Source organism: Drosophila serrata, unplaced genomic scaffold, assembly GCF_035046125.1.
Source record: "Drosophila serrata isolate PLE 108 unplaced genomic scaffold, ASM3504612v1 contig_272, whole genome shotgun sequence".
In the NCBI taxonomy this organism is placed as follows: Eukaryota; Metazoa; Arthropoda; class Insecta; order Diptera; family Drosophilidae; genus Drosophila; species Drosophila serrata.
The window spans coordinates 2464447-3002500 of NW_028257170.1; the positions used below are offsets into that span (position 1 = coordinate 2464447).

General features: G+C 40.1%; 60 protein-coding genes and 3 long non-coding RNA genes across 192 annotated transcripts in view; 33 read left to right on the plus strand and 30 right to left on the minus strand.

Annotated features, from left to right (window-relative positions):
- The first annotated feature begins 3138 nt into the window (after positions 1 to 3138).
- Positions 3139 to 16534, plus strand: Snmp2 (Sensory neuron membrane protein 2). 6 transcript variants are annotated; one of them, XM_086834071.1, is made up of 11 exons: positions 3539 to 4067; positions 4177 to 4312; positions 10455 to 10612; positions 10678 to 10825; positions 10923 to 11055; positions 11937 to 11989; positions 12548 to 12808; positions 12865 to 13297; positions 15762 to 15880; positions 15950 to 16075; positions 16142 to 16534. In XM_086834071.1, the coding sequence occupies exons 2-11, from the start codon at positions 4202 to 4204 to the stop codon at positions 16316 to 16318; spliced, it is 1719 nt and encodes a 572-aa protein (XP_086690197.1). In that variant the 5' UTR covers positions 3539 to 4067; positions 4177 to 4201; the 3' UTR covers positions 16319 to 16534. The 6 variants fall into 6 exon arrangements, with proteins under 6 accessions (XP_020814750.2, XP_086690196.1, XP_086690197.1 ...); XM_086834070.1 differs by having other exon boundaries at positions 3535 to 4312; XM_086834075.1 differs by having other exon boundaries at positions 3539 to 4312; positions 10923 to 11060.
- A 565-nt stretch (positions 16535 to 17099) lies between these two features.
- On the plus strand, positions 17100 to 22210 carry LOC110189127 (uncharacterized). 2 transcript variants are annotated; one of them, XM_086834077.1, is made up of 2 exons: positions 17100 to 19273; positions 19339 to 20394. In XM_086834077.1, the coding sequence occupies exons 1-2, from the start codon at positions 17857 to 17859 to the stop codon at positions 19371 to 19373; spliced, it is 1452 nt and encodes a 483-aa protein (XP_086690203.1). In that variant the 5' UTR covers positions 17100 to 17856; the 3' UTR covers positions 19374 to 20394. The 2 variants fall into 2 exon arrangements, with proteins under 2 accessions (XP_086690203.1, XP_086690202.1); XM_086834076.1 differs by having other exon boundaries at positions 17100 to 22210.
- A 935-nt stretch (positions 22211 to 23145) lies between these two features.
- LOC110189115 (tonsoku-like protein) lies at positions 23146 to 28231 on the plus strand. The gene is made up of 5 exons (XM_020959089.2): positions 23146 to 23929; positions 23990 to 24161; positions 24225 to 26747; positions 26805 to 26980; positions 27050 to 28231. Exons 1-5 carry the CDS (start codon positions 23659 to 23661, stop codon positions 28132 to 28134), a joined length of 4227 nt encoding a protein of 1408 aa, XP_020814748.2. The 5' UTR covers positions 23146 to 23658; the 3' UTR covers positions 28135 to 28231.
- A 324-nt stretch (positions 28232 to 28555) lies between these two features.
- Mcad (Medium-chain acyl-CoA dehydrogenase) lies at positions 28556 to 30654 on the minus strand. Its single transcript, XM_020959090.2, has 3 exons — positions 30429 to 30654; positions 29613 to 29969; positions 28556 to 29549 (listed from the first exon to the last, which is right to left on the minus strand). The coding sequence occupies exons 1-3, from the start codon at positions 30444 to 30446 to the stop codon at positions 28665 to 28667; spliced, it is 1260 nt and encodes a 419-aa protein (XP_020814749.1). The 5' UTR covers positions 30447 to 30654; the 3' UTR covers positions 28556 to 28664.
- Positions 30655 to 31630: 976 nt separating this feature from the next.
- Ank2 (Ankyrin 2) lies at positions 31631 to 98290 on the plus strand. 50 transcript variants are annotated; one of them, XM_086834079.1, is made up of 24 exons: positions 31631 to 32859; positions 40158 to 40259; positions 40322 to 40774; positions 40837 to 41601; positions 41665 to 41868; positions 42379 to 43306; positions 43477 to 43587; positions 44712 to 44994; positions 45129 to 45535; positions 45601 to 45812; positions 47452 to 47656; positions 48785 to 48811; positions 50924 to 51083; positions 51145 to 51983; positions 52108 to 54534; positions 54588 to 54686; positions 54745 to 54825; positions 57686 to 87763; positions 90618 to 90683; positions 91056 to 91499; positions 91670 to 91993; positions 92484 to 97626; positions 97708 to 97735; positions 97809 to 98290. In XM_086834079.1, the coding sequence occupies exons 1-22, from the start codon at positions 32380 to 32382 to the stop codon at positions 97529 to 97531; spliced, it is 43743 nt and encodes a 14580-aa protein (XP_086690205.1). In that variant the 5' UTR covers positions 31631 to 32379; the 3' UTR covers positions 97532 to 97626; positions 97708 to 97735; positions 97809 to 98290. The 50 variants fall into 50 exon arrangements, with proteins under 50 accessions (XP_086690205.1, XP_086690204.1, XP_086690215.1 ...); XM_086834078.1 differs by lacking the exon at positions 97708 to 97735; XM_086834089.1 differs by lacking the exon at positions 91670 to 91993.
- On the plus strand, positions 87953 to 98290 carry LOC110176709 (uncharacterized). 4 transcript variants are annotated; one of them, XM_086834134.1, is made up of 5 exons: positions 87953 to 90260; positions 90618 to 90683; positions 91056 to 91499; positions 91670 to 91993; positions 97809 to 98290. In XM_086834134.1, exon 1 carries the CDS (start codon positions 88038 to 88040, stop codon positions 90123 to 90125), a length of 2088 nt encoding a protein of 695 aa, XP_086690260.1. In that variant the 5' UTR covers positions 87953 to 88037; the 3' UTR covers positions 90126 to 90260; positions 90618 to 90683; positions 91056 to 91499; positions 91670 to 91993; positions 97809 to 98290. The 4 variants fall into 4 exon arrangements, with proteins under 4 accessions (XP_086690260.1, XP_086690261.1, XP_086690259.1 ...); XM_086834135.1 differs by lacking the exon at positions 97809 to 98290 and adding an exon at positions 92484 to 92591; XM_086834133.1 differs by lacking the exon at positions 91670 to 91993.
- Positions 98291 to 100858: 2568 nt separating this feature from the next.
- LOC147643481 (uncharacterized) lies at positions 100859 to 263540 on the plus strand. Its single transcript, XR_015271982.1, has 4 exons — positions 100859 to 102065; positions 159386 to 159538; positions 186052 to 186086; positions 263361 to 263540. It is a non-coding gene; the product is annotated as an uncharacterized LOC147643481 (long non-coding RNA).
- LOC110176734 (uncharacterized) lies at positions 102727 to 105988 on the plus strand. The gene is made up of 3 exons (XM_020943177.2): positions 102727 to 103362; positions 103648 to 104307; positions 104378 to 105988. Exons 2-3 carry the CDS (start codon positions 103653 to 103655, stop codon positions 105454 to 105456), a joined length of 1734 nt encoding a protein of 577 aa, XP_020798836.2. The 5' UTR covers positions 102727 to 103362; positions 103648 to 103652; the 3' UTR covers positions 105457 to 105988.
- PGRP-SD (Peptidoglycan recognition protein SD) lies at positions 105890 to 106566 on the minus strand. Its single transcript, XM_020943180.2, has one exon. It carries the CDS (start codon positions 106564 to 106566, stop codon positions 105997 to 105999), a length of 570 nt encoding a protein of 189 aa, XP_020798839.2. The 3' UTR covers positions 105890 to 105996.
- On the plus strand, positions 106980 to 107931 carry LOC110176723 (uncharacterized). The gene is made up of 4 exons (XM_086834301.1): positions 106980 to 107039; positions 107103 to 107258; positions 107312 to 107479; positions 107557 to 107931. Exons 1-4 carry the CDS (start codon positions 106980 to 106982, stop codon positions 107710 to 107712), a joined length of 540 nt encoding a protein of 179 aa, XP_086690427.1. The 3' UTR covers positions 107713 to 107931.
- Positions 115664 to 116608, plus strand: LOC110176735 (transmembrane protein 70 homolog, mitochondrial). The gene is made up of 2 exons (XM_020943178.2): positions 115664 to 116317; positions 116374 to 116608. Exons 1-2 carry the CDS (start codon positions 115799 to 115801, stop codon positions 116584 to 116586), a joined length of 732 nt encoding a protein of 243 aa, XP_020798837.2. The 5' UTR covers positions 115664 to 115798; the 3' UTR covers positions 116587 to 116608.
- LOC110176722 (cyclic GMP-AMP synthase-like receptor) lies at positions 116602 to 118247 on the minus strand. The gene is made up of 4 exons (XM_086834302.1): positions 118239 to 118247; positions 117340 to 117959; positions 117022 to 117298; positions 116602 to 116964 (listed from the first exon to the last, which is right to left on the minus strand). Exons 1-4 carry the CDS (start codon positions 118245 to 118247, stop codon positions 116749 to 116751), a joined length of 1122 nt encoding a protein of 373 aa, XP_086690428.1. The 3' UTR covers positions 116602 to 116748.
- Urm1 (Ubiquitin-related modifier 1) lies at positions 118170 to 118882 on the plus strand. Of its 2 annotated transcripts, none has more exons than XM_086834186.1 (5): positions 118170 to 118299; positions 118352 to 118419; positions 118488 to 118569; positions 118629 to 118677; positions 118736 to 118882. In XM_086834186.1, exons 1-5 carry the CDS (start codon positions 118262 to 118264, stop codon positions 118802 to 118804), a joined length of 306 nt encoding a protein of 101 aa, XP_086690312.1. In that variant the 5' UTR covers positions 118170 to 118261; the 3' UTR covers positions 118805 to 118882. The 2 variants fall into 2 exon arrangements, with proteins under 2 accessions (XP_086690312.1, XP_086690313.1); XM_086834187.1 differs by having other exon boundaries at positions 118181 to 118299; positions 118357 to 118419.
- Positions 119103 to 173975, minus strand: Pura (Puratrophin-1-like). Of its 7 annotated transcripts, none has more exons than XM_086834138.1 (18): positions 173559 to 173975; positions 161010 to 161744; positions 160530 to 160814; positions 146336 to 146459; positions 145318 to 146040; positions 142751 to 142834; positions 142182 to 142305; positions 134803 to 135103; positions 133658 to 134341; positions 122930 to 123055; positions 122278 to 122867; positions 122058 to 122219; positions 121262 to 121994; positions 121045 to 121065; positions 120765 to 120978; positions 120585 to 120701; positions 120094 to 120528; positions 119103 to 119843 (listed from the first exon to the last, which is right to left on the minus strand). In XM_086834138.1, the coding sequence occupies exons 1-18, from the start codon at positions 173715 to 173717 to the stop codon at positions 119641 to 119643; spliced, it is 5820 nt and encodes a 1939-aa protein (XP_086690264.1). In that variant the 5' UTR covers positions 173718 to 173975; the 3' UTR covers positions 119103 to 119640. The 7 variants fall into 7 exon arrangements, with proteins under 7 accessions (XP_086690264.1, XP_086690263.1, XP_086690266.1 ...); XM_086834137.1 differs by lacking the exon at positions 173559 to 173975 and adding an exon at positions 169001 to 169873; XM_086834140.1 differs by lacking the exon at positions 121045 to 121065.
- Positions 176090 to 178635, plus strand: t-Grip84 (testis-specific gamma-tubulin ring protein 84). Its single transcript, XM_020943147.2, has one exon. The coding sequence runs from the start codon at positions 176220 to 176222 to the stop codon at positions 178356 to 178358; it is 2139 nt and encodes a 712-aa protein (XP_020798806.2). The 5' UTR covers positions 176090 to 176219; the 3' UTR covers positions 178359 to 178635.
- Positions 179833 to 184239, minus strand: mmm (missing minor mitochondria). Its single transcript, XM_086834188.1, has 6 exons — positions 183429 to 184239; positions 182707 to 183371; positions 182489 to 182651; positions 181142 to 182427; positions 180713 to 181088; positions 179833 to 180654 (listed from the first exon to the last, which is right to left on the minus strand). Exons 1-6 carry the CDS (start codon positions 183683 to 183685, stop codon positions 179997 to 179999), a joined length of 3405 nt encoding a protein of 1134 aa, XP_086690314.1. The 5' UTR covers positions 183686 to 184239; the 3' UTR covers positions 179833 to 179996.
- LOC110176720 (uncharacterized) lies at positions 202716 to 208133 on the plus strand. 2 transcript variants are annotated; one of them, XM_086834184.1, is made up of 3 exons: positions 202716 to 202940; positions 203995 to 204484; positions 205462 to 208094. In XM_086834184.1, the coding sequence occupies exons 1-3, from the start codon at positions 202841 to 202843 to the stop codon at positions 207728 to 207730; spliced, it is 2859 nt and encodes a 952-aa protein (XP_086690310.1). In that variant the 5' UTR covers positions 202716 to 202840; the 3' UTR covers positions 207731 to 208094. The 2 variants fall into 2 exon arrangements, with proteins under 2 accessions (XP_086690310.1, XP_086690309.1); XM_086834183.1 differs by lacking the exon at positions 202716 to 202940 and having other exon boundaries at positions 204129 to 204863; positions 205462 to 208133.
- Positions 224860 to 226658, plus strand: LOC110176718 (mite allergen Der p 3). The gene has a single exon (XM_020943159.2). The coding sequence runs from the start codon at positions 225091 to 225093 to the stop codon at positions 226012 to 226014; it is 924 nt and encodes a 307-aa protein (XP_020798818.2). The 5' UTR covers positions 224860 to 225090; the 3' UTR covers positions 226015 to 226658.
- Positions 224860 to 228922, plus strand: LOC110176746 (trypsin 5G1). The gene has a single exon (XM_086834185.1). It carries the CDS (start codon positions 226635 to 226637, stop codon positions 227382 to 227384), a length of 750 nt encoding a protein of 249 aa, XP_086690311.1. The 5' UTR covers positions 224860 to 226634; the 3' UTR covers positions 227385 to 228922.
- Positions 228258 to 238872, minus strand: lqf (epsin homolog lqf). Of its 26 annotated transcripts, none has more exons than XM_086834177.1 (10): positions 238290 to 238872; positions 233763 to 233907; positions 233097 to 233185; positions 232373 to 233031; positions 231627 to 232314; positions 231310 to 231403; positions 230978 to 231240; positions 230811 to 230912; positions 229614 to 229677; positions 228258 to 229398 (listed from the first exon to the last, which is right to left on the minus strand). In XM_086834177.1, coding segments are annotated over exons 2-9 (1926 nt in total). In that variant the 5' UTR covers positions 233764 to 233907; positions 238290 to 238872; the 3' UTR covers positions 228258 to 229398; positions 229614 to 229647. The 26 variants fall into 26 exon arrangements, with proteins under 26 accessions (XP_086690303.1, XP_086690292.1, XP_086690284.1 ...); XM_086834166.1 differs by lacking the exon at positions 229614 to 229677 and adding an exon at positions 230036 to 230437; XM_086834158.1 differs by lacking the exon at positions 229614 to 229677 and adding an exon at positions 230036 to 230560.
- ltl (leucine-rich repeat-containing larval translucida) lies at positions 238991 to 251905 on the minus strand. The gene is made up of 5 exons (XM_086834156.1): positions 250292 to 251905; positions 247929 to 249517; positions 241872 to 242880; positions 241605 to 241803; positions 238991 to 241137 (listed from the first exon to the last, which is right to left on the minus strand). Exons 2-5 carry the CDS (start codon positions 248219 to 248221, stop codon positions 240155 to 240157), a joined length of 2484 nt encoding a protein of 827 aa, XP_086690282.1. The 5' UTR covers positions 248222 to 249517; positions 250292 to 251905; the 3' UTR covers positions 238991 to 240154.
- LOC110176739 (uncharacterized) lies at positions 252122 to 258376 on the minus strand. 13 transcript variants are annotated; one of them, XM_086834151.1, is made up of 11 exons: positions 257886 to 258376; positions 257678 to 257795; positions 257388 to 257596; positions 257136 to 257327; positions 256524 to 257078; positions 255836 to 256454; positions 254794 to 255360; positions 253292 to 253870; positions 253099 to 253235; positions 252819 to 253007; positions 252122 to 252756 (listed from the first exon to the last, which is right to left on the minus strand). In XM_086834151.1, exons 1-11 carry the CDS (start codon positions 257949 to 257951, stop codon positions 252409 to 252411), a joined length of 3579 nt encoding a protein of 1192 aa, XP_086690277.1. In that variant the 5' UTR covers positions 257952 to 258376; the 3' UTR covers positions 252122 to 252408. The 13 variants fall into 13 exon arrangements, with proteins under 13 accessions (XP_086690277.1, XP_086690276.1, XP_086690281.1 ...); XM_086834150.1 differs by having other exon boundaries at positions 252819 to 253049; XM_086834155.1 differs by adding an exon at positions 255569 to 255685 and having other exon boundaries at positions 252819 to 253010; positions 256524 to 257327; positions 257886 to 258348.
- Positions 263541 to 264235: 695 nt separating the features above from the next.
- On the plus strand, positions 264236 to 264963 carry LOC110176748 (uncharacterized). The gene has a single exon (XM_020943196.2). It carries the CDS (start codon positions 264257 to 264259, stop codon positions 264881 to 264883), a length of 627 nt encoding a protein of 208 aa, XP_020798855.2. The 5' UTR covers positions 264236 to 264256; the 3' UTR covers positions 264884 to 264963.
- A 2359-nt stretch (positions 264964 to 267322) lies between these two features.
- LOC110176742 (carboxypeptidase B1) lies at positions 267323 to 269525 on the plus strand. The gene is made up of 2 exons (XM_020943186.2): positions 267323 to 268559; positions 268793 to 269525. Exons 1-2 carry the CDS (start codon positions 267826 to 267828, stop codon positions 269241 to 269243), a joined length of 1185 nt encoding a protein of 394 aa, XP_020798845.2. The 5' UTR covers positions 267323 to 267825; the 3' UTR covers positions 269244 to 269525.
- Positions 269526 to 269974: 449 nt separating this feature from the next.
- On the plus strand, positions 269975 to 273976 carry Cyp4d8 (Cytochrome P450 4d8). Its single transcript, XM_086834189.1, has 4 exons — positions 269975 to 270665; positions 272218 to 272671; positions 272870 to 273429; positions 273490 to 273976. The coding sequence occupies exons 1-4, from the start codon at positions 270509 to 270511 to the stop codon at positions 273837 to 273839; spliced, it is 1521 nt and encodes a 506-aa protein (XP_086690315.1). The 5' UTR covers positions 269975 to 270508; the 3' UTR covers positions 273840 to 273976.
- Cyp316a1 (Cytochrome P450 316a1) lies at positions 273668 to 276388 on the minus strand. Its single transcript, XM_086834190.1, has 4 exons — positions 275559 to 276388; positions 275078 to 275507; positions 274458 to 275002; positions 273668 to 274392 (listed from the first exon to the last, which is right to left on the minus strand). The coding sequence occupies exons 1-4, from the start codon at positions 275713 to 275715 to the stop codon at positions 274064 to 274066; spliced, it is 1461 nt and encodes a 486-aa protein (XP_086690316.1). The 5' UTR covers positions 275716 to 276388; the 3' UTR covers positions 273668 to 274063.
- A 4952-nt stretch (positions 276389 to 281340) lies between these two features.
- LOC110176757 (uncharacterized) lies at positions 281341 to 281847 on the minus strand. The gene is made up of 2 exons (XR_002319277.2): positions 281576 to 281847; positions 281341 to 281515 (listed from the first exon to the last, which is right to left on the minus strand). It is a non-coding gene; the product is annotated as an uncharacterized LOC110176757 (long non-coding RNA).
- Positions 281848 to 282276: 429 nt separating this feature from the next.
- Positions 282277 to 361227, plus strand: LOC110176732 (uncharacterized). 3 transcript variants are annotated; one of them, XR_015271983.1, is made up of 4 exons: positions 282277 to 282367; positions 300779 to 301118; positions 359872 to 360409; positions 360784 to 361227. It is a non-coding gene; the product is annotated as an uncharacterized LOC110176732 (long non-coding RNA). The 3 variants fall into 3 exon arrangements; XR_015271984.1 differs by having other exon boundaries at positions 359872 to 360395; XR_015271985.1 differs by lacking the exons at positions 282277 to 282367; positions 300779 to 301118 and adding an exon at positions 350338 to 350460.
- LOC110176745 (uncharacterized) lies at positions 294724 to 295690 on the minus strand. 4 transcript variants are annotated; one of them, XM_086834474.1, is made up of 3 exons: positions 295364 to 295690; positions 294950 to 295267; positions 294724 to 294871 (listed from the first exon to the last, which is right to left on the minus strand). In XM_086834474.1, exons 1-3 carry the CDS (start codon positions 295595 to 295597, stop codon positions 294797 to 294799), a joined length of 627 nt encoding a protein of 208 aa, XP_086690600.1. In that variant the 5' UTR covers positions 295598 to 295690; the 3' UTR covers positions 294724 to 294796. The 4 variants fall into 4 exon arrangements, with proteins under 4 accessions (XP_086690600.1, XP_086690599.1, XP_020798848.2 ...); XM_086834473.1 differs by having other exon boundaries at positions 294998 to 295690; XM_020943189.2 differs by having other exon boundaries at positions 294724 to 294878; positions 294981 to 295690.
- On the plus strand, positions 297240 to 297914 carry LOC110176749 (uncharacterized). Its single transcript, XM_020943197.2, has one exon. It carries the CDS (start codon positions 297240 to 297242, stop codon positions 297912 to 297914), a length of 675 nt encoding a protein of 224 aa, XP_020798856.2.
- On the minus strand, positions 298914 to 300558 carry Tsp66A (Tetraspanin 66A). Of its 3 annotated transcripts, none has more exons than XM_020943193.2 (5): positions 300355 to 300558; positions 300120 to 300299; positions 299863 to 299997; positions 299621 to 299800; positions 298914 to 299566 (listed from the first exon to the last, which is right to left on the minus strand). In XM_020943193.2, the coding sequence occupies exons 1-5, from the start codon at positions 300442 to 300444 to the stop codon at positions 299453 to 299455; spliced, it is 699 nt and encodes a 232-aa protein (XP_020798852.1). In that variant the 5' UTR covers positions 300445 to 300558; the 3' UTR covers positions 298914 to 299452. The 3 variants fall into 3 exon arrangements, with proteins under 3 accessions (XP_020798852.1, XP_020798854.1, XP_020798853.1); XM_020943195.2 differs by having other exon boundaries at positions 299428 to 299566; positions 300120 to 300313; positions 300364 to 300500; XM_020943194.2 differs by having other exon boundaries at positions 299428 to 299566; positions 300120 to 300310; positions 300364 to 300496.
- On the minus strand, positions 310082 to 312373 carry ppk26 (pickpocket 26). Its single transcript, XM_086834193.1, has 6 exons — positions 311776 to 312373; positions 311422 to 311682; positions 311159 to 311363; positions 310830 to 311100; positions 310509 to 310767; positions 310082 to 310446 (listed from the first exon to the last, which is right to left on the minus strand). The coding sequence occupies exons 1-6, from the start codon at positions 312330 to 312332 to the stop codon at positions 310200 to 310202; spliced, it is 1800 nt and encodes a 599-aa protein (XP_086690319.1). The 5' UTR covers positions 312333 to 312373; the 3' UTR covers positions 310082 to 310199.
- Positions 313990 to 347495, minus strand: LOC110176699 (uncharacterized). The gene is made up of 9 exons (XM_086834191.1): positions 347148 to 347495; positions 325751 to 326247; positions 325578 to 325685; positions 323100 to 323178; positions 320395 to 321311; positions 316409 to 316546; positions 315543 to 316087; positions 315297 to 315482; positions 313990 to 315038 (listed from the first exon to the last, which is right to left on the minus strand). The coding sequence occupies exons 2-9, from the start codon at positions 325893 to 325895 to the stop codon at positions 314952 to 314954; spliced, it is 2205 nt and encodes a 734-aa protein (XP_086690317.1). The 5' UTR covers positions 325896 to 326247; positions 347148 to 347495; the 3' UTR covers positions 313990 to 314951.
- LOC110176696 (uncharacterized) lies at positions 316624 to 320302 on the minus strand. The gene has a single exon (XM_020943132.2). It carries the CDS (start codon positions 320062 to 320064, stop codon positions 316834 to 316836), a length of 3231 nt encoding a protein of 1076 aa, XP_020798791.2. The 5' UTR covers positions 320065 to 320302; the 3' UTR covers positions 316624 to 316833.
- On the plus strand, positions 333358 to 337451 carry Rac2 (Rac family small GTPase Rac2). Its single transcript, XM_086834192.1, has one exon. The coding sequence runs from the start codon at positions 335281 to 335283 to the stop codon at positions 335857 to 335859; it is 579 nt and encodes a 192-aa protein (XP_086690318.1). The 5' UTR covers positions 333358 to 335280; the 3' UTR covers positions 335860 to 337451.
- A 50492-nt stretch (positions 361228 to 411719) lies between the features above and the next one.
- LOC110176729 (carboxypeptidase B1) lies at positions 411720 to 414946 on the plus strand. 3 transcript variants are annotated; one of them, XM_086834194.1, is made up of 5 exons: positions 411769 to 411816; positions 412664 to 412695; positions 412953 to 413323; positions 413434 to 414318; positions 414610 to 414946. In XM_086834194.1, exons 3-5 carry the CDS (start codon positions 413256 to 413258, stop codon positions 414905 to 414907), a joined length of 1251 nt encoding a protein of 416 aa, XP_086690320.1. In that variant the 5' UTR covers positions 411769 to 411816; positions 412664 to 412695; positions 412953 to 413255; the 3' UTR covers positions 414908 to 414946. The 3 variants fall into 3 exon arrangements, with proteins under 3 accessions (XP_020798830.1, XP_086690321.1, XP_086690320.1); XM_020943171.2 differs by lacking the exon at positions 412664 to 412695 and having other exon boundaries at positions 411720 to 411816; XM_086834195.1 differs by lacking the exon at positions 412664 to 412695 and having other exon boundaries at positions 411753 to 411854.
- Positions 414947 to 415534: 588 nt separating this feature from the next.
- Positions 415535 to 417206, minus strand: LOC110176715 (carboxypeptidase B1). Its single transcript, XM_020943155.2, has 3 exons — positions 416905 to 417206; positions 415954 to 416847; positions 415535 to 415896 (listed from the first exon to the last, which is right to left on the minus strand). Exons 1-3 carry the CDS (start codon positions 416982 to 416984, stop codon positions 415593 to 415595), a joined length of 1278 nt encoding a protein of 425 aa, XP_020798814.2. The 5' UTR covers positions 416985 to 417206; the 3' UTR covers positions 415535 to 415592.
- Positions 417207 to 417897: 691 nt separating this feature from the next.
- On the minus strand, positions 417898 to 418659 carry LOC147643482 (uncharacterized). Its single transcript, XM_086834196.1, has 2 exons — positions 418410 to 418659; positions 417898 to 418341 (listed from the first exon to the last, which is right to left on the minus strand). The coding sequence occupies exons 1-2, from the start codon at positions 418566 to 418568 to the stop codon at positions 418012 to 418014; spliced, it is 489 nt and encodes a 162-aa protein (XP_086690322.1). The 5' UTR covers positions 418569 to 418659; the 3' UTR covers positions 417898 to 418011.
- A 39-nt stretch (positions 418660 to 418698) lies between these two features.
- Positions 418699 to 420338, minus strand: LOC110176727 (carboxypeptidase B1). The gene is made up of 3 exons (XM_020943169.2): positions 420212 to 420338; positions 419195 to 420097; positions 418699 to 419133 (listed from the first exon to the last, which is right to left on the minus strand). The coding sequence occupies exons 1-3, from the start codon at positions 420283 to 420285 to the stop codon at positions 418836 to 418838; spliced, it is 1275 nt and encodes a 424-aa protein (XP_020798828.2). The 5' UTR covers positions 420286 to 420338; the 3' UTR covers positions 418699 to 418835.
- A 112-nt stretch (positions 420339 to 420450) lies between these two features.
- On the minus strand, positions 420451 to 422300 carry LOC110176728 (carboxypeptidase B1). Its single transcript, XM_086834197.1, has 2 exons — positions 421296 to 422300; positions 420451 to 420793 (listed from the first exon to the last, which is right to left on the minus strand). The coding sequence occupies exons 1-2, from the start codon at positions 422261 to 422263 to the stop codon at positions 420487 to 420489; spliced, it is 1275 nt and encodes a 424-aa protein (XP_086690323.1). The 5' UTR covers positions 422264 to 422300; the 3' UTR covers positions 420451 to 420486.
- A 260-nt stretch (positions 422301 to 422560) lies between these two features.
- LOC110176733 (carboxypeptidase B) lies at positions 422561 to 430127 on the minus strand. Its single transcript, XM_020943176.2, has 6 exons — positions 429177 to 430127; positions 424545 to 425022; positions 424277 to 424465; positions 423559 to 423669; positions 423312 to 423466; positions 422561 to 422941 (listed from the first exon to the last, which is right to left on the minus strand). Exons 1-6 carry the CDS (start codon positions 429275 to 429277, stop codon positions 422650 to 422652), a joined length of 1326 nt encoding a protein of 441 aa, XP_020798835.2. The 5' UTR covers positions 429278 to 430127; the 3' UTR covers positions 422561 to 422649.
- Positions 430128 to 433554: 3427 nt separating this feature from the next.
- LOC110176703 (carboxypeptidase B1) lies at positions 433555 to 435385 on the plus strand. Its single transcript, XM_020943141.2, has 2 exons — positions 433555 to 434248; positions 434345 to 435385. The coding sequence occupies exons 1-2, from the start codon at positions 433700 to 433702 to the stop codon at positions 435314 to 435316; spliced, it is 1521 nt and encodes a 506-aa protein (XP_020798800.2). The 5' UTR covers positions 433555 to 433699; the 3' UTR covers positions 435317 to 435385.
- Positions 435386 to 435430: 45 nt separating this feature from the next.
- On the minus strand, positions 435431 to 439609 carry smid (nuclear valosin-containing protein-like smid). 5 transcript variants are annotated; one of them, XM_020943140.2, is made up of 8 exons: positions 439381 to 439609; positions 438889 to 439012; positions 438428 to 438823; positions 437987 to 438372; positions 436476 to 437918; positions 436081 to 436413; positions 435797 to 436021; positions 435431 to 435734 (listed from the first exon to the last, which is right to left on the minus strand). In XM_020943140.2, the coding sequence occupies exons 2-8, from the start codon at positions 438965 to 438967 to the stop codon at positions 435663 to 435665; spliced, it is 2934 nt and encodes a 977-aa protein (XP_020798799.1). In that variant the 5' UTR covers positions 438968 to 439012; positions 439381 to 439609; the 3' UTR covers positions 435431 to 435662. The 5 variants fall into 5 exon arrangements, with proteins under 5 accessions (XP_020798799.1, XP_020798798.1, XP_020798797.1 ...); XM_020943139.2 differs by having other exon boundaries at positions 437987 to 438369; positions 439215 to 439487; XM_020943138.2 differs by having other exon boundaries at positions 439215 to 439487.
- Positions 439610 to 439890: 281 nt separating this feature from the next.
- On the plus strand, positions 439891 to 444958 carry SMSr (Sphingomyelin synthase related). Its single transcript, XM_020943142.2, has 4 exons — positions 439891 to 441068; positions 443142 to 443645; positions 443707 to 443873; positions 443935 to 444958. Exons 1-4 carry the CDS (start codon positions 440441 to 440443, stop codon positions 444430 to 444432), a joined length of 1797 nt encoding a protein of 598 aa, XP_020798801.2. The 5' UTR covers positions 439891 to 440440; the 3' UTR covers positions 444433 to 444958.
- Positions 444959 to 445459: 501 nt separating this feature from the next.
- akirin lies at positions 445460 to 449875 on the minus strand. The gene is made up of 4 exons (XM_020943143.2): positions 449496 to 449875; positions 447101 to 447456; positions 446676 to 447032; positions 445460 to 446607 (listed from the first exon to the last, which is right to left on the minus strand). The coding sequence occupies exons 2-4, from the start codon at positions 447333 to 447335 to the stop codon at positions 446597 to 446599; spliced, it is 603 nt and encodes a 200-aa protein (XP_020798802.1). The 5' UTR covers positions 447336 to 447456; positions 449496 to 449875; the 3' UTR covers positions 445460 to 446596.
- An 870-nt stretch (positions 449876 to 450745) lies between these two features.
- On the plus strand, positions 450746 to 452261 carry mRpS31 (mitochondrial ribosomal protein S31). The gene is made up of 3 exons (XM_020943152.2): positions 450746 to 450928; positions 450995 to 451447; positions 451515 to 452261. The coding sequence occupies exons 1-3, from the start codon at positions 450891 to 450893 to the stop codon at positions 452164 to 452166; spliced, it is 1143 nt and encodes a 380-aa protein (XP_020798811.2). The 5' UTR covers positions 450746 to 450890; the 3' UTR covers positions 452167 to 452261.
- mib1 (E3 ubiquitin-protein ligase mind bomb 1) lies at positions 452175 to 459817 on the minus strand. Of its 2 annotated transcripts, none has more exons than XM_020943151.2 (4): positions 459006 to 459817; positions 454583 to 455815; positions 452570 to 454516; positions 452175 to 452514 (listed from the first exon to the last, which is right to left on the minus strand). In XM_020943151.2, exons 1-4 carry the CDS (start codon positions 459333 to 459335, stop codon positions 452374 to 452376), a joined length of 3651 nt encoding a protein of 1216 aa, XP_020798810.1. In that variant the 5' UTR covers positions 459336 to 459817; the 3' UTR covers positions 452175 to 452373. The 2 variants fall into 2 exon arrangements, with proteins under 2 accessions (XP_020798810.1, XP_086690327.1); XM_086834201.1 differs by lacking the exon at positions 459006 to 459817 and adding an exon at positions 455893 to 455976.
- Positions 459818 to 459931: 114 nt separating this feature from the next.
- On the minus strand, positions 459932 to 466683 carry Spc105R (Spc105-related). Its single transcript, XM_086834200.1, has 6 exons — positions 466222 to 466683; positions 466062 to 466153; positions 465224 to 465996; positions 460956 to 464772; positions 460428 to 460895; positions 459932 to 460363 (listed from the first exon to the last, which is right to left on the minus strand). Exons 1-6 carry the CDS (start codon positions 466246 to 466248, stop codon positions 460120 to 460122), a joined length of 5421 nt encoding a protein of 1806 aa, XP_086690326.1. The 5' UTR covers positions 466249 to 466683; the 3' UTR covers positions 459932 to 460119.
- A 26-nt stretch (positions 466684 to 466709) lies between these two features.
- On the minus strand, positions 466710 to 470832 carry tzn (hydroxyacylglutathione hydrolase tenzing norgay). Of its 5 annotated transcripts, none has more exons than XM_086834202.1 (2): positions 470814 to 470832; positions 466710 to 467665 (listed from the first exon to the last, which is right to left on the minus strand). In XM_086834202.1, exons 1-2 carry the CDS (start codon positions 470815 to 470817, stop codon positions 466815 to 466817), a joined length of 855 nt encoding a protein of 284 aa, XP_086690328.1. In that variant the 5' UTR covers positions 470818 to 470832; the 3' UTR covers positions 466710 to 466814. The 5 variants fall into 5 exon arrangements, with proteins under 5 accessions (XP_086690328.1, XP_020798805.1, XP_020798804.1 ...); XM_020943146.2 differs by lacking the exon at positions 470814 to 470832 and adding an exon at positions 468089 to 468179; XM_020943145.2 differs by lacking the exon at positions 470814 to 470832 and adding an exon at positions 467934 to 468153.
- Positions 469457 to 470760, plus strand: LOC110176731 (uncharacterized). The gene has a single exon (XM_020943175.2). It carries the CDS (start codon positions 469492 to 469494, stop codon positions 470626 to 470628), a length of 1137 nt encoding a protein of 378 aa, XP_020798834.2. The 5' UTR covers positions 469457 to 469491; the 3' UTR covers positions 470629 to 470760.
- A 5063-nt stretch (positions 470833 to 475895) lies between the features above and the next one.
- Six4 (homeobox protein six4) lies at positions 475896 to 479796 on the plus strand. Its single transcript, XM_020943168.2, has 4 exons — positions 475896 to 476642; positions 477510 to 477925; positions 478017 to 478534; positions 479503 to 479796. Exons 1-4 carry the CDS (start codon positions 476483 to 476485, stop codon positions 479606 to 479608), a joined length of 1200 nt encoding a protein of 399 aa, XP_020798827.2. The 5' UTR covers positions 475896 to 476482; the 3' UTR covers positions 479609 to 479796.
- A 440-nt stretch (positions 479797 to 480236) lies between these two features.
- On the plus strand, positions 480237 to 482020 carry LOC110176710 (trafficking protein particle complex subunit 12). Its single transcript, XM_020943150.2, has 4 exons — positions 480237 to 480667; positions 480727 to 481311; positions 481376 to 481551; positions 481611 to 482020. The coding sequence occupies exons 1-4, from the start codon at positions 480362 to 480364 to the stop codon at positions 481990 to 481992; spliced, it is 1449 nt and encodes a 482-aa protein (XP_020798809.2). The 5' UTR covers positions 480237 to 480361; the 3' UTR covers positions 481993 to 482020.
- Positions 482021 to 483085: 1065 nt separating this feature from the next.
- On the plus strand, positions 483086 to 489190 carry Pcif1 (Phosphorylated CTD-interacting factor 1). 2 transcript variants are annotated; one of them, XM_086834206.1, is made up of 5 exons: positions 483086 to 483295; positions 484655 to 486555; positions 486621 to 486746; positions 486805 to 486933; positions 486996 to 489190. In XM_086834206.1, the coding sequence occupies exons 2-5, from the start codon at positions 484670 to 484672 to the stop codon at positions 487669 to 487671; spliced, it is 2817 nt and encodes a 938-aa protein (XP_086690332.1). In that variant the 5' UTR covers positions 483086 to 483295; positions 484655 to 484669; the 3' UTR covers positions 487672 to 489190. The 2 variants fall into 2 exon arrangements, with proteins under 2 accessions (XP_086690332.1, XP_020798816.2); XM_020943157.2 differs by having other exon boundaries at positions 483119 to 483388.
- Positions 489175 to 490791, minus strand: Pex14 (peroxisomal biogenesis factor 14). The gene is made up of 3 exons (XM_020943167.2): positions 490560 to 490791; positions 490196 to 490498; positions 489175 to 489914 (listed from the first exon to the last, which is right to left on the minus strand). The coding sequence occupies exons 1-3, from the start codon at positions 490668 to 490670 to the stop codon at positions 489480 to 489482; spliced, it is 849 nt and encodes a 282-aa protein (XP_020798826.2). The 5' UTR covers positions 490671 to 490791; the 3' UTR covers positions 489175 to 489479.
- A 143-nt stretch (positions 490792 to 490934) lies between these two features.
- Positions 490935 to 492440, plus strand: Pex16 (peroxisomal biogenesis factor 16). The gene is made up of 2 exons (XM_020943137.2): positions 490935 to 491286; positions 491346 to 492440. The coding sequence occupies exons 1-2, from the start codon at positions 491175 to 491177 to the stop codon at positions 492257 to 492259; spliced, it is 1026 nt and encodes a 341-aa protein (XP_020798796.2). The 5' UTR covers positions 490935 to 491174; the 3' UTR covers positions 492260 to 492440.
- A 255-nt stretch (positions 492441 to 492695) lies between these two features.
- Positions 492696 to 498603, minus strand: Pitslre (cyclin dependent kinase 11B pitslre). 3 transcript variants are annotated; one of them, XM_086834204.1, is made up of 4 exons: positions 498273 to 498603; positions 497002 to 497402; positions 493526 to 495821; positions 492696 to 493401 (listed from the first exon to the last, which is right to left on the minus strand). In XM_086834204.1, exons 2-4 carry the CDS (start codon positions 497013 to 497015, stop codon positions 492862 to 492864), a joined length of 2850 nt encoding a protein of 949 aa, XP_086690330.1. In that variant the 5' UTR covers positions 497016 to 497402; positions 498273 to 498603; the 3' UTR covers positions 492696 to 492861. The 3 variants fall into 3 exon arrangements, with proteins under 3 accessions (XP_086690330.1, XP_086690331.1, XP_020798794.2); XM_086834205.1 differs by having other exon boundaries at positions 496995 to 497402; XM_020943135.2 differs by lacking the exon at positions 497002 to 497402.
- Positions 498604 to 498933: 330 nt separating this feature from the next.
- Positions 498934 to 500165, plus strand: LOC110176713 (distal membrane arm assembly component 2). The gene has a single exon (XM_020943153.2). The coding sequence runs from the start codon at positions 498934 to 498936 to the stop codon at positions 499786 to 499788; it is 855 nt and encodes a 284-aa protein (XP_020798812.2). The 3' UTR covers positions 499789 to 500165.
- On the minus strand, positions 499799 to 500394 carry LOC110176714 (coiled-coil-helix-coiled-coil-helix domain-containing protein 7). Of its 2 annotated transcripts, none has more exons than XM_020943154.2 (3): positions 500263 to 500394; positions 500111 to 500209; positions 499799 to 500054 (listed from the first exon to the last, which is right to left on the minus strand). In XM_020943154.2, exons 1-3 carry the CDS (start codon positions 500305 to 500307, stop codon positions 499941 to 499943), a joined length of 258 nt encoding a protein of 85 aa, XP_020798813.2. In that variant the 5' UTR covers positions 500308 to 500394; the 3' UTR covers positions 499799 to 499940. The 2 variants fall into 2 exon arrangements, with proteins under 2 accessions (XP_020798813.2, XP_086690345.1); XM_086834219.1 differs by having other exon boundaries at positions 500111 to 500223; positions 500263 to 500387.
- Positions 500373 to 501801, plus strand: LOC110176693 (vacuolar protein sorting-associated protein 26C). The gene is made up of 3 exons (XM_020943125.2): positions 500373 to 500533; positions 500588 to 501356; positions 501507 to 501801. Exons 1-3 carry the CDS (start codon positions 500474 to 500476, stop codon positions 501626 to 501628), a joined length of 951 nt encoding a protein of 316 aa, XP_020798784.2. The 5' UTR covers positions 500373 to 500473; the 3' UTR covers positions 501629 to 501801.
- Positions 501802 to 512406: 10605 nt separating this feature from the next.
- cmpy (crimpy) overlaps positions 512407 to 538054 on the plus strand; it is a 92853-nt gene continuing 67205 nt past the window's right edge. Inside the window, exons 1-2 of one of the 4 annotated variants that reach the window (XM_086834213.1) lie at positions 512407 to 512654; positions 533857 to 534001. The gene's annotated coding sequence lies outside the window, so the exon portion shown is untranslated. The remainder of the gene's footprint in view (positions 512655 to 533856; positions 534002 to 538054) is intronic. The other 3 variants (XM_086834214.1, XM_086834212.1, XM_086834215.1) reach the window with 3 other exon arrangements.
- LOC147643483 (accessory gland protein Acp63F-like) lies at positions 513009 to 513528 on the minus strand. Its single transcript, XM_086834220.1, has 3 exons — positions 513414 to 513528; positions 513195 to 513356; positions 513009 to 513132 (listed from the first exon to the last, which is right to left on the minus strand). Exons 1-3 carry the CDS (start codon positions 513442 to 513444, stop codon positions 513071 to 513073), a joined length of 255 nt encoding a protein of 84 aa, XP_086690346.1. The 5' UTR covers positions 513445 to 513528; the 3' UTR covers positions 513009 to 513070.
- Positions 527855 to 538054, minus strand: part of LOC110176692 (uncharacterized) — a 16643-nt gene continuing 6443 nt past the window's right edge. The window contains exons 2-3 of the mRNA XM_020943123.2: positions 536306 to 536602; positions 527855 to 529922 (exon numbers count right to left, since the gene is read on the minus strand). Of these exons, the coding sequence (XP_020798782.2) occupies positions 528796 to 529922; positions 536306 to 536390 (1212 nt within the window). The 5' untranslated portion in view covers positions 536391 to 536602 and the 3' untranslated portion in view covers positions 527855 to 528795. The remainder of the gene's footprint in view (positions 529923 to 536305; positions 536603 to 538054) is intronic.
- Positions 534072 to 538054, plus strand: part of Gr77a (Gustatory receptor 77a) — a 5931-nt gene continuing 1948 nt past the window's right edge. Inside the window, exons 1-2 of one of the 2 annotated variants that reach the window (XM_086834211.1) lie at positions 534072 to 535072; positions 535139 to 538054. The exon at positions 535139 to 538054 is cut by the window's right edge and continues 1948 nt beyond it. In XM_086834211.1, coding sequence (XP_086690337.1) covers positions 534557 to 535072; positions 535139 to 535765 — 1143 coding nt within the window. In that variant the 5' untranslated portion in view covers positions 534072 to 534556 and the 3' untranslated portion in view covers positions 535766 to 538054. The other variant, XM_086834210.1, reaches the window with a different exon arrangement.

Sequence of the window (538054 nt, forward strand, 5' to 3'; positions counted from 1 at the left end):
CAGCACCAAAAGCCAAGTAAATCTAGCCATCTTAGGAAGAAAAAAAATGTAACAATTTTTTCAACAAAAATTTACCTGGGGTTTTATCGTTAAAATTTTTTCAGAAATGAAAAAAAAAATATATTTTTTTATATTCTATATAGAGTATGCAGATATATTAAACAAATAAAAACCAACATGGGAATGCTTTCCGAAATAAGATTAAAGCTTTTTTGGCTTAGTTATACGTTTTTTAAACTTTGATTTGTAGAAAAAAAGTGTTCATATACAAATATCTATCATAATCGATTCAAATAATTTTAGTTATGATCCATTTCCTATTCGATCCTATATTTAATTCGCAAAAGGTTGGGGTATATCAACTTAAATTTACCGAAATCAGTTTCTTTTCTTGTTATATTTGTTTTTAATATAAAAAAAATCATTACATATTTTACATAAAAGACTCTAAATTTGTATAGTCAAATAAATTCGAATTACTTTTGATTTATGGAATAAATTAAATAAATTAATAACAATACTTATAACTAATAAATATATTGCCATATATATATGCCAAGCAAATGTATACTTCCATCCTTAAAAATTGTTTCTCAACAAAAAAATAAGTGTATTATAAAGTAGTAAGGAAACAAACTTTAGGAAATCGAATTCAAAATACCCTCTCAGTTTATAATTTTTAACTTACTAACCAAAATTAAGTGACTTAATTAGTGAAAAGGGATTACCATATCTATATCAACTCGGCTCTTATTGCTGATTAAGACTATATTTAAATGTACATTAAAAGGTAATAAACTTACTCTTTTATTGCATTGCAAACTTCCAACTTAAACTATAATACCCTGAAAGGGTATAATCAGAATTGAAACTGCCTTCTGCCAAGTCTTGCCATTTGCCCGAGATTTGAATTTAATTTTGAGGTCAGACAAAGGCAAGAGGGTTTGGGGCTGGTGTTGTAGGTTGTTTGTGCCTCAAGAGTGTTGCCTGCATAAAAAGAAATGCAATAAATATTTAAATTACTATATCCACATGCTGCACGCAAATGGAGAGCGAGTCCTCTTGGGAGGGGTGGGGACTTTTTGAAAAACTAGGCTAAATGTGGATCGCACTACAAAATAATTAAGAGAAATGTAGCAAAGAAATTGAAATGAGTGTCGAGTCACATGAAAAGCTAAGGAATTGGCAACGGAATTTGGTTTGGGAAAAGTGATACAGGTATTTAAATGAATAATTAAGGTGCGAAATGAGTAAACAAATGTATTTACTTGTGGAGTAAATAAGTAGAAAATATGGAGCAAGTGTTTGAAGGATGATTTTAAGTCTAGAACTAAAGTACTGTGTTATAATCTGGGTAATAATACTCCTTATTTAGGACTAAGTAATTTCTGGAAATCTCTCGGTTCTTCTTTTCTATAATTCACTAACTAAAAGCCTCTACATATTTATTTTTTGTGTGTGTTTTTTTAATATTTAAAGCTTTACAGTTTTTGCACAATATTCAAGACAACAAAAGCGCCTGAAAAATATCCGCAACGAAAGGCAATTTATGCGAAGAACGACAGCAACAAAAAACAGACCACAGACCAAAAACTGAATGGACAACAATCGTGTCAAGTTCAACAAAAGCTTCACCCGCAGCTCGATCCAATCGCAATTGTTTTTGTTTTTGTTTTTTTTTGCTGTTGTCTTACAAGTTTTTACATATAAATTTCACGGCACGCACAGAAGACTCTAAAAAAACCTGTTAATGCGTTTGCCCAAAAATACAAAAAATAGTGGAAGCCGCAGGGAAGGGAATTGCACCCACGCGAGCTTCAGCGAAAAAAAGAGAGAAACTTCAAAGAGACTCTTAAAGAGTGGTTTTTGGAGGTAAAACTAAGACGAAAAGAGAAGATAGTTTGAAAGAGATTTAAGTGGATCAAGGGGTTGAATTATTTAGGTGAAATTTAATAAATTAAATCCATATATTAGTCAAATTTCTTCAGAGATAAAAATTACTTCTATTTACATTAACTACAATAATTAAACAGTCCCATAACTAAGAAACCTTAACAACAGAGGGAAATTTATTGAAGTCTGAATTCAACACTTGATTAATTTATGGCATTTGGTCAAAAGTTCTCTATTTATTTATTCAAACAATTAAATACAATTGTTGTAAGTAGGTAAAAGTAAGTAAAATGTAATCCAATTTTTAACATAAACTGATATGCAAAATATTACATAGTACAGTTTCATTTTTTATATACATAAATATTAAATAGTTTATTATAAAACAAAATTAAATGTTTCTAATAAAATCCTTCTACATTTAACTAACTAAACTTAATGAAAAGTAATGCATAAAAGCATACCGAAATATTTTATAGTGGGAGTAATAAGTAGGTCAAAGATTTATTGGAAATAATTTTTGCAAATATTATACATATTATATATATTATTATTAATAAAATTAATTATGTATATATCAAAGTATTTGCCCTAATTTTATTGTACAAAATCCCTCATCTTGATATATAGATTCCTAATTTCCTATAAGGATGAGTCGAAATACAAATCCTTTCTAGAAATGAAATATAGCCATAATGGCATTACCCCCTTTTGAGACCTTCCCCAAGCAATCAAAGGCTAATCCTTTATGGCCCTATGTAGTAAATCTATAACCAAATTCCGGTAATTAAACAAAGTGCATCATTAGCACTTTTCGATGCCAGATAAGGTCAGGCCAGGAACCCTCTCCAGGGTCAACTCTACCACTCTTCGCCACTCTGCCAAACGGAGCTTCCAATTTGGCCAAAACAAATAAAGCGAAAAAATGGTAGACAGATAAAAAACTTGCACTAATTTGCTAATGAGTTCATCCATAATTTAAATGAAATATAAAGATGTAAGTAAATATTACAAAAGCTGGAGAAAAAAAAGTCGAGCAAACTAACTAACTGAAAACGCGTTGCTCATCGGCGCTAAAAAAAAGCCCTCGGACAAGCTCAGCAAGCGTTGCGCATGCGCTCTTCGAGGCCCGGCTCTCTGCGGCGATCGGTGGCTTAGGGCTTTTGGCCAAGACAACTACAACTACAACCTACATTGGTGACTTGATGCCGAAAGCCATAAGTCACAGCATTGTCATCACAGCTTGGCCTGAACCCTGCTGCCAGTCGTCAGCGGTTGTTCAGAGCGTTGCGTTCGTTGCTTACTGAAAAAAAAGAGTCTCCGGGGGTCGCGGAAAAATACCTAAACACACTTCCAATAAAATCGTAAAACTTACTTCAAACGACTCAATTACTCAAGTACGCTGGAAATTCGTTGGTGTTTTTTGTATTTAATTCTGCTGATTCACTTTTAGCCGCTTTGCGGCGGAAGTTTTCCCATTCCCGCTCCCGGTTGGCGTGCCGCCATTAATTTGAATGTGTGCACAACTGATTTAATCGCAACGAAAAGCCACCCACTACTATTAGAGGCAACACTAGTTTTCCGGCCAAGTTGGCTTACGTTAACCGAGAATCGAATAAATATGCAGCACAATTAACCATCAGGTGTCATTTGGGCATCGGTGCCTCAATGGAGAAGAGCTTATATTCCTTTTCTCTCTCTCAACTATTTGTGTGTGTTCGCGTGTGAATTTGTGACTCGACCTAATTAAGCAAATATAAGCAAATAACAAAAAATTAACAAAAATATTTTAATTATACCAGCTGATGGCAGAAAAAAGCTTTCACTGCAACACAAGGCAGCGGCGAAACCCGTTTTCATATTTTCAACTTGCACATACATATATGTGGTGTATAAAGCTGCTGCTCCTACTATAAGGGACATAATAAGATATATAGTAAAACGACGGCATCGCATCGCATTCGGCAACTTGATTATTTCAAAATTATATATAACAAACACACAAATATAAAAAAAAGCCCACCCGAAAAAAACGGGTATCGTATAAATAGTGCGCTTTGTTTCGAGATCGACACCTAAAACATAAACCGCAGACGAGGGGCTCTCTCTCTCTTGGCGTAGGTCAGGCCAAAGCTCCGCTTGATTGAAAAAGAAATATAATAAAAAAAATACAGGTACAAATATATACCTGTTGCCGGCATTTTGTGGCAGCTGATTGAAGAGAGATTCCCCTGGCAAAAGAAGAGAACCCATTAAATGGGTCTTCTCATCTCATCTCCATAGATTCCATCGATCTCCGTTAAAAAAGATGCTTCACTGGTCCCTCATCGTCAGTGCCTTGGGCATCTGTGTGTCCGCCTTGGGCGGCTACTGTGGATGGGTTCTCTTCCCCAGCATGGTTCACAAGAAGGTGGAACAGGTGAGTGCTTTGGCTCAAGTGGAACTTATACGAAAATGCAAGATTTTCTCAAATATATGCACAAGGCCTTGTTCCCAATACTAGTATGAGTTTGTAAATTATTTTAATGCAAAATAGCAGAGGAAGAGTAAATATAAATGGCTTACTTTTAAGCAAATAGGAAATGTTTAAGAGATATTTGATAATTTCTTAGTTAGAGGAACTTCTTATTATTATTTTTGTATTTAGGAATATTATAGGATAGGATAGTAAAAGATGTTGACAAGAACCAATGAGATAAGTAAATGAAATCAAGAAAGAATCATTGAATCATAAGAAGATATTAAGAATTTATTATTTTAAAAGCAAAAGTATTGTTTAAGGAGTATAAATAATTCAGTTTAAATACTATTCTAATCGTTGTTAAATCATTATGTTTCATGGTTCTTTATTAACCTACAAACACAAGTTAAATATTATAAATTCATAAGAAGTTATAAAGAATTTATTGTATTAAACCCAATATATAATATTTAAGGCAAAATTTTTGTTAATATTATAATTATTTCCATCATTGTTTGATCATTAGTAGTCTAAGTCTTTTATCCTTAGTATTTATTATTTTAAACAAGTATTCAAAAGTATATTTATAATCATTGCTAGATCGTTATGACTCATAGTACTTTATTTATTTAGAAGAAAACAAATTGTTAAATACTGTGTATTTTTTCTCTTAAACCCATCATCTTTATGACAACAAAACCCACCTTTCATTAGAAACTTGTCAAAGTTTCGTTTACTCAAATATTTAGATTCCCAAGTTCGTACAGATATTTTCTCTCACTGAACAAACAAAGGGCAAAAAAATGATTCTATTGTTGACTTTTTTGCTGACTGAAAAAAAGTGGCAAAAGGAAAACAAAAGCAGTCATTGAAAAGGCAAATAGAATTAAAGTTAGTAAAAGTCATGATGAGTCAAAGAAAGTTCAGAGTACAAAGTAATGAATCAGGCATTATTAATGTTGTTAGAGTTTAGCTACCTATTTTAATTAATTAATAAGAACATGAAACTAGTTTCCTTGAATAGCTCATCTACATAATCAAGTGCTCTTTCTTTATAATTTTCTTAATTACTTGATGTCTAGGGTTATTCAAGTGCTTATAGAATCTGAATATAGTAATCTATAAACTATGTATATGTATTATATAGAGTGTGGGTGTGTCACGAAAACCCGACATTATCCACCTTATCCGTAATGACATCGCTGGGCTTATACACCGGCAGCTGTCAGCCCTCAAACCATTGCTTTCCGCGCTCTGTAACAAGTATAATTAGTGTTCAAACAACTGCAATAGCGTCGCATATCACATATCCCATAAAATATATATATTTAATATCCAAATATGACACGAACTAATTACATAGACATTGTCCCAGAGGCTCGAAAGCGAAAACCGAATCGATCCCTTGGGTCACGCTTCCAACGAATGCCAAATGCAAATGCAATTGAAATGCCATGAGCAATGCGAATTAATTTGCTCGGCAAATGCACTTTATTATTATTGGATTTTCCAAGCCATTAGAGCCAAAAGCAAATACTTGAATTACGATGCATGTTCTTGTCCTTCTACGCATTTTATTTACGACCCAGTTAAAGAGCATGACATTGTGTACCTGCAAAAACAAACTTACAATGAGGGGGGACAAAAGGTTAAGGAAGAGCATGCTAAACTTGATCCCATCATATTTATTTAACGTCTGTGAGTGCGGTCTGTGAGCTATATAAATTTGAATTAAAATTAATTGCATTTTCATTGCAGATCTACAGAAATTATAGTGCAAGATAGTAATCTTATATTTTACTTTAGGCTTGAAGCTATTAAAACATTATTTTGTCAAAGTTTTTGATTGGTTTAAGCTTTAAAAATAAATGTTATAGCTATCAAGCTAAGGTTTTTATTAGAAGGATTTACCAAGTTTAATTCGAAAAGATTGTTTATACCTCTGCTAGAATAACCTTTTATAATAACAACATATTTAAATAAAACATGCTTTGCCTTGATTAAAAATATTTAATCACAAAATTTACTTAGCTCAATCCTTGGTTGCAAATTAAGCCCAAAACTTGATTCTTTTTCGACACTTAACTTTAACTTCGAGGTAATATGGTATATAGCTTTTTTCAAGAGTCACGCTGCAGCCTAGAGAATAACGCTCCCATCGCTAGGCACACGCTCACTACTGAATCGGGCGTGACATCTTCAGAGCTCATTGCCAAGGCAACTAGAAGTACTTGAGTTGACTTTGAGCTAGGCTTTGGTTTTGTTTTTTTCTTCTTTTTATTGTAATTAGAATGCAAACAGAAACTCTAAGTTGCGGCGGCCGTGTATTTGGGTTTGCTCTTTTTTAATTGTTGTAGCTAAGTTTAGTTAATAGCCCTTTTTTTTTGTTTGTTTGTGTGGCTTTTGGCTTGCCCCTGGAACTTTGTTTGCCACCCATAACTTAGCACCGAAAAACGACTCTTATTTTTACGAGCGATATAGTTAGCAACGAACTTCCGTGTGTACGCTTTTAAAGATCAAATCTAGAATGGTCTGCAGACCCGACCCTCGAAATTGGTGGAACCTTCAACTTGAAGGTGCCCCGTCCCTTTGCACATAAACCATTTCTATTTGGAATTCAAATGCAGGCGCTAAAGAAAAATATCTAAAGACAAAAGCCGGAGGAGCGAACGAACGCGATATGAATTGAAATTGAAATTGAAATTCAAAGCAATTGAAGTCGTTTTCGATGGTCAACCGAAGTGGTTATGCAATTTGGCCCGAAAGCAATGCCAACCAAGAGGCAACAGATAGTTTTTATGAGTTTAATATGAGCATTTAGCAATAAAGGCTTTTTACCATGATTCTGAGTTTTATTTTAATATATTCTTATAAGTTATATTATTTAGACGCTTCTTGTAACCCTACCTTGTTAACTAAATACTATTCAACCTAAACCCAAACTCCTTTTAGACTGTAATCTTATAATTTTAAATTAAATCTTATTGTGTACTCTCTGAAACTACCTTGTAGATACATATGTATCTTTTTTAATGTTCGTCAACCCTTCTCCATTTAGCCTAGATGGTTACGCATACGCCCCTTTGACCCATCACATTCTTGACCAAAATTTCAAGCCCGCTGCCACATTTTAAATTTTGTACACGTTCCAGCTCGTCTTTTAGACTTGTAGCTTTGCCAAAAATATAAAAATCGCTCTATTTCGCAACAATTATTCGTATTTCTTGCTGAATGAATATCGGGCCATTGTCAGTCTCTCTTCGGCTCTTGAGGTTAATCAAACGTTTTGTATGCTCTTCGATATGGCTCAGGTGAACCGACCTGCGTGTGCATTGACCTTGAAATCTGTCTTAGTCATACAACCAAGATTTGTGTGTGTTTATTTATTATTATTTTTTTTTTTGACAATTCTTCAATTGTATCAAGTGCGAGGGGCCAGAGCGTAAAATTATACTGCTGGTCATGTTTTGAACTTGTTTTTAGTTGCTTTTATTTATGGCTCTCGGTGGGCCTTTTTATGTTTTGCCAATTTATTTATCTCTGTGAATCGTACTCGTAAATATTTTGTCTGGCTACTGAGTTGTAAAAATTCAAATGCAAGGTTAACTGGAGATTACTTTTTTGTGGCATGGGAACCACAGAATCGCACCTTAATTAATATATATTTGTTTTGATCAAATGCAAAATCAATGCAAATATTTTACTTGGTCATTGATCTCATTAGTCTGCTGATAATTATCAATTATAATTGGTGCGAAAAAAAAACAAGAAAGGAAGCTAACTTCGACACGCCGAAGCTTATATACCCTTGCAGATAGAACTTCGATGACTAGGAATCCATACAATATATCATTTCATTCACCTATACATATTATATTTGCAGTTTTACATTCACAGTCAGTCTTCCGACAACAGCTACCGCCATTCTCAGTCCTATCAAATTTCTCTATCGTTCCTATGGGAGCTACATGATATATTAGTCCGATTTTGATAAAATTTTCCACAAATTTGTAGAATAATATTAAATATCTATATCTCAAATTTGATTAAATTCTGTTGAAAACTGAAAATGTTATCGCCACGGCGATTGTCCGTCTTCCGACAACAGCTACCGCCATTCTCAGTCCTCTCAAATTTCTCTATCGTTCCTATGGGAGCTATATGATATATTAGTCCGATTTTCATAAAATTTTACACAAAATTGTAGAATAATATTAAATATCTATATCTCAAATTTGATTAAATTCTGTTGAAAACTGAAAATGTTATCGCCACGGCGATTGTCAGTCTTCCGACAACAGCTACCGCCATTCTCAGTCCTCTCAAATTTCTCGATCGTTCCTATGGGAGCTATATGATATATTAGTCCGATTTTGATAAAATTTTTCACAAATTTGTAGAATAATATTAAATATCTATATCTCAAATTTGATTAAATTCTGTTGAAAACTGAAAATGTTATCGCCACGGCGATTGTCAGTCTTCCGACAACAGCTACCGCCATTCTCAGTCCTCTCAAATTTCTCTATCGTTCCTATGGGAGCTATATGATATATTAGTCCGATTTTCATAAAATTTTACACAAAATTGTAGAATAATATAAAATGGCTATATCTTTAATTTGATTAAATTCTGTTGAAAACTGAAAATGTTATCGCCATCGCGATTGTCAGTCTTCCGACAACAGCCACCGCCATTCTCAGTCCTCTCAAATTTCTCTATCGTTCCTATGGGAGCCACATGATATATTAGTCCGATTTTGATAAAATTTTCCACAAATTTGTAGAATAATATTAAATATCTATATCTCAAATTTGATTAAATTCTGTTGAAAACTGAAAATGTTATCGCCACGGCGATTGTCAGTCTTCCGACAACAGCTACCGCCATTCTCAGTCCTCTCAAATTTCTCTATCGTTCCTATGGGAGCTATATGATATATTAGTCCGATTTTCATAAAATTTTACACAAAATTGTAGAATAATATTAAATATCTATATCTAAAATTTGATTAAATTCTGTTGAAAACTGAAAATGTTATCGCCACGGCGATTGTCAGTCTTCCGACAACAGCCACCGCCATTCTCAGTCCTCTCAAATTTCTCGACCGTTCCTATGGGAGCTATATGATATATTAGTCCGATTTTCATACAATTTTACACAAAATTGTAGAATAATATAAAATGGCTATATCTCAAATTTGATTAAATTCTGTTGAAAACTGAAAATGTTATAATTTTTTTGGTAAACATTTTCCGATCATTCCTATGGCAGCTATATGATATAGTCCTCCGATCCGGCCCGTTCCGACATATATATAGAAAGCTAACTGCATTCAGATAGCTTCAAAACTGAGAGACTAGTCTGCGTAGAAACGAACAGACGGACAGACGGACATGGCTAGATCGACTCGGTTGTTGATCCTGATCAAGAATATATATACTTTATGTAGTCGGAGGTGTCTCCTTCAGGGCGTTGCAAACTTCTGACTGAAATTATAATACCCTGCAAGGGTATAACAATAGAAGCTGCAGTTTTAAGGCAAATATTTTCTTTAAAACGAAAACAGGTTTAGATTTAGCTCAGTTTTATTTATTTTTTTTTATTTGATTTTTATTAACTCCACGGCGTCATTAAATGTCATAAATACGCGACTAAGTCGTGTGATAAACAACCTTAAAATGTGGTTCGATAAATAAATGCCCTAAACTTGTTGCACTTAAGTAAAGCTTAATAAAAAATAGATAAAATTCTTAATAAACCAATAAGAATTCGTCAGACAATCAGCTTTAGGGATTAAGTCTATTAAAAATGACTTAAGTCGAGGTTGAGACGGTTTAAATACTTTTGTTACATTAAATAAATACTTAATCTTATATTTTTGTAAATTTTATTAAAGTTACTTCCACAGATTTAAAGTTTAAGCATTTATTTATAGTCTAGAATTTAGCATTGATTTAAGACTTAAACGGAATATTTATTATATTTATTGTTAGATTCATGCAACAGAATATATTATATATTCATTGATATGAATATTATTAAGTATTTATGAATGAATTGTTTTAATTATTTGTTTCTTATTTGCTTTTATTCACAGAGTGTTATTATAGCCGATGGATCGGAACAATACAAACGTTTTGTGAATCTGCCTCAGCCGTTAAACTTCAAAGTCTACATATTCAATGTGACCAATCCGGATAGGATACAACAAGGTGCCATACCCATAGTCGAGGAAATAGGACCCTATGTATACAAGTGAGTTTGAATAAAATATCTTCAATACTTCAGAAATATTCTAATATATTTAACAATATCCTCAGGCAATTTAGGCAAAAGAAAGTGAAGCATTTCTCTAGGGATGGCTCCAAGATCTCCTATGTACAAAATTTGCACTTTGACTTTGATGCAGATGCCTCGGCACCCTACACCCAAGACGATCGCATTGTGGCCCTCAATATGCACATGAATGTGAGTAGGAAAATATATTTTATAAATTTCTAAATAGTTATATATCCCTAAAAAAGAAAAGAAAAGAAACTAAACCATTTTAATAATCAATTTGCAGGCATTCTTACAAGTATTCGAAAGAGAAATCACAGATATATTTCAGGGTTTTGCCAATCGGCTCAACTCGCGATTGAATCAAACTCCTGGCGTGCGAGTCCTTAAACGATTGATGGAACGTATTCGAGGGAAACGTAAAGTAATTTTATCCACTACTAATTTAATGGAGAATAGCCCCCCAAATCGGTGATGGTCTGATCTGTATAGTATCTATATCTGTATCTCTATTGCATTGGCTTTGTCTATGCAAAGATTTACACACTAGCATGCCTTGGTAGATTTAACTTAATGGTAATGGCTTTTTACGATTTTCCGATGGAACAAACAAAGCGATGTTTGTCTTTGTTCTGCTTTTTCGGAGCCAGCGATTTCAACCGATTTATTATGCCTTTTATTTCGACCGGGGTTCCCTTTATTGTTTATTAATTATGATTTTACCCCAGAGGTGCGTCATTGCTTATATGAGTATCTTTTGGATATAGTATTTATAAGCAATTAAGTTGATGAATTTTTTTATTGCTGATTTATTGCGACGATTCGGGCAACTTAATATTTCTGGGATTGGGTTAGGTCAGGAATTGGGGGAGAATCATTTTAATATTCAATTGTAGTAGGAATTTTGTAATAAATAATATTTGAGAGAATATAATAAAGCTTGAAACTTATGTTATAAATACTTTAAAAGTATCAAGATTCAATTATTTCATTTCAAATGCTTAAAAATAAAATTTAGTTATATCATTATCAACATATAAATTATATCATTTATTTCAAAAGACTGATAGTTATATATTTATTCATATAAATGACAACAACGATTAGTTTTAAAGACCTTTCCATGCGAGACAACATGTTTACATATCAATATGCAAGATAAAACCAAAGTAATAAATAATTTTTTCCCCCTAAAAAACTGTCATCTCTTAACACCATCTGAGATTTCGGTTGAATGTGATATTATAAAAACGATTTCATATGATTAATAAATTCAATTTAACGACCCCCAAACTTATAGCGCCCATCAGCTGGGTAGAGGGCATCATGATCAGCCTTATCGATGGTGTCAAAGTAAGTTAAATAGCCTCTCCTCCACCGCTGACAGCTTTGCAACTGTTTAATTATAATCATTGATTGCAATTGGTCGCAGCTTCAACTGAAAACTCAGAAAACTAAAAACATCAACTTCAAACTGCCAAAGTCAAGATCATCCACATCCAGCAAAGATACCGAGAGTGCTTATTCGTAGAACAGCAAAAATTTTGATTGGCATTCACCTTGGGTCTGTGACTTCTCTCTCCCCGTCTATGTAAATATTTTGATAAATTGTCGGAGTCGAGGAGAAATCAATGGAAACGGCAGCTGAAAACCGAACGATTGGAAACATCAATTTTCACACATACTTCTCGGATACACATCAAACGCAAAAAAAAAGAAACATAATTAATAATAACAAATTTGAGCTTGCGCTTTGCTACTAATTTATGGCTAACTGCCCCGCCTGCTGCTAATGCTTTTTAACTATTTAAATGTTAAAATACTACTTCGATTTTCCTACTGGCTTTGGACTTAACTCGGTGTATCTTTCTCAATTAACTTTGTTTCTTTACAATTTTCCTTTTCTTACAGTCTGTCCTGCAAATATCAGAGAATGATCCTGGCTTGGCCTTACTTTTGGTCCATTTGAATGCCAATTTGAAGGCTGTCTTCAATGATCCCCGCTCCATGTTTGTTCAGACTTCTGTGAGGGAATATCTGTTTGATGGAGTGCGTTTCTGCATAAATCCCCAAGGAATTGCCAAGGCCATTTGTAATCAGATCAAGGAAAGTGGCTCCAAGACCATACGAGAGCAAAGCGATGGCAGCCTGGCCTTTTCCTTCTTCGGACATGTGAGTATAATCTTTTAAAATATAAAAATGCATTTTAAAATTTAATGTTCTTGCAGAAAAATGGTTCTGGTCACGATGTCTATGAGGTACACACTGGCAAGGGTGATGCCATGCGAGTGCTGGAGATCCAGAAACTGGATGATTCCCACAACCTTCAGGTGTGGCTCAATGCCAGCACAGAGGGAGAGACCTCCGTGTGCAATCAGATCAATGGAACAGATGCCTCGGCATATCCACCCTTTCGCCAGCGAGGGGATTCTATGTATATCTTCAGTGCTGATATCTGCAGATCTGTGCAGTTGTTCTATCAATCAGATATCCAATACCAGGGGATACCTGGCTATAGATACTCCATCGGGGAGAACTTTATCAATGACATTGGACCGGAACATGATAATGAATGCTTTTGTGTGGACAAGTTGGCAAATGTGATTAAACGCAAGAATGGATGTCTATATGCGGGTGCTTTGGATTTAACCACATGTTTGGGTGAGTTGAGATATAGAAATTATCAAAATTAAAAAGATCTAAGGTTCTTCAGAAACCACTAGAGGTCTTAAACCTTTCGAAAAGGTTTCTAAGAGTATCAAATTTCATTTTTGAGCTACCGTACTATTTTTATTTAAACTTTGTAATATAGTTTAGCCAAAATTCTGACAATCTTGTAGGTGTTTTCAATACCCTTATATCTTCTATTGGACCCCCAAATATTTAATTAGATTTCCAGAAAACAATAATTTAAATATATAAATTTATTAAATATTTTCTTCTAAATAAACTTCATAAACAAGTATTAATGGAACGCAAAATGACGTTAACATCTCTTTAATTTTCCTCTATTGTTTCCTCATTATAAATGTATCTATCACATCAAAATATTAAATAGTTTACATTTAACCAGCTCAACACCTGACAAAACATTCGGAAAATATTTAAACTTTAGTTATGTTATCTTCCGCTTATCTTTAGTTCCTCATGTTATTTCACAGTATTAAGAAAAATTAGCATTTCAAATGAATTACCATAAATTTAGTAGATCAAAGACTTCTGTGTCGCGTATTTATAATTATAGTGAAGTTAAGAAAAGCATATTAGTTTAAACTTGCAGCCAGAAATATTGATTTTATAAATTAGAAATATATAAATTAACAGAAAATTCTGATTTTATACTTTATTTAAAATACAAGAACCGGTAAATAAATACATACGAGGTATTCAATTGCTTAGAATGAAAATTGATTTCTAAAATGTAGGGGGATTCCCTTGGATAAATTCAACAGAAAAACAACACTTGCTTCCCATAATTCCAATTCTTCAAGATAAATCCCCAAAGCGTTCGTTTCTTTGAATTTCGTTAGAGTATTAATAATTATATTCGAAGCTGGCCAAACCTTCATATCCATTTTGTTTTTGGCCGGAATAATACTGATTTAATTTAATTAGCATTTTATTTATGTCGATAGTTTAGCTATTTGACAGTTTGTTTGTTATTTTGTGATTTTGTGAACACTTAACTCAAATATTAACGATTGCTCGATCAAATTCAATATAAGCTTTATCATTAATTGGGGCAATAGAATACTATAGCTACCATTTGGTCACGACTAAAAATAATACAGCTGAGACCAAACAAAACAATGAACTTTCAAAATATTGTAGAATTTAAGTGATCAAATCGACACGCAAACCGGAAATATTTGGAATAATTTTTGACATTTTTTTTTCTCTTGGTATTTTGTTATGCAAATGAGCCTCTTTTATGTTGTGTGTTTGTTTTATGGCGATTAACCGGACACTCAATGCGATGTGGCCAGAAGACCAGAAGACACTTTTAAACAACCCTCGTCTCTGTCATCGGTTCGTGGTCGATTACCAAAGTAATTATAAGGCAGCCACTTATGAATCAAATAGTAAATCATGGTGCGAGTTCTAGTTTGGATTTAAATGTGTTTTTCATGCTAATTCCTCTAGCTTGAGAGAAGTGCAAACTGAAGGCATCAAATGTCGCAGCTAATCAATGTTTAATTAAGTGCTGGACAGCCATAAACTAGAACTCGAATGATATAAAAACCGACTCCGAATCGAATTTTAAATGGAAGATTTTCAGATATCTGACAAATTGCAATCGCTTTTCGCTGGGACTTTGATTAAGAGTCAGATTCAGATTCGGATTCCGATTGCGAATCTGTGTGGGCTGGCTTTGATCTTCTTCGATTGTTTAATTTCTTAATTAACACTCGAGTTCGTTTTGCTTCGCATTCTGGGATGAGATTCCCGCCCGGGGGCATTGCGCATTTGAAATCAAAAGTGTTGTCTTCGGGATATAATGAGCCGCTCTTCATTATGATGTTCTCGAGTGCTGTGAACGCTCTACAAATTGAAGCATTAACTTGGATTTTTATTATAATATTTATTCTTTTTTTCTTTATTTTTTTTTTTTTTGCTTGGGTGTTTGCCGATCGCGCACGTTTCAATCTTGAGATGCTTTTGGCAATGCCTCCTTTTCGTCGTTATTCTTTTTTGTTTAATTGTCGAAACGTGAGTTAACAGTTTCAGTAATGAGCATTTGAAATATTTTGTCTGATTCTGATGAGGAAATTCTTACAAATTGGTTCAGCCGCACATCAAAGCCATCACAAGTAGTTAAGTAAATAAATAAATAAACGTTGTTCTGCGAAAACGTGACGAGAGCCTAAGAAGCTTCCGCAACTTGGCAGACTTTTTGTTAAATATTTTCCAATTAATTTAATTAAATTAAATGTAAGTAGCAACAGTCAGCTAAGGTCACAGAATCCAGTTTCTTTCTTTTTTTTTTGGTTGAAATTATCTTTGTAATGTAAACAGAATAATTAAAATGGAATGCAGTGAGCTGGTTATGCTAATCAAGGAGGAGCTTTTTATTTAATGTATATTTAATATTTCTATATGTACATTTATTGTCATCCCAATATAGATGCCCCTGTGATTTTGACATTGCCTCACATGCTGGGCGCCTCGAATGAGTATCGCAAAATGATTCGAGGATTGAAGCCAGATGCCAAAAAGCATCAGACTTTTGTCGATGTTCAGTCGGTAAGTAATATATATAGTTATAGCCTGAAATAGGTTTTTTAATGAGGATTATTATTGGTTATCCATTAGCTGACAGGAACACCCTTACAAGGCGGCAAAAGGGTGCAGTTTAATATGTTCCTCAAGAGCATCAATCGAATAACCATCACAGAAAACCTACCCACAGTTTTAATGCCAGCCATTTGGGTTGAAGAGGTTAGTTAGATTTAATTCTTATTTAAAATTTATTTTATAATCTAAATATTTGCAATATTTTTTCAGGGCATCCAACTCAATAGCGAAATGGTGGCCTTCTTCAAAAAGAAGTTAATCAATTCCTTAAAAACCCTCAATATTGTCCACTGGGGTACCTTATGCGGTGGCATAGGCGTGGCAGTTTTAAGTCTGCTTTACTATATCTATCAAAGGGGGCGTGTCGAAGAGCCCCCTGTAAAGTAAGATATTAACCATAGATATATATATGTATATTTCTTATCGAGTGCTTTGTATAAATGTTATTGTTATACTATTATGATAATTATGAATGTAACACACACGCATGCAGTTTTTGTCTACGAATTTGTATATAATTTATTTTTTAAATGTGATTCTATTGTATTGTGATTTAGCGTTTACTAAAAGAAACAAAAAAACAAGAAAAACTACTACATACGATGCAAAAGTTGTTTTAATTTGAAGCTTAATGATTCAAGGAATTATTTGTGGGAGTTTTTAACAAGAATATCCTACCAATTTCAGGAATTTATTTAGGGAATTTGTTACAAATGTTATAATGATTCTCGGAAGAGGAATTTCTATGCGCATGGCTTTAATTAGTTAAATATTTAAGCCTAAAATGTCAAAGATGCCTAGAAAAAATTGCTTGCGCATTTCATTAAGGTTTTTTCTTTCTTTCTGCGGACTTCTAAATCAAAAATCAATGCTAACCACAAAAAGCACTTTGCATAGTTAAAACCTTGGTCCATCTGCCGCCTCCCTTCTTTTTGGCAATGACTCAAGTTCAAGACCAGTTAATGAGGGAACCCGGGTATTAATCAATCAGCGGAGCCCAGCAAGCAATTTGCACACGAAAAGCGGCAATTAAAGCACAGTTTATATTGCATCAAATCGTCTATCCACAAAGCTAAGCTCTGTTTCAAACTTAGGCAACGGTGGCTAAAATAAATCACAAACTATAGCTATTGGCCAAGTCCGAGAGATGCAAACAAAAGTATTTCAACCGAGCCAAGGTGTTGTTTGCATTACAATGTGATTGAGACACTCTGCCTGTGTGTGGAGGGGTGGGGCCGCCTCGGATTGATTGACAGCCGCGAATCGCATCTGTCGATTTCTTGATTGAGACTTACGAGGCGATTAAAAACGCGTGAAAACCGCTCGAGCTGGGGAAGCTGAGAAGGGGAAGCGCTCTCTGTCCCATAAATATTTCAAATTAATTCCATCAGGCAAATGAGCAGCTAATGGCCCGGCAAATGCAGAACTTTCTAGCCAATTTAATGGCCAATTCGACATGTTCTTTCCTAACAGATTTCTGACCAATCTTTTTGGGTTCTGTGTCGGAGAACCTTTTTATTAATTTTTTCTTTTTTTTTTTGTTGTGTCCGCCGTAATTATGCAATATCCACAATAGCCCAGAGACCCCGAGCAACCAGTTTGTCTCGCTCGGCCGTCCAGTCGTCGTCGCCGTCGTCGTCATATTCAAATTGACTTTGGGCTGAAGATGCGACCGCCGGAGATTTCAGTCGTCAACGAAACGCGCAAACGCACACAGTCCAGCTGTAAAACAAAAAACAAAATACAAAACCACTGCGAATATAAATCGCTAAAAAAGCGACACGCGCTCAAAAGTGACTGCTGCTGGAGAATTTGAATTTTAAATGACCTAAGGATCTTGCTCCAGTTCTCAGTGTGATCTCTCTCTTTTTGTGTTCTATATAAGAGTGTTAGCTTTGTGCTCGAGAGTGTCAGAATAGAGCAAGATGTGGTGGTGGCAGGTAATCCTACTGCTTCCGCTCCTGGCCTCGGCCAAGATCTTTGATCGTTGTGAGCTGGCCCATTCCCTGCAGCATCGTTTCGGACTTCCTGCTGCCCAGGTGGCCACTTTGGTGTGCATTGCCCAGCATTCGAGTGATCTGAACACGGCTGCCTTTGGCGGTGGCACAGGACTGGGAGGAGGATCACATGGTCTCTTCCAGATCAGTGATGTCTACTGGTGCTCACCACCTGGTCAGGGCAATGGTTGTGGTCTGAATTGTGCGAGTCTACGGGACGATGACATAGCCGACGATGTCCTGTGTGTGAGGAAGATCTATGCGGAACATCAAAGGATCAGTGGAGATGGTTTCACCGCTTGGCAGGCCTATGGCGCCTACTGTCGCCAGGATGCGGCATCATATGTGGCAGGATGTGGTGGCGTTAACACAGCACTCTCGGTGGCTGCTTCCTACCATAAACCCCAGCAGGTTCAGGTGAACAGCTTCCAAGCGCCAGTGAATCATTACCATCAGGTGGGATCAACTAACAACTACCATCAGGTGGCCCAAACCCAAGTCCAGGGAAAAATCTACAATCGCTGTGAACTGGCTCAGGAGCTGTATTACCAGCACAAACTTCCAATGCCTCAGATCCCCACCTGGGTGTGCATAGCCCAGCATGAGTCCTCCTTTAATACAGCTGCCGTGGGTCGCCTTAATGCCGATGGCAGTGCGGATCATGGACTCTTCCAGATTAGCGATCTCTTCTGGTGTACCCATGACCAGCGTCCTGGTAAAGGATGCCAGGCCACCTGCAATCAATTTCTAGACTCCAACATAGTCGATGATGTGCAGTGCATAAGGAGGATCCATCAGGAACATACTCAAATCTCTGGTGATGGCTTCAATGCCTGGACAGTGTACAAAAGGAACTGCCTCAATCAGCATTATGAACAAGTGGCTGCCTGCTTTGCCAAGCCACCAGCTCCTCAGCATCATCCTCATCATCATCATCATCCGAATGCCATCGGAGGAGGTCCTGTCAAGCCAAAGGTCAGCTATGCGTATCAGTTTGGACAGGTGCATGTGCAGCAGCAAAGTCCTGCACCCGCCGTAAATCAATACTATCGACCACCTCCGTCAGTTGTGAGCCACCAAAGAGGTGAGGTGGCCAATGTGGCTGCCTATCAGGGAAATCCCTTCCTGCGACCACGCCTTCCTGCAGCTCCCGTAGTTGTGGCTGCTCCCTCTCCTCCGAGGCAGCATCCCAATGCCATTGGTGGTGGTTTCAAGGGTCAGACTCCGGCAAATCCCTTTTATTACAAGCAGCAGCAGACACATTATCAGCCACACTATCAGGCACACTATCAGACACACTATCAGCAACAGTATCACACCACAGCAAACAAAGTAGCGCACACGGGTAAAGTTTACAATCGCTGCGAATTAGCCCAAGAGTTGTATTTCTCACACAAGTTTCCCATGCAGGAATTGGCCACCTGGGTGTGCATCGCCGAGCATGAGTCCTCGTTCAATACGGCAGCCGTGGGTCGCCTGAATGCGGACGGGAGTGCGGATCACGGCCTCTTCCAGATCAGCGATCTCTACTGGTGCACCCATGATCAAGGAGCCGGTGGCAAGGGTTGTCACATTGACTGCAATCGTCTGCTGGACTCGGACATCTCGGATGATGTGAAGTGTGTGCGAACCATTCACGAGGAGCACACCAGGATTTCAGGCGATGGATTTACTGCCTGGACTGTATACAATTTACACTGCAGGCAAAAAACTCGTGCCGATATAGCCAGTTGCTTTGAGGGAAAAGATGTGACGCAGACAGGGATTAAGCCATCAACTGGCAACGAACTGGTTAAGAAGGCTCCTTCGAAGCCAAAGGGAAAGATCTACAGTCGTTGTGAGCTGGCCAAGGAGCTTTACCATAAACATAAGTTACCCATGAAGGAGATTCCCACTTGGGTGTGCATAGCCCAGCACGAGTCCTCGTTTAATACAGCAGCCGTGGGAAGATTGAACTCAGATGGAAGCGAGGATCACGGGCTCTTCCAGATCAGCGATATTTACTGGTGCTCCCATGACCAGACAAGTGGAAAAGCCTGTCACAACGAGTGCGATCGTCTGTTGGATTCAGATATCTCCGATGATGTTCAATGTATACGCACAATCCATGAGGAGCACACTCGTCTCTCAGGAGATGGCTTTAATGCCTGGACCGTTTACAATGGACACTGCCGGGGTCAGAGCTTGGCCCAGCTGAGCGACTGCTTCGAGGGAAACGAGATTGCAGAGGCGGATAAGATCAGTCCGCATGGAGAGAAGCCTCAAGTAAAGCCACATCAACTAAATTCAGAGAAACCAGTGCATAGGATTGCCACCAGTCCAGGATATTCAGGAAATCCTTTCCTGCAAAATCTACAAGCAGCTAAAGCACCTCAAACTCATGTGCCGCCCACCAAAGTTACCAATAAAATTTCAAATTCATCACCCAAACAACCGCCAAGCAATAAACTCTATGCTAGCAATCCATTTTTAAATAATTTGCAGGGCCAAAAGATTTCCTCAACAAATGTAGTTAAACAACAGACTACACCCACACCAGCCAATACCATTTCCTACACCCAAAAGCCCAACTACGATCACAATCCCTTCCTAAAAGCCCCAGGCTCAATCCCACACTCTGTCATCTCCTCACACACCACCGAGGAGACCAAGCCCCATGACAGTTTCTCCTATGCCCAGAATCCATTCCTCAGTCTACTTAGCAAACCAATAGTACCGGCTCAAGCACCCATCAAGTCCCAGCCCAAGCCAAAGCCCTCGAGCTCGAGCCCATCTAAGCCCCCTCAGACGGTCAACAGACCCTATGTGAGCAGCGACAGCTTCCGCAATGAAGTGATTAAGTTTACGGCCACTTCTACGGCAGCAACGACTACGTCAAGTACAAGGCAGCCCATAAGTACAACAAGTATTACAAAGCCATCTGTAACAACAACCACGGGAAGACCCTTGACACTAGCCACAAAGAAACCAGTTTCAACTACGGCCAAAACAACTAAATTGCCGTTATGGTCATGGCAAACTTCTGTCGGAAAAACAACCACGACGTCAAAGCCCACGATAACGGGAAGTGGTAGCCGCTACACAGCCACAACCAAAGCCTCGGCATATGCAACACCCACTCGATCAGTTACAACTAATAAGCCAAGTGTTTATTCAACTGTTGGAAAAACTACTCGCGGTACTGTAAGCACAACTTTTCGACCAATAACTCGTCCAACTACTCGTACAACAACTCGTCCAACTACTCGTACAACAACTCGTCCAACTACTCGTCCAACTACACGTATTATAACTACAACTCGCCCAACTATTAGACTCAGTTCAACAACTTACCAACAATTTTCAACAACAACAAGACACACAACTCCCTCGCCTTCAACTCGATATACTACAACAATCAAACCTTCAGCTCGTCCAATTACAACTCTTAAACCAATTACAACTCTTCGCCCAATTACTACATCACGGCCAAAAACAACAGCTCGATATACTACTACAACAACGAAGAGCTCTACCCGTTATGCAGGTGTTTATTTACCAACAACACGCCCAATTTCAACAACAAAATCCACACCCCGTTATGCACCAACAACTCGATCTACGACCAAATCTCCATACCATTACATACAAGTAAATAAATCCACCAAAAGCCCCACACCAACCACACGTTCAACAACAACTACTCGTCGACCACCAACAACAACTCAAAAGCCTGCAATAACAAGATCCACCACACGTTTCCCAGCACCGACAACTCGTCAAGGAAGCACCACACCAAGGCCCTATCTATTCACTTCGACCACAACAACAAAAAAGAGTGCCACCACAAAAGATCCCTTTGATCATCCGTTTTTCCAAAAATACAAAGCCAAGTTTGATAAGACCACCATAGCTCCACCACAAAAATCAAAGACCACCAGCACATTCGTCTCAAATCCAAGCAATAGCACTACCAGCAGTCCATACTACGCAAAATATCAGGAGAACAAAATTAAAACAGCAGCAAAAACCGTTCTTTCCTACGATTTTGGCCAAAATAGAACCACAACGATTAGGCCAAAAAGTGCCTTCGATGTTTATCTGAATTGGAACAAGAATTAAGGGTCTTCCATTAGTGTGACATTTTCGAGACTTTGTAAATATGTGTTTTTGATCGATGTAATACTCTTAGTTTATCATAATGGCAAAATACTCATGAATTATTAATCTTAAGCCATATAAATAGGATTTAGATAATAAAATAAAAATAAACCCATGCGAATGCAAAATGTACGAAAATTAATTCAATTTCAGCGACACACACACTCAACTGGTCGGCGGGCCAAGCTGACAACGTGCCAAATGTCGCCAAGTGCGCTCCGACCGTGGCTTAAAGCAGGGGCTTTGATTAATTTTCGTTAACCCGTTTTCGACCGAGTCTTGTTAACATAAATGCCGAGCACAGTGACAAAGACAAAGCGGGCCAAAGAACTGCAGAAATAACGAGTTTTGAATTTTGAATTAGGTTCCCGAAAAGTATTCTTTTATTTTAGCCACTTAACAATTTTGCATTCCTAATGTAAATATCTGAAGAGCATCTAATATGACGTCAAATAACGAAATATTATACCTGGAAATTTGATAACTTGTTTATGACATCGATGGGCATATCAAGCTTTTAAACTTTGCAGGTTAGTATAACTTAAGTCTGAAGTTTGCAACTCTGTGATAAAGTATTTACATTCTTGACTAACATCAACGACCGAGTTAATCAAGTAATAATCATTAGCCTTTTATTTATTGAAGTATCTAGATGATACTCATTAAAGAGACAACTGTTTTTATTAATTTTATACATGTTTTCATCTAATTTCAGGTCAAGCCATTTTGTATTTTTTTTTATAGTTTCGTATTTAATTTTATTATTATATAGAAACGAAACGGTCGTTATGTAGAGGAAAATAATAAACTGAGAGTGTAAAACTCTAAATGAAATATGTATTGGTGAGCGCAATCTCAAGAGATACCTCTTTCTCTCCCTAAACCTCTGCCTATCTCTGGAGCTGCCCTTTCAATCTCAAGAGATACATCTTTCTCTCCCCAACTCTCTGCCTATCTCTGGAGCTGGCCCTTTCTCTTTCTCTCTCCCTCTCACTTTCTCTTTCTCTCTCCCTCTCACTTTCTCTGTTCTCTTGACTCGTGGACTATAAATACAGGGCACTAGCGTAGCGCTGGCCTCAGTCTGTCCGCGGCATCCCCAGTGTTTACATCTATAGTGATAGTGCTCGTAGTGATAAGAGTGATACCTCTTCCATGATTCTTTTAATAATTGCAATGGCTTACACTTACACTTTTTGAAGTAACTTCCTTTCTTGTTTATTTTGTTTTATTTTTACCATTTTTAAATCTTTGGCTTTCTACACCAGCCTAATTAGGCTATAATAATTATTAACTATAATAATTTTCCAATTAATATTTAATAAATAAATATTAGAAGATTGAAACCTTTTCAAATCGGAGATCAGTAACGGTTTTGATTTAGTGCTATGGCGCAATTATCGATAGTCACTGATAATAAGTTATGTGCACCATTGAAGTGTGACCAAATTCCGTGTATATTCTTAAGAATCGAAGTATTTTTTACAAATAAAGCGCCGGTCACACTGCTCCACCGATCGCGCCGCTAAAAACAATGTTTTGGTGAAATCTTTGTTTTATTATTTTGTCCCCCGTTTATGTGTGTCCCGTCTTATGGATGAGCGGAGAATCCTCAAGCGCAAGGAGAAGGCGCGCAGTGACGGCAACAGGGAGCAGGTGGCGATCAGCTGCAATCAGTTGGGTGACTTTTACAACCAGCAGGGGAAGTACGCCGATGCAGTCAAGGAGTATGTCCAGGAGGCGCAGATCTATGCCAGCATGGGCAAGGAACTGGAGACGGGCAAGGCCAAGCGGATGGTGGGAGAGATGTTCACCCTGCTTTGTGACTATGACGCTGCCAAGGATCACATCAACGACTACCTTAGTGAGTTAATGAAACAGCTAAAAAGATATCCCGAGCTGAATCCTTAACCTTTTCCTACAGAGATTGCCAAGCGCCTCAAGAACCAGGTGGAGGAGCAGCGGGCATATGCCACTCTGGGTCGTGTACATCTGTTGCATGGCCAGAGCCTGGCCGACAGTTCTGCCTCAGGGGCCATGGAACAGCTGAAGCAGGCGGAGAAGAGCTTCCTGCGCAGTCTTCTGCTTATCAAGGAGTAAGTTCCTAGACAGAACTAGCTTTGTTTGAATTTCCTGATAACTTATTACCTACTTTATAGACTTTCCGGACAGATTTCGAAGCTGGAGCAGATCGATATGCAAGCTCGTTGCTATCTGAACATCGGTGTGGTAAAAGAACATATGGATGCGCTCCAAGAGTCCATCGAGTATATCGACAAAGCCATTAAAATCAGTAAAACTCACGAGCTATGGGATCTCACCCATTTGTGCTACATTTCGATGAGCTTGCTCTACAATTGCAAGAAGAACGATGCAACTGCGGCACTACGTTACTGCAACATGGCCTTGGAAGTGGCCAAACGACTGCCAAACAAGGTGAAGAAGATCTGCGAGACGTTGATCACCAAGGCAGAGATCTTGATCAAAGCAGGCGACTTTGCCAGTGCTAAGCAGATCCTCACGAAGGCCTACAAGAAGAACACACCGGATGAGAACGATCGGGCAAGCATTGAGAAGCAGCTCAGGATCGTGGTAAAGATCTGTCAGACCCTGGACGATCTTGTGGTCACCAGCTCTGTGGACTATGCCAAATTAAAGACCTTGTACGAGAAACTGGGCGATGCTTGCTGTCACCTCTTAAACTACGAGAAGGCTTTGATTTATTACCAAAAAATGTTGGAAAATGCGGAACTAAATCAGGAGAGTGGCAAGAGTCTCGTGCCCATTTATGTGAGTCTCTACCAGACCTATCGAGACAGTGGGCAGTATGACAAGGCGCTGGAGTATCTGTGGAAAGAGTTCGAGCTGAACCAGGACGTGCCGGCGGAGGCCTTCACCACTCTGTGCACCATTGCCGAAATCTGCGATCAGCAGTCTCATCCCTTTTGGACCGTCCATGATATTTACCAAAAGGCCCTCAGGCAGGCAGAGAAGGCTGGCAGCTCCTCTGCCAAGCTGGAAAAGATTGCAATGGTGCGACTGAGACGTCTGGAGCTCAAGCATAATATGCAGGTTCTAGTCGAAAACCTTGAAACGGAAGCCAAAGCCAAGGGCATTGATTTGTCCCATGAAGATAGTTTTGAAGATGACGATGAGGATTCCGAAACAGGTGAGGCCACTGTGCAGCAGAATACTCCGGATTGGGACGATGACTTTGACTTGAACACGCTCACCGACTCCGATGCAAGCGATCTGGATGAGAGCGAGAAGCCACGTCCACAGAGGGCCACCCGTGGTAGCAGAACCTATACCATTAAGAAGAACAACAAGGGCGAAACGCAGCTGCACCAGGCGTGTATATCGGGCAACCTAGAGCTGGCCAAGCGGCTCATCGAGCAGGGTCACACGGTCAATGTGCGAGATCATGCTGGATGGCTGCCACTCCATGAGGCCTCAAACCATGGCTACCGTGACATTGTGGAGCTGCTTCTGGATAAGGGTGCTGCATCGGCCATCAACGATAAAGGTGGAACCAGCTGCGATGGCATAACTCCGCTCTTCGATGCCTGCTCCAATGGATTCCTAGATGTGGCTGAACTCCTGCTGGACCGTGGAGCAGATGCCACTGTACGAACGGATTACAATGAGACGTGTATTAATGGGCTGGACAAGTGGCGTCAGACGGCACAGCTAGTGGACGGGGAGCAAGCTCAGTATGCTCAACTGAGAGAGCGACTCCTACGCACTCTCTCCAAGGTGGGCATCTGTAGCGACCGGAATGCTCGTCCCCTAACCAATTCCAATGTACAAAGATCAAGCAGAGACGAGAGGCTGAGCCAATCGGATGCAGAGGAGGATGAAGAAGAAGCTCTTCGTGAAAGTCATCGGAGATCCCTCAGGCACAACCGCTCGGGTAGTGATTATGAAGCTAAAAAAACTGGAAGCACCTCTCAGCCAAGTGCTAGCAAAGAGTATAAGAGCGTCATGGCCCAACTGAAGAGACCCAATCGCCTCTCCGATGATCCGCCCATTTCCAGCACTAACAGCAAGCAGAAACGAAACGCCTTTCTGGACGAGGACGAAGTGGATGCGGACAACTGGCTGATTGACGACGTGGGTCCAGAACGTAAGCGCAAGCGCATCAACTCTGGCAGTCTTTCCACTCGCCCATCCAAGGAGAACCTGCAAGACTCCACTTTGTCCCTGCCCATTAAGTGGGATGAGGATCTGCTCCAGGCTACGCCGGAGGTGGACTCTTCCCAACGCCAGAAGCAGATGCGGAAACTCACATTGTCACGCTCTTCCAGCATGAATAGCAATAAAAGTGGCTCATCGGCTCCGACTTCCAGTAAGAGAAAACATCAAGCCACACTCATGGACAGCGGTTTTAGTCGGTTCCGCAGTGAGAGTCCCTTTGGCAGCGAGTCCTCGCATGATGGCTCCGCCTCGGTGATCAGCTTGCGTACCATTGAACCCGACTCCACCACCACGAGTATTCAGGTGCTCATCTCCCCGTCCAAAACGTCACCTATCAAAGTACAAACTACTCCCGTTCTGGCCACTACTGTGTCTTTCAAAATCGAAGTGCAGGATGAGTTTTTGCTGGTCCCGATCGAGCGTAAGAAGCTCCAGGATATCAACATGCGCTGGCTGGCTGAAGAGGCGGGAAGGCGCTATAACAAGTAAGTGAATTTATTAATGCCTTAGATCGTATTTCTAAATGTAATTAAAATCTTTAGGTTGACGGGCCTGACGCCTCTTCTGAGACTCAAGACTGCCGATGGCTTTGCCTACGAGGAAACCGATCCGGTTAGCGTGGCGCTGGAGCAAAACATGCTAATGGCCACCATTCTGGACTGGAAAATATCTCCACTTTCGCAGAGATACGAGGAAATGTGCCATCAGGTTCAGAAAAGTGAGTGGGATTTGTTATACATTATCTTCTAACTTTTATTAATTATTGATCTAATAATCTGTTTTACAGCTGTGGACAACAAAGTCAAGCTACTGTTGGAACGCTCGCAGAATAACCTGATGCTAGAACTTTCTGGTCTGTGGATGCGGGCATCGCAAACAGAGCCAGTATTTAAAGCACTCCTGCATCAGGCGAGACTGACAGTCTTGGATCTTTCCCGTAACTTCATAGGCAACGAGGGTTGCCAGCAGTTGGCCAAATCCCTGCCTACGCTTCTCCAACTTAAGGCATTGCGATTGGAATGTAATGCGATTGGATACCAGGGATTGGAGGCTCTTCTATGCGGTCAAGGCATGGATAAACTAGAGCTCCTAGAGGAGTTGAGCCTTAGCCAAAATCCGTTGGGCAATGCCAGTTTAAGGATGCTGCATAAGTTTTGTGCCAGTCCAGCAGGCCGTGCCCTAACCTCACTAAAAATTGCCCAGAGTGAGCTGACAGAGTTGCAGGACTTTGATCTGGCCTATCATCAACTAACCCGCTTCGATATAAGCTTCAATCAGCTCACCCAACAGAGCGTTCGCCGGCTGACCGAGCAGCTCAACAGTTGCCGCCTGGAGCATTTAAATCTCAGCTATGTTCGCTGGCCCCTGGACGAGGCCAGTGGCTTTGCTTTGGGCGAGCTTCTGGTGACGCTTCTAGAGGGTGGCACATGCGAACGATTTTCACGAGTGGAGCTCGCCGGCTGTGGACTAAGTGATGCACATCTTTACAAGATTTGCCAACACCTGGGCAAAGCCAAGCAGCTCCAATGGTTGGATATAAGCGATAATGCCAAGCTGAGTGGGACTGCCTTTGGCTATATTCTGGATGAACTGCCTCAACTGCGGACAATACTGGCCACCAATTGTACAAATCTTCTGGATGACTCTCGTCTCCAGAAACTTGAAGAGCAGAAACAGCTTCCAAGACGTTTAGAACTAACCATTGATGAACAGATGTTCTCCACACCCGGAGTTTTGGGGACCCTGCAGTCCATTTGGCAGCTGCAGTTCGGCGACAAAGCAAAGATGCTGAAGATGTCGAGCAAACGAAAGAATGGCAGGCGCTACAAGGGAATTATAAAGCTACTGGCCCTTGAGAGTGAAGCGGAATAGCGTAATCAAAGTGAAGTGTCATCGTGTTTAAACAACTTTGTTGCCCCAGATTAGTTTTCTTTTATGTTTGACAATAATATAGCGAAAAATCTGCGTAGACGCCTTATCTTTCAGTACCCCGGAATTGTTCAATCTAAGTGGGCCACACAGTCAGTCCAATTTGGCCGCTGGGCTTATCTTATCAGAGGATGATAGCTGGTGAAATATTAAACCGTGAGGACATAGAATAGCCGGTATTGATGAGACCAAGACTAGACTCTAGACCCTTGGGGTAAGTGATTCGTAGAAACCAAAAGGTTAACCGGAATTTCGAATTTAACTTGAGTGTAACTTAGTAGATACTTTTGATAACTGTGAAGTATTTACAATTTACTTATCCCTTCGTTTGTGTCCCAAAGAAACTTCAATTTTAAATTAATTATTTTAATTATTACTTATTTTATTTATCGATTTTGTGAATGTGATCTAAAAATGAGCATGAGGGCGGCTGAGGTGAATGGCGGCGATGAGGAGTCCTTGGACATTGTACATTACATGCTGCTCTTAGCAGCCTCGTACATGTTTCGCGAGATGATGAGACGCTGGATCTGGGAGGTGCCTTCATAGATCTGATAGATCTTGGCATCACGCATCAGCTTCTCCACAGGATATTCGCTATTGAAGCCATTGCCGCCAAAGATCTGGACAGCATCGGAGGCAATCTTGTTAGCCATATCAGCGGCATGACACTTGGCGATGGAGGCGTAGTAGCTGTTGCGGCGTCCCTGGTCGATTTCCCAGGCGGACAGGCGCCACGCAAGGCGGGAGGTCTCCACACCGATGGCCATATCCGCCAGCATGAACTGCACAGCCTGATGGTGAGCGATGGGCACTCCAAAGGTCTTGCGCTCCAGCGCGTACTTAAGAGCCTCATCCATACAGCGTTGGGCCAGGCCCACGGCACCGGCGGCCACTGGGGGACGGGTCTTGTCGAAGGTGCCCATGGCAATCTTAAAGCCGGCTCCCTCGCCAATCAGCACATTCTCCTTGGGCACACGCACATCCTCGAAGGTGATGCCACGTGTGTCGGAAGCGCGCTGTCCCATGTTCAATTCCTTGCGACCGGGCGTTAGACCAGGGGAATCACGCTCCACAATGAAGCCGGTGAAGGCCTTGCTGGCCGGGCACTTGGGATCAGGATTGGTACGGGCTAGCACGAAATACCAGTTAGCCACACCACCGTTGGTGATCCACATCTTTTGGCCGTTGATCACCCACTCGTCGCCCTTCTTTTCGGCGCGAGTCTTGATGCCACTCACATCGGATCCAGCTCCGGGCTCTGTGACACCATAGGCGGCCACCAGAGGTTCCTCCAGCAGACGACCCAAATACTTTTTCTTCTGCTCCTTGTTACCGGACAAGATCACAGGTGTTTGCTACGTTATAAACGGAGGACTTAGAACATCTTTCGGTGAGTGTTTTTATAGCTTTTCACTTACGCCCAGACCACTGGCCTCCAAGGCGGTCATAATGCCGGTACAGCCATAGGCCAACTCCTCGGCCGTCAGGCAGGTGGTGAACACATCCAGATCCATGCCACCCAGATCAGCAGGAATGTGATTATTCATCAGACCCAGCTCCCAGGCCTTCTTGATGATGGGCCACGGGTACTCGCCGCTCTTGTCGTATTGGGCAGCCACTGGGATGATCTCCTCACGAGTGAACTTACGGGCCAGCTCCTGCAGCTGCTGCTGCTCCTCGGTGAGGGCAAAGGAAGTGCCATTGGGCGAGACATGAGAGACGGCGGCATAGGAGCGACTTTGGGCCACCAGCTGGCGCAGGGCAGGCGCAGCTAGCTGTGTTTATTAGAAATATAAATTAGTATTATGATCTAATCTGATTTCTGACATCTTTTGAGGTCTTTTTAAGTCTGCCTGTTAATTTTCCCCATTAATTTGTTTGTTTGTATTTAGATGATAAGGTATTAAGGTCTTTTGACTTGTTATGCTTTAGGTTATATCAGTACCGATAGTAAGGTTCACATTCCAATTTAAATCAAGTGCAAATCAATCGCTTTTAGACGCCGCTAATAATATTTGCCGTACGGGGGGGCAAAGTACAAATGATTGCTGGCAGATAAGCAACAACAAATGTGTTTACGAAACATATAGCACACATATAAGTTATGCATATATTGTATATATAATTCCGTATCGCAGACGATCAACAATTGCTGTCGTCACTAGACAGAACTTTGAACCCTCCCCCACATTGTTTTTTTCACTTTCTCTGCGCAAATTAACTGATATGCTCACCTTGTTGAGGAACGCCATTGGTTTATGGGTTTATTTAAATAATTTTTATTTAGATTTAAGTAGGTCGCCGTACTAACTCGTCGGTGGCTCGCAGCGAAATGATCCAAACGAGTTGGCGGTGCACCGGTACAGCGATATTTGTACATGGCGGTACGGCGAGCAGCGACGCTTGGACATTGGACTTTGTTGCGCTGGCAGCAGTAGAGGAGCAAAGCTACAGACTCTTGGTGGTGACACACGTACCACAAGCATACACATCTCTGGGTACATACATCCAGCTGGGTGAGATAAGGGAATGCTCTCCGAACTTTGTATTCACTAACAGTTTGAGCTTTTTGGAAAGGGTTATATGTCAAAGGGTTTGCTTATATTGCATTTACTTGGCGCTTTTATAAGGTATTTATGTAGGGAAAGAAAGCAATAAAATGAATTTAATTTTTAATAACATAGTAATTATGAAGAACATACTTTGAGGATTTTTATATTTTCTATAAAAACCTTTGTGTTTAATTTTCATTTTATATTTTTAATAACCAACCAAACCTAATTGTACCATAACGTTTAACCACATTTATATTTTTATATCATCTTATCTTTATATATCATGTAGAAACAGACACACCCCCTTTTTTGAGAAACCAATGTACCCTTGAAAATACCCTTTTATAAAAGCATTCAAAAAGGTACCGACAATTCAACGTAAGCTTGAACAAAAAACGTAAGGGTAAAAGCTTTTAGCTTAAACAACGTAAAGCAAAGTTTATGGGAAAGTGTGGGTACAAAAAAGAACTCAAGGGTATATTCGGCTAAGCTATAAATGGATATTAAGAAGAAAAAGTGCACTCAGACCTTATAAGTTTAATAAATCTATATAAGATCTAAGCATTTTTCCATATAAATATCTATATTAGAAAAGTTAAAAAATAATGAAGTACTCATTTCTTAAAAAATACACATATGAATGTATTTGTAGAAATATTATGTTTATTACTTTACGAAAAATCAAAGCATATTAAAGAGTAGATAATACACATAGAAATGGAATCATTTTTAGAATGTTGGTTATACTTTTTGCAGAAATATATATTAAATTATTCCCTTTAAATTCCTCTACCCTTTCTATATCCTTTCAAGCAGTATTACCTAGTCGATTACTTTCCCTGCCACCTGTTAGGCTCTTAAAAATGGGAGCATACTTTTGCGCTTGACACAAATAGATGAAACATGTTCCGCTGGCTGCGTTAAAAATAACAGAGTGAGTGATATATACACAACAATCTCTCCAGCAAAACGAATTGGGAGTCCGTGACACAGTTGACAGCCAGCAGATAAAGAGCAGAGCGACGTGAAGCAGGACAGGAGGGCATCATTAAATCAGCATCCAAAATCAGCATCATCAAAGGGAGGGAGGCACAACAGAAAAGGACACAGGAGCGGGAGTGAGAGCAAGGAGTCTCTTATCAGCCAGGCGCATAAAACTGGGTCCGGTTAAAGCTCTTCCGCCAGGCAGGACGCCGAGCAGAGCCCGACACGGAGCCGAAGTGGTTCGGGTGGTGCCTTGGCGGGTGGCTCGACCAGAGGGAGGGTGGTGGTGGAAAGTCCTGTGGCATCTAAGGCACAACTGGGATAGCTGCTGGTCCTAGGCTGCTTTGCCAGTCAGTCATTTGACATTGCTCCTGCGAGAAGGTTGTCCACGCTCCGAGCTTAGATCCTCCATTGCCGCCCGTCTGCTCCATCGCGTCCACAAGTCCCTGAGAGAAAGTGAGTGCCAGTGTGTGTGTGTGTGTGTGTTCGGTGTTGCCCACTCCCACATCTGGGATACATATATAGAGGCCCCCCCCTCTCGCAGGGAGCAGTGAAAATTTAAACAAGTGTTACCTAAGCCTCCTAACAAAAAAAAAAAAATACAAAATAGAAAAAGAAGCTAGCCGCTGTCGAAGGTCTCGTCAAGATGGCCCAGTTTGTGACCCACATCCAGCCCACGCTAATGGAGGCGTCGCAAGGTCATGTGCCCCACCATCACGGTCATCAGGTGGGTGTGCAACACTCGTCACATCTGCCCCACAGCGGCCACAACATGCCCTCGCCCCCCACCCATAATCATCATCATGGCCATGGACATGGACATCACTCCGGCGGCGGTCATGGTGCAGCTGCCCATCCGCACAAGCAGACGCATCACAGCTCAAGCACCGCTGGACACTCCTCCAAGACGCAGCATCACAGTCACAGCCCGCCCTCGCAGATTCATTCGCCACCGGCGGAACACCATCCGGATCATATTGGTCACTACGAGTACTATCAGCACCATCATGAGCAGGTCTTCCACCATGAGGGAGGAGCTAGCGGAGCTACTAAGCAGCAGCAGCACCCGCACCCACATCACAGTGGCAACAAGCACGAGCATTGCCCCACAGGACACCAGAGTGCGGTGAGTAGACATTCCCAGGATTACATCATAGGGAATTGGGAAGAGCAGGTTGCTCCATTTTTATTTTTTAATAAAGGTAGTCACGTGATCTGGGAGGCCGCAGAGGGTACAAAATTAGAGGTCATCACCTAATGTGCTAGAAAGGATACGATAAAGTCGTAAAAGTTTGAATAGCTTTTATAGGCTGGTTCATATTTGTATGTATCCGCTTTTTTATACTCCAATACATTTTTATGGAGAACACTTTTCACTTGGCTAAAAGGATGGGATTAAGGCAATAAAAATCTACATTTTAAATGTGTGTGGTGGGCCATTATCTAAAGAATTTTATGTGATGTGGCTTACACATCTTGTTAAGAGATTAAAGGAACACATCCTTATGTACCCTAATAGCATTTCAGATATATCAACTTTCAGATGTAGGATAAAGGATACAAAAATCCCATCGAGGTCACCCCTAAATCTGGCTAAGGCTATGATAACATCATCAACTGTATGGTGACATAAATCATCCTTGAAACTTGCACATGAATCACAACTTTTTTTTGGGAGCATCATTTTCTGTTTGCGGTAGTCACAATCTTGAGGAGACATAACTCCTGCCCAATGCAATGACGCAATAGTAATCCTTGGACTGACTCCGTCCAATGCCAAATGAGTCATCCGGGGCAGGCGGCGACAGTGCGCTTCCGTTGTCCTTGCGGGGGCATTAACCAAACTCCTGCTGGCGCCCGGATGCCTGGCGTTTCCATAAACTCGACAATCCTGAGGTCGACGCACAGCTAAAAGCTCTTTATTTTCGCAATCTTCACGGCTTCTAGTTGGCCTTTATAAATAGCCAATTTGGCTAAATGTACTGGCTAAATGCTCACTCTCTCTCTCTCTCTCGTTGCCTCACTCTTTACTCTACGGCTGTTTAGTCTCTGTGTATATTCTCAGGTCTATTCTATTCGATTCTATTCTGTTCTGGGACCCTCTCAACCAACGGGGCGCATTCGAAAATAATTCAGAAAACGACTCGAATCGGACTCGACTCGTCTCGTCTCGGTGCGGCTGCCGCGTGAGGCCCTCTAGACAATATCTAGATATATACGCGTATATATATATTTCAATTTTATTGGCCCGCAAGTTGAGGTTCTTCGCTGGATAAGTTGGAAGATCTGGGCAAATGGAGACGCTGAAGAAACGCTTCCCATCGCTGCAGAGTTTGGGCGTAAGTTTTGGCGACTCCTTGGACTTAATTTATGTAATTCCCCGGGGGAGGGGGGCAGGCATATACCCCCCATAAAAAAAATATTACAAAAAAGAAAAACAACAACCTATAGCATCTGTTTTATAAATACAAAAATACCGCCCGCGATTCGTGCGAGGAAATTTTACATTTTTCATAATTTTGTGCGTGCCTCGTTTTTCCTTTTTCGCCATGTTTTCATTTTCCAACCTCCCGTCCCCATCAGGTGCAATCGAGTGAACACGGTGAAAATGTTTTCATTTCCCCCCTGAAATTACCCACGAAATGGCAATTTTGGCGTGCTCAATTTTCGTTGCGTTTTTTGGGGTCGTCAGAATTATGGGCAATCAGCTCATCTAGCTGGTAATTTACTTAAGGCATTGCCCCCAAAAACATTTCTGCCACGATGTGTTTTTTTAAGGGGCTTCGGGGCGGGTTCTTGAAATATCATATTGCTGCCAACAGGCCACAGCGATGCTAACACAAATATTAACTTAAATAAGGGGAGAATTTAACAGCTTATTCAGGGTATCGAATAGAGGATACTCTTTTTGGGGGAATACACTTTGGGGTTTGTTAAATTCAGGTTAATTATTACCAACAAAAGCAGTCTTGTTTGCAGAAATTAAATTGGATAGTGTACATATCCTAATTCTTATTTAAATAGTATCTGATTCACTTCCTTTAAAATTAAATCGGTTCCAGGGCTTCGATACTTAAAATATAGTCCAGATAAATTCCCAATGATGTTTTAATTTACATTTTAAATATTCCACCTGCTCTAAATATTACTTTCCCTACATTTTCCACATTTCCCTCGAGCTTTAAGCAATCTTAGGTAACCCAAGGCTAGAAAAGTAATTAAAAATCTATCAATTGCATTGGGTAAAAAGTAAAAAGAAGCCTTTTGAATTATTAATTAAGCAACACACAAATGACAATATCCAAAACAAGGGGAGAGTATAGACATATATAAACACTGTTCAAGTGCCAGGTGACATGCGAAAGAGCCATTTGGTTTTGGGCCCACCCTGTGCCTTGGGCTTTTGTGGCTTTAAAGTGCGACCAGGAAACCCCTTCTGATTTGGTCAAAACCAAACAAACGGGCCAGGCGATAAAGGCCAAGTGAGTGGACTTTAAGGGCGAGATCCGGAAAGAAGGGGAAGCTCTTTTAATTAAATTCAAAATGTGCCTAGCACCTTGCTGGCAACCATGGCTGAATGCATTTACCCCAGTTAATTACCTGCAACGTGATTCACGCACACCCATTCCTTTGTTTACACCACAATTTGTCCCAGTCACGATGCAATTTGAAATGCAATTTTATGCAATCCCTCAAAGGGGATGGTTCTTTCTTTTTTTAGGGTGGATTTCCTGTCTAAGAAGCAGAATTAATGGCACTGGGGCCCTGCTTCGCCTTACTTGGCACAACGTGACTGGGAATGCATACGCATCCGATTGGGATTTTCGACCTCTCGATACGGATACAACGATATTCCTAGAGGGTGGGTTTTGGGGTGTGATTTTCGAACTGGTCTCTCCATCATCGAAACGTCAAGTAAACAAAGTCCAGGCAAGCTGCGCGTCTGCGCGGAAGCTAATCCCAAAAACTGGAAGGATTCCGGCCATCCAGCCGCTGCCAACCAACTGTGGATTGTGTGCACTCGCTCGTCTCGGCCCGGCCTTTATTTACTCTCGGTCAATAGTGTTTCGGGCCGGCAGATTATCTAGGGGTAGGACCATGTCCATGTGCTTTTCGTGTGTGTACTTGTCTAATTAGTCTAATGTGCTAACTGAAACACTGTTGGTGGAACTTAATGCCCCTGGATTTTATTGTGTGTGCCATGACTGAGTGATTAGTGTGGGTCTTGTTAGGATAGTTACGCCTTGTGAAGAATAACTACAGTTTTGTAAATATTTATAAAAGGAACTAGGGTGTGGTGCACTTTCCTCTTATTGGTTTGAACAAATAACAATTTGTGAGGGTTCCAAAGAGAACTGGAAGTATCGTTTACTGGGGCTGGTTACAAAGGATATATTGTTTTAAAGTGAAGAATACCCACTGTGATATTTATTTTATTTCCCTTATAAAACATACAAAAACTTCCCTTTTTATTTGTGTATCAAATAAATGTAACAAATTAGACATAGAGACATTAAAACAGGATTACGTATAAGAAAAGGGGTGGAAAGTGGCTTAATGACTTTTATGATTTGGAGCTTGATTAATAGAAAATGTCGAAAATGAATTATTATTTCACTACAGAACCAGAAATATTCGTCATCATTCAACTCATAATGTACTTCACCCCTAGAAACTTCACAAATTAAGTTCTTGCTTATAAAATATCTTCTGTAAAATGATTAATTCACTTTTTCTGGTGTCTCACTTTCAAGCTCAAGTTACCCTTCCCTCAAAACCGAATCAAATTCTATTTAGACATGCATTAAATTTTAAAAAATTCTTAAAAACAATGCATTTAAGCCAACAATAGACCATTGATAGGGATCTGCTGCCGTGACTTCCTTTATAGCACGTGCTCTAAGGACTATAAAAACGTCAACAATAACAAAGGGCACGTGTCGGATGGTGGGGGAGAGAGTTAGACAGCCTGGCACTTCCAATTCGAACTTCCCGCTTCCAGCGGTCGGAACAACCCTCGAGTTCCCAGGGGGTGAACGTTCCAATTGGAATGACCAAGTGCGCAGGTCCTTCGAACAGTCCTGGCGACAGTTGAAGTTACCACCACTCGTGGCAGGACTTGTCGCATCCAGTCTGGAGTTGAACATCGAAGAAAACGGCAGCAACGAAAAGAGCTCCTCGAAAATCCGTGAATTCAGAAGGGACTGTGTGAGAGCAGCCAGAAAATCCAATCAGACACACACACACACACACACTCTGACAAAGGCGCACACCCATACACCCATACACAGACACTGACACGCACACACTCGACTCGGTCGCCCGTACGAACACACCCTCCTCGCACACTCACTCATGTACATATATTGCTTACATAAAGTCTAAGGAAAAATCGATAGGAGTGCATTAAATATTCAAAAATCGGAAAAAAGCAGAGAAGGTCTCGAGCAAATCCTCGAGGCAAGAGTGAGTTTTCCGCGAGATCCTGTGGCTGTGGAAAAGTCTCTGGGCCAGTGAAAAAAAGAATATGACTAAGCTGCAGTGACGACATACGCCGCCACCGTCGTCGCCGCTTACACAATTTCTCTACACCAATTACAAACGCAGACTTTAAAGGCCAGAAGGAAGTTTTCCAATTTGCGAAAAGAAAATGGTCACCGAAAATGGAGCTCAGGTAAAAGACAATTTTTCTACTTGAATTTCAGTGGGGAAAAGTCTAGATTTTCAGGCTCAAAGTCTGAGATTCTGGGGGAGCAGCCATGTTGGCGTCCATTTTGCGGATTATCGATTTTTCGTTGTCTGCCTGAAAAAGTGCAGCAAATTGAGAAAAATCCGTTAAATAGGTCTTTTATGAAAAGATTCTTTATATTTTACCAACTAAAGAAAGGATATTCTGGTAATTTTAAGGGTTTGTTAAGGGGTTGTTAAGGGCTTTCCCCCACTCCCACTTGAAGGAAGTTTATTGATTTTTCACTCCGTTTAATTTGTGGGCGTTGCAGGCAATATCCGATTTTAGCCTGAACAATGGTCTAAAAATAATTGCTGTACTAACCAATTAGAAATGGTAGCACCACTACCACTACCAGAACACCACCTCCACTGGTGGTGTCCCTTTAATCGTAACTGGGTGTGGTGCGTGCGTGTATTTGTTGGCAAGAGCGTAAGGTAATCGAGATTTAGGTTAAACCTTATGATGACATGCGACATTTGTGGCAAGATGGGGGAAAAATCCATAATATGACTCACTTTTTTCTCATCTGCTCTTCGAACAGCAGCCAGTGCATTAAGCTTAAGCAATTATTTGTTGCTCCTGCCAAGGACCTCCACTTGGTATTCGATTGGCCATAAAGCATGCTTTCAAGTGGCAAACATGGCCACACAAGTTCAAAGCGAATCCACTTCCATACTTCAAGGCAAAACTCCTTTGGACAAGCACTCGATTTACCCGAGCTCAGCTCCTCGTTATACAATGACGAAAGCGGGGGCGAGGCCGAGCCCAAGCACCTTTGAACTTTTGGCCCATGTCTGTGAGAGACACCTCGTTTCAGCACAGTGAAAAATTAGAAGTTATTCTAAATACCTTTTCATATTTCTAATTTCGGAAAGGAAATAGTTTTAAAGGGAAAATAATAGCTTCAAGTTAAAATAACTGATAAACTAGAGTTTCTAAAATATGGAAACTAAACCAATATTTTATAACCACATTAAATATATAGTATCTTTAATATACAAATGATGTATTTCTATAAATAAAACATGTTTTATTATTTATATTGATTTTGAAACCAATTACTCATTAGAAAATCCTAAAAAACATATTTTAAGGTTTTACTAATGAGTAACTTGTACAAAAATCAATAAATATAAGCAAACTTTTTTTTTTGTATGCAAACCCCAAGGAAAAGCTTAACTTTTTTACTAGGAAAGAAAATCCTAGTCAGGTTACCTGAATATATATGTTATAATATCAGAAAGCTAAAAAAAAATATATAGAAGAATATCAAGAACATTGTGTACGGAGACTCTCAAGTTTTCAAAACAAATTTGAACTTAAAACAAAATGAACAATTTTGAATTATTAAAATAAGTGTATATAAAACACCATACAAAAACATCAAAAAACCCTATTTAAGTCATTATAAAAACGTAATATAACATTTAAGTTATATTAAAGACAAAATCTTTATTTATAAAAAGAAAAAAACCCCTTAAAGTTAGCTTTAATTTTCTTCTGTGCATTTAAGCAAACAGACTTCAGATTTCAGGAAGTTTAGTCGAAGCAAACAGTCCTTTATTCAATTCGTATGTATGCCCAGGGCATATGAAATGAGTTCTTTTATTGGGACGCTTCTGTATATCCTTCACACACTTCCTTGTTTGCCAAAAGGGGGGTGGTGCATTGGATGGGGTCTTAGTGCCCAGGAAGCCTCTTTCAGTGTCTGAGCTGTGGTCACTCTTCAGCGGCATCGTGTGTGCGAATTTCCCAGTTCGCTTTTCCTTCCAATGCGAAAACAGTTCCGATTTGCCGACTTCCAGTTGCAGTTTTCACACGCGACATGACGTCATTTTCGACATCGAAATACTGGAAATCCTGACAAGCGTTTTGAGGGGGAGGTGAAAAAAATATAAACAAAACTTGGCTAACAACCACCTAGCATTGGAACGATGAAATCGACAGCTGAGCCCTGTCCCCGAGTGGGTTTAGTGGGTGGTGGCCCATTGGGTGGGCGTTGGCCATTAGAACGAGAGTTACCCGTACACCTGCGCCAAAAGCCGGAAAAGCGGCTGAACGCTGACCCCTCCACCTTGACCGTCGCGAGTTGAACTTGAAGCAAGGGACAGGTGCATAATAACTATATGTAACCATTGTAGTTGGGCCACCAAACTTGGAGTTGCGCAACCTAGCAACGATCAATAAAACTCCAAGTGCACCCACACCCACATCCACACCTCACCAGGTGATGGATACGCAGCTGGCACGCAACTATTTGTACTTACAAACAAAAAAAGAGATGGAAAGTTTACCAACCAAGTGGAAACTTTGCAAAGATTGATTGCTTATTGGGTGATAAGTCAACAAGCAATTACTTCTTGATGACCTTTGCCTTCCTGGGATATTGGTGTGAAAATAAGGCTAATTTGCAGTCTAACACCCATTATTTATTTCCCTTTTCCTAGAGTATTATTTATAGAGGAGTATTCGTAAATTGTAGTACATTTTCCTAGATTAACCTAAACCTATTATCTTCTATACATGTATTAAATCTTGATCTGAATTGAAAAGATTTGAAAACTCCCTTGAAAGTTTGTTTATCAATTTAATTATTTAGTTAAAAGATCTTTTTCCCCTGGGTTAACTAAGTTAAAACTTTGTTATTTATTCTTAATTCCACTTTTTAAAATGTTAAATTAATTATATTACAGGGCGATGGAAACACTTCCTTCCTGCGTGCCGCTCGCGCTGGCAACCTGGAGCGTGTGCTCGAGCATTTGAAGAATAACATTGACATCAATACCAGCAATGCGGTAAATCCAATAAATAAAAACTTTAAATTACCTATTCAATAAACTCTTGATTTTCCCCATAGAACGGCTTGAATGCCTTGCATCTGGCCTCTAAGGATGGCCATATCCACGTTGTCTCGGAGCTGCTGCGCCGTGGTGCACTCGTGGACAGTGCCACCAAGAAGGGCAACACGGCACTCCACATCGCCTCACTGGCCGGGCAGGAGGAGGTGGTAAAGCTACTGCTGGAGCACAATGCCTCGGTTAATGTTCAGTCCCAGAATGGATTTACACCCCTCTACATGGCCGCCCAGGAGAACCATGATGCAGTGGTGCGTCTGCTTTTGTCCAACGGAGCCAACCAGAGTCTGGCCACCGAGGATGGTTTCACCCCTTTGGCGGTGGCCATGCAGCAGGGTCACGACAAGGTAGTGGCTGTGCTCCTCGAGAGCGATACCCGCGGCAAGGTCAGGCTTCCTGCGCTGCATATTGCAGCCAAGAAGGATGATGTCAAGGCCGCCACCCTGCTCCTAGATGTGAGTATTCCTTACCACTACAAAAAGGGTAACAATTTGCTGACTTAAATCTACCTTTTCAGAATGACCACAATCCGGATGTAACTTCCAAGTCGGGCTTCACCCCACTGCACATTGCATCGCATTATGGCAACCAGAACATTGCCAATCTGCTGATCCAGAAGGGAGCCGATGTCAACTACTCGGCCAAGCATAACATTAGTCCACTGCATGTGGCTGCCAAGTGGGGCAAAACCAATATGGTCTCTCTGCTGCTGGAGAAGGGTGGCAATATCGAGGCCAAAACCAGGGATGGTCTTACCCCGCTCCATTGCGCCGCTCGCTCTGGACACGAGCAAGTGGTGGACATGCTGCTGGAACGAGGAGCTCCCATTAGCGCCAAGACCAAGAACGGTTTGGCTCCTCTTCATATGGCCGCCCAGGGTGAGCATGTGGATGCTGCCCGCATCCTTTTATACCATCGTGCCCCCGTCGATGAGGTGACCGTGGACTATCTAACCGCTCTTCATGTGGCTGCCCATTGTGGTCATGTTCGAGTGGCTAAGCTTCTGCTGGATCGTAATGCGGATGCAAATGCGAGGGCCTTAAATGGATTTACTCCACTGCACATTGCCTGCAAAAAGAACCGCTTGAAGGTGGTGGAGCTGCTGTTGCGTCATGGAGCCAGCATTAGTGCCACCACGGAGAGTGGACTGACACCGCTCCATGTGGCCGCCTTCATGGGTTGCATGAACATTGTCATCTATCTGCTGCAGCATGATGCAAGTCCCGATGTACCCACTGTGCGTGGTGAGACGCCACTTCATCTGGCCGCCAGAGCCAATCAGGTGCGTTTACTATACAAGGATTACTCTTAACCCTGCTCATCTTATTTTAATCTCTCTTCTCAGACCGACATCATTCGCATCTTGCTGCGGAATGGCGCCCAGGTGGACGCTCGTGCCCGGGAGCAGCAAACTCCGTTGCACATTGCCTCCCGGCTGGGAAACGTGGATATTGTGATGCTTCTGCTGCAGCATGGCGCCCAGGTGGATGCCACCACCAAGGACATGTACACGGCTTTGCATATTGCCGCCAAGGAGGGTCAGGATGAGGTAAAAGAGCTGATAGCGAAAAAGATCACCGACCATATCGACACCGTTTACCTGATGCAACTGTTTTGGATACGCCATCAGGAGTTTTTCATTTGATATTTAGTTCTTAATCGACTTTTTATTTTGTTTTTTCCTTGTATTATGAGTATTATGAGTTGTGTCTTTTGCTCTTGTGTTGTTTTCGCTTTTTCGTTTGTAATTGAATAAATGTTGCAACTATTTTGTAGTAATAATGATATTATTTATGGAATTTCATTAAATTCTAATGTTTTTTAGTTTTATTTTCAGCTTTTCTAGCACATAATTGTTAAATACTTTTGATTTTTCAGTTTAAAATGAAATATTGGATGGATATTTCGAACTTTTCTTGATTTTAAATATATGTTGTAAATCCTTTTTCAGTATTTTTGGTATGTATGTATTGTCCTGTATTTATTTCATTTTGAAATAATTTGCAACAACTTCATTAAGACACATCATTTAACTAATTTAAATACTATCCTTCTTTAGGTGGCCGCTGTGTTAATCGAGAACGGCGCCGCTTTGGATGCTGCCACCAAAAAAGGATTCACTCCTCTTCATCTGACCGCCAAATATGGACACATCAAGGTGGCCCAGTTGCTGCTCCAGAAGGAGGCCGATGTGGATGCCCAGGGCAAGAATGGCGTTACACCGCTGCATGTGGCCTGCCACTATAACAACCAGCAGGTGGCCCTGCTGCTCCTGGAGAAGGGAGCCAGCCCCCATGCCACGGCGAAGAATGGACACACTCCATTGCACATCGCCGCTCGCAAGAACCAAATGGATATTGCCACCACTTTGTTGGAGTATGGAGCTCAGGCCAATGCCGAGAGCAAGGCTGGGTTCACCCCGCTCCATTTGAGCAGCCAGGAGGGTCACGCCGAGATCTCCAACCTGCTCATTGAGCACAAGGCCGCTGTGAATCACCCGGCCAAGAATGGTCTTACCCCAATGCACCTGTGTGCCCAAGAGGATAATGTGAATGTGGCTGAGATCCTGGAGAAGAATGGTGCCAACATTGATATGGCTACCAAGGCGGGTTATACTCCACTGCATGTCGCCTCCCACTTCGGACAGGCCAACATGGTGCGTTTCTTGCTCCAGAATGGCGCCAATGTGGATGCGGCCACCTCGATTGGATATACACCACTGCATCAGACCGCTCAGCAGGGCCATTGTCATATTGTGAACCTTCTGCTGGAGCACAAGGCCAATGCCAATGCCCAGACTGTCAACGGACAGACGCCTTTGCATATTGCCAGGAAGCTGGGCTATATTAGCGTCTTGGATTCGCTGAAGACCATCACCAAGGAGGACGAGGCAGCTGCTGCGACCACCCAAGCTGAGGAAAAGTATCGTGTCGTGGCTCCAGAGGCCATGCACGAGTCCTTCATGTCCGACTCCGAGGAAGAAGGCGGTAGGTATCTTTTAAGCAACCAATTAACACCTAACCATAAGCCACAAGCTCACTGCCCAGCTAGTCAGCCAGCACACAGACACCACCTAGCACAAACCCAAAATAGATTACGATTACGTTTACGATAGTCTTAAGTGAATCCCCGTTCTTTTATGCGTGTCCACCATCAGGGGACACAAATTTGGAATTGGACGCAGGCTATGAGTACGGCATTGGCCCGGGTCGGTCAGATGCCCACGTCTATCTGCCGTACTACCAAGGCGACAATCTCTATGTCTCCAGTAAGTGTCTCCCAGGGCCACTTGGAAGTCCCCTAAACGTATCCGTATCCGTATTCGTATCTTAAATCCTGGCCGTTATCAAGTGCACCAATTGGCTAATGATTGAGATCGTGATTGGCTTTATGAAATGACCACAAAAGTTTTGAGTACAAAACAGCACTTTATATGGGTCTGAAATGTATAAAACTATATCTTGACGTTGTAATTGAGTATAAAAGTGAAGAAAGGAAGTCTAGTACTTATGACTCCTTGTTATTTTCATATATATGTTTGCTTAAATATTATTGTGAAATCTAAACTTAACTATATACATAGATATCTATATACAAATGATACAGGCTTTCCTTGCAGAAAAGTTTATTAGGGAATATATGTTGGTTCAATTTTTTAACAACATAACAGAATAGCTTCGACAAATGTAATTTAGCTTATAAAAGTTAATAGATTCTTTTAATTACAAGACCTTAAACAGAATATGTCAGCACTTTATAAGAAATATTCTAACTAAGACAAACTTAGCTATGCTTTTTTAAGCTAGTTTTCTGAGAGATATTTCCTGTGACATAACCTTTCAAAAAAGAACATATTCCCTATAGATAGGATGTCAAACCGCTATTGACTTATTTCGCAATGTCTAGGTTGGGTTTAATAATCTCGAATTCGCTTGTAATCGCGGCATGCAATAATGTATACTTGTGTGTCTGTATCTATTATCCATGTAATATGCTCCTATTTAATGGTCATGCTAGCTTTACATATTATATCACCCCCTATATTATCCATTTATTATATCAAACCTAAAAAAGATCAAGCATGTACAATTTACAAAATTTGTTAACTAAAATCAAACTCATTTGCATTCTTCTATTTTCAATGCACTGCGCTCTCTCATCTGCAATTCAACAATACAACAATTCAACAATTCAACAACTTTCAACAACAACAACAAACAACCAACTCCGACACCCCAAAACAATAACAACTGAAACACGAAACAACAACAATTAAAAATAAATAACAACAACTACAACGCTATATGGCCGATTGGACTGTCTTGTGCTTTAACAAAATGCAAATGCTGCGGAATGCCCTCGAAACGCATCGAAATCGATTCAAAACTCTAGGCGAAGACAATATGCTATCAGATCAACCATACCGCTATCTGACCGTTGACGAAATGAAATCCCTAGGCGACGACTCGCTGCCAATCGATGTGACCCGTGATGAGCGAATGGATTCCAACCGGATGACCCAGAGCACTGAATATGCCTCCGGCGTGCCACCCACCATCGGCGAGGAGGTGATTAGTCCCCACAAGGCCCAGGTATATGGAAGTTCACCCAAGGCCACCGTCGATGGTGTGTATATTGCTAATGGATCTGGACACGATGAGCCACCACATGTGGGGTAAGTTTCCAAGGGCATAGGCTCTCTTTTTGCCATTATGATTGAGATCTATTTAATTGTCAAACATGAATTTAATTTTGGCATTTGTAATCTTAACTTCTTTGATCCTTAAGTAATTTTCCTTCCATTTGCAGCCGCAAGCTAAGCTGGAAGAGCTTCCTGGTATCCTTCTTGGTTGATGCCCGTGGTGGTGCCATGCGTGGTTGCCGGCACAGTGGTGTGCGCATGATTATCCCCTCGCGCTCCACTTGCCAACCGACGCGGGTCACCTGCCGGTATGTGAAGCCGCAGCGCACCATGCATCCGCCGCAGCTAATGGAGGGCGAGGCCTTGGCCAGTCGTGTCCTGGAGCTCGGTCCGTGCTCCACCAAGTTTATTGGACCGGTGGTCATGGAGGTGCCGCATTTCGCATCGCTGCGTGGCAAGGAGCGTGAGATTATTATCCTTCGCTCGGACAATGGTGAAACCTGGCGAGAGCATACCATTGACAACTCGGAGGAGATTATACACGACGTTATGCAACAGTGTTTTGAGCCGGAGGGTGAGTGCAGGAATGAAAATTCCTGTCTTTTCAACGGACTATAATTTGTACTCTTTTGGTTACAGAGATTGCCCAGTTGGAGGAGCAGGCTGGCAACCATGTTTGCCGCTTTGTCACCTACGATTTCCCTCAATACTTTGCCGTCGTATCGCGCATACGCCAGGAGGTCCATGCCATTGGCCCCGAGGGCGGCATGGTGTCCAGCACTGTGGTGCCTCAGGTGCAGGCCGTCTTCCCACAGGGAGCCCTCACCAAGAAGATCAAAGTTGGCTTACAGGTAAACCTCTTTAAACCGCGCAAGGGCGTTGCGCCTGAGAAACTGCGCAAAATTAGCGTCAATCATGTGCCCAAGAAGAAGCGCTTCTCGCTCATCTGGTAAACCCAACCAGGGGCAATAATATCTATTCTTAAAAAAGCTAAAGAAATCGAATACGTTATCGGTCAGCATACATATATACTCGAGCATTTAATCTCCAACTTCCCAAAAGAATATCAAAAAGAATGCAAAAGATGTTTTCCAAAATGAAATAATGAGCATTTATAACCAGTACTCCTATAACGAATAACTAATAACCAACTATGTTAACCCTACCCAAATCCTGTGTAGCAAAATATGGTAGATCTTAGGCCCAAAGCTCACTTACAGTGGTCTGAACTTGGTAATTATTCGAGACTATGCACCACTGTAAGTGAACTTTGGAGCTGAATTTTCCAAATGTTATTAATCGTATGAAATATGTGCACTTTGTTTGATTATATTGAGACACACTTTGAGAAACTTTACGGCACTCAGCTTATGGAGCCATTGTGGAATCGGTATCCTCACGCTAACCTAATCAAGCCAATATAATATGCTATGCAAGACGGTGACACACAATAATACTTATATGAAACCGATTAAATCTGATCATGGATCAAGTGCAGAGTTGCAACAAACATTGTCCAATTTGCTAAGATGAAATATAAGCGTATATCGAATATTATGATACATTACCTATATATGCTAACTACTCTTAATTCATACATTATTTATGATTATTACCTACTTATGCATAAGATTATACTTACAAGTTCTCTGAAATGCAGTACTACCCAATAAATTTAGTTCAACAAAAACTTTATGCCAATGAAAATGTTTTAATTACTTTTCATTTGATTACTTTTTCATTGAATTGCTTTTTCAAATCTAAAAAAAAAAAATATATATATATATATATGAGAGAAGAGGTGATAAATATATATAGTTACAATTGGGTCCGGTCTGAGGGGCCTAACGAAGTTGTAACCATTTTAGCCATGCCGTAAGCAAAAAACGATTTTATAATGGCCCCACTCATGAGTTCAAATTTTTCGCACGTTTTATTTGCATTTATCTGATATCTGTAAACATTTTCAATATATTTAAAAATTTTGAGTTTTGTATAAAGTGTACAAAGTCCTTTGTTCATTTTTCTAGTTTTTAAGTTGTAGTAAAAGTTTCTTTGATGACTAAATTTATTGGGACATAAATGGGCTCGAACATTGTTATCGTTTGTAGTAAACTTATGATGTATTTTTACCGAAAAAACATGCAATTGTTCAATACAAAAACCATATAAACGATATACATAAACATCAAAACGAAATAAGCATTGTACAAAAACCTAAAATGAGCAGAAATTTAACAAAAAAACAAAATGTTATCGAATCGAAAATGTTCACCATTTAGCCCAAAATAACTCATTTCATATTATTTGTTAAAACTTTTCCGTTTCCTTATGTCAGACAAGAGGCGCATATTTCGTATAATCTTTTGTTTATGGATTTCGATTAAGTTTTCCTTTTTGTTCATCTCATGACTGTGTATTATGTAAGCGTGGCCGGGAAAATCGATTTTTGTCTATCGTGCCAATCGAAATCCGTTACACTCGTTCTAGGCCCAACCGGTTGATCCCGATCTCACCGCCAAGCTGCTGGGCCGCGGCGTGGCCGTATCACCGATCGTTACGGTCGAGCCGCGGCGCCGCAAGTTCCACAAGGCCATCACCCTCAGCATGCCCGCCCCCAAGGCGCACAGCCAGGGGATGATCAATCAATACTCGGGCAACACCCCCACCCTGCGCCTGCTCTGCTCGATCACAGGTAAGTTGAAGCCGATCCGTTATCGATCCGCCAGACGGTCTTTTGTGTTGTTTGTACGATGTGATCCAAGCAGTTATTATTACCAATTACCAATTACCAATTATATGACTATTACGAGTATATCCACTTACATTTCCATTACGTTAGTTGATGTTTTTGAGTATTCAGATCCTACTCGAACCCCAATCTTCCACATTCCCCTCCTCTCTTTCTATCTCTCTTTCTATATATACCTCTGTCTCAGGCCCTCATTTCTTCATTCCTATCTATGATTTCTTAAGTGTATACTATAATGCTTTCGTTCAGTTGAGTTTGTACCCGCTTCCGTTGTTCGTTTTGGTTGTCTATAACATTTAGAATACAAGTATCTCTCATGTGCTAATAAGTAGTACTATATATATACCATACATGCCATATATATACTATATCCTGTACAGTGGAAAGTGCCTAGATAAAAAAAGATATTGAAATAATTGATACCTCTGGGAGTTATTCCCGATCTAAAATTGTAATTGAACCGAAGGGCATTCGTTCCTCATGTAGGTCCCATCCGATCCGAAGTGAAACATTGTGCTTGTGTCTGTGTAGTAGATGTATTCGTACGGACGGCTCCGTATCCTATAATCGTATCCCTTTTTGAAACTCTAGACAGTTGTAGAGCGCATTCGTCACTCACCTCTGCATTCAGACACTGTTACGCCCATCCATTTACACTACACTTTGACACATCCACAGTTTAAGATACAGATACAGATACAAATACAGAAACAGATACAGATACAGATACAGACACTCCACCTGTCACGTACTCAGCCCGATCATTAAACCAGATCAATGTCATGTACAGTGTGTCTTCTCATTGTGCTAAAAAAAAAAAAAAAAGAAAAGGTGATCGTTACGTTACCCTTTGTTCGATTTGCGTTCGTTATCGCTTTAGTTCGTTCTGATGATTTCCAATAATTTTCAATTTCTATTTCGATTTCGTGTTGAGCAAAAAACAAACCCAAATAAAACAAACTTCAATTCAATTCTTGATTGAAAACCTATTTAATTGTTCTATAATTTCGTACTAATGCGTCATTGCATATGTGTGCACGCATTCCGTTCTGTTTTCTCAATCCATTGAAGGTGTGTTTCGGAAAAGGTCTCTAAAAGGTAACTAAAACTGACTCAAATGTCACAAATACTAAAATAAATAATACAAAAAAATTCAGAAATTCACAAACATGTATGAAGTTTCAAATTGAAACTGTTTACCAAATAAAATCGTTATTTGTTCATATTTAGTTGTTTCGTTCTATGCCAAACATAAAAAAAGAAAAAAACAAAAAACAAATGATAATAAAATACGAATATTATTGTATTGCAAAATGAGGCAAATAACAAAATCAAAGAAGAAAATTCGACGAAAGAAAAAAATTTTGAAAATTCTGCATATTTTATTTATGATAAATTCTCTTGTTAAGAAACTATTGCAAATATTTCAAACAATTATTTATCAACTTCTAAGCCTTACAACTTCTTTTGTTTTTATTGGATTTCGTTAAGTTTTTTTGCTCCTAAGTTGCCCCCATTGATTTCCTGAGTTCCGTTGAGTTTATTTTTGCTTAAATTCGGGTTGCGCTGCGTCTTTGGGTTTACTGTGGCAGGAAGCTCAGGATTAACTTTCTGTTCGGGGCCCACTTCAGACCCCAAATTTATTGGCCATGTTCTCCATGCCAAGATATCGCTTCCAGCTCAAAACAGCTTCGTTTTGAAGTAAGCCAACTTTCCAATTTACTTTTTCGAACCTTAAGCTTGTCATGCAAACGTCTTTGCCGCCTTCTCTTTCTCTCTGTCTAACCTCTCTCTCCCTCTAACATCTAACAATAATATGATTACCTAAGCGATTTTCTGACTGCACGCGGCTTACTGCCAAATATTAACCTAAACTGCACAATTTCATTAAAAAAGTTTGTAGGTCTTTGTAAGCTAAACTAAACGCTAAATGAAAGTTGCTCTTTGGGCCATCGAAACCGTATTTGAAGCAAGGCCACCTGAAGTGTGCCAAATGAACTTTGATTTGTTCCGTTGTTCAGTTACCAATTCGAGTCTTAATCCATACCAACATGTCATCCTTGTTAAGGCTATCTAGCTTCAAGTTTAATTTCCACTTAATTTAATAATTAATCTTTTTCGGTTGGAATGCCGTGCACCTGATTGTGGTTTGATTATTTCTTGTTCTGTTGATTCTTTTTTGTTTAATGTTGATTTTGTGAACATCATCAAGCAGAATATTATTATGTACAAAGACTGTTTTTCAAAAAATAAATAAATAAAAAACGTAAATGATCAATTTCGAATTTCTACTGTTTGTGGCACCAAAGAGAACTTTTCTGAAACCGAATAAATGTCAACTATTGAGGAAGAAACTAAAGTCAAGCCAGTGCTATGACAAGCTCAATAATATTTTATTGTTAAATACAAATATATAAACATCTAAGATAAATATCAAGTTGACGATTTCTTTTACATTCCTGAATTTACTTATCCTTTATGTTGTCTTTAATTTCTTGATATCGTTTTCGTTGGTTCTTTTGTTGTTTTGAACACATTTACTACAACAAGAAACACGTGACACGCTCACTTATTTTTCATTCAAGAGAAACCAAACATTTGTTTTTCCAAAATATTAAGCATGTTGTTTCGAAACGGCTTCAAAGTAAGCAGCGCAACAAGTACCCTTAGTACTCGTACCTCTGTAAATGCTACAGCTCAATCAAATTAACCAAATATATGCTTGAAATCAAAGTGCCTCATCAACACACACACACACTCCATAACATGACAACACACAATAAAACTCTCTACACTCAACATTCATCACATTCATGCCATGCCAACACAGATAACAAGATACTCGATATTTCCAATACTTATCGCTAAATAAGATTTTACTATACCATTAACTACTATATACAATAATACTTTTCAATAATACTCCTATTCCATCTAATTGCTTTGTATTTAAAACACACACAACCGTATTCTCTCTGAACAAGTTTTTGAGTTGAGATTTTATGGTTTCGTTTTGTGAAATTAGTTCAAACATTTTGGTATCCAATTCAATAATTATCTGCTAATGAGACAACAGTAGAGTTTTCAAGAGTTTTTACATACATATATGTAGTCTATGCGTAAACCCCTCCTCAGTCCCACTTCTGAGCCCCGCAATTGAACGTCTCCGTATTCCGTTTTTCGTCTCCCATCTAAATCCTCCATCGCCAGGCGGACCATCCCGTGCTCAATGGGAAGATGTTACCGGATCCACGCCCCTGACCTTTGTCAATGATTGTGTCTCCTTCACGACCACCGTTTCGGCTCGATTCTGGCTAATGGATTGCCGTAATATATCGGATGCCACCAAAATGGCCACTGAGCTGTACAAGTGAGTAATCTAGGATTATATCTAGGAGTTTTATATTTCATTTATAATTCTCTCAATGCAGGGAGGTAATCCATGTACCCTTCATTGCCAAGTTTGTGGTGTTCGCCAAGAAGATCGAACCGTTCGAAGCCCGACTTCGAGTGTTCTGTATGACCGACGATCGTGAGGATAAGACACTTGAGAAGCATGAGCTCTACACAGAAGTTGCCAAGAGCCGTGATGTAGAAGTCCTTGAAGGCAAGCCCCAGTACATTGAGATGGCTGGCAATCTTGTGCCCGTGACCAAGTCAGGTGACCAATTGCAGCTGCAGTTCAAGGCCTTCCGCGAGAACCGTCTGCCCTTCACCGTTCGCGTTAAGGATCAGCATGCCGACATTGTTGGCCGTACGCTGTTCATGAAGGAACCAAAGGTGGCCAAGGGTGAGCCACCACAACAGCCCATCTGCATCCTGAACATTGTACTCCCGGAAGCAGTGATTCCGGATTCTACAACGGCCTTCTCGGACCGTGTCACCTCCGCCTACAGAACCTCAATGTTTAGCTTGAGCAAACATCAAAATGATCATTACATCGGCGACATTCGCATTGTGGATCTATCGAATCTATTGGGCAAGGACTGGATCCAGTTGGCCCCAGAGATTGGCATAAATGCAGAGGAAATCGATGAGATCATCAACCAAAACACCGACAGTATTGCCAGACAGGCCCAGAGCATGATTCGTCTTTACAAGGACAAGCCCAACTATGACATTCTTTTGCTAGAAGCGGCACTCAAGAACATTGGACGGGACGATATTATGAAGAAGTGCAAAAGTGGGCGACTTTCGCATTCACGCGAGTTCGATGACACGGACATTATGAAGAACTCGGAATCCGTAGAAGAGCTGGTTCGCAGAGAAAGTATGTATTATATATGATCACAAATACAATATTTTGCCAAGGCTTTAATAGGATTCAAATAAACCATAGATAGAACATACATAAATAAAACATTATCCAATTCCATGTTGAATAACCCTTTAAGTTCTTCCTACAGGCAAGCGAATCCAGCAAATCAATGAACGCGAAGAGGTCAAATACTCAGCCGAGGAGAAGGAAGTCGAAGAATCCGAGTCCGATGAGGAAGCCGCCAAGCGCACGGTGGCCGAGAGGCGTGAGAAGATTGTCAAGCGTCTGTCCATGGAGCGATCCATTCCTGCATCCACCCAAAAGAAGGAGATAACCCGCGAAATAACCGAAATTAAGCGAAAGAGTCTAATCGAAGACAAGAAGGCCCATCACGAATCCGAGATCTTGATGCAGCTGCCTGCAGACAATGTGATCATTAAGACGACTACGGTACCCGAGCAGGTCATCAAGATGAAGATGGGTAAAATGGACTCCACCGAAGTGAGCAAGAGCGAGTTTGACAAGGAACTGACACACAAGTTCAAGACATCCGGACGCAGTTCAGAAGAGGAAGACCAGCCTTCTTCACCAGACCAGACCGATAAAATTGTCCAAGATATCAGCTCCGCTGAAAAGAAGGAAAAGGATGGAGTGACCTTCAGCCGGGTGACTACTATCACTCGCCAGGAGGCTCGTGACATCACCGAGGATTTTCTGGAGATGGAGAAGCGCAGCCAACTCCCGGCTACTTCCACCACCGCAACCGTTCACGAGAAGTTCGTCGAAGAAGTCAAGGAAAAGACCAGCCCTATGGCATCAGTGCCACAGGACACTGTCAAGGAGGTTCAGCAAGTCATCCAGGAGGTTACCGAAATAGCCAGCAAGAAGGTTGAGAACATAATTAGCTCCTTCGAGACCACCAAACCTCAAGAGGCAACGGTTGTTCTACCTACCCAGGCGACTTCCGAATCAACAAAGGTTAGCGAGACCATTAAGCACCTACAAGATGTCAAGACGATTGCCCAAGAGCAAAAGAAGACGGTCCAAGTAATTGAGAGCTCCAGTATTGAGGAGACCATTGCCGACTTCGAAGCCAAGAAGGTTAAGTATGACTTCCATGGTGGCGAGCCCAAGACACAGATCCCTAAGTTCACGAGGAAACCCAGCGAGGATTCTATGAAGCCCACTGCAGCTCCACGTGCTGCGGCTGAGCCTGAAATGGAGTCTGCAGTAGATACCAAATCCGAGAAGCCGATCTCAAAAATTCCAGTAAAGACATCTGCATCAGAAGTCGATGCTCGAAAGATGACCCAAGACTTTCTGCAGGGTGAGAAATTAGCCGCAGAGCCTAAGCCAGCCCCAGCAGCCAGCAAAATTCCAAAGGTGGAACCTAGGAAATCAGTAGAGAAAGTGGTCGAGAAGGAGTCGAAGATCTTAGATGATGTAGTATCATCTACCGCGACCATAATGACAGCAGGTCTGGGTGCAGAGCAGCTCAAGGACAAGTCCGTCAAGCAGCCGGAAATTGCCGCCAAGGCTGATACTGTTGCCGAAAAGGTTTCCGAACTAGTTGACACATTCCACAAGATCGAGGAGAAGGTGACCAAGTCTGAGAAGACGTCAGAAATTTCCAGCAAAGTGGAGGACTTGGTAAAGGTTGAAGACAAGCCTCTGTTACAGACTCATTTCAAAGAAGACAAGGTGGCAGAAAAGGTAGCCGATGTTGTCGAAACATTCCACAAGATCGAGGAGCAGATAACCACCTCCGAAGCTCGCAAACTAACCCATGATTTCCTTAGCATGGAGCAGCAATCCCAACTGTCGAGCATGCCCTATGCCGCTGAAAAACCTCTTGAGTCCAGTCTTACATCCACCTCAGCCTCGGAACCAGATTCGGTGGTATCTGTGAAACCTTTACCGCCAGCAAGTAAGATACCTGTTGTTGAACCCAGGAAGACCCTGGTCGAAGAAGCTCCAAAGCCATTGATCGAACCGGAGCCTGTGAAACCAAGCGAAAAGAAGCCATTAAATGAGCGTCAGCTCACCGCTGATTTCTTGAGCATGGAGCAGCAAACCCAACTGGTGTCCGAACCCGCCAAGACACTCGTAGAGGAGGTAACAAAGACCGCAGATCAGACACAAAAACCAAAACCTTTGAATGAGCGCCAGCTCACTGATGACTTTTTGAACATTGAGCAGCAAACCCAACTGCCATCTCAGATTATTAGCGGTGATGCAAAGCTTTCAGATAAGTTAATCGATGGCATCGAGTCAGCGGCCCCAGTGGGTGATGTTTCACCATTCCAGACTCCCAAACTGACCACCAGTGTGGTGACCCAAGAGTCTCAAAAGCTGGCTACTGAATACGACAGCGACACTTTTGGCAAAGGGGCCACTATTCCACTGACCGAGACAATCAAACAAGAGGCACTCATTGCTCCCGTGTCGATGGAGCCACGCAAATCTCTGACCGATGCGGAGTTCTGCAAATCGGTGGGCGAAACTATCACCAAGAAAATGAGCGAGGGCGTGATTGAAATAACCGATGAGCTCAAGAAAATGGGTAAGCTATCCCTGAGACATTACCTTTCTTATTTCTAACTATGACATCTTCAGCGAGCGACATTCCACACTCCATGACTCCTCCGCCAACTCCAAGTGACACCAAAACCGAGAAGCAGACCGAGCAGCCCGAACTGATTAGCTTAGAGCGTGGTAAGTTCCTCAAGTTAAGCTCTGTCATGTTTTAGGTATTTAATAAATTTAATTAAAGATTATCTGGAAGACACTGTGACCACGCTGCACTCGACCACAGAGTCTACATTTGAGCGCGTCTCTGCCATTACCAAAATTGGTAAGTGCAAGTCTTGAAATGAGTGGCTGCCTCTATGCTCAATTTCTATGCAATTTGTAATTGTTATGTAAAATGATTTTATATTTAAGTTCCTATGTTTGCCTTTTTCGATAAAAAAAACAAATATAAATCTGTAATTATTATTTAATGTACACCCCTTCTTTTTAATAAACATTTCCTTTTTTAATTTTCGCCACAATCTGTAGTGTTTCTTGAACTGTTTTTAATTTCGTTCCTATTAGTTCCCATTTTGTTACTCCCACCTCTCTCTGTACCTCTACATTTCGTCATGATTTAAGTCCAAAGGCTTTTTGTATGCAAAGTACCATTCAACCATTAAACGATTGCGATCCAAGAACTGTTAGTTAATTGTATTTATAAACTTGAACGGCAAACTGCTAACTGCTACTGTGTGTATCTTAATAAAAAAAATTCTGTAAGTGCGGCAGTGAATGTGCCATAAATCTAAGCTAACAAGGATTTATCAATCTCCCAAATAAAAACCGCCAGACCGTAGCGCATTGAATGAACGTGGCCACAAATTCTAGCAGAAATTAACTTCCAAAGAAAGCCAGTGCTAGGTTGCCAAGTATGCATGGCTAATCCAATTACGTTAACACTGACGAAAGGTCGCAGAAACATCGCTAATTGTCTAGCTGGCGCCGTAGATATATCTGCGTATACGTAACATTCAGAGGTGTCAATGTCAGTGGGGCAGTGAATCGATATTGATCCGTGAATCGATTGTGCACCGGTAACTTTACTCTCGACAGGCTCTCCGATCAGTGGAGGAAATATTCCCGTTGACTGGCAAAAGCCTATTAGCCCATTAGCGGTCGAAATGCATCCACAGTTAATAGCATTTTCCAGGGGTTTTCTTATATAATTGGCGTCTGTGCAATTTGCCTTTGCCACTGCCATGGTGAGCAATCCGACCGTTGCGCACTTATGTCATAGGGCCAGGGGCCAGCCAGCGACCGAAAGCCGAGCGGTGGCGTATACTTAATTTAATTTGCTTCTGGCATTCTTGCAGTACGGCTATAGGCGCGCTTTCCAAACAGATTTAGTTTCGAATTTGTATTTCCCAAGTACGCGCGATCCGAAAATCAGACAGCAACGCGTCTCTGTAAATTTCGATGCTTTAAAGTGAAGAAATAGGAATTATTACAGAATAGAATGCCTGCAAATTCTAAAAAGTGAAGTTACTCAGCAATTACGATTTGTGTTTTTAAAGTTCATTCAGTGCGCTACGGCATAAACTAATTAAATAAACTTAACCAAACACTAAAGTAACTTTAAGCCTATTGTATCTTAATGGTAAGTTCCCATGTATAATTACAATCAATTTGAAAAGTTGCCACAGCATTAAGACTTATGTTTATGATGGGTATCGTTTCCTGTTAGGGCTGTACCTCATTGTTTTCCACTCAGCTCTCATGGTGTAACCAATTACGTTTGCAATTTTTGACTACTATTTAAGCAATTGAGTTTATGTTTCGTAATCTACTACTACTACTACTACTGCTGCAAGTTACAGTTAAAATACTTCAATTTGTGTTAACATATGTAATAACCTTGTTTAAATATACTCGTAAATAACTATTGGTCTATAGATGGATCTATGGATAAGCCATGCCATGTAATCTACAATATACTACCTATATATTGATATACGTTTACCAATTACTACAAGATTTTTTTCATTAAGATAAACACTTTTGGCATACTTTTGGATTTCCGAAATTGAAAAAAAACCAAATTAAAACTTTACCCATATGGGGATCAACTAGCAGCTGACTGAGATGATCTCTGGTCACGTTCCGATCTCCATATGAGGACTCATCGAAGAACACTCCAATAAAAAAAACAACCACCATGGCCTTCAGTTTGCAATGTTTATGTTTGATTTGTTTTCAGCAAATAATTATGTGTTCTGTTGCTTTTCGTAACTTTAGCAATTCCTAACGAAAAAGCCTATATAAATATATATCTATCATATATATCTAATGATATTAGTGTACTGTAACTGAATGAAAACACATCCAGTTCTCACAGTAGCATATCTATATAGTAAATAGCATATCGTACTCCTATACTCGTACTCTTTGTCATTATTTGCGATTTTTAAAGCCAACAGCCACAGCCACAACTACATATATTAGACCACCATATAACCAACCTATGTTTGTTTGCACCCCCAGACCCACCAACCCAGCGAGCTTCTTTATGTAATTGGTTGTTAATTAATAGATCACATTATATAGCGTACGAGTATGTGACATATGATGTCGTGGTTGTTATTATTCTTGCAGTACTTTAGCCAATTTTGCCACTTTTGATTTCGTAATCAACATAAACATTGCTTAAATATTTGCAAAACCAAAAATATGCAAACGTAATCAGTTCAGCTCAAAAATCGTACTCGAAGCATTGAATTTTTGTGTGCAGCAATGGGCCCAATAATCCACGACCTCATATGCAGCATCTATACGTATGCGGCTGAATGCAGCTCAGCTCCGCTAAGCTAAGCTAAGCTTCATCTGGCATCGTCAAGTGCGAAGGATATATATTTTGATTTCGCTTCTCGAATAACTTCAATAAGCATTAATTGCATGATTGTGCCTGCTGCTGGGTTTTTGGCGTACAGCTTGTAGTAAGAATATATATTAATGTACGACATATCTTTGTATGTCGGCAACTCAATTGCACTGTGTACATAGACTAACCCACCATTAAGCCCCATGGTTGACTTGTAATCGGTGTTAACTGTCTTTATATTGCCATGTTTTCTACTCCACTCTACTGCTACTTCTAAACAAAAACCAATACCAATTTTGCCATCGCGGAATGCCTCAAACAGAGCACTTCAGTGTTCATAATGTAAAACCCGAAACCTTTACAAGAACAGATGAAACTGATAAGCTGCTTCATAGTGTGGTAGCTCCCCCCGATATTCCGAAAATGTACTCACCAGACACTACCTCATTTACAGAAATGAGTACAAGTAGTCAAACACCGAAGATGACAACCACAACGACCTTAACAGCGCAAGTAGATCGAACCATAGTTGACTTGACCATCCCAGAGAAAGATAAACCAGAGCTTCCGCGAGAGAAGTTACCCAAGGATCGGTCACCAGTAGATATAGATGCTGAAAAGGCTGCCAGTGATAGGGAGTACTTAGAGCAGATTATGGGCTGTGGTGATGTTAGACGCAAGGTAATGCGTTTGGAGAGCAGCGGCAGTACAGAATCATTGGATTCGAGTGTCAAGCAAACGGCTGTGATACCCAAGTATATTGGCGACAATGTGCCGGTGGTGCGAGAGGTGGTGCAGAGCATCGAGGATAAGATCTGCAGTACAATGGTATCGGCCATTCCTTTCGCCGTGCAGAAGCGGCAGCCTCACGAAGATGACAAGGAACCCAATGTAGTGGAACTGGAGAAGCAAATATTAACGCCAGCGGACTTGGCTCTGGATAAGTTAATCAAGTGCGAACTGCCGACAGAGGTAGTCAAAATTTCGCCCATCGAGTCCATGGAACATGTGAGCCTTGGCTTAAAAGAGATTGAGGAGGAAGTTTGCGAGAAAGTTTGTGAGAAGCGTAAGGCCTTTGAGGTGGCTGAAGACTTATGTGAAACGGAAAAGACTTTAAAGGAACAGGTAATAGGATTAGGCAGGCAAGTAGAATTGGTACCTGGCAAGATTTTAACTGAAACTATTGAAGAGCATAAAGACTTAGGGGATAAGGAAGCCATTGACTCATTGCCAAGGGTGAGGGAAGTAGTGCAGGATATTGAACGCAGATATCCAGTCTCGAGCCTGGAGGCCAAGCCGTTTAGTCCACGAACCAAGTCAGCTCAGGACCGTAACGTGGATGTTTCCATTATAGAGCAGCAAATTTTAAGCGATGTCGATCTGATTTTAGATGGGTTAGGCTCAAAGCGCGTTCCGGAGCAGAAAGTGCACTCACCCGTTTCGGCTATGGCCAAGGCGAGCGACAGTATTGAAAACCTCGAAGACGTCTGTGAAAAGAAGTGCTCTAAGCGCATAATTTCAGATATGGCACAGGCCAACGAAGATCAAGAAAACACGGAAAGTGTACTAGAAATTGACGACGTCAAGTCGATCACAGCCAAGTTCCTTGACCATGAGTCTACCAAAGTCCACGTAACTGAAAGTATTCATGATTTTGAGACTAATAGTATTGTTCGCGAAGGCTTGACAGAGATTGCAGAGAGTCAAATTAGATTATTAAAAGAATGTGATAAGCAAGAATTTCCAATAGAATCGACTAAGAACATTAAACTTGTAGAATTTCCTAAAATTGCACACACCTTGGAACGATTACATTCCATTTCTAAAACAGACATTGATCACACAAAGGAGTTTGCCCACGAAGCCAGTGAATTTGAGAAGAAGTTGGATAACCTAGTTGACCAGTCCTTAGCACAGAAGGAACACAAACTCGTAGAAAGGAATACATCTAGCAAATTTCCAACCCAAGATGATGTAATCCAGCTTGAGGGCCTCCAGCATTCGATCTCGAAGACCACTGAACTGGTTTCAATGACTGAAGATGCACACACTAAATTTCCATCCGATGGGAAGCCTAAAATTATTTTAAAGCAAATCGACAGCGATAGTGATGAAGAGTTGGATAACTTTAAGAAAATTGAAAAATTAAAACTTCTTAAAATTGAGAATATATCAAATACAATATTAGTTAAAGATACTGAATGTACTCAACAAAGCACAATTTCAAAGTTTCCAACAGGAAAAGTTGACACGTACAGCCAATTGGGTGAAGAAGAACAGCTTCAAACAAAAGATTGGCCTACGGGTCAGACCAAATCTACTAACCTAGAATCTCCCACTAGTTTAATAAAACCTTTACCAAAAGACTACTCAACCGATGAAAGCGACAAAGAGTTTCCAATTTCCAAGCCTCAAGACAAGACTATTGGTCAGCCCGCTCCATCCGCAACTCCCTTCACCGGCGTTGGTGACAAGTCTCCATTTAAAGAAGAAGTTAAGCCTACTGTTTCAATTTCCAAAGTAGAAGAAAGCTCAACAACATTTTACTCAGACAGCACTAGTTTCAAATCAGTTAGTATCATTAAACCATCAGATCCTTTCTCAAGTTTCCAAGGTGACAAAATTGGGGATAAATCTCCTCTTAAAGAAGATGACAAACCTAAGCCCATTGACGTTAAGGATGACAAAGCCCCTACTAAACTGGACGACAAACCAAAATCACCTCTCAGCGATGAAGAGTTTGGAATTCCGAAGCCCCAAGACAAGACTGTTGGTCAGCCAACTCCATCCGCAGATCCCTTAAGCGGCGTTGATAATAAATCTCTTCTGAAAGATGAACTTAAGCCTATAGTTTCAATTTCAAAAGTAGAAGAAAGCTCAACAACACTTCACTCCGAGAGCACTATTTTCAAATCAGTTGGTATAATTAAGGCATCAGATCCTTTCTCAAGTTTCCAAGGTGACAAAATTGGGGATAAATCTCCTCTGAAAGAAGATGACAAACCGATGCCCATTGACGTTAAGGATGACAAAGCCCCTACTAAACTGGACGACAAACCAAAGTCTCCTCTTGATTCAGTAAAACCTATTCAACAAGAACACTCGGACGATGAAAGCGATGAAGAGTTTGGATTTCCCAAGCCGCAAGACAAGACTCTTGGTCAGCCAACTCCTTCAGCAGCTCCCTTTAGCGGCGTTGATGATAAATCTCTTCTGAAAGAAAAACTTAAGCCTACTGTTTCAATTTCAAAAGTAGAAGAAAGCTCAACAACAGTTCACTCTGAGAGCACTATTTTCAAATCAGTTAGTATCATTAAACCATCAGATCCTTTCTCAAGTTTCCAAGGTGACAAAATTGGGGATAAATCTCCTCTTAAAGAAGCAGACAAACCGAAACCCATTGACGTTAAGGTAGACAAGGCCCCTACTAAACTGGACGACAAACCAAAGTCTCCTTTTGATTCAGTAAAACCTATTCAACAAGAATACTCGGACGATGAAAGCGATGAAGAGTTTGGATTTCCCAAGCCGCAAGACAAGACTCTTGGTCAGCCAACTCCTTCAGCAGCTCCCTTTAGCGGCGTTGATGATAAATCTCTTCTGAAAGAAAAACTTAAGCCTACTGTTTCAATTTCAAAAGTAGATGAAAGCTCAACAACACTTCACTCCGAAAGCACTATTTTCAAATCAGTTGGTATAATTAAGCCATCAGATCCTTTCTCAAGTTTCCAAGGTGACAAAATCGGGGATAAATCTCCTCTTAAAGAAGCTGACAAACCGAAGCCCATTGACGTTAAGGATGACAAGGCCCCTACTAAACTGGACGACAAACCAAAGTCTCCTCTTGATTCAATAAAACCTATTCAACAAGAATACTCGGACGATGAAAGCGATGAAGAGTTTGGAATTTCGAAGCCCCAAGACATGACTGTTGGTCAGCCAACTCCATCAGTAGCTCCCTTTAGCGGCGTAGATGATAAATCTCTTCTGAAAGAAGAACTTAAGCCTACTGTTTCAATTTCAAAAGTAGTAGAAAGCTCAACAACACTTCACTCCGACAGCACTATTATCAAATCAGTTGGTATAATAAAGCCATCAGATCCTTTCTCAAGTTTCCAAGGTGACAAAATTGGGGATAAATCTCCTCTTAAAGAAGCAGAGAAACCGAAGCCCATTGACGTTAAGGATGACAAAGCCCCTACTAAACTGGACGACAAAGCAAAGTCTTCTCTTGATTCAGTAAAACCCATTCAACAAGAACACTCGGACGATGAAAGCGATGAAGAGTTTGGAATTCCCAAGCCGCAAGACAAGACTCTTGGTCAGCCAACTCCTTCAGCAGCTCCCTTTAGCGGCGTTGATGATAAATCTCTTCTGAAAAAAGAACTTAAGCCTACTGTTTCAACTTCAAAAGTAGATGAAAGCTCAACAACACTTCACTCCGAAAGCACTATTTTCAAATCAGTTGGTATAATTAAGCCATCAGATCCTTTCTCAAGTTTCCAAGGTGACAAAATCGGGGATAAATCTCCTCTTAAAGAAGCTGACAAACCGAAGCCCATTGACGATAAGGATGACAAGGCCCCTACTAAACTGGACGACAAACCAAAGTCTCCTCTTGATTCAATAAAACCTATTCAACAAGAATACTCGGACGATGAAAGCGATGAAGAGTTTGGAATTTCGAAGCCCCAAGACATGACTGTTGGTCAGCCAACTCCATCAGTAGCTCCCTTTAGCGGCGTAGATGATAAATCTCTTCTGAAAGAAGAACTTAAGCCTACTGTTTCAATTTCAAAAGTAGTAGAAAGCTCAACAACACTTCACTCCGAAAGCACTATTTTCAAATCAGTTGGTATAATTAAGCCATCAGATCCTTTCTCAAGTTTCCAAGGTGACAAAATTGGGGATAAATCTCCTCTTAAAGAAGCAGACAAACCGAAGCCCATTGACGTTAAGGATGACAAGGCCCCTACTAAACTGGACGACAAACCAAAGTCTCCTCTTGATTCAATAAAACCTATTCAACAAGAATACTCGGACGATAAAAGCGATGAAGAGTTTGGAATTTCGAAGCCCCAAGACATGACTGTTGGTCAGCCAACTCCATCAGTAGCTCCCTTTAGCGGCGTAGATGATAAATCTCTTCTGAAAGAAGAACTTAAGCCTACTGTTTCAATTTCAAAAGTAGTAGAAAGCTCAACAACACTTCACTCCGACAGCACTATTATCAAATCAGTTGGTATAATTAAGCCATCAGATCCTTTCTCAAGTTTCCAAGGTGACAAAATTGGGGATAAATCTCCTCTTAAAGAAGCAGAGAAACCGAAGCCCATTGACGTTAAGGATGACAAAGCCCCTACTAAACTGGACGACAAAGCAAAGTCTTCTCTTGATTCAATAAAATCTATTCAACAAGAATACTCGGACGATGAAAGCGCTGAAGAGTTTGGAATTCCCAAGCCGCAACACAAGACTCTTGGGCAGCCAACTTCATCAGTAGCTCCATTTAGCGCCGTTGATGAAAAATCTCCTCTAAAGGAAGCAGACATACTGAAGCCAATTGACGTTAAGGATGACAAAGCCCCTACTAAACTGGACGACAAACCAAAGTCTTCTCTTGATTCAATAAAACCTATTCAACAAGAATACTCGGACGATGAAAGCGATGAAGAGTTTGGAATTCCGAAGCCCCAAGACAAGACTGTTGGTCAGCCAACTCCATCCACAGCTCCCTTTAGCGCCGTTAGTGAAAAATCTCCTGTAATAGAAGAACACAAACCGATGCCCATTGACGTTAAGGATGACAAAGCCCCTACTAAACTGGACGACAAATCAAAGTCTCCTCTTGATTCAGTAAAACCTATTCAACAAGAATACTCGGACGATGAAAGCGATGAAGAGTTTGGAATTCCCAAGCCCCAAGACAAGACTGTTGGTCAGCCAACTCCATCCATAGCTCCCTTTAGCGCCGTTAGTGAAAAATCTCCTGTAATAGAAGAACACAAACCGATGCCCATTGACGTTAAGGATGACAAAGCCCCTACTAAACTGGACGACAAACCAAAATCACCTCTTGATTCAAGAAAACCTATTCAACAAGAATACTCGGACGATGAAAGCGATGAAGAGTTTGGAAGTCCTAGGCCCCAAGACAAGACTCTTGGTCTGCCAACTCCTTCAGTAGCTCCCTTTAGCGGCGAAGATGATAAATCTCTTCTGAAAGAAGAACTTAAGCCTACTGTTTCAATTTCAAAAGTAGTAGAAAGCTCAACAACACTTCACTCCGACAGCACTATTATCAAATCAGTTGGTATAATTAAGCCATCAGATCCTTTCTCAAGTTTCCAAGGTGACAAAATTGGGGATAAATCACCTCTTAAAGAAGCAGACAAACCGAAGCCCATTGACGTTAAGGATGACAAAGCCCCTACTAAACTGGACGACAAACCAAAGTCTTCTCTTGATTCAATAAAACCTATTCAACAAGAATACTTGGACGGTGAAAGCGCTGAAGAGTTTGGAATTCCCAAGCCCCAAGACATGACTGTTGGTCAGCCAACTCCATCCACAGCTCCCTTTAGCGCCGTTAGTGAAAAATCTCCTCTAAAGGAAGCAGACATACTGAAGCCAATTGACGCTAAGGATGACAAAGCCCCTACTAAACTGGACGACAAACCAATATCACCTCTTGATTCAGTAAAACCTATTCAACAAGAATACTCGGACGATGAAAGCGATGAAGAGTTTGGAATTCCGAAGCCCCAAGACAAGACTGTTGGTCAGCCAACTCCATCCACAGCTCCCTTTAGCGCCGTTAGTGAAAAATCTCCTGTAATAGAAGAACACAAACCGATGCCCATTGACGTTAAGGATGATAAAGCCCCTACTAAACTGGACGACAAACCAAAGTCTCCTCTTGATTCAGTAAAACCTATTCAACAAGAATACTCGGACGATGAAAGCGATGAAGAGTTTGGAATTTCGAAGCCCCAAGACAAGACTCTTGGTCTGCCAACTCCTTCAGTAGCTCCCTTTAGCAGCGAAGATGATAAATCTCTTCTGAAAGAAGAACTTAAGCCTAGTGTTTCAATTTCAAAAGTCGTAGAAAGCTCAACAACACTTCACTCCGACAGCACTATTATCAAATCAGTTGGTATAATTAAGCCATCAGATCCTTTCTCAAGTTTCCAAGGTGACAAAATTGGGGATAAATCTCCTCTTAAAGAAGCAGACAAACCGAAGCCCATTGACGATAAGGATGACAAAGCCCCTACTAAACTAGACGACAAACCAAAGTCTCCTCTTGATTCAGTAAAACCTATTCAACAAGAATACTCGGACAATGAAGAGTTTGGAATTCCCAAGCCCCAAGACAAGACTCTTGGTCAGCCAACTCCATCCATAGCTCCCTTTAGCGCCGTTAGTGAAAAATCTCCATTAAAAGAAGCAGACAAACCGATGCCCATTGACGTTAAGGATGACAAAGCCCCTACTAAACTGGATGACAAACCAAAATCACCTCTTGATTCAGTAAAACCTATTCAAGAAGAATACTCGGACGATGAAAGCGATGAAGAGTTTGGTATTCCTATGCCCCAAGACAAGACTCTTGGTCTGCCAACTCCTTCAGTAGCTCCCTTTAGCTGCGTTGATGATAAATCTCTTCTGAAAGAAGAACTTAAGCCTATTGTTTCAATTTCAAAAATAGATGAAAGCTCAACAACACTTCACTCCGAAAGCACTATTTTCAAATCAGTTGGTATAATTAAGCCATCAGATCCTGTCTCAAGTTTCCAAGGTGACAAAATTGGGAATAAATCTCCTCCTAAAGAAGCAGACAAACCGAAGCCCATTGACGTTAAGGATGACAAGGCCCCTACTAAACTAGACGATAAACCAAAGTCTCCTCTTGATTCAGTAAAACCTATTCAACAAGAATACTCGGACGATGAAAGCGATGAAGAGTTTGGAATTCCGAAGCCCCAAGACAAGACTGTTGGTCAGCCAACTCCATCAGTAGCTCCCTTTAGCGCCGTTAGTGAAAGATCTCCTTTAAAAGAAGCAGACAAACCGATGCCCATTGACGTTAAGGATGACAAAGCCCCTACTAAACTGGACTGCAAACCAAAGTCTCATCTTGATTCAGTAAAACCTATTCAACAAGAATACTCGGACAATGAAAGCGATGAAGAGTTTGGTATTCCCAAGCCCCAAGACAAGACTGTTGGTCAGCCAACTCCATCAGTAGCTCCCTTTAGCGGCGTTAGTGAAAAATCTCCTCTAAAGGAAACAGACAAACCGAAGACATTTGACGTTAAGGATGACAAAGCTTCTACTAAACTGGACGACAAACCAAAATCACCTCTTGATTCAGTAAAACCTTTTCAACAAGAATATTCGGACGATGAAAGCGATGAAGAGTTTGGAATTCCGAAGCCCCAAGACAGGACTGTTGGTCAGCCAACTCCATCAGCAGCTCCATTTAGCGCCGTTGATAAAAAGTCTCCTCTACAGGAAACAGACAAACCGATGCCCATTGACGTTAAGGATGATAAAGCCCCTACTAAACTGGGCGACAAACCAAAATCTCCTCTTGATTTAATAAACCGTATTCAACAACAATACTCGGACGATGAAAGCGATGAAGAGTTTGGAATTCCGAAGCCCCAAGACAAGACTGTTGGTCAGCCAACTCCATCAGTAGCTCCCTTTAGCGCCGTTAGTGAAAAATCTCCTTTAAAAGAAGCAGACAAACCGATGCCCATTGACGTTAAGGATGACAAAGCCCCTACTAAACTGGACGACAAACCAAAGTCTCCTCTTGATTCAGTGAAACCTATTCAACAAGAATACTCGGCCGATGAAAGCGATGAAGAGTTTGGAATTCCCAAGCCCCAAGACAAGACTGTGGCTCAGCCAACTCCATCCACAGCTCCCTTTAGCGCCGTTAGTGAAAAATCTCCTTTAAAAGAAGCAGACAAACCGATGCCCACTGACGTTAAGGATGACAAAGCCCCTACTAAACTGGACGACAAACCAAAGTCTCCTCTTGATTCAGTAAAACTTATTCAACAAGAATACTCGGACGATGAAAGCGATGAAGAGTATGAAATTCCCAGGCCCCAAGACAAGACTCTTGGTCTGCCAGCTCCTTCAGTAGCTCCCTTTAGCGGCGTTGATGATAAATCTCTATTGAAAGAAGAACTTAAGCCTACTGTTTCAATTTCAAAAGTAGATGAAAGCTCAACAACACTTCACTCCGAAAGCACTATTTTCAAATCAGTTGGTATAATTAAGCCATCAGATCCTGTCTCAAGTTTCCAAGGTGACAAAATTGGGAATAAATCTCCTCTTAAAGAAGCAGACAAACCGAAGCCCATTGACGTTAAGGATGACAAAGCCCCTACTGAACTAGACGATAAACCAAAGTCTCCTCTTAATTCAATAAAACCTATTCAACAACAATACTCGGACGATGAAAGCGATGAAGAATTTGGAATTCCGGAGCCCCAAGACATGACTGTTGGTCAGCCAACTCCATCCACAGCTCCCTTTAGCGCCGTTAGTGAAAAATCTCCTTTAAAAGAAGCAGACAAACCGATGCCCATTGACGTTAAGGATGACAAAGCCCCTACTAAACTGGACGACAAACCAAAATCACCTCTTGATTCAGTAAAACTTATTCAACAAGAATACTCGGACGATGAAAGCGATGAAGAGTTTGAAATTCCCAGGCCCCAAGACAAGACTCTTGGTCTGCCAACTCCTTCAGTAGCTCCCTTTAGCGGCGTTGATGATAAATCTCTATTAAAAGAAGAACTTAAGCCTACTGTTTCAATTTCAAAAGTAGATGAAAGCTCAACAACACTTCACTCCGAAAGCACTATTTTCAAATCAGTTGGTATAATTAAGCCATCAGATCCTTTCTCAAGTTTCCCAGGTGACAAAATTGGGGATAAATCTCCTCTTAAAGAAGGTGACAAACCGATGCCCATTGACGTTAAGGATGACAAAGCCCCTACTAAACTGGACGACAAACCAAAGTCTCCTCTTGATTCAGTGAAACCTATTCAACAACAATACTCGGACGATGAAAGCGATGAAGAGTTTGGAATTCCGAAGCCCCAAGACAAGACTGTGGCTCAGCCAACTCCATCCACAGCTCCCTTTAGCGCCGTTAGTGAAAAATCTCCATTAAAAGAAGCAGACAAGCCGATGCCCATTGACGTTAAGGATGACAAAGCCCCTACTAAACTGGACGACAAACCAAAGTCTCCTCTTGATTCAGTAAAACTTATTCAACAAGAATACTCTTACGATGAAAGCGCTGAAGAGTTTGGAATTCCGAAGCCCCAAGACAAGACTGTGGCTCAGCCAACTCCATCCACAGCTCCCTTTAGCGCCGTTAGTGAAAAATCTCCTGTAAAGGAAGCAGACAAACCGATGCCCATTGACGTTAAGGATGACAAAGCCCCTACTAAACTGGACGATAAACCAAAGTCTCCTCTTGATTCAGTAAAACCTATTCAACAAGAATATTCGGACGATGAAAGCGATGAAGAGTTTGGAATTCCCAGGCCCCAAGACAAGACTGTGGCTCAGCCAACTCCATCCACAGCTCCCTTTAGCGCCGTTAGTGAAAAATCTCCTCTAAAGGAAGCAGACAAACCGATGCCCATTGACGTTAAGGATGGCAAAACCACTACTAAACTGGACGATAAACCAAAGTCTCCTCTTGATTCAGTAAAACCTATTCAACAAGAATATTCGGACGATGAAAGCGATGAAGAGTTTGGAATTCCCAGGCCCCAAGACAAGACTATTGGTCAGCCAACTCCTTCAGTAGCTCCCTTTAGCGGCGTTGATGATAAATCTCTTCTCAAAGAAGAACTTAAGCCTACTTTTTCAATTTCAAAAGTAGAAGAAAGCTCAACAACACTTCACTCTGAGAGCACTATTTTCAAATCAGTTGGTATAATTAAGCCATCAGATCCTTTCTCAAGTTTCCAAGGTGACAAAATTGGGGATAAATCTCCTCTTAAAGAAGGTGACAAACCGATGCCCATTGACGTTAAGGATGACAAACCCCCAACTAAACTGAACGACAAACCAAAGTCTCCTCTTGATTCAATAAAACCTATTCAACAACAATACTCGGACGATGAAAGCGATGAAGAGTTTGGAATTCCGAAGCCCCAAGACAAGACTGTGGCTCAGCCAACTCCATCCACAGCTCCCTTTAGCGCCGTTAGTGAAAAATCTCCATTAAAAGAAGCAGACAAGCCGATGCCCATTGACGTTAAGGATGACAAAGCCCCTACTAAACTGGACGACAAACCAAAGACTCCTCTTGATTCAGTAAAACTTATTCAACAAGAATACTCTGACGATGAAAGCGATGAAGAGTTTGGAATTCCGAAGCCCCAAGACAAGACTGTGGCTCAGCCAACTCCATCCACAGCTCCCTTTAGCGCCGTTAGTGAAAAATCTCCTGTAAAGGAAGCAGACAAACCGATGCCCATTAACGTTAAGGATGACAAAGCCCCTACTAAACTGGACGATAAACCAAAGTCTCCTCTTGATTCAGTAAAACCTATTCAACAAGAATATTCGGACGATGAAAGCGATGAAGAGTTTGGAATTCCCAGGCCCCAAGACAAGACTGTGGCTCAGCCAACTCCATCCACAGCTCCCTTTAGCGCCGTTAGTGAAAAATCTCCTCTAAAGGAAGCAGACAAACCGATGCCCATTGACGTTAAGGATGGCAAAACCCCTACTAAACTGGACGATAAACCAAAGTCTCCTCTTGATTCAGTAAAACCTATTCAACAAGAATATTCGGACGATGAAAGCGATGAAGAGTTTGGAATTCCCAGGCCCCAAGACAAGACTATTGGTCAGCCAACTCCTTCAGTAGCTCCCTTTAGCGGCGTTGATGATAAATCTCTTCTCAAAGAAGAACTTAAGCCTACTGTTTCAATTTCAAAAGTAGAAGAAAGCTCAACAACACTTCACTCTGAGAGCACTATTTTCAAATCAGTTGGTATAATTAAGCCATCAGATCCTTTCTCAAGTTTCCAAGGTGACAAAATTGGGGATAAATCTCCTCTTAAAGAAGGTGACAAACCGATGCCCATTGACGTTAAGGATGACAAACCCCCAACTAAACTGAACGACAAACCAAAGTCTCCTCTTGATTCAATAAAACCTATTCAACAACAATACTCGGACGATGAAAGCGATGAAGAGTTTGGAATTCCGAAGCCCCAAGACAAGACTGTGGCTCAGCCAACTCCATCCACAGCTCCCTTTAGCGCCGTTAGTGAAAAATCTCCATTAAAAGAAGCAGACAAGCTGATGCCCATTGACGTTAAGGATGACAAAGCCCCTACTAAACTGGACGACAAACCAAAGTCTCCTCTTGATTCAGTAAAACTTATTCAACAAGAATACTCTGACGATGAAGGCGCTGAAGAGTTTGGAATTCCGAAGCCCCAAGACATGACTGTGGCTCAGCCAACTCCATCCACAGCTCCCTTTAGCGCCGTTAGTGAAAAATCTCCTCTAAAGGAAGCAGACAAACCGATGCCCATTGACGTTAAGGATGACAAAGCCCCTACTAAACTGGACGATAAACCAAAGTCTCCTCTTGATTCAGTAAAACCTATTCAACAAGAATATTCGGACGATGAAAGCGATGAAGAGTTTGGAATTCCCAGGCCCCAAGACAAGACTGTTGGTCAGCCAACTCCATCCACAGCTCCCTTTAGCGCCGTTAGTGAAAAATCTCCTGTAAAGGAAGCAGACAAACCGATGCCCATTAACGTTAAGGATGACAAAGCCCCTACTAAACTGGACGATAAACCAAAATCTCCTCTTGATTCAGTAAAACCTATTCAACAAGAATATTCGGACGATGAAAGCGATGAAGAGTTTGGAATTCCCAGGCCCCAAGACAAGACTGTGGCTCAGCCAACTCCATCCACAGCTCCCTTTAGCGCCGTTAGTGAAAAATCTCCTCTAAAGGAAGCAGACAAACCGATGCCCATTGACGTTAAGGATGGCAAAACCCCTACTAAACTGGACGATAAACCAAAGTCTCCTCTTGATTCAGTAAAACCTATTCAACAAGAATATTCGGACGATGAAAGCGATGAAGAGTTTGGAATTCCCAGGCCCCAAGACAAGACTATTGGTCAGCCAACTCCTTCAGTAGCTCCCTTTAGCGGCGTTGATGATAAATCTCTTCTCAAAGAAGAACTTAAGCCTACTGTTTCAATTTCAAAAGTAGAAGAAAGCTCAACAACACTTCACTCTGAGAGCACTATTTTCAAATCAGTTGGTATAATTAAGCCATCAGATCCTTTCTCAAGTTTCCAAGGTGACAAAATTGGGGATAAATCTCCTCTTAAAGAAGGTGACAAACCGATGCCCATTGACGTTAAGGATGACAAACCCCCAACTAAACTGAACGACAAACCAAAGTCTCCTCTTGATTCAATAAAACCTATTCAACAACAATACTCGGACGATGAAAGCGATGAAGAGTTTGGAATTCCGAAGCCCCAAGACAAGACTGTGGCTCAGCCAACTCCATCCACAGCTCCCTTTAGCGCCGTTAGTGAAAAATCTCCATTAAAAGAAGCAGACAAGCTGATGCCCATTGACGTTAAGGATGACAAAGCCCCTACTAAACTGGACGACAAACCAAAGTCTCCTCTTGATTCAGTAAAACTTATTCAACAAGAATACTCTGACGATGAAGGCGCTGAAGAGTTTGGAATTCCGAAGCCCCAAGACATGACTGTGGCTCAGCCAACTCCATCCACAGCTCCCTTTAGCGCCGTTAGTGAAAAATCTCCTCTAAAGGAAGCAGACAAACCGATGCCCATTGACGTTAAGGATGACAAAGCCCCTACTAAACTGGACGATAAACCAAAGTCTCCTCTTGATTCAGTAAAACCTATTCAACAAGAATATTCGGACGATGAAAGCGATGAAGAGTTTGGAATTCCCAGGCCCCAAGACAAGACTGTTGGTCAGCCAACTCCTTCAGTAGCTCCCTTTAGCGGCGTTGATGATAAATCTCTTCTGAAAGAAGAACTTAAGCCTACTGTTTCAATTTCAAAAGTAGAAGAAAGCTCAACAACACTTCACTCTGAGAGCACTATTTTCAAATCAGTTGGTATAATTAAGCCATCAGATCCTTTCTCAAGTTTCCAAGGTGACAAAATTGGGGATAAATCTCCTCTTAAAGAAGCAGACAAATCGATGCCCATTGACGTTAAGGATGGCAAAGCCCCTACTAAACTGGACGACAAACCAAAGTCTCCTCTTGATTCAGTAAAACTTATTCAACAACAATACTCGGACGATGAAAGCGATGAAGAGTTTGGAATTCCGAAGCCCCAAGACAAGACTGTGGCTCAGCCAACTCCATCCACAGCTCCCTTTAGCGCCGTTAGTGAAAAATCTCCTCTAAAGGAAGCAGACAAACCGATGCCCATTGACGTTAAGGATGACAAAGCCCCTACTAAACTGGACGATAAACCAAAGTCTCCTCTTGATTCAGTAAAACCTATTCAACAAGAATATTCGGACAATGAAAGCGATGAAGAGTTTGAAATTCCCAGGCCCCAAGACAAGACTGTTGGTCAGCCAACTCCTTCAGTAGCTCCCTTTAGCGGCGTTGATGATAAATCTCTTCTGAAAGAAGAACTTAAGCCTACTGTTTCAATTTCAAAAGTAGAAGAAAGCTCAACAACACTTCACTCTGAGAGCACTATTTTCAAATCAGTTGGTATAATTAAGCAATCAGATCCTTTCTCAAGTTTCCCAGGTGACAAAATTGGGGATAAATCTCCTCTTAAAGAAGGTGACAAACCGATGCCCATTGACGTTAAGGATGACAAACCCCCAACTAAACTGGACGACAAACCAAAGTCTCCTCTTGATTCAATAAAACCAATTCAACAACAATACTCGGACGATGAAAGCGATGAAGAGTTTGGAATTCCGAAGCCCCAAGACAAGACTGTTGGTCAGCCAACTCCATCCACAGCTCCCTTTAGCGCCGTTAGTGAAAAATCTCTATTAAAAGAAGCAGACAAGCCGATGCCCATTGACGTTAAGGATGACAAAGCCCCTACTAAACTGGACGACAAACCAAAGTCTCCTCTTGATTCAGTAAAACTTATTCAACAAGAATACTCTTACGATGAAAGCGCTGAAGAGTTTGGAATTCCCAAGCCCCAAGACAAGACTGTGGCTCAGCCAACTCCATCCACAGCTCCCTTTAGCGCCGTTAGTGAAAAATCTCCTCTAAAGGAAGCAGACAAACCGATGCCCATTGACGTTAAGGATGACAAAGCCCCTACTAAACTGGACGATTCAGTAAAACCTATTCAACAAGAATATTCGGACGATGAAAGAGATGAAGAGTTTGGAATTCCCAAGCCCCAAGACAAGGCTGTTGGTCTGCCAACTCCTTCAGTAGCTCCCTTTAGCGGCGTTGATGATAAATCTCTTCTCAAAGAAGAACTTAAGCCTACTGTTTCAATATCAAAAGTAGAAGAAAGCTCAACAACACTTCACTCTGAGAGCACTATTTTCAAATCAGTTGGTATAATTAAGCCATCAGATCCTTTCTCAAGTTTCCCAGGTCACAAAATTGGGGATAAATCTCCTCTTAAAGAAGGTGACAAACCGATGCCCATTGACGTTAAGGATGACAAACCCCCAACTAAACTGGACGACAAACCAAAGTCTCCTCTTGATTCAATAAAACCTATTCAACAACAATACTCGGACGATGAAAGCGATGAAGAGTTTGGAATTCCGAAGCCCCAAGACAAGACTGTGGCTCAGCCAACTCCATCCACAGCTCCCTTTAGCGCCGTTAGTGAAAAATCTCCATTAAAAGAAGCAGACAAGCCGATGCCCATTGACGTTAAGGATGAGAAAGCCCCTACTAAACTGGACGACAAACCAAAGTCTCCTCTTGATTCAGTAAAACTTATTCAACAAGAATACTCTGACGATGAAAGCGCTGAAGAGTTTGGAATTCCGAAGCCCCAAGACAAGGCTGTTGGTCAGCCAACTCCTTCAGTAGCTCCCTTTAGCGGCGTTGATGATAAATCTCTTCTCAAAGAAGAACTTAAGCCTACTGTTTCAATTTCAAAAGTAGAAGAAAGCTCAACAACACTTCACTCTGAGAGCACTATTTTCAAATCAGTTGGTATAATTAAGCCATCAGATCCTTTCTCAAGTTTCCAAGGTGACAAAATTGGGGATAAATCTCCTCTTAAAGAAGCAGACAAACCGATGCCCATTGACGTTAAGGATGACAAAGCCCCTACTAAACTGGACGATAAACCAAAGTCTCCTCTTGATTCAGTAAAACCTATTCAACAAGAATATTCGGACGATGAAAGCGATAAAGAGTTTGGAATTCCCAAGCCCCAAGACAAGACTGTGGCTCAGTCAACTCCATCCACAGCTCCCTTTAGCGCCGTTAGTGAAAAATCTCCTCTAAAGGAAGCAGACAAACCGATGCCCATTGACGTTAAGGATGACAAACCCCCAACTAAACTGGACGACAAACCAAAGTCTCCTCTTGATTCAGTAAAACTTATTCAACAACAATACTCGGACGATGAAAGCGATGAAGAGTTTGGAGTTCCGAAGCCCCAAGACAAGACTGTGGCTCAGCCAACTCCATCCACAGCTCCCTTTAGCGCCGTTAGTGAAAAATCTCCTCTAAAGGAAGCAGACAAACCGATGCCCATTGACGTTAAGGATGACAAAGCCCCTACTAAACTGGACGATAAACCAAAGTCTCCTCTTGATTCAGTAAAACCTATTCAACAAGAATATTCGGACGATGAAAGCGATAAAGAGTTTGGAATTCCCAAGCCCCAAGACAAGGCTGTTGGTCAGCCAACTCCTTCAGTAGCTCCCTTTAGCGGCGTTGATGATAAATCTCTTCTCAAAGAAGAACTTAAGCCTACTTTTTCAATTTCAAAAGTAGAAGAAAGCTCAACAACACTTCACTCTGAGAGCACTATTTTCAAATCAGTTGGTATAATTAAGCCATCAGATCCTTTCTCTAGTTTCCAAGGTGACAAAATTGGGGATAAATCTCCTCTTAAAGAAGCAGACAAACCGATGCCCATTGACGTTAAGGATGACAAAGCCCCTACTAAACTGGACGACAAACCAAAGTCTCCTCTTGATTCAGTAAAACTTATTCAACAAGAATACTCTGACGATGAAAGCGCTGAAGAGTTTGCAATTCCGAAGCCCCAAGACAAGACTGTTGGTCAGCCAACTCCATCCACAGCTCCCTTTAGCGCCGTTAGTGAAAAATCTCCTTTAAAAGAAGCAGACAAGCCGATGCCCATTGACGTTAAGGATGACAAAGCCCCTACTAAACTGGACGACAAACCAAAGTCTCCTCTTGATTCAGTAAAACTTATTCAACAAGAATACTCTGACGATGAAAGCGCTGAAGAGTTTGGAATTCCGAAGCCCCAAGACAAGACTGTGGCTCAGCCAACTCCATCCACAGCTCCCTTTAGCGCCGTTAGTGAAAAATCTCCTCTAAAGGAAGCAGACAAACCGATGCCCATTGACGTTAAGGATGACAAAGCCCCTACTAAACTGGACGTCAAACCAAAGTCTCCTCTTGATTCAGTAAAACTTATTCAACAAGAATACTCTGACGATGAAAGCGCTGAAGAGTTTGGAATTCCGAAGCCCCAAGACAAGGCTGTTGGTCAGCCAACTCCTTCAGTAGCTCCCTTTAGCGGCGTTGATGATAAATCTCTTCTCAAAGAAGAACTTAAGCCTACTGTTTCAATTTCAAAAGTAGAAGAAAGCTCAACAACACTTCACTCTGAGAGCACTATTTTCAAATCAGTTGGTATAATTAAGCCATCAGATCCTTTCTCAAGTTTCCAAGGTGACAAAATTGGGGATAAATCTCCTCTTAAAGAAGCAGACAAACCGATGCCCATTGACGTTAAGGATGACAAAGCCCCTACTAAACTGGACGACAAACCAAAGTCTCCTCTTGATTCAGTAAAACTTATTCAACAAGAATACTCTGACGATGAAAGCGCTGAAGAGTTTGGAATTCCGAAGCCCCAAGACAAGACTGTGGCTCAGCCAACTCCATCCACAGCTCCCTTTAGCGCCGTTAGTGAAAAATCTCCTCTAAAGGAAGCAGACAAACCGATGCCCATTGACGTTAAGGATGACAAACCCCCAACTAAACTGGACGACAAACCAAAGTCTCCTCTTGATTCAGTAAACCTTATTCAACAACAATACTCGGACGATGAAAGCGATGAAGAGTTTGGAATTCCGAAGCCCCAAGACAAGACTGTGGCTCAGCCAACTCCATCCACAGCTCCCTTTAGCGCCGTTAGTGAAAAATCTCCTCTAAAGGAAGCAGACAAACCGATGCCCATTGACGTTAAGGATGACAAAGCCCCTACTAAACTGGACGATAAACCAAAGTCTCCTCTTGATTCAGTAAAACCTATTCAACAAGAATATTCGGACGATGAAAGCGATGAAGAGTTTGGAATTCCCAAGCCCCAAGACAAGGCTGTTGGTCAGCCAACTCCTTCAGTAGCTTCCTTTAGCGGCGTTGATGATAAATCTCTTCTCAAAGAAGAACTTAAGCCTACTTTTTCAATTTCAAAAGTAGAAGAAAGCTCAACAACACTTCACTCTGAGAGCACTATTTTCAAATCAGTTGGTATAATTAAGCCATCAGATCCTTTCTCAAGTTTCCAAGGTGACAAAATTGGGGATAAATCTCCTCTTAAAGAAGCAGACAAACCGATGCCCATTGACGTTAAGGATGACAAAGCCCCTACTAAACTGGACGACAAACCAAAGTCTCCTCTTGATTCAGTAAAACTTATTCAACAAGAATACTCTGACGATGAAAGCGCTGAAGAGTTTGCAATTCCGAAGCCCCAAGAAAAGACTGTTGGTCAGCCAACTCCATCCACAGCTCCCTTTAGCGCCGTTAGTGAAAAATCTCCTTTAAAAGAAGCAGACAAGCCGATGCCCATTGACGTTAAGGATGACAAAGCCCCTACTAAACTGGACGACAAACCAAAGTCTCCTCTTGATTCAGTAAAACTTATTCAACAAGAATACTCTGACGATGAAAGCGCTGAAGAGTTTGGAATTCCGAAGCCCCAAGACAAGACTGTGGCTCAGCCAACTCCATCCACAGCTCCCTTTAGCGCCGTTAGTGAAAAATCTCCTCTAAAGGAAGCAGACAAACCGATGCCCATTGACGTTAAGGATGACAAAGCCCCTACTAAACTGGACGACAAACCAAAGTCTCCTCTTGATTCAGTAAAACTTATTCAACAAGAATACTCTGACGATGAAAGCGCTGAAGAGTTTGGAATTCCGAAGCCCCAAGACAAGACTGTGGCTCAGCCAACTCCATCCACAGCTCCCTTTAGCGCCGTTAGTGAAAAATCTCCTCTAAAGGAAGCAGACAAACCGATGCCCATTGACGTTAAGGATGACAAACCCCCAACTAAACTGGACGACAAACCAAAGTCTCCTCTTGATTCAGTAAAACTTATTCAACAACAATACTCGGACGATGAAAGCGATGAAGAGTTTGGAATTCCGAAGCCCCAAGACAAGACTGTGGCTCAGCCAACTCCATCCACAGCTCCCTTTAGCGCCGTTAGTGAAAAATCTCCATTAAAAGAAGCAGACAAGCCGATGCCCATTGACGTTAAGGATGACAAAGCCCCTACTAAACTGGACGACAAACCAAAGTCTCCTCTTGATTCAGTAAAACTTATTCAACAAGAATACTCTGACGATGAAAGCGCTGAAGAGTTTGGAATTCCGAAGCCCCAAGACAAGGCTGTTGGTCAGCCAACTCCTTCAGTAGCTCCCTTTAGCGGCGTTGATGATAAATCTCTTCTCAAAGAAGAACTTAAGCCTACTGTTTCAATTTCAAAAGTAGAAGAAAGCTCAACAACACTTCACTCTGAGAGCACTATTTTCAAATCAGTTGGTATAATTAAGCCATCAGATCCTTTCTCAAGTTTCCAAGGTGACAAAATTGGGGATAAATCTCCTCTTAAAGAAGCAGACAAACCGATGCCCATTGACGTTAAGGATGACAAAGCCCCTACTAAACTGGACGACAAACCAAAGTCTCCTCTTGATTCAGTAAAACTTACTCAACAAGAATACTCTGACGATGAAAGCGCTGAAGAGTTTGGAATTCCGAAGCCCCGAGACAAGACTGTGGCTCAGCCAACTCCATCCACAGCTCCCTTTAGCGCCGTTAGTGAAAAATCTCCTCTAAAGGAAGCAGACAAACCGATGCCCATTGACGTTAAGGATGACAAACCCCCAACTAAACTGGACGACAAACCAAAGTCTCCTCTTGATTCAGTAAACCTTATTCAACAACAATACTCGGACGATGAAAGCGATGAAGAGTTTGGAATTCCGAAGCCCCAAGACAAGACTGTGGCTCAGCCAACTCCATCCACAGCTCCCTTTAGCGCCGTTAGTGAAAAATCTCCTCTAAAGGAAGCAGACAAACCGATGCCCATTGACGTTAAGGATGACAAAGCCCCTACTAAACTGGACGATAAACCAAAGTCTCCTCTTGATTCAGTAAAACCTATTCAACAAGAATATTCGGACGATGAAAGCGATGAAGAGTTTGGAATTCCCAAGCCCCAAGACAAGGCTGTTGGTCAGCCAACTCCTTCAGTAGCTTCCTTTAGCGGCGTTGATGATAAATCTCTTCTCAAAGAAGAACTTAAGCCTACTTTTTCAATTTCAAAAGTAAAAGAAAGCTCAACAACACTTCACTCTGAGAGCACTATTTTCAAATCAGTTGGTATAATTAAGCCATCAGATCCTTTCTCAAGTTTCCAAGGTGACAAAATTGGGGATAAATCTCCTCTTAAAGAAGCAGACAAACCGATGCCCATTGACGTTAAGGATGACAAAGCCCCTACTAAACTGGACGACAAACCAAAGTCTCCTCTTGATTCAGTAAAACTTATTCAACAAGAATACTCTGACGATGAAAGCACTGAAGAGTTTGCAATTCCGAAGCCCCAAGACAAGACTGTTGGTCAGCCAACTCCATCCACAGCTCCCTTTAGCGCCGTTAGTGAAAAATCTCCTTTAAAAGAAGCAGACAAGCTGATGCCCATTGACGTTAAGGATGACAAAGCCCCTACTAAACTGGACGACAAACCAAAGTCTCCTCTTGATTCAGTAAAACTTATTCAACAAGAATACTCTGACGATGAAAGCGCTGAAGAGTTTGGAATTCCGAAGCCCCAAGACAAGACTGTGGCTCAGCCAACTCTATCCACAGCTCCCTTTAGCGCCGTTAGTGAAAAATCTCCTCTAAAGGAAGCAGACAAACCGATGCCCATTGACGTTAAGGATGACAAAGCCCCTACTAAACTGGACGACAAACCAAAGTCTCCTCTTGATTCAGTAAAACCTTTTCAACAAGAATATTCGGCCAATGAAAGCGATGAAGAGTTTGGAATTCCCAAGCCCCAAGACAAGGCTGTTGGTCAGCCAACTCCATCAGTAGCTCCCTATAGCGGCGTTGATGATGAATCTCTTCTGAAAGAAGAACTTAAGCCTACTGTTTCAATTTCAAAAGTAGAAGAAAGCTCAACAACACTTCACTCTGAGAGCACTATTTTCAAATCAGTTGGTATAATTAAGCCATCAGATCCTTTCTCAAGTTTCCAAGGTGACAAAATTGGGGATAAATCTCCTCTTAAAGAAGCAGACAAACCGAAGCCCATTGACGTTAAGGATGACAAGGCCCCTACTAAACTGGACGACAAACCACAGTCTCCTCTTGATTCAATAAAACCTATTCAACAAGAATACTCGGACGATGAAAGCGATGAAGAGTTTGGAATTTCGAAGCCCCAAGACATGACTGTTGGTCAGCCAACTCCATCAGTAGCTCCCTTTAGCGGCGTAGATGATAAATCTCTTCTGAAAGAAGAACTTAAGCCTACTGTTTCAATTTCAAAAGTAGAAGAAAGCTCAACAACACTTCACTCTGAGAGCACTATTTTCAAATCAGTTGGTATATTTAAGCCATCAGATCCTTTCTCAAGTTTCCAAGGTGACAAAATTGGGGATAAATCTCCTCTTAAAGAAGCAGACAAACCGAAGCCCATTGACGTTAAGGATGACAAGGCCGCTACTAAACTGGACGACAAACCAAAGTCTCCTCTTGATTCAGTAAAACTTATTCAACAAGAATACTCTGACGATGAAAGCGATGAAGAGTTTGAAATTCCGAAGCCCCAAGACAAGACTGTGGCTCAGCCAACTCAATCCACAGCTCCCTTTAGCGCCGTTGGTGAAAAATCTCCTTTAAAAGAAGCAGACAAACCGATGCCCATTGACGTTAAGGATGACAAAGCCCCTACTAAACTGGACGACAAACCAAAGTCTCCTCTTGATTCAGTGAAACCTATTCAACAAGAATACTCGGACGATGAAAGCGATGAAGAGTTTGGAATTCCCAAGCCCCAAGACAAGACTGTTGGTCAGCCAACTCCATCCATAGCTCCCTTTAGCGCCGTTAGTGAAAAATCTCCATTAAAAGAAGCAGACAAACCGATGCCCATTGACGTTAAGGATGACAAATCCCCTACTAAACTGGACGACAAACCAAAATCACCTCTTGATTCAGTAAAACCTATTCAACAAGAATACTCGGACGATGAAAGCGATGAAGAGTTTGGAATTGCCAGGCCCCAAGACAAGACTCTTGGTCTGCCAACTCCTTCAGTAGCTCCCTTTAGCCGCGTTGATGATAAATCTCTTCTGAAAGAAAAACTTAAGCCTACTGTTTCAATTTCAAAAGTAGAAGAAAACGCAACAACACTTCACTCCGAAAGCACTATTTTCAAATCAGTTGGTATAATTAAGCCATCAGATCCTGTCTCAAGTTTCCCAGGTGACAAAATTGGGGATAAATCTCCTCTTAAAGAAGATGACAAACCGAAACCCATTGACGATAAGGATGACAAAGCCCCTACTAAACAAGACGATAAACCAAAGTCTCCTCTTGTATCAGTAAAACCTATTCAACAAGAATACTCCGACGATAAAACCGATGAAGAGTTTCGAATTCCCAAGCCCCAAGACAAGACTTTTGGTCAGCCAACTCCATCCGCAGCTCCTGTTAGCGCCGTTAGTGAAAAATCTCCTCTAAAAGAAGCAGACAAACCGAAGCCAATTGACGTTAAGGATGACAAAGCCCCTACTAAACTGGACGATAAACCAAAGTCTCCTCTTGATTCAGTAAAACCTATTCAACAAGAATATTCGGACGATGAAAGCGATGAAGAGTTTGGAATTCCCAGGCCCCAAGACAAGACTGTTGGTCAGCCAACTCCTTCAGTAGCTCCCTTTAGCGGCGTTGATGATAAATCTCTTCTGAAAGAAGAACTTAAGCCTACTGTTTCAATTTCAAAAGTAGAAGAAAGCTCAACAACACTTCACTCTGAGAGCACTATTTTCAAATCAGTTGGTATAATTAAGCCATCAGATCCTTTCTCAAGTTTCCAAGGTGACCATATTGGGGATAAATCTCCTCTTAAAGAAGATGACAAACCGAAGCCCATTGACGATAAGGATGACAAAGCCCCTACTAAACAAGACGATAAATCAAAGTCACCTCTTGTATCAGTAAAACCTTTTCAACAAGAATATTCGGACGATGAAAGCGATGAAGAGTTTGGAATTCTCAAGCCCCAAGACATGACTGTTGGTCAGCCAACTCCATCCACAGCTCCCTTTAGCGCCGTTAGTGAAAAATCTCCTCTTAAAGAAGATGACAAACCGAAGCCCATTGACGATAAGGATGACAAAGCCCCTACTAAACTGGACGACAAACCAAAGTCACCTCTTGTATCAGTAAAACCTTTTCAACAAGAATATTCGGACGATGAAAGCGATGAAGAGTTTGGAATTCTCAAGCCCCAAGACATGACTGTTGGTCAGCCAACTCCATCCACAGCTCCCTTTAGCGCCGTTAGTGAAAAATCTCCTCTAAAGGAAGCAGACAAACCGAAGCCGATTGACGCTAAGTATGACAAAGCCCCTACTAAACTGGACGACAAACCAAAGTCTCCTCTTGGATCAGTAAAACCTATTCAACAAGAATACTCGGACGATGAAAGCGATGAAGAGTTTGGAATTCCCAAGCCCCAAGACAAGATTTTTGGTCAGCCAACTCCATCCGCAGATCCCTTTAGCCGCGTTGATGATAAATCTCTTCTCAAAGAAGAACTTAAGCCTACTGTTTCAATTTCAAAAGTAGTAGAAAGCTCAACAACACTTCACTCCGAAAGCACTATTTTCAAATCAGTTGGTATAATTAAGCCATCAGATCCTGTCTCAAGTTTCCAAGGTGACAAAATTGGGGATAAATCTCCTCTGAAAGAAGATGACAAACCGATGCCCATTGACGTTAAGGATGACAAAGCCCCTACTAAACTGGACGACAAACCAAAGTCTCCTCTTGATTCAGTAAAACTTATTCAACAAGAATACTCTGACGATGAAAGCGATGAAGAGTTTGGAATTCCGAAGCCCCAAGACAAGACTGTGGCTCAGCCAACTCAATCCACAGCTCCCTTTAGCGCCGTTAGTGAAAAATCTCCTTTAAAAGAAGCAGACAAACCGATGCCCATTGACGTTAAGGATGACAAAGCCCCTACTAAACTGGACGACAAACCAAAGTCTCCTCTTGATTCAGTGAAACCTATTCAACAAGAATACTCGGACGATGAAAGCGATGAAGAGTTTGGAATTCCCAAGCCCCAAGACAAGACTGTTGGTCAGCCAACTCCATCCATAGCTCCCTTTAGCGCCGTTAGTGAAAAATCTCCATTAAAAGAAGCAGACAAACCGATGCCCATTGACGTTAAGGATGACAAATCCCCTACTAAACTGGACGACAAACCAAAATCACCTCTTGATTCAGTAAAACCTATTCAACAAGAATACTCGGACGATGAAAGCGATGAAGAGTTTGGAATTGCCAGGCCCCAAGACAAGACTCTTGGTCTGCCAACTCCTTCAGTAGCTCCCTTTAGCCGCGTTGATGATAAATCTCTTCTGAAAGAAAAACTTAAGCCTACTGTTTCAATTTCAAAAGTAGAAGAAAACGCAACAACACTTCACTCCGAAAGCACTATTTTCAAATCAGTTGGTATAATTAAGCCATCAGATCCTGTCTCAAGTTTCCCAGGTGACAAAATTGGGGATAAATCTCCTCTTAAAGAAGATGACAAACCGAAACCCATTGACGATAAGGATGACAAAGCCCCTACTAAACAAGACGATAAACCAAAGTCTCCTCTTGTATCAGTAAAACCTATTCAACAAGAATACTCCGACGATAAAACCGATGAAGAGTTTCGAATTCCCAAGCCCCAAGACAAGACTTTTGGTCAGCCAACTCCATCCGCAGCTCCTGTTAGCGCCGTTAGTGAAAAATCTCCTCTAAAAGAAGCAGACAAACCGAAGCCAATTGACGTTAAGGATGACAAAGCCCCTACTAAACTGGACGATAAACCAAAGTCTCCTCTTGATTCAGTAAAACCTATTCAACAAGAATATTCGGACGATGAAAGCGATGAAGAGTTTGGAATTCCCAGGCCCCAAGACAAGACTGTTGGTCAGCCAACTCCTTCAGTAGCTCCCTTTAGCGGCGTTGATGATAAATCTCTTCTGAAAGAAGAACTTAAGCCTACTGTTTCAATTTCAAAAGTAGAAGAAAGCTCAACAACACTTCACTCTGAGAGCACTATTTTCAAATCAGTTGGTATAATTAAGCCATCAGATCCTTTCTCAAGTTTCCAAGGTGACCATATTGGGGATAAATCTCCTCTTAAAGAAGATGACAAACCGAAGCCCATTGACGATAAGGATGACAAAGCCCCTACTAAACAAGACGATAAATCAAAGTCACCTCTTGTATCAGTAAAACCTTTTCAACAAGAATATTCGGACGATGAAAGCGATGAAGAGTTTGGAATTCTCAAGCCCCAAGACATGACTGTTGGTCAGCCAACTCCATCCACAGCTCCCTTTAGCGCCGTTAGTGAAAAATCTCCTCTTAAAGAAGATGACAAACCGAAGCCCATTGACGATAAGGATGACAAAGCCCCTACTAAACTGGACGACAAACCAAAGTCACCTCTTGTATCAGTAAAACCTTTTCAACAAGAATATTCGGACGATGAAAGCGATGAAGAGTTTGGAATTCTCAAGCCCCAAGACATGACTGTTGGTCAGCCAACTCCATCCACAGCTCCCTTTAGCGCCGTTAGTGAAAAATCTCCTCTAAAGGAAGCAGACAAACCGAAGCCGATTGACGCTAAGTATGACAAAGCCCCTACTAAACTGGACGACAAACCAAAGTCTCCTCTTGGATCAGTAAAACCTATTCAACAAGAATACTCGGACGATGAAAGCGATGAAGAGTTTGGAATTCCCAAGCCCCAAGACAAGATTTTTGGTCAGCCAACTCCATCCGCAGATCCCTTTAGCCGCGTTGATGATAAATCTCTTCTCAAAGAAGAACTTAAGCCTACTGTTTCAATTTCAAAAGTAGTAGAAAGCTCAACAACACTTCACTCCGAAAGCACTATTTTCAAATCAGTTGGTATAATTAAGCCATCAGATCCTGTCTCAAGTTTCCAAGGTGACAAAATTGGGGATAAATCTCCTCTGAAAGAAGATGACAAACCGATGCCCATTGACGTTAATGATGTCAAAGCCCCTACTAAACTGGACGACAAACCAAAGTCTCATCTTGATTCAGTAAAACCCTTTCAACAAGAATATTCGGACGATGAAAGCGATGAAGAGTTTGGAATTCCCAAGCCCCAAGACATGACTGTTGGTCAGCCAACTCCATCCACAGCTCCCTTTAGCGCCGTTAGTGAAAAATCTCCTCTAAAGGAAGCAGACAAACCGAAGCCCATTGACGTTAAGGATGACAAGGCCCTTAGTAAACTGGACGATAAACCAAAATCACCTCTTGATTTAGTTAAACCTATTCAACAAGAATACTCGGACGATGAAAGCGATGAAGAGTTTGGAATTCCCAAGCCCCAAGACAAGACAGTTGGTCAGCCAACTACATCAGTAGCTCCTGTTAGCGCCATTAGTGAAAAATCTCCTCTAAAAGAAGCAGAGAAACCGATGCCCATTGACGTTAAGGATGACAAAGCCCCTACCAAACTCGACGACAAACTAAAATCTCCTCTTGATTTAGTTAAACCTATTCAACAAGAATACTCGGACGATGAAAGCGATGAAGAGTTTGGAATTCCCAAGCCCCAAGACAAGGCAGTTGGTCAGCCAACTCCATCAGTAGCTCCTGTTAGCGCCGTTAGTGAAAAATCTTCTCTAAAGGAAGCAGACAAACCGAAGCCAATTGACGTTAAGGATGACAAAGCCCCCATTAAACTGGACGATAAACCAAAATCACCTCCTGATTCAATAAAACCTATTCAACAAGAATACTCGGACGATGAAAGCGATGAAGAGTTTAGAATTACCAAGCCCCAAGACAAGACTGTTGCTCAGCCAACTCCATCTGTAGCTCCTTTCACCGCAGTTGTTGATAAGTCCCCTCTGAAGGAGGAGGAAAAGCCGAAGCCAATTGAAGAAAAAGATAATGATTTGGGTTCAGAAATGTCTATTCAAAAAGAATACTCGGTCGCGCCCCCTGATCAGTCAACCGCTTTACCTCCTGTTAGTTCAACTGAACATAATTTTAAAATTATTGAAACTGGTTCAGAAAAAGATTTGAGTACAAGTTCCAAAATAAGTTTACTGTCTAATTTTGAAGAAAATAGGTCAGTTCAACAGATTGTAGAAGATACTATTCGAGCAGGTGATGCTGAAGTTCAAAAAATTGTGGACGAAACAATTAAAAATGCTCAGCATTTAAGAAACTTTAACAATATCAAAGGTCAGATTTTGGACGAAGATGAGCGTTCAGTTGAGCAAATAGTCGAAGAAACACTACAAAGTGCAAAGTTGAAGGCTGATATTTCTAGGGAAGAGGAAAAAGTTCCGATGGTAAACGAAGCAGAAGCAAAAGAAGTTCGTCCCATTGCATATTTTGTAAATTTGGAAAATGAACAGAAGTCGCCTACTGTAAAAAAAGTAGTTAAAAAAGAAAAGACAGCGACTAAAGCAGATACAGGGAAAACAGTTAAGGAAATAAGTACAAAAGCCACAGTTCAGAGTACCATTAGTAAAAGACCAGTTGGAGTTAAAGTAAAGTCTAAAGCCGATTTAAAAGCCCCTCCTGTTTCGCAAACTAAGGAAAAAACTCCGGTTAGCAAGCAAACCAAAATTAAAAAATCACTAGCGACAGAAAAAGCAAAAATTTCAACTAAATCCGAGTCAAGACGCTCCGTTACTAGTTCAACTTCAACCACCACTAGTTCGGCTTCCGCTACGAGCCGTGTTATAAGCGAATTGCATTTCGAGAGGTCTGCCAGCCCAGCGTCGAGTTCCATTTTCTACGAAAGCCATCCGCAAGCCGATAGCCGCTCCACAACACCCAGACCTAGGGTTAAGACTGACGTCACACGAATACCCTACAATGCTTCAGTTCGTTCATATAGCCCCCAGCCCAAAACCAACAGGTCAGAAAAAACAACCATGAAACAAACGAAGACAACTGCCACTCGATCTACCAAAGAGCTTACAGCAAGGATTTCAAAGATGACTGAACGATTCGGTATCCAAGAACAAGTGCAGGCCAAGCGAAGTAAGACTCCGACACCGATTGCTGCCCACAGATACATGCAGCCCACCCTGGCCCACAACATGCGATTCGGATTGAGTGGCGATGGAGAGACTGGTCAGAGTGTCTCTCCGGCACCAGGACCTCTTAAGTCACCCGCACCACCAAAATCGCCAGCTCCGGCCCTAACTAGAAGTACTCAACGAACACATTTAAAAACAAGTGCCTTGACAAAGTCCTCATCCCTGGAAACGAAACAAAAGAAGGCGGTCCCTGAAAAGACCCCAACACAATCCCGTTCCCTGATTAAGAGAGGTTCGCAGAGTGATAGCAAAGAGTCCCTGAAGAGCACTGACCGCCTATACAAACGACAGACATCTAAAGAAAATAAACTAGCAAACGTGATAGGCTCTAAGAGCCAAGCAACTAAAAGCATGAAGACACAATCAGCGACTGCAGCAAAGACACTTGCATACAGAACTTCCATAGAATCCGACAACAAGCTTCAGATGAAGACCACAGCCACTATACAGCGCACCAAAGTTCCGATTAGCGTGTCTTCCAGTGCAAGGACTGCAGCTAAGCTAAGCAAGAGTGATGACGCCGAAAAGAGACCTCAGATAGACAATAAGAAGACAGTTAGGCGAGTGGCAACCAAGACAAGCGAAATACCAAGCACCTCCGCCACCAAATCCATGCCGGGCTCCATGGAGCCTAAGATGCAGAAGAAGATGAAGGACACAATGAACGAGTCCAATTCAAACTCGGGCAGTGGAAGCACCAGTGCCAGCGGCTCCTCGAACAGCACGCGCCGCAGCGTGCGATCCGTTAGCACCGTCAGCCGTAAGACGGACAAGGACCTAACCAACATCCGGAGGGCAGCGGGAGCTGTCGTGTCGACATCAACAGTGCGGGCGCATCGGGAACCGACGGCCACCACCGGCGCTGTTAGCACCGTGCTCGTTGATGACGACTGTGAGGTGATAACCATACGATCCATTAAATCAAGCGATAGTACAAAAAGTTCTACCTCATCATCCTCCGGTAGCGGCAGCAACAGTCGCAAGGTGCTAACCAGCGAGGTATTCACTAAGACCTTCGGCCCCGACAGGCCGCTCGAAGTGGTCTACCGCCAGCCCGAGTTCGATGTAGAACACCACACCATCATGTCAGTCCGTCCGCCTTCCAATAACAGCGGCGAGCAGCAGCGGTGCATTAACGAGTTTGATGTCAGCTTCATCGACACCACAGACTCCAGTCTCTCGGACTCTGTTGCCCTGCCCATGTTTGGCCCTAGTGATCCGGAGCGCCTGCTGGCCGCAAGTCCCGGATCACCAAAGCCGACTCGCAGTCCCCTGGCCCTGATCGAGGAGACCCTGCGGCGCCAGCAACAGCACCACCATCATCATCAACACCACCACCACAGTAGTATTATCGTGGCCGGTGCTGCTGCCCTTGACCCAACTCTATCAATTCAAGGGGCTTTACCAGAGAGTCAACGGGAGGCGGCGGTGACTGCGGAGGTGGAGGTGGAGAAGAGCACTACTTTAAAAGGTAAATATGGTAGAAATAATAAAGAGATATATATTTTAGGTATACAGCACATTGATAATTAAGATTAGCTTAGCTACGATACCCATCATAATTAGGGCATAGTTAACGAACGCAACTTTTCTAATTGATATGCTTATATGTATGAAATGCTTTTACTTAACCCATTTTTAACTTATTCTCCACAAATAGCAAAAACAAATAACTAAAGTCGTGAAACCCAAGCCATAATAAATACTACACTACTACAAAAACCCACCAAGCTAAGTAACCAAAAATGTCTAAAAAACTCCCAACTATATCTGTAACTGCCGATAAGCGTTCTACGCATTCCGATTTATCATCGTCCTCATCGTCATCCCACGACACCGATAGCAATGACATGGACTATGGGCGCGATGGCGCCGGGGGCGTGACCGACGTTGAAGATTTCGACAGCCAGGCAGAGGCTCTGAAGCCCAGCTCGCGGCGAGGCTCTGCATCCAAGTCGTCCCTGAAACCCAAATTCCAACCAAAACCTAATACAGGCGAACCCGACGTCACCGATGTGGAGGACTACGACACAGAATCGGACGAGGATGAGAAGAGCACAGCATATCCAGAATTAAAGATGTCCCTTCGAGAGTTCCTCCAGCAGGGTCTGCAGAACCAGGAAGCCGTAGATAATGATGCAAAAGAGAGCTGCGAGATAAAAGCCGGTGACTTCTTGCAAGCACAAAACCTGAATGGCATGGCTGATTATCTAACTGATTGCGAAGACTATGATACCGACTCTGAAGTAGGATTTGGCTGCGAGAAATCCGTGTGCGTGGACCTGGATCAAGCGGTGGGCGATCAGGGACGAGTCGCCATTGCTGATGGCGAGAAGAACCAAGACGATTCCGACCAGTATGAAGATGTCTCCGTAATTAGTGACATTAGTGACCTGGCCTCAGCCATGTCCGATTGCACTGGCATTGGAGTGCGTGGTGCGTCTGAAGACGAGGTTCTAGAGGTATCCGATAGTGGTCGCGAAGAAGTCTGCCAAATTGCCTGTTCGGGCACTGAGTCAGAGTCGGAGGGCGCGGCAGCCTGGAGTCGAAGTGCAAGTGAGACTAGTTTTCCACCCATTGATGTGGCCTTCGTAAGTGCCAGCGGACAACCTCGTCGGAATTCCAAGTCCAGTATGCCCATGCCAGGACAGAAGCAATTTTTACTGGCGGCAGCAAAAAACGAAGAGGTTTTGACCGATGTCGAAGGCATTGATGATTCTGCAGCAGAAGATAGCTTTGACAATGAGGAGGAAGATGAGGAACCCATACCCCGAGCCATCATTCTGGCCTCTGGCGATGACGGCACCTGTCTGACCGATGTGGAGGACATGTTTTGTGAGGACAATTCGTTGGCCAGCACAGTTCCTGAAGCGCGTTCAGTATCCCACGAAGTGCTGCCGCTGCCACACCGCGAGGTGGTAGAACTGAAGGAGGACAAGAACGGTGACACTATAACCAATGTAATGCCCATGGACTGCAACTATGAGTTTGGCATTTACAATCATCTAAAGGACACCATTCACACCGACTCGGAGGATTATTCATGTGCCGATGACTGGAGTCTTCAGCACTCAATTGCCGAATATTCTGCAGCAGGAGGGTCGCATCTAATCGAAAACGAGGTGATCGTATCCAATGAACTCTTGAAGCAGCAGCAAAACAAACGCTTGGAGGTGCAGAGCAACGCCGAGTCCGTCACAGATGTGGAGGAGATCTTTGTGGCCGGTACAAACAGGCGTAAAAAGTTGAAGACCCGCACTCTGAGCAAAGGAAAGAACAAGCTGCTGGACGTTGTCAAAGGCAAAGAAGATGGAGTGACCGATGTTGAGGACATGGACCTGAGTGAATGCGGTCTACCTCCAGGAGTGAAACGGGTGGAGCAGCTTAAGCTACAGGCTAAGGGATCGAATGCAGACAAGGTAACTGACGCCGATGACGTATCCACCGATGATGTGTCCGACATCTCTGACGCCTCCGATATCCCACCGCCATCATCGGTTGACAAGTCGGGAAGCAAGACAAAACTACAGCCGCTTCAGTTGCGTCTGCTTAAGGACGATATTGTCAATCAACAGCTCACGGACGTGGAGGACGTTCAGCTACCGTCGGAGGCGGAGGACGCACTGGAACCACCGGCCATTCCAGTGGCCAATAGCAATAGTAAGGAACTCAACGAAATGTTGAACGAGAGCTACACGGTGGTGCATGAGAGGACTGGTCGCAGCTTCAACAGCGAGGCCGAGAAGCTGCATATAAAGGGCGTAATCCGAGATGCCCATACCGACGTTGAGTATGTTGAGTCCGACGAGTCAGCCGCTAGGGGTGGCAACTAGCCTGCCCCCTTTCCGTGTCCTCAACCAATCCGATCCGATCCGAATCGGTCGCAAGCTGTTGCCAAAAGAAATCTCAACAATAGTTCATAAGTGTTCATAGATACGAAAATCCCAACACACACACTAAAGCATTTTGTAAGTAAAGCCAACAATTACCAAAACATTTTCGTTCAAGTTCTTGCCACAATCAAAAAGCAGCAAAAAGCCTTAAATCTACTCGCATCGATCCCATAAGTCTAACCCCTGTGCCAGTGCCATACTAACAGTTTTCTAACCGTCACCTAGGCGTCGTTCTACTAACATTCACACTCTATTGTTGATCCTAACAGAATTGTTATTTGAAAATTTCATTTTGTTTGTCCTTTGTTCGATTGTCTGTAAATCATTCATTATCATTTCGTTTGTAGAGTATTATAATGTAGCCCTAGGTCACTTTTGTGTTCTTTTTATACATCCGTAGAATGTCTCTAATCTTTGGCTTGTTTATTGCAGAAAACCTTCAGGAAAAAAAAGTTGACCTATCCACTCTGGATACCGTAAAGATCTCAAAAGAAATTGGTAAGTCCCTGACAAAATTCACAGCTTCTAAAAGTCAGCTTTTCATTGTGCTCGTAACTCATAATGCTTCATATTAGTGTGCCAAATTTATATGTATATCGTATTAGTTTCAAAATGCAATTAAAGCTCATCGAGAAAATAATTTTAAGCAGCATTAATTTTTAAATAAACTCAGCTCAATATGAGAGAGAACTCGCTCACATCACCAACCAATCTCACCGCCACCAGCCATCACACATTTATTGCACATTCTTCTCGCCTTTCGAATTCATCGCTTCCCTTTTCATGATTTCCAAGCTTGATCTGCTCTTCACTCTCTGTTTCAATCTGTCCAATTTCTATCTACCATTGAACTGTGCAATTGTCTTCCAGGTGATGTTAAAGTTGGTGGTGGTGATGATGATGATAATGGCGAAGGCGAAGATCTTGTGGCGCGCATTCGCGAGGAAGCCAATATCCTGGTGGATCGCGTGCTCGAAGAGAGTGTCGAGATCATCGAGAGCCATGGCCATCAGGCCAATGGCCACGAGATCATTAAGCTGGACTATAACTCAGAAAGTGAGAATTATGCCATCACATGCGATGATATTGGCGGCGTCGATGTCATCAAATCGCCCACCATTGAGTCCATGTCGGGCAAGTCGTTCGACGACAATATGAGCTTCACCGACGAGCACATACATTTACCCTTGCATGCCCAGAACACGACCACCACCACGACAACGACAGTAACCACTCAATTCCAACAGCAGCAGTCCCAGGCCATTTCCCAGGCGATTCCCCAGACTGCTGCCACAAGCTCATCGGCGGCAAAAGGTAACATACCACCATACCATAGAGTCAAGCTTCGAGGTAGTCCTACGATAGCTTAGCAGTTAGGATCGTATCCGGCAAATAGTATTCCATAGTGTGTTGTCCGTTGGCTATAATCACTCTCCTGTATCGTTTGCTTGTTTGCTCCCATTCCTGTGTCATGCTCCATTCAGAACCCGTTCCTGTTCCCGAATCTGTAACCGTACCTCCTCCCGTACCAGTAGTGTCTAATCGAGATCAGGCCGAAGACACGAGCGAAACTCGAGCGAGGCGCATTGATCGTAAGATCGAGAAACTATCAACAGACATGGATGACGTGAGCGCCAAATTCGATGAGGCGTTCGAGGCAGCGGTGCCTGAGGACGAGATCAGTGCCCTGCAGGGTGACTTCTCCAAGCTCAGCTGGGATGACAGCGTGTCGCCCACGACCAACACAATGGCCGATATGGCCCAGAACCAGATAACGCCCGATAATGATATTCAAGATCTCATCGCAGGTACCTGATAAGCAAAATCGAAGCTCCTAAATTTAAGCTATAATTTCATATTCCTTTGCCCATTATGATGCCGTCGATAGAGCATAAAGACTCACTCTAGACTTATGTGCAGTGTTCAGTTTGGCTTACATTATCCCCAGATGGCGGCCAATAAAGACTTTTCGTTCAAGTTGAGCTCTAATTGCATTTAAACTTATTAATTCCGTTTGTATTCATATTAACTCATATAAAATATGCATGCCATCCTCTATCTACCTATCTTACTATATCTCTTTAAAGTATCTTTCCAATGCTAACCATGTACTCGAATGCATCTGTCGTCATCTATACTTGTACCTATACTGTTTTCCTTTTTTTGTTCCTGTTTAAGTTTCCGTTTCCTGTCTCTATCCTATAACCGTATGATTGTGTTTACTCTTCCTCATCTTCTGTTCTCGACTTTCACAACACTTTTAAAATTGCTTTCGTTTTCACACCTATTGTTTTGTAGAAACAGGCGGCGATTTACCGATCTCAAGTGAAACCGAAACCACTCCCGTACCACCGTCGGCTGCTGTGGCCAGCTCCACAGCGAAAAAGACAGAAACTGAAAGCAAAACCGAAACTGAGCCGGCGGTAGAAACCAATACATTCACTACCACCAGCCTCGACACACCCACACCAAAACCACGAGTACTCAAAGCAAGCTCCCCACTCTCCGAAGGCACCGATAGCACAACCATCCCTGGCCCAGTGTCCAGACCCGAAATACCGATCGATATTAGTTTTGATGCCGCACCGGTTCCAAAGCCACGTGCTCCCATCAAGCACACGGAGCCGTTCGAGAACCTGGCCGCTCTAGCTGAGCAGTCCGATAGCATTAGTCTCCGGAGTTTTGACTTCACCGAGGAGCTGTCCAAGACGGATGAACCGTCCACAGAGCTCTCCATTCGTTCTCAGCTGCGTGACATTGTCACAACAACTGCTACGACCACTGCCTCCGAGGATCATACCGAAAGCTTTGATCCAACGAGTGAGATTTCAGTAGATGATGCTGATACCGAAAAATCAGAGGGCGCTGAGAAGACCACTAGCTTTTACATTGGGGAGTCCAGTCGAAATGTTATCATAAAGACATCGACAAGGTCGGCAAGTGTAACGCCCCAAGAAGAAGAGGCCGCCACGGATATAGGCATCGATGCCAAGGATATTTCATTAATGAAGGAAGTATCCGTGGACTCCGATGAGGCCAATGATGTTTTCAAGGAATATGTGACAATGAAGGCCGACGATGCTGCAGCACTGAATAGCAAAATCGAAAGGCAAGGCTCGGAAACTAGAAATGATTTGCTCGAGTTTGAGAATGCCGATAAAGACAAGTCTGGCGAATCTAAACTGTCCAAGGTAACCACCGAGGAAAGTTTGACCACATCCACCGGATCCAGTGGCCGAGCCATTTTAGAAGTTGCCCCATCAAGCAGTGAAGATCCAGATGAGTCAAGTAAAGAAATCCCTGAGATTGTGAATACCATCTCAGAGAAAGTTGCATCCACTGAACATTTCGAATTGCCTTTGGAAAAAAGTGAGTGGGAAACGTCGGAGAAGGAAATACCAACTGAGGGAAAGCCAAAAGTAGTTCACTCACCTCAGCAGCCATCGGCCAGCAGCGTTAAGAGTGTTATCGATGAATCTTTAGTAGGGGAAACTCTTGCAGAAGTGCAAGAATCTCAGGAAGGGGCCCAAGTGGAACTTAAGAGCATGGTTGAGAAGCGAGATCTAATAGAGGAACTACCAGCGGAGTTTGGACTCACAGAATCCACTGCGGAGACCGACGATATATCTTCTTTCATAGGTATTCCCGATGCTAGCATGCACACTTCCACCTTGGAGAGCACACTGCCTCCGGAAGGCCTTTTTGATACCACTATCAAGGAGACTCTGAACAAGCAAGCGGCGATGGCTCACTATGCTCAGGATGTGTTTGGTAGAGCAGAGAGGCGAGATGATCATGGCTCTCTGGGCTTTATATCAACAGGAACGGCTGAAGAGTTGAGCTCCATTGAAGAGCACATGGCCAAGGAGGAACAGGCCTCCTTAGGTTTTATCTCAACAGAGACCGCCGAGGACTTTAGCTCAATGGAAGATTACTATACGGAGAAACTGGCCTCAGCAAGTGTTGTTGCAGAGGAAATGGCTGCAGATAAATCGATAACCACCAGCACTTTTGAGGAACTCACCTCAGATCAGTCTATTAAGCCAGTCGATGTCGTGGTTCACCGTTTAAAGAACGAATCATCGCCGGATTCTATAAATCGCTGGTCAATCCCCGATGTGGACAACTCCAGCTCTAGCGAGAGCTTCCACAAGAGCTTCGATAAGACACAGAGCCGACCGCTTTCCTCTGACATGGATAACCTTTTAACTGCCACTGGAACCGGCACAGGCACTTCTAGTGATTACCAGACCGCTCGGGAGTTCACCTCGACCTATCGCACCGATGGCACAGAGTACGTTAGTGCAGTCAGCACCTTAGGCAGCAGCAGCTTGGATTCTCAGTCCGAGACATCGGCCAACTTGGCCAGCATTGATGTGTCCGAGCTATCGGAGACTCTGGTGGCCTCCTCCGCGGAGGTGGATGTTTTCGAGGCCGAAGAGATGTCACGACTGCGTGATTTACGTGCCGACGATGAGGACAGCGATGAGAGCATGGAGTTGCCAGGAGCCGCTTATCCAACTTCCGAACAACAAAGTCTTATGAAGCGCTCCCAGGAAATGATTTTCAAACCAAAGACAGAGGTGGAGGAACATCAGCCTGCTGTGGAGGCAGTGAAAATAGAGGAATATCCCAAGCCCAAGGAGGCGGAACGTACCTGGGGCCTAGCATACCCCTTGGAGGACAACAAGGCCGACAGCCCAAAAGACAGCGAAAAGGGCGAGGACATTCTGTTGTACCACGGTGATCCGCGACGGTCAATTGACGAGTCCAAATTAGCCTCAAGCTTAGACGAGGGCAGCATCCTTTCCGTGAGCATGTCGAGCACATCCAACATTGACACCGTTGTGGAGAACTTTGATGATATAATTGGATCAGCGGGATCCTCTTCGCTGACCGGCATCGAAGGCTTCCAGTATGGACATGATGAGCCCATGCCATCTGCCTCTGTGCCAGAGGACGCCACATTCATGTTGGAGATGGAAAGCAAGGAGCACTCGCCACAAGACTCCAATGCTAGTACACCACCAGGTGGAGAATCAAAGCGGCGTGGCCATAAGCGCAACGAGAGTATTTCCGGTGACGCCTTAAAGAACCTGGACAAAGAGGTGGCCCTCCTAGGAGAGGGAAAAGAATCGGAGAGCGAGTCGGATACGGATCCGTACGAGTCGGAATATGCCAGGCAATTCCGTTCTCCCAAAGAGCGAAAAAATAAAAAGAAAAAGCAGGCAGCAGCTGAAATGGATCACAGTGCCGAGCTGGAGAAGCGTCCGTTCACTCCCTCCCAACTGGTGGCTGAGGTAATCGTGGAGGATGACACAGAGGAGCAGGAGGCGGAAGCTGCCATGATTGAGGAGCGCCGCCCCTCGCAGAACATGCAGGATTACTCAAATATTCCCGACATTATGGTCACAGAGGACATCAAGTCGCCAATTCTAGAGGAGGAGGCCGATGAATTTCCCGAGAAAACTCCCTTGTACAAGGTGCGCACCGAGGAGGAGCTGCACAAGGCCAGCGATGCCTCTGTCTATCAGAAGGAGAAAGCCGAAGAGAAGGAACAGGATTTCCAAAGACGAGTGCAGGAACAATACCGTCAGAAACTCGAGGAACTGAAGCGTGCCGAGGTCGGGGCAGAGTATGATGATCGCAGGGCTCCCGACTCGCCGGACTCTTTTGAAATGGTCGAACAGCCCGATATTTCAGACGAGTTTGTGATTATCGAAGAGGTGGCCAAAGAGGCCAATGAAGTGGATCTCGGTGGAAAGAGCATAAAGATAAAGCCAATCAAGTATGAGCAAAAGCATGACGAGGACGTTGAAAAGATCATTATCAAGTCCGCTCCAGCGGATCCCAAGCTCGGCTCCCAGCTCTACAAGGATGATCTGAATTTCGAGTTTGAAGAGAGCCCACCAACGGCGGCCAGTAGTAGCAGCGAACAGCAGGAAGAGAGTGATTCCAGTGACACTGCTGCCGCCAACAAGCGCTGGGTGGAGATGCAGCTGACGGACAACCAGCTGCGTTATCCATACGACCTGGCTGGCGCCGTGCTAGAAGACATTAAGGAGGAAGACGGCGAGTTTGAAGTGGGCAGCAGTCGCATCAGCAGCTTCAAGGACTCCTTTTCGAGCACACCCGAGTATGATATGGCAGCTCGTCGTTACCACTCCCGAGGCGAGCATGATGACGTGTCGATGAGTAGTCTGCAAGAGTTTGAATCGCTAGAGCAGGCCATTTCCCTGGAGAATCGAAACCGAACCCACCAGGGCTCCACGGACTCCAGCAACGGCAGCTTTACCCGCCGCTATGTGGTTCGTCACAGTGGCAGTGGAACGGCCCCGGGCGATGATGTGTCCGTTTCCAGCTTAAAGGATTTCGAAGGTCTGGAGAATGCTTGCATCGAAGCCCATCTGATCGAGACCAAGGCCAGGGAGGAAGCAGCCTTGCTGTCGCGTTCCGATGAATCGAACAAATCGAATGGCAGCGACAAGGGAGCCGCCGGCGGTAATGTTGTGGTGACCAAGGTGACCCGCACAGTAACACGTACCGAAGTGGTTCCTTCCAGTCAGGCGGAGAACATCGAAGCCCTTCTCAAGCAGAAGCTGGAACGGGAGGAAGCAAAGCTGGGATCCACTTCAGTAAAACTCACAGACATTAGCAGCACTGATCTGGAGCCCAAGTCCAAGATCGATAGTCAGGACTCTGAGAAGGATAGTATAGACAGCATGGAGATCAGTAAAAGCCACGACATGATGACCAGCAGCATAGAGAGCTTTGACATCTCTAAGGATGCCACAACGCGATCTGACATTGATTCTCTGGAGATTGACAAGCGCCATTCGCGGCAGGAGAGCATAGAATCCTTCGGGGATGAGCAACTGGACCTAATGACCAAGTTCGTCAGCGGCGGAGGAGGAGTGACCTTGGGTGATGGTCTGACCACCACCACGACAACAACGACCACCAGCACAGATGCCGATGGGCATGAGCATACAGTAACGCGGGTGATAACCACCACGACATCAGTGGGCGGTGGAATTCAAGAGCTGCCGCTGGATGAGAGCGGAATGTCTAAGGATGTATCGGTGGACTCGCTGAATCTGTGCGTGGAGCAAACAACAAGTTCGGCTGGAACCACGGCCACGTATCAGACCAGCGCCGGCAACTCACAGATGTCCGGAAGCGTGACCAGCTGTGCATCGAGCACGCTCATGGAGGATTCGTTCCCTGGTGTGGGTGGCATGTCGTCGTCACAAATGTCGGCCAGTTTCTGGTCGCATGATGAGTCCACGGTGGTCGAGGATGAGGGCCACGACACAGCCGCCAAGAAGCAGCAGCAGGGCCATTAGACGCCGGATGCGAGTGAGGGAGAAGATATGGGAGAGTCCCGCGAAATCCTATATAAAAATGGGGCAATGAACGGTGGCATAGAAAATTCGGCTAGGTAAGCATCCCCCCCACACGGCAAGGCTGCGCGGCTTTTCGTTTTACTTTTGTTTTGTGTCTTTACTTGGCCTTCGACTAGAAGCAGAGCTCAACTTTGACAGAGAAAAGTAATACCCGCCGCCCCACTTCGACCCAATTAGCCATCTAAACGCGATTTTTCCCACTTTTCTCTTCTTTCAGACAAGGCGCTCTTCTAGACGCATCATCACTGGCCTTTAAGACGGAATCTCTAGATGGGAAACGCAATTTCACCGGCTCTAAACATCACCGATTTCAAATCGAACAGCGAAAGGGATTAATTAATTAGCAAATTTGACATTTTCCATCACAACACACATTTTTAACGATACTGAAGTGCATAAACAAGATACACGAGTTTTTAAAGGGAAATATATATATTTTATATATTTATAAAAACTATAAAACGGCAAACATGAATACGAATATGAATATATGGCAAGCTTAGCCGTTCAACGCATTTTCTTATTGGCTTTAATGTTTGAAAATTACGTAAAATGATGAAAGAAACAAAAACAATATACGTTTTGTGCTAGAGCGTTGTAATGGAATACACCTTTGCTTTTAATTTGATGTAGTTATTATATATGTACATGTACGAAGGAAACTTATTATTAAATAAATCGCTTATTATTGTAGTTTAATTTAAGCAATTATACAAGTGCATGTGGACAAGGGGACGTAATGAAATAGAAGAAGCCTGGAAAGTGAAATGCTTTTAAAGTCTCATTTTTTTACAAGAACCAAGCAAATTTTATACGCTTGCATATTTTAACAGTGAAATATACATAAATATACAATCTGAAGAGTAATGCATAGATCAAATTTAAAAACATATACAGACAAGATATTAAATTTACTCACATAGAACAACCAGCCATCAAGTGTATCGCTAATTTTCGTAATGCACATCTTGCGTGAACGAGTGTTCGTCAGAAACCTTCTTCTTGAAAGGATTTAAGCGTTTAGCATCACCTCTGTAATGGGATATGAATAAAATAATATTTGTGTTAAAAACATACAAGAAATAAATAATAACATTATTGTATTGTAAACCACACGCGTATGAATAACCAAATAAAATGCTTAATAAAAAATCTGTGTTTGGATTTTCTTTTCGCCTTTTGGATTAAGGGTTCTGCGGATTTTCTTAACCAGTCTTAAATTAGAAAAATAATCACAAACTTTCTGATTTGGGCCGCTTTTCCCATTATTATTAAATTATTATTAAAAAATTAATTATTTATTAAAAAATAAATAATATAAATATAAATAATTTTGGCTTATTAAATTATTAATTTATTTTATATTTTTCAATTTATTATTCAAATTTCAAAAATTTAGTTATCGATTTTATTAGAAAAGCATTTAAATAACTGAATATTTATTAGGCATATTAATATTATGAACATGAAACTTCAAAAAGAAGAGGTAAAAACACCATTTTCGCAAAATAAATACGAGGAATTCGAATAAAAATTTAATTAATTTTTCACTCACCTATTTTCTTAGTTCAATTTTTGTCTTCTTGTTAAATTAAATTTAATTAGCACACATCCATTTCCGAACACTCGCGAGATTTTAAATCTTTCCTTCCTTTCCATATTTTTTAACTCACAAAAACAAAAAACAAAAATAGCATTAAACACATAAATTATTATTTTTTCGTGGATTAAACACGCACTTAAAACACTTTATATTTACAGTTATTTATTTATATTTGCACTTATTTATTTATATATTAATTTATTTTCACAATTTTTTTAGATTATATTTGCCATACGGAAAACCACATTTTTTTATATAAACTAATTAAACACTAAAAAAAAATATATTAAAAAAAATAATTAATTAAGCACTTTAAAAAAAAAAAAAACAAAAATTAAGACATGCTCTGTGGCATATTTAATAATTATTACACTTTTATATTCACTTTATTTAAATTTTATTTTATATTTTTACTTTTATTTATTTTTTTTAGAGGCTATTTGCCATTCCGCACAGCACAATATCAATTAATTAAACACTTAAAAAAAAAACAATTAGATATTTTCTTCTGCGTTGACAATAATAAAAGGAAAGGCATGGAAAGATCTTTTAAATTACGCACACGAAAAAAGCACACACTTGGAGCTTTTAAAACTGTTTGTTTAAAGCACACCTCCAGGACAGCTTTTTCTTGCACTTTTGTATTTGCTTTTCTTACCACACAAATACATGATGGCGGCTGCTGCTGCGCCGCATTGTCTGCCGGAGTCTCCGTTTTTTTTTCGCAGTTTTAGTGGCTTTAACTTAATATCCACTTGCTAACTGATTTAATCTGATCTTTGTTGTTGATCACGTAGATATTTAGTTCACTTCGGCACTTGCACAATTTCTATTTTTTCATATACCGTTTTCCCGCTTTTTTAACTACATTTGGAGGGAAAAGCAGCGCACACTTCACATTTCATAAATCGTTAATAAATCCACTTGTTTGGTGTTTATTTCATTGTTCCCGCATAAAGCTCAGTTAGTTTTAATGATTTACTAGTTTAGTTGGTGTTATTAAACATTTTTTCCGAGCTAAAAACGTTTTTTCACAGGAGCAGCACGTCCGCCCGCAACTTTTTCACTTTTGCAAATGATCTCTCCTTTATTTCTACTTCACACGCTCTCTCGCTACTGAAAATCCTTTCTGGCAATGCCGATGAGAGAAGTGAAAGAGAACAGCGAAATCGGCAAAGTGAATAGTTACGGCTTGCTGCTGCTGCTGCTAAAAAAACGTTTATCGTCGGAAAAATAGTTTAATGATACCCAAAAAACAATTAAATCAATAAAACTAACTACGCGTTATGTGTGAACACTCAAGTTATCATTGTTATCATGGATTTATCAGCAGTAAACTAAAAAGTATGTGCGGTGTCTCCTGCCAATAGGAATTGTGGCTGTGAAAAAAATGGAGTTGTGTAAATCCCAAGGTGAAAAGAAATAAAGCATATATTAATACCTATGCCGCAATAGGGATTTTACAAATCGAAATCGAATTAAATCTATTAAAAACGCAATAAAAACACTTGAGATTGCCGTGGACAATGGCAGCAGCCGTCGCTAATACATACACACACACCTTCCTATTAGAAGCTTTCAAGCCGCTCTCTGGCGTCAAATCGTAACTACCGTACGATGTCCACTCGCGAGAGAGTGGGTGAAGGAGATGAAAAGGAGAGCAAGATCATTTGCAAAAGTGAAAAAGTTGGAGGCGGACGTGCCGCTGCTGTGAAAAAACGTTTTAAGCCCGAAAAAACGTTTAATAACACCAACTAAACTAGTAAATCATTAAAACTAACTGCACATAATGCGGGAACAATGAAATAAACACCAAACAAGTGGATTTATTAACGATTTATGAAATGTGAAGTGTGCGCTACTTTTCCCTCCAAATAGTGGTAAAAAAGCGGGAAAACGGTATGTGAAAAAATATAAATTGTGCAAGTGCCGAAATGCCGAAGTGAACTTGGTAAATAATATAGTACATATGTACGTGATCAACAACAAAGATCAGATTAAATCAGTTGTCAAGTGGATATTAAGTTAAAGCCACTAAAACTGCGAAAAAAAAAACTGCGACTTCGGCAGACAATGCGGCGCAGCAGCAGCCGCCATCATGTATTTGTGTGGTAAGAAAAGCAAATACAAAAGTGCAAGAAAAAGCTGTCCTGGAGGTGTGCTTTAAACAAACAGTTTTAAAAGCTCCAAATGTAAAGACAATGTGTTTGAAGACAATGCGTGTATTAAAAGTGATTTTTCCGTGTGCGTAATTTGAAAGTTCTTTCCATGCCTTTCCATTTATTATTGTCAACGCAGAAGAAAATATCTAATTTTGTTTGTTTTTTTTTAAGTGTTTAATTAATTGATATTGTGTTGTGCGGAATGGCAAGTAGCCTCTAAAAAAATAAATAAAAGTGTAAATGTAAATTAAATGTATATAAAGGAAATATAAAAGTGTAATGCCTATTAAGTATGCCAAAGAGCATACCTTATTTTTTTATTTTTTTTTTAAGTGTTTTATTATTATTTTTTTGTAATATATTTTTTAAGTGTTTAATTGATATAAAAAATTGTGGTTTTCCGTATGGCAAATATAATCTAAAAAAAATTGTGAAAATAAATGAGTATAAAAATAAATAAGTGTAAATATAAATAAATAAATGTAAATATAAAGTGTTTAAAGTGCGTGTTTAATCCAAGAGAAAATAATAATATATTATTTGTGTTTAATGCTGCGTTTTTTTTTTTGTGTTTTGTAAAGTAAAAAAAATGGAAAGGAAGGAAAGATTTAAATTCTCGCGTGTGTTTAGAACAGGATGTGTGCAAATTTAATTTAATTTGCCAAGAAAAGACGAAGAAGAAGAAGAAGATATCCAAATGAGAAAATCGGTGAGTGAAAGATTCATTTTATTTTTATATTGAATGCATTCCGATATTCTATTACCTATTATGCGAAAATTGTTTGGGAAAAATTGGGAAACTTTGTTGGGCTCATCTGTGATGTTTACTTTCTGCTGATGATTTCAAACATTTGCTTCGAAGTATATTTACACATATTTTCTGCTCTTCTTAAATTTAAATTATTGAAAAAATTATTTTCTTGTTGTAAAATTCTATAAAACTTTATTTACTTAACTTAATAATTCGAATTATTGCTTGGCTCTATTTTTAAACTGAGATATCGATGGCTGCTATTAGTTTCGATACCACACAGTTACCGATGTGTGGCTATCGATGTTTTCTCTAAAGCGGGGTCACACTCGCAGTGTGACCGATTTAGCCATTTTATCGTCAGATCTGGCTACAAAATGTTTTCAAAATGATTTATTATCGTCATACTGCCACAATTAAATGGTTTTCAAAACTGTTTTGTTGGCCACTGCGTCGCGCGCGGCAAGTAAAAGTTATGTTAAAGTGATACCAAGTGAAATTTAAAAGTGCTAATATGTTTGGAGAAAATAATATATTTTTCGGATAAAAAGAATCGGCGAGTTTCTAGCTAAAGATGTGTTTTGGCTTTTTTAGCCTTTTTAAAAATGGTGATCTGGCTCATTTCGGGCAAAGCAAAACGTGCAACACTGGTCACACTGGCTACCTGCTGGGAATCGGGCAACATCACCGTGGAAAAAAAAAGAATTGGGGAAAATGTGGTTTTCGGACAAGTGATTAGCCGCAACGCAGGTGACGAGGAGCTGGCCGTGGACAAAACCAGATTCGGAAGCGGACGGAACGTAACGGATTGGACCGGACGGCCGGACAACTCCTTATCCCTTGGCTGACTATGAAATTGCTGGCATCGACGTTCTCGTCGTCGTCGTTGTCGTTGTCGTCGTGCATTGTTGTTGTTGTTGTTACTGCCGTCGCATTTCGTATTGGCATCGGTTTAGTACAAATGGCAGATGTGGAGCGGAGGTGGTGGTGAGGTAAATGTAAATCTACGTGCGAATCCGAATCCGAACCCAAATCCGATAAACGGAGAAACCGAGCTGAGACAGGCAGAGATATAGGGCCGCTGCAGACAGTTCTAATTATACAACCAGCGCCGTACCGTGTTCCCCCGAAGAGCGAAACTGGTTATACACACATCAGCAGCGACGTCGCAAGGAAAGGAACGGGAGCAGCAGCAGCAGCGGCAGCGGCAGCAGCAGCAGCAGCAGCAGCAGCAAAGGCGCAGCGGAGGGTGAGGGTGAGTAAAAATCGATTTGTTGCACAAAACACACGACTACGACCACGTCCACGAGACTCTGCACTCGGGGTGTGCTGTTTGCTGTGTGCCGTGCTGTGTTGTGCGAGTGGGCGCAAAATCGGGGGGCGGCAGTGCGAGTGGGGTGCGGTTCTAGGTCGACCTGGGCAGCAAACAGATGAGCCGCGAGCACAGCCCTCCCTCACCCGCCCCTCCCCCCCATCTTCCCTGCCACACATCTCACTGCTGACATCTCGCACATCACATCTGATCCCGTCTTGTTTGCAGGCCTGATGGACAAAATCAAGTTGAAAGTTATTGGGGTGCTGCGCGAACGCGACGGCAGCACAAATGTCAATCGTAGCGGTGCAGGAGGAGCAGGAACCGGAACTGGAGCAGGATCAGCTGGAGCAGCTGCCGCGGGTAGCAGTCATCAGGTGGCAGGTGCTGCTGGTGCTGGCGGGGGCGTGGCCATGCCTATTGGGGTCACGCAGGACAACGCCAACGGCAACGATGGCAACGCCCCAGGAGCCACAGAGCGGCAGAGCGGCGATGCCCCGGCAACGGCTGCCACTGGCGTTGGAGCCCCCGCAACCGGTTTGGGTGGAGCGGCTCGCACCTCGGTGCTACCACGGCCACAGACATCGAAGATTAGCGCTTTGGACCTGGCCGGCATACTCAACACGAGGAGAAGACTCGAGTGGACCAAGGAGTGGCTGCGCAAGAATCAGGCCGAGTTCCTTAGCAAGGAGAACCTGCTTAGCGAACTGCAGTCGCGGAAGGATGAGTGCTACCACTTGAATTACTTCCTAGCCATAACCGAGAGCCAGTTCCGCTACCTGGTGCAGAAGCTGGAGCCGATCATCAGCCAGTATGCGCCTCAGCGCAAAAAGAAGTCGTTCAGCGCTGAGGAGCGACTGGCCATAACGCTCAAGTATTTGGCTACGGGTAAGTCTTAAGTTAAAGCTAATTTCCCCACCAAATGTATTCATCTTTTGGCCTTGATCTCTTCCTGCAGGTGAAGTGCATTCTTGTCGAAACTACTGCTTCCGTGCCTCGAAATTTGTGATAAACGAAATGATTGCCAATATCTGTCTGGGCTTCTACGAGCACCTCAACGACCAATACGTGACACTACCAAAGACTGACGATCAGTGGCGCAGCGCCGCCGAGGAGATGGAGCGCAAGCACAACCTGCCCCACTGTGTGGGCAACCTGTTCATGCGCAGCATCCAGCTTCAGGGCTCTGGCTCTGGGGCGGCGAGTAGCGGCGCTGCCGGTGGCGACGATCGCAAGCGAGCTACTGTCATTTTCACGGGCATCGTGGATGCCGACAACAATTTCCAGTACGCGACGGTGGAGCGGGCAGCAAGTAGTAGGCCCAACGACATCTATAACCAGACCACTGCCGTTGAGCTAATTAGGCACAAGATGCATGCGCTGGAGGAGCAATCGGAGCAAATGGATCGGCAGGGATATTACTTTGCTGGCGACTCGGTGCTGCCAGCAACCTCCTACTTGGTGACCACACGCAACCTGCCCAAGGATCGGGCGGTGCTGGAGGCCCTCGAGCAGGTGAATGCGCACGCCGATCAGACGATGCGCATCCTGTGCAATATGTTTCCCATTCTGGCACAACCGCTGCGAATTAGCGACAAGCACATCCGCGAGGTTGTGCTCGGTTGCGTGGCGCTGTACAACTTCCTGCGAAAGACGGATGATTCCTTTCGGCGCACCAGCGACAGCATTGTTCAGCAGCGGGCGGAACAACAACAGCTGGCGGCGGCGTATAGCGTCGATAGCGATGAGATTGACGATGACTGCATTATGCTGGCCACCGAGGAGGAGCTGCGCGAGCGGGCCGAGTTTACGCCCAGTGTGGGCCTAACCACCTGCTTTCAACCGCTGTGCACGCAACGCGGAGAGACACCCGAGGGTCTGGCCAAGCGAGACTGGTTACTCCAGCTGCCCATCGCTCAGCAGAGCGGGAGTGGCAGTGGAAGTGGAATAGGGTCAAGCGATGGCAGCGGTAACATGAGCGGAAACGGTGGCAGTACGGATAGTGCGAGCGGCAGCTCGAATGGGAGTTTATATTAGTGCAATTTTACCTAAGTACTTTACGAATTTTGTATAGTTCCTTGTTTTATATTTTCTAAATCGATAATCTGTAATCTTAAACAGCATCTGTTGCCACGTTGCCACGTTTGCCGACTCTTGTTTACCTCTCGTTTGGCGCATTCTTCTCTGCATACCATTACGATTACGATTACGTTCACAATCGTTCCAGTTCCAGTTCCATCTGCGTTCCGTGCTTCACCTAGGGTTCTGTATAGTTAGCTTAGTTTCTTGCGGAAGTTCCGGTTCGGTGAATGATGATGATGATGATGATGCTATGTGATGTCTCAAATCTCTATTTGTGGCCCAGTGCACCGCTCCTGGGGAGCTTAGCAAAAGGCCAGGCCAGGCGGCGGCAGCTGACAAAAAAATGTGCGAAGTCGACGAAGTACAGCGGAAACACAGATCAACAAAATTAAAATTTTAGTATTCGTATTTAAGCAAGCAACAAATTATACATAATTATATTTACAAATAAATGTGTAAGGAAAGTTCTTTACGTGTCGAAAGCTTAGTTACTATTTAAATGCTGGAAGACCAGTGAGGCCACTGTTCCAGGAGTGCATAGAGAGCCGCTCCTGGACTCTCAGTGGGGCTCACTTGCCTATGACCAAGTAGCTTGTAGTTCTCGGTTAGATGGCCTTCTTGCACAGCCTTTTCCAGTAGTTTCTTAGCCGCCTCGATGGCTTCCTGTGTGGGTGCCTGCTTACTAAAGTTTCCAATGAAAGCGATGCCCAGGGAACCTTCGTTGTTGGGGCCAGCGAATGCTCCCCTTTGGCTAGGACTTCTGCCTTCGTATACCTTTCCATTGCCACCGATCAGATAGTGGTAGCTAATATCCGAGAACTTTTGCCGGGTCATTTGGAATATCTGGAGGTTGCGGACTTGTAGGGCACAGCCCACATTATCCGTACAATCAATGCCAGCTGTGTGTGCAATTATGGCCCTCGGTAGGGGAGTTTTCATTTCGTCTATGGGTTCACTTGGTGCTCTGGCATTCCATTCAGCCCTCGTCACTATTGTTGGTTCTTCCCCTTGGACAGATATTGCCGCGAGGCTAGCAATGAGCATCAGCAACCACGTTGAGATCATTCCGTAGCCGTGTCCCTCAACGTACTGAGTAGAGATCGTAGATTCGCTGAGCTCTTATTGTCGCCTGATAAGGGGTATGCCCCTAGGGCGATGGCTTTTGACTTTATATATTTGTTCATTCATATATGGGGTGATTTTCTCGATAATTCTTACCAATACAGTTACCACTAAGAGGGCAGTTTTAATAATGTTATAGTCAGTTTAACAGCCAGATTTATTGACTTATAAAAGACTGTTGTAATTACCTGATCATTAAAATTGTAATCGATACAATCAATAAGGATCATTAAACACTCTTCAATTAAAAGACCATTTTTCCCACAATATGAAAAATAGACATTATCTCTACCAAAAAATGTATTTATTAGGGTGAGTTAGTAGAATTGTCATTAAACGCCTCATTTGTGTTTAAAATGTTCACCCAAAGAAGTCGTTGTCTCCTGCTGATTTTTCTTCTATATTTCGTGAACAAAGTATATATGTATATCTATACTTTGCTTAAATGAAGGAATAATATTTATTAAATTACCTCATAGATCTCATCAAAAGTGGAGTTTACCAACATCAAGTGCAACCCTTTCGATCCAGATTTCGCCAGCTTTGAGTACTGTTTCCTAAAGTCTGTAAATCGAACTTACAAGTACTTGTCTATTAAAGTGAACTTGCACAAGACGCCTATTACCAAAGTTAAAGTTAGTATGATTTAAAACTATGATACTATATTGCTTAGTAATCTTGTTATTAGGTAAATATAGCAATTTTTAAGCGTTACAATGGATACAAGCCGTTTCTCTACAATATCACAAAGGACGCCTGTAAATTTTTGCTTCTTAAAAATCCCGATCCCGTTAGCAATTACATTTACAATGGTTTCAAGAGTTTCACCAATATGAATCACACTTGTCCCTTTGAGGTGAGTCCCCCAGTAATCTACGATTTTGTATATTTGTTGGTGAGGGTTTAATTTTGTTGATTTAATTTTGTTCCCAGAATGATTTGCTTGTAGAAAAATTGCCAATTGGATATATCAATCAACAGGTAACGGATGTTTTACCAGTTCCCCATGGGGATTACCTCTTTCATTCCAATTGGATGGCTTACGACATAAAGCGAGCAACTGTTAATGTTTACTTTACCATATCGTAAAGTATTACAACAATATTTTATTTCATATAATTATTGGGGTATTAAGGTGAATTGTAAATAATTTAAAGGGAAATTGAATAAAAATGAATGAGCACCCCTCGGGGAATTCTTTATCCCCACACTCATACCGATGATCAATTGCGTTTGTGGTGTCATAGTCATATTTGAAAGGGGATTCACCATTTCCGTAGCCTCTTCAAGTTAAACCTCCCCCACCGATTCCGTCTTATTCCATGCATTATGCTAGTTCATACGAGCCCCAAAATAACCTCAACTTGACACAGATGTTCTACGCAGTGATTTAATTAAAAAACTTTTGCAATTAAATGCAAAAATAGCAAAAAAACAAAGCAAAATGCAGGCGGCCATTATGGGTTGATGAGGAAGCTGGAAGCAGAGTAAAGTAAAGTGACGGCTTGGAGGGAAATCGCAAAGTGACAACGAAAATGCAAGTAAGCGCCCTCAATTAAAAACCCAAAATGAACATAAAATGCCATGGAAAAAAGAAAAAAAAAAGGCCAAGCCGCAACAACCAAAAAGCCAGGCCAAAACCGAAGCTGAAACCAAAAACCGAAGCCAAAACTATGCGCCGCTGGAGAAGCCAGCTGCTAGCGAGGGCAGAGAATAGGAAAAACTCTTGTTAAACCGAATTTAAGTGAGTTTTCCACCAAAGGCGACTTCCTCCCCCATCCAAATTGGTTGTTGTATGGTTATTTGAATTGTTTGGGCCCAGCGATTTCGGTTCTTTTTATTTTTCTTTTGGGGAAAAACATATTTTTTATTTTTCAAATTTAATCTGTCCTAGAATATTCGGCAAGTTGGCTTGGATGCCGCCCACAAAAAGACTCGGCGCCATGCCGTCTCATTTGCAAAAATTGTCAGATTTATTTCGCTAATTGCTGCTCATCCGTTTAATTAAAATTAAAAGAACTTGCGCCAGTTAGGGCGTAAAAGTTTTTTATGCGAATTCTCTAGAATTTCGAATTGGGCACGTTTAGTTTTTCGTTTTCCGTTTTCCGTTTCCCGTTTTCTGTTTTCTGTTTTTCGTACTCTGTGATTTTCACCCTTCACCCGCTGCTGTGTTCACCTTTAGTTTTCCGCATTTGTTGTTAGAACAAAAGTCATCTATTAAATTGCTGCCAAAAGTTGCTGGCAAGAGCAACTCGATGATGATGCTTTTGCAAGACGATGGCCAGGTGTAGGCTTCTTCCATTCTGGACAGCAAACAAATTAAACTGCTGCAAGTCTTTTGGTGGCTGCCGTTAAAGCTGTCACCTTTCCACCTCACCCTCCCCCCAGAAAAGGTGTCAATCGTGCAGGTCCGGGAAAGTTGTGGCTAACAACACTAGTTGCAGCAGCAGCAACAACAATTTGCCGCAATAGTGCAGCAGCTGCTGCTGCTGTTGCTGCTGCTTCTGGTGTTGCAACCACGCCCCCGCCAGGCATTTGCCACTAAACCGGAAAGAGCAAAAGTTGCCTGCAACCACGGTGTGGATTTGGACTCGGATTTTGGGTAACTTTGCACTGTGGATTTGACACACACACACCGCCTCTGCAATCCGTATCGGTGGGCGTGTCAATGGGGGTGACATTTTTATGACAACTTGCTTAAATTTCATAAGAAGAACTCCCACAGAAAACGAAAACTTATTTCGTTTACGAGGCGCCCAACTTGTGCACGCGGATATTTTTTGCAGTAAGCGAGTCCTGGGCGCCTCATTCGCTAATGAATAAAGTTCGTTTATGAATATCCCGGGTTGGAATTCTCACTGGAGATTCCAAAACTCGAACTTAAAGTTCAAACAGAGAGTGGGAAAACTGTGTCCTTTACTTACTAAAGTCTGATTTAGTTAGTTTTATTAGGGCATATATTAGAAAGAGGTTAAGAGCATTATTAAATATAAATTAAATGTACATTTCAAACATGATTAATTCGTTCAATGTATTAATGTTCAACATTAGTCATAAATATAATAAATAATTGAGGGAGATAAAAGCAAAATGAGGTATACAATTTGAATTGTAATTGTTGTTTGTTTGATAATGATAAATAAGGCAATAAAGAACTAATTCTGACAACTGTCAATGATATTATGTATATTATAATTATTACTTATATGCTAAATAATAATCTGAAATTTATATGTTTACCATAATGGTTAAGAAGTATCAAAGGAAAATAACTATTTTGTAAATTCTCAAGTTTTTTAAACAAAGAAATCCAAGTCCCAAATTCGATTTATTTTAAATCCGACACAACAAAGTTGATAGCAGTTTCTTTTATATATATTTATGATCTGAACTGACGTTGCATTATTTGGAATATGAAGCGTAAAATATGCGCAACACTATAATGCTATATTAAAGTCAAAAAAACGATGTGCGTAACCTCGTTGCCGTCATCATCATCATCTTCGTCATCGTCTTGGTTGAGGTCGTTGTTGGCTTTACCGTCCAAAAATTCGCAGCGTCCTGCAGGTCCTGCTCCCGTTCTTGCTCCTGCTCCCGTCCCGGCTGACATCTTGTCAGAAATTTTCATGCTGCTGTAAGCTGTTTTCATGCACATTTTGGGCACTTGTGCTCCAGCACAAACACTTCAATTTGGCTTCAAGGATGCGTGCATGAGGCCGGGGACCCAGCCGATCCATACAAGGCAGACAAAAATCAACCAGACTAGACCAGACCAGACCAGACCAGGCTAGAGCAGCTAGTCAAAGTGCCGGAAGGAAGTGCCCAGCGGGGAGAGAGAGTAAAGATATATGGAGATGCAACGGCGATATAAGGGGACATGTGCTAGTGGATCCTGGTGGCAAACAACGGCCAACTCTTTAACTATAACTTTTGATGTATGCTAAGGAAATATTGTGGGAGTGCACTCAATCGTGGTTGCCCTGGCATCGCCATCAACAGTCATCCTCGGAAGGGGGAGTGTGGTGTGTGTGTGGGGTGTACTTTGGTGGGGTGTGCGCCATCAACTACTTAGCGTCAAAACGCTTAAAGTTGAATTTGTAACGCTTGAAGTAAGGCGACGGGCACAAAGCCAATGGAGTGTGTGAGAGAGAGGCAGTCGAAGCGGGAAGGGGAGTGGGGAGCGTCCTGGGAAGGTCCTGTCTAATGCCAGTTTACTCATCTATTTTTATTAAACTCGCCCTTGTGTCAGTTTTGCTGCATTGCATTGCATTACGTATACGCAGTGCGGGCCAAACACAAAAAGGGTAAGCAACGTGCGTCATAAGGCATAATAAAAACCCAAATGCAAAAGAATTATGAGTAATTTATGGTCAGTGAAATGTTCTAAACCCCAAAGATTAATTTAAAAAATTGTAAAGAGAAATTTTGGAGATAATATTAAGGATTCATCCTTTAAACTATCATCCTATCTTAAATCTTTGACAAATAATAGTGGGAAATGTACTACAAAGTATTTTCTTTTAGAGTTAAAACATTACAGCTTCTCCTTTCCAAATAATCTCCTTACACCATACATAGTTTCTGCTCTTTTTTATAAACATATATTGCACAAGTTGTTCTCAATTCAGAACTCTTGCAATTACAGGTGTAGCCTTGTGTAAGAACTTATCGTATTGATAATAACATAAGATGGCATTTCTAGGAAATATCTTGAAGAACCACTTCACAGGAATATGGTCGAAAACCCTTGAAAATATACTGGCAGTGTGGCAGAGTGCGTGGCAATGGCAACAGCAAAAGGGGGCAGTTGACTTTAGAGCCTTGACTGTTGCAGTTGCAGCATTGGCAGCTGTTCCACTCCACACACCACCACCCATTGCCACACTCACACCCGAACTTAACTTCACATTGCAGCTTATTTTTGGGGGGTTTAATTTTGATTTAAACGCTGGCAGACAGCTTGAAGCCCGCTGCCCGGAGCGTGCTGGAGCGGAAGCACAGACATGTTCGCTCACTCGGACATTGGGTGGAAGGGAGTGGGAGGGGATAGGTCCTTTTGCTTCACCTCTCGAGCATGAAGCTTGCTTCAAGCTTTATTGAAATTTAAGTTGCACTTGTCGAGTGGCAGTGGGCGTTGCAACACTCGGAACTGGGCTAATGAAAGGACACTTTAAGGCGGGCAGCCTCTCACAGATCGATGCTCTCTCTATCTATCAGTCATTTAATTTTCATTAAATTAAGGTAAGCAGTTGTGGGGGGGAGAGTCCTTGCTAAGATTAAGCGGTTGGTTATTGCACAGGAAGAAAACAATATTACTTGAGAAAATGAAATTTAAAAAGGTTTTAATATAATATGAAATGAGATAAATTGAGAGTTATTTTTAATCATATAATCAAGGGATTTGGATTCGCTGTTTTTCTCTGGCTTCTGAAGGATCTGAAATAAGGACTTGCCAGACATCTCCCCCAGCTGGATGTGGCTGCTGTTGCTATTGCTGTTTGCTCTCGCTCTCGTAAATGTAAAAGTTGCAACTTGTAGCCTCAAAATAACCACAAAGTAAACACTGGAGTGGCGCAGTCCGTAGTCCGTAGTCCGTGGTCCGTAGTCCGTAGTCCGTAGTCCCTGAGTCCGTAGACGGAGACGACGGGGTACGAGTATTTGAATAGCTGTCGAAGACATTGCGTGCTCGCACACTCCTGCAGCTACATCGACAAGGACATTGTACGTGCGAACAGGACACGGCAATGGTTCGTCGATGTGTCCTTCGAACGAAGCCCCCCTTTTGCCCGTTTGCTGGCCAAAAATAAATAAGTGTGTAATTTAATATTTAAGGCTTTGTCAGTAATTATTTCAACGCAGATGTTGAAACTTTTCCTTTGTCGTTGCCATGGCATGAAGGGGAGGCCCCCGCAATTTGCATGCACCCGATCGGAGCACAATCCTTTCAAAGGAATCCTGGACTAGAGTCCTGTCACTGCTGCACCGCTCATAACTCAGAGATCACAGCTTGCAAGAGAGGCAGTCGTAAAATTGACCCACTTGCCTCACATTTGTCTTTATTAAATGGTGAAAATTACGAGTTCATGAGCATATAAATTATAAACCAATTTAATAACCAGCCAGGCACAAAATGTGCTCAAAATGAACTACCAATTTTGTGGAGTATAACGAAACGCCGCAACATAATAATGGCTCCGGGTGAGCGTGAACATGAATTACGAGTGTTTAGCTGTTCGGGATACACCGAGAACAAGTGGGGGTTGGGGTGTGGGGTTAGTCCTTTGCATTAGATTGCCTGATAATGGGTATGAGGCTTATAACCCAAAACCCACCTGTGCAAACTATTGAGTTCCCTGAATTCGCATCATTTTTTGATACTGATATGGAATAAAAGGAATGTATACTCCATACCTTTTGGCTCTGAATATGCGCATAGTTTAAGCTTGTAATTATTCCAGCATTTAGTTTAACATTTAGCCACGCCCCTTCTGCCATGGAAACTGTGTGCGTTTTTCCCTTTCTCCCCCCCAGGCAGAGGAAAAACTCCTGTTCTCCAGTTCGCTGCATGTGCGCGCGTTAAAGTGAATTTTAAATGATTTATTGCACATCCAGCTAGACCACAGATACTACAAATTCTACAATTACAGGACAAGCATCCAGTGCAGTTTCCTTTTCCTGACCTTTTTTTTGCTAGACGTTTTTTCCCTGGATTTTCTCCAGGACTCTCGTTAGCATGTTAATTGTAAAGCATGTCCTAATTGCATTTGAGCAGCAGACATGAGTTAAGGTTTTAAGTTCCAAAGATGAGTACCTTGGCTTTAGAGATAGTTTTGCCTTGTCAGAGTTAAGGACAAAGATTCACTCAATTATGGCCTAGGAAATTGTTTCGTTATACAAATCAAGGATAAAATGTTGGTATAAGTTCGAAAGTCAGGGGTTGTTCGAAGTTCACTCGGTTGTGGTTCGAGTGGATGTTGCAAGTGGAACCTAGTGGTTGGACTTGTGTACGTCGAGTTGCTTTGAACCTGGTTTGAAACCAACTCAAACCCAGTTCGATAAGGATCTCCTCCAACTCAAAGCTCAAACTAGGACATTCAAGTCCTGGTTAGACTTGCAACTTTGCAGAAATGAGTGAGAACTCAAATCAAATGTATAAAACTGAGTCAATTTTTTGAGCAAATTGTAAACGATTCACGATAATTATTAATTATGTTCCTTAATTTGATAAATTAATAAAACCATTAAAGCAAATAGGCCGCCATGAGCCGTGTGGGTTAACAGCATACACATTAAAAAAATAAATGTGAATTAAACAAATTTGCCAACTGCAATCGAAAATCGCATCAATCAGGCAGGCAGGACCTCGATATATATAGTATTTATGGCTCAGATTGGGATAGTGAGGTGGGTTGGCGTCACCAAAGCATAAAAATAAATTGATATCACAGCGAATTTGAATGAGCAATATGGCGTTTCTGCCATTTTTCCTGTCCTGCCGCCACTCGTTCAGTGCTCTTTTTTTTTTTTTTTGTTGCCATGAATTATTTTGCCGACTGCATGTGAAATTTTTTTGGCAAAACTACAACCAACCCGGAGTTCGGGGATGAATATGATGCATGAAATAACAATAATGAAATGACAACAAAAGGCAAGGATAACAAAGGCATGGACACAGGACGAGGCGATGCCGGGGAGATGACGACGAAATCGGTGGAGCACTCGGCCATCGGGGCAATTCAAATCCCAAAATCAAATGTGATTTTTGGTCACTTTGAAAATTGTTGATTAGTGACGCCTGAATGCAGTCCAATGAAACCGGATGCCGCTGCATTAAAGCAATTCCAAGATCTCTGTCCGCCCGTCAGTCAATTCCATTCGACATTCGGATGTGGAAGTGGATGTGGGTGCTCAACTGGACATGGCCTGGACATGGACATGGTTTCCAGAGAGAGAGTCCCCGCTGAATTGGGGCGTAAAAAAAAGCTCCTCTGCGACCATAACCCTTGATGCAATTTAAACAATTAAAGCTACATAAATTAAAAATGTGGTCAGCAGCGACAAATTGCATGTACTAGTGGTAACTAGAGCCGCATCCATATGCGTATTGCCGCCCGTGACCTGACCACGCCCACCCATCAATTGCCATTAATTCGAGCATATTAATTCCAATCCACATGCCAGTTTTCTGTGTGTGTTTTTGGTTTCCAGATAACACCGCAAACGGGGCGTGGCCACCTCCTCCTCCCCAGCTCATTGTTAATCAATTACAATCTCCAGTACGCACTCGACCTTTGCCAAATTATTAGCCTTATTGTTCAGATTCGTTTGGGGAAAATACACTTGTACGTACATTTAAAATGTTTAATACGTACAAGTCCTTGGCGAAGAAGAGGGAATGTTTATTATATTCCAAATTTTTACAGATTTATTTTAAACTTGAAATTAAAGCTAAAGCTTATTGTCAGGAAGCATCTTTAAACCAAAAAAACGTACTTAATCATCTGGATTAGCATATTTTGAAAGTGAGAATTATCATAATTATATTTATAAGAAAATAGAACAGTCTATTTTCAAGACTATATTTATTGCTCATTTATATAAGGGATTATTTTTGTCTTATTTATGCCACTAACATAACCTGAATAAATATTTTACATTCTGTTTATCGATTTGTTAATTACATTGTAATCTATCTTTAATATACAATCATCAAGACAAAACAAATATTTTAATTTCGAAACATAGTTTGTAGTATTTATTGGGTTTTTAAAAATGCATAGTGAATGAAGGATTTCAAAAGTGTATTGTTTCGTTTTGAATTATTAGACACTTAATGATGCAAACTGAACAATTTTGTATTGATCGACTCGACTTTTGGTGCGAATCAAGAATATATATATACTTTATAGGGTTGATAATAATTATATAACGAAAATTTTAAATACCCTAGAAGGGAAAGCCCATCATTTCAAATTTCTGTTACTTGCGACAGTGCTACCCATTTATGCAAAGTGACTGCCAATGTTCAATGGTATTTTTATTTTTTTTTTGGTATTTTAACCATCGATACAATCTCTGTTATTTTGGTATCGAACAAGCTACGGTCACACTCCAACGCGTGTTATTTAACGGCAAGACAGCTGTAGAATTTCATAAAATTCTTTTAAAATAAACAATGTTAATTCTACGCGGGATGATGCCAAGGGGCAAACAGATTGCCGGTGTTCTTGGTAACATGACCCGCCAGCTACCGATTCCCCTGTCACAAAACTGCAGATGCATCGCCGGCTCGAGTTGGACAAAAACGGTGCCGCTGCAAAAACAACATCAACAATCACAGCAACTGCAAAGCAGGTGGCTTTCGACGAAGTCGACAAAAACTGATTCCGAGGAGGAGGCATTGCAGCGCATCTACTATGGAACGCTGGCCCCTCGCATGAAGATGGTCAAGTTCTTCTCCCTGAGCACCAGTTTGGCAGGCATTGCGGCTCAGCCGATACTCCTCGAACAGGGCATGAAAATAGGAGGCACTGGAATGGCCGTGTTCCTCTGTTCCGTGGGTGGATTCTTCACTTTTGTGACCCCACTGTTGCTGCACTTCATCACCAAGAAATATGTGACGGAGTTGCACTACAATCCACAGACGGAGGAATACACGGCCACAACGATCTCTCTGCTTCTGCAAAAGATCAAGGTGAGTGTGCCGAATAAGGAATTTCAACTCGAGTACAATGTCAACTCTCTTACCAGACCAAGTTCCGGCCCAGCGATGTCACTGTTCCCGAAGTTCCCGGCATGTTTACCTCGTTTTTGGTAGGCAAGCGTCCTCTGTTCATAGATCCGGCATTGTTTGACGATCCCGAGCACTATGTGCGGATCATGGGCTACGACAAGCCGATTGACTTCAAACTGGACCTTACTCCGGAAGCCGACAAGACCTCAAAGAGCAAAGAGAAGCAATAAACCTTATCGTTGGTTAACATTATCAAATGTTTTATTCAAAACTTTACATAAGTTCAGTAGGAAAACAGGACAGATTAACAACTCAATCAAAACTTCAACAAATTCAAGAAATTTAAGGATACTTCAACTTTCAACTTAAAAATAAATGGATTTGGAATAATCCTAAGTGACTAGGCTTTTGCCAAAGATAAACTGAATATCTTCTGTGGTCATGCAGTTGCGATCGCGACACTTGACGAGCCGCCGGAAGATGCGACGCAATATTTTCATACATTCGCGTCTCTGATCTGCGGCTAGATTCTCAAATATATTGGCATTTGGCACCAAGTAGAAAGGCAGAAAGCCCCTTCGAAGGTACATGGCCATATAGTCAATAGCCTGAGGGAATATTTGAAAAAGATTAAAGTCAATTATTCGCATTTCAGATTCACTCACCCGAATGAGTATGCGTCCAGGCGATTGATTCCAGTTGATGCTCTTTTGACTGGTAGCATTCAGGAATAAACTCTTGATCGCATAACTAAACAATATTTTCGTTTCCATTCGGAGCGCCTTCATCAGCCTTAAAGCGTCTTTGAGGTGCTGTTTCTTTTCCAGTCCCATTTTCTCCCAGTGGGGAGCGCACACAATAAATGTTAGAGGATCCTCAGCGATGGAAGAACTTATCTTGCGCGGCACGGCGTACCAGCTGCGACCCTTGTTAGGGAAAAGCCTTTGCTTGCGAAAAGCCTTTGCTTGCGAAAAGCCTTTGGCCACTCCGAGGCCAAAAACTCAAAGGCTGGTACAAAATCAAAGGAAATTTTGCGCCCAGGATGCGTTAAGCATCTGGCTTTAATGGTGTGTGCCACATGGCCACCGGTTTGGTTACTCAGCTCGTAGATCCGTCCGCCAGCGCAACGAATGTAGTTCAGGTGCGGGATCACTGAATTAATGTTCTCCCTGAACCAGGTCTGCACCTTCCGGCGGTTTATATAGTAGTATTCACCCAAACGATCCGTGAGATGAAGGGGTATGTCGTCACCACCAACCTGAAGGTGAATGTAGCCGCTATGTCCGGCCACGGGAACTGGTTGTATAACACATGGCAGAGCAATCTTGGTCAGCATGTCGAATTCATCCGGTAGATTTATCTTTACTCTATTAAGATTGCTTCCTGTCAAGCAAAGGCCCCGGAAAGCTCGAGCAAAAAAGGGATCTCGACGACATATTGCTCGGACGAACTCATTCTCGATTTGCTGAGCATCTTCCTGAAAACTCAGTCGATCTTCGGGACTAATTGAGATTTGTTTTAATACAAACTCTATGCCCTCACCAAAGGTAAACTTTTTGGAACACAAAATGTTGCCAAATGGAGTTTTAGCAATGAACAACCGCTGTTAAGATATTATTTGTGAACCTAGTTTATGTAATTGTGTTTGAGCTTGGTTTAGGTTTTTTTCATTTCTAAAAGAAGAGAACAAAAAATGTTAATTGGAAGTTTAATTATAAGCTTCAAATTCAACTTTAAATCGGTATATTTCCGGGAATTTGAATATTTTTGGGGAAAACTTAAATTTTGGGAGTTTTAAAGTGGCCAGGTCATTGAAGGTTTCTAGTATTATTTGGGCCGTGTGGTAATGCTGAGTATTTTCAGTGTGGTCATATTTATTTACATTGAACATATGGGAACACCGCCATGGGCACGCCGGAATTAAAAATAATATTGGAGTTTAGGTAATTACGTCTTCTCTATAATATTTACCAAGTTTTTAAAAGTGAAACACAGTGCAGGAGCAGAGCTACTTTTTGGCAACATCAAGCGCCGTGAGCTAGCCCTTGATGGCAATCAGAAATGTGAGTTAAACATAATCTTACTGTGAATAATGTTTGGCAATTTGGCATTTATTGTTTACCTTTTGAAGGGACAATTGCCAACTTGTTAAAGTGGATGCATGCCAACATCCTAACAGAACGACCGGAACTCTTTCTTCAAGGAGACACGGTGTAAGTGACCTTGAAATCTGCATCTTGAAGAATTTGTTGCTGATTTTTATGCGTTTTAGGCGGCCTGGAATTTTGGTTTTAATAAATGACACAGACTGGGAACTGCTAGTGAGTGAGCTTTTGAAGATTACTAGCAAATGGTATCCTAAAGAAACAATTTTTTCAGGGTGAACTGGACTACGAACTGCAGCCAAGAGACAATATACTGTTTATATCTACCTTGCATGGCGGTTAACTCATTTTCCCCAGAGTACAACTAGGCAAAACTATATTTTTATATGAAAACTCATTAAATTGTAAATGAAAAAAAAAATCAAAAGTTTGAACTGTATCAGAATTACGTCCCTTTACCAAAATTTGGCAAAGGCCCACACGAAAGTTCGGGTCGTAAAAGTTTCATCATCCAGAGACTGTCTGAGCGCAAATTTCCCCTATTTATAGCAACACCAAGCGGAACCGGTACTTGAGAATTGTAAGAAAGCTAAGAATAGAAGTGCCCACCAGTTTGGCGGGTTTTTCAAATTCAGCTAAACTTTGTGTACATTGAAGCAACATTTATTGAATTTAAGTTTTCGCTTACACAACTATTTAAAGATACACTTGTATATCGTAGATTTATTTATATTTTTTGTTTACTTTCGTTTATTATTATTTAATTGTAGGCACTTAGGTTTACATATTAACTAACTGTACGTAATGAACTTCGATTCAGATATGCTAGGCACTTCGTGGTGCTCTTGTGGGTGTGTTGTGTTGTGGATCGTTCGATTGTGTGTGGTTTTCGAGGGTTTTATATGTATGAAATAGGCTTCGATATTGACACGCTGAATTCAATCATTTCCATCGGGGTTTTCTTGGCCAAAATGAAATGCACCGAATATGACAAAAAATTAACGGAAATATACGAGTAAATGGTAATAAATAATAAATAACAAAAATAATGAAATAAAATAAGCGATCGATTCGATAATGCTTCTTCTATCTGGATCCGATGGTGAAACCGTTCTGCTAAAGCTATTAAATGGGGTTTTACTAATCCTAAATTCGCTGCTCTTGCTCCAGGAGCTCCTTCTATTTGCCACCATCTGGACTGGCGGATTCCGCTGCATGGGCATAGGACCGATAGCGTCGCAGGATCACCGTGGAGGCACTCGATGTGGATGCTGCCGATGCTGTGGCCGATGTGGATGTGGACCAGCTGCTCCGGCTGCTCTCTGCTGCCGCTGGTTGATCCTGATCCGGGGTGACGAACATGTCGGAGACAATGCCGCTCTCTGGATGAAGATATTTATATACATATACATAAATTGGATGAGAACAGATTGCAACAAACATACAACATAGAGAACAAGAACAACAACATGCAGCACGCGTCAGGACTCGGATTACAGGGTTAGGTGTTTTGTGGTGTGATTATATACAGTAATACTGGGAATTTTTCGAGAATTTAAATATGTATGTACAGGGATCAACTACAAGCTACGGGGTGCATCTAGAAGAAGTAGCTCAGTTCAAGCTCAATACCCATGGACAGTTGGCTGACAATGGTTGTCGATCGTTTGTGGTGTCGTTTGCTGCTCCCAAGTCCTGCTTGTACTCTTCCGCTTCCGCTTCCAGCTGCAAGACTGGAACTGGAACTGCCTCCCTCGGCATCGCCTGATTCTGAGCTCTTGATTCCTCCGCCACTTGGTGACTTGACCAGCTTCAGTGTCTGCGTCTCGTTGATTAGCTCCAAGGTGGCACTACAATTATTCGCAGAACTGGTGTTGTGTGGTCCCGGCAGCTTGCCAAAATGCAAGCTGTGTCGACCGCCTCCATCGTGATGGCCAGAGGATGAGGCACCACTAATGGAGGAGCCACTAGTGGTGCTAGTTCCACTGGACAAAGAACTCTCCGAGATTAGGGAATTGGGTCGCCGCATGCTGCCCTTGCCGGGCTCCGAGTGACGCAGCTTGGGAGCTATGGGGAGAAAAATTAACATACAAAGATTAAGTTTTATATAACCAAAAACTTACTCTTGTTTAACTGCGCCAAAGGAATGGAGCGATCGCTAATCTGGTTGTTGCTGGGACGAATGTCAAGGCAAGGCTTACTGCCTATGCCCATCGAGGACATCTCCGCTAGACGAATTTCTGGAAAATGATATTAAATGTTAATTTCGTATTTCAATTTGGATATTTTCCATATGTTCCCACCTCGATTTCTTTTCGCCTGCTTCCAGAGCAGTTTGGAGATCTCCTCTGTCCAGGAGTTCTTAATGTCCTCCGACATGCACTGCAGCATCCAGGTATCATCTGGTTTGCGTTTACGGAACCATATCTCAAACTTGGTGGCCGAATCGCCAGTGTGAGCTGTTAGTCCTATATCCGATGTCTTGATGCTGTTCTTGTAGATATAAATGTCCAGATTCTGTTGGGGTTTAAGTAAGAAATTTGGTAAGCAGATCAAAATTTATTAGTGAAGGTTGCTGGGTACCTTGAGCCTCTCAAAGGTTGCCTTTTTTGTGTTTATAATAGATAATTAAAGGAAATGTTATTTTAATTGTTGGAAAAGTACCCTAAACTTGGACATTTTCGAGTAAATGTTAACTACAAACTAAATTAAACTAATCTAAATATCAAGGATTATTACTGCTTTATTTTTGATGCTTTTTTATTTATTCTTGAGGCAAAAATAATGAAGTAATGCATACCTTATGATCGGGAAAGCGTCGCGCCTTGCTAAAGAGCACCAGTTCTTCGAAGAGGAACACCTGACGCAGCGTCTTCTTGCCACCGCGTCCTTGCCAAACAAGGAACTCATTCTGGCGCAACAATCTGCCTTGCTCCTTGACATTGACATCGCAGTCGCGTAGTGAGTCCATAGCTAGCAGATCATTACCATGTCTTAGCTGAAACTTGACCATCTCCTCTGCACGCTGCAGTTCCTCAACATCTGCGGCAATCTCTTGGAGAGCAGCACCTTCGACACTGCGACAGGCCTTGACCAATTGCTGGAGCAACAGGGCATATTTGCCCATCCGCTGGACTGGTTTCAGGAGGTAGGAGGCTAGATCCAGTTTATCCTGAAGCTGGATCTGCTTGGGCTTAAAGAAGGAGCTACCATATTCGCTCAACAAGGTGTCACTCTTGGGCTTGTTCTTATTGTACAACGCATATAGATAGAACTTGGACTCCATTTCCAGGAAGGCAGCTCCAACCTTCAACGGATTTAGTTCGTAACGCTCCAATTCGCCCAGAAAGTGTGAGTTGTGGAATTCAAAGATCTTTTCAATGTTGCCAAAAATCACATTGCGTTGCCCCCGAAGGGGCTGGGGTATATCCTCTCGCAGCAGTTCGTCTATATAGTTTTCGATCACGTAGTACAGGGAGCGCACATAGTCGCGTTCGGTACCAATCATTTCGCGCATGATCAATAGAAGCGTTCTAATGGGAGATTGCGGTTCGTTAAGTAAGATTTAATCACTGGAGAAGGGTTAGTAAACTCACTTTTGTATCTTGGGATCCAGGCAGCTTAGCTCCTCCAGCTTGGGCAGCTCCAAACTGGAGCCATGGCACTGCAGATGGGCATTCGCCTCCATTGGAGAATGCATGTCCATGTAGCGCTTGGAAGGTCGATCAAAGCATTCGTCTTCCATGAGCTCATCGTGACTGGAAAGTAGTGGATATTAAAAATTAACTTTATATATTGCTATCAAGGAAAACCCACCTCTTTTCGTTGAGACTCTGACAGGAGCAGATCCTGGCCAGCTTCGGGTTACGCTCACAATTATCGCAGACTCCTACACCGGAGTCGGCAATCTTGGACTGTTGCTCCTCTCCCTCACCGCCGTCACAGACGCGATCTAGCTCCTCTTCCTCCTCCTCCATCTGGTCCATGTCATCTAGGTTGCGACTCTCTCGCCAGCAGCTGCAACTGCTGCTCGAGGGTCCACCCTCGAAGGAGCTACCACTTGCCGAACTGCAGCGGTAGCTCATTCTCTTGCTGGAAGCGGGACCAGGTGTGCTACTAGCCACTGGGAGGGAGTGACTCTTACGCATTGCCGGCCAGTGCTTCTCCAAGAGAGCTGAGGCGCCCAGCTGATCTGCCAGGCGTTGCAGCTCCTCACGGGCAGCGGTCTCCCGCTGATGTTGGGTAAGCAGGTGAAGAAGACGGGCGGCAGCCTCATAGCGCTCATGGGCCAGCTCCAGTTTCTGGGCAAATTGATCCAAGGCGGTCTTCAGGTTGTTGGCGCTTTCATTCAAAACGGACACCTTGAGGGCGGCGGCATGCAGATCACGTCCCTTGGCCAGATGTTTCTGTAGATTAAGTGGGTTAATATAGATTTAGAAGCAATTGAAATATAGTTTTCTTTACTCACCATTGCTATGAAATAGTATTTCTCAAACTCCTGCTCTTGGGTCCTCAGCTGCGATTCGTTGTCCCATTGCAATTGTGAAAACTTTTGCAAATTATCCGCTCCATCGCTTCCCAGCCAAGTGGTGACCTTAAAATGTAGGACATGGAGTTAAAAAATCAGTGGGATACCTTAAGCGGGATGTAAACAAGCCCACGCGAGTAAGTCAAGGTTCCCCATTGCCAACTCCACCCCGTTTTCAAGTCCCAATTCCCAAACCCAAAACGCTGAAAAGTGAAACTCATAGAAATGATCGACGCTCTAATTAGCCTCCACTTTACAAATTAAAATCCAATCGAACACAAATCAAATAAAACGACTCAACTATGGGGTATTTTGGCTTCAAGCCAGCCTCCTCCCGAAGGTATTGGAAACCACAAACACACAACTAAAAAAGAAGAGACAACCACACCAGGTAGCCATGGATTGGAGAAGGGGGAAAGAAACAACAGCCACGGGGCAATCAACGATCTCACATTGATAATTTTGTGGCTCTAACCAATTTTTAATCACCTGCTGCGTCCAATTGAATTGATACAATCGACCAATAGACTTGCTTGATGATGATGATAATGACGATGCTATGGAACGGAGTTAACCAGCTCCCCCATACCATCCCAACCCAGAAAGCACCCAGCCATGGACTTGTAACTCCCAATTCCCAGATTGAAACGCGTGCAACGCGCATTCACTTTCCGTTTTTGGGTTCTGCCTTCAACTCTATTAGTGCACAGCGGGAAAATATGTAGTTTTTGTAAATTTTATAATAATACAAATTTAGAATTAATAAAACCTTACCCCATCTAATGCTAGAGATCCTTTGTTATCTAGTAAAATATTAACAATACAAGTGAATTGTAAACTTAAAGTAATATTCAATTTTCTCCTGGTGTTGATCTCTACCTAAGAGATAGTGACTCCAAAGCTCTTCTGGGGCATGTCCACGTCTGCATCCCACCCAATGAATGAATCTACAATCCCAGGAGGCCGGCGGAGTGGGAGTTTTCAAGGGGGAAGCTTCAAGGGGGAACTGGAGCAGGGGCTCTAAACAGCTGCTCCAGTTTCACAGTCGCAGCACAATCGGCTGTCAGAGACGCTGACTCTTCATGCTCATCAGATATGGCAGGCACGGGTTTTAGCTTTATACATATATATATATATAAATATATATACAACATCTGAGCCATGTACAGGGTGAGGCAATGGGCTTGATTTCTTAATTGATTTCGTTCTTTAATTAATCTAATTTCGAGGCTGAGGTCTGAGAGCTATTGACCATTGGTTGGAGCATGGCGGATGGATAATTGCATTGAATGAGAAATGGGGAACATCAAAACCCAAAATATATTCAATATATTCCATAGATTTATAGAAGAAAGCATAGTTCTTTAATATATCTATTATTTATTTATTATTTATTTATTTTCTTAAACATACAATGTGCATTTAAGCACGTAACTTCCATAGCTGACTCATTCCTTCAAGGAAGTTTGATTCAATTCACATTTAAGTAAAAATCCCCATAGAATCATCGACATTTAATCAATTTAAACAACTGATTTCCCTTAAAAAACACACATTATAAATAATGGTTGTAAACACCATAGCTTTAAGCTCATTATGCTGGACATTGAATGGGGGGAGACCTTGAATTACTCTATTACAATTTGAAGTCAAATAAAACAGAACACAGATCGATGATGTCATTAAACAAAAGCTTGTCAACACAATTCATAGTTTGAATGAGTCAGAAAATACTCTATTTAATGGATCTGATTGGGTCACAAGCACTCAATATTTTGATGAATCCAAGTGAAGATAGATCTCTCTATGGAACTTGCGACACCCTGTATCTCAAAGATGGAGGAGAGCCGGCTTGCACAAATTGTTTACATTGAAAATCGATCGGAGGTTTGGCCTCTTTGGCTCTATGAAGCTGATTCGGCAGATTGTTTCTCAACGATTGGCCCCGCACAGGCGGGGCCATAAATTAATTAATTGACTTGGTCGATTTTCACTAAACTAACTCGTTGGGTGATAAGACATGGACTGATCAATGAACTGTGAACTATTAATAGCACGGCGATAAGTCGTTTCGATTAATCGATTGACTCACATAGTTGGCTATTTCGGATGCCAAATCGGTGCTCGAAGCCGGGTTCTCTGAATTTGGCCCTCGGATGGATGGAATCATGTCGCGACTACCGGCAACGAGATCCACCAGACGCGACAGAAACTGCAGCAACATGCCACAGGCAGCTCAGAATAGCGACTGGAAATGGAAAAGCCAAAGCAACCGATTTGCCTCCTACTATATACCAGCAGTAAATATATACTCAAGTATATATGCATGAGGCATTTTCAATTTTATTTCGGTTGGCAGGCGGCACTCAATGAAATTCAATAAAATCAAAACAATTAGCAAACGTAAACAAAAAAGCGAGGAACAAAAAAATGGGTTAGACAAGGGAGCTTGGCACCCACAACAAACATCGATGACGATGTCGCCAGAGTTTGTGGAGTCTTGCCTTTGCTTGCACGGAAAAAATTAAGATCAAAGACGGAGAGATTTCGCAATATTCCTTTTGTTTATATTGGTTGTAAGCAGTAATATGGGTTTGGGATGTGGAAAGCCAGGTTCTTTAAAGGTTAAAGCTAGTGAAATATAATTATGCAACAGGTTTAACCTATACTAGAGATGTGAGGGGGAAGAATAAGATTATAAATACTACTTAAATTAACTATATTGCAACATAAATGTCTTTTATAAATCACTATTTGAGTTCAATTTAATTTCTCATTCAATTTCAATTCAATTTATCGTTCAATTTCAATTAAATTTCAATTCAATTTCTCTTTAAATGTAAATTTGCACATTTTTATTTACTGTGCAACCAAGTAAATAGGCAAATGTCATCGGTGGCTAAAGTTGCTTCCGATAAGCTCGCGTCCATCTACTGCGGATGTGGAGCTGTTTGCTATGCAATTGATAAGGCCACCGCATACGGGTTGACTGCACTCTGGATTTTCCAGGGAGTTCGGGATGATCGGCGGTGGAGGGAGCTACTTCTAGAGCGGCTGCCGCCTGACATAAAACGCAAATTTAACGTGACACTCTTACAAGTTGATCGCATGGGCCATAAAACACATGCAACACCTACAAACAGCAACAACTAGCTGGCTAGCTGTGAGCATGCGTGGCTTCCAGTGGTGGTCACTCCGACTCCTAGCTCCCAGCTCCCAACTCTCAGCTCCCTCTGTGGCTGCTGTCGTGTAATTTACACAAATGTCGCGCATTTATCTCACGGCCATAAACATTTTTTAAGCCACAATATCGAATTTATTTTGACACTTTACAAAGTTGTCGCCAAATGTAGTCGTTGTTCTTGTAGTTTGCTATCATAGACCATAGGCCACAACAACTACATATTGGCATTTTGTTTACCCTTCAATGGGGTAATTTGAATTTGTCCAAGTACTTGTAATATCATTTATTATTTGCAGTTATGGATCATTAATGTAGACTCAAAGTCACCATGTGTTCGTATATCTTGCACATAGCTTATCGATTTGAGTTTGCAGAGCCCCCAAGTCGGAACTTATGGTTTCCTATCGAAGTATTACTCCCTGGGTCATAATTTCCGTTTCCATATTTCCATGAAGATAATTAGAGTTATCTGAATCATGTGCTCTCTGTCATCTCTTAATTACTAATTGTGCAAGAACTTTGTCATTGAAGAATACTTTATGTAAGTCTTGAGTAGCTGAGTTATTAGATTCTAACAAGTTCAAGGTTTTAGGGGTTACTTTATTTTTTATTTCCCTAACAATAATCCTATGAAGAACATTTACAATTCGGTTTCCTTTGGAGTTTCACTTAATTTGTCTTGCTAACTAATGGAGTTGGTATTCTGAGGATTCTGTGGATTCTGCTTCTATTTCTGGTATTGGGTAATTTATTTGAAGTACCTCTTAAATGATATGCTCTTGCCATTTGGCTGTCTCATTTCTTGTTGGCTAATTTGCTCTCCATGTTCGCTTGTTGATGATGGCGTTGTTGTGTCTTTGCCAGCTTATCTCTGGCTTTTAAGTATTTCAGTTTCTTTTTTTTTTTGTACCCCAACATGTCTTGGAGCTGTTTTGCATTTGAATTTATGGCAGCATGTTAGAAATTATAGCAGCGATAACTGACCAAGAGATCAGAGGAATTGCAATCGGAATGCGAGTGCGCCAAGTGAGACATTAAACACGAAAGCCGACCGATTAATGGATGAAGGAAAAACCAATTGGAACTTCCATTTTTCTAGCAAGCACTGGGAGATAATTTATTAGCTTTAAGAAATTAGATTTGAGGGGAAAAATAGGTGCTATATCTTAGGAACTTAGCTTGAGATGCTCAAGGGTTCTGTGGTTCGTGCTTAAAAGTTCATTAAATGAAGAAAATTAACTTGAAACTCATATCAAATAGAAGTATTTTTCATATTCCTTGAAAGCGACTTGAATTTCTCTCACTGCACTAACTTTAGCCGCGACAAATGTGATTTATTTAGAGTTTTTATTGCCCTACCAAGCAACTTCATAATCCCTTTTAGTCCCACATACCCATATATTCGATACCCCACTGGGCCAGTAAGGGGTTTATGAGTGGAAAACTCGAGGCACGCATCGCTGACTGCCCCGAATGTAATAAAGCAATTTCGTTTAACTATTTTACGGCAAAAGGCGATTACAATTTTACTTATTTTTCACTTTCCAAACCAGCCAAGCCAACCCAATCCCCCCTTTCCATACAACAATCCCAATCCCATGGCCAAAGTTCCAAGCTGCGACACGCACAGAGTCATAAATTGTGACCACAAAAGGCTGGGAGACGTTAATGTGGTGACAATATTGCATGCAACCGCGTTGCAGTGCCTCAGAGATGCAGCTTAGCTAGCTCTTGGTGAAATAAAAAGCAGCTTTGGCACAGCAAGTGCAACAAGGGGGCGGGACATGGGACCGGGGCGTGGCAGCTTATCGGCGATCAGGCGACGGCAAAAGGCGACGGCGACACTGTCCCATACTACCGAGGAGCGGACGTGACGACGCTCAAAAAATGATGACAGCTGTTGATGAAGTTGACGATTTCTAAAAATGCGTGTAAAATTAGTGTTAAAAAACATGTCAAACCCAATGTGACAGTTACGTTTTGACATGACAGGCCAAGCACTGGCGACAACAATTACTATATACACTTTGTCTGACAACGACATGTCCAAGTCCAAGAGACCAAGTCGAAGACCAAGACCAAGAGCAAGAGCAAGAGCAAGTCCAAAGCCAAGTGCAAGTGCAAGAGCAGGACCCCCAGACCCCATATCGCAGTGTTAATTCAATAACCTGGACATTCTGGCCAAGCGACGATGGCCATCGGCGATGGCTGCCTGGCTAAGCGTATGATTAACGTCCGTTTTGATGACACAGCCAACATGGGAACATGGAGGAGTTGCCACAGCTGGAGATGGAGGAGCTCGAAGAGCTCGAGGAGCTGTAGGATCCGGAGGAGTGCTGACTATAGCTGCATTGTTTGTTCGCGTGGAGCATTTGCATGCAACAATCTCAACCGGTTGCGATTGGCGGCACTTGCGGCAAGCATGTGTTCATTTCATCCAAGCAGTCGTACTCGTATTCATACTCGCATTCATACTCATACTCATACTCGTACTCATACTCGTATCTTGGAAGCTCTTTCCTTGGAGCGGAGATGACAGCGGACACGAGTGCCTCATCTTAGAAGACACGCACGAATCCTCACGGAAATCGTAGGATTCGAAAATTATGGTTATTAAGTAAATATATCTTATCTGTAGATCAAAGTAATCATTGATAACTTGCTAAAAAGTTTAAATTTTCTTAACAGTTTAATGATTTTGCTATAAGATCAGAAATATTCTATAATTCTGACTTGTTTCTGGTACTTTGTTTTGAACTATAAATCTAACACAATAGTCAGCACTTAGTATTTTCCAATTTGTAGGTAAAAACCATTAGGTTTCTGATAGATTTTCCTTTAGTTATTCATAGATAGTTTCATAATACATCTAATATATCATAGGTAAAACATAATCCCCTTCTTAAACTCTAATCCTTTTAAGCTCACTTAGCTTCTTGCTTGTCAAGTTTTTTTACTTTGTGGTCCACTCAAGATTTGTCAATCTGGCAAAGTGCTTATTAGCTTATTCCCAATTCTCAATTTCTGGTTAGCATTTATCCAAAAATGTCAACGGGTAATCGACTTTTGGCTAAGCAATTGAAAGACAGATAAATCTGTCGTCTGGGGAAAAGGAAAAAAAAGCAAATAAAACCCGAAATCAAAAACTAATTTTCCGCCAACTAATTGCAATTAAGGGTAATCTTATTTTCCTGTATATATGAACTCGTTTCTCCAACCAGTAGCAACAAACGGTTGCAGGAAATTAATGTTTCTTTTATGTAATGGGGTCTTAAGACCTCGCTTCAAATGGAGAAATTTTCCCCAGAGATTTTCGTTTTAGTTTTTTTCAAATTCTGAATAACTGAATAAAACTGAGCCCACGCAATGAAATGTGGAAACAAATCTAAACACACGCTGGGCGTCCATCTCTATTGGGTGGAAGGAAAGCGAAGGAGAAAAAAACACAACGTTATTATGCCTGCCAGGGCTAATACATGCAGTTATTATTAATGCCACTGTGGAGATGGGGTCCCGGGGTTCCAGGTTGCAGGTTCCCAGTTCCTCCGGTCTCCGTTCTCCATACTCAGTTCCCCAGTTTGAGAAGGGGTTTACCTCGGTATGTCGGCAGTAAATAAGCCTTCATTTTTCATGGCTCTCGCCTGACCGAATTCTATGCAACAGCAGCCAGTTCTTGGCCAACAGCAGCAGCTGCGGTCTTCTTCCAAACCAAAAAAAAAAAAAACTTTGGGGTTATGCAAGCCAAAATGTGGTAGAAAGGAGCAGGGAGGCAGGAGCAGCACTGCCACCGCATTCCTGGCCCAAAAGACACTCGGTTCAAATGTCAGGGGCCATAAATAAGCTGGCCAAAGAGCCACAATGGCCGACAAGGCTTCCGCGACACAGATGCTCCTTATGGCAATTGCAATTCAAGGCGCGAAACAATTAAACATAGTTTTCATTGCACAAAGCTGCCGACATTTCGCAAATTAATTTGTGCAAAAAAACAGCAGCAGTAAATAAAAAGGAGCCACCAACATTTGTCTCAAAGAAAGCGCACTAAGCAAATCCAATTTCACCGTCAGCAATGTTTATTTATCTGTCGCCGCAGCTGCATTTAACTTAACTCTTTCACCGATGGCCAATACAACACCCATGGCCACACTCGTGGCCATATTTGTGGAGCAATCCAATCCACCTTCATCTCCAGCCGAGGGGATCCCCAATCCCAGTCGACTTCCAGTTAATGCAGCCGATCAACAATTTAGATACAATATCGCATATCGCATCATAATGTCGTCGTCGTCGTGGCCGTCGTCATCATCATCATCATGGCAATGGTTGTGATGGTGGTCAGCAAAATGGCGACACTGCAGCAGCAGCAGCAGCAGCAGTAACAGTTGCAACAGTTGCAGCAGCAACAGCAGCAGCAGCAGCAACAGCAGCAGCAACATCAAGCGCGGCGGCATCTTTTTTCGCACCTTGTTTGAATGCGCGCGCCTAATGGACGACAGCGACATTAGTTTGCCGGCCGGCTGTAGACGTTGTCTTGGTCCAGTTTTGTGTGTTTGGCTTGTTTTGGCATCACAGATAATATATTTAATTAAAAAGAAACACGATGACTGCAAGATCTATTGGCACAGCCAGTCGGGGGATACGCTATCCATAGATCATTTAGATTTAAGCTGCTGTGATAAGGTGGCAGAGACTACACAGAAGTATGCTAATATATTAGCAAAAGGGCTGTGAAACTCAAGGATTTCCCACGCTTTGAAATACTTTAAAGAATTTATCGAACTTAAAAATGGGTTAATTATTTTATTTTGATATTTACAGTACCAGAGGAATTTATTGCAAATAGACTAGATGGTTGTTTATATATAAATATCAAGTCTAAAATTATCTGGAATTTTTTTGAAAGGTAAAAATAGTTTTCAAACAGTTCGGAAGTCGTAATCTTGATTTATTAATGAGTTTTCTAAATATAAATGTTATATATGTATGTGATTTCATAAAGGAAGAATTTTGATCTGAGTTAAAGATCTTACTAGTTCTATTTAAGTAGATTTATTAGGGAGTAAACTAAGTCTTAAAATCTTTTATAAAATTCAAACTTCACTCAATATTCAATCCACTCAAACGCTGGGAAAGAGTATTCACAGACTCGAGGGGGTAAAGACAAAAGCCAACAGCGATCTGCACAAAATTGGTAGCTGTCAACGCCTTTTTAATTGAAAGCGTGTTGGGTGTTAAATACTCGTAAGTATCTCTTAGTATGATTTTTGCGCCGATCGCAGATATGACAAGCGGGACACTCAGACACTCAAACTCACAGACACTCAAACACTCAGACAGTCGGTCTCTCAAGTCGACTTTAAGACAGCTGAATGGACAGGCTGCCGCTTATCGGTGAACTACTTTTGAAATGGAAATGAATGAAACCAAATGAAATCAAATCAAATGAAATTGAAATAAACAGAGTCAATGAATCGTATCGAATGCGAGTGCGAATCAATGGGCGCCCCAAAACAGCCGACAAATCGATTGAAAAATCACAAAAATCACGAAAAACAAACAAAGTGGCAGCAGCAGCAACCGGGAGCAGAGAGTTAAGATTGCATTTAATTTCTTTAACCTTGCTTTCACTTTTCTCATTAACTTTTCGTTTGGCAATTAAAATTCAATTTTTGCTCGAAAAATCAACTCAGATAAATGGCTGCACATTTCTCAAGTGCGGAGTGAGGAGCGTGTGAAAAAGGCCAAGACGCCACATACAAGGCGTACTCGTACTCGTTACTTGGCCATAAGAAACGCTAACAAGGCTCGGCAAATTTTTAAATGCCAATTTCCGCAAATTATTAAATGAAATTGAGGATTCCGCACGGCAATCTATCTATACATCTCTGGCCAAAAAGGGGATTCAATCGGGCCTTGGGCCTTAAAAGTGGTGTGTGTGTGGGGTACACACAGACAAAAATATGATTATAAATTATGATTGTCATTTTTACTGATGATTGACTAACGTTATATAACTAAAATATGTGAAAGAAATCTTTAAAAGAGTGGTTTTTAAGGGTGGTGTTGGGAATTACTACATTTCTATGACCGGAATGTAAAAAAAGGAACAGATTTGGTGATAAATAGCAATATTTTCGTTATATTTAGTTGTATGCTATATAAAATATATATAAAATGTCATGTCTTTTATGAAGTTACTTGATTTTTAATTATATTTCACAATCAAAAGTGTAAAAAGCATTATTTCTGTCCTTCAAAGACTTGCTTTAATGAGGTTTTTTCAAGTTCCTAGCTAGTAAGTAATATTATTACTTCAAAATTATTTCCTTTTATGTATTTTTATGCTCCGGACTTTAGTTTTTATTCCAAGTGCACTTTGCTGCGTGTCGTGTATTTGCAATTTGACATACTTTTGTTAACCGGCGGCAGCAGCAGCAAAATCAAGCGGCAGCATCAACAATCATAATAATAATGGCCAAAGTTAATAGTGGCGCGAAAGTATGACGAATATGTAAACTGCAGCTAATCCCGCAACAAATGATTGCGATTAATCAGTGGAATTGCATTAGCTTCGACTTCCAAAAAGGAGGTAGCCCAACTGGGCGTTGCAGGCAACTGTCACTGTCTGTCTGCTGATTAAGCGAGATTGTCCAAAGGAGATATATACGCCACACCATGCGATCCACGAAGATGAGTTGTGGGTGCGTGCATTGGCAATTATGCTCCGTGGTGTGCACAGTAGTCAGCCATGGATAGGTATCCCTTTCCTGCGGCCAAAAAAAACTCATTAACGAGTCAATTAAGCCCCGGGCCAGGAAGTTGCAGCAGATGCTCCTTGTCAAGCTCCAAGTTGGCTTATCTAACAGCTCCATTTGCCCGCTGAGTGGCCACATCATCTCTCAATCTCAATCTCTCCACCTGAATCCCAATTTCCATTTCCAATCTTAGTCACTAATGCGAAAGCGGCTCGAGGAGCGAGCTTTAAGCGGATGCGCGTAATAAATTAATAAAGCCAGGCATTAAATGCAATGCATATTCAATTAACAATGTCAGTTGATATCTGCCAGATACATTCGGCATTCGGACTGGGATTCAGCTTTGCATTTCGCTCTGCCTGCCGCATTTCCTGTCAGCAAAATGCAAAATCCTAGTCCCCCCAAAGCTCATTAAATCTTTCAAGGCAACAAAGTTGCCTGAGTGAAAACCAATTTTATGGATATTGTAAATCGTTCGGCGAACCTAGGGAATATTGCGTGACATTTACAAGATACAAATGTTCGAGAGGGTATAAAGATAGATTACCTATAGATCTCAAGGGTCTCGTTTAGAATGGAGGAAAATACTTGAAGGATTTTAGGTTTTGTGTTGGTAAAGGTTTGTTTTTTAAACAAGAACGGGAGCCAAGGATGTTTAAGAGTTCTTTGTGGCTTAATTAAATTTCTTAAAACCCCAAATATAAAACCCCAAGGGTATCCCCCTTTACTCACCTCTTTGATCTCATCCTCGAGGGCACGTTGTCTGGTCAATTGCCGAAGGCGCTCCCTTCTTTGCTCTGTGAGCTGCTCCAATCTCTGGGCAGCACGATCCACTTCATTGAAGAGAAGAGTCACCTTGCGTAGTTTCCCGGCAGCATCCGGATTCAAGGATGTGGCCACAGAGGCCATGGCAGTCGGTGACGGTGGCTGAGATATGCTCATCCTTTGGCCAGAAGTTGAAGGTAAAGTAGCCGTAGCCGGAGCTGGGGCAGAGGTTATGCCCCTGGCCAGCTCCTGGAGGTGCATCAACTGTCCGGCGCCCATCTTGCGGAGGCTGTGCAGCTGCGAATCCATCAGCGCACGACTAAGTGCCCGATGCTGACCGTAGAGCTGGCGGCGCGTGGGCAATCCCTGAAGATCGGCGGAGCGTATATCGCTGAGGGCCGTCACCAGCCTGCCGCCGGCCAGGGAGCACTGCCGCTGGAAGGCCTCCAGCTGGGCGAAGAACTCGCGCCACTTGGCCGTGTCGTGATAGCGTTGCCCGCAACCGGGTAGCGCCGCGAGGGCAGGTATGGAGGGCATCAAACCGGCGGCGGGGAGTTGCGATGGCGCAACACTTGTCGTGACTTGGTCCACGCTAATGAATTTAACCAAATGCGACGACGACGACGACGACGATGACGATGACGACGGCTCCTGTTTGGGGTCAGAGTCAGAGCAAAAGAGCGAACTCGATGTCATTAGTGGCCAGGTTCTGTTTGCCCAGACGGTCATGTCGGCCAGGTTAATTGGCTGGGGATCAGACTTGGTCTGGGTTTCGGTTTTGGATTCGGATTCGGACTCGGGCTGGGGCGTTAGCCCGTTGCCTGGCCTTACGATCCCGCCCTCTGACTTGCACACAGAGAAATTATATAGACTTGGGAGATAATTAGCAAAGCGAAAAACACAAATATCATTCAAATAAATTTATGTTTTATAAGGTGTTTATAGAGTTTAAGGTTTAGTTTAATTTTATGAGAAAAACCCTTTTAGTATTATTAAGGGAAACTCGATCTTATTACTTAAAAAGTTTTAGCAAGGTATAAATATTTTCTCTGTGTGCTGAATTGTGTAATCTAAAAGGTCAGGCTATATAAACTCTTAACCCTTGGACTCACCTGGTGATCACTGTTATTGTTCTGCTGCTTCTGTTGCTGCTGCTCATTGCACAATTGCAATAGACTTGGTTCGCTGCAAATGGCCAAAATTTCACAATTGCCAATTTGCTTGGCTAAGAGTCTGAGACTTTGGCAAATTAAGTCGATTACGCATAAATGTTGAGACTTCTCGATGGCAATTAAAATGGTAAATGTCTGTGGGGCGGGTTGTTGCTGCTGCAGTTGCTCCGAGCTTTTATGGCCATTGATTGTTGCCGTCGTTCCGGGTGTTGCCGGGGTGGAACGTGGACAGGAGCTAGAGCTGCAAAAACCAATGGAAACAAGCAATGAGTGGGGGAAGTCTGAGAAGTGCACGGTCAAGTCGTATAAATAACATCAAAAAGTGTTTTGCCTCTTGTCGATCAGAGTTGAGACGATCAAGGAACTAGTTCGTAAATTTATTGAAAAATATATTCAAAAACAAAGAAATAAGACAGGATTTCTTAGATAAGATTAAGATAATATAATTTTAATTAAAAAGGAACGAAATTACCAAACAAAATAATAAATAATATATTCCCACAATAGTAACAATCTTAATTATATATTCCCGTTTGCCTTAAAATCAAGTCATCTCAAGTGTAATAAGAAGTTTTATTTTGTCTTTTACTTTTCTAACTAATATATATCTTTGACAACTAGCTATGGCTACACACCTAATTAGAATTGTAAACTGCAAATGAAGGCTATGATTATTCAATAAATCATCATAATCGGTTTGCAGCAATTCCCATCTTGGCATTAATCGCTACCATTCCGTAGCCGATTCTTGGTCTTCCAGGTGAACTGGTTCGCATGTGGGCTGCCCATGGCTGCTCCATGCTCCATGCTCCATGCTTGGGCGGATTGAGGTGGTGGCTCCAAAAGAGTTGAACAGAACACACCACCGTCTCTGGGGCTACGCCCAAAACGAGTTCGACTTAATTGGCAATAAGCGGCCTCTGCACTTGGCTCTCACTTGGACTTGGGCCAGATGAAGCACTTTACCTTTCGCAAAATCACGTAACTATGACAAGTTGGTAGCCACTTTTAATCAGCGTAAATAAAAATTGAAAATTGCTGCTAATGGCAGCCAAGAGCTAAGCCAAGACAAGCAAAGCCAACAAGCTAAGAGCCCGTGTCTTAACACTTTGCCCGAAGTTTGCTCAGTTTGAAATTCTTTTAAGCCATCGGAGCTCCGCTGTCTAACTGTAAACGCATGCCGTGGCCAGGTTGGTTCTCACATGGCAATTGGCAGTCGGAGGCGCAAGTCCACCCACTCCCACTCCCACTCCCCCAGCCGCCGCACTTTATGTTGCAGTTGCAAATTGCACGCAATGCTCACGGGGCTCGAGAGATCCGCGCTGATGTGGCGTGTTTGCCAAGCCGCCTGGGTTGCCAACAGCGGCTTAATGATGCCGCACAGTGCGGCTATAAAGAGCGCCTGGCATTTCAATTTCAAAAAGCAGCCTATATACACGCTCAAATGAGCCAGCCCGACAGCAGCAGCTCTTCCGTAATTTAGCCACTTGTGGGAGTGGGAATACCCTAACTAAGAAACTGTTGAAGGAACAAGATCAGTTATAATGGTTTACTGAAGAGTAATTGTGGTGAAAGAGCCTCAGATTGTATTAACAATATGTTGCTATACGATCTTTGTGAGGTCTGTCATTTAGAGAAGTCTCCTGCAAAACTATTAAAAAACATGAAAGGAAAGCTAACTTCGGCAGGCCGAAGTTTATATACCCTTGCAGATAGAACTTCGATGACTAGGAATCCATAATAATACATATACCATAGTAATACCTGCTTTCATTTCATTCACCTATACATATTATATTTGCAGTTACATTCACAGATTTGCATTTTTGTCTCCACATCTAACGATCGTTTGTATGGCACCTATATGACGACTAGGTCCGATTTTCATAAAATTTTGCACAAAATTGTAGAATAATATAAAATGGCCATATCTCAAATTTCATTAAATTCTGTTAAAAACTGAAAATGTTATCGCCACCGAGATTGTCAGTCTTCCGACAACAGATACCGCCATTCTCAATCCTCTCAAATTTCTCGTTCGTTCCCATGGGAGCTATATGATATATTAGTCCGATTTTGATAAAGTTTTGCAAAAAATTGTAGAATAATATAAAATATCTATATCTCAAATTTCATTAAATTCGGTTGAAAACTGAAAATGTTATCGCTACGGCGCTTGTTAGGCTTCCGACAACAGCTACCGCTATTCTCAGTCCTCTCAAATTTCTCGTTCGTTCCTATGGGAGCTATATGATATATTAATCCGATTTTTATACAATTTTGCACAAAATTGTAGAATAATATAAAATATCTATATCTCAAATTTCATTAAATTCTGTTGAAAACTGAAAATGTTATCGCCACGGCGATTGTCAGTCTTCCGACAACAGCTACCGCCATTCTCAGTCCTTTCAAATTTCTCGATCGTTCCTATGGGAGCTACATGATATATTAGTCCGATTTTGATAAAATTTTCCACAAATTTGTAGAATAATATAAAATATCTATATCTCAAATTTGATTAAATTCTGTTGAAAACTGAAAATGTTATCGCCACGGCGATTGTTAGTCTTCCGACAACAGCTACCGCCATTCTCAGTCCTCTCAAATTTCTCGTTCGTTCCTATGGGAGCTATATGATATATTAGTCCGATTTTGATAAAATTTTTCACAAATTTGTAGAATAATATAAAATATCTATATCTCAAATTTGAATAAATTCAGTTGAAAACTGAAAATGTTATCGCCACGGCGATTGTCAGTCTTCCGACAACAGCTACCGCCATTCTCAGTCCTCTCAAATTTCTCGATCGTTCCTATGGGAGCTACATGATATATTAGTCCGATTTTGATAAAATTTTCCACAAATTTGTAGAATAATATAAAATATCTATATCTCAAATTTCATTAAATTCTGTTGAAAACTGAAAATGTTATCGCCACGGCGATTGTTAGTCTTCCGACAACAGCTACCGCTATTCTCAGTCCTCTCAAATTTCTCGTTCGTTCCTATGGGAGCTATATGATATATTAGTCCGATTTTGATAAAATTTTCCACAAATTTGTAGAATAATATAAAATATCTATATCTCAAATTTGAATAAATTCTGTTGAAAACTGAAAATGTTATCGCCACGGCGATTGTCAGTCTTCCGACAACAGCTACCGCCATTCTTAGTCCTCTCAAATTTCTCGTTCGTTCCTATGGGAGCTATATGATATATTAGTCCGATTTTGATAAAATTTTCCACAAATTTGTAGAATAATATAAAATATCTATATCTCAAATTTGAATAAATTCTGTTGAAAACTGAAAATGTTATCGCCACGGCGATTGTTAGTCTTCCGACAACAGCTACCGCCATTTTTAGTCCTCTCAAATTTCTCGTTCGTTCCTATGGGAGCTATATGATATATTAATCCGATTTTGATACAATTTTGCACAAAATTGTAGAATAATATAAAATATCTATATCTCAAATTTCATTAAATTCTGTTGAAAACTGAAAATGTTATCACCACGGCGATTGTCAGTCTTCCGACAACAGCTACCGCCATTCTTAGTCCTCTCAAATTTCTCGTTCGTTCCTATGGGAGCTATATGATACATTAGTCCGATTTTGATAAAATTTTGCACAAAATTGTAGAATAATATAAAATGGCTATCTCAATTTTCCGATCATTCCTATGGCAGCTTTATGATATAGTTGTCCGATCCGGCCCGTTCCGACATATATACGAGTGAGAATATATAGAAGCTAATAACAAAGTTTCATTCAGATAGCTTAAAAACTGAGAGACTAGTTTGCGTAGAAACGGACAGACGGACAGACGGACAGACGGACAGGCGGACATGGCTAGATCGACCCGGCTGTTGTTCCTGATCAAGGATACCATATATGTATACTTTATATGGTCGGAGGTGCCTCCTTCACAGCGTTGCAAGCTTCTGACTGAAATTATAATAAGATGCATAACTCTAAAGATTTTTCAATGTTTGTTGAAGGGCTTTAAATAGAGCTCTACTTGGGATACCTAGTGTTTTTACTTTCATATTTCTATAACATTATTTCTCTTACAAAAAACATTATCTTTCATTAATTAAGTTGAGAATAAATAACCTTAAACCACTTTTTCACAATCTAGATTCTCCAAAACAATCTCAAGACCACTAAAAAGCACGAAACCTTTGCTAATTTAATTTTCAAATGCATTTCGGTTTTGGGAACAGCCGCGCATGCTCTCTCCGATTTTGTTGATTTTGTAGGGCAAGACGCATTAAAATATGAGCACAATCCTAGGCCAGGTCAAGCGTGTGTAACCCGAGCTTTTCTTTTATATCCGTATTATGCGCAAGCATGCATATTTATACTGGAGCTCCGAGTCGTAGTTCGTAGTCCCCGGTACCTTTCCAAGAAGTGCAGTTTCCCGGCCAAACTCTGTCCATAAAAACAAATTTAATTGCAAGCTGTCACACACACATATACACACACCAGATGGAGGAGGGTGTTGTGGATTGGCATCGGTGCTGTGCTTTTGGGGAGTCACACTCGGAGTAGGAGTCGTTGTCGAGGTCAGACCTCTGGCCCAGACAAATGATGTAAGCTCCGGATAAGCCAAGTGGCCATGTTGACACTGCATCGCAGTGGTGAAAACTGTGCGGAGACCAAACATCCAAAGCCACATCCATAGCCACATCCACATCCATCCATATCCCCATCTTCAGCCAACATCTAATATTTGCTGTCCATCTGGCTGACATTCGGAATTGGACAGGCAGCTAATGAATACCTTACACATGTCGGCAAACAAACGCAAATAATGTCAAGTCTCGGAGCTCCAACTCGTCATGAGTCAGGTCAGAAAAGATCCGAAGACTGGATGCGATGGGATGGGATGGGATGGGATGGTATGGTATGGGATGAGTGGAGTTTGCCTGTTGATGATGATGATGAGGCGGCAGCAGATGTGCCAGTTTTTATTCGGTTCGCTTTTCAGCGCAACAGCCACTGAAACCACACTTGAAAAATCTAGAGAATGGAATAATAGAGATCTTACGTGATCGGGAATATATATATTGCTTTACTCAAAATTAATTTTGGAACTCTAGGGCAGATCAAGGTGGATTTTATATACATAAATGTATTGATTGATCAGTACTACTTAGGATGTTCAGCTTTTGAAGAATGTTAGAAAAGCTTTAGAGGTTCTGGGTTCGCTTTCGTATATAGTTTTCAGTTTCATACAACTTCATAATCTCGCAGTTAACAATTAAGAATGGTAATTTGAATTTTTTCAAGTGCAGAAATCTGTGCAAATGTTTGTCAAAGAGTTTTCTACACGATTTGGCCGCGTTTTACCAATTGGCATTGAAGCAATTAACATCAACATGCAGCTGGAGATAGAGATGAAGTTGGAGTTGAAGCTGGAGATGGAAATGGAGTTGGAGATGGAGTTAGAGATAGAGTTAAAGATGGAGCTGGAGTTGTGGTTTTAAAAACTGGAACGGGAATCGCACTGGCAACTCTAAGTGGCCGCCCGATACGAGTGTTCTCTTATGTCGATTTAGATTTCACAGATTTCTGATATTTCCAGGAATCGTGTGGCTGCAGCAAAACGAACATTATAGAAAAATAAAAGTTCACATCATAAATTTTTAAAGTGTCACGAATCTGTCTGAATAAAAAAAAAAAAAAAAAGAATCATTCATTTTGCCTGCAGTTATCGCCAGCTACCTTTCTCACTCTAACCATGTCATCGCCTCTCGCTTGCTCCTCAAAGGGAAGCCGCACACAGGCCTCCCCCTCGAAAGACGTGCTAGGCGGAAAATCCAGCCACACAAAATGCTAAAAAAAAATATAAGAAATACTAAAAAAAAAAAGACTGCCTGAGAGGAATTCTAATTTACACTAGTCAGCAGGAAAGGAACACTGCACTACATGGGGATTTCCCCCCCTGGGCTTTCCCATGACCTTTGCCGTGATCCCGTAAATTGAAGCTCGTTAAGAAATTTTTAACGCTCTTTTGCTTAAGTACTACAATGGCATATTAATAGTTTTGCTTTTAAAAAGACATATATATATTAAACTTACTTACATGGCATTAAGGAATATAATAAGCTTAATATATATTAAATATAAGAATTATTAAAAGATTTAATAGATAGAAAATTATAGAAGCAGGTCCTCACAAGGCAAGGCTTTCAATATTGTTTATATATTAAAGGTTTAATCATTTTGATTAATGTGTGATTTAAATTGTTTCAGAATACTCAAACCAAGTTAGAGGCAAAACTATCTATTAATTAATTCTTTTTATATGTATTTAATATCCAACTAAAGTACTATAAGTTGTCCTGTTAAAGTACTTTAGTCATAGTTCAATGTGCTTAAGTTAATTTTTCAATCTAATCGAAAATCTTATTCAAAACCCTCTTGCACTTAATCTTTTTTATGTTTCTTTTAGATTTTATAAACTCAAAATTTGCCCTGATTATGTATTTACTCAATAGAAGGGCCTCCATTCAATCGAAGATCTGGGGCAGATAGCCAACCCTGTTGGACAGTGTTTATCGACTTTTAGACCAGACTTTTGTTCTATTTTCTAAGGCTAAGTTCTCTCTGGCTCACAATGCAAGTGCTGTTCGATGTTGTTGTTATTATTGTTGTTACTGTTGCATGTTTCCTTTTAGCCAAAGTGGCAAATTGACTGACATGCATTCGGCCAAGAACGGAACGGGGTAGGCGGGAGTCGGAGTGGGAACCGTCTTAAAGGCTTAAATACAGCTCCGCATCGTTCCCAGCGCCATTTGGCTGACTTGGCAGAGTTGGCTGGCGCATTTGCATATCAGCTCGTAAATATGGATGGGCCAACGACGACTGGTAGGTACTTGGGAGGGAGGGGACTGTGAGTCTATGAACTTATTGCCAGACAAATTGAAATGCCTGATTCGGATGCAGATGCTGATTCTGGGACTTGTACTCGAACTCGTACTGGTTCTGGTTTTTTTGATTCTGACTCTGGTCGTGGTCTGTGGCTCTGTAGATTGCCCACAGCTGTTCGTTGAGCCCATTCCCATGCGTTACTTTGACACTAAACCGATAGAGCTGATTCTAATTCTGATTCAGATATGGAAATTGAGACGTGCAGAGTGAGAAAATATGGGATTTTTTTTTGTATTAAATATAATCTTTTATATAGAAAGAGATTCAAGATTTGACAGCTTTTGAAGTTACTTAAACACAGGTTCATTAGCTATTTAAAGTCTTCTTTGTAATACTAGTTATTCCCAGTGTTGATCCACTGATCCCCCGACTCACCTGCGCTCTGGAATTGTGCTGTAGTAGAGGAGCAGCGTGGCCAGCTCATAGCAATTGAGGCCGGCGGACGCCACACAGGCCGCATCCACGCTCACAAGTGGGTCGCCTCGTAGGGTGCGTGTGCCTGCAAAGGGGATATAAAAAGAGGTGGGGAGTGATCGTTAAGGACGATGCTTTATATATATAAAAAAAAGAGATCTCTTCGAGGTGTGGGAAATCACACTCCAACACTCCGATCTCAATTGCTGCGCCCTGGGTGGGCCCCCAACCACTTCGATAATGTGCGAAAAAGCTTGTGTATATTAATTGAAAAGCGCCAACTTTATGATTTTCCCAACAACTTTTCGCCAGCATAGAAAAAAACTGAAATGGCCAGGGAAATGGCAATGCATTTGCCGGAGGCAAATTGCCCGATGGGGCGTTACAAAGCGATTCCAATTTATAAGCAAATTTGGATTTTGGACCAGTGAAAGTCTAGAATTAGACGAGCGGAACTGGGGGGGAGGGTGAGCAGCAGCGAAAAATGGAAAGTTTGTCACCTAGGTACCGGTACATGGACTAAGGCTCACCTGGTAGGTAGACGCCGCTGGTCAGCAGTTTCTCGGGCAGCTCAGCAATCGAGCTGGGAGGCAGTAGCTCCGTTTCGCAAGTATCTGCAGAGAGAGAAAAATCATTATCATTTTCCAAATAGAACTATAAACCTTATAATATGTTCTTGAATGTGTTTGTAAAATAAAATAAGATCAAACATCTTTCCTATTCGCTTTTAATCATTATATCCTTGACTGTTTGTCCGGCTCAAAGGACCAAAAAGGATAACCAAGCTCAGAAAACCTCAGTTATCTCTAAATTATTTAGTTCGCTCCGAAAATGGAACACTTTTTCTTCGCGTGTACTTGGCAACCAGAAAAGCTACAAGAAAACTCACACACATTGAAAAAGCCAAGCCATATGGAGGGTAAAAATATGGGTTAATTGTATTTTAAACGCTCGACGGAACCTTGAAAACTGGTCCAGGATCTGCACAGTTTGCATAATAATGTCACTTGATTAATATCGAAGCTGTTGGGGCTCGCTCACAGCCCACATCTAGGAAGGGGGCGTGGCTGGAGCAAAAGCCTTGGCTCTGCTAACCGAAAGCCATGCCGAAAACGAGTTCGTCATAAATTTAAAATTTTCCGCCTTCCCCACGGTGACTTTCGCATGCGACAAATACGTTCCAATGATAAATGCGGCACATTTCAGCGTCTCGTGGAAATTCTGCAACCAATATGGAATGAACTCCGGCCACCTGTTGCCATGCTGTTTCTGCTGCTGCCGCCTTTCCGATGGCGGAGAGCCAAAAAAAAAAAAAAAAAACGAATGCGACCCGCCGCATTGTAATTCAATAGCCCGGACCACAATAGCCCCCGCACTTGTTGGACTGATTTATGTCCGCTTGCAAATTGCACCCACACCCAGCCCAGATCCGCAGTTGAACGCATTCCAGGGAACAGTGGTGGGAAATCCCCGGAAAAGATGGGAGTTTATGCTGAAATATATCTAAAGATATACTTATGGTACTTTTACCACGTTTAAACTGCATTCCTAGACATCTTTTTAATGGATTTTCAAAGATATTTCATTAAAAAGAAACCTTTGAGTCAATAAACCTACTCTTTAAACTCTGATGGTGTGATAATCAGTTATACTTCAGTATTGTGTTTCAAATCTTATACAAACCCTTTATAGGGTTTCCTAATTTCTGCCAGAGAGTTTGAATTTAAAGTAAATAACCCTTTTAGTTAAAATTTTAATACCTCAACTCTAAGTTAAATTTACAAACAATAATATAAACCCACTGTTTCCACAGTTTGCCACAGTGGAGCTCCGCATAGCATTGCTTTGGTTTCTCATTTAATTTTCATATTTTAGGCTTTTGACAAATTAAAAGGAATTTGCACCGTTGTCGCTGCCACAGAGACAACGATATTTTGCGGCTAACCGCGTCTCGCCGGATGCCGTGGGATGTCGATGTTAATGGCTAATGGCTAAAACCACGGCTGCCGGCAGACCCACCTCCTCCTCTACTCCTCTGTGAACGATCGGGCATTTTAAAAGGGGCATTTTCAGCCGCCAATAAAGAACGGCTTTTAAGATTTTCAAGAAATAATGGATATACACCGATAGAAGTGGCAATTCTTGAGACTGAGAATGGATTACGTTTTAATGGATAGCGTTGTCAGTTAACTGAGTTTCTGGCAAATCATTTATTTTTGTATATGAAAAATAATAATAAAGAAAAAGGCAATAAAGACAATGTTGGGTGAGGTTCCAAACGATATTAAAACCGGAAATATTTCTGTGACAATTAAGATAGCATCTGAAAGTGAACCACATTTTTGGCATAATTTTTTTCTACTCGAATTTCACTCTTGCATACTTTCGCTAGAATTCAGGGCATAAAACTCTAGTTTCAGCTATAATCTCAAGCGATCAATCTGCGGCTATTAATTGATTTAAATGTCGGGCAGCATTTATGAACAGAAAATATATCAAATTAGCGCTAAAATCGAATGCTATCAAGGCGTACCTATTAGGCCCCACAAAACCACCAACTCGATAGACTTCAAAGCGCCGTTCGAAACGATCGCAAATTTAACTCCACTTTGGGTTGGCTCGACTTTTGGCTGCGGGGCGTTTAATTGAATAGTTCGGGCTAAGAGATTTGCATACGGGCCATGGAGCTAAAACAAATAAGACAAATCACGCCCAGAAATGGCGATAAGCGCGAGCCACGAACTGGTCGCTCTGTTGCAACTGTTGCAGGTACACTGAGAGGAATTTTGAAGGGGTTTTAGAAGGCAGAAAATGTAAAGAGAGATTCAAGAAGTTTAAGATTAGTTTTGGACTTGCTAGTCTGATTTCTCATGTTTATATTCTATTCTATATATTAATAGAGATTTGTATAGGCTTTAACTTGTCAAAATGGATTATGATTCAGAAAGGATATAACTTTCCAAATCTAAAAATTTCTCACTGCATGAAAAAGCTTACTCTACATATTCCGTTCCGATATCAAAAGTAATTGCTTATAGCCACCGGCCAACGGTGCGCATGCGTAATATCGCATTATGTATACGTAACGTAGACTCACCCAAACTGTGATGCTTCTCCGCTCCGCCGCAATCGCTTGGCTCCTCATCGCTATCAATGTGCGGAAATGAGTTGCCCAGACAAAAGAGAGGTAGAGCCGGCGATGTGGACACTCCGCTGGCCTCGTTGCCATTGCTATTCCGCTTCTTGGCCTCATTGCTGCTGCACTGCAGCTCCTCGCCGGCACTGGATCCGGAGCTAGAGCTGCTGCTCCTGTCGCTCACATTGCTGTTGCCCGACGAGGTGGAGTTCATGCTATCCTGCCGATTGGTCAGACGCCGGATCATGTACCGGCTGTTGAAGAGTTTGTTTTTGGTTATCAAATCGCTGCGTCGCAACGCACACTTGGGTGATCCCACCAAGCTTTGGCTGTGACTGCAACCATTATTATTGTTATTGTTATTATTGTTGTTGTTGTTGGCCTCATCCAGTAGATCCTCTCCTGGATGCATTTGTTGCAGTTGCAACTCATTGAGCGACACACGCTCAATGCTACGCTCCACGCTCACCAGCAGATTCTGCAGCAATTGCGGCAATTCACCGCTGTCTGCCGCCATTAGGGCTGCCGCTGCCGTGGTCATTTCCAGTTGGAGCACGCTCAGTGGTAGCTGGCGGGGATTTGTGTGATCGATGCAGTGACTCTGGATGCTCTCCTCCTTGCGGGATGAGCGCCAAACAGCATAGAGCCGGGCAATGGAGTCTGCTTCGCTATCCGCAGATGCTTCTGTAAATAACCAAGAAAATTATAGGTTACTTGGAAGAGTTTAATAAGTAAATATAAATATAAATATCTGAATAAAATCATTACATCAGCGTATGAGATTCGTTTAACCCGACTAAGTAATTGGCATCAAGATAAGTCTGGTCGCATTCTGGTTTCATTTAAATTGATCAAGCGGCCGTAAGTAATCGATTATATTGATTGCCGGTTGTGTGCCCGACTCTGGCTAATCATAGTGATAGGTCCACCGAAGGGCTAGACCCAAATACCCTTCCCTGATCCCCGTCGACCCACTTACCCAATTTGATGCAGAGATACAGCTCCGCCGGGCGAAGTGCGTGCGCAATCTCAGCGTCGCTCAGCTGCAGCACCAGAGCTCCATTGGACGTTGCCAGCGGCCAGCCGGGATGCCATAACCAGGACTGCAAGGAGACCAGGATGGAAACGAGGGGAGAGAGTGGGTTAAAGATTGCAGATTGAGTAACGAAATCATTTGCAAATTTTTATTATTACTACGATTACATGTTTGGCCGGCCAGAAATTGTGCAGGCCGCAACACCCGCAAGTGTTAAGCTGCGGAAAGGAAACCGAAAACCAAAACCGAAAACCGATAAAAGAAACCAAAGCCTGGCCTGGCGAAAAAAAAACCGAGGCCCAAAGACTGACTTGGAAAGCGCATTAAAAATGGGCCCAGACTGTCCGACGTCAGACGTCGTCAGAGGGGGATACTTGGATATTTGGTTATATTTTGGAGGCCTGAATGTTCGAGGTCTCCCTCCCATGTTTGTCCGACAGTTGGCCATATCGGAGATGGCGAGTGTGGCAACAATTTGGCCGCCTCAGTACTACAAAACTACACGGGTAGAAAAAATAGATCTAAGGAGAGTAAGTCTTAGCCCTGTTAATAAATAAATAAGCTGTAATAAAGATTCCTAAACTGAACTGCAATTATAGTTAGTCCCTTCAATAATCTAGTTCTTTTATAGTTTAACAAATATGCACCTCTTAAATATTAATATTAAAAAACAATACAAATTCTCTTTGTGCATTCAAAATGTCTATGCGCAAAAATATTCAAAAAACTGGCACCGCCTGGCAATGGCGATGGAAAATTATAGATAAATCATGCAAGTCAAACTTTTTTGGCAATTTTTGCTAATTTTTGGTTATTACCTTCAGCGTTTTTTTTTTTTTGTGCCAAGTTGAAAAACTCAAAAAGCTGGAAAGCCCAACGCAGATTTCACCCCTACGGGAATGTGAAATCGAATTTGAAACTGAACACAGAGGAGAGAGAGCCCGATCCCGATCCTTGGTTGGCTTGCCATTAATTGTTGCAATGCGAAAATGTTTCTTCGCATTTGTTGCTAATTTGCCAGTTGCTCAGATTTTAGTTTGTGCATTTTTTGCTTTTTTGTTTTGGATTGAGCTTTGGCTTTGTTTTCGATTGGAAAATGGACAGTGGGGGGAACAGAAAAAAAAGGTGCGCGCTGCTTGATTTATAGCGCCTTTTGACTCAACACAAAAAGTTGGTTATTTTATTGGTAACAAAGCGATTGCTGTTTTTATTTATTTTTTGTTTTGTTTTTCGCTGCACATGCCACCCAGAAGAGAGAGAGACAGACAGGGAGTGGGAGAAAGAGACGCGAACATAAATCAATTGTTGTTTGTCGCATCGAGAGAGGGGTCGAAGGGGGTCGCCGATCGAAATCCATTCAAACAGAAAATGATCAATTTTGTCATTTGATCAAAGCCGCAGCAACGATCGCAACGCATCGTTTACAATCGATTGAACAAAATGATCATCGCCGATCAACCGAACCACACAACGACAACCACTTCCTCCCGCTCGATAGTCTTGTCTTGCTTCGGGGGTCTTTTTTTTTGGATCTACACAATAAAAAATTAAATAAATACTATCAAAAAATATAATATTTCATTTATAAAGTAATATTAATTTTTGAAGTCATCTTAGGTCAACTTTTTGTGGTAGAAAATAAAATCCCATAGACTTGACTCGCTAGAAAGGAAGATTCTTTCCCGGAAAAGGAATATAATTTTAAGTCTAATACTAGACTTGAAGTTAATTAAAGTCTTAGGTAATTTGTATGCAATTTTTAAACAATTTGTTGTCATTTTTTTACTGATTTCTATACACTTTGTTATACATCTTATTTACCAAAATATCATTCTAAGCTGTTCTTATATTTCCTGAAATAATTTGTGCTTGTTTGAAATGCTGAACTTCAATAGAACCGTTTGAAAATTATATCAATTCCCTATGAATAAATTTTGTAATAAAATTGAAAATTTTTAGGAATATTATACTCCAAAAGACGATATTTTTATATTTTCTGTGTTTCATGGGAGGTATCGTTGTATAAGCCCCTGTCGCCACATGCTAAAATAATGATTTTTCGTAACATTTTCTGCTTGATTGCTCCCAGATCCCAGCTCCAAGCACCACCACCAAAGTTCCATGTTCCATGTTCTCGGTGCCGGTGCCGTCTGCATCTTTGATCCGCTCGGAGCCTATCCGATCCGATCCGATCCGATCCGTAAGAGGGGGTTAAGTTCTAAATCATTGGAATCGTCGCTTCGTCGGCGTTTCAGTTTCGTCGTCATTGACCCAAATGTGCGCATCGATCGGACGCCGCGCTCTTGTCATTGTCATCGTTGTTGTGTTTATAATGTGGTTGCTGTTAATTTTCTTGTTATTTTTATTGTAATATTTTTTAAAGCCTTGTTTGTATTTTATTTTGTACTTTTGTGGCTGTCGCCTACGCTGAAGTAATAACCCTCATGAAACACAGGGTTTTGATTTTCTGTTTAAGGTTATAATTTTGTATTTTAAGTAAAGTTAAGGTAATTTATAAATTTGTACTGCGTGAAAGCAGCAAGGAATTGTGTAGTAGAAGTGGTAAATAAATAGTTTACCTTAAAAATAACTTATTTTGTATCTCATTTTTATATTTAAAGCTTGCGCGAGCTTTATTTCAATATACAATTTTAATATTAAACTTCAAAGAAAGGTTTTTGAAAAGTCAATAATTTTAAGAAATTAAATATAAGGTACCTACAAGAGTTTGTAAAATATTAATTTATTAATTTAAGGAAACTGTTTATAAATGTAGGGATATAGAAAGGTTTAAGCAGAAATTGAAATGAAAAATGTATACTTATGCAAGTTTAATATAACATTGTTTTTTAAACTACTCCTTGTGGTTTTTGGTTTGTTTTTAATTTAAAAACGTTTTCACAGACCTTAAACTCCCATAACAAAAATATCTTTGCTAGAATAAAGTTACTGTTAAAACAAAAATATATTTTATTAACATGCAAAACTTCCAAATAGCAACAGATTTCTCAGAACTTTACAGGCAAAAAAAAAAGGGAAACCGAAAGGGTATAATAATTTCACCATAACAACAGATACAAAAGTATCTTTTTGTTCTTGTGATGCTTTTTTGTGCCGGTTCTTGGGCTTGAGATATTTTCAATTTGTTTTTGGGGCGACAAATTTCCGTTCCATTGGCGGCTTTTGGGGTTCAGCTTTTGGCTTTTGGCTTTCGGCATTTCGAGTGCCTGCCCATAAATCTGCGGCGAGGATTTGTCTGAATCCTGGCCGGGATCAGCGCATATATCATTCCATCATTGTGTGTATATATGTATGTTTTTTTGTTTCATTCCCACGCCTTTGATGTTGAAAACTAAATTACCGACTGGCAGCAGCAAAAAACATAACGAAACGAAACGAAAACCCATCAACGGATCCCGACGATGGTATATATGAGTAATCAAGCCGACATGGCCGGCATTAGCATATATGCAGATATATACACATATCTCTTGTGTGTGTGGCCAAAAAGTAAAATGTATGAATGGCCGTGTCCCGGCGTGTGGCGCCCAGCCTGTTGCCAATTATTCAAAATGCGGGTGCAGTCGTACACGGATTCGGATTCGGATTTGGACTGGGAATGGAGGTGGACTGGGATCCGGGACAGAACCAAAGGGGACCACCGTCGGAGCCAAATGAAATTACGCATGCAGGGCGTTGCACAAATAAAAAATAAAAGAAAATACAAGCGACACAACATCACCTCACTCATCGGCACATGCACTTGGCTTGTTTTCTTAACAAAATTGTGAAGAAACCATGAACGCTGGCTACAAGTTACCAATAAAACCATGGGGGGTTACTATATAGTACTTAAAAGAAGAAAAACAACCTTATTTGCAGCAAATTCCTTAGATTTATGATCTCATTTAACAAGTTTATATGAAAAGGTACTACAATTTTAAATATTTAATCATTAGGGAGTCTTTTCAGAGTGTTTACTGTACGAGAGGCGGCTTGTTATTGGGTATTGCCAACTTTTCTATAGGTGTTTTTTGTTTTGTATTTCATCTACCAATATTTTTCCTAATTTCTCAGCTCGATCAATAATTAATTTGTTGGGAAAAAAGGGCCACACCTGGTCAAAAGAGCCGCCAGCGTTTGATAATTATCATGTGTAAGCGGAATCGGGTTTTATATATTTTGTTTCTTTATTTATTTATTTTTTTATTTATTGTTTATTTTTTGGGTGGATGAGAGAAACCGTTAGATTTGCCAAATTGTCTTCGATGGCCAACAATTGATATTTTTGGTGTTTTTTTGTTATTTATTTTTAATTTGTCTTGCAAAATTAATGTTGTGGGTTGAGCAAAGTGCCGGGATTCCATCAATTGATTAAAATAGCTTTGTCTGCAGGAACATTACAGTTGGATTATATAAGACGCCTGAGGAATTTGATATTTGAGTAGCGATAAATATAAATTTTATGGAATGTGGAAATAAACAATAAGCAAGTGAATAAATGTGGACTATAAATCAAGCTCTAAAACTGTTAAAACTGTAATGCGAGTAACTATTAGTCATAAATGAAAACAGGTAAACAATTTATGGTCTGAAAAGCTGTTAATATTTGCAAATTAATAATGAATTTATAGCACAATTTAGACATGATAAAATTACTAAGCAAATTACAAGTGTTATTTGCTGGCTAATTATTTTTTAAAGCTTATATCTCAAGTCTTACTAGAAATATAAAAAGATACCATAGTAAATTCAGAATAAGCTTTATATCTTCAAGAATCAGTAAAGTTGCTTCTTCAAAGATTTTAGTTTTTCTGCTCCACATTCAGAGTTATAAAATTTTCCGATTTATCTTTTGTTTGCTTAAATTTTTGTAGCAATTTCCTGCTTTTTTTTGCTGCTCCATTTGATTTCCTATTCCACATGTTTCCTGTATCAATTACCAGTGCAAATATTCTGGTTTATTTTCTATTATTAGAGCTTTATTTTGCACTCCCCCTGTAGGCATTATTTGGCCAATGTTTTGTGCAGAAAAAACATTGCACACATATATCTTTGAACTTTTATATATATATATATATTTATTTGCCATCAACGTCACATTTCCGCTTGATCTGTTGCGGATTGGCCATCAGCAGAACGTCATTGGCACCACCAACATTTCACATTCACATATATTCACAAAAGTCAAAGTCCACAAGGCACCACCGCAGGGGGAATCCAAGAGCACGTCCATGTCCGTGCCCATGCAGATGCCACATTTGATTCGGATCACTCCGGCCACACCTACAAATTGGTTGTGTGTGTGTGAGTGTGTGCATATTGCGGGGGCGGAGGAGAGACTTTTATATAGTTATATATATATATATAATATATATATATATTTATATAGGTATATAGGGGATATAAATGCAGAGCTAAAAATCAGACCTGAATGAGTCATGTATCATGGGTTTTACTTGACTTAAATTAGTTCTTTTTGAGTCTCAAAGTTAATGAAGATGGGTTGATTTAGGGATTAATTAGGGTTTATATATTCATAAGATACTGTTTATTTTAGTGATTGATTTTCACTTTAAAATATAGATTTAAGTAAGCTCAGGAATCTTTTAAGTAAAATTTTATATGTTCTTTATGATTTCTTTCTTGAATTGATTTAACTTTGAAATCATTCTTAATTTCTCTCCGTGTACAGACTTGCCTCCTCATGTGTGGGGCCAATTTTTCGCAATGCAACACAAGGGGGCAGGAGTATACAAATATATATGGCTATATGGCTATATAGCGATATGGCGATATGGAGATGGCACCGAGAGTGAGACGAAAATAGATCAGGTCTAGGCTGTCATGCTGGCTGCACGGCCGGAATGCCACGGCAGCAGTGTTCTTGGAAGATGCATGCCACACCCCCCCTCTCTCTCTACACACACTCGGTATGGTGTTGCAAATTGTTGTTTGCATTTTGGAGCAACGCTCCCTTGCAGGAAGTCACTGCTTGCATTGGTCCCTTTGGATTGGGTGCTGAAAATTCCAATAGGGAATAAAATCGGATGCTGTCACAGTTATGGGTTATGGGCGGAGGAAGGGCTTTTGCGATAACAAAGCCCGTTTCGATTTCGTGGCAACTTCAAAGGCAGCCAGAAAAACTGTTGCAAGTTGCTGGTGCCATGACTGGTGCCATGAATCGTTGCAAGTTGCTGTTACATCAGCATCAAGACTCTCAATTACGAGAGTGCAATTGGCGGGGCACGAGTAGCGGCAAAAACCGGTATCCGCTGGAGGTTCTTCTGGATCTGTGGAGGAGCTGCTGGCTGCTGCTGCTGCTGCTGCTCCAATCAACCACTTTCAGTTCACAGCTGATCATGAACTTCGGCTAAATCAGCTGAAAACGAGTTTTTATGGCATAATAACGAAACGGTCGAGCAAGAAGTCGCAACTCCACAACAATGATGACGATCTGATCTGAGTGTCTGTGTTTGCTCAACTGCTTTTGCAGCTTTCCTCGCCATTGGACTTCAACTTGTACTTGTACTTGGACTGGGTAATTGAAAAAGTTGTTAGCCACATCAATTCCAAAACGGCCGTAAACTTGTTAATGCATCTACCCGGCCAAAAAGACATTAAAACTCCAATAACCGTAGTCATCTATAGATTCTTAAAGGGTTCATCGTACATAGATTCGGGCCAATAAGGAAGTGCAAAACGGGTAGCTGAAATTATTTGTTTCCCTGATTGTTTTTGGGGGGAAATTCGACGAAAGAAATTCTTTGGAATTCTGGGAAACTCAAGTATTCTAAAACCTGCGACCACGAAATGTAATTCTGTGGAACTTCGAACTGAGGGACAACTATGGGGAGGATAACTGCTGCAGCGACAAACACGCCGGGGCCAAATCGAAATAAACTTTATGCACGTAAAATTTTAATGAGCACAGCACGAAGTCAATTTCAATGCTAATCCGGCGGCCAAAAGCCAGACGGTCAGACGACCAGACGGATTTGACCAGGAGTTTTTTTTTTTTTGGGGGGGAGGACCACCGAGTTGCAAGTTGCTTGTTGCAAGTTGCTGGTTTGCTTGCTGCTGCTGCTACAGCTTGTTGCATTTGCTGTTGTTGCACATGTGCCCTAAAGCCACAAATCACGAAGGTGGCGCGATCTGACATCCTACTCACAACCGATCCCCTTAGGCAAGGTGTCGCTAACACTGATCAACAAAGTGTTGGATAAGGGAAACTATAAAAACTACTCGTAAAATTGCAAGGTGTTACTGAAAGTCATTAGGGAATTTTCCTGGGTATAAAAAAAAAATGTTATGGATAATGTTTTATAATATAAAGCTATGTGGAAAGCAGCATTACATTTGTCTAGAAATTTAATAGAAAAAGTAAGGATATAAAGGTGACTTATAGAAGTACCTGTTTTTTAAATCCAACAAATGTTTAAATAATATGAAAAAAGCTATCGTTGCGAGGCCATTCTATTAAAGTTCACTTAGAATATTGATAACTTCACAAAAATTACCTAAAACAACATATTACTATATTTAAGCTCATCATTTGAATTCTACTTGCATTAAGCAAAATATTTTTGCAATTTCTATTACAAAAACGTTTCTATTTTGTTTTCATGCAACCTGTTGACTAGTGTAAACAAAGAGTTACGCTTGAACTTGACAAATGCCCAAATAACGTGATGCTGAAACAAATCCTGGAGCTGAACCTGAACCGGGAGGTAATTTATTATTGAACCATTTATTAGAGCGTGTCGTTGTCGTGGTCGTGGCGCTCTTTGTTGCAGTTGTGTTGTGGATAGATTTTGCCGTTGTTGCATTTGTTGCATTTGTGGCAAAGTCCACAATTGTCGCTAGGGCTTGTCAGTCATTCATGGGATGATTTGACGGCTTCGTTTGTTCGCTGCACAATTTATAGGTAACTATTTGCTTTGCCCGAAGCGTTTGTGGCATTTGAAGCAGCCGATTCCCACCACGACCAGGTTCATGTCTGGCCAGAGGATTGGAACTGGGACTGGGGACTGTGACTGTGACTGGGAATGGGATGCCTTTGTCTTGGTCTACCTGTTGGCATTGCAGGAAGCATTCACCTCCACGCACACACAGAGACACACACTCTATACATTGGCGACACGATCATAATGAGGATAATCACGATGGCGATGATGAGACAAAGACAAAGCCAGACCAAACAAATAAACAGAGAGAACAGAACAGAACCGAACCGAACTGAACACAAAAACTAAAGGAACAAAAGTATCCATATATGCATGAGTGTTTCTGCGAGCGCCGTGCCGCGGATTCGGTGTCTGCCACTTGACGTGCCTGCCCCCAGCTGCTCCACCATGTACTCCTCCTCCTCCAGCTACTCCTCCTGCTCTCTCCTCCTTTGCGGTTCTCAGTCTCGGACTGAGACCCAATCCCAATCCCTAACCCAATCCCAAGCCCAAACAGCGACTCATCGCTGGCCTGCGGCTTTTGTGTTGGGTTAATTACTAAGCGAGTCACAAGCGCTTGAATTATTCAAGGCTATCTTCTGGATGCATTCGTATCTATTGCCAGCTGCTCTCAGATACAGATACAGATACAGTGGCTGGAAATGCACAGAGCTCACTTTTAAATTGTGTCATGGTTTTTCTTAATATTTCTATTAAAATCATTCGAAAATTGCTCCAAATTTCTGAGAGTATCTGAAAGATGTATATTATTTCTTCACTTCAAAAATGAATAATATTCCTCTGTTTCTTCTTTATTAAGAATAAAATATCCCTGTATTTTCACATTGTTTTCTGTGTAAAATAAAATGACTTGGAGAAGTCCCAATACCAACATCTCCTGAACTTGTATCTAAGGATCGTAGTGCACACGCGTCAGGTAACTCAATCTACTGGATTGCACAGGTGAGAGCAGGGAAGGAAAAAAAGGTGGCTTTTTGTTTTGTTGTTGTTGTTGTTTGGGGCGACAGCGTTTAAATAATTATTAAATAATTGTTAACATTACGCTGCAAATTGTTTGCATTTAGTGTATCTCTTTTTTTTTTTCTTGTACAAAGAGCAGAGGAATATGGATTGCCAGACATACCAAGAAATTGCATATAGACTCCCAGTATCTATGTCTAAAAACTATCTTTTTCAGAACCTCCCAGTGAGGGACTGCATTTAATGGATGTGTTTATGGGTATGCCGCACATTAATTAAGTAATTAAAGGGTAATGAAACTTGAGAATTTCGAAGCAATTTAAAAGAAATTTGTAATTGAGACAAATCAAATTTACTCAAGTTTCTATAAAGGTATTAAGAAAATTATTAAGTAGTAAGTTTAGAGTACATTCCTTGAAAATCTGTGAATATTTCCAGTAACTAAAGTGGTATGGTTATATCTACCAAGAATAGATTCCCAACTCCTGCTGTGCTTGGGGCTCATTGACCCTTCAAATGCTATACCTTAACGCTCAGCCACATATTTCTGTCAAAATAATGGACAAACTGTGCACACTTTGCTGCATAATAAACCCAGGCGGTGTACGAGTGTAATCCGAAATGTTTGCTCATTGACGAGTCCAGTCACATATCATCCATATCCTGAACAGCGACTTCCTCGGGGAACACATATATATATACGGATATATACAGATATAGCTGTGCGATCTGTGAAGTCAAACCAAACAACACGTGTTCGAATGGCGAATGCACTCACATGAATACACACACCGAGTGGAGTGAATGAGTTTTACAAGTTATTTTATGCAAGCCATAAATATGCACTTTACACTTTGCACATTTCTTTCTTTCTCGCCTCCCTCGGGAGAGTCTCTAATTCCCCGCCAAAAGCAAGCAAAAATAAAATAAAAGAAAAGCAAAACCAAGCCAGATGCTCTTAGTTAGACCAACACAAATACTATATCCAGTCACAGACATTCGGACACTCTAGACATTCAGACAACCAGACACATGGCAGACGCCATGGTCCGGAGTCGACTCGAGTTCGGAGTTGGGTCCAGTCCACAGTCCACAGTCCATAGAGTCCCCCTAGAGCCTGCATACAAATTATGTACAAACATGTTTCCAGAAATGTTCAATTCATTATCGCTAACAAATGCCGATCATGTTGTGTTCAACACAGTTCAAAGCACTTTTCTGCAAATTATTGCACAGATCTGAGCTCGATTGATGGTCCGTTTCAAATGCAACTCGGAAGCTCCGTCACTCACTCCCCTCCAAATGGCACTTCACTATACTCCAGTGTAGTCCGTCCAGTCTGCTGCTCCTAATCGTAATTGCTGTTCGGCTAAGTGATATGCCGTGTTCAGAGAATCTCAATCACACGGAAAGAAATATTTATAATAGTAGCCAGAAGTTTGAAAAGATACTTTCAAATGTTGGAAACGAAGTACTAATTGTTTTAGTATATATTTATTAGAAGATAATCTTATCTGAAAGATGATAATTGTATAGTTTTGTCTTAGTTTGGGATAGATAGATAGAAACAACCTAAATATCGTCATATATCTAACAAGAATTTTCAATTTTCCTTCAGACTCGGGGATTGGTTTTGATTTTTATAATATCCGAGATACATACCTTATTTATTATAACTTGAAACCCATTAGGCGTTTCCTATTTTATAACTAAATCTGAATTTTAATATATATTTAATAAACAAAAAATAATTCTTGATTCCTGTACAACTTTTAGCTTCATACTTAATTCTCTGATTTAGTTTTTACTTTACAAACTAACTTTACTCTAGGTTTAATTGATTACAAACATCAACTTTGCTTGTATTAATTATCTACCTATAATAACCATCAACAAATGGTTAACTTATTGTTTATCTAGCAAGTTAATATGAATTATTTTTACCACGTATTAATTATTGAGTATTAAGTATTATTTTTCGTTCTGTGCTAATTCCCAGTTTGGCAGGAAAATCTGTTTAGCAGACTGTACGGTTTTACCCCATCGCTCCCTTTGCTCAGAGAACACTTAATACACAATTTCCGCTCACGGTTCGGGGTACTTGGGGTAAAATGAAAATAAAATGAAAACAAGAACAAATAAAAAGCAAAAAATAAAACCAGAACAGAATAAAACCCTATAAAGTACTTGTACTCCTCAGCTGCGTAGTGCTGTTGCGTCTGCGCACAAAGGCGATTTAAATTACAGAACGTGTCCGGAGAGAATAAAACTTCCATTGAGTTTCGAGGGGCGGGCTGTAGCGCAACACAAATTAAATGGCAATTAACGTGCAGACGCAGCTGCAACAAACGGCAAAAAAAAACGAGTTGCACAGGTCAAAAATCATCAAGCTTCAACAGATGCCCACAAATTTACGACTCCAAATCAGCGGCAAAATGTGCTCGTAGAGCTGATTGATTCAAATAAGTTTATGTACTGGGCGAGCGAGCGCATGTTGTATGTGGGTCACGCCAAAGCACTTTGCTAGCATTTTATTATGGTCTGCCTTGTGCAGCTTCCCACATATGTTCCACGGTGCGTATGCGTTACGAAAAATTATTATAAATTACAGCAGAGTTGGGGCCTTTAGCTCCTCCAGCTCCCAGCTGATAAGTAGACCCAGAACCTCTGACAATTCGATTTAGAAGGGGCAAAAAACACACTCTGCACACAAAAAACACAACCCACACTTGCCACCGCTGTGTGTGTCATTGGAAAAAATAATACAAAATAATGCGAGACCTCTCTCTCTCGTGGTCTTGTTAGAATTGAAAAATAAAAGCGTGGGTTTTAAACGAAGGACACTTCCTATTTGGTTTGTCTCTGTTTTAACTCTCTGCTCTGTACTTTGTCTTTTGACCGTGTGTAATAAGTATGCAAATTGCGAATGCGAGTGGAAAACAATTGATTTTTAATGAATACCGGGGTCAGGGTCGAGTTGAGATACTCGACACTATACACTATGCAGCCACTCAACAAACAATTATTATTGGCCATAAATGTGATAATGAACTTTGACGGTTCGCTAATAAAATGTTTGTGACTGAAACTAGAAATTTACCTCGAAACTATTTGGCGAGGAAATCCTTTGATTTACACTGATGTGTCGGCTATAAAGAGTTATACTATACTATATATGGGTATTAAGATATAGTATGCTGCACTTTAACGATTATTACAATTCCTTGTAGATTGTAAGAAAAGATCACACACTAAGAAGGCACTTTAATAACGTGTTTCGTAGGCACTTCTCGCTCAACACTCTGATTTCAATTTATTTGCGTTTTTTTTACGATACTTGGCACATTTCTTTCGACGCACTCTACACTATCCGGACAGCGCCTCAAAACTACGAATATTTGTTGCACGTTGCACGTTGCCAGTGGCTATATATCTCTGTACATATATATTCGTCTTCGGTCGCTTGCGTCGGATCGCTTTCTGCCGCTACCAAGACTGCGCGTCGCGAGTTCAAATTTACAACTGAAAACTAAATTGCCGCACGACTCTGCAACTTCCAAGCTCTGCTGCGGCAGTGTTGTCAGCTTAGCTTGCTTCTGGCTAAGGCTACAATAAAGGTTTAATTTATAATTTTTACTAGTTAAATGCCACATTAGGAAACAGAAACAGGCCACCGGCTTTTTAGAACCGCCCTCAGAAATATTCCATAAGTTAGGTATCAAAATATTTTACCAAAATGATCGTTTTTTGGGTACATTTAAGGTGCAGTTCAATAGGTTTTTTTCGGAACGAAATCTTTAAGTAATCTTATTTCCCTTCAAAATCTTTTGAATTTATATATATTTTTCGCATATAAAACATATATTAATTCATTGTCTCTAATATTGAAATTTTAGAGAATATTAAATATTTAAATGACAATAGATATTAGGGGAATTATTAATTAATTAGGGTAATTATTAACCAATTTTGGGTTGTTTAAACTTAATATTGTATTTTTCCTCTTATTTCTGTTTATCTTGTAATTCATTAGATCTCATTTTGTATTTGTTTTGTCTTGTTTTAGCTTTGTATCTCTCAGAATGTGGCATCACTATCGCACTGCAGATACATTTACACTGCAGACCTGTTTACAGTGCGGTGCGCTGTTAGTTTATACCTATTTTAACAGGGCACTGTTAGTGGCCAGGGCTGCGCAGGCATCTAAGACGCTGTTACGGTAAGTGGCGAAATAGTGGGAGTTGTTTGATTTACTTCAAATCATTATAACTCCTACTATTCTAAATAATTAAATTGATTAATATTTATACTAAGATGTCTTAAATATATTTTAATTTTCATGGTATTCTTAATTGAATATTTGGCTTAAAATTGTACAGCTGTGTGGCAAAATACAGGTGGAAACGGTTGGATTAGGAATTACTGAGTTTTCTTTGTTATCAAAAGCAAAAAAAATATGCAAGTCTTACTTTTTCTATTATTAATTTACTCTAACTTTGTATTCTTAAAAGAAAAAATAATCAATAATTCATAAGGTAAAGGTATACCTTAAGCATTTCCCTTTGTCTTTCAATAAATTGTTTGCACAACCAGAAGACTGCGTTGCGAAATGCAATCCTCAGTTGGTTTTGAATTGTTGATAAGAAAAACCCACTGCCGAGTGTCTGGTGATATAATCTTGAAAGATTAATTATGGTTGTGAGGAATGTGCACAGATTGAAGTTCAATAATATTTTCATATTCGATTGGGCATTCCATTAAGTTGACACTGTAATTAATTACAATTTATAAAGTGTCAGGACTCTTTGTTTTTAACTTTAAAAACTTTTACTGCTTGGTTTATTAATATTTTTATCAATTAGGGAAAAAGTTAAAGTTCTTTGTGGTAGTTTGAAATTGCTCTATATAAATAGTAAATTTCCTATAAAGCTCCACCCTTGTAATTTTGTCAATTTACTCGATTTAATCTGTCGAGAACACATATCGCCTCCTTCCCAGTGATAGCCCCAATTTCCCCAGGCATTTGGGGGCGCAGTTACCCAACAATTTCTCTTTGGCGGTTAAAGCAAACTATTTAGATGCGATTAAAGAACTTGAGCAAATTGCACTTAATTTCACTGCGGCTTCCAAATGATATCTTTTTCTTATTCCGCTCGGATTTCGCGAGTGTATTTCGAGTTCCTTTTAAGCCTGGGCCTGTGCGCACTTACCTCGCCAATTTGATGGGCCGAACGGAGTGCGGCGGCAATTTGTGCAAATTTGCATAGGAAACGCTCCTCGAAGCGTACCAGGCTGCCATCGAAGCCGCACACGAGCCGCTCACGTGCCTGGTCGATTAATATCGCACGCGTGCGTGCCCAGTAGACGGGATAAATGTGCGACAGATGGCTGTCAATCAGCTGGCCCAGCGTGGCCTCCACATCGTCGGGCAGCTGGGGAAGCTGGGGGATTGGACTCGAAGTGGGTAACGATATTGGGATACCTTCGACGACAGGCTGTGGAGGAAAAGAGATAAAAGTTGAGGTTGAGAAGACTTTAAACTCTTATTCTCTTACTTGAATATTTAATTTAGCTCACTTTAAAAGGACAAATTTCATTACACATTTGTAAATTAAATAGAGAATTTCCTCTTCAATTACAAGCTCAATTTTTAATTTGACTATGTAATTTTCCACAGTGTTATTACGTACCTCTTCCTGTCGTGAAACTTCCTCATGTGGCGGCTCCAGCTCGACGACCGCCCGTTGCTCCTGGCCGGCATCCAAGCTACAGTCGATGGGCAGGGCATCCGTGTAGGAGCCAGGGCTATCCTCAGCCTCGTCCACCTCCTCCGCTGCTGCCAGTTCCTTCTGTAGCTCCACCTCCTCCTCGTCATCATTCTCGGATTCCCTCTCCTCGATGCTTGCTGGCTCATTCCTTACCAGGATGATGGTGGTAGTGGTGGTCTTTGGACTTGTCTTTGGCTGCTGACCCGTTAGGCGCTGTTTGCACTTCTTGAGATACTTGTGAACCCGCGACTTGCTGCGGTTCAAAGTGCCTGCTGATGCGGTGGAGCTTGTTGCCGGATATCGACAGCACACATAATTAGCGTTTGCCGACAGCTGCTCCACCTCTGGATCCTCCAGAGACTCTAGAACCTGTAGAGGAGCCTCCACCTCCACCTCATCCACCTCTTCGTTGCGGGCAATGGGCGCTGCTTTAACCTCTTTCATGTCCCTGTCATTGGTCAAGACTTTAGCTGGCGGGGACTCTAGGATCTGGATCGTTTCGGCTGGCCTCTCCTCGGCGTCTCCATCGATTTGGGTGTCATTCAGTACCAAGATCTCGGCTAATTCTGCTCCTGCTTCCGAGACAGAACCAGAATCTGAAACAGAAACAGAAACAGCTGCTTCTGCTCGCCCTGACTCGGCGGTGTTCGTGTCGGTCTAAAATGCAAAGGAAAAAAACAAAAATAAGTGAGGGAGATTTCAGACACGTGTGGAGTTCAGAGTGCGCCAATGTATCTGCCAGATACACAATTGCCGCATTTCAAATGGGCCAAAGTTCTTTGGCTTGGCACATGCAATGGCAAACTGCGACTGCAAAGACCGCATTAAACACAATTCGCTAGGTTGCCATGGGCAACGCTAGAGTACAGTGGCACGAAATTGGAGTAGAATTTTATATTAAATATTAATGTCTCAAATTAAGATTAATAAGCAGAAAAGAAGAAGGAGTAATAGTTGGAGTTCTGTATTATTTGTAATGAAAAAGCAAAGACTACCAGAGAACTATCTTATTTGAAGAGTATCTTCAACCTAAATAAGTATTATGTATGAAACCCTTAACTATTATTTATATTCCTCTAAATAGTACCCTTTATAGTTTGCTTTATATAAGTATCACTGTACATTCCTATAGTTTCGATCCACTTTCCCATAGCACCACCATCAATGTGCAATGGCAGATGGGAATGTGGACTCGGGGTATGGATATGGGACTGGGACTGGGTCTGAGGAAGCCTGCCTGGTCCGCCTTGTTGCATGTTAAAAGTTAAACAGAAATCAATTGGGGACAGCATTGATCCGGAGACAAGACTAGGGAAAAGGGAGTGAGCCAAAGGGGGCCACATTGCATGACAATCAAATGAAACGTCAAATGTTCGTTTCCAGTTTCTTGCCGCTGCCTAACTGCCTTAGTTGTCGTTGTCATAGGTCAAGTGTAGCACAGTAGAATTCACTTTCTTTCAGACACAAACACACACAAATACACACTGAAAAATTTGCAGTGAAAGTGGTTGTGGTTCGGGGATCCCCTTGTCCATTCCCCATCCTGGCCTAGCAAAACTCTTTTGACCACACATAACACAAAGCCTGGCATGTTCAATTTTTCAACTGCCAAAGTCGAAACCGAAATAGTTTTTGGCCAACAATGTGACATTGTTGTATGCCGGCGCTTTTCCATTTATTTTCCCATTACCCACACACTCTGGCTATCCACGCCCAAGCGAATTTAGCAACTAAAGTCGTCGATGAGGAATCCGGCTAGCTCTGCTCCTAGTCCTTAACCGCAGCTTTTTTTTTCTTCCTTTCTTGGGTCCTTGCTAGCCTGCCGCCAGGTGTCGCCAAAGGCGCCTGCGCATAAGACCAACTTGGAGCCAAGTCTCCCAGTTCCTCCAATCCCCTACCCCAAAATGAAAGGAAGCCACAGAGACAACAACGATTTCTGCGGACGAAGCTTATAAATTTCCACAATTTGTTCAGGCCGGGCTTTTTGAAGTGTGGCCGAAGCGACGCCAATAAATACCAATAAATATATCATCAATATTTTCTTTTTGGGCCAAGCACTGTGAGAAATTTTGGGGGGTGACTCAGAATGAAAGAAAAATTAAAAGCATAAGATGATTAACTCCAGGGAAACCATAACACTTGACAAGTTATTTGTTTAATTTACTTTAAGAGTGTAACATTAAGAATACTAGTCTAAAATATTATTTGACTAAATGAATTATGGATTTTATCATTAAAAATAAAGAAAATTATTTAGAAAGACAAAGTTTAAATACCTTTGATGTTGTAATTGAATTATAAATAGGTTGGGATCAAACATAGATCATAACTAACCTTAAAATATTCGTAATCTTGAAATCTATATTTATCCATATATCATATAAAAATATGCAAATTTTTTCGGCAATTCAAAGTTTTAAAAAGTGATAACTAAGCCAAAATATTATTGATTTTTATTCGGAAAGCTTTTCCATGTTAGTTTTTATTAGGCTAATAAATCTACATACTCAATTTTAATTTAAAAAAATTGAATTTTTGACAAATTTTGATAATTTTAACAATGTAATTCCTTTAAAATTTAGGAACAAATTGATACAATTTTTCTTTCTGCCTAAGAATATATATCACTTTCACTTCGTAACAAGCTTCTGATTAAAGTAACAAGACCCTGAAAGACTGAAAACATGTATTTTAGTTCTCTCAAACTACCTCCCTTTTCTCTCAGTGCATGATTCTGGCGCTGCATTCCGGCGATTGCTGCCACCGCTTAAAGATTCCTGCCCAGTGGCCATGGCAGTGGCCAGCACGCACGATCGGAAGAAATACAAAAAAATAAAAAAACTAAAAGCAGAATCAGAGGCAAATGCAATTTGCTGTCATGCCAACTCTTGACCAAGTGCCGGACTGTGCTCATCAATTAATTGCCCTGGCTGGTCTGGTTTCTGGTTTTGACTTTCGGTCGTGGTTTGGCCTGGGCCTTAGCCCGGGGGCTTTTTGGCCAGGTTTTTCGTGGTGCGTGTATGTCTGTGGCAGTGGGTCGCTTTTTGGCTTTTACGGCCAGCTGCTAGCCCGCTGTTCAAATTATGGCCGCGTGTCAAAAGGAAATCGAAAAATGTTGCACTAGTTGGCTGGACAAGCCATTAAAGGAAGGTCGCCGCCGGTGCACCGACAGCTCAACCTTGAGGCTACACCAAAACCCAATCGATCCAAAGCGATTCCAGATCCAGCACTCTCTCACGCATCTATGGTTTCACCTAACACCACATTGACCCAAATCCGCCATCCACTCCGATATAATATATAGTTTTGGGTCTCCTCCTTTAATCCGCGCAGAGAAACAAGATTGGAAATTAATTTTTATGCATCTCTTGTCACATTTGTGTTAATCAAAACATTATGACTGCGTTTTCTTTTTATTAATCTGGCACCAAGCACCTGTGTCGCACCTGAGGAGCGGGAACTGTCAATGCCAATGCCATTTGGTCGATGTTCCTCCGGATTCAGAGAGAGAGAGAGACTCTCTGCCTCTGCCCACGAAACAAATTAAATTTATTGCGTGTGATTTTGATAGCGCACAGATATATATAAACACACAAATATTGCGTCAGTAACTAATTTGTTGGCTGACTGACTGACTGGCCGTTAGAGATTGTAACGAAGCGCCATATACTTTGGCTTTAACTCAAGTCGGGGGAATGGTCAACACAGTAAGAAAAGGTCTGGTAAATGCTTGAGCATTGATTCAATCAAATTAAGTATTTCAAAATAGATATATTTTATTCCAAAAGAGATTATAATTAGTTTCAAAATATATTTCCTACGAAAATCCTTACTTTTTAAAACCAAAACAGTTAATATACATAAAATATCAGTCTGATTTCGAAAAGTGCTCTTACGTAGGCCGTGGAAATTGCAATTTCGCCCTCAACTCCACAATATCCAAATAAAAAGAGTGTCTATATGCGTTTGCATTGCCACAAATATGGGGAAAATGCGTGGGCTGCAACTGCCACTGCTCCCAAATTAAGTGACAGCGCCACGAAATTGAAAATGACTGTGAATGCGTGTCGTTAATGGGTTGGTCTAACCTCCGACTAAGGTTAAAGAAAGAGAAACTGAAAAACTGGACAGGGGAAAAACTGCGGGGGAGAAAAGCTATTTGCATGTGAAGCTGGAGAAAAAAAATAATAGCAACTCATAAGCGAAGCAATAAACACCTTTCAAGGCAGGTATTAATTGCTAAAGATAACTGAAGTATTACTTGTTTTTCACTTTCTTTTGGGAAATTAATGAAAATGATAATTGCAGCATGCAATTATTATATTGGGTATGCCAAATAAATACTTTATTTGTAAAATGAAATAAAACTGTTCAAAAGATAGAATTAATGATGAATGAATTCCCTTATGCAGTTTATAGTAGTAATTCATTATAAGTGCAAATTCATATACTGTTCTAAATTATTTTCTTTTAGAATGCTTAAACTAGTTTTTAATTGTTTACTGTTGAAATGAAGTCATAAGATACTGTAAGTTAGTGCAAAAAAGTATTTGTTAAATACACTTAGTCTTGAACTAACAGACAAGTTAAATGATTCCTCATTAACTAAAAATACATTATTATATTCCAGCCCAATATATTTCTTCTTTTTGCTAACCTTACGAATATCAAAATCAGTATAAACTAAACCATAACTTTGATATTTATCAACCTTTCAAGTCCAAGTAAGCCATTGCACTTCCTTCCACTTATAGGTCAGATCAGATTAGCCGATTATAAAACCCATTTCCTATATCAAAATTTGCATCTCGTGCGTTGAATAACAGCCTTTGCCAAAATGGTGAGGCTTTTTATGAAAGGTTCAATGTTTCGGATGGATTTTGTTTTGCTTTTTTTTCTTATTTCTTATTTGTTCGCCTTCAGTTTTGTGAGGTTTTGAGTTGCAGTTCGCAGTCAAAGTCAAAGAAGATGAAAATTCCCACGTCGTGCGTGAGTGCGCGGGAAAATATTAAACAGATTTCATGTCGTCTCTCTGTCCCTGTCCATATATTTCTTTTTTCTTCTGCGGGGAAGTGCGGAAAACATAGGGAAAATCGCTCTCAACTGCATTTAACAGCTTTGAAAATTCGATTTGAAAGCCGTTCGTCGTTTGCCGCTTTTTTTTGTGAGTTTATTTTTTGTATTTTGTGGCCATTGCATGTCGCGGCGTTTTTGCATGATTTCTAGTTAAAATGCAAAACTCAGCTGCGATAAATAAATATGCATGGCTTGGATGCAGCGAACAATGTGGAAACGGCGTCCAAAAACTGAGACTGCAACTGAAACTGACGAGCGGATGCACAAGGCATCGGCAACAGCTTTTGGTTTTGGCTTTGGCTTTGGCAGCCCCCACCTTCAGCGGGCCAAGTTAACAGCAGTGGTAGCAGCAAACAGGCGGCGCAATTAGCCACTGCTGCCTCCTAGCTGATATTTTATTTGCTTTTTTTTTTGTGTTTTGGTTTGGTTTGGTTTATTGGCCATCGAATGCACTGGCTCCTTGTCCAATGTACCCTGTCCCAATGTCCGTGGTAAGATGTCCGCTATACCAATGTCCCATGTCCCGCTGTCCAGGCCAACAAATGAGCCACTGATAAATATTATTAGCGCATTGCCGAGCATCCAGAGGCTGCAACACCGAAAACCAATGAAAATTCAAGTCCAAGACCAGGGATATTAACTGGGAGTACACTGAGATTAAACTACTAGTCTTACTTGTTTGTAAATATTATTGTAAATTGTTTGAATAGTGTTTAGTAAGAAGTATTTATAATCTTAGTAGTGCAAAGATTATGGTAGGTTCTATGTTTTTTGCTACCTGGTTCAATAATATTTATCAGTGGTTTATTTTTTACAAGTTCCTATATCGTTATATCTTATATCTATATCTTTAGAAATTTGTACTTTCCTCAATTGAATTTAATTTAATGAATTATTTATTAAACAATAAGGTTAATATAAAGTCTTTGAACATACTTTTTGTGTACTTAGAAGTGTAATAGGTTTCCTAATCAAAACGGAAATATGTCAGAGCCTAAAACATTGCATATAAATGCAAGAAGATTACACTGTATTCCCCATTTCCTCACACTGTTTATTAAACAAGTTTAAGTTTAAAATCATTTTTTTTTTATATATAAAATTCTTGAAATTGAACAACTTATTTGTTTCTCTGCACTGATTGCTGCACTGGCTGCCACATTTGCGGCATAATCGCAATTTATTTAAATGCAATAGAGGGGAGACCATCGCGGTGTGGGATGGTATGGTATAGGATGGCATGGAATGGGTAATGGGGGAATGGCCACCAGTGGTAGTCCTGGTGCTACTGCTAGTCTGCAATTAATATCGACATTTTAACACTTTACATTGAATTATTGCATCTCTTACTTTTCCCGATTGCTATTATCAATGGGGGCAGACAGTCCGTTTAGCTAGTTTGGTGGTCTTTAGACTACGGGCCCATCAGTAGTGCCTCGTTGCCATTTCCAGCGGCTTTTAGCTTTGTCTCCTTTTTGGTTTTCCTTTTTATTTTTTCACTGAAAATCTCGACTATTTCCTTTGCATTTTCTTTTGCCGGCACTATCGTATTTCGTTAATGGGCGGGAAATGCAACTGTCACCGCATTTGAATGTCAAGGAAAAGATCGAAATAGGCAGAGTGCCCTGGTCGCTGATTGAATAACGCCATTCGAGGTGCGATCGGACTAGTTCGGTGTCGGAAATTGCCAATCTTGAGCTTGGGGAAACTCGTAAAGTTGTTCCTTAATCTGGCCAAGATAAAATGCAGTTGCAAAGATTTATTAGCAACTAACAAGGGGAAAAGGTGAAGGTGAGCTTTAATTTCCATTTAAATCTCCCAAAGAATAAAGGAACAAACTGGGCAGTAAATATAATTTAAACTCTCCTTTTATGATGATTATGATTAATTATAATTAACGAAAAGGCTTGACCTATGGTCTCTTTTTACACAAAATGTAAATAAGTTTACTTGTCAATAGTTGAATTATTTATATTGCCTTGGCAAAATGGAAAAAAGTTTACATTTGAGTTGTGCTACAAATGTATATTTAAATTGAAAAGTTAAACCACAATTGGGTTCAATATAATACGGAAAATAGGGTACAGTTTGATAACTCTGACTTAAATATGATAATATCAAATCTACTGAAACCAAATGTCTAAGATGTTATCGATAATGTATTTAATATACATTTTATACAACATGTTTCTTGACCTCTTTATAATTAAATTGGTTTTTTCCATCGATGATTTATGTTTACCTTAAAAATACATCTTTATTCGCCGACATTCCTAATTCATATGCTAATTTAATTCCCTGGGAAATTTTAACCAAGATCCAAACAATGTCAAGCAATAAAATATACTCATAGCCCCTAACCTTTACTTGTCTAATTCATAGCACTTAAAAGTACAAGGAATCATAGTTTATGGCTAAAACATTCCCAGGAGCTTGTCAAAAAATAAAACCTGTTGCTTGAAAAGAGTTCCCAAAAAACTCCATGTAATGCCAAAAACTTTCGCCAACTTCCCTTAACGAACTCGCCGGCCATTTAATCACAAATCAACTTTCACGCCCCCGAAAAATAAAATATAAAAAATACTCCCAGCAGCGCACTCGAAAAACACTTGAAAATTTTGAGCTGCAGAAAAATATGAACTCTCGTCTCTGTTGAGCGCTCACTTAAAGTTAGCCACATTAATCTACAATTACTTTGTATGGCCCATGGCCAAGTCCAAGAAAAATGACTCAATTTAAATCAATAAAAGGGCTCAGTAACCGCTATTCCCGATTCCCGATTCCCGATTCCCCTCCCTTTTCGGAGCACATGGTGACCCCCAGTTTGCAAAACCTACCGTCCGAATGGCCGCATACGAGTGCCAGATGAGACGCGGACTAAGAGGCTGCGGATCGTAGCGAAGGCGAGCATATTGCTTCATGAATATTTTCCAGATTACATAAGCCATTGCAGTTGGCGCTTCTCCGTCACCGTTGCCGGTCATGAAGATCGATATCCACATGCAAATTATATGCGTGCCAGGAAACTGCCGGCAGTGCACAATCCAGATTTGGGTTTTAGGCCGGGAAGCTCCGGCTTAATGCGTAGTTTGTGTTGCGTTTATTGTTTCCATAAATAAAAAGACAAGTTAAATGGGGGGGAAGAAGGCACTCGGAAATTTGTCGGTTTGCATTATTATTATTATTATTTGTATTATTCCTTATTATTATCGGTACGATTCACTTGGCAGATGGATTCACTTCATTTTTCACGGCACCACAAAAAAGCCAAACAAAAGCCACAAGGCAGGGCTGTGTGGCACATTGAGCCTCGTCCCCGTCCTCCTCCTCCTTCGTGATCTTGTGTATTATTTTAATATTTATTTACATTTTGAGCATTTTGCATAACGCGCGGGTCACGACGGAAATCGTCGGCTGGCAATTTATCAATACATAGTTGTTTCCCCCCAGTTGTGTTTGCCCAAAGGAAGGCAAATACGAAGGCAAAGGAGATGTAGATGTGGAGCCCAAGCCAGAGTTGGGGAGGGCAGAAATCAAAAACAAATGAAAAACGCGCCAAAAAATCAAAACGCGCACAGATTTTTTTTTTTTTTTTTTTGGCTTCGATCAATGGGGAATAAAGTTGAACCGGTGGGGACCTCCGCGGGCTGGCGTCTCTGTCCGGGAAACAAGTTCAAAGCGTTTGCGGCGGCCGCTTTGCACCAACTAAATTGAAATGAGGCGAACGCCAAATGGAAATGGAAAAGCCCCAGCGAATTCGAGGGTGTAACTCACAGATACTCGCCGATACCCATCCCGTTTTTCCACCCCGCTGCAGGCTTCAATGATTTTCCATGCGTGCGAACGGGGCGCTTTTGTAACCAGCGCGATATTTTTGAATTTTGGCCTGGGCTTTTCTATACTGTTGCTTTAGCCAAGCTCAGCTGAGAAACGCCGATGGAGGGAACATCAATGGCAATAGCAACAATAAACACAACACACCCACAATTACCGGTGATTTATAGTGACACAGTCAAGGATATGTTGACTTTGTCAAACAGTTGGTGGCTGCATTAAAATACAATCAGGGAATAAATATCATGACATGAATTTCTAACATTAAAATTCGAAAAAATATTTAAATATTGAATTCTGTGAATTTTAATAGAAAATTTTTTAAAGTAAAGCAGAAATATACACTATACAATATAACATTTTGTATATAAATGCCTTACAGATAATTGCAGTGAATGAAATGAAACAATTACAACATTGAATTTTGAAAATTTATAGAACATTATATCTTTTTTGGTACCCTTAGATTTATTTATTTGGTATCAAAAGTGGTATTGCTGTTCATTTAACACTAGATGTATTATTTTTTGTAGTTATTTTATAGTATTAATAGTATAAAGGGATATCTTTGAGTAGAAAATAAATATATTAAATGAGCTATACGAATATTAAAGAAAATTCCTCTGCGAACGAGACACTTTTAAACAAAATATTTTGATCTTTGCTCTCTTATATGCAACCATCCTTTATATCTAATATTAAACCATCCCTTAAATAGTAAAAATAAGTTAAAATTTTATTGTTTTCTTTAATCCAATAATTATAACTATTACTCAAACAGTTCTAAGATTCTTTTCTTTAACCAACATATTTAAATATTTTTTATATTCCCTTGTAAAGTGTATGTAATAATGCGACTCTTTTGAAATCATAAACTATTCATTCGGTTCCATTTAGTCAGTATTTCAAGCGGGGGAATCCGAGGTCTGTTTTATGCACAATGTTATTGTTTACTTCGCTCCACAACCCCCACCCGCCTTCCGTGGGGGGCCCATCCCTCAACCGGTATTGTGGATAGTCCCATAAAGCATCATATAGACATCTTCAACTTCTGCCTTGAACTTGGCAAGTTCGCATATACAATACTATACCATATGTACATATATACATACAAGTATATAATAGGGACTCTGCCCATATATTTTGTTTGCTACTTTGTCGGTGTTTAGCTTATGCCTTTTGACAGGCATTTTGTTTACAGTCTCAGGCCTGAGCTAACGAGCTCCAAGCTTCAAGCTGGTACCGGGACGTGGACTCCTTTCGGTTCCTGGCCTCGAGATCCCCTATAGGGGATAGCGATTTCGTTAATCGGAACACGCGATGAGTGTTTACTCCCGCCTCAGTTTCAGTTTCACAAAATCTGAACAAAAAACTTTTTGGAGTGCGAGGAGAGTGAGAATAAACATTTGCCGGAGCCGAGGTATAAACAATACTGAGTGCCATAAATATAAGTATTAAGTGCTCTTCCCGGTGGGTCTGGCATAATTCCATTTGTAATTGGAACGAGAACTCTAGCCTAGCGAACTGGACGATGAGCAAGGGTATCAATATTTCCGACAATTAATAACAATTAATTTTCCCAAGCAAATGCGTATGAGTCACACAATCGTGATTTGAAGCTTCGATATTGTTAATAATTAAATGAAATCAAAGCAAAATTGCAGGGTTTTGTCTCTTAAATTATAAAAACCAGTTTCACCCTACAAAATGACAGAAAAACTATTGACTCAATTGCCTCTCTTTTAAATATTAGAAAACTCTTTAATATGCCACGGGGCGTTCAACTTAACCCCTACGTGCTCTGCTTGAGATCCGCATTGTTGAAAACGCAAATATTTCGAAATCGCACAACTGAAAACTACAGATAATTGCCAAAAATCACCGGCAGAGTCAACTTTCATAAAACGGCATTCAATTTGATTTGCACAATTTGGTGGGGCTTTTAACAGCTCCTCTTGTCTGTCGGCTTTTCAAATAAATACATGTATGTATATATGTTATATACTATTTTTTGTTTTGCTTGGCATTTTGGCATTTGTTTGAATTGATAACAGGCTGGAAGTGCCTTTCAGCCTGACAGCCATAATCGCTCAACGCCAACTGTTTGTTGTTTTTTTTGCACCAGGGTGGAGTAATGGAAATGGAGTAGTTTTCTTTTTGGGGGTAGTTGGGTTGGCCAGGGGATGAAGTAAGTGCACAGGCAGCCAGGAGCTGGGAACCAAGCCTATGTCTCCGGCAGGTCGATGGACACACCCACCTGGATAGAGGATAGTGGAGAGTGAAGAGTGGAGCATGGAGAGCGAAAAAGCGGAAGCGGAACAAAGCCTCAGACAGTTGGAACCCAGAGACCGCAGACCCTCTTGATGGAGAAATTATAGCGAGTCACGCGAGTGCAGAAAACTTTTCTAACCCTTCCAGCCTGCCGCCGGCCTACTGACGCGCCGGCTGTGCCCCGATTCACAGGAAAACCAGAATTAGCTAAAATAGAAAACAAAAAAAATTGCACCTAAAGCCCGAAATGATTGTCTTTAATTGAATTCACTGCCAGCCAGAATAACTTTTAATTGAATTCCGGCTAAAGTCTAGAACTTGGCGAGGCGAAATGATGACCCACTTGGGATCAACCAAAGGATGTGATGCACAGAGGAAAATTATTTAAGGAATTTGGAATTTAAGGGGGTACATATCAATATTATATATACATATTAATTAGTACTCTTTATTATCTATTTACTTATATCAAGGAAAGAAATGGTTAGTTTGTTCAGGGAAAGTGAAGAATTATAAACAACCATTAAAATGTTGGGCTTACTCATTGAACATAATAATATACAATTAATTAAATTACAACTAATTATAGTATATTTGTATTTTATAAGACATTTCCATAAAATGAAGAATTTATGTCAAATAATTCTAATTGCTTTTAATATTTAATAATCTAACAATATAACAATATATATTTAGTAAGTCTTCAAAAATAAGGCATTGAAAAATGGAAAACAACCTCTTAATAATTTATGTAAAGCTTATTTAAGAAATAAACAGTTCCACATTAATTTGTTTTGCCTTATAGTCAGTCAGTAACTTACAGCTGTAAGTTGTGTAAACAGATTTTTTGTTAAAACAAACCCTGGTTAATTTAAATGTATTTCCATGTATTGGAATTAATAGTTAAAATTAGAACCTGTAAAGTGTTGTTTATCGTAAGCTTAGTAGGTGGTATGTACCAGCTTTAAGGTATAAAAAGGTGTTATAAACATTTGTTAATCAGCTGTAATATTAACTGCAATCGGTACCTGGTACAAGGAATTTATATTTTTTAACTGGGGATATAGATTATACTTTTAATATGTAAATGTATATATCTTTATCCTAAACATTCTTTATCTTAGGTTTATTCTATATATCCCTCTGTAAACCATCACCTCTCATCTCGTGACCTTTTCTAAGATCAACTCCTAACTGTGCCGGGTTTTACTTTATAACCCCAAGCCTTGGTTACCGGGTATCCCATAGTCGGTTCCCTAACTCCCCTGCAATTTCTCGCAGTGCACTCACGTGACAGCGTCTCCTGGCCAGGCGGCGCTTAATCCATTTGAGCGCCTCCTGGCGTCCGCGGGCAAAGGACATGCTGCTGCGGTGCCAAAGGTGCAGGGCAATGACAAGGAGGCGCTGCACCCAGACTCCGAACCTCTCGCGGCTGGGCAGCTTGAACATTAAGTCAGGTCACAATTGGCACTCCACAATTATCATAACTTTTGGGCGGGATGGGATTTTCGCTTCAATTCCGTTGATTTCTGGAAGCGTTACACCTTGGGGGATAGACCGGGTTGCAAGACTCGTAGAATTTCACTTTTATTTCTAGGGGGCGGTACGCGGATCCGTTGTTACTTCAGTTGCGTTTGTTGTTTGACTGAGAATACCCGCCGTTCGCTCGTGGGCTCGTTTCTCTGGGTATGCCTCGGTTTCTCGACTCTAGAGAGAGAGAGATAGAGGGGGAGCTCGAGAGAGAGAGAGAGAGAGAGAGAGTGTGTGTGTTGCATTTGCGATTGTCACCGGTGATACACTCACACTTTTTGTTGCTTTCCAGCTTTTCGCGTTTTGTTTATACGATACCTTTATTTGTGGGGGCCAGCGTGCGTGTGGCTTACTAAGAAACCGCCGAGCTGCGGATGTACATATGTACATAAGTACATTTTGTACATACATAAGTAATGCAGAGACAAAAATCGAAACCGTTTTTTGCATTCAAAGCACACCGGCCCTGTGCACCTCTCTTTCGAATACTCCTACTTTTTAACTGAGCTTTTGAACTCAATTTGATTGCCGGCAGAGCAGAAGCAACAACAACACTAAATAACAACAATAGCAACATGTGAGCATGCATGGGGGGAGGGGGGTAAGCCCAGCTAACGGTGAAGGCGAAGGTGTTGCCGTTGTAATGCCAAATGCACGGCCTAGTCACAGTGGTTCAAGTTAGGTTTTAAGTAAGGTTCGACCAACCAATTTTGATTTTTGATTTATTGTGCTTATAAAAACCCTTTAGGAAGCCAGATTTCTTAACAGATTTTGAAAATATTTATATATATTTATTTATATTTATATATTTAGTTATTTTTCGTAAACTATCATTCGTGCAACCGTTTTTGAAGTTATTTAATTTAACTTTCTTCAGAGAATTTGGAGATTGAAGTCAGGACTTCTAAGAAATATTATGTAGGACTTCTGTAGGTCATCATTCGAACCATATATCTATGTATTAATTAAGTGGGCTTTAAAATATAAAATGTATAATATTATATGCATTTCTTTTGACAAAATAATATAATACAAAATTACAAAAACTGTGCACTGAAAAGCTTTATAAATATAACTGTTCCCACCTGTTCCCATCTTTCTAATTGCCTATCAACGGCATATCTTATGTATTTATATTCACTTTCTCTGATTTCTGGTCCCACTGTACCCACTTGGTTCATGTCTGGGCGTGTTCCTAGGCGATTCCCTTACAGACCTCTGCCGTGCCGCTAGGCGACGAAGGCGAACAAGTGTTTTTGTTTTTTTTTTCGGTTGCTGGTATAAAATGTGCGAAGAAGACGACCAAAGCCCATGGAACGTCCATCGAAAAGCTTTTCAGAGATTAATGCTGCCTGCTTGCTCGTTGGTGTTGTTATTTTGTTATTTACTCGCTCGCCGTTGCTAGTACGGTTATTTATTTATTTATGCTAATGTTGCTGCTGCTGATGGCAGAGCAGTAGCTACCGAGGCAGAGACAGAGACAGACACAGAGACGCTGACGTTGCATTTGCATTGTTTAGAATGAGAACAACGAGAAAACGAAGTCAACAACAACAACAACGAAAAAACAGGGCAATGACAACAAGAACGATAAAAACACAACAACACCAATACGACAAGAGTACAACAACAAATACAACAATGAAAACACCAACAACACCAACACGACAAGTGGCACTCACGCGACAAAAGCCCATAAATAAAGTGTTCACATCGTTATCTCGTTTTCCATGCAATATTTTTGAGTATCTTAGTATATGCACGAGGAAAAAAAGGATTTTAATTAAAGTAAATGTTTTATAATTTATAAGTATAGAAAAAGCTAACTAATTACATTTTAAAAGAGTAAGATAATTTCCTATTAAACTTTTGAGAGTAATCTTCAGCAAGCCAGAGAGCAATAAAAGTACTCAGATAGTTTATAATGTTGGATTTTATTATATATGTCTTAGAAAGAAAAACCTATTTCCTAAAATTTTTTAAAATTTTTAAAAAATTTAAAAATAAAATCATATTTATAATGCACCAGAAAATTATTTAAGGTGTATTTACATTTTAAATACGGTCACAAAGAAAGTTAAAAGTTCCCATCGTGGTGAAGAAATTGATAGAAAATTCTCAACACGTTCAAAAGCTGTTTCTCCGCTTCCCTTTGCTGAAGAATTTGGGATCGGATCACCCGGCTGTGCCAGGTATGGGTTCCAAGATATGGGTTCCACCTGATCTGAGGAACCGAAGATGTCACCAATGTGCACGAACGATGTGTATCAGGAGGAAACCAAAGCCAGTTCCAGTACCAAAGTCACCTTTGCAATTATTGTCATCAATACAAACATTCCTTTTACCGAAAACCAAAAGAGAACTTTCTGCTTTGAATATTGTTAAATTTATATATCTTTCAAAACTCTGACACCCGACAATATGAATCCTCCCCCTGTGGACAAGGAGACCGCTGAGCAGGTTCGCCTCCATCTCAGCAAGGAGGAACTGGAGCGTCAGATGCATAGTATTCATGGTCAAGGTGACTCACAGGAGATAAAGAGTAGGACTTTTGGAAACAGTAACCACTCGCGGACATCTGGTAGCGGTACAAATGCTCCGACCGATGGCCCCCGCCAGGAATCATGGATTTTTGAGAGCGTTGGAGGCTACTACATGCCCACCGAGGATGTGTCCAAGATTTCCCTGGCAATGCAGGAGCAGCTTCTGATGCGTAACTTGATCTACGCCTTCTCTGGAGTTCCATCTTCATATATTACACCGGATATTCCGGCCGAGAAGATCGCAGAGATGACGGCAGTGGAAATAGCCAAGGTCCGGTTCCGCGTGGACGACGCATTCAACGGGGCCTTTCGAACACTGGCCAATACTGTGTTGCCCCTTATTGGTTACTACATCAGTGTCCAGAGCTTTATCGAGGAGACCAACATGACCCCCAGTTGCGACAGGACTCGCCTGGCCCTGGCCACAGCCCTCAGTGACGAGATGGAGGATTACTACAAGCTGCAATCCAAGCTGGAGACGGATCTGAATGAGAAGAAGTTGAATCTCAAGGAGTTGGTGCAACAGGTGCGACCTTGGCTCTCCAGTCTCAAAGTGTTTGCCGGCATGGCCTGCAGCTCTCGGGGCCCGCTGAACAGTGCCCAGCTGGTGACCCTGCTGGATCAGTTCTCTAATGATCAAAAGAACGTAACATCGGATCTAAAGGATAGAGTTTCCCAGATCTTAGCCAAGGTCACCCATACCTATATGAAGATTGTGCAGCTGTGGACCCAAAAGGGTATTCTCTATGATGCCCAACACGAGTTCTTTGTGGAGGACACCGAGCGTTCCAGTGCCATGAGTAGCACTCTGTTGGCTCCTGAGCAGTGCTGCCAGGCTTACTGGACACAGCGATACAACCTGATACCCGACAGGTTGCCTTCCTTTCTGTTGGACCAAGCGGAGAAGATTTTCCTAGCTGGGAAATACCTTAACATACTGCGTCAGTGCAATGTTACAATGAAGCTGCTGCAGAAACCGCTAAGCTATATTCCCCAGGAGACGGGTCACTTGGAGATTATTCAGGAAAGTTATCAGTTGCCAGCTGGCAAGCTTTTGGAGGTGATCAAGGAGCAACGCCTGGCAGCTCATCTGCGCAATCTTCGTGGATATTTCCTGCTGCAAATGGATGGCTTTGCCGAGACTTTGCTGGATAAATGCCAGGAGCAGTTGCAATGCAATGTAGACACATTGATTCCCGAGAAGCTTCAGAATCTGTTAACAGAGTGTCTCCAGAAATCTAATGATCCCTTCAAGGGAATGTTGCGTTGCCAGCTGAAGACCTGTGATGTGGCCACCCAGTTGGCCAGAGGACAAATGGCTGAGAAGGCTTTGGAAAATGATGTACCGGAAGTACTCCGTCTCTACGGCTACGAGTCATTTGCCTTGCGCTACGAGGCCAAGTGGCCATTGAGCTTTGTGCTCCACTCTCATATGCTGGAGCAGTTGCAAGTGATCCAACGGGTCCTGCTCTTCCTGCGTTACGTGCACCGAACTCTGACCCTTTTGTGGCAATCTCCAGCCGATGGTGCAGCTCTCAAGAAAACTGATCGATCTGGGGAGCTGCGTCAGCGCATGATGATGTGTATGTTGAACCTGGAACAACATATTACCCTGGACATTGCAGAACCGCGATGGCAGTCGCTTCTCCAAACATTGGACAAGGCCCAGAACATTGACGAAGTGCTAATCAAGTTCGAGGACATCGTTGAAGACTGCCTGAGCTTGGGTCTACTCTCCTCTGCCAATACCTTTGTGGCAAGTCTCTTTACACTCGGTCATATTTGCCTTAACTTTTGCGGCTTTGTGGAATCCCCACCAATTGCTGGCAGTAGCCAACATTTCGACCAGGTCATTGGGGAATACGAGGAGGAGTTTAGTAGCTTCTTAACCACCATTTTGGACTTGGTGAAGCAACTGGGAAGTCCCAGTGGCAAGGAGGGTGAGCGACAATCCTGCAAACAGCTGCTCCAACGCCTTGAAGAGTACAGCAAGAAGTCCGAAGTGCTGCCCGACTAAAGAAGGTGCAGTTCCAGACACTCTAGTCACACTTGTTAAGTTTTCCGTGTTTTTGGGTCAGAAGCATGTCCAGTGGTTCAGCAGCCTTGCCAAATCAGCCGTGCCTCCCGTAAAAAACCCCAGCAAAACTTTAAATGAGCCGTAAAATCCATGAAGCAATGCGGGACTTACTCTACACTACCTGAACATTGGGCTTTGGGCATTGGATAGTAGAGCTTTGATCCATTGAAAATATAATATTCTTTTTAAAATAAATAAATGGGAAATTTTAAATATATTGAGATAGAGATATGAATTATTTATGTTAGGTATTCTCTCGTATAATAATCATAATGTTAGTATAAAACCACATTTTCTAGATAACTCTTTAAGCCAAATTTTAAGTGATGAACCTTTTCCAATAAACGTGTGAGCTTGGCATATGGATATTGACACCTGTATGGTGTCTGCAATTTCCGATTGCCACGCTCGCCTCTACCACCGACTCACAATGGGCGTGAATAATCGATGTGTGTTTAATTTCTGGCCAGCGATCGTTTATGTCGAGTCATGGCGGCGGGGCTAGTGCAACGAAAGCGTCGATTTGCATAAGATCGTAAATTATTTTAAATGGCGGTAAACAGATTTTAATGCAGAGTTCCCCCCTGGCTGCTGCCAATTTGAATTCAAAGGCCAATTGTTATGTAAATGCACTTGCCTCAGTTGCAGACGCAGACGCAGACGCAGTTGCACGCAGCCGCAGCCGCCAAATTTTCGTGGACTCGTATTAATAAATAAGAGGAAAAAAAGCAAGCAAGAAATCACTTAATACTTATCGCTTTAAGGACAACAGGTGGTCGACAACGATGACGCAACAAAACCGAGCTCCAAACCTGGGGATAAACTGCCCAGAGCGGGCCAATAATAATGCACTCGGAATTATGGTAAAGTTCAGATACATTGCTTCCGAAATGTATATCATTATCTGCTTGCGAAAATGATGGACTGCCGCTGTCGGTTTGCATTTAGTCCGATGAAGTTGGATTGCCTGAATGGAGCTCACCTGGAGGTGGAGTGGTGTACATTGGAGTGCCCTGGCCAGAGATACTACTATAAATACTCGTTGTATGGCCGTGGGAATTCCCCCATTTGGGCTTGAAGATCAGCATTATGAAGGGGCAGGTTCATTAAACTCGGGGCACGCCTCGTTCGCGGAGATGACTTCATTTGCTAGATTGGCTAGAAATGTCATAAACTTGAACCGAGCGGAAGCGAGCTTCAAGGTTCACTAGGCCCCTAATTGAGAGCCGAATTTTTGGCCAAAAGCCATTCAGCCATTAAGTCAGTGTTGGGTGGGTCAGCGCATCGGGGGTGGTCAAAAAAGCCAAAAGCCAAGCCAAAAAAAATGGATTAAAATGGGAGAAAACTTTATAGAAAATGAAGCCTTTTGCATTGCTTTTAGTTAAATAAGAAAGTGGTAAAAAGAGATTCATAATAACATTATTAATATGTTATTTATTTATTTTCCAACCCAGTTTATCCCCAATCAAGATCTCCCAGAAATACAAATCATTTTTGACCTCTCAAGAAAATATCTACAACATTTACTAAACAGAATGGAAGCATTTTAAATTGAATTTTAGACAAACACAATGCCAATTAGTTTGTGGTATCATGTTTCACAATTTCCTCAATGGTTTCCACATCCACGTCACTCGATTTGGTATCGGATGTTATGTTTTCCTGGAAACCTTGCTGGCTCGTTGACTCCGCTGAATGATTGTGCAGGAACTCGTAGCCGAACTGACACTCGTTAACCTCTCCGCTCTCGCATTTCTCCTTGTACCAGAGCAGACGATCCGTGTTCCCGCCCAGGGATTGATCGAGCAACTGACGCCGCTGGCGTCCTCGCTCTAGGAACTCTATGTAGTCGATGGACTCGAACTCATGGAAGGTGCCCAGGATATCGAAGGCGTCCTGGCACACCTTCTCGTAGCTGTCGGACATGGCAATCTCACGTTGCACCCGCTCCTGGATCATCTCGTTGCGCTGGAGGTCGGGCACCTCTGCCGGCAAAATGCGCGATCGGATGGTGGCTATGTCATTCTCCACACTGGCCAACACATCCCGATGTGACTTCTTCTTGGCCTCCTCATAGGCCAGCTGCTCCTTTTCCAGCGCCGTCTCTCGAGCCAACTTCTCGGGATCCATTTGCTTGCGCGACATGAGGATGGTCATCATTCGGTTTAGGTTCAGTTCATCCCAAAGCACGGCCATTCTTTCGTTGTAATTGCCCAACTTGCCTTTGGTGCCTTTGCTGATTGAATTAAATTGTTATTAATAAATTATACAGTATATTATATATTGAGACTTACTCTTGATCGCCTTCCTCCGCGCCCTTTTTCCGGGTGGCAAACTGCTCCTCCCGCTCGATGCGTTCCATCTCCTTGCGAGTCTCTTCTTCTGCTTCCCTCTTAGCCTCAATGATGTCCTTGTTGAGTTCGTAGTACTTTTGCTCCCACGCCTGAATATTCACCTTGCGTTGCTCCTCCTTAAGAACGTAGGTTATCAGCTGCTGCAGTTCATTGTTCAATGGCACGTCAAAGGAATGCGGTAGTTTAACCATTCGGATGCTGCTATTATAGTCTCCAATGCCCAGAATCTTGTGCGGCAGGGATGGACGATGCTCTGTGATTCCGGTGATAATGCCACCGCCAAGGATCTCAATGAGGCAGGCATCATCATCGCGAGCTAGGCAGGGAAAATTAGGAAGCTGCTTCGACTCCTTGTAACTTGTGACTTACCTAATATATCCCAGGCCTCTAGGATGCCATCCATTCTGGTCACATACAGTACAGCCGGACGCGTCTCACTCCAAGCAACGGCGGTAAGGTCACAGGCTCGCTGTCGCCAAAAGATTGGTGAATAGTTGTAGTCCTCCTTCCAAATGGCCAGAATGGTGCGCCCAATGGAGGCAAAGAGCTCAGGATAGAAGGGATTCTTGCGTACCATCACCACAGGACCATCGTGCACTCTGGCGAATGGAATGGAGCTGTTAATGACCTCCGTGGGGTCACCCTCCGTGTAGGTGCCCTGCCAATCGATTCGGTTGATATGGCCATAGAAGGTGGAGACAATCAGGCTTTGGCGTAGAACTGGCGGATCCTTGGCAATTAGTTTGGTGGGATAATTGTTGGGATTGGCTTGAATGACCCGCGGAACCGGGGTCAGGCAGCTAAAGTTTGCGGTGTCCCCTATGATCCCCGTTATTGGCTCGGGGAAATAGAGATTGTAGGTTGGCTTAATCGCTTGCGACTTGTAGGATGATTCGCTTTGGGTCAACTCCTTGGGCAGCATGCGAGTGCGCATCTTATCCTTGCTGGCCTTGGTAGCACCCCCGTCCAAGTTCCAGAAGCTGATGGTTCCATCGAAGGAGCACGTCACAAAGAACTTGTGAACATTCTTGGCGTTTGGATCGTTGAAGACCTTGCCAAACTGATTCAGATACACAGAACTACCCAACCAGTAAAAGGCTGTGATGGGACCTTTGGGAGAAGTGGGCAGCATTGAAGTGGTGGCCGGTGAGATGCGATTGTCCTCCAACTCTATGGTCCAGTTGAGAAATTCCCCAATCATTGTCCGATACTTGGCCTGCGCGGCGGTTAGATACTCCTCCTCTTCCAGCCTTTCGCAACGTCCTTGCAAATCCCACAGGACCACCTGGCCGTTCTTACAGCCACCCAACAGGATATCCCCATTGAAGGGGCAAAACGTCAGGGCGGTGTTCTCGATCTGAGCATCGAACTCCAGCTTGTAGTTAAGGTTATCTGAGAAGCTCCAGAGCAGCACGGGATTGGGTTCCAACACCGCACGCTGCACGTAATCCACGCGGTTGGTGGCCTCGTTAATGGTCGCCTGAGTGCTAAAGGCATAGGACACTGCAATCAGTCCCGAAAGATTCGGATACCAATCGTAGCCTGCCACATAGCGCTTATTGCTCTTTGATATATTTGCAAAACAGATGAATTCCTGAAGGTACGGATTGGTGTACTGAACCACCTGACGCTGGGATATCATGGAGTAGTCGTCCCTGGAATATAGGAAGTACTTCGTTGTCCTCTATATCCTCTTTGCACATATTTTTAACCTACCTATAGCTGTCGATCTGATTAAAGTCCAGTGTATTTAGCAACATCTGAATCTGCGAGGACATCTTCGGAGGCGGCTTCTCGGGAGCCACATATGTACCCGCCTTGGCTTGAGCCTTTTTCTTCTCCTCCTCTTCGTCCACATCCGTTTCATCCAGCTCCAGGTCTGTGATTAGTATTTAAATTAGGTAAGTCATTGGTAAATGATTGTATAGACCCACCTTCATCATCGATCTCATAGAGATACTGAGACCAAGCATTTGAGGGAAATGTGGGGTTTGTTTGCTGCTCCCGATCAATCTTTGGGGGAGCAGATTGTATGGCAACTGTGATCCGCTTCTTGACTACATTCTCCCATTTGATATTCTCGTTGGGCAGGAGCTCAATCAGTCCATCTCGAACATCCCGGGTCAATCTGTAATCAAAGGCCACATGACGCGGCATCTGAATGGGGTAGACACTCTGGATTTCCACATCGATGGGCTCCTCCTTAAAGTGCTCCACCAAAATGGTCATCTCGTCCTCGGTGCCGTGGCTCACCCATCGGCGGGGCTTCTTACGGAGGCGACGCTGCATTCGCCATCGCTCAAAGTGTTCCATATTCTGGATGATGCCCATGGCCAGCTTGGACTCCTTGATGCTCGAGTAAAAGATAAAAGGATCGCCCTCGGGTGGATCGTCATCCTGTTCGGTCAGGAGGGGACAGAAGCCCATCAGCACAAAGTGCTCCGGGTTAAAGTTCTTGAACTTCTTCATCAGATCAGCAGAGTTCTCCAATTCATCGAAGAGGACATCGCGGAGATCCTTGAACTGCACCTGCTTCCAGGGAAACTCCTGGGTCACATTGATACCCACCTCGATCTTTAAGATCTTTTGAACTTTATCCCTGTACAAGACGAAGGTAGAAAAGGGTTAAGGCCAAGGGAGTTAAGATACTACTTACGAAACCATGACCTTCTGGCAACTGTCCAGGTTCATTAGAGTTCGCCATGACTCCGATACATTGTAAAGATTCCGAATATCGCCCACATCTTCATCAGAGTCAGGCTCTTTGAACTTCTTCAAGTAGGGTTTCTTGCTTTTGGTCAAGAGTTGTGCTGTGCCTGTGGTATCCGTTCCCGGCTCCTGATCCGGGAACAAATTCTCCAAATCGGCGTCATTCTCTATCCGTCCCGATCCCGAAGCTTCCAAGGTTGACATGGTCTGTTGGTCTGTCTTTGCTTCTGTTTTATTTAGAGTTGTTTATTATTTTTATTTGTTTATTTTTTGGAACTGATTAATGGGAGACGACAACTCTGTCATGGCAATCCGGGGAGCATGCGCAGGTCTCTAGGAGTTTCTCTTGCCCTGGCAACCGCACGTGAACGCACATAAACAGAATTAAGTTAAAACATTTTCACTCATTTACATGGCCTGGCAATTTTTCCTCAACGATTTTTGAGCTCTTGAGTTTTTGAGTGGGTGATTGCCTTGTTGTCGCTGTCGTTGCGCCTTTTGTCGCCGCAGACTCTGTCTCCATTGCCATGGTTTTTTTGGTGGCTAAAACTGAAACTGAAACTGAATCCGATGACGATGCCGTTGCCATTGCATTGGTTGGTTGTGTTGCTGCATTTCACATCATTATCTTTGACCAAATACGGAACTATGCGCAAAAAACGCAATTGTGTGTCACTCACAGTGACTTCAAGCCCAAACGAAAAAAGCTACGAAATGCAGGCAGAAATATGTGTTTCTTGTGCGATCTGTGGCAGTTGTTGTCCGAGTCCCAGTCCCAGTTCCTGACCCTCTCCACCTCGTCGATATGTACACCCACACAGGGAGAAATATAAACCTATTGCTATTTAAATTGATCTTAAAACATAAAATCCTATAAGGAATAGAAATCAGTATGAAATTCATTTTCTCAAAAGTTAAAAATGCGGAAATCTTGTAGAAAATGTAAAAAGTATAAATCAAATATAATTGAAATTTATGTTTCTTGCAAATAAATGTGTTTTCTTACTTTAGAAAGGGTTGTAAATTATTATTTCTTTTTTGAATGCCATTTAACGTGTTAAACCAACTTTCTGGCGTAAAGACTTTTATGCCATCGGCAAAACATAAAACATATCAGTGTTAAGTATACAAAGATTTATTTTAACGAGTATATGAATATTTAGGAACTGGCGGGCCAATTGGTCAGGCTTTTTCCTCACTGTGGTGCCTGAGATCGGTTCAACAAACGCCACAATGGAAAGTCTCCCGTTGACGACGCACTACGCAATCGAAATCGAAAGTTCTCTGATGGACAGCTGCGAAATGCGACTTCGGTGGGGCACAGAGTACACAGAGTACAGAGTGCAGAGTCAATGCACCACCACCGCGATTGGTGGCACTGGTGGCCGTGCTGATGGTGCCACATGAGTGGCACACATTTAATGGATGCACGTCGCTCACTTTCATTCTGGGCGTCTGCCCAACTTTCGATTTTAAATGCAATTTATGCACCTGTCACTCAGCCAGCTGATAACTGGCAACTCCGATTAGCCGCACTCTGCCGCATCGCGGCTATTGTGCCCAACGTTGCACTGTTGCAATGTTGCAAGTTGCCGCTTGCCGCTTGCCAGTTGCCAGTTGCCTGTTGCCTGTTGCCACAAAAGCCAATAAATCAGTGGACAAATTGTTGACAAAACATTTCGTAATTTAAATAAGAGAAAAACGCGACAAGCTGCCGATAGTCGCCAGCCGATAGTTGGTAGCATGCCCAGGCAAAACAACTTCCTCATCCGTCTGGAGTCCAAACAACAATGGCAACAACAGCCACGGCAGCAAGAAAACAAAATAAGCCACAAAAACACAAAATCCACAGTGGGGCAGACCGATAATTCGCTGATTGGCAACCGTATGAGGTTTTTCTTAAAGGAAAAAATAAACACCACAAAATATATAATGGAAAAACAGCCAAAGGATCCCCCTTGACCTTTTTGTCAGCTTGGAAATTGTAAGATAATATTGACAAATCGAAGATTAGATACGCTAGAAGGGTGCCTTAAGGATCTTTAACCTAAAGGAATAGTGAGCCGAAGAACTGCTTAACTTGTTTCTAGACAATTTCAAATAATTTGAGATCTACAAAATACATTATATTATATATTTTATTATACAAAAATCCTGATCATTTGCCTTTACTTCATTAAAACTTCTTAACCTTTATATAGAAAATATTAATAATTTGAGATCTACAAAATACATTGTATTATTTAATTATTTATACAAAAGTCCTGATCATTGGCTCTTACTTAAATAGAAATATAGTAATATTTAAGATCAGTAGATCGATGCAACTTACATTTAAAGTTTTTTCTTTATTATAGATTATAGATCTTTATTGCTTTATTGGGTACAACTAAATATAATTTGAATTTAAATTCCATCTTTGAACTTTATTAAAACATTTTTTATTTCAACATAAAAAGTGTGAACTTTTCCTAAGACTTTTAATAGGCTTTCCAGAGTGAAATCCTAGGAGTTTACCAAATGCATATCACTTTTTTATTTATACATTTTTATTTTTGATTTCTTTGCAGACTACCTGACATCCTCAAAGACGAATAGCTTAGTGGTAAGTGTTAAAATCGCATAATCACCTTAGAGGGTATTAGAGCCGCTCAATCTCTGCCTGTTTTTATTTTTTATTTGGTTTTTTTGGGGCTGGGTTGGGGCAATCATAATCGCCAAAAGTCGTAGGCAGTGGCCGGAGCCATGCCGGCAAATTCAGTTGGCATTCGGAGGCAGTCGTCGGCAGGAGTTGGGAGCTAGGAGTTGTGTACAACTGGCGACAAAATGTTGCATGTTCGTGGCGCTGTCACTTGGGAGCTCTGCGAGCTCTGGGTGGCTGGGGGGAATGTATGCAAAAAGGTGCTAAAAAGATCAGAGGCAGCGATTTATCTTCATTTGCATTTGACGTCGCTGGCTGTGTGTCAAAAAGGTGTTAAGTGCCAGGCGGCAGACCCAGGCTCAAGTCATGAGCTTAGTTTTTCGGCTGCGGCGCCGCTTTTGATGGCAGCAGCAGCAGCAGCAGTAGCCGATGCGCATAATTTTCTATATTTTATAACTCTGAGGTAGCAAGGCACAGCGTTTTTTTTGGGAGGCGAGCTATGTTCACACACAGAGGCACATCAATCCGCTGAGCCGCTCAACCGCCCAATAAGGCAAAAAACCCCCCAGCACGAACCGTTATTATATGGCCAGGCAAATTTGCCAAAAAAAACAAAAAAACCCCCCAAGCGACACCAACAATGGCCACTTCTAGCCAGGCCAATAGACGGGGCCCAAAAGCAAAGTTACAGCCTCGAAATGAACTGAACCAAGCCAAGCGCTAAAGAGATAGTCGCACCGATAAAAGGGACATGAAATTCAAATTTGAGTGCTGCAAATTCGCCGGGCGACTTATCAGTCGAGTGAAATTTTTTGCAACCAGAAACGGCTTCCGTATTACGGCGTTTTGTGAATTATGTGAGAAATTTGTTAGTGGGCTAAATAGTTTACTGATTTGCCAGGCTCTCTCTCTGTGTCGATGGTGCAACATGGCGTATGAGTAACGAAAAAAAAAGGAAGTGAGATGAAATCAATAGATGCTGAGATAACAGCCAAAGATTTGGACTAAGCTAAGAGTTTCCATTTAGGAAGAAACTTAAAGTGAGATAGTTCTTTTGTGCAACCCTATTTTCCTGGGCTAATTTTCCCATGACTAATTACTTGTCAGTGTAACAGACTGTGAAAATATGGCTTAATTTTAATAAGCAACTAAAAAATGTGAAAAAAAAATCCAATGAGAGGAAGCTCTTAAATTGGTGAAAGGGAAATGTCGGACAAACAACTTTTAATGGGAGATTGGTGGAAATTTATAAACTATAACTTGGTTTCTTTAAGAGGGAGAAGAAGGTTAAATTGTATGATAAACAAAGAAGTTTTTAATTGAAATTCAATTGAATGAGGGGTAGGACATTCGTTTTATCTAAGAGAGAATAATTTGGTATAAGAAATCAGGCTTATGTTGAATTTATACTGTGAAAAGACAGTATTAAAACTAAATTCGAGTATTAGGCAAAAAATATATATTAGATTACAAGAATATATATCCTTTATTCACATCCTTTTGATATCTTTTACATCCATAAGATGCCGCCTGGCTAGAATCCACCTAGTTTAAGGCTACAACCGCATCGGATTGTAATTGAAACTGAAAGACTAAGGAGTCTGGGGAGCCGGAGATGGAGTCTGAGAAAGACCCCAAGATCGTGGCCGATTGGCGTCTCACCAGCGGGAGTGTGACAGTGATAATCCCCCAAGAAATATGCACACAAATTAGGCATGCATGGTACCCAGTCTCAGGCACAGTCCCAGGTCCCCAGGTCCAGGTTCAGGTATCGTAAAGTAAGGCTTAGTATGGGATCTCTTTTAAACGAGGGAGGGCGGCCATTGTTGGCATATTTAAAGTTGTAAAATAGCAAACAAAACACGTTTGACCGACATTCGTGACCAAAGTGCGGCTGCCGTTGGATCGGGGCTGGACCAGGATTTCAATTTCAATTTCGATTTCGCCTGAGCCGGCGACAAATGTGGAGCCAAAGGAGACCCCTCAGTTCCCCATCCAAGCTGACCGTGTGACTACTTTGGCAAATGAAAATGCTTAGAAGAGAAATACAAGTTGGATCGATATAATTTATGATGCACTTTCTGGGACTGTGGACTTGGGCTGGGACTGGGACTGGGACTGGGACAGGGGACTTGGACCTAGCTGGGGATGTGGTGGACTCTGTGAGTCATGGGCGCTCCACTCCGCCGACGCCGCCAGGTGTCGCTCAAACAAAAGTGAAACCATTCTGTGCCTCTGCTCCCTCTGGGGCAACCCAACATAGGGAAAGAAAAAACCACACAGAGACCCTAAAATATGGCGCATTTGATATTTATTATTGTCTGCGTTTTAGCGTTTTAATCACATGGCCAGAGTGCACTGACCTGCCGCAACCTACGTTACTGCGGCCAGCTACTTGTGGCTACCGAATTGCGGTGAAAATCCCTCGAAGTTGGTGCCACAGCAGTTGGATTAGCTCTACACTGGGAGCAGTATATTTCCCTCAACCTTAGGTACTTACTTTGAAAATGTCTTAGAAAGATGTGTAACTCTTTAAAACTGTCTGATACCAAAGACTTTTTTCAAATACTTAATCAATTTTGTATAATTTCAAGGTTAAATCAAACTGTAGTTTTTCTCCAAGTGACAAAAGGTGGCCCACGGCCCAGCTAACTATGTTAAACAGCGAAATCAAGCTCGGGCCAAGACCAAAGACCAAACCACTGAAGACTGAGGCCTCAAGACCAGGCTCAGCTCATGACTCCCAGCGTCATCAAGATAAAGCGCATGACATACGGCGACAAGAAGCTACCAGAGCGTGCTCCAGCCAGGAGGAGGTCGCTCCATGGACTCCAACACAGAGTCCAACTCCAACTCCGACTCCACCATCTGCATCTCGTCGCCTCGTCAGCTCAGCGTCACGGCCAGAGCCAGGCTCTGGTCTTTGACCAAATTTGGTCAAACGTGCAACATTTCAGCCGCACGCTGTCAAAGTTTTGGCGTAGAAAGCGAAATTTTTTTTTTTTGCTGCGGCAGCAGCATTGAGGTAATCCAGGCTACTGGTGACGAGAATTACGAGAATGTGGCAACCGAAAAGGAAAGTATTTTCGGTGGCAATTGCAGATTTGAACGAGATTTGAGCAAAGACTTCAATCATTTTCAAGCTGCCATAAATCATGGGCTGAATCCAAGGTTTCCCATTCGGAAATACAATTTATTTTATAATCGTTTAATGCGGCTGTTGGTTTTTTTTTTCCATGACATCACCGCAAACGATCATTACGGTCTTGTCTGGTCAGGGGCCCTGTTGCATGGCGATTCCCTCTCATTTGGCGACGTGGCAACATCAGCATTAACGCGGCCCACGCGGCGCATGTGTAATCAATCAACTGGTCAGGCCAGGAGTGGAGTTGGTGGTTACCTCGCCTCTCCCAGGTGTTGCTAATGGCTGCCACACAGTGTCAGGGGCATGTGTGGCAGGTTGCAGGTTGCAGGTTGCAAGTTGCAAGTTGCTAGTTTCCGAGGCCCATCTGATGAGGCTGCTGCGTTGAGCGTTTCGCCATTAGAGGGCGTAATTACATTTTTATTGAAGCCTCCACAGGTGCTGCATTTTCTTTTTGTTATTTCATCGGAGGGGGGAAGACAGAGCCAGAGCCAAGTGGCAAATGGAAAAACTCCCATGGAAATTAAGGCTCGTTTCCGGCGTACAACAGCAAATATTGAAAATTTACATAGCCTCTCACAATGTAACACCGCCCCCGATGGCAATTTTAATGATTAATTTTCTCAGGCTCCAAATAAATGGAAAATCCATTGACAATTCCACATTGAAAATTGGCAACTACAGAAGCTGATGTAAAAGGAATTTAGCAAGCTTTTAATACCCTAACTATGGGTTAAATGAAATTGACTTTTAAGAGGGGAGACAAACACTTCACTTTATTGTTAACTATCTAGATTTGTTAAAGCTTTAAAGGTTCCAGGAATTATTTATAGAGGCCCGTGAATTAGTTTACTTTACTTCAACTTAACTTAATGTAAAGGTTATTTAATCAATATTTGACTGAAGTTAGTAACTATCAAGTCACTTTTAGTTCTAAGGTGTCATAATAAAATATTGATATTCATGATTCAATATCCTTTTATATATTTAATTACCTTGTTGTCATATTATTATTATTATCCTAACTATAAGATCTCTACAGTTCGCGACAAAAGCCAAGTTCCTCTTTATCCATTGAGAGTATCTCGCAAATGCCTGGCAGCGTTTCAAGTATTTGTGCCTAGTGCGACTGTGATCGATATAAATCTACAATTTTAATTTTATTTGGCAAGCATTCGCAGCAATATATGAATGCAACTGGCGATAAACATCGGTGGGCACGACTCATACCCGCCGCCAGTCCAGATCTTGCCCAGATCGCAAACCCAAGAACCCGCTGACATTTTCGTGGGTGTGGGCTTAGCAGTGAAAAAAGGTCAACAGGCAGCAGCAATCAAAATAGTTGAAAATAACTCAATTTTCTGGAGCAATTAACATGCTGCCAGATCTCCGATAAGCCCACACATTTGGCGGCAAACTTGAATAATCAAAAAAAAAAAAAGGAGGGTGGGTTATGAAGAAAAATTGCATGTAATTAACAGTTAATAATCAAAAATTACGTATACGCATGCGCAGCCGAGTCGTGGCAATTAATTTGGCCATCGATTTTCGGCCGTTGTCGGCGGCATTTTGAGCCGTCTTGAAAGCCACGTTTGGCCTTTCTGACATCCAGCAAAGTGGCAGCAGTGGCAGCAATGGCAGCTGGTATCTGGGAGCTGGAAGCTGAAAACCCAAAGAAGATGGCCAAAAACAGCTTCACCCGCAACGAAAGTTTCGCATTCTTGCATTGCCTCCGTCTGAGTGAAATGAAAAGTGAAATTATTTATTATTAATGAAATTAATATATAATCATGTTTTTCTGGGTGCGTATGCGCTTTGTTTTTGCGCGACAAGCAGCCACGTACATATGTTAAATCACAAAAAAAGCGACGATAAATAACCAACAAAACGCCGCACGGCGACCAAGTCCAACACGTTTCGCAGCATCCAGCAAAAGAGGCAAGAAATACTTTGGCCAGGCTTTAAAAAGTTCGCTTTCGTTTGTGTCCAAAAAGTACATCGTATATGATAATGAACACGTAAAATTTTTGGTGGGGAAAAAATGTTTAAAAATCATTGCGCAAAACCAGTTGCTGCACCAAAAACCATTGCAAATCGGTGGCAGATGCAACCATGCAGCAAAGGATGAGGATGTCTCCCCGGCAAACTGACAGGCTGAAGGTCGCTCGGTCGGAGATGTCACAGAACGAGAGTCTGGTCATAAACATGGCCTGAAATATGAACTCGAGTCTAAGAGATGGACAATATAAATGGCCTAAAGTGATATTTATGGCCTCGAAACCGCACTGGGTCAGATAAATAGGAATGCATTTCAATAAAAGATAATGAAAATAATTTAAAAGAAACAAATAACATATACATTACATCTATTATACCCATAAAATTAAGCTTAAACTTGTAAAATAACTTGGTTTGTTAAATCTATAAATAAGTTTACATAATCATGGTAATTACAATACTTATTTTGCTCTGAAGATTACAAATTATCTTCCTGGCGGAGTTCTTCCTAAATCAAAAACAATCGATAATCAATCTCGTTCAATTTGTTTACTTTTAAAAATGTAATACAATTTAATTGTCGTTTGGAAATGATTATAGTTAATTTTAGGAGGGAAATCCGCAAATTAATAGGTAGCCAAAAAGCTAGCTTAAGTAATTTGCCATAAACAATCAAACAACTACATACAACTTAATTTGGCTTAATGGCATTCATAAATTGCACCCTATAAAAAGCAAATAAAACTCAATAGTTTCCTCTTGCTGCGTTACAAATTAAATACGAAATTTATGCGATTTCAATTTCCTTGTGGCCTTTTTAATTAAAACATAAATATTTATATGGAATATTTCACATTTGCCACAGACACACTTGCCACACGGCACATTACGAGCCTGGTCGAAATTAATTCAGCAAATAAATAATAAAATCATTTACAATATAATTGCAGCGGGCCAACAAAAAACACTTTCACCTTCGCCACGATCTCGGGTTCGTTTCGGCTTTGGTTTTTCAGTTTTCAGTTTTTAGTCTTTAGTTTTTTAGTTTTCCGTTTGCAGAGTTCGCTCTTTGGCTGTTGCTGTTTTTATTTATGCTTTGTGGGTGTTCAACATGCACCATTTGACTTTTTACCACTGTTTTTTTTTTGTTTCTTTCCAACAAGTTGCCCCGTGTGGTGGCATAAACATATTTATGCACCGAAGCGTTATGCCAGAGTCTGCAATTAGCCAGCACCAGACTACGTGGCTATGAAAAAATAAAAACAAAACGAACAAATCGGCGCGAAATGTGTTTCAAAATGAGCCATTTCATTTGGCCATTTGGACACGGCCAAGTGTATATTATGAGCAGAGGGGAAGTCCACTCCCACACAAAACTGCCACCTTCCTAATCCTCAAATCTCAATCCTCAATCAACGATCAACATCATAATAGAATCTGCCATGGCATTTTCACCTGCCTTGCCGCATTCAATTAATTAACCATTAAATGTTTGATTTGCACTAAGCACATACATAAAACATAACAAACCCCATAACGAGGCCCGATCATGATGACAACGACAATGTGCCAGGGTCTTTTCGGGGAGTTTGCTGATTAGCCAGAGATGATAAGCTCTTAAAAAAGTCAGCACAGTGGTTTCAAATGTAATGGAAAAGGGTGGAAATTATTGCTTCCTTATGGCTCAGTTGAAGTTAGGAAAAGATTGTTAATTTACCTGACAAAATAACTTGGTTAGTATCATTAAAAGATTAAATAAAAGTAGGAATAAAAAGGTTAAATATAATATAAGTTATTATATTTCGGTGTTCTTATTCTTTATGCAGTATAAAAAATTCAGAAAACCCATAAGTCTTTAATCAATTACAAGTTCTATACATTATCTTTTTGAAATATAACTTTATATTAATAGTTGTTTACTTCTTTTTAACAACTTCTAAATTTCTAAGAACTCTCAGTGCTCTCTTGAGCAAACAACCTTAACTAAACCCATTATAACAAATGGATCTCCTCCTGTAAGGAATCGGAGAACTAATTCCCCTGAAATGTTCCACTAATTGAACCCAACCAGGCACTTAGTAGTAGTACATATATCCCATCGATTCCCATGGAGGTTAATGCCCACTCAATCACCGCCGATCCAGTGTACCGCCGTCACATTGGTGGGAGTTGATTGGCTGACTGGGATGCCTTCGCCTGGTGGCTCATAACTCATTACTAAGTGCCAAGCGTTTGGTTATGTGGCACAAAATGCCAATGAACTCGGTTCGGTTATCCGTTTTATCGGGTCTCATTCCGTTTAGGAACCAGCAAGACGCCGCCACAAAAGAAACGGAAGCGTCCTCGGTTGTAATTTGCGGCCACTTGACATGCATATCCCAGGCACTGCGCACCGATCCGTTCCGCATTGTCTCCTTGTACCTAGGGTATATATATCGAGCGGGAAAAGTCGATATAATATTATTTTAAAGATATATAAGAGTTGGAAATATCGTCCCAAAAATGATAGGTGTAAAAGAAATCATACAAATTTATTAAAGTCCGAGAATAGAATATTTGTTTTAGGAATACAATGAATTAAGGAAGCTTATGCTTTATTATTACGATCTAATCAATAGGATATTGTATCCCGTTTATGGAGTTAAGATCAATATTAAGTCGTATAATCTAGAGATCTTAAAAGAACTCTTTATATATTCATTATTTATTAGCAAAAAGTTTTTTAAAACTTAAACTGTTGCTTATCCTTCCTCAAGAACCATAAACTATACTCTCTACTTAGCTTTATATCATTAATATTAATATAAAATGTACTATTCTTTATTGAAAATATATGAAACGATAGTAAGTTTTCGATATTTTGACCATCCCCAAGCAAAAAACGCATTCGAAGGCCGTTGAGACAGCCAACAGACCGCCAAAGTGCATGCTCGAAACGCGTTAAACGATGATTTAGTGCCAATAAATAAGTGTAAACGTTCATTACAGATAATTAATGTATCTGCACAGAGGTCAGCCAGTCAGCCAGTCAGACGGGCCTCTCTCGGTTCACCGGAAAAGTAAAACTTCAATTAGACGGCTTAACAGCATTATGGCGTGGACGATTAAGACTTAAATTACGAGGAACGTCCCATGGATCCATGGGTCTGCACAGGCACAAAAAAAAGGGTTTTAATAAAACATTAATAATATAAAAAAATAAAATTAATATAACAGATGAATTTATATTCATTAAAAAATTAGGAGATGAACTATGAAGTTAACATAAAATAGAATAGAATTGGTAAAGATGTTATGTATTAATCAATTCTAATACTAATCATATATAATATTAGAATATTAACTGAACTTAATATGATTTATGATTCAAGATTTATAATATAGAAATTCGACTTTAATTTCTCTATGTGTACTGGGTGTAAATGCACGGGAATTGACATTTCACCTGCAAAATCGTCTCTGCCATTGATCTCTTTATCACATAGTCGTGGTCCGGACCCCGGGGTCGTCGTTGGTGGAGAGAGATGGTGTTGGCTGGCTCTTTTTCTTTTGAGATGGTGTGTTGCTGTTTGGTGGTACCGCACATGCCCCAAATCCATGCAACAATCTCAAACTGCCGCCTGACAATGTCGCCCAATTCGTCTTGCAGTTTTCATGCCCGCCGGCTGGAAATTTCGTATTTTTTTCTTCACCACCATCGCAGGCTCTCCAGCCTCGGACCTGGGACTTTAGTTGAGTTTCAGTTTTCAGCGCTCGTTTTTCAGCTCGGTTTTGGGTTTCGGTTTCGGTTTTGGTTAGCCTTTTCAATTTAAAATGTAAATCAAGTGTGAAAAACAAAATCTGCAGCGAAAGTGTTGCAATTGCAATTTGCTCGTTGCGATTTTTGACGTTTCTCGCTCCGAGGCTGTGTATTGATTTATTTTGATTGTTAATCAATTTGGCGAGCGCTGTCCCCCGGATCGGTGTCGCTCTGGTAATAGTTCAATGAAATTATAAATCAGTCGCAAGTCCCCGTTTCCCGAACCCGGAATCCCCATCACTCCGATCTCTCAGTTATCGATGGTCGCAAAGTTGGTCTTCGAGTAATTCAAGACAAACCCGAAAGAATGCAAGTGACACACTTTGAGTCGCCTTTCAATGTGGCACTCTTAACCCATTGAGGGTGGGTGACAAAGTGACACAGAAAAGAAACGATTACAAACTATATAAATTTCTATATTTAAGGCTTTTTTAGATCAAAAATTACAAAATTATTGAGTATTTTTGATCTGTTAGGAAGGAAGGAGGGAATTTCGTTAATGAATAGCTATTTTCTTTCATAAAAGTATATATAAATATATTCTCAGATAAATAATAAACATCTCATCCAATATTATATACTTTAACATCATACAATCCTATTTTTTGGGGTATAATCTAAGTGAATATCTATTAAAGAGTTCAAGTTAAAAGGTTTGTCTTCCGTTTAAAGCCAACTTCATTTACAATTGCTTTTAGGTTAAGCTTACGTTTAGTTTTCTTTTGCAAAAGTAAAGTTAATTAACATTTCAATTGTTTTTACCTCAAGTTTAGTTTTCTTCTGCATAAAAAAGGAGCACCCTTCATGGCTAAACTACCTATCATAAACTAAATGAATATATAGCTAACAATGTTCAATTGATTTATGATTTTTGAAAATATGTTAGGAATGCAGGAAAGCTACTTTTAGGTCAAAATACAAACTGGAAAAAACGTTTTACAAAAATTGAGGTTGACAAAGAATCATATATTTTAGAACTTTCTTTCGTTTCGGGCCAAGAACCCAACTTTTAGTGGGTTAAAAATGGTCAGGAGGCGACTCATTTGTCAGCAGGAAGCTGCTGGAATTGTGGAAAGCAAAATCAGAAAAAAAGCAAAAGGTTATAGCGCAATTTGCGCATGCGCACGCAAATTACGCGCCATAAATCATGCGACTTTTGCTTTTTTCTTCTTACATATATACTTGGATTTTATTATTTTCCCTGGGCTTGGCTTTTGGTGGGAGTTGCCCCAACTGTCACCGTCGCTGATTGCCGGTTGCTGTTGCATTGCCGCTGCTGCTGTTGCAGATTAGCGAGAAGCGATAAACACATAAACCAAAATAAATTGCAAAGAAAGTGGATGTGGACACATAGTCTTGGTGGCTCTTAACCATGTTCGATGGTCGCGTGCGTAAGCAATTACACGCTGAAATGGAGGAAGAAGAGGTTCACTTGGGTCGAGGGTTGGGATCGGGTTGGGTTTGGGTTTGGGTTGGGGTTGGGGTTGCTGTGTGTCCAGGTCATGCCACATGTGTGTGTTTGTATCTTGCGGTTGGCCTGACATTTGCCATCCCGCTGATCCCGACCCTGACCCACAAAAGTCTAGCAACTTTGCGGCTTGGCAAATTGAAAATGAAGAAAAACTCAACTCAACTCGAGTGATGTCAATCACTTTGGCACTTTACAATTGCCAAGTTTAAGCTACACACAAAAGAAAATGTTGAAACAAAAGTCAGGTCTTAATTTAATTTGATATGAGTAAAGTTTATTTTTTACAGATATTATTTAGAGCTTCTTTTATTCAAATTTAGCAATGTTTTCAGAGAGGTTATATGTATATTATTTATTTTCTTAAAGACTTTATTTATTTCTTCAAAATATTCTTTGTGTTTGTGTTTTGCAACACCCCTTTTTTACATTGCCCCACTCAGGTGGCATGCAAATCTTCCTCTTCTCCTCGCCAGGTATTTCGCTTCTTTGACTGATTTTTTTTGCCTGTTTTTTTTTGCACTTCTTGACGGTCGCGGTCGGCTGCTGTGCCCCCAAGGTTAACGGCGCAAACAAAGCGGGCCAAAACATCCAAATGGAACAGGCCAAAATGAAATGAAATGGAATGGACGCGAACCTCGTCATGGATCCGCAAAAGCCGGCGGCTAGAGATGGAAATTTTTCGACTGACAAGCTCTCAAGATGGGTCGCACAAGTTGCAAGCGGAAGATGGAAGCCAGAAATTGAGATTGATTCTTAAAGTTATATAAGATATGGTTTAGTAATTACTTTACCTGAGAAAATATAGTTCGTTACTTCAATATAAGGATTGGTATGCTTGTAACCTATCCTAAAGCACTATAGATCTCTCCCAAGTTAAATTTCGCTCAAGTATCGATTACAATTCGGCATTCACCTAGTTTTTTGGTCCCTTCAGTTGACCCAGAACGATCTCAGCTGTCAGCCACAAGTGCTTCAGGATGCAAAAACTTCAAAATCACGAGCTCAAAATCTGCCTCCAAACTCAAAATTCAGCATTCATAACTCTCACGCTCCGATTTCGACCGTCTCTAGGCCCATGGGGCACTTCGGCGCTGACTTTGTTCTTCTCGATGTGGCTGCCAAACCCAAAACCCAAAACGTCACTCCAAAAGAGCCAACACTCAACCTGGTCGCGTTCTTCTCATCGTCGCTTTTTTGTTGTTATGGAGACTTTAGTGTTTACACATGGAAGAAATTTCCTTATTAGAACAGAATATTGTATGATATTTACTTGATATTTTAAAAGGTTTATACATCTACGATCTTATATTAATGTGTTTGAAATCCTCTCTAGTTTTATGGTGTGTTGTTATGTAGTTGTATGATATTTAGTTCATATTTTCAAAGATTCTTACATATGTGATCTTATGTCAATGTGTATTAAACCCTCTCTGATTTTATGGTACATTGACTATACTTATACTAAACATTTCTTCAAGTGTACTTGCCTTTGAATCCAGTGAGTAGCCGTCTGTGAAGGCAGCGCCATTGGCTCTCTGACAGCCGCCTGGCATGTTCATTTTTATGGGCTCGAAGTTGAGAACAGCTGCATTCTTAGAAGTCAAAAGCGAGACCGGCGGCCAGAAGACTTGCTTCTAACTCTGGTTGTGGATTCTCCTGATTGAAGACTTCTCGTCGTCGTCTTCCTCTAGGTGAACTTTTCGTAGGGCGTTGCAAAAGTTTCTGATTATAAATTGAATTTTATTAGTTTGCTTGCGCGCCGCATTGATTTATGATTTCTTCTACAAAAGCCGGGTACAACTAGAACTTGGTTTTTTGTGGGTTGCCTTTAATTAAGTTCGAGTGTCAATATGATTTATGCTCCTCCACCACACATGAGCGCTCTCTCGTCTATATAATTAAAGATTCGAAATCGTCTCAGCTTTCGGCTTTCCCTTGGGGGACTTCTCAGCAAATGCTTTTTTACAGTTGCGTGCGATTGCATTACGGGTGAAATTTGCCAACTTTTACAAAAGATCTTGGGTCATCGATAACCTTTTTGGCTAGGTTTTGGGTTGCTGCCGCCTTCAACTTGGAGGAGACCATTCCTGATGCTGCTGATGCTGATGCTGTTGCTGCTGACATCATCAAATGCGAATCCGAATCCACGTTCAAAGCTGGCAATTTCATTGAATGCCTTGGCGTCCATGGCATCCATTTGGGTTGGTTTTGATTACATAAATTTGGCGCCGTCTGCGATCGCGATGCGGTTCCATTTGCATCTTCAAAGTCCGCGTGGAGCGGTGTGGCTGGAGTGTGGCTTGGATCAAATGTGGGTCAGCGGTCGCTCTTCCACTTGGGGATTTGGGTGCGGCTCTGGACATCGCCATATGTAATTACAATAACTGCAACTTCCACTTCCATTGCAACTGCAACTGCAACGGCAACAGCATCAAAGCAAACAACACGATTCAAGTAAAATGTCTCGAAACCTGTCGCTTTTAATTAAAGGCCCCGCAAACTCCGACTCTAAGTAACTTTTCATGTTTCAAGTTATGCGCACAATTTTAAGCGACAGCCCCCCCAACAAAGGCATTGAACACAAAAATAACTTTTGCATTTAGTCATAACTGCATTTAAAATGTTTGTAAATGTTTATGCAAAAAAAAAAAAAATGAGAAAGAAGTACAACAAAAATAAACACACACACAAAGCCAAAAAATGAGGGGAAAATCTCTGGGTTTTTTTTTTTTTGGGTACGACCCACTTCTGTCATGTTGCACGATAAATACTTTGAGATTTATTGTCTGCCGCAGTGGCAGGCATAATTACAATTTATGCCCAAGGTGGTCCCCAAAACCCCGCCTTGTGCAATAGACTCCTACGACTCCCGTGTCCCGATCTCCATCCCAATTCCAATTTCAATCCCAATCCAAGTTCAAAAGCATGTTTGAGGAAGCTGTCGCCAAAGACAAAAGCCCCATACAAATTGGGAGGGAGCCAAGGAAGCCGTTTGCCTCATATGTTGTTTACCTGTCTCGCAATTGCCATTATTCTTGGCTGAATTGAAAGTGAATACCAGACAAACAATATTGGGAATATGAAAGCTTGAAAATAGGAGATCGAAGATCTTATACTCTATTGGGGAAGCTGTAAGTATTTAATTCTTTATGGGAGTTTATGGTACATGGTTATGTGAGAGTCTAGAATGAGTAAGATTTATTTAATTTGGTATGTGATCATATTTAAAATGAATTTGAGTTTACTTAAATTATGTCATTATCCTTATTACCATATAAAGTGTTCAGATTTACACTTCTTGTTTAAGATACCTAAGAGTTTTCACATCTTCAGGTTTAACTAATGCATTTATATTGTGTTTAAATACCAAATCATTGTCTAATGTCTTAATTCTTTGTTAATCACCTTTTAATATCCTTTGTCAAGACAATACTAACCAGAACAATTGCATAGAATTCCATATAATGCTAACTTGTTGTTATTTCAACAGGTTAAAGCTAAGTTCTTAATGGTTGTTAAGTTCCATTCTCATTTTTTAATGGCTTCATAACGTCTTCATGCTAATAGAATATAGGAAATGCTAATTACAAGATAAAATTCCTCTTTAATTTTTTACAAGAACTCCTCACTCTTTAGACACTTTTTACCCAGACTAAATTGGGCACTTGATATGGCCCAGAAAATCTGGGGTATTTGCAGTGTATCAAGTGGCGAAACTTTCGCATGGGGAGGCCCATTACATCATGCAAAGACGACTTTGGGTCTTGAGCACTTTTGGTCTATTGTTGAGCACATAATTAAGCACCGCTTAGCTTATGTAATTAATGTCAGGCCAAATGGCAGCGTCAAGAGCCGCGTGGAGAGTCTAATGAACCAGCTGCGTGTGCTGATTTATATGCGACTTTTCATGTGGCTCACTCGGCTGTTTGTTGTTGTTAGCTGTGTTTTGTTTGTTGTCTCTTTGACCGTTTGTTTGTTGTTTGTTTTTCCCGGCCAAATTGTGTTTTGTCACCGTCACCGACGGACGTCTCTCGATCGCGCACTTAAACTTCGTTTATGCGCAGGCTCCGAGCTCAATACTCCAGATACTTGGAGCACTTGGACCATGTGACATAAGTTGCCATTGCCATGATATATGAATATGACAAAGCGACATGGACAACTTTATTGGCTCATGAAAAGCGCTGTCACTGCCTGACTGACATAAATCAGCGAACGGCAGAAATACTCGTAGGCACTCGTATATTAGGGTAACCAACAGAGCACAAATCCAATCCAATCCAATCCAATTCAAAAAAACCGAAAGCTAAAGTCCAAAAAAATAAATCAAAAATCAATATTCGTTAGTTTTTGGCAAAGGGCTATGTTAGCTGTCATCTCTGGCACACTCTATAGTACACAGAAAAACAAAGAATTGAATAATGCTAATTAAATTATTTATTTTTCCAAGTAAAATAACATAAATTTAAGGAAATACCTACCTACCTACCTAAGGAAATACCTACCTACCTACCTACCTAAATACCTTCTAACATATTATTTACTTATGTACTTTACATATCTTAATGTTGTTGTTAATATGCCTTAAGATTAATCTCTTAATTTTCGGTGTAGAAGTGTGTCCAAATCTAGCACAATCTGCATTTGCATAGCCACAGAATATATATATGCCAAATCGATATCAAAGCACTTATCTGATCGGCACTGTCAACCCAGCCGGACATTTCGCTTTATTCACGGGCGAGGGGCAAAAACCCATTTCCCATATGGAAATGAGAGCAACAATTGAACAGTGTTCTATAAATAATAATAACCGGACTGGAGTAGAGCAGAGCAAAGCTTTTACTGGCCAACAGACACACTCTCCACACGCCATCTAGTGGACAAACAAAGCGTATCAGGACACGCTACTCCTTGCACACACACACACACTCGTATATACATTTACGTACTTGAAGCCTTGTTCTTCACTTTCACTTATTTTGTTTTTATTTTTAGGCCAGGTATTCAAAGGTAGAGAGGGTATATTTGAATTCATGATTCTTATGAAGGATTATAAGATTATTATAAGATTATGATAAGGCAAAAGGATATATATCATATTAAGGATTATGAGATTATTAGAAGGCAATGCTTTATTTGGTATATTTGAATTCATGATTTTTATGAAGGATTATAAGATTATTATGAGATTATGATAAGGCAAAAGGATATATATCATATTAAAGATTATGAGATTATTAGAAGGCAATGCTGTTTAACATCTTTAGTGAAAATATATTCGACTATCGAGAACAATTTTATTAACCGTATAGTTTGATTGGTATTTATAAATATTTAATGATTATCAATTACATTGAATTAAGATACATTGAAGATTGTATACTATAAAGTCATAACGAGCTCTTAGTAATTGTGAAAATAAATTTTAGGATTCTGTATTCAATGTATCATTTATAAATAATACTATTAATTAATTATACAAATATTATTAGGTCTGCAATTTTATTACATCTTATTAAATTCATTCAGGCAATACACTGTATTAACTATATATTGTGTATTGTTAAGTACTATTAATAAATTAAATTTGTTTTACTGTTGTACAATAATTCAACAATAAATAAATACTAGATCAATTTTTAAGACCCTGTCACAGAAGCTCTCCAAAAACTAGGCACATTCCCTTAGCAAGTAATAGTTTTTCAATAGTACACCTTCCTGAACTCTATATAGGATATACCCAAAGTCCAATTATAAATCCAATCCCAGTCCAGTTCCACCTTAGACCTAGAACCCTTTTTGGGCTCTGGTCTCTAACTACTATAACTAAGTGTAAGTGTGCGCTCAACGCGCATGACCTCAACAATTTGACTTCACTTGAAGTGCGAACGCACATGCAAGCCATGGAACTTGGAGTTGGAGTTCGGAATGGAATGGCTCTTGGCCAGCTTAGAACGGTCCGGTGCGGTCAGGTCTGGTCCTGTTGCGTGCCCAGCAAATGGCAATGGTCAGGACAGGGCTGGGAGCTGGGATGAGGGGGAACTAAAGCCGAGGGGTGGTCGGAGTGCCGAACTGACCCTTCACTTTAGCAGCGAATGTTTTGGGTCAGTGCTCAGTTGCGTCGAGTTCGTGACCAAAGGCGGGCGTACTTCTTTTTTTTATACCCAAAAATTCATATTCATATTCGATATTAATAAATCTACGGCGGCTGTGACTATTCTGCATCGATTCGCCCATTCGATCGGCATGATTCGGCGATTGTCTGGCGAGCTGTGAGAGCCACCAACAAAAATCCGGAGGAAGTCATGGGCTGTGCATCCAGCACTCCCATGGTTGCAACGGCGGGCAGCGAAATGCTGAAAGCCGCCACCCATGTCAAGCAGAAGGGCGAGGCCGCCGTCGAAGGTGTGTGTGGTGTGTGTGTGTGTGCCTGTGTGTGGTGTGTGTGTGTTTTGTTACCAATCCGGACTAGTCATTGGTTTCTGGTTGGCAGATGACATTTAAGAGTGGGTCATTCAAAAGGGAAATTCCAGGCTGCCCACAGAGCGTGTACTTGATATTTAGAGCGGATACTTAATATAAGTTGTTTGTGCAGAAAATGAGTGTTAAGTACAAAGGAATTGTGGAGTATAAATTCGGAATAACAAGCTCTTAATTTGGAATAACTAAAAATAGTAAATTACTTAAAATATGCACAAGTATTTAGAGATGACCCTGACTTTTAACTCGAGTTTTTTACGATTTTAATGTCAAATGACATTTAAGTGTAAACAGTTTTCAATTTCAAAGCTCCGGCAATCTTTCCTCTTTCTTTACTATTCCGGATTAAAAACGAGATGAAAAACTCCTTGACCCATTAGACTTTAATCAATATTTCGTCGAGTTAATTAATAACCCGCAACGAGCCAAAGTGAATGCCACACACAAAGAAATTCGATATATTGCCATACTTAGTATATTGTACGTGGTGAGTGTGCTCGCATTTCGCATTATTATAATAACAACCCACGTAATAAAGGACAATTGGTCAGCGCAATGCGTGCCGCGGAGCCTTTCGGCCTGATTTTTGTTTCCAGAGACCGCAGTGAAAGCTGCTTCCATTACCCGACCATATTTATGTATATATTTATTTATTTAACGCATATGAAGAAAAACGACTTGGTTGCGTGACCGAACCGTCAACGAATTAGAGCAAAACATTGACTTAAAAATATTATACGTACTAGATGAGCACTGAGGGAAAGTGAAGAAAGAAATGTATGATTGGATAAAAAGTATAATACTTTCAATACATTCTAAGTTGCACAATATATCTTAGATAAAAAGAAACTATAAAAAGTATCCTTATCTAATATTGTGCTAACTTTTGAAAACTTTCTTGTGGCTAGTATTTTTCTCACTGTGTAACCCCTCAGGAAATGGCAAATGAAAGTGTTTCTATTTACCCAAATCCTTGTAGACGCCTCTCAGACGCTGACCACCACTCTGGACACGGCCAAGGAGACCGTTGGCACAGCAGTGGCGGGTATTACCAATGAGCTGGGCAATGCCTTCAAGGAGGGAACCCAGGCTCTGGACGAGGCCAAGCATAAGGTGATGGAGGGTCTTCGCCTCGAACAGCCATCACAGGAATCCCAGGAGAAACCACCTGCTGAAGATGGAGGGGCTGCGGCTGCGGTAGATGTTGCTGAGATGAGCTCATCCCGGGCTCCAACACCCCAACTTCAAGCCGATGCGGATAGCCTGAAGACCTCCACACCAGAGCCGGAGATTGAACGAGCTCTGGCCACCGAGGACGAGAGTCCACCAACGCCGAAACCCTCGCTGGAGGAGATGGCACAACTAAGTGCCGAGGTTTCACAGGCACCGGATCCGACTCCAACGGAGGCTTCTGTCAGTGAAACACCTGCAGTCCAGGCTCCGGCCACCGAATCCTCCGCGCCCGTGGAGTAAGTAAGCCTAGAGAGAACCTCCTGCAGCATCGCAAAAAACGTAATCTGTAATCAGTAATCCGCAACCCGTAATCCGTATTCCGTAGCCCCATCGCAAATCCGTAACCTGTAGCGCCACTGCACCTGAAGTTATCGCGTAGTTTATCGCTTATGATTCGTAGTTGCCGTCGTAGAGTCTCGATACATTTATTACTATATATAGCCTAATCATTATATTACTCTTCCCTCTCTCTCTCTCTCTCTCTCTTTTTGATCTTTGTATGTAAATTGTAAATAAACTATCTCTTCTTCTATGTACATATCATATACTCTGCCTTTGTTTAATTGCGATACCAGCAAAAAACTAAAATAACAAGAACCGCAACAGCAAAGTCTTGTACGTAGTATTGTGGTAATATTTCAATAAATATTCTACACAATTATGAATTATGAATTTCGGTTAACCGAAAATGCTTTTGCAAAACTAAGCTAAGGAGGAGTTAAATTTAATGTGATTATAAATATATTTAATCCTTTAAGAGACTAACATTTAATGTATTAAATCTATTATTATTATCCTTACTTACTGTCATGTTTCATGGCACTGAGCTAAGATGTTTAAAATGAAACTTATGGGGGTAATCATAGCCTATTTTGATTCTCAGAATAGAGGACAATCCTAAATAATATTAATATTAAGAACTAAAGAATTTCATGAGCTAAAGCTATTTACTTACTCCGCCATAAGGTTTAATATACTTAAAAGTTTTTTAAGATCCAGAGATAATTAACCTAAAATAGTAAATCAATATAACGAAGACAAATATATAACCATGATCTCTTGAATCTTTTGCAAAAGTTCACTTAACAAAAATACTCACATATTTACCACACATATTGAACACCTCACAATAAAGGACAAACCTTTCAAATCAGCTCCAACTAACACTCCAACATCTTTCTACACCCAACTCCAAACACACACAAACTCTCAGGAGTCGCAAAATACGTCGTCGATTCGTCCAGAAGAAAAAACCAGAAAAGGAACAGGAACAGCCAAGACCCAACACCACCGAATGGGAGAAGTTCGCAGACCAACTGGCCAAAAGCAAAAAGTTCAAACCATATGAGAGTTTCGCCCATAGTCACAACAAGTTCTCTGTGTACCAGGACCACACAAGCCTGCGGGACAAACCGAACCATTACGATGGTCACTTTAGTGGAGGCAACTCGCTGAGTGCCTCCCAGTCGGATCTGTCCAGTGGCCATGTGACTCCCGCTCCGGCAAGACGAGGTCAGCGAGAGTTTGCCAAGTTTGTGGGCTCTGAGCAGCCGATAAGTGTGTCACGGAATAGTTCCCGGCTCTCGAATCCCGCCGCTTCCAGGACCTTTGACTTTAATCCACAACGTGATCGTATTAGTCTTCCAATGGCCACCAGTCGCATCGGTTCGGGAATCCAGAGGTTACCAGCCGAGAGGACTTCCGGTTGGGGTCGTGGCAGACCGGCACCCTTGGAGGAAGAACCCAGCTTTGGCCGGAGGATGAGCTTAGGTCTGGTATCGCAGCCCCTACGGCCGGATAGAGAGAAATTCACGCCCTCTATGCATCGTAGAGTAATGAAACCGATTACACCAACGAAGGAAAAGTCATCAAAGAAGCATCCTTCCAAGAATATCTCTTCCAGAGAGTCTTCCCTCTTAGAGTTTGAGTCCCTAAAAACGGACAAGAGTCCTTCCCGGGTAGCAAAACCTATGACAAAGGATGTAGTACGCTCCAGGGAGCCATCTTGTACGGAGTTCGATTCCTTGAAGGGCGATAATAGTCCAAAATCTTTTGACAAGCAAAAGAAGTCTCCAAAGAAGATCTCTTCCAGAGAATCAACTTATATGGAGTTTGCTTCTAAAACAGTCCCAAAGAGTCCTTTGAGAACTCAAAAGCCTTTGGCAAAAGATATCCTGCGACCTACAGAGCCATCTTACACTGAATTTAGTTCCATTAAAGGAGATAGAACTCCTTCAAGGGTTGAAAAACCTCTGGGAAAGAATGTAGGACGATCCAGAGAGCCCTCTTTTACTGAACTTCAAAACAACAGAAATGAAAAAAGTGTTTCAAATGGACAAAAGACAGTACAGCGATCCAGAGAACCATCTTATTCAGAGTTGAATTCCATTAAATCAGAAAAGACTCCCTCAAGGGTAGCAAGATCATTGCCGAGGAATGTAGGTCGATCTAGAGAGCCTTTATTTACAGAGCTTGAATATCTGAGAACGGAAAAGAATGCTTTACGAGCACAGAAACCATTAGCAACACAACCTCTGCGATCCAGGGAGCCATCTTACACTGAATTTAGTTCTTTGAAAACAGATGAGAGTCCTCTAAGGATAGCTAATCCCGTGGGTAAAACTATAGTGCGATCCAGAGAGCCCTCTTATACTGAATTTAGGTCAAAAAGTTCCAAAGAACTTCAACTTGGTGTAGAAAAATCGTTAAGCAAGGACATTATTCGTTCTAGAGAATCATCTTATTTGGAATTGGATTCATATAAAACGCATAAGGGATCCTCATTAGTAACCAAACCTTTGACCGGGGCTATTATGAGCTCTCGAGATTCATCTGATATTGAATTTGATTCGTTCAAGACTCCCACCAAGCAAACAAAATCTCCCAGCTTTAAGGAACCCATAAATATATCCCCAAAGCAACTACCTCATAGAGAACTTAGTCCAAGTTCTGAAGTCAAATCTTTAGAGTATAAAGACCAGAAAATATCATCTGTAACTGCAACACCTCAAAGGAACAAAGTCCCAGAATCTGTTGCTTCCACCTCGAAAATGCCTTCGCCATCAACTTCGCGTATTTCCAGCGCCAAATCCTCGGACAGCAGTAACACAGATGTGGTAATCCAGCCCATGAGCAACCTTAACCAAGATACGCCCAGTATGAAGTCCTTCTCCCAGTCACCGGACCAAGTGGTGATGGAAGGATATGTGGATTCAGAGCTGGAGGCAGCACTAGCAAAGTTAGAGCTCCTGAGAGGATCCACAGCCACATTGCACTCCCTGAGGTCCTGCAGTCCTGGCCGTCATACTTACACGGCTGCCTCCCTTCTCAGCTCCCGACGCACTTCACCCTGGGTAATGCGAAAGGATTATGGTGGTTCCCTCGTTGGCAAGGAGAGTTCTCACAAGGTGGCACAGCCACCATCCATCCATCAAACACTCGAACGCTGCGATATATGCTCCAATGAGTTTCTTTTAAAGTGAAGTTCGTTATTGAAATTTTGAAGATTTATCCTTGAAATTCTTATAATATTTCAGTTATATTATAAGAACATACTGCCATATAAATATAGTTATTAAAGCTTAAGTCATTATTAGTAAATGAAGTTCAAGTGATAAAACAAAATATAAACCTTGTTAAAATAACCATATGCCTCAGTCTCTTGAAAGTATAAACCTGTTGTATTTTTACCAATAATTAAGAATACTTATGAATGCAGAATCCAGAATTCTATAACGATATACGAATAAATGATATATTTATTCTACAGAAAGCTTAGTTAGCCATACTATATATAATGTTTTATACGATTCTTATAGTAGCAAATAAAGAGATCAAACTTTTACATAACCACCTTCCCAACGATAATAAAAACAGTTTATAGTATTCGTTATGTTTTATAATTGCGAAACTTGAATTGATTTGAGCCAATTCTCATGAGCCCAAATCAAAAAGTGAATCGATTGCAATGGGCCCCCTTGATTTTCCGGCTCCCCTAATTGATGACTTAATAACGAAATTGAAATGTTTATCTTTGCCGTTCACTCAATTATTCTGCCACTTGAAGTTCGCTTTCGGTGGCTGTGGGATAGCAGTTCATTTTACGGCTTACGTTTTACGGTTTCGCGTTCCGTGATTCCACATGGCTTCCATGTCTCCCGTCCGTGACTTAATGAACTATTAACAGCAATGATAGTAATTTGTTTGTACCAAGCCTCAGTCTCAGTCTCAGTCTCAGGCTTCGACTTCGGCAGCGGGGTTTGCGAGTAAAATTGCTTTTGGCCAACACAACAAGTGGTCTTCATGGCACTTTTTGGCAAACAAATAGACAGTCGGGCAAAGCGACATGCAGACAAATGACTACAGTGGATACAACCAGCAGCGGACATATATCTCCGCATGGATATGGCAATGGTATATTTCGCGGGGGTGTTTACCACATCTGTCTGCCCCTCACACCGTTGCACCTGCTGCCGTCCGCAAATTGAGTTTCGGCTGCAGCATCGGCATCTATTTTGGCACGATTTTCGAATTACGTTCATTGACTCGCAAAATGTTTGCTTTATGCCGCAATTAATTTGCCAAGCGGAAGAAACAGTGCCCCAAAGCGTCAAACAAAGAGCTTGGCAAGGTCGAAGTTAGGAACACTCTGGGGGTAAAGTTTGTTACCAGGGATTACACGAATATTAAGTATAAATTGTACTCTATGCTTCAAAAAGTCTACAGTAAAAACTACCTACTTTTACTACCAAGTTTATACAACTTTATAAAGCCTTTCCTTTCTTCCCATTTTAATCATATTTCCTAAGATTGAAGCATACCCTTTGTAAGGGTATAAAAAGCCTCCATTAAAGGTGAGAGGTCTTAGAGTTGAAGGTCTTCTTGTGGCTTGTGGCGTGACATTGAAAGTGAAAGAACAAGTTTTGATGGGTTGCTTTGGCTCACCAGTGCTTTTTCGTTGGCATTTCTATTTTTAATGACTTTTTACATGGCCACTTTGGTTCATTGAACGCAGCCACGCACAAAACAAAACAACAAAAAACTAAAATAGGAGGAAAAAAACACTGCTCGCTAATGATCTATGAAGTGCAAGTGTTTGTACTTTTACTTTCATTTATCAAAAGTGGAGGCGTCATCTCTTTCGGTTCGGCCGAGACAGTGGAAATTAGCAGACGGCAATGCAAGAAATGCATTTTTAGCACTTCATTTTCTGGTTGTTGCATTTACTCACTCGAATGCCATGGCAGTTAGTTGGGTTTTCGGTGGTAAAACGTGCTTTTAATCAAATTTACATGTTGCCAACGTTGTTGTTATATGGTTAGCATACGCACTGTGGGCCGGCGATGGGGAAAAACATTAAAATCGGTGTGTTAAATTGATTTATGCAATTGTTGTTTGGTGTGGAGGGGCGCGGTAACAGCAGCTGATTTGTTTATATGTTTCGGAGGCAGCAACAAGCATGGTAAATCAATAAGTTTATGCAACAGGCGGCGATAAAATCAACGAAAATCACCGAAGACAATGCCTGCCACACCGGGTTAACAGAGCTTCCTGCTACAATTACCAAAACGCTGCTGTTACAGTTACAGTTTCACATTTTAACATTTTTCGACCAGTTTTAACAGGCGCCCGTTGCAGTGCCAGCTGACTTAACAGTGCTCTGTGCGCAGGCGCATTTTTTTTGTCGAATTTTATTTTTTTCAATTAATGTTTTCCCTCCGCATTTCCATTTCAGTTTATGAACGGCAAACGCACTTGTTGCCGCTGCTGGAAAAACGAAATAGCAATCATTTGTTAGGCAAACATTTCTACTTTTCGGCTGCTTTCGTTTGGCCTTTTGCCAACATTTTGCATAACCTGGGTCAAGACGGAAATGCTGGAGGAGGCTGGCCATTAATAATCTTTGGCTCTCGGCTCCTGGCACTTTGGAGCTCTCTCAAGCTCAGCTGCTGCCCATGAAGCTGCTGGTGACTTCTGCTTCTTTGGTGCGTTTTTGGAGGCTTTTGTTTATGCCGGTTGGCTTTAAATAAGCCCAAAGTTAGCAGGCAAAGTCAGGTCCGAAAATTCCATTGCCAATCACAAAAAAATCAAGCAAAACGCTAAAACAATTTGCAATTTTAAGTAGGCAATTCATCATACTTTTTGAATGCATTTACTACTTCTGAACTACAAACATTTATATATTATTAATACAAACATTTCTGATATGGAAACAAGTAAAGAAGTTTATAATTATATTTTTATCTTTCTTAAAAACAAGTAATGAAATTTTAAACTTAAAATATCAAGCTATCTGCTTTTGTTTTTTCTTATGTTTCTTGGCCCTGTGATCCGATCCCATCCCAAGTCGATGTCCCAATCTGATTTTTTTACTTCTTTTTAACCGACCTGCACTCTGTGGTGCTGCACTGGAGGCTGGTGTTCAGTAGCCTCCGCATAATCCAAATTAAATTGTCAAGAGAAATGACAATTCAATACACACAATCTTGTTAAGCAAATATGAAAGAAAATACCAAAACAAAAAGCACTCTGTCATCCCTGCTCTCCAACAAAAGCGGAGACAGCAGGAAAGAGTGAGAGTGAGACTGAGGCTGAGACTGGCGACGGAGGTTCCAAAAAGTGTCAAATTAAACTGTCAGAGCGACTTTTAACCCATTTTCGTGGGCCATTACATAAGCTACTTATCAGTTGATAACTGGGCTCTCTCGGGGTGTTGGAAATACTAATAGGGAAATGGAAATGGAAATGCGAGTGCGTGGGCGGTTGTGTGAGTTCGTAGACTGTGGAGCATGGAACGGTCAGGCGCATAAATCAGCTTGGACATTCAGCCGCCACTCGAGTTCATTCTCTCATGCGTCAGGCCAAACAAAAGACTTGGGCAACGAACTGCAGATGCAGTTGCAGTTGCAACAGAATGCATCGCCACCCTTCCCCCCACCTCATTTTCCTTTCCCCGCCCGAATGTGTGAGTGTGTCAACAGCTGCTGCTGCATATTCTTAACCAAGTGTGTCTAGCCCTACCCAATATATCTCCCCCACCGAAGCCACCGCCTTCGGCTTATATGCCACTGACTATGCCTGTGTCTCTGCCTTCAACTCCACCTCTCCCAGTCGCATTCCCATGTGAACTGCGCTAATTCGTGACTACTTTGTGCTGCGACTGCTGAGGACCCCTACATATGCACATGTAAAAAATACACACCAAGAAATGGTTGAATATATCTCTATGTAAATGTTAATCTTTTGGAGTATTTCAGTAACTTGAAGTGTATGTGTAGAATTGCCTAAGAATATTATGAATACATCTTTATCAACAGTTTTGTTACTCTTCGCATGGCATAAATATGTACATAGTATTATTAAATGATAGTTTAAATATTTTGACTGTTATGCCGTCGTAAAACAAAAGACTTAGGCAACGAACTTGTACATTTTAATGACACTTTTTACTTTGACAATAGTAAAACGTTTTTACTTGTGTTAATTGTTAAAAAAAGCTTTAAAACTAATATCATGTTAATTTAAATAATATTTAATTTTTTCATATTGTTTTCGTCTGAAAACAAAAGACTTAGGTAACGAACTTATTCTTTTTCCTATCATTAATTTTTATTTATGCAAAACTATTTAATAGTTTCAACACAAAGTGAAACGTTATTACTTGTGTTATTTGTTAAAAACTTATAAAATGAATATCATGTTAATTAACTAGCAATAACTTTAGCATAATTATTCCGTCGTAAAATAAAACACTTAGGCAACGAACTTGCAATGTGACTTTTTACTTATTATTTACTTACTTTTACTTTTTACTTATTATTTATATCAAGTTTATAAAATACTCTTGATTTCGAAAGGATAAAGATCAGATTATGAGCTATACGTGCTATATAGTTATAAATATAAATATAATTACAACTCAAAATACCCTAAAATAACTGCTGCAGATCTCTATTCTATAATATTTTTTCTCTCTATGCTGGACAATGCAAAGAACCTATGCTGAAAGCCCTAAAAACCCGCCGTAATCCGCTTGCATCTCCCCTTGGTACCCTGTGAACTAGGGAAACACATCTGTGATAGATTTGAATGACCCACTCTCAAGGCTCGAACCCGAACCCGAACCCGCACTCAGGCTACTGCCTCAAGAGCCTGGCGCTTGTGACTCAGAGATCGGTGCGCTATATGTCCCATTTCGAAGGCGACTCCTGCCCACGCCGCAGGCGCAAACACTTTACTTTTGTTTTCACGACAGTCGCAGTTTCAGTTCCCAGTTGCAGTTGCAGTTGCAGTTGTGCCCCCAGTTAAAGTCACAACAGTCTCCCAAAGTAAACTTACTATATACTCGTTCGATTCGGATTCGATTTTTACAGGGTTTTTCTTCTTCAGCATTCGACAACGTTGTCTGTCTGTCGTCGTCGTCGTCGTCGTTTTCGTTTGTGGTTGTCTGGTTGTCGCTTTCGTAGTCACACAAAGATAGAAATCGCATGACACGATCTTGTAGCCCGAAACAGGCGCCAGTAACCCAGTTTTCAGGTTTCAGACCAACTCGTAAAGCGCCACAGCCACCGCGATGACTCCCTTTTGGCCAAAAAAAAAACCAAAACCAAAACCAAATGAAAATGAAAATGAAACGTTTTCGGGCATAAATAAATAATGACAACAGAGCAGCCACCAAAAAGGGTAAAAACAAATGATCCGCCTGTCCTCCCTGCATTTGCATTTGCTTGCCTTTGCCAAAAGGGTATAGCTAATTTTATAGAGAGATATAAAAACAACAGAATTAAGCTTTAATCTTTATACTAAATATAGAAAGGTAATGTTTAATTCTATAAATCTGTACATAAGTTCTTAAAGATCTACGGATTTTAATGGTTTTATAAATAGATATCGTCTCATTTTAACAGCAATTATTCATTATATTTTCCATATCTTTATATATCACGATTTAATCTTATTACTTATCTAAAATTTAATACACTTTCTTCGTTTCGGTAAGAGTAAATTGGCTTTACTTTACCCACCTAACGATGTCTTGCTGACTGTTTTGTTATTGTTTGTTTGCTGCTTGTTATTTGTTTTGGTTGTTGTTGTTTTTTTTGTTTTGTGTATCTGCGGCATTTTCAGTTTGTTTGTTTCAAGTCTAACAAGCAGCAAACATCGACGTCTGCCCATTGTCTCCGTGTTTTGCCTTTTCATGTGGCATTTTTCTATATTCCCCAGCCCAGTCCCAGCCCCCGAAAAACATGCGCTGAACTTTGACACTGGCGGAGAGGCATTCAGGCCCTCTAGATCTCTTTAGACACAGAGAAAAACACTTAAGTAAATTACTCTTGACAATTAAAAATCAATTTAAATATGGTATATAAGCTAAAGCATCTTTACCAAAACAAAACCCTCTCTGTGTATGGCTCTCCTCGGGAAAAAAGGTACATTGAACTTCAGTATCGACAGGCAGACCCATAAATTGCTCAACATCAATTCTAGCCAAGTCAACGGCAATTTCACTTTCATTGGCAGTCCGTCACCCACAACAACTTTCGGTGATCTGGGAAAAGCGATTCACCCTACGCATCCAGATGGCATCAGCTCCCCCGGATCCTCTCGGCTTTTCGCAACTTTCCGCGCAACAGTAGCCCGGGCGACAGTCCAAGTCCGAGCATGCCAAAAATTGCATTTTCTACAACAAATCAAGGTGACTGGACATCAAGATAAAAACATAACAAACGATTTGACTAAGCCAAATGGTAATAGGCCCGGGCAAAACACAACATCACCGACATCATCAGCGGGAGCAGCGATCGTGGCCACAAGCTCTGGAGCTCCCAGAGCCACTGGAGCGATCGCTCTGGCCGTTATTGTTATTGCCATGGCCATAGTAACCATTTGGATGGAGCTCAGGCTTAGTCTCAGGCTCCAGCTCCAGCTCCAGCTCCAGCTTCAGCTCCTGGCTCCAAATTTGGTGCGAAGCTGCGTTTGTCGCGGGTGCTTTTCTCCCCCTTCGTGGAGCAGGCACAGTGGTTCAAAGCTGAAAGGATTCTAATGGAGATGTTTCAAGTCTAAAATTTAAAGGATTTTTGAGAATAAGAATAGTTTCAAGTCTAATATTCTAAGGATAGTAAGGTATCTTTCTTGGAATAAGAAATACAACCTAAAGTCAAGAAAATCTCAAAGGATTTTACAAATTTGCTAGGTTAAAAGATCATTAATAATTGCCCTATTAATGATTATTACAACTCATATATCATTGAATGCAATTTAACATACTTTATTTTATTAAATATATCTCAATAAAATTAAGCTCAAATTAACAAATTAAAACGTCTTCTTAATAAGACCAAAACTTATAGTTTCTCTATATAGAAATTCTTCCTCTTTTAACCTTACAAATAATCAATTATTCTTTAAATAATCATTCAGTTGACCTTCAGGTTAATAGATTTGAAACCACTGTGCCGCGATTGTCGTGCCTGTCGTCGTCATCATATTGAAATTGAAAATAAGAATCGTATTTGGTAATTGCAATGAAAGCGAAAGGAGTGAAAACATTTCTGCCGCCGAGGCCGTAGGTATGTTATTTTGGCCACTAAGATAGATCACCAAGGATAGCGTCCGAGCAGCGGTCACTTTCTATCTATCGAGCGGTTCAATGACATGGCCCCCAACGCCCCCGCCTTCTATTTCGGATATACATATATATATATTTATTTTTTGGAGTGCTTGTGTGCTACATACTATTACTATATATATATTTTGTTGAAGTGGCCACACTTATCGAGAGTCAGAGAGTCTGGTCCTAAGCCGCTAAGCGGCAATAGCCACATCAAAATGCCAATGGAAACCTTTTGACATTTTTATCACGCATAAGCACCGGCTGAAAGATCGACTCTGGAAGCCCCCAGCAAATGCTAATTGACCTTGACATGCGGAAGATTTGAATGCGACGATATGGCCAACAAACCATACCGAATCGCATCACCCCATGCACTCCCTTGATGCACTTCACCATCAACTCGAGTGGCTGCTGCACTTGGAATGACTTAGGCCTCAGGCTGCACAGAGAGAAATTGTATAATACAGATATTTTTTCCATTAAGAAATATATTTTTGATATATTACAATGCTTAATACTACATAATAAGATCAAACTGATCTTTTATAAGATAAAGTTGTATCTAAGAAGATCTTTTATATGTCGAATGCAGAGAGATCTTATTAACAAAGCATTAATATATACTCCCTTGATATTGACTCAGATTTTCTTTATGTGTAAGTCTGGGTCTTGGAACCCCGCAGCAGGTAAGAGGCATTGGTTAAGTGGTAAGTGGTAAATGTAAAGTGTTGCGGTTGCAACATCATCACCACCGACATCGAAATGTGAATGCATATTATGCAGCGTGTTAATTGGAATCAAAACTGCACTGTGACCAAGGTGCGTGCAGTTCAATATGTTAAGTGCAATTTAAAAATAAATTACTTCAAATTATAACCGAAATGGTTTTCCCAGTGATTAGCCAATCGAATATTAATGAAAGGTTTTTATTAATTTATCATTAAATAAGAAAGGAAGCTTGCATCTTTTTACTACAATTATAATACTCCAAAAGGGTTTCGGGGCAAATTAAATGCATAAGTTTAAATATTTAACTGAAACATAATAAAATATTGTAGTTATTGTAAATAAAGAAATTATCTAGAAATTACCAAGTTATTCCCTTGAAAATGATTATTCCTTGCCACTTATTTGAATATCTTCTTAAAGTGGGTCAACTGCCCGGTCACACTTGAATAAAATGTAATAAAAACAATGTCCAGTGGGGGCCGCACCTGATTAAAAGTCTTGATGAATAAACAACGAAAGTGCAACAACTTTGGGGGCCATAAAAACCGGCAGAGGTGTAACTACCACAGGGGAGGAGGAGGGGGGAAACACTGTCCAGGGGTTGCCTCGGGGGCAAGGCAACGCGACACTTCACCTTCAGGTTGTTCAGGCTGTTGTTTCCTATTATTTTACACGCTTTCAGCAACAACTTTATTTTTGCACCGCGCCATCTTAATGCCTTGTGCTATAAAATGAAATTTTACGCACTAAGCGCGGCATTTAACACAAACTCGAAAGACTCTCCTCAGAGGCGGGGAGACATAATAAAAGTTGGGGGGAAAAATGATAAAAAAGCTAAAACTATACCAAAGACTGCCCACCTGCCACCGAATTTCACTCTGCGATGTTGCAAATGTGACATGTTGCCACTAAAATTGATAACTCTATTGCCCATTTCTGTTGATTTTGCTGACGGCGACGGTTGCTCGTCAATTGCTCACCTGATGATTGATTCTGCTGATTGCCAACGAGTTTTGCATATCGCATTTGCATTTTACATTTTGCATTTTGCATTTCGCAGTCAGCATCTCTGCATATTTACCGCGACCAATTATAATTAATTTCCCTGGCTTTCACGGGTCCAATGCATTTTGTCAACATCAACCAGTGAAGGAGAAACATCGAAAACGAAAGTCCCAGCACCATTTACTGGCTGACTGACTGACTGACTGACCGACTGTCACCGTTTCAGGTGTCCATTCATTCATTACCTGTCATAATCGATCGGTTTAGGGAAGCGCCAAGGTGCCGAGAGTTGATAATGGGTCTGTGGAAAAGGTATTTTTGTGGAGCTCCGCAAAAGATGATGTCTCAATTACTCAAAAGTTTAGAGCAGGGTAAAAGCATAGCCATTAATATACATAATGGATTTTCCATAAAAATTGAGTCACAGGTAACACAAAACATAATTTAGATCAATGATTCTTATTAAGTTTTATATATTACATTAAATTTATTACTACGCAGAACCTCGAGGACATTTAACTTCTTTTGACAGACTTGAATAGAATTAAATATAAAATTAACTTAATTTATTACTCCTTTTAGAGGCAAACCCATTTACCTTGGTAGAAACTCACAGAACTTTCAATTTCCTTGGGAAAGCAAATTGCATTCCCCATGTTCAGATTGCAGGGAGAGAGAGTAGAGCTTGATCTGGAGATGGCAATGGAAATGGAAATCCCAAAGACCTTGTCCATCAGTTTGGTTGTGGTGAATGTGAGAGTACTGACCTGCCCCTGGCCCCCAGTTCCCAGTTCCCAGTTCCCAGTGACTGACTGTGACTGTGACTGGCCGGCAGGGAGATCAGTGATCGGGGATCGGTTGGAACCGAGCCTTAAACGGATTTGCAAATGCGACTTGCGAATGGCGAGGCTTCGTTTCGTGCCTAAAACATTTTGCATAATTTGTTTTGCTCACTTTTCTATGTATTTCAAAGCGTTGTAATTTGATTGCGTTGTTGATTTTATTATGAAAGTTGCGATTCAACAATAACAACAGACCGATTAGCATTGCTCACTTTTCACTAAAGTACTTGAAGAAAAATCTATGCTTTGGGTAAGGAAATGAAACAAATCCAAGGAGATTTTTAACTTTAACAAATCAAGTTAATATAAGGATCTTGAAATTTGTTGAATATATATATTTCTTTCTGTGTATACTGACTCACAGTTTCCAAATTTGTATTTCTATTTTGTGTTATGTTTTTTTTTTCTAAGCTGAGGGTGCATGTTGCCAGCAATTGAATAAAAACCCTTTTCATGTTAATGCAACATTTGTTGCTCTGTCAGTCGCAACTCGATATATATATATATATATATATAGTATGTGTGTTTATAGTATATAGACTAGCAAAACCGACACAATTGGCGGCTCTTTGGCTTTGTACTTGTCTCTCCTTCAGTTGGCTGCTGCAGTTGTTTCCTATTAACGATAAAAATCACATGACACGAACTGGTCGCCGGCGATCTGGCTTCGTTTTCTGCAGTTTTTCTCTGGGCCGACGTGCTTTTTGTCCCCGATCCCGATCCCAATCCCGCTTTGCTTTTGGTTTTTGGCGCCGGCGCCACTAACCCACTTTAAGCCCAGTTCAATCCGGGCCCAATTCGAGCCTGGGCTGGCCAATTATGCCACATTATGGCCAGTTGAGTGCCGCCGTTATCGCCATGGAATGACAGGATGCGGCCAATTGGCAGGGCCAGGGCCAAAAGCTGGGATTACGCAACGTCAACGTCAATTAAATCAGTTTTTACTCCAAATATTTTAAGCCAATGTCAACCGAAGCCGCACCGAGAAGATATATTGTCATCGGTCTGCCCATCGCTCGTACGTACGTACACCTTTCTTTCCCCCAGCTCGATCTTGGGCCCATGCCTGATTGAATTTATGGCCACTCCAAAGGGACTGCGGATCGAGGCCCTCGGGCTGGCGGCTCTGGGCTCTCGGCTGGGCTGGGCTCTGACTTGGCCAATTGTTTACACAAAACTTTCACAAATTAACCCAACCTGTGAACTGAAAAACTCAAAACCGAATGCCCGAAAACGCATCGACTCGATTAAAATGCTGCAAACTTAATTGGGGGCCCCAGTTTTGTCGCACATTCTGGGTGGCCCAAGTCCAGGTTCAGGCACAGTGGTTGTAATTAAATGAAACCGAGTTAATGGTGATGGAATTTTGATATTACTTATTTTTGAGACCCATTAAATGGGGCTTGTTCAATGTCATAGGTAATTGTAGCCAGCTGAAGCTCAGGTTATTAATAAGTCGGTTTCATATATATGGTTTAAAGCATTAATTTATTTTTGAATATTTTAATTTAATGCAGCACTTAGAGACACTTAGAAATAGTTGGATATTAGAAGTAGAACTAGCTATTTAAATGGGATAGAACCTTAGTAGAGGCTTTTAAATAACCTTTTAGAATGGATTTAGGGAATGCTTTTAAATGCGACTGCAATTAATTATAGTAGGATACATATGAAGTGTGTTTATTTTATTATTATTTAGTCTTATTAAATAGTACTTACATTTCCGTTTTTTTTTTTTTTAATTCATTCAGTCATACATATATCTAATCTATATATTGTTTTGGTAATATCTTTTAAGTTATTTCGTTAATTTCTTGATCATTAAAAGTCTAAGAAATTAAAACAAAAATATTTGCTATTTTGTGTTTGCTTTGAAGACATTTTATTCTATTTTTTACCCATCAAATTGCAATTCAAACTGAGTTAAACACAAACTACATTTCAATAGGAAAATATTATTATATTTATAATATTATATTTTTGAAAATACACTCTTGTTATGGAGAATAATTATTAAAAATATCCTTTAATTGCCACTGTGCATCCGTGTTTATTTTTGGTCTTCCTGGACGCGATTTCCGCCTTCCCCTGCGGCCAGGAGCAGCAGCTGCTCGGTCAAGTGCAAGTGGCAATTTAAAGAATCGGATCGGGTGGGAAAGGAGTCCGAGGAGAAGGCCTTCCATGAGCACCAAGTGTCTCAATGTTGGCGCCCCCATATGCGCCTGATAATTTCGATTGCTCCAGCTCCTTGGACAACCCCAGCTCCAGAGGCAGCTCCAGATGCAGCCTTTCGTGGCTGTGAAGAAAGTTTTGCCGGCTCCTCGGCATCGTTTCATGTGACTGTTGTTGTTTTTGTGCCATGTTTCGAGTACGTACGCGTAGTAAGTGAAATGAAAAGTGCATAAATCTGGCGAGCTGGCAGTTCGCAGTTCGATAAGAATCGAAAAGCGCGAGACAAAAGAACTTTCGCTTTCGTTGCGGCTTTTTCGGCTCTGTCTCTGGGCCAAGTAAAAGTGGCCCGAGCCCCTGCATTATTTAACCAAATTTGGCTATTGAATGCAACCGGTCGGCGATATAACAATTATGTGCGTTTAATGAGCAGCGGGAGCAGATCGATCTTGGTAGGAGTTGCCCGATCATTCCCACTGACTGACTGACTGACAGAGGAGATTGATTGCATAAGTCCGCTGCAACATTGTCACCCGCTCTCCCCGTGGAGCTCCGGTCACTTTCACCAGCTTTTCCTCACACCAGAATCGCTTAGAAGAGTCAGCGATTTTCGCCTGTTTTTTTGTTTTTTTTGTCGCAGTCGGGAGAGCAGTGATAGTAAAAGTGATAGTCGTTTCCAATTGGAGATTATTATGGCTTAAGTATTTTACGACTTATATAACCACACACACACGCACACTCGCCATGGAGACGTCAAAGCAATTAAGCTACCCAAACAGACAACGACGACTGGCGATACAAATGCAGGCACTTTTCTAATTAATTTTGGACCGAACTGGAGGGGAGGGGTAGAAAAAAAATCTCAATAAAATTTCATTTTCATTGACAGCCGCTTTTCAACTGCAACTCGAATGCAACGTACCGCCTCGCATGATGAAGTGTGGAAACGGCAACAACAAGAGCCACCACCACTCGGTACACTTAATTGACAAGTGTGAAACTTTCGATTTCTATACACCCATTGACATACAAAACGAGACAGCGGGAGAGACACTAGAAAAAATACAAGATGATTATCAAAAAAGATGCTAATAAATTCATGAAAATTCGGTTGGGTAAGGTACTTGAAAGAATCATAAAAAATATCTGATATTTAGCTTAGTTGAAAAGATTGACAAAGGAGTTTTTCCAGAATTCTATATCCTTTTATATAAACCTATTTCAAATATCATCATTATACAACTAAAGTTACAGAAAACAATTACAAAATATTTGTTTACTGTGCAGCCTAATGATGCCGCCTGCTATGATTTGTTGTGTCTAAATGTCACAATTCTCCCAAATGATGGGCGGACCACGACGGGAGGAGCTGGGTGCGCCTGTCTGCCCGGATTGGAGTGTACACCGTTTGGAGTACTCCAATCCTCCAATCCTCCATTGCTATCGCTATCGGGAGCTGATGGCTACGGCGATAATTGCCGATATCTGGCGACTGCCCGGGTGCGTCTCGCGTGCTGACTTGACAAAAAGGCTGCACAAATGCCATCAAATGATTAACTAACGGCCCAAACTCGAAACTCGAAACTCAAAACTGAAAACTCAAAACTCGAAACGTGCGAAATGGGTGAAATTTTCTTTAGCGTGTTCGAGTGCCGGCCGGTGTGATTTTATACTACAAAAATTATGTTTCAATTAAGTCAAGAGCAAAAAAATGAAAGTTGCTGCAGAGCACCAATGTAATGGCTTAATTGTTGCCACCGAATTGTGGTTAATCCAGGAGATCATAACAAGAGATCTTAATACCTTTTACTTCAAAATTGAACAGTCAAATGATGTCACATTTACTCATGTCAGAGCTTCTATAACTCTAAAAATATGAAGAGAAATCTGTATAGATATTAAATAAGGTTTTATTGAAGTATTACATTTAAAGATGAATTAATAAATGAAGCCTCAAACTTACTGTGACTTGTTACTTAAGGTTTTCTTTTGAAATTTTATAGAAATATTAAAGATTTCCATTATATTTTTATTATACAGCTAGTTTTAACTTCTTTAAGTTCTTTATTTACTAGAATTTCAAAGTTGTATTTTATTTATAGAAGTATGCCTGTGGTTCTCAAAGGAATTAATATCTTCCCAGAACCGACAACCCATCATTTCATATTTCATCATTCAAACATACTCGAAGCAGGTTATAATTAAAAATCAATTTGGCCCAAAAAGTTCCTATTATGCAAGAGCTGCCGCCACAAAAACAGGCTCCTAATAACCACGTTCGTTGCCTGAGTCTTTTGTTTGGCGTTTTGTCAAAGGTGCAGGCTGGAGAGGGAGTAGCTCCTCCTCCTCCTCATTCTCCTCCATGTGCCGCCATCTCCAGACATCAACGTGAGCCGCACATATCGAGCATAATATCGCAAGTCGCCTGCGATGTGGCACGGCATGGTCTATGGGAGACCCGGGTTCATGCTATGTCAAGCATGATCTCGCTGCTTTGAGGCAGGCCTCAGAAGAGAGACCCATTAATGAGCGCACAAACTGGCATTTGACAGATTTTTTAATTAAACCATACAAATTGCGATTCTTCACGCTTTTCGCCACACGAAACTTACGGATATTATTGCTGGCCCACTTAGTCGGCGACATGAAGCTACCTTCTCCTCCTCCAGCAGCTCCATCTCCCAACCGAGGTGGCATTCCATTTGGCCAACGATAAGCGCGTAATCTCTGTTGGCCAAAGTGAAATGCCAATGTTATCTCTTATCTGTGCAGGCGGCAGCTCCCGCGTAAATTCGAGCTCAACAAAACCAAGAAAGAAAGAAAGAAATTTGCATAGCCGCTGAGCTAATGAATTTTTTGCCTGCCTGCTTACATAATTATCGGCAGCAACATTATGGACAGTATGGACCGGGACCAAGTGCAGTGCTCCTTTCACTTTTGTGCGAGAGCCTGCCTAATTATTCCTGGCCATTGTGTGTCCCCCTGTGATTTCGCACATAATTAAGCTGCGGCGCAAAATTTACATTAAATTAATAGTTTTATTGTTTTGTCTCCCCGCCTGGAGTTGAGTTAGTACCGATAGCTTGAGCTGAAGCTGGAGTCATGCGGAAGCGGCGCCCTACCAAAAATGGGCAGTCGCAAACCTGACACACAAAAAAATCCAGGGAAGATATACTCTATACCTATGTCTGTATATATACCCGTAGCCATTGGCACCACTAGACAATGATAAAGCACCGAAAAATGATTGCGAAATTTATGCATAAACATAGACCAAACATAAGGTCTAGACTATGCCTCATTTCACTTTCAAGACTCATGCTGTGATGGATCTAAAGTTTCTTAAAGATTATTCTTTCTTTTCTTGATTAACCCATGGTTAAGTTTAGAGGCTAAAAAGACCTGTCTTTGTTTATATTAGAAAGATATATAAAATAAAGAAATATTTCCTAATATTTAATAATAAATATACACATAGAATGTTCTGTATAACATAATAATAATATAATATAAATTAGTTTCATTTGGTAATAGATTTGGAAGGAACTTTATATGTGAATACTAGTTTTTAGTTACAATTTTATAAATTTATGATACTGATAAACATTCGTATTATAAATCTAATATTCATATAAGATTCTCTTTGGGTTAAAATTTGCAACTCCCCAACTTGACCTCTTTTGTATCAAGAAAGAAAGAAATGGCAGTGCCAAATACAGGTTTTAGTTGACGCGTGAAACCCATTAAAGAACGCCTAAATCTGTTGCCAAGAGGTCGAAAGGTGGCTAGTTTAGATTGTCTGGATTCAGTTAACTTGCGATCGTGTTCTGGAACGGTTCTCATCATGAACTTTGGATTAATAGGACTCGTTATATCTACTGGGCTGCTGATCCTGGTAGCTAATATCAAAGGACAACAGCAAAGTCTTTCGTGGGGAGGATATTACCTGGACAATGGGACCCATTATCTGCTGTACGAAGGACCACAGGCAAATCCAAGACCAAAGCCTAGACCCAGACCGAAACCCGTGTCGCAGCACAACCAACTTCATCCCAATTTTGGAAATATATCCAGTAATCCCTTCATCAATTCCCTGAGCATGCCCAATGAGTTCCCCAACAGGATTGTCAATGGTCACAGAGTGAATGTGTGCACCGATTGTCCTTGGCTGTGCTCTGTCCACTACGAGGATTACTTTATATGCGGATGTGTACTCGTGACCAAAGAATGGTGCCTCACTGCCCACCATTGCATCGTTGGACCAGCCGGGAAATACGAGGTGCGTTGCGGATCGACTCAACAGAGGCGTTACGGGCAGCTCCGGACGGTACAGCTGATCGTGGCCAATAAGGGATATAATCCAAATACTATGACCCATGATCTGGCCATGATGAAGTTCAGGAAACCCATGAAGTTGTCAAAGTGTGTGCAAAAGGTGAAATTGCCCGCACCCTCGACCAATCCATTACCCAGAGTCCTTGATATCTGGGGCTGGGGTCTAACCTCGGCGAATGCTGTGAATGTCCAGCGTTATGCCCTTGGAGCAACAGTTTACCGCGTGGGTCGCAAACAGTGTAATAGAGATTATGCAGGAACAGGTGTGAAAATATTACCTGACATGGTATGCGCCAAGGCCAAGGGCACGGATTCCTGTTCCGGTGACTCCGGAGGTCCAATGACACACAAGGGTGTGCTAGTCGGACTCGTATCCTTTGGCATCGGTTGTGCCAATAGAAACTATCCGGGTGTTTATTGTAAAGTTCGATACTTTATCAAATGGATCCTTTCAGTAATACGAAATTTTTAGTGAATGAATTAGTGAGAAACTACGAAAACTAGACATGCTGAAGAGTCATTAATAACGATGATATTTCCAGATCTTATTCTGTAGGTTAATCGGATTAAACACAAACTAATTGTCTTTGTGAAGAAAGAGTCCTTAAATTATTTATTATATTCTTAAAGATCAGAAAGTATCTTTGGACACAAAACCCTTACATTTACATTTTTACATTTTTTACATTTTAAAATCCGATGTTCTATTTTATATTATTTAAAGTATAGTTAATTTGTAGTAATACTAATAAGAAATATTTGTTTATAAGATTATGCCAATATAATAAATATTTTTCACTTTAAGAATATCATACTAAAAAAATCGATTAATTAAGACAATAACAAATAAACGGAATTAATTGATTAATTAAGTAAACCCCCAGAAGCGATTAGCGAATTTTTAGTTTCGATATTTTTTTTTTTTTCAATATTTTGACAGCATATCAAATCTGTTTGCTGCGGGCGAAATTTTGGCTAATTGACTTAGCCTACTTTAACGAATCCAAAGATAAATGGCAAACAAAATATAAGAGAGAGAGAGAGGTGGCAAAAAACCTAAAAGATTCTTTGTGGTAAAAGGTCGAAAGGTAACTCTCTGTTCTACAAGATTTCAGTAGGAAAGACATCGCGAACCTTATCGGTTGAAGAAATGAATTTAAGGCTCCTGCCATTTGCTTCGGCAATCGCTTTATTTGCGTATCTTTGGATCCTTGTTACGGGTAATCAGACCCAAATTTCGGCCTGGAATGGTCACTATCTGGACAATGGCACCCACTATCTGCTGTACGAGGCGCCAAAGATCCGTAGACAGGACTATCTGACAATTGCGAATATATCCAGTAATCCTGCGATAAATGCTTTGGAATCAATGGATTATCTACCGACTCGCATTGTGAATGGCAAGAGAATCAGATGCACAAGAGCTCGTTATCAGTGTGCCCTCCACTACCGTAGATCCTTCATCTGTGGATGCGTTATCCTGTCACGTCGCTGGATCCTTACGGCCCACCATTGCTTCATCGGTGAACCCGGGGATTACTCTGTGCGTGCCGGATCTGTGCAGCAACGGCGAGGTGGACAGCTGCGTCGTGTCCAGAAGATTGTGGCCCACGGGGGTTATAATGACTACACCATGAACAATGACCTGGCAATGATGAAGTTGAGGAGACCCCTCCGGTACAACCGATGTGTTCAAAGGGTAAGGTTGCCCCGCAGGCGGAGAAGGAGGCGCCTGCCCCGATGCTGCTTGGCCAGCGGATGGGGATTGGCATCGGAAAATGCTCAGAATGTGCAGCGATATTTACGCGGTGTTAAAGTCTGCCGGGTGAGGCGTCGCAGGTGCGTAAGAACTTACCGGAGAGCTGGAATCACAATCACCAGACGAATGATTTGCTATGCGCGAAGGAATCGTGACACTTGCTCCGGCGACTCTGGTGGTCCTTTGGTCTACAAGAATGTACTGATTGGAATCACATCCTTTGGAATCGGATGCGCCAGGAGGAGATATCCAGGGGTTTACGTCGATATCGGAGATTATGTCAGATGGATTAAAAGGGTCAGAAGAAGGCATTAAATTAAATTGTGAATTAAACATATAATTAAAGGAAAACAAAATTAAATTTCTTTTCAATAGTATAGAATTAAGTTGGTATCCTTCTAATGAATCAGGTCAGGTCAACGATTTCTATCAATCATTTCTCATAAAGATGAGTCTAGGAGAACAATTTATCTTGTTTGCTTATATTGATTTATTACTGTACAGAACACACCTTATAAATGAGTGGAATACCTATTTTGCTATTGCTATTTTGCGGATCTGCAAGGTTATTCAACTTTTTCGCATATTATTAATTCGGTTTGAAAGTTAATATATATGCAAAATGTTTGGAATGACCAAAACTAAAGAAATATGTGGGCCCTTTTGGAAAACCAATCTAAAAGATCTATCTATATAATGCACAATATTAGAACAAGTTCCACCGTTCTTATAAATATTGTCATATCATTATGAATCTCATCAATATGCATGCCAATTTCAGTAGGTCATATGGCAAAGCAGGGGGTCATTAGCATATTTGATTCTATTTCTTATTTTCTTATTTCTTGGCCTGGAGTTCGCGCCCAGAGGTCAAGAGCTCAACTCTCAGTTAACAGTCGCGGTTAGGTCTTAGCGGTAGCTTTGTTTTTGTACGGATGATGAAACTTTTGGCGCTACTTTTATTGCTCATTTGTGGCCATAAAATACGGGCTAAATTGCTGCAGGAACGGATCATAGGCGGTGTGGAGTTACCCATTGATGTGTCACCCTGGTTGGCTTCATTAAGTGTGAATGGAAACTACATTTGCAGTTCGGCATTGATTACCTCCCAATGGTTGCTGACGGCCGGGCATTGTGTCCACTATCCGGATAAATACCATGTTCGGGCAGGATCTGTTTCCCCCGAAGAGGGAGGGGTAACCAGGGAAGTGGAAAGTGTTATCCTGCATCCGGGTTTTAAGCTGCGAACCCTGGACAACGACATTGCATTGCTAAAGATAAAGGAACCCTTTCAGTTGGGTGACAACATTCAACTGGTGAGACTTCCACTGCCAGGACTCAATATCCTTCCGAGAACCCTCCTGGTGGCTGGCTGGGGCAGTGTAAATGCCAATGTCAGTGACACAGAACTAACACTACGTGGCACATTCGTGGATGTCATAGATCAGAGGCGTTGCCAGCGACTCTATTCCCGTCTAGGTCGTTCCATTAAAGCCAATATGTTGTGTGCGGCATCCTTTGGTCGAGATCATTGTTATGGAGACTCGGGTGCTCCTTTGGTTCATCACGGCAGTAGCTATGGGATTGTATCCTTTGCCCATGGCTGTGCTGATCCTCGTTTCCCGGGAGTCTACACCAGGCTGGCCAACTATGTGACTTGGATCTTGAATGTGCTGAAAAATTAGGACTGCAGAATGCAAAGCAAATACAAAAGTATACGATTATCCCCATAAGTTAACTAACAAAAATATTCACAATCAAAAAAAATAAAGACGAACCACTTGAAAGACTCCTCTTGCCGCATTTGTTTCGCTCCTGGAATATTCAGTGGATTATACAATCCTCAAGCATTTCCCAGCCATCTGAGGAGCCGCACTCGCTTCGTGCCCAAGCAAGGCGATAAACTCATACCGCCAGTCGACGGCAAATTTGTGTAAATTATGTATTTGTGCATTTTGATTTCATTTAAACGAAGTTTCCTGATGGCCCCCAGCGCATGTCAAATATCAAAACCGAAACCAGCCTGCCAGCTAGGCCGCCACTTGCGCAACACATCCCGCAATCCATATCCATACGTCCGTCCATATCCACATTCGCAAACCCATCTCGAATCCGCATCCATCCCAGATGGCTGACTGGCTGGCTGGCCAAAATATCACTGCCATATGCGGTGGGCGTGCTCCGTTAATGCTGCACTCTGGCGGCCCCCCGAAATTAGCATAATCGTGCTGCCGTTGCTGTGGGGATCGGGATCGGGATCGGGATCGGGATTGGTATTGGAACTGGGATTGCCTTTGTCCGTTTCGTCGGATGCTGCCTGTTGGCGCCCCAAACAAAGTGTTGAACGCTGGCGCTGGCTGTCAAGTGGAGGCCCCCAGGCCATTGGCACACTCATGAGCCCGCTTAGCACTTTGTGTCGGCATCAAAAGTGGTCTGACTTTTACATCAACTTCCTACACACACATATTTTGTTTGTTTTTATAAATAAAATACAAATTTTTAATATGAAAATATGCCAGGGCGTAGTGAGTAAAAGTTACTTGCAAAAGAGATTTGAGTTTTCTATGTTTTACGTGTATGTATATTTTGTTATCATTAAGTTACGCTTATACAATTCATTACGTATTCTAACCTAAATGTATACCATTACTTTGTTTTGCTCTGTTGTTTTTGTTTCGTTTTGCTCTTGCCATATTGTTCTTTGTATATATATGTATAATGTGGTTCAAAGGTTCTTGTAAATTTGAAACTAGTCGCTAATGTAAAAGTGTTCAACAGCAAACTCGTGTATGCATTGTGTCTTGAAGGTGGACCAAAAGCGAATGCACAAACACAAATCAACTGCAAACTCGACAAAAATCTTCAAAATGTGTGTTTAAAAATCGATTTAGCCAAAAGCCTTTAATTCTTGTTATTTTTTTTTTGTTTTTTGCACACGCACATGTACAATAAATTTCACAATATAAGAACGTAAAAAAAATGTACAATTACAAGCACACATTAATTTGTTTTCAACACTTTTTCTCTTTACCAATTATGCAATCTTTAAAGCTATATAACAATTTTTTAGTTTTCATTTTTGCATCTCTCATTTGGACTCGATTTCGGATTTCGCTGCCGTTTTTTGTGAATCCTGTTTTTAGTTTTTGGTAATCGCCTCAACAAGGATACAAATCAATCAAACAGCAGGGGATCTCAACTAAGGATCGATCGATAATCCCCAAGTCCAGCACTCAACTTAAAAGGGATTAAAAGTGTGGGAATTAAAATGTAAATCGTATGGTGGATAATTTCATAGTCAGTTGAGTGGCTGGGCCCTGGGGACTTTTGTTTACATGGATTAGTTATTGCAAGTTATGTTTGAATTTGCAAGCTTCCTAAGGGAAATCCAGGCAGAGTTCTTAATTCACTCATCTTGGCTGCTCGATTCCTCACTGCCTATCGCTGGATCTACTCTGTTTCTCTCTCTCTCACGTACATCACATATTTTACAGTTTAATAATACTTCCTTACACATAATTTATTAATTAATTCATATATCTCTCTGCTAAAATTGGTTGCTTCTCCATACACCGGCCAGACCTTGATTAGTTGACGATCCCTCTCTGTTGCTCCTGCTTCATTGATCGACTTTTATGTTTACGACAAAAACGGGTTTGTAGCTCCTTCCGGCTTTATCCACGGCATGTTGTTGTTTTGCTGTAAGGTTTCAGATATTTTATTAGATTTTTGTTTTGAAAGCTTCCTTATCTAATTCTAATTTTCACGCTAAAAGCAAACTACATGCAAAGTCAAAGAGCGTTGTTTAGTGTGTTATTCTAGCCAGTGGGTATAGAGGGATTAAGTAATTGTTAGAAGGAAAGGCTACTACAGGAGTTAGATAGCAGAGCATGCACATTCGAAAGACATTTTACCCATTATTCGCATTTATTGCATATTGTATGTGTTTTATTTAAGCGTCCAAGCCTCCATGGTTGGCTACAATTAGAAAATGTTATGGATCAACTGGTTTTTTTAGCAAAGCTTTCTGCTTTCTGGTCAAGATGCGTACGTTGTTTTTTTCCGAAGGAGCAGCGAAGGAAGCTATGCGAACACAGTTTCCCTCACTGTCCTCCCCAGTTAGCAGTTCGTAATTCTCATACTTGCTAGTCAAACGAAAAGGAAACTAATTCAACAGAAAGAAGAAAACACAAAACTAAAGATAAAAACGCAAGCGAAACAATAGAAACGATAAAACGACAACAAATCTGGCAGAGGAAGTAGTATTTGGGATATCTTTTTTGGCGCAACACACACAACTTCAACTTCAACGACGACGGCGGCGGCTCACACTCACTTCCAGCTTGCAGTGACCGGCGGCAGCGGATGAGGTGGGGCCGAACCTGGAGGCAGGATCGTCCACAAAACCAATGGGAGCAACACTGACGCCCGGAGTTTCAGCCAGGGATTCGGACAGGGCACTGCTGTAGGTGGCAGCATAGCTTGAATAGATTCCCGGAGTTCCATAATTGTTGTTAATGTTGCTTGGGCTATTGTACATATTGTAGGAATCATCGGATGGCGCTGTTGGACTATTGAAATAGGGTCGCTCGCTGAATATGTCCATGTTGCGGATGCCATCGATGCCGGGACTGGGACTCACATGGTTGTACATGGTGTTGGTGCTGGTGCTGGTGCTGCTTGAGCTGGTGATGTGACCATTGTATTGATGATTGTACACCTGCGAACTGGTCTGTGGCTGGGGGATGATGGTGGCGGAGGGAATGATGGGATTACTAAACGCACTCAGCAATTGAAATTCACCCACGGAAGAGGGCCCCAAATTGAGGCTGGTCGGACGCACGGGAGGCGGAAGTTTTGGCTGGGAGGATTTAAGGTATCGACATGCAACAGTTGCTCAAAAACAAACGAAATGACGTAAAGGAAATCAAAATGCATACGTAAAATGATAAGATAGTGTTGTTTGGAAAGTAAACAGAAATGCCGATAAATCATCAGACAGTAATAAAAAAAAACCTCAAAAGATTAAGTTCAAGTACGAAGAATCCCTAGCACCTCAGACGTACTCCATCTCCATGTTAATCTGTCACCTTTTCGTATCCAAAACTCACCTGGGAAGGAGCACTGACGCCACCCATAACAGGTGCCCAAGGATCCTGGTTCATGCTGACTGCGAAGGGAGCCTGCTGTTTCAGCTGGTTGATGGACGGCACCTGTTTTGCACATTAAAGAAAGTTGTTAGACCATGAATTCTAGGAGATCTTTATGCACAACTCACGGCTGGCTGCTGTTGCTGGAATAGATTCGTCTTGGGTGGCATCACGTTGTCGCTGAAGGGATTGTAGGCTGGAGCATTTCCCGTTTGTGTCTGCGGCGCAATCGGTTTGATCAAATTGTCCAGGTTAACCAGCGCCGAGTTCTCGCCAAGGAATGAGTGCGGATCCTTCAGCGGTTTCTTTGCAGTGGCCCCCGTTGATGGATGCATACTGCTGCCGTTTCCATAGTTGGACGAAAGCGGATCCATGTCATCGAGCAGAGAAGCTAAAAAGTAGTAGTTTTATAGAAATGAGAGCTTGATATGTTTACTCAGCTGGTATCTATTTTCCTTACCGTTGTTATTGTTGTTGGAGGCGTTGGAATTGCTTAGCTCGCTCTTGTTTCGGTTGGTAATCAAGTCGAACTCGTCAAATTCCGGGGATGGTTTCTGCAATTAAAACGAAAAATTAATTTAAATTCAAAATGAAGTTTAAAATTTCCCTCAAGAAGGTTAATAATCTTGTTCTGATTTAGCAAACTATGTTCTCCTGACATTATCTTTGGAAGCTTTGATTAGATTATTTAATTATCTGAATTTTAGTTAGTTCCTAAGATAATGCAATTATATAATTGGAGGAATCCTAACACGATTAGCCAAACAGTGTGCTCACCTTAATGGCGCCTGTTCCTAGTGCTTTCCAGGGGTCATCCAATGCTGCCGCTCCTGACTGTGGTGCAGCTCCACCCGCCCATGGATCTGCTGAAGCGGCAGCACCAGCTCCTCCGCCTCCTCCTGCCGCAGCGGATGGTTCCGCCAGCCATGGATCCGCTGGAGAGCTGCCATTGTTTGCCGCATGATGGTTGACTGGTGCAGCCGCCAAAGCTGCTCCGGCTGTCGATTTCGAAATCCAGGCATCAACTGGAGCTCCCGCTGGAGTGGCTCCACGTCCATTCTGATTGGCATTGCCGTTGGTTTGCAGCCAGCCCTCGTTGGAGGAGCCCGATGCGACTGATGGCGACTGGTTGCGTGCTCCCCAAGCATCACCAGATGCTCCTCCCGGTGCCGCAGAACTCATGGGCACTCCGCTACTCATGATGGTACGTGGCGCAGCATTGGGATGCCAGGGATCAACCTGGGGCGAGGAGGTTCCCGACCAGGGATCCGACAACTGGCTAGGTGCTCGTGGACCGGGCGTGGCCCACGGATCGACAATGGCAGCAGGGGCGCCGCCTGCAGCGCCCAGCGGTGGACTCGAGATACTGGTGGCGCCCAAAGAAATGTCCAGCAGATCCAGCAAATGACTCTGGGGCTCCTCCTTCTTGGGTGCGGGAATCGGACGACCGTTGTGATCCCTCACGCTGAGAATATTACAGAATTAGATATAGATTCAGAAATATATACCTCGCAAAAACTCACTTAAAGTCCTGCTCGCTTTGGCTGAGTGCCAGCTGGAGACGCACATCGTCGCTGCGGCGCTTGGCCTCCTCCTGCTCGGCTTCCTCTCGCGACATGGCCATGGCTAGCTGAAGCTGCAGTTCCTCCTCTCCAGCCGTCTGCGGACGAACCATTTCCAGCTCGGAGACAGACTTGGGCGGCTCCTCTTGCCATCCTGGTGGCAAATCTCGCTGCGAGGGTCCATCTATGTAGCCATCGCTACCGAAACCGCTTGGATGCTGGGCGAATCGCTCCTTGGCCTTCAGTGCTTTGACTCGCTCGTTCTTGAGCCGTTCGTCATCCTTGAGCAGGTTTACCAATTGCTTGGCCTTCTCCCGGACGTGAGTTCCCTGGTCCTTGCCCTCCTCAAAGTAAACAAACTCGCGCAACGTCTGGATGGCGAAGATATTCTCCTTGCATTGCTGAGCAACCTTCTCTGTGCCGGTCTTGATCAGATACTCCAGCAGTATGAGTGCCTTGTAGACGTGGCGCCAGTTCTTGCCGTGATCATTGAGACGCTTCCATATCATCTGCATGATCTCGGAGAAGGCCACCACATTGTAGGTGAGATCCGCTATCTCACCCATAATGGCGGCCGATGGACCCCATGGGTCATTGGAGGTGGCCTCACGCACTTTGACCTGTTTGGAGGAAAGAGTTTAGTTAGGGGATTTCGATGTTATCGAAGATCATGTAGATCACTCACCTGAGCATCGGAGTAGTTGTGCGCAAGGTTCTTGATATTTCGGCGTAGACCCGCGACATTGACCTGCATATCGTCCTTTTGCTTTCTCACTGTGTGACGAGAAGGATGGAAGGGAGTGTTAGCATGGCTATACCGGCTCGATCATACCCTTTTTGGGGGAATTGCGAGGTGGATTTGTGGTAGGGAGAGAGGATGGGTTTATTCGTTCGTTCTCGGGATAACTTTTGTCGCTGTGAAAGTTCCGCTTGATGTGATTGCAAATCGGTGTTGATCGAATTTTGGATTTTTGTTTTTTTTTTTCTATTTTATTTTGACGGTATCTCTAAAGTTTTGCTGAATGGAATTTCGAATCTAATGTGTGTTGGAATGTATGTAGCATTTGTGGGTGTCGGATTACAAAATCTGAACAAAAACTAAAACACAAACGGTGTGGAACAGTGTTTCATGGTATGTGATGAGTAATCGATGAATATGCTGCTGCTGTTGCTGCTCTTTGTGTAGTGGGAATCGTGTCAAAGTTGAACTCAAAATCAAATCGGATCGGTTAAATATACACATTCTGATAGATAATACCATTCTATTGAATTTGATTTAATCTTTTGGCGGTGTAGTTGGAGAAGAGAACTTATTGTTTTTTAAATGAGATGTATTAACATTGAGACTTACTTTTCGTTTGTTTTTGCGTTTGACTTTGCTTTTTATTTTCTATACAAGAGACTTTTGCTTGCAAAAGCTTGAGATTCTTTTTCTCTTATTGTATTTTTTTCGTTTTTTGTTTTTGTTTATTGCTGTTTAAGTGCTCCAAAGCAAGCTAAGTATGAGATACAAGATAAATACAATCAAAATACATAGTATAAGAGTACAGATACGGATATACATATTAATATATATATATATTTTTATAGTCAGATGTCGGTTGTTAATGTTATCGACGTTGCAGTGGTGCAAAACACACATAGTTCCATAGATACTATACATAATAATTTGCCGAACTCAAAACTCAAGTGCACCGAAACAAAAAAAGAGTGAAAGCATATGTTAAAATAGAAAACCAGTCGAAATTGAAATAAACCCAAGTGAATTTGAAACGCCGGTCGAAGGTTTTTGCGCGTGCACTGCCCCAAAATGCGGGTAAAGAACCAGAACTCGCAATAGCTGGACCCACCAAGTCCAGGGCCCTCCAACGCCTAGGGGAAATAATTCAATTTGCGGGCAAACAAAATGCAAACCGAAATGAATAACAACATGGAGCAAAAATAAAACGAAACATAGCAGAGAGTATTTCCCTTGAATAAACAAAAGCCGACTGTTTAATACTCTGACCAATAAAAGAAACAACAATCGAGAGATTGTAAACCCATTCGATCTTGGCTCAAGTGCTCATAAGATTTCAAATACGATATTGTTATAAAAATAATAAAAATTATTTATACCACATTCAGAAAATATGTTTAAATGAATTGAAAATATATTAATTAGATATATGGAATAAAAAGCAAAAATCATTTTATAATGATCTACATACATATTCTTTTTCAAAATGTACAAAGAATTGGGATATAAAACATAGCAATCTTAGATACTTTGGCTTGAAATTATAAATAAAAATATTTGCATTGATCTTTAACTTAGAAACCAAGAGAAACGGAAGATTATACAAAGATCTAAGGTAATGCATCTTTAAAGACTTGTTTTTATAGCTTTCTTGAACCCTTAAATTGCTTAAGTTTTATTACTTAAAGATCCCTTGACAACAGTTTCCACTTAGTGGATAGGCCCCTCACTGCATCCAATGCCTTTTGCTTGAACTTAACCCATGACAGACCCAAGCGTGAAGCCGCAAAAATGTAAAATAACCAAAGAGGAGGAAACCAAAGGGAGGCCCTTGGACAGACAGTCGTCTACGTCCATGTCTGGATATGCAAATTCTGAGCGTAAGCTGCATTATGCATTTAAAACCAAACGGCGAAACAACTATAGCTAGAAATTATAGCAAATGAATTGATTGTTCCTTTCTTTTCTTTGTCGAGGTGCGCTCATCTATTTTTAAATGCAAAACAAAAAAAGTGCACACAAGATAATCAAATTGTTATCGATTGGCTGGGCGCTGGCACAGAAGCAAAAGTTCTTTAAGAAGAATTTCAAATAAGGGGTTACTCGGGCATACAATTCGAGAATATAATTTATAAACCAGATGACCGTTTCAAAGCTAAGCTGTTTAACGATAAGATAGCAACGTGCATATATATTCAAAATATTTATACCTTTTTCTGTTTTTAAAAGTCTGTAAGTTGATGTTGCTTACGTCTGAAGCAGATAAAAAGAAATTTTATAACAGTGCGTATGTTAAATTTAAATTGTAATTTTGTTGTATTATTTTTATACAAACAATATGAATAAATGAATATATGTCTCATTCATTCTTCATGAAATATTGCCTAATAAAGCGATATATTTTTATCAAATGTCAGTGAATAATAAACACATTTACGTGAGGTTTAATTATTGTAATGATAATTATAAGATAAGAGTTCATGTATCTTGTGGATAAAATAATGTTATAATATTTTTTTTATGCTTATATTTCCCACCTCTGAAAAGTGAGTGCAGAACTTTAAAACGCACTGTACCGTAGTTACCGCAAAGAATTCGGACATGCGAATCAACAACCAGTTAACAACTGGAGAATCTTTGTAGTTTCTCTATAAGCCCGTTTCTTGTTAACGTCTGACATTTATTTATTTTGATTTTCTGTTTTATTTTCGTTCTTTATGTTATATCGTGTAAACAACGCACTTGACACATATTGGAGTGCCGCAGAGAACCCGCCTTGAAACTATAGTCCACAGATAAACCCGTTGGACAAGTATTCGAGCTATTCGAGAAACCAAAGTGATAATGGGTGGAACTTTAGCATCTGGGGAGATGGAGGGATTGGATTCATTGACCGATCCATAGTCGTCATCGTTGTAGTAACGACACGATAGCCGGGAAATGAGCGGAAGGGCTGTCATTTTGTTTGTTTTCGTTACGCCCCAAGAAGGCGAAATAATTCAATTAAATGTCGCGCAGTAAGACGAGGAAAACTACGCAAATGAAGTGCAAGAGTCGAGAGATGATATTGGTTGGTTTTTTTGGTCTGTTTTTGGTCGCCTGGTGAACTTGAGTAAATTGAATGCCAGACAGAGCAACCGAAAGTGGCAGATGGGGACGGAGGCCGGAACGGGGAGCTTTCTTTGTGTTTTGCACTTGACTTTCGGCAAAACGTCGCCGTTTTATTGCCAAAAATTAAAGTTCACTTGTGTGTGGGTATCAAAACAAACAGAATGCTGAACGAGTTGCGATTTTACTTTGTTCCAAGGCAGAGAGCCTTGACGGAATCGGTTCAATGAACGTGTCCGCGGAAAAAGCTTGACAACACGCTCCAAACACCGAACTAAAAACCCGAAAGGAGGAGAGGAGGAACTTTGCCCGAGGTTAAGGTGTTGCCCGATTGGTATACGGATTGGAACTGAACTGATTTGCTCGATATTACTTATTGTATCTAAACGCAATTATTTCAAATCGAAATATTCCACATTCACGAGGCTGTTTGACGTCCAGTTTTGTTAGCCGTTTAGCATGTTTCCGCTAAGGTGATTGCTATATTGATGATAGCCTGTCCCATTAACCCTCTGAAAGATCGTTCTAGGGGAAGAGTCTATAAGTATTACGGCTCAGAGGTCTTAAATGGTTATTTAATGTGCTTATTGAGTTTGATTTTAATCCCTTGACCTACTTTAAATAAATTTAAATTTAATAAGAAACTCTCATATAAAAGTGGTTCTAAATAAATTGGTCATCAGTTTAAATACCTTAATAAAACATATAGTCTTTGCGTTTATTGACATAATTAAAACATTATCAGGTAAACATTTGAAATAATAGTATAGAACATAAACATTAATTGTTCCTAAGAATCTAAACACTCAATTAAACCTTGAAAGTTTAAAAATATCTGTTGGCAAGTTATAAAAGTTATTAGTTGTTTTAGTAAGAAATCTGGTTAGGGTTTTTCATTGAAAAACATACAAAATCGTTGTTTATTTACTCCTGAGGCAATAATTAACTGAATTCCACTAATTACTAATTACTCTCTTCCCACAAATTCATGACTAATACAAAACTTAAGAACTACTATGTTATGTTTTCAGTTTTCAGAGCTAGCGAAAAGCTTTGTTCAAAATTCCACTGGATAATGATAAGCTTTTCCGGCAAAATGAAATGTTTGCTTGTGATTTACGTTTATCTCTTCTCTCTGATGCTTTTGTTATCCAGGTGCTAAGGGTTAACCACTGTCCATGAAGGTCATTGGTCGCTGATGATGCCCACTGTGCAACATGATCGCTGGCGACAGCAAGTTCCGTGCCCCGTACCTCCCTCACCCATATACATACATACATACATAGTTGCATTTTCCAGAGTTTGCTGCATCTGTTGTAAATGCGGGCGTATATTATATAGTTGTGAAAGCACAGTGGCGGTCATAATAATAGCAGTTGGAAATGGATATGTTTTAAATTCTTTTTAAATTGAAACATAATACATTTGATATTGTAAACTAATAATGTTCGGTTGGAAGTAATATCTTTAATTTAAGAAACTTAATTAGTGAGCGATTCCTATTATTATGACTGCTTCTGCAGTTGTCCATGGGTGCTCATCCATTGGTGTGTGTGCGTGTGATAACGAGTCAGAAATGCGATTAGATTTCATTTGTGACACTCAAACTACTCAAACTAGCAGACACACACACTCACACAACCGTTGGGGGGCACAAAAATGCGAACTTCATTCATTACTCATACGCAAAGAGGGGCCCCCCTTTTCGCATAAACCTGTTCCACCTTTTGGGCCAACGCCCCCCCGCCCCCTTTTCGACCGCTACGCCTCTGTTGACCGGAGGCCTATGACTAATTTTTCGACCGGCTAACGGCACTTATCAATAAGCACGCACGAAAATCAACGAAACAAATAAAGGCCAAGCGTTATCATAAATAACTAAAAATGTTAGCGGGGGAATAACATTTAAATGGGGGGGATCCTTAATATTTATAAGACAAACTTAAATAATATAAAAAAAAAAACAAACACACACACAATTACGACAAACACAAAAGAGAGAAATGTTTGCCCCCGCTCTCTTGCGCTCACCTGCAATGTTGCTGTCTTTATTGTTGTTTTACTTTTTTGTTGCTGCTGCAGTCCGCCCGTGTGTTGGTGTGAGTGGGGGGCTCCGTGTGTGTGTCTGTGTTTCTTTGTGTGCAAGTGTGTGTGTGTGGATGTGTACGACTCCTCCTCCCCAAGTTTTCTAGTTTTCTATATTTTACGACTTTCTTTTCTTTCTTTCCTCCGACTCAAATAGACACAGTCACAAGACGATGATGACGACGGCGACGTCAACAAAAACACAAGGCCTTCGCGCACAAGATCTTTATTAGCGGGCTAAAAAGTTACCCTTTTGCACTTTGCACACCAAACACGAATTATTAGTATTAAATAATAGATTTAATATGTTTAATTATTATTAAATCTGGATCTGCTTTTTCTGTTTCGCGTTTTTTTTTCAATGATTCCTGTTTGTGCAGTGTGCCCGCCGGTTTTACTATTCAAAATACTATGAGTTTTTCCGAAAAAGTGTCGATTTTTGTCTTTACGCCGGCTGGTCACACTGACGAGCAAAAGACGTAAATGAGAAGTGTATACACACTAAAATCGACACTTTATCCCACATAGTCTGGCAACGCCAATTTAAGCTTTCAAAAACCCAAAAATAACTGCCACAGCCACAATTTTGTTTTAAGTTTTCTTTTTTCTTTGAAATGTTCATTAAATTTAAATAAATTAAACGAAAGTTCCATTTTTATTTACGATTTTATTTAGAATACCATTTTCACTTTCATATAATTACACGCTAAAATCTATTTTCTCATTTTGTTAACGAAACTGATAACAATATATTTTTCTCTTTTGTTTTTTCTCGTGTGTATTCAGTTTGTGCCTGTGTGCACTGCTACGATTGCTTGGTGTGTGTGTGTGTTCATTTGAGTGTGTGTATGTGTTGTGTGTGTGTTTGTTATTAACATTAGCTCGATGCGATTTGTTGTTCTTTTGCCTTCGATTAACTCTAAGTACTATATACGTGTATACAGTTATTAAATATAGATGCAGTTGCATATTTCGATATCGCCACCGGCGCAACTTCCTTCCGGTATCTAGCCGGTCGTCTTTCGGTTTTTCATCTCACGAATTTATTGGTTGCATTAATCAATATTAGTTTTCAATTATTAGTTAATATTTTAGTCAAAAACCCGGACATCCATTTGATTATTCCATAAAATCATATGAAATAGAAACGCATTAGATTTAAAATCAATTCAAAATGTGTTCAAAAGTATGCAATGAAATGTTTTAAAGATTCATAAATCATTGCAAAGTCTATAAAACTATTAATCAAACATTAATCTCTTAACTTTCATTCTTTTTAACTACTTTATAACTTTCAAGACGTTTAAAAACTCATTTATTGTTTTAAATTCCATGAGATTGAAAACCGAAAGACGCCCGTTGACCAACGCCAAAACACATACATACATACGCGAAATTGAGCCCCCAACAAATAAGCTTAAATCATAAGACGGTCCTCTGTCCGTTCGTCGGTCCTGGGTCATATCGATGTACTCTCCCGTGTCTGCTGCTCCTCCTCCTTCTCGTTTGCGGTCGAACCCCCGAAATCATAATCGAATTTTCGAAATAAAAATCGACGAAACAAAAGTCAACAAAAAAAAGCGTCCGACAAACTGTTCGATTTAGCGATGGCTTAAATAAAAACATAAGAACTAAGTTAACTTAAGGCATACAAATCCGAATCTCGCATCCGCCCGCCGTTCGCATGCTGCTTCGCCCCGATCTCGCTCCAGGTTCCTCCAGCTCCACCGCCACCTGCTCCTCATGCGCTGTGCTTTACAGTAAAATAATGTTTTGTGGGGAATCCCCCGCAGTACCTACACCCGGATGCCTCACTCCTCCGGCGGCTCCTCTGGTATCTGAAGGCTCTGCGCCGCATGCGGATACTCTGCATGCACGGAGTTGGACTGCGCATCGGAGTCCTCCTCGAGGGCATTCGCCTTGCTGGGCGGCGGTGTTAGCGCCTCACTGCCGGCACCCAGCGGCGGTTGCACCAAGTTGGGAATATACTCGACCGTCTCATATTCGGTCTTGGCCACCGCCTCGTGGTCGAGATCCCTCTCCAGCTCCAGGTCCAGCTGCCTCTTCCTCTCTCGCTCTCTCTCTTTGCGTTCGTGTTGCAGCGGATCCTCTAGACCGGGAGGTGGCACCACCACTGCGGACTTCTCCTTGAGCACCTGATCTCCGCCAGCCTCTGCGTTTGCCGTGTCGTTGAGAGTTGGAGAGGCCAGATCGGCCTCCTGCAGTTCCACGATCACGGGCAGCGTTTCATTGGGCTTTGGAGTCGTGGTGCTGGTGGATGTGGTGGTGGGCGCTGTGGTTGTGATAACTACTTCTGTGGGATCAAGAGCCACCTGACTGCTGGGCGTCGTTGTAGTCGTCGTCGAAGTAGAAGTAGTAGCGGTCTCCTCAGTGGTGGAGCTGCTCGTTGTAACAGGAGTAGCTGTGGTGGATTCAATCTTTTCCACTTCCGGTGCCACAGGCAGCGGCAGAGGTGGCGCTGGAGTGGTGGTCAGTAGCAATGGCGGCGGCAAAGGTGGCACTATAGCTGTGCCAATGATCACGGGATTTATGAGCGGTTGGCCCAGAGTGGCTATGATGGGGGGCAGCAGTTCCTCATTGCCCTTGAGTAGCGAGGGCACCAGCTTTATATTGGTCACCATAAGGGGTAGATCCACTTTATAGAGCATGGGTAGAACAGTGCAAACCTCCTGGTCGTTTTCGAAACACTGCGAGCGGCCACGGATGCGGGCCTCCTGGACGGCCATCAAGCGGCAAAGTTCGTTCAGGCGCACATCACACATAATGGGATTGTCTGTGGATATAAAAAATATAATATAAATATATGTATATATATGATATAATAAGACAAATTTAAGTGCAATTGAATAATAAACAAGGAAGAGTTAGTCAGCGTTACAGTTGCAACATCAATATGTTGATAGGAACTGAAAGTGTTGCTCAACATGTGTTGCTCATGCTCAAACATTTCCTAGCAACATTTTATGTTGTGCATTCCGCAGTGTTAGGTTTTAATTTTTGAATACGTTGTATGAGAAATAAGATTATAATTAATATCACTTTTTATGAGTGATTAATTTTTGTTTATAGTTTAGTTTATAGTCAAAGCAATGAAAAGCTTTCTTTACAATTTACTTAGACGCCTGTCTAAGCAATAGTATATAATAGTAAACAAGTTTAAAAACTAATTAAAAGAGGTTTTTATAGTGCTTTTGTTTAATTACTTTCCTAGTTAATGCTCAATTTAATAGAGAGACTTACCATCTAGATGTATCTCCAGTTTGCCGGGAACATTGTGATTTTTGCAGCGCGTATTGGTGACAAGTTCACTCGATATGGTCGAGATTTGATTATTGGTTAAATTGGCCTGGCAGAGAACAGGCAAACCCTTGAAGTCCTGCTCCAATTTAGTGATGTTGTTGTATGCCACCTTAAGGATCTTAAGGTTTGGCAACAAGGTCTTGAAATAAGAATAGATTCCTTTAGTATTTATAATCTAATATAAGTATATAAGTAATCTTTACTCACCGTTTCCATGGGCTTTAGCTCCGCCAGTTGATTACCGGTCAGGTCGAGAATCTCCAGGCGGTGCATACCATCAAAGTCACCCACCTGGAGATGCTCCAAACGATTCTCGGCCAGGCTGAGTATACGCAGGTTGCCCAGACCCGCCAGAGCTCCGTTCAGTGAGTCGATTCTGTTGTTGTCCAGTTGCAACTCGAGCAGAATCAGATCCTGAACACCCCGTGGATCAGGCAGCAACCGCTCGATGCGATTGCTGGACAAACTGAGAGTCCTCAGAGAGCGCAAACCATGTAGCTCCGCCATGGAGAACTCCTCAATGTCGTTGAAAGAGAAGTTGGCAAACTTGAGCTTAGTGATCGGCAGCAGAGAAGAGTTGAGGGAGCGAATGTGATTGCATCCGAGTTGCAGATTCTCCACCTTGTCACACGAGGCAAACTCATCTCGGGCTAGGTATTCCAACTCATTATTCTCGGCCAGCACTTCGGATAGATTGACAGCATTACGTAGGACTCGATCGAAGGAACGAAGACGATTAAAGTGCACATGCATTGTCTCCAGATTGTGCATCCCAGCCATGTTCGCCGGCAGTCGCTCCAATCGATTGTTGTGGGCCATCAGCAGACGCAACTTGCTCCCATCCGGCAGCTCTCCATCCAGATCACTGATATTATTCGCATTGATAAACAGCGATTGCAGCTGACCAAGATCATGCAGGGATCCATTGAGTGACTCTATTCGATTCCTACCCAAATGCAGGATAAGCAGACTCAAGGGGAAGGAACCACGATCCAAACGCGTTATATTATTGCTCGGCAGGATTAGGTTCGTCACCAGCTGGATGCCACGAAAGTCCTCCTGCTGCACCGCCCGTATTTTACAGCGCCCAATGTCCAGCGTGAGCAGGCTCGGCATGTGGCTCAGGGCGTGCTTCGGGATCTCGTCAAGTTCGTTGTCGCCAATGCTTAGGTAGGTGACATTCGATAACCCACGGAACGGCAGCTCGGGCAGCGATCTATAAATAGGTCCAAAAACAAAACAAATCCATTACAATTTCATATTATTATTAGCCGGAAAGCAAGAAAATTGGATGGGGATTCTTCTCATCTTAAGCCGTATTATTATACATACAATAATAATATAATACAATAATATTATACATACATAATACGTTGTGATGAAAATAATTTATTAGTTATATTTAATAGGTAATTTAAATTATAAAAATAATTTCATAATAATGTTTCAAATTTAAAATATTGAAATGTGATTTCTGGGAATTCAGTTTTCACAGAATTGATTATAATTTGTCATGATTTTTGGAAAAGATGTTAAATTAGATAAGTTTAAATTTAGAAACTAAACTAAATTTTTTGCTGATCAAAAGCAGACCTAAAAACTTCAGGGAAACCATAAACAATTTGAAGTGTTGGATTCTGGTTAGTTAGTAAATACTATTTATTAAATAGAACAATCATATTCTCCTTAAGAAAACAATTGTATGAATGAAGTCTTATCAACATACATATCTCCGGTCTTGATCTACACCATATAATTTCCTTAGAGGATAGATTAAGACTTCTGATGACATTTTCTTATGGTGTTGCACAATACTATTAGCTCCTAAATAATTTAGGTTATTTAGGAATTAATTTATTTAAACTGGGTTTGTTCTCTACCCATCAAATCAATCTTATCTATGCAAATCCTTGACTAAAAGTTTTAAGAACTCATTTAAATATATTTAAGCACTTATCATTCAGATACTTACATCGAGATGCTAGCAATGCCAATAAATATCTGATTCACTTTGTTGACAATGAATCAGCCAAATTGGTAATTGATTTTGAATGGAATCGGATCGTATTTCGCATCCCTGGTCTATCTTTGGACCTGATGATGACGCAGCCTTATCAGGGGGCGCTGCACCCCGCCTCCACTGACCAATCCCGCCCAGCTTCCACCTGCACACACACACACGCACACACACACACCCGTACTGTATCTTTATCGACGTCTGCAGGTGGCTATTAAGTTGTCGCCGTCGAGGCGCCAAACGGCCGATGGAACAGCAGATTCATGATGGGAACTGGGCTGGATGTGGATGTGGATGTGGATGCGGATGGCGTGCCAAGTGCCAAGAGTGGAGTGGACATCCTTGGCGCCCGTTATTGGCATGCGAGCATGTTATATGAGAGGAGCCACTAACGCAGCACTTTGATTGGCAGTCGCTATTTTTAGATCCAGCTTCCAGCCTCTCCAGCCAGACGATCGTGATTGATTGCTCCGGCTCCGAGCAGGAGGAAGAACCAGGAGGAGAATCTACGAGCTGCGCTTGTCAGCCGTTGATTATGTAATGAGAAACGCTGGGCAGGAGCAAGAGATAACTTGTACTGTATCCATAATGAGCACATATGTATCTCAGGGATAGCTGGGATGACTGCAATGGCTGGAGCTGGAGCTGGAGCTGAAGCTGGAGCGGACTTGGACATGTGTATCAGAGATGTATCTACAATTCCTTAACGTCAGCGGTATAATTGTCACACGACCTAAACTGGCCCCTTGATCATTGATTGAGCGTAATAATAAAATTCAATTGGACTGCCTGCTTCACTGCTCTTGACTGACCCCGGAGCAAAGACCACGGAACTTGGAGAGAACGGAGAGTCGAGGCAACCCATTCGGAATTGAAAACAAAAACATGTTCGAAACATTCCATTTATAATTTATAATATTTTTTTGGGGCTATTGACGCCGAAACTGATGACTCTTTTGTTGCAGAACTCTTGTTATTGTTTACTTTGGTTCCTGGGGAATCAGTTTTTGGAACCGTCTATCGAAGCCACTATCACGTTTTGGGCCCAGACAGATCGGCTGGGAATATTCCATAGCAATTCACTCAGAACGCGTCTCAATAAATTATGTGTGCTTATAGTAGTTATCATAATTAATGAAGGAAGCCGTCAACACTTTTCGCACTTTTTCAGGGCTGCGACTGCACTCTGATAAGAGTAGTAACAGCCTCAAACAAATCTCTTCGAGTGACTGAACATATAATGACCATCATCATACACACACACTCCTTATCGCCTGAGAAAGCACAAGACCAGAAAAGGCCACGATGTGCGATGTGCCTTGTCCCCGAACCTTGTATTATGCTCCCTACATGGCAATCATATTCCCCTCAACCCCATAGGTCCTGTGCCTCAGAGTTCATCTGCCCATGGTGTCCATCCATTCAATAGTTGCCATTGCCCACACTTCACTCGAATGGTTGCTGATTATGGCTATGGTCGATCGTAAAATGTGATCATAAACTTGAGTTGATTGTTTTGGCGCCAGTCATAAAACAGATTCGTAAAGTAATCAAAAAAAAAAGAAACAGTAGCGCTTATCGGAGAATGCCTCCGCCAGCTGTGGTCCACATTTTTTGGGCTCACTAAAACATAGATGGAAGATCTGTACTTGGACTAAATTCAGGAGACCCTAGAGCAGGGATAACCAAGGAAAAAGTGGTTGTTACCAGAGAAGAAGAGATCTTACAATTGATTTGATCATATTTAATGTTGTTAAAGGATAAAGTCTAAATAGAGCTTAAGTTTCTTCCAAGATTTATTATACAGAATCGATTATGTGACAACTACAACTGATTAGACCCTACAAGATCAGGGGTTCTCCATACCAAAATCCCAGACATTTGGAAATTCCACGCGCCGCATCGATGAGCATATCAGTAAGTACGTATTGAGTACCGAGCAAAATCGAGTACGGGGAAGTCATGATCATCATGTCGCCATAGAGATACGCACATACAAACGTATGTGTGCGGTATTTTTCCTGGCTGGGTTGGCATGATTTGGTCAAAGCGCGATATTAAGGCAATAGGTCAATTGTTATAAATTGACATCAATGTAAAGAAAGAAAAAAAAGCGAGTTCCCCCTGAGCATGGAGCACTGGAGGCACGCGCTCTCTTCGCTCCGAGCTGGTGCACAATACTGTGATTCGATCAAGTCAAGTAATTAAATCATTCCGCCTTACACACACAGAGGCGACGAACGCAAATTGCATTTGATGATAAATCGAAAACTATAATCTGATTATCGGGAAAATAAACTACAAATACCCTATGATTGTGACAGGAGATGTATTTATATTTCCAAGAATTACAAATTAGTTTTTAGAATGTTATTTAGCATGAAACTATAACATTTGAGGAAATCGAGTAATATAGTATCAATAATTAAAATTAAGAAGTTTATATTCCATCTGATTATCAGGAAAATAAACTACAAATAGCCCAAGTTTCTGACACGGGATGTATTAACGTTTTCAAATATTACAAATTGGTTTTAGAAAGTAATCAAACTATAACATTTCAGGAAATTGAGTAATAATGTATAAATATCAATATCAATAATAGATATTAAGAAGTTAATATTCCATTAAGAAAATGTAAGATTTTCTTTCTTGTTATAATAAATCATAACAATCGGTTATTTGAAGACATTTTTTATCAATTTCTTTACAACTTTGAAAAACACCCGCTCAGTCTATAAAATCCCTTCAAGATTCGAAACAAGCACTCGTATCTGTATGGAAAATATATATGTTTTTTCGGGGCTCGATCTTTTTCGAATAAATCGCGTGGGGCACAAAGACTTGTCTTAACTTGAGTCACGATCGCATTTTGTTTTGATCGGAGAGAATCGATGCCTCCTCCACAGCGAAGTCAAATATCAATGAACCCGCGGCAGGCGCTTATGAAATAGGCTCGAATGTTATTTCTATATTCGCAAAGTGCGGCAGATTGTCGGCATTTATTTATAATTGCCAATATATAAATCACAAAAGCGACACAGGGCGACAGTGAATTGAAATTCATTGAGAGTCAGAGTCGGGAAAACGTGCAGGCGCCGCCGCGTTGAAAAGCGCTTTCAATAAACTGCAATTATCAATTTTGTGTACGCATTAAGTGAGTGCCGATGTCGTCGATGCTTGTACATTTGAATATATAGATTTGAGTACATAGAGGATTTCACATATACCCAGAGCGGTATTGATAAGCCGCAGCTATTATCAATTATCAATTGAATACAAAACAAAAAAAAAGGTACTCGCCGGAGAGATGCTGCTTAGTTCGGTGATAGGATCCAATCGGATCCGATCTTGTACACAACAGCGTCTTGTCTTAGTGAGGCCCCCTCGCAATTTGCAGCAATTCAATGCTACTTCCTAATTGAAAAATTAAATCATCTGGGCGGTAATTAAGATTCGCCTCCTCCTCCAGCTCCTTGCCAGCGCCCAATTTGCCCAATTGAGGGATAGCCATAGATAATGAGAGTCCGGCGGACTCTTTTTTTACGTAAACAAGTGACATTGTTATTGTTTTAGTATCTACTGGGCGGGAGGCTGTAAACAAGCCTCAAGATCTGATCCGATCTGGGGAGCACATTTTCGTGCATTTACATAAACCGTATTGAAATTTGTGTACGATTTGCATTATTATTTGTTTTGCTCTCCGCGTTTTTTTTTTTTTGATTGGGTTTAAGGAACCTAAATTGATAGCCCGGACGAGCGGAAAATTCTGTTTCAACTGGCCTTGAACTCCCCCCATAGACAAGAAAATTTTATGATTGAATCTACGGGGGAAAAGTCCCCGGCAACAATTGATTTTCCTTGTCGAATTATAGTGTTTATTGGGTTTTACCAATTTCAAATCCAATTGAAATTGGTTTCTTGGAGAAAGTTCTATGACAAGAAAGGGAATTACTTTTGAAATACATAATGTTCTAGAAACCTTATAAAACAGTGGGACATTAATTATTATAATATTTTACTTGTTTTAAAAAAAAATTTCAATAGAATCAAAAGTTCAAATAAATGGTATTTTACTTAGCCAACTTATATCTCTCTTATATAAAATATTAAGCTTCCAAACTCTAAATAGAATTTAATCGCTCTAAGCATTACATTTTTAATGTGCTTTCTTTAGAAACAAATAAAAATATATCCAAACATTTTTATAGCACCTAATGTTATCATTTATAATGATCATCACTCACCTTAGTCCATTCCATTGCATCCTTAGCTTGTACAAATTAAAGTTCATATCCGTAAACGATCGCATTTCCATGTCATCCAGCTGTGAATGCGTGATCTTTAGGTCAATTTTCGTATCCGGGTTGAGCTTATTGGCCAGGCTGTCCACCACGGCATTAAAGGATTCCACTTTTTCGCAATTGAGCTCCACATGATTCCAGGCCTTGCCGGTCTCGCAGGTGCAGGGAGAGATCTCCGGACGCACCGAGCACTGGAGCGAGGCCAAATGGAAGACGGTGTACACGAGGGACGTCATTTTGGCGACCACTCAAGCACTTAAACTCGACTTTCGATTTTCGATTTCACAATTCTTTGGCACGGCAAAAATATATAATATATGTTATAGATATGTTTTCGGTATTTCGGAGATTTTTTTGTTGGGTTCACTGTTTGTTTTTCCCGGACGATGCCAGGACGCGTTGCTTGCGCTCGGACGACGGATTAGTAACTGTTCGAGCAGGCAGCTCGGAAAACTCTCGGGGAAATTACACACTAGACGACGCACATATGTGTGCGTGCGGGGGTTTCCATTGCAGTTTGGTTTTCCAGCAGGATTGCGTTTTCGTTTATGTTTTCGATTTCAATACCGTGGATTCCCTGAACCGCCGCTGGCATCGGATTTCAAAAGCGGCACTGTCACAGTCACAGTCACAGTTCCAGCTCTCTTGGTTGAAACCAAAAAACACACAAAACACACACAGCACTTTGGGATCAACTTGGTTGGTTGGTTTGGATCTAATCGCCTGGGAGCTGGAGCTGCTCCTCCTCCGCTTCTAGTGCACTCACTCAACCCCGGCTACCCGGCAGCCAACAGATCTCCCTCGGATCTCCCTCGGATCTCCCTCGGATCTCCCTTTCTATCTGGCTAGACCTCTTGACCCGCTCGTATATAGATCGCCGATGCTCGGAATTAATCTTCTAAAAAATTGTATTGTACTATATATTGGTTGTGTTATTTTGTATTTTTTTTTTCGAACGCCGCGAGTATGTGTATGAGTGTGAGTCAAAGTCTCGGTTCCGATCGATTCAATCGCTTTTAGACCCGGTGATCACGTCTTGATTCCAGCACGGTCCGTTTGTGACTGGGAGTGGGAATAAAAACGCTGAGGATCCGTATGCCGATGATGATGCTGCCTCTGCTGCTGCTGCTGCTGCTTCGGATGCTGCTGCTACTGGTGATGCTTCTGCTCTCTCTTGGATCTCTTGGCTCTCCGGGTAGAAGATTGAGCGGCTTTTTGGCCAATTGGCGATCTGAGATCTAGGCAAACGGGGCGCTGCGTGCCGGGGACTCGTGTAATTGTCCACAACACTCAATTACATGTGTTCCTGTTCTTTCGGCGCCAGCCATCAATCTCCCAGCCACATCTTCAACTCAATCTCGATCTCAATCCCGATGTGCGTGTTTTTTTTTTTTTGTTTGTGCCCCCTTCGAGTGGCTGCCTACTGCAGCTCTGGGATCTTCTACTTGAGTACCTAGTTCTATGTATGGGGCATCATAATCATTGTTGTGGACACATGTTGTTGGTGCGTCAGTGCTGGCAGTCACCAGTGCCTTAAAAAACTGGATGGAAAATGTTGTAAACTGAATTATTTTGGGTAATTTTGAGTTTAGCTGTGAATTATATTATAATAAAAAGATGTAGATTTTAAAAACAACATGCTGCATTTGTCTATTTAAAGGAAAAATTCTGAAATATAATAATTTTGGAAGAAAGATATATTATACTTTATTAGTTTTGTAATTTTGATTTTATATATAAAGTGTTGACATTCTTACAAACTACTAGTATATTTAGTTATTTCCAACAGAATATTTGTTAAATATTGTTTAAAAATCAAAACTGAATTTGATTACTGGAAACCGATATATTCTTACAGTTAGCAATTGAATTATAGGATTAAATCGGTAATGGATCACAACTAATCTTTAAATATTCGTATTCTTTCGATCGATATTTATCAATATTTAAATATGAAATTTTTTTTCTAAAAATCAAAATTTTAAAAACTTGTAGCTAAGCCAAAAAAAGCTAAATTTTAAGTTCGAAAATTGTTCCTATGTTATTTTTTAAAAGGTCTTTATTTACAATTAAAACAAATTAAAATTTTTATCAAATTCTGAAAATTTTAACCCCTTATAAAATTTCGAAAATTTATATTTCTTCCAAAACTCTAAATCGACTCTGCTATTGACGCGGATCATAAATATATATGATTCATAGGGTTGGAAATGACTCCTTCACAGGGTTACAAGCTTCTGACTAAAATTAAAATACCCTGAAAAGGGTATTAAAAAGGACAAAATGTCTGCACTTCTGTTACTTACATATGTGCATCTTGGTGTTTAACACACTCTTAATTAATTGTCCTTTGCATATACACACACACACCCCGACATCTGGCACTCGCTGAGAAATGTTTTTAATTATGACATTTCGTTCCGTTTCGGATCGTATCGGATCGTATGGGATCTTGGGGTGGTGTGCCTGGTTAGCAGCGATTGAATGGAACCGGCTTGTTTAAGGATCTGCTGCTGCAGCAGCCCAATTGAGATTGGGCCAAACATTTCAGAATGGCAGATGAAAATTTTCCACTGGCGCCAGCTGCAGGAGGGGAGCATCGGTAGGAGGAGCAGCATCAGGAGGAGGAGGAGGTGGCAGAGCCATGCATCAAAGTCCGCTGCCTTAATTTATTTCGAAGTTCTGGGCCCCGCGCATGCATAATGAGCCACTCGGCGCCTTAAATGCACTCGCCGCGAATTCCGCACATTCCCTGGATTGCGCGTGCCAACGATGTCGATGTCGATGTCGATGTCGCTGTCGCTGTCTATGTCTCCTCGCCGATCTGGCCGCAATTAATCATCGGGATCATCAGACGGGGAGCTGTGAGCAGGCGAGTGAGTGAGTGGCTTCTGTGGACCATCCAACTTGCTGGCACGCACCATCCGCGTCTGCATCCAATACCACATCATCGAGATGGGTTTCCATACATTTTCCAGGCTGCAGACTGCCAGCTACCAAGAAGCCTTGGCACGATTATGTTTAGGGTCGTCTGGAAAGATTAACTTAATTACATACAGTAGGGCTCATAATCGTATGAATAACATAAAGAATATTATTGATATTCCTTCTTACATTTCTCCTTTACGATATGTTACATTAATTGCTGATTATTAAATGCAATAATAGTAATTAAAAGTTATTGAAAACAGACGCTTAATCCTACAGGATCCTAGAATCACTTGATTTCTCTGATTATTTGGCATATAAAATATTGCAAAATTAATTAAAAGAAGGTTTATACAATGCTATAAGATGTAGCTCAGAAGGTTCTTTAAACTATATAAGAAAATAATTAGAATCTAAAATCATACAAGTAGAATATTTTAAAACCATTTCAATCCTTCTAAAATAAAAGAGCTTTCCTTCTGATTTCCCAAAAGATCCAATGTAATGTCTCTGTTGTTTTTGAAACGCACTGTTTCCCATAACTGTGGGTATTAAAAATATACATCGATTACGTAGACAGCCTATTTATAGGATCCAATCATTCACAGTAAATATTTAAAGAAAAGCGTCAAGTATTAATAATTATTATTATTTATTCATACATGTTTTCATCTCTCTTTTTCTCGTTTTTCGTTATTTGCGGTTATTATTTGTTTTGTGTTTTTTTGCACATAAATATTCTCAACATTTTTATGTGACACATTTTCGTGTTTCGATTGCAGGCGACAACAATAATAACAAGAGTAGCGTAGGCTCGCAGAGGAATTCGCTGTCGATGGTGATGGTAGGATATGTGGGCTGGTCAAATGGTTGGAAAACACGCCTCCTCAAATCAATATCGCTGTAATGACCAAGAAGCGTCCACTTGAACTGCTCTGCTCTGCTCTCCACATTCCGGTATCGATCGTCATGGGCCATTCAGCAATCATGTGCCATCGGCTCACGTCAATGCCGGCGGCGCCATTCAAAATATTTGGCTGGAATATTCGGAATTCGGCTGTCGTCACGGGTCTATTCAGTTCTCTGCTCTCACTACCACGTCACGCGCCGTGGGGACGCCACAGCCATTTGGGACAATTGAAAGCATTCCACGCGGTGTGTGGTCCCCATTCAGTCCAATCCATTCCAACAATCCACTAGCCATTCGATTTTGGTTAATAAGTGTGTTTATTTTGCTCCTGACTGGGTTCCCGTTCGTCGTTTCCCATTGTGTTGTGTGAAGAATACATATATGTATATCAGTTTGGATATTATTATTCTATATAGGTCGAAGCATTTGCTAAAGGTCCTCTCCGTGTGTGGGTGTTGTCGCCGTAATCGTCGTCTCCTCGTTTTAAACAGAACTTATCCATTAAACTAAATTAAATACGATGCGTTAAAGTAAAATGTACAACAAGCACTAGGTGGCCAGGTTTATCCTTTGCCCTACGACGCCCTATTTCTGCTCGGCGAACTTGGCTATCTGCGGATACTTGTTGGGCTTATAGTCGGCATCCTGTTTGATTCTCTCACGGACAATGCTTCGCACTGCGTCCGTGTAAGAGGCCTGAATGCCGGTGTCATGCGCAATGGAACCGATCACGGTATCCGCACTGATCGAGGAACTGGGGGCACTGCCATTAACACCACCCAGGCCAGAGTTCTGAATGGCCCGCTGCACACCGCTGGCGATGAGGCACTCCACACTGGGCGTCGGCTTCTCCGACTGTATAATCTTGCGGCGCTTGGCAGACATTCCGGAGATGTAGGCATCAGAGTAGGGTGGCTGCGGGCGGTTGCTTTGCTGCAGGAATGTCAGGCATTTAAATGGGTTTCAACTAAAAAGGGACACTCAGGAGAACTTACCTCAGTCTGGGTCTGCAGGTCGCGGGTTATCACTGGCAACCAGTCGTTGGGGAAACTCATGTGCCACGGCTCAGAGCCCACAATCACAGCGGGCAAAGTGTCTGCGGAAGCACTGCTACTACTGCTAGCAGCCACTTCGGCCATTTCCACATCTGTGTCCAGAGTTTCCAGCTGCGGTGGTTGCGGTTGCTGCTGTGGATTAAACGCCAAATGGGGTGGCGCCACAAAAGGCTACATTTAGTAATGCCTGAAGTCCAGGAAAGGGATTATGTCTGCTTACCTCAGCGGCATCAGTGGGAGAGACTGCTTGGGTGCTGCGCAGGACAAGGAACTGTTGGGCATCTACGGTGTCCGTCTGAGCGGGAATTGTGGGATCTATATAGATGCACAAGAACTGCAGCGCTTCGTTGCGGAAATCTGCAAGAGAGGCAAGTGAGTCCAGGATTCTAGCTATGTTTTATTTGGAAACTTACTAGATCGAAGGGGAGCGCACAGCAGGCGCATCAGTTGACGCCAATAGAGCTCCGCATTGGCGCTGCCCAGGCACAGAAAGAGCACGCTGTAGAGACGCTTGCGGAACTGGTCACAGATCTCCTTGAGGCTCTGCTCGAACTGAGCACTCGATCCCGTCGAAGCACCTCCAGGCGCGCTGCTGCACAGCTCGAAGATCAGGCGCAGACTGACGCGCAGGATGTTGCACACCGAGTCCCTGGAGTTGTACTCCGGCCGTTCGTACTGCGGCAAATAGACCAGGCTCTCGCCGAACCATTCCAAGGCCCGTCCGATTGCGTCGGGGATCGTCTGGTCGTTGATGGGCACTCCGCCGGCGAACAGGCTGTCGTTGAGGAAGTTGCGCAGCTGCGAGCGCAGGTTGCTTGCATCAACGCTTGGCATGGTCGGAATCGCCTGCGATGATGGAGCAGCGACGGTTGGGGTGACTGTTGCAGATGCCACTGATGCTGGCGCTGCTGCGGCGGCTGTTGCTGCTGCTGCTGTGGCCGAGATGGCTGCCACTCCCTCGGCGGTGGTGACGGCGGCGCTGCCTGCCGGAGCTGATTGCGCATTATTTCTCAGATTATTAAGCAAAAAATTAGCGAGTTGGGTGGGGAATTGTCTGGACAGGCGGCCGGTGGCGGTCTGGATGCGCCCCCGACGGACGGCTCCTAGGCCGCCGTTGGTGTTGTTGGTGCCACCACCAACGAGGACCGGTCGAGCCGTCACAAGCCGATCGCGATTAATGGGCACTCTTCCCATGACACGCACTCTTGCGGCTCCACCCCTAAGAGTGGGGATGCCAACACCAACACCAACACCACCACCACTACCACTACCAACGTGGGCGGCCTGGCTATGGGTCTGGGTCTGGGCCTGCGCCCAGGCTGCCGGCCGGAGGCTGTTCAGTTGATTGCTTGCGGGACGCTGGCGGCGTGACGACCACGTGGAGCGTACGTTGGCACTGCCGCGTTGGATGCGATCAGAGGTGACTAGATGATGACATGGATAGAATGGAGATTAATTTCAAAGATGGATGCCGGTCGACAGTCGAATCGCTTAGGGAGTGGGTTCTGCTAACAAAGAGCTACTCCTTTCAGAGGAACTCGAAATAAGGAAGGTCTACCGAGAGGATAAAGTCTGAGATGACATACGGACAATAATATCTAATCTCAAATATATCGATAAAAGTCTCTTTTTTAAAGTTTAAATATCAAAAGTTTTCAAGAATATTTCCTCACTAATTTCGAAACCTAATGTCAAATTATTTAACTGAATTCTTTATTCCCGATTTAACCATCAAAGCGTATTATTTCAGAATAGAATACTTTAGGAAACGATTCGACTGGCATTCAATTTTGACCGGAGCTTTCCATCTCTGTGTTTAATGAGTCTGTGTGCTGATGATGAAGGGGCGTGCGATGGGGGCGTGGCCAGGGACATGGACATGATGTGGCGTTGCATAGACAACATTTGTACTCACCAGGACGAGGTCCAGCGGCGGTTGTGGGCGAGACTATAGCGGCTCCGCTTGCTGGTGCTGTAGTAGTGCTGCGGTTGTTGTTGCCGGTCGCATTGGTATTATGATGCAGTTGCTCTGGCTCCCTGATGTGATGACTGTTGCAAGGCAGGAAGCGATCAAAGGCTGTGTGCGTGGGCGCAATGCGTCCACCCCAGTTGTTGTTGCCTCCGATCTGAATCTGAGGACGCGATGTCGAGCGAGTCTGGGTCGAAGTGGTGGGCAAAGTGTTGGCCCTCTGTTCTCCGCTTCGATTTCCATTCGAAGTGGAAGCAGCTGTCGGGGACTCGCCATTGCTAGCAGCCGGAGAACTTTCATTGGAGGCTTCCGCGGCCGGAGCAGAAGCTCCAGCTGCTGCTGCAGCTGGGGCTGATCCAGCGGGAGCCGGACGCACTGCGGCAGTCATCACATGAACGGGCAAGTTGATCGACATGATGTTGGGCGAATTGAACTCGGCATGAACTTCGTTTGCCTCGTTGTTAGCCACGTTGATCATGGTCTGAAGAAGTCGTACCATCTCCATCTGGGGATCTGCAAGACAATCAAAGGAAGTTAGAAACTCATCTCGAAAACAATCTTAAGCAGGGATTAATCTGGTTAGGGGCTGGTCTCTAAAAAAACGAACAACAGATTAAGTGGAACCAAAACAAGGGATGCAGTGAACATGAGCTTGTAACGCGGGGTTAGTCCAACGTGACTGACATGAGAGCGGGCTTCAAAATGAACAACCAAAACGTACTGGGCGGTGGCAGGGTCACTGGCACATAGACACGCAGCCTGGGAGCTGCCCTGGGGGTCTCTTGGACAGTTGTTTGATCTTGGACAGTTGTCTGATCTTGATCTTCGTGATCGTGCTCTAGAAAATCATTAAGAAATACAATGGGTGATACAGAGAGTTTCATTGCTTTGAGGTAATTTTGTTAAAAGGAAATCACTTCGTTCTCTCTTATGAAACGCACTGTATCAAGACTGGTAAAGGGGTTCAAGTATTGAAGAACCATCTTACCCATTTCCACGCGTGACTGCTGTTGAGCCTGAGTACCGGCGCCGCTCGAAGCATTGGGCGCCACCATGGGCTCATCGACTGGATCCGCCACGCGGTCGCTTTCCGAACCAAAAGCGGCTGCAACTGCTGCATTGGCAGCATTAGCCGCAGCTACGTTCGCAGCTCCGGCTGCATTGGCAGCTTGAACAGCCAACTCGGCAGCGGCTCCAGCAGCTCGATTGGCAACCTCGACCATGGCCGCCGCAGCTTGGGCTGCTTGCACATTTGAGGCAGGCTCTGAGGCAGCGGCAGCAGCTGGTGCAGGAGCAGCAGTCGGAGTGGGTGCCGCTGTGGCGGGAGTTTGAGTTCCAGGTGCAGCGGCACCATGTTCTCCAGAGCGGAATCCCATCTCGTTGAGCAGACCCGGCGGAGGAGCCAAAAAGTTGGGCGTAAATATATTATTCGAGCGTATATAGCCGCTCTGTTCAACGAGAATCGGTCGGCAGGTGAGCACTCGCGGTCCTGGCTGCGATAGATCAAGCATTAAATCGGAGATGGCATGCTGGGCATGCGAAAGGTAGTGGAAAGCCTCAGAGACTCGGTCAAAGATGCGTTGGGCATCCTCACGTCCAGCAGTGTCCTGGGGAGAACAAATATATATAGGTTATAGCGTAGGGATCTTTATATGCACTTAAGCCTGGTTACTCACACTCTCCTCGAAGGTTGGATCGTTCTGTAGGATGTCGTAGTAGCGATCCACGAAGGGCGCCAGTCGTGTTTGAACACGGCGATAATGCAGAATCACCTGGGCCAAGACTTGGGGCCGGGTGCGGCGTCTTGGGCCCGTATTATTGGCTCCCTCGACACCAGCTTGATCAGTCGCTGCCTCGCCAGCAGTGGCGGAGGTGCTGGGTGCCGCAGAAGTGGCAGCAGCAGCAGCAGCTGCAGTCGCATTCGCATTCGCAGCCGGTTGACCACCAACTGCTCCCTCCACCTCCGGGTCCGGAGTAGGCGTTGCCGAACGATCAGAGGCCCCATCGGCGGCCTCATCGTCCGTTTCGATCACATCCTCAATGATGACAGTGGCCGCTGTTGTCTCACCGCCGGCATCGCTAGGTGTTCCTGCCGCAGCACCCTCGCTGCCGGCAGCCTCTACAGCACGCTGCTGACTGGTCTCGCCGCTTTCGTTGGTGTAAACCGTGGGTAGCTGCACCACCGTGTAGTTACGGGCTCCAGTACGTGACAGAGCAGCGGTCACAGCGTCCTGGACCATATCGATAATGTTGTTGTTGCGTGGCAGATCAGTGGATGAGACGCCTACCTCAACGACTGTTGACTCCATGGACCAGCGACCGCGTTGCAGGATGTCCAGAGACTGGTTATTCAATCCCACTGCAGGATTCTCCAGATAGGCGGCTATGTTGCCGGCGCAATCGATCATGTGCATGGCCACAGTGATGCGATTGATGCAAAAGGACGAGGAGTTGGGATAGCGAGTGGGCGGAGTGCGGGTCTGCAGGGATTAAATATGTTTAAAGAAATTTCTGCACGGGAATGTGTTGTGAGTGCGTACCCCGGCCACAGGGCCATTGTTCACTGGTATGGCCATGGTGCCCACCAGCATGCCATCAAGGGCACGGAAATAGGGGGATGTGCGCATTCCTGGCGGCGGGCGTGCCACATTACGGAAGGTGCGCATCGGTTCATCATTGTTCCGGGCATTGGTTCCGCGCTGCGAGAAAGGTGGACGCTCTGCCACGTGCAGCACCTTGCCGTCGACATCTGGAGATGCAGAAAAGGTGTGAAAGTTCATTGGTTTTTAGTGTGTGTGCAATCAAAGTAGGCCCAGGAGGCATGACTCACCATATTCCTTCACCTGCTTCTCATCGACAAGCACACGTCCTTGGTAGATGATGCGCTGGTTCTCCGCCGCTATGTTGGTCTTCTCCGCTATTTGGTCCTTGAACTGACGGATTGTGATCTGGAGAGGGGCATAGATATATGTACATATATGCATATGTAGAAGCCTCTAGATCTCTGGCCACAACCTCAAAAAATATAAGAAACTTACCTCATTGTCGATGCTGAATTCATGGGTGCGAGCATCTAAGGTCTTCACCTTAAGATTTATTTGCATTTTCGCTGCCTTTCGCTGTCCGCTGGAAAGTCTCTTGAATTCTCACTTTTTCGCTGGGAAATCTGTCGTTCGCTTGGCCAGGGGGAAGGGGGGAGCTGAGGGTGTCGGTGTCGCTGTCACCGTCTCTGTCTCTCTCTCGCTTGCACTCACTGGGACTCGTCCGTCTTTTGGCTTTTCCGGACACGTTTTCACGCAAGCTCAGGCGGTGCTACTTGATCTTCTTTCGCCGCGAATAATGCTTGCTTATCGGCTCAAAAGTTGGTATATAGAGCGGATATTTGTGAAAATCGTAACGATTTTTACGTTGACAACAGCGGCAGAATATTTCACTGGAATTTACGAGGTGTGACCGTACCGGAAAACTTTGTTAGATCCGCGGCAGTGTGGCCAGATCTATGCTCGGTGTATATAGCACATTAAAAGAGGGGTCACACTGGTAAATTGCAAAAACATCAATACAACGATGTAAGAACTAATGTATCTTCATCTTAATGCTTCTCTTAAATGCGTTTCGTTGCTTTCCGTTTCGTTTTTCATAAGAATATATCTGTTGGCGCTAAAAAGAGTTTCTCTTTATATAATGTGTACACACTGGTTTTATCCTGGACAAAAACCAAGAAACAGGAATAAGTGTTGGAAAGCATGCAGGCCTTGGCGGGCTATTTGAATTTTGAAATATAAAAATCATTTTTAGTAACCATTTCATATATATGCTCTTTTGCCCACCTTGAATTAACTAAAAGGTGAAATATCCTTGGGGAATATCCTCGATTCACCCCACAAAACCCAAGATGAGCTCGATAAAAACGTTTAAAGAACTGCACATGTGTGTAACAAGCTTCTCTAACTTTATCTAACCCACCCCAGTCGAGGACTAACCCCCCTCACCTGCTGCCTTTGACTGCATCCTGTGGGAATTTTTTCGGCACTGCACATGAAAAGCGGCGTTTGAATAATAAAGAAAAGTAAAGAAAACACTGCCATGGCAAGGGGGAAAGTCAGCCAAGACGCCAAGGTGGGTGTATAGGGCTACCAACTTTTCGCTTTGAATATTTAAGTGGCGAAGCCGTGGCATCGAAATAACCAGAAGGCCGGAGGAACGCCAACCGCAGCTAACACAATTTTTCGCATACCCCCTTTGCCGGGGGAGTCTTGCCTTGAATTGTGCGGAAATTTGATTTAATGTCTGCGATTGTGAGCCTTTCCAAGGAGCTCAAAAGTGATTGCGACGAGCCCTTATTTTCCGCAATGAAAAGATGGGTCGGAAACGGCCATTCGCAGCTTGTTGAGTATGATATGGAAATTTGGGAGGGAATTCTTTTTAAAGGGTTTTAGTGCTATCAATGTCAGGATCATTGTCTATTTTTTGGGGGAAATGTTCAGAACAATTAGTTCCAGCTTTTGTTTATATTTTAAAATGGATTATAAACTCGTTTTTTGTATTAATTATTATAGATTTAGTAGAAGGAAAGTAACTACTTTGACATAATTACCTTTATTTCATATGAAAGTATCCCTTATTTTATAACATTAAGTTCCTGTTAAATTGGATACTTTCTTGCTTTTGTTTTTATTTGTTAAATATTTGACGATTAAAACAGGTGCTTAAAACTGTAAGGAATTAATTTAAAATTTTCCTAGAATAAAATATGTGTTAGGCTTGGGTTCGGGAAATATAAATAATAATTATAATTACTTTTATTTCGTAAGAAAGTATTCCTTATTTTATAACAATTAGTTCCTGTTAAATTGGATAATTTATAGGTTTAATTTTTAATTAAGACAAGTACTGAAAACTGTTAGGAACTTATTACAAATTAATTAAGTCTCCCAATCCATCGTACTCTCTTAATTAATCAGAAACACAAAGAAATATCAAATAATTATGTATATTTGCTTGTAGCTTAATTTCCCTAGAATAAAATATGGGTTAGGCTTGGGTTCGGGAAATATAAATAATAATTATAACATTTTTACACAGACTCCGCGTGGGCCAAGTGCAAGTTTCACAATTTACAAATTGCTTTTAAATGGGCTGTGAAAAAGTTTTAATGAGTTTTCCACGCAGCAGCCCTATATCTAAGCACTGGGCCAAGCCACCCCCCCCCCCCCCCCCCCCCCTTGTCAACGATTTCTGTTTATGCATTTTCATTTTCATTATCATTTTTACTTTGTGTTTTATTTTTTTTTGGACTGCCCTCTCGTTTTCCGCTTTCCATTTGTTATTAAGCGAGTATTTTCCGTTACTTTTCATTTCTTTTCTCGCCATTTTTGTTGCTGCGAAAGTTTTTCTCTGGAAAGTGTCACAGTGGGCGGTGGGCGTTAGTCCGGGGGCGTGGCATTACATTGAAAATACTTTGAGGGGGCGAGAGAGAGTCGCGTTAATGAAATTATATCAATCGGGCAGATCAAACACCCCCCAAAAAAAAAGGTTTTTGTGTTCCTGGCAGCTGGCAAATGACATTTTGCTTTTTTCCAAATTGTTCATAATTTCATTAAGCGGCATTTGAATGTTTCGCTTTCCGGGGAATGTAACCTGCAATTGCTTTTGCTTTGAATGGGATTCCAACCCCGCACTGTGCACGATTCCGTTTCTAATTTCGGTCTGGTCAAGACCAGGGCCCAGGAGCAAGTCTCACGTCAAATTAAATCAAGCTGTAATATAAAGAAAATTGAAGCCAAGTCCCCTTTGTGCCATAAAGCACCGAGAGCGAAGGACCTCGGGCATTCAATGGTGAGGAGGTGTGTGTAGGAATGGAGTCCTTGAGGTGGCAGGAGGTGGAGGATTTGGGGGGCCAGTGGATTGAAGTGGCCAGCTGATTGGCAATATAACACCAAGGAACTTTTGGTTTCTTGCGCTGAATTTAACCCGTAAGCTTATGATGTGGTTTTTTCAGTTAAGATTCAGGAAATAGGGTTTAGCGAACACCATTTATTTAGGATACATTTTTGTAATAACACTTTTAATAACACAAAAAAATATGCTACTAAATAGTAACACATTTAACGGAAATTTTAAGTGAAATCTTAAACTAGATACATATGCGCAAAGAAGCATGGATGGATGTATTTGTATTTATTCAAGAATATATAAATGGTCAATATAACACCAAGGAACCTTTGGTTTCTTAGCTCAATTTAACCCGTAAGTCCATGATGTGGTTTCTTCAATTAAAATCCAGGGAATTGGTTGTATATAATACTATTTATTTAGAAGATAGATATTGACACCTTTTAAAGGTAATATAAACCTTTACTGGCTACTATAGAAGCCTTGATAAAATGTTTCTAAGCTCTTTATAGTATATCCTAATTTCCCAAACCCTTAATTTGCCTCTAAATCTCTCCCAAAACCAGCATCATGATTAAATTATTGCCCTCTGACATGATTAAATGAACCAATGTACATATAAACATAAAACATAAGAAAAAAACCATACTTTCCATGGCCAGTTGTAATTGCCAGTAAATAATTTCGACCTGGCAAAATGGCAACTGCACTGGCCTCATAAATACAACCGCCAACTAACCGTACCAATTTATAGTCAACACTTAATCTAAGCTGTCAATGTGGATGCAACAGCAGTTAGTAGTGGCAACCTACTACTAGTATCGTAATTGCCAGGGATTACGACACAAAATAAAAAAACGTAAAAGTGCAGAACTGCGGCACGTGAATGCGGAAGTTGTGCTCGGAATTGGCCAAAAGTGAAGAGAAGAAGTCGTAAAGTTTTAGTTGCATTCTGCCGTCTTCGTCTTCGCCTTCGAATTGGACGCTTAATTTATGTTTCAATTCCAATTAGCCAACGAGCCGCGTTCTTTTATGCTACTTTTCTTTCTTTTCGCTGTCAAGGGCACTGAGAAAAAATATATCCCTTAAGATGCAGAACTTCTAAAAGATGAATCAAAACTTGCTAATACTATTGAAACATGATATGAGTCTATTTTTAATGATCTTTAAGGCCCATAAAAAAACATAACATGACTTTGAAAAGTTGCATTAGGCCTTTGAGGTTTTTCTTCAACCGAATACGAAAATATTTATTTATTATAATCTCAATTACCTTCAAATTGTCTACATAAAATATTTATAAATTAAATAGTCGTATTTAGTTGCCGTGTACTTTGGTAATTGACTTTCGGCCTGGCCCTGACGCGTCATTTGTAATTGTATATTGGCACGAGGAGAGGAAAGCAAGAGGGCCAAAGAGCCACGACGACGACGACGAAGAGCTTAAGCAGCGTTTATTAGCCATGGCCAAATGCAGCTAATTGAAGTTCAAATTGCGTTGGCGCTCACAAGATGAAGCGGCAGGAAACCGTTGAAATGTAAGCACTCACATGTGAGTCGTCCTGTCGGTTCAATAAAACGCTAACTCGAGTCAGACGACAAAGCAGACGTAAACGAAGACGAATCCACTTAAGGGGCCAAAAAATAAAGTAAAAGCAAAAGTAATGCGAAAGCCAATTCAACACTCAAACACAATCAGCAAAGAAAAGCAGAGCCGAGAGTTTGGGGGAAATAAAATCAAGCATAAATGCAATAATACAATTTATGTGCCAAATTTCATAAGGACCATAATGGACACACACAGACCCAGACTCGTTCTCTGATCCTTAATCCCCACAATAAAGATACGTATCGAGTGGAACCAACAAAGGTGACTTTCTCAACTTTTCGGCTTTTGCAATCGATGTAATCGTAATCACATTCGGCACCAATGTCGTTGCTATTTGTTATTTGCCAGGACTTTCACAGGCAACAATGTGCCCAACACTTGCCAACCGGATGTCCGGTCAGTTCAATCCATCCATCTCTTTTTCTGTCCTGTCTCTGTCTCTCGTTTGGCAAGTTAACAACATTTGCTTGACGTTTGCCAATTGCATTATGACTCAATTGCGAGTTGAACGATTTTATGGACGAGCAGCAGAACCAAGGAGAGAGGCATTCGCATCAATGAAGCAAACTTCAGCTTCAACTTCAAGTCCCAGTGTCGGTCCATTGAAAAAGAAACAGAAACGGAAACGGAAATGGGGAACTTAAGGGGAGAACTTGCCTTTCAGGTCGATCAAAGAAGTATCTGTTGGTATCTTGGGTTTGTTTGGGTTACACTCTTAAATAGGTTGTATTTTTTGGTATTTGATACCTTGTAAATTGTCAATACATAATTGAAAAGTTTAAGATAATGTTGTACTATAAGATACATATTATTTTAATTATTGTTCTTTTCTCCAACTATATATTATATATTATATACTATATATTTTACGTTATATTTTATTTTAGCCTTAAATGACTCAAATACGAGTTTAATTTAATGTTTATTAGTAAAATTTAAATATACCTTGTATCTTGGGGGGAAAGCCTTGAAATAATCTAACTAATGTGTTTTTCTTTTCTATTTCTAGTGGCTAATTTTATTTAAAATTATCTAACTTTGGAACCGAATGCAAAATTAACGTTGATTAACCCTTTAAAGGTAATCTTTTCAACATAATTATAATTTAAATTATTGTTATTTAATTGTAAATACACTTTATTATTACAAATAGTTTTATTAAACCTCAAGCATTAATATTCCCTAATAATCATCCAAATATTTCACTCTATCAACTCCAAAATACACTGCTGACAGTGTTGTTGATGGCTCTTGATGCCTTATTGTCATCACCGTTGATGCATGAAGATGCATAACGTCCCCCCACACACTCACTTGAATACATTTTACAGGGCTGAGAAACACTCGAATCGAAAGGCTTGAGCGGTAGATGGAGAAGCGAATGCATTAACAATTTGGCAGCGGAGTTAATGCATCTCCGATGGGCCATAAATTGCGCTGGCCGTAATATGTTTGGGCCACTTGATGGCACTTCAGCGCTGAACCGAGCCACATCCGTGGAATTTGGAGCAAGTGCAGAGAGCCGGGGTCCAGGTAATAGAGTCAGCACAGGCTACATGGGGTTATGCAATGAATAGGCCCGGGTCTTGGGCACTGTTAAGTGGGTCGAAGACACGCCCTTCTCCAGATCCAATACGATACGATCCGATCCAAACCGACTGTCTGTCACTTAAAGCCGGGCAATTGTAAATTGATTTGCCACGATCGCGGGTTAGAGAAATGGATTTCTGAAAGTCACGCAAAGCTAGCCAAAAAGTCGAAACCAGAAACACGTTTGTGGAGCGGGCGGTTTGCCAGTGATTATGAGTAATTGGCATTGCGGTGGTCAGGTCTTCTATATATGGCCCGCCATCTGACTCAGCCAGCACAGTTGCTCCACTTGCTTCACTCAGTACCGACCTCGATATGGCACACTTCCAGATCCTAGGCGTTGCCTCCACTTTGCTGCTCCTGCTGGCCCCCACCTGGGCGGGAATCATTGCTCCGGCTGGCCTTAGCTATGGCTACACTGGCGATGAGCATGCGGTGGCCCACACTCAGGCGAATGTGGTGCGCAGCTTCGATGGCACTGTTTCCCACTATGCCAAGTCAGTGGCCACGCCCTTCTCCCAGGTGCTCAAGCAGGACACGAGGATCAGTAACAACGTGTATCAGCCAGCGGTGGCCAAGACCATTAGCTATGCTCCAGCTCCTGTTCCAGTTTCTATTGGAGCTCCTGCTCATGTCTACACCCAGCAGGCACAGCCGGAGCCAGCTCATCTGTTCACTCAGGCTACGTCGGCTTATCACCACCAGGCTGCTCCTGTCCAGACTCCAGTGACTTATCACCAGGCTGCTCCTGTCCAGACTTACCATCAGGCAGCTCCTGTCCAGGCTCCAGCGGTTTACCATCAAACTGCCCACGTGGAGAGTCCCTCTGTGTATCATCAACCCGCCCATCTCAGTCATCAGCCCGCTGTCATCCACTATTCCCCGGCGGAGACCGTGTCCCATATGAGCTTCGATGGCTTTGGCACACACTACGGTTTCTAAAAGTTCTTAGTTTTAAGTGTTAACAATGTTTTGTATTCAAAACAGTGTTAAAAATATATGAAAAATGTTTAAAAAGTCAAGTGACTTAAAGATTAGTAAAACTAGTAGATTATGGGTTTAAAATCTTAAATCTATATGATTTATAGGTTGGGAAATGACACCCTCACAACATTCTAACTAAAATTATAATATCCTGCAAGGATATAAGTAAGGAATTTACAACCCCAAAAGGATACAATTCCAAACCAATAACATATCATCCTAGAATACGATTTCGCACATCATCAGTAGCCCCATTATGGCGGAAACATTACCCCGGCTAAAGTACTTACACATAATTCACGTTATCCCATTGCAAATCGTGTCCTTTCTCAAGTACTTTGACCAGAGCCTTCAATCCTTTGGATCCTTGTAATGCCTGCGGTTCACTCGCCGCTTATCACTCACGTTCGCAGGCAGCGTAAACAAATCATAAAAATCCACAGAAAGTGCACACTACAAATAGCCAGAAGCAGGACATTAGCTGTGGTCCTTGCTCCCGTCCGTGATCCCCCAGGATTTTTCTGCAAAAGAAGGAGAAAGGCATGGCGGAGGGGTTACGTGATTTGTGCAGGGCAAACTTAAAAATCGGACATGAGAGCTACGTGACTCGCATGGCAATCCCAAGGAGTCCAAGGAGTCAAGGAGCCAAGGAGCAGGACATTGGCCAATGGATGCCGTCGCCATCAACTGGCGTGGCTTATGAGCTAATAAGATTTTCCCCATTCGCATTCCTCGTAAATTATGCACATTGACAACTGCGTTCGAGTGGCGTAATCGGAAAATTGAAATCAAATTTTTGCAGCCTCATTAATTTTGCAAAAGCAAAAAGAAAAATCTCAATTCAATCGGCCGGAGTCAATAATCAATTTGTGTCCGGGACCTTTTTTCTCCCTCTTAGTTCTCGAAATGATAGCTTCATTAGCTGGCCATCAGAGTAATGGCCAAAATGATTACCAGAATAGGACCAGTAAACTTTCCTAAAGAACAAACTCCGAAGGAAAATGGTAGAAAAGTGAGCAAGAGAGGCCACAATTTGTAAAATGAAGCCATAAACTCCGCTTAAATGCAAAAGTCTAGAATCCTGGAGGAAGGAGAAATCCTTCCTCCATCTCATCCCTTTCTTTTTTCGGGGAAAACCGCTTCTGTCCGCCACTTGAGCGCTGAAAGGCGAAATGATAAAATATTTTTTCCCAGCCAAGGCAAGTAAATTTGTTGGCTAAAAAGTTTAACCAGCTAACAAAAAGCGAGATAGAGAGAGAGCGAGTGAGGCGAAGAAAGGCCGAGCCGTCAGTTGTTGTTTTTATTTAGCTGTTGTGGCTAAAGTTTACTCCCTGCCCCGGCATCCATCCTGGCAGGACATCGTCCACAGGCAAGTTGGCTAAATAAAAAATGCAAAAATTGCCCAGTAAGACGTATTTATCAACATAATTACATTTTTTTAATGGCCTTTTAAACCGCAAAATGGCAAAGCCACAGAGCCAGATAAAGTCCTAGTGCAGAAATGCAAGAAATGGTGCAAAGTTGTTTAACATTCAACGTTCTTTACTTTTGCTTTGGTCGGGGAAAATATTAACTCAATGTGAGAAGCCTTAAAACAACGTTTATTAAAAGTGAAGATCATACTCTGGATTCAATAATAATTAAAATATAATAAATAATTATTAATAAGCAGGAATATTATTAAACAGATCTTTGTAGGATATTCATAGTTTATCATAATATCAAAATCACAGCATTCTTAGGTCACTGGAAGAACGTACTGAACATTCTGTATTATATAAATAAGTTAATTTTCCTCAGAAAAATTCTATTTGTAGCTATGTTTTCTCATTAAACAATGCCCATGCTTGTCACTCAAGCAAAAGCTATGAAAACTGAGCAATATCGCTGGGAAAAACTCAGTTTAATAATACAAAAATGTGGAGAGATGTGTTCTTGATCCTTGCAGTGGCAACTGTACAAAGTTCCATCCTTCTCACAGTACCTCAGATCAGGGAGTCCTTAATATTGTACAATAGAATATATGTGTTGCCTCAAATACCGAAAACAATAGGGACAAGAATAAAAACAGTAGCTGGTTCCTTTGGTTGGAGTTTTTGATACACTTCTCATATATCTGTCGTATTTGTTACTAAACTAAACGTGGAAATATATTAGTCGACATCAAATTCCCATGTATATGTATGTACATATATGAAAAAGCATACCCATGCATAATACTCGTAAAATAGACATACTATATAAAATAAATTATAATAAATCACGCAAGCAGAGAGGTTTTGAATTAAGAGAAATCGTAGTTCACAGAGAACTCTCGTATTTTGTCTCTTTATAATCGAATGCTTTGATTAAATTTTGAAATAAATATTTCAACGGAACAGCCATTTGATTATAAATATTTGTCGTCGAACATAGACCCAATCATTATCGGTCAGCTTTACCATGGATTTTCAATTCTTGGAATTCAGCTGAGTGATTTAACAGAATTCCACTAAGGATACTATAGTATTATTTTTATTTACATTATTTTTGTAATGACTGGTTCCTCATAATTTTATTTTACTTCTGAGAAATAAATTCTAAAGTAAAGGAAACTTATAAAAAATATAACAAACTTATAATAATGTTTAAAAATATATAAATATAAATAAACTAATATTTAATTATTTATCTATATAAATGTATTGTGATATGCCTGTGATCTATGCCAATCAATTATACATATGTGTACACTATTAGCTCACAGTCTAATTCTGAATCGCTAATCAAGCGTGTCGAGGGTATCAATCGCTTCTAACCCACGGGAGAAATTCCATCGATATGCGGAATCTCGCCATGTTATATAGAGTCGTCGTTCGGTTGGCTGATGCCAGTGATCTGACAGTTGGCTCTCCGGCGAGATGTGGAAAGCTGTATACGCAATTATCTGGCTCGTGGCGATAGCGGGTCCCCTGGCCGAGGTCGGAGCGAGACACTTCCCCAACCACAGCCATGTTCGCCGACGGGTTCCGCCCCAGCTGATGCTGGATCAATACATGAGCTACAAGGATATGATGGAGTACCTGGACCGACTGGCACTGGCGTATAGTGATCGTTTGACGCTGCAGGATGTGGGTCGATCCTATGAGAGACGTGAACTGAGAATTGCCAGGATAACCAACGGAATTGCGCAGCCGAACAAGAAGGTGATCTTTATGGATGCCGCTCTCCATGCTCGGGAATGGACAACGCCCATCACCGCGCTCTATGTCATCCATCAGCTTGTGGTGGAGTCCAGGGAAAATGCCTATCTGCTGGAAAACACAGACTGGGTGATCCTGCCGTTGGCCAATCCCGATGGTTACGAGTACTCCCGGAACAATAACTTCTGGTGGCGCAACACGAGAAAGCCCAATGTGAACAATTGCTATGGCACAAATCTAAACAGGAATTTCGGTTTGGGTTGGGGAGAAGGATTTACGGAATTAAAGGATCCCTGCGACGAGAACTATGCGGGCACGGAACCCTTCTCTGAATCAGAGTCGCGTGCAGTGCGCGACATAATGCATTCGCTGGTGGACAATAAAATCGGATTCATGTATCTCTCCCTGCATACGGCCAATCGATCGATATTCTATCCCTGGGTCAATGAGCCGTAAGTTGTGATTTCAACTATTGAAATTGAAAGTGTTACAGTATTAAATAATCAATATATTAGGTCAACCTCTCAAGCAGATAAGAGTGTATTGATGTGGACAAAATTAAAATGAAATATTAAAATTAAATGAATGATAAGAAGAGAGCAATCCGAAACCAGAACCACATCAAGTCACCACAGATATGAGTCAAAATATATACTAAATGTTATTTTATTGTTCTTTTATATAGCTCCCCGATCCACAATAACCACGAGCATGAGGAGATAGCCCAATATGCCGCCGCCAGGATACGGTCGAGCACGGGGACGATCATCAAGCCCAATCAGGGATTCAAGTATGGTGGAAGAATTGGTGGCACCAGCGTTGACTATGCCTTCAGTTTGGGTTTCCCCCTGTCCTTTGTATTCGAAATGTCAGGAATGGGACCGAACGGAGTGGAGTACAAGTTCTTTCCACCGGCCAATTATATTCGCTATCTGGTTCATGAATCCTGGATGGGTATTCGAGCGCTGGGAGAGAAAGCCATTCAGAAATATCCTCCAACCAGACCGATATATATTCCTCAGCATCATAACCATGTCGAAAATTCGGCTCCAAAGAATCGAAACTTCTTGAACAATATCATGGGGAAAATCACTTCAATGATGGGACATGCTTTAAGCCATTTACCTTTATTTTAACTTAAACACGAATAACTTGGATACTACAATAAACAAAATGCAAAAATCAATGAAAAACATAAGGAGAAATCATTCTGAATTGCATTAGTCATAGATCAATTTTCTCTCAGAATATTTGAAGACTGCAAATATAAGTGATATTGATTTATTTGTTAAAGAAACCTAAATACATTTAAAATGTCTAAAGAGTTATGTATTAAAGTATCACTTCTTTTGAATTACAACTGAAACTGCCTTATGTTTGATACAACATTAAAGGTAAACATTATAAATCTGCTTGAATTTTGGGTAGTTCTCTCTCAAAAGACTCTTGAAGTCTTTAAAATAATTTTAATATTCATATTTTCTTTTCCATCATCATCACCATTCTCTCTCTTTTCCCCTACATTACGCATACGCCTCTTTGTCCGTGTGCTATCAACGTGACTTGGCTGCTTCGTGGTAGAGGAAAAGGGCTGCTGCTGGGGGGGGGGTTTCGTGGAAACTCAAAAAGGGGGAACCTGGCATATCACTCTCGTCGTCTGATACATTTCACATGCTGCAATTAATGCAACAAATTGCATTTTTAATATGCAAAATTAATGTGGAAAATCTTTCTGCAGCAGACGATGAAACGAGAATCGCACGAGATATGTACTCCCCGTATCCAAGCATTTTATTTATAACAGTCATTGTGAAAATTGAAAATTCACATTCGCTCTACAATTAAAAACACTTTTCGCCGTCGTTTGCATACGTTCATACATATCGCATGAATGTATCAGTACTCCAGTGGATACAGCGTATATATTTAAAATAATAAAATGCCATTACAAAGTCAAAGTTGCTGGGCCCAGGAAGTCGCTGTTAATTAGTTTTTTCGAAGGCAGCTGCCTCTGACTGAGTCCAGAGATCCATCTAGCCATCCATTCAGCTCCCGAACGGTGGTGTTGGATGTTGGTTGGGTCAAATGTTTTAATTTCCGCACGAATGTCTCTGGCGGAAATTACTTGAAAAAAAAAGAAGTCCACGACCTGACAGACAGACAGTGTCAATGGGCTTCGCTTTGGGCTGAGAATAATTAGCAAAGTGGCTAAAATACAGAAGAGTATTTAAGCTAACAGACTGCTTAAACTAACAGATTAGCGCAATTATCGCCACGCATGCACTCCGAGTTACATTTGAGTCCAAATCCGAATCGGACTCCGATTAGATACACGATCGACTAAGTCGAACTGCTCGGCTTGGTCAGTTTTTGCCCAGAGAATTCTGAATCAGAGTGAAAAATGCTGCTGATTCTACTGGTCGTGCTGCTGCTCACCGCCGGCTTTCTCGTCCATCTCAGCCAGGCGGATCGTCGCCGGAAGGTGGCCAATCTGCCAGGACCTGTGTGTCCACCCTTTTTCGGAGCCCTCCATCTCATGTTCCAACTAAGTCCAAAGAGTGAGTTTAATAGATAGAAATATTTGAATTTTAGTTAAGTGAATAATATAATATTAAAGTGTATTTTAAATGCAAAAGTAACAGAAATAATTTAAGGTTTTATTTTAAGAAACATAGATGAAATGATTCGTCGACAGAGTCCATAGTTTTTTGCAGCAATTTTTTTAGATTAAATATACGTAATTGATTTTTTATTCAATCTAGTTGTAGTTTTTGTTCCTTATGGTTATCAGATTTGCGTAATTTAAACCCAAATCTATGTCTGCATTTTTTTTTTATATTTATATAATACATTCAGAATAATTTAAAAGATAAATACTATATAACTTCCCTTATTTAGTGAACTCATTTAGGCCGACGATCCGTGCAAAATAATAATAATAATTGGCAAATCCATATCAATTTAAAATTAAGTTCGATTAGGGACTCGATCCGCGGTCATATAAATTTAATTGCGTCTTTTGTAAAAATGCGATAATCTAAATAAAGTCATGTAATCTAAGAATTAAGACAGCTTAAGTTCCAATTGTTCCCATTATAGTTACAGGCAATATTCAATAAGTGTAATGATTAAGTAAATAGTTGCTATATTATACACATTAACTGCAAAATAGTGAATTTATTTTGTAAATACTTGCTTTAGAATGATGTAAAGCATTTAAATAATATATATTTTGCTCTCCGTTGAGTCAACTTGTAAAGCAGCTGCTTATTGCCTCTGAGTTTACGCTACTGATAAGCCAGTTTTTAATGCATTTACATTTGCAACTCTTTGCAATGAGAATAAAACAACAATTTTAAGTAGAATTTACTCTTTATTTCTCTCTTTATGCAAATTTCATTTGAGTAAAACTCGTTTCATTCATATTTTATAAGGCAAGATTGCAGCTTGTAACTTGTTTCTTTTTTCAAAGTTAGAATTTTAATTCAATTATTATTATATAATATATCAGGTAGCTAGGTAAAGCAAAGAAGAATTTAAGCTATTCGCAGATGTTTTCTTTTTATTATCCCAGTTTCAGATTAGCAATATTTCCAGTTAAGAAAGAGTAAACAACATTCTTGATAATTTTAAAATAATTAATCTCAAGCTAATAATACGCGTGTGCTTAATTTGGACAACAATTTAATGAAGATTAAGGTGAAATCTCTTGTACAATCGCAAAGCCATTTATGAATGACCACTGCCAATAACCGCATTGAGTGCTTATCAATGAGAATTCTTTTTACATAGAGAAAAATAATTGAAGAAAAATATGGGTGTGTTAAATATGATTGCTAATGACAGAAGAATGATTTTATTAATTATTATAATGAAGCGATTTTGGTTTGATAAAAGATTAACATTTAATTTAATTCGATCTCTAAAGTGTACCATTTTATATTTGCAAATTTGTAAATAGTAGTTAGGTTATATTAAGTATAGGTAATATTAAGTATATGTAATATTAAGTATAGGTAATATTAAGTATAGGTTATATTAAGTATATATATTATTCTACAATAATAGCTTAATGGTTAATTGCTGATAACTCCCTTAATCGCTAATCAGCCTTCCTGAAACTGGGTCGGGAGTACATCAGCCAATATGGACCTCTTCAGCGAGTTTGGGTCTTCAACCGTCTGCTGGTTTTAAGCGCTGATGCGGAGTTAAACGAACAGCTCTTGAGTAGCCAGGAGCATCTGGTGAAGCATCCAGTCTACCGTGTCCTTGGCCAGTGGCTGGGTAATGGTCTCCTGCTTAGCGATGGCAAAACATGGCACCAGCGTCGCAAGATCATCACTCCCACCTTCCACTTTTCGATTCTGGAACAGTTTGTGGAGGTCTTTGATCAGCAATCGAATATTTGTGTAGAACGCTTGGCTCCATGGGCCAATGGAGAGACTTTTGATGTCTATCGGTTTGTCTGTGCCGCAACTCTGGATATCATCGCGGAAACAGCCATGGGCACTAAAATACATGCTCAGGCTAACGAGAGTACTCCTTATGCGGAGGCTGTTAAAGAGTGAGTGATATATGATTTTAAAGAATTGATAGTTCTTTAAATGAAATCAAATTTGATTTAGAACTGCTTAAAGATTAGGAAATTTACCAAAGTTAAAGCTGCATTTATTAAAAGTACCTCAAGCAATTTAACAATATTATTAGTCGACTTTTGTGCTCAGTTTTGTTTACCCATAATACATATAATTTTTAATAACAGATGCACTGCTCTGCTGAGCTGGCGCTTTATGTCAGTTTACCTTCAAGTGGAGCTGCTTTTTGCGCTGACCCATCCTCACCTGAAGTGGCGTCAAACGCAACTCATTCGTACCATGCATGCCTTCACCATTAAGGTGATCGAACAGCGTCGCCAGGCTCTAGAAGAGCAGCGAAAGGAATCTGGCTCTAACATAATGGAAGACGATGTGGGTTCCAAACGGCGGATGGCCCTGCTCGATGTCCTCTTAATGGCCACTGTGGACGGAAAGCCGCTAACCAATGATGAGATCCGTGAGGAGGTGGACACTTTCATGTTCGAGGGTCACGATACCACCACCAGTGCTCTTTCCTTCTGCCTGCACGAGGTGTCGCGTCATCCGCAGGTGCAGGAGAAGATGCTGGAAGAGATCCTGCGAGTGCTGGGCAATGATCGCAATCGACCCATCACCATTAGAGATCTTGGCGAGCTAAAGTACATGGAATGCGTCATCAAGGAGTCACTGAGGATGTATCCATCCGTTCCGATTGTGGGACGCAAATTGGAAAAGGACTTCAAGTACAGTAGGTATCCTTGGAAAAACTTGGCTTCCTTTTTCTCATAAGAACTTTAAACCGAAATAGCCAATAGTGTTTACGGAGATGGAGTACTGCCAGCGGGCACAGAGTTTTTGATTGGAATCTATGCCATCCAGCGGCATCCGGACTCCTACACCAATCCGGATGAGTTTATTCCCGAGAGGCATGAAGACGGCAAGCGTGTGGCGCCCTTCAAAATGATTCCTTTTAGTGCCGGACCAAGGAACTGTATTGGCCAAAAGTTTGCCCAGCTGGAAATGAAGATGATGCTGGCCAAGATTGTCCGGGAGTACGAGCTTCTGCCGAGAGGAGAGCGGGTTGAGTGTGTTGTAAATATTGTCCTGCGATCGGATACCGGCTTTAAGTTGGGAATGCGCAGGCGTAACAATACATAAGCTTAAGTTTTATAGGGTTAACAGAGGGAATTTCTACTTATATTACTATCTTAGATACTCAGAAATATGTGCTAGGGTTTAGTTTACAAATTAAGCATTGAAAAATATTATTTTTTATGAAAAAGAAAAGTTCAAAACGTTTAGTTTTCTTTGGGAATATATTTACACTTTTACTTAGCATTAATTTAACATTTTAAGTAACTAATATTATAAAAATCACACTGTTAACGCGGTTTCAAAGCCAACTGAAACCCATTGGATGACCCCAGGACAAGTCGCAAGTCTAAGCGGAGCTCATTTCCATAGGGTAATAGTTCAAATCGGCTAAGAATAGGGACCAATAGAGTTTTCATTAGCTTTATACTAAACATCCTGGCAGGACAGCTGCGAGGACCCAGGCCAAAGCTAAGAAGCTCTGGGGGAGAGTCCAAAAAGCGATCGCCTTGAAAGTGATTCGGTTTCGCATAGCGACCCTCATTGCGTTGCAGTTCATACAGATTAGTGTAGATCTCAGCGCCAAAGGGTAGCTCTGCATCGCCCACAACACTGTGTGCTGTTAATTAAATAAATTTATATATTAATTAAAAAAATATCACACAAGTTAGCAAGCAATCTTACTGTAGGAAAAGTCGTTCTTCAATTGCCTTCCAACAATCACTTGCGGCGGATAAAGTCGCAGTGTTTCCTGAACCACAGAATCGAGATATGGTAGCTTTTCCAGGCTCCAATTTTGATCCTTTTTCTGAGCCTGTCTAAGCTCTTGTAAGCATCTTTCTTGAACCGAAGGATTCCTGGCAATGGAAACCAGAGCAAAGCTCAGAGCTGAACTGCATAGTAAATAACCTAAATAATTGCAGGTATTTAACTCTGCACAGATTTCATCATCTGTCAGTTCTTGATCTTGGTTTTCAAGGAGTATCTGTAGGAGGGAATCATGCCACTTGGGTGGAAGAGGTTTTGAGTGATCTATCACCAAACCCTCACTGGTCTTCATCTTTGATATCTGCTCCTGCCGATATCTATTGATTAGATCCTTGTGTTCCGCGTTTAGTCTTTTAATGAGTTTATTCTGACGCCTTCGCATAAAAGGAGAGCTTAGCCAATAGCTAAATCGGTTAGCAGACTGCAGGCTCAAAAAGCGTTTTCTGTAGAGTTCTGCCAATCTGAAAAGGTAAACAGAAACAGAATAATTTTATGGAATAAGATTAAATATAATAAAGTACATCTAAATAACTTACTCTACTAGATCCTTGGCATAATCCTCACTGGGACTCACGCCACAGGTGGTTTGCACTATGAGATTTAAGATCGAGGGAGAGACAATCTCCCAGGCATTAAATACACTCCCATCCGTCTGTTCCATTAGCTTTTGCTGCATTTGCTCCGCCTGCTGGCGACATAGCTCCGTCAGCGGATCCATGTTCTCCTTCCGAAAGAGTCTGGTGATAAGACCATGTCTTGGCTGCCACTTATCCTGCTGGCACATTAATATGCCGCCACCCAACCAGTCTTTCATTAGCTCATAGCCCGTCTCCAAATGCTTCTCGCTCTCCAGGAGCTGCCTGGCGAGCTCCAAATCCGCCAGAGGAATGAATAACCTATGGAAGGCCCAGCAACGACTCAGGGAACCATATTTCGTGAGATATTCAGCACTGCGCTTAAAGAAACCTATCGGAATTGATTAGAAAATACCCATAAAATTCTTATTTATTTACCTACTTTTTGGTTTAAGAAAAATAAACTTGTGCATGGATCCCAAGAGCGGCCAGGTGAAGGGTCCTTTGAGATTCGTGATCCGCAAGCGTTGCCGCCGCGTCCTGAAATAATTAAAGGCCGAGGCCAGGCAGAAGCACACGAACGTAGTGGTCAAGATCATGGTTCCAACTGAGCTAAGAATTCGGAAAATAAAGACTGTTTAAAGGCTGATCGAGGGGCAAAGCTAATCTCTTGGGGGCCTTAAATTTTGCAGATTCTTATCGGTGCCAAAGCCCCCATGTTTGGCCAAAAATAAGCCAAACGATAGTCAAATCTAAAGCTAAGCTGAGATAAGTAGGCAATATAGTATTCATTTTTTTACTTTTAAATGACGTATTGCTTGATATCAGTTGATCATTTATGAATTTATTGAATTATAAAGATAATTATAAATATGTGTGATAAGGAAATCAACAAACTCTTATTGAGATGTTTGAGTGACTGAAATAACTTTATTTTATGAATGGAAAATCTATAGATACTAGAATGTTTTGGTAGAAAATTTATGTATTCATTATTCTAAAGTATTTTTATATGAAGAGTTTTCTTAAAAAAGATATAATATTTAGTAACATTAAGTATCCGCCACATAGGTTCCACAAAATGTTGCTGATTGACTTGGCAACATGTTGCTAAGCAGACAAAGCTAACGCAGTGTTTTATTATGGAAGCCGTTCTAATATTGAAAATATTTGTGAAATATGTTGCTTCTATAACTAAAACATTGATAATAAATACGTAATTATGGTATTTTTATTTCCCTGTTAAATAGGTTTAATTTTCATATATTATTCTGACCCTAAAATTGCTACATAAAAGTGTACACATGGCAGCTTCTCCGCTCTAACAAGCCAACTTGATTGGCCAAGACGAAAATTGCCAATACCCAACGGAGGCGGGGATGGGATCCAGCAGATGTGTGTTTGTGTGCGCCATCTGTGAGATACACGAAGTCAGCTACAAGATACAAGATACACTCGTGCGATGCTTGGCTGATAAATATTTAAAGACTCACCTAACATTTATGGGGACGAGATTCGAAACTATTAAGCAAACCAATTTGGGGCAATTGTGTATGGGGAAGGATGCCAGCCAGCGGGCATTATCCGGAATCCGGAATCTGAAATCCGGTTCCACGGAGCAGCTGTTGTCCCCCGGAAAGCAAACAAATCTTTTGTCTTTTACCAGAGCTGCGGTTGCCGGGGTCACCACTTCAATCTCATGCCCCAGCTCCACAAAACCATCACAACCATCACCATTGAGGGTTGGTCAACCCTTTCAGCAGTTGGACTGTCAAAAGTACATTTGCCTTGGTTGCGCCACAGAAGTATCCCCGAAGCAAGTAATGACAATATCAGCAGGACCTTCTCCGCCTCTGCGTTCAAATTTGTATATTCTTGCCTTCGGGGAGTTGGAAAGTTGGGCAGCCAAAAAGGGGCCGAGGAGCTGTTGAACCAAGAGTTTGTTGTGTTCCACTCTCATTTTGCGGCGTTGATGAAACTTTAATGACACACAATACGCATTCAAGCCAAGCAGAACGGCCATGTGTCCAGCTTCTATCTTTATTTTGCTACGTTTTTTTGCAGGCTACACTGGGAAAATAAGTTTAAATGAATTTATAGAACCTAAATTAAACCAAAAAATAATATTTATTTTTTATACTTTCATTTTACTAAGTAATTAACAAAGTTTTAGAAGTGTACAAGTAGATTTTTTGCAAGTAAATACTTTATTTATTTTTATTCTGTTTATTTTTCCTGACTCTCTCTATACAACTTGTATTTTTGTTAAGTGCACTCTACTATTTTTCTGCACAATTTCATTTTAAGGCAACGTACAAAGCCGGCTAATGGCGGCTAATGAAGGCAGTTTTATTGGGGGATTTTTTGGTCCGTTGAACCCGGCTCAGAGCATTCGCTGTCTCCCCGGTTGGCCATATCCTGCATATCCGAGTGTGCGAATGTATTTATGAGGTATTCATGCATTCATACGTCAATGTCACGGACAACTCCAAGGACTCTTTGGTCCGCAAATGGGTGCAATGGCCAACGAGGAGCCACCAAAACCAGACATATTCACTACCAACTCGCAATATGCAAATGAACGAAAAAATTTGATGACATCGTCGCCGTTGACAATGAAAACTAAGCAAAAGTACAAAAGCCAGAAGTCCGAGTGAGAGCTACGCAAAAACGGAAAATATCATAGGGGAAAAAAATTGGAGTACGACAAACGGCGGCAGGATACGAATCCTTTTCACAGGCCTGCCGAATATGCGCTCCTGCGAAAAAGTTAAAACAAAGACATTGCAACAATTTACATTCCCATTGTTTGCCTCGGCTGCAGATACAAGTTTTGCAAAAAAAAGGAGGCAGATAGTTAGATACAGACACATGCATGGTACAGTACGTTTCAGGAAGAGAAAAACTGTTTTTTAAGGTCTTTGATATGAGTTCAGATAAAAGGACTGGATTTTTAATAAATAACAAGAAAGGAAATAAAGTTTAGGAAGCCAAAGTTGATATACAATTGCAGTTTGCAAATGAGTTATGGGATCGTATCGGGAAAAGAAAAAATTACTATTCTTAAGAAAAGAGCACTCGAAATTCTCAAGTGAGCATAAGTTAAGAAATAATTCAAGACATTTCATTGTCAAAACAAAACTGATAGTATATAAAATATAAGCATAATATGTATGTTAAATATTTGCTTGTTTATCTATACAAAATATCTCTTATTGATTTTGAAACGCGCTGTACATTTTCCTATAAATTGCAAATGCTGTCGGTCAGCCGCCAAGTTAGAGCAAGAAGCGAGTCACAAACACTAGGAAAGCAAAGGACAACAGGAGTAAAGGATATGTGCTGTAAGAACTAAAAGGACTAAGGACAGGAAAAAATTGGAATGCAAGTATAGAAAAGTTAGGTCACAACGAAAAAGGAAACAAAATATATGAAAACTAAAAAATAATATTTTGTGACAGTGAGCATAAACATAGAAAGGATATTATTAAGAAGTTTTACCTATATCCTTGTCTGAATATATATATCAAAATGTTATAAAGGGTATCTCTAAAGGCATCTAAGCCTGACTATTTCTCGCCATTGTGAATGGCGGCATTGTTGTTGTCTTTTTTCCTTTCTGTCGTTGGCAACCGGAAGCATTTTGCATGAATTGCCCATAAAAGTGATATGCACATCAAGATTGTCCGATGTGAGTGTTGTGATAAGCGCGAAAATTTGCTTACTAGCTGGAAAAACTTAAAGGTAGAGCATTCCTCACTCGCAGACCTGCTAATCAAGACGAACAGCACTCTAGGCTAGACATTTAATTTGGATACTGCAGCTAAAAGGTTGCCATCAGTCTCAGGAACGTCCTTAGTGCGCATTAACCAGCGGTTAACCAACCCTTAACCACAAGAAGCTAACGGCCACCCCCTAACTACCCGAACAACCCATTAACCGCCACCCATTAGGCATCACCTCACCCATTATGAGCTTGGGATTGAGAGGAACTATGGTAACACAGAGAGAAATAATTATGTGACATTTATTTTAAAGTTGAAATGAATAAGATTATGATTCTTCCTACTGTTAAATGTTAATCTGACTCTGTTAGCTTTTCTCTCTGTGTGAGTCTCCATACACACTCGCATATTAATAGCTCCACAGTACTTTTCCTTGGTCCCCAATCCCATCGTCATATCCCAGATGTCATATGTCAGGCGTCTGTAATAATGCGAGCTGATGACTGCGTTATGATTACTGTCAGCGGCAGGCACTCAATGAATAAGCAGATGAGAGGGTGTCATCCTTTCCCACCTTCTCCTGCGACGTCCTTGTGGGGCTTATCACGCACTTTACCGCCCACTCCAGGACCACATGTGACTTGAGGTGGCCCGCAGCGCCAACAACTTTGACTCGGCAACAATTTATCACGGCCAATTTAACCACTTAAGTGCGAAAAAGGTTTCGGTAGACTCCACACACACCGCACACGTAGAGTGAAATGTGTGCAAAATGAAATATTGAATGAGTGCTGCAACTCTGGCAACGTGCAACCTGCAACTTGCAACTTGCAACCTGCAACTGCAGCAATGCAGTGACAACGAGCCAGCGGCATTTCAGGCCAGAATCTGCATTTGTATCTGCATCTGAGTTGAAGTCTGGCCATCGCCACTGACCACTGAATCTGTATCTGTATCTGTATCTGTAGCAATATCTGTATCTGTATCTGCTCTGCCAGCGGCATTTATTTGTTTACAATCTGTTTCGAGCAAAGCTGCCGCAAGGCTTAAAAATCTGCATTTGTTTCAGGACACCAGTAGGGAATGTATGGGGGTTGAGGTCCTGGCGCACAAGGACTAATTGAAAAGGACAGTTACCATAAGCGGGCATACACCATATCAAATTGTTTTTTCTTGTTAATATTTTTACAAAAATATATAGTGATGAATTGGTTTATTACATAAAATATGTCAATTTATCATATCTAATGAAAGCTTGTTAGTGCTCTTAAATGTACATTTACTTTGTACTATAAATTGTACTATTATTGTGAAAATAGTTTTATAAAGAGTTGATTATAAAGTCAGAGGTACAACATATATGAATCTAGTTATTTTTAGAAAGCATTAAAGATCTATATTTGTTATAGGTTTCTTATTGAATTTAAGACAGAATTAGGGTAATGTTGTTATTATACTGGTAATATAATATTTATTCATTAAAAATTATCATCATATCATGATTATTTTTAATTCTTATTTGTGGATTTACTTGGCGTTAACAGTTTGGCATGACTTATTTATATCAAAAATAGAATAAGTTTAATCTTCAAGTATTTAATATTAAATCTTTCAAATCCCCTAAAATATATACACTTTTGAGCTCATATTTCTCTCCAAGTTAATGTGTTAATTGCTTTTCTTGTGACTAAAATGGGGTTTAAAGCTAGCGCCACTCATGGAACATGGTCCAAAGGGCTTAAATGTAATGCTAAAGAGCCACTTCAGTTGAATGGCATCAAATCGGCTTTGGCCACACTCTCTTTCAGTCACTCTCCACACACAAATACACATGTGTGTAAAAGTGCAAATTCATGTTTTGTTTGACGAAATCTGTATAAATCTAAAGACCGGAGAATGCCAGCAGTCAACTCAGCTCAGAGCTCAGGATTATGTAGGGAATTCAGGGCAGGAGGCTGACGAAGAGGTATTCGAAGCCATGTAAATGGATTACTCTGGGGCTTCTGGGTCAAATGGAATTAGACGCCCATTTCAGCGGGAGTCTGTGCTGGTCCTTCAAAGGACCAAGATGCGAACACTTGTTGCACGAAATTGTGTAATTTTCACACTCATTAAAAATTTGCATAATTATGCCAGCCTCCAGCTCATTACCACTTTAAGGCAGACAGGACACGAAACACGGGGAGCTCAAGGACCCAGGACACTCATAACCAAATGAGCTTTTCATAAGGCCGCGAGAATGTTGAATTATAAATGCATGGAAATTAAAAGCAATTACATGAAACTCAACTCTCCACCAAGGCACCCCGCCCCACCATTCCGTGTAAAAGCAAATAAACTGCGCGTAATGATGCTAATCCCTTAAGCCACCAAACATTTTCCAGGGGAGGCGTGGCTGACACAAAAAAGGGCTATAAATTTGCATTGCGTTTGCCTCATTAGCGTCACAGCCACTGACCACTTGTAAATTTGGCCTGTCTAAATGAAACATTCGATAAATTTATGGTTTTTTTCTGAGGCTTTCGCATCGGCATGCGTGTATTTAATTATTGTAAATATTGTATTGTATAATTATTTTAGATTTCGGCTAAACTTGACTACAAGTCTAACCAAAAATCCCCGTTTGTGGTCCTTAGTCAGTACATTTCTTCTAATGTGTTTCGAATTTTGTGTTCTGTAAAGAAAGAAATCATTATTCAAGAGTCAAAGATAGATGTAATATCAAAATGCTTACCATGTGTAAATCCGAATCGGAGGAATCCCTACATCCAAAGGGAAAAAAGAGCCCATAGAGAAGGGCCATTGGCAGCTGGAAAACCATATCGCATACCGTGGCCATTATCAATAGTGGGATTTCCTTTTGGTTTGTAAGATACTTGAGGTAACAGTAAAAAAAAACGGTTTCTAAAAAAATTATAATTTGGATACAAAATACTGATGATTTCTGTTCAATACTTTTGCTTAAACTGAATGAATAGACGAGAAAACCTCACAGAGCTTAGCAGTAGTAGCCCAGGCTACTTGGATCTTAGAATTTAAATATTACAGTCGTCTTAAATAGAAATTATATTTATATATACTTGTAGAAAGTTTAAACTTTTAATTGCAAACTCCTAGAGCTCACCTCGTTGGAAACTCCATTCTTTCCATTCACATTTTGACCAAATATTGTGGTTTCGGCCTGTTCAATGCTCCCTTCATAAGCTTGAATTACTGCGAAAAGCGGGAAAATATTTATTTAAAATATTTTCAATTGCCGACTTTTGCCATAATATTGTGAATAATTAAATGTCAATAGAATTAAGCCAGACAAAGTGGGGCAAATATGGAAAAATAAGCTAGTAAATAAGAAAATTAAGAGCTTAATAATACTTGTACAAAATAAGTTTAAATATGTAATCAATGAACTAAAGTTTGACTTTAAATTTCTTTCAGAATTGTCATAAATGGAGACAACTTTCCTCTTCAAAACTTATTGGTTTAAATCGCTGATTCTGCAATTGAAAATTGCTGCCTCGGTAAGCCGGTAAGTCCAACAAGAAAAATCACTTTTCTCCTTGAGACTGGGGTGGGATTTTTTTGGGTGGTTTGGGAATTGCTTTCGATTTCTCGAACGTTTTCCCCGCTTAATATGCCAAACACAGTTTGACTTTTATTCAATATGCAAAAGATACGCGTCAATTTGTTGCCCGTCTGCTGAACTTTTTAATCTTGCTTGAGATTCATCCGGCCGCTGTCCGCTTTAAATCCTTACCAGACTCCGCTATTGACTCCTGAATGGTGTGTTGCAAAACGGTAAAGGATGTTGTGGCCAGATTTATGTTGGCAGTTTTACAGTTATTTTAAGCATCGCCTCGAAGAAATGCGAACAAGAGCTACTTAAGTCCGCCTCGCAGGAAACTTTTGCAACTATTAAAGTCTTAAGTAGAAGTGGATAAAAAGGGAAGCTAACTGTAAATGCATTTCCACAGAAGCAGCAAGGATATCACGTTGCAATGGGAAACTTCGTCCTGCAGCATACTTATGCGGCACTCCTACCGAACACTTTCCGTTTGTTTGTCCGAGGAAAAGGCGAAAAACTGACTTAAGCTCACATTATAAGCAGTAAGAGAGGGTGTTGGGTCAGGGGGATGTTTACTCTTGGTTTTCCAGGTGTTTCTACCAGGTAATAGGTTCAGGCAGTTTAAGGATATAATATTTGGTAGTTCCTAGAATGTTAGGTATTCTTTCAAGACCCTAGAAGAGGAGCTTCCGTGATATCTTTTCTTTCAAGCTCAACATTTCCGACTTATGCTAAAAGCAAAACGAAATGCCAAATGATTTTCCAATCCTCACACACCCACATTTTCCGATAATATGCACCCTCTTTAGCCTTAAATCAATGTTGACAAAAGTTTTATTGGATAAGTTTGTTTAACGACAAGCAAAAGTAGACAACGCACACAAAAGGGGCAGGTAAAAAGGCAAAAAGTTCTTTGCCGTTTTTGTTTGAAAAATCAAATTGAGCAAAAGTTGATCTCAAACAGGATGAAGCTAAAGGAAAGTCAGCAGTCAGCAGTCGGGGAAAGCTGGAAAAGTTTTTTTTGCAGCTAAAAATCATAGGACGCGGCAAGTTTGCAATTTGATTTGTGTTCAATGTGCGCGCAATTGATTAGCCATTCTGCCAGTTCATGAATGTCCTTACACAGGATAAGAAAACTGCGATTGGCACTTGGCCTTATTCAGGGGATAGTTGGAGAAATATTTTACTTAAAAAGAAATATTTTAAATTATATAATGAATGGACTCATTAACCATTATAAATGTAGAAACTAGCAACCTAAGGGAAACACTTTGTTGCTTACTATATATAATTGTATAAGTATAGACATTCTAGTCAGAATATCTTTTTTAAAATTGTGTTTTTAAAGCTATAATCTTGCATGCTACAAATTATCTCAACTATAAACTAGAGTGTAAGAATCATATTATTATTCCGTGTGCACTTACCTTAGAAAACCTCATCCAGAGGCATCTGCTATCTTCATCTGCAAGTTTGTCCCACTAAAATAGTGCTGCTCGTGGGACCAACAACTGTTGCAGGACTCGCACTCCTTCCGCAATCCTTTCGCTCACACACACAAGAACACTTTGTGGTTTGGCAGCCGCAGACTCCTGCTGTTTAATATGCTGTTAAATTACATTAAAATTTGAAAAGAGCTGGTTTGCCGAGTGCCGGCTGGCTGGCTGGATGCCTGATAAGCGCATTACTTCTCGGCGCATGTGATCCGAGGAAATTAATAACCAAAATCGGGGAGGGATGGCCTTCAATGTCAGGCGGCAGTAATTGCCTGGCAAATAATTTAATGCGAAATCATGGCAGGCCACGCCCAGGGGCCAAAACAGAGCTTGTAGCGCATTTAAAATGCAATAACCGGATTAGATTGTGTTTCAACCATATCGGCATGTCCTTTTTGGCCAGGTATCTCTCTCACTCTCTCGGTCTCTCTGTGTGTGGCTGTTGCATGTTACTCTGGTATTTATAGAGTTTTAACGCAATCGCAATTTCGGTTGACATTTTGCGCTTTCGGCCATTTCCCCATTTCACATTTTCCGCCTGCCATTGTTGCGCTATTTGCAGCAGCCTCTGGCCATCGATAGACGTCTACAGGTGACTCTACCTGTGTGTCCTCTAAGCCTCCCAGTTGCTCATCCTCCCCAGAAATTTACCCCCCAACTGACTGTCTGCCTTATGAAAAATGCATTTTGTCTGTCGTCGCTGGTCCGTGAAGCGAACTGCGGCCGTGTGGCTAATATCAGTTCATTTGGCTTTTGAATTTGTTAGTTGACGTCTATAGTTCACAGCGGCAGTGGCCAATATCTATTCATTTAAGTGGCTTAAATTAAATCGCCTTTATTGGCCACTAAACACACAATTCCGGTTTTCATTTATGATGTCAATGTGGTGGGGAAAGTGATTTCATTTTAGAAAATATTAAAGTTGAACAGATAACATAATAGGTTTTACAAAGAAAAACCAATAATTAATCAACATTGGCTAAGACTACATATACATAATTTTGCTATAAAATTTGTTAATTCTTAAATTAAATAGAAAACACAAAGACTCGAGTTAATTATGTATTGAATAACAAATGAAATCAAGATGATTGCTAATCAAACCTTAAATATTTGAAAGCTCCTGCTTATTTATTTATGCCACAAACTGATTGTTCTTTTTCTTCAGATTGGTAAAAAATCAAAACATCCCCCTGCTGATGTCAAACAAGTTTTAAGAACATAAATCTCATAATTTTTTTCTGGGCCTTCCATCAATCACAATTCTGACACTTGCAACACCTGTGGCTATGCCTTTTTTTTGACGCAACATCCCTGTTCCCTTATTATTTTTATTTTTGGGAGGGTATTGATGTTCGGACAAATTAAACCAAATGCAAATAAGTCAATTTCAGATGAAACACGAAGCGAAATTAATGTGCTACAAAATAAATACGACAAGATAAATGTTTCTGGCATCGAGTGAAACAAGATAAACCGATGTGGCTGTGCTAATAAAAATACACGAGGACGAGGATGAGCACGAGTCCTGCGAGGCGTCCTTGCGAAATGTGTGAAGAACGCTGCCGGCACGTTTAGCATTTCAAAAGGCGTATTGTTTATTTTCTCCCACTTTTCCCTGTGTTTTCACATTCAATGTTATTTATCTCCGTTCTTTTTTTCCACTGTGCCCTCCCAGCTACGATCCCTTCGCCTTTGTAACCCAAGTTCACTTTCGCAGTCCGCTTTTGTAGTTAACTTCTTTGTAGTTTCGTTTGCTTATTCATTTCCTCTTTTTCCCCAACTCTGGCACACACATGAAAAGTTATTTTTTCCTTTCCCACAACGAAAATGAAACGCATTTCCAGCATCCGATGGAGTGAGTGTGTGTCTCTGTGTGTGCCTGCGGAAAATAAGCGCAGAAAACTGGAAAACTTGTCACGTGATAAACTCGAAAAGGAAAAGAATGTCACGTACTAAGAGCGCAGCGACAACCTTTGCCACTTAAAGTTTTAAGTTCCCCGCACAGAAATATGTTTTAATTCCATAATCAGCTTGCACTGGCCCAAAAAAGAAACCCGAAATCAATTCCCCATTGTTTGGTGAGGTCCTTTTCCCACCGAATAAAAATCCTAGCATACTTACGGGATCCCCGAATGCTGGTCACGTATATCCTTTCCCCATTCCTTTTTTTTTCTTTTTTCTTCTGAAGGACATCTGTTTGGGTGCACTTAGCATTGCTACATAATTTCTGATGGCGTCATTTTAAGAATTATGAATGCCACGTGACTTGTGCTGGGCAAATAAGAGAAACCGGAAATCGGGCCACAGGACTTTTCTATGTTAAGCTAAACCGGAAACGGAGTATTTAAGATTGTTCAACTGAACAGAAAAAAACCAGAAAAGTATATTACTTCGGGAAGCTGAAGTTTGTATACACTTGCAGCTTAAAATTTAATTATAGGATGCAATCGGATATTTCTCATTCTCATGTTTTGGAAATTATATTTATCAATATATTAATGTGACAATTTGTTCGACAAATCAAAGTTTAAAAAACTTATAACTAGGTTAAAAATGCATTAATTTTAATTCGGAAAGCTCTTCGTTGCTAGTGTTTTTCAGGTTTATAAATTAAATTTTTTTTTAATTTTTCAACAGGAAGGGTATAAAAGGTATTGAAAGGAGTCAGGTGAATAAAGGTGTAAAGAACCCACGGGAAATTGAAGTACTTTAAACGGAAATTAAAGCTCACAGAAATAAGCTTTATTTTTTATTAAATAGGGTTAAGAATTCACAGGATCATCATTTTTCTTAGAACATTTTTTACAAGCTACAATAAATTCCAACATTCAAAAGTCTTCTAAAATAACCCCCAATCTGACATTACTTTTCCATATGGCAGCGAGTGTTTTTTTTTGCCGATTTTCTCCGTCTGAGTCTTAAAGTTACTCCTGTCCGTATGCTGAATTTTAATTTATATCGTCTGGCAGCCGGACACCGGCGGAAAAACACCTCGGTGACCGGTCAAAGGTGTCACACATAAACCATTCAATCTGACAGTCAGTTGGGAGAAATGCAGAATCACAGGGACTGGGCTGTTTTTCGGGGGGGATGGATATATATATATATATAGTGATATAGCGATAGACACACAGACAGACACAACGACAATGACAATGACAATGCCCACTGTAGACCGCAGTCAAACTTTCGATTTCACTTCGTTAACGTGGCGAGTTGGACACGTATCCGCCCCGTTGGCCCACCTTTCCCGTGAGCTGCAATTTATTTTTTCTTTCGTTTCTGCACATTTGTCCAGAGTTTTTCTCCACGCCACGCTCCATATTCATTTCGGTGGTGCAAATTGCGCACGAAACATGCGAATTCGAGTGTGAGTATTGTGAGTAGTGAGTGTGAGTAGTGAGTGGTGGTGAGTGCACAAAACCAATTTGTAATAAAGACGAGGAAAGCGTAGAGAAAACGCAATGCTTTCATTCCATTGTCCATTGTTGTTTTACTCAGGGATTCAGGGATAATGTGGGTATATCCTATGCACAGGGGAAAGAGGAATGTTTTATAATTAAAGATTAGAAAATCTAAGGTACTTAAGTATTTATAGAAATCTAATTGAGAATCGTAGATCATAGGGTAAGTTAATAGGATGCACTACAGCTGCTATTCCTACAACTTCTGTTTAACATATACCTCATTTTAAAATAAAATATTTCCTTAAAGTTATATATAATTTACGAGGTACCTCCTAGTCGAGAAGGAAAACCTCCTTTATGATAACTTGAGGGATAGATGCCTGAAATGGCTTACTCGGATGGCATGGCATTATGCGGCATCAAAAGATGTTGACACATCACGCAGTCGTCCTGGCATTTGAATGTTTTCAATTAACTTTATGTAGATAAATAGTGGCAACAACTGGCCCCCGTTGATTGTCTCTGTTGCCATGATCCTGCCGCGTTCACAGTGCCGTGTCCTTAGTTGGCCTTAAAGGCGCAGCTAAAATGAAACATTGCAGGGCGGTAAATTACGTTGGCAGGGGTGGCCATGAAAGGGGGAGGAGCTTTGGCGGAAATTGCATTATCAGCGTCAAAAGGCAAAGGCACAGCACACAGACAACAACAACAGCAACAGTCCCCCCTTGTTGCAACGCCCCCCCCTTTTGGTGGCATGTTTTGCCGCCGGCTCTTTGCCGTTGCCACTTCCTGCATTTCCCGCCGAGACAATGAGTTGTGATAGCACAACTTTTCCAGCGGCGTCGCGCGTTGCGCATAATTACCGTTACAGCGGAATGGGGCAAGGTGCCCGCTCAAGACTGATGAGCAGTTTATGACTTGACGCTTTTGCAGTGCATTTAATATCGTTATTGTGGCGCATTTGTTGCCAACAGTTAATAACAATGCACTTGAAGAAAGGGGATTTTTCTTCGGAAATAACTTGAAAATGATTAAAAATCAAATACAATGTTTTTCTGATAATACAAACATAATTTCCCATGTCATAAAGTAAGCAATTAATTATTTAACTCATCATTCTGGCATTTGTAATGAATATAAAATATAAAAGTATATATTTATGTATTCCAGAATGCTTTAAAAATATATACATTTTCCTTGCAAATTTCCTTGATTAAAATTCCATAAATAAACAGATATATAGTATTTCCTGCAAGTGCTCCGTTGCAGCTGCTAAATGGATTACGTACGCTGGCCATTGTTCATTCCGTTTATATGAAATTTTAATGAATTGTAAAGCCAGGACATCTTGGAGCAGAACACATGGGGTGCCTGGTCCTGAAGTCCTGAGTTCAGTTCTCTATCAGCCAAACATTATCGCAGTCTCCACTTCAAGTTCAATAAAGTTGAGTGCCTGGCACAAATGGAAATTTTACGCATACCCATCGAGGCGAGAGCGGGAAAGTGCCCTTTAAAATCACTTTATTATGCCGGGCATGTGGGGTATATATTTTTTTGTACCTCCAATTCCGGGGGACGACGACAATTTTATAAGAAAATTCCTATCGAACTCTCTGGCGTCTTTTGGGCCGATAAAAACGCATGCATGTACATACCCGGCACGCGCTTTAATCATGAAAAATCATATTGAAAGCATCGCAACGCACATGTAGTGGGCGTGCCAGCCATTAAATGAATATTTCAACAAATTTTGCTTTTACAAGCTCGGCTCGACAGGATATTTAAGAGCCCGGCACATCGGATCGCACACAAAACAGCTGCACAAATTTCCGTAGAAAACTTTTGCGCTGCAAAGTTTTTCTGGGCGACTTTTGACAACACCAACAATTGAGGGAGAATATTTTTGAAAGATGATTGCATTTAAATACTCTAAGTTCTATAAATCAGAGACTAGAAGATATTATTTGTATTTTAAAGAGATCTGTCTGCTTGTATTTAGTTTTTTTAGGTTATTTGCTTGATTATAAAATGGATAGTTTTTATTTTTGTAAACCCTTTTCTTTAGTAATATCAAGATATATATTTTCTCTTAGCAATCCCTTCAAAATCCATATCTCCTCTGACATGCCCTGTGGCCTTTATACACTTCTCTGACAAGTTGGAAGTTTCCGCCGCATGCATTTCAATTGCTCCCCCATCGCAGGCGACATTTACATGCCAAGTCATTGGCCAAAGTATCCATCCCCACCCACCCCCCTTGCTCGTCGGTGTCTTACATCTCTTTGACTCTAATAGATTTTAATCAGCCGCAGGACATGCGCCGGACGACAAGGACAATGAGTACGCCGACAACATTCTGTTATGGCCCCCTAAACCGCGCTTGGCGACAGTCGAAATTCCTTGCCCAACATCCGATGAGAAGCGCCTCGAGCGGTTTAGAGCTTGCCTTTAATTATGCCAGTTGTGGCAATCAGGAGAAATAAAGAAACGAAGTCCTTCCCCTATTTTTTAAGCATTTTTCTTGAGAGGATTCTTTGGATTTTCTGCCTGCGAGGTAAGGGGAAAGTGTGAGAGAGCTTTTGAGTGTCAGTTTAGTGTGCGTTTTTCCACACAATTTGCCAGCAGGACCTTCGGGGCAGCAGAACACACCTCTAATGAGCCACTCCACATCCTTGAAAAAACCCCCAGCATATTTTCCAGCACTTTGACACGTTCACGGTTCTGCCTTGGAAGAAGATGGCGCATACTTTTATTTGCGTAATTGGCCAAACGCTGAGTGATGTGGCCAGCGACTTTATGGCGGAGCAAATTTAATACCCTTATCGGCATCGGATGTTACTGGCCATAAAATGACCCGCATTTGCAGCCATTCCGTTCTTCCTTTTGCCAATAAAAGTGTCAAGTAGAGTGCGTGTAATGAGCATCGGACTCTGAGACCCCCAATCGAAAATGTCCTGTTGACTTTTCAGACTCCTCTGACTTCTGACCGGCTGCCTGGCTGGCTGGCTGGGAAAAGTGTTTTAAAATGCAAAGCATCATTATTTGTGGGCATCGTTAAATTTCATTTAAAGCTGCGCGAAATGGAGCCAACAGATGACGATGACGACTTTCCTTTCCACCCCACAGCAAGGGTCATGGGTCCTGCGCTTATCTTGTCATTGTCATCTTTATTGGCTGCCATTATCGTCCTGCGGGTGTCCATAATTCCGCATGTAATTTGATTACCCCACGCAACCCGCAAATTACCACGCCTGCCGATATCAACAACTTCATCGGCATTCTATGGGTTCTGTAGTAATGGGATGGGGAAAACTTTAAGATTAAAGTGTGACTTAAATCGGGATAATAGGGTATGGGAAAAGTTTGCATTGTTTTACATTTTTCTGTTCAGTTTTTAACTACATTTGTACCTAAACTAATATAATTCAATGTGTGTTAAAATCTGTAGTATTTTAAAGATAATAGAACACCTTTATAACCCTTGTGATTTATGTAACATCCCGATAATTACAATGAAATGGACATGATCAAGGATCGGTAAATCAAAGAAGTTCTGGAATATATATATATATTATATATATATATTTATAACTCAGTGAAGTAATGTTTATAATATAATTAACTTTAAAACATAGTTAAAACCATATTTTGTTTGCTGCTCAGTAAGGAAAATCCATTGTCTCTGTAGATATCGAAACTTGAAATTGATGTATCATAGAACATTACTTGGTTTATAAATAAGGGACAACTCTTTCAACTTCAACTAGTTACTTACAAGTGCCAAGCCGTAAGATGCTCAAGTGTAGGTCCTTGGACCCCTAGGATATGTGAAACAGGAGCAACAAGGACACCAACAAAGCGGCCACCAGCAATGCCAACCACAGTGTGGACAATTTCCAGTTGAAGGCACAAAAGCAGGGACACACAGGGACACCGTCCCCCCTTTTGCATCCTGCTGGACCTTGGGGTCCTGTTTGTTGTTCGCCGTCCCGTATCTTGTATCTGGTATCTGTCCTGGGTGTCCTGCGTCTCTGCTAAAATAATCGCCACAATAATCTGTCAACGACAGCTGCTGATGTCATAAAAACCTTTTGAAGATGTCGTTGCCGGAGTCCTTGTTAGGACACACAAACACAAACAGGAGCACACACGCACTGGAGCAGGCTAATGATAATTTGCCACAATTTACACTCCGAGCAGCCACAGCAACAGGACCTCCTCGTCCTGCTGCCAAAATAGCTACGATAAAATCATTGATGAAGCCAAAAGCTAATTGAATGTTAATCGCTTGCCATTGACATTGCACGTGGCGGGAAAAGGCAGGTCGGAGGGTGGGAAATTTCCTGGTAAACCCATCGGAAAATGGGCAAAAAGAGGGATAGAAAACTCCGAAACAACCCCCCAAAACTTAGATCCGATAAAGCTCAAAGGTAAGCGCTCGATTTGCATAAAGTAATGATAAATCAACAGCCAACGACGACCTTCAAGATGCGTTATTTGCACTTGGTTGTTTCGCAGCAAATAGAATACAAGCAGTCTTTAAATTAAAAATTAAATTTTAATCAACCCCAAGATGTGTATCAGTGGGGTGGAAAACCGAAGAAAAGCGCTTTTCTTTTTCTTTGTCTGCTTCTATGACATATCGCGATGGAAAGTCTGCCTTCTTTTCTTCTACTTCTGGGCGAGTTGGTCTGGTTTTATGTTTCTATTATCAACTTTAAAGGTATTCATAGAAAGTGGTTTGAATTTAAATGTATAGTTATATTTTAAAATATTTTAAAAACAATACCAAAACCCACAAACATTTTCCACCTTACAAATCAGCTCAGCTATTATAGAAAAAACGAATCAAAATAAGTGTAAAAGCCAGGCCTCAAATCCATATTTCACACTCTCCAAAGGCATATAAATATACTGACCTAGTAAATAATAAAAAACAGAATAAGAATACTTTTTTACAAAACAAAAGACTATAAACACATTGCTAACGTTCACACTCTCAAGAACGAAACATGGAAAACAGTTGGTCGCAAAACAAGGATGCTAAATTTGCATTTTGTGCTGGCGAAAATGTTTCAATTGCATTTCGTTCAAATGGCAACTGCCTTTGACAGGAGTCACATTAAATGCAGGAACCGAATCCGAACAGTATCCACGGAACGGCCCTTTTGTGGTTCCGTGGAGTCAAAGTTGCAATAGAAATACTGGACCAAAGGCACCATCAAATGCAAATGCAAATGCAAATGCAAACAGACAGCAAACGGACACAACAGCCGCAGCAGATGCATCAATTGTCTAATTGTTTGCCGAGACAGAGTCGTCATAATGTCCATCAAGCAGAGGGGAAGGAGCCAGGATACAGAGTGTCCTTGTTGCAGATACACAGGGAAATAAGTATAATATAATTCTGAACTCGAAATAGTGAAAAATTATAATGGAATATACTATTTTCTTAAAGAAACCGGCATTAAAGTTTTTATATGAATTCCTTTGAGCTTGAAGTATGTTATAGAAGGTTGGTTATAGAATATAACATTTAATATAGAATATAGATATTCTTATTTATACCGATGTATCTTTAAACAATAAGACATAACAAGAAAATCTTCTGACAGCATACATTATATAAATATTTCCAAGTCATGACCTATTTGTTTTCTAAAAAGCTAAAGAAAACAAAACAATCTAATCTATTTTCTCAGTGCATCTATAGAAAACTGTGTCTGTGACGGCGTCTGGAGTGTCATAGCCGGGTTGGACCCGTGGGATAGGTAAATTTGATTTATGACCTATTATGCGTCTTATGTCCAGCCATAATTTAATTATACGAGGACACACGCCCAGACGGAATACCAAACCCATATTGTCTGCAGTTTTTCCGAGTCACATGCACAATCTGCCACACATAATGCTCTTATTTAAATCATGGAAATTCGCTTACCTAAATTGCATTGCAACAATTGCCAGGACTACCCCTTGGTCCCTTTTGCCACACATTTGCCCAATGTGTGTGTCTCTCTGTCGCTTTATGGCAAAAACCGAAAGCGGCAATCTCAAGCCCAAAATGTAAATGTAATTAAAGTGCAGTTAGGCTGATGGGGGCTGTGGGGAGTGTGAGTGGCATGCGAAATGAAATTGAAATAAATTATTGACTAATTGTCAACTCAGACGAGAACAATCTGGCACATTTTGGCATGTGGCACGGGGCGTATGCGCAATCAAATAGCGAATATCAAGTCGCAAATCAAAACCAAAGCCAAGAACAACAAATGCAGCTAATTTTCGAAGCTAAAAATTCCAAGACAGGGAGAGCACCCCAATACCCCTGCTTTTTAGACACGTTTTCATTTAATTTAATTGTTATTGTCTGGCCTGTCACTTTGGTCTAGAGGGAATGGAGGTGCTCCATTGCATGTCTAATTAGTGTCATCTTAAAAATGCCATCGAGTTGGAAATGCCACTCGATTGAAGGGCTTTAATCTTTAATCTTAGTGAGAATATAACTTAATTTAGCCATTTTGAATTGATTAATAGCCTCTTGGAGATTGTTTTTGCTCATTGATTAATTGGGAAAATAAATGAATTGTTTGTACTCTTAATTCAAATAGGTTTAAATATGCTTTAAGGCAAAGTGAATATGTCTTGAATATAACAAGAAGTAATGAGACTTTTCATTTAGTTTCTTTGTTGCTTGATTGCATTTTAGTAAATGAATTTGTAGCTTAAAATTAAGTATGGTTATTAAGTTGCTCTTAGTCAAATATTGTTATGATGCTTAACATATATGTTATGTTTTATATGTTTCATTAAATTGTTAAAAGCTTATATTACTCAAAACACGCACTATAAGCTCTAAAAACAATTAATATATTTTTATTATTACCCCACTCCCCAAAACTTTATTACACAACTCGAATATCGTTCGAGTAATCCCGCCGAAATATCACTGTCAAAACACACATTCGATCTGTTGATCCGCTTCCCCTTTTGGGCCACCTGTCAGTGGATTCGATTGAACCCATTGAGCTCGGTGCGGTGCCATTAAATGTATAGTGTGTACAGAGAAATATATATCCATAACCATTAACCATTAACCAGAGCCCACATGAGCGCAGACGAATGTCAAGATTAAGCTTCGGGGGGCAGTTATGCGGCTATGCGCTCATAAATATCCGTTAATTAACTGACAATAATTATAACAAGTGCAAAAGTGCGGAGGGAAAGGTGTGCGAAAATATTAAATCCAATTAAAGAGCCATAAAACACGGCCTGCCACGCCCCCACAAAAGCCGCTTTTCGTAGTCGAGAAGGCCGCTCTGCAATGATGTGGCCAAAAAACCAGTTAACCAGTTATCTTGGCCCATTGTTCGCCGGAAGGCCTCCGGTGCCCGGCCTCTGCTCAGTTCATGTTCAATTTGCAACAATCGATCTCTGTCTTTATTAACCGCCAAACATTAACAAGAAGCAATAACAAAAGAAGAGATTTTTTAGAAACCCCAGTGGGTTCCGAATCCGTCGAAGCTCATGTGCGACACGCTCTCGGCGGGCGAGTAGTGGACCGTCTGGGAGCTACCATAGCTGGACACACCCAAGGCGGGGGCGTTGTGGGTGTAGGTGGTGGCAGCCGGGCCATGGTTCACATTGGTGGTGGCCAGGGGAGCAGCATACGACACGGTCTTGGCCAGAACTGGAGCAGGAGCAGCATAAACTGGAGCAGGAGCGGAGTACACAGTCTTGGTCACCACAGGAGCGGGGGCAGAGTACACGGTCTTGGCCAGAACTGGAGCAGGAGCAGCGTACACTGGAGCAGGTGCAGAGTACACAGTCTTGGCCAGAACCGGAGCAGGAGCAGCATACACAGTCTTGGCCACCACCGGAGCAGGAGCGGAGTACACAGTCTTGGCCACCACCGGAGCGTGAGCAGCATAAACTGGAGCAGGAGCAGCATAGACAGCCTTCTCAACAACTGGAGCCGGAGCATGGACCAAAGTCTTAGCCACGATGGGAGTGGCCTGAGTGTACAGTGGAGCCGCATACGTGGTCTTGGCAATGGCCGGAGTATAGACATTGTTCTGGATCCTGGTGTCACTCTTTCGCACACTCGAGTACGGGGTGTCCACCGCCTTGGAGTAGCTGGAAACGGTGCCGGCAAAGGACCTCACCACATCATGTTGGGTGGAGGCAACGGCATCCACCGAGGGATTGGCAATGGCCACATGGCTGGCCAGGAGACCGGCGTTGGCACAGGCCAGGAGGGCGCACAGAGGGATGAGGTAACGGAAGGCCATGGTTGGAGCACTCGAACTGGATGACTGGCAATCGGTGGAGTGGAAGAGTGAAGCTGAAGGCAGACTGCTGGCTGGGCTGCGACTGATGCTGATTTGGCCAAAATGTGCCGCCTTTTATACGCATCGGACGCGTGCCAGTTATGTGTAGACTTTGCTGATTTTTGTTTAATTTTTTTTTGGGCTGATTTAGTTGTCTATTTTTATTGTCGATATTTTTTTGTTGGTAATTGAACTGCCCACAATGCGATGGCAGTTCAGTTCACCTGCGCAACCGCTTGAAAGCCAATTTGCTGGCATAAATTAAGCGCGGTAATTAGGTTTTCGGCGGAGGGCAAAGGCTTCAGGGCCCCCAGTGTAAAATTAATAACAATTTGCCAAAAAACCAAGCAGAAAACAAAAATCGCAACAGCCAAAAAAATAGCGAAAAACTCGTGGCTGTAAGAAGCTTCCCAAGTTGGCAACACAATTCAATTTGGAGCAGCGTCAACTTTGGTAATTTCAATAAATATTCATCATGCGCCCCGTGAGCAGCCGAGCAGGGAAATTCATTTTCCCAACTTGCCCCCAAAACATAACAGAAAAAAGAAGAAAACTCAACGGGAGTGGAAAGTCAGCCAAGTGCAAAACAAGACGAAACATTAGATGCTCTCTTTCTTAATTTACTGCCAAAGTTTTTTGGGTGTGACCCAGTGCAAATATTTATGTTGGTGTCAATGTGTTGAGTGATGATTACAAAGGTGGAGGTTAAACGAGGATTATTGTTTGTCTTTTATTTATACAAATGACTGTCATAAAGTATAAAAAGTAAGCAGAGTTAATACCAGTAATTGCTTTATTATTTGTATCTTAAAGTAAATATATAGAAATCATTAGTAACTTATGTTTAAAAATTAATTCAGACAATCACTGATGTAGTTTCAATCTTTGAATAATAAGGCCTGCCAAGAACTCTCCAACTTCTGACTATCTTTAATTCCAGCTTCAAATCTCCCTTCTCGCATTGCACAACAACTTTTTAAGACAAAATGCAAACAAAAAACATAAACAACTGACTGCCACCACCTCACAGAAAAAAAAGAAAAGAAAAACAACCAACACCCCTGATGATACAAAAAAAAAAAAGTTGACAGAAACAGGGAACATACCCTTATCGAGGGCTTCTTCCTGTATTTTTTTGGGGGATGGGCCATATTTGCTGCTTGAGTAGAACTCAATTTAATGGAAAAATACGCAGGGCAAATAAAAGTTTTTCTTCGCTGCTCTGGAAAATTTATGAGCTGCTGATAGTATTCAAAATAATTCACTTTCCTGCGATACACTGGGTGTGGGGGTACTTGAGGTTGTGGCCTCCAATCGAGTCGCTGAAACGCGGATGGAGATGAAAAAGAGCTCAGTCACTTGGCGGCAACCCAATGAACCAGTTTTGGGGCTTAGGCCTAAGTCAATCTGTCACACAGATATACACGCACTCGAGAGTCTCGCCCATTTGGCCGTGAAATTTGGCAAGACATTATTTCGGTATTTTGGCTATAAAAACTGTGAATTCGAAAGAGTTTGGCATCAGTAGCCACTGCAGCTTACTACCAACATCAGTTTCAGTATCTCTTTTCCTTCCTTTGGAATTAATAAACACTAGCAAGAAATGGCTTTCAAGTACGTCCTGTTGTCCTTCTGCGCCCTGGTGAGCGTGGCCAGTGCCGGTTTCCTGGCTCCAGCTGCCACTTACTCTGCTGCCATTCCCGTGGTGGCCAAGGTGGCTCAGCCGCATTATGATGCCGTCGGCACCACCCAGCAGAATGTTGTGCGCTCCTTTGGTGGCACCGTGTCCACCTACTCCAAGAATGTGGTCACCCCGTACTCCAGTGTCAGCAAGGTGGACTCCCGCATCACCAACAATGTGTACACCCCCAAGACCGTCTACTCTGCACCCGCTCCCGTGATCACCAAGTCCTTCTATGCCGCTGCTCCTGCTCCCGTTCTGGCCAAGACTGTTTATGCTGCTCCAGCTCCCGTGGTTGCCAAGACTGTCTACTCCGCTCCTGCTCCAGTTTACGCTGCTCCTGCTCCAGTTCTGGCCAAGACCGTGTACTCTGCTCCCGCTCCCGTGGTCACCAAGGCTGTGTACTCCGCTCCCGCTCCGGTTTACTCCGCTCCCGCTCCGGTTTACTCCGCTCCCGCTCCGGTTTACTCCGCTCCCGCTCCAGTTTACTCCGCTCCCGTGGTTGCCGCCGCTCCTGCCGCCTTTGTGAAGTACTCTCCCGCCGCCGTGGTGGCTCATGCCAGCTTCGATGGATTCGGTTCCCACTGGGGATACTAAAAGGGTGTAACATCCCGAGCTTTGTTGACACTTTGTTGATTTGTTCGTACGAATTAAAGACAGTTTTGCATGAAACACGAACTCGCTCTTTAGCTAATTATTATTTGCTGTAATTAAAAGGGCGGGATTTTGGGGTGAGGGGAAGATAATATGCAGTTGGTGGCTGACATTCATATTCCACTAATTACATTTTCAGAATTCCAAAGAGAAGTATAAATATTATGGAATATGTAAACTATTCCTGGAAGACAGTTTTATTTTTATAAAATATAGCTACAGTTGATTGTGTCCTTCTGGAAGATCATTTTGAATAGGAATCTTGGACAATCCTTTAAATTTGGAAAATAAAACTCCAATTAACTAATAAACTAATATTTAATTGTATTTATCATCATCCAGCTGATAACCTGTGATAGCATTCCCATAAGTAATCACCTACAAAGGCGTTTACAATTTAAAGTAACACTTTCACCTCTCTTTTCCGTTCCCATTTCCATTTGTCTAGCGTTTAATGGGGCGTATGTGTGCCAAGGAAAATTTCATGCCCAGTCCGACTTTCGAATCCCTAGAAATCCTTGCCCCTTTCCACATCCCCCACAGCAGTTGAAACTCCTTTATTTTTTTTGCGAGGGCGCAAATATTTAGTGGAAAACTTTCTGTTTGTCTTTGTCGGTGCTACAAAAAAAAAAAAACTAAAAAATTGTTGGCCAAAGTTTAATGAGCCACATGACCCTTTGGTCGCTGCCTTTCTATCTCCATAAACTTTGCGATGGGTTCTCAGCAGCTTGACCAAACTGCGGTTGTTTTTGCTATTGTTGGTCTTGCCGTTATGGCGGCTAAAAAGTTGGCACAACAACACCCAAACCCATTCACACACACACCGAGCACATAAAAAAAGCATTAACGATGTGGGCCGAAGCAAACTATTTAGCCATAAAGTTGGTCCTTCCGTTGGACAATTTTGTATGCATATTTTATGGATTTTCAAATGCTGCAAAATTGTTTTCCACGACCAGAATTTAATGTTGACAACAATAAAATTTACGGGGCGGCACGGAGCACATAAAACGAGGAGGAGGAGGTGGAAACCATAGCTCGGGAAGGGGGCGGTGGTGAGATGTCCTTGAATATTTTCTGCTTAGCTGCATTTGCATATTGTTGCGATTGTCGAGGGCTCCGTGTCCGGATTGGGGTCCGATTTCGATTCAGTGTCCCGTGTCCCGTGTCCCGTGTCCTGGCATTTGCAATACTTTTTCAATCGCCGGACATGCTTTGGTGATTCCTTTATTGGCTCATCCATATGCATGCCAACTCGGTATCCCGGACATCGGATGCGGGACTCAAGTGTTTATCGATATTGATTGCAGTCCGTGAAATATGACGAGAGCCAGCATCCAATTTGTCTGTCGTCTTGCCAAACTCCAAAGCCAATACCCATTCCCATTGGGCGAACATCGAATCTGGATTTCAATCTGCTGCTTGAGCCCCATCTTAAAAATCCTGGAACAAGGATTTCTCCACGAAATCCTTGGAGGGCTTCAAGACGGAGATTCTCTTCGGACAGCCGGATGCAGCCAGGTCCATCTGCGCATCGGGGTACCGGTTCGGTTCAGGAAAATCATATATATGACCAGAGCTATAAGCATGATGATCTGAAAGGACACTGGGACTTACACAGACTCTTTGAATAACATTTGTAGTCTTACCTTGCAAATGAGGGAGACAACCACAGTTACGGTAAGTTTAATGGGTTGTACGGAGATAGTTGAGCAGCCTGTGGTGTAGAGATCCTCGCTCTTCCCACTGCTATCCTTATAGCAGGAGTTGGGTGTCGAGCCACCCATCACTACATAATCACCGGGGCCCAAAACGCCGCAGCATTTGTACTGAAAAAAATTATATGATTTAGTATAGAATTACGTTAAATTTCAAGCGAAAATATCCATACTTTAACTTCGAAGAACGTCAGACTGTTTTTGTATTTCCACATTCGCGTTACATCACCAATGGCTTGATATTCTTGTGTTAAAACCAAAGACAACATCAATTCCAGCCAGATGGTAAGGAAGAGTATAGTCACATACTAAAGAATATGATTTAATGATTAACTTCCCTTAAGACAAATATATACAAACAATTTTATTATATTATGTTGGAATTATTTGCTTCAAAGTAAACTTTACTAAATACCCTCAAATCACTTACAATTCGAATACCGCGGGCCAACCGGAAGACCACCAACGGAATGGTCACGATCAGAAGTAGAAAAGTGAGACACTGAACGCCAATTGTCACAATCATATAGTCGGCCATGAAGCAATGCCAGCAATCCCTGTGTATCTCCAATATGGTGTAATAGGTACGGGTGTTCCAGGCAGTTAAAGACTGTGGGAAAACTTCTTGCACCTTTTTTATTTATTTATTTCTAAATGTATCTTACGATATTCACCACCCACAAAACGTAGATCACAACACAAGAGCACAGCAGAATCCTTCTGTCGCAACTGGATTGGTCATTTCCCCTTTCCATCGTCGCTGCCTGAAAAGTAATAATAATATTTAATAATTATGGTTAGGCTGTGCCATAAAAAATATAATATTTATCGAATGATTTAATGACACATCAATCTAAGCGGTGCTGATTGTAAATAAGCTATAATTACATATGTATATTTAAATCATGCCTCCCTTTAAACATTGCTGTATTGCTCACTCTCTCGCTCTTTCTCTAGCTAGCATTAAATTCTGTGCCTCTCGCCCTTTCTCCCTCTCCCGGTGCATCTCCCGGGTAAACATTGCTATTGCTCCCTCTTTCCCTCTCTGACATACTCACCATATATCGCTCTCGCTCTGCTCTCCCCCAGCGACTATAAATAGAGGCACGATCCTCGCTCACGGATTCAGTGTGTCGGCGGCTACCTTACTGTGCGGATCAATAGTGAAAGTGATTATTCTAATATTATCTGACCATCGGAACTCATCTGGAGGCGGCTTCCCTACTGTTCGGATCTGTAGTGACAGTGTTTATTCTAATATTGCTTGATCATCGGAACCCATCTGGATTAATTGGAGGCGGCTTCCCTTCTGTTTGGATCTGTAGTGACAGTGATTATTCTAATATTACCTGATCATCGAAACCCACATGGACAAATTCGAAGATTATCTCTTCACCGGAACTGTGATATATATGTGACCTGTACTTCGGTAAGTCCCAGCCAAGGCTTTTATATGCTATTTGCTATATAGTCTTATATATTATATATTTTATATATTTTATATATTTTATATATTTTATATATTTTATATATTTTATATATTTTATATATTTTATATATTTTATATATTTTATATATTTTATATATTTTATATATTTTATATATTTTATATATTTTATATATTTTATATATTTTATATATTCTATATATTCTATATTTTCTATATATTCTATATATTCTATATTTTTTATATATTATATATATGTTCTATATATTCTATACATTCTATATATTCTATATATCCTATTTATCCTATATAAAGCTACCGTATATATCTCAATGTAAATCACCGAAAACTTGATCTTTTTCTTATTACATTGCGTATACGTCCTGTTGTTTTTAATTTAGTTCTGATCCCACGTTTTCGACTAAAGAACTATAGCTAGAGGTATACCTTTCGTTTGGGTGTAATTTCTGGGGTCTCTCTCAATAAGTTTAAGTTTCAATAAGTTAAATTTAAATTATGCTGTACGATCTCAATATAAATAACTTGTTTTTTATACCCTTGCAGGGTATTATAATTTGAGTCAGAAGTTCGGAACGCAGTGAAAGTATATATATTCTTGATCAGGATCAACAGTCGAACCGATCTAGCCATGTCCGTCTATCCGTCTGTCCGTTTCTACGCAAACTAGTCTCTCAGTTTTGAAGCTATCTGAATGAAACTTTGTAGTTAGTTAGATGGGCTGAATATAACCAGGACTATGATTACCAGGTTTATTAGGCAATACACAAAAAGGGCAAGGAACGTCTGATAAAAAACTAGAATATTGGATGCTTATAATAAAATTGTTATTTAATTTTAGTAAGATTGAGTTTTAAAAGGAAACGATAGTGTTTTCATAAAAGGCTTTAAATCCAACTATTTGTTTAAGTTGTCCTTAAAGCTATCTCCTGGCATTTACATAGATTTATTCAACATCACAGCTCCGGAGGGCTGATGACCGCGGTTTCCCGAAGAGGGAAATATGTTAAACTAGAACTAAACCCACACATACGTCCTTGCATAGGGAGCTTCCATGGAATTTTTTAATCAAACAGTTGCCATTAATTACTGCAAAATTCTGTAGCCACATAACAGACATTTTTTCGACAGCCATCCGGCGGCTGGAATGAATGAAAAGAAAACAGGATGCGGCGAGTAAAGCGCTGCCAAAGTCCTGGGTCCTGGGTCCTGTGGGCGTATGTCCGTGAGATGCTTTCCGTGAGATGCTATATCCGGGATTTGTATTTGAATCTGAGCGGTGGTAGGAATAGGAGAAGGACCAAAAGCAGGAGTAGGAGAAGGAGCCAGAGCAGGAAGCAAGGAATGCCAGGCCAACCGACCGCAGACGCCACCAAAAGAAGCAGCAACTAAAAATCAAATTAGGTGCAAACGAACGCCCGTCAGCACCAGGACTCGCAAATAATACATAAAAAAAGTAACTCTAAAAACGGGGCGTGTCGTGGTTGCGTTTTCGTAATGAATAATTTATAATGCACGCCACTGATGGTTTTTATTCCAGCGAGCTCTTAGCTGGGATTAAAATTTTGTGGCTTTCCGGCTTTCCGAATTAAAGTTCACGCTCGGCGTGTTTTGGGACGGGTTTCCTTGGCCGGCTGATAAATGTGCGTGTGCTGGTGTCAAGTGCACGCTCGTGAATTCAATTTGATACACAAACTGATTTATCGACTCACAGCAATGGCAATGGCAGTATATATTGTCTACACTCGAATTAATTGGTCTAGACAACTATTCAATACCAACTGCATATGAAAAGAATATGTTTGAAAGTGTATAAATATCGTTAGGAAACTGTTTTTCCGAAATGAGAAACCTTCATTAAAGGTTTACATTTTAGTTCGTTAGGTATAAATAATCAAATTTATTATATTACATTGATAACTATTCCTGCAAAATATTTAATAATTGATTTAAAACCAGAAGCCAGAATTTATGAGCTATGTATTATCCTGTTTTAATTTAAATTCTTACCTTTTTTGATTAAAAGCTTTTTAAAATATGAAAGAGGCTTTCCCCAAGAGTGTTTCCTTTTGTAGAGTATAACCAAAACATTTGCTATTTAATTTTAAGTTTATTTTTTGAGTATTTAAAAGTATTTGAAAAGAAAAATAGTTCTTAGTGCATCCGTAGTCTCAACTCGACTGGCACACGCCATTCATAAGTCAGTCGTCGTCGTCAGTGGAAAGGAAGCGAGGACGATAAAAAATTACATACACTTGTAACTGGTGTGTCCTCAGGCAGTCCTGCGTTTCCTCTGGTCCTTGGTTCTACTGACTATGGAGCGGAGTTATGTCTGGGTCTCCTCAACTCAACTTTGCCTCTCTAACAAGGTTAATTTGTAGCGATCGCAGTTCTCTGTCATTTATCTTCGCTGTCAGCGGCAAGTCCTTCGCACAGGAAGCCTGTCCTGGCATCGTTCTAATTTGAATTTAACAAGCACACTGGAGTCTGTGAGGGATGTGATGCTGGGAGGTCCATCAGGCCATCAGTCTATTGGCAAGCATTGAAAATTAAAAATTTATTGCCGCCATGGTGTCAATCATAGCCACCATGATTCTCTGTTCTGAAAGTAATAAAGTAACTGCTACAGAAATGGAGATGGAAATAAATCATAAGAAAGTTCTAGGTTTATGAGATACTCTCTAGAAAATTTACAGCAAGCACAAAATGTTTAGAAATAATTGTTATATAAAAATATAAGCATGCTAATTAAGTGCAGAGAAAAAAAGTTAATCTAAATTATATTATTCTGTGTATGAGTAGTGATCAGCTCTGTTTGGTTAAGCTCTAAAATGCTTTTATATATCCGAATATAGTAAAACTCAATAAGAATTAATAATCATAACCCAAATTTCCTGTTAGAATCCGTATTACCCGAGAGAGAATATCCAAAATAAAAAAGAAAAACTCGCCGAGTATCCTGTTGCAGACACTCACACACACTACATCATCATCAATTTGTGCTTGTGAGTTTCTGGAGCACGCTCTGACCCCCGTCCTACCTCCCCAGGAGCTCATCCATCCTGTCCCATATCCCTTCTCCACCACCGACACTCCACACTATTCCATTGAACGTTTCAATTTCACTTGTTGGCTTCGATTGTTGCCTGAAGTGTGTGGAGATGGGGAAACAATTGAAAGCGACACTTTTATGGTTTTCAGATTTGTGTGATACTTCCTCTTTGGAACTGCAGTGCGTTCCACTTTTTTTGTTTTTTGCATCCATGTTAACACTTTTTTCCTCTGACTTCTGGCATTGTGCTTTATTACTTTCCAGCTTCTAATTGAGAAATTCCAAGGGAAATTACGTTTGGGGGACTTAACGCCTTTAAGTGCTAGAGCTAAACTCTTAATTCCAAAGCATTACACAATAGTTTCTATAATTTTATTTGGATCTCTGCTCGAGGGGTTCTTATTTCTGGCAAATAAAATTTTGTTGCATATTTTGCGGCGTCAAATGGCAACCACAAAAATGAATGAAATCGTAAAATTCAGCCGGACTGTGCCGGACCACAGCATCCACGCCCAGCGAGCTAATATAACGTGCACTCGAAAACCGGATGCTCCGCAGACCAGTGCCGCACAAAAGCTGATCTGGCCCTTAACCCACTGATGACCTGCTTTGCCCCACTTCCCCTCCATAACCGTTTTTCCATTTTCATCAACTGAGAAAAACCCAGAATCATTTTATTGTTTAATATTTTTGAGTTCAATTTGTAATGTTATTTTACAAAAATAATATAACAATGTTGCACATTTAAATTAATACCTTATGAAAGGTTGCCCAAAATTCAGAAAAATTAGAATCCGGTAGAAATTTGGGGGATTTTATTAGTACTATAAAATTTGTAAGAGATTCAATTGGGATTGTAAAATTCATAGGAATTTTAAAGCGTTTTTAAACGAATATTATATCACCTTTTACTACAAATTAAACTTGATCCTCAAAACTCCCCTAAAATGTTTCTGAAAGTATATAATAGAATGATTTTTTACTAAGTTATATTTTGTATCATAATTTTGACTTGTTTTTAAGTGATTTCAGTATCTTCGAGATTTCTGTATAACCTCTGAACAATTTATTTTTAAAATAATAACAGTTACGTTTATATTTGTGAGGATTATTGGCTATATAATTTTTTCTTTGGATACCTATTGAAGACATATGTATATATTTTTCTCCTGTGCAGGACTATCCAAATATTAATAAGTGTGAGTATGTGTGTGAATGCTGCTGTGGTTGTGTGTGCATTGGCATTTAAGTGCCGAAACAAGTTTTTTGGGGAAATGGGAAGGAGTTTTGGGGGCCAGGACGTCTGACATAACCTCAATTTGTATGCGTTCTTTCTTTCGTTTCGTTTCGTTTCGTTTGCTTTTGTTTGTCTATTTGTTTGCCTTTGTCTCTCCATCTCTTTCGTCTGGAAATTGCAATTGCATTGCCGTCTTTTTCCCGCTCTCATGCCTCCGTTCCTTGTCCCGCATCCACGCTGTGTAAATATTTGATTTTTGCATTAAAGTCAATTTGCTTTCATGATTCCGTAATTCATTGTTTACTCACGCCAACTTCTATTACGCCTTCTGCCGCCCGCTTTGATTGTTTATTTTTATATCCCCCCGCAAGGCAGGCATCCCAGAGTCCTGGGGTCCTGGAGTTTCGGAATCCCGCATTTCCGCTGCATTTCCACTTCCACAGCCACTTTCATATCCACATCCCCACAGATACCGACACCAGACCGGGCTCAGCGATATCCGCATCATCTTTGTTTGTCGCTTCCAGCAAGGTTTTCCTACTCCGCCTTTTGTCTGCACGCTCCTCCACCTCCTCCTCGGTTGATTTTCCCCCGGAAAATCCCTTGCCACAATCCCGACTGTTTTAATATGCGCACTCAACGTTAGAAATTAAATCTGGCTCTCAAATGTTATTTGCGCTTTTCGTTTATTTATTTATTTATTATTTGCTTACGCGGCTGCCAGTTCTGGCAGCAGTCGTAGTAGTCAGTCCTCCCTTGGTCCTTGGTCCTTGCCGCTGACTGTGTATGTCCTGGCCCAGTTTTCATTAGGTAATGCATAATAAGCTCGAGAACTTGTGCGAGTGAATTTAATTTATATTATTTTCTTTGTCTGTATGCCAGTTGTGTTGGTTGCTGAATTTTCGGGGCCTTTTCTGGTCCCTGGGAAAAGCAATTATAAAACTGGGTATGAATATGGAAAGTGAGAGATCGGGTTTTTATTGTTGGCGATGGGAAGATTTAGTTTATGACTGGCAATGGTTGGATTAAGTATATTTATGCAAAGAATATTTAAAAATATTATTGGTTTAATATCTTTAAACCGTTTTTAAATATTTAATAAATAAACTTTGATAAGAATGGTTTCTATAAATATTTATTAATATTTTGTACTGACCGAAATATCTGTGGAAAATGTTGAATGTTGAACTGATAACCCTCAAAATATTATAAAAGTATGTGGTTTCTTACAAAGAAAGGATACAAGTTTATATGCTATCTATGCTATGCTATGTCTATCTTTTGTTATATTTTCCTGTTCGTGTTATTTCTATAATTTGAATGTTAAAGCTAGTATTAAAAACTGGAAATTCCTCTCACAAAAGTCAACTACAACAGGTTGCTAGCACATATGCCGAGATTACTATTTCCCCATCTCAAGCCAACGCTTTTATGTTTACTGCTTGGCACTCCAGCATCGGATTAACCTCAACCATCAACTACAGGATGAATCCTGCGGAGTCAAATCAATACGACGCACCAATATCCATCAATATCCTTCAGCCATCGACTGAGGCACCATTATTATAAGAGGCGCGTCGCTTGCAATTTTAACGAGCTTACGCATTTTATCGCCGGATCCGGACTGAGGACTCCGGAGCGGAATAAACCCGGAGGAGACGCTGTCATCGCCTCATCATCAAGCGGACGATGTGACTGCAGTAAAAAAGAATCTAATTTAGTGCGCGGTTTGCATACAAATTCCTTTTCGAAGGACTTGCGGTCGGGAAATGCCGCAGCAAATCCTGCGTGACAACGAGGCTATATATGGCTGAGGAGTGTGTGTGTGTGACTGAACGAGGGTGTTAATTCGCAATTGGTGTCACGATATACATTGATTCGCCATTTGGCTTATGCATTTTTCATTAATTGTCTTGCCTTGTGTCTTGTCGCAGTAAATTTGCGAGCAATTTAATCAAAAATTCTAATTCCAATCCCAAAGTTGGGCCCAAGTTTTTAATGACTTTTCCAACTCGGAGCCAAAGTTTCGGAGTTGCGCTGCAAACTGCAATTACTGCAATCGATGCTCGACTCCAGGTGTGGCTCCAAAGGACGCAGAAGGACCTGCCATGGTTTAGACACACAATACTGAACCTAAAACACAGCAACGGCAACGAAACAAGCTCAAACCGCTAATCGCGTTACACAAAACTTTAACTCCGGGCGCGGTGAAGGCAATCGAGTGCGAAATTCCACATACGCCCCGTGTGACGCGGCGAAGGCGAAGCCATTCAAGTCATTTCCGCTTAAGCAATCAGTTTGAGGCAGCCGCGAGTCAGTCGTCATCTGAGGCACTCCAAGGGATACTCCGATCCCCGCCAGGTGGGCCACCACCTCTTGACATGACAGCCGCGTGCTGCAGCCGCTCCGCATTTGAATGCCGCAAAATGTTGCTCGGCAAACCGACATAAATACAAACAAACATGGCTGCCGTCTGACTGCTTCCTGCAAGGGATCTTACTGTGTGCTTAAAATAGGTGGAAAACTATATTTTTCTTAAGGGTACATCATTCGAATATTTATAGATATTTTTGGTAATTTTTGTCTAAGTAAAATGTGAGAGAAAATTCTTAAAAATCATGTAGGAAGGCTTATATAAAATTTTTAAATTAATATAGGTTGATATCTTCAATCTTTAAAGTCTCTTACACTTAATGTCTTAAAAATAGGAGATCTAACACCCATTGTGCATACTTTTTTAGTATGTTCCTACTGACAGTTACGAGCCTTTGCTTGTGGGGGCTTCTAGACCGGAAACAGGAAACCGGAAATTTAAAGCCTTGCCAAGCAAATCAAGCGATTGGCCTGCACTTTGCCTTTTGTTATTTGTTGTTGCCACGCAGCCGATTTTTCGCTGACTGCTGCCAGACACTGCGGACAGTTGGAGTTGTTGCATTGTGCAAAAGTTTAATTACAATTTGTACTTTTTTGCCGGTGAAATTTTTCTGCTAAAAGCGAAACAAACTTTTTATTGATATTGCAAAGCGAGTGCAGTTACGCTGCTGCCGCTCTCCGGATTTCCCACGACCTCCGGCTCAATGTCAAGTGTCATGTTATCCTGGACTTATTCATGTCTGCCATCACAAAGGGTGGAAAACTCAGGCGGAAAAGCGAAGAAATTACTTGCAAATTGATTACTGACATTGCCTTTACAGACTGTGAGTTTTGTGCTTTTACTGCTTAATAGCCGATGTCTGGGACCAAAAGGATAATGATAATACACAAACGGACATAATCATATAAATGGACAATGTCATTCTTCCGAGAGTTGATGGAAAAGATAATGTAAAGTATACTATATACTATAAGAAAAGAAGTCTGTGCGAAGCTATTTTAAAAACCGCCCTCTCTCTGCCCGTCTGTGTGCAATCAATAAAGCCCTCGAGACAGCCTTGGCAGCCATCAGCCCGAAATTGTCATAAATTCATTTTTATATGTGAATCAAATTGGCAGGCAGGCACGAATGCCCTGAATGCCAGCACCGAGGAAAGTAAAAAGTGGCCCACAAAATGCCAGCCGGTGGAGATGGAAAGTGCCAAAGTGCGGACACGGACGCGGATTTCGGATTCCGGATTCCGGTTTTCAGATTTCTGATTCCGGATACGAACTCGGCGGATTCCGTGCCCGCTGCACTCGCCACGTTGTGTAACTCCCGGGCCTGGGGTCATGAAAGTTTTATTAGGCATATGCAAATGTGTCAACTTTATTTGCAATATTTCGACACGTTTCGACATTTCGACGACACTTGTTGCCATAATGAAACTCGATGCATATTTCAGCACTTTTCGTCGCCGCCTGAAGCGCAACTGTTGCACAACTGTTTTGTGGAAAATTCCACGGTTTTATAATTTACAGTGGCCATTGTATAATAAACAAGAATAAGGCAGAGATGGGATATACTTCGGTGGATATATATCTAACTATTTAGCTTTTAATAGATATTTCTTTAAATATTATACATTGTTTTAATATTTATAGAAATATAACTCCAGGAAATCCCTATAAACAGTTTAAATTATGTATAATAAGCCACAGTAAGAGATAGTAACATCACTAGTCCCATGAACATTACAAATTAAAGCTTACTTTGCGTCGAATGTAGTGGCACGAGGAGTGAGATATATACATACAATATACATATATTCCATGTGTGGGAATGGGTGCGCATAAATTGCTGCTATTGTTTAAATATTTGCCAACATAATTAACTTAATTCAATTGGATTTCCATTAGGGCCGCACGCACAACTCGAACGACGATGGCTGCCTCTGCTGCACTGTTTGCCCAGCTAAGGTATATCCCCCAGCCGAGAATCCGAAGGATATCGGATGCAGGATTCAAAGGATTGGGTCCTGCATCACATATGAGCGAGAAGATGAGATGCGTAGCTTCGCTTTGACTTTGTCTGCGACTTTCATGACGTCGTTGTCTATTGACTTTCGAAATCGAATCGAATCTGAGTCGAAGGCAGGGCAGGGCAGCAAATCACACAATAAAATAATTGATTCCATTTGAAATGCACACACACAGAGAGAGGAGAAGAGCCTGACAGTATGCGGGTCGTATCAGGATAGGATAGGCAAAGGACTCCATTGGCAGTCTGGTGCTGAGTACAACTTTATTTTCATTGTTTGCAGATTTAACATTTAACGCAACACAAACACAGAGCAGAGCAGCCGAGTCAGCTCAACTTGGTCATGGAGGAGGTCCTCCCCAATTAGGCATCCTTGTTGACCGCCTGCAGCAGCTCCTTGCGGGTCTTGCGGCGCATCCTTAAATTCGAAATGAGGCGCACCGTACAGAAGTAGATCAGCTCCACAATTGAGAGCATGGACACGCCCATGAAGAGACCCAAGAGACCACCACAGTTGGCAAGGAAATCGGTGGTACCATAGAGCTCAGAGCGTCGTGAGGTGAGGAACTGTGCCTCCTTGAAGAAGATCGACACGCGGGACATTTTCATACTAAGAAAAATGTATTAATTACTTTTGAGAATAAGAAAGTTAAGGATCCTCTTTCAACTTACCCCTCGTGCTTGGCCTGCTCGGCCTTACCCTCCGGCGTGTCCGTATTGATCACTGTTTTGTAGTCAAAGTCCGCCTGGGAAATCTCCGCCTCGTAGGCGATCGAGGTACAGGACGGGAGGCAGTTACACTCGGTTTCACCCCGGGCATTCTCATCGGAGTTCATCAGTCCCTGGTTAAACTCCCTGAGCAGCAGCTCATCCTCCGCCTCGTTGTAGCACTTCAAGCTGGCAGCTCCGCAAACGGGCATATTGACATTACCTAACGTAAACCGAAAGTAATTTGGTACATCCCCGAAGGACTTGCCCGGAAAAAATGCTTACGTGGCATGTTGAACTTGACGCAACCGCATTTTGACAGGGTGAAGTTCGCAAGGCACTCCAGCTCACAGTTGCTCTGGGAATATATGTTGAAGTAGCGCAGGTCCCTCTCCTTCTGGAAGTAACACTGCCGCCGATTGGGCTCGTAGTGCTTCAGGCCATCCGAGGTGGTGATGATCTTGGGACGAATGGAGATGAGCACCTCCTGGTCGAAGGGTATGCGGAAATACTGCTTCGACACTTGGGCCACGTCTCCGGGTGTGTGTAAGAGGATCTACGGGGCTTTGTATCCATTAACCCCCCTGGTTTAAATGAATTCAATATTAACCCACCTTGAAACCCTGAACAGGGCCTCGACACATGTCATCAAAATCTATTTCCATTCCACCCATAAAAAGGTAGAGACCAGCTCGGGCTCCAGGACCCAAAACTCTGTTGGGATAGGGCGAAGTATCCGCACTGGCACTGTAACCATCCTCTACATTCCAATCCATCGAGAGGCGATTCTCCTCGCGGAATATAAAGTCGGGAATAATGCTGTCCAGGGAAGCCTATATAAGATTATTAAATCCTCCTTTCTTGAGGCTGATCTTACCCTTCTGGTTTGAAGATTTCCGCTGGACTAAGTGAGTTGAAGCTGTAGCAAACGCCGTCTTCAGTCACAAACTTGTGGAAAATGTCATTGCACTTGACTCCGGTATTTCGCCACTTGCAGTTAAGATAGGTGTCATCGAAGGTGGGCGATACGGAGGTCAGGCCGTCAATGATCTCCATGCCCTTTCTGATCTTCTCGCCCAGGGTAATATCATGCAAATGTGCTTCACAGACCTGTACCACTGATCCATATATGCCTTTTCTGAATGATAATGATCAAACGAAGTATACAGCGTTTTAATTAGTTATTGATTTTGGGTCTTCTTAATCAATGTTATCCTATCTGGAAACTTACTCTTTATCTGTAAGATCCAATATTCCTGTTACATTATTCCGAAAATCGCGAACCTGATGATACGAGTCTGTAAAGTTGAAAATGGAGCGACGCGTTTTGGTCTCCGGACAAACGGTGACCGCGGGAAAGGGTATCTCCCAAACGGGAGTTGATTTCTCGGCAAAGCTGACAATCACTGGATTATTGTTCCATTTGTCCCAGATATTGAGGGTTAACTTAACGCAGGTGAACACGGACAGGAGCAGGACACAGATCCAGAAGAGACGCTCGAGAAAGGGTCGCTTCTTCTCCCCCAAATACCGGATGCCATGAATGGTCGTGTAGTCGCAGTACTCATGAATGATGGCCTTTGCCGCTTGGAAGCCGCTGCCGTATTTGATCTGCTTTTTGGTGTCCACCTCGTCCTCGCTATCGTCGGAGACCGTTTCGCGGAACGCGGGCGCCATCCGGGCCATTAAGGCGGCCCTCTTCCACTGGTTGGCGGCACACGGCTGGGGACGCACTGCGTCCACCACATCGTGGCTGGGCGTGTGCGGCTGTGTGCTGTCGGTCGACATCCGGTCCGGCGTGCAGGAGATGCGTTGACTAAGTCAGCGGTGCGCACGCGACGACTCCGGCTTTTATAGTCCTTCGTCCTGCGGAGAACTGAGTGGGTGCGGCTGCCCCCAAAGGATTCCAAGGACCCTGGCACGCACTCCGGGCGTCGACTCGGAGTGGGACAGTTGCGTTTTCGGTGGCATTTCGCTCTATTGTTTCAATTACTTCATTTCGCTAAGCTGGCGTAATTCGCAAGCTCGCACCGGACCACAGGTTAGTCCCCGGAGAGCTCCCAGGACCCCAAACCCGGTGACCAGACCCCATAATTGCCAGCCAGCCAGCCAGCAGCTGACCCATTGCCCCGGCTAAATGTTACCTTTGAGCCTGCACTAGGCGAGGCATTCTAATTAGCCGGCGCACTTTAAGCCACTCCAGCCAAGCCCCAGGTAGCAGCGTCACACTCTGCCACTTCCTCTGAGTCTTGTTTAGGACCCCATTTGCACCCTGGACCCTCCTCTATCTGTAGCCAAACCACGGCACGGAAACACCAAATTGAAAAGGTAACTCTGCACCGGGGCTTATGCATTTTAAATCCCGGACGCCACTTGACTGCAGGCGCTTAACATAGCTCGACCTCGAAACAAAATGCCACGCGGCTGCAACGCAAACAATGTCTAGTCAAATCCTCATGTTAAACGAGGCACAACAGTGGCTTATCCTTTTTCGTTCTTTAAAGCGAATTGGGAATACACTTACCAGTGAACCAATTAATGAAAATATTGAAAAGTTAATATAATTTAAGTGAAATCTATTTATTTCAAGAAAGGAAACTATTTAAGGAAAGCTAAAATTAGTATACCTTGCACTTTGCACTTGGGTCATAGGATCTAATTGAACATTTATCACAACTACATCACTAGTATATTTATTATATGGTTTTCCTTATTTTAATAGTGGGGGTGTTTAATCGATAAACCGGAGATTGATTACCCTGGCAGTTAGCCTTAGGGTCTTGGGTTCGCATATCCAATGGAACATACCTAAGCAAAAATTGAATTTATCTCAAATCGGAAAGCTTTTCCATGTTGGCTTGTACTAGGATACCAAAATATTAGAATTTTAAATCGAAATGTATATGACTTCGGCATTCATTGCCTGTTTGGCCTTTGTATGTATTTAATATATATTTTTATTTGCTTATTTTTTGTTTGGTATTAACAATTTGTCAAATAGTACGATAATCTCCATATACCCTTAAAAAGAGGTCCTGCAGAAGAGCCGCAATGACCAGCGGCAAGGACACAACAAAAAGTCGCTGCGACTATTTTGGTGGTGCATTTTAATAAAGTTAACTGCAGCCGGCGGTGGCATTGTGTCTAAATTTTTCGGAGGTCCTGGAGGTGCACGACACAAACACCCTAACCCACCCTTTTGTTGGGACTTTTCATTACTGCGTCGCTGAACTGGCAACAATGCTGGCATTGTCCTTGCACTCCTTTTTACGTGTACTCCTTTTGGCAGCCGTAAACATTTACACACTTGTGCGCTCCGTCGTCGTCTGGCGATCGTCATTTATTTTAATGAGCTGCGAAATAGAATTTCTGATGCCTGAAGTTCCTGCTAGACAGAACGACTTTCGCTTTCCCTTTTCCCTGGCGAACCCATTAAAAGACTCGATTGAATATATATATATATAATCTATATAATATATATTTGGTATTCTCATTCGCATAATACATTTCTTTTTGGTTGGTTTATATGCTTTAGCTGGAGGACATTGAATTGAATGTTGTTACTGTTTACAAATTGTTTGCTTGGTAAGTACATAATACGTTGATTAACCTATTTACATAGCCGCTACTTTTGATATTAGGTATTACATAATATTACGCATATTTGATTATGTTACTAGATAATAATGTATATATATAGCAAGTTTCTCCGAATTTGTTTTTGAAACACCTGTTGTCACTATGCTACTTTTGATATACAATTTGCGTGGGTTAATATTTTTGGTTCTCTCTACGATTAGTTTAATCCGTAAATGAAATATCCAAAATATAAACTCCGGTTAAAGCCAGCGCCGGCCAAGCAAATACCGGGCATCATCAACAATGATCTTATAATTCTGTAATTTGTATCCTTGTATAATTATGGGTATTAACTATATACAAAGCTCGATTACCGTTTAATTCGCACCACCGACAGGCGGTGACAGCTTAAGCTTTTCATAATTTTACCTATACGTTCACTTATGCAGTTTTGCCGTTTTGAAACCCAAATAAATACGTTCGCTTGAAACGCTAAACCCAAAGGACATGCAAACAACATCAACACAAAGGCAGTTAAACGAGAAATACAAATACAAATACGTACAATACATGGTTGTAATTGTTATAGCTAACCGCAGGATATATGTATAGCTGCTCGTATGTCATATCTATGGCTAATTTAAAATGATATGTTTTTACGTAATTTACGTTATTCATTCCGCTGAACTCCGTTTCCCCGAACCCATGGCAACTGCCTGCCCATTAGTTAGTCTGTTATAAAAATACTGAAGAAATTGCACTTGTTTTGGGTTGCGATCGCACAAAACACTCCTTCGAGAAGACCCCTCCCTCTGCTTGACCTCTGACCTATTGGGGTGCCAGGGCCAGGCCCAAACCATTCGAGATCAGGCTCAAAGCGTTGGCTGTGGTAGATGCACTTGGACCCGAAGTATCCTGTAATTATAGGTGGAAGAATTTTATTTGGTTTTTAGCTCTTTAATAAAGTAATCTTCATTGAGTTACTTAAAAAATGGTTGTAGCTGAGAGAGATACATTCAATAATTAATTCTGCGATACACTTAGATGATATAAAATTGATACTCTGCTCGATATATCAAACTAATTCCGCTTCCATAGCTTTCTTCAATTAAATGTCTTGCAAATTCCTACCAAATTATTGTAGTAAGGATTTCAAGGATTTGCCATACTCACAATGCTCAGAGTGCGGACAATACAAGCCCTGGTGGCCGGCGGCTCGTCCGCTTCCAGGCCAGGTGAACTGCCACGCGAGGAGACGGATCCGTTGAGCAACTTGACGTTCAGCTCGTCGGAGTGATGCGTCTGCTGGGAGCTGCTGGACAGGCGTCCATCCAGCGAGAGATCATCGCGATGTTGATCCTGCAAGATAATCGTTAAATAAGCTCGGCCAGAGGCAATGCCATCCAGAAGACAACCCACCTCCTTCGGACTGGCACTGGCGCTGGGACTGAACTTGATGTCCAGCTGGCAGTTGGTGTCCATGTCGCTAGCACTGCCATTTTCACCCGATCCGGTGGCCATTAAATTGCCAGCTGCCGAGGGCGACATGTGGCCATTGTTGTCATTGCTGTTGTTGTTATTATTAACAATGCTGCTGTTGCTGATGATGCTGCTATCCAGGATGCTGTTATTGTTGCTAATTTTGTTATTGTTATTGGGCTCATTCTTGAGCATCGGCGTCACTGGCGTCTGTGGGGGCGTCTGCTTTGTGGCAACTGCCGCCTCATCGGCGACAATCGTTGCATGTCCATTCTCCACGGCGGCAACTGCAACGGCAGCGGCCATGTTGCTGTTGGAATTGCTGATGCAATTGTTGTTGGTATTGCTGGACGCCTCATCATCGCCCAGCTCGTAAATGTTAACCATGTGAGCGGCCTGGGCGTGGACCATCAAGTCCCAGGGATTGGCGAACGCATCCTTGCAAACGGCACATAGCAATTTAGCGCTCGTCGGCGGCGTCGTCTCTGCAAGAATTAATTAGTTATTTAAGTTGGAATTTGCCAAGACGGACCGAGAGAAGCAGAGGGACAGAGGGAGGGCATTCAGAAATAACTCAATTTTAAATGCATTTGCAAGCAGCCACAGGACACGAACTCATATCCTTCTCGGGCCAGATGTTGCTGACTGGCAAACAGGCCTGTCTAAGACAAACACTTGCAGCTCCCTTTTGGCCCGACCAGCCGCCCCCGGACAAAAAGTGTTTAACAATCATAAATTAATTGCCAACAGACAAGCTGCCATGCCCACGCCCACTGCTCCTCGAAGGACTTGGCCTCGCCACTTACTCGCACTCGCCGCAAAGGCAACATCCTGGCACTTGCATGTGAACCTCAGCTTGCAATAACTTTTCTTGTGGTCCAATAACTCAGACAGCTCGCCAAAGCTTTCCCGGCAATTGCCGCAGATTAATGTGTCCGGATTGCCTGCAAATATGCAAAGGGAATGGGTTTTTTAAACAAAGTTTTGAACTAAATAAAATAATTATGGTGACTTGGGGAGATTATCTATTTTCGAATCAATTAAATTTATTTACCAAAATCATGAATAATTATAAAGTTTTGCTCTACTGCTTCCATTTACTAATCAAATTTCCCGTTAAAAAACTTAAAAACTCATTTGATAATTAAGTAAAGAAATATATTAAAATTGGTAAAAATATATAGTTCAAAATTGATATCTTGCTTCAGTTCCATGTTTCTTTTTAAGGGTTTTAAATTAGGTCGGCCCACAACTCGTCCTCAGCTTCCAATGATTCCTGCTTGCTTTTAATCTGACTTGGGCTAAGATGCTCATCCATAATATCATTGATGTTTCTTTTAACACGGCTCTCTAGCTGGAGTTCTGGAACGGAAATGGAACGGATAAAAGGAACTGCATTTTTAACGCTTCTCTGGGATCTTCCTCCTTTGACACCAAAGTCTGCTTCAGTTAGGAGCAAATTATACGTGTCCCTTGCTTGGCGGATTTGTTCCTTAAGATAATCATTTGCGGCATTATTGGTGTTCCTTTTCACACGACTATCAAACTTCTCTTCTGGGACATTTATATCGAAATAAGGAGCTTCGATATGGAACTGTTCCTGATCCTTTGTGTTGGAAATGGAACTAGGAATGGGAACTGATTTAAACTTTTCGCGATATTTTGGTAAATCGGCCCAGACCTTGACCTCTGCTGCACGTAAACGATCGTTGTTTGGAGCTTCACCTTGTTGAAGATGTTCAACCTTGGGCTTATCTGAGTTCCCTTTCACACGGTTATCTCGTTGGAGTTCTTGATCATTTATGTTTGAAATGGAACTTGAAATGGAAGCTGCTTTTTGAGCCCTTCTCTGCGATCTTGCTACTGCGGCATAAAGGTCAGCCTCTGCCAGGAGCAACTTATATCTCTCCTCGCTTAGAGTTGAACGTGTTTTTAGATGCTCATCCTTATTCTTATTTATGTTCCTTTTCACTTGATTCCCTGGCTGCAATCCATGATCCTCCAAGTTTGGAATTTTACTAGAATTAGCAGCTGAATTAAACTGTTTGCCATATTTTACCAAATCCTCCCACACCTTGATCTCTGCTTCTAGTTTCCTCTCCTTGCTTAAAACTGGATGCTCATCCGCGTCTATATTTGAGTTCCTCTTCACACGGCATTGCAGAGCTTGATCCTTGAAGTTGGAAATTTGAGTGGGAATGGAAGCGGCATTTTTGGCCTTTCTCTGCGATCTTGCTACTGCGGCATAGAGGTCAGCCTCTGCCAGAAGCATCTTATATTTCTCCTCGCTTAGAGTTGAACGTTTCTTGAGGTGCTCTTCAGTGGCCTTATTGGTTTCCCTTTTTACACGGCTATCTAACTTTCTTTCTCGATCCTTAAGGTCGCAATAAGGAGCAGCGGTATGGAGCTGTTCCTGTTCCTTTATGCCGGAAATTGAACTTGAATTAGAAGCAGCTTTAATCATCTCACGATGTTTTTGTAAATCAGCCCAGACTCTAATCTCTGCATTCAGTTTGTCCTCCTTGGTTTTGATCCTACTTGGTAGAAGATGTTCATTCGCGGCCATATTTGAGTTCACTTTCAAACGACCTGGAAGACCTTCATTCGGAATTGAACTGGGAATATGACCTGCTTTAACCTTCTCGCGATATTTTGGTAAATCGGCCCAGACCCCTGCTTCTAGTAAATGCTCCTTGCTTGGCGTCCGACTGGATCCAAGATGTTCATCAGCGGCCTGATAAATGTTCTTTTTCGCACGGCTTTCTAGCTGGTGTCCTTGATCATTTGATTTGGAAATGGAAGCTGCTTTTTTAGCCCTTCTCTGGGATCTTGCTACTGCGGCATATAGGTCAGCTTCTGCTAGAAGCAACTTATACCTTTCCTCGGTGAAAGTTGAAAATGTTTTCAGATGCTCATCCGCCGCAATTTCGGTGTTCCTTTTGACACGACTATCAAACTTCTTGTCTGGGTCCCTTAGATCGACATAAGGAGATTCCAGAAGGGGCTTTTCCTTATCCTTTATGTTGGAAATGGAACTTGGATTGGAATCTGCTTCAATTTTATCGCTATATTTGGGTAAATCGTCTCCGATCTTTATCTCTGCATCGAGAAACTGCTCCTTGGTTCGAGTACGACTTGGTCGAAGTTGTTCATCAGCGACCTTATTGGTGTTCTTGTCCACACGACTCTGGATTCCATGATCCTTTATGTTCGATATATGAGCTTTACTATAAACCCCTTTTTGGCGCGATTTTATTATTTCGGCCAAGAGATCAATCTTTGCATGAGCCAACCTATTCTTTTCCAGCATTCGCAGTGGTCGGTTCTTCTTATCCGCCTTCTTAGCCCTGCCGCTTTTCACACGTCTCCTTTTCTGCTGTCCTTGATCATTGTAATCAGAATTGGCAATAAACTCATTGTATTTCAGTAAATCGCCAAAGGCTTTTACCATTAATTCAGGATGGAACACATTTCTATGGGACCGAGGTTGCTGCATCAGGGAGTCGGACTCCTTGTGATTGTTCTGGACCTTTTCGGTAATCTTACCGACAGTGAAAGGTTCGACGACTCGAGGACTCTTGGGCTTAGTGCAACATGGCAATCGTTTGGTAGTGGATTTCATAGTATGCTTTGTAGTTGACTTGGTGGGCGCCTTCGTGTATTTTGTGGGATTCGTACTTGTACTTGTTTCGGGAGCTGCTGTGGTCTTTGTGGTCCCTTCGGGCTTAATAATAACTGTTACCGATTCCTCACCCTCGCATGTTTCCGGTTCCTTTGTGGTCTTAGGAGCACTCACGGTAGTCGCCTCTGAATCGCATTCATCCTGGTTTTCGCTCTGATCCGTTTTTGTAGCTTTAGCTGCAGGTTTCACACCAGGTCGTTGCATTTTGTGGCGTTGCTCGAAAAACTCGGATAAGTGTTGCAACATCTGTAATTGCTGTGCTGTTGGTTGCTGGACAGGGGTTTTGCTTTTCTTGAGCATCGGATATAGAGAGAAGGGTGACTGGACAAATTGCGGATCCTGTAGATCCTTTTTAAAGCTAACAAGCCCGGCCGATGATGGCAACGATTGCATCTGGGACTGATCAAGGGGTCTGTCAGCTAGCCAAGAATGCCTCAGATTGACATTCTTGTCAACCTGAATCTTTGGCTTCTTTTGCTCGAGACTTTGGTCCTGCAACTGTCTCATATACTCGCCACGGGATCCGATTGTGTCCGCAGCAGCCCCCTGCTTATTATGACTTCTACCGTGTTCCTCGGAATGGTCGTTGCTATTAGGGATATCTGGCCGCTTAGTCAGCATGCTGCTCTTCAGATTGAGTATTCCGTTCACATAGTCCTGCTCAAGGGTTTTCTTCTCTTGGACCCGAAATGGCTCGACATTTGATACGGTTGCACTAGCAGTTGACAGGACAACGATGACGAAGAGTGCTGATGGGCCTGGTGACCAAGGTTGATACATTTTCACTTTTTGGGGACGATGTCGTTTGCCGGCAGTTGTTTTGACAAACTAAACTGAGACAGTTGAACTGAAAGTTGATTAAATTTCCAAAGGTAGAAGTGATAAAAAAAAAGTTTGCATTAAAGTTTTAGGTCCTAAACTAAACTTCATTATTATATATAGAAATTTCTTCTTAGTGCAAACTTCTCCGCTCTCAATCCTTTAAGAGCTTGCTAATTTGTTTATACTTTTCAAGAGATCCCCAAGAGATCTATCACAATAAAATCCTTAAAATCATCCTCAACTTTATCTCCTTTTTCGTCAAGTGACCAAACTGAGACCAATACTCACTGTAGACTTTGAAGGGTCCCCATTGCTGATGCAAACTTAATTGCTCCTGTGCCTGATGTTGCTGTTGCTGCTGCTGGTGCTGATGTTGCTGCTGTTGATGTTGCTGTTGCTGCTGTTGCTGCTGCTGCTGTTGTTGTTGTTGTTGTTGATGTTGCTGCATCAATTGGCTGTGCAATTGTAGTGGCGTCGCCGCCTGATGAGGCTGCGGTTGCTGTGGGGACAACGCCAGAGTCAACGGCTGCAGCAACGGTTGCTGATGTTGCTGCTGTTGCTGTTGCTGCTGCTGCTGCTGCTGTTGCTGCTGATGGAAGGAGCCTCCCACAGGATACGGCTCGCCAAGCGCCGTTTGATTAGCAATTATTGCTGACTTTGCATTCTGCGGCAATGTCGTTGACTGGACCGCCACGCTGCTCTTCAGCTGAAATCCGAACTGCTGGTGAGGATGGGGATGCGGATGCGGATGGTGGGCCAGTGGCAGTTGCTGCTCCTGTTTGTATTGCGACCAGTGGAGGGAACCGGGCGCCGCGGACGCTGTGGTGGCCACATTGGAGAGCAGATTCTGCTGATGCAGCAGCAGCTGCTGCTGTGGCAGCAAATTGGCCATTGCCGCCATGGCAACCGCTGCCACCTGCTGCTGGTGCTGCTGTTGCGCCACAGCCGCCTGTTGCTGCTGCGCCTGCTGCTGCTGCTGTTGCGCCGCCTGCTGCTGCTGCTGCTGGTGGACGGCAGCCGCCACAGCAGCCGCACTATGGTGTCCATGTCCTGGCAGCTGCTGCTGCTGCACTGCAGCCGCCATTCCACCGCCGTTGGTCATTAGGCGCTTCCGTTTCTTGGCCCGCACACCATTAACTCCAACGCCGCCACCACCGCCGCCGCGGAGCAGGGCCGAGGAGCAGTAGCTGTCGTAGAAGTAATCCCTGCATCAAGAGAAATTTTTACGTTTTAGTATTATTTGGACTAATAATATCAGCTTAAAAGTGGGTAATATCTGTTGATTTTATTTGTAATATAATTGTATTACATTATGTAGAAAAAATTGCTTCTTGGTATAAAAAAAAAATGGTACAATTAATACAATTTCCAATGTTTTAAACGAATATAATATAAGTTAAATTTATCAAACGGATGTTAAGTACATAAGGCATTTTGCCTTGTGTAAAATATATTAGTGTCTTTCGCTGATAATCTTTTGTCCAAGACAAACCTTTACTTGCTAATTGAAGTAAACGAAACCTTGGAGAAGAAAGGTACAAGAGAGTTAACGATAAAAATATGTAATTCCCTATGTTCTTTTTTCTCAATTAAAGTTATACAAGTATTTTAAGCAATTATCCTATTTAAGCTACATATTAGCTTTAATCCATTCCCCTCTCTGAACAAATTCACACCTCCTCATTAACTGCCAATGAAGAGCCTGCCAACTGTTGCCCATTCAAAGTGTCAGTCATTCAGCCAGCTAGTCAGTCATTCCCTCGGTCAACCCATCAGTCCGTCAATATTTGTTTAGGCTGCCATTTCTGCCGCTTGAATTGTCATTTGGCAATTGTGTTTTTGGGCCGCCCGTTGGGTTTGGTTTGGTTGCCAGTGATTGATACAAATGGCGAAACAGGCCAAAAGCAGACAACTCCCTCCTCTTTCCCAAAACCAATTGTGGTCAGAAGTGGATAAGTGGGGGCTGTGGGGCGAAAAGGTCCTGGACAGAAAGGGCGTGGCGCAACAATTGCGGCTTTTTCGGTCAGTTTGTGTGAGTGAGTGTGTGTGTGTGTGTGTGTGTGGGTTTTGGCCAAAAGGTGAGGGATGGTAGAATGGGACAGCGACCGTTTAATGACAAACACAAGAGCACCTGGACAAGGGATATATGTAGACAGTGGGTGCTGTCGGGCCAACATGTTTGCGTTTTAATTACAATCAAGTCGATGTCAGTGGGGCTTCCTCTACATGGAAAGAAATAATTTTCAAAGCCATCAAGTTTGGATTTTACTAAAATCGAGTTAAGTTTACATATACTTCGTATTTTCCTGTTCAACCAACTCCTGGGCGATGTTCTTTTTAAAGGCTCAACACATTCCGCTTCGGCGTCATTAAGCTTAAATTAAATATTTCCACACGAGTGCCGAAGAGAGGGGAGTCGGTCTGCAGGTCGTCAGGTCTGCAGCTCAAGGCCCAAATAAATTGTGGATGTCGCTCAGTCATCATTAAGGCCGCGCCACGACAAAGACAAACAAGTGCACATGTCAGCGCCAGGACATTATGGCATACATTGCAACTGTCACTCACAGGATACGCCGGGATACGGAATACGGCGGCCGAAATGCGAAATACGAGTGTGTTGACGCAGCCCTCGAAGCTCGAACGCTCTGACCCACGCCGAGGAAAGTGGAAAAGTGAAAGAGTGGGGGAAAATGTGGAAAGCCAGGAGCCGAAAACTTGGCCAGTACCAAAAAAAGCACTTGACAGCCAAATATTTTATGCCGGACGATGGCTGAAACAAAAGGGCGACGACACCCCCATCGCCTGATGAATGGTTTCTTATTTATTTATTTATTTGCGGACCCAAGGAAAGCCGTTAAATGATATGTAAATAAAGTCTAAGTGAATGCCACATGGCGGCGTTAAATTGACCAGAGTTAACTTTTAGATTAAATTGAAATGAGAGCCAGAAATTGAGTTGGGGAATCAGAAAGGAGAGGGAACTTCAAACTTACCAATCATTTCCGGTCTTGCTCACATTCTGGCGTTTCCTTCCGATTTGATGCGCCTTCGGTTCCGCCACCATGTTGACATCTGTAAAATAGAAATAAGAAAAATCTAAATAACAGAAAGCTAACCATTTCTCTTTGTACCCAAAATATTTTTAAACAAAATGAAACCATTTTCGGTGCCCTTTGAAGTCATTGTCTAAGCAACAACACAAAGGACAATGGCAGTGGCAGCAGCCCTTTGCATTTGGCATCCTTATCACCGCACACTCCTTTCATTATGCAAATGAATGGACAGGAGCTGTGAGTGATTAAAAAAAGCTTTCTATCAGCCAGCATGTCCATTGGCCAAATGCATTCCACAGATAATTCAATCTGGCTGGCCCCCAAATCATTAATCTTAATAAAGTGCCGCCGCACAGCCAGACTATACATTGTCAGTTCTTGTTTATGCATAAAAAAAAGCAATGATGCTGAAAATGAAATATAAGAGGTGCAATGCGGGGAAGAACTTTTTCCAGGATATGTGTTCATTTAAGTTTTTATATTATTATTATTTATAATTTTTATTTTATTTTGAAGCTTGTTATGATGTGAAAAAGTAATTTAAATGAATGTTTGTTCCAAGAATGCGAATTCGTAAAGCTTAGTTATAATATATTTTCTACTTGAACTTGTACTTCCCGAACTAAGTTTCCTTTCTTGTTTTATAATTTATATCTTACTTAAAAAACAATCTCTTAATTGAACTTGTTCTTTATTTCCTTAGTAAATGTATAAAAATACCACCTTGTTTAGTGGGCTAACCACATTTCATTTTCCAATGAAAAGGGTGCCACAGAGGCTGGTTTTTCTTTATGGGGAATGTCAGCTAAGGGAGAAAGGGTCCCGCGCTCGTTCATCATAATTCATGACAAAGTTTGAAGTGCGACGGCTGCGCCTCGGCTTTTGGCCAAAGGAAATGGGTCCTTGGAAAATACGTAAAGGGAGGAGGAGGAGGAGCTCAGGGGGAGTTAGACCCGACTATATCTACAAATTGGTGGGGCAAAAACCAAAGAAGTTGGCTGGAAAAATACTAGAAGAAAGGCGGGCATTCCCACTTTTCTGCTTCTATTTGCAGCTGCTTTATTTTACTCTGGGATGTTTTTCTTTCCTTTTTTTGAGCTTCCTTTTTCCTGCCTTACTGTCCGACTACTCGGCTGGCAGGCTATAATTAAGATTAAGGATAAAAGCGTAAGAAGGATTTGCAGAGCCAACTTTCCCCCACTCCCCCATCCAGTGTAAATCGGTTTAGCTGGCCTGGCCGCATTTTCCATTTTCCCATTTTCGCAGCGCTTCAAAGTCAATGGCGCGTAGCAATGAAATATTACGCTGCTTCTCATTCCTAATCAGTGGAATTAGCATTCCACATTTAGCATTTTGCATTTGCATAAGCTGTAGTATTTTTATTTTATTTTGCTGTTTTTGTTTTATTTTTATGAGTGTTGTTGAATTTCTTTTTTTTTTGCGAGGGCGAACATCAAGTATCCGCCGCGTTGCCGGCAGCAGAAAAGGATGCCGCTCATCAGCTGACATTGCGCACTAAGTGCATTAAGTTGTTCTCCACACGAGCAAGGCAGCTGCAACTGGCGTTGAATTATTTCATTAAACGCTGAACTGACTAGACTGTCAGAGAGTCAGAGTCACGGGAAAACAAAAAACAGATACATACCAAGACAGTCGGCTGTCTGGTGCAACATTGAAATTTCATTAAAAGTATCGTGCCAAGATTTATGTCGGCCGCACTTTAAGTTTTTTGTTTTTGCTTTTTGCGGGCCGGCACTGACTTCCGGACTTTTGGAAAATACTCAGACATTAGTTGGCGTTGGGTGTCTAAGATATGGCCACTACACATGCAGAGGGTGCTGCTCCTTCATTACAATTGCCAGGACCTTCTCCCTTTTTCTTGTGGCTTTTTTCGCGCGTTTGTTCGATTTTAGTGCAACGCTTCCGCTGCCGTCGGCCATTAACCTGAGGGCTCCACTTTGTTCCTGTACACCAGCTCAAACCCCAGGTTTAGCTCTAGCTGCCACACAAAAAACCTCACGTATCCTGCGGACATGCAACTTTGGCCCAGGAGAAGGACTATGAGGTGAGGGTTAAGGTCTGGAATGTCTATGTAAAATAGCAGCAGCCTTCGTTAGTGGCGGATTTTAAAGCAAAGACTTTTAAACAGCTGCGAATGTTTTATATTTTAACTATCAACACATCGATAGTGAAGTTAAAGAAGATTGGAAATTTAAAATTTAAAGGTGAAACTTTGTTATTCAAATTGATATTATAGTTTAAAGTCATAGTTTAAGTGCTTTAAACTTTGATAGTTTCGCTTTCCTAAGCAGTTTGCTAGCAATCATTAACTAAAATAAAGTGGGATAGGTATCTTCTTCATCACAAGTCAAGTTTTTATGATTTCCAGGACCTCAGAGGATACTCAACAGGACTCACCTAATGTCTGGCTGAGCACCGTCTTGCTATCCTCGCCGTGGCAGGCATTGCGGGCATCGAACGGGTTGGTGAACTGCACAAAGGCGTAGCCCTTGTGCATGGATATGCCTGAAGGACAAAAACACAATGGATTTATTGAAGGAACAGTACTATGTAGGAGTAGTAGGACTCACCTGCAAGGCGACCATAGATCTGAAACATGCGCTCCACATCCGTTTTGGAACACTGGAAGGTATTCAGATTGCCCACGAAGATGCGCGAGTTGACCGCCTGCGGATCCTGCGAGTTGGTCTGGTTGGACAGCTTGGACAGCTTCATGGTGGCCGCTTCAGGACCTGCCAAGGACACGGGCAGAGACACTGGATACTGAGCCAAAGGCAGTGACAGTGACAGTGGCACCGGGACCGGCACCGGCGCAGCCGCGGCGCACGTGTGTCCAAAGTACAGGAACGCAATCCTGCCGTCTCCTGCCGTTGTCCTTTTTCGCTGTGCGTTTGTGTTGTGGCTTAGACGATGACGGGGCCTTTTGTAAACGTCGACGGCTTATTGCATTTGCAGCCGGATTTCAGGATTGTTTTCCCCCTCCGCGTTCGTTGCTGATTTTTCCAGTTTTTTAACGAATCCAAATCTGTGAGCGGCCGCAGATTGTCCGTTTTTTTCGCAGTAAAATCTGCGGAATACAAAAAAAGAGGAAAGAAATGCATTGTGCAATAAATAAAAATCACATTCGCCTTTGTTTCCTTTTGTTGTTTGTCGTCGGGGCTTAAATATCAAATGGATATCAACCCGAGAGTATCGTTTATTTGCATTGCATATATATGTATTGTATATATACAGGATTGGGTTTCGCATTTTCGCGTTTGTTTTTGGGGATTTTTATCTTATCGCAAGGCAATTAAAATGCAAAAATGCCTTTTTAATTGAAATCAACTTTTTCAGTCGGTTAATACTTTAATCAGCTTTAAGAATACCGGATAAGGTCCCAAGGTTTTAAAGAGTAATCGATCAAAGATTGGTCCCATTTCTTAGTTAGTAACTAAGTAAACATTCTCTTATTTTATATATAATTTGTCACATGTATTCCTTTTCATATTTATGTCTGTTTGCTTTTAACGGAGGACATGTTTTGAGCTTGTTATTAAATTAAATTACTTTCAAATGGCTTACACACATATATACAGGAACAAGCCCAGTTGGGCAACCATTATTCTCACTGGAAAATGGAGGGGAAAAACGTGGCAAACTGAGGGAAAAAGGAGAAAGTAGGTGGCAAGGCAGGAGCAACAAGGAAACTTTTCTCTCGCTCGTGTAAAAGTGAAAAATTAAGCGTTTTTATTGCGCTTTCGATGGCAACATTGCAGTGCCTCCTTGTCTCACACTCTCCCCATCTCACTTCCTCGTACACAATGGCAACATGTGTGCTCTTTTGCATAGCACAACGTGTGTGTGGCAGAGGCATTAAAATGTACAAAAGACGTGCATGAAATGAAAATAAAACATGCAGCCATAAAAATAAAATACTCGTGTACTAGCAAATTGTTAATGTGATTTTTATGCAATCCACACCCCAAAAGGAATTTATTGCGGATTTATGGGAGCGCCAGTTGGTGTTAATTGTGAAAGCTTTTGCCGCTTTTGGCCTGGCTCTAAATATGGGCTAGAAAATCAGCTGATTGAGGGGAGGGAATAATACTCAAATAAAACACACTTGTACAAGTGATATTTATTCTCTTTCTGATCACTTTACTTGGAGTTATGACTAAAGATATTAAAGTATCATTAGGTTTTTTGAACTCTTTAAGAATTCTCTAAGAAAATCCCTATAAAAAAGAATATAGAAATAATTGTACTATAATATTTAATTAGACTTAAACTTCCTCTATCTTGATAGCAGCTTTAAGACCCATAGTAATTTTCCATTGATCCTTATCTATAGCTTTTCCCCATCAGGTTTTATTAAAAGCGTTTTCGCATTGTTTGGCATAAATCAAACAGTGAATCGGTAAAGGAGTCAGAAGGAGTTGGATATTCATGGCTTTGGCTGCATTGTGCGCCAGTTATGAGTGAAAGGCTCTTTATTTATTATAATGGCATTCCTGCCAGCCATTCTCGCCGGTCTCCTGTCGTCTGGGCTTCATCCATTCATACGCCCATTCAGGCATTCATTCACTCATTCAACGGTTTCTATTTTTTGTGTCGCATTGTCCTTGCAAATGAAGGAACAACGCCGTCGGCGAAATGCACAGTGAATAAAAACAGGAAGATGATGTCTCACAGTGATATCATTTGAAATGGGAAAGTCTTATCAGTCAAACATCTATGTCTATCAGGGCTTAAAATACGCAAAGAGTCAAGCTTTAGATGTTTGTTAAAACTAAAAAAATCTAAACCCTTTCATATTAGGCACCTTTTTTCCAGTGTTTTCCATATACCAGCTTCCTTGGTGACTTGCGTTCGCTATTGTGAAAATCCGGCAACAATAGCAACTACATCATCCCGAAGTTACAGTCAGTAAAATCGTATTGAATAAGCGTTTTGAATATGCAACAGTTTTCGTGGCCTATATTTTTGGGCTGTTAGCATTTTAATGAACGCAGCTTTAATTAAAACAACAATAGGGGGGAAGAAGAGAAGGATCTGCCTATCAGCAGGTGACTTAGTGTAGTCCTTCCGCTCATGCTGTGTGTGTGTGTTCCTCAAGTGTTGGCAAGTGGTTAGTTAACTCGGCTTAATTATAATTAACTGCACTACCCCAAGTTCAACCGCTAGAAAATGTGCAGGAAATTGCCGCCTTTCTCTTTTCTTCCCTTCTAGAAGTCCTGTGGATGGGATGTGTTTTTTTTTAGGCCCAGGACAAAGACTGCCAGCGACTGCACTTTTATTTTCCAGACGCCTGAGCGCAAAAGTAAATTAAGACGCCTTCGTGGCAAGGAAAGCAAGTAAAAGTCGTCGCCAGCTAAACTTTAGGATTCCAGAGTAGGAAAGGACCTCACCTCCTGCATCCTGCATCCTGCATCCCTTTGGCCACATGTGAGCTGAACTTTGTAATTGAGTGCGGAAAACACACACAAACAGGGGATAGATTCTGAAGATTAAAACGAAGATTAAATGCTCTTCAAAAGAATTTCCAGTTCAGAGAAATATTAAATAATAAAAGAGTATTAAGGTTTTTCTTTTAGTGATTGCTATATGAAATTCTAAAATAAATGTAGGTAAAAACTCAAGTTGACAGTCTTCTTGACCAATTGAAAGGACTCTTCCCATTAAGCCTTTAATTACTTAGACTCAGGATCCTAACGCCTAATGCCCCGCATTGTCTACGGCTTAAAGTCAACGACTCTGTGGACTACATTTAGCAGCGGCAGCTGCTTTTCCACGTTTATATATATATATATTTCGCAATTTCATTTTCTCCTATTTTTCCAAGCCGGTGTTAAAGCGTTTTGATGGGACCTCGACGTGCTATAAATAATGCAGCAAGCCATTAAGCCGAGCTGCTGAAGAGCCAACGAGCCGATGCTGGCCAGGATTATCGGAGGCGAGCGATCAAATGTCAAAGGACACATTTCGTCACCAAGCCTGTTGCTATTTACTGCCTACTTCGAACGCCCCGTGTGTGTTTTCTTTTTCCATCTATACATATGTTTATATGGCAGACAACTTTTCATTTCAAATTGCCAGCGGCGGCGGCGGCACGGATGATGAGGTGATGGGGAGAAGGCTGGTTAGCTGGGAAATGGAGATGCTGGGGAAATGGAAACCCTAATAGCGCAACACAAAAAATGAATAGACGTCGTCGTCGTGGCCCATTGAAAGCTGAAAAGTCAACAAGGGAGGAGCAGAAGGCGGCGATTCGTGCCAGATAGGGCGACAAATAACCCCAATTGAAAGGGGGTTTTGGGTTTGGGTTTGGGCCAAAAAAAGGCAAGGGGGAGAAGCAATGATGATGATGATGCCATGTGTGTATTGACAAGCCAGCAAACAACTTTATTCATAAGCAGTCAAACAGGACGAAGCCAGGACATGGACGCAGACCGAACCCAACCATAGACCCGCAGACGTGACCCCATGGCCAAGCCAAACAGAACTCGAATGGAATGCATATGCATACACTGGGGAAAATATATGTCTTTAATAAGGGAACAAATTTAAAAGAGTTATATAAAGTTTTAAGAGTATTTTTTATGGATTTGAGCAAATAATACAGCTAGAACTTGACTTACATTCTATATAAATGTATGCAATGTTAAATACTGTGCTGTATATATAAATATTTCTACCCTTGCAGGGTATTAAAATTTCAGTCAGAAGTTTGCATTTTAGTAAAGGAGTAACTTCTGACCCTATAAAATATTTATTATTAGAACCCATGATCCTATGCAAGAAGATTCATACTTTGGCTTCTCATAATTAGCTTCCTTTCCTGTTGAATTTTATTTTTTATTTGTATATTTTATGCTACACTTTAATTACTATTAAACCTCAGCATCTTGGTGAAAATTTTTCCCAGTGCCTGAGCATGTGCCCAGAGATGACTTCACGTCTGCTGGCGATAACTCAGTGGAGTTTATAGAACTCGGACCCGGGCAGACTCCAGTGCACAGGACTCTCCAGACTTTCATGCTACGAAATTCATATTTGGCATAAAGTTTAAAATTCCAAGGGAGAGCTCAACATTGTCGATAAGCGGGGAACGTGTCACAGCCGCATCACAACATTTATATACATATACATATATATAAATAAATATATATATATTTTTTGTTTGCTGTTAATTTATTGTAATGCGCAAAGCGTTTGGAAACGGAGTGAGAAAGTCAGAAACGAATACTCGCATTGAAATATATTTACAGGCGTATTAAGTGCCAACTATTTGCATAAATAACAAGAAATTAATAACAAACACGCGGCGCCATGGCAGCAGTCGCGCAAAAGTTAATAATTGCTGCATGTCAACAGGCTGCAGAGTGGGTGGAAAATGAAAATTGGGCGGAAAATGCGCTTGACATGTGGACCACATATAAATGAAAAATATGCAAAAAGCAGTAAGAGCCAGTAGGGGTATGAGCAAAAAAAAGGAGCAGAGAGGAAAACATGGAGCGCCGAAGCTGGTATACCATTTTATCACTTGACAGTAAATGCGTTTTATTACGCTGCTCATTAAATAAATTAAATTTGCAAACGGACACAGTGAAAACGGATAAATCGGAAAAGTGTTTAAGCAATTAAACGGTCAAGAAATGCGAACTTTAAATGTCCGAGAATCGAACTCAGCGGGAATTCACATGTTGATCATACGAAATAAAGCTCTTAATTGCAAACAGAAATTTTAAATATAAACAAGTGTTGATAGATTATCGGGTTATTTTATTTGAAAATTTAATTTTTTATTAAAAAAAAAAAGAAATATATAAATTAATTCTTTAAAAATAGTTTAAAGGACTCATTTTTAATACAAATATATAGCATCTAATTTGGGACTTAAAGAAGCTTATTAGGATGGATCTAATACCTGATATGGGTAAAACTATTTATATGTGTAGAAATATTTATATATCTTTATGTCTTCAAATATATATATAAACAAAATGATCTTCTTTATAATATAATTTAAAAATGTTTGAATGCCCAAAGGAAGCGCAAAATGCTTTTGCCTAAAAGTAGGCTTCAAATTCCAGTATGGTGAAAATCCCTTGTTTAAACTGCACCCATTCCTAACATAATTTGATAATTTGTTTCGTTTGTAATAATTTAATGCGATTTGGGTGGATATTATATGTAGCCGCTCTTCACACAGCCGTTAAAGTGTTAAATTTATTGTTATTGTAGCCCCTTGCTCGCTGTTTCAGTTGCAGTATTTGTTTTATTTCGCTCTTTTTTGGTTCAGGCTGCGGTTCTTTAGCGCGCATTCATTCATTATCCCCAGTCACTGTATACATACATACATAGAAGTGTGCACTTGAAGAAATAATATGGGATATATATAAATATTTAAAAAATAATGGAACACATTATTTGGATTATTAGAATAAACTTAGTTCTGAAATACATTTCTTTTTGAACAAGTTGAAATGCTTTAAACCCAAACATGATATTCTTCTAATAGATCCCTTGATTCTCAGTGTATTTAAATATGTAAGCATATTTGTATTTTGTGTGTGTGTGTGAGTGTGGTGTGTCTGGTGTGGCAATAAAAATTGCTTGAATATTTTTCAGTTTGTTATGCATTCTCCTCTGCCACTTGGGCCGCAACAACAATTATGAATAACTCGCTGCATAATGGCCGGCAAGCTGTTCCTATGGAATTTTCCTGTATGTGGGATCGATTACTAGGATGGGATATGGGTATACCGGATATGGAAATGGATATATATATGTATGTATACATATATCACTTCGCCAATTACGTGGCAGCACCGGCGACAGTAATCAAATAATTGTTGCACTCGCTGTCATACGTATCGCTCTCTTTGGCTTTAATTATTTGCACAGTTTTCCATTCCTGTAATGGACACGTCGTAATAAGGATATGCGGATAAAGGCCTGAATATGCCAACGATTATCCTTGTTATACGATATCAATGTTGATTTTCAATTCATGCGCGTTTAATTTTTACTTTTACTTTCGTAAATGATTTATTTTTCTTTTCAAGCATTAATATTGTTTTAACAAAAGATTAAAATTAAGGTTCTGTAGTTTGGTGATAAATCTGTATTAAAAGTAGGTTCTTAAAATCACAATTATTATAAACTTTACTTTCACTTTACTTAATTTAGTTACAATTTCTTCCGTTTCTTAACCGATTCTGACTAATTCAGGAAGTTATACCTATATCTGATATACCACCTGAATAAATATAAAGCTTATCGCATTTCAGGTCAATTAAACTCGATTGATTTAGCTGAATGCTAATCACTTAAAATATCAATTTAATGTGGAAAATAATATGAAAATTCCCCTTTTATTTGGTATTGGTTTCCCTTCTGAAATATGCCCATGTATATTATAACCCATTATAGTTTTTGATTACCCCTCGGATCCGGAGATAACCTTGTGCTGCCCACCACTTGACATCGAACACAAAATCGAATGATTCACGCACAAACAACAGAAACAGAAACATATATTTCACTTGAACGAATTTCATTGGCGAATTAATTGTTGCGAATTTTTTGTTTAATAAATTCCATGGGAAACCCTTTTTTTTAAATGTTTATTAATGAAATTCATATTCATGCTGTGTTATTCAGATTGCTGAAGAGCCAAATTTGTGGCGCCTATTTAATTATCCAATTACATCGCCAGCATCGGCAGTGCGAGAAATTAACTTAAATGCGAAAATGTTCGCTGGCGGCGCTTTAAACATTTCAGCGGGGGGGAAAATCATTCGGAAAAGCGGGTGTGGACGGAGGCGGAAGTGAAAACCCAAAAACACCAACACAAATTCGATATTTTTCGGCTATCGCTTTTGGCTGAATGCGGATGCGGCGGATTTGGTTACGGTTCTGTTTTTGGGTTTTCGGTTTTTACTGTCGATATTTCGCCCTGGTTGCTCTTGTTGTTATTTGTTTGTTATTCCTTCGGTTTTGGTTTTTGCCAACACATGCGTTTTTGTGGTCCATTAAAACAGTCAACGGCAGCAAATGCCGTTAGCTGAATTTATGATTAGTGATGGGAAAATGCAACGACTTTTCCAATACACCAAATATCTGGTAAGAGGATTGTAAAATAGAAAATGAATAAAATGGTAAACTTTCTTTTTATAATTATTTATTTTCCATTAATTAATACGAAAATTTAAAACTACTCTGTAGAATTTTATATACAATTTTTAAATTATACTAAAACAAGATAGGTTTTTTACTTTGTACACCCTTCTAATTACATGAAGGAGCCGAATTTTAAATCGGCATAACTAACTTAAAAGTTAATTAATTTCAATTCGGAAAGCTTTCTTATGTAGGTTTTTATAAGGTTAATAAATCTGCATACTACATTTTAAATGTTACAAAATTCAAATATTTGCAAATTATAAAAAAAGAACGATGTAACCCCTTATCTTTATTCCAAATTTTGAAAAATTTTTTAAAAAATTCTTTTTTTGACTGGAGGTGACTAGATCTCGGCTGTTGATGCTGATCAAGATCGGAAATGATTACTTCACTGAGTTCATGCTTTTGAGTATATTTAATATTCAAAAAAAAAAGAACTTTAATAGGAAATAGGTGGAAAATAGGGTTTTCTAGCTACTGATCCATCACTGATAGCGGTTCGCTAATGTCGTGGAAATGGGCTCGAGCGTCGGCCAACAAAAACAAGCGACGGCGAGGAAATTCATGGAAAAGCGGCGCACAAATATAGAAAAACTATTTGAAAAAGACCAAAGCAAGGTCAAGTGAAGAGAGTTTTCATTTGCTATCTCCCTCTAAATCGTTCTCTCTGCAATCAGAGCTCTCTTTCGCCAGCCCCTATTAACGTCACCAGCTGCGAATGAGTCATTACTTGGCACAGTGTGACTAATTTTCCGAGAGACCACTGTGCCTGATCTCTCTCACAACGCTCTTTTTATGTGGGAGAGCCAGTGTGCGCGAGTAGATTGGGGGGCTCACACAAGCGTGAGAGCGAGACAGACATAATGTGGAGTGGCCCCCAAACAAGTTGGGAGAAAACTACAGCAGATCCACTGTGGGCCAATGAGAAAAAATATCAGATGAAAATCATTTTCGTAAAGATATTTAATAGTTTGTTAAGGAAACTTTAAAGAATATGAATTTCAGCACATAAATGTGCAAGAAAATTATACATATTTACCAATTTCTCTTAAAAATCAATATTCTAACATTTTAAACTATATTCAAAAAAGAAAATTAATAATGATTATAGACCGAGAAATGTTCTCATATTTAAATGTATAAAAATATAAAGAAATACATATATTGTAATATGACATATTTTTTCGCCACTGTGCTCTACTGAATTAGACCTCGGTTTTATCGTTTTTGTCCCATAGTGCGACCAACAACAGCAACCCGTTGGACAGCCCAGCAATATCAGAAATTTTCTTCAATCGCCGCTAAGATTTCACAGCGTTTGGGCGTGTTTCTCTGTTGTATCTGAATATATGCGGGCTCCAATCAATTCATAAATAATAATAATAATAATAATAACTCAACGACAACCCGAAGCCGTAACAGTTCTGCCCTCAATCAAGTATATTGATTGTACCGAAAAATTATCGCGATAAACTAAACTCCAATTGCAATATTCGCATCGCTCCAACTGTGTGTGTACGTTTGTGTGGGCAGCATTTGTATTAGTGCGTGAGCAAAATTATTGTATAATCGCCAAAAAGAAGAAAAAAAAATCGACCTAAACAGAAATAATAAAAGCAAAAACGCCAACGCCAACGCGAGAATAAAAAGCAACAAAATCCGAAAAACTTGTTGAGCTAGTGAATTTAGTTGAAAAACGCCACTGAAAACATCGACAACAAGGGAAGCTATCGCGCATTGCTGGAAAACTTGTTGAGCTGTCTGAAAATTACGGAACCACTCTGTATTCAGTGATACTGGAATGCCAAACTGATAGATTACAGCAAAGTGAACTATAAAGTGTGAAGAACAGCCCACTGGAAGCCCTGCTAAAAATCCATCTGTTGTCACCGCTGAATTCCCTGATTACCAGCAAACTACCTATACCGTCATGCAGGCCATCAAGTGCGTGGTTGTGGGCGACGGAGCGGTGGGTAAGACCTGCCTGCTGATCAGCTATACGACCAACGCCTTTCCGGGGGAATATATTCCCACTGTCTTCGATAACTACTCCGCCAATGTGATGGTGGATGCCAAACCCATCAATCTGGGACTCTGGGATACGGCCGGACAGGAGGATTACGATCGCCTGAGGCCACTCTCGTATCCGCAAACGGATGTCTTCCTCATCTGCTTCTCGCTGGTGAATCCCGCCTCCTTTGAGAACGTGCGGGCCAAGTGGTTCCCCGAGGTGCGTCACCATTGCCCCAGTGTCCCGATCATCCTCGTTGGCACCAAGTTGGATCTGCGCGACGACAAGCAGACCATTGAGAAGCTGAAGGAGAAGAAGCTCACACCGATCACGTATCCGCAAGGACTCGCGATGGCCAAGGAAATTGCAGCAGTCAAGTACTTGGAATGCTCGGCGCTAACGCAAAAGGGCCTGAAGACGGTCTTCGATGAGGCCATCCGGTCGGTGCTGTGTCCGGTGATCCGCACCCGTCCGCGCCACAAGTGCGAGCTGCTCTAAGATTTGACCCCACCAACAAAAAAAAACAAGAAAAATTCGACACAAAAAAGTATATAAAAAATGAGAAGAGAACTAACACTAGCTGGAGAACAAAGCGCAAAAATTCTGTGCAAAATTTTCATATTCATTCGCTTTGTGTTGGCTTTACAGTTACAGTGTGAGTGTGCGAGAGCCAAATGAGTGGTGTGCGAGTGTGCGAGTGTGCGAGTGTGTGATGGAATGAGTGTGTGAATGAGCGAGCGTATTTTTGTTTTTATTGTCAGCTTTATGCGGGGGAGCAGCTCCACAGCAGCCACAAAAACAAAAGCAAGAACACCATCATCAACGGCAATCAGCGAGTGCATCCAAGGGTGGAGCGAAAGGGGGTCTGGGGTTCGCAAGAGGGTCTCTCCGGGGGGGTCAGAACATGCATAAGCAAACATACATATATATTTATATATATAAGATGATGTGTGCATACACGGGAATGTATTTATAATGTAAAACTTCTCCAATTCGAAAGAAAACTATCGCAGTTTATAAAACAATTTATATTAAAAATGTATATACAAAAATTTGATTGTTTTGAATTAAAGATTGAGCATGCAGATTTATTAACCTATCAAAAACTCGCTTTCCGAATTGAAATTAAGGCATTTTAGCCAGAGTTATGAGTTTTTCAAATTTTGATTTATCCCAAAAAAATATTGAAAATATTGAGTCAAAGAAAATGTGAATATTTTAAGTTCTAATAGATTTCCGACTCAATCCTTTAATTTAACAGCTGCAAGGGTATATCATCTTTTGTTTTTGTTCTCAATATAATTTATTTAAAATTTATTTTAAAAATTGCATTTAAAAAATATTTGAATTGAAGATCGAATTAGAGAAGAGTTATTAATTTAAACAATGCAATCTAATTGCATTTAATTTTGAGCAAACCATAACTTAATATCATTATGTGCTTTCCCAAAAACAAGTGCTTTAAAACATAATTTTAATACACTTAAGGATAAACAGCATAACATCGATTTTTCTGTCCGTGTTTGCACATCTGTGCTGTGCTGGCCTCATGCAGAAGGAACTCAGCCAGAGAAATGTATGACAAATCAAATAAAATTAATTGTAAATAAATCTAGACGATTTAAAGCCTTCGGCGCCCCCCCTAATACAGTCACAGACCACAAACCAGAACCATTATTAGATAGCTCTTATCTGGACGGGGTAGTATTTATAAGTAAGAGGCCCCGCCTATGGCCAATATCTGAACAATTGGACTGAGCAAAAATATATAGACGGGTATACGGATTCGGGGAAATTGGCAAAACCGAAATAGCTTTCAATTAGGGATGGTGTGTGTGTGTGTGTGTGTGTATGACTTCTGATAAATGGTCTTCCCATTCAATGCATTTTTGCCTGAACTTGATTTAATGTATACTAAATGATGTTAATTTATATACTGATATTTATGTTTAATAAATGCATACACTTTGCCAAATTGTTTTTACACGACGAAAATAGAAGAAACATTTTTATTTATATTAACACATAATTTACCAATAAAGAGTGTAATATTAATCAACAACAAGAATAAACATTTGTTAAATTACAAAGTATGTAATTATGGAGATTTATGGGGATAATGTTGGGGCTGGAAATTCGGGGTGGGCATAGCATACTTTTTGGCGAGTCCGGAAAATTCAATACGCATCACAACTTTAATCTTATCGGCCGTCGGCCATCGTCACATTTGTCATAAAATTTACGATAATTATTTCCGATTGCCGGACCCGGACCGGAAGCTCTGATCCCCCGTCGTTGACTAAGCAATTTTCCAGGCCCAATCATACCCACAAGGGGGCTCCATCATATCTATATATATACAATTTTTTCTGTGGTAATTCTTTACGCTTCGAATCTATACTTCGATTGTCGTAATGAGCCAACTGATGATGGATTGTGGCCGAGTTTGTTGCGGTTTCTGCGGTGAGTGAATGTGCTCAGTGTGAATTTGACAAATAATTATATAAGACAACCTGCTGTGCCACCCACACCCCCAACGCACATTTCAATGGCCTCTGATGGATGGGACACCACCTCACCCTGAGCGAAAGACCAACCCCCCAGCTGTGTTTTGTGTCTGTGACGCGACAAATCGCATAATTGACCCACATTTCGAACAAATGTCTCGCCGAGAAGAGCGGGCTAAGTGGGGCCAGGGGGAGGGGGCTGTAAAGTCAATTTAATTAGCATAAACATTTGGCTAGCATCTAGAACTACGCAGATAGAACATGCACCTTTGGCACTAGAATGCACCCGAAAAGAAGAAGAGCCCAGCATCCGTTGAGTGAAGACGCGTTGACAGGCGTGGAATTTGCCGCGAAATACCTTGTTGCATTTTCCGTTTCAATTTGCCCAGCAAAACATTGTTACGGGGAGGCAGGGAAGAGCTTTGATTCGAAATAATAATATAATTGAGATATAATGCTAGCAGGAAAATCCGTTGAGTAGATCACGAAGGGGTAGAAAATTTATTTAAATTTTTAAAATTATTCAAAGTAAATTATGCAGCACTTTCTTGGGGAGTATAATTCAATTGTTAGTTTAAGGAATTTAAATGTGGTTTATTTTACTTAAAACCCCTCCATAAGAAAAGTTGTATGTATTCTTTATGTGAAGTGTAATTCTATTTCGAAATATTTATTTAAAGTTAGAGTTTATATAAAGTTACTTTAAAAGTTACTTTAATTTGTGTTACTAAAATTCAAATCCGAATCTAGTTTGTTTTATGATTAATTTTCAATTACATACTACAAAATTGTATATAATAAAATCAATTAAATCTTAATTTTCTTCTTTATGATTCATAAAAACACGATTTTCCTTACTGTATAATTTAAAAACACATTCTTCACGCAATTCTCTTTGAATTGCGTCTGTAAAAATGTTTCTATTGAGCAACCTCAGAAATATTTTGTTGATCAAATAGGTTGAATTAATTTTCCATGGAATAACTAAACTTTAAAGGAATATTTCAGAATATTTCGGAATTTTTGATAAACGTTGAACATATATTCATCAATAAACAAGAGCTGGTCAAGATCTAAAGGCAAATTTGTATGCAGTTCATTGTGATTTTATACAGCCAGCCTCAAAAATCACTTGAATTGCCTTTAATTTCAACTCCCCCGTCGTATGTGAAAATATAAAGCTGGGGAGGAGATAATACCTGATTATCCCACCATCGAATCCAAGTGGAAAACTGCAGAATGGCCAAAACACCAAAATACCGAAAAAGGGACGATTGCTGTGCGTTGCAAATCCATTGACAAGTGTCGCATAATCATGCCCCATGTCAAATGTAAATGCAAATGGCTAAAATGCTAAATTTATGCACTGCGTGCGTGAAATTAAAAGGTTCCCCGGCGGACTTGGACCTCTCTTTGGTGCGGATTTTGGGACCAGGTCCGATTGGTTTTTGGCCAAAAATTTAGAGGTACACGCAATTTGCCAACTTTCATGCGGTTAACAATTTGGCTAAATCAATTATACGCACTGTGCGCCCACCGCTCGTATTCGAGTATTATTTTTCTTTCTCTCTCTCGGATTTTCAGCTTAATTGAGAGATTTCCAGGGAAATCGTGGCCAACGTGGTCGGTTGGGGAAAGCCAAAAAATTTAATATGAAAATTGCTGGAGCGGAGCAACCAAAGGAATTCCTAGATGGCCACAAATTTCATAGAAAATGCCAATAAAATACGCTCCGGCGCAAAAATTCCATGCCGCATAAGGTGAAGGTAAATTCAGGGGAGCTCGCAGCTGGGGTTGTTGCTGTTTAAAAATATTTCACACTTCCGCCAGGCAGCGGCAGGAGGATGCTCCCTCCCCGAAAACCTTTTGCAGTGATGCCAACAGGATATGACAAGCTTGGCCACCTTTCAGACACACCTTCTTAGACCCCTCGAATGTTTTCAGCGGACCCGCTTCCTGCCCGAAAACACATTGCAAATTATGATGCGAGTGCGAGTGACGCGAATTGTTGAGTTTTCCCCAAAACTGCCAACTCGAGAAAATTTCATGTGTGCGCTGATGTTTATATTGGTTTTGGCTTTCGCTTGAAAAAACAGAGAACAGGTCGCGGGGTAAAAATAAATGAGGCGAAACTGCTGTCACTCAATTGGGATAATGAAGGAAAAGCTCACATTTTTGGAGAAGTAAAAGAGATACTTCTGGAATAATCAAAGAAAAGTAGAAGAAACTTTATGATATAATCTAAGTGACTGAACACGAAATAGAACTCTATTCTTTCTGATATTAGAAACCAGCTCGATAGCAAATATAAACATTATTTAAGCTCCTTCAATATTATATGTGGAATTTTTAAACACCCTAAATATGCTTTTATAATGAGAATAAACTCCTATTTATCCTGATAATGATCATTTTGCATTAAGCCGCTGGAATATTTAAACAAAACAGATGGCAACGCACTTGCAACAAAACAAACAATGGACACAATTGGTACGGATGGCCAACAGGCAAACCAGGACTTGCCGATGGACAGCGTAAGAAGGAGCTTGGCCGGCTTGTGGCATAGCCAATATCCGTTGCAAGGATAACGCACATATACACGCTCTGATGTGTGTATCTTCCTTGGTCCTTGTTATTGATAATCTTTGTCATGGCTCGACGTGAGCATCGACAGCGGCTAAAAAAAAAGCAAAAAGGAGTCAACGGGATAACGGCGTGGCAGGAAGAGTCACTGCTACGACAGAGCAGGATGCACTGGAAGAAATTGTTTTAAATTTAAACAAAAATGGAAATTAACTTTGAGATACTAAAGTTGAAGTATTAGAATTTGGTCGGACATGGCTATATCGATTCAGCTTTTGCAGCTGATCAATAATATTCATGATTTATGTGGTCGGAAATGACTCCTTCATAGCATAGCTTTCTTCTGATCACATATTATATCAAATTACTATAAAAATGTGTTAATTTCCCGACGATATTTTCCCTGTGTACCTCACAATCCTCAATTGCTGGCCACAGGACCCAGCCGGCAGAGTAATGAACTGCGGCAGGACCAGACAGGACACGAGCCTTGTTTGTCCCGCCGATCGATGCAGCTGGAGTCGTGGCCAGGCGAGTCGAGTGTATTAAAAACAAAGTCACACTGTGTGTGTCCTGCATCCTTGTGAGCTGCCAAAGTCAATGAACAGGGACGTGTACCGGCTGCCAGGATATGAAGCGTGTGCGAAAGTTTTCCACAATTAGGATGCAGCACCAGGCCCAACCCCTCCGCCCCACCTCCCCCCGATGGCAATAAAAAAGTTTAAAGTTGCGTTTAAATATGCATTTCATAATTCATGGGCCCAGAGGAGTCCTGGAGGAAGCCAACGAGAGCTGCTTTGATTTTCCAGTCAACGCCGACAGCAACACGTTTCCGCCATTTTGTTGGCTGCCTGGCTGGCTGGCTGGCAACTTGTTGCATTTTCCGCATTTGAATGCTGGGAGGTGGGCGGGGAAATGTTGACATCCCGAACATGCTGAAATTTCCGCCAGACGACAACGAGATGCTGCAAAACTCGCCAGTCTGACATTCAAATCGGCTTTCTGCAGGTGTGCATTCAGCATTCAGCATTCAGCATTCGAGTGTGATTGTGTGTGAGGCTTTTCATATTCAATTAAATACAATTACACGTCCAACTGTCAGCTTTCAGTTAATAATGAAAAGTGTTTGGGCCAAAAATACGTTGCCACTTAGAAACGCCCTAGGTAGAAATCTAAAACGAACGAAGAAAAACCCCAGGCGCTTTTCACAGTTTTTCCCTGCGGCGGCTTTTGCTCTATTTTTGATCACCACCCTCAATGTTTGGCCTGTAACACAGTTCAAAGATTTTTACCCATTCGAAAGACTATTTAAAAATATATAAACAAAACTCACCGCGTCGTATTTACATTTGCATAAAATAAATGTTGGGTAAATATATACTCAAAGATATAATTCTCAGGGAACTCTGCTTGGGGCTGCCACGAAATCCAATCAAATGAAATCTAATGAATTTACTTTTTAATATAATTTCCTCACTATAAATATATCCGGAGCAGACAAAACTTATTCACCCTCGGCGTAGATTGACATTAATTGTTTAAATTGAAGCGGATGCGCTCCGACTAGCCAGCGGAATTCTTATAAATTTTATTCCGACACGGGCAAATTCCATCGAAGGATTTACGCTTCCAATCGTTGAGATTGCTAAGTTGTGGGTACGGAAATTTACTTGAAGAGTTGAAATAATAAGGGAAATCGTTGAAGGGGAAATGGAGAAGGTGGGGAAAGTCTCAGTCTTAGTTGTATATTTATCAAGAATTCAAAATATAGAGTTTGGAACTATGGAATATGGAACAAAATAAATTTATAAGTAATACTACCAATTTTATCATTAAATTAATTTCCAGACTCTTTAAAAATACAACTTTTCCATATCCTACTCATATATTTGTCACCCTGCAACCGCCAAGTGTTTAAATTATTCAAAAATGTTCTCGCCGCTTAAGCTCATGGTTTTGACGTAATTTTCGGGGATTCCCCGCGCCCACTCCCGTCACGGATGTGTCTCTAAGGACACTTTATCATGGCTCGCGAGGCTCAAACAATTGTTGCAAATGGAGCTCAGCGGCTAAGTGGTTTTATTTTAAATCTTTCACGTTCAGAACAGGGAATATGCAGCCTTATGACAACAAGTTGCTTTCAAAAACTCAGCAGTCGCGACAAGTTGTAAGCGGAATAATTTGGTTTTTCTGTTTTTCACTGCTCTTCATTTCGCTTTTTTATTCTTTCCGTGGAACTCAATTGTTTGGTAAATGTCAGTCTTCATTTGTCAGTTACATTCCAAGTTGGCTTAAGTGGCTTCGTTGTCAGCCAGAGGAGTTCATTGCTTCAGCTACAGATATAGCTAAGTTATCTAGGCAAATCTGAACAATACTGGGGAATTTAAACTCGAGATATAAGAAACAACAAAAAAGGATCAAACACACCACACTTCTATGCCCAATATATTAAGACACTAGATTAAACCGTATATAAAACAATGATTTTATTTCCGGACAAATCTTTCCGGATAAGTACAAATTGCCAGCTTTGATGGACATTTGAAATTACAATTGAAATTGAAAAGCCGGCAAACGGTGCACGCCAATCCGGGATCCTATAAATATTTATTATGCCTTTTCAAGGCCTAATTCTGATTAATTTATCAATCGATTCGCCGACGAGCCTTGACACGAAATGTCAGACTCTGGATTTATGGCCCAACATTACGAGCTGCCTTGCTAATTATTTTGCTGTGTTTCGCCTTGGCTTTCATCCACTCGACAAGCACCATTCTCCTTTAATTTTATTTTCCCTTTTTTGTCTTGGCAGTGACTCAAGCGGGGAATCAATAAAAATCCCGTGGCACATGAATCCAAACACGTAAACCCGAAAACAAAAGCCCTGCAAATGTGCATGGCATCCAAAAACGCGGCTGAATGAATAAGCAAAGGCCAAATAGCGAATGAAAGTGAATTTCACGCCATTGGCTAAAACGATTTTCCGGCAGGAAGGCATCAATCAGATCGGAAAATACTTCGTTCTGCTCACTTATTTATGCGTCCCTGGCGTATGCGTAATATTTCAGCGTTTTATTACAAGCGCAGTGAACTCGCTGAGCTTAATGTGGTTTGGTGTTCTTTCTATGAATATTTATTTTGTCTGTTTTGTAGGGTATATGGAAAACTTAAAATAAATGTAGTAACTAAAGGTATTCTCTGGAAATAATATATGTCTAGTCAGACTACAATTTTTACTGACTACAACTTAATGACCGATAAATCAGAAGAATACCTTTTCAAGGTGACAATATATGTAAGTGACAAATTACCTTTGATTTGCTCTCGTAAAGGCATAAACCATAAATAATTAAATATATAGCACTTTTTTAAAATTTAAGCAAAATGAGTTTTTGTAATATTCATTTTATATATAGAAATGGAAATAGTCAAACCATAAAGAGCTTTATTTATGAGAGTTCCACGAGTATGTATTTATTTGATGTTAAAATTAAATTCTCAATCTATTCCTAAATATATTTTCCATATTTTGTAGGGAAACTTCTTTCTACGCTCAAATTGTTTTAAATAAATTTAAAACTCTATATACTTTAAATTTACATTTCATCGACAATTTAAGATAAATAACCTCAGGCAGCTGTCGTTGTCCCACAAAGGAATGCTAATCAAGTGAGAAGCCGGAGCAATGAAATTATCGACCGATTTCGGTTTGGGTTTCTCGATTTTTTTCGTGTTCGTGCTCCCTAAGCTCTAATTGAACTCTTTTTACTTTCCGCATTTCCTCGTTGCGAACAAATGGAGCATGCAAATGCACCTGGATGTCACCCACTCTGGATCCCAGCGATTACATTGCGACCTTGCTGCGGGTGTGGGGGTGGGTGTGGATGAGTGTACTGACTGTGGGTGGGGCCATCTTGTTTAACTCAAACCGCAATTGGCAATTTGCTGTTACATTAACCCACAATACACAGCTCATAAATTAAAAGGCATCTCAGCACCTGGGAATTTAAGATGCAAATGCAGATGCACCAGCTCCCCTGGCAGTTTGGTTTCAAAATGCCCGGAATTTCGGCCCCCAGTAATCACTGAATTTGATTTTTGCAGTCAAAAATCAGATGGCGTTTAAATAGTTTCGTGGTTTTTGGCTATTTAACTGAAAAGTTAATACGCGACAGCTGCGGCCTTTGATGCGTCATCTGCCAAAAATTGGGGGATAAACTTGGGAGACTGGAAAGCTTAGGCATTGCGAATGCTGTGTGGTGGAAAAATGTATTGAAAAAGAATTTATATTTATTTTAATTTATTTTTATCTTATGGTTTTTCTTAGGCGTTAAAAAATCCCTATCATTTAATTATATATACGTGAATACTTGAACTTATACGCCGTAAAAGGTGACTAGGACAACGTTGTTGAAATGTTTATAATATTTTTACAAAGCCGACGGACGGCCAGGACGGGAACAAGGTCGATGAAATGGAATCCAAGTAGAACTACTCGCATAAATTAGACGCACATAAATAAACACAATCCAGATGCATCAGTTTCTGGAACCATGTGACTTGTGAGGCAATCGAAAGTTGAAGCAATTAAAATGCTATAAAGTTTTTCACACGCCAATCGCCGGAACATAAACTGAGAGTAATCTGTTAAATAGAAATTCATCTCAGCTATAAACTATATGCTCGACTATTTGCTTAAGCAATCGTCACCTGCCAAGGATACAGATACAGATAGAAATTGTATATATATTTCCAGCAGGTATTTATCATTCCGGGTGCGTAGTGCTGCCATAAAACCATTGCCTACTGCTAGGCGTTCAGTGGGGGGAAGTAATACGTTTTTAATAAACCGAACCACAGCGGGCGCCACTTACAAATTTTGTGGCCATTTTGGTAGTCAGCAGCAGGATGGTAAATAGGGGAACCCCCTATTCTCACCATATTATCGCAACTAACAACGCGACGCCGCAATAACCGAAAATCTAATAGCCATAAATGTTGGGGATTTCGAAAGCCGTAAAAATTGCCCCTTTATCGCCGTGTGTTTAACAACATGTTAACATGTCGACGACTGCCTGCAATGAGCCTTTTGTACGCGGGCCCAGTCGTAAATCAGACAATCGACTGTGAGCCGCAGGCCAAACATTACATTAACCCCCAGGATACCTCCCACATCCCGCAGGATATGTTTGCCTTTTGCGGTTTGTCGGACCCATAATGTGATTTAACTTGCGGTTAAACGCGCATTTTGCATTTGTTTTGATTACCGAATCCGATTTTCGATTCGGTTTAGTTTACCCTTTTTGGTTTTTTTGGGGGTCATTAAAACGTTTGGTTTACCCAAATTGAATACATTTTGTTACTTGTGGGTATGTTTAGTGTGTCCTGTATAAATTCACTTTAGTGAAAGGAGAGGATTTGTTTTTTATCTTTATGACCGATAGGTTTTATTAACTAACAAATTTTGAGCATAATTTTTAGGAACAATTTTGATACAAGGACAAAGTAATAAATGTTTAAGGTATCTAGGTTTCACTCTAAACTTTTGCATTTATCTTTCTATTATCTCAGAATTAATATTCATAATTTATTTAACAAGTTCTTGTTGCTATTTGCACTATACAATCAGAAATACTTTCAAAATCATGCGTTCCCGAAAGGAAATCCAATAATATAGTACCGGCAAAATCTCTTGAAATATGTATGCATTGTTCTCACTGAAAATTCTCCATCCTCTGGTTTATTTGCCACACTTCCACACATTTATCTCTCTTAGCCTGCCTGGTTATTATGCTGTTATTTATATTTCAGCGCGAAACATTCGCCTTTGCCTCCGAATGTTGCACAATTCGTGGGCTTTTTTGTTTGCTTTTGTGTCATCAAACATGTTGCGTGTCTGGCCGCCGTGTGCAATTTAACCGATGACGGGGTGCAAGGGGTTGCTGTGAAACTTTTTTGCCACGTAAATGATTTGTTTTGTCAATTATTTTGTTAGCCAACATGCAACAACGGTGGAGTCTCCCAGCTGATAGATAACATCAAAACAAAGGAGGGCCCGCCGCCCAAGGAATAACTTTCGACGGAATTAATTGAGAGGCGTGGCCGTGCAAATTGCATCAAGATATGGATAAACAAACAGATCCGGAAATTGGTAGACACGGCAGTTGGCAGCAGAAACCAAGACCGAAGGAAGTCATCCAGTTTTATGGAGTGCTGCTGGCTGGATCACTCACTCCAACTGGGCATCTGTTTAGACAAGCGAGTCCACTTGCATAAATATTTATGGCAATCGCGGCCAGCTGATTATTTATCGCCTGACGCAATTGCCTCCCGGCAAAGTGAGAGAGGAATTAAAAAATAATGAAACACATGTGCACTTGTATTCTGCGTTTTTTTTTCAAATTTGAAATTAATGCACACATTTGTGTTCGTGCTCCACCAAAAAAGAAAAAAACCTAACATAATAGAAAACCACAGTTGGGAGCACCAGAAATCTGTAGTCGAACTGGCAATTGAGTGATGGATGGATTGGCATTGGCCCCTCGCCCCATTCGGTAGTTCTTCTGCTTTTTTATGAACCATCTTAATTAACATGCGCGACATTTTCAGCTTTATATTTTGCTTGTTTCCCTCTTTTTTTTTTGTGACATATTTTTAGGGTCTGACGTTAGAGTACTATATAGTGAAGGAAATTACCTTGGAGCAATGACGACAACGACTGGAAGTGAAGCACTGATGGAACTCTCTCACTCACAAAAAGCACTGCTGCTAGTTTTGTATATATATTTATTTACGAAATTGCCCAATTCATAGCACTAAATTTGTGTGGCACTAATTGCACTTAGCCGCGATCGCGATAACTCAAAATAACACACGCGCGGCACTCGAGATTCTGAAAGTCCCCGCTACAATATATCACCACAAAGTATTTTTCAGAATTCTAGAATTATATTATTTCCCAGACGTTCTAAGGAGACCGACCATGTGACCGTGTCAGCGTGCTGCGCGTTGCCAACTGACTCGTTGGATGTGAATCGGACATATAAAGCCAGTCCCGAATGCCATTCGAAGGCTCGTGTGTTGCTCGGGTGTTTCCGCTCGTTTCCGTTCGTGTCGCCTTCGGCTGGGTTCGTGCGGAAAAGCCGGCAAAACAAAATGTAAATAGTAGATGGGGGGCTGACTGGGGGGGAATTTCCCGGGAGTCAACGGAAGGGAACCGGCTTTTGGTCTCAGTGTCGAGCTTTGCAGATTTTACGCCTTTGCGAACGAGAGGGAGGGGGGCTTCGTTTTCCCTCCTGCCACAAAAATTCCAACCCCCATCCCCATCGCTGTTGTTTGCTCTGCGGCTTTTCGGGGTTGTTAGAGCGCGTAAATGTGTGTGTGAGCGTTTGTTTGTAGACACTTCGGCTTGGCCTGCAATTGGCGGGAAACCTTGTGGATCCTATTCCCGATTGAGCCTTAGAAGCTAGCAACATTTTGCGAATTATTACAAGAAGTTCAATAATTATTGTTATTGATAATTAATTTATTCGTAATGAATGCTTATTCAATAATAGGTAGGGAATGGAAATGCTATTACAATAGAACCTTCTAATAGGATTAATTGCCCATAGTACAAATTAAGCGATTATAATTAAAATGTCAGGCATCATTTAAGCCAAATTTAATGAACATATTAACAAAATATTAAAAGTCTTGCAATTGTTTCTATAGATGTAACGTAGTAAATATTTACAGCAAAAGTTTTCATAACTAATACTTTTATTCATAAACTTTTTGAATTCTAGTGTTCCTATTTTAGAATATATATATATATATATATTCTATATATATTTTGGATATACTTTAGGAACACTAGAATTCAAAAAGTTTAAAAATAAAAGTATTAGTTATGAAAATATATATTTATGTTAAAAAACAATGAGGTAGTAAGGCAAATATTTTATCTTAAAATTTACCAATCGTTCCTATGGCAGCTATATATAAGTATATATATATAGACCACCGATTCGCAATGGTTCGATTTATATACTAGTAAAATTATATAGAAGAATAACTTCATAGTTTTATTCCAATATCTTAAATTTGTTCCAAAACAACTCTCGCACATCTGTACATATGATTCTCAACTGGTTCTAACATCCCCTGAACGAAGTGACTGCTGCCAGCCAAGTCTCAGAAATGTGTTGTGTTACAAAAGTTGCAAGTCATTGTTTATTAGTGTTCAAAGTTATTATCTGACCATACTTACTGGTCATAGATACTTACTGCTCATAGTTACTTAGTGCTCATTGTTAATTACTGATTATAGATACTTACTTTTCAGAGTTACTTACTGATCATAGTTAATTACTGATCTTAGTTAATAACTAATCATAGTTCTATAAATCGTCCGACTGTTCCTATGTCAGCTATATATATAAGTATATATATAGTCCATCGATTCGCCATGCTCCGACTTATATACTTATATAATTATAAAGAAGATTAACTCTATAGTTTCATTCAAATAGCTTGCTCTTGAATTTGTACCAAATCAATTTTCGCACATGCATATAATTCCCAACTGGTTCTAACATCCCCGGAACGAAGTGACTGCTGCCAGCCAAGTTTCAGAAATGTGTTGTGTTACAAAAGTTGCAAGTCATTGTTTATTAGTGTTCAAAGTTAGTAACAGACCATACATACTTACTGGTCATAGATACTTACTGCTCATAGTTACTTAGTGCTCATAGTTACTTAGTGCTCATAATTACTTAGTACTCATAGTTACTTAGTGCTCATAGTTAATTTCTGATTATAGATAGTTATTGTTCAGAGTTACTTACTGATCATAGTTAATTACTGACCTTAGTTAATTACTGACCATAGTTCTATAAATCGTCCGATTGTTCCTATGTCAGCTATATATAAGCGTATATATATAGTCCACCGATTCGCAATGCTCCGACTTATATACTTGCAAAATTATAAAGAAGAATAACTCCATAGTTTCATTCAAATAGCTTGCTCTTAAATTTGTTCCAAATCAAATTTCGCACATGCTTATAATTCCCATCTGGTTCTAACATCCCCGGAACGAAGTGACTGCTGCCAGCCAAGTTTCAGAAATGTGTTGTGTTACAAAAGTTGCAAGTCATTGTTTATTAGTATTCAAAGTTAGTAACTGATCATTCATATTTTTTGGTTATTGATCCTTACTGATCATAGTTAATTTCTGATCATAGTTACTTAATGTTCCTTGATATTTACTGATCATAATTACTTACTAATCATAGTTATTTAATGTTTATTGATACTTACTGATCATAGTTACTTACTGGTCCTAGATACTTACTGATAATAATAAAAGATAGCTTTGAGTCAAATAAGATAACAATATGTTAAGAACTTAATTCAGACTAAACACAACATTTTCGAATGCTAAAATAAAAACAAATTAATTAAATAAACACACAGATAAATAGCATTCCCGAAATATTTATTCTTAAATTTACAAAATAATGCATTAAACTGAAATCCTTTCATAAACTTTTTGATTTCATAATTTTTAATTTTATATTATTTATATTTTTTTGTTATTTTATTATTCTATAGTATACAAATTATTGAAATAAATGAACATAAAAATCTCTTCACACTTGGCTTACCATCCACTATGGCAACATGTTGCAGGCGCAACCAATGTTGCCAGCACATATCGCTCATGCGCCCTGTTGTCCCATTCGCCGAGTTCTTTGTTGTTTTTCTTTGGCCTCTCCCCCTCTATCGAGTCCCCCCTGCAGCACCCGTACCCCCCTTTTTAACCATGACAAACACCATTGCCTATCCCAATATCCCAACCAGCACGAGCGACCGAAAAACGCTGCCAAAGTGACAACCTTTCAGTTTTATCGCTTCTACACAGCGATGCGATGGCTGTCTGTGTGGGTGTGTGTGTATATTTGTATGTGTTTAAATAATGTAACAGTAAATTAGCGTGTTTGACACAATGTGGGCGTGGCCAACGGTGCGTGCGTTGAACAATCTCAATCAAGTTAATATTTGTAATTTGCAGATAAGTGGAAGATAAAAGAAGACTCTAGTAACTTCAAGGTTCAAAAGAAATATTTAATGGAAATGTAATTAGGAAAGATGGAAAAATTAAACTGATCCTGTATAGCTAATTCTTAAATGCCATAATAAATTCCTAAAGCATCTTTCCGTTTTATTAAATCAGAAGAAATTGGTTTCACTGGGAAATGTATCACGTGTTTTCTTAGTCCCATTCAGAAATTTATCATTAAATATATTTAAAATATATACATATTTTGTTATAAATAAAGTAGAAAAATACATTTTTATATAAGATTAATATTATATTTATATATATTAAAAAATGCAAATATTTCAAGCTTAATTATAAACGATTACCGATTCAATCCTTTAATTCAATTGCAAGCAATTGCAAATGATATTTAAATTTTGGCTTTACAAAGTTAGTTTCCCTTTTGTTTTAATATAAAAAATTTTTTTAACCCAGATATTAACCAATTAAATAAAATAGAAATCTTTTTATATGCACATCACCTGCAATATTGAATTATGCTTATTATATATGTATATATATATTTTTGCCTACCTCAACGGCATAAATAAATAGAATAAAAAATTATTCGGCTCATTAAGTCGCAAACCAAATAATGTGACTCAATTAAGAGTGATTATATACTCATTCATTTGATTGAATCAAATTATTTATACATTTTTCTTTTGCTCATCAAATCGAGACGAAATTATTTTTATATTAACGTCCCTGGCCAATTACAAGTTACAACAACAATGAGCATCCGCCGATGTTTTTTACTAAAAATATACTCAACCAAAAACAAAAAGAATTGAGAATTGCACAGAAAAATAAAAACACGAAAAAAATAAGACAGAAAATAACCGAGTTAAAATGAATATTAAAATCGATTCGACGAAAATGTACTTATTCTTTTGGGATTTATAACTTTGTGAGTTAGTTTTATAACAGTTAAATAACTACATTAGTTATTTATATTTCTTAGAAGTATATTCATTAATTATTGCTTTGAATTCTTGCCTTATCTTTATTATTTTTGGCAAAATTAAAGTTGTATAATTAATAGTATTCATAGAAATATATGCGTATGCTCCCATTAATTCTCTTTTCTTGGATTAATAAAATTTTTAATATAAGATTTCTGAGTATGCCCAAAACTATTGTAGACATAAATAAAATCCCATAGTTAAAAATCAAGAAAAAATAACACACCAAGAAAATAAACAAGCGGACAAAGCGAATGGTTTGCACTATAACAATAATAGGAAGTCGAGGAGGAACTGAAGCATCAGGGGATGGGACATAGAAAACACAGTTTCGACTGCTGCCCCCCATCTTCCAATTATACTCATTTCGTAGAACATGGGCCAAGGCGTAAATAAGAACAGGTTCCTTATACATTTTCTGGGGGGAATCTTCTTGAGAGTCGCCAGCAGGCGCCACCAAAAGGGCCATCGACGAAATGACGATGACGCGATCTCCGGGCAGAGTTCGCCTCACCTCCAACTGACCGGTGATCACAGGCTTTTCGCACCTGTACAAAATCAGTTGTTGTTGCTTCTGGCCAAAAACGTATTTTTGGTTCATTGCCAAACAGGCGAACAGCAGCAAGAGCGTCTGGCCACGCAAAAATAGATGCAAACAGTGCGTATACGCGATGGGTTAATACAGAGATTTCCGTTATTAAATTGGGTAAAAGTAATCAGATGTAATATAGCCACAAAATAAATAAAATTTGATTAAAGAAAATTTCACATTGATTCCACATGCCCCTTCCATTTGCAGTTTTTTATTTATGGTATATAAAAAATTCCCGAAGTTAGATTAATTTATATTAAATTAAATATTTATTGCAACTTTCTTATACCTTTCTTATACCCTTAAAATAATTTTAATTAGTTCATTATTAGTTTATTTCTTTTTCTAAAATATTAAATACGGTTCTGATATTGTTTAATTTTTAGTATTTTGGATTTGGCAAAGCACGGTATATGTGTGCTTATGGCAGTCTTTATTGCGTCGATGCGTGCGAACCAATAATTTTTTATGTACATTCTCAAGAATTTATTTAGTTGTCTTGATTTTATTTATTTTTTGTATTTTTTTGTAGCTTTTTCTATGTTTGGCCTAGTTGTTATTGTTTATTGTTGCTTTGGGCTGCAGGCGTTAATTACATTAAACTTCCTGAAACAATGAAAGCATATGCCAAGCATCATAAGAAATGAAACGAAAGCAGTTTGTTTTTATTAAATTATGTTATGAACTTGTATAGATATTTATGTAAATATTATAAATCCTGTTTATTAATAGCATAAACTGATTCAATTTTCAATATACACAAGGTTCTTATGTATAATGATTCTAATTTGAATTGAAGCACCCCCCAATTGAGTCCACTTACCAGCTCTTAGATCAGACCAATTAAACTGTAGTGGGTAATGGACTTTCCCAGAAAAACCTTCTGGGCCTTCCCCAATGCCATACATTCGAGCACGTACGATAAATCTGTCTTTTATTTGCATCAATTAATGCGTTCGAAACAAAAGCCTCGGCCGACTCGCCGTGCTATGTGGCCCAAAGGGATTTCGTGGGCCGTGACTTCTTGGCCAGAATCGGTGGGGCAGCGGCAAGCAGTGTCTCTCTCTGGGATTTCCGAGTGGTTTGGCTTTGTGCCGTTCCTTGCCCCTTGTGGCTTCGTGGCGGCGCCTCGAAAATTCAGCTGTAATTCATGTCATGCGCTGAAATATGTGAAACAATTTTTAAGACTTAATTGTTATGATTGTAAATTATACTTGGCGATGATATATACGGGCAATGTAGTGGGCACTATTATCGTATTTTTCGAATGATTTAATCATTTGAGATCTTTGTTGGCACTGTTTCAGATCTGCATGTTTTTTATGGGTTTCTAATTTGTTGAAAGAAGGAATATTTTTGGATACAGGAAGATGTCTTAGTACATTTAAAGCCTTAAGAACTTAATTTCCTTTTGCCTTAGTTTTTCCAACAGAATAAGAATAATATCCTCCTTTTCTAATTTATTAATCCCCTTTACCAGCCTTAGCCTTATTTCGTATTAAATGGATTCCCGTTTGGCTTGATGAATGCATTTCCCTGACTAAAGGCATAGGCACGAAGGCCAAGGAAATATCACTTACGAAAGTCATTCGGAATAATTGCATAATGAATGGGCACAGCAACAGCACAGAGGGTTCCGGTCAGCGGGTTCTATTCCTGCTCCAGATCCGCCTTGGTCCTGCCGACCTGCGTGTGGTTAATCAGTCCGATTAATCTACACGCAGGACAAGTGCAAGTGTTTTGCGAAGGGCGGAGTCCTGTGCGGCGCTGACGATGATAATGTTAATTTGCGCACAAGTTTGCACACGTGTAGCGAAACGGGAGCAAGGATCAAGGGTCTGCGTTCGTCCTGCAATTAATTTACTTTGGCAGGACATGCGAGCGCCCGCTGGGCAATGCTCCGGGGGGTGTCCTTGCCGCTTGCTGCCTTCCTGCTCATTACGGTTACAGGGCATTGTCATACGAAAAGTCTTGGCCGGATGACAATGGGAAAGCCGCATTTAATTGGCATTGGGAATTCGGAGTCCAGAGAGTCGGCAAAAGAATGACATGGATGGGAAAGAGAGTGACGAGTCCACAAAACGGAGAAATGACAATGACTCCGGTTTTGACTCTGTCTCCGACTCTTACTCCAACTCCGACTCCTGCACTTATACGGGTCTTCCTGCAGTGCCAGTCACAGTTGGAGACTTTTGATTGGCATGTCCTAAATACAGTACAGTGCGTGTCACAGCCTTAATGCACCGGGAAATAGTCATCATTGTCATAGGGTACACGGAGAAGAAAGCTTTTAAAAAAGGTGTATGGGGAATAAAAAAAGCAAAAGAAAAATTGTACATGTTTCAAAACTTTTAGCTTATGCCAATTGCCAATATGCCAATTTATTGATCAATGTTCTCTGTACGTAGATAAAAATAATATAAGGAAAACCATTTCAATTATGTTCCGTTTTAACAAGTTTTTATTATTATAATAACCTTTTGATTTTTAAATACAAGGAAGGAAGCTAACTTCGGCACGCCGAACTTGTATACCCCTGCAGATAAAAATTCGATAACTAGGAATTAATACAATATAAATTATATATATTTATGTTTAAAAACAATAAGGTTGTAAGGTATTTTTTTCTTAAAATTTTCCGATCGTTCCTATGGCAGCTATAAACATATATGTATACATATATATAGTCCACCGATTCGCCATGCTCCGATTGATATACTAGTAGAATTATATTGAAGAATAACTCCATAGTTTCATTCAAGTAGCTGCTTGCTCTTCAATTTGTTCCAAGACATTTCTCGCACATGTAGCATATGATTCCCAACTGGTTCTAACCTCTCCGGAACGAAGTGACTTCTGCCGGCCAAGTCTCAGAGATGTGTTGTGTTACAAAAGTTGCAAGTCATTGTTTATTAGTGTTCAAAGTTATTATCTGACCATACATACTGGTCATAGATACTTACTGCTCATAGTTACTTAGTGCTCATAGTTACTTAGTGCTCATTGTTAATTACTGATTATAGATAGTTCCTGTTCAGAGTTACTTACTGATCATAGTTAATTACTGATCTTAGTTAATTACTAATCATAGTTCTATAAATCGTCCGATTGTTCCTATATCAGCTATATATATATGTATATATAAAGTCCACCGATTCGCCATGCTCCGACTCATATACTTGTATAATTTTATAAAGAAGAATAACTCCATAGTTACATTCAAATAGTTTTCGCCTAAATTTTTACCAAAACAAATTTCACACATGCATATGATTCCCAACTGGTTCTAACATCCCCGGAACGAAGTGACTGCTGCCAGCCAAGTCTCAGAAATGTGTTGTGTTACAAAAGGTGCAAGTCATTGTTTATTAGTGTTTGAAGTTAGTAACTGATCATACATGCTTATTAGTCATAGATACTTACTGATCATATTTACTTACTGATCATAGTTACTTAATGTTCCTTGATACTTACTGATCATAGATATTTTATAATCATAGTACTTACCGGTCATAGTTACTTCCTGTTCAGAGTTACTTAGTACTCAAAGTTAATTACTGATTATAGATAGTTACGGTTCAGAGTTACTTACTGATCAAAGTTACTTACTGATCATAGTTAATTACTGATCATAGTTCTATAAATCGTCAGATTGTTCTTATATCAGCTATTTATATGTATATATAAAGTCCACCGATTCGGCATTCTCTGATTTATATACTAGTAAATTTATATGGAAGAATAATTCCATAGTTTAATTTAAAAAGGTTGCTCTTAAATGTGTTCCAAAACAAATTTTGCACATGCATATGATTCCCAACTGGTTCTAACATCCCCGGAACGAAGTGACTGCTGCCAGCCAAGTCTCAGAAATATGTTGTGTTACAAAAGGTGCAAGTCATTGTTTATTAGTGCGTAAAGTAAATAACTGATCATTCATACTTACTGGTTATAGAGACTTCCTGATCATTGTTACTTACCGTTTGGAGTTAATTACTGATCATAGTTACTTAGTGCTCATAGTTCTTACTGATCATAGTTACTTACTGGCCATAAATGCTTACTGATCATAGTAATAATTTCAAGCATAAAACTTAGTGAAGGTTGTACAATGTTAATAGTATGAAGATTTAATAATCTTACAAAATTAATGCATTTTTTACTGAGTTATGATAGATTTTCTCATCAAGGGTACAGCAATTTTGATATCCCAAAGTTAGCTTTCATTCTTATTCTCCTTACAAAACTGAATGAATACTTCTTACTATAAATTCTGTCATGACAATCTACTCAGAGTCTGTCGCATATATTTTAGCGAAAACTTTGTTGTTGAGTCAACGCAAACGGAAGTGCAAATCACGAGTCTTATTAAAAGTTTATTTTTGATCATTAAGTGAATAATGCAAATAGCATAATGCAGAAAATAAACTTGAATATTTGGTCAGGTGCTCTTAGACACCAACAATGTGAGAGAGGAGAGATGTCAGGGCAGGGGGAAACAAAAAATAATTTGCATTTCATTTAGCCGACACACTTTTTTTTTTAAAGTAAATTCTGTGGCTGAGAGGGGATTGTTGTGGATTGTTCAGCGGAAATGACGGCTATAAAAGGCAACTGCCACCGCCGCATGCCGGATACGTGTAGCTAAACAACCGTAAAATATATGCATCCCCTAAACGCTCTACAACCCCTCCTCACCTCAGGAAAAAGAGGAAAAAAAAAGAAAACTCACACCCCCGCGGCAGACGCACGCACGCACAGTAAAGACAATTAGTGTAAGGCGAACGCACGCTTTTGCCTTGCCAACAGACCACGCCCCCTTCTGGCCCACTTCGTGACTTCTGGCGCTTCATTCTGGATATGTTTGGCTTCCGCCGTGAAAGACCTTTCTTTACCGAGGTCCTAGCACCCTATACAAAGGATATTCTAGGTTTTTAAAAACTTTTGTAGAGCAGATATAAAGATATATCTTATAAGCTATAACATATTTTAGCAGAATACTTTGTATGCATATTTGGGATTATTATTAAGTAGTTCGAACTTTTAAGATGTATTTGAATATTTTCAATAGAAAACTATAGCTTTTTATAGATGTTCTTTAGCCTCAATTTGATAGAAAAAAATAAGAAAAATAATTCCAAACAAGTCCTTAAAGGATATTAAAACTTCGTCTTAACTCGAAGTTTACATTATCCCACCTTCTCGTTTCGAATTTTCTTGTCTTTTCGACACATGAGCATTTTTTTATTTGCACAATGCGAGCTGAGCGAGTGAAATAAGGTGCGGCGGAGGCCATAAAGCCAAATTAAATAAAAAACACTCATGCCCACATAAAAACCCGGGAAGAACAATTCAAAGTCACAAGGAGACAGAGGGAAAACCCCCAAGGATAACCGAGTCTTTGACTTGAGATTTAATTTTCTTGATGTGTGTGTTGAAGAGCAAAGCACAAAAAAATTAAAAAGGTTTCCCAAATGTGGTGCGTAATTTGCCATTTCTCGAATTGAGTTTATTCTGAGACCTAATTAAATGCGGAGCTTCAAAAATGCGATTAAGGGATTGTGGCTTCGCTTTGGCTACAAATATGCAGAACAATTGGATTTTCCTCGACACGACTGTGTACATATGCAGATTGCACAAACAGTGAGAATTTAACTCAAATAGAAAACTCAATTAAACAGTTTACATATCCGAAATAAAAGGGAATGGCTTGAGAAGACCGACAGACACAAACGAAAATTGTGGGATGTGTGAATGGTAAATGATATTTTATTACTTGTAACAAAAGGAGGAATATTACAGATATTTTTGTTACCGAATTTGTGCATATTTATATACATATAGAGGAATAGTTTTCTGGATGTTGTATATTTTTTAATAATATTAATAAATGTATCTTGAATGTGTATACGAATAAGTTTAAACTTTTAATTAATTTCCAAAAATGGTTGACATTTATCTGGGCTGCCACCTAAATCACTAAGGCCTTAAAACAATCATAAGAATATAAATATAAAGCTAAAAAGATATTGCAAAAATTAAATTCCATACTTGTAGACACTTTTTGAAGGTTTCTAAAATTATTTCTATTTCTGCAGCACCCAAGTAAATCAATCAAATTTTAATAATTAAAGAAATTTATGCAATCATAAATTTTCCTATATTTATATTTGAAATTTCTATAATAATTTAAACTAGTATAAAACTTCTTGAGTATCGTGAACAAATATTTTCTTTATTTTCTTTTCACCTGTATTTTATCACGTTCATGCTATATAATCTTGAGTTATATCATTACTAAGTCAGCCTGAAATGAGCTTGGCAATTACAATTTTTCAAGCCTCATACATTACCCGATTCCGGACTATCCCAATTTTGTGGGTTCAGAGAGTCACTGGGCTAATACACGCCATTGCCACATCGTAGAAACTTCGTACTAAATTTCTGGCTGAGGCCAAGGAAAAATGCTTCAGGAATTAATGAATTCCCATATTGAACATATAGGGCTTTGAGAGAGAAATGCCTCTAATCGAATTAGTGGAATTAATTTTTGATGATATTGAAATTAGTTGCAGGCACCGCAAGTCTTCGGGGTGGCGGTTTCTCCACAGGGGTTGGTGAATTATATTCGAGAGTCGAACTACAAAACACTCCTCCTGGCTGTCCGCATTCCTCGGGTGGCGTGTGTGGGTGCATAAATTTAGTTTGACATCCCGGGGTTGACTTCTGGACCCGTCCGTCGCCCTCCATTGTGTTACTTTCCACTTGATTCAGCCATAGAGTGTGTGAATATTGCCAACCCCCCGAAAGCAGCAAACGTCTTCCACCTCCATTATTAATGACGCTTCGACATGTGTGTCAGGTTCGCCAAGTTTCGTTGAAAAGCAATTTTATTTACTTTTATTCCTGGCCAGCAAAGACTTGCAAGTAGCAACTGTTGTTACTACTACTACTGTTTGGCTTTTTCGATTGGGGCTGCTATGTGTCATGTTATTATTTATTGTGTGCTGCAAATTAAATGCCAAAATACGTTGAATATTTAATGCCGGTCCGCTTAAAGTTTCCCGCCCACGTGAAGTTTTGGCGTTGAAGTTTGTTACATTTCCTACATTGTCCTTGTCCTTGGCAAGCCCTGCCGCCCACGACAGCCCACAGGACGACCCCAACAGGACATGATAGCACTCTAACTACTAGAAAAAAAATAAAGAGTGAAAGAGAGCGCTAGTGTTTGCATGTCAGCAAGTAATAAGCACAAGGGCCATAATAGTTTTGCCAGTTATTTTATTTTTTCTCTCCCAACTGGCTGCAGGAGGAGGCTTTAACTCCCACTCCTCCAGAAGCATTTGCTTCGCCTGAAATTCCGCCACGATTACTTGGCCCTGACTTGGGAGTCGACAAGAGCCAAGTGCTACGACTGCACGGAGAATTAAATCAGTTTGAAATGAGTAAAAGATCCAAAAATTCATTTTGGGGGAACTTCTCTTATCATTTTCGAAGAGCAATTGATAGAGTTTGGAAGTTAAGAACTATATATTTTAATGGAACTAATGAACATGTCAAATATTGTTTTATATTTACAATCAATTAAATTCCATAAAAATATTATAGATAGAACCATTTGCTAAAAAACTTAGATAAATTACAATTGTTTAATTAAAATAGAAAGGACTTCATTAAATAATGCCCAAGAAGTGCACGAAGTCTTTTAAATTTAAAGTCATTCGATAAATGTATTCCTTACTGCATTTTCAACGATGTTTTTATTTTTTATTTCAGTGGACCTAATGTTTTCCCTGTATAGACCGCATCGAACAGGCCGGGGACCAGGCCAGACCTGGCCAAAACAGAACAGACGCCTCCGCCGTTGCCGCCGCCTTTGGCTCGTTGAGCGTCTTGGGAGGCAGACATAAATGTTGGACATTAACGGGTAATTTTCTTGCAATTTTGTAGTCGTTAGCGTTTTGTGGCAAGGACGATGACGACGCGCCGCGTTGACAACAGCAGGCGAAAATTTAATTTTCCCAAAAATGTTCGCATAAATTTTTTAGCTAATTTTCGGGTGTTGCACTTGCATCCTGCATTCACAAGGAAGAAAATAAAGGAAAAATTTAACGTTAAGCTTTAAAGTGGAATATAGTGAGTAGGAAGAGGGAAAAGCAATCCGAATGGAAATCCATTAGCGGCGAACAAATTTGTAATTTCCGCTGCTGGGCACACGCACATCGCAGGACATCGAGGATATAAAGGACACAGCTGGACACTGCTCGCCACCCCCCGCTACAGCCATCGCTGCTTTTGAGGTGTGTTCGGTCAGGTAATTTCATTTACCTTACTCATTTAGCACGTTCCTTTGATTGAGGGTCGCGACAGGGGGCAGGGGTCACTTTCCGGCTGTTTGCATGATAAAAATCACATACACTCCTTAAATTTCAACAGCACGCGATGCCGGATGATTATCCTTGAACCAAAAAAAAAAAACACAAAAAAAAAGGAAATGATAATAAGAGAGAGAGAGAAAAGAGAACGCTGGGCAACCCACTCCCCTGCCTTTTGGCTTGGCCTTTGTCTCCTTTTTACCGGCGAGCACAGACACACTCAACCTTTTCTGACTTTCCTGATAGAAATTAATGCTCTGGCTTTCGTCCTCATAAAATGTTATATGGAATTTTCTGCTTTTCATTTTCTCAGGACACGCGAGCTGAAGGAATCCAGCTTTAAGCGAGATTTGGCGCCCCTTTTTCGGAGTCCTGCAACTTTTTAATGAAATTCCATAAACCGGTAATCAAAATCCAGCACCCGGATGACCAGAAATATGCCCAACACTTGTCGCCGGCGACAAGATTGCCCGGAAGTTGTAAATTATGCAGGCTCCTCACACCTCACACATATTTTACTTTACTGACCCCCCCGAGGGCTGACTTCAAAGTTTAGATTGAGTAAGTAAAGTAGAGATTAAAGAGGTAGTATACATTTTAAAACTATTTAAATAGTAAATATTAAAAATTAAGTGCTACTTAAAGAGCTCAACGATTTTGATAAAAATATTACTTTGCAATTTCTTAAGCCTTGAACTACAATATAAAATGTATCATGATATTAAAATGTACTTAATAATTGTATAATATACTTAAATTGATACATTTGTTGATTAAATAAATTGTATATTTTTGATCCTCTTACGATAAATATTTGTTATTTATAAAACCAACACAATGAAAATTATTAATATTAAGAATGGAAAACAGTTTGTATTATTCGTAGTGCATGTCCAATTTGCAGAAAATCAGAGTTCAAATTAAACTGTTCCCATTCTCTTGGAAATTCTGTCAATCCGGAATCTGTCCTAGTCTCCAACGACTCCATGTCCTGTCGGATCTCCTCCTACCGCCCCGCTCTGGGCTCAGTTTAATTTACATTTATCCACACGTTTAACCAGTCGGCTGTTCCGACTCCAGGTGGAGTTCATTTGCCCAGTCGGTGTCTGGGCCAGTTCCCGCTCCTGTTTGGTCCTGCGTCCTGCTCCGGGTCCAAGTCCCTGTGGCGCCTTGGCACGCAGGCATACACTCTCGCTCTCTCTTACTCTTGCACAAACAGGAAGCGACTGACACCGTACAAAATGTTAAACACTTTGGCAACATTTGCTTAAAACTTTTGCCAGTCTCTCCAACTCCAGGAAGGGGTTTCCCCTTTTTCCAGGCAGAAAAGGAAGAAGAGTCGAGTCCTTTCTAGTTGCGGTTGCTGCACACAAAAAGTCACAAGGCACTATGCAGTTAAACCAACAACAGCAGCCGCAGCAGTAGTTGAAATGCACAGAAAAATAAGGGTTAGAATTAGAAAACCCAAATTTAATGACAGAAAAATATATTACTAACAATATTTCTCAAAAAAGTAAGCAATAAATTACGCAGAAAATCCTTAAAAATGATATTAAAAGTAAGTATACTTATTCTTTGTTGTACTCTTTTTCTTTTGAGTGTATTACCAACAATGGCCAAAAGGTAAACGTGGCAAACAAAAGGCACGCCCGGAAATAGCAAAGCTGCTTGACTACAAAAACAACAGCAACGGAGCCAGGAGCTGGAGCCAGGAGCTGGAGCAGAAGCAGGAGCAGGAGCAGGAGCAGGAGCTATACCTGAAACAGAAGCAGGAGCGGGAACGGGAACGGTCACAGGAGCTGGGACAACAGACGCCAGTTGGCCACTCATTGTCGGTCGCCATGGTGAATCCTCAGGTGTTTTGCGCACAGTTTACTACGTTTTTCATTTAACCAACGTTGGGTTCAGGTCGTTTGTCCTGCTTTTTCCTGGCTGCTCCTCCTGGCTCCTGGCTCTCGACTCCCGACTCCTGACCCCTGCCTCCTAACCGTTCGTTGCTGGTTGTTTGGTGTTTGGTTTGCGGTTGCCAGCGGACAACAAACGACACCTCTAGTGGACGTGATTGTTGTTGCTGCTGTTGCTGCTGTCCGAGCATAATTAAAAATTCACATAAATTTAGCTTAGCGCTGACACACACATTCTAATTGGGTTAATTATGTGTCGCCAGGACCTTAAAAATGTCATCCAGTCGGTGGATTCAGTGTGTCTGTGTGTGTGTGTAAGTTGTCAGCTTCACCTGGACAAAAGCTGGACAAGAGCCCGGTTCCAAGTACATTAAGAGCAAATTATGTCGTCGCAACATGTGTGTGGTGGAGGGTTGGGAGGGTACAAAGTGGATTCAAAAGATGTCGAGAGATTCACGGTAACAGGATGTGTGCCACAAGGTAAAATGGAAGAAATGTTCACATGTCCTTTAGTACTTTAATGGTAAGGCAATTATTCTAAATTAATTCAGAGAGCTGATCCTATTGTTACGTCAACTTGTAGACTTGGAATATTCCATAAATTTACTTTAAAGTTGGATTCCATAAAAGATAACTTTTACAATAATTTACTTTATTTTTTTATTTATTTTATAGACTTATTAAATAAATTCATTGTGTTTAAACACTGAGCTTTAGATGTTTTTGAGAACTTTTGAGTCCAAAAATAGGTCATAAAACGTTTCGTAAAAACCAAAAACCCTTTTAAATTCCCTGTTCAAAGATTGAAGCCCGTTTTCCTTAAATTCTCATGCTTTCGTCTGCTCAACTCTTAATGCTGATCCACTGTTTCATGCTTAATTACGCATACGCCCCGTTTGACATGCCCCAAACGGTTGTCCGTTTTTATGGTCACCTTGTTGCATAATTTAGTCCACAATTTCAGCTTTGCCAACGGCTTAAGTAGCCCGAAAAGTTTTTATGCGACCGGGACTACGTGTGCGGTCCCCAAGGACCCCAAGGACTCCAACTCCAACTCCAACCTTCACCTCAACCTCAACCCCGACCAGATGGTGGCAATAAAACAGATTTAAGTCGGGAAAATTATATGAAAAGTGTGCCAAGATGCCACATAAAATAATAAAACATAATAATAATAATAATATTAAGGCGCGGGCTGCATCTAATCCAAAGGAAACACTTGGTGACACTTGAGGAAAGCAAGAACGCCCAAAAGTATGCAGCGCGCCATGGCAAATGTCAACAGCGAGAGGGAGAGCTGGGGAAAATCCTTGGGAAATGGGATGGCATGTGGGGAAAGGCAGGCGAAGCCCGCCAAGGCGAGACAAAATTAATTACTCGACGTGGAAATGTAATTACGAAAATATTTAGACCAAGCTCAGCGGCATGCCAAGGCAACAAAATGCCATTTGTCAACCGGTTTCCCGCCGAGCAGATTTCTTCGGGTCAGGCTCATGGGGATATCCCTCACATATATCCCTATTCCTATATATATATCTACATATACCAATAATGTACGGCATAGGGAATTTGATGATTTATGAGCCCCGGCAATTAATCAAGTTAATCAAAATAGCATTAAACTTTGGCGCAGTGCAGCAACGCCTTTTTAACTGCCTTTCTGAATAGATTTCATTCGGTATATCTTATATCCCTTTCCCCTAGTATCGTACACAGTATATATCATTTTTTATCTGCTCACCCTTCCCGTGACATTTGTGCGTGCCATATGCACATTAATTCCGCAAAAGGAAAACTTTTTCCCAGCAGCGTGTGGAAAAAAAACTTTACTTTATGGCCCACTTATGAGGAATATTGCCAGGGAACGATGCGGTTTTCCTAGTCAATAGCGCCTGTTCTGCGGTAATTATCCACTCACCACCATCGACCAACTTGTGCAATTGCGTTTCTATGTAAATTAACTTGAACGGAAATCGGTGTTTTTAAACTGGAACAGAGCAGGACCATGAGGGCTATGTCCGGTTTAAAGAACGGTAATTTCTATTTAAATTGTCAATTGCGTTATTTTTTCATTTAAATTTAACTACTTAAGCAAACTATTTTTTCCAAAAATCATAGTTTAAAAAACTCATAACTAAGCCAACAAATCATTAATTTTAATTCGGAAAGCAGTTCTATGCTAAATTTAGGCAATTTTAATGATGTAACCCCTTATGAAATTTTCAATTTTCGGGAAAATGCCAAAAATTTATTTTTTGACCGGACATAGCCAGAACGACTGGGCTGTTGATGCTGATCAAGAATATATATGGTTTATAGGGTCGGAAATGACTCCTTAACTGCGTTTCAAGCTTCTGACTTTAATTATATTCCTCAAAAAGGTATAAAAACAGACCATTTTTAAAAAAAATCAAAGTTTTTCGGACATCATAATTAAGCCGAAATTGGATTAATTTTAAATCGGAAAGCAGTTCTATGCTAGTTTTTATTGCACTAACAAATCTGCATACTGCGTTTGTTAATGCTGCTGTCAGTTTTTTTCTAAAATCATAAAAACCGACAAAAAGGTATAAAAACAGACAATTTTTCCGAAAAATCACAGTTTAAAAAAACCCATAACTAAGCCAAAAAATCATTAATTTTATTTCGGAGAGCTGTTCTATGCTAGTTTTTAGTAGATTAACAGAGCTACATACTCAGTTTTCAAATTTAAAAAATTCAATTTTTTGTCAAATTTTGGCAATTTTAATGATGTAACCCCTTATGAAATTTTCAATTTTCGGAAAAATGCCAAAAATTTATTTTTTGACCGGACATAGCCAGAACGACTGGGCTGTTGATGCTGATCAAGAATATATATGGTTTATAGGGTCGGAAATGACTCCTTCACTGCGTTTCAAGCTTCTGACTTTAATTATATTCCTCAAAAAGGTATAAAAACAGACCATTTTTTAAAAAAATCAAAGTTTTTCGGACATCATAATTAAGCCGAAATTGGATTAATTTTAAATCGGAAAGCAGTTCTATGCTAGTTTTTATTGCACTAACAAATCTGCATACTGCGTTTGTTAATGCTGCTGTCAGTTTTTTTCTAAAATCATAAAAACCGACAAAAAGGTATAAAAACAGACAATTTTTCCGAAAAATCACAGTTTAAAAAAACCCATAACTAAGCCAAAAAATCATTAATTTTATTTCGGAGAGCTGTTCTATGCTAGTTTTTAGTAGATTAACAGAGCTACATACTCAGTTTTCAAATTTAAAAAATTCAATTTTTTGTCAAATTTTGGCAATTTTAATGATGTAACCCCTTATGAAATTTTCAATTTTCGGAAAAATGCCAAAAATTTATTTTTTGACCGGACATAGCCAGAACGACTGGGCTGTTGATGCTGATCAAGAATATATATGGTTTATAGGGTCGGAAATGACTCCTTCACTGCGTTTCAAGCTTCTGACTTTAATTATATTCCTCAAAAAGGTATAAAAACAGACCATTTAAAAAAAATCAAAGTTTTTCGGACATCATAATAAAGACGAAATTGGATTAATTTTAAATCGGAAAGCAGTTCTATGCTAGTTTTTATTGCACTAACAAATCTGCATACTGCGTTTGTTAATGCTGCTGTCAGTTTTTTTCTAAAATCATAAAAACCGACAAAAAGGTATAAAAACAGACAATTTTTCCGAAAAATCACAGTTTAAAAAAACCCATAACTAAGCCAAAAAATCATTAATTTTATTTCGGAGAGCTGTTCTATGCTAGTTTTTAGTAGATTAACAGAGCTACATACTCAGTTTTCAAATTTAAAAAATTCAATTTTTTGTCAAATTTTGGCAATTTTAATGATGTAACCCCTTATGAAATTTTCAATTTTCGGAAAAATGCCAAAAATTTATTTTTCGACCGGACATAGCCAGAACGACTGGGCTGTTGATGCTGATCAAGAATATATATGGTTTATAGGGTCGGAAATGACTCCTTCACTGCGTTTCAAGCTTCTGACTTTAATTATATTCCTCAAAAAGGTATAAAAACAGACCATTTTTTAAAAAAATCAAAGTTTTTCGGACATCATAATTAAGCCGAAATTGGATTAATTTGCACTAACAAATCTGCATACTGCGTTTGTTAATGCTGCTGTCAGTTTTTTTCTAAAATCATAAAAACCGACAAAAAGGTATAAAAACAGACAATTTTTCCGAAAAATCACAGTTTAAAAAAACCCATAACTAAGCCAAAAAATCATTAATTTTATTTCGGAGAGCTGTTCTATGCTAGTTTTTAGTAGATTAACAGAGCTACATACTCAGTTTTCAAATTTAAAAAATTCAATTTTTTGTCAAATTTTGGCAATTTTAATGATGTAACCCCTTATGAAATTTTCAATTTTCGGAAAAATGCCAAAAATTTATTTTTTGACCGGACATAGCCAGAACGACTGGGCTGTTGATGCTGATCAAGAATATATATGGTTTATAGGGTCGGAAATGACTCCTTCACTGCGTTTCAAGCTTCTGACTTTAATTATATTCCTCAAAAAGGTATAAAAACAGACCATTTTTTAAAAAAATCAAAGTTTTTCGGACATCATAATTAAGCCGAAATTGGATTAATTTTAAATCGGAAAGCAGTTCTATGCTAGTTTTTATTGCACTAACAAATCTGCATACTGCGTTTGTTAATGCTGCTGTCAGTTTTTTTCTAAAATCATAAAAACCGACAAAAAGGTATAAAAACAGACAATTTTTCCGAAAAATCACAGTTTAAAAAAACCCATAACTAAGCCAAAAAATCATTAATTTTATTTCGGAGAGCTGTTCTATGCTAGTTTTTAGTAGATTAACAGAGCTACATACTCAGTTTTCAAATTTAAAAAATTCAATTTTTTGTCAAATTTTGGCAAATTTAATGATGAAATTTTCAATTTTCGGAAAAATGCCAAAAATTTATTTTTTGACCGGACATAGCCAGAACGACTGGGCTGTTGATGCTGATCAAGAATATATATGGTTTATAGGGTCGGAAATGACTCCTTCACTGCGTTTCAAGCTTCTGACTTTAATTATATTCCTCAAAAAGGTATAAAAACAGACCATTTAAAAAAAAATCAAAGTTTTTCGGACATCATAATTAAGCCGAAATTGGATTAATTTTAGATCGGAAAGCAGTTCTATGCTAGTTTTTATTGCACTAACAAATCTGCATACTGCGTTTGTTAATGCTGCTGTCAGTTTTTTTCTAAAATCATAAAAACCGACAAAAAGGTATAAAAACAGGCAATTTTTCCGAAAAATCACAGTTTAAAAAAACCCATAACTAAGCCAAAAAATCATTAATTTTATTTCGGAGAGCTGTTCTATGCTAGTTTTTAGTAGATTAACAGAGCTACATACCCAGTTTTCAAATTTAAAAAATTCAATTTTTTGTCAAATTTTGGCAATTTTAATGATGTAACCCCTTATGAAATTTTCAATTTTCGGAAAAATGCCAAAAATTTATTTTTTGACCGGACATAGCCAGAACGACTGGGCTGTTGATGCTGATCAAGAATATATATGGTTTATAGGGTCGGAAATGACTCCTTCACTGCGTTTCAAGCTTCTGACTTTAATTATATTCCTCAAAAAGGTATAAAAACAGACCATTTAAAAAAAAATCAAAGTTTTTCGGACATCATAATTAAGCCGAAATTGGATTAATTTTAAATCGGAAAGCAGTTCTATGCTAGTTTTTATTGCACTAACAAATCTGCATACTGCGTTTATTAATGCTGCTGTCAGTTTTTTTCTAAAATCATAAAAACCGACAAAAAGGTATAAAAACAGACAATTTTTCCGAAAAATCACAGTTTAAAAAAACCCATAACTAAGCCAAAAAATCATTAATTTTATTTCGGAGAGCTGTTCTATGCTAGTTTTTAGTAGATTAACAGAGCTACATACTCAGTTTTCAAATTTAAAAAATTCAATTTTTTGTCAAATTTTGGCAATTTTAATGATGTAACCCCTTATGAAATTTTCAATTTTCGGAAAAATGCCAAAAATTTATTTTTCGACCGGACATAGCCAGAACGACTGGGCTGTTGATGCTGATCAAGAATATATATGGTTTATAGGGTCGGAAATGACTCCTTCACTGCGTTTCAAGCTTCTGACTTTAATTATATTCCTCAAAAAGGTATAAAAACAGACCATTTTTTAAAAAAATCAAAGTTTTTCGGACATCATAATTAAGCCGAAATTGGATTAATTTGCACTAACAAATCTGCATACTGCGTTTGTTAATGCTGCTGTCAGTTTTTTTCTAAAATCATAAAAACCGACAAAAAGGTATAAAAACAGACAATTTTTCCGAAAAATCACAGTTTAAAAAAACCCATAACTAAGCCAAAAAATCATTAATTTTATTTCGGAGAGCTGTTCTATGCTAGTTTTTAGTAGATTAACAGAGCTACATACTCAGTTTTCAAATTTAAAAAATTCAATTTTTTGTCAAATTTTGGCAATTTTAATGATGTAACCCCTTATGAAATTTTCAATTTTCGGAAAAATGCCAAAAATTTATTTTTCGACCGGACATAGCCAGAACGACTGGGCTGTTGATGCTGATCAAGAATATATATGGTTTATAGGGTCGGAAATGACTCCTTCACTGCGTTTCAAGCTTCTGACTTTAATTATATTCCTCAAAAAGGTATAAAAACAGACCATTTTTTAAAAAAATCAAAGTTTTTCGGACATCATAATTAAGCCGAAATTGGATTAATTTTAAATCGGAAAGCAGTTCTATGCTAGTTTTTATTGCACTAACAAATCTGCATACTGCGTTTGTTAATGCTGCTGTCAGTTTTTTTCTAAAATCATAAAAACCGACAAAAAGGTATAAAAACAGACAATTTTTCCGAAAAATCACAGTTTAAAAAAACCCATAACTAAGCCAAAAAATCATTAATTTTATTTCGGAGAGCTGTTCTATGCTAGTTTTTAGTAGATTAACAGAGCTACATACTCAGTTTTCAAATTTAAAAAATTCAATTTTTTGTCAAATTTTGGCAAATTTAATGATGAAATTTTCAATTTTCGGAAAAATGCCAAAAATTTATTTTTTGACCGGACATAGCCAGAACGACTGGGCTGTTGATGCTGATCAAGAATATATATGGTTTATAGGGTCGGAAATGACTCCTTCACTGCGTTTCAAGCTTCTGACTTTAATTATATTCCTCAAAAAGGTATAAAAACAGACCATTTAAAAAAAAATCAAAGTTTTTCGGACATCATAATTAAGCCGAAATTGGATTAATTTTAGATCGGAAAGCAGTTCTATGCTAGTTTTTATTGCACTAACAAATCTGCATACTGCGTTTGTTAATGCTGCTGTCAGTTTTTTTCTAAAATCATAAAAACCGACAAAAAGGTATAAAAACAGGCAATTTTTCCGAAAAATCACAGTTTAAAAAAACCCATAACTAAGCCAAAAAATCATTAATTTTATTTCGGAGAGCTGTTCTATGCTAGTTTTTAGTAGATTAACAGAGCTACATACCCAGTTTTCAAATTTAAAAAATTCAATTTTTTGTCAAATTTTGGCAATTTTAATGATGTAACCCCTTATGAAATTTTCAATTTTCGGAAAAATGCCAAAAATTTATTTTTCGACCGGACATAGCCAGAACGACTGGGCTGTTGATGCTGATCAAGAATATATATGGTTTATAGGGTCGGAAATGACTCCTTCACTGCGTTTCAAGCTTCTGACTTTAATTATATTCCTCAAAAAGGTATAAAAACAGACCATTTTTTAAAAAAATCAAAGTTTTTCGGACATCATAATTAAGCCGAAATTGGATTAATTTTAAATCGGAAAGCAGTTCTATGCTAGTTTTTATTGCACTAACAAATCTGCATACTGCGTTTATTAATGCTGCTGTCAGTTTTTTTCTAAAATCATAAAAACCGACAAAAAGGTATAAAAACAGACAATTTTTCCGAAAAATCACAGTTTAAAAAAACCCATAACTAAGCCAAAAAATCATTAATTTTATTTCGGAGAGCTGTTCTATGCTAGTTTTTAGTAGATTAACAGAGCTACATACTCAGTTTTCAAATTTAAAAAATTCAATTTTTTGTCAAATTTTGGCAATTTTAATGATGTAACCCCTTATGAAATTTTCAATTTTCGGAAAAATGCCAAAAATTTATTTTTTGACCGGACATAGCCAGAACGACTGGGCTGTTGATGCTGATCAAGAATATATATGGTTTATAGGGTCGGAAATGACTCCTTCACTGCGTTTCAAGCTTCTGACTTTAATTATATTCCTCAAAAAGGTATAAAAACAGACCATTTAAAAAAAAATCAAAGTTTTTCGGACATCATAATTAAGCCGAAATTGGATTAATTTTAAATCGGAAAGCAGTTCTATGCTAGTTTTTATTGCACTAACAAATCTGCATACTGCGTTTGTTAATGCTGCTGTCAGTTTTTTTCTAAAATCATAAAAACCGACAAAAAGGTATAAAAACAGACAATTTTTCCGAAAAATCACAGTTTAAAAAAACCCATAACTAAGCCAAAAAATCATTAATTTTATTTCGGAGAGCTGTTCTATGCTAGTTTTTAGTAGATTAACAGAGCTACATACCCAGTTTTCAAATTTAAAAAATTCAATTTTTTGTCAAATTTTGGCAATTTTAATGATGTAACCCCTTATGAAATTTTCAATTTTCGGAAAAATGCCAAAAATTTATTTTTCGACCGGACATAGCCAGAACGACTGGGCTGTTGATGCTGATCAAGAATATATATGGTTTATAGGGTCGGAAATGACTCCTTCACTGCGTTTCAAGCTTCTGACTTTAATTATATTCCTCAAAAAGGTATAAAAACAGACCATTTTTTAAAAAAATCAAAGTTTTTCGGACATCATAATTAAGCCGAAATTGGATTAATTTTAAATCGGAAAGCAGTGCTAGTTTTTATTGCACTAACAAATCTGCATACTGCGTTTATTAATGCTGCTGTCAGTTTTTTTCTAAAATCATAAAAACCGACAAAAAGGTATAAAAACAGACAATTTTTCCGAAAAATCACAGTTTAAAAAAACCCATAACTAAGCCAAAAAATCATTAATTTTATTTCGGAGAGCTGTTCTATGCTAGTTTTTAGTAGATTAACAGAGCTACATACTCAGTTTTCAAATTTAAAAAATTCAATTTTTTGTCAAATTTTGGCAATTTTAATGATGTAACCCCTTATGAAATTTTCAATTTTCGGAAAAATGCCAAAAATTTATTTTTCGACCGGACATAGCCAGAACGACTGGGCTGTTGATGCTGATCAAGAATATATATGGTTTATAGGGTCGGAAATGACTCCTTCACTGCGTTTCAAGCTTCTGACTTTAATTATATTCCTCAAAAAGGTATAAAAACAGACCATTTTTTAAAAAAATCAAAGTTTTTCGGACATCATAATTAAGCCGAAATTGGATTAATTTTAAATCGGAAAGCAGTTCTATGCTAGTTTTTATTGCACTAACAAATCTGCATACTGCGTTTGTTAATGCTGCTGTCAGTTTTTTTCTAAAATCATAAAAACCGACAAAAAGGTATAAAAACAGACAATTTTTCCGAAAAATCACAGTTTAAAAAAACCCATAACTAAGCCAAAAAATCATTAATTTTATTTCGGAGAGCTGTTCTATGCTAGTTTTTAGTAGATTAACAGAGCTACATACTCAGTTTTCAAATTTAAAAAATTCAATTTTTTGTCAAATTTTGGCAATTTTAATGATGTAACCCCTTATGAAATTTTCAATTTTCGGAAAAATGCCAAAAATTTATTTTTTGACCGGACATAGCCAGAACGACTGGGCTGTTGATGCTGATCAAGAATATATATGGTTTATAGGGTCGGAAATGACTCCTTCACTGCGTTTCAAGCTTCTGACTTTAATTATATTCCTCAAAAAGGTATAAAAACAGACCATTTTTTAAAAAAATCAAAGTTTTTCGGACATCATAATTAAGCCGAAATTGGATTAATTTTAAATCGGAAAGCAGTTCTATGCTAGTTTTTATTGCACTAACAAATCTGCATACTGCGTTTGTTAATGCTGCTGTCAGTTTTTTTCTAAAATCATAAAAACCGACAAAAAGGTATAAAAACAGACAATTTTTCCGAAAAATCACAGTTTAAAAAAACCCATAACTAAGCCAAAAAATCATTAATTTTATTTCGGAGAGCTGTTCTATGCTAGTTTTTAGTAGATTAACAGAGCTACATACTCAGTTTTCAAATTTAAAAAATTCAATTTTTTGTCAAATTTTGGCAATTTTAATGATGTAACCCCTTATGAAATTTTCAATTTTCGGAAAAATGCCAAAAATTTATTTTTCGACCGGACATAGCCAGAACGACTGGGCTGTTGATGCTGATCAAGAATATATATGGTTTATAGGGTCGGAAATGACTCCTTCACTGCGTTTCAAGCTTCTGACTTTAATTATATTCCTCAAAAAGGTATAAAAACAGACCATTTTTTAAAAAAATCAAAGTTTTTCGGACATCATAATTAAGCCGAAATTGGATTAATTTTAAATCGGAAAGCAGTTCTATGCTAGTTTTTATTGCACTAACAAATCTGCATACTGCGTTTGTTAATGCTGCTGTCAGTTTTTTTCTAAAATCATAAAAACCGACAAAAAGGTATAAAAACAGACAATTTTTCCGAAAAATCACAGTTTAAAAAAACCCATAACTAAGCCAAAAAATCATTAATTTTATTTCGGAGAGCTGTTCTATGCTAGTTTTTAGTAGATTAACAGAGCTACATACTCAGTTTTCAAATTTAAAAAATTCAATTTTTTGTCAAATTTTGGCAATTTTAATGATGTAACCCCTTATGAAATTTTTAATTTTCGGAAAAATGCCAAAAATTTATTTTTTGACCGGACATAGCCAGAACAACTGGGCTGTTGATGCTGATCAAGAATATATATGGTTTATAGGGTCGGAAATGACTCCTTCACTGCGTTTCAAGCTTCTGACTTTAATTATATTCCTCAAAAAGGTATAAAAACAGACCATTTTTAAAAAAAATCAAAGTTTTTCGGACATCATAATTAAGCCGAAATTGGATTAATTTTAAATTGGAAAGCAGTTCTATGCTAGTTTTTATTGCACTAACAAATCTGCATACTGCGTTTGTTAATGCTGCTGTCAGTTTTTTTCTAAAATCATAAAAACCGACAAAAAGGTATAAAAACAGACAATTTTTCCGAAAAATCACAGTTTAAAAAAACCCATAACTAAGCCAAAAAATCATTAATTTTATTTCGGAGAGCTGTTCTATGCTAGTTTTTAGTAGATTAACAGAGCTACATACCCAGTTTTCAAATTTAAAAAATTCAATTTTTTGTCAAATTTTGGCAATTTTAATGATGTAACCCCTTATGAAATTTTCAATTTTCGGAAAAATGCCAAAAATTTATTTTTCGACCGGACATAGCCAGAACGACTGGGCTGTTGATGCTGATCAAGAATATATATGGTTTATAGGGTCGGAAATGACTCCTTCACTGCGTTTCAAGCTTCTGACTTTAATTATATTCCTCAAAAAGGTATAAAAACAGACCATTTTTTAAAAAAATCAAAGTTTTTCGGACATCATAATTAAGCCGAAATTGGATTAATTTTAAATCGGAAAGCAGTTCTATGCTAGTTTTTATTGCACTAACAAATCTGCATACTGCGTTTGTTAATGCTGCTGTCAGTTTTTTTCTAAAATCATAAAAACCGACAAAAAGGTATAAAAACAGACAATTTTTCCGAAAAATCACAGTTTAAAAAAACCCATAACTAAGCCAAAAAATCATTAATTTTATTTCGGAGAGCTGTTCTATGCTAGTTTTTAGTAGATTAACAGAGCTACATACTCAGTTTTCAAATTTAAAAAATTCAATTTTTTGTCAAATTTTGGCAATTTTAATGATGTAACCCCTTATGAAATTTTTAATTTTCGGAAAAATGCCAAAAATTTATTTTTTGACCGGACATAGCCAGAACGACTGGGCTGTTGATGCTGATCAAGAATATATATGGTTTATAGGGTCGGAAATGACTCCTTCACTGCGTTTCAAGCTTCTGACTTTAATTATATTCCTCAAAAAGGTATAAAAACAGACCATTTTTTAAAAAAATCAAAGTTTTTCGGACATCATAATTAAGCCGAAATTGGATTAATTTTAAATCGGAAAGCAGTTCTATGCTAGTTTTTATTGCACTAACAAATCTGCATACTGCGTTTGTTAATGCTGCTGTCAGTTTTTTTCTAAAATCATAAAAACCGACAAAAAGGTATAAAAACAGACAATTTTTCCGAAAAATCACAGTTTAAAAAAACCCATAACTAAGCCAAAAAATCATTAATTTTATTTCGGAGAGCTGTTCTATGCTAGTTTTTAGTAGATTAACAGAGCTACATACTCAGTTTTCAAATTTAAAAAATTCAATTTTTTGTCAAATTTTGGCAATTTTAATGATGTAACCCCTTATGAAATTTTCAATTTTCGGAAAAATGCCAAAAATTTATTTTTCGACCGGACATAGCCAGAACGACTGGGCTGTTGATGCTGATCAAGAATATATATGGTTTATAGGGTCGGAAATGACTCCTTCACTGCGTTTCAAGCTTCTGACTTTAATTATATTCCTCAAAAAGGTATAAAAACAGACCATTTTTTAAAAAAATCAAAGTTTTTCGGACATCATAATTAAGCCGAAATTGGATTAATTTTAAATCGGAAAGCAGTTCTATGCTAGTTTTTATTGCACTAACAAATCTGCATACTGCGTTTGTTAATGCTGCTGTCAGTTTTTTTCTAAAATCATAAAAACCGACAAAAAGGTATAAAAACAGACAATTTTTCCGAAAAATCACAGTTTAAAAAAACCCATAACTAAGCCAAAAAATCATTAATTTTATTTCGGAGAGCTGTTCTATGCTAGTTTTTAGTAGATTAACAGAGCTACATACTCAGTTTTCAAATTTAAAAAATTCAATTTTTTGTCAAATTTTGGCAATTTTAATGATGTAACCCCTTATGAAATTTTTAATTTTCGGAAAAATGCCAAAAATTTATTTTTTGACCGGACATAGCCAGAACGACTGGGCTGTTGATGCTGATCAAGAATATATATGGTTTATAGGGTCGGAAATGACTCCTTCACTGCGTTTCAAGCTTCTGACTTTAATTATATTCCTCAAAAAGGTATAAAAACAGACCATTTTTTAAAAAAATCAAAGTTTTTCGGACATCATAATTAAGCCGAAATTGGATTAATTTTAAATCGGAAAGCAGTTCTATGCTAGTTTTTATTGCACTAACAAATCTGCATACTGCGTTTGTTAATGCTGCTGTCAGTTTTTTTCTAAAATCATAAAAACCGACAAAAAGGTATAAAAACAGACAATTTTTCCGAAAAATCACAGTTTAAAAAAACCCATAACTAAGCCAAAAAATCATTAATTTTATTTCGGAGAGCTGTTCTATGCTAGTTTTTAGTAGATTAACAGAGCTACATACTCAGTTTTCAAATTTAAAAAATTCAATTTTTTGTCAAATTTTGGCAATTTTAATGATGTAACCCCTTATGAAATTTTCAATTTTCGGAAAAATGCCAAAAATTTATTTTTCGACCGGACATAGCCAGAACGACTGGGCTGTTGATGCTGATCAAGAATATATATGGTTTATAGGGTCGGAAATGACTCCTTCACTGCGTTTCAAGCTTCTGACTTTAATTATATTCCTCAAAAAGGTATAAAAACAGACCATTTTTTAAAAAAATCAAAGTTTTTCGGACATCATAATTAAGCCGAAATTGGATTAATTTTAAATCGGAAAGCAGTTCTATGCTAGTTTTTATTGCACTAACAAATCTGCATACTGCGTTTGTTAATGCTGCTGTCAGTTTTTTTCTAAAATCATAAAAACCGACAAAAAGGTATAAAAACAGACAATTTTTCCGAAAAATCACAGTTTAAAAAAACCCATAACTAAGCCAAAAAATCATTAATTTTATTTCGGAGAGCTGTTCTATGCTAGTTTTTAGTAGATTAACAGAGCTACATACTCAGTTTTCAAATTTAAAAAATTCAATTTTTTGTCAAATTTTGGCAATTTTAATGATGTAACCCCTTATGAAATTTTCAATTTTCGGAAAAATGCCAAAAATTTATTTTTCGACCGGACATAGCCAGAACGACTGGGCTGTTGATGCTGATCAAGAATATATATGGTTTATAGGGTCGGAAATGACTCCTTCACTGCGTTTCAAGCTTCTGACTTTAATTATATTCCTCAAAAAGGTATAAAAACAGACCATTTTTTTAAAAAATCAAAGTTTTTCGGACATCATAATTAAGCCGAAATTGGATTAATTTTAAATCGGAAAGCAGTTCTATGCTAGTTTTTATTGCACTAACAAATCTGCATACTGCGTTTGTTAATGCTGCTGTCAGTTTTTTTCTAAAATCATAAAAACCGACAAAAAGGTATAAAAACAGACAATTTTTCCGAAAAATCACAGTTTAAAAAAACCCATAACTAAGCCAAAAAATCATTAATTTTATTTCGGAGAGCTGTTCTATGCTAGTTTTTAGTAGATTAACAGAGCTACATACTCAGTTTTCAAATTTAAAAAATTCAATTTTTTGTCAAATTTTGGCAATTTTAATGATGTAACCCCTTATGAAATTTTTAATTTTCGGAAAAATGCCAAAAATTTATTTTTTGACCGGACATAGCCAGAACGACTGGGCTGTTGATGCTGATCAAGAATATATATGGTTTATAGGGTCGGAAATGACTCCTTCACTGCGTTTCAAGCTTCTGACTTTAATTATATTCCTCAAAAAGGTATAAAAACAGACCATTTTTTAAAAAAATCAAAGTTTTTCGGACATCATAATTAAGCCGAAATTGGATTAATTTTAAATTGGAAAGCAGTTCTATGCTAGTTTTTATTGCACTAACAAATCTGCATACTGCGTTTGTTAATGCTGCTGTCAGTTTTTTTCTAAAATCATAAAAACCGACAAAAAGGTATAAAAACAGACAATTTTTCCGAAAAATCACAGTTTAAAAAAACCCATAACTAAGCCAAAAAATCATTAATTTTATTTCGGAGAGCTGTTCTATGCTAGTTTTTAGTAGATTAACAGAGCTACATACTCAGTTTTCAAATTTAAAAAATTCAATTTTTTGTCAAATTTTGGCAATTTTAATGATGTAACCCCTTATGAAATTTTCAATTTTCGGAAAAATGCCAAAAATTTATTTTTCGACCGGACATAGCCAGAACGACTGGGCTGTTGATGCTGATCAAGAATATATATGGTTTATAGGGTCGGAAATGACTCCTTCACTGCGTTTCAAGCTTCTGACTTTAATTATATTCCTCAAAAAGGTATAAAAACAGACCATTTTTTAAAAAAATCAAAGTTTTTCGGACATCATAATTAAGCCGAAATTGGATTAATTTTAAATCGGAAAGCAGTTCTATGCTAGTTTTTATTGCACTAACAAATCTGCATACTGCGTTTGTTAATGCTGCTGTCAGTTTTTTTCTAAAATCATAAAAACCGACAAAAAGGTATAAAAACAGACAATTTTTCCGAAAAATCACAGTTTAAAAAAACCCATAACTAAGCCAAAAAATCATTAATTTTATTTCGGAGAGCTGTTCTATGCTAGTTTTTAGTAGATTAACAGAGCTACATACTCAGTTTTCAAATTTAAAAAATTCAATTTTTTGTCAAATTTTGGCAATTTTAATGATGTAACCCCTTATGAAATTTTTAATTTTCGGAAAAATGCCAAAAATTTATTTTTTGACCGGACATAGCCAGAACGACTGGGCTGTTGATGCTGATCAAGAATATATATGGTTTATAGGGTCGGAAATGACTCCTTCACTGCGTTTCAAGCTTCTGACTTTAATTATATTCCTCAAAAAGGTATAAAAACAGACCATTTTTTAAAAAAATCAAAGTTTTTCGGACATCATAATTAAGCCGAAATTGGATTAATTTTAAATTGGAAAGCAGTTCTATGCTAGTTTTTATTGCACTAACAAATCTGCATACTGCGTTTGTTAATGCTGCTGTCAGTTTTTTTCTAAAATCATAAAAACCGACAAAAAGGTATAAAAACAGACAATTTTTCCGAAAAATCACAGTTTAAAAAAACCCATAACTAAGCCAAAAAATCATTAATTTTATTTCGGAGAGCTGTTCTATGCTAGTTTTTAGTAGATTAACAGAGCTACATACTCAGTTTTCAAATTTAAAAAATTCAATTTTTTGTCAAATTTTGGCAATTTTAATGATGTAACCCCTTATGAAATTTTCAATTTTCGGAAAAATGCCAAAAATTTATTTTTCGACCGGACATAGCCAGAACGACTGGGCTGTTGATGCTGATCAAGAATATATATGGTTTATAGGGTCGGAAATGACTCCTTCACTGCGTTTCAAGCTTCTGACTTTAATTATATTCCTCAAAAAGGTATAAAAACAGACCATTTTTTAAAAAAATCAAAGTTTTTCGGACATCATAATTAAGCCGAAATTGGATTAATTTTAAATCGGAAAGCAGTTCTATGCTAGTTTTTATTGCACTAACAAATCTGCATACTGCGTTTGTTAATGCTGCTGTCAGTTTTTTTCTAAAATCATAAAAACCGACAAAAAGGTATAAAAACAGACAATTTTTCCGAAAAATCACAGTTTAAAAAAACCCATAACTAAGCCAAAAAATCATTAATTTTATTTCGGAGAGCTGTTCTATGCTAGTTTTTAGTAGATTAACAGAGCTACATACTCAGTTTTCAAATTTAAAAAATTCAATTTTTTGTCAAATTTTGGCAATTTTAATGATGTAACCCCTTATGAAATTTTCAATTTTCGGAAAAATGCCAAAAATTTATTTTTCGACCGGACATAGCCAGAACGACTGGGCTGTTGATGCTGATCAAGAATATATATGGTTTATAGGGTCGGAAATGACTCCTTCACTGCGTTTCAAGCTTCTGACTTTAATTATATTCCTCAAAAAGGTATAAAAACAGACCATTTTTTAAAAAAATCAAAGTTTTTCGGACATCATAATTAAGCCGAAATTGGATTAATTTTAAATCGGAAAGCAGTTCTATGCTAGTTTTTATTGCACTAACAAATCTGCATACTGCGTTTGTTAATGCTGCTGTCAGTTTTTTTCTAAAATCATAAAAACCGACAAAAAGGTATAAAAACAGACAATTTTTCCGAAAAATCACAGTTTAAAAAAACCCATAACTAAGCCAAAAAATCATTAATTTTATTTCGGAGAGCTGTTCTATGCTAGTTTTTAGTAGATTAACAGAGCTACATACTCAGTTTTCAAATTTAAAAAATTCAATTTTTTGTCAAATTTTGGCAATTTTAATGATGTAACCCCTTATGAAATTTTCAATTTTCGGAAAAATGCCAAAAATTTATTTTTCGACCGGACATAGCCAGAACAACTGGGCTGTTGATGCTGATCAAGAATATATATGGTTTATAGGGTCGGAAATGACTCCTTCACTGCGTTTCAAGCTTCTGACTTTAATTATATTCCTCAAAAAGGTATAAAAACAGACCATTTTTTAAAAAAATCAAAGTTTTTCGGACATCATAATTAAGCCGAAATTGGATTAATTTTAAATCGGAAAGCAGTTCTATGCTAGTTTTTATTGCACTAACAAATCTGCATACTGCGTTTATTAATGCTGCTGTCAGTTTTTTTCTAAAATCATAAAAACCGACAAAAAGGTATAAAAACAGACAATTTTTCCGAAAAATCACAGTTTAAAAAAACCCATAACTAAGCCAAAAAATCATTAATTTTATTTCGGAGAGCTGTTCTATGCTAGTTTTTAGTAGATTAACAGAGCTACATACTCAGTTTTCAAATTTAAAAAATTCAATTTTTTGTCAAATTTTGGCAATTTTAATGATGTAACCCCTTATGAAATTTTCAATTTTCGGAAAAATGCCAAAAATTTATTTTTCGACCGGACATAGCCAGAACGACTGGGCTGTTGATGCTGATCAAGAATATATATGGTTTATAGGGTCGGAAATGACTCCTTCACTGCGTTTCAAGCTTCTGACTTTAATTATATTCCTCAAAAAGGTATAAAAACAGACCATTTTTTAAAAAAATCAAAGTTTTTCGGACATCATAATTAAGCCGAAATTGGATTAATTTTAAATCGGAAAGCAGTTCTATGCTAGTTTTTATTGCACTAACAAATCTGCATACTGCGTTTGTTAATGCTGCTGTCAGTTTTTTTCTAAAATCATAAAAACCGACAAAAAGGTATAAAAACAGACAATTTTTCCGAAAAATCACAGTTTAAAAAAACCCATAACTAAGCCAAAAAATCATTAATTTTATTTCGGAGAGCTGTTCTATGCTAGTTTTTAGTAGATTAACAGAGCTACATACTCAGTTTTCAAATTTAAAAAATTCAATTTTTTGTCAAATTTTGGCAATTTTAATGATGTAACCCCTTATGAAATTTTCAATTTTCGGAAAAATGCCAAAAATTTATTTTTCGACCGGACATAGCCAGAACGACTGGGCTGTTGATGCTGATCAAGAATATATATGGTTTATAGGGTCGGAAATGACTCCTTCACTGCGTTTCAAGCTTCTGACTTTAATTATATTCCTCAAAAAGGTATAAAAACAGACCATTTTTTAAAAAAATCAAAGTTTTTCGGACATCATAATTAAGCCGAAATTGGATTAATTTTAAATCGGAAAGCAGTTCTATGCTAGTTTTTATTGCACTAACAAATCTGCATACTGCGTTTGTTAATGCTGCTGTCAGTTTTTTTCTAAAATCATAAAAACCGACAAAAAGGTATAAAAACAGACAATTTTTCCGAAAAATCACAGTTTAAAAAAACCCATAACTAAGCCAAAAAATCATTAATTTTATTTCGGAGAGCTGTTCTATGCTAGTTTTTAGTAGATTAACAGAGCTACATACTCAGTTTTCAAATTTAAAAAATTCAATTTTTTGTCAAATTTTAGCAATTTTAATGAAATGAAATTTTTTATGAAATTTTCAATTTTCGGAAAAATGCCAAAAATTTATTTTTCGACCGGACATAGCCAGAACGACTGGGCTGTTGATGCTGATCAAGAATATATATGGTTTATAGGGTCGGAAATGACTCCTTCACTGCGTTTCAAGCTTCTGACTTTAATTATATTCCTCAAAAAGGTATAAAAACAGACCATTTTTTAAAAAAATCAAAGTTTTTCGGACATCATAATTAAGCCGAAATTGGATTAATTTTAAATCGGAAAGCAGTTCTATGCTAGTTTTTATTGCACTAACAAATCTGCATACTGCGTTTATTAATGCTGCTGTCAGTTTTTTTCTAAAATCATAAAAACCGACAAAAAGGTATAAAAACAGACAATTTTTCCGAAAAATCACAGTTTAAAAAAACCCATAACTAAGCCAAAAAATCATTAATTTTATTTCGGAGAGCTGTTCTATGCTAGTTTTTAGTAGATTAACAGAGCTACATACTCAGTTTTCAAATTTAAAAAATTCAATTTTTTGTCAAATTTTGGCAATTTTAATGATGTAACCCCTTATGAAATTTTCAATTTTCGGAAAAATGCCAAAAATTTATTTTTCGACCGGACATAGCCAGAACGACTGGGCTGTTGATGCTGATCAAGAATATATATGGTTTATAGGGTCGGAAATGACTCCTTCACTGCGTTTCAAGCTTCTGACTTTAATTATATTCCTCAAAAAGGTATAAAAACAGACCATTTTTTAAAAAAATCAAAGTTTTTCGGACATCATAATTAAGCCGAAATTGGATTAATTTTAAATCGGAAAGCAGTTCTATGCTAGTTTTTATTGCACTAACAAATCTGCATACTGCGTTTGTTAATGCTGCTGTCAGTTTTTTTCTAAAATCATAAAAACCGACAAAAAGGTATAAAAACAGACAATTTTTCCGAAAAATCACAGTTTAAAAAAACCCATAACTAAGCCAAAAAATCATTAATTTTAATTCGAAGAGCTGTTCTATGCTAGTTTTTAGTAGATTAACAGAGCTACATACTCAGTTTTCAAATTTAAAAAATTCAATTTTTTGTCAAATTTTGGCAATTTTAATGATGTAACCCCTTATGAAATTTTCAATTTTCGGAAAAATGCCAAAAATTTATTTTTCGACCGGACATAGCCAGAACGACTGGGCTGTTGATGCTGATCAAGAATATATATGGTTTATAGGGTCGGAAATGACTCCTTCACTGCGTTTCAAGCTTCTGACTTTAATTATATTCCTCAAAAAGGTATAAAAACAGACCATTTTTTAAAAAAATCAAAGTTTTTCGGACATCATAATTAAGCCGAAATTGGATTAATTTTAAATCGGAAAGCAGTTCTATGCTAGTTTTTATTGCACTAACAAATCTGCATACTGCGTTTGTTAATGCTGCTGTCAGTTTTTTTCTAAAATCATAAAAACCGACAAAAAGGTATAAAAACAGACAATTTTTCCGAAAAATCACAGTTTAAAAAAACCCATAACTAAGCCAAAAAATCATTAATTTTATTTCGGAGAGCTGTTCTATGCTAGTTTTTAGTAGATTAACAGAGCTACATACTCAGTTTTCAAATTTAAAAAATTCAATTTTTTGTCAAATTTTGGCAATTTTAATGATGTAACCCCTTATAAAATTTTCAATTTTCGGAAAAATGCCAAAAATTTATTTTTCGACCGGACATAGCCAGAACAACTGGGCTGTTGATGCTGATCAAGAATATATATGGTTTATAGGGTCGGAAATGACTCCTTCACTGCGTTTCAAGCTTCTGACTTTAATTATATTCCTCAAAAAGGTATAAAAACAGACCATTTTTTAAAAAAATCAAAGTTTTTCGGACATCATAATTAAGCCGAAATTGGATTAATTTTAAATCGGAAAGCAGTTCTATGCTAGTTTTTATTGCACTAACAAATCTGCATACTGCGTTTGTTAATGCTGCTGTCAGTTTTTTTCTAAAATCATAAAAACCGACAAAAAGGTATAAAAACAGACAATTTTTCCGAAAAATCACAGTTTAAAAAAACCCATAACTAAGCCAAAAAATCATTAATTTTATTTCGGAGAGCTGTTCTATGCTAGTTTTTAGTAGATTAACAGAGCTACATACTCAGTTTTCAAATTTAAAAAATTCAATTTTTTGTCAAATTTTGGCAATTTTAATGATGTAACCCCTTATGAAATTTTCAATTTTCGGAAAAATGCCAAAAATTTATTTTTTGACCGGACATAGCCAGAACGACTGGGCTGTTGATGCTGATCAAGAATATATATGGTTTATAGGGTCGGAAATGACTCCTTCACTGCGTTTCAAGCTTCTGACTTTAATTATATTCCTCAAAAAGGTATAAAAACAGACCATTTTTTAAAAAAATCAAAGTTTTTCGGACATCATAATTAAGCCGAAATTGGATTAATTTTAAATCGGAAAGCAGTTCTATGCTAGTTTTTATTGCACTAACAAATCTGCATACTGCGTTTGTTAATGCTGCTGTCAGTTTTTTTCTAAAATCATAAAAACCGACAAAAAGGTATAAAAACAGACAATTTTTCCGAAAAATCATAGTTTAAAAAAACCCATAACTAAGCCAAAAAATCATTAATTTTATTTCGGAGAGCTGTTCTATGCTAGTTTTTAGTAGATTAACAGAGCTACATACTCAGTTTTCAAATTTAAAAAATTCAATTTTTTGTCAAATTTTGGCAATTTTAATGATGTAACCCCTTATGAAATTTTCAATTTTCGGAAAAATGCCAAAAATTTATTTTTCGACCGGACATAGCCAGAACGACTGGGCTGTTGATGCTGATCAAGAATATATATGGTTTATAGGGTCGGAAATGACTCCTTAACTGCGTTTCAAGCTTCTGACTTTAATTATATTCCTCAAAAAGGTATAAAAACAGACCATTTTTTAAAAAAATCAAAGTTTTTCGGACATCATAATTAAGCCGAAATTGGATTAATTTTAAATCGGAAAGCAGTTCTATGCTAGTTTTTATTGCACTAACAAATCTGCATACTGCGTTTGTTAATGCTGCTGTCAGTTTTTTTCTAAAATCATAAAAACCGACAAAAAGGTATAAAAACAGACAATTTTTCCGAAAAATCACAGTTTAAAAAAACCCATAACTAAGCCAAAAAATCATTCATTTTATTTCGGAGAGCTGTTCTATGCTAGTTTTTAGTAGATTAACAGAGCTACATACTCAGCTTTCAAATTTAAAAAATTCAATTTTTTGTCAAATTTTGGCAATTTTAATGATGTAACCCCTTATGAAATTTTCAATTTTCGGAAAAATGCCAAAAATTTATTTTTCGACCGGACATAGCCAGAACGACTGGGCTGTTGATGCTGATCAAGAATATATATGGTTTATAGGGTCGGAAATGACTCCTTCACTGCGTTTCAAGCTTCTGACTTTAATTATATTCCTCAAAAAGGTATAAAAACAGACCATTTTTTAAAAAAATCAAAGTTTTTCGGACATCATAATTAAGCCGAAATTGGATTAATTTTAAATCGGAAAGCAGTTCTATGCTAGTTTTTATTGCACTAACAAATCTGCATACTGCGTTTGTTAATGCTGCTGTCAGTTTTTTTCTAAAATCATAAAAACCGACAAAAAGGTATAAAAACAGACAATTTTTCCGAAAAATCACAGTTTAAAAAAACCCATAACTAAGCCAAAAAATCATTCATTTTATTTCGGAGAGCTGTTCTATGCTAGTTTTTAGTAGATTAACAGAGCTACATACTCAGCTTTCAAATTTAAAAAATTCAATTTTTTGTCAAATTTTGGCAATTTTAATGATGTAACCCCTTATGAAATTTTCAATTTTCGGAAAAATGCCAAAAATTTATTTTTCGACCGGACATAGCCAGAACGACTGGGCTGTTGATGCTGATGAAGAATATATATGGTTTATAGGGTCGGAAATGACTCCTTCACTGCGTTTCAAGCTTCTGACTTTAATTATATTCCTCAAAAAGGTATAAAAACAGACCATTTTTTAAAAAAATCAAAGTTTTTCGGACATCATAATTAAGCCGAAATTGGATTAATTTTAAATCGGAAAGCAGTTCTATGCTAGTTTTTATTGCACTAACAAATCTGCATACTGCGTTTGTTAATGCTGCTGTCAGTTTTTTTCTAAAATCATAAAAACCGACAAAAAGGTATAAAAACAGACAATTTTTCCGAAAAATCACAGTTTAAAAAAACCCATAACTAAGCCAAAAAATCATTAATTTTAATTCGAAGAGCTGTTCTATGCTAGTTTTTAGTAGATTAACAGAGCTACATACTCAGTTTTCAAATTTAAAAAATTCAATTTTTTGTCAAATTTTGGCAATTTTAATGATGTAACCCCTTATGAAATTTTCAATTTTCGGAAAAATGCCAAAAATTTATTTTTTGACCGGACATAGCCAGAACGACTGGGCTGTTGATGCTGATCAAGAATATATATGGTTTATAGGGTCGGAAATGACTCCTTCACTGCGTTTCAAGCTTCTGACTTTAATTATATTCCTCAAAAAGGTATAAAAACAGACCATTTTTTAAAAAAATCAAAGTTTTTCGGACATCATAATTAAGCCGAAATTGGATTAATTTTAAATCGGAAAGCAGTTCTATGCTAGTTTTTATTGCACTAACAAATCTGCATACTGCGTTTGTTAATGCTGCTGTCAGTTTTTTTCTAAAATCATAAAAACCGACAAAAAGGTATAAAAACAGACAATTTTTCCGAAAAATCACAGTTTAAAAAAACCCATAACTAAGCCAAAAAATCATTAATTTTATTTCGGAGAGCTGTTCTATGCTAGTTTTTAGTAGATTAACAGAGCTACATACTCAGTTTTCAAATTTAAAAAATTCAATTTTTTGTCAAATTTTGGCAATTTTAATGATGTAACCCCTTATGAAATTTTCAATTTTCGGAAAAATGCCAAAAATTTATTTTTCGACCGGACATAGCCAGAACGACTGGGCTGTTGATGCTGATCAAGAATATATATGGTTTATAGGGTCGGAAATGACTCCTTCACTGCGTTTCAAGCTTCTGACTTTAATTATATTCCTCAAAAAGGTATAAAAACAGACCATTTTTTAAAAAAATCAAAGTTTTTCGGACATCATAATTAAGCCGAAATTGGATTAATTTTAAATCGGAAAGCAGTTCTATGCTAGTTTTTATTGCACTAACAAATCTGCATACTGCGTTTGTTAATGCTGCTGTCAGTTTTTTTCTAAAATCATAAAAACCGACAAAAAGGTATAAAAACAGACAATTTTTCCGAAAAATCACAGTTTAAAAAAACCCATAACTAAGCCAAAAAATCATTAATTTTATTTCGGAGAGCTGTTCTATGCTAGTTTTTAGTAGATTAACAGAGCTACATACTCAGCTTTCAAATTTAAAAAATTCAATTTTTTGTCAAATTTTGGCAATTTTAATGATGTAACCCCTTATGAAATTTTCAATTTTCGGAAAAATGCCAAAAATTTATTTTTCGACCGGACATAGCCAGAACGACTGGGCTGTTGATGCTGATCAAGAATATATATGGTTTATAGGGTCGGAAATGACTCCTTCACTGCGTTTCAAGCTTCTGACTTTAATTATATTCCTCAAAAAGGTATAAAAACAGACCATTTTTTAAAAAAATCAAAGTTTTTCGGACATCATAATTAAGCCGAAATTGGATTAATTTTAAATCGGAAAGCAGTTCTATGCTAGTTTTTATTGCACTAACAAATCTGCATACTGCGTTTGTTAATGCTGCTGTCATTTTTTTTCTAAAATCATAAAAACCGACAAAAAGGTATAAAAACAGACAATTTTTCCGAAAAATCACAGTTTAAAAAAACCCATAACTAAGCCAAAAAATCATTAATTTTAATTCGAAGAGCTGTTCTATGCTAGTTTTTAGTAGATTAACAGAGCTACATACTCAGTTTTCAAATTTAAAAAATTCAATTTTTTGTCAAATTTTGGCAATTTTAATGATGTAACCCCTTATGAAATTTTCAATTTTCGGAAAAATGCCAAAAATTTATTTTTTGACCGGACATAGCCAGAACGACTGGGCTGTTGATGCTGATCAAGAATATATATGGTTTATAGGGTCGGAAATGACTCCTTCACTGCGTTTCAAGCTTCTGACTTTAATTATATTCCTCAAAAAGGTATAAAAACAGACCATTTTTTAAAAAAATCAAAGTTTTTCGGACATCATAATTAAGCCGAAATTGGATTAATTTTAAATCGGAAAGCAGTTCTATGCTAGTTTTTATTGCACTAACAAATCTGCATACTGCGTTTGTTAATGCTGCTGTCAGTTTTTTTCTAAAATCATAAAAACCGACAAAAAGGTATAAAAACAGACAATTTTTCCGAAAAATCACAGTTTAAAAAAACCCATAACTAAGCCAAAAAATCATTAATTTTATTTCGGAGAGCTGTTCTATGCTAGTTTTTAGTAGATTAACAGAGCTACATACTCAGTTTTCAAATTTAAAAAATTCAATTTTTTGTCAAATTTTGGCAATTTTAATGATGTAACCCCTTATGAAATTTTCAATTTTCGGAAAAATGCCAAAAATTTATTTTTCGACCGGACATAGCCAGAACGACTGGGCTGTTGATGCTGATCAAGAATATATATGGTTTATAGGGTCGGAAATGACTCCTTCACTGCGTTTCAAGCTTCTGACTTTAATTATATTCCTCAAAAAGGTATAAAAACAGACCATTTTTTAAAAAAATCAAAGTTTTTCGGACATCATAATTAAGCCGAAATTGGATTAATTTTAAATCGGAAAGCAGTTCTATGCTAGTTTTTATTGCACTAACAAATCTGCATACTGCGTTTGTTAATGCTGCTGTCAGTTTTTTTCTAAAATCATAAAAACCGACAAAAAGGTATAAAAACAGACAATTTTTCCGAAAAATCACAGTTTAAAAAAACCCATAACTAAGCCAAAAAATCATTAATTTTAATTCGAAGAGCTGTTCTATGCTAGTTTTTAGTAGATTAACAGAGCTACATACTCAGTTTTCAAATTTAAAAAATTCAATTTTTTGTCAAATTTTGGCAATTTTAATGATGTAACCCCTTATGAAATTTTCAATTTTCGGAAAAATGCCAAAAATTTATTTTTTGACCGGACATAGCCAGAACGACTGGGCTGTTGATGCTGATCAAGAATATATATGGTTTATAGGGTCGGAAATGACTCCTTCACTGCGTTTCAAGCTTCTGACTTTAATTATATTCCTCAAAAAGGTATAAAAACAGACCATTTTTTAAAAAAATCAAAGTTTTTCGGACATCATAATTAAGCCGAAATTGGATTAATTTTAAATCGGAAAGCAGTTCTATGCTAGTTTTTATTGCACTAACAAATCTGCATACTGCATTTGTTAATGCTGCTGTCAGTTTTTTTCTAAAATCATAAAAACCGACAAAAAGGTATAAAAACAGACAATTTTTCCGAAAAATCACAGTTTAAAAAAACCCATAACTAAGCCAAAAAATCATTAATTTTATTTCGGAGAGCTGTTCTATGCTAGTTTTTAGTAGATTAACAGAGCTACATACCCAGTTTTCAAATTTAAAAAATTCAATTTTTTGTCAAATTTTGGCAATTTTAATGATGTAACCCCTTATAAAATTTTCAATTTTCGGAAAAATGCCAAAAATTTATTTTTCGACCGGACATAGCCAGAACGACTGGGCTGTTGATGCTGATCAAGAATATATATGGTTTATAGGGTCGGAAATGACTCCTTCACTGCGTTTCAAGCTTCTGACTTTAATTATATTCCTCAAAAAGGTATAAAAACAGACCATTTTTTAAAAAAATCAAAGTTTTTCGGACATCATAATTAAGCCGAAATTGGATTAATTTTAAATCGGAAAGCAGTTCTATGCTAGTTTTTATTGCACTAACAAATCTGCATACTGCGTTTGTTAATGCTGCTGTCAGTTTTTTTCTAAAATCATAAAAACCGACAAAAAGGTATAAAAACAGACAATTTTTCCGAAAAATCACAGTTTAAAAAAACCCATAACTAAGCCAAAAAATCATTAATTTTATTTCGGAGAGCTGTTCTATGCTAGTTTTTAGTAGATTAACAGAGCTACATACTCAGTTTTCAAATTTAAAAAATTCAATTTTTTGTCAAATTTTGGCAATTTTAATGATGTAACCCCTTATGAAATTTTCAATTTTCGGAAAAATGCCAAAAATTTATTTTTCGACCGGACATAGCCAGAACGACTGGGCTGTTGATGCTGATCAAGAATATATATGGTTTATAGGGTCGGAAATGACTCCTTCACTGCGTTTCAAGCTTCTGACTTTAATTATATTCCTCAAAAAGGTATAAAAACAGACCATTTTTTAAAAAAATCAAAGTTTTTCGGACATCATAATTAAGCCGAAATTGGATTAATTTTAAATCGGAAAGCAGTTCTATGCTAGTTTTTATTGCACTAACAAATCTGCATACTGCGTTTGTTAATGCTGCTGTCAGTTTTTTTCTAAAATCATAAAAACCGACAAAAAGGTATAAAAACAGACAATTTTTCCGAAAAATCACAGTTTAAAAAAACCCATAACTAAGCCAAAAAATCATTAATTTTATTTCGGAGAGCTGTTCTATGCTAGTTTTTAGTAGATTAACAGAGCTACATACTCAGTTTTCAAATTTAAAAAATTCAATTTTTTGTCAAATTTTGGCAATTTTAATGATGTAACCCCTTATGAAATTTTCAATTTTCGGAAAAATGCCAAAAATTTATTTTTCGACCGGACATAGCCAGAACGACTGGGCTGTTGATGCTGATCAAGAATATATATGGTTTATAGGGTCGGAAATGACTCCTTCACTGCGTTTCAAGCTTCTGACTTTAATTATATTCCTCAAAAAGGTATAAAAACAGACCATTTTTTAAAAAAATCAAAGTTTTTCGGACATCATAATTAAGCCGAAATTGGATTAATTTTAAATTGGAAAGCAGTTCTATGCTAGTTTTTATTGCACTAACAAATCTGCATACTGCGTTTGTTAATGCTGCTGTCAGTTTTTTTCTAAAATCATAAAAACCGACAAAAAGGTATAAAAACAGACAATTTTTCCGAAAAATCACAGTTTAAAAAAACCCATAACTAAGCCAAAAAATCATTAATTTTAATTCGAAGAGCTGTTCTATGCTAGTTTTTAGTAGATTAACAGAGCTACATACTCAGTTTTCAAATTTAAAAAATTCAATTTTTTGTCAAATTTTGGCAATTTTAATGATGTAACCCCTTATGAAATTTTCAATTTTCGGAAAAATGCCAAAAATTTATTTTTTGACCGGACATAGCCAGAACGACTGGGCTGTTGATGCTGATCAAGAATATATATGGTTTATAGGGTCGGAAATGACTCCTTCACTGCGTTTCAAGCTTCTGACTTTAATTATATTCCTCAAAAAGGTATAAAAACAGACCATTTTTTAAAAAAATCAAAGTTTTTCGGACATCATAATTAAGCCGAAATTGGATTAATTTTAAATCGGAAAGCAGTTCTATGCTAGTTTTTATTGCACTAACAAATCTGCATACTGCATTTGTTAATGCTGCTGTCAGTTTTTTTCTAAAATCATAAAAACCGACAAAAAGGTATAAAAACAGACAATTTTTCCGAAAAATCACAGTTTAAAAAAACCCATAACTAAGCCAAAAAATCATTAATTTTATTTCGGAGAGCTGTTCTATGCTAGTTTTTAGTAGATTAACAGAGCTACATACCCAGTTTTCAAATTTAAAAAATTCAATTTTTTGTCAAATTTTGGCAATTTTAATGATGTAACCCCTTATAAAATTTTCAATTTTCGGAAAAATGCCAAAAATTTATTTTTCGACCGGACATAGCCAGAACGACTGGGCTGTTGATGCTGATCAAGAATATATATGGTTTATAGGGTCGGAAATGACTCCTTCACTGCGTTTCAAGCTTCTGACTTTAATTATATTCCTCAAAAAGGTATAAAAACAGACCATTTTTTAAAAAAATCAAAGTTTTTCGGACATCATAATTAAGCCGAAATTGGATTAATTTTAAATCGGAAAGCAGTTCTATGCTAGTTTTTATTGCACTAACAAATCTGCATACTGCGTTTGTTAATGCTGCTGTCAGTTTTTTTCTAAAATCATAAAAACCGACAAAAAGGTATAAAAACAGACAATTTTTCCGAAAAATCACAGTTTAAAAAAACCCATAACTAAGCCAAAAAATCATTAATTTTATTTCGGAGAGCTGTTCTATGCTAGTTTTTAGTAGATTAACAGAGCTACATACTCAGTTTTCAAATTTAAAAAATTCAATTTTTTGTCAAATTTTGGCAATTTTAATGATGTAACCCCTTATGAAATTTTCAATTTTCGGAAAAATGCCAAAAATTTATTTTTCGACCGGACATAGCCAGAACGACTGGGCTGTTGATGCTGATCAAGAATATATATGGTTTATAGGGTCGGAAATGACTCCTTCACTGCGTTTCAAGCTTCTGACTTTAATTATATTCCTCAAAAAGGTATAAAAACAGACCATTTTTTAAAAAAATCAAAGTTTTTCGGACATCATAATTAAGCCGAAATTGGATTAATTTTAAATCGGAAAGCAGTTCTATGCTAGTTTTTATTGCACTAACAAATCTGCATACTGCGTTTGTTAATGCTGCTGTCAGTTTTTTTCTAAAATCATAAAAACCGACAAAAAGGTATAAAAACAGACAATTTTTCCGAAAAATCACAGTTTAAAAAAACCCATAACTAAGCCAAAAAATCATTAATTTTATTTCGGAGAGCTGTTCTATGCTAGTTTTTAGTAGATTAACAGAGCTACATACTCAGTTTTCAAATTTAAAAAATTCAATTTTTTGTCAAATTTTGGCAATTTTAATGATGTAACCCCTTATGAAATTTTCAATTTTCGGAAAAATGCCAAAAATTTATTTTTCGACCGGACATAGCCAGAACGACTGGGCTGTTGATGCTGATCAAGAATATATATGGTTTATAGGGTCGGAAATGACTCCTTCACTGCGTTTCAAGCTTCTGACTTTAATTATATTCCTCAAAAAGGTATAAAAACAGACCATTTTTTAAAAAAATCAAAGTTTTTCGGACATCATAATTAAGCCGAAATTGGATTAATTTTAAATTGGAAAGCAGTTCTATGCTAGTTTTTATTGCACTAACAAATCTGCATACTGCGTTTGTTAATGCTGCTGTCAGTTTTTTTCTAAAATCATAAAAACCGACAAAAAGGTATAAAAACAGACAATTTTTCCGAAAAATCACAGTTTAAAAAAACCCATAACTAAGCCAAAAAATCATTAATTTTATTTCGGAGAGCTGTTCTATGCTAGGTTTTAGTAGATTAACAGAGCTACATACTCAGTTTTCAAATTTAAAAAATTCCATTTTTTGTCAAATTTTGGCAATTTTAATGATGTAAGCCAAAAAATCATTAATTTTATTTCGGAGAGCTGTTCTATGCTAGTTTTTAGTAGATTAACAGAGCTACATACTCAGTTTTCAAATTTAAAAAATTCAATTTTTTGTCAAATTTTGGCAATTTTAATGATGTAACACCCCTTATAAAATTTTCAATTTTCGGAAAAATGCCAAAAATTTATTTTTCGACCGGACATAGCCAGAACAACTGGGCTGTTGATGCTGATCAAGAATATATATGGTTTATAGGGTCGGAAATGACTCCTTCACTGCGTTTCAAGCTTCTGACTTTAATTATATTCCTCAAAAAGGTATAAAAACAGACCATTTTTTAAAAAAATCAAAGTTTTTCGGACATCATAATTAAGCCGAAATTGGATTAATTTTAAATCGGAAAGCAGTTCTATGCTAGTTTTTATTGCACTAACAAATCTGCATACTGCGTTTGTTAATGCTGCTGTCAGTTTTTTTCTAAAATCATAAAAACCGACAAAAAGGTATAAAAACAGACAATTTTTCCGAAAAATCACAGTTTAAAAAAACCCATAACTAAGCCAAAAAATCATTAATTTTATTTCGGAGAGCTGTTCTATGCTAGTTTTTAGTAGATTAACAGAGCTACATACTCAGTTTTCAAATTTAAAAAATTCAATTTTTTGTCAAATTTTGGCAATTTTAATGATGTAACCCCTTATGAAATTTTCAATTTTCGGAAAAATGCCAAAAATTTATTTTTCGACCGGACATAGCCAGAACGACTGGGCTGTTGATGCTGATCAAGAATATATATGGTTTATAGGGTCGGAAATGACTCCTTCACTGCGTTTCAAGCTTCTGACTTTAATTATATTCCTCAAAAAGGTATAAAAACAGACCATTTTTTTAAAAAATCAAAGTTTTTCGGACATCATAATTAAGCCGAAATTGGATTAATTTTAAATCGGAAAGCAGTTCTATGCTAGTTTTTATTGCACTAACAAATCTGCATACTGCGTTTGTTAATGCTGCTGTCAGTTTTTTTCTAAAATCATAAAAACCGACAAAAAGGTATAAAAACAGACAATTTTTCCGAAAAATCACAGTTTAAAAAAACCCATAACTAAGCCAAAAAATCATTAATTTTATTTCGGAGAGCTGTTCTATGCTAGGTTTTAGTAGATTAACAGAGCTACATACTCAGTTTTCAAATTTAAAAAATTCCATTTTTTGTCAAATTTTGGCAATTTTAATGATGTAAGCCAAAAAATCATTAATTTTATTTCGGAGAGCTGTTCTATGCTAGTTTTTAGTAGATTAACAGAGCTACATACTCAGTTTTCAAATTTAAAAAATTCAATTTTTTGTCAAATTTTGGCAATTTTAATGATGTAACCCCTTATAAAATTTTCAATTTTCGGAAAAATGCCAAAAATTTATTTTTCGACCGGACATAGCCAGAACAACTGGGCTGTTGATGCTGATCAAGAATATATATGGTTTTTAGGGTCGGAAATGACTCCTTCACTGCGTTTCAAGCTTCTGACTTTAATTATATTCCTCAAAAAGGTATAAAAACAGAACATTTTTTAAAAAAATCAAAGTTTTTCGGACATCATAATTAAGCCGAAATTGGATTAATTTTAAATCGGAAAGCAGTTCTATGCTAGTTTTTATTGCACTAACAAATCTGCATACTGCGTTTGTTAATGCTGCTGTCAGTTTTTTTCTAAAATCATAAAAACCGACAAAAAGGTATAAAAACAGACAATTTTTCCGAAAAATCACAGTTAAAAAAAACCCATAACTAAGCCAAAAAATCATTAATTTTATTTCGGAGAGCTGTTCTATGCTAGTTTTTAGTAGATTAACAGAGCTACATACTCAGTTTTCAAATTTAAAAATTCAATTTTTTGTCAAATTTTGGCAATTTTAATGATGTAACCCCTTATGAAATTTTCAATTTTCGGAAAAATGCCAAAAATTTATTTTTCGACCGGACATAGCCAGAACGACTGGGCTGTTGATGCTGATCAAGAATATATATGGTTTATAGGGTCGGAAATGACTCTTTCACTGCGTTTCAAGCTTCTGACTTTAATTATATTCCTCAAAAAGGTATAAAAACAGAACATTTTTTAAAAAAAATCAAAGTTTTTCGGACATCATAATTAAGCCGAAATTGGATTAATTTTAAATCGGAAAGCAGTTCTATGCTAGTTTTTATTGCACTAACAAATCTGCATACTGCGTTTGTTAATGCTGCTGTCAGTTTTTTTCTAAAATCATAAAAACCGAAAAAAGGTATAAAAACAGACAATTTTTCCGAAAAATCACAGTTTAAAAAAACCCATAACTAAGCCAAAAAATCATTAATTTTATTTCGGAGAGCTGTTCTATGCTAGTTTTTAGTAGATTAACAGAGCTACATACCCAGTTTTCAAATTTAAAAAATTCAATTTTTTGTCAAATTTTGGCAATTTTAATGATGTAACCCCTTATGAAATTTTCAATTTTCGGAAAAATGCCAAAAATTTATTTTTCGACCGGACATAGCCAGAACGACTGGGCTGTTGATGCTGATCAAGAATATATATGGTTTATAGGGTCGGAAATGACTCCTTCACTGCGTTTCAAGCTTCTGACTTTAATTATATTCCTCAAAAAGGTATAAAAACAGACCATTTTAAAAAAAAATCAAAGTTTTTCGGACATCATAATTAAGCCGAAATTGGATTAATTTTAAATCGGAAAGCAGTTCTATGCTAGTTTTTATTGCACTAACAAATCTGCATACTGCGTTTGTTAATGCTGCTGTCAGTTTTTTCTAAAATCATAAAAACCGACAAAAAGGTATAAAAACAGACAATTTTTCCGAAAAATCACTGTTTAAAAAAACCCATAACTAAGCCAAAAAATCATTAATTTTATTTCGGAGAGCTGTTCTATGCTAGTTTTTAGTAGATTAACAGAGCTACATACTCAGTTTTCAAATTTAAAAAATTCAATTTTTTGTCAAATTTTGGCAATTTTAATGATGTAACCCCTTATGAAATTTTCAATTTTCGGAAAAATGCCAAAAATTTATTTTTCGACCGGACATAGCCAGAACGACTGGGCTGTTGATGCTGATCAAGAATATATATGGTTTATAGGGTCGGAAATGACTCCTTCACTGCGTTTCAAGCTTCTGACTTTAATTATATTCCTCAAAAAGGTATAAAAACAGAACATTTTTTAAAAAAATCAAAGTTTTTCGGACATCATAATTAAGCCGAAATTGGATTAATTTTAAATCGGAAAGCAGTTCTATGCTAGTTTTTATTGCACTAACAAATCTGCATACTGCGTTTGTTAATGCTGCTGTCAGTTTTTTTCTAAAATCATAAAAACCGACAAAAAGGTATAAAAACAGACAATTTTTCCGAAAAATCACAGTTTAAAAAAAAACCATAACTAAGCCAAAAAATCATTAATTTTATTTCGGAGAGCTGTTCTATGCTAGTTTTTAGTAGATTAACAGAGCTACATACTCAGTTTTCAAATTTAAAAAATTCAATTTTTTGTCAAATTTTGGCAATTTTAATGATGTAACCCCTTATAAAATTTTCAATTTTCGGAAAAATGCCAAAAATTTATTTTTCGACCGGACATAGCCAGAACAACTGGGCTGTTGATGCTGATCAAGAATATATATGGTTTATAGGGTCGGAAATGACTCCTTCACTGCGTTTCAAGCTTCTGACTTTAATTATATTCCTCAAAAAGGTATAAAAACAGAACATTTTTTAAAAAAATCAAAGTTTTTCGGACATCATAATTAAGCCGAAATTGGATTAATTTTAAATCGGAAAGCAGTTCTATGCTAGTTTTTATTGCACTAACAAATCTGCATACTGCGTTTGTTAATGCTGCTGTCAGTTTTTTTCTAAAATCATAAAAACCGACAAAAAGGTATAAAAACAGACAATTTTTCCGAAAAATCACAGTTAAAAAAAACCCATAACTAAGCCAAAAAATCATTAATTTTATTTCGGAGAGCTGTTCTATGCTAGTTTTTAGTAGATTAACAGAGCTACATACTCAGTTTTCAAATTTAAAAATTCAATTTTTTGTCAAATTTTGGCAATTTTAATGATGTAACCCCTTATGAAATTTTCAATTTTCGGAAAAATGCCAAAAATTTATTTTTCGACCGGACATAGCCAGAACGACTGGGCTGTTGATGCTGATCAAGAATATATATGGTTTATAGGGTCGGAAATGACTCCTTCACTGCGTTTCAAGCTTCTGACTTTAATTATATTCCTCAAAAAGGTATAAAAACAGACAATTTTTTTAAAAAATCAAAGTTTTTCGGACATCATAATTAAGCCGAAATTGGATTAATTTTAAATCGGAAAGCAGTTCTATGCTAGTTTTTATTGCACTAACAAATCTGCATACTGCGTTTGTTAATGCTGCTGTCAGTTTTTTTCTAAAATCATAAAAACCGACAAAAAGGTATAAAAACACACAATTTTTCCGAAAAATCACAGTTAAAAAAAACCCATAACTAAGCCAAAAAATCATTAATTTTATTTCGGAGAGCTGTTCTATGCTAGTTTTTAGTAGATTAACAGAGCTACATACTCAGTTTTCAAATTTAAAAATTCAATTTTTTGTCAAATTTTAGCAATTTTAATGATGTAACCCCTTATGAAATTTTCAATTTTCGGAAAAATGCCAAAAATTTATTTTTCGACCGGACATAGCCAGAACGACTGGGCTGTTGATGCTGATCAAGAATATATATGGTTTATAGGGTCGGAAATGACTCCTTCACTGCGTTTCAAGCTTCTGACTTTAATTATATTCCTCAAAAAGGTATAAAAACAGACAATTTTTTTAAAAAATCAAAGTTTTTCGGACATCATAATTAAGCCGAAATTGGATTAATTTTAAATCGGAAAGCAGTTCTATGCTAGTTTTTATTGCACTAACAAATCTGCATACTGCGTTTGTTAATGCTGCTGTCAGTTTTTTTCTAAAATCATAAAAACCGGCAAAAAGGTATAAAAACAGACAATTTTTCCGAAAAATCACAGTTTAAAAAAACTCATAACTAAGCCAAAAAATCATTAATTTTAATTCGAAGAGCTGTTCTATGCTAGTTTTTAGTAGATTAACAGAGCTACATACTCAGAACAGCTTTCCGAATTAATGATATTTTGGCCTAGCATAGAACTAGCATAGAACTGCTTTCCGATTTAAAATTAATCCAATTTCGGCTTAATTATGATGTCCGAAAAACTTTGATTTTATTAAAAAATGGTCTGATTTTATACCTTTTTGAGGAATATAAGTAAAGTCAGAAGCTTGAAACGCAGTTAAGGAGTCATTTCCGACCCTATAAACCATATATATTCTTGATCAGCATCAGCAGCCCAGTCGTTCTGGCTATGTCCGGTCAAAAAATAAATTTTTGGCATTTTTCCGAAAATTGAAAATTTCATAAGGGGTTACATCATTAAAATTGCCAAAATTTGACAAAAAATTGAATTTTTTAAATTGGAAAACTGAGTATGTAGTTTTGTTAATCTACTAAAAACTAGCATAGAACAGCTCTTCGAATTAAAATTAATGATTTTTTGGCTTAGTTATGAGTTTTTTTAAACTGTGTTTTTTCGGAAAAATTGTCTGTTTTTATACCTTTTTGCCGGTTTTTATGATTTTAGAAAAAAACTGACAGCAGCATTAACAAACGCAGTATGCAGATTTGTTAGTGCAATAAAAACTAGCATAGAACTGCTTTCCGATTTAAAATTAATCCAATTTCGGCTTAATTATGATGTCCGAAAAACTTTGATTTTTTTTTTAAATGGTCTGTTTTTATACCTTTTTGAGGAATATAAGTAAAGTCAGAAGCTTGAAACGCAGTTAAGGAGTCATTTCCGACCCTATAAACCATATATATTCTTGATCAGCATCAACAGCCCAGTCGTTCTGGCTATGTCCGGTCAAAAAATAAATTTTTGGCATTTTTCCGAAAATTGAAAATTTCATAAGGGGTTACATCATTAAAATTGCCAAAATTTGACAAAAAATTGAATTTTTTAAATTGGAAAACTGAGTATGTAGCTCTGTTAATCTACTAAAAACTAGCATAGAACAGCTCTTCGAATTAAAATTAATGATTTTTTGGCTTAGTTATGAGTTTTTTTAAACTGTGATTTTTCGGAAAAATTGTCTGTTTTTATACCTTTTTGCCGGTTTTTATGATTTTAGAAAAAAACTGACAGCAGCATTAACAAACGCAGTATGCAGATTTGTTAGTGCAATAAAAACTAGCATAGAACTGCTTTCCGATTTAAAATTAATCCAATTTCGGCTTAATTATGATGTCCGAAAAACTTTGATTTTTTAAAAAAATTGTCTGTTTTTATACCTTTTTGAGGAATATAATTAAAGTCAGAAGCTTGAAACGCAGTGAAGGAGTCATTTCCGACCCTATAAACCATATATATTCTTGATCAGCATCAACAGCCCAGTCGTTCTGGCTATGTCCGGTCGAAAAATAAATTTTTGGCATTTTTCCGAAAATTGAAAATTTCATAAGGGGTTACATCATTAAAATTGCCAAAATTTGACAAAAAATTGAATTTTTAAAATTTGAAAACTGAGTATGTAGCTCTGTTAATCTACTAAAAACTAGCATAGAACAGCTCTCCGAAATAAAATTAATGATTTTTTGGCTTAGTTATGGGTTTTTTTAAAATGTGATTTTTCGGAAAAATTGTCTGTTTTTATACCTTTTTGCCGGTTTTTATGATTTTAGAAAAAAACTTACAGCAGCATTAACAAACGCAGTATGCAGATTTGTTAGTGCAATAAAAACTAGCATAGAACTGCTTTCCGCTTTAAAATTAATCCAATTTCGGCTTAATTATGATGTCCGAAAAACTTTGATTTTTTTAAAAAATGGTCTGATTTTATATCTTTTTGAGGAATATAATTAAAGTCAGAAGCTTGAAACGCAGTTAAGGAGTCATTTCCGACCCTATAAACCATATATATTCTTGATCAGCATCAACAGCCCAGTCGTTCTGGCTATGTCCGGTCGAAAAATAAATTTTTGGCATTTTTCCGAAAATTGAAAATTTCATTAAAATTGCCAAAATTTGACAAAAAATTGAATTTTTTAAATTTGAAAACTGAGTATGTAGCTCTGTTAATCTATTAAAAACTAGCATAGAACAGCTTTCCGAATTAAAATTAATGATATTTTGGCCTAGTTCTGGGTTTTTTTAAACTATGATTTTTCGGAAAAATTGTCTTTTTTTATACCTTTTTGCCGGTTTTTATGATTTTAGAAAAAAACTGACAGCAGCATTAACAAACTCAGTATGCAGATTTATTAGTGCAATAAAAACTAGCATAGAACTGCTTTCCGATTTAAAATTAATCCAATTTCGGCTTAATTATGATGTCCGAAAAACTTTGATTTTTTTTTTAAATGGTCTGATTTTATACCTTTTTGAGGAATATAATTAAAGTCAGAAGCTTGAAACGCAGTGAAGGAGTCATTTCCGACCCTATAAACCATATATATTCTTGATCAGCATCAACAGCCCAGTCGTTCTGGCTATGTCCGGTCGAAAAATAAATTTTTGGCATTTTTCCGAAAATTGAAAATTTCATAAGGGGTTACATCATTAAAATTGCCAAAATTTGACAAAAAATTGAATTTTTTTAAAATTGAAAACTGAGTATGTAGCTCTGTTAATCTATTAAAAACTAGCATAGAACAGCTCTCCGAATTAAAATTAATGATTTTTTGGCTTAGTTATATTTTTTTAAACTGTGATTTTTCTGAAAAATTTTCTGTTTTTTACCTTTTTGCCGGTTTTATGATTTTAGAAAAAAACTGACAGCAGCATTAACAAACGCAGTATGCAGATTTGTTAGTGCAATAAAAACTAGCATAGAACTGCTTTCCGATTTAAAATTAATCCAATTTCGGCTTTATTATGATGTCCAAAAAAAATTATGTCTGGGAAAAAAATAAATTTTTGGCATTTTTCCGAAAATTGAAAATTTCATAAGGGGTTACATCATTTAAATTGCCAAAATTTGACAAAAAATTGAATTTTTTAAAATTGAAAACTGAGTATGTAGCTCTGTTAATCTACTAAAAACTAGCATAGAACAGCTCTCCGAATTAAAATTAATGATTTTTTGGCTTAGTTATGGGTTTTTTTAAACTGTGATTTTTCGGAAAAATTGTCTGTTTTTATACCTTTTTGCCGGTTTTTATGATTTTAGAAAAAAACGGACAGCAGCATTAACAAACGCAGTATGCAGATTTGTTAGTGCAATAAAAACTAGCATAGAACTGCTTTCCGATTTAAAATTAATCCAATTTCGGCTTAATTATGTTGTCCGAAAAACTTTGATTTTTTTTAAAAATTGTCTGTTTTTATACCTTTTTGAGGAATATAATTAAAGTCAGAAGCTTGAAACGCAGTGAAGGAGTCATTTCCGACCCTATAAACCATATATATTCTTGATCAGCATCCACAGCCGAGTCGTTCTAGCCGTGTCCGGTCAAAAAATAAATTTTTGGCATTTTTCCGAAAATTGAAAATTTCATAAGGGGTTACATCATTAAAATTGCCAAAATTTGACAAAAAATTGAATTTTTTAAATTTGAAAACTGAGTATGTAGCTCTGTTAATTTATTAAAAACTAGCATAGAACAGCTTTCCGAATTAAAAGTAATGATTTTTTGGCTTAGTTATGAGTTTTTTATAAACTATGATTTTTGGGAAAACTGACTTAGCATCAACAAACGTAGTATGCAGATTTGTTAGTCCAATAAAAACTAACACAGAACAGCTTTCCGATTTAAAATTAATTCAATTTCGGCTTAATTATGATGTCCGAAAAAATTTGGTTTGTTCGCAATTTTTTCGTTAAGATTGTCAATTATTTCAAATTTTTATTTTCGGTATGCAGATTTACTAACGTATTAAAATTTACAATGGGAAAGTTTTTACATTAAAATTTAACCTCTTGCGGCCTAGTTATAAAATTTTTAAATTTTGATTTTGATAGAGTTCTCATACACAAATTCTCTGATAAATATCGATTCAAAAAATTATTTTATAGTAAGCTTATGATCGATTTCCTTTTCAATCCTGTATTTAAATTGCTTGCCGAAGTTAGTTTCCTTTTTTTATTTTATATGTATAAAATCTAAAACAAAGCAATGTCTGATCCTTAATTCTGTAAGTTCCTCGACCGCCAAGTATGCCATAAAAAATCTTTTTGTTTCTGCCACGACAAGGCCAGTAAATTGAATTGAAGCCACGGCGATGAGAATGAGATGATGATGATGATGATGATGATGATGATGGCTGCGATGGTTATGGCCGTGTCTCGCTTTCAGTGTTGACAGCTCCGCTGACATGCTGGCCATAAACACGGCCAATGCCAAAAGGGAAAACCAGCGGATTGGCAGGGCAAAACTGCCGGGAAACTCGGGGCCATGAAGGGTTCTCTCGGACTGGGATTGTGTGTCGCCGGCAGCGTAAAACCGCAAAATTTAATTCCCTTATCAGAAAGTGACAAGCGTGCGTAGTTAATGCAATTTTGCAGCGCATTTAACATGACGGCTGCTGCCTCCAAGAATGAAGGATATTATTATGACGCTCGGAGGAGACTGAAAAACTGGGAGTAACAGTGAAAGAAAAATGTATTTTTATCATATACAATTAATAGATTTTTAAATCATTAACTTACTATTGTTTTATAAACAAAATAGGTGTCAATGCAAAGACTTAAGAGAAAAAATGTATGAAATATAAATAAAACTTTGGGAATAATTATAAAAATGGTTTAAAAGTGTTATTTTATAAACATTTTTAGGTGTTTTTCAAAAGTCTGATAAAGGGCTTTAGAGTACGATAAAAAAAATATTCTTGATATATGATTTATTTAAACTCCCCAACTAAAACAAGTCAAAGTCAAGTCAAAGTTTAAACTATAAACAGTGGTTTTCTGTGTATGGTCCGATCCTCTTGGCACTTGCCATTATCCTACGGAAGTTGTTTGCTCGCAGGATTCCCTTATTTTTTTGCCATGGTTTTACTTCTCCTTCGGTTTTCGGCCCGGGGAAATCCTCACACACAAATTGTACTGAGCCAAATTACAATTCCGCTGATTGCATTCCCCGCTCTGTCCAAGGATTTTCTTTTGGGTTACAGCTGAAAAGCGCCTTCGGCTCATTCACATTTTCCACGCGTTATTCACACTTTACGCCTAGATTTTGAACGCCATGAATCCTCCAACTGTTTTGCATATTTGTGTGTCTGATCCTTGGTCCGTATTCCGCAAAATTCTCATCGTCCTGCGTCCTTAGTTCGTGCTGTTTTGCGAGAGAGATAAAAATAATGAACATACCAAAGGCAAAGTCGAAAAGCGAAAAAAAAGGAAACACCAACGAGCAACTCAACACAACTCCAGCTGGAATCCTTGATCCTTTCCGCGCTAACTTCTAACCCTTTCCATATAATTTTTTTAGTATGTGCGTGCAACGGAGCTGCGATTCCGCCAAGTTTTTGTTGGCTTAGATTTATGTGAACAAAATGCATGGAGCTACAGTGAAATCCAAATAACTAAATTGCATTAAAAACAATAAATTAGAATTGCAATAAATATTTTAAAATGTAAAGTTGCCTTTCAATAGCAAAGAAGCAAACTAAAACTTGAAACACCGAACATTAATATTGTGTTATTCTAAAATAATATTGAAATGCAGTAAATTAATTTTAATATTTGTTTCCTAACTCTTTTATATTAATGTGTTTAAAGGATATTTCTTGCTTTTCACCTCTATTAACAATTAAACAATTAATTTCTTAATGAACTCACATATCCCTTCTTCACTGTATTTCCATACGTAAACGTCGCCCTTTAGTTCGAGTGAGAAATGGGCGTAACGCAAACGCCTCAAAACTCCCTGTTTTGCCCCAGCTTTTCCCAGTTTTCCCCAGGTTTTCCTGGGCACACCGTGCATAAGGCAAATTGCTTGTAAGTTCAACTCGTATTTTCCATTGTGCCTCACTTCCGACAGTTAAATTAAAGCCATTGTCTGAGTTGTTGCTGTGGCCGTTAGTTAGTTTTGTGCGCCTAACGTAACAATTGCCAGGCATTTTTATCTGCAACAAACCGCTAAACAACAACAACAACAAAAACATGCGGAAGTAGGAACAACAAAAACCGGAACAAGTTCAGACCCCAAAAACAGTTGAAATACGACAGCGAAAACAATTTGTTAGGCCAGAAGTGCTCTGGAAATCTTCCTGACCAAAATTGCTCGCTCCCTTTTCCCTTGGAAGAATTGTATCCCTTAATTGCATAAACAACACTTGGCTGGAGTTTTGTTTCTTTGGCTTGATTTCTGGTTTTTGGCCATGGTTGTGGCCTTCCAGTTGTGGTTTTAATTAGTTTAGCACGCGTCGAAAGAAAGAATTCTAATCGAGCACGGAAATCGTATTCTTAGGGTCTTGTATGGGGAGGAAATTACACTTTTTAAAGAAGGAAATGGATAGGAAAATTAGGTGCACTCGTTAGAATTCTGTCAATAAGGTTTTACATTGGCTTTAAGCAGGCGATTATAATTGTATAATGGCTTAAGTTTAATCAAGTTTTTAAAAAATTATTGAGTCAAGCCTTTACTATTATACACTTGTAAGGTAACCTTTGCAAATTTAAATTTGAATAACTTAAAACTTTGTAAAATTTAAAATACCTAAAAGAAGATTCTGTCTTTTAATGATTGAATCTGGGGCGTATCTGTAACTCATCTGAAGACCTACTCAATGCATAAAAACTGTGGAAAAACGCGTTAATTATATGGCAGTGGCACAAAGCGTCAGCGGAAAAGGAGGCTAGTGCTTGGGGCAACAACCATCACCCTACTCAACCACCCACCACAGACAGACACCACAATGACACAGAAAGTGTTGAGCTGCAAATGAGGGAACAATGCGGCCAAAAGTGAAATATAAAAATTCACAGCGAGTGCCTCGACTAAAACAGTCCCTTAAGTTGGGTCAAAAATATGATAGCATACTTATTAGCGCTTATTATGAATTATAGAAAATATTTTAATATATCTTGCGTAAATAATATAAAACAAATCAAGTGAAAGCATAATATATAAATGACAAAAATTTAGATAGAAATATATAGGCAATTTTTACACTAGCAATGAAATTTAAATCCCAAATTGATAAGCAATATCCACAATATACCCCATATTACCCACAAATACTGGGTATGAAAAGAAAATGCAAAGTGGAAATGCTTCGAGTGCAGGCCATGCGTGGCGCAAACAAACTCGGAAAATGCAAAACGGATGTGTAAATAATTTAGACGAGTTGCCGGCAGAACCGGGGAGTGTGTGTATCTTTTTAGTTTATGTATCATTAAAAAATACTTACAGCGAAACAAAGGCAGCACTGTAACAGAGGGGAGAAAAAGCAGAAAATGTGCCATTTGCCAACTATAAGACAAGCAGACAGGAGGTCCTGTCCCAAGGGATATATACATACATATATATTTATATACATCCATACATATATCCTTATGTAGTTTCGTACTTTCCTGGAACGTGCGAGAAATGCAATAATTATATGCACACAAAGGCACAAACACCGAGTTGTTGGTATAGTTACTTTTTTTTGACATGCTGCAAATTAAACAGGAGCACGAAGAAAGGACCAAAGGAGCGCCAGGAAGGCAGAAAGAAAAGCGGCAGAGAGAGGACGAAGGACTAAATTACTTTTTGCACCAACTGCATACAATCAAATGCAACGGGATTAAAAACCAACATGTAACCGTAAATGTAACCGTAACGGTAACACCGATATCACATCTAAATTTCACACTGCCATAAAATTTATTAATTTATTCTTTCTATTTGAATTTAAAATTCTTGAATTAAACCTCGAAAATTTAGTCATTTAGGTAGCGAAGCTTTCATGGTAAAATATTCTTTATAAACAATTTTCTGCATTTGTCTTTTAAGAAATTCGATAATACGTAACAAAATGATTAGACCTATTATTGATTATGATAAATATTATTTAAATTTGCAGAAAGTTACAAAAGTTACAGATTCAAGAAGCTTTATGAACTAAAAACATATGAATTTCTAATTTAAAGGTAACAAGTTTTGGTTCACTCATTTACCAATGCATATTGCCATAATAAATACTACCAATTATATAAAAGTCCTAAAAGTCCAGTGCAGCAGCAACGTCTCAGTCAGCTGTGGCTTGTCAGTCTGGATAAAGGATAAGGAACCAGGGACCTCCTCCGAGTGAACTGGACTGGGTGCAACCTGGTAAACCTCCGGCGGCATTTGCATACCTGATGCTAAAAAACTATGTTAATGTGTGGATTCAGCCCCAGCAGACTAAGGATTGGAGTTGAGATTGAGATTGAGGCGAGTTGGAAAGCAAGTCCTGGTGGCCCGCAGGATAACATGCTGTGTGCTATTCCGCCGGCGGGACAAACCGCAGACATTGAAAGTGTCGCACTGTCTCTCGCCTCCCGTCTGTCTCCATAAATCTCTACGGATGTGTTGTTAACTGCCGCCGGGCCTTTCACATTTTCCATTCTCCCCACCTCGTTTTTTCCTCGGATCCTCCGTTTGGTTATCCTGGGGGGAGGCGTTGTCTGGGGGAGGTGCCTCAATTTGCACGCTTCGTTATTCAATTAGACACTTGGCACACAAACCAGCAGCGAGAGGGCAAAAGAGATGGAGTTTCGAGTGTGGGACGAGCAGACGGGCGGAGCTCTGACATCACGGGACGCATAATTTTGATTGATGGCCCAATAATGGCGGTGATTTATCATATTTGCATGCTAACATTTAAGCCAGCCAACGGCGGCGAGTCAGCTCTTGAGGCCAGACAGCGAATATGATGCTAAATTAGCTGTCCAGTATAATTAAATTTAAACCCTTCAATGTGAATTTGCATACATTGAATTGGATTTTAGATTATTTTGTTCCAAGGTTTTTACTAGATGTAAAGTATTTGAAATAATAATAATTACAAAAATATATTTTTTTATTATAAAACTTAAAAAGTAAAAATATATAACCCTTTTTATGTGTACTTTTTACTCTATAAAAAGTCAAAACTAAAACTTTTACGCTGACAATAGCTTCCGGAAAGTATGCTACAAAACAGATGACACCAATATATATACAGATCTTATTCACATGCATATGTATGTATATGTATAGATATATACGTAGCTATATGTATTCCGCTAATTGGTCCTTTGCAGTCTGCAAATGAAAGCGTTGCGCTGACAACGGCCACGTGCAGCACTGATCCCCCGGGCGTATACGCAATATTTGTAGTTTTTTTATTGCACCTCCTCGGGGCTTGGATGTATGTGTGTGTGAGTGTGTCTGCTGTTGCTGCCACACACGCTGTATGTCTATAAAATCCGGCTTAAGCCGCATGCTACCTGGGAAATGTATGAAATTTTTGCTGCCACTCAACACCCAACCCAAACACAGACACACACACATTTACGCACAGCAAACGACAATGCAGAATAAACACACATTCAGGAAAAAGAACACTGGGGATAATATGAAAACTATAATGATTTTAAATATTAATTAATTTTATACTAAGTATAGATCGATTTTTAAAAGAATAATTAACGTTTTTCTCTGTTGAGAAGCTAAAATCGATTCATCCTATAATTATTGAAAACATATCTTTAAATGATTGGTTTTTTTTTAATTTTAGAAGTCTAACTACATATATAGAATATATACTGGAGTATATTACTTTATTAACTTTAAAATATATATTATATGTAGATAACACAATAAAGGAAATTATACAATCTAAATAACAACTTGACATTTAAATATTAAAATGTATTTCAAATAAGCTATATATTCATAAAAACTTAAGCCCTTCCTTGTTCCTTGAACTTCTCATAAACGTATTCAACCAAAGAGTACTTATATTATTTATTAAATAAAATAATTATTCAAATAAATAGCATATGTTTCCTTTGATGTCAAACAAATTTTTCTTTTAATTAAATTATTTTATTTTTTCGCAACTACCATTATTTATTCTCTGTGTAGATATAAAAAACAACCAAATAAGTGGAACGCATTTTTGCCAGCAGCTTTGGCTGCTGTTTCTGCTGCCTGTGGCTTTGCCGGCGGCTTGGGACGCTGGTAAACACTCAAATCCAATTAAATTTAATACGACTTACTTGGCTTTGTTGCAGGTGCATGTGTGACAGAGACGGGGCCATTGAATAAGAGGGAGATAGATATAAAAAGAGAGAGGAAAGGGAAAGAACAAAACGACGTGTGCCGTTTGTTTGGCATTTGGTTGCTCTCATTCTGGTTTCTTCTTGTCACCCTTTTTTCTTAATTTTTATTCACATGTTGTTTTTATTTTCACCTCTTTTATGCTTTCGCTTTTTTCTCTGGTTTCTTTTTCCCTATTTTACTCGGTACTTGTAGAGTATTTTGTACTTTTGGAGTCATATTCTTTATCGGGCTTAAGATCTAGGTTGGATTCTGCACCGCTTTTTTACAAGCTTAAACTCTTTAAAGGATTGTATTATTTAATAATGAATAATAAGAATTAAATAACAAAATTCAATGATTTTCAAATTTAAATGAAGTTGTATAAATATATTTGCTGACTTCTATATAGCATCCCAAGTCCCCAGGTATCTTTATAGTCGCCAGACTCTTCCACCTGCTTTTGTAATGATTGCCTGGTTTCGCTCGGTTTACCTGAAATGCTTTGGCTTTGGCTTAATTAAAGCCACATTTGGCAAATAAAATATAACCCAGCAAATGAGCTTAAGAGAGCTAATTGAGTTTTGTCAACGAGTCGTCGAGTCGAGAACCTGGCTCCTCTCCGGCAGATTCGAGATCTCGATAAACTGAACTCGCCGTAAACCGGCTAAGAGAAGAAGGCAACACACAACAACAAAAAAAGAAAGAATCAATTAAAATCACTTGCCACTGTCAATGAACGATGCACTGCGATCCGGTCCGATTTGTTCGGTTTGAAAGGGGTTATTCGAACTGGGATTTCTTTCCGGTTGTCGTAGGACAGGGTGCAGCTGGCTCTTATAAATATGCATGAGTTGTGCGAACGCCGAGCAAGTGTGTCCCAACAATCTATGTCAAATGCAAAACAAAGTCCTCGAAATCCGATTCATTCGAGGTGGTTGTCAGCCTCGAGTATATTTGCACAAAATCTACACGATACAACCTGATTTTAGTGCAGCTTAATCAATTTATTTAAAGTGGAATAACTTTAAGGGAAATTACTAAAATTATTAAAAATATCATTTGGAAGAGCTTAATGTTTCTGTATATAATTATTTATTTATCATGTTTTGCTTAATTTATTTCGGATTATCTGCGATATACTAAACTAATTCCCCTATTAAATTTAAGCTTATAATGTTTTTAGAAATCCATTTGGGGTTTACTTCATTTTAGAAAGCTTTCCAATTACAAATTCCTTTGGATTTCCTTGATTTTGCCTTTGAAATTGCCTATCCCAGTCCTCTTAAGCTGTCCAAGGTTCGAGAGCCAACTTTCGCCCCCAATGTTGGCTTGACTTCTCTCGTCTTCAGGCGGCTTTCTTTCACACGATCCAAATCAGGATATTCGTATATGGTAAATTGGGCTAGCAGAAGCGGCAGGATCAGGATCAAACAGAGAGCTGCGAAAAGCTGTTTCATCTTGCAACGGTTCGGATACTTAAGTAACTGGCAATCGAACTCCAATGCGGCCTTATATACACCCCGGAGATTGCTCACGGACAAAGCCCAGCTGCCTGGCCAGCTTAACTTTGGAATTTAAATGGAAATTCTAAAGGCGGCGAGGTACTATATATTGCGGAGTAGATTTCCGGCGGGCAATTAAGAAAATTGGCCAAAACAACAGAGTGTGGCTGTGGCTGGTAATAGCCCAGCAACGACTACATAATAGATTGTAAATATTTGACACCTGCTGCCACCCACTTAACCCCAACCCCGTCGAACTGTGGCCTTAATCCAAACGCAAAACAATGCCAAGCATTTACTCCGTTTAAACTTCTACCCTCCAAGTTCGTCCAATTACTTTTTGCACGATTTGATTTTACATTTAACGATTTTTCGCACTTAATTAGAAGCCAGTGTCGATGTCAGTCGCAGGCAGGCAAGGCAAGGCAAGGAGGCCAGGGGTTGCCATGATTTGATTAAATGTGAAGATGAATTTTAATTAAAATCCTTCCCAAGCCATTGGCTTCCTTTCATTTTCCCGCTCTCCACCCCTTTTGGATTTTGCGGCCAAGTTTTTGACACTCAACACTTTTCCCTTGGCACACCACCGCCGCCAACCCCTTCTTCTTGTTCTAATAGAGCAATAAAAGCCGCAAGTTCATGCCGGCCTGAGTCATCGTAATTTATGCAAAATGAAAATTAAAGATCCACAGCGTAAAAGTTTTAAATGCAAATGACAGACTAATGAATTCCCAAGAACTACTTACAAGTAATTTGTGCCAAAAATCTGCGGTCTGTTTTGCCCATCAATTTCGATTAGTTTTGATCAATCCCCTCGATAATAGTAAATAATTTGCCATAATTTTCCCTTTAAATGGTCTGCGTGACAAACAATGACGCTTTGTCCAGGCAAAAATAAAAGCCAGCTGGAAGACTTCAGCTAAAGTTGTTTGGAAAACCTAAAAAAGTAAAAACAAAGGAAGGGAAAACAAATACAACGCATTTACACTCAAACAGAGAATTGTTTTTGCTTTTGGCAGTCACATGCAGTCCATAAAAAAAAAAATTAAAGTACGGCAAGTGAAGTTCGGGCAACAGGTCGAATACTTGATGCGCTTTGTTAGGTATTTTTTAAATTAATATGTAAACAGATTGAGTATGAGCAGAAATATAAATATTAAATCTAGTAAAATAAATACTAAATCCAAGTAAACAACCAGCACTAACTGATTGTACAAATGGAAATAAATGGCAAGCTATTTAGAATTTCAAATTTTCACACTTGAAATAATTGCAATTATGCAGTTTAATGTAACTAAAAGTTAAGATAAACGGAGTAATATCTCTTTAAAACTTTTTGTATTATAAATATAATTGAATATATATAAAATTAAATACAAGTATAATATAATAGGCAAAAATAAACAAACATATTTGATTATTAGTTTATGTTATGTGAAGCATTTTAATTAGGTATTTTATTGTAAGACAGGTAGGTATTAAGTATGTATAAGAAATGTAATGGCTGGTATGTAGTTATTTTTAAAGTTTTTAAAGTTTTTTCCAAGGAACTTTAAGTTAATTAACTAATGAGTCGTACGTAATTCAAATTTAAAGAGGGTGCAAACAATTTAACAAAATTGTTCTTATTTATTAATAGTAAAACTTAAAAAGCTAAAGAATGCAGGTTGTGTAAATCTTTAAATTAATATTAATTATAATAATAATAATAGTAATTTTAATTTTAATTTCAATTACCTGTCAAACATACCCTCTCAGCTATAGGGTGTGTGCCAACTTTTCCACAAATTTCGGCTTAGAGAGAGGAGGGGCCTCGGCTGGCTGTCGCTTCCAATGGCCCATTCAAAATTACGAGCCAACAGTTTCCGCAGTGTTTTTTGTCATTTCCATGCGCTCATTGTCAGTTTTAAGTAAGCAACTTCCGCGTTGTTGTAGCTCCACTGTACAGGTTGTTGGTGTTGTTGTGGCAGCAGCCCAAAAGTTTTGTGACCAAAAGTCTGCCTACAAATGCAGACAAATATGGAAAAACTCATGAAATGCAATAAATTTTCAAATATATTTTGTGTGCGCGCGGCAGCAGAGTTTTTCATTTGTCTGTTTTTCGTTTTTGATTTTTATTTCCCAATTTCAAGCAGTTTTTTTGGTTGTTAGTTTGATGGCTTGGTTCTGTGCGCCGCATATAGATTTTCATTGTTTTAAACTGGTAACTTTTTCTTGGTGCAGTGCACAGAACAGAACTGATAAAGCCACGTTTTGCAAACAATTCAAATGCCGAAACAGCAGCAGAAATCAGAAAAAATAATAAAGAAAAAAGGGGAGAACTAACAAAAAGATAGGAACAGTGACTGGCGTGTGCTCCAGAAATTGACAAAGTCTAAGGTTGGAGAGTACCATATAAATCAAATGTATATTGCGTAAAGTCAGAAGACCGAATTTACGAGTAGCTTGGAAAGGCAAAGCCAAAAATAGCAGATATCTGCAGAGCAAAGAATAATATAAATTTGATTTAAAACTAATTGAAATTGCGCATTTTTAAATAGAGAATTTCAAAGTGTTTTTAACTTCTTCATCAGCTTTAATAATTATGATTAAAATCAAGCTAAGATACATTTATAATTTACAGATAAATATTTGTATTTATGCTACTTCATGCTCAGTCATAATAATATCGAAATATTTTTAATATATAATATATATGACTAATCATTAACTTTTAACTAAAAACTTATTGAAAAGAATTTTTTTATTCACTAACAGATAATAAAGTTAATTTACTTCAAAGTCAGTTTGTAAGTATTTTTTATAGGCTTATTTATGCACTCTATTTATTTGAATTTATAACCAATTCATTGTCTTTACTAATACCAATTTTATTTTAAAATTGGGGCTTCAATTCATTCATTAAATACTCCCACAAACCATTAACATCACTAGACAATGACTTTCCCGAGCTAAAAACCTATTTATTATAGTATACTATAGTGGACGAACTCGGTTGTCACCCCTTCTTTGTCATATGTTGTAAATTTTAAGAGATTTTCCCTAGAATTGCCCCATCACCTGCCGGAGACACAACATCATACCAAATCAAATCAAGGAAAATCACAGAATATAAAACCTTCCTAAACATCGACCATCTAGCACTGATAAAAGATAACCATTCCTCGACGTTCGACTTCTGTATGAAACGTCGATAAGAGGACGCAGTAGCAGTTGGCTTTGATGAGTGGTACGGCCAAACGTTTGGCTATAAAAACTGGCAACCGTTGACTGTGGGCCCCAATTAAAGCCCTGAGCCGGAACACTGCGGATCGGATCGGAGCTACATAGAACTGGGAAAAGCGGGAAAATGCTGAAGCAACTTGCACTGGTGCTGCTCCTTTGCGGCTTGGCCCTGGCCGAAGAGACCTACGACGGGTGAGTTTTACAAAAGATGGAAAAGGATTAGACAAACCCACATACTAAAATAAATAATTGTAGCATTTCTTATATAATTTTCTAAATGATATTTACATTACCTTCTGCAGATACAAGATCTACGATGTGAAGACTAACAATCCCTTGGAGAAGCAGCTTCTGTATCGTTTGTCCAAAAACGAGGCCTATGACTTCTTTGATCTGCCCCGATCACTGGACGCCCCCAGCCGCGTTATGGTTAAGCCTGATGATCAGGTTGCTTTCGAGATGCTTTTGGACAAATACCACGTGAACTTTGTGGTAGTGGATGAGAACCTGGGTGATTCCCTGCGCAAGACAAGTGAGGATAACCAACGGATGATGAACATGCGTTCCGCCGGACGGAGCATCAGTTTCACCGCTTTCCATCGCCATGCCGAGATCAATGCCTATTTGGATGAACTGGCTCTCGCCTATCCCAGCCGCGTTAAGGTCGAGGTCGCTGGCAAGTCGTACGAGAAGCGGGACATCAAGACCATCACGATCAGCAACGGTGATGGCAGGACCGACAAGAACGTGATCTTCCTGGATGCCGGTATCCATGCCCGCGAGTGGATAGCCCATGCCGGAGCTCTCTATGTTATCCATCAGCTGGTTGAGAATTTCGCTGCGAACTCGGATCTGCTGAGGGACTACGACTGGGTTATCCTGCCCGTGGTGAATCCCGATGGCTATGAGTACACCCACACGAACACTCGCCTGTGGCGCAAGACCCGCAAGCCGATCAGCGCCTCCTGCTATGGCACCGATGCCAATCGTAATTTTGACTTCCACTGGGGTGAGGTGGGTGCCTCCAGCTACTCCTGCTCCGATACCTACAAGGGTGAGACCGCCTTCTCTGAGCCGGAGACGCAGATAGTCCGTGATCTGCTTTTGGGATTGAGTGGACGCGGCAAGTTCTACCTGACGTTGCACTCGTATGGCAACTACCTGCTGTACCCTTGGGGATGGACCTCGTAAGTAGTTGGAACAGATTTTTAATTAATTAATTAAGTAAAACCATTCTCGTTTTATTGCATTACGTAATTGTTAATAGAGTTTAATCCACCTGTAACGCTTTTTGCAACTACTTTAAGTTGTTTCAAAGTTATATTTTAGTTTCGTTTTCTTTTCTTTTCGCTACCGTGATTAACCCATTTAATCTCAGTTAAATATCACATCATCTATTACAAGTTCCTGCTATTTTTTTCCTGTACAATTTGTTAAATTAGTATACTCTAATTAACCGATATCAATATCTTCCATAGTGCTTTGCCCAGCACCTGGCGTGACATCGATGAGGTGGCCCAGGCTGGTGCCGCTGCTATTAAGAGTGCCACCGGTACCAAGTACACCGTGGGCAGCTCCACCAACGTCCTGTATGCGGCTGCCGGTGGCAGCGATGACTACGCCTTTGGTGTGGCCAAATTCCCCATATCCATCACCATGGAACTGCCGGCTGGTGGCACTGGTTTCAACCCCACCACCAATCAGATCCAGGGTTTCGTTTCGGAGACCTGGCTGGGCATCCAGGCCATGGCCAAGAAGGTCGTGCAGAAGTACTAGACGAGTGCAATAAACGCCATCGATGATGATATTTTGTAATCTATGGGTCTTCTTGCTAATTGGGAATTCTAGGCACGCGCGGGAACGGGAAGATAGGAGCCCCATTTTGGGGTGGGGCCATATCACTCGAGCCGTGGCATTGACACACTGGACTAATTGGTTAGGAGCTCTCGGAACTCCTCCACTTAACTTTGGACTTATCGCGGTTTGTTAATTGAGTTCATAGAGTGGATAGGAATTGAAGTGGTGGTCTAGATTATCGCCTGAAGTCGAAAACTGGGCAAATTGACTGCCTTGGTAGGCAGTCTTAGACTTGGAGTTGTTTGAATTCAATTTCAATTCAAAACGAAACATTATATGCTGAATTTAATATAAGCTTTGCTTAACTTGTTCTCGGACATAGAGTCTCAATTTATGTGGTTTGAGCTAAGGTTATATTAGGGAAACCTTTTTACAAAATAAGAGAATAATCCATAATATTAATTTCACCTTATTTCCGAATAACTACCCAATAAAATGAGCTATCAGTAATGACGATAGTTAACAGAAATTTAATCTGAAAGATAAGACAACCAATAATGAACAATTAACTTTTATCAAACTGGACAAACCAAATAATAGATTGTCTTTATAGCGGCAAGATAATTCACAAATAACGATTTATTGATAGAATCTGATTAGCAATTCAAGCAAGTGGATACTTGGCCACCACTTTCCTGGCCATGGCAGCAATGCCCACCCAGGTCTCCTTGACCAAGTGATCAATATCCGAGGCTGGGGGATCGAAGCCGGTGCCGCCAGGTGGCAGTTCCATGGTAAAGGAAATGGGGAAGCCAGCATTAAAAGCATAGTCATCACTGGCTCCGGCGGCCACATAAAGGACCAGAGTGGAGGATCCTATCACATACTCAGTGCCAGTGGCCTCGAGTATAGCATCATAGCCAGCCTTGGCCACCTCATGCAAGTCGTCAACGGTCTCCGGCAGATCTCTGGAATGTAGAAATCATTAAAGTTTACACTTTGTAATGGAAGTGGTGAGCACTTACTCGCTCCAGCCCCAAGGATATAGAATGTACGGTCCATAAGAGTGCAGGGTCAGATACATCTTTCCGCGATCCGCATAGCTATGAATGAGATCCCCAACCACGACAGCCTCCGGCTCAGAGAAGGCCTTCGAACCAGCATAGGTATTATCGCAGGGATTCTCGGAGGCACCCTCCTCGTTCCAATGGAAATCAAAGTTCCTGTTGGGATCGGTGCCAATGCAACTGTCGCTGCTTGGCTTTCGGGTCTTCCGCCACATGCGTGTGTCCGCCGACACCTGGGTGTACTCATAACCATCGGGATTCACCACGGGTAGGATAACCCAATCGTAGTCCTTCAGCAAGTCGGCATTCTCCTCAAGATTCTCCACAAGTTGACTGATCAAGTAGACCACAGCTGCCGGAGAGATCCATTCGCGGGCGTGAAAGCCACCGTCCACGAGAATCACATTCTTGTTCCGTCTGCCGTCGCCATTGGTTATGGTGACTGTCTTCATCAGGCGTTTCTCATAGCTCTTGCCCACAGTTTTCACGAAAACCCGACGCGGATACTCCTTGGCCAAATCCTCAATAAACTGATTGATCTCGCCGTGGGAATAGTACCGCTCCGTGCCCAGTCTTCCATTGTAGGGAAACCAATTCCGCAACATGCGATCCGTGTCAAACTGCCGGCTCAATGTTAGTCCCAAATTTCTGTTCACAATCTCGTAGTTCACATTATGCTCATCCATAAGCTTTACGAAATTCACCTGCTCCTGGGGATGAACCATCACCCTAGCCGGATGACTGCCAGATGCAGAAAACACCTCGTAATATGAGTCATTTTTGGCCAAATCGGAAATGGCAAATTGCAGAGCCGATGAGCGAGCTTTGGAGGTCACTTCGTAGATCTTGTACCTGGATTAAGAAGTTATTTATAATAAATTTAATATATATATATAACTCATTTCCTACCCCTCATATTTGTTAACCTTTTGTAGTCCTGCGGACAGGCTCAGGCAACTTAGAGCCAGCAAAATCCACCAAACTGTCATCTTTCCACGTTGCCAGCTCTTCGGAAAATAAAAATTCCACCCCAGCGAGCAAACTTTACTGATTCGTTATCATCAAATCGAACTACGCGGATGGTTGTTAAATCAAGAGAAATCGATCATAGGCTATGATTGCCGACAATCAAATTGACGAACCCTTATCAGACACGTTCCCAATTACGCTCTCTCATATTTTTTAATAAAAAAGTGGAAATCAATTCAATTCTGTTACAATATAAAAAAATTAGTTTTTAATAAACAACAAGAAAGGGAGCTAACTTCGAGAAGCCGAATGGATTCGATTGTGAAGTCTCTCATAACTAGGCCAAAGATACATTAATTGCAATAAGGAAAACTTTTCTGTGTTGTCTTTAAAAATATTTGTAAAATATTTTCTGGAATATTTTTTCAAATGTTTTATTATTTATTTATTTTGAATAATAAATAATGAGTTAGCTCAGTAGATTCTAGATCTAGGCCTGATCTATCCCATAGCAAATATTTACATGATATAATTAATATAATTGTCAAGGTTATGACTTACCGCAGAAGAGGAGACACTCATATCCATAGTCATTGCCTCATTCCTTCCAGTGTATATTCTTAGGGACTTCAATTAGGCTTTTCATGCTTATCCAGATATATATAATTAGTCAGCTTATATTTATGGGTTCGAAGGCCAATCACTATCACTAACACCATAGATGTTGACACTGGGGAGGCCGCGGACAGAATGAGGCCCGTGCCACGGCAGCGCACTGTATTTATAGTGTCCGAGTCAAGAGAACAGAGAAAGCAAGAGCGAGAGAGAGTGAGAGAGAGATACCCCAGGGATAGGCACAGAGCGATAGAGCGATCACTAGAGAGATGTTCAGAGAGAGAGAGAGGGACTCAAAAACTCAAAATTCGGCAAATGTTAAGTATACGTAGTGGTGCGACTTTTTATTTCCTAAATGTTACAATTCCTTTAAGGGGGCTCTCTCCGGGACTTCAGGCATCTATGGCTCAACCTAGTTTATCATCGGCATGCCTAGGGACAACACGGCATGGGGCACTTCGGTGGACACCGTGGTTTGGGGCACCTCGGTTTAGGGCAGCAAGCCAGTGGATCAGGTACTGGGCAACACGGTGGTGGCTTCGGTAAGGGGCAACACGGTGGTGGCTTAGGTTTGGGGCAACTCGGGTTTGGCTTGGGACAAACCGGCATTGGCTTGGGGCACTTTGGCTTTGCACTTTTCCTCTTCACAGCACAGGCCTTCTTAGGCTTTGAGCACTTCCTCTTTCGCTTGGCGGAAGACTTCTTCTTTTTCGTTTTCGAACACTTCATTCGATCACAGGGGCTGCTTTGCCCGCCGTATACCTTTCGGAAGGATCATAATTTAATTATTTAATCCCTTAAACTAATAATTAAACAAATTATTAACTTACAGGAGAAAACAAATCTCGCTTACGTTCGGGCATACTGCCCCAGTAGCGTGCGGCTGCCTCCGTTACTCGCACTGTGTAATTCTCGAGGAAGTTGTAAAAGCCATTGTCATTTTCGTCTCCAGAGAAACCCTCCCGACCAAATGGATTCAACGTATTCATAATTTGAAACTAGACTGTAAGCGTACAAAATTTTACCTAAAAATACAATCAAATCGAATTTTTCTAAAAATTTTTTCTGTAAAAATTGTTGTACTCCGACCGGGTTTACGATTTAGACTGATTCTATAGCTAAGCAGCAGTACATAGGTCAATTTTTATTTGAAGGGAGAGCTAAAGATTACTAGATTTTCATGATTAACAACTAACATTTTACTGAGCCAGAGACCAAGAAATGTGTAAATTTATTAATGTACAAAATAAAAGCTCTTAGTACATCTCAAGTAGCTTCTCGGCCATGGCACGGATACCGATCCAGGTCTCCTTGACGAACTCATCGATGCGAGTGACTGGTGGATTGAATCCAATGCTTCCAGCTCCAGTCAGTTCCATGGTGATGGACACATTGAATCCAGCATAGTAACCATAATCATCACTGGCACCAGCAGCAATGTAGAGGACATTGGTAGAAGATCCATATGTGTAGACGGTGCCAGTGGCGGTCTCAATGGCCTCGGCTCCAGTGCGGGCAACCGCATCCAGATCTTCCCAGTTATCGGGCAGATCGCTGAAAGAATAATATTTTTTTTTACATAACTTATAATTATAATTTATAGTATTTAACTTACGAAGTCCAACCCCAAGGATACAGCAGATAGTTGCCATAAGAGTGAATGGTGAGGTACATAATGCCACGATCCGCCAGAGAATGCATCAAATCCCGCACTACGATCGTCTCGGGTTCGGAGAAGGCATAGGGACCGGCATAGGTATCCGAGCAGGGATTCGATGAGGCGCCTTCCTCGTTCCAGTGGAACGCAAAGTTACGGTTGGGATCTGCTCCGTAACAGGTCTGTCCGGCATAGTTGTAAGGCTGACGGGTCTTACGCCACATCCGGGCAAGGGTTCCGGTCTGGGAATGCTCATAGCCATCGGCATTGACCAGGGGCATAATGACCCAATCGTAGTCCTGCAGCAGGTGAGCATTCTGCTCAAACTGTTCCACCAGCTGATCAATAACATACAGAACCGCCGCCGGGGAGATCCATTCTCTGGCATGGAAGCCACCATCCATGAAGATCACCTTCTTGCCGGCCTTACCGTCGCCATTCGTAATGGTAATGGTCTTCAGGACTCGTTTTTCGTAGGACCATCCCACTGTTTTCACATAGACACGATGGGGAAACCGTTGGGCCAAGTCATCGATGTAGTTTATGATCTCCTCGTGGTTGTAATAGCGCTCGGTGCTCAAGCGACCCTTGCCCGTAATGGGACTCAGGAGTCGCTGGAGCTTCCTTTGGGTAAACTCCTCGGCAATAGAAGCGCCCAGGTTGAAGTTAATGACCCTACTGGCTATCTGATGGCTCTCAACGAGTTCCTGGAACTGCTCCAGCTGTTTGGGGCTGACAACCACTCGGGAAGGATGTCCCAAAACACGACTCTCGCTAAGGAAATCGAAGCCTTCCAAGCTGAGTTGGTGTAGGAACTTTGCCTGATCCATGGTCGAAGGGGTTACCTCATAAATGCGATAGCTAAAATAAATCAGAATTTCATACTAAATCAGTTTCTCTTGCAATATTTCCAGTAGTTAATATTCTTATAATATTTCCTGTAAACTTGTAAAGCTCTTCCACTCAATAACTTACCCCTCATAGTCACGGTCGGCTGCCACCAAAGCGGCGCCTAAGAGGAGCACTAGCAAGCCCAGGGAAAACTTCATCTTCGATCAGACTAAGCAACCGCGTGGCTGGGGCTAGCCACTTAAATAGCCACCAAAGTCACCCGTTAGCGTATCTAATCACCAAATAGATCAATAAATAATAAAGCACTCCAAAAACTCCCGCACCGGTGACCCGCCAAATCAGAGCTGGCGCAATTTCCCAGTTAATGTCTCTTTATTTACAGCCCTATTATTGGGAGATTACGCCGGGTAGCGTCTTATCACCTCCATGGCCATGGCCCGCACACCCACCCAACTCTCCGTGACCAGGCCCTCGATGTGCGAGACCCAGGGATCGAAGCCTAGGAATCCCGATGCCGGCAGCTCCATGGTCATTGCCACCGTGGCATTGGCCACTCCGAGAGCAAAGTCCGCCGTGTCACCGGATGTAGGATAAAGGACGTAGTAGGTGCTGCCCCAAGTGTAGATCCCATTGGTGGAGTGAATAATGGCCATGGCGCCGGCCTCCGCCACGGTCATCATGTCCTGGTAGTGATCCGGTAAGTCACTGAAATAGATCGAATTTTAAGAAAAAATTAGACATTTTTAAACTTTGGCAGATAATTATAATGAGGAGTTAACAAAATATTTTCAAATGCTAGGAAATATATAGATAAACTTAATTGCAAGTTGTTTTTCTCTATTATTTATATAACATATACATATACTGTGAATGCTTCTGTAATTGATAACTATTTTATTTATTAGGCGCAACTTTCTTGACTTTATCTAAACGCAGTAAATTAAAAATTGTGCTTTGGAATTTTAGTTTGTTATATAAAAAATATAAGTTTTTGACATTCTTGCAAGCCTCTAGCTATCTTGCAATTATAACTTGGATAGGTGGTGCTCGTGTTATGGAAGAAAAAGTTGCAAAAATATTTCATAGTAACAACTGACAAACTTACTAACTAAAGTAATATTATGAATATAATCTTTTCAATTCTATCTAAAATAAATAACTTCTTAGAAGCAATATAGCAAATAAAAAGTCTTATCTATAAACTTACTTGGTATATCCCCAAGGCAGTAGAAAGTAGTTTCCGTAGGAGTGAAGTGATAGATACCATGTAAGCCTGTCACTATAATGAAGCAAGACATCTCTCAGAACCTGTGACTCTGGCTGATCGAAGGGCTCCTCGCCCCGGTAAATGTCCTCGCAAGGATCTGGTGAGGATCCCTCGTCGTGTCCCCACTCATAGCCAAAGTTTCTGTTCAGATCAGTACCCACGCAATCCGGATTGGTTGTGGGACGACGGGTCTTTCGCCAGTATCGTGAATCCGTATGCGTATACTCATAGCCATCCGCATTGACCACGGGCACGATGACCCAGTCAAAGTCCGCTAAGAGCTCCTGGTTTTCCACATAGTTGTCCAACAGCTGCTGGATAATGTAGAGGGCCATTGAGGGTGAAATCCATTCTCGGGCATGAACAGTGCCGTCGACCAGGATCACGGGCTTGTTTTGCCTTCCATCGCCATTTGTGATGGTCAGAACCTTCAGGGGTCGTCTCTCATAACTCCAACCGAACTGCTTCACCTGAGCTCTCTTTGGGAACCGTGCAGGCAGAGTGTCCAGATAATCATTGATTTCCGAGTGAGTGTAAAAGGCTTGCAGAACATCAAGATGGGGCAACTGAATCCTCTGCTTTCTCTTTAGATTGTCTGCTCTCTGGGCCTGCACTAAGGGTGCTAAGTCCTGGATCAGCAGTCGGTGTTCCACGAGGTATTCTTCAAGAATGCTAACCAAATCATCGGCTTCTCCGGGAGGAACTATAACCTTCACAGTTCCATTTCCAGTTGAACGCAGAAAATCCCAAAGCGGCTTCTCCTTGGACAACTTCCTTACAAGACTCTCCTGTTCATCTCGAGGCGACTGCAGCTCAAACACCTTGAAGTCCTTGTAGTCCTGCCAAGCAAAGAGGAGTATTGGTTGCACCAAAAGAAGTAATAAGCAGCTCGCAACTTTTGAAGACATATTTCCCCGAATGTTCGATATAGACTGAACGATATGAACTGGCTCGATCTAATAGCATTACCAAAGTTTATCATTTTATTGGAGACGCTGCCGCCTGTTTACGATACCAAAAGCGACTTTATATATACATATGCTTCCGTTTATGACACAGACTAACTAAGTAGTTCTCACTTTTGTTTGCCAGGGTTTCAGTAATGACTGCCTAATAAACTAGTTCCAAGTAAACAAAAGTACTTCACAAACTTCACTTCACTTCACAATGCTTTAGCATGAAAATGAAATTCAAATATCAAAGACTTTCTCAATATTCATCTCTTTAATGCTTAACAACGAGGTCACTAATTAGTTTAAGTTTAACAAACAATAAATTCAATCGTTTAAATATCTTAATAGAGGCTAACATGCCGAATAAACTCAATGAAGCCGGCGAATGTCTCCTTGCAGACATGGACGATGTCGTGGGCGGGCACATGGAACTCATCTCCGGGCAGCTCTAGTGTGTAGGACAGGGGAATACCCAGGTTACCGTAGGCATAGTCATCCAAGCTGCCGGATGCCTCATACAGGATCGAAGCTGAGGTGCCAATGGTGTACCTGGTGCCACGGTATTTGCCGATCTGGTTGGCGGCCCTCAGAGCCACCGAGCGGAGTGTTCCCACCGTGGGAGGTACAGTGTTTCTGCAGAGGAAGAAAAGTACATACAATATTAATTAACTAAACTTAAATATTCAGAAACTTTTTTTAATATTTATTCTTCTGTTAAAAAATACAATACACTTCTGTGCGTAATATTTCAAAGTTCATTTCCCATACCTTTTTCTCACTGTATAAAAACGAGAGTGAGCAGCGAATTAAATGGATGCAGTTCCAGAAATATTCGGCCTTAATTGCTTTTAGCAAATAATTGAAAAGTAAATTGAATTTCTTTTCCGGGCTTCCCCGCTGGCTAGGCCGCGGATGGGGTTTTCGGACATGGTATATGGAAATCTGGGGGAGGGAAGTCCCACATACTCCCAATACCCATACCCAATCCCATGGTCATACTCACTTCGCATAGCCGTAGGGATAAAAAATGAATTTGCCAAATGAGTGAACATCCAGGCTGAGTTTCACACGATGCCGATTGAATTCCAGATACCTCACCACGGCGGATGTTTCCGGTTCCGAGTTCGGCGACGTTCCCGAGTAAACCTCAGAGCAGAGCTGTCGTTGTTTTTTTTTTTATTTTTTGTAATGAAAAAGAAAACCATGATTACGACGCGACTCAATGGCGAAGGTCAATGTTAAGGGCTTACATTCTGACTGGCACCCTGATAGTTCCAATGGTTGCCAAAGTTCCGGTTGATATCCACACCAGAGCAGGCATGACCGGCGTAACGATGACGGTTCTTGCGCCAGAAACGATCCTAGAAGTACACAAAAATTGAGAACAAGATTGAGAAACTATTTAATAACTATATATTTAAGATTATACCTATTTTCTATTCATTTTTAATATATAATTTAAATATGCTATAGACTTGTATTTAAATATACAATACAAGTTTTTTTGTCACAGTCTACCTTATAAGAAGGTATCATTTTCAAACCTTACTTTTATTTGATTGTCCTAAGATAAGTATTATTAAAATATACATATGTTATATAGAAATATATAAATTATTGATTAATATTTTATTCGTAGTTAAAAAATATAAAAAGAAATAAGTTAATATATTTCAGAAACATTTTTGGCATTTATTAGTTAATATTATCTAGGATGCCCTGTATTTAAGTATATTTTGACTAAAATAAATGACTTTGTTAAAATGTTCTTAAGATATTCTTTGATGTATAGATGCTTATAAATATGTACATATATACAAATTTGGTGTGCACTATATACTTTGTTGAATATTATATAAATAACGAAAATAAGAATATTTATGAAATTTAAAATACATTTTTATTTAATGTATTAAATGTAGTTATAATTAGTTAGTTGTATTAATTTAAAACTCTTCCAAAACTTACCGACGTATGTGTATATTCATAGCCATCAGGATTAACGAGGGGCACTAGGAATACCTCCACATCCTGCAAAACCCGCTGGAAGGCGCGCAGGTTACTCAGGAGCTCATAAGCTAGATACAGGACCGTCTGTGTGGTGATCCATTCCCGTCCATGGGCCGCTGCCTGGATGTAAGCCACTCGTCGATGGCGCTAGATATGTTATAGATCAGGAATTAATATAGGTTTGAATAAAATATAGCTATGAAAATAAAAATGTAATATATCTTACCACCCGGCTGTTCAGTGAAATGGAGAGTGCTGCAATATGACGACCCTCGTTGGAGTGGCCCAGGGACTCGTAGCGACAGTACTGAGGATACCTGGCCGCCAGTCCGCTCATGAAACTGAGCACCTCATGGTAGCGGGGATAGTGAGAGAAGAAGCCGCGGGCCTGGCGACGCGACCGGCGACGTGGTTGCTCCGCCTCCACGCAATCCTCCTGCTGGCATTCCTCATACTCCTCCTCCTCGGCGAAGGAGCTATTCGCCTGCAGGGCGGCCATCAGTTCCATGAGTGGCTGCATCTGATAGCTGACGCCCAGGCTGGAGAGGCGGGTCTCAAGCTGTGCCTTCCGCCGGGGGCTCACCGTCAGCACGGAGGAGTTGCGGGTCAGTAGCCAGAAATCCAACTCAGCATCGTTGGTCTGCAGATCCACCATGTAACGGAAGGCATTCTCATCGCCATGCTGAACCGTGTATTTTGTGTAGCTGAAATAAGCATTTATTTTATTTTATTTAAAGTAAAGTAATTTAAATAAAATACTCATAATACAAAAATATCTAGTGTCCGACCCCCTTGACTAAAATTATACTTAACATTTCATGTTGATATAATTTATCTCATCTAAGATTTATTTTCAGATCATGGTGTTTTTAATCTAAACTCTTTAATCTGGAAAATTAATATTAATGGAGGTGCGGATCAAAGAGTCTAAAAAAACTTAATTAATAAAACAAACAATCTTTGGGCCATATTTTGGAAGTGAGTATGTCAAGGTTGGGCAATCTATTGTTTTTTAAAAAATAAGTGTTAATTAATTCATTGTAGAGATAATACACCATGTTCCAACTAAATATATTTTAGCGTCCATTTGACAAGCATTTAATTTATTTAAAACACACAAACATTTTAACACTTTTTGGTGGTCCTTCTAACAAGTTAATTTTAGTCAGTGGAACCGAGGGTGTGATATGCTTATTAGCCGTTCGCAATTAGCTGATGGATAAATTCCCCGATAGGTAATAATAATTTAGTCTATATAGAGCCGGGAAATCCCGATGATTGCTCCACATGTCTCAAACTAATTGGACAACAAATTAATTTATGGCTCGCCCTCGCCCGGCGTCAAAATGAGTTGTTGATTCATAAATTTATGCAAAGCGGTTTGCTGGCTGGCTGGCTCTTTGCCGTTTGTTGGCTCTTTGCCACCACGCTCGGATCGGTGGCCAATTTATCATCTCGTAAAATTCCACAACGGCACACAGCACACACACGAAATACAAGAAATAATGAAGCAACAAGCGATGCCAGCGAAGATCTGCCTTAAGTCCATGCATTTATCTAGGGTTTGTGGGTGGTGCAGAGGGGGTACACAGCTAGAAAATCTATGTCAATAATATTGACAAGTATTACCCAATAACCTGACATATCACAGTGGTCTCTCGTACCAATATTACTTTTTTGCTAGACTTCATTATTAGTTCCTAGAATGCAATAATGACAGATATACCTCTTTTTAAAATTAGTATTAATTTTACAATACTGGAAATATAAAGATACACGGATGATAAGATGATAAGAACCAACATAAATGTAAAAATAAATATGTTTACTCAGAGTACACATCATGTGCCAAAATCCATTATGATATATAGAGCACTTAAGAAGCATATATAGTCATATCAATAATATCAAAAATAATATTATCACAACATAAAAATATTCATTCATATCTAGCTGAATTTATTCAACAATCAAACAATAACTAAATATTTATTTATTTATATAAAGCTAGCGGTTGGTTGTAAACTAAAGGCGCTCTTAGGATAATGAGCATTGGCTGCTGAGGCCTAATTACTAAATAATAAACCAAGATTTATATTTTTCAAATTATGAATTAAAATCCAAATAATTTCCCCCAGTGCATTCGCTTTTGTGTCTGAAGACAAAGGCGCCAACTAAACGCTAATCACGTGTGGCAGCCAACGGCATCCAATGATAATTTAATTAAGCGCCCTCCCGCCATCAGCCGAATTGGAATAACCGGCACGGCGGGGCACATTTTTCATCTTTACATATAAAGATATGGTTTATAATTTTCCCAACACATTTTTAGGCAAATCAGGGGGCCATTGTCCATCAAATGCCACCGGCCTTGTGGAAATGCATAACTCTCTGGGCTTGCTTTGCATGCTTCAAATTATATACATTTCTTATAATTTTGAACTTGAAAAGCTTGGGTGATGATGAAACCATCGCCTCTGCACCAGTAGCAATGATCGGAAGGAAGCTGGCAATTGCTAGACGGACGGACGGAGGGTATTCCAGCCTTTGGCTCTGAAATTCTACCCTTTGCCACCGCAAAGCCCTCATCCATCACTCATACGCCACATGGGCCACAGTGACAGACAACGATTGGAGATGTTGTTGCTCGAGGGCAGCGGCTTGTTTGGCAAACATTTCGCACATTTTGCGATTGCGATTTCAAATCACAAATTGCGAAAATTATCATCGGAAGTGTTGGGTTGTCTAGTGTTTTGCTGTGTTGTGTTGTGTTGTTTGTGGCGTTCAACTGTTGGCCATTGACCAAAGCGACAAAACGTTTAGCGATGCTTATTATGTATTATGACGACTTCTAATCACGGCCAATGGCCATGGGCACGGTTAAGGGCAATATTGGTGGCGTTGAAATGTGAATATACTTTTTAGTTTAGTTTCAATAGGAAATATTGTAGTAAACTCCACTTTTTGTAGTGTCAAATAAATGATTATTAAACAAGAAAGGAAGCTAACTTCGGCACGCCGAAGTTTATATACCCTTGCAGATAGAACTTCTATGAATAGGAATCCATACAATATAAATTATATATATTTGTGTTAAAAAACAATGAAGTAATACCTGCTTTCAATTCATTCACCTATACATATTATATTTGCAGTTTTACATTCACAGATTTGAATTTTTTCTTTACATCAATCGATCGTTTGTATGGCACCTATATGATATAGTCGTCCGATTTTTATGAAATTTGCCACAAAATTTAAGACTTATATAAAATGGCTATACCTCAAATTTGATGAAAATCAGCTGAAAACTGAAAAAGTTATAAATTTAATTGTATTAATTTCTCGATCGTTCCTATGGGAGCTATATGATATAGTAGTCCGATTTTCATAAAATTTTATGCAAAATTGTAGAGTATAGTAGAATGGCTATATCTCAAATTTGATCCAATTCTATTGAAAACTGAAAAAGTTTAAAATTTTTTTGTAAAAATTTTCCGATCATTCCTATGGCAGCTATATGATATAGTCGTCCGATCCGGCCCGTTCCGACATATATACGAGTGAGAGTATATAGAAGGCTAACTACAAAGTTTCATTCAGATAGCTTCAAAACTGAGAGACTAGTTTGCGTAGAAACGGACAGACGGACAGACGGACAGACGGACAGACGGACAGACGGACAGAAGGACAGACGGACAGACGGACAGACGGACAGACGGACATGGCTAGATCGACTCGGCTGTTGATCCTGATCAAGAATATATATACTTTATATAGTCGGAGGTGCCTCCTTCACTGCGTTGCAAACTTCTGACTGAAATTATAATACCCTGCAAGGGTATAAATATCACAATACATTGAAAATTAAACTTCATAAGATAAAAGAGCAAGTAAAAGGATTGCCTTTAGGTATAAAATCAGTTAAGAATATTCATAATGCGTTAAATGTTACAGTTTGAGGCACATTATTTAATATTGTTAGGCAGGAATTTTCTCAGGAAAGTAAAAATATATATTTTTTATAAACAATACTATTGCTTTTTTTATTAGTTGTTTGATTTTCTCAACCTTTAACTGGTTTCATCATTGTGAAGCAGGTTGTTAATACAATCAGTTTCACTCTTAATCACGGAAACTCTTTAGCAAACTTTTGTTTTTGATTTAAGTTTCTTTTTTTATTAGTAGAATTTTAATTAAAAGGTACGAATATTCTCAAAATCAATTAATCAATTTTAGGCTAAGTTATGACATTTGAAACACATTCATTCATCCATAAAATAATCATATAAAATTATCGGTTTATTCATATCTTAGGGTTTCATTATTGCCAAAAGTCATAAATATTTTTATTTCAAAAACAAATTTAATCAATAAAGAATTAACCATTTGCTTAAACTTTTGTAAGGGGTAAAATCATTAAAATTGTCTAAAATGCATGAAGCCAAATAGGCAGTATCCTAATGAAAACCACCACAGAAAATCTTAATAAATTCAAAAGATTCATAGATTATCAAAGCTATCGCTCCAATCAGGATGACTTTAACTTGGTGGATACGAACATAATGCATGTAGCCTTATTTATTGGACCCTTTGGCTTACTCAAAGAAGATTTATATGGACAGCAAGGACAAGGATCACAAGGAGTATGAGTTGAGTAGTTAACTTAAGCTGACATCGTGGCCCTGATCATCATGAAACTTGTTTTATAACTAGAGACACACAAAAAATTCAATTAATGCGATACACCTGATTGATGTGTACGACACAGACATTATCTTTTTTGCTGCTGCTACTAGTGGTTTTTCGGTAACGTTGTAAATTATAATTAATGCGAGTAGCCGCTGATGATGATTACCCTTCGTAGCCGGCCAGGTTGTTACCGAGGCCGGAGCCCGCCAGTCCGAGGAGGCAGAGCGCCAAGCTGCACACGATTCCCTGCCACATTTTCATTATCATGTACTATATATTCGCAATGCTGTGTACACTTTTATTCACTTCCACGATCTGCCCAATTATGTATTAATTTATGCAGTTGCAGTTGCATGGACAAGCACACGATTTTTAGTTTATATGTATCTCTGAATTGCACTTTTGTTGGACGCTAGTTTTGTGTCTTATTGTTTGCGCGCTGCACTTGAGCCACCTGATTATGCAAGTGGCTATAATTGAATAGTTAATATTTGTTAATGGCAAACAGTAAGTAGACGATCAGCGGACGCGATCCGTGCGTTCCATCTCCGGTCCGGCGGAAGACTGACGGGCGGTTCGAAAAGCGGCCAAGAAAGAAGACGAGAGGCTGGCCAAAAAGCACACAGACCGAAAAAAATGGTCTCGGATCTCGCGGAGTTGATTGTTTAGAAAAGTGAGTGTCAAGGTCGGGCTTGTGACCAGTTTTTTTGGGTTCCGAAGATATACAATATGAGACCGCGTCACGAGACGAGTTGCGGGAAGCCTTTTAGCCAATTGATCGTGGCACGCGTCAGTTTTATATTTATTAAATCGATTTTTATGGCTTAGAACTTCTTGATTATCTTTGCATAATTTATACACCGGCTTAATGCCCTTTAATTTTTACTTTTCCTTTTTTTCTCTGTATTGCTTATTGGTCTTGATTGGTTTTTTTCGAAAATCGAAAACTAGTTTTCTATAATTTGATCACTTTTTGGCCGAAACAATTTGTTTTCTGGCTTATTTGTGGATTCTGCATCCGCATGTCGCGATTCGTGAATCGATTCTGAAGCCGTAGCTTGTTTATTTTCTGGTTTTTATAGAGGAACTCGTCTTATTGCTAAGGTTTTTATGCTTTCGGCTTCCTAATGTCATGATGATGAGTGTTCTGTGTGCCGTGTGTGCGGTTCGATTTGAAAGTTCAAGATGTATCGTTCCTTTGGAGCACTGAACTTTCGATTTTGTTGGCCAAAAACTGACAAGGTCAAGCCATAGCCGGAAGTCGGGAGCACTTCATTACAGTTACCATCATCTAAATACGCATTTATTGAGTTCATTAATTCGTCAAGAGATCATCACCAGAAGCCAGGTCACTCAACGTCAAAAAATCATCAAACCATCATCAGCATCATCATCATCATCACCATCGAGCCCCTTCAGATCTCCGTTGATATTTATATTCGATCGCTTGACTTTGCTTTCGGTTCGCTTTTGTGTGTAATTATGACACTTGGCTATAGCTTTGGGCACTTCCGGATCGCATCGTATCGATCGGAGCTGCAGTTTACCAAAGAGTCTTGGAAAAAAGTTGGAGCAGATGAGCAGATGAACAAATAAGCCGCCGCTATGCCACTCGCTGTCACTCGCATATTTCCGGCAGAACTAGTTTGTGTGAAATAATTTACATTTAAAATTCATGCCACTTAATGACTTTGCCTGGGCTTAATGCCCAGCTCAATGGCCAAGTTCTAAATCATTTTAGTTTATTTATTAGCCAGGTCCAGACACCATCATCATCAAGCCAAAGGGGCATTCAACTTTTCCCGCACGCGGCCACAGTCGCAAATCAAATTTATTTGCTATCTGAACTCTGCGATCGCATTAGCTTAAAGGCTTATATATAGTCGCATAAGGAAAGATCAATTTCGTGTTGGTATTATTCAGCCGACCAAGCTCAAGGCATATATGGTATATATGGTTATTGTCTCGACTTCTGCGGGATGATTTGCATCTGAAAACCCATTGGTAACAACAGATGCGTCTGGCCTTAACCATGAACATGAAATCTTTTATCTCTTGTATGGGAACGGAACTGTGAAATAAACAGAGATATAAGTTATTTAAAATATTAGTCAATAAACAAACTGTGTCCATTAAGTATTTAATTTTTACTTTATTATATTTTCTTCGTGTGCATGTGATATCTTAATAGACTGTTTATTGGCCCAAAGAGTGTGGGATCTTGTTGCGCTCGCGCAGTAATCAAAGTAATCAGAATATTGCCTCACAAACTATGCCAAATTGAACAAAGTTAAATTGCCCTGCCACATGACAAAATTTAGGGGATTGTTGGGGCAGGTCCAGGCCAACTTTCCCAGCCATACGAATTTGTTTCGGCATAATTGTTCGGAATTTTGTTAATTCGTAAACAGTTTTATGCTACATTACATTTCGTCATCGCAACTCGAACGAAAGGCAGGAGACAGCCGTCAGTAGGCAACTCCAACAAAAGAAAAAAAAACAAATCCCTTGGATTCAACAAAGTTTGGCCCTTTATATTCGCCAACATGCTAATGACATAATGTGCATACTTCAAAAGGGTTCCCCAAAAACCCCTCTCTCTCCTAAGAATAAAAAATACGGCCAACCGACTGACTGACTTACTGACTGGGAAAGGCTTCACTTGCCAAGGGACTTTGCGTGTTTAAGCCTTGTAACACTAAACAAAAGTAAAAGAAAATGCTTTTGAATAATATCAGAAAAGAAACGAATAATAAATATTGTGTACCATTAATTACAAATAATTTTTAAGCTAAATGTATGACATTATTTCAATTAAAAAATTGTATACTATATTGTTTAGATGGTTTGCAATTTTCCGGAATAATTTGCAAACTTAAACCTAAATCAGGTTCAAATAAAAAAATATATATATAAGAACGTTTCGTTTAAATACTAAAATCAATTTCCAAAATATATTTAGTGTTATTTTCTCCCTTAAAGATGAAGCTAAATTATGGAAAACCTTTTCCCAAAAACTAATTTACCTCGCCAGATAAGACCATTTTAGTTTCACAGTGAAGGAGTATATATACGAAAATCGAGTCGGAAAAGGAGTAACATTGCATTATGTAGACATAGCTAGACGTAAATATATGGCAGTCACTGTGTCAGGAAGTTGACTAAAAGACCGTTAAATGAAAATCAACACGAACATGGTTCCCGTATAAATCAACTGGTTGCGTTGCTCCCGGACTCCATGCCATACATATTTATGCCAATTTATATGGATTCGGTTAAGGATTCCGTACAGTTGTATGAATTTTTATGTGCCGCGCACTTTTGACTTTTGCGTTGACATGACATTTGCGAAGCAATAAAAAGATATATTACACTCGGCAACAAGTTGCCGCAAATATCAATGGTTATTTGTTTATAAGCATCATAAATCGGCACATTTGTTTGATCAGGCTATGAGGCACTTACAAGACAAGAAATAATATACACAGGGAAGTATTTAAATATGCAAATAATTGTAATAAACTCTTAGTACTATGTAGTACTAGTACAAATGAATGATCTTGTTTGGGTAAGGTTAAATGGAAAATAAATAGATAACTTAAAGCATAATTTAGTTGATTAATTATTTATATTAAGACCCTAGTTAACACCATGTAGCCGAGTGTAATAAGAGGGCAGATCCCCAAATGAACTTCGCTGTAAAACGCTTAACCGGAGTAGTAACAGGACTGCTCCTACTCTAGCCCAGCTACTGGCTGCACGCCAGCTCCCGGAGTCAGGGTCCTTGTTTATTTGCATTTGAAGGTGCCTGCCCTTTTGGACGCCCACGACGTGGCTGCTCCGGCTCCGTCTCCTGCTGTTGCTTCTGCTCCTGCTCCTGCTCCTGCTCCTTTTTACTGCTCCTGTTCCTGGTTTTGCTCTCCACAACGCCCACCAGTCAAGTTACCCAGCCCCGGACTGACATTTAGCATATTTGCGTTTTGTGGCAGCTGCAGCCCCGGCTGGGGGATTCCGAACCCGAATCCAAATCCAATTCCGCATTACATGCTACCGGGGCCCAACTTATTAAACGTTGTCGCTGTCCCATTTACCCACTGCGAAGATTACACTGAAACAAAAACATAGAGTTTTCATTTAAATTAATTGTAGTAAAAAATGAAATATTCGAAATATTTGTATCAAAGTTTATAGACATTTTCAAAGGAAACCAAATATAAGGGCTATTTTTACAAATATAATATAAGTTTATACCATTAAACAAAATTTTGGGACCCATTAAACTTCTCAAGCAGTCATACTTTCGAGATTTTAAAATTCTTTTCGAACAGTGCATAAACAGGAGTTGTTATAAGGGAAGTTGGAGTTTTAGTGGGAACCCGAGTTGTGCCATTTATGAGTACAAAACCCTGGCTGCCAATGGTTAAGGCCCGCACAATGGAAGACAATCCCAAGCAGCGCACACGGCTCGCTCTGCTCGTCGTGGAGCGACTGCACCTGAACCTCAAGTGCCAGGTGAGATTCCCAGCAGGCCGGACCCCTTCCGCTTTTACTGTCAATCCGATACAAAGTCCCAGTTTCCATTTGAGTCTCTGTATAGCAACAAACCGTAAATTCTCCAGTGATCAAATATTATTTGATAATTTGTTTTGCCGTTTTTTCCTTTGTATTGGGCATCAACTGCTCTCCACAATGTTGGGCACAAAATCCACACGTATCATCGCAAAAAAGGCGACGAAGGGCCAGAGCCGGGAAACCCCGATCACACCACTCCGTCGGGTGGTCTTCCCGCGACCGGACATCCTGCACGGCTATCTGGAATATAAGCAGATCAATCAGTATCTGGAGTATCTATCGAATCGCTATCCACACTTCGTGCGCATGTACACGTTGGGGCACACCCACGAGAAGCGTGAGATACGGGCACTTGAGATCAACTGGATGAACTCGGAAAACGTAGAGTTGTCCTCGCAAATGCGCGAGCAATCACCTCCGCCGTGCGTGGCCGGCAGCGTTGGACATCCAGCCGTGCCGGTGGTGCACAAAGCTACCAATGGTCGGAACACTGTATTCATTGAGGCGGGAACCCATGCCCGCGAGTGGATCAGCATCAGTACGGCTCTTAACTGCATCTACCAGCTGACGGAGCGCTACACTCGCAACATCGATGTGCTGCGGAAGTTGCGCTTCATCATCGTGCCGCTGGTGAATCCCGATGGCTACGAGTACTCCCGCACCAAGGTAATTTCCTGTAAAATATACATATGTATATGTTCAATAGAAATTTGAGATATATGTGTAAACCATGCTTACCTATGGGCACCCTTCCATCCTCAGAATCCAAACTGGCGCAAAAACCGACGACCCCACAAGTCCACCAAGTTCTTAGGCACAGACTGCAATCGGAACTACGACATATTCTGGGCCAACGGTCCTGGCAAGATCAACCGGAACACGTTCAAGGGCGATCGACCCTTCTCTGAACAGGAGACGCGGGCGATGCGGAACATATTGGACAGGCTCAGCCCCAACTTGTTGTTCTTCCTCTCGCTGCACTCATACGGCCAGAGCATCATGTATCCCTGGGGTTATTCCCGCGACGCTCCGCAATATTGGCGCGAGCTTAGCTCATTGGCCAACTCTGGTCGGAGTGCAATCAAGTCGTATAATGGTAGGGAATACCGCACAGGTAGCATCAGTTGCTTGACCAAGCGTACCATCGCCGGCTCTGTGGTGGACTACGTTTACGGCGTACTTCGTGTACCAATGGCCCTGGTGATGGAGCTGCCGTCACGGGAACTTGGCTTCCAGCCACCGGTCGAAATGATCAGCCAGATTGGGCATGAAAGCTGGTATGGCATCCGGGAGATGTGTAAGCGTTCCTACGACCTGCGCACCCAGATCAATCGCGACGACGAGCCGCAACTGCCAGCGCTGGCGCGTTACGTCTCGAATGCCACTAACGAGGAATCTGTTGCCCAAGTTAATGCCTCAAAGGTCGACGAGAAGACACCGGTGGGGACCGGAGGTGGCGATGCTGCCGAAGCCAAATCCTTGCCCAAGAAAAAGAAACGGGTGAAGCGCTCATTGCGGGCTCAACACGAAACCATCCTCCGTTTGCAGAGTTCCAGGCAAGCGGCTGGACCGAAATCTGTGCCGGCCGGACTTTTCCCGCGTCAGCTTCCAAACTCGGCACCACCGAGGAGACCCGGACGCAGTGGGGGAAGCGGTGGTGGTGATGGCATGCTTTTAACTACGCATGGCAAGCTGCCCATTTCCTCAACAATGCCGCTGGGTGTGTTCCTCTAATTGTGAGCCTGTTCGTGAATAGTGCCTAGATGTTTCAGTTTTAAATTAAAGTAAAAAATTTAAATTTTATATATATTTCTTTTAAATCAGGTTCTGAACAAAAATAAGGTTTAATAAGGTTCATCGTTTTATTTGTGCTTTCCTTTTGCTTTCTAAGAGAAAGAAAATAAATGTACAAGTTCACACACCGCATATGGCAAGTTATATCAATGAAAATTGTTCAGATTTGGTTTCATTGTAACGATAATGTTGAAAATTATATGTTAATTCGCGCAAATTCAGAATGCATCTGTTTCATAGCGGGAGTACTTAAAGACTAATACAACAAATCCATTATTGTCGAGAGTTACTTATCATTGAAGGTTGGCACACGGGGTGCAGCGTATTTCTGGCGCAGTTTGTTGTAGATTTTGCGATCCTGTCGAAAAATAGAGCAAGTTAGAAATAATTTGTATATGTGAAGAACCAATCTTTTTATACCTGTTCATTAACTGAGGGGCGGAGGTGAAGTAGAGCCATCTTGAAATGCTGGTCTCGCACACATAGGTCGTCCAAATTTGTGTTGCCGTTATTGAGAGATTGGCGAAGGGCGAACATAGACGCCTGCTTAACCAGTCCAGCCAAATCGGCTCCAGTGTAGCCGTCAGTTTGTTCAGCAATCTTATCGAGATTCACATCCTCAGCCAGCAGAGGACGCTTTCCGTTCTGCGAGAAAGAAATGGTTATTAGCTATTTGAATCAGCGAAAGATTCAGATTTACTCACCTTTGTGGTGGCCTTTAGAATTTCGGAACGCTCGCCTTCCTCAGGCAATCCCACGTAGAGAATAGTGTCCAGACGACCTGGACGCAGAATGGCTGGATCGATTATATCAGGTCTATTGGTTGCCGCCAATATGTAAACACCCTTGCGGTCCTCCACACCGTCCATTTCGGTCAACAGTTGGTTGACAATGCGAGTCCCTGAGTTGTTTCCGTCCCCGCCATCGGAACGCTTAGGGCAGAGCGAATCGAACTCGTCAAAAAATATGACGCAGGGGGACGAGTTCCTAGCACGTTGGAAACAGGCGCGCACAGCACGCTCACTCTCGCCAACATACTGCAAAATTTCAGAATGGATTAACTTTAACATGAACTGTATTCTAATTCCCTGTAACTCACCATGTTCATCAGCTCTGGACCCTTCACAGAAATGAAGTTAATGCCAGCCTCATTCGCAATGGCCTTGGCCAATAGAGTTTTGCCGCATCCCGGTGGACCGCAGAGCAAGACTCCAGAAGGAGCCGTCAGTCCGAGGCGTTCCAACATTTCTGGATACTTGACTGGAGCCAGCACAGCCAGCTTAAGCTCTTCGCGAATATCTTGTAATGCCCCAATGTCATCCCAAGTAGTGTCTGGCACCGTAACGAAGCCCTCGCGCTTGGCCGATGGCTGCATCGTCTTGATGGCCTCAACAAAATCAGCCAGGGTAAGACGGAAGTGTGGATCGGTGAAATCGTCAGGGGGGTTGTCCAGAAAGTTGGTTAGCTCAGCCAATGTAGGCTCATAATATTCGTTTTCGGAGGGGTCAACTTGCTGCTCCTTTGGCTCATCGGAAGCCATGTCCTCCTCGTCGTCGTCGTCGACGTCGTTGTCCTCGTCCTCATCCACATTCTCGTCCTTGTCCTCATCATTAGCATCCTCGTCCACCTCCATGTTGTCTATTGAATTCTTAATCTTGCCATTAGTCGGCGCTGCCTCCTTGGAGGTAAGAGTTTCGTCGTCAGCTTTAGCTTCTGTGTCGACCACCTCTTTATCTTCATTAGATGCTTCCTTTCCCTTCTTAGCTCCTTTCTTATCTGCCTTTAATTTCTCCTTATCTTCAATCGATACCTTTCCTTTTTCATTAGAGTTTTCATCAGAATTAATCTTTTCTTCGTCATTCTTCGATGCTGCCTTATCACCATCAGCTCCGGTTTCCATTTTCTTCTTATCCACGTCATCCTTTAAATTTAAATCCCCTGTCTTTTCCTCCTCAATAGGTTCATCGTCATCCAGCGTAACAGTGGTCATATTCATCTCACTGGCCTTATGCAGCTCCCGGAACTTCTTCAGGGATCTATGCTTCACGGCCACGTTAGCGGCACGGCAAACGAGGGCCAGCAGATCAGCCCCAACATAACCTGGAGTCAACTCAGCTATCTTGTCATAGTTTAGCTTTGGATCGACGTTCAAGGATTCGCACTGAAGGCGAAGGATCTCTCGACGCTCCTTGCGCGTTGGTATGCGTAGGGCGAATTCGTGATCGAAGCGACCGATACGACGTAGTCCGGGATCGAGGACATCAGGACGTGTGGTGGCTGCAATGACTATCACTGAGTGGCCAAGCTCGTTCATCCTCAGGCTATCCAAGCTGCTTATCAGCTGCGATACAATGCGGCGGTTCATGTCCTTGGCAGCGTGCATGCGATCGCCGGCAATGGCATCAATTTCATCAAGGAACAAAACACAGGGAGAAAGGGCCAGGGCTTGATCAAAGACGTCACGTATGCGCTCCTCAGACTCTCCAGAGATGCCACCAACTAGCTCCGTGGCCGGCACTTCAAGGAGCGGCATCTTCAGTTGCTAAAGAGGGCAGTAAACAGAGACATTCGTTGACTAATCAGGATAAGGTAAGCATATTCAAAACTCACTCCACTTATAGCTCGTGCCAGATAGGTCTTGCCGCAGCCCGGTGGTCCGTGCAGAAGGATACCCCTTGAGGGCATCAGTCCCAATTGAAAATAGAAATCTGGCGACTTAATGTGGATGAACATCTCGCAAAGCCCCTTAAGTGTATCTTCCATGCCGCCAATTTCGCGGAAGCTCTCAGTGATGTGCTGCACCTCCAGCTCCTTTTTGTTCTTACGAGGTCGTACGGGGCCTCGATGGTTCGAATGATGATTATATGGTTGCTGATAAGGCTGCCTAGCCGCAACAGGAGTAGAATCGTGAAAGCCCGGCTTGAATGGTTTATTAGGAGCCTTGTGGGCTGTTGCCTCATTATCAACACTGCCCAGGACAAAATTAGGTTTGGCTACTAAAGAAATATGCCTATTGTAACAAACATCTAATGCACAGTAAATATGTCTCACCTTTCTTTGCAGCCCCAGACATCTCTGGCACATCGTTCATAAGGCGCTTCAAGGTGTTGATCTGGTTAGATGATGCAGTCGATGCAGCCGAAGTCACAACCGGAGCCACAACCGGAGCCACAGCAGGAGCCACAGCCGGAGCTGGATTTAGATTCGGAGCAAGAGTTTCACCATTTGAGAGGTTAGTATCGTTGTTGTCTGACTCATCCCCACTAGATATGTCAATGGGCTCGTTTAAAGTTTTAGGTGCCACTTGCTTCCTGGAATGTGAATACAAATCATTCATCATGTTGTTCATCACACTGTTATTGATGGGTTGGGCTTCGTCCTGACTGGAAGAATCTCCTGAGCTGTCCGCCTTGTCCAGGTTGTAGCTGTCAGATATGACAGCAAAAGCTAAAAAAAATTCACTTTTTAAAGAACTTCTGTCAATGTCAAGCCACGCCTCCTTCATGGCCTACCTTGATGCACCAATTGCTTGAAGGGACCGAATTTGCGACGCTTATAGTCTGGATATGTGTTCATCAACTCCTTGGTCATCTGCTTTATATCCAGATAGGTCTCGCCAATATGCTCCTCGAGATACTGCCGTTGGAAATCGGATGGTAAAAAAAATTAAAACAATTTTGCGACCTAACCTTGTTTTTGTCGTGCCCATATTCGGCGCCCTTGCAAAAGGGTTTTTTTTTTTTTTGCTTTTCCTCGCAATTGCCGGCTATCGGCTCCAGATCGCGGGGTGCTGCGGCATGGCGATGGAAAACAAAAAACGAAACAAAAGCCAACTCACCTTCTTCACGCGGATCGATATTAATTTATCGTGGAGAAGGGGTAACGCTCCCTTCTCCATATTACGAGTGAATTAAACAAAACACAAAAGGAAACACAATTTGCCGCTCGCCAAATGCAAACGACGCCTACACCTCGATAACTTCTGTTCGCACGTTTCCACTCACCTGCGTTCTACGATAAGATGCGAATTATTCGATAGTTCTATTTTGGGAAAAATAGAATTTTATTTTTTTATCAGGGAGAAAACGTTGTGCTCTTTAGAAATATCAAATGGAAAAGAATCCGGGTTGACACTGCTTTTTTGCTTGACAGCTCGTACCACAAAATTCGATGACATTTAAAGCAGGGCCGCTTTGATACAAACCAAATACGGTCAAACTATTATTACGATGCAATTAAACCAATTAAACCACTTAGCAACAAATGTTGCTAGCATGCCTTTACACTTGAGCAATACAAAATAGAATTTACCATTAGTTTCGACTCACCTGAGTTTTTTGTTAAAACCTCGATTTTTTTAAGGAATAGAGAAGAGGAATTATTTATTTATTTTTTTCGGAGAAAACGTTGTGCTCTTCACGAAATTCAAATGAAAGCGATTTCGACTCGCAGGTCCCGTATTCTCAGCTCAGGACACAACACATGATGAAATTAAAAACATGGCTTGCTTGATTTAAGGAAAACGCGATAGGGAAATTTTTAATTTATTGGCAGACGAAGTTTGATGTAATTAATCTTATATTGTATATGGCAAAAACACTTCAAGAACTCTTAAAAAACAAATGTTTGTGGCATTCCCCAAGAATAATAATTAAAATTTGCAACAATAGCTATCATTCTTTTTGCATTTATATATCGATAGTCAGATAGTCAGCCATCGATATTTGCCCGATAGCCGCACTATCCATCAGCTGGTCGCAGTTTTTATCTCGCTCCGTCGTTCTCTCCCCGCCTCTCACTCTCTCGCTCGCTCGCGCGAACAACTGAGTAGTCGCTGGGTTTTTTTTACAAAGTACTCAAATTCAATGTGCTTTTACATCAACAAACGCTGGTCCGCGCAATAAGTGAGGTGTGTGAATTATGCGGCGCTGCAGCAGCCAGAAATGATGCATTCCGCCCGCACCCCGAACTGAGCACCGAGCGAGCGAGTTGTTGATAAATGAAATCACAATTCCCACAAATCTGAGCGAATAAAGAACTGAACTGAACAAAAAAGAAAGCGCGATGTGCGACGGTGAAATTTGCGAGCCAGTGACTCAGCCACGTTCCGAGGGCGGCGGCGGCGGATCTTCCGGGGCGCCGGAGCAGGAGCTGCGGGTGCCCCACATCGATAAGCAGCCAGGCGAAAAGCACCTGACCAACGGTGGAGCACCCGGGACGCCGACCGCAGTGCAGGTGGATCCCCTCCAGGTGGCCCACTGGGCCGTGGAGGACGTGACCAGCTGGGTCATTCAAACCGATCACTTTTCACGGATCCTGCTTGACTGCCTGCGCATGGAGGCCGTAGACGGCGAAGTCCTGCTCTCCCTCACCGAGGATGACGTCCGGGACATGCGCTACCGCCTGGGATACAAGCTCACCTTTGGTGAGCTGAAGAAGTTCTGGATTGCTGTGCTTCGACTCCAGTTGCTGGTAAAGAACAGCGCCGCGGACTCTGTGTTGCTGGGCATCGAGAGCCACGGTGGCCATCCTGCTTATGTGCCGATGGCTACATCTTGCGGACCGCCTTCCTCCTCAACGTGTCCCTGCCCGCAGCTCGAGTGTCCCAGTACAATTTCGGACTGCGAAACTTACTTGCGCTTGGGCGGACGCTATGTGACTCCCGAGTACTTCAAGACCGCCATGAGCTTAGGTGAGTCCGCCTTCCACGGCCGCCCCCTTTCAATTACGAAGGTCAATTGTTCATTGATTGTTTCTCTGGGCTTATCGGTCGTGTGCCAATTGTGCGGAGCGTTTGCTATAACGCAGTTGGTTGGCAAAGTCCGCCTAACACTTCCCCTTTGATAACTCGGAGAAATAAGAGGTTTCCCCATGCAATTTAGTGTCATAAATGCTCCATTACTTTAGTTATTTGTCTGATTTACAGCAAGTCTTAATTTTAATAATGTTTTTTACTGTAAAATGTTTAATATTTTAATATATTAAACCCGTTTTACGTCATCATAACCGTGAAATTATTTGTTTCCCCATGCAGTTTAATGTCATGCTTGCAAAACGTGGCTAATTAAATGTATATTTATTATTACACGACAAAGTAGTAGTAGTTCTCGCACTTATTGTAAGTATTCTAAAAACTTTTAATGTGTTTACTAAGATACGAAGGGTTTTCGAAATTCCACTGTAAAACTAGGCACTGATCCCTTTCCACAATACATTTCCCATTCGATAAAAGGCTTTCCCCTTGTTCTTTAATGTCCCACATAGTACTTGAACTATTTATGATTGCCTACGTCATTTTATGAGCTCCTTGCGTTATATATAGCCATTCAGAAATTAGGCTTCTTATAAGCATTTCATTTGATTACTGAGCAATAGTTTTGCACTGCAAATAGCTATTGAAATAAGCCAATTTCTGTTTAAAATTTAGTTAATTATAGGTTTAAGTCTGAGGTATTTTGTTAGAGCTCATTGCATCACAACATTAACAGCTTTCTGAGATTTTGTCCGAAGAATGTAAACTCCTATTTAAATAAGTTATTCAAAGTAATAAATTAATCTCCAAGCTTTCCGTCAACATTTCGATACGGTAATCTCATAGTAATAGGCGTCTGTCAAAGTTCAATGTCACATTCAGTATAGCTAGCTAAATGCGTCACCTTAGTTATAAAATTAGTTGCTGAACTTTTCACGGAATCGTAATTAGACTCCCATAAACATACTTTCCCAAAAATAAAAGGCTTCCCTTCGGAAGCCCATGGCGGCACACACTTACAGCAAAGACATTAAGATAATACGTCACTCTAGTTATAATTATAGTTTTTAGGCGACTGTGACGCGTTACTGTTATTTATTTTGAGCTTTTTGGAGGCTATGTGTGGAGACGCCGCTCGCATTTATTTATGTACTCATTGGGGATCTCGCCTCTCATTCTACCTTATATTGTCTTTAGACATGTGCGTTGGGTTTGTGTAACTTTGCGTGCATTAAATTTCAAATTCCGATTTGTTTATAGGCTACCCTTCAAGCGGCTGACTTACTTTACGGGGAAAAGTACGCAACAGTTAAGCGACAACGAAAACAAACACAGTTGACAATCGATTGCCTTGTTAAAGCCTTTAGTTATCAAGTTGCGATTCATATAATTTCATAGAATAAAAAAATATAAACATTAGAAAAACTAATCCATAAGGCCAGTATATTCCTCAGTAACCTTATTTCCCAGCCTAGTAACCCAATTTCCCATCAAACGAGATTATTTCGAATATTTAAATGAACATAACTTGGCACTTATGTTATCTAGGATAATGCCCTGTCAGGCCATTATTTTCGATAATACGTTTATCATTACAGCCTGTGTTGTTTGTTTTGGTTTCTTTTATCATGGCCATTTCAAAGATAAGTCAAAATTTGGACAGATAAAGCCTCGAAGAGATAATTCCTTTCTTAGGCAGTCGAATTGTTATTTTTATTGCGTTTAAAATTTAATACAAAATAATTAATTTTCACTTTATAATGGGGTTTGATTTTAAAAAGGAAAGTTTGATTATTTTTATATTACGAATGTAAATGCTATTTTAAAATAGGCCAAATGACTAGGCCTTAAAATGATAAAACACCTTTTTCAATAATCTTAATAATCGTGAAATTATTTTAACAAATTATATTTACAATTCACAATTTTATAACTGATTTTTCCATACGTATTAATAAAGTTAGTAACAGTTCCCAGATCCACATAGTAACAGATATTTTCGCCCTATTGCAGCCTACTCGTTCGTGGTTACCTGGATAACGTCATTTGTTATGGTGATCGTGCACGAGCGCGTGCCGGATATGAAGCGATATCCCCCGCTGCCCGACATCTTCCTGGACAACGTGCCGCACATCCCTTGGGCCTTCAACATGTGCGAGATCACTGGATCGCTGCTATTCAGCATTTGGCTTATAGTGCTGATCTTCCACAAGTACCGCATGGTGCTCCTGCGACGTTTCTTCGCCCTGGCTGGCACGGTTTTCCTGCTGCGATGCGTCACAATGCTGATCACCTCGCTGAGTGTGCCTGGAACGCATCTGCAGTGCAGTCAGAAGGACTTTGCCATCGATGATCCCAATGTGGACATGGTAGGCGCATTGATCATTCGGATGACGCGCGCTTATCGCATCTGGAGTGGCCTAGGCATGTCCATACAGGGAGTGCGCACCTGTGGCGATTACATGTTCAGCGGTCACACGGTGGCACTCACTCTGCTCAACTTCTTTATCACAGAGTGTAAGTAAATTAAGTGGCTCAGTTTGTTGAAGGCTAACTATCTTCTTTTTGATCCATGCAGACACCCCGAGAAATTTGTACTTTCTGCACACGCTCACCTGGCTGCTCAACATGTTCGGTATCTTTTTTATCCTGGCTGCTCACGAGCACTACTCCATCGATGTTTTTGTAGCCTTTTACATCACGTCACGATTGTTTCTCTATTACCATACTTTGGCCAACAATCGGGTAAGTACTCTAGTGATTCCCGGAAGATTCCGCCTAACCAAGTTCACATCCGTCTCCTTAGGCTCTCATGCAAAGCGACTCAAAGCGGACACGTATTTGGTTTCCCATGTTTAGTTACTTTGAGAGCAGCGTCGATGGGATGGTGCCCAACGAATATGATACACCCGGCTCACTTATCGATGGCATCATAGATCAGATGTTCTGGATCAAGGACCAACTGGTCACAACCATAAAACGCATCTGGGTGGACGCTCATTCTCCCTTGTCCCCCAAGTCGTCGATTCAGATCTTTGGCTCTGACTCTGATGAATATGTGCACAACACATCCGCCTTCTTTAGTCCGCGTCCGTCGGCCACTAGTAACTTTAATAATGCGGCACCAACTTCTACGGCAACGCCAGCGCCTGCGTCGCCAAAAAGTTTGCAGGCGCAAAAAAAGACCTTTAAGGACGTCAGCCTTGATCCATTCTCCAGGGCAACAATCGCTTCCCCTTCCGCCGCCGCTACCTCGCAGACGCTCGCCAAGGATACGCCGCTGAAGCAAAAGAAGGTGCTCTGATTTCCACAGTCATTCGCTCTTCCAAACATGTTTATCCGATGCCGTTCTTCGAAAAGCAACAATATGCTGAAATCAACCACAACACCGACTGATATTTTTATTTCGAAATTTCCCCTATTTCCCCTCTCTCCTACTCCACTCCTTACTGTTACAGCACCTTATCCTTATCCTGATCCTCCATTGTATTATTTAATGCATTCTACCATTCGTAGTGCCTTCCGGGTCATTTCCCTCTTCTATAATGCCGACAGGATGTCCCCAGAGCCTTTCCCTTAGTTATTTTCGTCGGGAGACGCTTCTTATCGGCTGGTAAACGATGATTATGATGATGTTTTTGAAACCCTCCTCATTCCGTTCAATTCGGCTTTGAACTAAATGTATTTATTAATTGAAGAAGACTTCTAATGCATTATTATTATGTAATTGTAAGCATGTGAAACAACTGTATTTTTAGTTAATTAGTGATAAGTTTGGAAAGTTTTGTTGAACGCACAAGAATCAATAAATAAAATTGAATATTTCCACAGCCTGTGTGTAAAAGAGGCTCAATACAATTGAATTGCCATATGCAAACTATCCCTTTTCCCATTGTGTTATTATAACACCTGTGGTTGAAAGTATGCATGTTTCAATTGCAACTGATGTTAAACATTTTGTAATTGTAAATTATTGTGGCTTCTAGTTTTAAGTCTTCCAACGTTTAGTTTTTACTATTGAGTTTAGCATACAAATAAAATTGGTTTGTAGTTCTGAATTTAACAAATGCATATCCCACGGCTTAAAAAGTATAAAATTCTTAATGCATAGAGACAGGAAGAATGTAAAGCGTTATATATCTTAATATTTTTCGGATAAACGAGGTCCATCTCACCCTAAGGTATCAAAAACCTTCAGCATACATTAAGAAATTTAAACTTGGAAATAATTAAACGTACTATGATTCCCATTGCAATGTTTTTCTGAAGAATGGACTAATTCACAAGCAGAATTAATAGCCTTGAAAAAGAAAAGACCAGCAGGCGCCTTCTACAATTCATCATTTTATTTTTGTTTGTTTTTCTTGTTTTTAATATAAAAATGGCATTTCTTTACTAATTTTAAGTTTAAATTACTAATGTAAAGTATGTATGATTGCGGTAATTTGAAAAATATATATATATATTTATATATATATCATTTATATGTCATCTTCATATACTTGTATATATTCTTCAATGTGTGAAAAAAATATTTGTAATGAACATGAACCGTCTCTTCTGTATCAAGCGTATATAATATGTATTTATGAAAGCGTTCAATTTGACTTAAAGAATAACGTGTTATTTTCCCGTATTTCATAAAGCAAATTGTTTTGGATGTTTACATTACTTTGCGATAATTTACATCAAAGGAAGAAACAATTAACAAACGATATAATCGAGACAAGTCAAGCGATCATCGTTTCCCCGCCTTGGTACAACTAATATACGATGCAAAAATAAACTATGAAAAGTATGCATTTCATGAGTAGTGAGTTCTCTTTGTGTATATTCCTCTCACAGGCTATACTATTTCAAAAAACAATATTTTTATGTAGTTTGATGCCTTATTTGCTATATGTACCTAACATATTGTTACCAATTAGGCTTTTGTGTTATGTACGAAGCTAACGTTTGAGGTTTCATTGAATCTTTCTCGCTACGGATGCACCTTCATCGCATTATTATTATATGTATCTGTGTGCATATATTTAGTTCTTTCATATAAGATATTTGTCATTTTTATTTAGAATTTTCGTTATGTGAAAAACATAAATTTAACAAGATTATTGGTTGGTTTCCTTCTTCTGTTCTTTTGATGCTGCTTGCGGTTTAATTATTCATCCATTTTGCTGCTGCTAACCGATACAATATATAATGTATGTATGTAATTCTAGGCGTAAACTATAACTGCTTCCTTTGCATGTATTTCAAAATATATATTAAACACAATGTCGTATGCTTTAGTTTTTTTTTCTTTTTTTGTAGTTTTTGCTTGTTTTTAGTTTCCTTATTTGTTGTTTTTGTTTCCTTTTTTAGTTTAAATGAGGGCTGTTGTTGCTGTTGCGGTAGATCTACCGTCACATAAGATCGTAGTGCAATTATTAATTTCTGGTTAGTGAGGCTCGAAAGCTTCTCACACAGCCTTACGATAGATCTGGAAAAGATAATAGAAATATTTTTTAAATATCTGGGTAAGGGACACGGGCTTGCACGGAAACTCACAGCTAGGCGCTGCCTCGTAGCGACGCTGTATCTGATCATATGTGAACTTGACGAAGGCATCGTACTGCTCGGCCAGCTTGGTGGTCAGCACGGACTCGTAGCGCTCTCGCAGCTGATTCTCGCGCTCCTTAATCATGCTCTCGCAAATGAGCTGGACCTGCTTGAACGTGAACAGAGCCTTCTCGCCGTGGCGCATGAGGTTCGGTGGGCTGTCCGGCCGCCGCGGGCTCTCGGGTCCCATCTCGGATCCACTCGATTCCGAGTCCTGCATCCGCTCCAAGGCGGCCGCGGTGATCGGCAGCTGTTTGCGCTTGTGCAGTCTCTTAATCTCGTTGCACAAGTTCTCGGCCATTTTGTCTGCAAATATTGAAAGGATTATTACCACATTTAAGGAGCTTAGTTCTCTCACTGTAAGATGGCCTTACCTGGTGACATCTTGGCCAGAGATGCCTCACTGAATGGACTCGGCTCGGTGGTGTCCTTGGCGAATCGGTTGCTCGGCGTGTGCGGCAGCCCGGCTGAGGTGCTGGGGTCACGCGATGGCGACGCGGGAGTGGCGCTGTTCCCGGCCTGCCCGAAAGGATTACAGCGACGGCGCTTCGGCGGGCGCTGGTTCATCGACTCCCAGTCGAGGGCGCGTTTCAGTGTTGCACAGGCCATCGCTATGATTATGTTTCTCCGCTAAGCGGTCCTGGTAGATATATAGCGATAGCGGTCACTTGCTAATTGTTGTCACGAAATCTATGTCGGATTCGGGATGCGCTATGACTTGAGGCGTCGTCTGTAACGGGGATGCAAGCATTGAATGATTGAAGTGAGGCGGAGAGAACACCTTACTGGGAGATGAAAGACCTGAAACTGGTTTCAAGGAAAAACAGGATTCACTTGCCGCACACATACACGCACACGGACAGGCAGGCAAGAAAATACAATAAAAGAAAATGGTGCAGCAATTTATAGCCTACTGATAGTGCTGGACATTTAACTACTTTTTGAGCTATAATTAGCTGTTAAAATAAACGTTCTTTATCTTATCACTTTTATGCCATAATCAACAGTTTTTAACATATTTTTATCTAATTTGATTCTAAGCTATCTTTTATTATTATAGAACTTCGTTTTGTTTTATGAAAATCGGAATTCTATATAAAATAACTGCCAGAGAAACGGTTAAATGTAGAGGATGTAAGTATCCTTCAACATCAAGTTACTATGAACACTAAATAACTATGATCAGTAAGTATCTATGAACACTAAGTAACTATATTCAGTAATGAATGATCAATAAATAAAAATGATCAGCAATTAACTATTCGCACTAAGTAAGTATGAGAAGTAAGTATCTATGTTCAGTAAGTATCTATTAGCAGTAAGTTATTACTTTGAACACTAATAAACAATGACTTGCAACTTTTGTAACACAACACATTTCTAAAACTTGCCCGGCAGAAGTCACTTCGTTCCGGGGATGTTAGAACCAGTTGGGAATCATATGCATGTGCGAAATTTGATTTGGAACAAATTCAAGAGCAAGCTATTTTAAGGAAACTATGGAGTTATTCTTCTTTATAATTTTACTTGTATATAAGTCGGAGCATGGCGAATCGGTGGACTATATATATACATTTATATATCTGACATAGGAACGATCGGAACATTTAAAAAAAATTATAACTTTTCCAGTTTTTTACAGATTTTCATTAAATTATTCGACAATTTGTGTAAATTTTTATAAAAATCGGACTACTATATCATATAGCTGCCATACAAACGATCGTTAAAAATAGCGGAAAATGCAAAATGGTGAATGTAAAACTGTAAATATAAAATGTATTGGTTAAAGAAAGAAAGCCGGCATTACTTCATTTCTTTTTAACATAAATGTACTCTATATATTTTATAAATATGTCTAATCGTAGGTTATTTTTTAATACGAATTTACATTTCTTTCTAATGAACTGAAAGCCCTACTGTACATGTCTCAGAGGTCATAAATCATGCTAATGGATTTAGCTAATTTGTCTGACTATCTTTTTCACAGCCAGCTTTTTTCCAGCCAGAAATCGACCTGCACCGATGTCCTGCAAGCAGCTGTGCCGCTGTCGCCGCAGGAAAAGGGCGATTCCGATTCAAAATCCCTAAATGAGGAGAAGAAAACGAAGAACCGAAGAAACGATGTATGTGGCGCAGCGCAATTAAAGGACGACGGACAATAAAAACCACCACGACAAAGGCAAATGCATAGCAATGCAGACAAGGGCGCAGCGGTGTGGCGGTGAAGAAAAAGTGTAAACTGTAATCCAATGCCAGAACACGAACAACCACCATGGAAACTACGCAGGATAATGTGCGTGTTCTTCTCTTCTCATTCTCCTGCCCCTAGTCTACTTGCCACTGCTTCTTCGTTGCAGCGGCAGCTGTACCAGCTGTTTTTCACACACACAAGCACAATCACACTCATATAAGAGCACACCCGAGAGTTCGATTGACCGAAATCAGTCCGCAACACGTGTGTGTGTATAAGTGCATCTGCGCTCTTTCGAAGCAATTTTCACCTTCTTTTTTTGTATTAACAATATTTAATACGTTTTGGGGTTTTACGTGACAAATACCATGCCAGAGATTAGTTTAAAGAAACCGAAATGACAGCAGCAGCAAGCTAATGCGATCACACTGGTCGTCTCGCTCTTGCACACACACACGCACACAATTGTGAGTTGGAATGTTGATTTCGTGAAATTTTAAAAATGGTCGAAACGCATATCATTATCAGCTCAGCTCCCTGGAAAGCTTGGGCATTTTTCACACCATTGCACTTACGTTAATTGTTTGGGCGCTGCGATGACTGTTTCCGCTATATCTTGCTGTTCGCTTTCTGCACCACTTCACACGCGCTTTATTTACTTTTTTATTGTGCCACTACTCCGCTGGCACATACGCACGCACATTAGGGATCCAACTTGTATGGAATCTTTACAGTTAATCTTATATTATTAAGTAGTAGTATTGCTTGCTTGTTGTTTTGAGCAGTATTTCAAAGGCCACTGAAATGCACTGTCTGTAGGTGATTCTGCTGTTTTTATTTTACAAATTTTCGTCTCGCTTTGGGATTCTTGGGAAAAATGGACGACGATGCGTGATGGAGCTATAAAGAGTGTTACTATCGATATTATAAATGCTGTTGGTGATACATCGATACTATTTCTTAACAATTATACTTAGCGTCAAAATGGAACGGTGGGAAATCGAACATTAAGGGGATTCAAAACAGGTCGAACCATTTTTCTTAAAAAAAAAATATTTTATATAAAATAAAACTCACTGTTCAACTCTTATGAAATGTCAAATTTTTTGTAATCTCCCCCATTACATTTGGTCAACCATGACGACTTTCTATATTTGCTCTCCTAGTTTGTTTGAATCACATCCCGAGGTAAGTTTACTTTTTATGCTATTTTCTAAAAAACTGATGGCTTGCGGAAACTTTATAGTTTAATTCTTTAATACATATCCTGATTGCGGGCATATCATGTAGTACGGTATTTCTTTAATATTTGTAGAAATTAAGTAAATTGTAAAATCACGAATTATCCAAAGGCTTTTTTTAATTGATCTGAATGTGAAATGCCCAAAAAACGAAGACATACATTAGCAAATAAATTTCTCACATGTATATATTTAATTTTATTTACGAATTTCCCGCAAAACTAACACTCCAGAACTTGTAAAAGGTGGAACCATACAGAATTTCTAAGAAAATCGTGATCTGCCAACGGCTTTGGATTATTAAAATATATATATTTTTATGTTAAATATGCTTATTTAATTAAAGTGCGATTCGATTTTCAGAAATTGACAGATTAGCATGAAACTTGCCAGAACGACGGCTTGCCCCCGTTGATAGCCCGAAAGTGAAAGAATTTGACAAGGTTTCACAAATAATTTACTAATAAACTGTCTTAATAAATAAAATTATCGCTTCACTACTCTAGCCTTAATTTTTAACCTAATATCAAATTTTTAGGCTGTTTCTAGCTTTTTTCGATGGTTGGTAGGGTTAGATTTTTTGTGGAGTGACTAAATTTAAGTTTTTAGTGACGGCACAGAAACATCGATGGTCAATGTTTTCATCGATGATTTGCGCACTTCTAATTGTTGTTACGCGAGCGATTTAGTTTTTATTTCTAGTTAAATTTATCAAAGAAATTGTCTAGAATGTTAACTCTACGCAACGCTCAGAGATTGAGCTTTCGGTAGGCTATAACTCTGGATACTTAAATCTCAAGAAAATAATTCACCTTACCCGTTTTCTCTGCCAGTTCCCTGCTGCCGGCTGCCTACAAAAACGTGGGATTGGCCAGCTACTCCTCACAGTCCAAAAACGACGATGGCTACTCCTCCTCAGACGACGAGAAGCCCACCAAGAAGAAGGACAAGCCCGCGGAGACGGCGGCCCAACGCTTGAACCGACTGCTGGGCACCATGCAGGCCACAGATCAGCTTTCCGCAGCAGACTTTCCACGTCCTGGCGATGCCACTCGCCGTCGCAGAGAGGCCCAGAAACAGGAGGCAGCTTCCAAGAATGTCCTAACGGCAGCAAAGAACATTGCCAGCATGTTGGGTACCAGTGAGAGCGACAAGAAGCAGACTGAGTCAGAGCTGCTGGCCAAGCTCCTGGGACACGGCAGCGAAACTGTTCCAGCAACGTCGGGTGAAGGTCAGGCGTCGGATGCTACGGCAGCTCCAGCTAGCGAAAAGGAACTGAACCTAAGGTGAGCATAATTAAAAAAAAATATATATATAAATACATAAATTACATTTTCGCTGTCCTCCCGGCAGCGAGTTGATTGTAGGCATGAAGATCGATCGTCGGCAGCAACCGCAGCAGCTGGAGCAGACTCGCGGGGAGTACGTTCGTCGTTCGCTGGCCTCTCGGGCAACGTCGCAGTCGAGGGATCGGCACCAACAGCAGCGTCCGCAAAGGCATATTAAGCGTGAGGCTGAATCCTTTACGGGCAGCGTCAATTTGTATGGCGGCGAGCCGCTCGGAATCTTCAAGGAGGACGCCAAACAGCTGCCCATCTCCAAGGACATCCTGACCACCTGGTCGCACCTGAGTCAGCGAGAACTGAGCCTGCAAGCTGCCCATCCGCCGGCCAACTACTTCGAGCAAATGGTTCTGTGGACGGACCAAGGCAAGGTCTGGCGCTTTCCCATCGACAACGAGCAGGACTGGTCGGACGAGGATGTGAACGTGGACTTCTCGGAGCACATTTTTCTCGAACAGCACCTGGAAGGGTGGTGTCCGAACAAGGGCCCCATTCGCCACTTCATGGAGCTTGTCTGTGTCGGTCTCTCCAAGAATCCCTATGTGACGGCCCAAGAGAAAAAAGATCATATTCTTTGGTTCCGCGACTACTTCGAGGCTAAGAAAGACATACTAAAGGACTTGATAGGCAAAGAGCCTAAGAGCAAAAGTATTTCTGCTTAGCATCTAACTTTGTTTTTGAATATTCGTTAAAAATATATTTTTTGCTTTATAAGACCGACGATATATAATTATATATATATGATATTGTGTAGAAATATGTGTGTGAAATCCGTTATGTATATATCCAAGTGTATAAACCTAATACTTCGAGGGCTGTGCAGAGGACTGTGCGCGGAATGTATGAGCAGCCGGCGGCAATTGGGGGCTTCAGAACAACAGGATACGCTTCTCCACTGTCTTGCGGCAAATGGGACACCCTTCGATCTGGTCGCCGCACATCTGGCACGTGCCATGGCCGCACAGGAAGACCATATTCTTGATGCGATCGAAGCACACAGGACACATAGTCTGGAAATTTAAAATCATTTACATTTCATTACAGAAAACTAGCCGAATCACTCACCTGCTCCTTAATGTCCTGCAGCTGCTGCTTTAGCTTCTGCACATCATCCATTTGGAAGTTGTTGACATTGGATGGGGCCACGATCACGCTGCCAGCAGCTGCAGCTGCTGCAAGATTCGACATATTCGAAGAGGCGGCTGCCAGCAGATTATTTTGACTGTTCAACTGATTACTGCTGCCGGCTACCGGCGTGACCACCGTATTGTTCATCGGCATACTGTGGCCGGTGGCATTGGCACAAGCTGCTGCTGCCGCCGCAGCTTCCATGAATCTTTCGTCGGGCATCGGCAAGGCCACACCTCCTCCAGCTGCCGCCGCCGTTACCTTCTCCGGTCGTCCAATTCCGCCGCAACAGAGACTGAACGACAGCATCTCGTCGATCTGGGTGCGACAGAGGACGCATTTCTTCATTAGGGCACTGCAATGCTCGCAGGCCACCATGTGGCCGCAAGGCCGGAAGAAGACGGCTGCCCGCCGATCCGAGCAGACCAAACACTCGTCGATCTTCTCACGGGAGGAGACAGTCTCGCGACAAATAAGGCACTTTTTCACTCTGGGAGCGCAGGTCTCACAGCAACTGACATGGCCACATGGCTTGAAAACCGTATCCCTCTTGGCATCAGAGCAGACGAGACATTCATCCAGACTGGCCGACGATTTCGGGGGATCCACGTGCAGAGATTGGCTCATTTCATTGGAGATTCCATTGAGGCCAAAGGCGGAGGAGGAGCCGCCTGCAGCGACAAAGGTTGACGAAGCCGACACACTGGTCAGTGGCAAGCTGGCGGACGAGGATTGATTTAGGTTACCGCCACTGGCAGCTCGTGCCCTGGCATTCGAACTGGTTCCAGCCACATTACCCGGAAGCTCAGAGTCATCCGTTTTTCGTTCATTATAGCACTTGACTAAGGTCTTGCATAGATTGGGATCCGGACAGAGATCCAACGGTGTCTGCTGCTTGCGATTCTTGAGGGTTAAATCGGCTCCGTTGGCGGCCAAAAAGCAGGCAATTGACGCTGATGCCTTCTTGTTATTGGCATTCCTTAGCCCCATTAGAAGTTTACCGAATCCCTCCACGTCCTGGAGCTGTTTTAGCTGCGAGAGTGTGTGATGCCGAAGAGCTTCATGAAGCGGCGTATCCCCGTCCTTGTCGGGTATGTTCAGATCGGCACCATCCTGTACCAGCAGCTTGACAATCTGGACATGCTGACGCTCCACGGCCAGATGCAGAGCTGTCTGCAGATTCACATTTTGTCTGTCCATATTGGCTTTGCCCATGTGCACCAGCAGCTCGGCAATCTCTACGTGATTGTTGAGCGCTGCCAGGTGCAGAGCCGTGTAGCCATCGTCCTTCTTCTCCTCCACAATCCAGGGACGATTCGTCTTGGTCAGCAGAATCTTCATGGCGCTGGGATTACCCTTGAGGGCAGCATGGTGCAGGGCATTGAAACCATTGTTGTTGTTCAGCGTTATATCCGCCCCGAAGTCCAGCAGCAGGGAGAGCATCTCGTCGTGCTCCTTGGAAATGGCATCGTGTAGTGGTGTATCGCCCTCCGAGTCCTGCAGGCTGGGATGGCAGCCCAAGGTAAGCAGGGTCTTCACCACATTCAAATGGCCCTTATTCACGGCAATGTGCAGCGACGTTTGCCTCCGTTTATTTCTCGCATTCAAATCCGCGCCAGCCTTGGCCAGAATCTCTATTACAGCCGCCTCATCGCCGAAGGCGGCGTGGTGCACAGCCCTGTCACCATCCTTGTCTTCAATCTCCACGTCAACGGCATGGCGCAGTAGCACTTGTATTACCTCAATGTGTCCGTTTTGGCTGGCAGCTTGCAGAGCTGTGTGCCCGGCAAACACGCCATTAACATTGACATCCGGAGCCGAATTGGGCGAGGCACTAGATGTGGAAGGTTGGCCAGCGCCGGCCAGATACTCTTCGCAGCGGGCCTGAAATAGTAGAGATGTTAAATATGTTGATTTTCCAAGGATTATTCAAACGCAATTTGTACTAACCGCAAATCCATTGGCTGCCGCCTTGACGAACTCTTCGGTGGCATCCCCAGAGACATTCGGCTCGAACAGTTTCTTGAGTATGGCTGAAAGTCGTTCACCACTTGGGATGACCGGAGCACAGCTCCCATCAGCGGCCGTGGAAGAGGCCACCTTGCAAACGGCCAGGGGATTGTAAGTCCACGATGTGTTGCCCACTTCGACCTTGAGGTCGTTGTCGTGATACACCTGCTGCACTCTGCCAATCTTTCCCAGCGTCAACTGCATGGCATCCGCCCATTCGCCGTGTCCGCGCTGCAATATCTTGATGCTCTCGACGTCCGAACAGATCTTAACAATATCGCCCACCTGGAACTCGGGCGGAGCAGTTGTGGGCGAGGATACCTTGGTTAAGACGGCTGGGTTGAAGGTCCAACGGTTACCGGAATTGTAGGCCACCACAATGTCGTGATCCTCGTCGATGCCTACCACCATTCCCGCATTGCTCAGACACTCGAACATGCCATCGGTCCAGCCGCCATGTCCGTGCTGCAGGGATTGCACAATTTCCAGGTCCAGATCCACTGTTACCTTGTCGCCGATTTGAAAGCCATGTGGCCCCTTTCCTGGTCCATTCTCGCCCAGAAGCGGCAGGTGATCGCGGTACACATTACTGCCTTTGGCATCGTTGACAACCTTTAGATCGGCCATTCCCTCAAAGCCCACACGATACAGATTCTTGGAGCCATTGTCCCAGATCACATAGGCAGCCGATCGTGGTGAGGCCGAAGACCAATCCTGGATCTCGTTTACCTTACCGCGCCGTCCAACGCCGCCGTCTTGGTCTTCCCACTGCCAGTCCACGCCGCGCACGACTCGGGCTCCCGGAAATATGCCTCTGGCCAGAACTTTCTTGGATTTGCGACGCGGCTCCAGCATCGTACGCTCGCCTCCGGGTGTGGTGATTCTATAGAATCGATGTCTGAGATGATGCTTATCTCCGTGGTAGCAGATTGAGCACAAGTCGTAGTTGATGCACTCAGCGCACTTCCAGCGGATGCCAAAGATGGGCTGCTGGCGGCAGGTGTCGCACATAGTGCCCTCATGCTTGACTCCCGTGGGGGCGCTGTCCAGGATCCTCAGATCGTAGGCGCCAGCGCACCTATAGTTGGCCGCAGTGCCGTTGTCCCATACCACAACCACTTCCTCTGCAGATTCAAAATTACGTACGGTGCCGACGTGTCCTTCGCCGCCATCCTGTGAAGGAGAACATAAAGGAATTAGTGAGTCACTTAATCTTTCGATTTTTGCAATTCCGTAAACCCGAGACCCACGCTGATTAGGATGCGAAAATAGAAGCTGTAGTGCATCATAATAGCAACTAACTAAGTGTTAAGGTAGGCAACGCAATCGCTAGTGATCGTCGGTGGTTATCTCCCCTAAGGGATGAACGAGTAAAAAAAGCGGGGCATGAAAATAGCTAAAGAAGCATCGAAGATTTGAATACCTTAAGGAATGTATAAAATGATTTATAAAGCCAGAAAAAAGAACTGATAATACAGCCGATACAGGTTATCTTCCAGCAGAATTCTTCATATTTATAATGGTATTCTTTATTTATACAAATGAATTTCATGCAATCTTCTTAATCACAATAAATTGCACTTTGTAACATTAAGAATTTTGAAAAAGTGCTTATCTCTTTAAGACCGATCGTTGATTAAAAAAAACGTCAAGATAATGCAATCATTTTATATCAAACTATTTGCCAATTGTGTTTATTCATTGACTGTTTTAGCTCAATCGTTTTCCTTTCTGTGGAAATCGGTGTCATCCTGGCAAGATCTTTGGAAAACTGGTTTAGACAGGTATGATAAGAAAGAGGTCAGCTTAGTCGCAATTTCAAGAGCTTGATTCTAAGGAGAGCACACTGAATGCTCTAAAGAGTTCATTCTGTATTTCAACTCGGTATATATTAAATAAAATAAGATTACTTTTAAATAATATCACCAGTAAGTATCAATGAAAATTAAGTAACTAAGACCAGTAAGTAACTATGACCAGTAAGTGTATATGATCAGTTACTAACTTTGAACACTAATAAAGAATGACTTGGAACTTTTGTAACACAACACATTTCTAAAACTTGCCCGGCAGAAGTCACTTCGTTCCGGGGATGTTAGAACCAGTTGGGAATCATATGCATGTGCGAAATTTGATTTGGAACAAATTCAAGAGCAAGCTATTTGAAGAAAACTATGGAGTTATTCTTCTATATAATTTTACTAGTATATAAGTCGGAGCATGGCGAATCGGTGGACATATAGTCCATATATACATATATATAGCTGACATAGGAACAATCAGACGATTTATAGAAATATTCTCAGTAATTAAGGCTGACCAGTAATTAACTATGATCAGTAAGCTTCTATGAACATTAAGTTACTCTAAACCGTAAGTATCTATGAGCAGTAAGTAACTATGATCAGTAAGTATCTAAGCATCTAAGCACGTATGATCAGTTACTAACTTTGAACACTAATAAACAATGACTTGCAACTTTTGTAACACAACACATTTCTAAGACTTGGCCGGTAGAAATCACTTCGTTCCGGGGATGTTAGAACCAGTTGAGAATTATTAGCTCAGATGTGCGAGATTTGTTTTGGAACAAATTTAAGCTATTTGAAGGAAACTATGCAGTTATTTTTCAATATAATTTTACTAGTATATAAGCCGAAGCATGGCAAATCGGTGGACTATATATAGACATATATAGCTGCCATAGGAACGATCGGAAAATTAACTATGAGCAGTAATTAAGTATAAGCAGTAAGTAACTCTAAACAGTAAGTATCTATGATTACTAAGCACGTATGATCAGTTACTAACTTTGAACACTAATAAACAATGACTTGCAACTTTTGTAACACAACACATTTCTGAGACTTGTCCGGTAGAAGTCACTTCGTTCCGGGGATGTTAGAACCAGTTGGGAATCATATGCATGTGCGAAATTTGATTTGGAACAAATTCAAGAGCAAGCTATTTTAAGGAAACTATGTACTTATTCTTCTATATAATTTTACTTGTATATAAGTCGAAGCATAGCGAATCGGTGAACTATATATATACATATATATAATATATAGATGCCATAGGAAAGACCGGAAAATTTCAAGAAAAATTATAACTTTTCCAGTTTTCAAAAAATTTTCTGCAAATTTGATATAGCCATTAAATATTAATCTAGAATTTGTGTAAAATAAAAAAAATCGGACTACTATATCATATAGCTGCCTTACAAACGATCGTTAAAAATAGAGGATATTCGCTGTAAAATTTATATTTCATGCAATTTAACACTAGTGTCTGGTTTTGCCATAAGAAATTAAAACCAAAAGCATTTTCCTTTCTATGGAAAATGGGTGCCCCATCCTTGTCGGATAAGTGGGAAAACTGGTTGGAACAAGAACGATTAGAAATTGCTTGGCCCCGACTGCATTTCCCTGAGCTAGATAGCAATTAGGCCACAGTCAAGACTCTAAATAATTGATTTAATTAACTTTTCTTTTAATTTCTGTTTAAAAAACGATGCCCAAACATGAAAGCTTAATCAAACAAAAATAAAAAGTAAGAAACACATCGTTTGGCAAAATTCGCGATAGACATGACTAATTTGATGAGTAAAGGTTTGGGACTACACTTAAAATAAAATAATTATGTGGATTTGTATATATGTTTTGACAGAGATAAACATTAAAATTTAATAAAATAGCATAATAGGATAATATCCCTTTCCAAGCGACTCAGTTAATGTTACACTTAATCAAAGGTTGAATATAATTTTTGATTTTTCTTTTTTACGAGTATTTTGGTTTACTATACACTTTATATTTCTTTGCTTCCATTAGGTGTCTGTATTTACAGTATATAGCAAGGACTGCATTGTTTTTTTTTTTATTATTTTTAAATGACATAAAATAAGAGCTTTTAATTATTATTATTATTCTATGTACTTCTTAATTTCATTGTAAAATACTTTTTATTTATTTATCAATCACTTCGCGAACTTCTTGCTAATTGCACTTTTCTTTTCTTTCTTGTAAGAAATATTTTTAAAATGTATTGAAAATATCCAAAACTGGTCATTTTATCGATTCACTTAATAACCATGGCCTATATATATTTTTGCACACTTTCTCCTCGACATACTACACTTCGCGACTCATACTAAGACATACAGCGATCCTTAGATGGTGCAGAAGCAGGCTGCGACAGTTACGAGCCAAGAAGCTGGACAGAAGCCTAGTCATCGATTCGCGCACTCTTACAATTAAAGCAATTGATCCGGTCAATTGCCCAGGGGCGAGTGCTGCGCCGAGCTGACGATCTGCCGCCGCGATGCGGCGACTAAAAACCAAAGCACAAAACTTGACCTCACCTGTTTGTTCCACTTCCAGTCCGGTCCGCGGATCACCCGCGCTCCCACTCCCTCCATGGAGAAGCGCCTGGCGACGGCTGCCGCTGAATTTGCTGCTCCTGCTCCGCCGGCTGCCGCTGTCGCTGTCGTGGAGGAGGTGTTTCCACTTGCAACTCCTCCTGCCGCAACACCGCCGCCGCCGCTGACGCCCCCGCCCCCCGTTGCACTGCTCACTACCACACCCACAGCCGTCGATTGCTGGGTGCCCGTGTTCGTGTTTGTAGGTGCTCCGTTGGCCGCCGCCGCGTTCGTAGAGTCCTTGCCCGACGTGAGAGTGGCCGCGCAAGACATTTTCCCCACTCCGGCACGGCTTTATAATAATGGCAACAGATATATTCTTAGGTTTTATCGCGTTGAAAATCGGGAGTCAAGGAATTTTTTGCTTAGCGAACGACAAGTGTGACCGTCGCGGGTCGATCGAAAAATACCACGAACTTGGCTGTCAAGCAGAATCAGGAAAATACCATAAAATTGACAAGTGGAAATACATCGATGGCTATCGATATTCGCGAAAAACATCAATAGGATGTAAAACACCAATTCTTTTTACATTTTTACATATATAACTTTTACAACTCAATTAAAAAAACAAACTGAGTCAGAAAATTTTAATTTCAATTCGGAAAGGTTTATGGCCCAGTTTTTATTTGCATACTGAATTTAAAATTTTTAATGATATAATTATGGGGAAATGGAACTCATACATTTTAGCAAGCACTGGTAGTTCTGGCATGTAATATTTATCTTATATGATTATATACTTGTAAACATTTAAAAAACGTCGATGTATTTATGATTTTCCACCACAGGTAACTATGGTAAAGGTTAAAAATAAAATATATCTAATTTGAATGTATTTAAAACTTGGTAATATACACATATATTCATATTATTTAAGTTATTTTCATTTATTTTATTTCTACATGAGCCCAATTTACAAATACATTGAATAAGGAGAGACTTATAAAGAAATGTTAACCCTTAACAAATATTTTATTTAAAACTAGTGTTAAAAGATTTTATTCAAGTCATTATAAAACATTTAAGATAAAACCAAAAACAAAAACACGAATGCCTAAGTCGAGGTCTTAAGATATTGCTCTGGATTGGGCAGAAATGCTTCAAGGAAAGCAATTCCTTTTGGCATAAACTGAAGGTTTTCATTAAACAGATACAGTTCCGGCTGCAGGATGTCAGTAAAACAAATCTCCTCGACATTGGCTATTTGGACGACGAAATTGGTACGTTCAAATCGAACAAGAGGTTCGTCCTCGATGCATTTAACTACGGTCTTTCGCACAAAGATGCGATTTGATTGTCTAAAATACAAATAAATAATTATACTACAGATCCTTAGTTCTATAAAAAGTAATATAAACTCACCTCAAAAGCCTTGAATTCGTTGCCGTGAGTACTGTCAGCAGGTTGTGAAACGTCCGCTTGATCCCCACAACAATCTGATCGATGCGTTGCAGAAACTTTCGGAAAGACTCCTCGTCACTGCCCCCGAGTGCATCGGTGAGATTCGGTGGCATCTTGAGACTGAGCTGAAAGTTAAGGTAGTGCTCAAACGTTGTCCATCGCTCAAGGGGGGTGCCAGTCACCGCCTGTTCTTCAGCAATGGAGCACACACGTATGGCTGACTCGTCGTGCTCGTCCAGCATCTTGTAGTTAACCACAATCCGAAATGTGGTCAGCAGGCGGTGGTAGAATATCAATTGCCGGGATACCTTAAGCTGGTAGTCGAAGATCCAGTTGGGCTGCTGGTCGGCCAGCAAGCGGTCCAGGCGATCGAAGAAGGATTCTCTCGACTTGGCAGGGGCTTTGTCATGATTTCTTCTTAATTTTGGTCTATTGAGATGATATTTTAGGGTTTAGTTTAGTTGTACATATAACTGTTTATATTATTACCTCTTGAGCTTTTGCATTAGCTTTGTTTTGTCCCAATGGAATAGCCTCTCTTCTACTCTCGTCTCGTCCAAGGACTCGTTCATTTCGACTTCCTGACTCTTCATCTGCCAGTGCTTCTGCATCTCTTCAAAACTGGGCTTCAGCCGCTGCCGGTGCAGTCGCTGACGATCTTTGGTGAAGTCGAAGAGATTTATTTGGGGCAGCACAAAGGAATCGGTGCTTCGCCTTGTTTCACTCAAGGAACGATTGCAGTTGCCGCACTTTCTGCAGGAGGCACTGCTCCCAGCAATAACAAGGGGAGTTATTTGGGCCTGGCAGAGCTCAGGTTTGTGATATGGCTCCTCGACCTCTTCGTTTTCGACGGTTTCCTCGGCCAGCGTGGAAACCAGGCTTATTTGCTCGTTGTCTATCTGATTTTGTGGCTGCATCTCTTCCTGCTCCGCTTCCTCCTCCTCCGCATCATCCACATCCACATCTATTGCGCCGGCAAAAATCGTGGTGTCGCCAGAGAGATTAATAAACTTGGTGTGGGCAACGGCATAGCTTTTGAAGGTCCGATCGGCGGAGGAGGCACTTTCTCTGTTACAAGACTTGCGCTGCTCCTCCTGTGCCTCTTTCAGGAAGTAGGTGCTCACATCCGAAATGGTGATTGGTTTCTCCTCCAGTTCTGATGGCTGCGGCAACTGCAGGACATCATCTAGGGAGCTCACTTGCCCCAGCTGAGTCAGTGCAGCGTGATAGTCCCTCACTGGCTGCACCGTCTCATCGAAGTGGTCGATCCTGAAGCTAGGAAGGAACTTATGTGCCTCTGCCTCCGCCTCCATTGCGATTTTTTTTCCTTCACAGGCACCATCCTCCATATCGACCTCCATTTCCATGTCCATTTCCATTTGGCAATTGGCAAAGAGCTGGGTGTGTCGCTTTTTCGACTCTGGCAGATTGGGTGTGAGATGTTTAGGGAGGCGCTTGTGATTTGCCTGGCTTACCGGTGTCCCAAACGCAGAGGTGTCCATCTTTGCAGGGTGGTAAATGGAGCGTTGTCTAAGCTTTGGCTTGGGCAGTGGTGTCTTGCACATCTCCTCCTGATCCTCGAACTCGGTTAGCGACATACCGGGCGTAAAGTTACCCAAATCTCTGTATATTGATGTCAATCTGGGATGGTGCATTGGAGTGATTACCTGGGTATCTGGCTTCGGCATCGTCTCCTGAGGACTTTGATAGTCCAACGATACAGGTTTATTTCTTGATTTAAGACTTAAATCGTCAAAAATCTGCTCAGCCACTAGAATGGTATTTCTAGAGCTGGGACGTGGTTCCTCCTCTTGGGAGGGTATATGGTTTGGTTTAAATGCAATTTCCAGATCTTCCTCAATTGGCTCAGCTTTTAAAAGAGTTTGTCTTGACTTTTGCTGTCGATATGGAACCGAAGACGAATCGGTGGCATTGTAATTTAAAAGTGAAAGTTCCTCTTCAATGGGTTCTGATTTTATGATGGTTTTTCTAGGCTTAGATAACTGGTATGGATTTGCTGAGTCTTGAATATTCGATAGCACCTCCTCTTCAATGGGTTCCTCTGAATAGGGGTGAAGCTTTGGCACCGATTGTTCCCTTGAATGTGGAACTATATAATCCTCCTCTATGGGTTCCGGTTTTATGATAGTTTTTCTAGGTTTTAAGAGTTGATAAGAATCAGCGCGGACGTCGCTTTCTATATGCCTGCTGCTGGCTGGACTTTCCAAATCCATATCCTGCTCCATTTCCTCAGGCTTGCCCAAGTGGATTTCCTTGCTCATCGATTCGGATGTTGGTTGTTTCTCTGCTGAATTGCAACCTAAATCCTCAAGGATCGGCTCTGCCGCAAGAATAGTATTTCTAGCCTTTAAACGTGATGGCTCTCGAATTGGAATGTGCGACTTAAAAGCAGCAGGCTGATCTTCCTCCAAGGGTTCATTCATTAAAAGAGTTTGTCTTGTCCTTGGACGATGAGTTGTCTCCAAGGCTTTGTACTTTAAAAGTGATGGATCTCTTGGTTGTAGAATGCTGTTATCCTCTTCTATGGCTTCCGACAAGATGATCGTTTTTCTGGATTTGTGCGAGGGGTATTGACTTAATGGCTCTTTGGTATTTGGGTGCCTCTCCTCCTCTTCCATGTCAAGTGTTTGCCTTGATTTAGTAGCCATTTGCAGGTCATCTGTTGGATCTTTAATGCTAAAGTCAAGATCCTCTTCGATGGGTTCGTCTAGCACAACATTTTGTCTTGATTTTAATGGTTTCTGCGGCGGCGTTGAGGTTTTCAAAGGTATCTCCTGGCCTGGGTTTACTACATTTTCATTTTCCAGGTCCTCTGCTAGATGAAGTGTGTGCCTCGGTTTGGAATTATTCTTTTGCAAGGAAGCAGAGTCTAGTTCCGTGTACGGTACGGTGATCTCTTCTTCCATGCTCACCTGCATTAGGAGAGTCTCTCGACGTTTAGTTTTTATGCGGGCATAAGCTGGAGCTGTAGCTTCCTCCCTGGCCTCTTTCGCTCGCCGCAAATCCGTGACCTCCTGATCATGATGCGGCGAAGAAGCTGTGGTTTTCACGGCAGGAATTGCAGAGAAAGACACTGACTTATCCGCCTCCATTTCCACGAGATGATGAATAGTACGTCGAGGCGGAGGAGCTGTGGTTTCCCCGGCAGGAAGCGTAGACAATAATAATAATGACTGATCAGCCTCAATTTCTACAGGTTGATGAATAGTGCGTCGAGGCGGAGGAGGAGCCATGGTTTTCACGACAGGAATTGTTATTAATGACTGATCCGCTTCCATTTCTACAGGTTGATGAATAGTGCGTCGAGGCGGAGGACGAGCTGTGGATTTCACAGCAGAAACTGCAGAGAAAGATACTGATTGATCAGCATCCATTCCATCAGGCAGAGTAGAAGCTGCTTTGTTTACGGCAGGAATCGTAGACAATGATACTAAGGACTGATCAACATCCATTTCTACAGGTTTAAGAATAGTGCGTCGAGTCGGAGGACGAGTTGTGGTTTTCACAGCAGGAATTGCAACGAATGATCCTAATTGATCCGCATCCATTTCAGAGTCAGTGGTTTTTACGGCAGGAATCACAGAGAATGATACTGACTGATCCGCATCCATATCTTCAGGATGATGAATACTCTGCCGAGCTCTAAAGCTGGGCATGGGATGATGAAAGTCCTGCCTGCTTACTGGACGCTCCAAATCCAACTCAGAATAGTCGTAGGTGGTCTCTCGTCTCGTAGAGTTCTTGGAAGTATTTCTCGACTGCGTTTCATCCCCTAATCTGGCGTGAGCCAAGAAGTTTGTGTTATTTAGCATTATCTCATCCGCTTGTGATAGACGATATTTATTCTTGTCCTCCTTATCCTTCACTTTATCTTTTGCTTTATTCCTGATCTCCTTTGTAGGGGGAGCTATTGGAGGCGGGGACATGGCCATGCTTTCACTAAAATTCAGCATTGCTCGTGGCTTGATGCTGCTCTTGATGTCCCGCGTCGGACACTCCTCCTCCGTCTCCATTCCCTCCAGGCCCAGGCCATGCCAGTAACGTTTCATCTGGGCCTTGCGATCCGTCGTGGGTGTCTTGGGGCCATTTGGAAAGAGCTGAATCTTGCCCGCCTCCAGTTCATCGTTAAGTTGACGCAAGTTGATCTTTTTGCTGATGCGCTTACCCGATATCATGTCGAGGGGCACTAACACGGATTCGTCCTTAAAGTTGATGGTGCTGTTGCCGCTGCTGGCGCTCTCAAAGGATATATTGCACGGGGGTAAGGGGTCCCTGTCCGGCAAAACTGTAAAATAAAAAGAATTATATTCATGGGTATTACAGTGTTAAATGCTTAAAACATATTTAAATCTTTTAAATAAACAGAACTATATTTGTTCGTTAACCAATTAACAGTTTTAGCCTTTATAGGAACATTATTTCCAATATAAAGTAAGCTGGTTTAATTATTAGTTTTTTGCTAATGACGTAAACGACAAAGCCATAGTAAGTTTCACGGAAAAGGTAAATAAAAATAAGTTTAAAGAAGGTATAATTTATAAATAAATCATTAGGCAATGGGAAAAATAAATGTTTCAAACCAATTTTAGGCAAAACGAAGAGAATATATGGACATGGCTAGATTGAATCTCCTAGTAATGCATCTGTACCAACTGTACATATAAAAAATGCGTTCTGATTTAAATTGTACATATTTAAATGTTTATATTGAAATAATTGGTAAAGAATAAACTCACCATTTAAAGAAGAATCAAAGGATATATCCACGTTTTCATGTTGAGTCTTGTTCTTGACCTTCTTTACCGGCTCCTCCTCCTCCAGCTCCATGAAAAGTGATTTCTGTGCCGGGCATATGTTCTCCTTTTCGTTGGCCATCATATTGTGATGGTCATTAAACATTTCCAGCCCAATGTCCTCGGTTTCCAGCTGCATATTACTCTGTTGTATGGAAAGCTGGGAAGCAGGAGCAGTGGGCACAGAATCAATGGGAGTAGGAGCAAGTGGTGTGATGTCCATAAAGGAATCACTCATACAATTAGCTGTGGTATGTATGCTGCTCTCTCGTTGACTGATGGGTGGCAGATCTCCGCCATTCGTATTGTGGAGGAATGACTTTTGCAGCCTGGCCACCAAAGATCCAGACATCACATCGAGGGTCTTGTCCATAATCCGGTGATCGTAGAGGGTGTCCTGCAGCCCCTGCCGCTCCTCCTGCGTAAGAACCAGCGAGTCCCGGACTGCGCCTAGGGGCTTGTGCTTTTTCCTTGACAATTCGCAGGGCAAAAGGGTCACATCCACGCTGGTCTGCAGATTCAACGTAATGTCTATGTGGGTGCGTTCGCAGACGCTGGTCGCCGGCAAAGAGATGTTTTCCTTGTCCTCACCATTTAACGCTTGTGAACCTGCTCCTGTTCCCGATCCTGATCCAGAGTTGTCCTCAGCGCTGAGGTGATCGGATACCTCATACGAGTGATTCCAGTTCTTGGGCTCCTCTGTGTTTACAAATTCCCTGGAGCAATGCATTGGAACATTATAAATGGGACTTCGCAGGGATTCCTATAGGCCAACACTCACCTCACGGACTTTTTTCCACTGAAGCTGATGCGGCGCTTGATCCGAATCGCAGTCGTGGTAGTGTCCTCCTCATTGTTCGGCGCCTTCCGCAGCTGCAAAATGGAACATTTTCAACGTAAGTAACAACGCTCGATTGTTTTAAGTTCTTGAAAGCACTCACGGAACTCCTGCGATTTGTTTTATTCATGTTTTTGTGCTCTTAGTGTTGGTTGCTTTTAAAATACGACGCCGCGGCTTCTGTGTGAATGGCTGGAGAGCGTCGTTTCGCGATCGGCGTTTTGTTGTGAGTGGCACTAGTTATCGTTCTGTGTGAATGTTTAGCAAAGTCTGGTAACGCCAAGCGTTCTTGAGCGAATTTCAACTTATGAATAAAAACCGGGCGGTCACACCGATTTTTTCAAATTGATTGCCAATTTTCGGAAGCATTGAAGATCGCCTACTCATTTAAGAAAATTAAAGAGATTAACCAGCGGAAAGCCAAGAGTGGAGGAGGGGCAGCGATTGCTTAAAATATATGAAAATATTATAAATATTGGGGTGCCATTTCATTTAAGCTGTATTCTCAGAAGGAGGAATGTTTACAAGCTGCCCATGGCTATGCTACGAACGAGTAAATTGCTCCCAGACAATGTTACAAGCGTAACCAACTTCATATACCATCAATTTTATTTACTATTAATTCCAATTTTAAATCACATGCATTAAAAGTTCTTAAAGAACAAAAAAAAAAAAATAGGGACCAAGGGGAAATGCTCAAGCCTTGAATGTATCCTTCTCCTTGCGCAGCTTTCCCATGGTCACAATGGGATCAGTGGCGCCGCCTGCATGTTTCTGCACCGTGGACTCATGGACACGCATGAACGGGTTCCAGGACTTCTCCTCGCCAATGGTTGAGGGAACGGTGGGATCCTGAGAGGCACGACGGTGCTTGGCCCACTCAATACGCTCCTGGATGACCGCGTTGTCTGGCTCCACGTGCCGGGCGAAGCTCATGTTCTGCAGCGTATACTCGTGTCCGCAAAAGACCTTTGTGCTGTCCGGCAGAGCCGAGAGCTTGGTGCACAACGCTTCGTACATCTCCTCGGGCGTGCCTTCAAAGAAGCGACCACAGCCGCCCTGGAACAGGGTATCGCCGGTGAAGACGGCTCCCTCGCCGCTGCTGCCATCGGCTGCCGTGACGTGGTAGCAAATATGTCCGGTGGTGTGACACGGCGTTGATAGGCACGTCACATTCAGGCTGCCAATGGTGAAAGTGTCGTCCTGTTTCACCTTGTGGTTTAAGGCGCCGATGCGGTCATCACCGCCGTACACATCCAGCGCCTGGGCCCATAGCTTCACGAGCTTCTCGTTGCCGCCGGCATGGTCCCAGTGGTGATGGGTGGTCAGCACCTTGTTTAGAGTAACCTGTGCCTCCTGCACGGTCTTGATCACCAGCTCCGGGTCAACGGGATCTACTACAGCAGCCTCTCGCGTCTTCTGGTCCACGATAAGGTACATGTAGTTGTCCTGCAGTGCCGGCAGGATCTTAATGTCCATGCCCGCAAGCTTTACATCTTCCAAAGTGCTGTGCATGCCTCTCAAGCCGACTTTCCTTAGTTTTTGGACTAAAACGAGAATGATTTACCAGTCAGTTGACATATGGAAAGGTCACTCGAACAGGGCAAAACAAGACAAGATACGATAAAAACACAAATGGCGAGCCGCCATCGAAAGATTAGATTAAACACATATACATGGATAGATTACGCTTGACGAGACTTGGACAGACGGGCACAGCCAGAAATCGCCTTTGCGTGGACCCGGCACCAGAGAGCGAAGGCGTCGGAGGAGCCGCCACCAGCCGCAGGCCCAATCGCAGACTGCTGGACGAACCTCGAAAGTAAGCGGCCGTCAACTGGGTTTCCACCGAGGTGGACACACTGCGCCACGCGGAGGACAGCATTGCGGCAAATGTGATTTTATGGATTGGCTAGAGCGGGGGGTGCTTTTCGAGATGAAGTAATTAATAGTCTCCAAAAAGTAATTACAGTTGGTTTTTTTTTATCCGGTTCGGTATTGAATGTGGCCGTATCTCCCGCTGTTCGATTTACCTACCGTTCAAAATTCTCTAATTCGTCTAAAAAAGGAAATATCTCATCCACGGTAGCTGGTCACATTAAAAACGTAAGCAATTCACGTAAAATTCAAGCGTCGGTAAAGTCAGAACGCGCGCCAAATCAAAACTTAACGGAAATGTAAATAAACTGTAGAATTGTCATCTATGTCGTTTCCAACGGTTCATACACCTCATTTGGATTCTTAAACGATTTAGTGCTGTATTTAAATGTTAATTTAGTAAAGAACACACAACAATGCATTTGACGTACCTCTGAACAGTAAATATCTATGACCAGTAATTAACAATGATCAGTAAGCTTCTATGAACATTAAGTTGCTATTATCAGTAAGTAACTCTGAATAGTAAGTATCTATGATCAGTAATTAACTATGAGCACTAAGTAACTATAAGCAGTACGATCAGTAAATATCTATGACCAGTAAGAAAGTATGATCAGTAAGTATCTATGACCAGAAGGTTACTAACTTTGAACACTAATAAACAATGACTTGCAACTTTTGTAACACAACACATTTCTAAAACTTGGCCAGCAGGAGTCACTTCGTTCCGGGGATTTTAGAACCAGTTGGGAATCATATGTATGTGCGAAATTTGTTTTGGAACAAATTCAAGAGCAAACTATTTGAAGAAAACTATGAAGTTATTCTTCTATATAATTTTACTAGTATATAAGTCGGAGCATGGCGAATCGGTGGACTTTATATATACATCCATATATATAGCTGCATTAGGAACGAACGATCGGAAAATTTTAAGAAAATTAAATAATTATAACTTTTTCAGTTTTTAACAGATTTTCATTAAATTTTAAATATGGGGCCATTTTATATTATTCTACAATTTGAGTTAAATTTTATGAAAAACGGCCTACTATATCATATAGGAAAATGCAAAACGGTGAATGTAAAACTGTAAACATATGTAATAATATATAATATATATATTTTATTATTTTTTTCTAGTAAGTTAACTCAATAACTTATTTCTCATTTTATGGAATTTTTAAATTTATTTTTATTTATTTTTAATTTTTAACTGAAATATGTAAATTAATTAAGGCATTGAGGTGCATGCGGCGCTGGTAAGAGTTCGAACTGCAATTGCAAAGATTTATTATAACAAAGTTGTTACCCAAGTTTAAACCCTTAATTACTTGTCCGTGTATCATTAATGGTGTGCAATCAATAATCAATAATAATTAAGAATCGATTCAAGTTGTTAAAGGAAAATATCATATAGTAGTAGTAGGGTTGAAATATCAAGGGTATAAAACTAAATAACACTCATACTGTCATAGAGATTATTGTTTCGATGCGTGTTCCAACTCAGGTGGTAAGCTTTAAAATGTATCTAAGGCCATTCCATATCCCCCTCAGTTGTCAGTTAGAATCGAGAGAAAACTTAAAACAAAACCTTAAGGAACCCGAAAAACCAATGTCCGAGACAACAGATCCCAATGGCTCCACCTCCAAGTCGAATCTGATTAAAATGAATCATGTGGGCGTGACGGCGAAGATGCAGTCCCCGCTGAAGAAGATACTGCCCCGGATGAACTCATCCAGTGACTCGGATGTGTATCAACATGCAGGCACACAATATAGCATTTTCAAGACCGACAATGGCGAAGATATGTCCGAAATTACGGTGGCCTGTAGCTCCAGTTCCCCACGAACGCTGTACGAGATGCACGCGGAGCCGGAGAAGAGTCTGCTTCAGCTGTCGAAGGGTAAGCCCCAAAGGATCGAGTTCCAGCGCTACAACAAGAAGCGTCCCCATTTGACTGTGCCAAAACGATCTGCTCCAAATTTGAAGGAGCGCTCCAAGCCCCACAAAACGTCGCCGAAGGTGCCGAAGGTGGGACTGCTGGGCCGCCTCATCCAGTCGCTGGACCAGATGTGCAAGTGTCACAGCCAGCAGAAGGCCATTATCGATGACTTGCCGGAGCCGCAGTGGAATCGCAAGGAGGCCACCCGGCACACCTGCATCGGCATCTATCCCTTCGAGCACGGCTGCGCCGAGTATCTCAGCACCACGGACACACATCCCAAGATAAATTCAATCATCCTGGCGGATCGGGCCACCACATATGCCACCCATTTCTGGGCGGAGCTGTTCGGTCTGCTGCACATCGCCGTGGCCTTTGTGGTGGCCTTCATCTTGCAGAGCTATCGCTTTGTGCTATACTCCCTGATAAACACTCTGATTGTGGGACTCCTGCACATGACCTCGGATTACCTGGTGAAGCCATTACTGACCATGATTTTTAATGGTTACCTGCAGCCTCCCTTGATATTTTTGTATAATGTTTTGTGCTCTATCCGGGATATCCTAGAGCCGGTGGCTGAGACTATCAATAACTTTATGAAACCCTTGGCCACAGTGGGTAATAGTATTCGATTGGCGGATGTCAACTACCGTCAGATAAAGCGAATATCCAAAGATGTTTGATTATAGTTTTCATTCTTAAATTGTTAATTTTTCTAGTTTATTAATACTTAATTAGTTATTTTAGTTCTTTATAGTTTATTCATGTTGATTTCTGACTGTTATGTTATTAAAAATATAAAATCTATTATCAAACTAGTTTTAATCTCAAAGGAAGTTAACTACGGAAAGGATTCACTGAGACTTACCCATAAATAGGACGCACAGTTGGCCTCTCCAAGGCTGGAAGTCATCGTTGGTAAATTCCAATTGGGCTTCTTCCAGTTCCAGGGAAACGGGACTACTCCAGGTGATCCAGATGGATTAAGATGGCCACGTCATATCATTGGAGCAAGGAGCAATCACTATCACTAGAGATCAGAACGAGACGGAAGCTGCGACAGACTGAGGCAGCGGCAAGAAGCGCGCCTCTATTTATAGGCGGAAGAGCAGAGTGCGTGAGGTATACTGGGAGAGAGAGAGATAGATGTATCAAGAGAAAGAGATGGTGGGAGAGTGAGTGAGCGATGGACATAGGCATAGGGACAGAGCGGGAGCTAGAGGCAGCGATCTATTTAGGGAGAGAGAGAGAGAGAGAGGGAGCTCATATTTGGGATTGAAAGTAAGAGTCAGAGGGAAAGAGAAAGTGTTAGAGAAAACAAACTTCTGGAAGTCTAAGTCTAATTAATAAATAATAAGAAACTTTAAGGCTTTAAACTTTAAATGAAAAATTATGTTATTAACTTAATCTATCGCAAAAAAAATGCTCCCTTTTTCCTTAAAATCTAATATTTCCAGTAGAAATTTGTTTTATTTTCAAAATCCTCCATCCCTGATGTTTCAATTTCAATTATTCCTGCAGGGGCGGAGCCATTACAACCCCTAAAAATTCAACAAGTTCTCTCAGCTACGACCGTCTCCATCTCCACGCACAACATTACGCACATTCCAAAATCCAGATCGGATTACATTGTTTTTCTTGTTTCACAGAATTGTAGTCATGGTGACACACACACACACCCCCTCCCGGCTTTGAAGGACCCTTCAACTTAAGGGTTGGTGCGGCGCTCAATTACGTTGAATGCAACATTTATGATTTATTTGCTCATTTTGCGGCCAGGGGAAAAGCATATGTCCAAAATAAAAAATTTTCAAAAAATAAACGTACACTAATTGTGTCCCAAGAGTATTCAATTTGTACAATTTTGGGTTAATGAAGGCGCTAGAAAAAAAACACCCATTTTTGTTGTTTATTTAAAGAATGCAACAGATTTTTAAACAAACTTAATGTTGGTTTAATTTTACACAAACTATAGATATAGCTTTGAGAGATAACGATTTGGTTGGATAATTTAATAAAGATTAAATATATTTCAGCATATATTTGATATTTATTGCAGCTTTATTTATTTCTAGACTTAATAAGTTAAAATCTAAGGGTGTTCTAAATAAATTACAGGAAATGCAAACTGCAAATTAGAAGTAACACTTTGCTTTTATCTTAACTGATTTTAGGACTTTGAACATCAGGATAACCTTCGATTTCAGGTACCTTCAGTAAAACCAACTTATGAATGGATTTTCTCTGATGTTATCTTATCAACATCCTTTCACCTTATATCCATACCAACCCAGACAGATTTTCCTGGAACTCAAGGTATTATATTTAGAAAAAAATAAAAATAAAATGTAAAACTGATCTACAAGAATGATTGCCATCAAAAGGGCTTCAGTTTGCATTTCCAGTTAAGTTTTCATTTTCAATGGAAGTGTCGCATTCAAAAGGTAAACACTCCCATCAATTATTATACATTCATATTCATGCAGTCACCTTGTAAATTTACAAATAGTTGGAGTGGAAAAAGGAGTTGTATTTATGTTATTTATTGGCTGCGTGGAGAGGGAAGCATCAGCGAAGCTTTCATTAATGAGAATAATGAGCTAGTGTGGTTGCCAATGAAGGATCATCTTACACGGCAATGGAATGGGTGGAGGAAATTGGACTACTCATAGTCACTCAGACTGCCCACCCAATTATCTGTGGAAATTGTTTTCCACAAAGTATCACGGCATATGTTTGAAATTAATGAAGGAAACTGGCAAGGCATTGATTGATTTGGCGGCAACAAAAGATTATTATAAATTGGATTGTCAGCTGGATGTATCTTTAAATATTTTTGTCAACTTTGCTTATAAGCTAAGGACAAGAAATAAAAAAATAAATGGGATATATTACTATAAATTTAAGTAAATAAATGTCTTACAGTTTAAATTAAAGAGTTTTCAATTAATCATAGTAAACTATAATTTTAAGCTGGGTTTTATTTATGTTTGTAATGGAAGACATAGACTAAACTGTGTTTGATTTTGTAAGATTATTCAGCTATGTTTAAATTCCATCTAATTTATTAGTACTTTAATATTTAAAGTGTTTACAAACTAATATTAATTGGATTGCTCTGACATATACCTATAAATATCCATTTGCTGGCTACGCGTAACACCCAAGCAAGACTCAATTTTTCATCGAAAAGGTGCGAAAATCATTTGGCATCGCCAGACAAAGACTCTCCCACACATAATACCCTCGGTTGGCCCATTATTGTGTGATCGACAGGCGGATAAGGGAATCCTCCGCATGAATGGGAGCAGCACCACCACCAGACAGGCATCGGGACAAGGTGACACCTTACCAGACAAAAACGTTTTTGTTGGGAATTTCGGGATTACAGATGGTAAGCTGTTTTCTGGGCTGCTCTATTTTCTATTCTCACTGGAATTTGGGGGATTAACCGGGCTCTTACTCCTCTGGAATGATGACGTTTGCTAAATATCCTCTCGAGTGTCCTGTCTCTTTTTGCGAGAAGTTAAGCAATTTGTCGTATGTCGACAGTGGGAACAATGCCCAAGTACAATGGAAAACCATTGAAAAGCAATTCAAAATCTCGGGGCTGGCCAGCCACAAATGGTTATGCAAGAAGTTACAAGAAAATGTACAATTTGAGAAGAACTTGACGGAGTTTTCATATGGAAAATTGAGTAATAGCTCGAGATTATCGCAAAGTGCCTTGGCATTTCCGAGTATATCCGAGCTAGAAGAATTATAATGCTGGATGATGCAAAAATGTTTGTTTGGAATTGACCCTGAAATAAGAGAGGAGCTACTTAGTTGGCAGGAAGTGATCATGCAATAAGCGGATTACGACAAGTTGAGAAAGGAGAAGAGATATATGGAAACTTGGAAAAAAAATAATCAAAACAATCAATTGAATTATTAATAAAAATCTAAATAAAATATTAAAAGTATTTAATAAACTCTGCAAAGGTTTAAGGGTGTTACTTTCATTGGCTAAAAATTCAGGCTCAATAATTTCCTAAAAGATCTCATAAAAACAAACCAATTCCTATAACGTTATCTTACTAATCCTTATCTCAGTTTCTTAAATTTTATTGTGTTGTTTTTTCTAACTTTTAACTTATTTGTTGCGATGCGATGCGAGTTGCATTCATGCGCTTGCATTATTTAGGAAACAGACACCAGACGACCGAAAGAAAAAATCTGCTGGCTCAGCCAAACACTATAGTGTGGGAACCAAAATACGCGTTTGCCACCGAGCTCTCTAATAAAAAATAATACAAAAAGCTTAGTTTTGACAGCTCGTAAGTCCTGCCACGTGATTTTAATAATGGAATTACTCCGGCTGAGATTACAATCCTTTCACTGCGGTCAATTAGAGGGCACACCTCCAACACCGTGGGGTGTTGCCAGGCAACAACAAGGGAGGATGGTATAGAAACTTGGAAATTAGTAAGAGTCCTTTAAAGTTAAAGAAACTAATTATACTCTTACTTTAATAGTTGACAACCTCTGGATAAATAAATAAACTTTTCAAACGTAACAAAGGCCAAATTACACAATGGGCTTATTCAGCATGGCCGATAAGATAATGTTCCAAGGAGTAATTCACAATTTTATCCAAGACCTACCTTTAGTTTTGAAAGTCTAGAAAATAATAATGTTGATAAACCTTCCGATAAATAGTCCTAATCTGTAATAACCTTCAACACCTGTGACTCAGGACAAGCACTGGGATAAGGGCATGTGAATTGAGGGGATATAACATGGTGATAGTGCTCCGGGTGCTAGCTGTGACAAATCTGGGTTTTTGGGACTGCGTTCAGAGGGATTTTCGAGTGTGACGAAATCGTCAACCCTCCCAATTTAATGCTTAATGAATTCCCAGCGACAACAACAGACAGAATGCGAGTGCTCCTGTTTCTGTCCTTGTTCCTGTTCCTGGGGCAACGCAATTGTTTGGCCTTTTTGTGGATTGTCACCTTTGTCATGTCACTTTTATTTCACTTTTATTCCCTCACTCCATTTCGCGATGAATGCAGTCGAGGAGCGTTTTGTAATTGAAATTTGATCCCATTAGATGAGCAGCAGCAGCAAAGGAGAAATTTTTCAGATCCCAGCCTCAGTCAAGCATCAAATTGCAGAGAGTCTGACTTTAAATAACTATTGCATTTCATTTAAAGTTCTTTAATAATTTTGTACTATTAGAGCATAAAATTTTGGGGAAATCCAGTAATTTTCAAATATTTTTGAATGAAAACATATTTTCTATCTTTCAAGAATATTTTGATTTTGTTTTAAAACAATAAGGTTTTTCATTTTAGATAAATTACACTGTAATTATAATAAAACGTTCATTGTAAAATTAAATGAGCATCATATAAATATAACAAAAACCTTTACAGTTTTAATTGAATTCCTTTAAATAAGCTAGAAATGGATAAAGAATTAAAAAAAATACAAATAAACAATTAACATATTTTAAACACTGTATCTAAAATATATATCAAACAGTATTTAATGCAAGAAAATGTTTTACTGTAACTATTATTTAAGGTCTCAAGTTAATGAATACTCTTCGCTGAAGCAATGTCACAGAAATTCGATGTAAATTCCGAGAAGTTAAAAAACACAAACGGGGGGCATTCATTAGACACCCTCGGGGCGCTAATGAGGTCATGATGTTTCCAAATCCAAGACCCTCCGCTTCTGCCCCTATTGAAGACAACCAAAAACAATGCGAAGAAGTTTGCACAATTCGCAGATAACGGAACAAAATGGCTGACACCGGACACGCCCATCGTCCAAAGGACCAAAACGGAAGCGGAACCACCCCTGAAAAATTGGCCAGATTGCAGCCAGTTAACGGTGGCCGTTTCAACGGGAACGGAATGGAACGGAACACACAGCCTTGGAGTGCAATTTTCGGTCGCTTGCAGTTGAGTTTGAAAAGCGGACGCGTTCAGTCGCAAGGAGAGAATCGTTGTTTAACAAAATATATATACACATATATAAAAAAGATTCTCAATAATCTAATATTAAAAAATTATTATTATTACAAATAAACAATAAACCGTTGGAAAGTTAAAAGTTTAGTCTAAAAATACACTCGCTAGATTTGTGAGTTTAATAAAACAAAAACCAAATTTTAGAGAACTTCAATACAAATTTAAGCAATCGGAAAACTAAAAATTAATGAGTATTATCAAATACACTCATTTAATTTAAATTTAACAAAAAACAAAAACCTTTAAAAGCTCAAATTTCAATCCAAAACGTGAAACCAAACTTTCTTAATAAAAATTCATAACTAGCTAGTTATTTTACCTAATAATTATCTCCCAAAAATTATTATAAATAACCAAACAAATTAATCCGTCAAAAGCTTAGTGAAAAACAAATAAAACTTATTAAAATGCAGTTCTAAAATTTCATTAATTAATAACCCAACAACTAAGGTGATAAGTGAGCAAACAAATTAATTTAATAAACCGGTGAACTGTGTTCAGTTACCGCTGGATAATGTTCGAGAAAAATATGGATACCAATAATCTGTCGGCCTCGATTAGCGGTGACTTGGACTCGACCAGTTCCGGCGGCACATCCTCGGATCACTCAGCAGTCCAACAGGACAATCTTAGCTCACCCATGGCCTACGGATCACTCTTCCTGCCCAATGCTGGTAAGTGTTGGTGCCACCGGATACCTAGACATATCTATCTATGGCCACATCCAGAGATTGGATCCAACTAGGTCTAGTCTTATCGTCGGAGCTTTAGAGCCAAGACCTGATCCATATCGGATTACTGGACGGACAGAGGCGTCAGTGCGGCGCTGCATAAACAATTAAAGCCTGGGACTACAATTCTGCTGAGAAGCACACATTTTTGAGGACTGCATGTGTGCAGGGTGTACGGTTTGGGTTGTCCAGTTTCGACCTAATTTTGTCAAGGTGGTAGCAAGAAAATGGGAAGGAATATAGGATATAGGAAAACATAATTCCCTAAAACAAATTTTTGGATTTTGCACTATTTTTAAAGGTGCATCATGGTAAATCATAGTTACTCTATCAAATAAACCAGAGACTCAATTTTGAAAGAACAAGTTATTTTGTATGAATTCTTTATACTTATAATAAAATATTCTACAGGGCACTCGAAATTCGATTACCGCCAACCACTGCACCATCAAATGCATTATGTTTTTTTAATATTTACATATTTATACTTGCATCCACACGCTGACTTCTCGGTGCATTTGTGTGTAAGCATATCGCATTTATTTATTAGCTCGATGTCTCTTTCGGGTCTCAATATGATCCACAGTCCCCGTTCCACCGTTTCCCTGCCCGTCTGAGGTGTCGAAAGACAGCAACTGCTTCGGTCATGTCGGGCATTCGATTAGTCACATTTCTGATTTCGGGGGAAGAGTGCTGGAGGGGCCTCCGGGTATTTCCATTGACCACCGAAATGGCACGTGAGAAAGAACTTCTTGCAGTTTTTATACTCTGAGGTTTTCCCATGGTGATGATTTTCCTTTCCTTCCTCAGGCTATCGTGGCAACCTCTCTTGCAAAACCGTTCTGCAATTGGATAAATTTGCACCCTATGAGACGGCGGAAAAGGATCACCTTCTGGAGCGAAGATTCCAGGACATCACCAACGACTACGACAAGTCACCGCCGCCCACAGCCTCAACCACGCCCACTCACTATCCCAGCCTAAATAGCATTATCTTTGAGAATGGCTGCTCCGGCAATCTGGGGGATCTCAATGGGAACACAAAGACAGATTCCCTGTGCGGCGGCGGTGGCGGCGTTGGTGGCTTGTCAAGGAGCGGAAGTGGCCTAGGCGGCAATCCAGGGAGCGGAGGTCATCTCATATCGAATCTAACGGCTGCCCATAACATGTCCGCCGTTGGCAGCTTTCCCATCGATGCCAAAATGCTGCAGTTCTCCACGGATCAGGTAAGATTATGACATCCAAAACGAGGTGTCCTGTAAATCGAAAAATCTTAGTCTTAGACTATCTTTTCTAATTAAATCTATTTTATTGCAGATCCAGTGCATGTGCGAGGCCCTGCAGCAGAAGGGCGACATCGAGAAACTGACCACATTCCTGTGCAGCCTTCCCCCCTCCGAATTCTTCAAGACCAACGAGAGTGTGCTGCGTGCACGGGCCATGGTTGCCTACAATCTGGGGCAATTCCATGAACTGTACAACCTTCTGGAGACGCATTGCTTCTCAATGAAGTACCATGTGGATCTACAGAACCTCTGGTTTAAGGCCCACTACAAGGAGGCCGAAAAAGTACGCGGACGACCCCTTGGAGCTGTGGACAAGTATCGACTTCGAAAAAAGTATCCACTGCCCAAAACGATCTGGGACGGCGAGGAGACGGTATATTGCTTCAAGGAGAAGTCGCGGAATGCTCTCAAGGACTGCTATCTGACAAATCGCTACCCCACGCCCGATGAAAAGAAGACGCTGGCCAAGAAGACTGGTCTGACGCTTACCCAGGTGTCTAATTGGTTCAAGAATCGCCGCCAAAGGGATCGAACGCCCCAGCAGAGACCGTAAGTTGATCCTGGTTTAACTTTAGGGCCTAGAAAACTTAAATTTAAGATTTCGATTTAAGATTAAAATTCAGTCATGAATGAAGATTCAGTGAATTGAAGTTAAAGCCTTCTCTCCAGTCTTCAGATTCTGTCCCATCTAGCTTTAATCCTTTTCTTATCAAGTCTTTGAATATTTATTTTTGTATATATTTCTTTAGTTTTTAATATCCGTATTTATCGTTTTGAGTGTAGTCAGATTTTCGTTTCGATTCTTCCCCTTAACTCCAACACTCAAACTCAAACGTTTTGGTAAAAGACGAACTGTAGCTGGTCTTGCCCATTTCCATTTCCTCATAACTCGTAAAACAATTCATTCAACACTTGAGAGCGAGCGTGTTGTTCGCCCTAGAACTCTTCGAAATCCGAACGAATATAATCAATTGTTTTGGAATTGGCATTAAAGATCGTTTGTTAGTGACCGTAAAGCACTTGTGCGTCCAGTCCCGCCCACTTGAGCGTGTTTTATGTCCAATTTCGCCGGCTCCTTGCACGGTCCTCTGCATATTTATAGAGCCGAGGGACTTCGGACGTGCCCCGGCTCCTCCTAACGCAGCGCATGCGTGTAGCATGTGCCGCCGCCTGTCCCCTAGCCGCCATACCATACGCCACTCCCTCCCGCTGTTTGATCGCATCGCCTGCCCAGGAGAAGCGTCAAATTGCACCACACACACACGCACACTATACACCATGCACTATGCACTACGTTCTGGAACTCACAAGTGGAGTAAATGTGTTTTATTTTATGTTAAAATTTATACAGTCACACATCCATAACTAGGAACCCTCAAGTGGAAATTTAAATAATGGATTCCACAAGAAATAAAAATAATCTTTTTATGTCTGGGTCTTAAATTGAAAAATTTTATAAAAGAATCCTTTGATGAAACAACCATGATATATACTTGTTTTATTTTCTTTCTTTGCAGTGATATAATGTCAGTCCTGCCTGTGGGCCAGTTGGATGGAAATGGCTTTCCGCGCATGTTCAATGCCCCCAGCTATTATCCCGAAACCATTTTCAATGGTCAATAAACTTCGGTTCCATGCGAGGCTTTTTTGTGTGTGTGTAAATAGGGAGAAATTCGTTTTAATATTAGGAGAAAAGCTAATTAAAAATTAGTCATCAAATGGCATGATTTTATTAGGTTTAATAAAATAATTTTTGCTTTATATGTACGTACAATAATGTAATGGCTGTAGATGAATAAATGAAAATTACTGTATAGCAGTTGGTTTTATTTAAGGTATGCGGAATGGTTATTTCTTATTACCTTTATTTATAAGCGAATTTAAATTTAAAGGAAAAATGGAAAACATAAAAAAAAGAATATAAGATTATTGAAGGAAATATGGAAATATTTTCAAAATTGTAGCTTTTGTTGCCGCTTCCCTTAAAACCTTCTCGAACGAAACGCCAATTTTCTAATTTCGATTCTGTTTTCAAAAGAAATTAAAAAAATAAACAAGATTTTAACGGTCATTTCGAAAGAAAACATTTGTCCGTACGCTCAAAGATGAAATGAACTAAAAACCATCAAAACCGACTTTAAGCCCAGGGAAATCCCAAATTACACAACGAAAACATCACCCGAAATCGAAAAAACCACAAAAGTAATATAATTTATAAATGCGAAAAAAATTCAAATTATAAAAATTGATATCTTTAGTACTGGTGTGACCAGGTGCACAAGAAGTTGAAAAAGACCACATGACCATAGCGGCTCATTTCAACGAGGCGTTTAGGGGATATGGGCACAGAAGCCGACGGGCACATTGCTCTGGAAAATGTCTAATAAAATAAGCGAATATTTTGCTAACGATCCGCCCAGCTTCTTCGATGAGCTGACAAACAAACCCAAATCCAGAGAGATGCCAGCAGAAGGTAGTCCCGCTGCCGGCAGCACCAGCTCCGGTGGTAACATGATGTCCAACACGTTCACCGGATTTTTCCAGGCACCTGAATATGTGGAGACACCTGAGGCAGAGGACTCTGTAAAAGTGAGCGAAGAAGTGCGAAGTCTGTGGGAGTTGCCGCGGGAGAGCGAGCCAGGCAAGCTTATAATGCCCGGGATTCATTTGCAGAATGATCTGGTAAGCAGACGTGGAATGAGTATACATGAGGACATTTGCAAGCATAATATCTGTTCCAGCCGGATCCCATTACCATTGCAGTAACCCAGCACCTCGGAGAAGCTGAGTTAGCCCACCGAAAGATCCTTCGCGTAGACGATGTCACACAGGATGAGCGCGGCTTAAGGACCCTAATCCATGCCGGTTGCTATCGCACAGCTGTGAATCTAACTGGCCGTCTCCTAACCATCTATGGCCAAGGTTATGGAAGATCTGGTCAGCCGGCCAAGCACTCACCGCACTCGCTCCAACTGTGGTTCTCTCGCCTGGCCCTCTTGGCCAAACTGGGGGAGTTCGAACTACTGAATGCCGAAGCGGAACCATTTGGTCAGCTAACCAGTCCGGATGTCTTCTACGACTTCTATCCGGAGATGTACAATGGCAAGAGCGGCTCCATTGCATGCTTTTCGTTCCGCCTTTTGCTGGCAGAGCTGCCGATATATCTAGGGAAGCCTCACGTAGCCCTCGACAGATTATCGCAACTTCATGTTACCAGCCGGGAGATCATGGAACACTACATAAACCTGCGTAACAAACCAGCTGAAGAGTTTTGGCAGAGGCGATGCGAAAGGATATTGCACTCCATCATCAACTGTGGATTAATGGTTTGAATCAAGCTTGAATACACATTTGATATATATGTATATTAATATATCAACATATTTCCAGATGAAGAATTTTAGTATGATAGACGACATCATGGAGGGAACCCTTTTAAAGCGTTCCAATCTGACCAAAGAGGAACAGAGGACTTTGTACTCTGCATGGGGACGCATATATCTGCAAATCGGTGATATTTTTGGAGCTGAACAGAAGTTTGCGGTCTCAAGAAGACTAAGGGAAATGTGAGCTATTTAACGAATCAGTGATGAAACCTTCTTATATATTTATCCTTTATTTCCAGCAACACTTCTCCAGATCTACGAGATTTGGTGGACAAGGGTCTCATAGCAGTGGCTAAGAACGATTTTCCCGAGGCATATGTGATATTCCAAAAGGCCTTGCACTTGGATTCCGGCAATACGATGATTCTGAACAACATGGGAGTGTGCCTTCTATATGCCGGAAAGTTGAAGGATGCTATAAATCTGTATGAGCGCGCCATTAACCTTAATCCCCAAAAGTCTTTAAACGAAAGCTTGCTGGTCAATCTTTCGACCTTGTATGAACTGGAATCTAACAACTCCAAAGCGAAAAAGTTCAACCTGCTACGCCTGATTAACCGATATAAGCCCGATCTCAACATTAGCATAGAAATTTGTCTAAAGCTTCAGACAATAAATTAAAGAATAAATAACCGTTACAACATTCCAATACACTGATGTTAGAATATTGCTTTGAAAATATTTTAAACAAGAAAATAAGCTAACTTCGGCACGCCGAAGCTTAATACCCTTCCAGATTACAATTAGATAAATTATAATTATTACAATATAAATTATAAATATTTGTTTTAAAAAAACAACGAGTAATGCCTACTTTCGTTACATTCACCAATACATATGTATGTACTGTATTGCATTTTCGTATCGATCGTTCTTAGAGAAGCTATATAATATAGTAGTTAGATTTTCTTTAAATTAAATGAGAATCTTTAAAATAATTTAAAATGTCTTTATCTTATATTATATAAAAATATATATGTTGATAAATTAAAAAAATAATAATTGTTTTCTAAAACTTTTCCGATAGTTCCTATGACAGGTATTTGATATAGTCTGATAAAGTTATACTTTTTTTTTAATAATTTCTTGATCGTTCCTATGTTAGTTAATATCTACTAGCAAAAATATATAATGGATGTATTTCACGGTATATGAAAATATTTTAAAAACTGAAGAAGTTATAATTTTTTTCTAAAAATTTACCTATTGCAGCTACATATACGATATAGTCGTCTGATCCGAACCGTTTTAACTGATATACGAGTGAGTGTATAAAAAACTAGCCGCAAAAGTTCATTCAGATAGCTTTCCAACTGAGGGACTAGTTTGCAAATAATCGGATAGATGGACATGCGGAAATGGATGTTGATGCTGATCAAGTATATATGATTTAGAGGGTCGGAAATGTTGCAAATTTTGGACTAAAATTAGAATATTTTGCAAGGGCTTAAGAAATATTTTTCCCAGTGTTTTTTTCCAAAATATTATCAATGTTTTCCACCAACGCTCTGGAAGAAACGATAGTTTTATCGATATTTCATCAGGCTGTGTTAAAATTCCCCTAGATCGCGGAAAATAGGTTTCTGTTTACTAAAGTCACAAATATTAAATGAATTTATTCACTTCCGACACTTCGAATTATTTGTTGTTTATAAAAGTTTGCATCTGAAAATGAATTTCACGTTGGCTAATTTTATCACCTTCTTTAATTAGAACCATCGATAGCACGGGCCAGGGCCAAAACATCGCTATCATCGATAGTGTCATCGATTTTTTGACAGCTCTATTGTCGTCGCTGAAAAAGAATTTCAGAAGAATTTTTGTAAATTTCCATAGAAATCGCGGGAATATTTACGTCCAGATATCGCCTAAATGTTTGAAAACACGTAGCGAGTGTTTATCTGAATAGGATAGTTGAAACTGGGTGAGTTTTGTGGCGTTAAAAGGCGTTTCAAAAACACGGCCACACGATGCCAGGCAGCAGGCGTATATAAAATGGAAAATATTGATGTGCCTGGTGGGTGCAAAAAAGAAAGTGTAGAGAAATTTTCATTGCACTCAGAATGTTGTTTATTTCTCCCCTCTACTCCTGGTCCCGCTCTCCCATGCAAATTGTTTAAACTAAAGGAACCTCTCGTTGTGAAGCCCATTGATTATGCTCTTTTCTTTAATTTTAGCGTATTCCCCATTGCGTTCTGTGTGTGCATTAACAAAAAAGCGCGCCATTATTTTAGTGCTATGACGTAGCCGTCGGGGGCCACGAATCCAAGTGTAATTTTTTTTCGCAATTGTTTATATGGCGTGCATAATGTCTTGCTTCGCCGTTTGAGTGCAGCGTGCGTGCGTGTGTGTGCGAGTGCAGCAAATAATTTTGTATATTTTTTATTCCCGCTTGTGGCGGTGTGCGCATACGCTTAGGTACACGCTCGTCAAAACATATACACATAACCCAGGCGAAGCGAAGGCGACGGCAGAAAATCTCTATTCTTTTGCAATTTGTTTTGATTTCTCATTCGTGCGACGGAGCGAGCGAGAGCGAACTTTGTTTCCATGCTCTCTCGACGGCTCTGCTCTCTCGCTCTCTGTCGTCTCTCTCTGGCAGCTTTTAAGTGCGGGGGCGCCAACTTTTCGGTTTGCTGGTGACAGTATGTTTTCCCGCTAATTTCGGGTATATTTCAATTATTACACCGTAATAATCCGTTGGCCCCCATGATCCCCACGCATAATTCCGTCCGCAGTGAGCGCGCCCCCGATCTCGCTTCGCTGAGTGTATCTGTTCGACTAACGGCAGTTATAGCTCTCCGGTGGTTGTTTCCTTTTCTTCGATTGTGCTCACTTCATTATCTGCTGTGCCGAACATGCTGAGCTAGCCGTTTTTCTGCTTTTAGCTTTTATTCTATGTTAACTCTTATTTCGCACTAAAATTATGAAATAACATTATACAGATATACATATATTGAAAATTAATAAATTTTTTTATTCTTTAAATTTAATATCGAAGATTTATTATTGCATTGCCATTTTGATTAATCAGATAAAAAGTAAATGTACAATTTAAAGAACCGGCAACTATGGAACCATATTTGTATTTTTCATACATATGTATGTTTATCAAACTGATGGTGTTTCCCGCATTGTTTTGCCAGCACTGCCCGATGATGGCCCTCTCTTCTCTTTGTCTCAATTTTCTCGCCTTGCCTCTCCCAGTCCAACCTCTCAGCACTCCCCTTCTCTCTTCTCTTATTGTAAACATTTGTTTTTTGTTTACGTCTCTCTTTTGCAGATAGATTTGTTTAGCATGGCAGCCAACAACAATAGCAATATGCACAACCTGGTCGCGGGAACGGGAGCGGGGGCCATGCCGTCTTCGGTCATTGCATCGACGGGAACGCCCGGTATGGGCTCCTCACCGGTCCCCTTGGCCAGCACATCCGCCTCTTCCTCATCCGCCAGCGCCGCAGCGCAGAGTGCCTGGGATCAGCTGACAGCGAGCGCCTCAAATAACATAGCGCCCTCGCCAACAGCAGGAGCGCCTACGGTCACCGGACCGATAATCGGGGATTCGTTGCAGGGCAGTGGAGCGGGCAGCTCGCCGGTGCCTAGTTGCTCCTCCCCATCGACGCCGACGAAAACACACGCTCCATCTCCGTTGGAGAGCATGGCACACACGCCCCAAGGGCCTCCGACTCTGGGGCCCGGCGGTTACGGCGAGGAGCTCACCGCTGAGCTGGTAAACCAGGGCTGGCGTAAGTTCTGGTCGAAACGGGAAAACAGGCCATACTACTGGAACAAGGTGACTGGCGAATCGCTATGGGAGATGCCCGGGAACAGGCCATTCGATCCGCTCACCGATCCGCTGGGCATCTGTCATGCCGGCGGGGCCACACCCATGACCCCAAACATGCATCAGCAACACCAGCACCAGCAGCAGCAACAACAGCAGCACCATCACCATCATCACCATCACCTAAAGCGCCGGCCGTCGGACGATATGCACATCCATCCTAATCAACAGCACCATGTGGGCGGCGGGCCGCCGATGAAGAAATTCGTACTGGCCGGACCCTGGGACCTGGAGGTGTGCACGAATGCCGTGATTGTCGAACGTCCACCAACCCTGCTGCCGCAGCCACACCCGGAGGTGGAGGCCCTAAGGGCGGCCTTTACCATGAAGTTACTAAAGACCTACGAGGATCTGTGCATGCGGCGAGAGAATATAAAGGCGCCGCGTGACTCATTCAATCGTTGGCTGATGGAACGTAAGGTTATTGATACCGGCTGCGATCCGCTACTGCCCAGCAGCTGTCTACCCGAGATCTCCAGCTCCATGTACCGCGAGATCATGTCCGATATACCGATCAAGATTGTGAAGCCCAAGTTTACGGGGGATGCAAGAAAGCAGCTCTCTCGTTACGCTGAAGCAGCTAAGCAGATTATCGAATCCCGCTCGGCACCGGCTGAATCCAAGAAGGTGGTCAAATGGAATGTGGAGGACACTTTTCAGTGGCTAAGACGTACCGTGGGAGCCAGCTACGAGGATTTCCAGGACCGACTGGCTCATTTGAAGCGGCAATGTGAGCCTCATTTGGTGGAAACGGTGAAGAGTTCCGTGGAGACATTGTGCGTCAAGATCTATCATCTATCGGCGGATCACGCTAGGAAGATCAGGGAGCGACATTTGCAGCTGCTTAAGGAGCATGGAATACCGGAACCAACGCCTCCGCCGCCACCGCCGCACTTGAAAAAGGTGTGGTGCTATCCCATACAGTTTGCCGTCCCATCGCCACGGATGCCGGCTATCGAGTATTTACAGGATCGCGACCACATGATCATCAAGTATACGCCCGCCACGATCAACCAGCCGGATGCGCAGTACATCAACCTGACCTATCTGCAGAAGCTGGAGCAATTGTACCGCCACAACTGTTTCGACGACAAGAAGTTCGATTTGTTCATCGGTCGGGTATGGTGCCTCCTCAAGCGGTATCAGACCTTTCTTGGCAATGCCCTAAACTCCTCCCAGGAGGCGGAAATGACACAGGCAGCCCTTCCAGTTCCCGTTTTTGAGTGCCTGCATCGGCATTTCGGTGTCAGTTTCGAGTGCTTTGCTTCGCCATTTAATTCCTATTTTCGCCAGTACTGTTCGGCGTTTGCCGACACGGATGCCTACTTTGGTTCCAGGGGGTGAGTGGTTCGCCATCTTCGAACTCCATTAAATAGAGCCATAACTGACTTTCAATTAATTGCAGGCCCTTCCTGGACTTCAAGCCCGTTTCTGGGTCCTTCCAGGTGAATCCGCCGCATTGCGAGGAATTGATTGAGGCCTCCTTGCTACACATCGATAAACTGCTCACCGATACCATGGAACCCTTAAGGTAAAAGTGATTATTCTGTATGTAATTTTGCTTTTAATGTGTGTGTAATCCTTCCCAGCTTTATTGTATTTCTGCCGGAGTGGAAGAGCATATCCAAGCTGGACGATAGCATGTACAAGCGTCGTTCCATGGTGGTCCTGGGTATGGCTCATGAATACAGACATGGTTACCAGCACATGATGCAAAAGTGAGAATAAAGTTATAACCACACACTTGGAACATCATAACCAACTCTCCATCTTTTTGTAGATCCGAAGTGCTGATCAAGTGCATGCAGGGCACCCAGGTTGTGTGGCTTCAAAACAGTGCCGGTTATGCGCGGTGGGGTCCTAACGAGATACGCGTGGAGGCTCTGCGTGAGGCGTTCCGGCCCCAGCGCGATAGAGAGCGTGAACGTGCCGCGGTGGCAGCAGCCGCCGCAGGAGTAAATCCCAGCCAGCAGCAATTGCAGCCAACGGCTACCACGCCGCCATCCGCCGCATCATCGGTGGCCACAATAACAACCACCTCCAGTACGAACAGCAACAGCTCTTCCGCAGCTATTACAACGAGCAGTCCCATACCAGGCTCTACTTCATCCACGCTGTCGCCTCTGTCTCCGCACACGCCCACCAGTAATCCGCCGCCCCAGTTCCCGTTGACCATTAGCAATACGAGCAGCAGTAGCAATTTGGTGGCCGCCTCGCCCACAATGAGCGTGCAAAGCGACTGCTCCTCACCTTCGTCCTCGACCATGTCCCTATCGCCGGCTCCAGCTTCAGGTGGTTATCCGGATGGAGGGACATCGGCCACATCGGCGGCGGTGAGCATTACGGCCACTGCGAGCACATCATCGGCTGCCGGTTCAGCCGGATCAGCTTTTGGCCAGGCCAATAGCATTAGTAGTTCCGCCTCAACGCAGGCGGTCATCAATTCAGCCGTCTAGAGGGGATATCGTTACCCTAGGGATCCTTCTGCAATCCATTCATCGTGGTTCTATTTTTTCGAACGCAATCTGTGCACCACTACCACACATTGTGTTATCTTCTGTTAGCCTAAATTAGATATATATACGAGGATGAAGCCAGCCGATATGGGGGTCAATGTCTAACAACAGCGGCAAATGAATGTTTCCATATATCTTAAAATGAAGAAGGAAACAAAGTTTAAGAATGCTGAAGACAACGCAATATCTTTTTTAAAATTGGTTATACTTTATATATTTTTTTAACTTGCATTTTTTATATCTTGTTATGCTTTACTTTTTGTTACAAAAATTAGCCTTTATTAATTATACACTTCTGAAAGCTTAGGATATTCAAATTTTTGTTAAATAATTGAAAGGAAAATAGTGCAATTACATTCATTCCGAAATCTTTACAATATCTTGTTATATATTTTCTTTTACTCAAAGATCTTGTTTTCAAGTCTACACGTTTGCTGCTGGTATATGTATTGCCCCCAATCGCAATGTTAAAATTAATTGTAAATATGTTATATTTAAGTTGAAATAGATGATAAATCCCGGCCAGGCCGCTGTAACGATGTGTATACCCCACAAAAAACACGAAGGGCCAATCAAACACCCAGCCAAAAACTCATCAATATGATGCATACTTAGTATGGGCAAAGACTTTATAATAATAAGGTGCATAAAACTAATACATTTGAATTGCAATATGGAAGCAAAAGAAAGTATGTCGTATTTATCTTGTTATAATAAGGTCTTTTGCATGGGTTTGGGTATGGTTCCCCTATGTTTTCTATTCTTGTTTTCCACTTGCTAAACAGAAAATATGCAACAACATGCAAACCTATAATAAAAACCACACATTTTTCAAACGAACTCTGAATAATGAAGCCCTTAACAATCTTTTGTGAGACTATTAACATACTAGGATATATATAATATATATATGTAATATTTACTTTAAACAAATTACGGCAATTATTTGATTACTATCGTAAATTATCGTATGTACAAAATCGATAAACAACTAACGTAAGTAGTGAAGCAAATTCAAATAAAAACGATGAAAGCGAAATACGGAAAGCGCAGAGAACCAAATTTGTATTTACAAAAAAAAAAAACAAACAAACAACAAATCATAACTACGCACCGCACAATAATATAAAAGTAAAAATAATTTTCGCCTCAGTGTGTGCTTGGAGTTCTTCAAGGAGTTTTTAAAACTATTTTTTAATATTTAAACTCCTTTGAGAACTCTGCTCTGAGAGAAAGTTCTTAAACAAAAACAAAAGGGAATTTAGCCAATTTATAGAAAGTAGCACTCGGAAAAAAACAACATTTTTAGAAACCAATTAAACGTCTAAGTCCAAATTTATTAACTAAAAACGATATGCTATCCCCACCACCAACCCCGTATGTATGTATCAATACAAGAACTAAACACACAAAAAATAAGCATTTTTGCGCTTAATTAAACAGTTTCTTTCAATTTAAATCTTGTTATTATGTAAACATTTTTTATTACATTATATTCTATATATATATATATATATAGACATCGTATCGCATAAGTGTGTGTATATGTGAGTGTGTGTGTATGTACTTTTGGATATGGATTAGCAGCTGTTGACTATAAAGAAAACTTAAATGCTATAAACGCAAAGCAAAAAACACAAAGTCTCGAAGGCATTTAAGGGAAAAACTCAATTTACAACCGCTATACTATATACTACATATATAGTAAATCTCTATAGCCAGCATCGTCCTCGTCCTTTGGATTGTATTCACATAATCTCCAGGCTGGAGTCACTATTCTTGGTCACCACTTCGGTCTCCGAAGATCCAGAACCGGAGCCAGCATCTTCCTCGCCCTTCTCGTTGTCGTCCGACTGGCTGTGCCGATGATGGTGATGATGAGGTGAGCCTGCCAACTGCCAGGCGGGAATGGATGGCACTGTGATCGGGGCCACCGGGCCGGCAAACTGTTTTCGGTTTAACAGGAGTCCTTTGATGGCATCCAAATCACTTCGGAAATTGCTAAATTCGCGGTTCAGTTGCTGGGCATGATCACGTTGCTGGCTAGTAATTAATTCCTTAACCGCCGAGATCTCCCTGTTGAGGTCATTGGTACGCGTCTCCACCTTCTTGTCTATGTCATCCAGAGCTTCGTCCACGGGCTTCTTTTTGGGCTTGCCAAAAAGGTAGGGAGCAATGTATTTCTGTATTTGAATAAATAGTAAAATTAATTAATAATTTACAAATCCATCAATGCACTCTCAAGCAAGTTTTGAGGAGAGCAAATGATCTTTGGACTTATGTTAATTGACCAACAAAAACAAAAATGTAATAATAAATATCAAATGAAAAGGAAAGGTACAAATATCACAGCATTATATAGAAAGCCCTTAGTTAATTACTATCTTCAGATTTATTAAATAAATGGATATTTTTCTTTATTTACAGCTTCATAAGCTGATGAGTAAAATTCCCCATCACTCACCTTCCAAAACAGATAGACTGCATACACTACTCCGCTGAACAGAGCCGCTGAATGGATTATCTCCCGGATCCGGCCTAAGACGGTCGGCTGAGGTTGCAGCGCCTGTAACTGTGACCCAATGCTGATGACCGTGCTGGGACTGGCATTGGGGTTGTTCGGATCTTGGGTAAAGACACCGGCACGCTCACAGGCTAGCTGGATTTCATGGGCCGTGAGACCTTTGGACCGGAGGAACTGCTGCTTCTGGATAAGTGTCGTGTGGCGGACCTTGGTGTTCTGTAGAAAGCTGACTGCAGTCGTTATCTGCGTGTGTTAAGTCGGATTAGAGATTAGACAGAAAACAACGAGGGGGTTACGGCATTACCAGTGATTCGCGGGGTAGCTGTTCGGGGGCTCCGGCCTCGAAATCCTGCTGCAGCGAGGTCGCACTGGCCATGATGGTGGTGTCCCCGGTGTCCGTATTATTACTGGACATCTGTATATTAACTCTTAATTCAATCTTGTCAAGCTATCCCACACACAAAAACGGAACGAGCCCGATTTCAGTCGCAATTCCGATCACCGTCACAGAGTTGAGCACAAACAAAAGTGTGACCGTTTATAGTGGGCTATTGAATAACCGAAGTCATTAGGGACCGCTTTAGTGACGTCAGACATTGCATTTTTAATGGATCTCGTAAAATGCCCGCCATTATTGAGTTAGTCCTTATTTCGCAACTTTTACTACAAAACATCCGATATTGACATATTATTTGGTATATAATTGGTCATTTCCAGAATACACGTAATTCATTTTAAGGTATATATATATTTTAATACTCCCTCACTACTGAGTACCTTGCGTCACCTTCTCATTATTCGTTTAAAAGTACTAACGCGTTTTAGAAGCCCGCAACGCCTCAGCTGCCCACCTGCAGCTGCTTTTCCTCACTTTTAGTTGATTTTTCCGGGGGACAAAAGAACCTTTTCCAATAGAATAATGGACACACTTAAGGGAATGCTAAAGGCATACGAGGCTTGGGTGGCCAAAAACCCCGACGTGGTGGGCGACTTCGAAACCACGGCCAAATGGGTGTCCTACTTTATAGCAGGTATGTTTTCAACCATAAATCTGGATGAGTTTGCCTGAGAAAGTGTCCTCTGTTTCCAGGACGCATATCCTCCTCGAATGTGCTGAGCGAGCTGGTCTATACGCTGTCCAACATGCTGGTGTTCTACAACGATCGGATCATCCAAAGGGCACGCAATGCCGGCGAAAATTCGGTGGTGCGGCTGCAATCAAAACTTTGCTACCGTCTAAAGGTCACTCTGACTACGCTCGAGTACAGCGAGGTCTTCATCGAGATATCGGCGCGCCGGCTGTTCGGCCAGACCGGGAAGTGGCTGGTGATAGCACTAATACAGGCCTTCAAGGCTGCAGGTCGTTGGTTTATCTTAAAGCATTCCACTTCGGATATTATCACCTCGCCACCCATCGCCTCACTGAATCGCCGGGCTCTATCCAAGCAGCGCAAGGCGGCGGAAGAGGCGCCGTCCAGTGATCCAGTCCTGCAATCGCAGCACTCCATCACCTTCCAGCTAAAGCGTTCCGGTCGCGTCATTCGCAAAGTGGAAGGCGCACCGCCGCTGCAGTATCGCGACTTCAAGCTCCACGTGGACAATAATGAGGCTGTGAAGACACAGATACCACGGGAACTGCTGCGCGCCGAGTACCTGTATATATCGAAGCCCCTTATCCACCTAGCCGCCATGGGTCTGTTTGGACAGCGTAGCTGGAAGCAGTATATGGTGGCGTTGTCCGTGGACCTATACAGTATCCATCTGTACCGCCAGCACCGCCACCTCATGTCCAAGCAACAAAAGCTGGAGCTGAGCCGGCGCTGCATCAATGTTCTGTACTTCCTAGTCCGTTCGCCTTTCTACGATAGTTTCACCAAGTCAAGGTTGGAACGGATCCTGGACTTTGTGGCACGAACCGTGCCCATTACGAAAATGGTGGCCGGACCCCTTAAGGACTACATTCCGACGTGGCAAAACACTTACTTCTACCTGTGGTCCACCTAAGGACCGCCCATGGATAGAGCGAGAGTATTCCCCTTAGTCTTAAGTTTTAAAGTTACGGGTGTACAGTTATGGGGTTGGCCTTTGGATCACAAGAAAGGCATTGCACGAATATAATCCCTGGACGATTAATTATAAATGAATATACATTTTTTATGAAATATATTATAGAAACCTCTTGAAATTATGCATGGTATTTAAGAAATCACTTTGATATTGGATTTAACTCAAAAAAGTGTCTTTATAAATTAAAACATTTAACTTGGTTGATAGCACTCAATTTAGAAGCATTTTCCAAACAATGACAATGTGTGAAAATTTTAAATCAGTTTTAGGAAATTGGAAACTGGTGCATTTCTTACAAAAAAGTTTATAAATTATCCCCAAAGTACATTACACTGACTACAGTTGAAGCCACAATGAACGAAAAACACACTGATCGGTTTGAATGGGTTTGTTGTATGGCTTTTAAAATGATATTTGGAACAATATTTTTACACATACAATTAAACGAAATTTTCAACTTACTTCGCTAATCTATACATAACAATTATTCGTAATCGTAATCTTAATTGGCTAAAAACACATGATCTTAGTCCGCTGAATCAGAACTTTAGACTGAAGCCGGGTCCCATGGCCAGTTGGCGTTGCGTTAGGCCAGCATTAAGTACGAATCCGGTGCTGGCCGACGATCCACCACCACCGGCACCATGGCTCTTCTTGTTCCCGGTAATAATGCCGGATGAGAGCTTATTACCCGTACCCACGGCGACGGGTTCGTCCCTGCCCAATTGCTTGAATTGCGAACCACCGGACGGCGGTTTTGGCGACGATGCCTGTGCCTTGCGTGCACCCAACTCGCTCTTTGCCGGCCAGGTGGGGAACATGGAGGGATGGATGGGCAGAGGCAGCTCCTGGAAGTACTCATGCTTATGGGCCGCATCGGCCGTCAGTCTTTGTTTCGGATCGTAGGTCAGCAGGCCCTGCAGCAGCGACAGCCCCAACTCGGAAGTCTTCTCCTGGAAGTGCTTGCGCAGTTGCGAAACGGGATATTCGGTGAACTGTGAGTTCTGCGACATCATATTCTTCACGGCGGGCAGCTCTGTATATCCGGGCCAGATCTTCTCATTGGGTGTGCCAAGTTCCTGGAAATGGATAAAGAAAAATCGAATTAATATAGTTTTCCCAAGAAGAAGAAAGAACAGAACTTAAAAGAATGTGTGTTTCTTATCGCTAAATGGAAATACATTTTTATATTAATATTCTCACCTTGAATATCCTGTTCAGCTCATCGATCTCCGACTTTCCCGGGAACAGCGGCAACATCTGCAGAAATTCGGCGAAAATGCAACCCACCGACCAAACGTCAATGGGCGTAGAGTAGACGGGCGAACAAAGAAGGAGTTCAGGAGCGCGATACCACAGTGTGACCACCAGCGATGTGTACTTCTTGATCGGCGAGCCATATTCTCGTGCTAGGCCAAAGTCACCAACCTTGAGGATGCCTTTGTGGGAGAGCAGGAGATTGGAGGTCTTCAGGTCCCGATGCAATATCCAGTTGTCGTGGAGATGCGCCACCGCCAGCAGGAGCTGCTGGGTCAGGCACTTCACCTCGCCTGGGAAGAAACTCTGCTTTCGGTTTTTCATTGTCTCCATTAGCGACTTGAGGTCATGTTCCACATAGTCCATCACAATGAAGATCTTGTCCATGTTGGAGCCGACCACGATCTCGCGCACGGTAACAATATTCTGATGCTGACCCTTGAGCAGGGTGTTGATCTCTCTGAGCGATGTGATTGGAAAACCCTCCTTTTCCTTTTCCATTTTTAGGCGCTTGAGAGCCACAATCTCGTTGGTTCGCTTGTCCTTGGCGCGATAGACAACACCGTAGGTGCCCTCCTCGATTCGATTCAGACACTGAAATTCCTCAACAGAGCGACAGCCTTGCACGCCGGGGTAATAGTTGGGGAGCGGAACACCCTTGTCATCGCAGGGCGGCTGTTCCTCAATAAGCACCTTCTGTGGTCTGTCCTTGAGTTTTTCCTCTGGGTTCTCCTCCAATTGCTGCTGAGCCATTCCACGCTCCTCGCTTCGTGTGCTACTGCTGGGCGAAGCATTGCCGTCTCGTTGATCCTCCACGTCTTCGTCCTCAAGACTGCTCCGACTTTGGGATCGAGATCTCGAGCGACTGCTGCGACTGGACTGGGAGCTGCTGCGTTTGGAGCTGGCTGATCTCGAACGCTGGCGCAACTTGGGTGACTTGTAGAGCTCTCCAACGCTGAGCGGGCTGTCGGGCAGAGGCAGGTCATCGTCGTCGTCGTTCTCGTTCAGCGGCTTGGATTTTCGCTTGCTCTTTTTCTTGCTGGCATAGCTGTCATCACTGCCCGATTCGCTGGCACTCTCTGCACTCTCCTCATCCCCGTTAGAGTCGCTCTCCTCGCTTTCATCCTCCTCATCGTCATCTTCGTCAGGTATGACCTCAACCTCCTCCTCCTCTCGCCGCTTCTTGTGCTTCAGTTCTCGCTCATAGCTCTCCTCCGTCTTGGACTTCCGTTTGACAATGTTTAAGCCAGCTGTTACGCTGGCAGCCACTGTTGTCGGACTTAGTGCATCACTGTGGTCGTTCCGTTCGCGCAACAGTTCCCGACGAGCTTCCAATTCCTCCCGGGCGGTCTGCTTCCGCTGTCGGCTCTCGCGCTCGGCTGCCAGAAGCTTTTCCCTGCGGGCCAAAAGCTCTGGATCCTCGTGCGTCTTTCTCCGGCTCGTCTCCACATCCTCTCGCCACTTGCTACGATGCGATTTGTGCTGGTGCTGGTGTTGCTCCTGTTCGGGACTATCCAGCAGCTCTATTACTGATTCGCGTCGACTCTGCTTATGTCTGCTTCGTTCGCTCCGTTCTCGCTGCTCCTTCCGACCGCCTTCCACTCTCCGCTCACCCCTCTCGCCACGATGCTCGTAGTTCTCTTCCGTTTCGTAGTCTTTAACGAAGTTATGCCGCTTCTTTAGAAGCCTGGACCGCAGGTCCTGCTCCAGGCTTTCCGCATCCTTGCTCTCAGCGTATTTACCGCCTCGTCGCTGCGGCGGCGGCTCCTCCATGGGATAATCGGCGTGCCGACTGCTTGAGTGATAGCCAGACGGATAGGAATGATATTCGCCTCCTCCACGGGCAGCCCCTCTGGCTCCTCCACTTAAATGCTGGTGATGATGCTGATGGTGGTGGACAGCGTAGTGACCGGTGGGAGCAGGCGGCAGCGGTTGCTGCTGCTGCGGCGGTGCCTGCTGGTAATGATAGCTGTGTCCCAAGTGGTGTTTTGCATAAGCAGCGGCCCTTTCGCGGTGGTGGTGCTGATGGTAGTGTTCCTCTCGGCTCCGATAATCGTACCGATGGTCACCTGGACCTTCTCCTGCCCCCACCATATCGTCGTCGCGTTCCTTGTGCCGTCTCCGATCCCGGGAATGTTTCTTTTTCTCACGCCTGGACCCAGATCCAGAGTCCCGGCTTGCCTGCGGAGGCTGTATATACAATGCATCAGAGTCTGCCTCATGTTCCTCATCTTCGCCAGCGCTAAAATTAAGAAAGAAAGTCAAAAATTATGGTGTCATGCTTGAAGAGTGGTTAAGTCCCATCTGCCGATGATTCTGGACCGGTGCCTGACGATAGTGACCCGTGACCCTCGACCCAGTTGACCAGGCGCTGCTCTAACCATGTTGATTGTAGCTTGCTTGTTGCTTCAGTCGTCGGTGCTGTTGCGGATTACATTTTACACTTGCCCTTGAGCGCCTCAAAGACTCGAGCCCCGTTTGCGCTAGCTCTGGAATTCTTTCGAGATTAGAGACAGAATCTATGGTGCAGTATATAAGCGGATTATGGTTTAGTACAGTTCAATTGAAGCAATCGGAGAACGAAGCTGCTCTGGAATATGTGGAGCTTTTATCCAGAGCCCAGAGCAGCAACGATTACGGTTAGTTGGGTCGATTATTAACAAATTTAATTTTTATTTAACTAAAGACAAGGCCATTCTAAGAAATAAGTCGCCAGCATTGGGCAATACAACTTTCACTGTATTGGAAGTCAAGAAAATAGATTTTTGTAACATTTTAATATGATTTAAATTGGAAAAAAGCAGAGGGTTTTGTTATTATAAATCATAATCTAAGACTGAGATTAATTTATCCATTCTGGAATAAAACCAAGAATCAATTATTGTGATCAATTCCAAGATGGGACTTGGGAAGATGTGTGCTACGACAAAAGAAAACAGGAATCTGCTTTCCTCCTGCTTACTTACCCAAGGAGAAAAGGGATGCTGTTTGTTCCATATCACTTTGAGAGGTAACATTGTTATGCATAAAAGATCTATAGGGAAAATATCTTAGAATGGCCATGTTTTGTGTGTTCAAACAATGTATATAAAAAATCGACCCACCTTGTTGTTGAGTGCAATCAAATTGTGTGTACTTACCTGACTATGGATCGATCCTGCGGCTAATTGCGAAACTATTCCGTGGAGCTTTGCTTGGAGCTCTCTGTGAGACACCCAAGGGCTGTAAAATGCAAACACTTACACGACTCGACTGACTGATTGCGCAACCTGCTGGGAATGGGAGTTATCTTTTCTTTTTTTGAGAGACAGATAGAGAGACACGAAAGACATTGAGACAGGACTTGGAAAGAGGCATTAGCATAGATAGTATACAGTATTGTGTGTGGTTTGAATCAATTGAATTACAGATTTACAATTTACCGCCAGCAGCACATGAGTGTGAGGATATCGATCTCTCGACTCTCGATTATATCTCGGGTGTGTTCGGTTCTCGGAACACACTTAATTAGCCAGCGGGTCTGAGGCGGGATTTGCGTGCGTGGGTTGGCTCTTGAGAAGAAGATTCGGTCCCATCTGCCGCCTTGCGTGGACACTGCTTGGAGGGCGCAGATATAAAACTCGAATATTGCATATTTTGCTTGCACTTTTTATATTCTTTTGACTTCGATTTCACGTTTATGTTTTTGATTTCTTTTTTTTTCGTTTTTGTTTTTATAATAGCTTTGTTGGTTTTTGTTTTTATATTTTTATTATGATTATTATTAGGTATTGTTGTTGGCCATCGCGCGCCTCGGTCATGGGACAAGTACACACTTTTTGGCCTATTTGCAACGAAAAAATTCAAGTCAATTAAATGGTACAAGAAATTCAATAATTTAAAATCGTCAAAAATTTGTATATTTTGTATTTTTGGTTCGATATATATATTTTTTTTATTATTGACAAGCGCGAAAGGGATGTTGGGGAGATATTTGGATTTTCGGGTTGAATGGGATCGTATTGTATCGAGATTATAAGAATTAGCATGTACAATTCGTTAACAGATAAGATGGTGGGAAAAAAAACATTGTCCAAATCCTGCATACACACATAACTCGTACCATCAAAATAATAGAACAACCTTAACTGTTTAGAAAATATCTTTTACAGAATATGACAAAGGTTTGAAATAGTTCCTTACTTTAATTGCTTCTCAGACATTTGTCGACAAAATTATAGAAAAAGTTATAACCGGACAAAGTTAAATAGTACTATCCTTGAATTTAAGTTTATTAAAAATAGATCTTAGGAAGTATGAACTGTGTTTTTCAACTTTCTTTTTGTTAAAAAACCTTCAGCAACATCCTTGAGCAACAGGTAAGTAGTTCGAGCTAAAAAACTGAAAGCTTGTATACTATTATAAAAATTATATAATTCGATATTTATGTTAAGTTAATTAATAACAAAGAAGGACTCTTTGTTTAATCCCTCAAACTATTATTTAGACAGCAGCTATATGTATTTGACGAGAGATACCAACGAACGGAATAGCCAAAAAATCAAGCTAGATTTATGGAGGGAATCCGCCGCGCTGCCAGCTCTCGTCTGTATAGGTAAGCCTCTTTGTGTGTATGCAGCAACAATTTTCCATGAATCGCATATTGAGAACCAGAGTCTCGAGTATTCCCCAGGACCCCCCGACCAATACACACCTGTGATAATGCCCGTCATTGGGGCTCCGGAGCTGTCCGTCCTCGCTGCCAGACGAATTGACCATCATGGAGCGAATGTTATGCCAATTAAAGTGCCAATATCACGGGTGCCTCTTGCGCTGATTCACGTAATTTTCAGCGGATATAAGCGGCGCTCGCCTCGCTGCCGTTGGGTTCAATCGTTTGACAGGTGGTCAATCGGCATCTATTAGGATTTTGCTTGGTATTTCGGTGGTATCACGTATTTCTGCTTCAGGAAAAATCCTAGTCTGCGATTTGTGGTGAAAATGTGAGAAAAAAACTGCGTTTGACAGCGCACGCAAAAGGAAAATGGCGTCGCATTGGCTTGGGGCTGCCAACTTTTCCGGACAAATTTAACAGCTGATGCATCAGCTGCTGCGATGTTGCACATTCCTAATGGCTCACGCACGAAAATGAATTGATTTTTTTTAGCTTATAGACATATAAATCTTTGATTGCCCACTTAAAAGAATATATTCAGTTTAATATTACGGTAAAGTCAGCGCCTTCTTTGATAAATACAAGTGTTTAGTTTTGTAATAATCATACCGATATAATTCTTTCGTGAGCCTACACAGCGGTCACGTAACGTGCACATCTCTAGCTAGTCAAAATTTATTTACGGATTGCAATTTTAAGCATGCTACAACGGCTGTCCATTAGATTACCCTTATGGGGGCGATGTGGCAGTCGAATGGCCTCCACGCTACCCACAAACCAAACCCAGAATGGCGAGGAAGAGGTTAGTGCCACAGTTAAGAGGATTCGCACGGAATTGGCCGCCGACAAGCAGAAATTAAAGTGGAGGACTCCGATCGGTGACCGGCCTGAGGATTGGAATAGCAAGCTGAAACTGTTCTCCAACTCTGAGCAGACCTCCGATTTCATAGTGATGATGCAGCAACCAATTGACCTGAGTCCCAGGAGCATGCGCCAATGGTGGGACAATCGGAAGGAACGGATCGAGCGACACATGCAACAGTTCATTCCGGAGAGGCACAAGATTCTGGGTGCCGAGTTGGCAGCGGCACATTTCATCCTGTATCGAGGCGGTGCCGCCAAGTTCTTCAACGATCAACGCTGGCACAGGGCCACCGAGGATGGTGAATTCAATCTGCCCAACAGGTTTGATCCCGGCTATAAAGTAGAGGCCTTGCGGTGTGACAACATGGTCTTGTATTACGAGGGATTGGAGAACCTGCGGTGTCTCGATTCTCTGAAGTTCCTCTCCCTTCACAACGTGAAAACCTTTGACGACTGGTGTCTGGACAGGATCTCCGGCGGTGGGTTTTCGCATCTAGAAGTGCTGGACCTTTCGGGCACCGATATCACCACAAATGGACTGGCCTGCCTTTATCGTCTGCCCAGCTTGAAATTGTTAATCCTAGATGATCCCAAGGCGACTTTGGAACTGGAATTGGCCACGGCCATGTTGGAGGAGGCCATGCCCGCCCTGAAAGTGGTGGGAGCTGATGTTATACACAGCCAAAGCTAAAATTTATTAGTTGCACTTGTATAATATAAAACTGTTTTATTATAATTTAAAAATTGTGGCTTCTCTGAGAAAACTAACTTTTTAAAAAATGTTATTATTTACATTCTATGTTACTAAAATTTTAAACAAAAATTTCCAAATGGAGAAGAGTATCAACTTTGCGTAGGTTTTCCCTTCATATAGTTGGCTTTAATGGCATCGCGCTCCTCGACCGGCGGCAAATAGGGAGCTATTCCCTTAGCTCTGCGTTCGCTTTTTACTTTGTTCTATAAAAAAATAAGATTTTGGTTCATAACCCATATACTTTTATTGAAGAACTCACCCAAAACTCCTTGCAATTGTTGTAATTGGCGAAATAAACCTCGCACTTTTCGTGATCAAAGTTGTTTTTGTTAAGGCATTTGAATGATAGTTCTTGTTCCTGTCAAGAACAAACTATTAACAATTTATTGAATTGGTTTTAATTAAGCATACCTTAAGGCAGGGATTATCCCGTTCGGCATTCTGATTGCGAGGCATTTGTATTTAAGAAATATTTTAAATAAACTTATGTAAAAATTCGTTTGTTTTCGTTTTGTGAGAAGTGGGACTGCCAACTCGATAAACAGCTTTTGCCAGGGCTGCCAAATCTATCAGCAGGAACTATACGGCTCCAATCAGCTGTTTATGACAAACAAGTGTTAAAATGAGTTCTTTGCTCTTTGAAATTAAATTAAAACGCGAAAATAAAGTGTATTATGAAAATGTAAGTTGTTTATTTAGTGCATATATTATTTATTAATGTGTTTATCTTCCGTAGGACATGCTGCTGGGCTGCGTGCAGTTTCAGTGCGCGCAGGAGACGAAACATGAAGGAATCATGCTATATTTGGAGGGAATCGTTAATCTCCAGCTCAGCAGCAAGACAGTCGGATTGTTCGACGCCTTCTACAACTCCGTGAAGCCCATCAATCTCCTGCAGAACAGTTTGGAGCTATCTGCGCCGGGAAAGCTGAGCGCCGGTCGCTCGGAATTCCACTTCGAGCTTCCATTGGTTTGCAAAAAGGAACCTAAGATGCTGTACGAAACCTATCACGGGGTCTTCATCAATGTCAACTATCAGCTGAACTGCACTTTAAAACGGAATTTTCTGGGCAAGTCCATGACAAGAATCCAACAGTTTTGCGTACAATATAAGCCGGTGGCCCTCGGCGAGGACTCTTTAAAGGCAGTGCCTTTCAGTCTGAGTCCAGATTCGTTGCAAAAGAATGCCACCGCCAAAGAGAGATTATCTATGCCGCGGTTCCTTATCACAGGCCGCCTGGATCGAAGTGAATTCTGTGTGACAACCCCAATAACCGGCAGCATCACGGTGCAGCATACGGAGGCGGCAATTAAATCCATTGAAATGCAATTGGTTCGCGTGGAGACGTGCGGTTGCGATGAGGGCTACTCAAAGGATGCTACCGAAATCCAAACAATACAAATAGCTGATGGCAATGTACTGCCCAAGCTGGAGTTGCCCATCTATATGGTTCTGCCCAGATTGTTTACATGTCCCACGCTGCTCACCAAGAACTTTAAGATCGGTAAGTTTACTTTTTTATAGGAATAATAAATAGTGTTTCATAATAGCTCCTCATAATAAAAGCTCTCCATAATACTTATATTCAATATATATTTAAATTTTTTTGTTTATTATTCGTTTATTTACAAATCTATTAACTTATATATTTCAGAGTTTGAACTGAATCTAGTGGTTGTCTTTAAGGAGGACTATACGGTGAGTGAGAACTTCAAAATAGTCTTGAAACGTTCAGTGGGTCCGTTTTCTACTAAAATTAATACAGCAGGCCGTTAAAGTAAATTCCAATCATAGTTGGCAGCTACATTTTTTACATATTGCAATTAATAATGAGTAATCTCAGAATCCTCGAAAATAGGCAACTTAACGTACTATTTAAATTAACAAAAAAACCTTAAACTTAACTGAAGTTTGTAAAACTCCACAATAAACTTTAAAAAAAGTGAAAATGTTTGTGTTTAAATTCATAAAAATAATAATTCTTTAAAGGGGCTTTTAAATTTTCCCATTATACATATTAAAGTTAAACGCTTTATTTGTATCATATCAAATCATATTCATCACATTTATATTATTTTCATTTTCATTTCTATTTTAATTTGATTTATTTTTGTATACACATTTGTATATGGCTTGTAGCTTTTTATTAATTTAGTAGTAGAAAGCAGCACATCTCATAATGGATATATATAAGTAATGTTTATCGTGGACTCTGAAAATATTATTATGGGGCTCAGGAGCTATCGCATTCCATATAAATATTACTTCTATATATATTATCTATACATATCTTATATTTTGAAAGCTACCATGTATCCATTCCCAATTTAAAACTCCCGCCAACGCCATTATTCTCGTTTCCTATTTCGATACACACTAGTTATATTCTATTTCGTGTTTAATTCTAATCGTGTAATATTTAGGGTCGAGAAGCTTTATGTTGCGTAAAGCATTTGATAAGTGTCGTAAAATGAAATTGCCCTTGTAATTTAATGCGTCCGTTGCAAAAGTTGTTCGAAATTTCTGTGGTTCTGTGGTTGTGGACTGTAAGTGGACAACGGTACATTTTTGGGTGAATGCGAAACCGGCACACACACATGATTGGGTACCACACAAGTGTGTGGCTCGAAAATTACAAAAACCCATATGATTTCACAAAAGAGAAAGGGAATTTGAATGTGTTCAAGTTTCATTTTCGTTAAAGAACTGCAATATGATTATTTTTTAATATGTTTTTAGGCTGTAAATATATTAACAAATTCTAATATTTATTGTTTAAAGTGTAAACAGTGCGTGTTCCCTTTAATAGTAATTTTTGTATTTCGCCAAGAGCAAATACAAATGATTAATTTCCTCACATTTTAATGTTTGCCCCTCGGCAAATTTTGGCAGGTTGTAATTAAAATTGTTTTAATGAAATTAAATACATATCAAATATGCATTTTGTTGCCAGATAAGGATTTGATTGATTTGGTATTGAGTTACTTGACAGTTTTTTTAATTAATTGCTCAAAACAGGGAGTTCTGAAGAGACAGATGTATCGATTACATTCCGCCCGCGTCATTATTTCCTTTGTTTACCTGTGATTTGCTTTCAATCGGAGTCCGTGTGTGTGATTGATGCGATAAAAAATGAGGAAGAGAGTGAAGAAAATTGATTTCCTTTGCTAACTCGGTATTTGTGCGCTTCATTTTGGCCACTTCATACACCTGTTTTGCCGTATCCTGTTCCTTCACCGTTATTATCTTTCAATTTGCCACACAGCTGGCTAAACAAAAATCGAATAAAAAAAAGGAAAACTTCCATTCCACTATCTTTTTTTCTTCCTTTTGCTTGCTTTTTAATTCGATCTTCATTTTGAATAGAACACTTGAAGAAAATCGAAGGGAATTATTATTTCTTAATGCATTTTATTTTAGTTTTATGCTTTCTCTGCTCTGAAAACTATTCCATATTTGTTATAAGGTTATTCTTTTGATATTTCTGATGGTATATATTTAATGTAATATATATATAAAAGATTTCTAGGTGTATTCACACACACCCACAATGATATTTAGCGTTTACCTTTAGCCAGCGGAATGTACTGTGTTATTCTTAGCATACTTTTCAGCTGCCGTGCGCTACTGTTGCGCTCCTTCCTTCTTTGCGTCTTCTCGTTCTACCCTCTTCTTATTTATTTTCCTGTTTTTATTTTTCCTGTTTCCCTTTTTTTCTTTGTCCTGGAATCCGTGTGACCGGTAAGTGCATATCAATTTCCTGCTCCCCCCTTGCATTGCATGGACATTTTTTTTAAATCTTTAATAAGCTGATACTGCTTTTTTTGGTGATGCTGTGCTGTCGCACACATATACACGCATATATTGCATTGCTTTTTATGTGTTTGTTCGCATACAAATGTATACAGAAAAGGACAGTGGTAACTCATAAATGCTTTCGAATGTTCGGAAATGAAATTGTTTAAAAATTTTAATGAAAATAAATTGATTTGTTTCTTCAAAGAAGTTTTAAACATTTTTGTTAGCAAATTATGAAGTTTTAAAATCCAACTTTTAACTATTTTATTATTACTATTTATTGTTTTAAAGATACATTTTTTGTCTTTCAATTCTGAACTTTTAATATAAATTGAGGTAAATATTTAAAGAGGTTTAATTCTTTAAAATTAGGAAGTTTTCTTTTAATGGAACTGTAATTTAAACCCTAAAAGACTTTAAATGCTTTTTTCATTGCTTTCATTTAGCTTTAATTCTTTAATCCTTACTTGTCGGTATATTTCAATGATAATTTTATCGAGTCCACATGTCCAACGGTGCGTATACGTTACCTTTTGTTGTACATTCACTTTTTGTTTAATTCATGAATAAAAGTTGCAGGCCTAATTGGTTGGATTTAATATCGCTTAAAGCAGAAAGCTATTAATTTTTGTTCAACTAGAGAACATAAGGATATTGTTTTGGGTTTTGCAAATATCGGGATAACCACTGTACAGGCCTATATAAATTACTTAGCATGAAATTCCCTTGCTTGCTTTTCTTTTTTGGCCCGTCTTTATTGGTGACGGGGGTTTGGGGCGACAATTTGGCCAGCTCCTTTACATCCGATATACAAATATATATATCCCACTCGACGACGACCAGGAGGCAAGTTTCAAGTTCACTAAATTATGTACATATACGTACTTGTGTGTCTGAACAAACACATATATTTACTCGACTCGACTTGACGTCCCGAACTTTTTACCATAAAGAACGTCGCACAGACACCCACCGCCATATTCACTTGAATGTATTTATTTAAGTCAAATAAAAAGCGAGAAGGTTGGAGGGAAAGAGGAAAGGAAAGTGCCTGGGAAAATGGGAAAATGTGGGCCTGTTGAATCTTATAGTATATACATACATATATACAAATGTATGTTAGCAGGCATAAAAACATAGCTACACTTTGAGAGGATTCTTTTTAAGCGGCGGCAGGGAAAATCAATGAAGCAAAAATAGTTTATGAATGTGGATATAATATAATGCCTGACATTACAATAATATTCTTCCAATCGATTTGGTTTCTTTTGAACCATAAGAAAATGTCCATTGTATATTTTCTTAGCCAATTTTCTCAGGCGGCTTATTCCCTGAGAAAGTTTTTATTTCAATTGAATGCAGTTGGAGTTTATTAAAAATATACTGTGACTTATTTTAATGGGTTTCTTAAGCAATATTTTCTATTATCCTGTAGCAGCACTAGGCCTTGTCCAAATACAATATTTATTAACTATTAAACTGAATAATAATTTTGTGTATAGCAAGTAAATGTATATACCTTGATTTATTCAAGTAGGTTGCCTAAAGTGTTTGAATTTTCAATTCTAACATAGTTGGTTTCATTTCATTTACATTTACAATAAGTTTCTTAGAATTGCCTAAAAGGGAATTCTCATCCTCTTCTGTTGTTTCTTATGAAACTTTTACTAACAAATAGTGTTTGTTCTTGCTAAACAGCTTTCGATTTTAGAACCTCCCCCAACAATTCCTTGAATTCCAAATTTTTACAGTGCACGAAAAACTGTTGCTTTCTCTCCACCCATACCTCGGCCACCGCATTTTCCATTTCCTCTTGGCTTCTTTTGAAACTTATGTGTGGAGGAGGCTTTCAGAAGCAGCGAGAAACCAGGAAAAGGGGCCATGAGAACATGCGGCGGTGCCTAAGTCCACCTCATCTGGGTGGGGGCAAAGCATCCGAAACCGAACCGAATCCAACTGAAACCAACTGAAACCACCAACCCACCGAACCACAAGGCAGATGCCTTCAATTTGGCAGTTTGCTGTGTCGCCAAATGTAGCACTAAGGAAACTTTTCCCCCAAAGCCTATATATATTTTTTGTCTCTTCTTTCCCCAAAAGACATTTTACACTTGATGCACAGAGGAAAAGTCATAGTAGTAGTAATTCTTATTATAATTGTTAAACAATGTTTAGGGAATTGGCATAAAGGGATATTTGAATTATAAATTAGAAAGATAGTTAGCAATTTTTGTAGAAGTTTCTCTTGCTGGCTTTATTCAGCGTATATTTAAATGTACCATAGTTGAATTTTTCAAGGATTAAAATTTAGTTTTAAATAAATAAACGGATGCCTGAATTTCAATGATATTTTTTTCTTTCTGTGTCCCAAAAATGAGTGTAAAATGAATTGAGGGCGTCGCCTTGGGGGCCTTGATATTTTCGTATTCGCATTGGTATTGCCATTGGCTACAACTTTCTGCCATAAGTAAATCCACTGTCGACGACTGACGCAAACTTTTAACGCCAACTGTTGCCAGAAAAACATTTCTGACTTGTGTACGCATTTTCGATTGCGATTACACTGCCTATTGTCCCGATGCCTGGCAAAATTTCAATGCCAGCATCTGGAATTTTAAAGATGGGACAAAGATGGGGTTTTATTTTGGGGTTTGTTTTTCTCTTTTTTTTCGTGTGGGGTGTAGGAGGAAAGTGTCGTCGTCACGTCATGTAATTGATTTAAAATTAGCACATCGCTTTGAAAATTTAAACTGTTTACATGTGCCTGGGGACAGCTGCTTCCAAAATGTTACAGCTTTTGCGAGCTCTGCAATCCGCTACACTTGACAAAAGTTAATATTTGTGTAATTCATTTTCTTTATACTTTTTTAACAAAATGTATTAAAATTGTATTTATTTATTTAATATATTTCTTAACGTAGTCTTACCTTGATTTTTATGCGGCGAATAATTGTAATCAATGATACTTAGTACCATATACATATTTTAATATTTTTTTTGGGTATAATCGCACGCGTTCTATATATTTATTGAATTCAGTTTATTTTATGCTTTATGTATCCACTTTCTCTATATAAATATTAATTTTTATCGATATATTGATACTTATTACTCTCTTTAAAAAGAACCCTCTAATTCTTTTGCGTGTACCAAAATCCGCCATCTCTGTCCTTTTGCCTCTCCTCCGGTTGGTCCTCTTTTGGCGCCTGTATAAGTGGGTGTTTGCCCCTGTATATATACGTGTGTGTGTGTGTGTATGTTTATGCATGTTTAATGAACATGAATCCACCAGCCACCAGGCCAGAGCCCTGTAATCGCATTTCAATATGCTGCACCGCCGGTGTAAACTAAACTAAAAAGAAAAAAAACAAGAAAGGAAGCTAACTTCAGCACACCGAAGATTGTATATCCTTCCGATTTAAAATGGCTATATCCCAAATTTGATGAAAATGAGTAGAAAGCTGGAAAAGTTATAATATTTTTTTCTTAACATTTTTCAATCGTTCCTATGGTAGCTATATATATACATATGTATGTATATATGTATATAGTCCACCGATTCGCCGATAGTAAAATTATATAGAAGAACAACTCCATAGTTTCATTCAAATAGCTTGCTCTTGAATTTGTTCCAAAACAAATCTCGCACATGCATATGATTCCCAAATGGTTCTAACATCCCCGGAACGAAGTGACCTTCTACCGAACAAGTCTCAGAAAAGTGTTGTGTTACAAAAGTTGCAAGTCATTGTTTATTAGTGTTCAAAGTTAGTAACTGATCTTAAATGCTTAGTGGTCTTAGATACTTAATGGTCAAAGTTACTTACTGGTCATAGATACTTAATGTTCAGAGTAACTTAATGTTCATAGAAGCTTGCTGATCATAGTTAATCACTGGTCAGACTTAATTACTGATAATATTTCTATAAATCGTTTGATTGTTCCTATGTCAGCTATATATATGTATATATATAGTCCACCGATTCGCCATGCTCCGACTATATACTAGTAAAATTATATAGAAGAATAACTCCATAGTTGTCTTCAAATAGCTTGCTCTTGAATTTGTTCCAAAACAAATTTCGCACAAGCATATGATTCCCAAATGGTTCTAACATCCCCGGAACGAAGTGACTTCTACCGGACAAGTCTCAGAAATGTGTTGTGTTACAAAAGTTGCAAGTCATTGCTTATAAGTGTTCAAAGTTAGTAACTGATCATGCATGCTTAGTAATCATAGATACTTATTGATCATAGTTACTTACTGGTCATAAATACTTACTGTTCAGAGTAACTTATGTTACTGGTCATACTTAATTACTGGTCATAAGAGCTTACTGATCGTTGTTACTCACTGGCCATAGATACTTACTGTTTAGAGTTACTTAGTGCTTATACTTAATTACTGCTCATAGTCAATTTTCCGATTGTTCCTATGGCAGCTATATATGTCTATATATAGTCCACCGATTTGCCGTGCTCCGGCTTATATACTAGTAAAATTTTATAGAAGAATAACTCCATAGTTTCCTTCAAATAGCTTAAATTTGTTCCAAAACAAATCTTGCACATCTGAACATATGATTCTCAACTGGTTCTAACATCCCCGGAACGAAGTGACTTCTACCGGCCAAGTCTTAGAAATGTGTTGTGTTACAAAAGTTGCAAGTCATTGCTCATAAGTGTTCAAAGTTAGTAACTGATCATACATACTCACTTACTATGGTCGGAGATCACTCCTTCACTGCGTTGCAAACTTCTGACTGAAATTATAATACCCTGCAAGGGTATAAATACAAGAAGTGGGTTGAGCGGAGTACTACTCACAGAAAAAAAGAGGGGAAAAAAACCGAGGAATGTTGGAAAAAAAATAGAGGAAAAGAGAAAAACTCAAAGCCGGAGACCGTGCCTTCCTTCCACCTCCAGTTGGAAACGGCAATTTAGTTTGCAGGGCAAACTTTTCATAGCCGCTCTGACCCGTAAACGAGGTCAGTGCAAAAAACATTTTGAAAAATTCATATGCAAACGTATTTTCAGCTGCACCCGGCACTGGCAACTGGCAACACACAGGTGCCAATGGCAGCACCACTAGAACTGGTACCTGTATCTGAATCCATACCAGGTCCAAGAGCAGCAGCAGCTGCAGCAGCCAGGACCAGTAACCAACTCCTTCTGGCAGGACCTTCCCCTCTTGCGCATGGGAAAAGGGGGAAAAACTTTTTAATGGCCGGCACACACACCCACATCCACACACAAACACACACAAACTTAATGGGACTCTTGCAGTCCAGTGTAATTCCGAGTCGCCCATGGGGCTCAAAGTCTTTCGCAGTTTTGGTGTAAAGTGAAACGTTTTGCTTTTTATTAGTTGATAAACATAAAATATAATGAAAAAGAACTCGCTTTTTACACTAAATTAAATGTGAATCAACATCTCTTTGGGGCAAAAACAAAAATAAACTTTAGTTTGCCGTGAGTCTGTGAATGTGTGTATGTTTGTGTAAGGGAGAGCTGGGGGAAAAAGGTTACAAATTAATTAATTTTCCCACATTTCTGATGGAATTCTGGGTCAGCGATTGAAACCAGATATCATAATGGAATTTGATCCCTCATGATGTTTCATTTAAATGTAATTTCCATTATAATTATGCCTGTGGCTGCCTCTGCATTAGCTGTGTTAAAATCTACTTGCATTTGGGGAATAAGAATTAATTGTCAGGTTTAACATTTATGGTATTTTGTACATTTATTCTACAAACCCTTAAGGCTTTAAGTCTAAAGTGTAGTTGATGCCATAAATGCTTCTTAGGAGTTGTTTGTTATTTATTGCAAAAACTTAACAATAAACCCAGATAATTAAGACAATATCTTATATGTCAAAAAACAGTGTTGATTAACAATCTTTACATCTCAAGTGCTTAGAATTTCCTGTAAAGCTACCACCAATGCTGCCCATTTTCGGCAGATGATAATCGGCGTGTAATCAACTCGACTTCTAGCATTTCCACTTTTTAATCACTATGCCCCGGCTAATTGCTTACCCAAAAAAAAAAAAAACAACAAAAAACAAAAGCCAAAAGCGGAAACTCTTTAGTTTAACACAAAGTGAAACATTTTCCGCTTTTCCGCTTCGGTATGCTTTTTTTGTTATTCAGGGAATAAGACTAAACACGAGCCACGGATGTAATTGTTGGACGAGGTCTGTAACCTACGGGCTCTATGAGTAATTAGGGTCGGGGATTAGGACAGTCGCCTTCGCTTCAATAAATTTTTGGCCGTTGGCCGCCCAAAGGCGAACCGAACCCGGCTCCGGGCGGTGCTTATTTAAGGCTCAGTCCGGGTCACAAGGTGTTCCGCCATAAAAGGGCCTAAAAAAGTGGGAGTACGGAGTACAGATACACACCAAAAACAACTAAATACTTTTAAAACATTACAATAAATTTAAAAAATCAAGCAGAAGCATTAGATAAGTTATTTCTCAATTCAGAAATCTTAAGTTTCCAAATAACATATTAAATATTATTATTTTCTGATCTTGCAATTAAATCTTTGGATTAAGGAAAGATGAAGGCTTTAATCCCTGGTTTATTTTGAAAAGTGTAAGAGCTGGGGGAAGTGCCTTCCAACATTATGCCATCTCGCGTCCGCTGACGGTGATGTATGTACGTGTTTCGGCTTTGCTTCCGTGATAATTTTCAAACTTTTTGCACCAATTATGTGCACGGCAGCGCGATATTCTCTTAGCCATCTTTGCCAGCCTGTGTATATGGGTATCCGCTGTGTGGGTGTGTGTGTGTTGGTGTGGGTGTTGGCCTTTTTGTGTGCCTGTAGTTTATGCTCATTACGTGAGTGCTGAGCGCAGCAGACTCACAAATTGTTGTACAAGAAATTGCCGCCGTTGGCGTTACACGAAGGTATACGCACACAAACACAGGCCACGTATATAACCTCTGGTATATACATATATATATATAGCTATATATAGATTTCTTGCCTGGATGCAAAATCCTCGAATTTAATTTTCAGGTAAACTCCACGGCAATCAAACGGAAACGTGTCCATGGGGCGTATGCGCGATATACATAGTTGACCAATTTGCTAGAGGCAAGAGGAAGCCCTTTTCCCCGCACTTAAACTATAAGGGATTGAAGGCTCTTATTTAAATACACACTTAAAGTAGCTGCTAGCGGTGTGAGAGAAAGAGCATTAAATGCTTGGCCATATTTAATTAAATTCAGGTTAAGAGCAAATCCTGCTCACGGGGCGTATGCGTGATATTAATTGACCACTTTGTAGCGGCGAACCCTTTGTTAGGCAAATACTTTATTATTTTGGAGTGAAATTTAAGTGGCCAGGGACGTATTATTTTCTAAATAAAAATGTTTCTTAATGAAACTTTCTATTAAATAAGCAATTAATCCTAAGGGAGCAGGTGTGCTACCTTACTAATTTTCTATGTTCCTTTACTTTAGTTTTAAATCGCTCAGAGCATTATTCTATTATCCTCACTTGTCGGATTAATCTTAATTAAAACTTGCAACTATTTACCTCAAGTAAACAACTTAAATTAAATTTAATAAACTTTAGAGAAATCCCATTAGGCGTATGGCGACAAAATCCCCACCCAATCTTAGGCAACTTTCTCTCCTCCTTCGAAAGCCTAAAGGAAACAATTAATTTGGCAACAGTTTATTAAAGTCGCATAATTCTGGCTATCAAAACGGAAACGTGTGTCCCCAGGGCGTATGCGCATTATTTGAATGACCAACTGGTAGCACTTAAACTTTGAACAATTTAAATTGGTAATTGAAATGCCCAACCGAAAACAATTTAATCAACTTAACTATTAGCCAAATGCAGCATCCGACTTCAACTTTTAGTTTTCATAAATTCCCCATTTCACAACTCATAAATCAGAGGCTTAAATCTGATTTTGAAGACTTAAGGACTTAAGCCTTGAAAACCAATTCCAACTAAAATGTGAACTGGCCCCCAGTTGCCACGCCCACTGAATAAGTTATTTTCCACTGGCAACGGCAAAGCTTTAGCTTGAGCTTGTGCCACACAGTTTTTCCTTTTGTTTGGGTTATTTCAGGGGCAAATAAAAAATAAAACGTAGATATATATACTAAAAACTATAAAACAACTCAAAGTGCAACTTTAAAGACGCGTAAACTTCTTGAGAAGGCAGCCTCCCACCAGAAAAAGGCTGTCTATTCCGGCAAAAAGGCGAAAAGTGAAAGAGGAATGGGAGTTTTTATTTTATTCAAGTGCCGTGTCTTCTAGTTTAGTCTGCACTTTGGAAAATTTATACATTTTTCAGTTGATTTTCAGGCGTATTATTTATAGAAAAAAGTTGCTGAAATTAATATTGAAAAGTTATGCATTTCTTAGCTTACTAAGCTTGCTGAGCCTTAAGAAAACTCTTTATCTAGCCCGGTTCTGTTGCTAAATTCTTTAGGTTTGGTATTAGGTTTAATAATACTTAATAAATAATTTATAAACTCTCGACTGAAGCTGTTGGCAGCAAAGTTTCCGCTGCATTTTCATTGGAAATCCAAACGAGAACGAGAAGGAAAAGGAGAAACTCAAATTCAAACTCAAAACCTGGCCCCAACACCCTGGTCTCGAAAAGCCGGGACTAAATGTCTCGTCGAGCTGAGGATACATTTTGTTTGTTTACTTTGAAATTGTAAATGGATTAGCCGCACTCCGAGGCGCGCCAAGCCTGACAAATTGAATTTGTTAGACTCGGTAGAAGTTTTTGGCAAACTTTTGCGTGCATGGTTGGATATTGGACGTGGCCCCGGAGTGGTTATACTCGTAGGAGAAGCCATCGCCCATAAACCTCGAAACAAAACTTTGTCCGGCGAGTGTTGCGAAATAAATTGCCATGCCGAAGGTGACGGGACCAAAAGCAAAAGGGTTTTGCAGCAACTATTTTCCCCCATCAGCCAAAACCATCAATAAGGTGATACTTTAAACGGATGTGATGGCAACAAATGTGAGATTAACCTTAAACTTGCCATCCATTGAAAGTGAAATCATTTTATGGAAAGACCAAAAAGGAATTCTCCATTTTTTTTCTCGAAAATCGAAAGCAGATAGTCATCAATAAGGTGTTACTTTAAAAGACATTTATCAATTGAATTGTGGATTATCTGAAGTGGAACTTGAAGAAAACGTGAAAAACTATATTTGATATCAAAAGAGTATAGGGAGATTAAATTAAGAAATATAGTCAGGAAGTTTTCTAGAAAGAATCTTAATTTAAGGCTACCAAAAGTTAAAGGTAAAATATTTATTTCACTACTTACCTTTAAAGAATTTTGTCCAATTATTATTACTTTATTAAAAGTATTTTAAAATGTTTTATAATTCGTAGAAACAAGGTTTACTTAAACAGTGTAAGAATGTATTTTAAATTCCTGGACATGGGGGCAAGGAAATAGGGCAACCCATAGGCAGAACATCAGTGATAGCTGGGGAATATGAAATGATTCTATGAGTTGTTCATTAAATCCATAATCTTAGTCCGACTTACGTGGCAGGTGGAATTGCTTAAGTAAGCAATCTTTGTATCTCAAAATGCAAAAATTCGGTGCAGAAATCGCGCAATTGGCAGTAACTCCGCAATGTGGATCAAGTTCCCGGGTGCACGCGGAATGACATATCTGCGCGTTGCTCAAATCCAGAAGAGACATGGCTTTCGAGAGATATAGGAATTAGTAGCACATCTTGATATAATTCCTATACTTCTCACCGATTACAAAAATAAATAGGAGAGCTTTCATATTGATAGTTACTCTCGAAAATGTCCCAGTAAACTGAAGCTTAGCTCGAGAAGAGCTAGTCTTTATTATAATATACAATACAATATATACTCATTAAAATGCAAATTTTAGTACTTCGTTTTGGGTTTTAAGACACTTTTATTAACCATGTTTTATTACCAGTTAAAACGTAGGTTTAAATGCATTGCTTACAAGTTTTTCTTAGGAAGTTCTGTTTAATTTCTAATTTAATTTCCATATAGGAAAAAACGTTAGAGTTTTTGTGAACGTTTTACAATCGAATTTACCATTTTTCATCTCTCTTTAAATACTTCTTTCCTTTCCACTCGTTATTGGTTTTTTTTTCGTACAATTCCATCTTGATTTCCGAATTACATTTCACATGTACCTTGAACATAAGTGCTGGCCATCAATAGCAGCCATTTTTAAACCGCTTATACGAATATCCAAGTTAAACTTCAAATGCAGCAAACGAGTTCTTTTTGACAATTCATTCAATAACCACGACGTCTGTTGGTGAAATCTTGATTGCGCCGCACAAAAGTAAACGAAAAATCCCTGATATATATATTCATATATATAAGAATATAAAAACCGAACAGCAGCAGTTTCATATCTTTAGTCAGATGAAGGTTGTAAATTCGGAGATAAATGTAGGAATAATAACAGTTTCGACTTTGCATTAGTATTGTAAATATTGTATTCAAATTACTATGAACTCTACTTGCACTGCAATTCCTTCCCCTGTCAGACATGTCTAGGGCCAAAATTCCATTTAATTCCTGTTATCGACAGACAAGGAATTTAACTCAAAATGAGACAACTTCAACTGTTGCTGCTGGCCACACATGCAAATCCAAATCCAAATCCAATTCCATATTTAAGTCCAAAAGCGTTTAGGCTAATTGAATCGCTTCGAAACGTTGCTGAGCCAAAGTGAATGGGCCCTCATTGCGATGTAATCCCGCCTTTAATAGAATACCCTTTTGGGCCAACTTGTGCTAAAGCCAGCAGCAGCCGCTGCCGCCCGAAAATGTTGCCTCTCTTCCCAACCCTTTCTGCATTTCCCTTGGTTTTGGCCCCGGTCCGTCATTCACATTATTATGATGAGATGCAAATCTCGTTAAAGGACACTTCGGTCCCCGTTCCTCCCCCCCATCAGCCATTTCACCCATATAGACTACACTTCAATATGTGTGCCATATGCCCCATCTATATCTTGGCAGCCGCATCCACATGGTTTTCCACGCCCTGACTGTCGCTCCTGTTTTTCCTCCCCTCTCCCCACACAGTTTTCCCATCCTTTTGGCGTGTCTGTGTGTTATTCTTATGCAAATTACATTTCCTGTGTTTGAGCTACAGCTTGTAGCTACATGTGTATGGGTGCGCCATACACGTACAGAGAGAGAAAATTTGTGCCAAATAAATCTTATAATCCGATGTGTGTTTTGAAAGGATTGATGCGGAATTGTTGATGTTTTAAAGGGGCTTTGAGAGGTATTTGTGGGTTTATTTGGGATGTAAGGGTGTTGTTATAATGTTTTAAGATACTATAAACAAGTAATAAAAGTTTCTATAAAATATAAAGTTAATTTTTAAATAAAGAAACTTAAATTAGCAGGTAAGGCTTTTAGCAATTATTGTGCTAAAAGCATTGCCTACTTTTTAGGGGCTTAGTGAATTGTGACAAAGAAGAGAACCACATTAGCTAAAACTTTAATTAAATAGTTTAAAACAATTATAATATAATTTATAAATTAAGAAACCTTTTCGATTTTTTTTGTTTGAGTTTATCCATATCTTATTTTAATTTGTAATATATCAAACTTTAAGATATTTTCGATATGCTAGTAAAAATGACATTTTTTCCGATATTTCATAACGAATATTTTTTTTCTTGTATAAATATATATGTATATTTTTTTTGTTGTGCAAAATATTTCTTAAAATATTCCCTGTGCAGAGATGTAGCTGCCATTGGAATATTTTGCATACTCCTCGTATATAGCTAAAAAATATTCTACAATTCTTTTGTAAAAGTCCGCAACAGACGGACCAAGCGCTCATAAATGTTTTCGCTTGTCAGCCTCGTCCCATCTCACTCTCCTTCTCTATCTCTATCTCTCTCTCTGTGACTGGCTGTCTGGCCATCTCTTTTCCCCATTTGCATCTGTCTATCCTAAAACATGGCTATCTCTGTCTGTCGTTTGCCTCCTGACGCCTGTCTCTTTCCCTTTCTCTGAACAGATTTGACATATTTGTTGCTGCTGACTTTGCTTAGTATCTTATTTGCATTTGTAAACTTTAGTGTGCCATTTTGTTCATTTGTTCCTTCGTTTTTTCCTCCTTTTTTTTCTCCACTGATTTTGCATTTTATATCCTCGACGCACATGTGCAAATATCCCTGTATATACTCACATATATTATATTTATTTGAAACTCATTAGCTCTTGGGGGGATTTTTTCATTTCCGGAATTTTGCCTCCACATTCAGTGGCAGAAATCAAATGCAGCTTCAGCGGATTTTGCCCTGACATGTTAGGTATAACGAACATTCGTCGAGTTTTGTTAATTTTGCGAAGCTCAACACTTTCCCCGAGAGATCCTCTTACTTGCCTCAATGCATATGAAATTTACATTTTAGAAATTGGTGCTGAAGGGATTCCTGCAGACTGATTGACATTCCGAATTGAAAGCAAAATTCGACAGTTTAATTTATGGATAATTAAAGTGATGAACGTTGGCCAGCGCTTAAATGGTGTTTGCATAGTTGAGTCATGCACAAAAGGTGAAGCGAATATTCTGTTGGGGTTTAATTAAGTTAAGTTTAAATGGAAATTCGAGCTGTTTCGGTTGATTGGTTTCTTAATGAATTCAGAATTCAGAATTCAGAATGTGATGCCACGTCGAATGTGTGAAATTAATTGGAAATTCTCTTGAATTATTTGGTATAATTGTTCGCTTAAGGTGTTTAGTTTTAAGCTTTCTATTTAGAAATTTATGTTTATTTTGGAGGGATATATTTTAATCAAAATTCAATATTCTGCATGGGTAGATCCTTTTGGGAATTCAAGAGCAGCTAAAAAACGAATTTATTCTTAGTTCAAAAATCTCTTATCAAGAATTTACTATTTTAATTCGAGTGCTATGTTTTCATAACATAAAATAACACAACCTATTCTACCTTTTACTTGGCAATCTTTGTCCAATTATCACAATTTTTCTTAGCTCACTTCAAAAACAAGACAAACTAAATGCAAACTTTATAATTGGTTGGAAGTACCTTCCTGCTCGTTAAAAGCACAGAACAATACATGGATTTAGAAGTTGTGTAACTTTTTATGAAACTTTTCTTTAGCAATTTCAACAAATACTTCAAGTTATATGTTCCCTGAGAGGTTTTATACATATATATTTTAATAAAGGTGAAAAAAGTAAAATATATATTTTTTCTTTGTCACATTCACAGAGTATTAATAACTTCACTCTGGGCTTAGTTCAAACTATCGACTTTCTATTCAAAAGCACTCTCCGTAGTCTATGTGTGTTTTTTTCTGGTTTTCTGCTCTGGTTAATGGCCATCTGGCTGCACGTCTGACAATTGGAAAATTGGAAGTTAAAACCATTAAATAAATGAGTGTCACACTGCGGGAGCCGAGAGACAGCGTAGGAGGTAGAGCGACACAATCACATTTCAGTCGAATGCTATTTGGGTATTTTTATCTCTTTCGATTTACCAACAGTCATTCGAAGGGGGTGTATCTGTGTGTGGTTGTGTGTGTCTCTGTGTGTGTGTGTCGAGGGGTTAACCACTTTGATTCGTCCTCTCGTTGGAAAGGCAAAACATCAGCAGACCGAAAGAGAGCCCTGTGCTCGAAAGTCAACAGTTTTAACCTAATCACAGTGGATTTTATTGCCGCCTCACACAAATCGATGCGAGCGGATGTGAGTGCGGATCCGGATGCGGATGCGGATGCGGATGTGGAAGGAACGGGAAGCGGAAACGCAATGGAGCCGAAGGTCCTTGCCAACCATTTTGTGGGCGGACCACAGAATCTACAGGGGAATCATTAGGTTGCTGCGTAAGAATTTTCCGGGTGCGTTAAGTGCCCCCATTCACAAAGCAGCAGGAACCTCTTTTTTTTTGGGGCTTTTCGGGATGGACACTTTGAGAAAAATAGTTTAATGGGGGAAAGTAATAGATGTTTTATAATAAATTTGTGTTTAATTAATAATTTGATATAGTTTTGGAACAGTAAACATTAAAAGCATATACAAGAAGATATAAACTCCGAAATAGCATAGTTTTCTGTTCTTTATGATACTTTTGTATCTTTTTTAATTGATTTTCATCTTAACATTTACTTGAATAAATATTTAGGCTTTCTAAAGTAAAATTCAGTTTAAATTATATTTAAAATTGTTTGATATATATTTTATATAAATTTTTCATAGTGTGTGTCCCTTATTGGTCTCAAACTCGAAAGCGGGGCGGTCTGTTGAGCCCAGCCTTAAATGTTATTTATCTCTAGATTAAATGGATTTGTGTGCAAAATTGTCTATTTAACTGGGGGCCAAGCAGGCTGCTGCCTTAACATTCGCATCGTCATCACCATCGGGGGCCTTTAGTATCGGAATCAGCAGCACTTTCGTTGCTCGAAAGTGCCGGCAACTTCATTGTTTGAACTTTTCACCGAATACGTGGGCGTTTGATTGAGTTTCAACAAGGGTCGCCTTGTCCTCGTGCCCTCGGGCGGAGATTTGATAAAAGGCCCCTTTCCGCCCATCTAGATTTTTACCCCATTTCACTCACTTCACTTTTCCTTCATCTTATTCCATCCTTCTCCTTCCTTCTACCAGTTTCGGTTTCTATTGTCAATTAGAACTGACAAGTGGCCGTCTATATGGTCGAAAAGTGTTCGTGTTTATTTCCTTTAACGGCCTTGGTTGACAAACGCGTTCGATGGGTTAACTGGATGCCAGGCATCCCTTTTGCCAATGGCCAACTATCTGGGCTCGAATGTTAAGTGGCTGTAACCAGGTACAGCTGTGTTTGAAAATAAATGTAGGGTGGATCAATGAAAGTTATTGGAAAATTTATATTAAGTTTGATATATGTATATAGAAAGCTTATTTTTTAAATTTATACAAAAACTACTTATTCATTTTCTCGGAATTTTCTCTGACAAAATAAGGAACTTATTCCCACAACAGCTTTTTACTTTACAATCGAAAAAAATCGAAATACAATCGTGTACCTTTGTAAATACTGATAACATATATATATATTCTTTCAATTTTTCTTTTTATTTTTTTATACGTTAAAAGGAAATAAAATATATATACCAATATATATTCCAATCTCTTCTGAAAGAATCACTTCAAGTTTATTGGTCCAAAAAGGGGTATCAATTCACGGCTTCCTGCTCTTCAACTTGTCGCTAATTGTTATGCAACACTGAATTCGTTACCTGAAGAGTTTGTCACACAAAAAAATTTCAACAAATTTCCATGCCAATTTCCAACCATTTACATCACTTTCCAAAGTCCGTACATATGTACCACATAAATCTACTTACATACATATGTCAATTTTTTTGTGTGATCGCTAAAAAATTTTTGTTGGATTTTTTTATAGCTTCGAGTTCAATGGTCTTCTTTGGGAAATTGTTGGCGCCAACCACCCTGAGGGAAATGTGCGTTTTTCCGGCAATTCTTTTGGGGGATTGTGTCCCACAAAGAGGTCACAAATGTGATAAATTTTTCACTGCTCTCGGCCAGTTCTGCCATATGCGCGGATATTTTATGGTTGAAAATTCTTGCAGCAATTCTTGTGCTTTGTTATTCAACACTGGCAGCAAGGAAGGGTTCACAAATAAAGGAGATGGTCGCGCATTCTAAGCTGAACTTCCTTTGGCCCAAAAACTAAGCGGTGCACTAAGAAAAATCAAACTACTTTTGGGCTTACTAAATAGGTACTTTTACGGGATTATATAACTAAATAATTAATGAAAGAATACCCTAGACTTTACTAGTGACATAATGTAGTTTTATAATAACTCGGAAACTTGAAACTGCATTTTTCCTGAGTGCAATTTTCGCCCTGAATGCAGCAGACAAACAATGGGTTTCTTTTGCAGGATGCTGAAGCTCTAGATCTCTCGGCTTAAGGCCAGATGCAGTGAACCGGCCAACAGACAATGGCCCCAAAAAAACACTCCCAGAGAGCCAGCTGAGGAAAACCAATTCAAAATAATAGTCTAATAAACTTACTTAGCGTGCGCACAGCTGATTAGGCGTCCCGACTTTCCACTCTCTGGCTCCTCTGTTACAGTTACTACTGCCACGATTTTTCCGTTTGGCATCAGTTTTTGCACAGCTCATCTTAAAGCCAATTCCCCACACCCCCTCCGGTTTTTCCTTGACCTCGCTGCGGGAAAATTTTATTATTGCGCTTCTGCAGCTGGACGGCTACAAAAACGTTCGCCGCGGTCGTTTGCTTAATGCGCCGTTCGCCGTTCACAGTTTGCCCCGTCGCCATCCGATCTGCCAGATAGCTGCGGCTATAGCTTTACCTCTCCAGCACCAGTACCAGCTATATAGTCATGGCAATGAGTATGAGGATGGCGATGGCGATGGCGATGGCCTTTCTGTGCTTATGGGTGAGAAATGCTTTCTTTATGTATTAATAGCACTTTCACTCCCTTCAGCACTCGAGGGTCGGTCCAAGGATGGCAGCGTGATTGGAGCTTTAATGTCCGGACAAGGTTCGGAGCTAATGACCGATGGCAGGAACTTGAGCAAGTATTTTAATTTAATACAACTTGAAAGTTATGGCTTCATTTTGTACTTTGAAATTACCTTGTGATGAAAATTTAATCATCATTTTCCGGGAAGCTTTACTTATCCTGTAAGCTTTTGGAAAATTACAAAATGTACATGAAGGATAGTGGATATTTGATTCCTTATTTTACAAAATAAAACAAATAGGAGCTTAAAAAAATAAAGTGGGATGTACTTTCAATTGTAGTTTTAAAAGTTAACAAAACATGCACGTATAAACTTTCAATCAAAGGCAAAAGTCAATCAAATCCCCACATAATTTACATACAAATAAAATCTTTTAGGCGAAATATTGACATATTGATGTCTTAAGAAAAATAAGCTTGTTTTAGTAAGAAGTCAATAAGCCGAGAAGCTTTTTATGTGGTAGTTGACACTCAATTAAGAATCGATTTTTGGTGGTGTTTTTAGAGAAGCAATAAAAACAAGAAATACGATTAAAATGTGCTTTGAATAAATTTTCACTCTCTGTGCTAAAGAAATTATATTAAAATTCGAATGAGTCAACTAATCAAAATGTCGTTAAAAAGGTATTTGCATAACCAAGAGAAAGAGAAATATTATGAGAAGTGTGTCATTTTGCACTTGTTTTTAGTCAATCATCAAGTTTTAAGTATGGCAATGGAAAAAATTATATTTTTGATAAGAACATTAGCTAAGGAAGAATTTCTAAGTTGACAAGAATAATCTTAATTTTCTTATAATTAAAATACTTCTTATAAATTAAAATATTAGTATAAATACGGATTATAAATTCATTTACCTACAAATTTCTTTAAAATCATTTTATATATACAATTTGAAATTATATACCTTATGATCTTTATTGTAAATATACTTACAAATCCACATATAGAGACTCAAACAATAATGTTTCTTACCCAGATTAAAATGTTTTTGGCTTTATTAAAATCATTTTAATGCAAGCATATTTTACAAGCAACTTCCGAGAGACTTTAGCCTGATTGTTGGGGAATAAGTGCATGAATAAATGATGAATAACCCAAATGAATCCTCCACAACCATCACATCCGATCATCACGCTCTCATCTCTGGATATGAAAGGAGCCATCGCCGAAAAAGGCGGCATCAGCGGCTGGCAACTGAGCACCAGAGCACATTTATACGGGAATGACTTCAGTGTTTTGTATCACGTAGTAAATAATTCCTTTGTGGCATTGTCTTGGTTGGCTTTGCAGCTTTCGGCTCTCGTCCTTTTTTGTGTCGTCCTCCCGCTCTGAAATCTCTTACGAAAATCCCAGAACTCCCCGGACTGCCATTCCATCGCGGTCTAGAGGGTGTTTACGTGCTTTGAGCTGTGCCTGTGAGGTAGGAGGTGGTGGCATTTCTGGTGAAAATTGGTCTAGTGGAGATTCCAAGGGGGGAGTTTGAGTCCTTTATTGTTACGTGGCAAATACAACATAAAACGAACGTGTAAATGTTATTTCTTGATTTATTTCCGCGGTGCATGCAGATGCTTACGCCAACCGATTTTAAGGTCTCCCACAGCATCCCTCCATCCCCCCCAAAATCTGCCATTTCCAATTCCCTTTCCATTTCCTATCCACTGGAAGCATCCTCGATATATGTTACATTACGTATACGCCGTGTGGCGGATTTTCATTTCTTCTTTGGCTCGGTTTGGTTTTCGCACAACACGGAGCGTCGACAAATATAAAATATTCCGCTTACCTTGCACAAATATTTATATATGGCTTTGGTACATAATATAAAATTACTGCATGTCTCTATACATATATAACTGTATATATGTATATATTGTGTGTGTTTTTGTGTATTTATGTTTGAGATGGCATTGTCGGCATTGGGGCCTGGCAGAATATTTTTTTTGTGTCGTCGTATCTGTGCCATTTATTGTGTTTTTTTTTCTTCGTTTATGTACCCTGTAAATTAGGGCCACGGGTTGATGGGCACTAAAGTGTAATTGGCTGTGAAAATAGTGGAAATGCATCACGGTTTTATCCTTTATTATATAGCCATAAAATGTTGCACATAAAATATCTAAGTTTTTATAGCGGAATTTTTTGAAATGGATGTTTGCTAAAGGGAATTTTCTGAAGTTTTAAAAGATACTTTCATTACTCATATAATACAAAATTATTTTGCATTTCTTTATATTAATTCTTAGTTTTGTATTAAATATTTTAAGCTTTGTGGCTTCCGAAATATAAGCTTATTTTTATTATATGCAATTCAAGATACTATTTTATGATATTTTCCTTTTTAAAATTTTAAAACTTTCTCAAATATGCATATAATAATAACCATAGATTATTTGGTAATACAATTCAACATTTCTAGTATAAAACAAATATGTAACGTAGTCATTATAACTTTATTAAATGAATTACTTTTATAAATTTAACCAAATTACATTACATTGATAAATTGCTTAGATTTTCCCTGATAATATCTTATTATTCAAAATTCTTTGATTGCTTAATTTCATCTATTATCCCGATTAGCTAATACACTCTCTCTAATGAAAATCCTATAGGGTATTCATGCCACTCACCTGTTATTGCGTCCTCCTTACCTTCCTGTGTTTTTGTTTGAGTATTTTGTAATTTTTGTCTCGCTTTTGTTCTCTGGTTTTTTATATTTTTTTTTTCCGTTGGCCGGCGTGTGTTGGCTGTTCGGCACAAAAGCAAACACTTTTCTTGGGTGCAGGCGACTTTACATAGCCCCCCATTTTCCCCCTGGCTTTAGCCCCAACTCTTGCCCGTCTAGGCTAAGGCAAAGGCAATGGAAAAAGCAAATGCAAAGGGAAAGGCCCCCATGGCTTATATTTACCTCTCGGCTTAAGCCAAGGCGAGACGTTTGTCTCTTGGCCGCCCGCTTCGATTCTGTTTCGGTTTTCGGTGGGTTTTTGGGGCTTGCCAATGCACGGAGAAAAATATTAAGTAAATCTTAAAAGCACTTTAGTAATAATAAACACGTTTTTATATGAAAATAAATTGAATTGAATTAAAAGGAATCAGCTTAAAGCCCAAGTAGCTATGGATGTCCCACCTGTAGCTTTAGTTTAATCCTTTGAACAAAAAGTAAGTTAATAAATAAATATGTATTAAAAATACATTTTTTTGATAGTTTTTAAATTCAATAGTTAATAATAAAGTAAACTTAATCACGGAAAGGCTTTAAATTTGTTAATAAATGAGTTTTATTTATGTTTTTCTTGGACTATTTAGTTTTTATGGTATTTACTACTAATTAAAATAAATTATATATTTATATTTAAAATATTGAAGTCCCGATGGAAATAATTTTTAAAAAGGTCAAGTTAATCTTCACTAATTATTCCATGAAGTTTTTTGGTTATTCTTTTTATTAAAATTGAATTTATATTAAAAAAGTTTACCAAAGTAAATATGTGGATACTCTAATTGTAAATCCTTAAATTTCCAATGGCTAAACTAGTTTTGATTAAAATATTTATTTAATTTCATTTTAAACTCCTTAATTGGATTAATTTTCCTGCAAAATTTAAGTCGTTGTATAAATTAATTTTTTAATTGAAAGATTTTTCTGGTATTTAATTCAGTTGTTAAGTTTGTATACATTTGTTTATTTGGTTTATGTATAAATAATACATTTAATCACTTATTAATTTGTTCTTAATGATTTTCCAATATATTTATTTATTCTGAGCTATGTATTTCTTGGTTCTATATGTTAAACCTTATCAATTATTGCACTAATCACAAAGTATATAGATTTCTATCAAATTGAAGACTATATTTCGTTCTCTGCATAACCACTGCTCTCTTTACGTTTTATTAATCCAAGAATTACAATTACAATACGGCGTTGTTCTTTTTTTTATATATTTTATATATATATTTTTCTCCCTGTATATAGGTTGAGCTCTTTTTATTATTGTTGTTAATGTTGCTGTTGTTGTTGTTGTTGCTGATGCTGTTGTGTGTGAGGTTTTGGTTCCGTGTTTCGCCTGTTGACGCAAATTGCCAAAATTGCCTGCGGTTGTGTTTACATGGCGAATGTAACAGACAACAGACAAGTGACAGCCGCACGCACCGAATTCAAATAAAAGCCAATGCCAATGCCGCCATGTCTACAAGTGCGAAGGTGGAAATGAGGGGAAAACACGATGGCCCATGGAAAATGCAGGACGAGTCAGCAATCGTGCGGTACATTATTTAATTTTGACATGTGCTTGGGGTTTTGTCATCTGTATGTACAACGGCAGCCCAACTTGTAAATAGCAATTGGCAATTCAAATTTGGGCTAATGTGCCTTTGATATATGGATTGAGGTGGTCCCTTATACCTATTGATATATATGCTTAAATATGTATATATGTGTATAGGATATTGTGCATATATTGATATAGATTCCGGCTTAGAATCGAGTCTCATTTGCGGCCATCAATGGTGAAGGCGTCTTTGATGATTTTATTGGCTTCGGTTTGCCTTTTTCGATAAATCATTTGCATTTATGGCATGTGACAAGTGCTGCCATTTTTCTTACTCAATCTGATGTCCTCTGTCTCTTTCCCTTTGCCACAGCATATGTCTCTTTCTAATGATGGCCAGTTCTGATCTGAATTGATGGCATTTCCATTAAACATGGTTGCAAATCAAGTGCCTTTCCGTTTCCTGTTTTGATTCGAGAACATTTCGCTTTAATCTTGACCGGGGTTATGCGGTTTTTGATTTATTTTCAAATTATGTGTATTTGTGGTTATCGATAAATGGAGTTTAAAGCGGTATTAAAATCTATATATTTGACATTTACTTAATTTAAGTTTTAAGTATTATTAAAGCTTCCTTTTCCTTAAGGAATTTTTTTCTTTATAGATATTTCAGCTTTTAAATAATCTCCTCTTAAAGCTAACCCAATTGAGTTTTCATGAACATAAAATACCTTTTATAAATATTTTTTTTTTATATCACTTTTTCTTTATTTACCTTTCCTGTTCGGCAGTCTATGGTCACTTGTCTATTATTTTCAGTTTGTTAAAGATCAATTAAAACGCTCGAATAAACAATTGTACTTTATTGTTTGTCCGATATCGCTTGTTCCTGTTGATAGTTTTTCTCCTGTTTTTTTTTTTTTTGTTGTTGCCATTGCTCTTTGACCGTAGAGAATTTTTCCCATTTCCTTTCAACTTTTTCGTCCTGTTGCCTGGGCTTTGTTGTCTGCACTTTTCAATCTCCTTTCGGTTTTCCTCACTCTGTTCCGCTCTCTGGGTTTTGTGTGTATTTTTTGTGTGCAATGTTTGCAATGGCTATTCACTTCTCGAGACATGGATTTGATTGCTTGGATGCCTTTCAATGTCCATTCGCCAGATCTTAACCCCATATTTATAAGGGGTTTTCAAAATATTTCAAATATTTTATAGAAAACGCTATTGAGTTAAATATACTTAAATATATAATAAACATCATGGGGATTTTTAATTAAAAATACATTGATTGAAATTCTAATTTGGTCCTGCCTTTAAGTTGTATATGTTTCTTAATATGTTCTTCTTTTTATTCCTTTCTCTTCCTAATTCATATTTAATTAGGAAATGTACCCGGCCTAGTACTCGTTAACAATAATTACATCTTATAATAAGTCTAATTAATACATTTATTTAAATGTATAAAGAAAAGCTAAGACCCTCGGCAAAGTTCCAGTGATTTAGGCCGCATTTAGAGGGTTAACAAGGATGATGACGAGGACAATGATGAGGATGATGATGATGATGGCAGTGTTGAATGGCGAACGAACGCCCGAGATATAAATTTCAACAGTATACTTTTTTCATCCACTTTATGCTCGTACTTCCTATATTTCTTCGAATTTTTTTTTTTTTTTGTTGTGTTGCTGCTGTTGTGTGTGGCTGAAAAGCAAATCTGTGTAGTGGGCGCTTGTCCTTCCGCTTATCGAAGGAAAAGGAGCCGGAGCAGGAGCAGGAGCAGGGAGCAGGAAGCATGGAGCTCAACCTCTCCTCCTCAGATCACAGATGCTTTTTTCTGTGCGGTTGCTCCTGCCGAGCCTCAATAAATCTACCATCGCATATCTTTGGGGCTCGCTTTCGTGTTTTTACAGCATCAACAACAAAATAACTCAAAGTGTCATCCAAACTCTTGAAGTCTATTGTGTGGTGCCTTTGTTATACAGCATCATGCCCAGCATCCAATACCTTTCCCTTCTACCATATTTTCCTTTTTGGCTGGCTGCTTATCCTTACAAAGTGTTTGACGGTTGCAATCGCCGCTTTGTTGAAGGGGGGGACGACTACACGTGTTTCCAGGGGCGTCGTTCAAGTGGGGGGAGATGGGAGCAGTGATTATTTTGGCCCTGCCTGGGCACTGGGGCAATATGCAATATACCCAATACACTATACCCCTCAGCTCTCGAGTGGCATTTTTATTAGGTGTATGGCTCTGTAAATCACTATGCCACCCACTCAACTACAGGCTCGTATAGAATGCCGAACAAATATATATCTACACTTGACAAATAATATTAAAAAAATTAAATTCTTTAAAGGAATATCCTCTAAAAGACTTTATTATTAAAGATATACGCCAATATTTTATTATTAAGAAGTGACTTGAGCAGGAGAAGGATAAATACCTTCTAAAATAAACAATTTTACTTAAATATTTTCTTTTTAAATTCTATATAAAATCACTTTGTAATTTTCATATTGAACTCAACCTTAATTTAAGAATATTCCAAGAATTTCTAAATATTTCCATAAACATTTTCCCCCGTGGAATGTGTTTACCCATTTCGAGGCCAGAAAAATTCGTTTGATTTTTAGTGTCTTCGAGTGTATACTTACTTATATGCCTTATTCATGGTATATTTGGCGTCTGATAACAATCTAAACAAAATGTATGACATTGTTGGGGACTCCGGATTCCATTTTTCTCGATGTGGGTCGCCCACACAACAAAAGGCGCCACCAAAATACCCAATTCCCATGCATATTCCACAGATTTCTCTCAGGGTCTCCAAGGGGAACGGAACAGTTCAGCCCAGGACCTTCGCCCATCATCCGTACCTTTATATATTTTATGTTACCCACTTCAAGTTGTGCTGGAACTTATTACATATTATAAATCATATCATGGCATGACATTATGCTTAGCATACAATTTGCCAGAAAGCAGCGACCTTTTTCTCACTTGCTCTTCGCTTTGGCGCTGAAGGTCGAATTTTAAATTTGTGTGAGCACAAGGAACTTTTTTTTTATTTTTGCCACAAGTTTTGATTTTTTGTTAACAAAATAAGTATAAATTGAAGTGCCTTGTTTTGTTTCGAAGAGGATTTTGGGAGTTTTCTATACAAGATCTCATAAAAAAAGCAGCATATAGATTTTTTAAATCTTTTAAACTTCCAAATAGTTAACAAAACCCCTTTTTGTTTTTTATTTAAAGAGTTCAAAAGTTAAAGTAATAATATTTTTGGTATACATTTACCCCTCAAAAATTGTTTTGTAATAAATATTCCCTTCACTACGCCAGACAACTTTTCAGCGTCATTAATTTTCCCGAAACACTCGTTATTAAACAACAATCAAGAATTTAATTGGTTTCCTCGCTTTGCATACCAATTTTGGTTTATTTTTAAGCATAAATTTAAATAAAGTTCTTTATAGTATACATTTATGTGGCAACTTTATGACATTTAGCTAAAGTATAGAACCTCCTTCTTCGATTCCAATTCGGGGTCTTGTGTTGCAAATACTGTTTGTCCTTCTTCGAAACAGCAGCGTGCCTTGGTGTCGACAAATTACATAGGCTAATTAGCATATATATCACATACTTCCTAAATTAAGAGCTAACAACTAAAAACTAAAGCGACGAACGTGCGTGTGTGTCTGCAAGCGAGTGGATACATCTCTCTCGCTTTTAAGTATTTTGATTTGGTATTATAGTTCTCTTACATCGAGGTTTAAGTTTACAAAAAATATATATAATGGACTTCCCATGGAAGGCAGGGGAAAGCATTAAGTATATACATATACATACATCGATTTGCGTTTAGTAATAGTAACTCTTGTTTCGTTTTGTAATTAAATATTTTGTTGTTTTGCGTAATTTCATAAGAATACTTTGATTTTGTTGCTGCGGAAGTTCGTTGCTTATCTTTTTCGTTTCGTTTCTTTTCTTATTTTCCCCCCCAAATTTTCTTGTGCTTTTCTAGTTCTCTCTTTTGGGTTGCAAAGTGAAAAAGTGAAAAAAGTGAAAAGTTAAAATGAGATCAATACCAAACAATCAAAAAGGCAAAAGGCATTAGAAAGACTTGTGTTGGATATTTGGTATTCCTATCTAAGCGATTCTAAGCCGATTCATTCGGTGTGACCAGACCAGTGGCATGAGTGCATCAATTGCACGCCTGGCCACACACAAAAAGCGAAAACATAAAGTCTGAACCAAATATAAAGCGGGAATACTTAGAGGCTAATTAACGTTTGATTACATTTAGTAGTTGCAATAGTATTTCGAAAGATCTCTCCTTTGCTCAGATGCTGTGGTCCAGACTAGAGACCGGATCGTAGGAACGTTTCTTGGCGCGCTGCATGTAGATATAACCGCTCAGAACGGAGATGATAATGGTAGCCACCACTGAGTAGGTCAACAGGCCGTAGAAGTAGTTGTAGGTCTGGTCGAAGGCACTCTGGCAGATGGTGATGGGTCCCGGCGGGGCAGTGGTTGTGCTGGTTGAGGTGCTGCTGCTGGAGATGGGGCTACTTATGGCTATCAAATCTGCTTTCTGCTCCGCAGAAGTCTGAGTGGTGGGGGTGGTGCTGGTGGTGGTGCTAGTTGTAGTGGTGGTGGTCTGTGGTTCACCCAGCAGTGGCGGCAGTGAGTCTTGCTCCTGGTCCTGATCCAGCTCCTGGGACTCCTCGTCCGTGTAATCCCTGTAGCCACTGTCGTGCGGCATGGGGGCACAACTGGGCCAGCAAACAGGACAGCAGGTGTCCTTAAGCGTAACCTGCCGCTCGCTGGGGCAGTTGAGGTTGCCGCAAAAGGACATGGCACACTTGGACTCACCCTTGACGCACTCACACTCCTGGCAGCCATCGGTCCAGGTGTCGCCATCCTTGTAGAATATCCCCGGTATCTTGGACTCGCACACGCCGCCACCCGCCTGCTCGTCACAGCTCTGGTGGCAAAATAGAAAACCGGAGTTGCACTTGCACCGTTGGCAGTCCTTTAGCCACATGAATTCCGTGTCCAGGACCTTCGTGCAATTGGGTTCAGCGCGACACTCGTAGGTGCCACAGCACTGACCCGGTAACTGCATGTTCTCCGGCACCAGTTCCGCCACCACCTCATCCTCGTTGCAGTCGGGAATGTAGCACGTTTTGCACACACACTTCCGGGGCAGGCAGCACTTCTGATAGTCGCTCTCAGAGATCGTGCTATTGTAGTACGAGGACACCGGCAACTCCACCGCTGTGTCCTTGTCCTTGTCCCTGTCATCGGCCACAAGCGAATCATTGGGTAGCTCCACCGCATTTGACTTAATCAGCTCCACCGCAATCAGATTCTCACGCACCGCACTATCCGCCGGACAGTGCATTTCCGCGTCCGGCGGACACTTGACTGAGTCACATTGATCCGGCAGCAGCGGCATCTGGTCAACTGAAACGCAATAATCGGAAGGCGAGAATACAGGTCAGCCATTATAGTGGTGGGTTCAATAAAATATGAAGGTCTCAGTTGCAGCTTAGGTGTACTTAAGTGGGGTTTTTGGGAGTTGCGTGGGGTGGCAGGTTTTAATGGAAGGTCACCCCCAAAGTAGGGCATAGTGTTTAAGACATCTTAACTACAGGACAAATAGTAATAGGGTAAGCCTCTTAAAAGGACAAATAAACTACACAAGAACCTATATAGTATCTCCTACATTTAAGAGTTATTAAAGTGTACTCTAACTAAGGTTGAAAAGGAGCTAAGAGGAGAAAGGTAAAGACCTTAGCAGTTTTCTTTCAATTATATTTTCTTTACTTCTTATTTATCAGATATCTGTCCCAGCTGGATCTTTTATTAAAAACTGAATAATCTTTTATAAAATTCTTTATTCTATATCCACTTCATCTCCACCCATTTTTCCAATATATTTTTCACAAGTTTTTCCACATCTTTGCCTTAATTAAATCCCCCCTTTTGTTAGTAGTCTCTGGGTCATTGGGATATATATAACTGAATGCATTAAGGTCAGGCTTATCTGATGGCATGTCCGGTTCTTATCTAAGTAAGTGATTCATTAGCCAAGAATGGTGACTCTCTTACCAGGGAAAAAAAGTTCAACCAATTAAAGTTTTTCTTCACTTTCTGGAAATGCTATTACGACTGCTATTGATTGTTTGCCTTCCATTAATTTTATATTCTATACCTGAGACTACACCCCACTAAAATTTTGGGCTTTTCTTTTCGGGTTTTCCGCGGAGTTTTCTCCTTTCTTTTTTGGTGCACGTGCAAGTTCATTGTTCAAGTTAATTTGTCATTTTCACTCGCCCATATAATGGGAAATTTTCCTCTTATTCCGTTCTGTTCGTTCTCTCTCTCCCCGCGATGCCCTTTAACCTTTGAGTCGGAGCTCCCTCGATTTTCCTTTTTCCGGGTAAACAATCAAGTTCTGGCCGAGAACAAAAGTAAATATCTGGCTGGGGAAAATCTACTTGATTTAAGCATAAGAATCTCCGCAGTCTGTCGAATATTAAAAACTAAACTTTTTCGGTTCGTCTTTTGTTTTTTTTGTTTTCTTCCCCTTGGTTTTTTTATACCCTTGCAGGGTATTATAATTTCAGTCAGAAGTTTGCAACGCAGTGAAGGAGGCACCTCCGACTATATAAAGTATATATATTCTTGATCAGGATCAACAGCCGAGTCGATCTAGCCATGTCCGTCTGTCCGTCTGTCCGTCTGTCCGTCTGTCCGTCTGTCCGTCTGTCCGTTTCTACGCAAACTAGTCTCTCAGTTTTGAAGCTATCTGAATGAAACTTTGCAGTTAGTCTTCTATATACTCTCACTCGTATATATGTCGGAACGGGCCGGATCGGACGACTATATCATATAGCTGTCATAGGAATGATCGGAAAAGTTTTACAAAAAAAATTATAAAATTTTTAGTTTTCAACAGAATTTGATCAAATTTGAGATATAGCCATTTCATATTATTCTACAATTTTGTGTAAAATTTTATGAAAATCGGACGACTATATCATATAGCTCCCATAGGAACGATCGAGAAATTAATTCAATTAATAAGTAGAACATTTTCAGTTTTCAACAGATTTTCATCAAATTTGAGATATAGCCGTTTCATATTATTCTACAATTTTGTGTAAAATTTTATGAAAATCGGACTAATATATCATATAGCTCCCATAGGAACGATCGAGAAATTAATACAATTAAATTTATAACTTTTTTAGTTTTCAGCTGATTTTCATCAAATTTGAGGTATAGCCATTTTATATAAGTCTTAAATTTTGTGGCAAATTCCGTAAAAATCGGACGACTATATCATATAGGTGCCATACACACGATAGTTTGATGTAGAGGAAAAATGAGAATCTGTGAATGTAAAACTGCAAATATAATATGTATAGGTGAATGAAATGAAAGCAGGTATTACTTCATTGTTTTTTAACACAAATATATATAATTTATATTGTATGGATTCCTATTCATAGAAGTTCTACCTGCAAGGGTATATAAACTTCGGCGTGCCGAAGTTAGCTTCCTTTCTTGTTATTTTTTGGTTTGGTTTGTTCCTTTGGGCCTGATGACTTTGATGTTGGAGGACAGAATGTTTGTGGAGTTTGTTCCGGAGGACGGACCTGAACCCGGGACCCGGGCAAAGTCCGGATCGGCATCGGCTGCTTTGAAGGAGCTCAACAAACTTCTTACACTTTATTTAATTAAAGTTTTACTTGTTCGCTGTTTTTCGCATTTATTCGCTGACGCTGTCGTGTTATCAGCGGGACAGCTGGGACAGTTGTCAGCCGCCCTCGTATCCGCAGTTCGACTTTGAAGTTTTGGCGGCAGGGAGGTTAGATTTAAACGAGCCATGTCCAAAAAAATACAAAACAATTTAAATGTTGTTCAACTTGATTTTCGACAAAATCAGAAAAAAAACCAATACAAAATACACGGGATTAGTCGGAGTTTAATTGCTCTTTTTTGAGGGATTTTGTTGCAGGTTTTTAGGTAAGATATACATAAGGTTTTATATAGAAATATTTGATATATATAGAAAATGGAAGGTAGCATTTAGATAAGAAGAAAATTTAAGAAAACTATGAGGAACTTGATTTTATATACATTTATATATACTTGAAACCCAGTAAATGTAAGATTGTTCTGTTTTTTATACTTTGCTTAGGGCTTAACTATCTTATCACACCAAGTTTTGGGTTTAGGTTTCAATTTTTCTTTTCAGAGTTTGCTAGCAAGTAAAATCTTATCGTAAGTTGGTTCAAAAAATTACCCACAACTTAAATCCTGACCAACTTGTTTCCAAAGAAAAATCTTTACTTTAGTTTCTATTCAAGAAGTTGACATACTCTTGTGATTTTTAAGGAATAGAGTCTATAAATTATATGAAACATTTTGAAAAAATGTTCTATCTCTTATTACAAACATTTTTCCATGATTTATCATAAATTTTCTTAAATGAATGAAAAGTTCTTTGAAGTTTTCTTTTTATATAAAAAAGTCTATTATGATTTCAAGCATTTTTTGTTTGTTTTTCAAGTAAGATCTCAACCTTTTATTGTTTTTGTATATTTTATAAATATAATTATTAAGTACAAATACTTAAACTTGACTAGAAATGCTCTTATCGCCGCTGTAGAGTAACCAAAAAGGAAAATGTAAATGAATTAGCCGTCAGACGAGGACATGGCATTGCATTTCGCATTTTCGCAGAGCTCTGAGTGCTGGAGCTGGGCTCTCATAGTGGCGGAGCAACTGTCAGAGTAGCCGGCCACCTAACCTAGATAAAAACCAAACCGCACACTTGGCTGCCTATTCAGATAAAGTCGGTGCCGGCGACAGAACCAGAAGCTATGGAGGAGAACCGGGGCCTAGAACCAGATCCTCCTCCTCCTCTCCTCCTGGGGAAGAGGACAAAAGGCGCACAGAAACTTGTAGATACATGGTTGGCTTTTTATATTACCCCCTTTTTTTATACTCTATTTTTTGTGTAGATTTTTTTCCCCCCAGTTTGGCTGCTACTTTGGGGTCTTCGGTGAGAAACTTATAAACAGCCGTGGAAAGTTTTCATAAAGGATGAAAGTAGGAGAACTTGTACACACACACACTCTAGAGTGTTTTGCATTTTATGTAGCTTGAATGGAGACGAGAGAGGGGGTAGAGAGAACTCTTTAAAAAGCGAAAAACTTTTTTAATAATCCAGCGACAAACGAGAACGATAAACAACACTGTCTGTGACCTGCAGATACAGATACATAGTATCTTCACACCGAACTGTGTCAGGATTTTAAATTTGTTAGTTTATCTCCTACGGCAGCAGCAGCTGTGATTGGAAATCCCAATTTAAACCCTGCAGGCAGCACAGGACACCTGAAGCCACTTGCAAATTGAGTGATTTCCCGATGGCAGACATCCGAGAGATACATCTGTGCGGCTGGCAAAGCCACAGACCATAAAGCCTCCCGATGTTACCTAATTTTCATCTGACAACAAGAGAGAGAGTGAGTGTGTGATTTTCTTTTGTCTTGTTTGTCCGGTCTGGCCAATCAGCCAGTTCTCCATCCATCCATCCATCCATCCATCCATCCATCCATATATCCATATATCCATTCATCCATTCATCCATCCATCGATGGCGAACCCTTTTGTTGTGCCACTTTTTGGGGGCTGCTCACTGAGTGTGTTATCTGGCCAGATTATCTGGCTGAGTGAACGCCTCGGCTAAACGAAATTCAATCAGGCTAATAGCTGGCATAACCACACTCGGAAAAATTGGGGTTTTTATAAAGGAAATAGTTGTCAAAAATGTTCTCAAAGTGGATAAAAAAAATCTGTATTATTTTGTATTGATTAAAAGCCATCTTCAAACAACTCTTCAAGGAAATCCTATATGTATATCTTAAAATGTGTTTTATGTACGATTTTCCTTCCCATTTTATATACACACATTTTCTGCAAGTGTTCTTGCTTTAAGTGCTGCCTTTGGTTGTGATTTGATTATGCAACTGCCTTTGGCGCAGTCACATTCCCAGCTCTGTTTCGCTTAAATCGCAGCAATGATGCCGAGTTGGTCGGTACGTTTGGGCCATTTGATTTTAGCCTTACTGTACAGTCTGACCAGAGTGTTTGGCCTGATGGCCACCGGCCAGTCAAGTCCTCGGGGCATTGAGAGAGTGAGAAGGAGTTTGTATTGGCGCCTCCATGGCTGGATGATGCTGATCTCTGTGGGCGTCATTTCGCCTTTCGCCTTCCTTTGCATCTACCATCGGATGGCCTTCCTGCGTCAGAACAAATTGCTGCTCCTGATTGGCTTCAATCGATATGTCCTGCTGCTGGCCTGTGCCTTCGTCGCCCAGTGGATACACTGCTTCAAGCAGGAGAAGATCATTGGGTGTCTGAATCGATTGCTGCGATGTCGCCGGCAGCTCCGGAGGCTAATGCATACGCAGGAGCTGAGGGATTCACTGGACTGTCTGGCCACCAGGAGGCATCTGATGCAACTGGGTCTGCTGCTGTGCTCCTTCATCTTCTCGACAATTCAGCCCCTTCAGGTGCTTAAGGATGATCCGGAGGTGAGGCGTAATCTGACCTACGCCTGCTGTTTGGTCTTCATCCTCACCTGCCAGCTAACCCTGCAGCTCTCCCTGGGCATGTACACGTTGTCCCTGCTCTTTTTGGGTCACCTGGTGAGGCATTTGAATCTGCTGCTGGAGAGGATACTCACGGATGTCGGGTGCATACTGGAGGGCAGCACCTCACAGGCTGGATATGGTGCAAATCGCCAGCAGTTGTATAGGAAACAGCAGCAGTGGCTGGCCCTGGAGCTGTGGCAACTGCTCCGAGTGCACCAGGAGCTCCTGAAGCTGCACAGATCTATAAGCTCTCTATATGGTGTCCAGGCTGTCTGCTTTGTGGCCTATGTGCCCATGGAATGCATGGTGCATCTGTTCTTTACCTACTTTATGAAGTACAGCAAGTTCATTATTCGCAAGTACGGTCATGGATTCCCACTGAACTATTATGCCATTGCTTTTATGACGGGTCTTTTCACCAATCTTCTGCTGGTAATTCTGCCCACCTTCCACTCGGAAAAGAGATTCAGTTGCTCCAGGGAGAAGCTACGATGTGGAAGTCGAACTTTTCCATCAGGAATCATAACCAGGGAACTCAGAAATACAGTAAGTTTTGCAATAATGAGATATATCCATAGCCAGTATGCACTCGTTCAGTTTACAGAAAAAAAACTGTTTTCAACAACTAATTAAATCCCATTCATATTCAGTGAAGACTACTCGTAAATGACACATCATAAAATAGTTATGAATAATTAAGGCTCACTGTATAAGGAAGAGCATTTAAAGCTATAGAAAAAGAATCAATAAAGATTGAAAACTGATTGATAACGATGTACAATGATTTCAATTGAATCAGAATCAGAACTTGACTTCCTGAATTCTTTATTACAATCGTAAATGCACATGCACAATTTTGAATACCCTAGAATATGTCTTTAATATTTAATTAACTTATTATACCTGCAGCTTAACTACTACGGATTGTATCTGAAGAATGTGGAGTATATATTCACTGTCAACGCCTGTGGTCTGTTTAAACTGAACAATATCTTGCTATTCTGCATAGTACAAGCGATGCTCAACTACCTGATGATACTGATACAATTTGATAAGGTCTTGAACCAATAGCTTTTGGCCCAGACAATGGCCATAAATTAAGCTGTCTAGGGTAAATATATATGTAAGCAGAAAACTCAGGGAAGGCTCTGGGTGTGCGTTTGCTTTACTTACGTGTCGTTGCACTGGAAACAAATATTAGTCCATATATTATTAGCATCTGGTGCAAGCACCTCCTTGGCATGTGCAATCTTGGCATGTTGCCTTCTGTGAGGGTCTTTTATTTCTTCTTCTTAGAGGGGATGCTGGTGAAATGGGGTTGGCGACTGATGACAATCAATATGACCTTGCCAGAGGCTCGTGTGTGTCTGTGAATTTGCAAATTCCTGCCCCGGCTATCAAATCATATAAATGTCTCGTTATAATTTGCAAAAATCAAAATCAATTGGCATCTTTTTTGGCGAAAATTAACTGCAAAGAAAGAGAACAGGGAGAGAAATTTATAATACTACAATTTATATTTCTTGGCTTGAATTATGGTAAAACTGTTGTAGTTTATTTGTAAAAGATAATAAATTACAGAGAACCTGTTTACACTGAGTAAAAATTCCTTATAAATTTGTATTTATTTTCCTTACGAAATTCCCAACAATTTTTCCCCCCATTAAACCTTGTATATTTTCTTTTTCAGTGAACGAAAGAGTTTTGTTTGTTATTCCGCTCATCAGATGAAATGCGAATTCTAATTTGATTGCATTCGCTAAATGAAAAAAATAAAGAGCAGAGCCAAAAGGCAGTAAACACTCGACGCGTTAATAAGAACAGGGCACCTCTGTGCCTCTTTTATTCGAGGTTCGCGGATCGGATCGGATCGGATCGGTTTTGGTTTGCTTTGGTTTGCCCAGTTTCGTCATTTGCTAAAAATAGCAACCTTTTTTCGGCTCTGCGAGTATGTTAGTTTTAATGACCAAGTGCCAGTCTCTCCATCATCCCGAGGAGGAGGAGCAACGGCAGCATCACGCCGGGGTATCAGCGTTAGGCAACAAGGGTCGGGGTCAGCCATTTTCCCCGGCAACCGAAAAATGTTTGTCCATGTTTTCTGGCTTTGGTTGAATGGGAACTGAAACTGGACTGAAACCTCCTCTCTCCCCTCTTTATAAAAAGGCACTGATAAAGATGGGGCAGCACAGAAATCTGGGGGGATATCGGGTTGGACCTGGCAGTTCCCTTGTCCCAGCATCCATAAAAGACCTGTTCATGTCCAAATCGAACAAATTTGACTTGTGTGCCATGCACAGCAATCACTGAGACAATAAAATCGTACTTAAAATATTTCTAAAACATGATAAAGCCTTTCCAGTGTGGAAATTTCTTTAAAATATATTACAAACACTTATAGTTTTCTTTATACTTATATTCCTATAAACATTTTTGTAGCACACCTAATTTATTTACAAAGATGTATTCACCTCAGTTATCATTTATTATCTCTCCGAAGTGAGATCTTATTTGAATATATTGTACATTAGTATGCCTTAATATTTAGTCTTCATTAAGACTACCATAAAATAGAGAGAGAGGTGGGAATCTAGCCATGAGATGAAGTCATCTGATTTAAATCTCGTTTAATCTTAACCATGCAATCAACAATTGAGACTACTAATTCAAGTTTTAGGTGTTTTGCTTCTCGGTTCATTAATTATAAACAACAAAAATGCAAACAATTTTAAACTAATTGAGTTTGATTAATGGTAAAAGATAAGAGCTATATGTATGAGTACTTAATTTTTAACTACCATGCATTTTTGCCAGTGTTTTATTGGCATTGAATGCCGGACGATGATTTGCCTTTCATATGCATTCAATCAATTCCTAAACGTATCCATCCACTCCCATTGAAACGAGTCTATGGGCCGGAGATTT

Coding starts and splice junctions, on each gene's coding strand:
- lqf (XM_086834158.1), bottom strand. Junction 231,241..231,309: donor CTCCAACAACAATAACAACG/GTAAGGAAAATA, acceptor ACTACTTTTTAG/CTTCTCTGCTCGATGACATG. Junction 229,399..230,035: donor CCGGTCACTGCAAGCTGGAA/GTGAGTGTGAGC, acceptor GAAACCTTACAG/CAAAACAACAACATGCCGTG.
- ltl (XM_086834156.1), bottom strand. CDS start 248,221: ATGACGTCCCTCGTGTACACCGTCTTCCATTTGGCCTCGCTCCAGTGC. Junction 241,804..241,871: donor AGCTAAAGCCCATGGAAACG/GTGAGTAAAGAT, acceptor TCTTATTTCAAG/ACCTTGTTGCCAAACCTTAA. Junction 241,138..241,604: donor ACTGGAGATACATCTAGATG/GTAAGTCTCTCT, acceptor TTATATCCACAG/ACAATCCCATTATGTGTGAT.
- Spc105R (XM_086834200.1), bottom strand. CDS start 466,248: ATGAATAAAACAAATCGCAGGAGTTCC. Junction 466,154..466,221: donor AAACAAATCGCAGGAGTTCC/GTGAGTGCTTTC, acceptor TCCATTTTGCAG/CTGCGGAAGGCGCCGAACAA. Junction 460,896..460,955: donor CTAATGCAAAAGCTCAAGAG/GTAATAATATAA, acceptor TCATCTCAATAG/ACCAAAATTAAGAAGAAATC.
- LOC110176742 (XM_020943186.2), top strand. CDS start 267,826: ATGTGGAAAGCTGTATACGCAATTATCTGGCTCGTGGCGATAGCGGGT. Junction 268,560..268,792: donor TATCCCTGGGTCAATGAGCC/GTAAGTTGTGAT, acceptor TCTTTTATATAG/CTCCCCGATCCACAATAACC.
- LOC110176722 (XM_086834302.1), bottom strand. Junction 117,299..117,339: donor GAGTTTTTGGCCTCGGAGTG/GCCAAAGGCTTT, acceptor TCGCAAGCAAAG/GCTTTTCCCTAACAAGGGTC. Junction 116,965..117,021: donor CTGGACGCATACTCATTCGG/GTGAGTGAATCT, acceptor ATATTCCCTCAG/GCTATTGACTATATGGCCAT.
- Pcif1 (XM_020943157.2), top strand. Junction 486,556..486,620: donor GCCTACTTTGGTTCCAGGGG/GTGAGTGGTTCG, acceptor AATTAATTGCAG/GCCCTTCCTGGACTTCAAGC. Junction 486,747..486,804: donor GATACCATGGAACCCTTAAG/GTAAAAGTGATT, acceptor AATCCTTCCCAG/CTTTATTGTATTTCTGCCGG.
- akirin (XM_020943143.2), bottom strand. CDS start 447,335: ATGGCCTGTGCAACACTGAAACGCGCCCTCGACTGGGAGTCGATGAAC. Junction 447,033..447,100: donor TCTGGCCAAGATGTCACCAG/GTAAGGCCATCT, acceptor CAATATTTGCAG/ACAAAATGGCCGAGAACTTG.
- Pex14 (XM_020943167.2), bottom strand. CDS start 490,670: ATGTCCAGTAATAATACGGACACCGGGGACACCACCATCATGGCCAGT. Junction 490,499..490,559: donor AGCTACCCCGCGAATCACTG/GTAATGCCGTAA, acceptor TAACACACGCAG/ATAACGACTGCAGTCAGCTT. Junction 489,915..490,195: donor CAGTCTATCTGTTTTGGAAG/GTGAGTGATGGG, acceptor ATTCAAATACAG/AAATACATTGCTCCCTACCT.
- LOC110176735 (XM_020943178.2), top strand. CDS start 115,799: ATGTTAATTCTACGCGGGATGATGCCAAGGGGCAAACAGATTGCCGGT. Junction 116,318..116,373: donor TGCTTCTGCAAAAGATCAAG/GTGAGTGTGCCG, acceptor CTCTCTTACCAG/ACCAAGTTCCGGCCCAGCGA.
- SMSr (XM_020943142.2), top strand. CDS start 440,441: ATGTGCGACGGTGAAATTTGCGAGCCAGTGACTCAGCCACGTTCCGAG. Junction 443,646..443,706: donor CAACTTCTTTATCACAGAGT/GTAAGTAAATTA, acceptor TGATCCATGCAG/ACACCCCGAGAAATTTGTAC. Junction 443,874..443,934: donor ATACTTTGGCCAACAATCGG/GTAAGTACTCTA, acceptor CCGTCTCCTTAG/GCTCTCATGCAAAGCGACTC.
- LOC110176723 (XM_086834301.1), top strand. CDS start 106,980: ATGTTCACCCAAAGAAGTCGTTGTCTCCTGCTGATTTTTCTTCTATAT. Junction 107,040..107,102: donor TTCTATATTTCGTGAACAAA/GTATATATGTAT, acceptor ATTACCTCATAG/ATCTCATCAAAAGTGGAGTT. Junction 107,259..107,311: donor CGCCTATTACCAAAGTTAAA/GTTAGTATGATT, acceptor TCTTGTTATTAG/GTAAATATAGCAATTTTTAA.
- LOC110176739 (XM_086834153.1), bottom strand. CDS start 257,951: ATGCAAATAAATCTTAAGGTGAAGACCTTAGATGCTCGCACCCATGAA. Junction 257,796..257,885: donor AATTCAGCATCGACAATGAG/GTAAGTTTCTTA, acceptor GCCCCTCTCCAG/ATCACAATCCGTCAGTTCAA. Junction 255,361..255,568: donor AGTGACCCTGCCACCGCCCA/GTACGTTTTGGT, acceptor ATTGTCTTGCAG/ATCCCCAGATGGAGATGGTA.
- LOC110176749 (XM_020943197.2), top strand. CDS start 297,240: ATGGCTTTCAAGTACGTCCTGTTGTCCTTCTGCGCCCTGGTGAGCGTG.
- LOC110176715 (XM_020943155.2), bottom strand. CDS start 416,984: ATGACAGTTTGGTGGATTTTGCTGGCTCTAAGTTGCCTGAGCCTGTCC. Junction 416,848..416,904: donor AAGGTTAACAAATATGAGGG/GTAGGAAATGAG, acceptor TTCTTAATCCAG/GTACAAGATCTACGAAGTGA. Junction 415,897..415,953: donor TATCCTTGGGGCTGGAGCGA/GTAAGTGCTCAC, acceptor TCTACATTCCAG/AGATCTGCCGGAGACCGTTG.
- LOC147643483 (XM_086834220.1), bottom strand. CDS start 513,444: ATGAAAGCTCTCCTATTTATTTTTGTAATCG. Junction 513,357..513,413: donor CCTATTTATTTTTGTAATCG/GTGAGAAGTATA, acceptor ATCTCTCGAAAG/CCATGTCTCTTCTGGATTTG. Junction 513,133..513,194: donor TAAGCAATTCCACCTGCCAC/GTAAGTCGGACT, acceptor CATATTCCCCAG/CTATCACTGATGTTCTGCCT.
- Cyp316a1 (XM_086834190.1), bottom strand. CDS start 275,715: ATGATCTTGACCACTACGTTCGTGTGCTTCTGCCTGGCCTCGGCCTTT. Junction 275,003..275,077: donor TATGCCAAGGATCTAGTAGA/GTAAGTTATTTA, acceptor TTACCTTTTCAG/ATTGGCAGAACTCTACAGAA. Junction 274,393..274,457: donor GAAGAACGACTTTTCCTACA/GTAAGATTGCTT, acceptor TTTAATTAACAG/CACACAGTGTTGTGGGCGAT.
- Cyp4d8 (XM_086834189.1), top strand. CDS start 270,509: ATGCTGCTGATTCTACTGGTCGTGCTGCTGCTCACCGCCGGCTTTCTC. Junction 270,666..272,217: donor GTTCCAACTAAGTCCAAAGA/GTGAGTTTAATA, acceptor ATCGCTAATCAG/CCTTCCTGAAACTGGGTCGG. Junction 273,430..273,489: donor GGAAAAGGACTTCAAGTACA/GTAGGTATCCTT, acceptor AAACCGAAATAG/CCAATAGTGTTTACGGAGAT.
- tzn (XM_020943144.2), bottom strand. CDS start 468,003: ATGCTGTCCTCCGCGTGGCGCAGTGTGTCCACCTCGGTGGAAACCCAG. Junction 467,666..467,807: donor CTGTCCAAGTCTCGTCAAGC/GTAATCTATCCA, acceptor TTCTCGTTTTAG/TCCAAAAACTAAGGAAAGTC.
- LOC110176696 (XM_020943132.2), bottom strand. CDS start 320,064: ATGTATCAACCTTGGTCACCAGGCCCATCAGCACTCTTCGTCATCGTT.
- Urm1 (XM_086834186.1), top strand. CDS start 118,262: ATGGGCACGCCGGAATTAAAAATAATATTGGAGTTTAG. Junction 118,570..118,628: donor TTTCTTCAAGGAGACACGGT/GTAAGTGACCTT, acceptor TATGCGTTTTAG/GCGGCCTGGAATTTTGGTTT. Junction 118,678..118,735: donor ACACAGACTGGGAACTGCTA/GTGAGTGAGCTT, acceptor CAATTTTTTCAG/GGTGAACTGGACTACGAACT.
- LOC110176713 (XM_020943153.2), top strand. CDS start 498,934: ATGCTACAACGGCTGTCCATTAGATTACCCTTATGGGGGCGATGTGGC.
- ppk26 (XM_086834193.1), bottom strand. CDS start 312,332: ATGTCGACCGACAGCACACAGCCGCACACGCCCAGCCACGATGTGGTG. Junction 311,101..311,158: donor GCCCTGTTCAGGGTTTCAAG/GTGGGTTAATAT, acceptor AAAGCCCCGTAG/ATCCTCTTACACACACCCGG. Junction 310,768..310,829: donor CGTCAAGTTCAACATGCCAC/GTAAGCATTTTT, acceptor GGTTTACGTTAG/GTAATGTCAATATGCCCGTT.
- Tsp66A (XM_020943193.2), bottom strand. CDS start 300,444: ATGGAAAGGGGAAATGACCAATCCAGTTGCGACAGAAGGATTCTGCTG. Junction 300,300..300,354: donor TTTTGTGGGTGGTGAATATC/GTAAGATACATT, acceptor GTTTTCCCACAG/TCTTTAACTGCCTGGAACAC. Junction 299,801..299,862: donor TGACGTTCTTCGAAGTTAAA/GTATGGATATTT, acceptor AATTTTTTTCAG/TACAAATGCTGCGGCGTTTT.
- LOC110176748 (XM_020943196.2), top strand. CDS start 264,257: ATGGCACACTTCCAGATCCTAGGCGTTGCCTCCACTTTGCTGCTCCTG.
- LOC110176745 (XM_020943188.2), bottom strand. CDS start 295,597: ATGGCCTTCCGTTACCTCATCCCTCTGTGCGCCCTCCTGGCCTGTGCC.
- Ank2 (XM_086834079.1), top strand. CDS start 32,380: ATGGCCCAGTTTGTGACCCACATCCAGCCCACGCTAATGGAGGCGTCG. Junction 48,812..50,923: donor TCGGAAAAGGTCTCTAAAAG/GTAACTAAAACT, acceptor CTCCATCGCCAG/GCGGACCATCCCGTGCTCAA. Junction 51,084..51,144: donor ATGGCCACTGAGCTGTACAA/GTGAGTAATCTA, acceptor CTCTCAATGCAG/GGAGGTAATCCATGTACCCT.
- LOC110189115 (XM_020959089.2), top strand. CDS start 23,659: ATGGATGAGCGGAGAATCCTCAAGCGCAAGGAGAAGGCGCGCAGTGAC. Junction 23,930..23,989: donor TCACATCAACGACTACCTTA/GTGAGTTAATGA, acceptor CTTTTCCTACAG/AGATTGCCAAGCGCCTCAAG. Junction 24,162..24,224: donor AGTCTTCTGCTTATCAAGGA/GTAAGTTCCTAG, acceptor CCTACTTTATAG/ACTTTCCGGACAGATTTCGA.
- Six4 (XM_020943168.2), top strand. CDS start 476,483: ATGTTCGAGAAAAATATGGATACCAATAATCTGTCGGCCTCGATTAGC. Junction 476,643..477,509: donor ACTCTTCCTGCCCAATGCTG/GTAAGTGTTGGT, acceptor TTCCTTCCTCAG/GCTATCGTGGCAACCTCTCT. Junction 478,535..479,502: donor CGAACGCCCCAGCAGAGACC/GTAAGTTGATCC, acceptor CTTTCTTTGCAG/TGATATAATGTCAGTCCTGC.
- mRpS31 (XM_020943152.2), top strand. CDS start 450,891: ATGTTAACTCTACGCAACGCTCAGAGATTGAGCTTTCG. Junction 450,929..450,994: donor GCTCAGAGATTGAGCTTTCG/GTAGGCTATAAC, acceptor TTTCTCTGCCAG/TTCCCTGCTGCCGGCTGCCT. Junction 451,448..451,514: donor GAAAAGGAACTGAACCTAAG/GTGAGCATAATT, acceptor TCCTCCCGGCAG/CGAGTTGATTGTAGGCATGA.
- LOC110176693 (XM_020943125.2), top strand. CDS start 500,474: ATGAGTTCTTTGCTCTTTGAAATTAAATTAAAACGCGAAAATAAAGTG. Junction 500,534..500,587: donor ATAAAGTGTATTATGAAAAT/GTAAGTTGTTTA, acceptor TATCTTCCGTAG/GACATGCTGCTGGGCTGCGT. Junction 501,357..501,506: donor CACCAAGAACTTTAAGATCG/GTAAGTTTACTT, acceptor TATATATTTCAG/AGTTTGAACTGAATCTAGTG.
- Snmp2 (XM_086834070.1), top strand. CDS start 4,202: ATGCTTCACTGGTCCCTCATCGTCAGTGCCTTGGGCATCTGTGTGTCC. Junction 10,826..10,922: donor CCCTCAATATGCACATGAAT/GTGAGTAGGAAA, acceptor ATCAATTTGCAG/GCATTCTTACAAGTATTCGA. Junction 11,056..11,936: donor GGAACGTATTCGAGGGAAAC/GTAAAGTAATTT, acceptor CCAAACTTATAG/CGCCCATCAGCTGGGTAGAG.
- Pex16 (XM_020943137.2), top strand. CDS start 491,175: ATGGACACACTTAAGGGAATGCTAAAGGCATACGAGGCTTGGGTGGCC. Junction 491,287..491,345: donor GGTGTCCTACTTTATAGCAG/GTATGTTTTCAA, acceptor CTCTGTTTCCAG/GACGCATATCCTCCTCGAAT.
- Mcad (XM_020959090.2), bottom strand. Junction 29,550..29,612: donor TGGAGGCCAGTGGTCTGGGC/GTAAGTGAAAAG, acceptor TTTATAACGTAG/CAAACACCTGTGATCTTGTC.
- Pura (XM_086834137.1), bottom strand. CDS start 169,165: ATGTGGATATCGATCTTCATGACCGGCAACGGTGACGGAGAAGCGCCA. Junction 142,306..142,750: donor CAGCGGCGTCTACCTACCAG/GTGAGCCTTAGT, acceptor TCCCCTTTGCAG/GCACACGCACCCTACGAGGC. Junction 122,868..122,929: donor AATACTATTTCATAGCAATG/GTGAGTAAAGAA, acceptor CTTAATCTACAG/AAACATCTGGCCAAGGGACG.
- PGRP-SD (XM_020943180.2), bottom strand. CDS start 106,566: ATGATCTCAACGTGGTTGCTGATGCTCATTGCTAGCCTCGCGGCAATA.
- LOC110176729 (XM_020943171.2), top strand. CDS start 413,256: ATGCTGAAGCAACTTGCACTGGTGCTGCTCCTTTGCGGCTTGGCCCTG. Junction 413,324..413,433: donor GCCGAAGAGACCTACGACGG/GTGAGTTTTACA, acceptor TACCTTCTGCAG/ATACAAGATCTACGATGTGA. Junction 414,319..414,609: donor TACCCTTGGGGATGGACCTC/GTAAGTAGTTGG, acceptor TATCTTCCATAG/TGCTTTGCCCAGCACCTGGC.
- LOC110176720 (XM_086834184.1), top strand. CDS start 202,841: ATGGGCTGTGCATCCAGCACTCCCATGGTTGCAACGGCGGGCAGCGAA. Junction 202,941..203,994: donor GGGCGAGGCCGCCGTCGAAG/GTGTGTGTGGTG, acceptor AAATCCTTGTAG/ACGCCTCTCAGACGCTGACC. Junction 204,485..205,461: donor GAATCCTCCGCGCCCGTGGA/GTAAGTAAGCCT, acceptor ACAAACTCTCAG/GAGTCGCAAAATACGTCGTC.
- LOC110176710 (XM_020943150.2), top strand. CDS start 480,362: ATGTCTAATAAAATAAGCGAATATTTTGCTAACGATCCGCCCAGCTTC. Junction 480,668..480,726: donor TTCATTTGCAGAATGATCTG/GTAAGCAGACGT, acceptor TATCTGTTCCAG/CCGGATCCCATTACCATTGC. Junction 481,312..481,375: donor TCATCAACTGTGGATTAATG/GTTTGAATCAAG, acceptor ACATATTTCCAG/ATGAAGAATTTTAGTATGAT.
- LOC110176733 (XM_020943176.2), bottom strand. CDS start 429,277: ATGATAATGAAAATGTGGCAGGGAATCGTGTGCAGCTTGGCGCTCTGC. Junction 423,670..424,276: donor ATGAATATACACATACGTCG/GTAAGTTTTGGA, acceptor GTGTACTTCTAG/GATCGTTTCTGGCGCAAGAA. Junction 423,467..423,558: donor ATCAGGGTGCCAGTCAGAAT/GTAAGCCCTTAA, acceptor AAACAACGACAG/CTCTGCTCTGAGGTTTACTC.
- LOC110176703 (XM_020943141.2), top strand. CDS start 433,700: ATGTTGGGCACAAAATCCACACGTATCATCGCAAAAAAGGCGACGAAG. Junction 434,249..434,344: donor ACGAGTACTCCCGCACCAAG/GTAATTTCCTGT, acceptor TTCCATCCTCAG/AATCCAAACTGGCGCAAAAA.
- LOC110176699 (XM_086834191.1), bottom strand. CDS start 325,895: ATGAAGCTGTCCAAGCTGTCCAACCAGACCAACTCGCAGGATCCGCAG. Junction 321,312..323,099: donor AGCAAGACCGGAAATGATTG/GTAAGTTTGAAG, acceptor CTCTTGATGCAG/GGATTACTTCTACGACAGCT. Junction 315,039..315,296: donor TTGTCCGCACTCTGAGCATT/GTGAGTATGGCA, acceptor CTATAATTACAG/GATACTTCGGGTCCAAGTGC.
- LOC147643482 (XM_086834196.1), bottom strand. CDS start 418,568: ATGAATACGTTGAATCCATTTGGTCGGGAGGGTTTCTCTGGAGACGAA. Junction 418,342..418,409: donor AGCGAGATTTGTTTTCTCCT/GTAAGTTAATAA, acceptor TCCTTCCGAAAG/GTATACGGCGGGCAAAGCAG.
- LOC110176718 (XM_020943159.2), top strand. CDS start 225,091: ATGAATTTAAGGCTCCTGCCATTTGCTTCGGCAATCGCTTTATTTGCG.
- mmm (XM_086834188.1), bottom strand. CDS start 183,685: ATGTCAACCTTGGAAGCTTCGGGATCGGGACGGATAGAGAATGACGCC. Junction 183,372..183,428: donor TGCCAGAAGGTCATGGTTTC/GTAAGTAGTATC, acceptor CGTCTTGTACAG/GGATAAAGTTCAAAAGATCT. Junction 181,089..181,141: donor AGAGGCCTGGGATATATTAG/GTAAGTCACAAG, acceptor TTCCCTGCCTAG/CTCGCGATGATGATGCCTGC.
- LOC110176727 (XM_020943169.2), bottom strand. CDS start 420,285: ATGAAGTTTTCCCTGGGCTTGCTAGTGCTCCTCTTAGGCGCCGCTTTG. Junction 420,098..420,211: donor GCCGACCGTGACTATGAGGG/GTAAGTTATTGA, acceptor GATTTATTTTAG/CTATCGCATTTATGAGGTAA. Junction 419,134..419,194: donor TATCCTTGGGGTTGGACTTC/GTAAGTTAAATA, acceptor TTATTCTTTCAG/CGATCTGCCCGATAACTGGG.
- Rac2 (XM_086834192.1), top strand. CDS start 335,281: ATGCAGGCCATCAAGTGCGTGGTTGTGGGCGACGGAGCGGTGGGTAAG.
- LOC110189127 (XM_086834076.1), top strand. CDS start 17,857: ATGTGGTGGTGGCAGGTAATCCTACTGCTTCCGCTCCTGGCCTCGGCC.
- LOC110176714 (XM_020943154.2), bottom strand. CDS start 500,307: ATGCCTCGCAATCAGAATGCCGAACGGGATAATCCCTGCCTTAAG. Junction 500,210..500,262: donor GGGATAATCCCTGCCTTAAG/GTATGCTTAATT, acceptor TGTTCTTGACAG/GAACAAGAACTATCATTCAA. Junction 500,055..500,110: donor ACAATTGCAAGGAGTTTTGG/GTGAGTTCTTCA, acceptor ATTTTTTTATAG/AACAAAGTAAAAAGCGAACG.
- Pitslre (XM_020943135.2), bottom strand. CDS start 498,340: ATGATGGTCAATTCGTCTGGCAGCGAGGACGGACAGCTCCGGAGCCCC. Junction 495,822..498,272: donor AATGACGGGCATTATCACAG/GTGTGTATTGGT, acceptor TCTTAATTTTAG/CGCTGGCGAAGATGAGGAAC. Junction 493,402..493,525: donor AGCTGAACAGGATATTCAAG/GTGAGAATATTA, acceptor ATCCATTTCCAG/GAACTTGGCACACCCAATGA.
- LOC110176746 (XM_086834185.1), top strand. CDS start 226,635: ATGATGAAACTTTTGGCGCTACTTTTATTGCTCATTTGTGGCCATAAA.
- LOC110176709 (XM_086834134.1), top strand. CDS start 88,038: ATGTCTAAAAAACTCCCAACTATATCTGTAACTGCCGATAAGCGTTCT.
- LOC110176734 (XM_020943177.2), top strand. CDS start 103,653: ATGGACAAAATCAAGTTGAAAGTTATTGGGGTGCTGCGCGAACGCGAC. Junction 104,308..104,377: donor GCTCAAGTATTTGGCTACGG/GTAAGTCTTAAG, acceptor CTCTTCCTGCAG/GTGAAGTGCATTCTTGTCGA.
- mib1 (XM_020943151.2), bottom strand. CDS start 459,335: ATGTCTTGCGCGGCCACTCTCACGTCGGGCAAGGACTCTACGAACGCG. Junction 455,816..459,005: donor ACTGGAAGTGGAACAAACAG/GTGAGGTCAAGT, acceptor TCTCCTTCACAG/GATGGCGGCGAAGGACACGT. Junction 454,517..454,582: donor CGGCAGCCAATGGATTTGCG/GTTAGTACAAAT, acceptor CTACTATTTCAG/GCCCGCTGCGAAGAGTATCT.
- LOC110176728 (XM_086834197.1), bottom strand. CDS start 422,263: ATGTCTTCAAAAGTTGCGAGCTGCTTATTACTTCTTTTGGTGCAACCA. Junction 420,794..421,295: donor CTGCCTTGGGGATATACCAA/GTAAGTTTATAG, acceptor GATCTATTTCAG/TGACTTACCGGATCACTACC.
- t-Grip84 (XM_020943147.2), top strand. CDS start 176,220: ATGAATCCTCCCCCTGTGGACAAGGAGACCGCTGAGCAGGTTCGCCTC.
- LOC110176731 (XM_020943175.2), top strand. CDS start 469,492: ATGCGTGTTCCAACTCAGGTGGTAAGCTTTAAAATGTATCTAAGGCCA.
- smid (XM_020943138.2), bottom strand. CDS start 439,274: ATGGAGAAGGGAGCGTTACCCCTTCTCCACGATAAATTAATATCGATC. Junction 439,013..439,214: donor TATCGATCCGCGTGAAGAAG/GTGAGTTGGCTT, acceptor TTCCAACGGCAG/TATCTCGAGGAGCATATTGG. Junction 436,414..436,475: donor GTCCAGAGCTGATGAACATG/GTGAGTTACAGG, acceptor GAAATTTTGCAG/TATGTTGGCGAGAGTGAGCG.